Source organism: Mustela erminea, chromosome 10 (assembly GCF_009829155.1).
Source record: "Mustela erminea isolate mMusErm1 chromosome 10, mMusErm1.Pri, whole genome shotgun sequence".
NCBI classification, from domain to species: Eukaryota; Metazoa; Chordata; class Mammalia; order Carnivora; family Mustelidae; genus Mustela; species Mustela erminea.
In genome coordinates this window covers 17,886,296-18,419,146 of record NC_045623.1, presented here as the reverse complement: position 1 = coordinate 18,419,146, position 532,851 = coordinate 17,886,296, and the positions used below count along the sequence as shown (strand labels likewise).

At 39.9% G+C, this 532,851-nt stretch overlaps 1 protein-coding gene and 2 long non-coding RNA genes across 7 annotated transcripts; 1 reads left to right on the top strand and 2 right to left on the bottom strand.

The window, feature by feature from the left end:
• Positions 1-88,616: 88,616 nt before the first annotated feature.
• On the bottom strand, positions 88,617-449,879 carry VAV3 (vav guanine nucleotide exchange factor 3). 4 transcript variants are annotated; one of them, XM_032302316.1, is made up of 28 exons: positions 449,562-449,879; positions 361,424-361,540; positions 293,676-293,734; positions 291,253-291,318; positions 282,719-282,827; positions 280,145-280,237; positions 277,423-277,491; positions 275,200-275,303; positions 273,630-273,729; positions 268,404-268,499; positions 263,756-263,824; positions 261,560-261,646; positions 257,871-257,956; positions 256,259-256,391; positions 255,759-255,868; positions 215,885-215,986; positions 215,479-215,579; positions 203,763-203,788; positions 198,406-198,451; positions 155,227-155,363; positions 131,667-131,732; positions 125,917-125,951; positions 119,276-119,392; positions 118,573-118,660; positions 112,021-112,150; positions 93,773-93,856; positions 91,549-91,700; positions 88,617-90,907 (listed from the first exon to the last, which is right to left on the bottom strand). In XM_032302316.1, the coding sequence occupies exons 1-28, from the start codon at positions 449,763-449,765 to the stop codon at positions 90,866-90,868; spliced, it is 2,628 nt and encodes an 875-aa protein (XP_032158207.1). In that variant the 5' UTR covers positions 449,766-449,879; the 3' UTR covers positions 88,617-90,865. The 4 variants fall into 4 exon arrangements, with proteins under 4 accessions (XP_032158207.1, XP_032158208.1, XP_032158209.1 ...); XM_032302317.1 differs by lacking the exon at positions 93,773-93,856; XM_032302318.1 differs by lacking the exons at positions 91,549-91,700; positions 93,773-93,856.
• LOC116567331 lies at positions 448,865-451,092 on the top strand. The gene is made up of 3 exons (XR_004276189.1): positions 448,865-449,410; positions 450,519-450,548; positions 450,634-451,092. It is a non-coding gene; the product is annotated as an uncharacterized LOC116567331 (long non-coding RNA).
• A 33,614-nt stretch (positions 451,093-484,706) lies between these two features.
• LOC116567796 lies at positions 484,707-522,777 on the bottom strand. 2 transcript variants are annotated; one of them, XR_004276336.1, is made up of 5 exons: positions 522,258-522,777; positions 503,587-503,694; positions 494,325-494,373; positions 488,417-488,626; positions 484,707-484,978 (listed from the first exon to the last, which is right to left on the bottom strand). It is a non-coding gene; the product is annotated as an uncharacterized LOC116567796 (long non-coding RNA). The 2 variants fall into 2 exon arrangements; XR_004276335.1 differs by lacking the exon at positions 488,417-488,626.
• Positions 522,778-532,851: the final 10,074 nt, after the last annotated feature.

Genomic DNA, 532,851 nt, shown 5'->3' with positions numbered 1-532,851 from the left:
GTCTGCTGTGTTGACTGCTGCCTTCCAAGCATCCAGAACAGCGTCTGGCATTACACGGGGCACTAAATAAATATTTGTGGCATTAATGAGTAAGTGAATGAATGCTCATGGAAGACACTGATGACAGTGCTCTCGCCTGCAGAACCCAGACAAGGCCTTAGGACCCCTCTGACCCATGCTGCAAGGGACCAACCATCTAAAAGTATTTTGGATTGAGAACTGAAAACCATGTGCCATCTCTGCACTAAACTGGGGTGCTTTTGCTTTTGTTCTGTTTTATGCACAACGAGGACTGTTTTGCCTCTCCCGATTCCCAGGACCTAACAGTGTCTTGGATAATAGGCACTTAATAGATGTGTGCTGCACTCATACCCAAAAGACAAATAGAAGTACAAGTTCACACGATGGCTTTGTGACTCACCATGTGTAATAACTAACTGGTGATGGGGGAGTCGCAGTTGAATTCTACAAGTATGTCATCGTCACCAAACAGGTGTTAAGCACTGTGCCCCCTGCTCCATGAACCACCCCCATCTCCTTAGGGGCTCATCAGACAGTTTGGGAGGGCAGAGAGGGTGCTGCTCACCCCTAACCAGCTGGCTGTGGGGAAAACATTATCTGGATCCCCTTGCGCTCGTCAGCATAGCCTCCTCCCCTGGCATGGACGGGAGTGATGTGGCTGGTCCCTCCAGGCTGATATCTTGCCCTGAATTGCCGGCAGATAAGAAATGGGGCTGTCTTTATCCTGTGCTTATGTGGAACTGTTTAGGAAATTATAGTTTGAGCTTGTGACAAGAGACCTTAACTTACGTCTGACATTTCCTGTCTTCGAATGTTAACACCCAGTCACTCATGTGGCTTGATGGTTCGATGGGACCCAAGAGACCACGCTTTCTGTATGACTTTTTGCCAGAGAGGCAGTCTTGTGATAGGTGCTAAATAAGGACAAAGCGAGACAGGAAATGCTGCTTTGTGTTTGCAAAATTCCTTTAAGTCAAGGCTCCCTGAGCATGGTATGAACGTTAAGAGAAATTATTATTCCCATTTTACATAAAGAGGAGAAACATTTGATTTCTTTAGTAATAGCCTCTTATAACAGTTTCCAAATGTAATTACATTAGTTGGAAATGCCAACTTGTGCAATGAAATTATCAGCACATTACATGAGACAAATAAAAGGAAACAATGCTTCACAGAACACACAAAACACAAGAGGAGTTTCCTCTAGATCCTGACTCCCACTCTAACGGGGAGAACACAGGAGCAGTGCCATTATGAGGACATCTGAAACATCATTCTGGGCCATGGTTGAATGTTCTGACATTATCATGTGAACACACCCAAGCTAGGAGGCTCCCCCGGAGTAGGAGGGATGGGCCGCCCCCTGCCCCTCAGTTCATTGTCTGACTGAGGTAATGAACAAATCAACCTTTACCAAGTTGATTACACCTGGCATTGCACTAGGTACATTCACATACCCAATCTCCTTCCATCCCCTTGACAGTTCTTTCCACAGATGAGGGAACTGTGGCCTGAAGAAGCAGTGGGAGCTCCACCTTGGACTCCAGGGTCTGTGTGTTTTCCATCACACGCAGCTGTCATGCTCTGGGGAAGGCAGGGCAGAGTTCACCATACTACCCCCGACCCCCAGCAGCTCCAATTGCTCACTCTTCTGGCATCCCCAGTGCGCTGAAAGCCAGCCCTCCAGGATTGCAGGGGGCGAGTCTGAGTCATGGGAGTGCTAAGCTCACGGAAGGAATATGCTGGCCCTGGGACCTGAGAGATCCCTTCTCACTGCCAACAGGCTTTCAATATCCATCCAGATTCCTCCAAGCAGCCTCCCTGCCTAACAGACTGGTGGGAAGGCTGGGCTAAGTGTCCAACTGCCTGGGTTAGAAGCCCTGCTTCTCCACACATAAGCTATGCAATCTTGAGCACTGACTTAACTAACCTTAGTGTTTCTTCACTGCTAAATGGGTTTAAAATTATATCTACCTCACATTGTTGTTGCAGGAGTTGTGTATCCCTACATATTTTAAGCTCAAAACATAATCTTAAATATTTGATATTACCATTATTATTTTTATTACTATTTTATTACTGCCATAGGTCTGTGTCCTCTCAAAATTCCTGTGTTGAAGTCCTAACCCCACAGTGATGGTGTTAGGAGGTGGGAGCCTTTGGGAGATAATTCCTGAGGATGGGGCCCTCATGAATGGAATTTAAGTGACCTGATAAGAAGAAACACAAGAAAGGAGCTCTCTCTCTTCACCATGGGACAATACAGGAAGAAGGCAGTCATCTACAAACCAGAAAGAGCTGTCACCTGGAACCAAATCAGCCAGCACCTTGATCTTGGACTTCCAGCCTCCAGAACTGTGAGAAATAAATTTTTTCTGTTGTTTGAATACAAAAACACTAATTTGAAAAGCTATGCACACTCCTATGCTTATAGCAGCATTCTCTGTGGTAGCCAAATTATGGAAGCAACCCAAGCGTCCATCAACCAATGAATGGATAAAGATGTAGTATGTAGAGACAATGGAATATTACTCAGCCATAAAAAAGAATGAAATTTTGCCATTTGGAACAACATGGATAGAGCTAGAAAGTAGAATGTTAAGTGAAATAAATCAGACAGAGACAAATACTATACGATTTCACTCTTATGTAGAATTTAAGAAATGAAACAAATGGGCAAAGAAAAAAGAGAGAGACACAGAGGGAGATAAAGCAAGAAGTAGACTCAACTATAGAGAACAAATGGATGGTTATCGGCAGGGAGGGGGGGTGGGGTGAAGTAGGTGATGAGATTCAGAGCACACTCATCACAATGAACACCAGGCGGTGTTGAATCACTACACTGCACACCTAAAACTAATATTACACTGTGTGTTAATACTGGAATCACAATAAAACTCGTTTCTGTTGTTTAAGGCTCCAAGCCTGTGCTATTTTGTTAAAGTAGCCCAAGGTAATTAAGGCAATTATTCTTACACGTCTCTAGAAGTGTCATCTACTCTTATTGTTATGACCTCCACCTTCACAAGGCTCTTCCTCAAGCTCTTTCTCTATCTAGTGCCCCCTCAGAGTGGCCAGGACAGACAGATCTGATGGAAATGGGAGCCGGCAGCCCTCCCTGTAGAAATGGAGTCAGGCTGGATGGTCCTAACATCATCTTCAGCACAAATGTCCAAAACACAGTCACCCAAACCTTGTCTTACAAGGTTCTGAAGGATCAAAGCTGGCATGGGCAATGAGAATTTCCCTTTCCAAGTTTAAAAGAGTGGGAAAAGCCAATACCAATAGCAACACGAGAGATACAGGCGCTAAGGAAACAGTGACATGGTGGCCGAGGTGGAGTGTGGGGTAGGGAAGGACGAGCTGGGGTAGCAAGATGATCACCTATGTCTCCCAGTCACCCAGGCTCCAAAACATGTAGTATTTGGCCCCTCCCTCACTTTCCCTTTCAATTGAGTCAACATGTCCAGTTGATTCTATGCCACCAGGTGTTTTTGGGTCCCTGGCTTTCATTCTCACTGCCCCCCCCCACCCCATCTCACTTAGACCTTCTTTGCCAACCACCAGGACCGTGATAACAGCCGGTGCTCAGGTGCCCCAGCCAGTTCATTTCACTGCCTGCTGGCGGCAGGGAAGGGGGCATGGGGCAGCTGTATAAAATAGACTCAAGAGTTCCAATTCTGCCTTTCAAACAACATCCTTACAGATCCTTTTCTTAGTGAGTAAAATTCATATGCCTTACCTTTTCCTCCTATCCACTAGCAACGCTGACTACTCGCTGTCCCCAGACCATAAATACCCTGTGTTTTCATTAAAGACATATTTATTGAGCACCCTCTCTGTTTTATACCATTGCAGGAACTACTAAGGACACAAAAAGGAATACTTGGTCCTTGAGCCCCAGGTGACAGCACAGCAGGGGAGATCAGCAGGGACCAACAGGAAAGTGTGTCAGGAAAAGGCAGACAGGATCTACTCATCTGATCCACAGGGCTCACGTGGGCTTCTCTTTGAAGATACTGTCAGTGTTGAGTTATATTATGAAACGTCGAATCACTTTTGTTTAGTAAAAAAAAATTGAAAGAGAATGGCAAGCACCTGGGTCAGACATAAGAAGAAAAAGAGAATGGCCTTGTGACTACACTGCACCCACCTTCAGTAGTCGGGCAGGACTGGTGGGAGTTCCATGTCAGGCCTGGACACATTCTTCAATTTTCTTCCAAAATTCTGTGATGAGCCCACAACCCAAGCAGAGCATCATCAACCCACTGGAGGCCAGCTGCCCCTGCAGAGTGAGAAAACCCAAGATGGTGGGCTTGCACACCCAGGATGGCACTGTGTTCTACCACCTGTAAGGAGTTGTGTGTCTTTGGGCAAGGGACACAAAGTCTTTGAGCCCCAGTCTGTTCCACGGAAAACTGAGACAACACTTCCTACCCCACAGAGTACTGTGAGATTCACATTTACCATGATTAGAGTGCTGTTAAATTGAGAAGACAGAACCAAACCAATGACCACGAAAGGGTTTGCACTAGGTACATTCACATACCCAATCTCCTTCCATCCCCATGACAGTTCTTTTCACAGATAAGGGAACTGTGGCCCAAAGAAGCAGTGGGAGCTCCACCTTGGACTCCAGGCTCTGTGTGTGTTCCATCACACACAGCTGTCATGCTCTGGGGAGGGCAGGGCAGAGTTCACCATACCCCCCCAACGTCCAGCAGCTCCAATTGCTCACTCTTCTGGCATCCCCAGTGCGCTGAAAGCCATACCTTAACTTCCCAACTACAGGCAGAATTCAACATTCTAAATAAAACAGTCATAAGCAATGAGACCTGGAGTCCTTTGCTTTCCAAGCCTTCTCCTCTTTTTATCAGAGCTCTTTCTCCTTGATATGGCTGCCTACACATAACACCAACTCAGTCTCTGGAAGCTTTCCTCCCTGACCCACTCCTGTCTCTCTGAGATGGAAAATTATGCTCTGAAGATAAAAGTGCACTAGGTAAGTGCAAATACACATTCTCATACCCTTTGGCAATAAAAAGGGGGCGGTGGAGTGTTTTCCAAGGTGCGGTCATAAAACTATTTGGTAGGACCCTATAATCTCAGGCCCGAGAGGGAAAAAAAATAGCACAAAAAGGGAAATTTCAAACAGTGTTACAGAACCACAGCAGTAAAGAAGCTGTTTCCTGAACAACATCATCGCTAAGCCACGTGACCTTTGCTGCCATGTGAAGAGCGAGAAATTCTCTAAATTAAATCAGTCAGAATGGCAAACCCGAGAGGCACCTCCTGACTGAGACCTCTGGCAGCAGGGCAGAGGGCCAGTCTGGGAAATCAAGCAGAATTGCAGTTCCCCTGAGAGAGCAGTTAAGAGCAGAATGGGTAGATGTTTATAAGTTTTTGCCAAAGCTTGTCTTGCTGACAGACTGTGCCTTCCCGATTGAGTGTTGCACTTGTGTTTTATGTTTCTGCTTCTGTACCATGGCCTTGCAAATACTGTAATGTAATCACAGCATGTATCCGTTCTCTGAACCTCTACCCAGAAGGCAACTTCCAGCCAACTAGAGACAACACAGGCTCATAGCCTATGTTAGGACTAGAGACAACACAGGCTCACAGCCTCCTGATACTCTAATGTGCTTCTTCCAAAACAGGGCATTTGGACCGAGTAGATGGTGGACCTGAGATGTATCTAGGAACAAGGGTAGGTGATCGCTTGCTGGCCCTTTTTGCATCTGGTAGAGCGGGAGCTCAGACGCAATTTGCAAATGGTGTTAAGGGGCACTTTCTCCGCTCTGCCAGGAGTGTTTGGGTGCTCAGATGTTACCAAGAAGTGGAATACGGCAAAGTCCTGTCCCTCCCCACCTCCATGTACCTATTTGAGTCACTACTTTTTGAGAATGCTGGCTTGGAAGGGATCAAATTTCAAAAAATAACTTTGGAGTCAATACCACAGCCTGAGACACAGAAGAGAGACTTAATTCCAACATAGCCATCCTCCTGACTTGTCGGGGCCCTGCGGAAATGGCTCTGGGTGCATTCTGGGGGCCAGCAGGAAATGGATGACGCACTCAAAGAGGGCAATTAAGGACGATTTAATGAAGGGACAATGTTTGAGAAGGTGCGAAGGGTTAAGGAAAAAGGAATGATAAAGTATCTGGGTTAGGGAAGCAGCTACTACCCCTAAGCCCCACAGGTGAAGGGAGTGAGCTGTCACCACAGCCTGAGGCAGCTTTGGGGGAGGTGCAGACTTTAGTCCAGGAACCCAACTCTGCCAATCTGCAACCTAAAGGGGAGGATCTTCTCTTCTCTGCCCTTGAGTCTCGTGCCAGTGCTTCCCATTGGCTGAACCCAACAGGAGTCAAGAGGGCAAAGAAGCTGACTCATGTGATCCTTGAAGGCACCATGAAAGATTACCCAACAAGACACAGAGCAGGTAGAGAAGAGTGGGGGGTGTCAGATGGGGAACATGGAGCATGATTCTTCTCTGTCCCCAAGATTCTGGCAGATTGCGGCAGTCAGAGAAGTTTCACTGAGGCCAACCCAAGTGATTTGATTAGGCATATCCTCAAGAGGCTCTCTGGGCCTTCTCTGTCTTTACTGGAAGCCCCCCATAAGGTTGACAAGTTTCTGGTTCTACCATTGCTAACTCAGATGTTTTGCCGAGGGGACAGTGAAAGCTATGGCATTGAGGCCACTAAGGCCAGCGGCACTGGTGATCCTGTGGAATTGGCATTTCTGTAGGATGTTTGGAAGCCCAAAGCTTCTGAGTCTACCCTCAAAGGTCACCTGCAAAATCCTGGTTCCCCAGAAAGGACATCCTCAGAACAATACCCAGGACTAATGCGTAAGCCCCCTGGGGGAACTGCGTATATTCTGGAGGCATGGGAATGGAGCTCTGTAAACCTCCTCTGGAGAGAGCCAAGTCATGAATATTTTAGGCTTTGTGAGCTGCAGGTTTTCTGTTACAACTACTCAATTCTGTTGTTGCAGTGCAAAAACAGCCACAGACAAGTAAACAAATGGGCATGGCTGTGCTTCAATAAAATCTACACAAATAGGTGGCAGACTGGATCGGACCGATGAGTAGTACTTTGCTGACTACTGCCTCAGAACATCGAGATGTAGGGTGGTGGAACAATTCTGCCCTCATTTGCACCCACAAGATGGTAAGGCTAGGGCCATATCTGTTACATGCGCTGATGTTCCTGATTTATACTAGACTGTAAAACAGGAGCCAAGCCTTATTGTTCTAGGTATGCTTAATACCCAGAAAGACATGAAAGAATGAATGAATGGCCACAGAAGGGATACTATAATTTGTGGTCTCATTTGAAGTTTATTTTAAGATAAACCTCCAGCCTTGCTCATTGTTTAAAATACCAAATGAACAGAAGATATATAGAGATAGAAATTCCGTATGGGTCCTCTATTTCTTATAAAATTGAAACACATTTTCATGCCCTAACTGGTGCTGATTTACCTTAATGAAGGTAGACTAGATTAGCTCAAACAAACAATTGTTTACAGTAGCAAAGTAAACAGGATCCTAATTAATGTGTTTGCTAATGAGACTCCCTGGATGAGAGTTTATCCATACATGTGAATTAGATGTTTATTCCTAACATATGTTCAACTTATAGTGTCGGGTATTCAGTGTCTTATTTATCATACATGGTCTTCAAAAACTCTAGGAAAAAAAAAACCTCACAAGGCTGCTTTATGATTTTGCATTAAGTTGCTTCCTATCTTCCCTCCCTCCCACTCCCAGAGTAATTGTGATGCATCTGCTATCATTAGCCCTCTCATGAAAGATAACTTTTTTCTTATTTATTTAGAAATGTAGATAATTTTTTCTTATTTATGTAAGTAATGTCTACAACTAACTAATGTGGGGCTTGAACTCATGATCAAGAGTCACATGCTCTTCCAGCTGAGCCAGCCAGGTACCCCTCATGAACGGTAACTTCGGAACTGCCTTCGAGACACTAGTCTAGCTCCCAAACACTAATGCAGACCCAGAGACTCCAGGACTATATACGCACATTTGCAGTGAGGCAGAGAGAGCTGGAGAAGAGAGTAACAAACAGTTTCTGTAATACAACATCTGAGCATCACCCCCCTTTCCAAGTGAAAAGCAAAAAAGCAAGAGGAAAAGGTAGCTCTGCCCTCCAGAGAGTCTGATTTTTCTTTCTGATGAATGGAATATGGCCAACAAAGAACTGGAAAAGTGCTTCTGCTTTTTCCTTAAGGAAACAGTAGTTTGAATCATTTGACCATAAAATTCTTGAAATAAGGGAGTTCCTAGCATTCCCTATCAGAAACTTTTGGTGATAGTAGAGTTTTGGGGACATAAATACCCTAGTAGATGTGTTTCAGCTTGCGTGGCTGGGAATATCTATGAACAAGCATCAAAAAAGAGACATGACCTCCATTTCTAGGTCACTGGATTCATTCAATAAATATTTATTGAGCATTCGCCAGTACCCAGCAGACATGAATCCAAATCTGGCCGCTGCTTTTTCATCTCGTCCTTTGTTGAGCCTCCAGACAAACTATTTTGCCAGCTTTTTCAAAGGTATATATCTGATACTTGCTGTGTAAGCATCACGGCATCAGAAACAAGGGCCCTGGACACTGACATGCTTCTGTCTACATTTGTGCCATGTTTTGCCATGCTTCACCTTGACATAACAAGCCAAGAGAATGCCAAAAAAAAAAAAAAAAAAAAAAAAAAGAGAGAGAAAGAAAGAAAAGAAAGAAAAAGTTCTGTAGTTTATTGACAGGTGATGGGTAAACTGCTGTTCTTATTTTGGTAAAGTAAAAAATTTTTGCCCAGTGTATTTCAATCTAAATGAACTGTGAATTTCATATATTTATTTTTTTTAAAGGGGCAATTTTTAGTTCTTCATAAAAACCTATGCTCCAATTGTTCCTATTTTGATAAATTATAAAAGGACTTCCTCTCCTCTGGCCTTTTCTTGCTGAGACCTGGATCTTCCCAGGTCTTGGCTTTCTGCCCTGGCAACCTCTGGTGTATGTCTATTACTCAGAGCACCAAGCAGAGGTCAACAAGATACTGCAAAAGAGTAGGCAATGGAAGGAAATCTTTACTGCCTCTCAGTAAGCATTGGCCTAAAAAAAGTGATTTGTTTCATATTGGGGGACAAGTTCTTGTATGTCAGCCTATATATGAGCAATACATATAATAAAAGAATCTAGAAAAGTTAAATTGTTTGTGTACCAGTATATTTAAAACTCTATGGAACAAAAAGATGTCATCCTCATTCTTCTATCCCAAGACATCCTGCTAAAACAAATTCTGGTGAACAGTATGAGAAGAATACAGATCATGAGAAATACTGGAATTAGAATAAATAATGATAATAACTGGCGTTCATAGATTCAATCAAGCACTTTTATGCTGATTCTGAATTTCTCATTTAGACTGAAAACAAATTGTTTAGCTCTCAAGAAGCTGTAAATTCATAAAATCAATGCACAGAAATCAGTTGTATTTCTCTACACCAACAAGAAGACAGAAGAAAGAGAAATCAAGGAGTCAATCCCATTTACAATTGCACCCCAAACCATAAGATACCTAGGAATAAACCTAACCAAAGAGGCACAGAATCTATACTCAGAAAACTATAAAGTACTCATGAAAGAAATTGAGGAAGACACAAAGAAATGGAAAAATGTTCCATGCTCATGGATTGGAAGAATAAATATTGTGAAAATGTCTATGCTACCTAAAGCAATCTACACATTCAATGCAATTCCTATCAAAGTGCCATCCATCTTTTTCAAAGAAATGGAACAAATAATTCTAAAATTTATATGGAACCAGAAAAGACCTCGAATAGCCAAAGGGATATTGAAAAATAAAGCCAATGTTGGTGGCATCACAATTCCGGACTTCAAGCTCTATTACAAAGCTGTCATCATCAAGACAGCATGGTACTGGCACAAAAACAGACACATAGATCAATGGAACAGAATAGAGAGCCCAGAAATAGACCCTCAACTCTATGGTCAACTAATCTTCGACAAAGCAGGAAAGAATGTCCAATGCAAAAAAGACAGCCTCTTCAATAAATGGTGTTGGGAAAATTGGACAGCCACATGCAGAAAAATGAAATTGGACCATTTCCTTACACCACACACAAAAATAGACTCCAAATGGATGAAAGACCTCAATGTGAGAAAGGAATCCATCAAAATCCTTGAGGAGAACACAGGCAGCAACCTCTTCGACCTCAACTGCAGCAACATCTTCCTAGGAACAACGCCAAAGGCAAGGGAAGCAAGGGAAAAAATGAACTATTGGGATTTCATCAAGATCAAAAGCTTTTGCACAGCAAAGGAAACAGTTAACAAAATCAAAAGACAACTGAGAGAATGGGAGAAGATATTTGCAAACGACATATCAGATAAAGGACTAGTGTCCAAAATCTATAAAGAAGTTAGCAAACTCAACACCCAAAGAACAAATAATCCAATCAAGAAATGGGCAGAGGACATGAACAGACATTTCTGCAAAGAAGACATCCAGATGGCCAACAGACACATGAAAAAGTGCTCCATATCACTCGGCATCAGGGAAATACAAATCAAAACCACAATGAGATATCACCTCACACCAGTCAGAATGGCTAAAATAAACAAGTCAGGAAATGACAGATGCTGGCGAGGATGCGGAGAAAGGGGAACCCTCCTACACTGTTGGTGGGAATGCAAGCTGGTGCAACCACTCTGGAAAACAGTATGGAGGTTCCTCAAAATGTTGAAAATAGAACTGCCCTATCACCCAGCAATTGCACTACTGGGTATTTACCCTAAAGATACAAATGTAGTGATCCAAAGGGGCACGTGCACCCAAATGTTTATAGCAGCAATGTCCACAATAGCCAAACTATGGAAAGAACCTAGATGTCCATCAACAGATGAATGGATCAAGAAGATGTGGTATATATACATAATGGAATACTATGCAGCCATCAAAAGAAATGAAATCTTGCCATTCATGACAAAATGGATGGAACTAGAGCGTATCATGCTTAGCGAAATAAGTCAAGCAGAGAAAGACAACTATCATATGATCTCCCTGATATGAGGAAGTGGTGATGCAACATGGGGGCTTAAGTGGGTAGGAGAAGAATCAATGAAACAAGATGGGATTGGGAGGGAGACAAACCATAAGTGACTCTTAATCTTACAAAACAAACTGAGGGTTGCTGGGGGGGAGGGGGGTTGGGAGAAGGGGGGGTGGGGTTATGGACATTGGTGAGGGTATGTGCTTTGGTGAGTGCTGATTCACAGACCTGTACCCCTGGGGATAAAAATACATGTTTATAAAAAAATTAAAAATTTAAAAAAAGAAAGAAACACAGTCTTAACCCAACTCACAAAAAAAAAAAAGAAGCTGTAAATTCAAAGAGTAGAAGACGTATTCAGCTATAGATCTTGAGCTATTATTATTAACACCACCAGCCAGTGAATTAAAAGCTGTTAGTAAAAAAAAGGGGGGGGCATATTTTCAAGTCAGATTGACACTATTCAAGATACAGGCATAACTGACATCTCCTCACTAATACCGGACTAGGATATATCACAGGATCTTGGAAAGTGTCTGATACTTAGAGTAAGCATTAAGTCAAATAAATACTGGGGATAAAAACATGTTCCAGACTGTCACAGATGTTCTCAGCAAAAGTGTGTAGGATGTTCAGATGATGGAAAATTCGACATGAAGGGACTATTTAATGAGTTAAATCATGTTCTTAAAAAAAAAAAAAAATACAAGCTAGCCAGGATTCTGTGTGGTGTGATTCTTTGTTTTGGATTTGCTAATAAGAAATAAGACATCAATGTCAGTCCTTATTCAGCTATTCTATCCCTGCGGGTCATCCTTAAGAGAATCGTGTGGGAGAGGAGAGATTTTTAGATACTATTTTAAACTCTCTTTGGGGAAACAAGGCAGTACCTAAAGATATGGATTTGACAAAAGTGTTGGAGAAGTAGAGAGCTCAAAATCTGATTCTGTGATTTGCGCGAGAGCATTGTAGTCTGAGTGTGTGGTAGAAACAGAACTACTGAATAATACGGTCACCCAGCCCAGAAATTGCTTGATTTGGGTAGCAGGTGAGGACACTAAAATACAGACCAGTGCTCAGGTGATCACTCAGAGGGCAAAGATGGCATAAGCAAACTCAGCACGTGGAATGTGACTCCTACTCACCAAAGAAAATTCCAAAACACTTTATTAGAAATAATAGCAGCCAAAAGAACGTTGGTTAGGTATCCCCTCCAGCCCTTGTACTTTTGTTTCATTATTTTACAGACAAAGAGACTGTTAGGTCCCCCAATAATGGGTCTGTGATCAAAGGAGCGAGACTGATACAAAGCAAAGGTCAAGCAAAGCTTTATTTCGCGCCAAGCATCGAGAATCAAACTGACCGGTCGGGTCACCTCTTACAGAGAGGGTGACCCTTCCCTGCTTTACAGACTAACTTTTATAGAGCAAAAGCCATGTGGTTGAGCCTGGCCACACACAGGTGCCCAATGAGATTGTAACACACAGAGAAAGCTGCACAGTCATGCTAGGTCACTCACGGATGGCCAATTGAATTACAATTTACCCTATAGTAGATATTTGAACTAGCCTATTACCTTGGTCAGAATTGGTGCCCAAAAGGTGGGCCCACACTCCTTGGTAGCTAGGGAGACAGTATGTGTGCTTGACTGATTGGATGTCTCCACCTGGCCTGACCCGGTGTTGTATTTGGGCTTTGTTACCTGGGACTGTTTCCTGGACTTGCTTTTAAGTAAGTTCCCCCGGGGCCGGGGGAGGTGGGGTGTGCAGGGTCAGTTTAAGGTTTATTGCATAAACAACAAAATCACTGTTTAACTGGATGGAATCGCTCTGGATAAATAGGCCCTTCCAGAGACCAAGGCCCAAAGAGGGAGATCAATTCCTCTGGTTATGGTTTTTATTCATTCATTCACTCAATACGTGTCTAAGGAACACCTCTGATGAGCCAGGTGCCATGCTAAATAGTAGAAGGAATAGATCCAGTTTTGTGGACCCTGAAGCTAATAAAAGTTTAAGAAAAGAATATCAAGTTAGGTAAAAAAAAAAAAAAAAAGAATACTTATGTAGAATAATGGAAAAACATAAATGAAAAAAAATATTAAAGCCAATAATCATCGCAAGTGTCACAAAATCCAGAAAAATAGTGTAACTGTAATGCCGGATGCGTTGTACGCCCACCTTAAAAGACCACCAGAGACGCAAGTCAAAGCCTAACAGCAAGGGTCGTTTATTGCAAGTTCAAACCCGGACCTCCGCGCACTCGTTGCTGGTGACGCTGAGAGGTCCCGAGCAGAGTAAGTGCAGGGTTTTTATAAGCAGGTACAAATAAGTTTTTGGGTGGGGTACAAACAAGTTAAAAAATCATACCTGGTGTTTGGTTGATTGGTGTTGGGAGCCTGCGTGCACATTAAGCAAGCATTCGAACAGAAGCGAAAGTAGCTAGTTAGCCCGCGTTGAGCAAGCACTTTTACAAAAGCACCAGTAGCTGGTTGATAACACTTTCCGGCATAAACAAGTTTCGGGCGAAAACAAGTTTCGAGTGGGGTGAGGTTTGTCCAGGCCTTTCATAACATTTTTATCAACTACCTATCATACTTCTATAATGTCTTTTCCTGACACTTTTCACCACATATTCCTCCGTCCCTTTCTCAGTGACAATGATTTCATATCATTGGCTGTAGACAGAAAGGGAAGATATCTTAGTCTTTCCTTCAGTATCATTGATCAAAATCTATTTTTGATAATTGGCAATTTGAGGTGCTTTTTATTTTCAGCTTCACGACTAATTATAAGTAGTGTAGTATAAGCTTCAGAATTGCCAATAAAATTGGGAAAACGTTTATCAAGGAGAGGACTCTTGATTTGGTTCCAACAACAAGAACCAAACCCTTATGATTTTATGCAGAGGATGATTGGAAGAATTTTCCATAGACTAACTTTTGTTACCATATGATTCAAAGCTTGTGTCTCTTCTACTAGCCCAATGCTTCCCCTGCTTGGAGCCATAGGAATGCACTCATTTCAGAGCACAGCCTTTAGCCCTTCATCATTCTATCCCAACACCAGATGAGTTGCCACAGGAAGCAGCAGGATTCTATCTGAAAGCTGTTCTTGGATCATCCAGCAATAACTTAGCCACATAAATATATCTTATTAAACAAAAATTAAATATATATGCAACTCAATCCTCTCTTAGGTTCCTGGCCACATCAACATGAATCACCATGGAAAGAGAGTGTGACAAAGGGGAACTCAGTGGAGAAATACCTGTAAGTTTAATTGATTGTGGTTAAAATATTTTACGTAAATTTTTACCAAAATTAAATGGTCATGTGAACTTTTGTTAAAGGACGACCTCCCTCCCCTCCCCCAAGTAAAGGCACAGTGCAGAGCAGGAACCAGAGGCCTGAATCACACCAGGCCTGAGGAGGGGACGGAGGAATATGTGGCAAAAAATGTCAGGAAAAGACATTATAGAAGTATGATAGGTAGTTGATAAAAATGTTACACTATTTTTCTGGATTTTGTGAACACTTGTGATGGTTGTTGGCTTTAATATTTTTTTTTCATTTGTGTTTTTCCATTATTCTACATAGTATTCATTTTTTTGACCCAACTTGCTATTCTTTTCTTAAAATTTTTTTCTTTATTTTTACCATAAAGTAAATGCACCTCAGGGGATAGGGATTCAAAAGTAAAACTCAGTAGCCACTGGAAACCCATCCAATGGCTTTCAGTCTAAATCAGTAAGCCAGTAATTACCATACAATGTGTTTGCTGACATGGAGAATCAGCACAGGGACTCCTTGTGAAAATACAAAGACGACATATACCTTTCATTCCTCTCAGGGAATAAGGAAAACTGTGTAATAATTGAAAGTAGCACACAGTCTCGGATTACTCTAGCCAGCAGTCTAAGACTGGATAAAAAAATCTTTTCCAAAAACTCTTCTTTATACAGCTCAGAATTGTAGTTTATGACCCAGATGATGACTCCTAACAAAGAAGACAGTGAAACAAATTGGCAAAGGAGTCTTGTTTGATGTTGAAGAAGTAATAAACTAGATATAGCAGCACCCAAATTATTTCTCATCTGCCAAGCAAATTTTCCAAGTATGCTAAGTTAAAGATCAGCCTCTGGTGCCTAAGACTACTTATGTACCCATTGGAACCCTATAACCTATCTATAACCTCACCTGTCTTCCCCATTTATTGAGCGCTCACCATCAATAGGCTCCAGGGGTTGAGGACTGTGTGTGGTGTATTCCACTTAATCCATTTGACAACTTTCATGTTTGGGATCCTTAGTTCCTATCCAGATATGGAAACTGATGCTCAGGGAGCTTAAATGCTTTGCCCAAAATATATAGATATGAAGTAGTGGAATGATACTTGCAGTAAAGTCTTTCTGACTCCAAATGGTCTTTTTCCAAACTCCAGACATTCTTTTTTTTTTTTTTTTAATTTATTTTTTAAATTTCCAGCATAACAGTATTCATTATTTTTGCACAACACCCCGTGCTCCATGCAATCCGTGCCCTCTATAATACCCACCACCTGGTACCCCAACCTCCCACCCCCTGTCCCTTCAAAACCCTCAGATTGTTTTTCAGAGTCCATAGTCTCTCATGGTTCACCTCCCCTTCCAATTTCCCCCAACTCCCTTCTCCACTCTAAGTCCCCATGTCCTCCATGCTATTTGTTATGCTCCACAAATAAGTGAAACCATATGATAATTGACTCTCTCTGCTTGACTTATTTCACTCAGCATAATCTCTTCCAGTCCCGTCCATGTTGCTACAAAAGTTGGGTATTCATCCTTTCTGATGGAGGCATAATACTCTATCCCCAGGGGTACAGGTCTGTGAATCACCAGGTTTACACACTTCACAGCACTCACCAAAGCACATACCCTCCCCAATGTCCATAATCCCACCCCCTTCTCCCAAACCCCCTCCCCCCAGCAACCCTCAGTTTGTTTTGTGAGATTAAAAGTCACTTATGGTTTGTCTCCCCAAACTCCAGACATTCTTGCTTCTGCTTTGGACTTACCATGTGTCAGGCAGGGATACCATCACATGAGATACAGAGGTAGAGTGACACAGTTCCTGTCTTCATATAGGAAAGACAACAAGGAGCAAGAAACTTCCAAGCCTGTCATGTGTCCTGGGTGAGTGTGGTGAGAAATTCAGTTCATCCCCAGCTACGGCCCACCATACTCATGCTGCTCTGTCATCCAGCCTCCTTACTTGTTCCTCAAATACACAAATATTCATACCTTGGGGCTTTTGCCTTTTCTCCAAATTCTCCATAAAGTGTATCCCTCACTTCTCTGAGATCTCCGCTCAGATATCTGTTGACCAAACTGAACCTCTTTCCACTCTATTCTTCCTTTGCTTTATTTCTCTTCGTATCACGCAGCACTACCTGGATGCGTGAATGCTGACATACACATACTCATTTTTCTACCATGACTCCCCAATTAACATTTCAACCTCATGAGATTGGGGCTTTTTTTTTAAATTAACATATAATGATTTATTTGCTTCAGGGGTACAGGTCTGTGAATCATCAGTCCTACACAATTCACAGCACTCAACATAGCACATACTCTCCCCCAATATCCATCACCCAGCCACCTTATTCTTCCCACCCCCCTCCAGTAACCCTCAGTTTGTTTCCTGAGATTAAGAGTCTCCTACAGTTTGTCTCCCTCCTGATCCCATCTTCTTTTATTTTTTTCCTCCCTGCCCCCCATGAAACCCTCCCCCTGCCTCTCAAATTCCTCATATCAGAAAGATCATATGATAATTGTCTTTCTTTGACTGATTTATTTAGCTTAGCATAATACCCTCTAGTTCTAACCACATTGTTGCAAATGGCAAGATATTATGTTTTGATGGTTGCATAGTATTCTATTGTATTTATACACCACATCATCTTTATCCATTCTTCTGTTGATGGACATCTAGGTTTTTTCCATAGTTTGGCTATTGTGGACATTGCTGCTCTAAACATTTGGTGCACGTGCCCCTTCAGATCACTATATTTGTATCTTAGGGTAGATACCAAGTAGTGAAATTGCTGGGTGGTAGGGTAGCTCTATTTTCAACTCTTTGAGGAACCTCCATGCTGTTTTCCAGAGTGGTTGCACTAGCTTGCATTCCCACCTAAAAGGTAGGAAGGTTCCCCTTCTCCACAATCCTCACCAACATCTGTCATTTCCTGACTTGTTAATTTTGGTCGTCTGACTGGTGTGAGGTGGTACCTCATTGTGGTTTTGATTTGTATTTTCCTGATGCCGAGTGATGTGGAGCACTTTTTCATGTGTCTGTTGGCCATCTGGATGTCTTCTTTGCAGAAATGTCTGTTCATGTCCTCTTCCCATTTCTTGATTAGTGTTTTTGTTCTTTGCATGTTGAGTTTGATAAGTTCTTTATAGATTTTGGATACTAGCCTTTTATCTGATATGTCATTTGCAAATATCTTCTCCCATTCTGTTGGTTGTCTTTTGGTTTTATTGACTCTTTCCTTTGCTGTGCAAAGGTTTTGATCTTGGTAAAGTCCCAATAGTTCATTTTTGCCCTTGTTTCCCTTGCCTTTGGCAATGTTTCTAGGAAGAAGCTGCTGCAGCTGAGGTGGAAGAGGTTGCTGCCTGTGTTCTTCTCAAGGATGTTGATGGATTCCTGTCTCACACTGAAGTCTTTCATCCATTTTGAGTCTGTTTTTGTGTGTGGTGTGAGGAAATGGTCCAATTTCATTTTTCTGCATGTGGCTGTCCAGTTTTCCCCACACCATTTGTTGAAGAAACTGTCTTTTTTCCATTGGACATTCTTTCCTGCTTTGTCAAAGATCAGTTGAGCATAGAGTTGAGGGTCCATTTCTTGGCTCTCTATTCTGTTCCATTGATCTACAGGTCTGTTTTTGTGCCAGTACCATACTGTTTTGATTACAGTTTTGTAATAGAGTTTGAAGTCTGGAATTGTGATGCCACCAACTTTGGCTTTCTTTTTCAACATTCCTCTGGCTATTTGGGGTCTCTCCTGGTTCCAATACATTTTAGGACTGTTGGTTCCATTTCTTTGAAGCAAATTGATGGCATTTTGATAGGGATTGCATTAAATATGTAGATTGCTTTAGGTAGCATAGACATTTCCACAATATTCATTCTTCCAATCCATGAGCTTGGAATGTTTTTCCATTTCTTTGTGTGTTCCTCAGCTTCTTTCATGAGTACTCTATAGTTTTCTGAGTACAGATTCTTGGCCTCTTTGGTTAGGTTTGTTTCTAGGTATCTTATGGTTTTGGGTGCAATAATAAATGGGATCAACTCCTTTATTTCTCTTTCTTCTGTCTTGCTGTTGGTATGTAGAAATACAACTGATTTCTGCACATTGATTTTTATATCCTGACACATTATTGAGTTCCTGTATGAGTTCTGGCAGTTTGGGAGTGGAGTCTTTTGGGTTTTCCACATATAGTATCATATCATCTGCGAAGAGTGATAATTTGACTTCTTCTTTGCCGATTTGGATGCCTTTAATTTCCTTTTGTTGTCTGATTGCTGAGGCTAGGACCTCTAGTACTATGTTGAATAGCAGTGGTGATAATGGACATCCCTGCCGTGTTCCTGACCTTAGTGGAAAAGCTTTCAGTTTTTCTCCATTGAGAATGATATTTGCGGTGGGTTTTTCATAGATGGCTTTGATGATATTGAGGTATGTGCCCTCTATCCCTACACTTTGAAGAGTTTTGATCAGGAAGGGATGCTGTACTTTGTCAAATGCTTTTTCAGCATCTATTGAGAGTATCATATGGTTCTTGTTCTTTCTTTTATTGATGTGTTGTATCACATTGATTTGCGGATGTTGAACCAACCTTGCAGCCCTGGAATAAATCCCACTTGGTCGTGGTGAATAATCCTTTTAATGTACTGCTGGATCCTATTGGCTGGTATTTTGGTGAGAATTTTTGCATGTGTATTCATCAAGGATATTGGTGTGTTATTCTCCTTTTTGATGGGGTCTTTGTCTAGTTTTAGAATAAAGGCAATGCTGGCCTCATAAAATGAGTTTGGAAGTTTTCCTTCCATATCTATTTTTTGGAACAGTTTCAGGAGAATAGAAGAGTATTATTTCTTCTTTAAATGTTTGGTAGAATTCTCCTGGGAAGCCATCTGGCCCTGGGCTCTTGTTTGTTGGGAGATTTTTGATGACTGCTTCAATCTCCTTACTGGCTATGGGTCTGTTCAGGTTTTTTATTCCTTCCTGGTTCAGTTGTGGTAGTTTATATGTGCTAGGAATGCATCCATTTCTTCCAGATTGTCAAATTTGCTGGTGTATGGTTGCTCATAATATGTTCTTATAATTGTTTATATTTCTTTGGTGTTGGTTGTGATCTCTCCTCTTCCATTAATGATTTTATTCATGTGGATCCTTTCTCTTTTCTTTTTGATGTCTGGCCAGAGGTTTATCAGTGTTATGAATTCTTTCAAAGAACCACCTCCTAGTTTCATTGATTAGTTCTACTATTCTTTTGGTTTCTATTTCATTGATTTCTGCTCTGATCTTTATTATTTCTTTCCTTTTGCTGGGTGTAGGCTTTTGTTGTTGTTCTTTCTCCAGCTCCTTAAGGTTTAGGGTTAGGTTGTATATTTGAGACCTTTCTTGTTTCTTGAGAAAGACTTGTATTGCTATATACTTTACTCTCAGGACTACCTTTGCTCTGTCCCAAAGACTTTGAACAGTTGTGTTTTAATTTTCATTTGCCTCCAATAATTTTTTTAAAGATTTTATTTATTTGACAGATAGAGACTCAGTAAGAGAGAGAACAGAAGCAGGCAGAGTGGGAGAGGTAGAAGCAGGCTTCCCACTGAGCGGGGAGCCCGATATGGGGCTTGATCCCAGGACCCTGGGGTCATGACCTCAGCCGAAGCCAGGCACTTAATGACTGAGCCACCCAGGTGTCCCTTCCATAAATTTTTAAAATTCTTTTTTAATTTCCTTGGTGACCTATTCATTCTTTAGTAGGATGCTCTTTAGCCTCCATGTATTTGAGTTCTTTCCAACTTTCTTCTTGTGATTGAGTTCTAGCTTCAGAGTATTGTGGTCTGAAAATATGCAGGGAATGATTCCAGTCTTTTCGTACCAGTTGAGACCTGATTTATGACCCAGGATGTGATCTATTCTGGAGAATGTTCCATGTGCACTAGAGAGGAATATGTATTCTGTTGCTTTGGTATGGAATGTTCTGAATATATCTGTGCTATCCATCTAGTCCAGTGTGTCATTTAAAGCCTTTATTTCCTTGTTGATCTTTTGCTTAGATGATCTGTCCATTTCAGTGAGGGAGGTGTTAAAGTCCCCTAATATTATTGTATTATTGTTGATGTGTTTCTTTAACTTTGTTAGTAATTGGTTTATATAATTGGCTACTCCCATGTTAGGGGCATAGATACTTAAAATTGTTAGATCTTCTTGTTGGACAGACACTTTGAGTATGATATAGAGCCACACCCTTGATTTGGGGTGTATTTTGGTCTGTTAGAAGAGACTAGCTACCAACATTTTAAAGAAAGAAAACATATATATAGCAAAATAAGAGTAAACATGATGGTGATGGAATATGACTGTAAAGATGAAAATTCAAAAAGATCTAAGAAAAGAATTGATAAGAAGTTGGTTGGAAAAAAAAAAAAAAGAGGAAAGAATGTGATCAGGCTAGAGACTAAAACAAAGCCATATGCTAGATTTAGGGTATATTTTAATCTATTAGAAGAAACTGTTTCCCAAACTTTCAAAGAAAGAAAAACCTGTAAGTATACAAAAAATAAAGTTAAATACAATGAAGGGATAAGGTGTGACTGTAACAATGAAAATTTTAAAAGTCTTTTAAAAAGGTATTGATAAGAGGGGCACCTGGGTGGCTCAGGGAGCTAAGCCTCTGCCTTTGGCTCAGGTCATGATCTCAGGGTCCTGGGATGGAGCCCTGCATCGGGCTCTCTGCTCAGCGGGGAGCCTGCTTCCGCCTCTCTCTCTGCCTACCTCTCCGCCTACTTGAGATCTCTGTCAAATACATAAATAAATAATTTTTTTTAAAAAAATGTATTGATAAAATTACTTTTAAAAATGTTAAAATAGGAAAAAGGAAAAAATTTTAAAAATATATGAAAAAATAAAACTTAAAAAAATTTAACTTTGAAAGGCTAAAGAATCATTGGAAAATTTCCATGAATTCTGTGTTACTTTCCCCTAGCTCTGTAGTTCCACAGTTGTCATTGATCAATGAACTTGGTCTTTGCTGGATGTTCTTGTTGATCTTTTGAAGGAGGGGCCTGTTGCCATGATTCTCAAAGGTCTTTGCCCAAGGCAGAATTGCACCACCCTTGCCAGGGGCCAGGCTAAGTAATCTGCTCAGGTTCGCTCTCAGAAGCTTTTGTTCCCTGAACACTTTCCTTTCCGTAGAGATTTGGAGGATGAGAATGAAGATGGTGACCTCCCAATCTCTGGCCCATATGAGCCAAGAGCTCAGGGCCTCACTCCTCAGTGCACCCTCAGAGAAAAGCAGTCAATCCCTCATGGTTTTCAGCATCCTCTGGGCTCAACTGGCCTGTGACTGAGCATTTCTATCTCTGGCACACAGCCCCATTTGGAGTCTCCAAACCCAGCTAATTCCTGCCACGTGCTCCCACACCACTCCTCCGGGTGGAGGAAGATGAGTCTCCCTGGATCTGCCACTTGTGGGGCCCCTGGCTGAAGAGCAGTGCCACAGACCACAGTTTATGGTAAGCCCGAGCTGAGAACCCACTTCTCGGCTCTATCTCTGCAGCTGGCTTTCCCACTCTGATACCTGAGAGCTCTGCTGCACTTGGACACCCCTGGTCTTTCTGTGACCCCATGGGTCCTGAGACCACACTGAACCCCAAGGGCTCCACCCCCTGCTTAGCCTCTGGAGTGACGTCCCTCAGTGGAACAGACTTCTAAAAGTTCTGATTTCATGCTCTGCTGTTCTCTCACTTGCTGGGATCCTGCAGTCTATCTTCCTGAATGTTGCCTCGGATTCACTTCTCCACAAGTCCTACCTTCCAGAAAGTGAGGGATTTTCTGTTCCTAGAATTGCTGGTCTTCTCTTTGATCTCCTGTTGAGTTTGTACGTGTTCATTATGGTTTGATAACTATCTAGCTGAACTCCTGGGACCTGATGAATTTAAGTCTCCTTACACCTCTGCCATCTTGCTCCTCTCTTGGGATTGGGGCTTTGTTTTATGGTCTATTTTATGCCAGGCACATTGTAGGTGACCAAAAAATATTTGTGAATGAATGGAAGTCTCTCCTGGGTGACCTGATGTCATGAGTGGTCAATGAGATAGGCTGTCCCTGAAAAGCCAAAGTCAAACTTAAGTCCCTATACACTTGTTTTTTTCCACACAAGGTCTGGATCTATAATCTGAGTTGTTAAGTTTCCCAAAGAAGCCTCCTGTTTATACAAGACAACAAACATTCCTTTTCTTTGTCAGATAAACTCTCTCTGCAAGAAGACCAAGTTTTAGACCAAATTTGGGATTCTGAGCAAACGTTCAGTTGTGACACAGACTTTTCATTCTCTGCCATGAGTCACATGTGTCTCTCCTTGTCAGCAAGTCTGACTCTTAAGATATACTTACTGTGTTTCTTTGGGAAGCTGTTTGTGATATTTAGGGCATCACTTTGTCTGCTTTGCTATAAAGTGATATAGACCCATGGCATGGAAAAATGGCTGAAGTTATTCACATATGCCTAACAGAAGTAGGAGCATGGATTTACATGGCTAAAAAGCTGACTCTGAAGCTATTGGTTCTTGGGCCATACAATGACATCTTCATGGTACTATCTCTTTTAGTGAAGAGGATGCATTGCAATGAAAGCTTAAATTCAATAATTTATCAGAGAAGTAATGACCTAGAAAGTCCCAGGGTGTGCTCCAGCTTTGGCAACTAGGAAGTTGCTGCTTTTTTTTTTTAATGTTGTATTAGTCACCATACAGTATATCATTAGTTTTTGATGTAGTGTTCCATGATTCATTGTTTGTTCCATGCAATATGTGCTCTCCTTAATATCCATCACCCCACTACCCCATCCCTCCAGCCCCCCTCTGAAACCCTCAGTCTGTTTCCTGTAGTCCATAGGTTCTCATGGTTCATCTCCCTCTCTGACTAACCCCCCTTCAGTTTTCCCTTTCTTCTCCTAATGTCCTCCATGCTATTACCTATGTTCCACATATGAATGAAACCATATGATAATTGTCTTTTTCTGCTTGACTTATATCACTTAGCATAATCCCCTCCAGTTCCATCCATGTCTATGCAAATGGTGGGTATTCATCCTCTCTGATGGCTGTGTAATATTTCATTATATACATGGACTATATCTTCTTTATCCATTTATCTGCTGAAGGGCATCTTGTCTCTTTCCACAGTTTGGCGATTGTGGACATTGCTGCTATGAGCATTGGGGTGTATATGGCCCTTCTTTTCACTACATCTGTATCTTTGGGGTAAATACCCAGTAGTGCAATTGCTGGGTCACAGGGTAGCTCTATTTTTAACGTTTTGAGGAAGCCCCATGCTGTTTTCCAAAGTGGCTGCACCAGCTTGTATTAGGAAGTTGCTTCTATTTCCCCAAACTGCCTGAGAACAGAAAAGATTCACTCTTCCTCTCCTGTCCCCAAAATATGTGTTTGGGCTTCTGTTCTCAACCCTATTCTCTAGGCAGTCTTCCCCCCCCCCACCCCAGGTCAACTATACCCTAGAAGCACATAATTCTTAAGCACTGAACTCTGTCCTGAATTCTTTAATTGTAATTGATCATGGACTGAATTCTTCCTACCTCTCCAATTCATTTCCTTTATTTCACTTCTTATTTCTTTCTTTTTTTTTTTTTGGCAATAGTTTATTCACTAATTGAGATGTAGTATTACATTTGTACTTTGGAAGTCATAATATTTCTTTAAAAATGTCTCCACCTCTCCTCGATCTATTTTTCTAATTTAAATTCAATTACTAAATGTATAGTGTATTATTAGTTTCAGAGGTAGAGTTTAGTGATTCATCAGTCTAACACCCAGTGCTCATTATATCACATGACCTCCTTACTGTCTATCACCCAGTTACTCCATCCCCTTACTCTCCTCCATCCAGCAACCCTCGCTTTATTTCCTATGATCAAAAATCTCTTACAGTTTGTCTCCCTCTCTGATTTCTGATTTTGTCTTTTTTAATTTTTCCCTTTCTTCCCCTATGATCCTCTTTTTCCTTAAATTCTACATATTAGTGAGATCATATGATAATTGTCTTTCTCTGATTGAATTATTTCACCTAGTATAATATCCTCTAGTTCCATCTACATCATTGCAAATGGCAAGATTTCATTTTTTGATGGTTGAGTAGTATTCCATTATATATATATATATATATATATATATATATTTTTTTTTTTCACATCTTCTTTATCCACTTGCCTGTCGATGGACATTTGGCTCTTTTCATAGCTTGGCTATTGTGAACATTGCTGGTATAAACATTCTTTTAAAGGCAACTTAATTCTTCTTGCACCTGAAGGTGGAAAACCTAGTTATCCTAGACCCTTTGCTCACCTCTCATAGCTCATTGCTCAACAAATCATGTTGATTCAATCACAACAATATTTCTCCTAGGCATCATCTATTTTTGCCACCATATCCTAAATCTCTCTCATTATCTATGATGTTGATTACTGAACAAACCTTTCTGCTTTCCTATAAATTGACAGGAAAGCTCTGTTTCAAAATTTAAGCCATGAGAACATATGCCACTGACCTACTTTAAAAGAAATTCCAACTTGTCCTCATGCCCTCATAATAAAATCTGTACTACTCTTAACTATTGTTTGTGTATCAATCAGGTAGGCTAGGATTTGCTGAAGTAGCAAACAATTCCTAATGTTTTCATATCTGAATGCTACAATTATTTTTCTTTCCCTCTTTTATTTTTATTAAGGTAGAATTGACATATAATACCATATTAGTTTCAGGTGTACAACAGAATGATTTTATATACGTATAAACTGTGAAATGATTACCATGAAGTCTAGTGACCAATCATCACCATACGAACTTACAAAAAAATATTATTTCCTTGTGATGAGAAATTTTAGGATTTATTCTCTCAGAAACTTTTTAAGTATGCTTTAAAATATTATTAACTATAGGCATCATGCCATGCATTACACCTTCATATTTCATTTTATAATTGGAAGTTGTACCTCTTGATCCCCTTCACCATTTCACCCATCTGCAACCCATCTCCATCATTCTGTTCCTTCTATCTATGATATTTGTTTTGCTTTGATTTGTTTCATTTGTTTCTTTTGTTTTTTAGATTCCACATATAAGTGAAATTATACACTATTCATCTTACTCTGTTTATTTCACTTAGCATAATTCTAAAGGTCCATCCATATTGCCACAAATGGCAAAATTTTATTCTTTTTCATGGCTGAGTAGCATTTATCTACATGGATATATATGATGGAGATATATATCTATACATATCTTCATTCATCCATCAATGGACGTGTAGGCTGTTTCCATATCTTAGCTATTATAAAAATGCTACAATGTACATAGGGGTACATTTACCTTTTTGAATTAATTTTTTTTAAATTTTTTTATTTTTTTATAAACATATATTTTTATCCCCAGGGGTACAGGTCTGTGAATCACCAGGTTTACACACTTCACAGCACTCACCAAAGCACATACCCTCCCCAGTGTCCATAATCCTACCCCCTTCTCCCAACCCCCCTGCCCCCAGCAACCCTCAGTTTGTTTTGTGAGATTAAGAGTCACTTATGGTTTGTCTCCCTCCCAATTCCATCTTGTTTCATTGATTCTTCTTCTACCCACTTAAGCCCCCATGTTGCATCACCACTTCCTCATATCAGGGAGATCATATGATAGTTGTCTTTCTCTGCTTGACTTATTTCGCTAAGCATGATACGCTCTAGTTCCATCCATGTTGTCGCAAATGGCAAGATTTCATTTCTTTTGATGGCTGCATAGTATTCCATTATGTATATATACCACATCTTCTTGATCCATTGAATTAATATTTTTATCTTCTGAGTACCTAGTAGCAGAATTTCTGGATCAATCATATGGCAGTTCTGTTTTTAATTTTTTGAGAAAACTCCATACTGTTTTCCATAGTGACTGCACCAATTTTTATTTTCAAAACATTCCCAAAAACAGTGCATGAGGACTCCCTTTTCACACATCTGCACCAACATCTGTTATTTCTTGTCCTTTTTATAATAAACCATTCTAATAGGGATGAGATCACACCTCATTGTGGTTTTGATTTATGTCTCCTTGATGATTGGTGATATTGAACATCTTTTCATGTACGTATTGGCCATCTATGTCTTCTTTGTGAAAATGTCAATTCAGATCCTCTGTGCATATTTTAATCAGATTATCTTCTTTGCTATTGAGTTGCATGAAGTCTTTATATATTTTGGATATTAACACTTTTATCATATGTATAATTTTCAAATATATTTTCCCATTCAGTAGATTGTTTCTTAATTTTGTTGATGGTTTCCTTCGCTGTGCAGAAACTTTTAATTTTGATGTACTCCCATTTGTTTATTTCTAATTTTGTTGTCTTCATTTTTGCTGTCAAATTCACAAAATCATCACCAAGATCAATGTCAAGGCAGTTACCACTTATGTTTTCTTCTAGAAGTTTTATGGATTCGGGTATTACATTCATTAATCCATTTTGAGTTAATTTTTTCCCTAAGATAGTGGTCTAGTTTCATTCTTTTGTATGTGGCTGTCCAGTTTTCCTTGCACACCTGGAATAAATACCACTTCATCATTTTGTATGATTCTTGTAATGTAATGTTGAACTTGGCTAGCTAATATTTTGTTGAGGATTTTAGTCAGGGATATTAGCCTGTAGTGTGTGTGTGTGTGTGTGTGTGTGTGTGTGTCCTCATCTTGTTTTGGTAGCAGGGTGATGCTAGCCTCATAAAATAAGCTAGAAAGTATTTCCCCTCCTCTTCAAGTTTTTGGAAGGGTTTGAGAAGGATGGGTATTAAATCTTTGAATGTTGTAGAATTCACTAGGGAAGTTGTATAGTCCAGGACTTTTGTTTTGTTGGGAGATTTTCAATTACTGTTTCAATCTCCTTATTAGTAATTGACCTATTCAGATTTACTATCTCTTCCTAATTCACTCTTGGAAGATGTTTCTAGGATGTATGTTTCCAGGAATTTATTCATTTCTTCTAGGTAGGCCAACTTTTTGGCATACCACTGTTCTTAATTGTCTCTTATGATTCTTTGTATTTCTGTGGTATCAGTCATAACTTCTCTTCCATTGCTGATTTAACTTATTTGAGCCCTCTTTTTTCTTGGGGAGTCTAGCTAAAGGCCTGTTAATTTTGTTTATTTTTTCAAAGAACCAGCTCTTAATTTCAGTTATCTTCTCTATTGTCTTTTTAGTCTCTATTTCATTTATTTGCTCTCTGAACTTTGTTCTTTCTTTCCTTCTACTAATTTTGGACATTGTTCTTCTTTTGCTAGTTCCTTTAAGTACAAAGTTAGATTATTTATTTGAGTTTTTCTTTTTTCTTAATGGAGGCCTGTATCACTATGAACTTCCCTCTAAAAACTGCTTTTGCCACAGCCTATATAGTATGTTGGTATGTTGTAGTTGGTATGTTGTAGTTTTATTTTCATTTGTCTCAAGGTATTTTTTATTCCAACTTTGATTTCTTCATGGGCCCATTGGCTGTTCAAGAACATGTTGTTTAATCTCCACACATTTTTGATTTTCCTAGTTTTCCTCTTATAATTGATTTCCACTTTCAAACTATTGTGGTCAGAAAAGATGCTGAATGTGATTTCAATCTTCTTAAATTTGTTGAGATGTATTCTATGGCCTAACATGTGATCTGTCTCAGAGAACGTGTACTCTTCTGTTTTTGGATAGAATGTTCTATATATCTTTATTAAGACCATATGGTCTAGTGTGTAATTCAAGGCCAATGTTTCCTTATTTATTTTCTGTCTGTAAACTCTATCCCTTGATGCAAGTGGGGTATTAAAGTCCCTACTATTATTGTATTTCTGTCAATTTCTCCTTTTAGGCCAGTTAATAATCATTTTATATACTTGGGTGTTCCTATGTTGGAGGCACAAATATTTATAAATATTATATTGTCTTGTTGGATTGACCTTTATCATTTTCTAATGCTTTTCTTTGCCTTTTATCGCCATTTCTGTTTTAAAGTCTATTTTGCCTGGTACTTGTCAAGCTTTCTTTTGGTTTCTACTTGCATGAGACATGATTTTCCATTCCTTCACTTTCAATCTGCTTGTGTCCTTACATCTGAAGTGAGTGTCTTGCAGGCAGCATATGGATGGGTCTTGTTTTTTTATCCATTCATCCATTCTATGTCTTTTGATTGGATGATATAGTCTATTTACATTTAAATTAATTATTGATTGGTATGCACAAATTGTCATTTTGTTAATTGATTTCTGATTGTTTTGTAGTTCCTCTCTGTTCCTTTTTTCCTTGTTCTCTGCCATTGTGGTCTGATTGACTTTCTTTGGTGCTATGTTTAGATTCCTACCTTCCCCATTCCCTGAGAGCTACTCCATAGCCTCTAGATGTATGACTAACCTGAAGCCTGTCCTTCAGGTGGAAGCTCCAGGACAAGTAAATAGGCTTTTTTTTCACAAGAACACCAGGGGAGGAGCATTTCAATCTGCTGCTGTGCAGTGCTCTTGGCCTGCCAAGAACCCTCTCTCTGTCTGTTACAGTACTGTGGACTCAGGAATGCAAGCCCCCATCTCCCCTGACTACTAAAACCAGGCAATCAAGAAGAGTACCCTGTGTGGTCTGCACATGTCCACCAGCTTTTAACAGGGCCCTGAATAAGCACAGGAACCATGAGCCCCTGCTGGTGTTAGCAAGGCAGAGGAAGAGTGTATTTGTTTTCATTCATACAAATTCTGATGGGTTCAAAGGAACCTGGTATGACCTTTCTAGGAAGCAGTCCTCCACATGATGGCTCAGGGTTCCACTTCCAAGTCAACACATGTTTTTATAATCTCATGACAACATAGCCAGATATAGAGTTGAATACCAGTCATTAAATCTTTCTTCCCACACACATTCCATTAGACAAAGGAAATCAGATGGCCATGCCTCATTTCATGGGGTATAGAAGTACAGTCCTCCCATGTGCCCAGAAAAAGAAGGCAACAAGACCTGAGGGAAGAATAGAAAGTCTTGCCTGTGTTTAATGCATGTCTAATTGCATGTGTTAGAATACTCTGTTCCTTGCTTCTTTAGCTAAGTTCATCTTTGTCTACTCTCAACCCCCTTTCACAATCTAAGTCCAGCATTCTTGAGGTAATTCCAGTTTTCCCAAGCACAGCATGATTTTCTTCCATATATTCTTATTTAAATTCCAGGATTCAGAGTTAAGGTCATCTATTCAATAAACCTTTCCTAACCCTCAAGAATATATTAGGTAATGTGCCCACATAGACCTTGCATTAGTTGTATTAACACAGATTTTTCATTTTACACTGAAATTGCCTTTATTCACTCTGAACTTATTCCAGAAAACTGACATCTCTGAGAATAAGTAGCATATCTTATTCATAGGGCCACTCACCTAATAGGCGCTCAGTAAAAATCGGTTCAGTAATAGCACTGTCTACCCCATAAGGCCCAAGTTTTTGGCTTAACCATAATCTGGCCTCTACCACCTTTCCAGCATTAGCTCCCTTGTATGCCTTCATGAACCTTACTTTATCACACAATTAAGTGTGATCAGTACTTACTTTTTCTATTACATGCCCCACATTTTTCCATTCCTATGTCTTTGTTCATATTGCTTCTTTTTTCTGAAAGCTCTCCTAGCCAAATTTTTTATTTTTAGGTCCCACAGATATTTCAAAGGCCAGTTCTAAAGACAATTCTCTTTCCAGTCTGAAATAATGTCTCCCTCCTCTGAATGCCCATCACATTTTACCCATAGCCTATAATAGTACTTTATCAAACAAAGCGTTTAATAAAGTTTTGTGGGATGAAAGCTGAATATTTTACACAGTTATAAAATTCTTTCCATACCCTCCCTACCTCGGAAACAAGAAGCGGACATCAAAAATCCATGAAATATTCAACACCCTATTCAGTCCCTATTAACAGGCTGCTGGAACAATGACCCTAGAGTGCAGAAACATCTGGGTGACTTTAAATGAATTATCAACAATATTTTGCCAAGGAAAACCAATAGGTACGTTTTATTTGTCGTTTTTTCTTATTCTTTCTTCCTATTGGGTTTATTAATGCCCATATCATCTGAGCTATAATAAGCCTTAAAATTAATGTCCAATGTCTTTTGTAGCTTAAGATTTAATTTATTCCCCAAGCCTTAGACTCTGGCACAATTAGGTTTTGATACATGTACATTTCTGCTTACTCGGGACTTAGTAGGCAAGGACTCCACATTTTGAATGGCCTCATAAATATATATTGAATTTAATTTTCTAACATGCAAAACCCATTTTCCTGTTGTTTGAAGGTTTTTTCAGGCTGAGCGTAGAGCAAGTTTCTCTTAAGTATTTTTGTTGTGTGCCATTAATTAGTTCATAAATCAACGTGTCTCAAAATTGCACAGATTACCTTAAGCCAACACACTTAGCATTACAACATGCAAAGCATTCTTCATTCTCACCTATGTCTTGCAAAGATTTTGTTCCAAGCAATTAAGATTGCTAAGGTCACTTGGACATTAATAAGTTAGTCATACTTCAACAGTTTTTATCGCATTCCTTTAAAAAAATTACTGTATTTAAGTACACAATTTCACAGTTTAAAAAATATATCAATGGAGAAAAAAGAAAAAAGACAGATGAACTAAAAGATTAAAAGTATCCCAAGATCACCCCCAGCCAGAAACAACCACAGTGAATATGCATGTTTTCATCTCATCCCATCCCTAAGCTTTATTTATTTGTTTTTTAAAAACTTCTTTCTCATTTCTGATTAAAATGCCTTGTGTGCCTTATTGCCCACATTCACAATAAGTCCTTATGAATTTTTTTTTTAACAAAACTGAAATTGTGAATTCTCTCAGTGGGACAAAAGAGAGAAATAGGAGCAAGAAACTCAAAAGATAAGAACTCTCTTACATTAGATACTCTCCCATTGCCAGAAGCAACAGATGGGTCTGGCCCCATTCCATCCCCTCTTGGTGCAGCCACTGTGCCCTCACCTGGCCACAGGCAAGGAGTATGGCTGGATGTTATGCACCTCTTCCGACTTTATAATGGGTAGATCAAATGAGGAAGCAAAGCCACATGACAGAGGAAAATGGCCAAAGATTTAGATGTGACTTTGACTGAAAGCAGAATGAAACCTAGAGACAGTTTCTTTTCTTTTTCTTCACCTCTAGCTCCCAAGCTCCTAAAGATTTCAATGGACCAAAATGACCATCCCTGATGAAGCTTCAGGGGAGGGGTCATCACACACACATGATCCAGGTGCTGTGTCTGGTCAACTACTCCAACTCCCAGCCCACCCCAGGAGTATGATTACACACAGAGAATCTTTACCTGGGACTGAAAAGCTCAACAATTCACCCCTGATTTGATTGGAACATGGAAGATTAGGCCCATTTTCATTCCAAGACATCTCAAAAATACAGTCCCAAACTTCTTGATATCTAGGCCCATGTCAACCTCACTTTCTAATTATAGGGTAAACTCAAAAACTTACAATATTTGTTTTTTTCTCTGAGATGGTAAGACTGATTGTTTTTCTTCAATCATCCACTGAAATAGGTTAATGTATTCTCATCAAGAATTAAAATTAAAAGGAGGAAGCAAACACAAATATCTGAAAGAAAGAGTCACCAAGGGATGAGCCAACAGAAACTTCTTCATGAGACATAATGGAAGGGGATAGAAGAGATAAAGCATGCAAAACCACAGCAGAAGGGAGAATGGAGGAAGAACTGTAATGGAACAGAGGAAGAGACAGATGGGTTCAGATACGTTAGATACATGGGAGTCTTCAGGATAAACCAAACAAGATGGCACATCATGAAATGGCAAGTGAATCTATGATTTTAGAAGATGAGAAAGAAGCTGAAGAGGCAGAGTGAAGTGAGGATATTGAAGAGGAGGAAGTGAACATAAGAAGGAAATAAGGTTAAATTCTAGGGCTTTCTGTATACTTCTGCTCATATAGTGAGGGACTCAGACGCTGCCTCTCACATTGTCCCTAGGCCTCCCAGGAGCTTCACAGAGGGCCCGCTTACTATATAGAAAAAATAATAAAATAATAATAAATTTTAAAAAATAATAGCTAAATTTCACATAGAAAGAAAACACTGTCTATGTCTTCAGTTCAACATGAAGTCCATTTTTCAACATGGCCTACAGTGAAATAAGTAGCACAGACACTATGTCTCCTCTTACCTCTTTCCGTATAGTCAGCATCTTTGTTTTAATAGTTCTTACTCTCCAAGTAAAAAATAATTTCCTAAGCCAGAGAGGTCTCCTTAAGTGACAAAGCCAGGTACAACAAAAATAAACAAAAAACTTTGACCCGTGGAGAATCACAAGTATCAATTCATCCATCCATCCATGCAACTATTCTTTACCTGTCTGTTTGTTGTCTGTTCATTATTTCCTTGTCAATTCTTACTTATTCACTCTATTCACTATTCACCATTCACTCTATTCACTCTAAAGGCAGTTATTAGTCACAAATAGAAAAATAAAATGAAGATTTTTATCTTCAAGGAGATTAGTCCCTGAGATATAATCATCATTTCCATTACGGCAGAAATACACCAGAAATTCCTTGTTTTAATCTTAATCTTGGGTTTATTCTTGGGTCTTAATCTTGGGTTTCCTAGGTTTGGATTCTACTCTCCAAGACACATAAGAAAAACCATCTTCAGAGCCATAGCCTAATTATGTTTATCAATCTAAGAGGGGGGGAACTTAGATTTGTGTACCATCTCTCAGTATTGGATGGGTTTTCTTTTACTAGGAGAAAAAAACACTGTCAAGCTCCAACTATGGGCTAGGAGGGAATGAATGGCTGACAGATCCTTCCCTTCCTCTTTCCCCTGTAAGAAGGTTCACATTCTCAATTCTTTCACATTCTCCCAACCTGCAAGGGAAGCCAAATGGGGTTTAATGACTCTCATTAACCTGTGAAGAAAAGCCTAAGACTAACCAAGGTGGCAGAGTTGATAGTTCCCTGATCTCTGACCCCTCATCTAGTATTCTTTATTCTTTTCACCTGATACTTGACCACCTATTGCAAGGACAAATACAGGGAGAAGAAATTGAAATACCAAAGAAAAATCCCATTTGGCTTTGAACAGTTGGAAGCTGTTATACCACAGGGATTTTTCTGCATCTGCTTGGAGATGAAAAACCCCTCTGGGCTCACACATACCCTGGTTTCTACAACACACTAGGTCCTCCTCTATGGTAGCAGCAAGAGCTTTGCTTGGCTGGCTTCTCAGAAATCCTGTCAGGTGAAAAGCGAGCAGCTTCCCCATGTCAACCAATGCTATCCCCTCCTTATGCCATCAGAATAAAGACCAAGGTTCTCATAATGGACTTGAGGCAAGATACTATCAAGCTCTCCATCTTCTGCTGCCTAGCACCTCCACTCTTCATTCTGGCCACAGAGCTGCCCCTTGCTGACTCAGAACAAGCTAGGTCTGCTCCTACCTCAGGGCCTTTGCTCTGCTGTGTCCTTGGCCTGGAACACTCTTTTCACTGGATACCCTCAAAGTTCTTGCTTATATATCACCTTTACTATAAGGCTGACCTTGTCCACCATACTTAACATGTCAATTACCACCCTCTTACCACACCCTTACTCTATTTTTTCTGTTGTTTTTTTTTTTTTTCCAGAGCACTTATCATCTTCTAACATATATATTTTATTTAATATGTTGATTATTTATTATCTGTTCCTGCCTCCTTTGCCTATCTTATCCAGGGATATATCTCAGGCAGCACACAGGAAGTGCTTACCAGGATTTTAATTAATTAATTAATTAATTAATTAATTAAAGCATCCCTAGACGGAAGTCGGAAGTTGATTAAAATGGATACAGAGTAGATAGTATTCCTCTACTGAGATTCATGGGAGGAATTAAATATTTCAAACTGTTACCTTTTATAACATTAGAGTTGCTTAAATATCTTTCATGTTGTTGTTGTTGTTCCCTCATGGAAATAATTCACAAAGGGAACTTTCGTTCCCTTGACCCTGCCTACTCTCCCTGCAGCAGTGCCTCCCCACAGGGCTAACTGCGTTAATCTATTAGGGCATTGTACTAATTGGCGCTCCTTCCTGCCCCTGCCTGAGACTTCCTTCCATGAAAAGGGAGTCTACCTGGCAGACACCCCTTCTGCCCCCAGTCAAGGCTGCTCACACCTGAGTTTGCCAACAACATGTTTTCCTGTTCAGTCCATGTTAACATTCCAGTACGGGTTCTTCTTACTGGCGTGTATTCCATCTGATAAACCTTGTGCTCCCCCGCCCCGCTTCTGTCTTCTTTTCTCTTAGAGAAACATGATTTATTTATAATATATCATAACAGAGAACTATACAGCCAAGAGGAAAGCATACCTCTTCCTAGCAATACCCACAGAAGATGGGAGGGGTGATTTTATTTTTCCCTCGCAAGAGACAGGCTAAGAAAGTGGCAGAGCCTTGCCAGGAGCCCGAGCTGATGGAGTGGGGATGTAGATCTGGTGAGCCACCATCAGGGTGCATTGGCTAAACCATCCCTTCCAGGAGCCTGCTCAGCGTGCAAGTCTCTGAAAGATCTCCCTGTGCTTTGTCCCTAGAGTGACCCTGATTTATATTTGGAAGTGGAAAGCGTTGCCCTCTCTCATCTGCTTGACTGGGCCATACACAACAGAATGCGTCTTGCAAAGGGAAGGAGCAAGGAGAGCTTTTAATTTTCCTTAATTGGTCGCGGTTTTCATTTCCATTTGAATGGTGTGTGTCAGAAGACCTCTGTGCAGTGAAATGTCTTACCCTTGTCATCATTCCTCTCCACAGCCTGCCTCCTGCCCATGAACTACACCCCGGAGTCATTTCTGGCAGGAGCCCATCCCTTCCTAAACTGCCAGGATAGCACTCCTAGTCCACCTTGTTGCATTATAACAGGTGTTACCTGTGATTATTTTTAGGGTACAAGGCATATGGTTTCAGGACGGTGCTTTGCTAGGCACACAATAAATAATTATTGATCAACTGCTTAACCATTTAAGTGGGACATTTGTAATCTTGCCGTTAAGTTGCACAATGTCTGGGAGGCCACATGAGCTATGAGAGAATCCAGTCTTGCTCTTGGTCCATCACAAACATGCGTAGAGCAGAGCCTGGCTCAAATAGTATCTTCACCACTCTCCTGAGGTTCAGAGGGCAGCCAGCCACTCCTCTCTCCTTTCCCCTTTAGGTCTCTCTGCCCCACAAGGTCCTGCCTCCACCTGGTTGGGGCTTCCATCCGAGGGATGCTAGGTAGATAATCACGTTATTGAGCATAAGACATCCAAAGGACCAACAGACTCTCCTTAAATTAAGAGTTAAAAACCTAAGGAGCCCTGACTATGTGCTGGACACTGTGCAAGCACCTTACATATATTATCTCATTCAAAGTTCATGAAACCTATAAATTAAATACTATCATCTTCTTGATGATGTCATAGGCCAGGAAGCTAAGACGTGGAAAGCCATATAGCTGAATGGCAGAGAATTCAGAATCCAAATGCAAGCTGCCTAATTCTAAAGATTTTTTTTTCAGACAGAGAATGAGAGATAGAGAGAGAGAGCACAAATTGGGGGAGAGGGAGAAACAGACTCCCTGCTGAGCAGGGAGCAGGATGTGGGGCTCCATCCCAGGACCCTGACATCATGACCTGAGCCAAAGGCAGACGCTCAACTGACTAAACCACCCAGGTGCCTCGCAAGCTGTCTAATTCTAGAGCGGTGTACAGTAGGATCTGAGCAGTATGAAGAGATTAAAGGAGCTGAGACATGCAAAGCCGTGCTTCCCACCAGGGATGAGTATGGGATGGAACCAAGCTGGAGGACAGAAAGAGGAGGTAAGTGCTGCTACACACTCCTTTGGAAAGTGTGAAGATTTAAAAAAAAAAAAAAGTTGCGTCAGGAAGCTTTCTTTCCCTTATCAAACATCTATAGAATGACTACTAAGAGCCAGACGTTATGTTAGGTGGAAAGGTTTAGCGTAATTGCTGCCTCAAAACACACACACACACACACACACACACACAGGAAGAGACTTATAAATGGATAAAAGTGTTATAGGCCTTATTGGAGCAAGATTTACAGAGAAAAGAGAGGAGTTGATTCCGACGGGAGTGGGGCTCAGGGTGGGAAGGATTTCCAAGGAGAGTTATGGGCCAGAACGAGGACCTCCGATTTGTAACACAACTGCCGTAACAACGAGGGGCCTTGGAATCAACATTTTCCTGAATCCCATCTGCTTAGCCTGGCAGCTTCCAGAAGCCGCTCACAGACGTCTGAAGGATATTTCTGGTCACATCCCCCCTCATCAGTACAGTAAGAAGCAGACATTGTTCACTACTGTATGCTTAATGAAGTGTAGAGATTAAATCCAAACACACGGTCACATAAACCTGCTTTAGCTGCAATGACTAAATCACCTCTTTCCTTTGTTCCAGAAAGGTCATGTTTGCTGTAGATATAAAGAAGGTGTTAGGCAGTGAACTTGGGTTTACATTCCGGTTTTGTTTGTTTTTATAGCGCTCAGATCCTCATAATTTTCTGCCATGCCCATATTACCACATTTCCCTGTTGTCATTACACTAAGCTAAACTGACTATCCTCCCTGTCCAAATTTTATACTTACAGCGTAAGAATAAACCCAGGAAAATGTAAGAGTGGAAAGGATCTTGGACCTGGAGCTTGCTAATTTGGCATCTCCCCTCGGCTCTTTCGTTTACTAGCGTTGCTGTAACTTGGATTGCTCGTCCGTAAAATGGGTTTCACAGTAGATACAGAGTGAGTTTCTACTCTGGGACTTGGAGGGAAATAAGACTGGCTTTTGAGAACCCAACTCATGAAATTCCACACGATGGGTGTGACATGCCTCTGTGTGGTAGTAAACCAATTCTCTGTGCCTTATAGCTTTAGAAATACCCCAAATTCCAGTCATATTGGTCTGGCTGCAAACTCAGGGCAGGTAAACTTAAACATAATTAAGATTCGGTAGGGGAAAAAAGTCAATAGTGTCGAGTCCTCTTCCAAGATTTTGTGACTAAAGAGAGAATCTAAGGTAGACAGTGGAGTCAGTCTATCCAAATCCAGCTTATTGCCTGTTTTTATAAATAAAGTTTTATTGGAACATTTGTTCACATATTGTCTATGGCTGGGTGTGTGTGAATGTGTGTGCGTGTGTGTGTGTGTGTACCATCATTATAAAACTGAGAAGCTAAGAAAGAAATCATATGGCCCTCAATACTCAATATATGTGTTATCCTGTTCTTTACAGGAAAAGCTTACTAATCCTTAATGTAGAAGACCAACCTTTGATTTCTCAGGCTTTGATGTCTTCTGGCACATCTCCAAAGTAAAATATACTTCCATTAGTCCCCACATTGGGGCTGAGGGGCCCTGGTTCTTACCAGAATCTCTGTGTGTGGGGTGTCATTATAAATGTCCTCTAATGTGAATATAGTGATGGAAATTCCAGGATTTCCTTCTACCTCCTCGGACGAGATGCCTGATAAGTCCAACAGAAAAAGTTAACACCCCTGATAGACCCAATCCCAACTTGGAGATGAATACATTAGGCTATCAGAACTTAACACTATTTAATACTCAAATATAGAATTCCCCAGTTCTACTCCTCACCCTCAAAGCCACCTTCTAATTGACTTCCCATGTAGGATGCCCCCCAGAAAGCTGGTTAGGTAGACCTTGGTCTGCTTACTGGTTGCATTGCTATTACCGATGACTACATTGGTACTCTGACTTATCCACGTCAGTCTCCATGAACTTGTGTGCCTTGGTCCCTGAGAAGCAGGGATACCCTCAAGGTACCAGCCCATTCACAGTTTTGAACCTGCAGGGTGTTTGTAAAAATGACATGAGTAAAGAACATGAACCCAACTGGATAAAACAAAGAGATCCACTCTGCTGCTTTGATTTCTAGAGTGCACAGATTGAATAAAAGTTGAGGGGAGCAGGGGTGGGACTCTTCTCTGTGGGGGAGGCTTTGCCAATAGCAGAAATACCATCCGTCTGGTTTGTTAACACTTTTTAATTAAGGTGGCAGGTAGACACTTCTCAGCCAGTTTCAATTCAAATTCTTGCTTAAATGTCTCTTAAATGTACTTCAGCTGTCCCTACCCCTGACTGAAGCCCTATTGATCTCTGACCTGGACCTACAACAACAACCTGCCTCCAGTCTGGCCATAACAAAGGAACCACCCAGAAATAGCATGACCTACCCAAACCCAAAGTCAGCATGTCGGTCCCACTCAAATGTTTCCATGTAGATATCAAAATGGGCCCACGCCACTAGACACATTACCAGCCACACCAACCATAACCCAGGTACGCTTCACCACATACAGAGTCTGCAACACAGCATTCCCTTTACAACTCTGCACAGGTTATTGGTTATTCCCCACAGCCTATCCCTCCCCTTTCACCTTATTAAAATTATATTTCCCTGCTGCCCTACCCACTCCCCCACCACTACCATTCCTCTGAAGTTAGATTTGGCCATGTCCAGTAAAGTGTCAGAGGAAGAAAGGCATGCAACTTGTGCCTCACTTGACTAAATTGAACTAGCTTACCCTGGACCTTTTCTCTTTCCCCCCTATGATTGAAATTGTTCTTAGCAAGCCAGCTAATGTTCCGCCAATCCTGGAGGACCCAAGTGGGAAGGATCTCGGTCCCTGAGTGACCTGGCAGAGCAAAGTTGCCGTCTCTGAATGACTTCTGGCCTTCAATCTGTTGTGTGAGAGATTTCAGTGACAGACTTCTTTCAAGTTATTGTATTGTAGAGCTTTTTGGATACAGCACTTAGCCTTTGCTCTAACACATTTGACTTCCTGTGTTCTAATCCTTCAGGCTGCCCCACCTTGTTTACTGGGTAAGCTCCAGTTCCTCATTTTTGTGAAGGGCCAAGATGCCCTCAGGAGCAAGCAGAATTAATCCTTCCTTGCCCGTGCACTCCACAGTTCATCTACTTGACTATATCACTAACACCAGACCACTATAATTTGATTTTTGGTTTGTCTGTTCCATGACCATACTCTCCCATCAGATAGATGAGTACTATTTTTTTAAAGATTTATTTATTTATTTGACACAAAGAGGGAGAGCATGAGTGGGAGGGGCAAAGAGAGAGGGTGAGAATCTCAAGCAGACTCCCTGGTGAGCATGGACCCCCCAAGGCAGGGCTCAATCTCACGACCCTGAGGTCACAACCTGAGCAGAAACCAAGAATCGGATGCTTAACCGACTGAACCACTCAGGTGCCCTGAAGTGAGCGCCATTTTAAAATTTATCTTAGAATCTTCAAGCCAAAGTTTAGCATGTGGTAGGAGGCCAATATGATTTCAAAGATAAATGAATAATGGTCATCTCCTTATCCTCTAGCTTAAGAGTAAACAGCATTTGAAGGGTGAAGAAGCAGAATACTGAGAGAAAGGAAATAAATGAGAAGAAAAGCAGCAAGGGTGAAGCATAGACCATGCCCTCAAGGTCTTCTGCACCCTCACCAGCACCTGGCCCTCTGTAGGAACTCAATAACTGTGCATTGATTGGACCCAAACTTACTGGTTATGATTTCTCTCTTCCTTCGGATCCCAAGGAAGCCCGTATAGGAAGTCACTCAGGAGACTAAAAGAACAGCAAGGGTGGGGTGTCGGTCGGGCTGGCCCTTATTTAACAACAGGCGTCCTTCGGATCATTGAAGAAACAAATATACTTTAGATATATGCACATGTTATACATGTGGCTTTATTTAATTTAATGTATTCCAGTCCATAAAGTGTCTCACCATTATATGAAATTTATTGAAACGCATTTCTTCACTTTATCAGATCTTCAAACAGAACCTTTCAAAGGAGATCACTTCTCTAACGAATCCTATTTCTTTCCTATCGTCACCTCTATGCATGGTACTCTGTAAATACAGCACATGTTGCTCATGGTAACACACGTTAGAGAAAGATCTGGGAAACTCAGTGGCCTTTAATTATTCAGGATTTCATCGTGCAAGCATGTACAATCAATATTTGTTCATCTTAACCTGATTACCAGCCAGCGGTGTTCAGTACCTCCATCAACAGGATAACGATATGACACATTTCATAGACTTTCCCTACACTCTTCCAACAAGCTCGTTGGAAGGATTTAATGAGCTAATGAACTCATCAATGGCGTTCTCCTGAACCAAGGCACCTTCCTGCACCTACGTCCCATGACCATATTTGCCTGACATCTTGTGGCCACAAGGAACATGACAGTCTCTAACGCCAACATCTGTACCCAGTACAAAGAGCATCTCTGAATGCTAATGTGAGCATTACAGTTTGGGCAAATACAAAACTGCTTAGGAGATGTGTGACATGTAATTATTTCATCTAATTAAAATGGAAACTAGCCTTTTCTTTTTATATTTACAAGGCAAGTTGGAACATGTGGTTCAGTTCTCCTAAGGAAAGGAACAGGGTCGATATCGGACTGCACAACACTTGGCTTCGTGTCAACGACCTTCCACAGAACACCTCTCCCGCAAAAGACCCACCAAAACAGAATGTGGCTCACTGGACTAAGAGGCGAAGGGGTGCCTGCAGTCAGCTCCTCTGGGGAAAAGGATTTTGAGCTGAGAATCCTAGAACAAAGAGGGAAGAATCCTCTGAGTGCTAAAGAAAGGACTGATAGAAGGTTTCCTTTTCAACACAAAACAGTATAGGGTGGTGGCTCGCAAACTGTTTTTTAGCACCAGGAACATTTTGTTCAAAATGAAATTTAGTGTGGAATCCTATAAATACAAAACAGAAAACATTTTAAAAAGATGCTGCGATTGAGTCAGGTGATCTGAGCTCCCCTGGCTTAGCTCCCTTGTTCCCAGGATCCCTCGCCAAACCCAGACCTTTGAGGAAACAGCTTGAAAACCATTAGAAAGATGGAAATTATTAGATTTGAAATCAGAACTCCTAGTTTGGTATTCTAACTCTACCTCTTACTAGCCGAGCGTCATCTAATAAGTCATTAACCTTTCTAAACCTCAGGTTCTTCATCTATAAAATAGGGAAATAATATTTATTCCACAGGGCTATTGGCAACATTAAAAGAGGCAATAAAACAAAAGTGCTTTATAATTATGAGACAAATGATCATGTTGTCATCATCAGACAGCCGTAATGTGTAGTCACGCAAGCAAGAGGAACGAGCTCCAGACAATGGCTTGCATTGTCTTCCTGCCCAGTTCAAAGGAAATCTGGAAGAATCCATGGGTGAATATGTCCCTGAGTAGGTCAAAGATATATCATTCCCAGGGGAGACTTTCAAAAATAAGCTATGTGATGTGTGATCCAGACCCCAAAAAACAAGATAATAAGATAGTTAAGACCTGCTGGAATGCTCCGAACACTAGAATACAGAGCCTTCAGAGCACATGCTGGTTTATTATCATCCCTTTGCTTATGAGGGATAGCTTTCACTTCATCTGTTACCCACCCCCACATATGGTTACTCCCACGTATGTTACCCACTCCCACATCAGAAGACGTAGGTCTTAAAAGAAGGAACAGATACAGAGGGACAGAGAAGTTGTAGTTCGCCTCTGAGCACACAGCAAGCTCATGACGGAGCTAGAACTAGTTTCCATCTGTCTTGTCTCTCAGTGATCATCTACCTGCTGAGGACAGCCTGTCTTATAGAGGATGCCAGTCTATGTCAGCGAAGGGAGGAAGGAGAGCTAGAGCTGCACTGAAGAAATCCAATGAAGATAACCAACAGGGCAATTCCAGCGTCATTTCTGGGTGCTGGGAGCTGGCCGGAGACAGCAGGAAGAAAGTTAGCGTTTGTTTCCCTTTGGAACGGAATAGGTTTTCTCTGCTGGGAATAGGATCAGAAGATATTTCTAGCTGTTTCCAAGGGAGGAATAATCTTGACTAACCACAATAATCTTGACCAGCCCATGACTGTGGGCACCCAGCCCCAGGAGTGTGTGATACTGAGGAGGGGAAGCAGGAGGCATCAGTACCATGACAGCCAGCTAGGTGATATCAGTGAGCTAGGACCCAGACAAACACAGAACACCTGGCTTATCCTCCAGCACACCTTTAATACATTAGAATAACTTTTGAAGAAAAGATATATCGTTTCCAGGGGAGACTTTCAAAAATAAGCTATGTGATGTGTGATCCTGACCCAAAAAAAAACGGGATATAAGAAGGATCAGATATCCTACCAAACCCTCTCCTTAGGCTGAAAATTACATGGTTGCATTGTGCCATTAAAGATAATTTAAAAGAAAATGGATATTTAATTTAAGGATCATTTCTGGCTATTATATAAACCAGCAAAATCAGAACCACAGGCAGTCTTGTCTAGTAATGGTCCAGGCATTTGGGCTTTTTTCTCTCATGCTCTTTAATATTTGCTGTTTCCTTTATTTGAACCAAGAGGAGAAAAGGCTCAGTTGCAGAAATAGAACATGTCACACTTGAATTCAGTAGGTTTTTTTTTTTTTTTTTTTTTTTTTTAAAGAGAGCCTTCTGAGGCAAGATGATAAATGGCTAATAAGAAACAGGGGTGCCTGGGGGCTGGCAAGGAGGGGCTGGCCATGCTGGGGAGAATTCAGGATTCAGTGATAGGTGGCTGCTGTTTCCGGCTTCAAAGGAAGAGCTATCGATTCACTTTTAAGGAAAACAAGCTGGATCCCAGGACGGCTGTAGGTGGAGCGGCGGTTTCTCCCAGCCTGCCACACCGGGTGACCTTTGCGCAGTGCCACAGGAGGAACAATGGAGAAGCAACGCTCTTAAATTAGTCAGTGTGGCTTTTTGATTTCTTCCTGTGCCAGATGTTCCTTCGTTGATCCCTGCCTGGCCCATATGTCCTCCGTGAACAAGAGAGTTCGAGGGGCCAGCAGCCACCATTTTAGAAGCAGCCACCAGAGCGGGCTGATGGCATCCTTGGCAGGAGACGGCCACCTGATTGGTTCTTCACCAGTTCTCCTAGAGATCAAGGGCGTGACTCAGACAGCACACCTGCCCACTCCCGGGGCCAGGTTGGATGGCTCTGCAGCCTTGATTCCCACTGCGTCCTGGTGAGCCCACAGAGCCCTCAGCGGGGTCCCTGGCCCTCTCCCTCTTTTCATCCCCATCACAAGAAATCCCTGTGGAATTTAGTAAACAGCCACCGCCATGTTCAAAGCGGAGCCCGATCTGACTGGCAGGTTTTCTATTCCCTCTAGCAATATCCATCTGCCGTCCACTGAGCTGAGGGGTGGAGGGGACCCTGCTGGATCCAAGGGAAAGGTGTGGGGATGGAAATCACCATTTTAAGCTGACAGGTGGAGACAAGAGGCTTGAGAGCCTGTTCATTTCGGGAATTGGCCACTTCTGTCCTTTTGTATCAACAAGAGGTATAGAGGGCGAGGACATCTTTCCTGGCTTCTCAGGAGTCCTGCAAGTGACATACAACTCTTTGGTCTGTCCATATTATCCCCTTCTTCTGGAAACTCTGTCTCTTCCTGCTTTGGGATACATTTCTCCGGCTGGCCAGAGAACTCATCTGCAATTTTCAAACCAAAACGGGGCAGAAAGTCATTCCACTGCAGGCATGGAAGCCCTGGGATGTGAGGCCGAGACCTATTAGCAGTCTCGGGGCAGAAGCAGGAGCACCCCCAGTGAGACAGGGCTGACACCAGCAGTAGGCCAGCCCAGCCCTGGGTCTGGCCCCTGAGGACTCACTGCGGCTCTGTCCTTCCCCTTGAGCTGCCTGATTCTTCTTCCAATTACATGGCATACTCCCCCCATCTTCCGGTAAATTACTATTTTTGCCAATGCCATTTTGAGTTTCTGTCCTTGAGTCTAAAAGAGTCCTGACAAACAAGTGTATCGAGTCAAAAGGAAACAGGACAGTACCCTGAATCCCCACGTTTCTGAAAGCCACTTCTCTGATTAACGATTTGCCAAAAATCAATTCCTTAAATAATCTATTTAGTGAATGACCTAGTCACAAATCTGAGGCCTTCCCCCGAGCTTTGGTTTAGCCATGGCCTCCCCAAGGCTGTTGGTTTAGCATTTAGTTGTGATTTCAGTCAGACTCATTCTGACCTGAATGTCAGTTTCCTAGGGATTTCACATCTTTAATGCCCAGGACCTTTCCAAGGGTAAAGGTTTTATATGAAAATAAAAAGTAAGATTTCCTTAAGTACCTGCAGTTTGCCACCCTTCTAGTTTGAGATCTTATACCCCTGCTTCTGCCTATTTCTTCTCTCTACCAGGTACTGACAGGACTCTCTGAGATGTGCCGATGGCCAGGCCAGACGGGGAGGAAGCCCAGACCCTGAGCGACCACACAGCAGGAGGGACCATAGGTATGCTCCTGCCTTGTGCCCCATCTTTGTGTCTGCCCACACAGTGGCCGTGACCAACTGTCCTAGATCCAGTTAAGTATATCTGACCAATTCTGGGAATTGGGTCATTTAACAAGTTAATCTTCAGGTACATTGTGAGTAATTTACTTTCTATGACTTGACCAATATCCCAAACACCTCACCTGATAGGAAGGAGTTGGATAAATGAAACCCAAGAAGAACTTGCAAAGTTTAGTCTTTACCACACTCCTCACTTTCCACTCAGGAAGCTAGCTCACTTACCCCACCACTGGATCTCCCCAACCCACAAGACAAATTCTGAGTCCCCAGTATGAAGAGTGGGTGCTGTTGGTTTGGGAGGACCCCAATTCCTGCTCAGGCTGGGTCACATTAAGTTCTGGGTGGTTACGTCACCCCTGTCCTCATGGCCAGAACTTCTCCTGCAAAGCACATCAGTCAATTGCATCAATTAATTTTTAGTTATTATTAATTGTTTATTGTGTTCTTTCTCACTGAACTGTAAGCTCTCAAGGACAGGAACCACTGCAGTCCGGTGTCCTCCCTGTGCCCCAGGTCAAAGGCACTGCCAGTCAAAGGCACTGCTTGGGATCCATCCTGCCTCTGGCCTCCTGCATTGACCCTGCAGCGGCCTCACTTAAACCTTCTCGGGGGGCGCCTGGGTGGCTCAGTAGGTTAAAGCCTCTGCCTTCGGCTCAGGTCATGATCTCAGGGTCCTGGGATCGAGTCCCGCATCGGGCTCTCTGCTTGGCAGGGAGCCTGCTTGCTCCTCTCTCTCTGCCTGCCTCTCTGCCTACTTGTGATTTCTGTCTGTCAAATAAATAAATAAATAATCTTTAAAAAAAAAAAAACCTTCTCGGTGTCTGGCAGTCGGAGGACCAAGCCCCATTCATCCATGCCTTCTCTGGCAGCTCTGGCTCTTCTGATGGCCACATGGCTGGGAGAACCTGGTCTCACCTGTGGCACAAGCCCAGCCCACTTTCTGCTTTCAGAGGACCAACTATCTCCTTCTGGTCTCTGTGTCTGAGTAAACATTTGCCACCTCTGTGGTCTACCTGAGAGAGAGAAGAAGAGGAAATACCAGACACTCATCCCCGGTCATGCTGGAAGAAGGGGGCTCAGTGGGGTTCTGCAGAAAAAGAAGGCACATGGGAACCATACACAGTGGGGACTGCTGTCATTCACAGTTATTTGCCACGTGAGGTGTTGTAAGGAAGAATTCATAGTAATGACTAGTTCACACTAGTTGTGAGGAACAAGAAACCATTCAAAATTTAAAAATGAAATTGAGATGAATTATAAGGGAGTGGTTCTGCCAAGCCAGTGGTAAGGGCAGCTGAACTGGAAGCTATCAGACATTTATCTCTGTCTTTCTGTCTGTCTCTCTCCTTCTCTGCCTCTCTTCTACACTCTGCTTTATCTGCAGTATGAATGGCATGTACCCATCTGTCGGGGCACCTGGAAGGACAAATCAATCTTCTGAGCCCAGATGACCTCCTAACTTTTCTTCCCACAGTTAAGAGGCTCAGTCTCTGTGTCTCATCCCCAGGCTTCAGCAGACTTTCCTATTGGCACAGATTAGATAATAAGACTTGCATGGAAACTGGAACAGCCAAGTCCAGGCTTTGGACATGGGCATGGAGGGATGGGGGTGGAGGAGGAGAAGGCAGGGAGGCAGATTCTGGTAAAGGCTGGGGTGCTGGGAAGTTACTAGGCACTGCCACCCCCTTGTGGCACAGTGGCTGTTATGAAAATATACAGAAGCAAATAGAAAATGCTTGGCCCTGAGCGGGTGCCCATTACCTTCCTCTCCCGCTCTGTCCTTTTGGGTCACACTTACCAACTAGCTATAGAGAATTCCCATTTACAGTCTCTGCCTGGAGTCGTACCTTTGGCCCCTTTGGTTCAGTTCATAACTGAGTCCAAAGTCTGTCTGGACACAGCCTATAGCTTTCCCCTAGACCTGCTGAAAGCAGGTCTTCTGATACCCCTCACTGACTTGGGGGCTCAGGGCCACTCCACAGCAAGCCCATCTCCTGAGCAGAACCCTTAGGGGTCATGTGGTCCGCCTCCACAAGGCCACTACCCACCTGCTTGATCTGACATAGGCCTCTTGAATGTGGGGCTGCCAAATTTAGCAAATAAAAATACAGGACATACGGTGAAATTTTGGATAAACAACAAAGACTTATTTTTAGTGTAGGACTGTCCCAAATATTCATTGTGTACCTGAAATCTGAATTTAACTGAGTGTCCTGTATTTTATCTGGCAACATGCCTTTGCTTGTCTCATTCCCTGAAGTGGCTCTTTAACCACACAGACCCCACGCACACACCCTTCTGACCCCGCCGGGGCCCATGGGGATTGCTCCATAGAGTGATGTGTCTCCCTACTTTTGCCTGTCTGCCTCCATCAGGCGTCTCTAACCACAGTCCTGTTCTCACTTGTCTGACCAACTTCCAGCCTCAGCTCTACATGCCTGATCATCCACGCTGGACACTAGCCCAGCCCAGGCCCATAACAAACCATGCCCTTGGCTCTGTACCAGCTCCTTCTGTAGCCAGAATGGGCACCAACTTTGCTTACGAACTAAAATGTAGGAATAATAACTTAGCCCTTCCCAGTCTCCCTCTGCAATTCCCTCTAAAAGAGTGATCACCCATCCAGCAAGCAAGGACTTCGTCACTATTTTACACTCTTTCATTTCCCCCTTTTTTCTAGGCACCAGTGATATAGCCCAGAAAATCTCTCTGCCCCAGTTTGCTCTCGCTGCTGAACTCTGTACTGCTTTTTTTAGGGTGGTGGTGTTTCGGCTCGTTTCCTCCAAGTTATATTCCAGAGGGTCTCATTGAGGTAAGAATGAGGAGCAGACTATATTTGGAATTCTTCAGGTGGAGAACTGATTAGTCTTGGATCATATCCTTGAAGAATGCCAAGGTGGGTAGTCTATCTGAAACTTTTTCATTTGGCTTGGTGACTTCCAAAAGCCACGGATTTTTATCTGAGGCTAAAGAGCTACAGCTGAAATTGTCAAAGATCTCTACAACACAGAGCAAGCCCCACACCTTATAACCTCAAGATTCTGAGGGGTAAAGGGTAAGAAAAGATCAGAAGACTCTGAGCCAGTGTGGCCTACCAGATGTCCGAGGGAAAGAAACACCTGCTCAAGCCACTAGTGAAGACGAAACAAAACATCTCTCAAATTAGAGAAAGGAAAATCCTTTCTCATCACAAATGAAACGTTTGGCAATTGAGTGAACTTTTGCATCAACTCATTTTGTTGGTGGTTACAAATACAAACTTCAAAAGAGTTTTTCAGAGAGCCCAAGAGAGAGCAGATGTTAATTAGAATAAAATTGTAGCAAGGCAGGCTGAATTTCATTTTGTCCTGGTGTTGCATTATTAGTTCACCTCAACTACTTAGTCAGCAATGCTGCCTGGGCAGAAAGTCATCGAGGCATATAAGTTGGTCTGTAGAAGTCGTGCTCAAAGGGGGTCCTGGGCCGAAAGTGTCATTATATCATAGGAACTTGTTAGAAATGCAGCTTCTTGGGTCCTACTGTAGGCCTACTGAATGAGAGGCGCTGGCCATGGAGCCCAGAAGCTCTTGCCAGCAAGCCTTCCAGGTGGTCCTGACTACAGCAGCCTCTCAGATGTCTTCTACATGGCTCTTGGGGATCACCCCGAAGTTCAGCCACTCTAAGGCTTTTCACCAGAAAAATGGCTAGTATTTTTTTAAATGTATCAAGAATCTAATGTGGGTCTTTAACCTTGCTTAGCATCAACATCAATGTCAAATGTGGTGTTAATTCTGGACACAGAGAGTTATTTATTTAGTTACTTAGAGCCTCTCCAATAACAAATGCATTGTTTCTTTTTTTTTTTTTTTAAGATTTTATTTATTTGAGAGAAAGTAAATGAGAGACGGAGAGAAAGAGAGAGAACATGAGCAGGGAGAGGGACAGAGGGAGAAGCAGGCTCTCCACTGAGCAAGGAACCTGATGTGGGCCTTAATACCAGGACCCTGGGATCATGACCTGAGCCAAAAGCAGATGCTCAACTGACTGAGCCACCCAGGCGCCCTGTTTCTTATTCCTTACCCTTGTCTGGAGTTCTGAAGAGGACAAACCAAGGAGAGAGAGAGAAAGAGAGATAGTGAGGAAAAGAGTATAGAAAAGGGAGAAAGAAAGAGACAGTCTATTTTTGCCAGTCGATATAGAGCAAAAGCAAAAGAAAACAGGTCTCTTGGGGTTACAATACTGTCTTTAAGTATTTCCCCAACCTTCACTACAACTAACATATCAGTCACTTTATTTAAGAAAAACAAAAGGGGAGGGAACCGGGTAGCTCAGTGGGTTAAGTGTCTGCTTTTGACTCGGGTCGTGATCCCAGGGTCCTGGGATGGAGTCCTGCATCAGACTCCCTGCTCGGCGGGGAGTCTGCTTCTCCCTCTCCCTCTGCCCCTCCCCCTAATCATGCTCACTGTCTCTCTGTCAAATAAATAACTAAAACTTAAAAGGAAAAAGGAAGGAAGGAAGGAAGAAAGGAAGGAAGAAAACAAAAGGGAGAAAGTGGAAGGATGCTTGTACCAGTCCCAAGTGTTTAAGACTTATTTGTCCCCCACACTGTGATGGCAACAGAACTCCAGTCTTCCCTTGGGACTGACATTCAACGTAAATTTGATAAAGTGCTTGTAACTTCCATGCCATCTAATTTTCTCCTACACCTTTCACTACAATAGTCACTCACTCTTCGTATTACCAAAAAAAAGATTCAAATTATGGTTCTTTCAAAGACGTGGCATTTATGAAATGAGTCCTAATTGTTAGCAGCTGGGCTGTCCCCGCCCCCAGGTGCAGGCTTTGAAAGTGATGAAGAAAGCATTTGCAATTTCTTTCAGTTGGCGAAAGTAGAAGGCTCTTGAATGAGATTTAAGCTGGCATGCTAGCATGTCTAAATGTCTCCGTTTTCACCACGGAAGCCTTGTGGCTTTGGTCCCTGCCTCAGAGGTCAAGAGCTAAGAGTGAAATGTCCTGCTTAGAATGTAAGGGACTATTCAGCCTTAATCTCAATTATTTTTGCTCTGGTAAGTGGCTTCAATTGAATGGCTTCACGTTAAAAACCTATATATATTTTTAAGTTTTTATTTAAATTTCAGTTAACCTACAGCGTAATATTAGTGTCAGGTGTGCAATATAGTGAGTGGTTCAGCACTTCCCTACCTCACCAGGTGCTGGTCACAAGTGCCCTCCTCAATCCCCATCACCTGTTTCACCCATCCCTCCATCTGCTTCCCCTCTGTTAACCATCAGTTCATTCTCTACAGTTAAGAGTCTCTTTCTTGATTTGACTCTCTTCTTTTTTTATTTTTTCTCCCCTTTATCATTTGTTTTGTTTCTTAAATTCCCCATATGACTGAAATCATATGGTGTATGCCTTTCTCTGACTGACTTAATTCACTTAGCATAACACTACTCTCCAGCTCTATCCATGCCATTGCAAATGTCAAAATCTCACTCTTTTGATAACTGAGCAATATTCCATTGTGTATAGATACCACATCTTCCTCATCCATCGATCAGTGGATGGACATTTGTGTTGTTTCCATAATCTGCCTATCATTGATAAGGCTGTTATAAGCATCGGGGCGCATATATCCCTTTGAATTAGTATTTTTGTCTTCTTTGGACAATTGCTGAATCTTAGGGTAGTTCTATTTTTAACTTTTTGAGGAACCTCCATATTGTTTTCCAGAGTGGCTGCACAAGTTTGCACTCCCACCTACAGATGCACGAGGGCTCCCCTTTCTTCATAACCTCACCAGCACCTGTTGTTTCTTGTGTTGTTGTTGGCCATTCTGACAGGTGGGAGGCGGTATCTCATTGTGATTTTGATTTGTGTTTCCCTGATGATGAGTGATGTTGAGCATATTTTCATGTGTCTATTAGCCATCTGTACGTCTTCTTTGGAAAAATGTCTATTTATGTCTTCTGCCCATTTTTAATTGTATTATTCATTTTGGGGTGTTGAATTATAAAAGCCCATGTATTTTTAAGCCTCTGGCTTGTATTGTAGTGACCCTAGGCACTCATTCTTGGTAGGGGCTAGACAGTGAATGAATCGTATTAGACCCTATGGTCTTCACAGATATAACTTTGCATTAAAGTACATTTGCAATGTTATAAATTTAAGAAGTTATTTAGCAAATAATAAAATACACACTACACACACAGACAGCCCCCTTTCCCCAGTGATTGGTGAGATTTGGCTTTTTGTGTGTGAGACTGGTGAGGTTTTAGGTCACCTGCTTTACATGCTGTGATCAGAAAAAAAGGAAATTTAATCTTAAAATAATAAATAAACAAATAGACTGGCTTCAAAGTAATCCCTTAACATATTTTTTAATTACTATGGTGGTCTTAGCATATGCACACAAATTCTTTGATACTCCCTTCTCCTTCTTCATGAGTGTAAGTTGCACTTAATGTCTCTTTCAAAGGAGTATAGAAAGGGAAGAGAAGTAACTTTACGGTGGAGGGACCTGGAAGGTACCACCTTAACCAAACCAAGATTGAATATCACTAGCATGGTGACATAATGTTGATATCATGATGAGAAGGACACGTCACCTCAGTGGCATTCTTCCCCCAAATCCATAACCCCAGTTCAATCATGAGAAAACATCAAACACAAATTTAAGAATATTCTACAAAGCACCTGCCCAGTGCTCTTCAAAGCTATCAAGGTCATGAAAAACAAAGAGAGACTGAGAAACTATTCTAGTCAGGAAAATACAAAGAAGACCAGACATGTGAATGCGGTGCCGCATCCTGAATTGGATCCTGGAACAGAAAAAGGATGTTAGTGGAAACAGTACTGAAATGTGAATAAAATCTGTACTGATGTGAATTTCTGTGTTTTGGAAAATGTACCACAGCTGTATACAAGGCTATCATTCGGGGAAGGGTAGGTGGCACTCTTTGTACTATCTTTGTGATTCTTCTGTAACTCTCAAGCGATTTCAAAACAAAAAGTTCAAAACATAATAAAGCTATTGAACATTTATAACCACACAAAGCCATCCTTTGGCCAATTGTAAATCATACCCAGGCAGCTATTACATGATGGCATTGCTGTCAATCCTAACAGACACAAGAGCTCACAAAACTTCCCATGGGAACATCACAGCCCAGGAAAGACCTGTTAAATGGCCCTGCTTGGGGCAGAGAACAGTTGGAAAGGGAAGTCGCTGCCGCAATGCCCTGCCTGGCTCCATTGTTAAGCGCTCCCCTCCCCCCCACCTGACCACCTTCCTATGGTATTCACTGCAACTTCCTTGTTGGCTGCCCTAGAGAGAAAAGGGAACATCTGAATATTCAGCCATTTTATCTCTTCCAAGGGAACCAACACAGCCAATCTCCTTAATTCTCCATTTGTCATAAACACAAGACAAGGACATTTTAAATCCATTTTTGGTTGGTTTTGTTTTCTCCTCCCAGAATGAAAAGAGCTCGTTTACCTCTGAGGGTTTATGTTTCATTATTTCATTGGCATTGATTTCTTTGCCACCTAGCCCAGCTTATTTCAAAAGTGTGGAATCTGTCCTTACTATACACATGGCCACTGGAGTTCATTTTCTACACCAGTTCCCAGGCAGAGCGTCTCTTTTTTGAAAAACGAAGGATCCTGCCAGTACAGCCATCTTGCTCACAGCCCATTTCAGGATGACATCGCCACCCAAGAGTTTTGCATTCTGGCTCTGCTGTTGCCGGTACTGTCATCCCAGATTCCCCTGTAAGCCAAGACCCCCCGTCCCCTGTGGACTGCAAAGGGCATAACTGAATTAGACAAGAACTGGAACAATGGGCATCTAATATCTTCAGAGCACTCCACCTTTGGAAATCACAGGCAGGCACATCATTGATATGGTCATTTGCAAATATTCTCTGAAGGGCTTTCAATGACGGAGATGAGAAAACAAAATGAGAACCTGTCTCAGACCTTTGACTATTAATTCCTATTGGGTTCCTGAGGCAAGTCGGGAACAGAGAAAAGAAAAAGATCAATCATGTGTTAAGTTCCTCAGTCTCCAGAGATTAGAAAACCACTGGGAAGAAAGTAGATCTGAACCTAAAGGATTGAATCCACAGGATCCCAGGAGAGACTCACATGTGCTCCAAGGAGTTCTGACTTCTTTTTTGTTGGAGAAACAAGGATACGCTCAGATGAGATTCCTGAGTGGTTGTGGGGAGACCTGGGAGACAAGATCCTTGTTGACAAAATCTACTGACCCACGTACAACTACTGAATTCTATGTCTCTGATTCAGCAAGATGATGCCTGCAATTATCTAAGATGGAAACTCATTTGCCTCAAAACCAAAACCAAAACAAGATCAAAACCATATTTATCTTGTTTAGCATGTTTACTTTACAGACAACATTTTAACAAATTTTAAAAATCACCATAATTCCATCACTTGGCAAGTCAACTCTTTGTTTATTCAAGTGCCCTACTAGTTGTCCATGTGTGATCATTTTCACAAAATTATAATCATAGCATAAATCGAATTGCAAATTTTGCTGTTAGCTTAAAATGACAGAGCATTTTTCTAAGCTGCTATAAAATATCCATAATTACTGTTTTTTTGTAGCTGTACAATATTCTCTTTTGTCTGGTATACTATAATTTAACTAGCCTCTTTGGTTGGATATGAACATGTTTCTAGTTTTTTGCTCTTATAAACCAGATTTCAATGCAGATGGTATTTCTCTTTTTCTGGGTGATTTATTTGGGATAATTTCCCAGAGGTTGAATTTGGAGGTTAAAGGATACATTTTAGCCTCCATTTTTACAACTCATAAGTAATTTTCCAAAGGCATTATCTATAATATGTTTCTTTGTTTAAATGAGTCAAGAAAACTAGAGATAAAAGTGGAATAGATATGCAGCCTTGTTTCTGGAAAGCAGCAGACTCATATATCAAACCGTTAATTGTATATCTCAATTTGGATATTCCCTAAGAATTTTAAATTCAGTATTTGTACAACTACCCTTGTTACATTCTTCCTGAGTCCCCAAACCTGTTCCTCTTCCTGTGTTCAGTGGAAACTGGTTTCCACTGGTTCAGTGGAAACATCACCATCCATCCCACTGCTTAAACCAGAAACCCAGGAACCACCCCTGATTCCTTCTCTGCTCTCACCTGTCCCTCCATCTAATCAGTCATGAAGTGCTGTGGGTTCTTTCTCCCCAGTATCTGACCATTTCTCTCAATGTCTGCAGCTCTGGCTCTAGTCCAAATACCTGTTGGCTTTCACCTGGACAACAGCACTGATCAACTAACTGGACCCCATGCATCTTGCTGCACACAGATCTTTCTAAAGCATTCCATCCCTGTGCTTAGAATTCTTTGTTTTCCCATCTCCCTTTGTAGAATGTTAAACTTCTCTTTGTGATTCACAGGGTTAACTAGGATCTGATCTTTTTCAATCTCTCTAGTTTCATTATGTGCCACTCTTGTTTCTCTGCATCACCCATTTCTACCTTAGTTCCTAAAATATTCCCTGTTCCCTTTTACCCTCTGGTCTACACCCATGCCTTCCTCACTTTCACCACCCCCCACCCCCATTTCCATAGGACCCAATCCTACCCACCCTCTGTAGGGAGGGGACCTCAGTTGTCCATTCCTCAGAAAGGGCTCCCACATCCCTCACTGTACCACCATGGGCTGTCATCATGGAGCGACATGCTCTCTGTGCATCCTCTCTGGTAACATTTGTCTCAGGGGCTCACTAAACATCTGACCTCACCGCCAAGTAAGAAACTCTGCAAAAGCAAGAACTGGGTTCCGTCTTGTTCACCGCTGTGTCCTCAGCATCCGTATGCATTTGGGTTGTAATAGGTACTCGATACATATTTGTTCAATGAATGAATGAATGACCTCACTGTATACTCAGATCTTTTCAAAGATGTATTCTATAGTGTTAAACAGGGTATTCCAAGAATCCTACTCCCAAAGGTCTTGCTTATAATCCACAACCCTTTATACAAAATGTGCACTAAATTGCAAGAGGGCTATTTTAATAGTTGGTTTTCTTCCCCCATGCAATGGATTACTTGGTCCCACAGCAGACAATCCTACATATTTCGTCCCCTTCCCTGCCTCTCACACTTGTCCTTTTGGAGAGGAGTGATAAAACAGATGGATTTAGTTTTTATGCCAGTCATCATCCACTGAGTGGAAGTTTTTGTGTGAAAGAAACGGATAGCATTAAATTGATTGACGGCTCATTTTTCCCATTTGCTCCTTGGTCACTGCAGTGACACGAAGAGGGCTATCTAGTTAGAGGTGTGTGGAACAATCACTGGGACCACAGTTATTACAGACATGGAATGTATTGCTTGTAATGACCCCCGGAAATGAGCATATTCACACATAGCTACCAGTAACCCGGACGCTGAAGTGTTCGGGAAAATCTAACCTACGTTTGTGCAAAGACTAGAAGAAATTAACATGAGCATACAATCTCGTGAGGAATATTTGTAATTGTATTTTCCTAACTTTTATTACGAACAGGGAATAACAAATAATTCCTACGTATCTCCAGACTTCCACCCCGGGATTTTCTTCCTTTCTGGTTACACAAGCAGGTCCTGGAAGGTATGTAGATTGTGAGGTTTCCATGCCCTGTGGTGCTCGGATGTGGCCCAGGTGTTGGGTCCCACCAGATGACACGTGTAAATCCTATTGCTGTTATCACGTCTCTTATTAAAAACAGGCAAGGTTTTTGCCCTGGAAGAAGAACCTCCAGGTGGGAAGAAATATTCCGCCAAGTGGATCCAATATTGGCTGCCAGGGTTTACCTTCCCCCTGGGACTTGCTCACAGAAAATTCCTCTGCCACCAGCCTGGCCCCAGAAATGGCAGCACCCCCTTACATGCTCTGGCACAAGTGGGAACAAAATCTTCTGTCTCTGGCTGTCCTTAGCACAGCTAAGCCTGGATGGGCTTGCCAGAAAAAAATTTAAAAAGATTCAAAGTACAAAAAAGGAATACAAAAAAGGGACAAACACCAAGAAAGCAAGAATCATGAAATAGGTTGCTCACAGATTTCTGAGCCTACCCCAGCCACCTTGCTCTGGAGGTTCAAGGACCCTTCTCTTTCTCCAGTTTTCTCCTGAAGATGTTATATTCTAACCTGGAAAGGGAGCAGAGCACCTGACTGCCTGCTTCCCAGCAGCGGTGTCACAAATCACAGATGGGCCTCCATCCAAAGTCCACAGAAGCTCCCCCATGGTTCCTCCTACGTGATAATATCAGAGCATCTCACCCTTCTCTTTCCAGCAGGAAAAGCGAGCCTATGAGCAGGGCATCCATGTGCTAGATTCTGTTTCTTAGGGGAAGGGGAAGGGGTCTGTATTGGTAGGGAGGTCATTCTGTGATTCAGGGGAAGGGGCAAATTCATGAAAAATACATGATTAGGTGGGGGTCCTTGGTAACCAGGTCTCCCGGCCTCCCCTCACCTCCTGTTCTTTCCTCCCTCTCTCTCTGTCTCTCTCTCTGGTGCTGCTAATGGGAATGGATACAGATGCCAATGTCGCAGTTAGCTTATGCCTTCCCTATGGATTACCGCTGGTTCAAAACATACTCTGGACCAGCGCCGCCCCATGGAACGATCTGTAATGATGGAGATATTTGTATCTAACAATGCTGCTCAATATGGTAGCCACTCAGCACGTGTGGCTATGGGGCACGTGAAATGCAGCTAAGTTATGCTGGAAATGCATGTCTAAGAAAGTGAATTTTAATTTTTTTTAAAGATTTTATTTATTTCACAGAGAGAGGTTACAAGTAGGCAGAGAGGCAGGCAGAGAGAGAAAGGGAGACAGGCACCCCGCTGAGCAGAGAACCTGATGTGGGGCTCCAACCCAGGACCCTGAGATCATGACCTGAGCTGAAGGCAGAGGCTTAACACACTGAGCCACCCAGGTGCCCCAGAAAGTGAATTTTTTTTTTAAGATTTTATTTTATTTATTTGACAGAGAGAGATCATAAGTAGGCATAGAGGCAGGCAGAGAGAGAGAGAGGAGGAAGCAGGCTCCCTGCTGAGCAGAGAGCCCGATGCGGGACTCGATCCCAGGACCCTGAGATCATGACCTGAGCCGAAGGCAGCGGCTTAACCCACTGAGCCACCCAGGTGCCCCCAGAAAGTGAATTTTAATTTTACTTTATGAAAGCTACATAGGCACACATGGTCGGTGGCTAACATGCTGGACCAGGCAACTCTTTGAGAGGCTTTGTGTGGTAGGACATCAGTAGAAACCAGGTCCAGCAACTCTACAACAGAGACCCAGTACCACCCCCACTAACAAGCCTTCAAACCCAACAGAAGAGAGCCTTCCGGAGCCCCTGTTTATATCATGAGACCTGCTCACACTCTGGGAGATGTACTCTTATAAGGTTCTGTAATTTCTCCTTTGGGGTACTTTTTGCAACTATAATTTCAGTATCAGTTGTGCAGTTTATTATTTTTTTTGTTTAACAAACAGATAGTTTTGGAGTATCTATTCTGCATGTCCCAGGCCCTGTTCCAGGGAGTGGAAATACACCACTGAGCAAAGCAGGTGAACTCCCTGCTCTTGGGAACTTAAACTCCAGTTGGCAGACCCAGACCCTAAAAGAGTAGAGAAATAAATAAGTAACATAACAGGGAGTGATAAGGCTCTGTAGGAAAAAAGAAGACAATGTCAGGGCCTGGAGAGTAACAGGAATGCTATTTAAATTTTTTTAATTTTTTTTTTTTTTTTTTAGATTTTATTTATCTATTTGCCAGAGAGAGAGAGAGAGGGACAGAACAAGCAGGGGGAGCAGCAGGCAGAAGGAGAAGCAGGCTCCCTGCTGAGCAAGGCACCCAATGCAGGTCTTGATCCTAGGACCCGGGGATCATGACCTGAGCTGAAGGCGAACATTTAAGTGACTGAGCCACGTAGGTGTCCTAGGAATGCTATTTCAACTAGGCAAGTTGGGGAAGGCTTCTATGAGAAAGTGTCATTGGAACAGAGAACTGAATGAAACCAGAAGGACAAGACATGAGAAAATCAGTGGGGAGAGCATTCTAGACAGAGGTTTCAGCAAGTGCAAGGCACACTCCGTGTTTATAAACAACCAGGGGGAGGCCGGAATGACTGGCAGGGGGTCAATAACGCGAAAAGTGGTAAGACACAGCGTCTGAGGGCTTTGCTCTTTGCTTGTCTAGCTCCTCTGCTAAATCAAAAAACCTGTGAGGACGGAGACCATGCCTGCCTCGTTCACTATTTAATGGGCTGCTTTCTGCTACCCACACTTCTAACACGGAATGTGTGGGTTTTCCACACCAAGCAGCTCTCCAATTCTCTGCAGACACCGACTGGATGTCCTACAAGTCAATTCAATTCTGACACTAACTACCCAGAGCTGGTGCAGACCCCACAGGTGAAAGGCTCCGTCCCCCACACTGACCTTCAGCCGCTTCCGATGCCAATCAAAAGAAGTCAGTTACCAGGTTACCCGAAACTTCTGTCACACTTGGCTACAAATCAGGGTTCCCATAACCGCTTCCTCAGTTTTGATCATTTGCTCCAACAGCTCACAGAACTCAGGGGAACACCATGCCTGCTATTGCCTGATTCTTACAAAGTATGCAAATGAACAGCCAGATAAAGAGGTACAGAGGGTAATGTCTGGAAAGAACTCTAGTACTGTTTGGGGTGTGTCATTCTCCCAGCACATGGATATGTTCACCAAACTAGAAGTCCACCAACCCTTTCATTTAGGGTTTTTACAGGAGTTCTGTTACTAAAGGCATCATTGATGAAATCACTGGCATTGGGGATTAGCACAATCCCTGGCCCTTTCCCTCTCCCTGGAGGTGAGGGGGTGACACTAAAAATTTCCAACCCTCTAATCACATGGCAGGTTCAGCTGGCTACCATCCCCATCCCAAAGCTCTCTCCTGGCATCTGGACGCCAGTCATCTCACTAATACAGACTCAGGTAGAGTTGAAAGGGGTGCATTGTGAATAACAAAGGTGTTCCTATCACCTCTATCTCTCCAGAAATTCCAAGGGCTTTATGAATTCTGTGCCAAGAACCTGGGACAAACACCAAATACACATTTTTTTGTATCCTAATACCACATCATTCTATTCTCATCACTTACCATACAGTAAGTGCTCACTAAATATTTATGGAATAAATGATTTGCAGGTGAGGGCAGGGGCAGAGTTAGAGGAAGTTTGTTAAAAAAGAAATAAAGAAAGAGAGAGAGAGAGGGAGGAAGGAAGGAAGGAAGAAAGAAAGAGAGAAAGAAAACAAAAAACTTTGCACCTTCTGGTCCACCATCTGTCTACATTGTCAACTTTGCTGTTGACCTAGCATTTCCTGCCATGGATAGATGTGTGAGCCATGGCCTACCATGCAAGTAAGCAGGTGAATTGCTACAAGTGAGGCCGAATGGCACAAGTGCTCCTTGGCCACCATGCCCTGGATCCCCCTCTTCCTGACTAAGCCCTAAAGCTAACTGTTTGCAAAGTTGAACAATGCCCCAAGGAAGTAGATGGAGGGCACAGAGCAAGGGGTGAGTTCACAGCTCACTCTGATCACTGAGCTCCTAATGGACGCTGAGAGCTCAGGTGGGTTGAGGCAGGAGACACAGTGTGAAATAGGAGTTCGCCCTTCACTTCTGTAACAACTACAAGGACATTGTATCCCCCCCCCCCCCCGCACTCTCAGCTCTCCTTTCCCCGCAACACCATGTCCCTGAGGTGTCTGGCTCTAGAGGGCATATGGAGAGGCTTCTGTGGGGATGAGGTCTGTACGTGCTAGTGCTCAGGCTCAGGAGGGATGAGAGGACCTCCTTTCCTAGGGGACAGAGGAAGAGCGAAGAGTCAGGATGGAAGCGAAGCTGAAGCAGAACCAGCTCCAGGCTTTGGAGCCCGCAGCCCCCTGTACCGTGACCGTTTCAAGTGACAGCCTCGACCAGCTGTGATGGGACAGGCGCTCCTTATTCTCTGAATGGGGTGTTTCTGCAGCTGTATGCCTGTCTTGCTATAGTCATGCGATATTTATTTACATAAAGCTTTCATAAAATGCCTTTATCCTGCCTGCTTCTCATAGGAGCAGGTGAAAGGTGAGCTCCTGCATCAGGTTGGCGCTCACAGCCCCATCACCAGGGAGATGCCAGTTTCTCCAACAGGAAATCCAATGGACAGGAGAGATCAGATGCGCAGGAGGGCAAGGTGGCACAGGGACATGGGAACCTGCTCTCCAAGGGCTGGGCTGAGCAGCAGTCACAAAAGTGAAATGAGGCAGAAATGTGTTCAGTCAGGTCAATGAATGGTTATGGGCACCAACAGCCAGGCTAGGACAGGAGGCCACCAGAGGCAATGACCAAAGTCACTGCCACCTTGAACACACAATCTTGGGGTGCTGCTTCCACCAGTGGCGCCTTTCTGGGGGTGGGAGCAAGAAGTGGAGTGCAAGTGCTTGCTCTGCTCTCTGTCTTGGCTCTTCCTCTGTCCCCTAGGGAAAGGGGGTCCCCTCATCCTTCCTGAGCCAGAGCACATACAGGCCTCACCCCCAGAGAAGCCTCCCCATATGTCTCTTCTCAAACTAGACCCTGGACCACCTCCCCCAGAGATCCAGTCCCTGACTTTAAGCCCCACATGGTGAAACATGAACTTAGGGAATGAAAGTGTCCAAGGAGGAGCTGGGAGAAGAGAGGAACTCTGCTCAGCTGGCCCCTCAAGGTCAGGGCCTCACCTTTCCTAGGAAGAAAGAAGAGGATCTATAGTCAGGAAAGGGAAGCCAGCTGAAGGACCCCTCAGTGGAAACCAGAGCAGAAGTCTTTTGCAACAGAATCCCCATGGGAAACATGATAAAATTAGTAAGAGAAATGAGCCCTCCTTTAGAGGCTATAAGAATGATTGGTTTGAAAATAACCACAAGGTCATCTAGTCCAGCTGCCACAAAATGCCTGAGTTTTTCCAACACATTTTTGGACAAGCCGTCCTCCAGCCTCTTTTAGGAGCTCAGTGTTCCATGCAGCAGCCACATCTGATGGTGAGCAGTGCTTGGAATCCCCCCTGGGAACCCGGGGCTCCCAGGGACAGGTGAATTGTGGGCAGAGGGCAGTACACTGGGGCTTGTATCCAGAACATTCTTCTGCCAGGGAGGTGTGTTTATACACCTTTGATTTACAGAAAAGAGTCTTGGTGAGATCAAGGTTTCTTTAGGCTGTTTATGGGGCTGCTTTAGGGAACCAGTCTTAAAACATTCCCCAGGGGAGATCAGTTCTTTGTTGTTTTTGGTTCTCATTCCTGTGAAAGAGAGGTTGCAGTCCCTGAAGCTCTGGGAGGTTGTTGCTTCAGAGTCCCCTCATGAAGGCGCCCAATGGCCGCTCTTTTCAGTCCCTGTGTTACTTGGTCTACTGTAGCGTTAGTCCCTTTTGGTTCTTCCCTTGTTCTCAAAATTCTCCTCCTTTGGCCTTTGTAACACCCTTCCGAGTTTCCTTCACCTTCTTTCAGCTTTCTTGGTTGGGCATTCTTCTACCTGTTCCATACATGCAGGTATTTCCTATGGCATGTCCTGACCTTGTCTCTCTACTCACCCCACATATTTTTCCTCTTGGTTCCAATCACTACCTATATACATGGATAACTTATAAATACCCATTTTCATTCAAAGCTCTTTCTTCAGCTAGTAGGTTGTACTCCAGAGTCATAGACCCAACTGTTTACTGATCTTCTTTGGGTGTCTCCTACACATCTTGATGGAACATGTTAATAAATGGAATTCATTAGCCACTCCCGCAACCCTGTTCCATTCCTATATTCCTCACCTCTTGGCTACCTATCTCTAGCCATCATAGCACACAAACACAAAATTATCATAGACTTCTCTATTCCCTCAATTCCTGCTTCCAATTTCTGCCTGTCATGAAGGAATGATGGAAGGATTACAGCAAACAATTACATCAAGGTCGGGCAAAGTAGCCTCACTTCCCAACCTTTAGAGGTAGCAGGAATGAGCCAAAGAATAGACTCTTCTGAGAAGGTCAACAGACAGAGCTGTGCCCTCATGGGAGGGACAGCCATGACTTCAATCAATAGAGTGCTCCACCAGCCCCCCAACTATCTGCCTCTTTTTGTATTTACCCCTTACTGACCCAGCTCAGACCCAATGTGTCACCTTTTCAACTACTCTCTTTCAAATACCTGTAAATCGCTTAGCCAGTCATCACAGCATCTGGAACATTCCAACTGCCTGTCTTCTCCATGCCTGCCCCTTGCTCACCAATTGCTGCTGAAGGACATCTTCCAATCAGGCACCCAAACACCACTATCCACTCTAAGGCACAGAAATCTGCCTTGTCCTCAGCACTACCCTTCCCGTTGCTCTTTCTGTGGTGTGCTCACTCTTCTTGGCCCCATAGTTATCACTGCAAATCCTCTCCCTGCACATTCCTTACACCCCCTAACACTACCCTCACTCCTACCTTCAGTTGCCTTTCCACAGAGAAAATAGAGGCCGTCGGATAGGAACATTCTCAAAGAGTCACCACAAATCGGCAAGTGCTCGTTCTTTCTCCTCTCCTGCCAAAATGGAAGAGATGTGGACAAGATGTCCTTTTTCCTACCTCAGACCAGTCATGGCTCCTTCATTCACCCAAGAGCTGATTGCTGAGGGACTGCTATGTGCCAGGGGTACAAAGGCAGCTGCCCCCTGTGATACGGTATGTCCCTGTCTCCTCAATATTCAAGCACAATTAAATCTCACTCACCTGTCTTAGGCACTAGGGATTCATCAAGGTTTGGTTTGATTCATCAAACCAGATGAGGCCTTCTATTCTCATGGAGCTTTAATTTCAGCGGAGGAGAGGAGAATAAACAAAATGAAGTAAATCAGACAAGATGTCATAAGGCAAGTCGTGGCCACTCTGTTGGAGGTATTGTAAATGTGGATCTGTTAGCCAGGAGAGGCCTCCCTGAAAAGGTGACATTTAAGTGAGGGTCTTTGTAAGGAGAGGGAGAGGATGTTCAGGATACCTGGGGGAAGAGCATCCCAGAAGGAGGGAACAGCAAGTTCAAATGTCCCTGTCTACCTCCTCTGGGTGACATGGTTTATTTCGTCTCTCATCTCTTTCTAAAGGCGTGGAATAGAGAATCTCTGAGCACAGCCGAGAGCTGGAGGTACACAGGGAGGTGTGGAACACGGCAGAAAGTGTGCTTTGTTCTTTTTCCTTTTTAAGATTTTATTTATTTATTTGAGAGAGAGTGAGAGAGAGCACAAGTGTGGTAGAGAGGCAGAGGCAGAGGGAGAAGCCGGCTCCCCTGCAGGGACATGGGATTCGATTCCAGGACCCCGAGATCATGACCGTTCAGATGAGTTCACATCATGCTCCGTCGGTGGGAGCTGTCCCACAGCTTAAGGTCCCATTTAGCATGAAAGACAAACTCCTTGCCACGGCTGTCAAGAGACTCTGTGAGCAGCCTGATTCTCCCAGCTGGCCCCCACCATTTTGCCCCGAGCTCTGACCACAGTGATCTTTCTAGTCCTTCCAGGTGCTGTTTGTGTGCTCTGAGCCTTGGCCATCGTCTCCGTGTAGAACGCAGGTCCCTCTGATCTTGGTATGGCCGCTAACGTGCGCGCAGCCTCCCACGAACATGTCAGCCTCTTAAGTCTCCTTCACCTTAAAAGTAAAGTGCCCACTTCTCCCTTTCACAGTTACATGTCCTGCATGGTGTCCACCTGAGGCTTCCATGTCCTCCCTTTCCCACCCGACTCATTACCCGCTCATCATCTCACGTCAGATGTTCTCTGACGTGGCTCTCACTAGCGCCCCCACGTGGTGAATTCCTTTAGCAGCTCTGCCTTGCTTGATCTCTTAATTGGCACCGCGAACTGCACCCTCCTCTGTAGAATTCTCCTTTCCTTTGCTTTCCTTGACACAATATTTTTCCTCCTAACTCCACAGTAGGCATTTCTGCCTACATGATCAAGGCTTGGATAGCGAAATCGGGCGGCATTCTGTCCCAGTACTCCTTCCTTACTCATCTTAACTCTTTCCTTGGGATCCCATTCACCCCATCTATAGATAGATCACCATCTATCTATAAACTAAGCACTCTTTCTGCTCAAACTTGCTTCTAAGCAGGGATGGCACCATGGGACGTTGCATATGTCTATTTCAGAAGCTGACTCGTGACTTTTCCCCATTCCTGCTCTTCCCACTCTGCCTTCCAAAACCCCTGCACTGTGCCTCTCAGGAAATGGCGCACACCTGCTGCTCAAAGCAGAACCTGGGGTTCATCTTTGACCCGTCTTACTCCCTAGCCCCACAAATCCACCTAAATACTATTCAGACTGGCAGTAGGCTCTTGCCCGTCTAATGCAGATTATCCTGGTTCTTGACCATCACCTCTCACCTGTACTATGGCAATCACCTCTCACCACATCTCCCCACATCCACTGTTGACCTCTTCCAATCCATTCACACACTGCAGTCAGACCGGACTTTAGAGAGTTGCATGTGGGATTATAGCAGTCACCTGCTGGTTTCTTATGGCTGAAGTCACACCCCAAACCTCAACATAGCTTGACTTCTGCCTCACAGTGCCATTTCTCAAACCACACTTGGCAGCTTCAGTCAACATTTTCCAGTTCTTCAAGTTCTTAAAATACTTCAACTCTCATTTATGTGTTAGTTGTTAAATGACCATATTCCCTGCCCATTCAATTTTAAGATCCATAAGGTCATGAATCATTGTCTGTTTTGTTCACCGCTGTGAGTCTAGCAATTAGCATAACACCTGACAAATTATTTGGGAAATATATGATTCCTTTATCCAAAAAATATTTTTGGAGCACTTAACTTTGTCAAGCTCTGTTCTTAGCACTGTTAATATGGAAATAATAATAATTTTTTAAAATGGGGACTAAACTCCCTGCCCTTAAGAAATATGTATTCTAGTAGAGAAAGACAGAAAAAAGGAAGTTGAAAAAATATATAGTATATTTGATGGTGACAAATGCCATGAAAAATTAAGTGGAAAATGGGAAGGAAGTGGGGGAGAAGGAAGTGGCAGAATGAGCTAGATATTTGCAGGAAGAGTGATTCAGCACAGGGAACAGTGAGGACAAAAGTTCTAGATGGGTGTATGCCTTGAGAGTTCATGGGCCAGAAAGTTGGCCAGTGTGCCTGGAGCAGAATGAGCAGTAAAAGCAATGAGAGATCAATGCAGACCCAAGGGACTCCATGATGTAAAGCCCTGTAGGCCTGTGGGACCTTCCACAATGTATGCAATGGGATGCCACTGGAGTATTTCTAGTGGAGAAGTGACATGTTGGGACATGGATTTTGGCAGTCTCACTCAAAATGCTATGTGTGGAATAGATTAATAAGAGTAAAACTGGGAGCCTGAGTGCCTGATAGGAGACACCTGCAATAATCCAGTTGCTAGCTAACGGCAGCTCCAACCAGGGCGATAACTGAGAGTTCGAATGCGAGACCCACTTTGACGGTAGAGTTGAAAAATATCTACTGACAAACTGGGTATGCATATGAAAGAAAAAGGAATCAAGAATGATTCTACTGGTTTTTGGCTTGAGCAAATGGAAAGATGGAGTTGCCCTCAACTGAGATGAAGACTGCAGAAGGCATAGGTTTGAACAGATTCATTTTGAGCAGCTTACTAGGTATGCAAGACATCTCATGCTGATCAGAGCCGCATCTTTTCAATTAAAATATCACTTGTCAAGATGCCTGATATCCTTTAGGATAGCCTCATTTCTTTCAGGCCTGGTCCTACCCCAACTTTATAGATGTCGTCAAGCTGGTGTAAGGGGGTATGTTAGTTTGGTATCGTCTACAGTGTCGGATCTCTAGAACTGCCCTTGTCTAGATATTTACTCGAGCCTCATTTTAAAAATCTAATAAGCAAAACATTCCTGATTGTGCAGAAGGTTTGGAGCTACTCTTTGCTCTAAAGCTTCCCCAACTCAAAGGTATTAGATGAGGTTTTCTTGGCGGAACCATGTGCCAGGTCCTCTGATAAACCATCTGCTAAGAATCTGTCCTTTTCTAACACTGAGCCAAGCACTCCAGATGGGGCCATGAAAGGACTCCAGTCTGGATAAAGAAGGCAAAGGGATAACCATGGGCACATTTTCAAAGCATTGCTCTGGGGCCACCAAGGACACCATCAGATAATGTCCTTTCAGGCCTCGTGACAGTAGGAAAATCACTGCCGACTTAAGGATAGGCTACTCCAGCCCAGTGAGTCCCAAAGAGAACATTTGTGGGTAAATTAGGGACAGATGTTACCCCATGAGTAAAGTGAAAAAAAAAATTACAAAGCCCCCACTTGCCGAAAGACAAAGTTTTACCTCAAATTTACAATGCTAAATGGGTGAGTGCATTTTCTTTTCTTAAAATAACTTGCTGGCTAAGGAAAAAGATGTGCAAAATTCTCAGACTCAAAAGTGCATCCAAGGAAAAGAGCCAAGTTGTACAGACAGTCCATCATTACCTGCGGGTTCTTATGACAGACCCCAGGGTGATTAAAATTTTATTGTCTCCATTTGGAATGACTGGTCCCCTCTCACTGGACTCATGGAGCTGGGGCTCCAGCTGGATTCCTCTAGCAGTCCTGGGCAGCGCCTTGTCTGCTGGTCTCACACTTGAATGGAGGAATCATGATCCCTCATGCTTGGACGGGGGGTCCACCAAATAGCCAGCCTGGTTTCACTGTGAATCAGCTCAGGAGACCAAGCATCAAACCCTTCATGGAATAAGGCAGCAGCAAGGAAACACTGACAGGGTTCTTCAAGGAGGGGCTTGGAAGACAATAACATATCTTTGAATGTACAATCACTATAGGTTTACTATTTAAATATTCTTTCCTATTGAGTAGATAGATGAGTAATATACTAGGTAAGTAAGAATTGATGGAAGAATTTTTTAATTTTTTTATAGTTTTTTATTGACATATAATGTATTATTTGCCTCAGGGGTACAGGTCTGTGAATCATCAGGCTTTCACAACACTCACCATAGCACATACCCTCCCCAATATCCATCACCCAGTAACCCTATCCCTACCCCACCACTCATCAGCAACCCTCAGTTTGTTTCATGAGATTAAGAGTCTCTTATGGTTTGTCTCCCTCCTGATCCCATCCTGTTTCATTTTTTCCCTCCCTACGCCCTACTACTCCCTGCCCTGCCTCTCAAATTCCTCATATCAGGGAGATCATATGATAATTGTCTTCCTCTGATTGATTTATTCTTACTCAGCATAATACCCTCTAGTTCCATTCACACCATTGCAAATGGCAAGATTTCATTTCTTTTCATGGCTGCAATATATATATATATATATATATATATATATATATATATATATATATATATCACATCTTTGTTATCCATTCATCTCTTGATAGACATCTAGGCTCTTTCTGTAGCTTGGCTATTGTGGATATTGCTGCTATAAACATTCGGGTGCATGTGCTCCTTTGGATCACTATATTTGTGTCTTTAGGGTAGATACCCTGTAGTGCAATTGCTTGGTCATAGGGTAGCTCTATTTTCAACTTTTTAAGGAACCTCCATGCGGTTTTCCAGAGTGGTTGCACCAGCTTACATTCCCACCAACATGGTAGGAAGGATCCCTTTCTCCACATCCTCACCAACATTTGTTGTTTCCTGACTTGTTAATTGTAAGCATTCTGACTCGTGTGAGGTGGTATCTCATTGTGGTTTTGGTTTGTATTTCCCTGATGCCAAGTGATGTGGAGCACATTTTCATGTGTCTGTTGGCCATCTGGATGTCTTCTTTGCAGAAATGTCTGTTCATGTCTTCTGCCCATTTCTTGATTGGATTCTTTGTTCTTTGGGTGTTGAATTTGATAAGTTCTTTATAGATTTTGGATACTAGCCCTTTATCTGATATGTCATTTGTGAATATCTTCTCAATGGATTAATTTTATCAGTAAATTTATTAAATAACATTATACTGTTTTGTCCATCTAAACCTTGGCAAATAATTAGAATAGTTCAAGTAGATTCGGTTCTTCATCCATATCCAGGATAGGGGTTCAAATGAGGGATATCCCTAGAGTGAGGTATGAGAATCTCAGAGAGAAAACCCTTGTAGAAAATACACCTGCCTTCCCCAACCTGGAAACTGTGAGCTGCTGCAGGTGTAGTACCCAATACTCCATCCCCACAAATACATAGGGGAGCATGAGGGATCACCAGCTACACTGGGACAAAGAAATATTGTGAATGAATACATTTTTATTCATTCTAAAGTACATTTGAGCAGAGACCCTGTCTTGAGAATTGCTCTGGAACCATGCCTGTGATACTGACTTTCCAAACAGCATTTGAAAGCCCAAGAAGAGAAGCAACAGAGCATCACTGTACAGAGGCTGGGGTCCTGGCTGGGGTGCTTGCTAGTGGTGTAATCTTGAGGAAAACTTTATATGCCTCAGTCTTTTCATCTGTAAAGTGGGTCATAGTAGTACAGCTATCGCAGGAAAGTAAAGATGAAATGCTGTAACATGCACGACACATTTGAACTGGTGCCTGGCACGTAAGAAGTGCTAAATAGTGTTTGCTATTTTAATATTATCAATATTGTTGACCTAGTCACAGATCCCATGGCTACTCTGCCAAAGAATTGGAATTAAATGAGTGAAGCAACAGCTTGTCCATAGTCACCCATAATCTTTACTGACTGCCACCCTTAGAATGCCCAGGAGACCACGACAGTACAGGATATTAGAGAGCACATCAGGCATGTTTTAGACTCTGCTCTCCAGGGGAGAATGAATTGGAGAGCTTTCAGGCTAGAGGACAAAGAAAGAGTTCAAATAATCCTTTTGTCTTCTATAGAAATTGGAATATAGTAGCATCATTTTCTCTTCCCCCATCACCCACCAAAAAAAAAGAAAATAACTCTACATCAATGTGTAAAGACAGAAAAAAACATAAAATCCTCAGCTTTTTCCTCACCCTGTTGGTGTTTAAGACAAACAACACATTTTAAAATTTTGCATTTTAACAATTTTAGTAGATTGAGTCATATAAAATTGCTGATTTATGGGTAAAATAAAATAAACTATCAGTAATTTTCATAGGGGTCAATTTATAATATACCCTGGACATTGCTATTCTGTGTAGCATGCTTTAATTTTTATTTTTTGTGCTTTGTACCATAGGGCAAATTTATTAAAGGGCATGTTTAAAAAGATGTATATGAAATAAAAACAGTTCAGGGTTGACCTTTGGTTGCATAAAGATTGAGTTTGCATAAAAACTTCCAATCATTCTGTCTCACTAATACATGGAGCTTCTAAAATTGGAAGGGACTTTAGAGAACACCCCTTCTAAACCTTTTACTTTCTTCTGATGAAGAAACTAAGGTCTTGAGGGGTAAATGAATTTGGTCGAGGTCACAATTAGAAACCTTTCAGGGCCAATAACAGCTCTCAGGTTCCTGAGTTTCTATTTGGTTTCTCTTGTAGGAAAATCAAATCTCTATTGTGTAGAAATTTGTTGGACAGGTGCAGGCTATGTTCACAAAAAAGCCACATTCATGGTGTGGCCAACGTGGGTCTGAGCAGATCTGCTGTGACCTGAATGTCAGACCCACTTCTCAGGGGCTTAGGCTGGCCCCTGACTCTGGCCATCACAAGGCTTGACATAGCCATCTGTGCCCAAGAATACTTGACCACTCAGCGGAGCAACACCGTGGTCACAAAGTCTGGGAAAGAAATACTGAAAAAGACTAGAAGAGCATCTACCTTGTTCCCTATGCGAGGTACCCAGTGTTACCCCTGCTTTATGGACAAGGAAACAGTTTGGAGGAGCTGGCAATGGCAAAGCATACACCCGTCTGTCCACATTGTCACATAAAGATGGGGCCCACCTTTTGCCAGTTTCTAAATCCCACAGGAGTGTATTCATTTGAGAAAACTTTTTAGGAGAAACCTGGTTGCAAGCAGTTTTGAACATGGAGTGTTTAGCCTTCCAGGCTCCCAGATTGTAAAAAAAAAAAAAAAAAAAAAAAAACCAAAAGATATAGGTCAAGCCAATTCCAAGAGCAGGTGCTATAGGAAATGCCTGTTCTGATTGGCTTGGGCCTCTCTCTCTGTCCCAGTAACTATAGCCCAAAGAACTGGCACAACCTGGTAGGCTTAACCAGTCTGGGTTTATTTCTTGAACTGACGGTTTGGTCATCTCCTGAAGTATATGGGCTGGGTAGAGGAGGAGGTAGGAAGAATCCCCTGACAAAATCTGAATATTATTAGGATGGGAAAAAGGAAATGGGTACTGAGTAATCAGCCAACGTGTATCTAGTACGTAGCCCACATTTGGATATACCATAATTTATTCAACATAATTTATTCACTACTCTTGTACATTTTTGTTCTTTGTTCTTGATTTTGTTCTTTGTTCTTGATTTTCACTCATAAAAGTTTTCCCTGCAACACACTCCTCTGTAACTCCTCTGTGTCCACATCTGTGATTGATTTCCTAGGAAAAATTCCCAATGTTGAATTGCTGGGTCAACATATATAAAGGTTTGACTGATCTGCATAAATTTTATTCCAGAAAGTTTGTTTCCCACCAGTTAATAAGCCTCATAACACTAGGAGTTGTATGCATACCTATGTGTGTTTTTAATTTCTGCTAATTTGATAGGTGAGAATCTGTGCTTCTCAAATAACATTCCACAGTAGCGTCAAGAGTATGTGAGGTCATGGAAAAATGCACCACATGGAACTTAATGGAGCTTCACTTCTTTCAGATTTACAGAAACTATTATTTTTACATTTAATGATATCATGATATAGAGTGAAAAATCAATACAAGTTTTAACCATAAAACATGAATCTTCAAAGGAATTTCCTGTTTACAATGGGAGGCATCCAACTTCTCTCTCTTCCCAAACTTCCCTGAATCTTTGAATGCATATTCACTTTTCTTTGCATGAACGGACCTTGGTAGAAATTTCAAGAAACAATTGCTCTTTACCAGGATTCTCCTGCATAATCATTCATCAAACAAAGCTGTGAAGATGCAAGGAGATAATGAGAGCCCTGGATATAAACACCTTAGCAGAGACATGAAGTAGGAGAAAGAGCAAATGGACAGAAGATGAGAAAACCTGACACTGAGGGACAGTAATCAAGTAGTTTCATCAAGGACAAAGAAATTACTCCAGAGCTTTAATGTTAGAGTGGCAGCCTACTGTTTCCAGTGACAGAATCCAAGGCTCCTGCCTCCTGCCGCAGGAAATCCCAGCCTGCTGTAGCCAGCAGATGGGCAGGGACATGAGGCCTGACTGCTTCAAGGCCCACTGTCACAGGGAAACCCTTGTTAATTCTCAGCAAAAGCCCATCCACAGACTTTTTGTGGTTATTGAATGTCACTTATCTGCTTAAAATGGCTTGAATTGTTTTGCTCATTAGAATCACTTGGTATTTGGAATGCAGGAACATTCAATAAAAACTCCAGTGGTGAATAAAGAAAAGGTAATATCCAATTAAATTCTTTTACGAATACCAAAGGTCACTGTGAAGACATCACGGATAGGTTTTGTGCTCAACTAATTTTCCTAATAATCATAAAATTACTGTTTTCTTCTGGGCCATCCCAAATGTAGAAGTTCCAAAACACTCCAGTACGTTTTGATGCATAGCAGCTAAATTAAAAATCTATGCCCTCATGGCTCTTCAAAAAGACAAAATCCAAAAGAGACTTCAAAAACAATACCACCAAGGAGTTTTCACTTGAAAAAGTTTTCACTTTTGAAGTTTTCACTTCAACCAGGAAGGAGCTTGACTGTACCCTAAAGAATGCAGAGTGTCCATTCAGGCATGTCCACGGCTGGAAGCTAACCCCAGGTGACATGTAACAGCATGGAGGTGACATCTGGAATAAGATAGTTTCCTCCTCTACAAATATGGATGCAATAACCTGTGTGGACATTCTCTGTTTGCCCCTAGATCCACTCCTCACTCTGCCATACGCCATAACAGGCTGATCTTTAAGGTCTGCTCCAACCAGAGCCCCTTGAACCTCTGGCTTATGATTGACCTTGGCTAGTGGGAGGCATTGGGAAGGACTGGTGGGTGGGAGAAATTGAAGCAAAGCTATTTATTCCACAGCTTTATTGGGCTGAGGGTTGGCAGTGAGTGGTCTCAGGCTGTCTCTCCCAGCTTCCTCCAGGTCTCTAGGCTCCCAAAGCTACTCATTCCCTCTTTCTCCTTTGGGTTAAGGCCCTTGTTCTCCACTGTTGCTAGACCAGGGAGCTTCACCAAGCCTCCCTGGTTTCCTTTAAGCCTGCCCTGAGTGCTGTAAATAGTCTCTCCATTAAAGTCTCGATGGCTCATGTGACATGTGTTTCTTGCTGGGACTATGGCAAAGGCAGCTCTCAGAGATTTTATCAAACAGCATGAGATGTAATTCTACAAAATACACAGAAAAAGTACTCAATTCTCCATAACCCACACTCCAAATAGAAATGAGCACTTGACCAGCCAATAATTTATTTGAGTTTTTAGAAATGTTTTTTACTATCTTCTTTCAGAGATGCCTCCTTTTTATAAAATGTCATTCTGTTGATGATTTGGTGTCCTTTCCAGTTCTACCCCAAAGGAGCTGATAAGTAGCACTTGATACATAAGTTTACTCTTCTCTGAGGCCAACGGTATTGGTATTATGTGCGGGAAGTACCTAATATTCAGGAAAAAATAATATGACATTCAAGAACAGATAAGTCACTCTCACAATGCCCATTACATGTTCCATAAGGAACAGTTAGTGCCACTAGCAAGGATATTTGCTTTGTTTTTTGACTCTTCATAATAACTATATTAGGCAGATTAAAAGAGCTCTCTGGCACTTCTAACTCTAGTATTTCAATAAAACTTTAGATGTCTATCCTCCAAACACCTAGCAACTCCCCCTCCCCCACCCCATGTTGTGCCTTTATTTACTTATTTTCTTAACATATAATGTATTATTTGCCCCAGGGGTATAGATCTGTGAATCATCAGTCTTACACAATTCACAGCACTCACCATAGCACATACCCTCCCCAATATCCATCACTCAGTAACCCTATCCCTACCCCTTATCCCCCAGCAACCCTGTGTTTATTTCCTGAGATTAAGAGTGTCTTATGGTTTGTCTCCCTCCCGATCCCATCTTGTTTCATTTTTTCCCTCCCTAACCCCCACTCCCTATGCCCTGCCTCTCAAATTGCCCATATCAGAGAGATCATATGATAATTGTCTTTCTCTGATTGACTTATTTTTCTTAGCATGATACCCTCTAGTTCCATCCACATCATTGCAAATGGCAAGATTTCATTTCTTTTCATGGCTGCATAGTATTCCATTGTGTGTGCGTGTGTGTACGTACACACCACATCTTCTTTATCCATTCATCTGTTGATGGACATCTAGGTTCTTTCCATAGTTTAGCTATTGTGGTCATTGCTGCTATAAACATTTGGGTGCATGTGCTCCTTTGGATCACTATATTTGTGACTTTAGGGTAGATACCCTGAAGTGCGATTGCTGGGTCATAGGGTAGTTCTATTTTCAACTTTTTGAGGAACCTCCATGCGGTTTTCCAGAGTGGTTGCACCAGCTTGCATTCCCACCAACACCGTAGGAAGGTTCCCCTTTCTCCACAACCTCGCCATCTGTCGTTTCCTGACTTGTTATTGTAGGCATTCCGACTCGTGTGAGGTGGTATCTCATTGTGGTTTTGATTTGTATTTCCCTGATGCCGAGTGATATGGAGCACTTTTTCATGTGTCTGTTGGCCATCTGGATGTCTTCTTTGCAGAAATGTCTGTTCACGCCCTCTGCCCATTTCTTGATTGGATTCTTTGTTCTTTGGGTGTTGAGTTTGATAAATTCTTTATAGATTTTGGATACTAGCCTTTTATCTGATATGTCATTTACAAATATCTGCTCCCGTTCTTATAATTGTTTTTGGAATTGTTGACTGTTTCTTTTGCTGTGCACAAGGTTTTGATCTTGATGAAGTCCGAATAGTTCATTTTGTCCTCATTTCCCTTGCCTTTGGTGATGTTTCTAGGAAGAAGTTGCTGCAGCTGAGGTTGAAGAGGTTGCTGCCTGTGTTCTCCTCAAGGATGTTGATGGATTCCCATCTCACACTGAGGTCTTTCATCCATTTCAAGTCTATTTTTGTGTGAGGTATAAAAAAATGGTCCAGTTTCATTCTTCTGCATGTGGCTGTCCAATTTCCCCAACACCATTTGTTGAAAAGACTGTCTTTTTTCCATTGGACATTCTTTCCTGCTTTGTCAAAGATCAGTTGAGCATAGAGTTGAGGGTTCATTTCTTGGCTCTCCATTCTGTTCCATTGATCTGTGCATTCTGTTTTTGTGCCAGTACCATTGGGCTTTCTTTTTCAACATTCCTTTGGTTATTTGGGCTCTTTTCTGGTTCCATATAAATTTTAGGATTATTTGTTCCATTTCTTTGAAAAAAGTTGATTGTATTTTGATAGAGATTGCATTAAATATGTAGATTGCTCTAGGTAACATAGACATTTTTAGAATATTTGTTCTTCCAACCCATGAGCATGGAACATTTTTCCATTTCTTTGTGTCTTCCTCAGTTTCTTTCATGAGTACTCTATAGTTTTCTGAGTACAGATTATTTGCTTCTTTGGTTAGATTTATTCCTAGGTATCTTATGGTTTGGTGTGCAGTTGTAAATGGGATTGACTCCTTAATTTCTCTTTCTTCTGTCTTGCTGTCAGTGTATAGAAAAACAACTGATTTCTGTGCATTTATTTTATATCCTGACATATTTTTGAATTCCTGTATGAGTTCTAGCAGTTTTGGAGTGGAATCTTTTGGGTTTTCCACCTAAAGTATCATATCATCTGCAAAGAGTGAGAGTTTGACTTCTCTGCCGATTCAGATGCCATTTATTTCTTTTTGTTGTCTGATTGCTGAGGCTAGGACTTCTAGTACTATGTTGAAGAGCAGTGGTGATAATGGACAGCCCTGCTGTGTTTCTGACCTTAACATCTAGCAACTTAATATGAAAAGTCCTAAATTACATGGAGTTTTTTATAGCAGAGAATATGTGAATTCTTAACTCTTCTCTTTGTAACCAGTCTCAAGAAAGAAAGCAAAATGCTTTCAGATACTTCTCATATTAGAAGATCTGGGGCTACATGATGACACAGGGATATTCAGAGCATCAGGTGTTGGACAGAGTGAAAGTTATTAATTGATAATTTTAAATAGTCAATGGGTATGTCAGCCATGGAAGTAGAGTCAGTGTAAGTGTTACAAGATAAAGGATTCATTATAGAAATTAGATCTCATACAATAGCAGATATAAAGGTCTGGCAAAGCAAACTGAAGGATAATAAACACACTACTAATTAGCCCTCTTCAAGCACTGGTGAAGTGGACAGGGCAGAATTTGTAGGAATATCTAAGAAGCTAAGCACATATAGCTGGCCATGGGCCACCAAGAGGAAATTTATAGAGATGTCTTGGAATCTGTTGTCCCCATGTGATGCTATCTGTGTGCATCCACAGTAGTCAAGCCTCCAGTATTAGGTGCAGCACTACTGTTGGTCCACAGGGCCAGCAAACAGGAAGAAGAGCTAGAAGCTGAGTGAAGGAGAGTCAGGAAAATCTGGACCCGCTGGGCTCCCTGCCCATGACCACTTGGACCTTGTGATAAAAATTAATGGAAAACCATGACATTGAATCTTGAACCCTTTTGTGAGTAATGAGTATACTACTTCCTTTCCATCCTCCAGCCCTCATCTAAGTTCCTTGGTTGGCTCTCATTTGGAGCCATAGAGAAGGGCATTCTGGGAAATGTATTTTCCATATTAGTCAAGTCAATACACCATAAACCAGCACAACTCATTCCTTGTTAACTTGGCATCTATATACTCCTCTGTAAGCAGACTGAATTTCTAAATGAAGACAATTATGAAATCAAGCTTCTACTTAGTGTGGTACACACTGAAAGAAGATACACAAAGTCTCCTATGTCCCTTTATTTACCTCTTGGTGATAGTCATTCCTCTTCTAGCCAAGTCACACACTCCTACTCTGATAGCATGTAACTCAAATATTGAGTAGTAAGGTTAATCATTATTAATGTATCTTATGATAATTGAAGAAAAATTGGCTAAATATCTTCCTTTCTTTTCTTTCTGGCTGCCTTCCTTCTTTCCTTTCTTATCTATCTATCATCTACCTATCCATCTTCTATCTATCCAAATACATTTATTTATATTAAGTCAAGGAAGACTTAAATAAATAAATCCTACCACATTCCTCCTTTCTACAACTGGTCATGTGATTATAACTGTTATTTCTAATTTTCTTCCTCCACTATTTCAAATTTCTTTTTTCCGCAGCTGGTCATAGTTTCTCTTTGGGTGGGGGTCCCCGAACTTCATGCATGAAGGGCTTAAACATTATTGGAGCTTACTTGTTTGATTTGTCACAGCTTTCCATTAATTTTTATCACAAGTTATGAGAATACTACTAGGCACCCCCAGAGGAGCTCTGATTCTAAATACACTCTTTCTTGACCTACTGTGTAATGACTTAATTTCCCCTTGATAGGATCAATTACCCCAGTAGACTAACCTCCCTTTTGCCTGTTGGTTCAGTGTCTTGAACAGCCCAAAGTAATGAGGTGGCAGTCTCACCTTCAAACTTAATGGATTTGTTGAATACCCTGATAGAAACATTATGACCTCAGGAACTAAAGATTCTAAACCAGAATAGCCTAAAACTATACGGATGACAAGCAAAATTTTACTAAAGGGCACTAAGGGGGTAATTGTAAAGGACCCATTCTCATATCTACCATTTCATTTTCAGACTTGAAAATCTTGGCTATAGGAAAAACAATAGCCCATATTGGTCCCTGATTTGGGGTATATACTACATCCTGGAAAAATACATACATACATTACTCCATTGTTGCCAACCAGGTGGGACCATAACTGAATCTTTAGTTTTGTCATGTTAGCTGCTTCAGTGTTATGGGAAATATGGTAATACTAGTAAATTCTGTGAATGTGAGACCATTGCTGCACTTAATAACAAAATGAACTCCTTGGTCAGAAGCAATAGATTATAGAATAATGAACAATCTGTAGGTGTAAATCCATAGAAGATGACTTTGGCAGAAGCACTCTGGGCAAAGAAGGTTAATCCATATACAGAGTTAAGTGTTTATTCAAGGGAGAATAAAGCACTGCCTTTCCATGATGGAAGTGGTCCAAAGTAATCAGATGGCTGGCTGACTACCCTGGGGAATGGTGCCATATTTGACATTGAGGTTGGTCCCTGCTGCTGGTGTATTGAGTACTCATCACACGCTATGGTGAGATTAGCCTTGAAGAGAATTCCATTTGGCTGAGACCATGAATATCAATACCAATAACCAATAAAAAACCAATTAACTACCAAAGGTTAATCAGAAAATTAGACCCATTATGATTGTTACTGGATAAGAGATTTATTACAGAATAAGACCTTACACAAGTATGGCAAATATTAGGGAAGTTATATCTAGAAAGGAGTTGGAGGAACAAAGATAAAGTCACTAACTAGTTCTCCTGAGACACTGGCATAAGGTAGAAAAGTCCAGGCTTGCGGAGACTCTAAGAGCCCTACTGGGGGCACAAAGGGGAAGCTTTTTAATAGGTCTGTAGGAAGCATGGCCACTGTGTAGTTCCACCTCTAAGGATCAGCAGCCAAACACTGGTTTTAAAGGAAGGAGTCAGATCTAGTAGCCAGAAAGGAGAACTAGATAAAGAATGGAGAAAAGAAATGATAAGCAGAACCCCCTGGGCACTTCTAAAATTTCCTCTACATATTTGTCAGCAAGACCTTCTGAGAGTAGTAACTTTTGCTTTACTTCTGCTTTTCAAATATTAAACAAGTTCTTGTTTTGCTCAACACTACTCTGCAGACATAAGGGAAATGGGATTTCTGGGAAATGTAGTTCCATACTCACTAAATTGACATGGCACAATCCTGCACTGCCCCCAGAGAAAGAAGGCCAGTTAGCCATTTTTTCGTTCGTTGGTTCATTTGTTCGTTCATTCATTCATTCTCACAAACAACGAATACATTGTGCCAGTAACATCCTAGGCATTCATTTTGTAGAGCTTAAAACAGTCTTAATGGGACTTACAGAATAGTGGGACAGTGGGACAGACCTAAGTACATTTCAAATATTCAAATCTATACTTACAAACATGATAGAGTAGTGATGGAAAATAAGATAGGCCTGAGAGAGAAAATGACAGAGGAAGAACAAATTAGATTAGGTGGTCAGAGAATACTCTCCTGATAAATGACATCTAAGCTGAGACCTGAGAAATGAAACGTACAAGGAAATGTTTTAGAGAGAAGGAAGACTAAGACATCTCCAAATGTTTTGAAAGGAGCAGAGTATGCTTGCTACCACCTCTCCCTCCTCCTGCTCTTTTATCTGGAATCTGCTCCAAACGATTTTATTTTACTCCTTCACTAAAACTCATATCAGGATGAGCATCAGACCCCCAACTGCCAAGTCCGTGGTTAATTTTCAGCCCTTATCTTACTCAATCTCTTGCCATTACTTGCCGCTGATCTGCCTTCCTTCTTGAAGCATTGTCTTCATCTGGCTTCCAGAATATCATTGTCCATCTCTCCCTACTGGAATGTGCTATGCTCCATGACACAAAGGACATTAGCTTGTTCACTGCTGTATTTCTAGTGGCAAGAACAATGGAGGCACAGAATAGGCACTAAATACTTGATGAATGGATTAGTTTGGGAAGAAACAGCTAGTGAGGTAGGAAAGGAAAGAAGAAAGAATGGTATTCTAGGAGTTTTGTGAAATAATTATTTCAAGAAGAAAGTTGTGGCTAACAGTTTAAATGCTGCAAGAAGTTGATTCTGGATTTGGCAATGTGGAGTTTTTTTGGAGATGGTTTTGGTGGAGTGTTGAGGTCTAAGGTTGGATTGAAGTAGGTTCAAGAAAGAATAGAGTAAGAATTAATGTTAGCAACTTTATCCAGTTGTTTTGAAGGATGTTCCTCTAGAGGAGATCGTAAAATGGACAGCAGTCAGAAGAATATGGGAGGAAATAGAGCTTTTCCTTTTTATTTATTTTTTTGAGAAGCTTATTTGTATCCTGATGAGAAGGTCTGGTAGAGAAATAAAGTCTGAATTTGCAGCATGGAAAGGGAGTAAACATTGAAATGATATTCTTGAGGACAGAAGAGGAATGGGTTTCCCTGTGTCAGTGAATTGGTGGCTCTGGAGAGGAGCATGGGCAGTTCATGCAACAACAAGAAGGAAGGATGTTGGTGATGTACATAGATTGGTAGGTGTGGTGGGGAAAGTTTGTAGATGGTCTTCTGTGATTTATTTCCATTGCTGGAGTCTCCTCCACCCAAACTGTAAACACTGGAGTGTCCCAGGGCTTAGTCATTGGCTTGCTTCTCCTGCACTCATTTGTTAAGAGGCTCTCATTTAGTCCCATGACTTCAAATATGCTGCTTATCTCCAAAGCCTGCTCCAACCTCTCCTCTAACTACAGACTCATACCCAACTGCCTACCTAGCATTTGTGCCTAGATGGCTAACAGCCATCTTAAGCTTTCTACACCCAGGACTGAATAGTTGATTTATTGCCACTTTTCCAAAATTAGCTGCTCACCCTTCACCAGCCATGTATCACACCATGTATCACACCAGCCATGTATCACACACACACATCACAACCATGTACCACACACATAGACAGCCATGTATCACCCGTGTGATACATGGCTTAAACACTTTTTAAGCCAAAAATGTTGACATCAGCCTTAACGATTCTCTTTTTCTCATCATTCTACATTCAAGCCAGCAGGGCTTCAAAATATATCTGAAATCCCAATACTTCTCACATGTCCTGTGACATCATCCCAGTACAATACACTATTGTGTCTCACCTAGGTTACACAATAGCACTTTTATGGACTCTCTTCTTCCTCTCTTGTCTCCCTTTAAAAGTTTTAAAACTTCCACCAAGAAGCAAGAAAAAAAAATCTGATCATGTCACTTCCCTGCCCAAAACTTTCCACTGGTTTTCCCCCAAAGTAAGACCTAAAGCCCTTACCATTATCCAGAAGGCCCTAGATGATTTGGTCCATGGTTAGCTAACTTATCATCTTCCAGCCCTTCCCTTGCTCACTCTGCTCTAGAACCGCAGATCCACATGCTGTTTTTTGGAAGTACCACACCAAGCCCACCTTGCCCCGGGATTCTACACAGGCTCTTCCTACAGTGCATTATTACCCTGATACCCACACAGCTCCTTCCCCCATTTCTTCAGATCTCTGTCCAAATATTCCCCAGAGATGCCTTCCACAGCTACCATGTCTGAAGTAGTACTTTCCTCTTACTGTCTCCTTCCTCTGCTTTGATTTTCTTCGTTGTATTTATCGCTTCCTGATCTTATGTCATCTGTATTTGTCTACTGTCTGCCTGCCCGCTCCTGCCACTGAAAGTAGGCTCTATCAGAGCAGGGATTATCTGTTTCATTCACCACGTATCTCCAGCACTCATGCACGTGGATCTGTACTCAACACATGCACTGAATAGAAGGGAGCTGTTGAAGAGTTTTGAAGAAGGAAATGATGTGGTGCCTGGGTGGCTCTGTGGGTTGGTTGAGCCTCAGATTCTTAATTTCAGCTTGGGTCATGATCTTGGGATTGTGAGATCAAGCCCTGTGTCTGTCTCCATGATCAGCACAGAGCCTGCTTGCCCCTCTTCTGCTCTTCCCCCCACTCTCACACCCTCATAAATAAATAAATAAACAAATAAATAAAATATTTTTTAAAAAGAGAAAGGAAATGACATAAAATTATCACAAGATTGGGTAGGGGCAAGAATGGGAGTAGGGATGACAGATGGGGGCTCTTGCAATTGTCTAGGTGACATGAAGTTAACTTGGAATGAGGTGGAGGGAGTAGGAATAAGAAGAAACTGATTCAAGTCTCTGCCTTTAAATCTGTCCATTCCAATTTTGTTGGAGCCTCAGTTCTCTGTCACACTTACCAATCTGATTCCCTGGCCAAATCTTCACTGACTGGCTTGATGCAGAAAGATAGAATGCGAAAACCAGAAGTAGACACAGCAATGATCAATTTGGATGCCTTCATCATACAGAAGAAGAAACTGAACCTCAGAAAGGTTACAGGTTCCACTCAGAGTTTCTTGGCTTATTAGTGGAAGGAGGCAAGACTGAAAGCTTCTTTGCCATAGTCTCGCTCCTGGGCTCTTCCCACCACCCCCATCCTGTTAGTCATATTACAGAATTGTCTTGGAAAAAACTGTATGTAATTTGAACATCTTCAGAACTTCGAGAGTGCTAATTGTTTTAAAAATAACTTATGTGATTATAAGTTCAAGTTGGACATTTTGCATAATTTTAATTGTATTTCAGGCCGTGCTCAGAAGTCCCAAGAGAGCACACCAGATTGTGGTTTTGGTCTTCCTGCTCAGCTGCTTTGAACTGATGGTGGAGCAGCCAAGGCATTGTTCCAGGGTTGTTAATTTAAGCTTTATCCCTCCCCTCTTTCCTTTAGGTTCCACTTGCAAATGCCATCTTTGAGGTAGGGGACCTGAAAAAATGGGATCATGTCAGTTATTTTAAGGAAAATGCAAAATAAACCGTGTGATAGGAGTAGACCAGACAGACTGAAGAAAGGTAAAGAAAACAATTTCTTTTACACGAAGGTAGATTCATTTCGTCACATATCATTAATGTAAATTTTCTTCTTCAAACCACCCAGGCAACGATATCTCATCATTAAGTGTAATAAACACCAAGGGCATTTCCCACCTCTCTACAAAACCACGGCACTCTTTTCCTCCCTTCTTCATATCATGCAGGTTTAATTTGCACAGAATTCTGGAGCATTTCATTAATTCACTTAAATAGGTTGCTTGTTCCTAATGAGCTCATCGCACAAAAGTGCTTAGGAACCTTCCTCTCCTGGAGAGAAGATGTGTGATCCTGACACCGAGGGTGAGGAAAAAAAAAAAAAAAAAAGGAGGGATAATTCACTTGGGGCTGAATGCTGAGAAGCTGAAAAATACATGGATAAAAGTGGTATTATTTCCACTGGCAACTACTTCAATTTCTACTAAAGTTCTTCCTTCCTTTACACCCTGCTGGGCTGAGCAGCACAGAGTCTGGGCATGCTCCATGGAGCGGTGGGGCGCCCGCCTCTCCCTGGCATTTTCCTCCCCCACCGTGCTGCCTCTTCTCCCTACTAACCTCTGCTGAAGCTTTTATATGTTTTAGGAAATCTCTCTAGTAATCTGAGAATCTAAGAAAGAGAGTCATTATGGGCTGAACCCACTCTACCCCACCAGATTCACATGTTGTAGTTCTAGCCCCCAAGACCTAAAACGTGACTTGGTAATGGGAGCCTCAGATGTCACTCATTAAGGTGAAGTCATACTAAAGAAGGGGGAGACCCTCACCCAATATGACTGGTATCATTACCTAAAAAGGGGAAATTTGGACACACCCAGGGGAAGATTAGCATTCTCCCACACAACCCAAGGAACCACCAGAAGCTCAGAGAGGACCCAGATTCTTCCCTCATGCTTTCTGAGGGAGCCTGGCCCTCCTAGTACCTCGATCTTGGACTTCTGGCCTCCAGAACTAGAAGACAGTATGTTTCCGTTGTTTAAGCTACTGAGCGAATGGTACTCTGTTAGAGCAGCCCAACCAAGCTAAGACAGGCGCTTCTTGGAGAAAAATGGCAAACAGGGTTGACTTCAAAGTCTCGGCTCCACCTCAGTCCATGGCATTCAGTGCTTGCTTTCTGAGACAGAAATGGGATCACTTCATGCCCCTGCCGCCAACCTTCCAATGGCTTCCATCTCCTCCTTTACCACAAGACCCGACCAGTCACCTCCTCTGACATCCTCTCCCTCCCTTGTAACTCCCTCCAACCCCTGCACCCGACGCCTCTTCTCCCACCACCATGCCCTCAGCCACATATTTTTCCTTCTCGCGTAAATTTAGTTTTTCTCAAATATAATTTCCTTGACTGCCCTCCAGAGAATAACTCTCTTCCCTTCCACCCAGTAACACTTATCGATACTGGATTTTGTGTATCTGTTTATTGCTTGTCACCATCTGTGAGCAAGTCAGGTCCTTAAGTGTAAGAATTGTGTCAGGTTGATTACCATATCCTCAAAGCCTAAGAATGGTGAAGTACGTCCAAGGAGCTCAATACATACTAGTTGAATGAACTAATGATTTGCCAGATTCCTGGGGATTTTATAATTTTAAAATTTTCAGTGGGGCACCTGGGTGGCTCAGTGGGTTAAGGCCTCTGCCTTCGGCTCAGGTCATGATCCCAGGGTCCTCGGCAGGGAGCCTGCTTCCCTTCCTCATTGCCTGCCTCTCTGTCTACTTGTGATCTCTGTCTGTCAAATAAATTTAAAAATAAAAAAAAAATTAAAATTTTCAACAGCTTCTTCCAAGACATCCCTAGTTGCTGCTTCCATTTTTTCTGTTTCTGTGAGACTGAGCCCACTTCTTACATGTCTGAAAACTCTCCTTTTCCACCTCTCCGTGCCCCCCAGCCCCCTTTCCCTAGCTCAACACTTTGAGCCTCAGGAAGGGCATTTCCTAAATAAGAAAAGATAAACAAAATGAGCTCTTCTAAGGAGACTTCACTCTCTTAAGCACCCCTGTATTCTCTGTAGAACTTGAAACACAGTAAATATTGATTTTAAGAAGTCGTCAGGAAATCTTTTTACCAAGAACACAATTTTATTCAACTAATTTTCTCCAAACTAACCCGAGCCCTTTAGATGGACCACGTATTTGGCTTAAATAATCTTTCCATTTACTCAGCTATGGTAAGCAGACACTAGTATGGCCCCCAATGAGCCCTTCCTCCCGGTATTTATGCCTTGTAAAGTCCGCTCCCCTTGGGTGTGAGCTGGGTTTAGTACTTCACTTCTAAAGAACAGAGTAGAACATACTCGATGGGCTCTCACTTCTGAGATTAAGTTATAAAGAGACTAGTTTTCACCTCAGTGTTCTTGGTCTCACACTCTTGGCTGGCTTATTCTGGGAGAAGCTTGCAGCCATGTTGTGGAGAGGCTGCCATGACCGATCTTGGAAGCAGATTCTCTCCCAGTGGAACCATGAGAGGACTGCAGCGGACATCGTGATGGAAGCCTCACGGGAGATCCTGTGCCAAAATACCCAAAGAATCGACTCCAGTTCCTGGGAAAAGAAACGTTTGTTGTCCTTGGCTGCTACCTGTGGGAGTAGTTTGTTACATAGCAGTAGATAAAACACTCTGCATTGTGTTCGATTAGTGCTCCAAACACATCATTCTTAAAGCATTGTTAATGTGAGGAATTAACTCAAGGTGCTTCTTCCAAAGGCCAATATACATACAAAAGAGATTTTGTTTTTCATGTCTGAGTTAACTTTTAAAATCTGGAACAGTTATTTTTATAGGTGTTATATTAAAAATCTAATTAAAAATGGTGGCCCAGATGCAAATTTAAAACTCTCTTGTTTCTACATATTACTTCATTTACCCTCATAAAAAACCCTTTGAAATAAGGTGCTATTGTCACCCCATTCTTAACTATAGAGAAACAAGCAGCGTAAGCAACTTGCCCAACATCATACAGCTAGTAAGTGGTAGAGCCAGATAGTCTGGTTCTCAGGCCTTGTGAGGCCTTAACCCTTAGTCCCTATTGCTTCTTAGACAAAAAAAGTCAAATACAACAGTAAAACAGGTCAAAGTGTCTTAATATTCAGCCCTAATGTACAAGACTCCGTCAGTCAGGATTAGTTTTCATGACTTAGATGGGTAATACCAGTGTATAATGAATTCTTAGAAGGGTTACATGAGATAAATTAGATTAGATATACCAAACATCTAGTATACTACCTAGACATACGAGTACTAAAATAGAATATCCAATTAGGAAAAGAAGACATCTTAAAATTATCACTGAAAACAAAGCAAAACAACAACAAAACTCTCCCCCTTCTGAGGACAGACCATTCAGATCACTAAACTTAAAAACATTCTCTGATCCCACTCTTGAGTCATTATTAGGTTGACACAATTCAGGGGCACCTGGCTGACTCAGCCAGTGGACTGTGAGAGCCATGTGACTCTTGATCTTGGGGTTGTGGGTCTGAGCCCTGCATTGGGTGTAGAGATTTGTTAAAAGTAAAATCTTAAATGAAAAAAAATTGACAGATTTCAATCTCATCAGTACACGCTGACAGCAAGAGAGAGGTGCAAGGGTGGTGACTCAGCCACATTTCCACCTGGCCTAGGATCTCAGAAGCTGCCCTCAGTACAGATTCCCTGAATGATTCTAGGAAGTAAGGCCCTAGGAATTGCAGAAATGATTTTGAAAACTCAGAAGCTCCTATGCATCGCCGTTTCACAGAGGAGAGTGAAGAGCATTTATATGGTTTGGACCCAGGAGACCTGGCTTTGAGTCCTTACTTTGCCAAGACTTTCAGCCTGAGGGCCTCCATCAATCTGACCTTGGGCAGGCTGGATCATTCTGGCAAGCCTCAGTCTTCTCATCTCTAAAATGGACAGAGAACAAGACCAACCTACCTGCCTTTCGGGTACTGCTCCAAGTCTGATGCACTGAAGTCTGAAAGGATCTTGTGGGCTGCAGACTGCAAATGCGGGGAGGTTTCTGTTTACTGTGTGTTAGTGGCAGGAGGCAAATCTAGATGACATGTAGCCCACTTGTACATCTGCCCCCTGTGGGCATGCCGCAGTAGTAACTTGAACATACTGTAGCTGTGGCAGAGGTGTTGGGGTGATGTAAACAATTCTGAGAAAGGCGGTATCATGTCACCAGCCATGAACTGGCCAATCTCCAGTGGTCTTGTGAGTGGCTGTGGTTTCTGAGGTTCAGTGGAAACCAGCACATGGAACTCCACCATTTCCAAATCCAACACTCGCTTAGCAGTTGGGCCACAGAATCTCGAGTTGATGCCCAGAAGTCCCCATACGAGAATCTACTCTACAGACGGTCCCTTGACACCAGCATGAATAAGGTACACCCATGGAGTCACCCTCGTGCCACTTACAGCCACGAAATGATTATGCAGTTACTTGTCAATACAACCAGATTTGACTTGCATGGTTAGTGCTGGTCTATTTTAAAACCTGCACGTTTTGATAAAGGCTTTGAATTTAGTCTGAACCATGAGGGAAAAAAACCCAGAATTTCACAAAACTGTGGAGCTAAAATGGAAGTAACAGAATTCAACAAGTTAACCTCTTCATTTTCAGAGATGAAGATCTTCTGTGCTTTGCCCAGACTCACTTGGCCGGGGGAGAGGGGACAAGGCTCTGGAAGGGGTCGATGGGTTGGACACATCGGCTATTCTGGAGCTCACCTTCCCCCAGCTCAGGACTCAACATGGACCCTGATGTCTATTACAACACAGGGCATGAGGAAATTTTGTGTACATTCTATTTCTGCACTGAGGTCTCTCAACAGCTAAGTTACCCAAGTTGAATTGTACCTAGAAACTCTAGAACTTTCTGACAGAAAGTTGTAACATCTAACTAGAGATAAGATCCCTTTTTTACCTTCTTTCTAGGACTTGTCCATTACTTGCAATAAGGTACCTTCCAAAGTCTGCAAGACGTGAGGGCATAATGTTCCTAATCAGAATCCATCCAATCCTGTAAAACTATTTTCAGTGAAAAAAGAGGTGACTAATGGATTGAGTCTAAATGATTATGAGCTGGGTGAGAACTCCGTTTTCCTAGTGAAAATAACGTGGAGCTGTTAAACTCAACTTCTGAGATTGTTTGTGGGTTTGCTTATTAATCTTCCTGAAGATAGACATTTTATTCCATCTGTAATTTGAATGCTCAAAATTAAACCATGTCTAAGAAACAAAGCATTAGCTCTAGTATTCAAAATAAAATCTGCAAGTATATATAACTTGATTCCTGAGTATTTTATAGTTCTTTAAGGGACGGGTATCACTTCTTGAGTACCCACCATATACCAGGCTCTTTCCTGGGCATCTCTTTCATGTTATGGTTTATCTTTCTTACAAGCCCCTCAGACACTTAAAATTATCCCTTTATTATAGAAGAGAAAATTGACTTCAGAAAAGTCAATAGCAAAGCTGGGGTTTGAACCCAGATCTGACGGAGGCTAGAACTCCCAGTCTTCCTGTGACATCAAATGGCTGAATGTGCTTCCTAGATAGACTAATAAGGTCTATGGAGTTCTACTCCTTAATCCAATAGATAAGTCTGAATTACGCTAAAGGAATTCAAAGATTAATATGGCAACCACCCAAATTTGTCAGCAAATCCATATGACAAGAGTGATGATAATGATGACAAAAACGGTTCAGGCTATGTCAGACACACTTTCACAACCATTCTCTGAAACACATGCCTTTGTTATCCTGATTGGCTGAGGCCTCGCGTGGCCTGGACAGGATACAGACCCACACGTGTGGTCTGCTATCTGGGGCCAAGCTCTCACAGCTCTTCTGTACGGCTGTCAGATAGTCCTGGAGACTAATTATCTACGTGGTTTACTTCAATTCCCGGATGGAAGACAAAATACACTGGAATGTAATAAAGCATGTATTCCCATGTTAATTAATACATTAAGAGGGAGTCCTCAGTGGTGGTGAGGATGGCGATGATTTGATCCAAGGTCTAAAAGTCACAGTAATGTTAAATGTCAAAGAGAAGGGATAAAACAGAGACATCAAAGGCATAGGTTCTTCAAGTGAAGGGAGTAGGGCTGGATAACCCACTACACCATAAGGAAATAGGGGATTTTGTATTTCCGAGTGCTGTTGTGCTGGTGAGCTCAAGCTACTGTCTACTCCTGGGAAATGAGGCTTTCCTGACCCTTAGAGGGAACAGGCTTCCACCCTTTTTTGAGCCAGCCTGCTGCCAATCCTCAGGTCTGCTCTGCCCAAGGAAACTTGCCTCCAGATCTTTCTGCTTTAGCAGTTCATTATTTTCTGGGCAAAATTTGAATCAAGACAGAAAAAGTTCAATCTCTGACACAGTCTTTGTAGGAAATATCTGTTGTGGTTTTCTTCTATGAGGCAAAAACAGGCAAATGTTCCTGAATTGTGTTCATCTCCATTTGTTTATAAACTGTTATCTTGCATCAAACAGCTTCTTCTTAGCTATGTGATCTTAAAAACATCTCTCTCTTTTGCTTTATACAGTGTTGTAGTGGCTCTTCAGGCTCTGAAGCCAGACTGCCTAAGTCAGAACCCCAGTCCCCACACTTACCAGCTGTGTGATCTGGGCCAAGTTGCAAACCTCTCGTGATGCCTCAGTGTCTTCATCTGAAACACGGCAATGATGTTGGGTTCTACCTTCTGTTTGTTGTAAGTTAGTCCACAGAAAGCATTTAGAACAGTGTGCTACACATAGCAAACAGGTCAGGGGATATTATATGTGACCACCAAGCATATCTTATAGGTCACTGTTCATAACTGAGGCAGCAATCCTGAACTAAATCTAAACAGAATTAGGGCTTTTATACCCATGTTTATTATGAGGTTCGTATATGCTGAATTATGGAATTGTTCACAGAAAGCTCTTCAACTCTCAAGAAACCAATTTAATGCAAGTAGTAACTATTTATTGTATCGACATATTTACAAAATATTACAAAGTAAAATACCACTCTAACTCACCATATTACACAATGGCTGCTTACCGGCAAGACAAAGCATACAGAAAAAAACATTTACTTCCATCTTTGGTATTAGAAATCTACACAAATCCGCAGCATTTAAAATTTCCAATACAAAGTATTAAACATAGACAAAGATGTAATCGGTAATGTCATGAAAAGGGGCCTAAAGTCCTCTGCTAGGAAGCCCCCAGGTCTATGAAATGCAACAAGAAGACCAAACTCCGCTGGTAAGGGGGAGGTGTCTATTGGCTAAAATAACAATAAAGTAAACAGTACACACTATAGTACTGTACACAGGAGCATTTCGATTTGTGTGATGCGACTTTCTCCACAACGACATGTGGCTGGCAGTAACAGACAAAACATTCCCGAGACACAGAGTTGCAGATAAGACTTCACAGGAAAGAATCCACTCCAAGAGAAGACCTTGAGGGTACAACTTGACTATACAGAACATTTTATAAAATTCACTTTTGTGATCATTTACACATATACAAAAACTTAACTGGTTTTAGCAAATAATAACTTTTCTACAACGTGATCACAGTTTACATAATTCTGAGGTAAAGGTCCTGAATCTATCTTTTGAGAAGTCCTAGCTCACAAAGGTCTCTGAAGGATTATGTGTCTACTCAACATTGAGTTCTAGAATTAAGGTGCGTCGGGGAGAGGGCAGGCCACACCTACCTCGTATGTCAGAGATGATCTAAAATTTCAGAACCATATGTTCTTAGTTTGGCTCTAGTAGGTTAATGCTTCTAATGTTTTGGCTCTGTTGTCTTCAAACATGAAACACTCTCTGAATCATGTCAGAAGGAGACTTCTGCTCTGAAGAAAATATTTCATCAGGAAAAGGCCAAGTTAATGTCTTAACTTGACTGCCTTGACTGAGGACTCTGTATATCCCAGGAAGAACATATTTAAACTTCTCACATAAAAAGTAAAAGCTTGGTCAAATAAGTGCACTGCAAAACTGATCTTCCTACCAGTTAGCACATATCCCAAAAGGGCCAGCAGATGGGAAAGACTTAGTGAAAGCCGGGAGCCCACAGTGAGTAAGACCAGGAAAGGCTTAGTGACCCTCCTGTCCCGGAAATGCATGAAGGACCCAGCTGTGTTTCCCTTACAAGATCCTCAGCGAAGTTATTTGTGCTACTGTAAATAGTCCAGGAAAATGTGAGATTCAGCAGATATGTACCAGGTTTTTTTTTTTTTTTTTTTCTTTTTTCTGGGCAGGGGCTGGGGGGTCAGGTGTCAGGACAGGTGGGAAGGCCTTTGTTCACAGATGTTGATTCTATAAAATGATTATTCTCAGTGATAGCCCTTGATCTGTTTCTGTAAACAACATCACCTTACCAAGTTACTTGAAACTACCTAGAACATACCCAACCCAGATTATTTCATCAAGCACACATTTCCAAAATAACCCTACGAAATCATGAAGGTTGTGAAAATTTAATATGAAGACGCTTGCTTTTATGTATGTTTTTTCAAAAAGAAGTTTGCAAATATAATCAGAACATCAAATGAATAATTAAAACCCCTCTGGGATACGTCACTCATGAAGCGAACCTGAGCATTTGCCTCTTCTAGTTTATCACGAGTCACATCTGGGGGTAAAAGTGTTTGCCAGGCAGTGAGTCACCTTGTGAGGCAATTGAAGACAGGAGGAGTGTTGGACCTTTCCCGTGAGCTGCCCAAATAGCAAAACTCGACTTTTTCCTCATGCTGGGAAAAGCAAAATGAAACTTCTGCTTCTTTGTACCATCTAAAATTCTGGTAAATGACACGTGAGAAGAAAGTAAATATGTGTTCCACGTCTCCTAATAGCTGGCATTCGTGGTGTCTGACCACACGGAGTAAAAAGCACCACGAGCCAATGTGTTTGCAGGGCTCTTTTGGGAAAAGAAGCTTTGGGCTCTGCCCTGGTCCCCGACAATGACAGACTGGCAGGCTGTTTCTTGCACAGCTCGAGGCAAGCCATTAATCTGTCAGTACCAGCATCTTTAGAAATCCCAGCATTAAGACTTAGGAGGGGAAGAGGAGGGAGGAGGTTGAATAGCCAGAAATGTGGCTTTTTAAACACTTCAGTCAATTCACAATGCTGTGCAGGCTTCTACGTATCCCTTCTCTGAGATTTCTGGTGCCGGGTACGACGCTGGACTGCAATTTATTCATCCTCCTCCACGTACGTGGATGGAAACCAGCCCACCTGAAAAAGAAAAGCAGCCGCCGTAGCAACATGACTTTGCATCTGGCATTCCAGAGGGTTCTACAAACAGAGTATTTCGTTTTTATAACACCCCGATTAAGCTGAGGTTTTATGGCCGCTGTAGGAGGATTGATTTAACTGCCCTAGAAGCCTGATAGCATGAGTGATAGAGACAGAGGGATAAAATAAGCCAACACAGTGTTCTAATCTGGTCACACAAACAAATATGTAAATTAAGTGTAATAAGAGCTCTCCTACTTAACGCTTCCCGTTTCTGCTACAGAACAGGATACAAAGACAGAGGTGTTAGGTCCCGTTCTTTCCAATTTAGATCAGCAGCCTCTTATAAATATTCTGTTGTCCACATAAAATTTATACTCTGAAGCTTATAGACTAAAAAGAACTGAAATGTTCCTCAATCCTTTTCCAAACAGGAAGCCATCAAACTTGGTCAGGTGAACTTTATTTACGCCACCACCATATTCCTTCAACATATTTTTCTTGAGTGCCTGTTTTCAGGGAGGACCCCCACCGTGCTCCAGAGCCCTGGCTCTGTGGGGTGAAGGCCCCCACATGGGGTGCCAGTGACTGCTAGGTCCCCTTCATTCTCCCGCATGAGCTCCTCGAGAAGGTCAGCTCACCCTGCCGTTGACTTCTCCTCTCCACCAGCCATTCGCACTCATCTTCGTGTAAATCTTCACCACATCTCCCTTTAGCAAGGACAACTCTCGCATGTCTCTGGCACAGAAGTCATACCGCGCGATGGCAATGCCCAGCACTTTCGGACTTAGCACTGTAAAGAGATGATGGCGAGTAAGAACTGACTTGTGGTTTCACACCCACCAGCGCCTATGCAGATGAGTGTTCTAGATGCTATCAAAATGCACGGCCATGATTTCACTACACACTAGTGATAATGGCAGAGGAGCTTGAAAGCAGCACAATTGCTGTTTCAATTCGGTCAGGTGTAGTAGTCAAGTTCACTTCATAATGTTTAAAGAACCATTGTTCTGCTTCATTCTTCACAAAGACCTCAAAACAGAGACTAGTTTTTGTGAAAAAAAAAAAAAAGTTAATATCTAAATTACAGTGCAAGTCGAGATAGGATCTAAAATAACTAGCATAAATTTCCTATTGATGGCACAGTAATCCATTTCTAACGAGACCCTAGCAGGTAAAAGCTTTACATTTTTACCTTATAATTTCAATGGAGACTCAAAACAACCAAAGGTTTTGTTCTGAAATTCTCCTCTTGAATCCATGCCATTACTTCTAGCTAAATGGCTCTTCCTCCCCCGATCAGCCTTTTTTGGAGGGGGGTGGTTAAAACTATTTGGGGACAAACTCAGTTGTTGTTTTATAAAGGATTTCATGTTTCACTGGAAGGATGCATAAACACCATCAATTTGTCCTCTTTCTTTCAAACAAATACTGTAGGTATAGAAAACTTTGCTGAAAAAATGTACTCTAAAACAAGATGTCAGAGTGTTCATTTGCTGTATTCAGATCTGTTTTACGGTAGGAGAAGAGCTAAAGAGCTAGAGTTACTCCCTGTCTTAACCCACCCTGCCCTGAAAGAAAAACTGTTCAAGCTGTACGCTTGTTCTTCTCTAGTGTTCTGTGACACATTTCATACTAACTTCTCTACCTGTTGCTCCTTGGGGTTATAAAATGTTTTCAATTATATGTGCAGTGATTCTGAAAATCACTCACCTGGGAATGGTTGGACTTTATAAACCTTAAATGGCAGAGGAACGGAAGTATAAGAAAAAAGAAACAAATGGGAAATGCCACACATCTATATTTTTAACAGTTCCCAGTGCCCAGGCAGCCGTGGTTACGACTGGTGTTAGCCTGAAAGGGCCTGCCCACTTGGAGACAGGGATCATGGCCTATCACTCAGAGCTTTGCCATGACAGTTAGTTTTTGAGTCTCCAGGTGTCTATCATGAGATAAACGAAGAGCAATGCTCTAGATTTCAGAACTGTAAAGGGAGTAAAAATAGGTCATTTTATTTTACTGTTCAGACACAAACCACTTTAATAGTTTTCTTACTGAAACCTGTCCCATTACTGGGGCGCTACTCTCAGAGTTGGTGCCCATAAAAACACCCCTGCGACGGAAAAACCAATCATCAATGTAAATGTGCGCCCTTGCACAGGTCTCTCTAACACTCGAGGTCACACATTTCTCATTTATAAAATGAAAGGTCTCTGCTAGCTGATGTCTAAATTCTTTTGGGACTAGAGATTATGATTCCACTGGGACTTACAGGTTAATTTTTAAAAATCTGTAAGAAAACATACTTGACCTAGCTATAACGTACTCCCCTACAAGGCATGTAAACAGCCATCAAGTTCTCAGGCTCACCACAGAAATCAAGAGCAGAATGTCTGTACACAAGCTGATGGGCACTGTTCATCCTCCTACGCGACATGAACTTCACTTTTCTAGTTGGACACAAAGTTGGGATTTCGTTTCTGTTTATTTTATTAATGGAACTATGTAAACATTGGCTTTCCTCAACTACAGTTTCTGAGCCTCAAGAAAACTAATGATTTTAGTAGAGTGGTCCATCCCTTTTTGTATTTTCAGCCTTAACCCTTTCCAACCTCTCCCCCAACAGGTTAAAAAAAAAATGGTGGAAATACATAAAATGAGCACACACACAAGACCAGAGGAGTGAGATGTCATGACAGGCAATGACTTTATGACAGAAAAGAGGAAACTACACAGTGGGAATATGACTCTAGGGACTACTTGTGAGGAGATGCATCTATACGAGAAGCCATACACAGAAGTCAAAATATTTTGTTTGCAAACAGAAGCAAGTGGAAAAGACATATAAAAGCAGTAAAGCAGTACCTGACCAGAAAGGAGTGGAGGAAGGGGGAACAAAGCTGTAGTCTGGAGGAGTTACAAAAGAAAACCCACAGAACAAAGAAGGGGCTTAGAGAAAGAAAGAAAAAGAGAGAAGCAAAAGAGCATTTAGGTAATGGCAAAAAAAATATCTCAACACATCTATTTGCTTGTCTATAATCATAAGGAAACAGTCACATCAAAGTTGGAATCTCAAGCTTCGCTTTTACCCACTTCTCCCCTCTCACCATTTCTAAATAAAGGAGAAGCCAGTTTTTTACATTTTGACTGACATTAGTTCTAAAATTTAGAGTGGTCTATCCCTTTGCAGGTGAACACGGCATACCCACTCCACGGGCCATCTTTGAGCCCCTTTCCATCCAAGGATGGTCTTCTTTTGAGGTGATGCACAATTTCCACTTTCTTACCCCAGTGGAAAGGGGGAACCTGTAAATTCTTAATGGAAAATACGCTTCACATCAAAACTGATATAGAGGCAAGAGCCTATAGAGTAGTGCCAACGAAACATGCAGAGCCCACAGGAAAGTCTCTCATACGGTTACGCACCATCCCAACCCCCAATCAAGCATGCACATGCTAGTTAATTTACACACACACACACACACACACACACACACACACACACAATGTCAATCATTCCAAATCTTATCATATCTGGAAAAGTAAATACATCCTCCAATTTCAGGAATGTATGGAAAAGTTCTATGTAAAAACTATACCCTCAGAAACTTTTTACATTACTCTCAAATAATAAAAGCGAACAGTTATCAAGTGGTTGTGAAGTGTTAAACGCCATCTTCCATGTTTTATATTCAGCACTTAATTTAATTGGCCCAACAATTCAAAGAGGAAGGTACTGATACCGTTTCCCCTTGATCTCTTAGAATGACCTAGATCAAAGCCAGGCAGGAGGACTTCAGGGTCCAGGCTTTTAACGGCCGCACTGCTCTGCGTCTAGCACTATGCTCCAGGTCGCTCCCCAGGTGGTTCACAAACTCTACCTCTTAATGCCATGACTCCATGGTAAAGGAAAAGAAAGGCATTTTCTCCCAGTATTTATTCCCCCCTTCAGGTCTGTAATAGGTTGTTTGGTCAGGCTGTGTTTGCCCAAAAGGCACACTTCATTTCTCCGTCTTCTTGCAGGGCTATGCAGCTATATGACTGAGTTCCTGTCACTGAGACAGAAGCAAGAGTATTGTGAGGCAACTTGTGGGACCTTTCCTGGCAAGGCAGCTGGCAAATGCATTCATTCACCTTTCTTTTGGGTTCTTTGTTCTATCCTGCTGTGTGGGAACAAAGCTACCATCTGGGTCCCTGAGAAGAAAGGCCATACCTTAAGGACGGTAGCTCCTAAATTTGAGGGAAGCTGGGTTACTGAAGATTTAATGGAAGAGATGACCTGCTCCACAGTCATGGACTGACCACTTCCAGGTTTTTACAGTAAAAAGAAATAAAGGTCTAGCCTGTTTAAGCCAATGGTTTGTGGATTTCTGTGACTTGTACCTGCACATAATCTAAACAGTAACAAAAACTTTCTAGGACCAAGGGTGAGGTGAAAGTGGGCTAAAGAAACCAGAATGAGTACATATAATCTTGCAATATATTCTATCTCTTTCAGGCCACTGATGGATCTGAGAGCCCCAGAATTCTCCCGAAAGTAATGTTCTTGTCCGGAAGGGGTTCTGTGATACTTATGAACGGCAGTAGCTCATGAAGGGCATCCTCAGGTACTATCTAAGCAGACCAGCCATGGGAATTGCATGGGATTCAGTTGTTCTTGGAGCCACAGGCTATGAATAAGCACTGATGCATTCACGACACTTTCCTCATGAATGGCCTTACATATTTACTTTTAATCTATCCTGAAGCATATTCTTGTTGATAATCAAGTTTCTTTTCTAATCCACTGCACCTTCCATATTACATTTTTAAAATTTTAGAATTCAGTGGTACATGCCTTTACAACTAATTTTCCAATCTGCTCAATTCATTTATTGCAATGCAACCTAACTGGTTTAAATTTCCTTGAGATCCTGTTTTACCCACTATTAGAGAGAGGAAGGGATGCCATCTCTAATTTAATGAGAAAAATGGCTCATATCTAACTGCATTATCGGCAGAAAATCTGGTGCCAAGACTTCTGCCCCAGGTTTGTGAGAACTTAAATTAGTATCCCCCATTCTACACATTACTTCTGGCAAGTACTGGAATTTTCTCCTTGAACTGGTTTCTAAGTGTCCATCCTTGATTATCTCTCTGGTACTATTTTATCCATAAAGTAATAAAAGAAAACTGTATTTCTTCAAAATTTCTAATGAAGGTAATGTAAGTCAGCAGTCTGAAATACAACAAGAGGTAAGTTAGCTCTAGAAGAAAGAAAGAAAGAAAAAAGAAGTCAGTGAAAACACAATTAAATGCAATTTAAATAACTGATAGATATAAGATCAGATAACCTGTCTCTAATTTTAAAATATCTAACTTTCTTAAGTAATATGGATAATGCCTCACTATGCACAGTGGACATGAATCAGTTTCAGATACATAATATCAGTGTGCTACACTCTCCCTTAAAGAACCCTGAAAGTTTTATACACACTGGCATTCATGTCTAGTGGCCACCATTACAATCTTCTTCAATCTCACCTAAAATAGTATAATCTTATATTGTAAGATTATTATAATGGTAATATAATGGTAAGATTATTACCATCATAATGGTAGCTATTCCCTTATGGTTAAGCCTTGTCTCTGCTGGCTTCACTTGAGACTAATTTTTCACCCCCCTCAATGAATGTAACAGATTCTGGGATATGCCCTGGGTCCTCATGTGAATTCCAGTCTGTACTCTCAGATGTTTTCATGATACCGCCAAGAAGGACCACCATTATCTCTGACGCAACCTGCCTGAAACCAAAATCATCATCTTCCTCTTTGTAATCTAGCTCAACCTTCCACAGTTTCATCTTTTCAATGACCTTCATATTCTTGGCAAACAACCCTTGCAAAGTCAGTATGCTTTTTATTCACTGCCCTCTTCCTCTGAAGTATGAAGTTTTTGCTTCACTGAATTCTCAGCTCTACTATCCCAACCCAGGTACTTACACCATTTCTAAACTAAGACAACTCCCTCCTTTTAGTATTCTTGGTCTGAGCTTTGGTTCCATCCTATTCTAAACGCTGCCTCCCAGCTACTCATGATAAACAGAGATTCATCATTCCTTTTCCCAGATTATGAAATTCAAACTCTTGCCTTGAAGTCCATGGCAATTCATAGTCTGGCTGTTCCCTGCCTTTCTAACCAGATCGTCCCATCATTTTGTCCCAGAAATTCTTCTCAACCAGACCAGCTGGTGGGAACCCCAGCCAAGGTCCTCGGCTTTGGTTTCAACTCAAAACTTCTGCTCACTCTGGAAGGCTGCTCCTCTGCCTTGCCTCTGTTAACCTTAACCCTCTTGTCTCCAAAGCTCTGCTCAGGACCTTTCCACAAGCCTTCCCTGACCAAGCCAGACAACACTGGTGCCCTTCCTTCCTTGTTCTTTCTAGCCATCTGTAGGTGCTTGTGTCATGGCACTCCATGGCTCACTGCTTAATTATTGCACATGCTGCTGTGTGGTAGCCCCAGTTAGTTGTGGGTTCTGGGGCACAGGGGCTAATCCTTTTACTGCCGCTGCACCCTCACAGGATTAGACCTGGCGTTCAGCTACTGAAGCTGCTGAATGGACAAATATCTCAGCATGGTATTTAATTTTGCAAGCTCCTTCTGTCTCCTCCTCCTATTCATTTAGCTCATCTTCTGCACACATAACTGCTCAAAAAGACTTCCAACAAAAGCCAGCACAACACAAAGAAAAGAACATGAAATATGTTCAGGTTTTATTCCCCAGGATCCCTGAGAACCCTAATCTATCAATGATATTCCTACAATCACTGCAATTTTTTCAGAGATGCCGAACAGCTATTAAGCACTGTCTGTCCCTTGGCATTAAGCATACTGTATGCCTGAGGAATCTTCTTAGGGGTAAAAGGTTAATCAGTTTCTCCTGCCACCCAGAGCATCGCTCCCAGCCAAATATTTGAAGGATGGGTAGGGATGCTTTCTAGTTTTCTACACATTGTAGCATGACTTATCGTTGCCACTCTTCCTATATATTAGTTTTCAGTGCCTTTGAGTCCTCAATTCTCATACGCTGGCAAAATAGCATTTGAATGCCTGGTATTTATGGAGACAAGAGTATAGAACAACATGTTCCCTTGGAAAGTATGGATTTAAATCCAGATGTAAACTGTGTCAGAATAAGGTATTTGATGAAAAAAAATTTTTTTTTTTGCAGAGTGGCTTAACCTGCCATATATAAAAAAGATATAAAAACATATTTATATCCTTATTGACAACTTAGCCACCTATTTCTAGGCACACATACAAACACATTTTCTCCATCAAGCACCTATTATACCAAGATGCTGCTAATGTAAGAATTACTGGTAGATGCCTATCCTGGAATGGAATTAGAAACAGCCAAGTAACAGTAGCATTCAAATGAGAGCGTTGAGGTGAATGATTATCTCTCATCCCTTTCACTTCCTGGGCTAATATTCACTTCACCACCCAGTACTACAGATAGCTTGTCTGTTAGTACACTGCATCATGTGGGGAAGCTTCTTGAGAGAAAGAACTCTTCTTTTTCCCATCTGTGTCCTCTGAGACAATGTTAAGTCTATGTTGAGACATTTATCACCGAAGTAATCATTTGCAAACTGCATGCTTTAATTGAGGGCCTAACTTTCCTCCTTCCTCAAACACTTTGAGCTCCTTTCTAGCACAGACAAAGGAGAGCCTTCCTCAGAGAGACCAACACACTCAGGCAGGCGTCTCTGGCTATTTTTCACATGACACCTGGCACTCAGCTGGACAACATGGATGGGGTGTGAGAATGTGAATGACTCATAGTTTATTGACCTAATATTTCTCATTAGGAACTATGAAGAATACAGTCAAATATTATTTATCAACTTTTCCAAGTTAAGCAAACAAAATCTAAAATACAACCTCTTTAACTGAAACAGAAGTTACCTGTTAATAAATTGGGAACAGAAACTATCAGCATAGCCATAATCAACTGGCAAAACACTACTGAACAGTAGTCAGTTCTGAGACTTAACTGAGAAAACAGAGCCACAGAAGTGTATCAAGTAAGAGGGACATAGTGCTCACACTAAAATAAAAAAGCACTCGTAAATGGGTATTTGATGCCTGTATGTCCGTTGTCAAGGCTAACTAAACATTGCTCTAATGTTTTAGCTCTGCCTGGATTAGGCTATCCATGTTCATGAACAAATGGAAATCTACTCAATTTTCAATAATATTTGAAATTTATACACAATAGAGAGCAAGTTCCAACAGTATTCTTCCTTATGGCACTAGTTATCAAATCATGAGGTAGTTCTGAACTACTACTACATGTATAACTGAACATGACCCTAAGCATTTGCTAATTATTCTCTGAGATAGACATTCCACATGTTTCTATTTAGGTTGTAACAACCATGTGTTCACACTTGCTTATGTAACATGAAACTGTTAGTCAAGATATCAGGCAGTTGGGCCGATGGTAATGTCATCAATACAGTGATCCCTGTGAATTTGCTGCCCAGCAGTGGCCTTGAGGATAATGATGTTCCTATGTGGGACACTCTGATGAGCAATCCAGTAGACTCTTTTTACCAAGACTGTCTACAGATGGCCTAGCAGCAGAGAACATGCTGAGAATTTAATGAATGTTTAATTTAAATTTGTGGTTCTTAACCTGGTTTATTTTAGAACCATGTCTTAGACATAATGTCAAAAATTTGCTCCCTCATTTTCCAAAAATGTTCAGTGTTTATTGTACATTTTATATATTGTCCCTTAAAAAAGAATTTAGATTGGCTTCATTTCATTGAATGCGGGCATCTGGTAAATGGACCAATCTCCTTTAACCTGAAATTCAAAGGCATAACGAGGAAGACTTGCATCTAGAATCACTGGAAAAAACAAAGAGCTACTTTGTATTCAGTACTGCATGGTATATAACATATAAAGCCATTAACAAGAAAAAAATGAGTAGAAGGCCTTCCCTATTGTTATGGAAAATCAAATCATTTGACATTTCTAGGAATTTCAGATTATTTATAGACATCTAGTTTATCATGACACAAACTTGATCCTAAATCCTCACTCTAAAAATAACTGACAGACGTTTATTTAAAAAAAAAAAAATCCACTGATGTGCCAAGTATTGTGCTAAGGTGATCCTGGAGATGTAACAAGACAGAGCATCTGACTTCAGAAAAGCTTAGAGGTTTGTGAAAACACAGACACATACAGAAATGATAGAGAGATGAAAGTAGTCATTTTGGATTGAGAATGCTATGACTAGACTTTAGGCTCCATCTGAGCCCCTCCTCAAAAAAATCTCCAATCTTCTACCTGCTCAGGTCAAGAACCTTAGTCATTCTTGAATCTTCTCTTGCTATTCTATTTCACACCTGATGTGACTTTCCTCTTGCATCACATTCAAAATCCATCCCTCACATGGCAGCAGTTGTTCCAAGCTGCCTACCTCTTGGCTGGGGCACTGCATGGACCTCCTTACTGGTCTTCCTGTTTCTACCTTGTCCCCCACTTCTCCATGGTCTTTTTTCAACAAAGAAGCCAGGATAATCCTGTTAATACTTAAGGTTCAAATCATGTCTTTCCTCTACTTAGATCCACCAGTGGCTTCTCATTTCTTCCAGAGTAAAAGCTAAAGTCCTAAAAGGCCCTGCATGGCGCAGCCTCCCTTACTCGTCCTTCTGCTCTGGCCACAGTGACAGGTCCTACACGTTCCTTCCTTTGCACTGGCTACTACCTCTCTCACTCTTGACTCAAACATCACCTTCACAAGGAGGATGACATCATTGCTCCATAAGAGAGTCATGGAAATTGACCACTCGTGCCAAGTGGTACAGAGAGAAAATGGGGCTTATTGTGGGGTGGGGGTGACACATAGGCAGACAAGTAAGTAGAGTGCACCCTAAGCTCTCATTGTCCTATTGCTTAAGTTGGGCATGGATGGTCTGCACATACCACAGTCAAAATTCTGAAAGCCCACTTTACAGACTGATAGCATATTTAGGCAAGTCTGTAATAGTAGAAATTCCTTGTTACAGACTGAATGTTTGTGTTGCCCCTATCCTATCCCCAAATTCGTATGTTGAAACCTAATGTCTAATGTGATGCCAGGTAGTGGGGCTTTGGGGAGGTGCTCGGGTCATGAGGATGGAGCCTTCATGAATGAGATTAATGCTCTTATGAAAGAGCTCTCCCCAGGTTCTCTAAGCCCCTTCCACCATGTGAGGACAGGTGGTACCTTCTGTGAACCAGAAAGCAGCCTCTCAGCAGACACTGAATCTGTTGGCACCTTGATCTCGGACTTTCCAAATTCCAGAACTGTGAGCCATACATTTCTGTTGCCCTTAAGCCACTCAGTCCATGTAATGTTATAGCGGTCTGAACAGACCAAGACATGGGTCCTACAAGTGGCTTGTTAGAAAGGGGAGCTTCTGGAGCCAGTGGTGTCAGCCTCTCCTACTGTTGAGACAACTCTGAACTGTTGAACCAGCTTTCTGCTCAGCTACCTAAAAGAGGAAAAAGGGGCCCCCAGTTTTGTTCCTCATCCCCCTACTCCCCTACTTAAAGTCCTAATCTGCCTCTGGCACTCTTGAGTATCGCTGTTATATTTTTTTCCAGAGCACTCACCAACTTCTAATATACTTAGGACCTCTTTTTATCTATTACCTGCCTTCCTCACTAGTGTGTAAGTTCCACAAAGGCAGAGATGTTTTACTGTGGTTTTTTTTTTTTTTTTTTCACTGCTGTATATTCTCCAGCAATTTGAACAATGCAAACAATGCCTTCCCTGAATTAGGCTCTCAATAAAGATCGGCTGAATAAATAAAATCTTAAAAAAAAAAAAAAAGATCGGCTGATGAATGAATGAATGTAGGGACCTATGGAGGGGCTACTGGTGAGAGCAGATAGGGAAAGAAGTTTCTGGACTCATCCCAATAGGGAGAACTATACCCTATGAAGAAGAAAGAAAAAAGGAAGAGGGGGAAATGAACTGGACAAGACTGAACTTTGCATAGAAAGACTGAGCAAACTGAACCAGCCAGTCAGGCAATACAAGAATCTTTATGCTCAATCCTGGCAAATCTGAGGGCATTTCTAGGAGGTTGGCCATGATGGCGACCGAGGTGGCCACCATGCATATGAGGGGGGACTGAATAATCTGAGGTAGTTTATAGGAAAGACAAAGATAGAAACACAGTAGAGAAGAAGGGAAAAAGCACACCAGAACAAAGGTTACCATGGTAGAGAGAATATATCGTATATTTACTTTGAGTAGCTCTTAGGAGATGAACTATTATATGTAGGTATAGTACGTTTCTAGATCAATATAAGAAAAAACTTTTCATTTTGTTCAAAAAATAAATTGAGTGCTTTGTACTGCATTAGACATGAAGTCACCTGACTGTTCAAGCAAAGCCTGAGGATGACCTCTCAGGAGTATCATAAAAGGTGCCCATTTGAAAAAGCCTAGACAGGTGAGGCACCAAGGTGCTTGGTACAAGAATCTCCCCTGAATCCCTCTCAATTGTTCAGACATTAAGCTAAACTGCAGGTCACACTTCATGGGTATGAGAGAGATAATACGTAGTGCAAGTAGATGCTCAAAAATGTTGAATGCATAAAGGAATGGATGAAAAGAAAACCAAGACAGTTATGTACTCAGTTTTACATGCTGTTGGAGAGAAGCAAGTTGCAGAATTAAGACCTGCTCCCTTCCATAGACTTGGAATCCAGTGGGGGAAGCTGGTATCAGTGGCAGGTACCAGAAGAAGAGAGCTCTCGGCATTGTTTCTCAAAGCCAGGAGCCTTGTCCAAATAGTAGGAAGGGAAAAAGGAATTCTCAATTTAGATAAACTTCTGTGTGTTTCATTGGCTAAGAGAGACTAGATAAGCCTTAGCTCGGGTCTGCCATACAAGGGTACCACAGTCAGTTAGGGAAAAGTATGCACAGTGATCGAGACCAGTTTTTAATTTAGAACATAAGGTCTATGGGAAAGGACAGTATAAAAGATGAAAAATATTAAAATATATGGCTGCTTTTTGAGCTTTTAAACATTAAAAAAAGAAGGCTTTGAATGAAGTTATCTGTATCTGTAGAATTTCCATCTGTAAGCTCTATTTCTGAAGGGACCCCGAGTACTGGCTACTAATTTTTGAAGCTATCAGGTCCAGGATAAAAGTGTCTTAGAGTAGCTAGTAGAGCTCTTGAAGTAAGTAAATAAAAACGGGGAGCCCAGCATGACCTGATAATGAAGATGCCCAGCTGTAGTTGATCAGTCGCCCAAGAACAGTAAATTCTACGGGCATCATAGATACGTTGAGGAAAAAGAATATAAAAGTGTCAGCAATGTGTTACAACCGCCTTAGCCCACAGAAGAGTGCGTATACTGAGAGAATGTAGCTGAAGCCCAGGATATGGAAGTGGGGGACCAAAGTCCCAAGGAGAAGGGCTTTATAGAAACATTAAAAGGGGTCCAGCGAGGCTCGTGTAACATTTTGCGCTGGGGGACAGTACTGGAAGCGGTGGCAGGAGCAGCAGGAACAGGAAGAGCTGAGACGCAGAGCACTGCCCATGTGCCAGACGTGCTTCTAAGTACCTCACAAACACCACTTCTTTCAACGCTCATCAAGCGGGCATTAAAGCTCATGAGCCAGCATTGCACACTGAGGTAAACTCAGGAAACCCTACGGAAACTGTCATTTCCCTTGTCACATGAGCAGTACTTGTGGTGCATCTGTGTGACAAAGGAAACTTTCTGTGGCACTTCTTGTGGAGCTACGGTTCACAGAACTGCTGGAGACATTAATGTACGTAAAAAGGGTCTGAAAAACACAGTGTGCCATTAATCATCAAATTATTAAATATCAGACAGAATTATTGGGTTCTTACGTACCAAATATTTTATATGAAGTTTCAGACATATGAATTGGAAACTCTCATTGGCTTAGAAGTGCTTTCTCTTAGGAAGACAGTGCATTTTACTGCAGGAAAGTTACAATCCATTTAAAACACTTCATTGTATTAAGGTAATTGTTTCCTTCTAACTCCCATCCATTGACTGACTACCTGTCTACCCTAAAAATGTAAGTCCTCTTACCACTCTAATTTATAAATAATTTATAAACCATCAGTTATAAACAAACAAAATAAGGATGGAAAAATTTAGAGAACTTTAAACTGATACAAGCTTGTAATGGGTTGAATGGTGTACCTCCTAACCTATTCCAAAAGATATGTCTTCCAAGAACCTGTGAATATGATCTTCTTTGGAAAATAGGTCTTTGCAGATTAAATTAAGGATCTCAAGATGAGAGATGAGGTCATCCCATGTTTGTGGGGGAGGGTTTCTAACTGCACTAAGGTGGGCTCTGAATGTAATGACAGTGTCTTTTTAAGATAGTGGAAAGAGATATGACACACAGAGGAGCTGAAGACAGTTGAAGACAAGGCAGAGATTGGAATCATGTCTCTATAAGCCTCAGGATGGCAGAGACTGCCAACAGCCGCCCAGAAACTATAAAAAAGGCATGGAATAGATTCTCCCTCAGAGGCTCTAGTAGACACCGATCCTGCCAACACTTTGATTTACAACTTCTGGCTTCCAGAACTGTGAGAGAGCAAAATTCTGTTATTCTAAGCCACCCAGTTTGTGGTCATTTTTATGGTAGCCCAAAGAAAATATTACAATGGGGTTAAAACAAACAGTTACATTATCAGAATAAAATGGAGTCATACCCAAATGCCAAGCGATCAAGGAAAAAAATGACCAAAACCTGAGCATAAGATAAGGGGATCGGAAAATAAGGGTAGGTGAGAATGGGGTTGTTGAATTACAAGGGCGAGAAGGTAAAAAACTAAATGAAGTGGATGTTTGAGATAAGAAATATCATACCCTATTACACCGTGAGTAAACTAAGAAACAGTTGTTAAGGCACTGTCAGGCTGTTTCAGGAATTATCAGAAACATGAAAGCTCTATTATGCTCTACTGAGTTAAACAAACACAAATTATACAAATTCTCCAAGTTCCTAACACCCTGGGGAAAATGAAGTTCATGAACCTTGTTAGATGGTTAGGAGAATAATGGAGATCCATGTGTGGAAGGAAAGGGGCCACACTGGTGTGAAGCTGCCTAGGCTCCGGCTTTATGTCCTACAAGGTCATTTGTGTGGTCCCAGTGACAAAATGCGACCTTTGTTGATTTTTGAAGAATTGCTATAGTATTTGTCATCACACCAAAAGAACATACTGATCTATATTTTATTTTCAAACTGCCCCATTTTTCCATGCTTTTTCAAATACCAACTACACATGCTATTTTAATACCTGCTATGTCTCCCATGGGCCTTATTTTCTGACTTCATTTATTTAGCCTTTTCTGAACACATGCTTCCTGAAAGGCACTGTGCAAAGGGTAATGTGAGAACTGAGGAGCAAAGGGGTCGGGTTCCTAAGCCGTGAAGGAACATGACAACAGAAGAAATCACTGAACCTATATAAAAAGAATATTACGTGTTCTGTGTAAACTATGAAACAGAGGTGTTAATTATTCATAAAACTCTTATCTTCATCCCGGACCACTCTTTTTGGTGCCAACTGCCTACTGAAATACTGAGGATACACAGGTACTAAAACTTTTGGGCAAAACTGAACTGAACGTATCCCTCTTTTCCTCAATACCTGTTAATAGCTCTTCTGTTTCCTGGTCAATGGCTTCACCATTTACCAGTCATCCGAGGCAAGTACTTGTGTATCTTCTTGTGTATCTTCCCTGTACTGCTGCTACCTTGATTCCCTTATGCAATTAATTCAAATTCCAGAAGATCTTGAAATCCACCATGGTCCTTCTCCACTTTGCGCTCTTGTTCAAACCAGCATCATTCCTCCCTTGGACATCTGCAATGACTTCCTAACTCATCTCTGTTCTGGCCATGCCTCCCTCCGAGCCCCTATCCTGGAGTAGATAGTGATCTTTTAAAACAACGTAAACCAGTTCATATCATTTTCTGCTTATAAAGCTTAATACATTGTATATATTAGAATGTATATATTAGAATGCATTTACTATGCTCCAAACATGCTGACCTCCTAAGTCCTTCAACACACAGAGTTACTTGCTGATTAAGGGCCTTCACACAAGCTACCTCTGCACTGTGGATTTTCCCTACTCTCCACTACCTCACTCCACTACCCTGCCAACCCACACAGACCCTTTATGTTTCACCTACATGTCCCTTCTAACTGTCCTTCTCTGACACTCCATGTAAGGTAGGCTCTCTTATCCTACCCTTTTGGCTGTGCTTCGGCTTCACAAGACTTGTCAAAACTCATGATTTATTTGTGAAGTTGTTTTCTATTTGTCTTTGTCCACCAAATTGTCCATCCTATTCACTGTTTTAACTCTAGCATTTGGCACAGGGCCTGGCACATGGCAAGTGCTATATAAATATTTGTTGAATAGAAGAATGAATAAATGAATAAGCAAATAAAGTGAGGCCATCGATAAGGAACAGATGGTTTCAAATAGGACCGACTCAGTACTCAATACTCTACATACGCCCAATTCAGTGCACCCAGTGTCCCCTGCACCGGTAGCAGGGGAAGGAAACAGGATGCTGCCATTTCTCTTTCAATCCTGCTGGACTCATACATCTAATGGGATTATCTCCAAATTTGAACATTTTACTTCCAAAATGATTCATTCTTAAAATAGCAAGAATAATACAAAGAATTCCCATATACTTTCCGCCTCAACCTCCTCAAATGCTAACGTTTACCATGTTGACTTTATTCATCTCTGTTATCTTTCCTGAACCATTTTATTTTTTTTTATTTTTTTTTAAAGATTTTTATTTATTTTTTTGACAGAAAGATCACAAGTAGGCAGAGAGGCAGGCAGAGAGAGAGAGAGGAGGAAGCAGGCTTCCCGCTGAGCAGAGAGCCCGACATGGGACTCGATCCCAGGACCCTGAGATCATAACCCGAGCCGAAGGCAGCGGCCCAACCCACTGAGCCACCCAGGCGCCCCTCCTGAACCATTTTAAATACACTGCAGACGTAATGCCTTTTACCTCTAACTACTTCAGCGTGCATTTTCTTTAAAACTAAAGACAGTGTGTTCTTGTATAGAAACACAGTACAATTATCAGCAAAAAATTAATACTATTAATCTAGAAAATTCAAAATTTGTTCACTGTCTCATGTATGTACTTTAACATACATACATACATACATACATAAATGAATAAATAAAAATTTCAGGCCCAGGATTCAATCTAGGACATGTTGCATGTACTTATCATGTCTCTGCAGTCTCTGTTTTAATCTGATACAATTCCTCAGTCTTTGTCTTTCATGACATTGACCTTTTTGGAGCACATAGGCCAATTATTTCGTAGAATGTCCTTCAAATTGGGTCTGGGTGATGTTTCTTCATGATTAGCTTCAAATTATGCCTCGTGGGGGCAAGAGTCCCACCAAAGTGGCACTGTGTCCTTCTTATAGCATCATATTATGAGGTACACATGATCTACTTGTTCTATTACTAGTGATGTTAACTTTAATAACTCGATTAAGATTTCTATTTTTCCTTTTGTTATTATTAAGTTCTGGTGAGATGATACTTCAAGATTATGTAAATATAGTAATAACCAATGTTTTTTTTCTAATTAGCCAACTCTACTCTATGGTCCAACTAATTCTCCATAAATAAGAACTTGCAAAAATGTTTCAAGTCTGCTTATGGGTCAGAAATAGCTAATCATGCAACTTTTCCTAGTGTAATGGTCTATTAACATTCTACCTTCCCTCCTTCCCTCATGCACAGAGAGAAACCTAGAGTGCTATTTTTTTTAAGAACATAATAAAATATCTAATCTCATTCGTCATTCATCAGATGAGAAAGCCGAATCCCAGACAGGCTAAGTGACTTGCCTAAGGTCAGACAACTACTCGGTAGAAGACCTGAAAATAATTGAGTGCTCATTGTAGAGCAAGAAAGGCAAAAGTCACTTTGGCGCCCTTCAAATATATAAGCCCTACAGGTACACCTGTACATGCAGCCCATGGCAGATTCGCTGTGGCAGTTTTTGGAGAGTAATGGGATTTTTTATTTTTTTAATTTTTAATTTTTTTATTTTTTAAATAGTTTGCATTTTAAAGATTTTATGTATTTATTTGACAGAGAGAAATCACAACTAGATGGAGAGGCAGGCAGAGAGAGAGAGAGAGGGAAGCAGGCTCCCTGCTGAGCAGAGAGCCTGATGCGGGACTCGATCCCAGGACCCTGAGATCATGACCTGAGCCGAAGGCAGCGGCTTAACCCACTGAGCCACCCAGGCGCCCCGAGTAATGGGATTTTTATACAGATCTGCAGGACAGAGCAGAACATATTCTGAGGAGTGACTGTGGTTTCTAGGGAAGCACCATAGCTCACTGCTCTGCCTGAGTATTCTGTGTTTTCTTCCTTTCTCTCTTGTTCTTCTCTCTTGGCAAGACTTAAAAGTCATTCCAAAGGCAAAAGTAAAGTCTCATAGCTCTGGGAAAGAGCACTGCCTACAATGGGATCCTAACCCAGAACTGGCATAAGCTCCTTGCCCAATACTCCAGACTCCTGCTTAATTCTAACCAATATCTTTATGAATGTTCTTTTGCATTTTCAGGAGATGGTTCTGCCATTACCTTATGTTTTACAAATTCAAAAAACAGTTGGTAATATACCCAAGAATATTCTAACCTGGACAAATACAGAAGCAAGCAGCCCCTTCTACAATGCCCTGGGACTTTCCTTCCCAAGGTGATCATACTATTCAAGAAAACAAAGCAAACAAACAAACAAACAACAAAACTAGCAGGTTTGAGGAGTTGGAATTCTAATCTCACCCTCTACCCAGAACACAGGGTGGACACAGACATTAGCTTGCCTGCTCTGCTTCCTCCAAAGCCTTTGAGAAGTAATGGAGAGGTCAGTGTCCTATCCAATCCAGTAACCCAAGGTAATATTTCTTGGTAAAAGTTATTTTAAAATATTATTTACCAGCACACCCAAGCTATGAACAGAGGTCAGGACTACAAAGCCATCCCACACAATCCTCACACAGCATTCCTTCTTCTTGCTTCTGAGAAGCACAATATGCCAAAAAATAGAAGCAGTATTTTCATTAAGGGTTAACTCTCAATCAGGATTTGGTATAAATTAAGGTATTATTTTAAAAAATCATAAAAGCAAAGATGTGAATTTCCAGGAGTTAGAGTTAGTAATTCAACTCAGAAATGTAGGGAAATGTTTGCTGTGTTAGTGGTACATACCAGTGGTGGTAGTAGCAGTGGAATTGGGGTAGCTGATATTTACTGAGTGTTTACCATGGCCCAGCACTGTGCCAAAGGCTTAGAGATCCTCATTTAACCCGGAGAACCCCCTGAGTGTTATTTTATACAACGGTATAAAATAAATGGAACACTGGGATAGTATTCTAAATTTGATCTAAGATTATAATCGTGCTGCATAGTAATGACTGAGTAATCCTGGAGTCCAGACCATCGTGCAATTATTGCTGACTGACAGACTAACTTACTCCCTCGTTTCTTTCTGGTCGCTTTAAAAGGGAGGTCTTCCACAATCATCCTATATAAAAAGAGCAAATTCCCATCTCACACTTGCTGAGTGTCCCATTCAAATATAAGCTCCAGGGATGCCTGGGTGGCTCAGTTGGTTAAGCCGCTGCCTTCGGCTCAGGTCATGATCCCAAGGTTCTGGGATGGAGTCCCACATCGGGCTCCTTGCTCAGCAGGGAGCATGCTTCTCTTGCTGCCTCTGCCTGCCTCTCTGCCTGCTGTGTGTACTCTATCTCTGGCAAATAAATAAAAAAATCTTTAAAACAAACAAACAAACAAAAAAACAAAAACAAAAACAAAAAGAAAGAAAAACTAATATAAGCTCCATAAGGGCAGGAACTTGTCTTCTCAACTGCTATAGCCCAGTACCTAGAACAGTGAGTGCCCTGTCCATGTTAGGTGTTTAATGCATATCTGCTGAAGGAATGAGTAGATGAATAATTGATCAACAAAACCAAACTCTGACAAAGATTAATTTTAAATGAATGATTTGTGTTTACTTCTTGATTTTAAAAGGGTTCTGTGGTAGGCTCACCAGAGTCTCTTAAAAAGACTGGGCGGGGAATATTGGACTGCATGACTCTATTTGTTGAAAAATTCCCTGTAGCTCACATTCATGTTCAAAATCATTCTGTTGCTTATGCTCTTTGTGCTTAAAAAAAAAAAAAAGAAAAAGAAAAAGAAAAGGCAAAAAGCCTGAAACTCCGTTCCTAGTGGCTAATAAAGTTTGGGCATTAAATACTTTGTTGAATATTAGAGACAAATTTTAGATTAGGCAACTCTGCTCATCGTTGGACAACATCCTCTGAACATCTACAAGTGCCAAGCACAGAGAAAGTGCTGGGAGTAACCACGCAGTGCAATATGAGGGCTAATGACCTTCCACTAATATGGGACATCTGCTCTCCCTGATTGCCAACCTCTCCCACCTTGGCTTTCTAGAACTAAGTGAACTCAAACAAACAGGATTTTTAGTATAACTGACCTCCCTGGCAACTTTTCTCATTTCCTGCTGGTAGGAAGGCAAAGTAAAGGACAGTAGAAATTTATACTTTTCATTTGGGGAAAAAGGTCATAACTTTGGTAGACTCTTAAGAAATTCATAGGAATGAAAAAGATATTTGTAGGAAAATTGTTTTTTGAGGAAAAACTTCCATTTTTAAATGAGTGGAAATTATGGCTTATGTGAGAATCTAAGATAATTGGGTAACACTGGGCTAAACTTTTTTTTTTTTTAAGTTGGCTCCATGACCAACATGGAGTGCAATGCGGGACTTGAACTCACAACCCTGAGATCAAGGCTTGAGCTGAGACCACATAACTGACTGAGTTACCCAGACACCCCCAGAAAGATAAATTTTAATAGGTGTTTAAAACTTCAAAATGAAGTGCATTCTGACTACGTTCATTACTCAAGCTTGGTCATTTATTACTGATCCTTGTGAAGAGAACAGCTATTAAGTGATTCAAACAGAAAAAAATCTGTCAGTTGATGTGAAAAGTACTTGTATATTTACTTATATATAAGTGTATGAAATTTTACTGATGTTGTTAGAGCCCTGTGTGTTTCCTGTTTCTCTTTCAGTTTTTGCTTTCAGAGGAAAAAAAAAGGTTAAACTTATATTCCACGGTGCAAATTCTTTTTTCATATACCCCTAGATATTCCTGTTTTGCTTAGGCTAAGGATTCTAAAAGTAATAAAGTTGTATTCATTTCTCCTCCAAAAGAATTTTACTTAAAACAAAAATGATATTAACATAAGGAAAGGAACTCACACTTTATTCATAGCGTTTTTCCTCACAATGTTCTCTTTACATGCTGTATCTACCTCCGGGAAGCTTATGTGACATTAAATAGTGATGAGAAAAAATTTCGACTTGAACTCACACTCAAACTATCAGATGCTTTTGGATGGTGTGCTAAGCTTTTGTGATTAGCTGTGGCACAGCACTCATTCTGCAAGAAAGTGGCTGATGTCTACCTATAAATACTGGCATCAGAAGAAATATGCTTAGCCATTTCAAAATCCTGAAACTAACCAATGAAATAAGATCATAAGCAGATTTGGGATACCAGGTGAGATGGGCTAGCTGAACACCAGCCTTGCTTAGATACCATTAACTCAAACAGTCCTATGACCACAAACACATACGAGTTAAAAGGAGTTGGGCTATTATACAAATCACTCAAAAGTACGAAACTTACATATTGACATATCCTTTACACTTCTGATGAGTTTCTGAACACAAACATGACTTTTGATGTGGCACAGAGAACTACGGTCTAGACACGTTCATAAACCTGTGGGTCCATCTGATTTTGCTTAGCTCCACAAAAAAGTCCTGGCTAAACAGATCACTGTATTAACTGGTTATACTCCAAAATTTGGAATGAAGATGTTTAAAGTTCTTGTGCCTCCAATCCAATCCTTAAGGGACAGCAAATTGTGTTCTGAATTGCAGTACTCACAGCTGTTGCCTGCTCTATTACCCCTCTGTCCAGCTGAATGTTCGGGCTCCTTGTACGGAAACTGTAAGGTGGTATCCAAGGTTCTGAAACCTTCTTTAAGAGAATGATGCTTGTAGTACTCCACAAGTTCCTTCAGGATAAAAGAATTAAAGATTATTTTTTATAAGGATACTTTTATTCTCAAACACATGAACTCCTTGAACACATAATTATGTACAAGAGGAGGATGACTGATTTAATGCCACATTTTTCATAAGTATATGGGAGGGTAAGTCAACAATCATCCTTCCCTGCTTTCTGGATGTATGTGGCACCTAACTAACTAGTAATCGTCCTTGTTACTCAGGCCGGCCATTGGTAATGGGAGTTACCTCCTACTCTTATTCATGGATAAAGAGCATCCTGTTAGTCTTCAGTCAGATGTGGTCAATGAAAAGAAACCATACTAAACTTTAATTGCAGAACAGTAATTATTGTTCTTATTTATGAAATACTTGCTTTTCTAAACAAACATAAAGGGAGCAGCTGTTTGCTGACTATATAGCAATTTCTCATTTCCTGCATTTTCTTTCAACATAGCAGAAAAACAAACTTGATTCTCAACGTTCTTTTCCACAGTAAACCCAAACTGATAAACCACAAATGCCCCCTGACGTTATTTCTGGCTTACAGTGAAGTGTTAGTGCCCTTCCATAGCTCTGCACAGCATCTGCTACTTAGAGAGGTCAACAAGGTAGTACTTTGCATTTTCCCTTACACCTAATTTGCCTTAAATATACCCAAGCCTAGTTGAATAACCATCCACCATCTTCCATACTAAAATTTCAGAAATTTCTCTTAAGATGTCTGCACAAATCTGAATTTGTGCAGTAGATTCTGCACAAATCTGAATCCTTCTATTTTAAGTAGAAAAATGAATAATAATTCATAATGGAAAAATGCACATTATTATTAGATGAGTACTACAGGTATAATGTTTCTTAGAAATAACTAAAATAAAAAGCAATATCACTTTTAACCTAATTATTTGGTGCTGCTATCAACATTTAAAACAAATAGGGTAAAAGTAACTTATTTCTTCTAAAAACCACACTGTCATCAACTCAGTACCTCCATTCAGTGGTTATGTTCAAAGTTTCCCAAAACAAATCAACTGAGACAAAAACCACTCAAAAGAAGCGAAAAAGAATCATCAATGATTTCTATTATTTATGATTTACATTATTTATGGCTAACCTTGGATGAGTTATAGAATGCATGGTGTGGGGTGTTCCAGGGTCATTAAGATTATGAAGATAAAGCTACTACCCTCTAGGAATGCTCACTCTTGAAGGAAAGTTAGGGGTTATGGGCGCTCAAAGGCAAGAAAGAGCAATTCTTTTTGTGAGCCCCATCGAGAGGATGAGGGAATGGTTCATGGCAGAGGTAGCTTGGCTTAAAATGAATAACAGGCAAAACTGCAGAAGCTGGGAAGGTGGACAGGATTGCTATAAGTAGACCAGTCCGTCTAGGAACAGACATAAAGGTGATTGAGTAAAGGCCACATTCATAAACACAAAGCAGATTGATTTGGCTGAAGCACTGGGTAAGGCAAATGGAGATTCTTCAACTCCCACATCTGTAAAATGTGGAGAATGCACCAGGGCACAGACTATAGCGAGAATGCATAGAATATCTGGCATGTGTGAATAATCATAATTATCACCACAATCCCATATGCCAGGACTTTTACAGGGCTTTGCACCATCTCCACACAATAAATAAGAAACAGGTTTTATCCCCATTGATAGTCAAGTCTCAGAGAAGTTAATCAACTTGTGCAAGGTTGAACAGCTGATTTCTGTCTCCAAAGTCTGTGCTCTTAACTACATCCTACTCTTAGCAAGTATTGCTTGGCAAATGTAAATACAAAAAAATGGAAGCAAAAGGGAAGGAGCATTTTCTAAATGTCCATGATATACCAAGAACTTTGTTATCTTAGAACTAAGATGCTAAGGTTTTACATACTTCACATTTGTAACTATCCCTATCTATCTATCTATCTATCTATCTATCTAACATCATTTACGTTTCTTCTATTATTTCTTTTTTGAGCCCAGATTATGGTGGTCTTTGATGAAGCAAAGGAATCTGGAATCTGACCAACTTGTAAAGAAAAAGAATCAAAATGCCAGAAAGAAGCTTATATCCTCAAAATGGCTTCAATAATCAGAATGTGGCATTTGTATTATGGTGATTTTTAACATGGTTTGCAAAGTCTAGAATTAAATTCTAGAGACTAATATTATTTAATGCTTTTAAAAAAATAAAAGGCAAATTTTGTAAGGTCTCTGCAAGAACTGTACATACACATACATTGTGTTGCTAATGCAAATGTTTACCAAAGTGTTCTTTTAGTCTTATCATTTAAACTAAGTAAAATGTGTTCTTTAACAAAAATATGAAAATAAACCTGAAAGTAACTATAAGCCAATAACTTGGAGCTTCAATGTAATTTTGTTATAAATAGTATGAAGTTTATGCATTATAATATTATGGATTAGTAGGAATTAAAGTTTATGTGAAGTCAGCAAGAATCCACAGACTTACCGTATTGAAAAGGACTTGGTGATCATTTCATACCTTCCCATATCCAAATTTTATGGAAGGAAAAAATGACTTTTCCAAGGCCTAGGGTCATGCAGCTTGGTAAGCTGCAAATACTCTTTTATCACTTCACTAAGCATAGAAGATATTTTAGTTCCATTTTTACAGACTTATGTGGGTAAATCTTCCTACATGTTTTCTGACTGGGTAGAATTAAATTGTGCCACCATGGGTCTTTTCCAATTTATGCCTTTATGCTTTCTGTATTTTAGTCTAATCCACCCCTGCTTTAGCAGTCATTGACCTTCAGGTACTACAAGTAAATAAGAAGACACTAAACAAAAGAAATCGCTAAGCTTTCCTTATCTCACACTGACACAGCAGTGTCAACAATTCAAGTCTCTCTGAAAAATAATGAGTGAGAGTCAGTCATTCCAATTACCAAGGAAACAGGCAATGGAGATGATTTATAAACAGCATTTGGACATGGATTGTCTGGCATACATGAAAATTAGAACAAAATTAATGCCTTGTAATCTGGATATAGAAATTCATTTAGAATTTGAATTTAATGACTAAGAAAAACAAAGATTTTGATTAGCCAAGCTATTGAAACCCAAAGGGAAAAGCTTAGGTCATAACCACCTAAGGTCAATCTTCTCTTTGAGAAACTGGCTAATTTAGAATAAGTTCTGGAGTTTGCTTCCATTTCACATCCTTGCCAAATTAAAATTTAATTCCAGGCCCTAATAAGTTTCATAGGTAGAAGCATATAACTTTACCACCCATAATGGAAGGATATGGAACCATTCTCAGGCAACAACTCAAACGCACAGACCATTATATACTTATAATGGAAACTGTGTTATTTGACACCAACATGATGAAAGGCAATTCCTTGAAGTTGTGTGAGCCTGATTTGGAGAAGCCCTTGCGCATTGCCAGAGTGAAGTCAAAGGTGCCTGTTAATCCTCTCTCCCCTTCCAAACGTCCTGTTTGCTAGAACAGGAGCCATTCTTTCTGATCAAGTACCCACATGGTATTTTTGAGTTTAGGTGTTAAGGACAGCACTACTGTGAGTTCTCGCTACTGACGGACTTACAAATTTGAAAGCATCTTTAGAATAGTAAAGTCTCTTTGAGTTCTGCAAAAGTGTAATGATTCCGCAAGGTAAGGATGCAATATAACTTCGCTCAACAAACAGAAACAAAGAGGAGGGGCAGCTCCAGACTATGGTTCCTTGGTCTCTTCAGCAGTTTTTACAGTTATTTGCTAAACCTGTCAAAGTAATTATGCAAGACACAGTTTTTCAGCTGCTTAGCTTTCTTTTTACAATTACATCCTTTTGCTAGTATTTTTTAGTTTCATTGTAGTTATGCTATTAATTCTGAATCCCTTCCCTTTAACCCACTGTGCTATGTGCTTCCCTTACATAAGATGCTTTCCTCCAGATATGGTAGGAAAACAACATGCCTGCATCTCTAGCAGTGGCATTTATGATATTTTACACATACCATATAAGGGGAGCCTGTTTTAGCTCCATGACAGTACTTCTAATTCCCTTTCCAGAATAGCAGTGCAGGAACTTTTGCTGCTCTCTAGTACACATTATTTAAGGACGCTGGGGGTCTGCTGCTTATCCTAGAATCACAGTTTTGTATGTAGATAGGAAAGCGAAGACCTATGTCCACTAATCCAGGTCATGAAGTATTTACCGGCTTTTCACTTCTTTTTTTTTTTTTTTAAAGATTTTATTTGTTTATTTGACAGACAGAGATCACAAGTAGACAGAGAGGCAGGCAGAGAGAGAGAGAGAGAGAGAGAGAAGCAGGCTCCCTGCTGAGCAGAGAGCCCAATGCGGGACTCGATCCCAGGACCCCAAGATCATGACCTGAGCCGAAGGCAGTGGCTTAACCCACTGAGCCACCCAGGCGCCCGGGCTTTTCACTTCTTAACCTCAGCTGCTGATGAACTTTCTGGAGCTGAACCAAGGGACACAAAGCTGAATTGATTGGCCCTTTCCAGCGACTATTCCTTTCATCCTCTTTGCGTGTCTCCTCGGATGGGAGTTCCTTTTGTTACTTTCAAAGTCGGCAAAGCTGGCAGTCATCTTTTGGCCCTACAGCACTTTTTTTTTTAAGTCTCACAGTAACTGAAATACCGTGGAGCAGGTTCATTACCATCCACGGACGTTCTGCTGGTGAGAGCTCAAGCCGCTGTGCCTTGCAGCGATGTGGAGACCCCCCTGTGCCTGCTTTTATCAGGACTCAGCTGGGGCTGTCATTCATTATTTGTGCATCCACTTGCCACCTGCCTCCTAGGTTTTCACTTCAGGAAAAACCTCCTCAGGTCCAGTTCTCTCTGTGCACAGCCTGAGTGTTCCAACAGAACATTCAGTCGCTTCCAGCAGGAAGGCCACCTGGATCCTGGTTACTCATTGGGCAGGACTCCTATTTTCCAGGATATGATCTTGCCGCCCATCCTTAACTTTTGAATTGAGAATGTGGTATTTAGGTCCAGAGAGGTTTTCTGCCTTTTCTTTCAACTCAAGATGCTTCCATTTCTTTAAAACACTAATCCCTGTCTCAAAGCAGCTCTAGATTTTTAGGTAAGGCTTTCAGGCTGGCCGATTTTGTAAGGCTCTCTTACGTTCCGTTTTAACTTTAATGTTTAACGTCTGCAAAGTGCTCTGAGATGTTTTCCGGAGGATGCAATACGTATCATTTGACTGATGGCTCAATCAATGAGTGGTCCTTCCCAATGTTCCTCAAAATACTTAAAGTGAGCTTACAAATGCATCTTGTGTCTTGTGTCCAAATTCTTCATTACCTCAAGAAACCCTCAAACTTCAAAATCAGACTTGAGACCACTTTTAAAGAAACATGAACTTTTTCTTTATTGTCAGCAATGCATATATATAATGCCATATAGATCCTGTTTTTATGACATCCATAATATGATGCACTAATAAAATTATTGAGTGCTAATTTTTTAAATTGTAGGAATAAAGTAATCTTGGTTCATTAGAAGCAACTTGGTAAGAATGTACTATTTAAATTTAAATATAAAATTCCTATGAAATATCGACTGTTTGGTAAAAATGCTACCCTGTTAATACTTAACTGTCCAAAATAATGAAACAGAATTATAGCACAGATGATTTAAAATAGAAGAAAATACAAAAAGTTTTTCTGTTTGATGTTATATTATATTTTGCATGGAATGAACCTAGTGGGAGGTATTTTACCAGTCACAATTTTTTTGTTGTTATTAAAATTACCTTCTTCTGGAATTTGAGAGGCAGGGCAGGGTGGGGGGAGGGCCGTGGGGGAAGGGAGAGAAAAAATGAAAGAAGATGGGACCCTGGAGGGAGACCAAGCATAAGAGACTCCATCTCAGGAAAAAAATTGAAGGTTGCTGGAGGGGAGGAGTATGGGAGGGAGAGGGTGTCTGGGGGATGGACATGGGGGAGAGTATGTGCACCGGTGAGTGCTGTGAGTTGTGTAAGACTGATGATTCACATATCTGTATCCCTGAAGCAAATAATACATTATATGTTAATTTAAAAAAAAATGGCTTCCTCTGTCTGTCTGAGCAGTTAGAGGCAGAGGAAGGAAGAGGAGAAATGCATGTGAAAGATGTGCCCTGTGACTCAAACACAAGGCGAAACACAAATCACTGGAAGTGGACTGAATTTGTCCATTGTTCTAAGAATCATAAATCATGTGGACTCTGAAATGTTATCTAAAACTTGCAAACTGAATTTACAGTGAAAAAAATGAGTAGGGCAATATAAAACTCAATTGGAATTCTTAGAATTATCAGGATTCTGCGGCAAAATTACAGGGGTCTCTTATAAACAACTTTTCAGTGCATAAAATTTCTAAGAAGTGATCGAATTAAACTGACCTTTGAAATAAGAGCAAAATAAGGACCACAGATTGAAAAGAACTAATCAATGCTTACCATTAAACTTTTAAATTTTCTATTTTCTGCAATGTGAAAAAAGCCATCTCTTGTTAAAATCTTGATGTGCTTGGCTTCATTATTGTACCTGTGGGCAATGAATAACGTATGAATATAAATGTGTTTTTAATCAGTAGAAATCAATAATTACCAGAGGGCATGCCCCAATAAAATTATAGGTATTAATTCTGAAGACAAAATATATACCTATGCCAATACACTGGTGACAGCTAATTAACAAAATATATTTACTAGATTGGTTGAAGATACAACCAATATTTGAAGTGAGAAGTGGTTTTTTTTGGTTTGTTTGTTTGTTTACTAGATTGGTCAACTACTCAACAGAGTGACCAATCACTTCGCCCAATTTATTGAGCAAGTTCAGTTTGAGAATATAGAAAAACAAAATCAAATAAGACAAAATCTAGTAATATATATTTTTAGACTTAACGAGAAACACACACATCAAATCACCAAAATATAATGTTATGAAAGAAATCTAATATGCCAATTAGCAGCCTATAACACTTAATACTGTTTTTCTAACAGATATTTTCAAGTATTAATGAACTGTCTGGATAGATGCATTATTTCTGCTGCAATTAGAACCTTGGTTTTTAACATCAGTGTTATATGTGTCAGATGGTCTATGCAATTATGAAAACAGGAAATCTATTTCTGTAAAAGTACTTGTCCTACTTACTTAATGCTAATTGCATATTCTCCTGACTCTTTGGTCCTGTGCCTCACAAGGTAAGTACTATTTACCCTATTAATAAGTTCAGTTTCTGCCTGCAATCTTTCCATTGCTCCAGCATACCTGAAAGAAAGAATGACACAGAAAATCTGGGTAATATACCTGAAACAGAACCAAAGCTGAAAGTAAGTATCTGTCAAGATTTTAACTTAGTGGCAGATCAGAGCTGTTTTTACTTCGATACTAACTAATTACATTGCTTCAAAAAATAAGGCAAAAAAAAATGTCCTTTGAAAAGTGAAAAGCAAAGGCTCTACAAAGCTAGCATGGTAAAGTGAACAGTGCCCAATGCATAAAAAACACCCAGTCAATATTTATCTAATAAATAAACGAGACAAAGAGAGGAGTGAGTAGGTATTGAGTTAGAGAGAGACTTACAGGGAGTTTGAGAACAAGAAGGAAAAAGACTTGTAAGGGAGGGACTATCACGTATAGGACATTTGCATAGAAAAGGTGAAATTTTAGAGGGGAGGGTGTAGGGGGTTTAGGTGAACCTGGTGGTGAGTATTAAGGAGGGCACATATTGCATGGAGCACTGGGTGTGGTGCATAAACAAATGAATCTTGGAAAACTGGAATAAAATAAAATTAAATTAAAAACAATTAACCAAATTTAAAAAATAAAAGGTAGATATTTTCAACAATAGAATTCTTCCTAAACTATTTTCACCTTATACATACCCAAATTCCATAATATTAACAGTAATAATCAAAGGCCCAAATCCAATGTTAAGATACTCTATAGTGACCCTTCCACATCAAATACAATGTTTTACATTCAATGGCAAAATATAGCAGAGATTTTGGGCAATGAAAGTTAAAGGGAAAAATTTCACATCTCAAAACTCATGACTTAGTATTTCAAAACTTCACGAATTAGTATTCCAGAAAATTCTCTGATTCACACATAGACTAGGGTAACTCAGTTTAAATACCCACCTTTAATTTATACTAAATGCTTATTTAAGATACAAAAGTTTGTTGAAGGAAGACGTGAGATTTCTAGCAAGTATAGAAGGAGAGGCAAGGGCATTTTATGCAGATGGTACCTTGGGATAAAAGCATTTATGATAACCTATGAACTATTAGTACCCAGGATGTTCTTTTTTTTTTTTTTTTTTTTAATTTATTTGACAGAGATCACAAGTAGGCAGAGAGGCAGGCAGAGAGAGAGGAAGGAAAGCAGGCTCCCTGCTGAACAGAGAGCCTGATGCGGGGCTCGATCCCAGGACCCCTGGGATCATGACCTGAGTCGAAAGCAGAGGCTTTAACCCACTGAGCCACCCAGGAGCCCCAGTACCTGGGATGTTCTGATCACTCTTCCATCTTATCTCTCACTAGTCTCCTACCTTCTTTCAGGTTCAGGAATTTACCAGCCTCTTTTTGGTCTTAAGAGTCTTCCCATAGACTGTCACTGCCTGTACAACACTCACCCAATCCATATACATTCCTTCTCATCACTCAAGCTTAGAGTGACCTTCTCTGACCATCTCATCTGAAGAATGTTGTCCTGCATCTTACACTTCACTCTATTATTCTTATTACGCTATTGTAATCTCTCCAGGGCACCTACTGCAATTAGTATATAGTATATGCATTTTTGTCAAAGGAGCACATGAACATAGCTTCTAAAAGTCAACTAGTGCTATAATAATAATGAAAAAGTAGCATCACCCCATCTGGTCAGTTTTATATCCCAAGTTCCATTTCAAGCATTTTATCTATTTTTTTTAAATCTGTGCTTGCATATTTCTAAATAATCAAACTACAATTCTTAATTTATTAATTTTAGGTGTCAGGAAGGAAAATAATTTTCTTCTCCACTTGTGCTCGTTCCTTCATGGTGCTTCTCCTCACTCTTGTTTCCGTAACCTCTATAAAGCCAAGCCATCATCTGGCTCAGTTTTGTCACGTTTTCATAGTCAAAAAACACCGACACCCAAAAAACAATTCTTCAAGTTTTTGTTCGCTAAATCTTACCTTGCAAATTCTCTCCAAATTCTCTAAGAGAATGATAAACCCCTGAGTAATACACTTCTCAACACCATATACTAAACCTGTCCATTTTTTTTCTACGGAGACATTCATTTCTTCTAGACCCTCTTGGTCTAGTCACTACTACTTGCTCTCTAAGCGTGCTGAATTATTACAATCTTGGGACATCCCATTGGTTTCATTCCCTGGATTCTCTATCTCCCTCTTTATTGGTTTATTAGCTCATCCTTCAGCTTCCTATAAGTGGATACATAGGTTGTAATACTCAGAAAGCCTCCCATCCAGAAAAAACATTTTTATTTTACTTGATATTTAATTGAGAACTTGTCTGAGTATACAATTCTAGGTGAGAAATTACTTTTCTTCTCAGATTTTGAGACACTGTCCTATTGTCTTCTCACTGGCAATTGAGTGCCATTCTGATTCTTTGTATGTGATCTGATTTCTTTTTCCTCCCTGGAAGCTTTCAGACTCTGTCTGCTCTATATTGTAAAATTTCATGATAACGTGCCTTCCAGTTAAATGCCATACGTTTTACTGTCCTGGGTTCTCAGTGGCATCTTTGATTTGGAGCCATATATCCTTCAGTTCTGGGAAAATTTTGCCTTTTTTTTTTTGACAATTGCTGCTCTGTTTTCTCTTTCTTGAGTTCCACTAAACAAAGGCTGTGCCTCCTGGATTAACTGTCTAATTTCCCTATCTTTTCTTCCATATTATCAAATTATTTCTCTGATTTTCTGGAGTATTTGCTCGACTTTATTTTCCAACTCTACTACTTAATATGTAATTTAGAAGAGCTCTTTCTTGTTCTCTGATTTTCCTTTTATAAAGCATCCAGCTCACTTCCTTAGGTATTGTCATCTCTTAATTCTGAGAATATAAATTAAAGGCTTAAAAACTAAATCTTTCTTCTGCTCATTTTAATGTCTGCCTTTTCCTTGTTTATTTTCCCCATTTATTCTATTTGCTCTCTAGTTCAAGGCTTTTCTCAAATGCCTAGTTCTCTTTGTTGCCTGTTTATATTTGGGAGAGAGGCATCTCAGTGGGGGTGGGGAGCACCAAAGCAGACTCGCTGGGTAGGAACATAATCATTTGGCAAGAATGTGATTCATGGGGCTGGATAATACCCAAATGATTTTCGGATTTTTTTTTTTTTTTAACCGAGTCTATTCAGTTCCTTTAGAGAAAAATCTTCCAGATTCCTGTCTGGCTGCAATGAGAGGATAGTCTGTGTGTATTAGACCCAGCTGTCACAGTATTGGAACTGAGCTATATAAAGGACCTGGGGATCGTCATCAGTCAGTGTGTAGACTTTCCTTAATTTGACTACTCCACAGCACAGCATCTCCCTCAATCTCTGCTGGCATTGCTCTTTCTAAGTATAAGCCCTACATGGCTCAGTTTTTTCCACATAATAAACCTTCTAATTCTACTGTCTCCTGCTATGGTAGTGAAAAGTAAGTTGTCTGACTATTTGGAGAATGGGGTAGGAATCTTGGCACCTGCATCCTGTTCTTCATATGGATTTTCAGATGGTTCCCCAGTTTTAAGCCCCAAGTCTCATCCCTGCCTGCAGAATGTGCACCGCCCTCCGCCCCCCTGCCGCCTGCCAACACACACACACACACACACACACAATCAGACTACATACAAAGAATCAGAAATCAGAATGGTCTCTTCCCACCATCTTGGAACTGTGGAGGTCTGCTGGGAAAAGGACTCCTAAATCCAACAAATATGACTGGAAGGCTGTGGTCCAAGACCGTTTTTGCTGTCTAGAAAGTGGGGCCTCCAGAACCAGAGGAAGCACACAGCTCTTCTTAAAAATTGAAGGTGTTTATGCTCAAGATGAAACTGAATTCTAGGCAGAGATATGCTTACGTGTACAAAACAAAGAGCAATACAATGACTCTTGGTGGCAAATGGAACAAAACCAGAGTAATCTGGGGAAAAGTAACTTAGGCTCATGGAAACAGTGACATGGTTCGTGCCAAATCCCAAAGCAACCTTCCTACTAAAGGCACTGGCCACAGAATCCATTTGATGTTGTACCCCTAAAGGATTTGGATTTACTGTCAAGTAAATAAATAAAGCTGTAGATTTCTTCTCTTGGAAAGGAAGGGGGGTGGGGAGAGAAGGAAGGAGGGGGAGAGAGAGAGAGAGAAAGAAAGGAAATAAATCAGAATGGCATTGAGTTGGAAGTTATAAGACAATAGAGCAATGTCTGAAAATCTGAGATGCAAAATAGTTTCTCACCTAGAATTCCATACCCAGGCAAATGAAGATAATCACCTTGATTCTACCCAAGAGACAAAGTTTACCTTGTGAGAGTAACTTGTTTTTAAATGGAGATGTAATGAATAGACAATGCAGTTGGTGGATATCCAACTTCTTGATGACTTGAGAACCACATGTCATCATTCAGCATCATTTTCTCTAAACAGTGTAGTATTTCCAAAATTGGAAGTTTCCATTTCTGATATTCTTGACCATTTTGTCCCCCAGCAGAAAGCATTTCCCATGAAACTGTCTGTTTAGTGTGAATAAACTAAGTTGCTCAAGAGAAAGAAAAAAAAGCAGTTTAAAAATTTTACTATGAAATATCTTTATTTGTTTCTGTCTCCAAGGCTCTTCCCTTATCTGAACACTTTGATTTTTATCATCATTAGGAACAGTACTATTCTAAGTAATATTTTCAATGGAATTTTACATATCTACAAGGGTGCATTTTAAAACAAAGTGTTCAAAAACTAATCTGTACCTGGGAACCATTCAAGGCATAGGAGATTAGGTTTTTCAGTTTATTTTTTCTTTTTCAGTTTATTTCTTTTTCTTCTTTCTTCTTTTTATTTCTTTTTTTCTATTTTCTTTTCAGTTTATTTCATGAAATCCATGTAGTTTGTGGCATTAATATTTATCTTTAAAATCATTACCGTGATAACTATTATGCCTAGTTATGTGCAAACTAATAAAAGAGAAGGAAGCTGATCACCACACTCTCATGATTTTATCAGCTCCTGGTGGTGTTCCCTTTGATTATCCTTGCTACCTGCTCTATTTTCCAAATTTAATTCCTGTCAAGATCATGGTTTTTAATTCCATGTGGTTCTAACCTCAAATTTATCTTTAAGTAAAAATGTAGCAAAGCTTCCCAGTTCTATCAAAGCCTGCTATAACTTCTTCAGCAAGCTCAGGGAGGTCAGAGAAAGCCGGTAATAGTTGCAGAGCGCAGACTCGATGGTTGGGGAGAGCAAGGGGGCTGATGGGAAGAATTCCATACTTTGGAGAGTGTAGTCCTATAACAACTGAGCATTTTCTATGCTTTGGTTATAGAATAGAAAATAGAATGCTTTTTAAAAAAATTTTTTTTTAAGATTTTATTTATTGTCAGAGAGAGAGAGAAAGAATGCACATGAAGGGGTGTGGCAGGCAGAGAGAGGGGGAGAAGCAGACGCCCTGCTGAACAAAGAGCCCATATGTGGCTTAATCCCAGGACCCTGCGATAGTGACCTGAGCTGAAGGCAGGAGCTTAACTGATGGAGCCACCTGGGCATCCCAAGAACACTTTAAAAATACAAGGCATTTCAGGTGTTCTATCTACACTTGCAAACTAAACTAGTACTATAAACTCTCAGAGTATCTCATTTATATACATATACTGATATCTAATTTGCATGCCTATACTTCATATCTAGAAAATAAAACAGATGCAGTCCTTTTAAGAGGAGCCAAACATAAAACTCAAGGAAACAAACATAATTAAGTAAATAAGCCCATGTTTCGTACTTAGAGAGGCAATATGGCAATATACAGATGGCATAACTTGGAATCCCAGCTCTAGTGCTCACTACTTGCATGGACTTAACCTTAGTTTCCTCATCTGTAAAGATAATAACAACCTACCTCATAGAGATGTTGGAACACAAAACGAAATAAAATGTAAAATACTAAGCACATAGTAAGCTCTTGGTATATATTAGTCATTAACATCTATGATCACCACTATTCTGGATCCTAAACAGAGTTTTTCCAGTTGAAGATATCACTTCCCCTTAAACTCATCATGTCTAAAAAGTAATAATCACCATCCCCTTTGCTTCCTTATTTCTATTAGTGATAATGTTAGCCTCTAAGTGACAAGTGGGCTCCATGTAGACCCAGAACATGAGACATGAATACATCTTGCTCCTTTCACATTACGATTTACGATCTACTATCCTTTCTGGACTAATTTTTAGCTTCAGACAATGGAATCATATATTTTTTTCTCTGTTTCATGAAATCTACTCTTCTAAAATATAAGATACATATTTGCCTATGACTCACTCTTTTCTGTAACTGTTACAACTTTGAATTTAGTCAGGTGTGTGAATGCATACACACACACACACACACACACACACACACCACTCTGATGAAGTTATGGAAAGGTCAGCGATATATAAATTCATTATTGTGTTTTGCTGTATCTGAAAACACCTTTAGCCAGGACAAATAGAAATGGAAGGCGGTTTACTACCTCCATATTTAAGGCATCCTCGAGCTAAGGTTGTGGTATTTCAACTTAGCTGCATAAACATTTTTAATACTTACCAGGGTTGGCAAGAATAATCTACAGGTTTGGGCACCTAGGATATAAAAAGCCAAAAAAAAATAGATTAAGTTTACTTAAGGGAAGCTTTTAGGAATCAATCATTAATTCAGTTGCGCTGACTCAGCTCTATAAAACCCTAAATAGCACAGTCCTGGAACTATCCATTCGCAGTTTTATACAGAGTGAATCATAGTATATGTCAGATAAGAAGAAAATAATTCATTTCACTTTAATTCATTCTTTCATTCATTTTACCTCCAAGAGGGGAGATAACAGGAAAAATATGAACTGGAAGCTTTTGGTATTTATTTACAAGGCAGTTTAATCGTACCACAAAAATATAAATGAAAATGTTAGGAAACCCAAATAGCACTCTGCTTTCCTAGAAAACAGGCAAAGTAAAAATACATACTGGATGTACACTCTTATTTTGTATCACAAATTCTAACCTCTGATTTTGAAGTCTACCAACTGTCAAACCTTTTATTGATGAAAAATCATGGGAAATATTCATTTTCCCTTTTCTCCTATGGTGCTTTGCAAAAGATAACAATGTTACATTTGTTGTGCAATCAAAGAAAAAGAAAAAAACTTCTAGTTGCTGATTATAACTAGAAAATGAACAAAGCCAAAGAATGTACACCAATATTCCAAGAATAACAAAATACATACTATTAGAGGAGAACAAAGTTTATAGATTCTTAAGGATAGATAAGGAGTATGAATAGTTTGTTTTGTATTTTGAAATTTTCCATGAATCTCTTTTACCTTTAATTTTTAACAGAGTTCTGATCAATGTAAATACATCTCTTAGCTATGTCAGTTTTCATAATGGGCTGTTAGTATTTTGACCTTCCAGATTAATAGTTATATATAATAAAATTATCTTTCTGGCCAGAGCATCTCCAAAGTTATTAGTATTTAAATATTTTTATCTTGTGGATCACATGTTTAATTTCACCACCTTGTAAAATCCTAATACACAGAAAATAATTTTCAGAGTATATTACACCCATTCAAATCCTACAAATATTTTCTTATACTATTTTGTTTTCACAAATAGGAATCAACTGTCAATAATTTCTCTTTAGAAGATATACATAGGTTCGGAAATCTGATGGAAAAGTATTTCCTCCTTCCTTCTCCCACTTTGTATTCTTTAAATGCATACTTATGTTGAAAGCGGAAAGATCCACAAAAACGAAGGGTGATAGAACATTCTAGAGCAGAACCAAATCCCAGGCTATTTCAGTCTGATCTCCTTTCAGAGCTTTCTCACTCTTTGGTGAATATGTTCTGATAGGTGAAGTGCCAGGACTATCTTCTCGGCACTGATCCCTATACTGAGGGTGGGATCCTATCCTTCTCCATCTGTCCTGGGCCCTCCCCACTTCTTTTCTGGGGCTTTTCTTATATAAAACAATACAGAATTTTCTTCTGGATACTTTCCTATCTTTGACTGTGTTCTCATCTTTGATCATTTTTCCCTAATGCCTTTTTCCTACCTTCATCAGAGGCTGTTTACATTGTTAAACTCTGGCTGTAGTCACACAGTTTTAAAAAAATATTTTACTGGATATAGAGTATGCATGTAAAATAATATATATAAGATATGTGCTTCTCCCTGAAGTACATCTTATATGAGTTAGAGCAGACAGTTAGAGGTAAGTTTTCTGTGTTTGCTTGGCTAGAAATGTCATTACTTCATCCTTACAAAGGAAAGATAAATTTCTAAGTTGACTAATTTCCTTCCAAAACTTTGAACATATCATTCTTATTGCCTGAAATATTAAAGTTTCACACTATAGAATCTCCATTTGGTTCTTTTTAATAGTTCCTATTTCTCTGTTGAGGTTTCCTGTGCATTCATTATGAACATGCTTTCCTTTATGTCCTTGAGCATAGTTATAATAGCTACTTTAAAAAAAATCTTTCCCTGCTAATTACATCATTTGGGACATCTCAGGGTCATTCTCCTTTGATTGCTTTTCCTTTTGAGTATAGTCTGTGTTTTCCTTCTCCTCCACATATTGAGTAGTTTTGGGTAGTATCTTAGACAATTTGAATAATACACTGTAGAAGCTCTGAACTCCATGATGCTTCTAGAAAGAGTGCGATTTTTCTTGAAGTAGGCAGTTAACTTGGTTGAACTCCAACAGCAAACTACCTCCCCGGTGGTGAGAGGCAGATGAATTCTCAGTTTTGTTCTTTTAGCCTCAACTGAGCCACTTTGGGAGTCTGCACCAGGCAGCCAAACTGAGGCAAAGTTTATACACAGAACTTGAGGTCCCTCCCCCTCTGACACTTTCTAAGATTTCGGGCTTCCCATTCCACTTCAAGCTTGAAGTTTCCTTTAAGCTCCACACTCTGCTTCTTCAAGCTAGGGATACTACGAGGTTTCTCTCTGAATTTTAACTACCCTGCATGGTGCAGCCCAGTGTCTGTTCTCAAGCCAGCCCCAAAACCAAGAAGCTAGCCTAGAGTCATCCTCTTTCACTGATGTCAACTCTTCCCTTAGCCAATGCCTTCAGACTGCTGATGCTTTACTATCTTGCCCAGAGTTTGTAGCTGTTTTCTGCAGGAAGTATGATCCAACAGGGGCTACTTGGCAACTACCAGAAGTGAAAACTTTTGTTGCCTCCATTATTGCTGGTGTTAGCTATGAGTCAAGTCATCAACTCTTTATAGGTAATCTGTATTCTCCTTAAGGTTGGTTTTAATATTTTCTCCTTGTTTTTGATGTTCTGCCATTGAAATGAACTAAAATGTGTGTAGGTGTTGATTAATTTTATACACTTTTCTTGTCTCTTGAGATTAGTTTTGCCATAAGTTCTGGAAAATTCTCTGCCATTATTTATTTGAAAATTGCTTTTCCACACTATCTCTATTCTCTCCTTCAATAACATGCATTTGAACTTTATCACTTCATTCTCTTTCAGATTTCCACTTCTTAATTTCTCTGGACTACTCACTGAGAAGTTTCTTCAGATTTGTCTTCCAATTTTCTACCCAACTGTGTCTAATATGTCATGTAATGTTCCATTAAGGTTTTCATTTCATTTACTCTGCCTGATTCTTTGTGAAATACATCCAAGAAATTTGGAAAGTGGCTTGTTCTCTTCTTAGAGTTTTATTCTTTTTTATTTCTTCAACCATATTAAATACAAAAAGCTGACCTTGGTAATTTGCTGTCTTTGTGTATCTAATTCTGAATTTTATTTTTTCTGCTAAACTTTGCTTAAGATGGTTTGTTTAATCATGAATGTGAAAATCCCATACTGTGTTAAAGTCCCTAGGATTTTATCCATAGAAATTCTTTAAGGGCTGTGCATAATGAGGCTCCAATCCAGAGACAATCTGTATTTGTACTGGAAGCACAATCAGCATGGAATCATTTTAAACTGTTTCTAGCTTAGAATTACTGTAGTCACAGAGCTGGTATCAATTTCAGCCCTACTCCTTGGTGGTCTTTGGATCTAAAGCTAGGAATTCTTAGGGGAGATTGCTCTCTTTTTTCTTCCCAACTCAGATCCAAGATGAAGACAGACATATCTTCTGTGGAACTGCTTTCTTCCTGCTCATCCACTGAGGACTTCTGGAGTCACAAAGAGGTATCCAAGTTTGCACTGTGCCGTAGCTCCAGGCTTTGTCTACAGTCACGATATTGCCAAAAATGAAACTGTCTCATTTATATTCCTCTTGCGTTCTCCTCAGTTCTAATTTTCTAACTGTATACTTCAGAACTTTTGTTAGACTGGCACAACATACACTGGAGAATAACTTTTAAGTTCAGAATGAAATATTCCACACTACTCATGGGCCCTGATAAACAAAATGTCCCAGGGTCAAAGAAGACACCATCTTCCAAACTCCTTCAACATATCTTCCCTTCCGATCTCTCCACCCATTTATCTTCACTTAACTTATCCTAAACCAACAAATGAATCTATAATTTCATTAAGTAAGCACTAAAATTTTAATAACTATTTGTTAACTTTGCTCTGTAAAACAATCATATTTAGTTAGTATTCCCACGCATAATTGTGTATTCCTCTTTAAGTCCTTACCAGCTTAAAATTCTGAACATGGTTTCCCTTCTTCTAACTAAGTCACCAAATACCATTTGCTGTAAGCTGATATAATTAGTGTCTACTACTGTTAATTACCTAGGTTCAGCTAGGAAATTTTGCTTCCTTTTTCATACCTTTGTTCATTCATACAAACAATTGTATTAAATACCTGCCATGTGACAGAATTTTCCTAAAATAAAACTTCAAATGTTCATTTTATGCCATATTCAAGAGGTTGTAAAAAGATAACATAACTTGATAAGTGAAACATTTAATGTTCTTGATTTGATGTCTTTTGGTTCCCAAACATCTTAATATTAGAATGTATAATCTCCTGCTTCCTGCCTACATATGAATATCATTGTTTTAAGCATAGGGAGCCTGAATCTTGTTCATACAAATTATAGAAAACTAACTGAAAACTCATTTTGCTTACATAACTAAATAAGAGTGGTATCAAGGTTCAACAATTTTCTAAGATTATTAGATAAGAACATGTGACATTAGATCACAGAACCAATAGAATAGCAAATTCTTTTTTATTCCCTTTGCTTTTAAAATTAATGAAGCTGGAATGAGTATGGTAAATTAATTTACAGACTACATTCTGAAATCAAGGATGGCAGACATTTATGATATTGAAAAGGATGCCCAGTTTGTAAATGTAAGGAAGAAGTAAAATATAGCCAGCAAGATAATTTTAAGGAGTTTTGTGTTTTTTTTTTTAAACCATCAGCTCTACTATATTAGTAAAGGAATTTCATTTACTTCTAATCAAGAACTTCAAAAGTTTCATAGAAAAATCTACCCTAAACATCAACTTACAATAAAATAATGTCACCTTAAACAGACATTTATAAATCTAATAAAACATCAGAAAGTACATTTTATGTTATATTCATTCAAAATGTTTGAGTGAACGCTCATTCTTTCTCCTTGTATCTAATGTGTTTGATGTTTTCAGAAAATGTCATTATGATATTAAATAAATAGTAATGACAAACTAAAGCACAGAAAAATGTACTTCGAGATTTGGTTGAAAGATTTGTGGACTTCATGCTATTTCGCCTTCACGTATTCCAGGGGAAGTATAATATCTCTCTATAGCCCCAAATGACTAGGAATAGATTAGAGCCTACCATTCTCACCTCCATGGGAAAAGGGGAAATTGCACCTAATCTGTAGCTTTGATTTATTCCTTCTAACATCTTGTAGACAATTTAATTTTGTAAATTCTACTGAGTCGAATTTTCTCCTTGCCTGTATCAATTAAAAATATTTCCTGACGGGGCACCTGGGTGGCTCAGTGGGTTGAGCTTCTGCCTTCAGCTCAGGTCATGATCTCGGGGTCCTGGGATCAAGCCCCGCATGGGGCTCTCTGCTCAGCAGGGAGCCTGCTTCCCCCTCCTCTCTGCCTGCCCTTCTGTCTATTTGTGATTTCTCTCCCTGTCAAGTAAATAAATAAAATCTTTAAAAAAAAATATTTCCTGACAATGGAATCATGAAGATTTTAGAATTATAATAACATTGACCATGTATTTCAACTTGAAATTATATGATCCCTCCAGAAAGCATTAATAAAATTATTGAGTGATAAGACCATATCCTTTGTACATTCTTGCACAATTCATTACAGCATCAAAACCAGGAAAAAATGGAAAGAAAATACTCATACTTACACACGGGCAAGGCTTAACAGCATCACTTGGAAAAAATCCAACTTCTCCAGATGCTAAATTTCTACCCTAAATTAGGAAAAAAAAATATCAGTTTTGAGAACCCATTTACCACAAATGATAATCTCATAATGCTTTGTACATAGTGTTGTTAATCAGGATTCTCAGAATTATTTACATGTTTTATCCATTCCTACACATTAACCTACAATGGTTGAGGAAAGAAGGCAGAAGCAAAGAGGTTTTAAAATTATTAAACTTTACGTGTTGTTTCATCTGACAATTATAAAAGAAGGATTCAAGTTTGACTTCCCAAACTACCATTCCATCTTGTTAACTTTATATCCCTCAATCCAATTTAGAGATAACAGCGTATTTAATCTTTCTATTTTATGTTCACTAATACAAGTAGATACATTGGTTTTGTGCAGGCTCACAATTAGAAATGTGATTTAAATGGTTACTATTGGCATCTTTAATAGAACTCATAAGAACATTCCTCCAACAAGATAGGAGATATTTCAAGACTTGTGGAAATGGAAAACAACATGATGATGTTTTAGATAGTTTTCAGATTTAGGAGAAATGACAGGATGCTGATCAAGTAAAGACAGTTATGATGTCGGAGGAAGGACTGTAGGTTAAAATGACATCGTAAATGAAAAGAGAGGGAAGAAATTAGCAGACTTTTAGGAAAACCTAAACACCAAATGGACAAAAAAAAATAAGAGTTTACTCTTGGAGACCTTTGAACAAATTTTTCTTAATAAAAAAAAAAAAAAAACTCATCAGGGAATGTAAATTGATACAGCCACTGCAGAAAACAGTATTGAGTTTCCTCAAAAGATTAAATAATACAAGTACCATATGATCCAGTTATTCCACTACTGGTATTCATGCAAAGAAAACAAAAACATGAATTCAAAAAGACACATGAGTCCCTATGTTTATTGCAGCATTATTTACAATAGCCAAGCTATGGAAGCAACCCAGGTGTCCATTGACAGAGGACTGGATAAAGAAGATGTGGTGTACGCATACAATGAAATAGTACTCAGTCATAAGAATGGATGCGATCTTGCCATCTGTGACAGCATGGATGGGTCCAGAGGGTATCATGCTAGATGAAAAAAGTCATACAGAGAAAAACAAATACCATATGATTTCACTTGTATGCAGAATCTAAAAAAGCAAGTGAAAAAACAAAAAGCAGAAACAGACCCATAAATACAGAGAACAAACTGGTCATTCCCAAAGGGAAGAGAGTTGGGGGGGTGAATGAAAGGGGTAACAGGGAGTGGGAGATACAGGCTTCCAGTTACGGAAAGAATAAGGCATCAGAATAAAAGGTACAGGGAATACAGGAACAGAATAAAGCAGAGGGAATAGAGTCAATGGTATTTTAATAGTGTTGTATGGTGATGGATGGCAGCTACATTTGTGGTGAGCGCAGCATAACGTATGCACCTGTCCAATCACTATGCTGCATACCTGAAACAATGTAACATTCTGTTTTACTTCAAACATACACAAAACCTTATGACACTATGACACTGACCTTATGCTGACCCTACCCCTTCTGCAAAAAGACAAACTACACTCAAAACACACTACAGCAATTAGAACATGATATTAAAAAGTTCTTATGCCTTCTTCTTGTCCAAAAATTGGGTTTATTTTTATTTGCTATTTAACCATTTCTTCCTCTCAGTAGCTGAGTAAATAGCATTATGACTGCATATTACATGCTCAATTATTTTTGACAAAGAAAAGTAACAAAAAAAATGTTCAGCAAATATTTCCCTCTTGAAACAGCATCCTTTTGTGCCCATGGAGCTTAGCTATGAGTTTGTGGGAATTTTATAAAGTGGGAATCCAGAATTAAAGGATGAGGAGGAAAAAGAAAAGAAGGGGGGGAAAAGGGGAAGAGGTGGGAGAGGTATGGGAAAGAGAGAGGGAAGGTATAACAGGAAAGGGGGAAGGGTTGGAGGAAGGTAAAAGGAACAGAAAAGAGAAGAGGAAAGGTGGGATTCAGACAGAGGGAAAGCAAATAACCAAGCAAGGACAAGATGTTCATTGGAGCAAGGTTCAAGAATTGTATCGCACTTGCGTATCAGGGAAAAAGGTAAATGAACAAGTAGAAGATTCATTCATTTATTCAACAAATACAGTATCTAATATTAATTTGGTTAAACACTTAGGAAAATGCAAGAATTCATCAATCATTTCCTGTCTCCCCCTAATCTTCTCAGAATGAAGATACATATACACATCCATTTAATACATGGTGAAAAGAGCTAAATATTCTTGGGTGCAGAGGAGAGGCTATGGAAATTGGAAAGATATTTTCAGTATTAGGGGTTTGTCTGAAAGCTACATAGAAGAGAGCAGGGGCACGTGAATATAAAATGTGTGGGGTGTGAACATATAGAAATGGAAATGGAGGAGAACATTTTGAAAACAAAATAAAGCATGAGAGAGGGGCAGGGGTGTAAAAATACAGGTTGTACATAGGAAACACAAGTAAGTCTAATAATGGCTTATACTTAGTGCATCCTTACTGTATACACCACTCTGAGCATTTCATAATCTTTTTTTTTTTTTTTTAAAGATTTTATTTATTTATTTGTCAGAGAGCGAGTGAGAGCAAGCACAGGCAGAGTGGAAGGCAGAATCAGAGGGAGAAGCAGGCTCCCTGCGGAGCAAGGAGCCCGATGTGGGACTCAATCCCAGGACGCTGGGATCATGACCTGAGCCGAAGGCAGCCGCTTAACCAACTGAGCCACCCAGGCGTCCCGAGCATTTCATAATCTTTACAGTGATCCTTTGTGGTCGGCCCAATTACGATCCCCATTTTATAGGTGAGGAAAATGAGGTATAGTAAAGTCAAATGATCACCCCATGATCACAGAGTCAGCAAGTGACATAACCAGAATTCAAATTCAGATGTTCTAACTTCAGAGCTCGGTACTGCCTCTCTGCACAAGCATGAGACCCATAAAGGAGCATGGAGGGACATGGAGCTAAAAGGCGGCAGGGACCCAGTGTGACTGAGACGTTTGAATTTATCAGTGGTGAGGCGGTTTCAGTGATGCAGTTATGTGCTTTAAAAGACGTAAACTGACCTCAGTGTGCAAGCTGGCTTGTAGATGGGCATGGTGTGGTAGGTGAGAGTATCATTAGAGAACTGTATCACAGTAAAGGAGGAGGGGAAACTGGTACTAGAGATATTGTGGCACTAGAGTCAACAGGGCTTGCCTGGCGAGTGGGTGAAGAGGAGACCATGGGAGCTAAAGACTTGAGTCCAACTGCCAAGGATGGAGGTGATTACATAAGCCACCCAAATAGATAACCTGGTTTTAGATGACAATTACACAGAGGGGAACTTGAAAGTCAATGGAGCAAGATGAAGAAGACGATAAAAGAGCTTATAGGAATTAGTCTAACTAGGAGGCAGGAAGGATGTAACGGAGGGAGGAGAGTCACAGATTGGAGGGTGATGAGAACACAGTAGCTATAAGGCTGGAATGAAGTGTTCATCTCCTTCAACTGCATTCTCAGAGTGCCTTACCTATTTTAAGCATGACCTGGAGGTACAAGAAAATAACCAGGATATTTGGGGACTGTGTGCCTAGCCAGACCTTTTTACATGACTGCATGAACTGCTACTTGAGTACAACATGTATGGGTATGTGGGGGGAGCCCTACACCAAAGAAGCCTCAGCAGAGGAAAAGACAAGAGTGACTGTTTTTAAAAAGTAAAATCAGACCTCTGAGAGCACACTAAAGGAAACAAATCTGTTTTGCAGGGGAGAGGCCAGAGACAGAGCTCTATGATGGTCCTTCAAAACTAGAGCTGAAGAGAAATCAGCAAGCTGGAAGATTACAGCCATAAGAATGGTGAACTGTCAATTCACATTAGTCAGAAAAAGAGCACATGGTCTTCATCTACGGAAAGCAGCGTTCAAGAGAAGCAGTGATAGCTCGTCACAGGCATGTTGACCAGCATCTAGAACCAAACCGACACAGGGTCCTTCATTACAGATTGATCCTTTCACTTATTCCTCCCCCAAAGCTTGGCTCACACATTCCTACTCTGTCATCTCTTCTATAAAAACATCTTCACTCTGCAGGCTCAATTTAATCTCACCCTGTCCTCTTCTGACACCTTTCCAGATTGTTTGTAGTACACTGTATCGTGGAGGTCGTTATTGGTCTACACGGTCTTTTCCTTTACTGGACTGAATTCTTGGAATCCAGACCAATGTCAGTTTTTACAAGAGAATGCAAATACAGAGTGACTATTTCATAAATGTTGGCAATTTGAGGTATTTCTCAACCTGAGAGTTCCATGTTAGTGAGTAGCATGAGCTTAAGTTCCTCTTAACCGAAAAGAGGAAAATATATCACACTTTGTTTTCACACAGTGAGGCACTGAGAAACACTGAATGTTTCTACATAGGAAAATATTCTTATAAGGGCACTGCTTGACCTATCTCTGACATTTTATAGAAGCAAGCAGCGTGCTGAAGAAGGCAATGCATGAAGCAGAGAGAAAGGAGGTGAGAACACAAATGTAAGACTAGGAGACACATTAATGAAGCTTTTAACTTCTGAAGGTGTATGGACAGGCTCAGCTTTTTTTTTTTTTTTTTTGGTCATTCTTCCTTTATAGAACCAAGATTCCACCTCAAAGGCATGAATGGAAACTGTCCTAGACATTAGAGGAAGGGTCATGGTCATGTAAGGAATGTCCTAAAACTAGGGTAAACATGCAATTTTCTGTCCAAACCAGGATCTTTTGAGAGAAAAGGGTAGTAATTAATAAATATGCCAGGACAAAAGGGATACATTGGGAGAGTTAGGGGTAAACCAGGACATACAGTTAACTGTATCAAAAACCATTTTGTTCTTTTTCTCTACATTTCAAGAACACTACTGGAGTTTCCTCAGGAGAGGGAAATTATATCTCAACAGAGTACCAAGGTCATTCTGAATTGTTTTTCCCTCAATGAAATGCCTTAGCAGTGCAGGTTACATTTCTTTAATGGTCTTAGACATCCCTTAGATAACAAAGAGGTGAGAGATAATTTAACATATCTTAACAGATGAATAAAGCTGCATTTCCTGACATCCTAGGAGATGTCAGTTCTAGCTATGGGAGAGAATACGTGCTGTATTCAATGATTTTCCACTTATTAAGGTAATAAGCATCCTACAACATTTGGAAGATTAAAAAACAAAGTAATGTGTAGGAGGAGTGTCTTTGCTTCCCTGGTGGATGTGTGTGGGATGTACATTGATAATTCATTAATGCTAATGGGTGGAGCAGCTGTCAGTCCCCTGTGCTGCGTGGATGGAACAGCAGACTGTAGCTACGAAATAAGCCATTTGCAAAGCCAGTGATTTTGTGCACTTTATGTGATGATCTATGAAATTTTTACTAACTTTGAAAGAGGCATGCAGCTGAATTTTCTTCCTCCTTGCATTCCTGGGTGGGCAGTGTATTGTGGGTCAAATAATCAACGTGTCGTTCCTTTTATGCCCCTTACAAATGCCAGAGATAAAAAATCTTATTTTCTAGTTAGCCCCCTGTCTAATATTGGTTCTTGAGAGTCCCTTAACATCTTCGAGGTCAATTTGAAAACATCCCTCTTTCAGAGTTACATGTCATCTGGTGTACCACAGAGTTCTATCTTTATATGCATTTATTCTGCTGAGCATTCTCTCTATTATGCAAGGAGACTTTTGTAAATCTAACGGTCCCAGTTGATTCATTCTGATGAAAATATTTTCTTTGGGAAGTCTCTGAGAAAATAAGTTATGGGCTATCTATGGTAAGAAAAGATGCACCTTTATAATTTTCATTAACTAAAGTAGAGAGATACAAAGCAAAATAATATTAAATAATAATTCATAAAATAATAATGCCTTCTGTCCTGAAAAGCAAGTTGCTCCCTGTAGAAAAATGTATCAAACTATAATTATTGATAACTTTCTCTGAAATTCCTGAACATCATAAATATAAATGCATATTCAGACACTTCCTTATTTCTAACTGATCTTAGATTATAACTGTTCTTCATTTTTCCCTAATAAGAATCCACAGTAAACCATAATGAATTAAAACTACATTAAGTTTGATGGTAGAAATGATATTTATAATCTACCAGTATAGAGAAAAACATTAATGGGTGCTAACATAGCAGAGCTGAAACTGCTTTTTCAAAACCCATAGACGAGGATGGCTTAAAATGACAGAGGATATCCTCCAAAAATCTTAATCGTAAATTGCTTGGCTCCTAACTTTGCAAAAAGGAGAAAGATTGCTTTAAGAAAAATACAGAGTGTCTTTTCCCTGTGGCTCATTTATCCCCTTAATACCACCTGGATTGGAGGTTTAATGCACTCCTGGAATAGCACTGAACAATTTGAAACAGATGTGGAAAGCTGAATTTAAAAGGGACAGATTAATGGTTATTTATGAAAGATTGGAAATTTTCCCAAGTTACAATGCCCTAAACACTTTCAACGTATGCATGAAGGTGCTGTGGAGATTACTAAGCAATTTATCACACATGGGGAATGGCCAGAGCAACTGTCACTGTACCTAGTCCTCTCTCACTGTCAGAAATGTACAGTCTGGGTATAGGGTGGGAAGAAGACATACAGGGTAGGCATGAATCATGGGAATCTAGGCAAATATACAAATTAGTTTACTGACCAGATGGATGGATGGATGATGGATAGCTTGTACCAAGCACTATTTTTGGAATTATTCTGACAGGCTTTGTGATCATGTGTGATAGAACCAAAGGACTGCAAAAGGAGAGAAGACCAGGACAAAGACGCTGACTGAAATTATAACCTTTGATAAGGAGCCATCTGTGATCCTAGCTGCCACCATACTATAACCATTGTTAGTAGTTAAATATACATCAGTACTAGTTCTAGGAAAACTCGGAAAAATCACTACCATTCAGTAGGGATGTGGCTTTGGGAGAGCTCATTCTCTTTCCAGCTCTGTTATTAAAAAAAAAAAAAAAAAAACTATAACCTTGGGCAAATCTCCATGGTAAAACAAGAATGATGACAAGGTCTGCCACATATGCCTCACTAGGGTAATACAAGGATCAAAGAATTAACTTGTCTGAAAACACTTAATGACTGCTAAAAATAACTATTTTTCTATTTTTTCCACAATACTGCTTTTTTATTATTTCCAATCAATTTTCTCGCTTCTAAATTTTTTTGTTGGCTATTCATGTGTTATTAAAAGAGAAATACCTAGCCCGGTAATACTCCCACCATCCTCCTTATATTTAGACAAGTCTGCTAAACCAGAAGTAACATAGACTCCTGTATAACTTTCACCTGAACAAAAAATACTATATTCAGATAATCCATTTCCTTATTTCGAATGTGCTAATGTTTTCATGCAAGTACACACTTCTTTGGTCATTGCTTCTTGCATGACAAGTAAGATGGACATTTTTCCACCAGTGAACAACTTGAAAATTTATCAAGCGTAATTGCATAATGGCCATTACAATGAATTCCAAAATATTCACGCAAACATACAAAAGAACAAAAACGTAGCCAAACACTTTTACCATTTATTAGTCAAAAGAGAATAGCATTTTAAACTTTTGTCCAATGCATAAACCCTAAAGGTTTTCAAAAGACAATAAAATTCATATTCCTAACCTAGTTCATTCATAGTTAAGTGGCTGTCATAGGCCCAGAATTCCGAATAACTTTAAAAAAAACTTGTATCTTGGATCTTTGAAATGTACCTTTGATTTATAAGGGCTTATAATTGCATCAAATCATCAAAACATGTGACCAAAGCTTCGATATTTGATGGCTTTTTGAATGCACACAAGATTGTTTGTGTTTACTACATCACTGAGATTTTGGCAGAAAGAAGTATCAAAAACCCCAAAAAAAAAAAACCAAAAAAACTAAAAGTTGTGAAATGTGCACTAAGAGAAACCCACTAAAAAGTCATAAGCTATAGTTCTACACTTATTATTTGTGAGATGAATCTAATAGCAGAATGAGACTTTGTAGAACATTTTCTTATTATCCAAAAAATGTATTCTGTGGGGTTCCTGGACTTCTCTAGCAGGGAAGAGGGCTCTAGTTTTTCATGTCCTGAGGCTTTTTCTCTAAAGTTTCACTAGGTAAGATATTGTATGTGATGTAATCCTGAATCAAAACTTATTAACTATGTTTCTGGTGAAGGAAAGAAGAGCATTCCTTTGATGAAAGAAAAAAAAAATTAGCAAGCAAAAACCAATCTGAATGTAGGTAGGCCAGATCCCAAGTGGTTACTTACTACAAAATCTGGAAAGAACAAGAATCTACCACTCTTAGAAGAAATTCTATTTAGAGAGAGGCCATATAACCCAAAAAGTAAACCAGGCTTGATAGAGGTCCAAAATATAGAAATTCATATTTCTAATCCTGGCAGACAACCAATGGATGTTTTCCTATCCTTGGTGATTTTAATCTTAAGTAACCACAAAGGAAATATCCTGAGTAATGGCACCATACATGTCAAATGCTCATGGCAGCATTAGATGTTTTTGAAGAATTTACTTTTCTACTAAGAACAAAATCACTACTTTAATGAAAAGTGTATTGACTACCTGATATTTATGAGGGATTATGTTACATACTAGGGGATTAAAAATGACTAAACATAGTTATCACCTTCAAGGATCTTATTCAGATGATGTCGGTTCCTTAATTAGCTTTTGCTTTGGTCATTTTCATAGATTTTTGCAGAATTTTGGACTAGAGAAAAGACCTAGGAGGTAACAATTTGATATGGATAGACAGTCAGGAGTCTGATGTTCTATTCCTGCCTTTCTGATCCTTGAGTAAGTCATTTAACCTTTTATGGCTCAATATTCTTGCCCGTGAAATGACAGGGTTTGACCCAAGGATTTTTTTCTTTCTTTTTTTTTTTTTTTTTTTGACTCAAGAATTTCTCTTTTACCACTGTTCTTTGCTTACATGAGCCCTTTTCCTAAATCCCTACAGTTCTCCTGTCCGTTACTGTTACTAAGAAGTATCTGATCCACATATTCTTAATTAGGGATATTATGTGTCAGTAATTGAATCTGGTTACACTTATTCATAGAAGATAAAGACATTTCAGGTCCTAAATGACTTTCATTTTACCTCGGTGTAAAGTCCTCTATTCTCCAGGGTATACATGATTGACTTGTTAAAAATGACATTCCTTCATTCACTCTTCAGGAATTCCAATTACTATGAATAATTAAAATCCAATATATGTTATAACCTGAGAAATTATTTGGACCCAAGTCTCGAAGGCACAGACCTGTGCACTCTACTGAAACCCCTTGTGGTGCCAAATCAACAGCCATATCATAGATGTAACTGTGGATCAGTGGTCCACTGAAGGTATTCTGTGACTGACACGTCCTTGTAGTAATTATGGCAGAATGCAGCTTCTATGGTAATGAAATAACAGAAGAAAATATACCACAACAGAATTCCTCAGAACTATCCCCTTAATAATGTTGCTTTCTGTTGGGAAAAAAAAAAAAAAGACTTCACTGTCTAAACTTCTCCTTAGACAGCGGTGTTCTCCCCTCCGGACGTTATAACCTACATTTTCCCCTGTACCAAACAAAGGAAAAATACAAGTGAAGAGCTGTTAACCAAAAATGCCCATCTTGAGAGTTAACAGTTAGGACCTCACCCACTTTGTCGGAGGCTTGCCAATTCCCACAATACAGTCTGTACACTTGGAAACATTCCTGCAAACTCAGTTTATGATCTATTCAATCAAAGCCAGTTGGCAATCACCCAGGGAGAATGTTTCTTACGGGCCTTCACTAATGTCTATTATCGTCTATAATCATCTCTCCCGGGCTTCTCCTGTTCTATTATAGTCAGGATCTGCCTTTTTCTTCTTCCCTGTAATTAGGGACCCTGATTTAATGCAATATTTTGAGGTAAACACCTGTCAAAATAAAGGTCTTATGATTACATGACATACTATTACCACATAAGCTGTACTATTTTCACGTGGCTTTTTACTGCCACATCCACAATTTCAATTCTGCCGTGGCTTCTCCTGACTTTATCCAAGGGATGGGTAAGTGGTGAGAGGCAGTTAAGAAGCAAAGTCAAGGTCAACTGAGGAAGACCCTGAAACTAATCTCCAGTACTGCCTAAAACGGTATCCCTGCCATGACAAAAACCAAGTTTGGGATTTCACAAAGAAATGCTCTGGGGCAGGCATCTGAATGGGGAAAAACACAGTTCCCAGAGATGTTTATTCTATAGTTTACAGTGCCAAAGCAATGAACCTTTTGGTGTCAAGAATCAGTTTTCTTAACAAAGATTTGATTCTTTTAAAAACTTTTTTGTTCATCTTCTTCTTCTTCTTCTTTTTTTTTTTTTTAAAAGATTTTATTTATTTATTTGTCAGAGAGAGAGAAGCGAGAGCAAGCACAGGCAGACAGAGTGGCAGGCAGAGGCAGAGGGCGAAGCAGGCTCCCTGCCAAGCAAGGAGCCCGACGTGAGACTCGATCCCAGGACGCTGGGATCATGACCCGAGCCGAAGGCAGCTGTTTAACCAACTGAGCCACCCAGGCATCCCTTTTCATCTTCTTATTTGCCTCTGGTTATGATACAGAATGGCACCTGAACTGCAGATCAGGGAGTTAAAAACAACAACCAAAAACATATATATACACACACACACACACACACACACACACTTTTATTGTAGCTAAAATTCCTGTGTGGTCTAGAAGAAACGAGATAAGTCTCTTAGTGTAGAGCAAAGGAAGAGACTCCTTTGAAATGACCTGGCTACTAAAGTTGCAGGGAGAGATGCCAGGAGTAAAGACCTGCTAACTCCGCTCCACTGTACCTCCCTTCCCTGACCCCAGAGGGTTTCTGGGCAGGTCCTGTGGTACAGGACAGACTGCTTAAGGCTTTTAACACAAAAGGTCAATACTGCTTACAGTCGAGTCCATAAGTAAGCAAATCATCCCCCAAGCAAAGTCTGTTTTCTGTAAACCCCTGCCTTGTTGTGTTCCTTCCTACTCTCCTTCCCTTTCCTGAGCCATCTTACTCACACTTTCCTCATCCAACCTTGCTCTGAGAGAAGGGCTCATGATTTAGCCTTCTTATTTACATGAACTATTCCCTTCAGGATTTATCATTTGTGCTTTTATGTCTAGGAGTAGAAAGTTTAACATCTGATTAAAGAAATTTCAAGAACTGGATACAGGAATTGGGAGGGAAGAGTGGGCTTCTATGAGCCTACATATGTTAGTGGGACTCTTCATATGGAAACATGGGGAAGATGAAATTTAAAAAAATTAAAAAAAAAAGCAATCATTTTCCCACTTCTGGAAAAATGAAGCTTATCTTTCAAAATCATCAGTCATTATACAGAAATAAACTTTTTCTCCTTTTCCATTTTCTTTCAAGTTTACTTCCTATGATTTTTATAATACCCTTGTGTGTCATTTAGGTATTAAAACCCCCATTTTATAGATGAGGAATTTGAGGACATAAGGTTAAATAGCTTAAAGACTATTCTGAGAGAACAAGGATAAATTTAACTCTGACAAGATGAATGAATATTTTAATGGTCTCTCAGTTACATCGTAAAGTATAAGTTGAGTTCATAAACAATGAATTTGAAAACTTGTAAATAACATAGTACAGAAACAGCAGTCTGAATAGCATTATTCATTCCAGACCTAGGGACTGAATGCCTATTTTAGGATAGGCGCTAGAGATAAAGAGATGAAAGTCACAGTTCTTAACTTTCTGGAGCGCTCTAATCAGGCAGAGAGAACCATGAACAGACCATTGAGGATACACTGGAAGTGTTATGCCAGAAACCCTTTTGTCAGGTTCAGAGAAGACCTCAACGGAGGTGCCCCAACCTGAGCCTTGATGGTAAAGAAGCATTTAGCTAAAAGAATGGGAAGTAGAAGGGTAAATTCAGACAGAGTGTAAAATATGAATCAATAGCTATAATTTTGAAAAAGCATGTCTTCTATGAAAAAGATTCTCCCTGACTGAGCCCTTAGTTTTGTTTTGTTTTCCAGGTTAAAATGAGGAAAACATATCTGTTAAAAAAAAAAAAAATCACCTGGACATCTGAATGGCCAATTATAAGCAATGGAATTGTAATCAGTGCTAAATATATCAGGCAAATGGGAAGTCAAGTTTCTTACAAACTAAGAAGGGTTCATCTGTTGCATGCATACATGACAACTGCGCTTTAGGGCAAAGATGGTAGCAAAGCAGATTTAAAAAATACTTTTTATTCAAATTCAATTTAGTTAACATATACTATATTATTAGTTTCAGGAGTAAAATCCAATGATTCATCAGTTTCATAGAACACCCAGTGCTCATTACAACAAGGGCCCTCCTTAATGCTCATCTCGAAATTAACCCACACCCCAGCCCACCTCCCCTCCAGCAACACTCCATTTGTTTCCTAGAGTTAAGAGTCTCTTAAGGTTTGCAAAGGGGAAGTTATCACTTAATTGCCCATGACCAAGTCAAGAGCCACCCCTACTCCACCCTCTCCCCAAGCAGGGTAATGAGGAATGCTTCCCTCAGGAGACTCTTCAAGCTCTCTCCAAACAGACTTATTTTCTGACTTTTCAGTTTTTCCTTTGAGGCAAAGAGAAAAAAATTTAAAAAGCTGAAACTGCTACATAAAGCAATGCTGTGTTTCCTGATTGTTCTACCAAAGAAGAACTAAACCGCCTTTAAAAATGTATTTTTTTTCTTGAGAGGTGTTAAGAATTACAAATGATTCTCCTAAAACAAAGGTAGGATAGTCTAACATATAGAACTAAGGCAGGAGAAGAGAAGTCTGAAAAAGTCTAATTTTAATCCTGCAAATGCCAACATACATAGATGGGTGATAAATTTGGCCCTTTAAAACCACAATTCCAATTTACCCTCTTTATGGAGATTTCTGTGAATTAATCAGAATGTGTGTAAAAACATTTTCACTCCTTAGAATAAAGATCATGTAGATGCATGATTTGTAAGTGTGAAGTATCACAACTATTTTTCTAGGTTATTTAACTTTCATTGTGGATAAAAATATATATTTTTGGCACACTGATTACAGTTCTCCTGGTTATAATTGTCTTTTGGTTCCAGTTAGCTTACAAAATTCTCCCTATGGAACATTTGGGTATTCATAAATGACAATGGAGCAAATAAAACCCCATGATATAGGACAGAGGGTCCTCATTGTTTCATAAGCTTTATTATAAGAAGAAAATACATAAAGCTCTTTACTGTTTAAAAAAAAAAAAAAGCCCCCATAGTTGGCATGGCATGATTTTACATTTGCTTGCTTCTTTGTCTTGCCCTCTTTGTACCTCTTCTTGGAAAATAAAGTTTCTAATAGAAATAGTCTCTCTCAGCATGAAGAATGTTCTCCTTCATTCCTAAGTCCTTATTCTCACATACTGAAACAACTTTAAAGCAACAGGTTTGTCATCAGTCCAATGACATGATCAGAATGGTTCCATATGTTGCTACTCTCAGTAAAAACTAGGCTTTACACCTGCACTAGGAAATGTACTCTAAATGGCCAATTTCCTCTTTTATATTCATTTCACTTGAAGACAATTTTATGGAACTTTCAAGGAAAGAGAAAGAAGACAACAAAGACGACAAGAAAAAGCTGCCAAAATGAATCCCTTCAATGCAAGGACCATACATAGAATATTTTTACAGCTCAATTGTCAACTCATTGTTTGAAAGAAGTTATAATGAAAATGCAGATACCCACTCACTTTGATAGCATTAGAAATTACTGTTGTTATAATAATAAGATAGACTAGACTATAATAGCTATTCATAGAAAGTTCCTGATAGAAAGTGGAGGATAATTTGTATTCTCTGGACATAGAATATGTAGAAAACATGACAGTCTACAATAAAATTCAACTTTCTACACTAATGAGTGAAGTGACTCACTTGAAAGAAGAGAAGAAAACAGTTTAATCTTAAAAGCATAATTTCTTGAAAATTTCCAAATAAGCCAAAGCACTTAACTAGTACAAAAGACATTTTTGAAATTCAAATGCAAAGCCACTGTAATATTGCAATATCTATATTGTTACCCACAGTTTTAACTTTACATGTATTTGTAGCAATATAATTATAAAAGTGTTAACACAAAACTTTACATGAAAACCAGCTGCATCACCTATTCTGAGCTTTGATCGTTCCTTAGGTCATTAAACCACAAGGTTAGAAACCTGTTGTCTTTTTCTGTGGTCAGTACAGAACATGAAGTAAGACCCAAAGTACCTCGATGAGGGGTGCCTGAGTGGCTCAGTGGGTTACCCTCTGCTTTGGCTTGGGTCATGATCCCAGGGTCCTGGGATCGAGCCCCACATCGGCCTCCCTGCTCAGCGGGGAGACTGCTTTCCCACCACCCTCTCTGCCTGCTGCTCTGCCTCCTTGTGATCTCTCTCTCTGTGTCAAATGAATAAAAATAAAATCTTCAAAGTACTTGGATGAATGAATGGATGAATGCTAGAAGCTACTATTTAATGAGCACTGGGCTAGACCTCTTTCATATATCATTTATTTTATCCTGTATGCATTTTACAGATGATAAAACTGAGGCCCTTATAAAACATTTTACAGATGATAAAACAGAGAGTAATCTATGTAAGGTCATGGTGCCAATAGATGGCAGAATCAGTAACCACCACTCAGCAAAATGAGCTACAATTTCCTAAACTGTAACACAGAAAAGAAAAACACTTATTTTTCTGGTGCTAATTATATGCAATCTCTAATGAGACCAAACCAATTGGGTAGGGACCAAAACGGAGGTGCCTAAAAACTATCCTCTCAGAAGCAATTAAATACATACACACATAGATGCACATGCACACACAGGGCAGAGTCACATCCTTTAGGATGCAAACCATAAAGTACCTGTCTTCTTTGAATACGATTATCAACAAAGTAATGTACATGGAACCACTGCAAGCACACACACAAACTGCTGTAACTTCAAAGGATCAAAACAGAAACATTCTTTACACATCTATATTCAATATAGAGGAAAGATTTTTTTCAGAAATTTTTAGGGTGCCTGGATGACTCAGTTGGTTAAGCAACTGCCTTCAGTTCAGGTCACGATCCCAGAGTAACAGGATCGAGTCCCACATAGGGCTCCCAGCTCCACAGGGAGTCTGCTTCTCCCTCTGACCTTCTCTCTCATGCTCTCTCTCTCGGGGTCTCTCTCCCTCTCTCTCAAATAAATAAATAAAATATTTTTTTTAAAGTTTTTTAAAAAAGAAAATTTTAAAACACATCATTCTAAATCATGCCATTGAGTAAGTACAAGGGTAAGTTCACATCCAGACCAGTTTCCTACATATACCTTCCATATGTACAACGTGTAAAACAAAAGCTGATTTCATCACGATAGGCTTGGAGAATTATAAGATGTGAAGTACTTTTTAATCAAAGAAAACACTTACATCAAGTTCAGTATGAAGTCTGTGGCAAATATATTTTAATTGCATATTAGTTCTTTGAAAATGTTCCCTTTGTTTGGTAACTATCCGATACAAAGTATTGATCAAGTTCACAGTGACACCTTATCTTGTAGCTATGCTTAATAAGCCGGTGTGCTATCCAAGACCAAGGAGTAAGCTGAAATCATTGGATCACCCTAGTCAAGGCTTACATTAAATTTATCTAGGGTTGGGGCACCTGGGTGGCTCAGTGGGTTAAAGCCTCTGCCTTCAGCTCAGGTCATGATCCCAGGGTCCTGGGATCGAGCCCCGCATCAGGCTATCTGCTCAGCAGAGAGCCTGCCTCCTTTCTCTTTCTCTGCCTGCCTCTCTGCCTACTTGTGATCTCTGTCAAATAAATAAGTAAAATCTTTAAAAAAAAATTTATCTAGGGTTCTCCTGAACCCAGACCAATTATACCCTGATATCTAGAAGTGGGGTTGTGTGTTGACATTATAGCAAAGCCCCAGATGACTCAGAGTTGTGAGTACAGCTCTGGTCCCGTCCTGTTCTGTAACAAAAGAAGAAACAAAGCCACGTGGTGACTGAGTAACTTGACCCAAGCCACACAACTAGTTGGCGACAGATGCACGACTTGAATCAGGTTTTTCTCACAGTGCCACTGTTCCTGTTAATAAGGCTAGAATCTGTTGGCTAAAAAAATACATTGACTGGCTAAAAAGTATGCATAAGATAATTCTGACTTATACTACATCCCTGTTGAAAACATTAGATGAACTTTTAATTTATCTCTGAAAATTCAAACATATTGCTAGCTCCCAGCAAGCATGAATAGATCCTCTAAAGACAGGAGACACAATGTCAAACCAAAAATCGGAGTTGATAATTGAAATATGAGCAGTGTCTGAGAAGTGAGTATAGAGTTGACACTCAATATATATTTGCTGATCTGAAATAAATGTGCTAATTGTTTTTCTCTGCTCTAGACATTAGCCATCTTCCCCTTAACAGATACACACATACATTTTGTCATACAATGGCCTCATTTCTCGTACAATTTTCCTGAGAGTTTCCAAAGCCATTATACCACCATACCAGAAAAGCTTCATGCTCCCAGGCCGTTGAAAGGAAATGACAAATAATAATGTCTTTCTTATCATCTAAAAAGAATAGGAGGCAATACAATTTAGTAAAAAGAACACCAGGTTTCTAGTTTTTCATTTAAGAATCTTGCTAGACATCACCCTGCCTAACAAGTAAAACACTGAATAGAATGAAAAAAATCAACAATTCTTGGATCCATAAGAGAGGGAAAGACACAGGACAAACCTCAGCCCCCAGGAATGGAAAGACAGACTAGCAAACACAGGGAGTCACAACTTTCCAGAGCAGAGACTCCCCAGCAGAGACTGCTGTGGGATCTAGTGCCAGTGCTGGGCTAGGAAAACCTGAACTGGTATTGACAAATTACCGAAAGTTCAGTGCTTACAACTCTGAGAGTTAAACAGTCCAGGGGGAGCCATCATAGGGGAAACCCACAATATTCTAAGACTACCTTTAGGAGCTTCGCCAGATTCATACAGTCAACAGGAGAGGAAAATCCCCAGCTTCTGGCAAAAGGAGGAGAAAAGGCACTCAGCTCGTCTTTGTCTTCTTCTTCAGATTAATTTGTTTATTTGAGCGAGAGAGAGAGAGAGAGAGAGAGAGAATGTGTATGCGCGTGAGTGGAGTGAGAAGGAGAAGGAAGGGAGCAGAGTCTCCAGTGAGCGGGGAGCCCCACACGCAGGGCTGGATCTCAGGACCCTGAGATCATGACCTGAGCTGAAATCAAAGGGAGTCAGATGCTCATTCCACTGAGCCACCCAGGTGCTCCCACTCTGCTCTTCTTAATAAGACGTGTCCTCAGGAAAAACTTGTTAAAGGAAGCCTGACCAGTTGGGGTATTACCAGTGTAATATACCCCATAATACATGGTGTAGTGGGGGGTGGGGGGGTGGGGAAGAAAATACTCCGCTCTAGCTCACTCTACCCAACCTTTTCCACCGTGGCAGGGAGGGAAAAAAAAGACAAACAACACTTGCAAGTTCATCGTCCAGAGGCATAAGATCACTAAAACAGAAATATATCTGGGAAACCCCTATTTGAAAACTAAATAGTGCACTTCTAAAATGACCCATAAGAAGAAAGTGAAAAAGTGGGGAAAAAATGCTAGAAAGTATTTCAAGATGAACAAAAATAAAAATATAGCCCTTATCAACCATTTAGGAGGCAGCAAAAGTAGTACTTAGAAATTTATAGTACTAAATGCCTATGTTAGAAAAGAGGATTCTCAAATCAATGAGGACCTTAAAAAAACTAGAAAAATAAGAACAAATTAAACCCCAAGGAAGAAGACAAGAATAAAGAATGGAGCAGAAATCAGGGAAATATGAAACAGAAAAATAGAACCAACCTCATATGAGTTTAATAAAATTCATAACCAATTAATTAGACTGATGAAGACAAAAAAGCAAAGACAAATTACCTATGTCAGAAACGAGAGGTGACACTACTATAAAGTCTACACAAAAACTATCAAGGCTTACCCAGAAAGAAATCGATAATCTGAATAGCCGTATATTTACTAAGGAAACTGTAATAAAAATGAAACAAAATGAAACAAAAAAAAAAAAAACACAAAACAACCCCCTCCCCAACTTCCTATAAAGGAAACTCTAGGCCTGGAGAGCTTCCCTGATAAATTCTATAAAACACTTCATGAAAAAATAATGTGGATTCTATAAAAACTCTTTCAGAAAGTTTAAGAGAAATGAATAGCTCCCCATTCATTCTTTGGGTGCTAAACTATTAACAAACCTGGACAAATAAATTACAAGAAAATAAAACAACAATAAATAAAAAGGACAATCTATTGTTACCAGTTGGGGTTTATCTCTGGAAAGCAAAATCGGTACGACATTAGAAAATCAATGTAATTCAACAAATTAATAAATTATAAAAAAAATGATAGAATCATTTCAATTGATGCAAAAAGAACTTTTGGTAAAATCCAACATAAATTACTGGTAAAAACTTTCAGCAAAGTAGGCCTAGCATAGAACATCCTCATCTTAATGACAGGTATTTATAAAAAATTACAGATTAACATTATACCTAATAGTAAAGGACCTAATAGTAAAGGACTTAATGCTTTCTGCCATAAGATCAGGAATAAAGCAAGTATATACCTTTCCTCTAATTCTAGTAGCATTTTCCTGGAGGTTCCAGCCATTGTCATAAGGCAAGAAAGAAATAGAAAGCATTCAGACTACAAAGGAAGAAGTAAAACCACATTTATTCATTGACAACATGACTGTCCATATTTTAAAAATCTGTTAGAATTGGCGTGCCTGGGTGGCTCAGTTGGTTACGTGTACAACTCTTGGTTTTGGCTCAGGTCATAATCTCAGGGTCATGAGATTGAGCACTGTGTTAGGCTCCACGCTCACCAGGGAGTCTGCTTGAGATTCTGAGATTTTCTCTCTCTCCTTTTCTCTCCATCCCTCCCCTCCCCCTTCACGCTGTCTCTCTCTCAAAAATAAATAAATCTTTTTAAAAATCTGCTAGAATAATTCTAATTTAACTAATTGGAATTGATTCCTGTAAGTGAGTTTAACAAGGTTGTAGGGTAAAAGATCAATTTATAAAAGTCAGTTACATAGCAATAAATAGAAAATGAAATTATAAACCCACCATGTACAATAGGATCAAATGAAATATGAAATAATTAAGGATATATGATAAAAGATGTGTATGTCCTTCGCTCTGACAACTATAAAACATTGTTGAGAAACTAAAGACCTACATAAATGGAGAGCTATACCATGTTCAGTGGTCAGAAGACTCAATATTGTTAAGATGTCAGTTTTCTCACAGAGATCTATAATTGAACACAATCCCAATAAAAACTGCAGCAACCTATTGGTGAGATAAGATGTCTCCAAAATTCATAGAAAATACAAAGCACCTAGAAGAGCCAAAACACCTTTCAAAAGAAAAAATCTAGGTATAAACACTGTCTGATTTTGACATTAATTTGTTGCAACAATCAAAATAGCATTGTATTAGTTTAAATATGGAGAGACATCCATGGAACTGAATACAGAATCCAGAAACATACCAACACATAAACAGACAACTGATTTTCTACAAAAGTGAAGAGGCAATCCCATGGAGAAATGACTATCTTTTCAACATATGGTGCTGGAACACAAGGATCTCCATATGCAAAAAAAATGAACACCATTTTTGAAAAAAAAAAATGAACACATATTCAAAAATACCTCAAAATAGACTATAAGCCTAAATTTAAAGCCTAAAGCTATAAAACTTCTAGAAGAGAATGTAAGAGAATATCTTTGTATCCTTGGATAGGCAACTATTTCTTAAATGCAATGCCCATATGCACGATCCTTAATGTAACAAATTAACAAACTTTTTTTATTTTCAATATATCAAAGTAAAAACTTCTGTTATATATACACCATTAGTAAGATAATAAAAAGTCAGGCAACAAGCTAGGAGAAAATAAAGGGAAATCGTATTTTATTAAGATCTAAGGGGTCACTCAGTCATTTAAGTGTCTGACTCTTGATTTTGGCTCAGGTCAAGATCTCAGGGTTGTGAGATCAAGTCCTTATTGAGCTCTGGATTTAGTGGGAGTCTGCTTGAGATTCTTTCCCTCTCCCACTGCCCTTTCCCCTACTTGCATGTGTTCTCTAAATAAATAAATAAATAAAAATCTTTTAAAAAAGTAAAGAACTTGTATCTAAAATATATGCAGAACTCTCAAAACTCAATAATAAGAAAACACACAGCCCATAAAAAATTTTAACAAAATGTTTGAACAAGCACTTCATCAATGAAGGTATATGGGTGGTAAATAAGCACATGGACAGATGCTCAATATCATTAGTCATTAGAGAAATGCAAATCAAAGCCACAATAAGGTACCACCATACACCTGCTAGAAAAGATAAAATTTAAATGACTGACCACACCCACTGCTGGTGAGGATATTATTGGAGCACCTGGAATGCTCAAATACAGCTGGTAGAAATGTTAACAGTCAAATCTCTTAATAAAACAGTTTGGTAATCTCTCAAAAATTTAGACATGTATCTACATATGATCTGCCCATTTCCCTTTCAATATTTATCTAAAAATGAAGCATATGTCTATATAAAGACTTATACTTGAAAGTTTACAGAAGCTTTCTTTGTAATAGCCCCAAACTGGTCATAACTTAAAAGTCCATCAACAGGCTAAAGGATAGATTGTGCTATATCCATACATAGAATAATAGTACGCAGTAAAAAGAAAGAACTTTCATTTAGCATAATGTCCTCCAAGTTCTTCCACACTTTTGCAAATGGCAGGATTTCCTCCTTTTGGAAGTCTGAATAATACCCCTTGTGTGTGTGTATATATATTTTTTCTTTATTTGTATATCCATTTGTATATCCGTATATGTGTATCTTTATCCATGCATATATAGGTATTTTCTTTATCCATTAGCCCACTGAGGGACATTAGGTTACTTCTGTGTCTTGCCTATACTTATGTGAAGAATCTAAAATAGCCAAATGCATAGAAATAAAAAACAGAATGATGGCTGCCAGGGACTGGTGTAAAGGGGAAACGGGGCAGTATTAGTCCAAGAGTGCAAAGTTCAAATTGTGCACAGTAAGTCCTAGAGATCCGGGCGCCTGGGTGGATCAGTGGGTTAAAGCCTCTGCCTTCAGCTCAGGTCATGATCTCAGGGTCCTGGGATTGTGTCCCAATCAGGCTCTCTGATCAGCAGGGAGCCTGCTTCCTCCTCCCCCCTGCCTGCCTCTCTGTCTACTTGTGATCTCTCTCTTGTGTCAAATAAATAAATAAAATCTTAAAAAAAAAAAAAAGTCCTAGAGATCTACTGTACAGCATAGAGTCTGTGTTTAGTAATCCTGAGTTATATACTTAAAATTATACTTATTTAATAATCCTGTGTTATATACTTGAAAATCCATTAAGTGGCTAGATCTTAAATGTTATCACGTAAGTAAATAAATGAAGAGGGCGTGGAGAACTTCTGGAAGTGAAGGATAGGTTTAGGGCATACATTGTGGTGATGGCTTCAAGAATTTATACTTATCTCCAAGTCTTGTCAAGTTGCAGGCGTTAAATGTATACAGCTTTTTGTATTCTAATTATACAATCAATAAAATGGTTTTTTAAAAAATAAGAACTATTGTTACACAAAGCAACATGGTTTAATCTCAAAATAATTATGCTGAGTGAAAAAAAGCCATACAAAAACTAATAGTTACTGTATGATGCGGTATATAAAATTCTTTTTTTTTTAATGTACTCTATTAAGATTTTGAAAAATGCAAACTCATAGCCTGAAAGCAGAACAGTGCTTGCCTGGGGACTGAGGAAGGGCAACAAGTAGAAGCATGAGAGAGAAATTACAAAGCAGTACACCCAAAAACTTTGGGGGCTGTTTTTTATCATCTTGATTAATGATATTTCACTTGTATATTCATTTGTCAAAACTTATCAAATTGTACACTTTAAATACGTGCAATGCACTATGTATCACAACATTTTCTTTTTTTTTTTTTTAAGTGGTATTAGTTTCTGCCAGAGACTACATTATAAATAGGGCATAAGGAGGGAGAGATGAAATACAGACTACTCTCTTAGCTTTAGACTGGAAGAGGGAGACTAAAATAGCCAGATAGAAAGTTGGGTTAATGTATTTTAAGAGGGGAGGAGTTAAGTATATTTATTTGCCACAGAAAAGAAGTAAGTGGAGAGAACAGAGTTGAAAACGTAGGAGTCAAGAGTCAGCTGATTGTGGGCTGAAAAACCTATGAAGAAAAAGAAGTCTTGAGTAGGAGGAATCTTGCAGGTACACAGGCAGGTATATTTTGTTTTGGGGGTGGAATGTGCAGGACTAGACTAAAGAGTCGGTAGAGTTTCAGTTGTTCATTCTATCTCTTCAGTTTTTGGAAAGAATGAGGTATGATGAGAGAGGTGGGCTATGAAAGAGGAATAGTGGAGTTCTGGAAGACCCACTGGCCACAGCACCGGCTACAGTGGTTGGAGAGAAATGTACATCTAGGAGCATTCATCCGTAACAGAATGGCAGACCATAAATATTTTAAGTCAACAAAATAACTATCATTTATGCATGTACACAATCGATTATTATCTACCAGTTCTTCTCTGCTCTCTCTGCCCCTAACCAAATTTCACTTCTGTGCTAATCTTTCCACTGAGCCCATGCCCTTTTCCCTCAACACACATTTTAACAAACTCTTTAATTTTATTGGGAAATACTTCTAACATACATATGAAAATAGAGAATACTTTAGTGAACAGCAATATTCTACCATCCAGCTTTATCAAATCTCAACACTATACCACACTGCCCTCACCTAACACAATCCTTAGACCAAATATAGGGTTACTGGACAAGAGAGGTTTCATCACCAGCAAACATCAACAGGCTCACTTACTTTTCACATTTCATACATTTCATGAATAATGCCCAGAGCACCTCTGAGAACTTCAGCATTCCTGTGGGTAGGCACAAATCAAATATGGCCAGAAATGGCCACTGGCAAGCTAATTAGGTGGTTCCCCTGAAATGAACCATTAATATGTTAAAGCAATGCAAATTAGATCAGAGGTCCTAGGTCCGGAAAAAAATGCTCTGGCAAAGTACGAATTTTTAATAAAAATGGTAATTATGATTCACAGCACGGATCCTATTTTTCTTTAGCATTCTTACGTTCACTGCCACTTTGGCATTGGTAAACATGGGAAGGCTAATAAAAAATATTTTTCCCTACCTCATGTAAAATTTCTGAAGCTGAAAGCACGAAGTCAGTTTCTAAAGAAAGAGCTTTATTCTTTAAGCAGCCATAAATCTTCCATTAAGTAGAAACAAAAACCAAACCAAACCACGGTCCAAATGACAGAGATATTACCTGCCAGAACAGACTGTGGGCATCTCCTCTCAGAAGTTCGACTGTATCCCCTGCCTGGATATGCAGTGGGGGTCCTTCATGATGAGCTGGGAGTGGTACTCCTGTATAGTTCTTAATGACCTGCATCTTTGGTAAGCCTGAAAATAAGCAACACAACTTTTAGAATTGAGAAAATAATGACATGTGAGGCTTGAATATACTTTAAAGTAAGAACAAGGCCATTAACATTACCAAGGTTTAATAGCACCAAGGCCATGTAAACATTTGAAGTAACTACAATGGAATGCTTTTCAAACTTCTTATTATTTGAGAAGGTAATGGAATAAGACACATATTTATCTCCTGATCCCTTACATACTTTTCCTCTCCCTCACCATCAATCTCTTTTTAGTTGAAAAAATATTTCTTTCAGCTGATGCCTGCTTCATAAAAAACATATCACGTACAGTTTAATGGAAAAGAATCAATTTTTTCATCAACTCTATCCTTTCTGCCTATTACTTTCCTCTTGGGCACTGGCTGATTTCATCACTAAGGAGGCTCACCCTTTCTGTGTATGTATCACAGTGCCCAGTATAAGGCTCATATCTTAAGGTTATCTTTGTAATTCAAAAGCAAAACGGTGATGGATGTGCCACCGCAATACTTAAGACATTTATATGGAGAAATTCTTCAGGCTCAAATTTAGGCTTGCAAAACAGACCCAATAAAAGGAGCATGTCTAAGCCAATAGCATCAACAACACTTGAAATACAGATCCATCCTTTTTCTTTGTATTTCAAAGAACGTGCAATGAAGGTCTCAGTTCAATATTTCATTTTTGAGTACAGCTTCAACTGCACCCAAGCCTAACTACACCAATACTGGTCACGAATGGACAACTTCACAGTCACCATTTCATTTGTAGGTGAGATGCTCCCTCCTGTAAGAGAGAACACTCATAAACATGACATTTGGTGCACATTCAGGGACTCGAGCCATTGCTTATTACACATGTCAAGACTTTTTTATTCCAATGATGGACCATGGTAAAGCTGCAACTTGCTGGAAATGCTATGCCCAATAGAGTAGGAACATGCGTGGTGGTCCTTCAGTTCTAGGTGTCCAAGTTACCTAGAAAAGGTTGTCCAGGTTACACAGACCTCAATACCTACATGAAATGCTCCTGCAAACAATTTAATAGAGTCCTCATAATCCTCTTTCAACAACCATCCCAGAAGGAAGAAAGCAAGTAGAGCTGTAAATTAGGCAGAACTGAATAGCATTAGTCAAGACCTTCTTATCAACTCATCCATCAGAAGGCAGGAGGACTGAAAAACGTTGGACCCTTCACCCCAATTTAGCTGCTGTAACTGCTGAGGCATGTTACAAGTTGCTACATCTCCCCTTTGCTTCAGTTCTTGTGCCCCAGAACCCCTGGAGGGATGACTTTCATCCCACATCTTTCATGGAGTGTTTCCCGACCAGATGCCCTTACACAAACAGCAGACTTGATTGTCTTTCCCAAAAACAACACTCAACAGAACTCTTCTCAGTCAAGTGTTTATCAGACTTGCTCTCAACACACAGTATATGCCTTGAGTAGAGAAAAAAGCTTATTTTATGTTTTCTATCAAGTTGCTGTTGTTTATTTTATATGAGACCTAAATATTTCCTGCACACAACTGATTTAGAAGTTCCAAAGATGGAAGAGGATGCAGCCTAAAGTAGAATTTTAATCTGGTCTGAACAACAGTTATTCCATGTTGGGGGGCCAGAGTTGTGGTTAGCCTCGGTTTTTTGTTTTTGTTTTGTATTGTTTTTTAAAGATTTTACTTATTTATTTGAAAGATCGAGAGAGATCACAAGTAGGTAGAGAGGCAGGAAGAGAGAGTGGGGGAAGCCGGCTCCCTGCTGAGCAGAGAGCCCAATGTCGGGTTTGTCTATCCCAGGACCCTGAGATCATGACCTGAGCCAAAGGCAGAGGCTTAACCCACTGAGCCACCCAGGGGCCCCTAGCCTCAGTTTTGTTGAACATTCTTAGAATAAGGAAAGCATTTCATTAGTAGGCTCCCTTGATAATTTGTTTTTATGTCAATTTTAAAATAAAGGCTGAAGACAAGGAATAAGAGTTTTTAAACCTGAAATAACTGATGTGGCCTCAAAGACTGGGACCAGTGAAGTGCCTGGAAGGACTCTGGCCTTCCCTGCAGTAGACCCACAGAGATAAAACTAAGCAGTGCCTGATGGAAACAATACATCTGTGATTGCCAACATGCCCAACTTAGTCCATTCTCAAGAACATGGCTGAAAAACCATAAAGTGTCTAGAGAAAAAAAATTAATGACACCTCACCAACCATATATAAATTAGGGGTTAACATATGGCATATCCAGGTGACAAAGAAGGCTGCGAAATGTAAGACATGGAACAATGCTGCCTTATTTATCTTTTTTGATGGAAAAAAATGCCCATCACATAATGGAATGCCCATTACACAAAGCCTACTAAAACCTTACTTAAAATTTGAAGTCTTACATATATTATTATGCTCTTGTCAGGAAATGAGGCATTAGTAGTCTTAAAGCTTACTTAGAACTCAGTCGTCTTTGAAATGATGGACTTGGTTTTTTTAGTCTTACTTATTGCTAAATTTTTCGTTCACTGTATCTCTTTTGCTATAACTTTCTTCTTGGTTATGAACTTCATTTGGGAAGTTGATCTAGTAAGCACACTAGCATAAGGTATGTTGCTGACCTCATTCCTAAAACAGAATTGTGTGCTCTTTGCCAAGAGTGATGGTTGAGCCTAGGTAATAGTCAAAAAGACATTGCTACTTACTTGAATTTAGCCATAAATGACTTTCAAAATACAGCATTTATTTGATTCACTTTTTTTTTTTTGTGGGATAAGTTAGGAGTTTATAATGGAATTTATATTTTTTAGTCATTTGTTAGAATAATCTCTGGCTATTTACTTCTGATAGGTCAGCACTTCCCATTTCAGGATGATCTGTCATCAGGTCAACAGGGCTCCAGAGATCAAAGAATAAAAGGGATCAAGCAAGGCCACTGTGACATAATGAATTCTGACACCTTGACCTTGTCACTGGTGCTTGCATATATATAATAGGAGTGCTAGGATACTGGTGTTCCCAATGGCTTATATTCCTCCTTTTTATAAAAAGACAGACAGAAAGAAAGAAAGAAAGAAAGAAGGAAAGAAAGAAAGAAGGGAAAGACAGATAGACATGGTAACATCGCCAAGAAGGTGAACATAATCCCATTAATGGATAGATAAAAATGCAATTAAAATAAGAAGAGAGATTGGGTTAAACTTCATGTCAGCACTCAACCATCAATATAATTGTTAACACAGTCTAAATGCCAGGCAGGCATCACACTCATAAATGAGATCAGGAATGGAGAAGAAATTAGATTTACAGATCCTCATATTTCAAATAGCCATTTAGTGTTGATTTACTGCAGGTTTTCTTCTCTCCTTATAAAATATTCCTGACAGGTTCTTTTTTTAAAATTTTTTTTTAATTTTGAATTTTTAATTTTTTATTAACATATAATGTATTATTAGCCCCAGGGGTACAGGTCTGTGAATTGTCAGGCTTACACACTTCACAGCACTCACCATAGCCCATACCCTCCCCAATGTCCATAACCCAGCCACCCTCTCCCTACCCTCCTACCCCCAGCAACCCTCAGTTTGTTTTGTGAGATTAAGAGTCTCTTGTGGTTTGTCTCCCTCTTCCTGACAGGTTCTAACCTCTCTTTAAAAATGTCCAGCAGAGAACATTCACTACATGATACTATACACCCCAATGAGTTATCATTGGAGTGTATAGTTTATTAACAAACCCTATCTAAAATTTACTCCAAAATCTCTGTGTAACTTCTCTCCACTGACCTGCCTCCTTTTATCTGGAGTTATGCTGGAGGTGGCAAATCTCCTTTTTATACGTTAGCCTTTCAAAATTTGTTCAGGCTTAAAATCCCTAGTTATTCATATTTTCCTTTAGCTATTCATACATCAAGGAATTCTAAAATGCAAAGCATTATAAATCTACAAAAGTTGATGACAGTTTTCCTCACTAACTCTGATCAAACAGAAATAAATAACCAAACGTTATTCTAAAAACTGATTTTAAAAATATAAATTCCATTATATTATAAAATTACAACTTATCCCAGAAAACAGCTTCTTTCTCTTGGGTAACACAGACCCAAGCATTGTTCAGTTTCTTTCTGCTCCAGAATAGCATTTATAGTGCACAGACTGGTTTAGTTACAGGGCTGCTCATCAAAAATCTGAAAATTTATCATGCAACTACCTTCAGATATTAAATGCAAAAAATCACATATAATTCCCACATGTACAGTTAAGCAATGTAGGAAGTTCCCGAAACTTTATATAATGACTTATCTTTATCTAAAGGAATATAATTAAAATGGCTAAGACTAATTAGTGCTCCTGCCAAATGTTATTTTAGCTTGTTTCATTCCCTACAGCAAATACTTTGCTGTGCAGCTAACTACATCCTTGATATATAACTTCTGGACAGTTTTGCCCTTTAACTTTTGTTCACACTAGTCATTATACTTAGTCTTAAATCAGACAAGTTTCCCAAGTCATCTTATGCATGAGTTAACAAACTGAAGAATCGGCAATATTAAAATTATGGCTATACTCCAGTACCAGTCATCAGGTTCCAGTTAAATAAAACTGAAGCCAATGTAATTATAAGGCATGCTAGAGCTTTGCAAAACAATATGCAAGTGAAAGGGATCTGAAGCAAGATTTCCTTCCAAGTTTGAATCCAATGCCACTAAGAATGACACATGCCAAGAAATTTTTTAAAAATAATTTTTTAGGGGCGCCTGGGTGGCTCAGTGTTATTAAAGCCTCTGCCTTCAGCTCAGGTCATGATCCCAGGGTCCTGGGATGGAGCCCCGCGTCAGGCTCTCTGCTCCGCGGGAAGCCTGCTTCCTCCCCTCTCTCTCTCTGCCTGCCTCTCTGCCTACGTGTGATTCCTCTCTCTCCGTCAAATAAATAAAATCTTAAAAAATAATAATAATAAGGGGCGCCTGGGTGGCTCAGTGGGTTAAGCCGCTGCCTTCGGCTCAGGTCATGATCTCAGGGTCCTGGGATCGAGCCCCACATCGGGCTCTCTGCTCGGCGGAGAGCCTGCTTCTCTCTCTCTCTCTCTCTCTCTGCCAGCCTCTCTACCTACCTGTGATCTCTCTCTGTCAAAAAAAAAAAAAAGAAACTTAAAATAATAATAATAATAATAATTTTTTAAAGTTAATTCTAAGCAAAACCTATCTAAAAGTTTGCCAGATATAAACTATTTCATGAACAATTTTCATATAAACCCTCAAAATTCAATGAACAGCCTGCTGTACCACTATCAACCACTTGGCTTCTGAGAATATTGATGGCCACAACATAGATTAGTGTTTATACACAGTGCTGATATCACTGTCCTAACGCAATGGGCTTCCCCGGGGCAATAACTTAGAGAAGAGTTAGATAATTGGGCTGTCAGTAAGGTGCTGGCCTTTCACCTCTGAGGCCTAATTTAAAAACTAAACACAGCCACATTAAAAAATAATTACTTCTACAAGATGTCAGAGAATATATTGATTTACCCTGGGAAGCTGATTACAAGCATCACATATTCATTCCTTCCTTCAATGCCCTGAGCACCCCATGAGTTCTGAGCATGGTAGACTGACAACCGAGCAAGGACGTGTTTCCTGCCCTCAAAGAGCCTACCATCTACTGATGAGGCAGGTAAACTCAAACACAATACAACTAACTGGGCATAGGCTCTGGTCCAGCGGGAAATTTTTCAAAATATGCCTGTCAATAAAAATTTCAGGGCATGTATTTTGTAAGTCTCTAGTAGAACCCTGAAATCTACTTTTATGTTGCTATAAGTTTCCTAGGTGTGGTTTCCAAATCCTGGCTAGGTTTAGAAATCACACTTTGTGGGTGCATGAGCAATTCATCATGACCAACAACCAGTGGTTCCAAACATGCTTTTGAAAAAGCTGTGGCAAAATAACACCTTGCCAGCTAAATCCTCTTAACATTAATGTCTGGGCTCTTCCTGACAGAAGTTCACAATCGAACCATCATGTCTGGTGACCAGACTGAGCAGAATGAGCAGTGGGCAAGGTAGGTAGCTAGGATGCTGGGCTTCCCCTGCTACCACATCTCCAAGCAAGCAGTGCATTTCCACTTACTTGTTGGTCTTCATACAGAAGCAAAAGGAGGCTCATAATGGAAACCATCTGTTACAACAGAAACAGACAATTTGGTGGAAAACAAACTGGTCTAAAGAACTAATTGTTCACGAAGGGAACACTCCCTTATCAATGGCTTCAAAAATTTTCACCCAGAGAAGGCTACTCTTTCCTTTTAAAAACAATGATGAATCAGATGAAGGAAATAGCACTGTCATTCCTCATATGAAAACAAGGATCAGACAGAGATACGTCCCTCCACTTTATAACACTGACTACTCACTGTTTGGCACTACTTACAGGAGTATTAGTAAATCAGGGGTGAAACATATAATACCTTTTGAAAGTTTTTTTTCCCCCCTCCACTCACTAAAAAGATTATATAGGCTACCAAACATAAAACTCACTACAAAATTTCACATGTTATTTTAAACTCCACACAAATTTAATATTCTGTTCCACCAAATATGTGTGTTTTTGTGAAAAGAAAAGTTTCCCTAAAATTCTTAAGTAAGATTAAAGCTCTACAAGAATGTGCCATTTGTCAGACCCCTCAAAAATGACCCCTGGCCAGGGGTGTGAGGAGTCCAGTTAAAAACAACTTGAACTAACGCAACATCTTCTTTGAAGATAGAAAAAAGAACACAATCACATGATTTCAAAGTAAGAACATTACCACCTACTCGAACCACCTCATCTTCTACCATATAAAACTAAAATTCAAAGTGGTAAATAAAAATGTCTGAGGTCAAACAGCTGGCTAGAAGCAGAACTGTAACTAGAACCCCATACACCAACTTCAGTTCTCCTGGCTGAAGGCTCGTCATTGTCTGGAATCTGCAGGGACCAGGACTGTGGCAGAGAAGAAGTTTCCTATACATGTTTGGGGATCATCTGAATCCCTGTTGGGTGTCCAGCATTATCCTGGGAAGCAGGAGAAGAGGTAGAACTCTCCTTCAAGTGGTCAAAGACTGTGTGCTCCCCAAGATTAGGTGAATTCTAGGAGGAAGTAGAGAGTCCTCCTGGTATATTCTAAAGACAGGGCTTCAAATCTCCTCAATGACCAGAACAAAATGCCTGGACTCGACAATCAACAGTACTTTCAGTGACTGATACGTCCACATACAGTTCTGTAGACCTGTGGACAAGTAGCCACATGTGGTTCTTTCTACAGAAAGTTTTAATCACATAAACCACATCATTCTGCTATTATGACAGCACCTGAGTACCTCAGGGAGGTTAGTGATTAAGCCAAAGGTTGTAATAAAGCTGCTGAACATGTGAGGCGGCTTGAAAGAAGACAGTCCAAAGGGCCAGTCCTCAATGGAAGGTGAGAAACAAGCCAATCGTATTTGCTCCTATAGAACATGAAAGCAGGATGCAGATACATCCAGTCAGCAGGGAACCATGGTTTCTGACTCCTGACAAGAGGTGACTGGCATCACTAGTTTCCAGAATTGTTGGTCCTGAAAGAATACCATAAAGCCTGTTGAACTCCTTCCCTTCATGGCAAGTACTGAATCCTGGAGTGACTGCTGATGGAGATGTCCTGGGCCATTTTCTTACCATTCTAGCAAAACCCCTGCCCTCAAAGCAACAGAGCATGTTTCTTTCTTGCAACCACTCTGAACATTTAATAGTCTGTATCTAAAGGATATACATTTAACAGTCATATCTAAAGGATAAGACAAAATATAAGCAAAAATGGTTAAGGGCACTTTGCAATAACCTAGTTTTCATTCTTTATTCAGTGAGTTCATTCATTTATTCAACATATATTTACAGATCTTCCATGTGCAGATACTGGCCTAGGTACAGGGAATGCAGCTGTAAATAAGACTGATATGTTCCTCTCTCACAAAGTTCGTATTTTAGCAGAGACAACAAACATAAAAACAAATGGACTGATGTCATACCAGATAGATCTATTATAAGGAATCATTTAGAAACAGGTATGGGATTATAGAGTGACCAGGCTGTGGGTAGGCTTGAAGGTGGGAGGATTCTTTAGGAGAAGAAATCCTAAGGCCTGAGGAGAAAGAAGTAATTATTTGGGAGGGGCTGTGGGAGGGTTGGATTTAACAGGAAAGTTGAACAATAAACATGAAGACTGAGACTGAAAAGAGCTTGAAGTTCACAAGGGACAGGAAAATGGTCAGTGACATTGCATGAAAGCAATTAATGAAATTCAAAACTGATATACATAGTCTTGATGGTCTACCTTATTTTATCACTCCTTTCACATATATATCCCCTTGAAATTTTTTTAAAGATTTTTTTTAAATTTATTTGACAGAGAGAGAGAGAGAGAGACCGCAAGAGAAGGAACACAAGCGGGGGTAGTGGGAAAGGGAGCAGCAAGACTCCCCACTGAGCAGGGAGTCCAATGCGGGGATCAATCTCAGGACCCTGGGTTCATGAGCTAAGCCAAAGGCAGACGCTTAATGACAGAGCCACCCAGGCACCCTATCCTGTTGAACATTTTGAGATCTATTGAATAGGTCAGAGATGCTCATTAACATGCTACGTCTTCTTCCTGGCATCTACTTGCTGTTGTCTGCACACCCAGATCATGCCACCCCCAAGAGGGGAACAATGTGACTTACTCCTCTTGTTCTTTGAGACTCACATAGCACTCCTGCTGAGAACCTACTATCATTCTCTGAAGTGTGGGTTAACTGCCTGAAACAGACGGTCCCTGAGATGCTCATACTCACCACTCTACCACCACTTATTGCATCAAAGTTACTCAGCCAGTACAAAACATACACACTAGGGGAGAAGCATCTTTCTATGTAGAGTTGATGTATGCTGGACTGTGACCACCTTGGTGACAAAGATTAGATTCTCTATCTCAATGAATTCTTTTGGAAGAAAGAAAGAAAAATGGTTAGCTCTTCCTCTTTCCCAGGAGCCATCTTTCCAAACACGTGCATACACACAATGGATCGCACCTCCAAAGTGGCTCTCTCGTCAACCATTTCTTTTCATCTTTATTACTACCTCTCCCGTCAAGCATTAGCCTTCAAATTGACCTTTCCTAATCCACTCTTACAATGCTCAACTGTCCTTCACACAGCCATATTACTGACTTTTTAAAAATATAAATTCTATAATAGCATTCTCCAATTTAAAATTCTTCCCACTGCACTGAGAATTAAATCCGAGCTCTTGGACCAAACCTACCAGACCATATATTTCCTGGCCCCTAAAATGTTCCAATCATCTTGTTCTAGTTGCATACTTGCATACTCTTTTTCACTATAACTGGCCTTTTTTGTATTTGCTTAAACACCTGAGCAAGTGCATACACCCAAGACAGTCTATATTATGAACACTAATTCGTAACTCATACAGCGATTTGTTTACCTCTTACGTCTCCTCTCCTGTTCTATATATTTGTATTGCCTAAGTCTGCATAATCAACATTTTCATAATCAAATTTAGCTTTAATAATAAAAATGTTCAGTTTTTGTTGGACAAACTACCACGTCATAACTAGTTTTGACTTGCTTTTAACTGTATTCATTTGTGTTTTTACTTATAACTATCAATTGGCTACATGTAACTGAAATTTTGCAGGAAATGAAATTTTTAGTGTACAAAATTGTGAAAATATTTCATAAAAGTCCTTAATAATGACTCTCTTAATAATTTGTATTCATCCTAAATATTAAGTCAGGTAACTTGCATCATTTATGGGGAAAATACTTCATTACTATATGCTCAATTGCTGAGCTGGCATAAGATAAGACAAGTTCTGGCAAAGAAAGGAGCATATACTTTCTAAAATAGTATGTTCTAGTCTCATCTTTCCATTCCCCTGGACCTTCTTTATTATTCTCTTTTCTCTCAACCTCTCTCCTTCCTGTGATAAACTTGCTTGAGTAGTAGGGTACAAATTTAGTTGTATTCCCAAAAGATTCAGATGTCTACAGATATGGTTTATTGATTTATAAGTTAAAATGAAGAGCACGTGTAATTGGTGTTACTGACTGGCAAACTTTGAGAGAAAACAAAGGTCTCTGGACCATCACTTCAATATGTCAATTTGTTTTGTTTTGTTGTTTTTTTGAGTCCAGGAGCCCTTAGATCAGAGACCTACACTCAACAGATCTACATAAAAATGCACACAGATTGCACAATCTCTTCACCCTTCTTATAAACATTCTTCTGTAATAAACTTCTGAAATAGGACGACAGAAGAGCAGGAGAGCCATTTCCTCTTTATAAAATGGCACTATACTGAAATTATTAACTTGGAAAAATGTCCAACCTGCTAAGTCTTTAAAACTTGCATGAGCTCACTTCCAAACAGCACCCACAACCATCCCAACAGCTGGCAGGTAGCTCTGAGGTTTAGTCTCTCCCCTGTTGTTACCTTGATTTTTTTTTTCCCCTTCTTAACCTTTTTGTGAAATGAAAAAGTGATTCAAGTCAGATGCCACTTCATTACAAATCTTACAAATTTGTATGGGAACAGATTGAGTAGATAAATGTATCCGTTTGAAATCAAATGAATGTATAACTATTTCTGAAAAACCAGTGATATTTCATAGGAGGCAGCTAGCTGTGTATCTTCATTTGAATGTGGTAAAATTTTTGTGTATATTCCTTTTCACTGGGGCCAAAGATCAATAATCGACATATTTATAGAAGAACATACATACACTGAAAACACTGTCCCCATCTAAGGAACATTCCTTCTTAATACTATCTATAGTAAGAAGAGAGAACGGTAGCAGAAACCACACTGTGTTGTGTATTCTTTTGAAATACCAGCGTTCCGATGATGGAGCTAGACTAGGGACACTATACACTAGCATGAATAGTGAATCTATAAAAGAAAGTTCTTAGGATAATTTAGTCAAACATTTTCATTTACATATGAAACTATGTGCATTTTCCATCAATGCACCTAACTAGTTAAGAGCAAAAAATGATGTTCTTCTTAACACCAATCTATCACCTAAGTAAGGGTGTGATCCTGGGTTGATTAGGAAAGATAAGCAAAGATTATGGTAAGGTTATACATGCTTATTTCAGATCTTAATACTTAATGAATAAATCACTACCGTTCCCCCACAGAACCGGGAAAAATCAGATTCAAAATATTCCAGTGGGAATGCTGGTAAGCAACAACAGACCCATCAAAGTATTATAGGACTGCAGCCTTGGGATTATCATACTGTGAGCGTATATTTCACCTCCACCCTATAATTTGATTAGGAATACTAAAAAATTAAGATATTTGCCTATAAGAATTTATCTTTTATAATCTTTCAATGTAAGATATTTGGAAATCTAGGTAGAATATACTGACTTCAGGGAGTGTGTGTGTGTGTGTGTGTGTGTGTGTGTTTTGCCCTTCCAGCTCTTCATTTTTTTCCCTCCTTCTCCTATCAGTTCAATACTATGCTCTACCTGGTCTTTTTCTTTTTTTTTTCCTGGTCTTATTTTCCTTAAGGTTAGTCTTATTCTCTCCTTGAATTTTTAGCTTCCTACGTTTTTTATCTAAACAAAAAGCTTCTGTCACCAACCTAAGTATCAGAATTGTTATGGTTTCAACTTGTTAAATTTAGCATAATAAGCTATTTAAATGGTTAGACACACAGTTGCTTCCAATCATCTGAAAAATAATAAAAATGAAATGGAACTCACATCCTAAAGATATAATAAAAAATATAAAAGTGGTAATTATTAAAATGTAGAGTGTAGACTACAAAGAAAACGACAAATGTTAAAATATTAAGAAATTGTACTAAGGAGTTGTGAATCATCCAGAAGGCATTACACTGGTTAAAACAGGATTATGCACAGAAAATATACTAAAATAGAATTTTCTGTTTGCCTTACTTCTCAATCAGTAACACTTAACACAAAGTTCACATGTAATTACAGTCTACAAAAACACCTGAATATAACACATAATTTACTAATAGCACACTTAATTTTAAAACCAAACCACTGATTTCTCACTAACTTTATACACCAGGAAAAACAGCTGACCCTAAAAATGATCATCTCCTGAGTTCTTGGATGGAGTCTGATCATTTCATGTATACATTTCTTGCTCCTTAATTAAGACAAACTCCTCTAGACAATGAACAAAATGCCTCTTTCTGGTGCTCCTGGGTGGCTCAGTGGGTTAAGCGTCTGCCTTCAGCCCAGGTCATGATCTCAGGGTCCTGGGATTGAGCCCCACATTGGGATCTATGCTGGGCGGGGAGCCTGCTTCCCCTCTGCCTGTTGCTCTGCCTACTTGTGATCTCTCTACTTCTGTCACATAAATAAAAATCTTAAAAAAAAAGTCTCTTTCCTTGCCAATATCTTGGTTTTTATCTCATCATAGAAATGTGATATATCCTGGGTTGGACCATAGGAACTGGCTGCTGTTGAGTATTTTTTAAGTGCAAAGGGCAATTTTCTATGGTTGTACCTAATATGTCCCAAAATAATTATTTCAATATACATGCATTGAGTACCTAATATTAACAAAGTCAGAGCAAAGAGGTCTGGTTGACCTCAAGTATGGCAATAAGCGGCATAACCCTGTGGAGAAAAGAAATCTATATATGAGCACCGGCTCTGCAGGGCAACATAAATTAGTAATTCTGTGCAATAAATTCAATAAACATTTGTCGAAGTCCCCGTTTCCATCTCCCTTGGAGCTATAACTCTTTTGAAAACCTAGTTACAGAATTTGATTTCAAGTTCCAACAGTAAGGATATCCTGGTTTGTGTTTTGAAGCTAGGAAATAGAATTTGTGACAGTAGAGATCCTTTTCTTTTTTTCTTGTAAAAACTTTTTATCTCTATATAGAAAACTATATTTTATTCATTACAAAATACCAAAAGAATTATTTTTGTCTTTAGAGTAGACACGGTCTAAATCATTCATCTTTGTTTTATTAACCTCAAGCACAGTGTTTGGCATGTCGTTAAAACCTGGTAACAAGGAATGATTTAATTTTCAAGAGAATTTTTAACTTTATGAATGCTGAGTATTAATTTTAAAATAAATATAAATGCAAATGGATAAAGATGTGAGATATTTACATATATAAAATGGAATATTATTCAGCCATCAAAAAGCATGAAATGTGGCCATTTGCAACAATGTGGATGGAGTTAAAGTGTATTATGCTAAGTGAAATAAGTCAGTCAGAGGAAGATAAATACCATATGATTTCACTCATACAGGGAACTTAAGAAAGAAAACGGGTGGCGCGCCTGGGTGGCTCAGTGGGTTAAAGCCTCTTGCCTTCGGCTCAGGTCATGATCTCAGGATCCTGGGATCGAGCCCCACATCGGGCTCTCTGCTCAGTAGGGAGGCTGCTTCCTCCTCTCTCTCTCCGCCTGCCTCTCTGCCTACTTGTGATCTCTGTCTGTCAAATAAATAAATAAGTCTTTAAAAAAAAAAAAAAACGGGAACGTATGAGAAGGGGCAAAAGAAAAGAGAGAGGGAAACAACCATAAATGACTCTTAACAACAGACCGAAGACCAATAAATTTGTCCCCATTAAAAAAGGTGCTCATTGTCAGATAGTTACTTTGGGGAGAGAAATTAAAACAATGAAATGGCCATCTATACTCTCTATGTTGGCAAAATATTGTAAATCAATACTGCTAAACACTGTTTAAGATTTAAGGAAAACAGGAGATTTTTGAACAGGACCTAACAAACAAAATGTTATTATCTATTGACTCTTGTTTCTTCAGATTGCATAAATCTTCTGCCTTTGACTACTCTTAATAATAAACATATCTGCATCTAACATATTTATGATATGTTTGAAATGTTTCACAAATGTATTTTTGGATTTTATACAAAGCTTCTTTATCTAGTGATGTACTACTTTGAAGAGTTTTAAATGCCTTTATGAGTTTATCCTATATAATGATGAAGGCTAGATGGAACCCAGAAGAAAGTGTATTTTCAGTGACCATAAATTAGCAAACACAACTTGCTGTGCACTGAAACAGTGCTGCTGCTGCTCTGAACTTTATTGAGATCTCCATCATTAGACAATGTCTGGATTTGTTGAATACTAGGTAATGAATGCAGGCGCCAAGTGCTGAGCTCCTGATGAATGGGAGTTCCTTTTATATAGAAATTAGCTTAACCCCCTGTGCTGGCTGCAGAGCTGCTTCTCCTCTGTGTCTCTGGCCATCTGTGCCAGTCCTTCAATAACACTCTCAGCAAGGGTCCCTTGAAAAGGGACCAGAAAACGAGTCCCTGTTACTCCTGCGTACCTCACCTCAGCCTCAGCATAACTTATCACACACTTTTCAGGAGAGATGATCATTTCCATTCCTTGAATAATTAAAGTAAGACTTCAGTTTATGAAACAAAACCATTTAACAAAGGTGAGGTCAATATGGTACACAGTGACATCTATGAGCAAATCCCACATCTATAAAGTCGTGACCTAAAAATATATATTTTTTTTTAAGCAGAATTTCAAATTTCACAAAGCTATGTTCTCTGTACTTTCCCTTTCTAGCTCTCTCAGGTAATAATGAGTGCTATAGAAGAGGGCAGCCAAGAAAGAATTGTTATACACAGGGACTTAATCCTTCTTGACATTTTGTCCTGAGACTTGCCTCTGGGTATATATTCTCTTAGACACCACAGCGGTTCATATAACCTTGAACATATTACTTTTGATCTCAGTATGACACCTCCACAGAGGTCATCTGAAGTTCCACAGAGCTACAGCAAAACACATGATTCAATGCAAATACTGTGACAGAATTTTCATGTGATTCATACAACACATCTTATGATGAAAGTGTGTGTTAAGTATAAACATGAAACAGCTGAAAATTAAAAGGCAGTTTTCATACTTGTTATTCTTGATATATCCAGGTGCTTTACAGGTACTAATGAAAATGTATGCCCAACAACCTCAGTACTCAGTTTCTTAGTACAATCACACAATAGAAATCGCTAATTGCTCTTAATGCAGTCAAACGGGGAAAAAGAACTAGAGATGCTATAGCTAGGATGCTAGTTTTCATTTCGGCATACAATTTATATGAGGATGTGAGCGTTTCATTAAAGATCATTTTGCCTCAATTTTCCTACCGGTCACAATACTTCAATATATCTTCTTAATGGAAAACACATTCTTCTTCAAGTAAATGGTCTGAATAAAGTTACTAACATGTAAATATAGAAAATACCATTATAAAACATATAGCTAGAGATGAAAAGGCTTGTTACTTCACAAAGCTATACGTAGGAAATAGATTAGATAAATTCAAAGAAATTCACTTTTGTAAGAAATGGCTACAGAGGTTCCTGTCAAAAAGAACCACTTACACTTCCAAGCATCCTACAGATGCCAGCTCTTCATAAAACCAATTAAAAAACAAAAACCCACTTGGGATGCAGAAGTTTCTTCTGTCAGGAGACAGATAATACAGCTGCTTGAGGAAGGGCTTACGTATTTATGTAAATATAACTACATGTAAGTACATAGATACAAAAATATTTTGTTTTTATATAACATTCTGGGAATATTTAGACCTCTAGCCCAGTTTAATCATATTTGTTAAGGAAATCCTCATGAAGGAGCTATGTATCAGCTTCTATATTAGGTCTTAGGGATACAGGACTACCTGGCTGTTTTCTGTTGAAGGGTTTCTTCTCACATATGAGTTAAAACATAAAGAGTTTTCTGTAAAATCTGTTGCCCTATAAAGGCTCCAATGAGAAACAAACAAAAGAGTGGGGAGGGTTCAACCAGACCTTTCTCATGGCCCCGTCTTCACCATCTGAATGGACAAAGAGTCAGAATACTAAAAGCAAAAAGGCAACCGTTCTATTTGCTTTCCCTGACCTCTACCCAAAAGAAAGCTTCTAAAACATGCCTATATAAGAGGGGAAAAAATCTCTTACAACTGAAATTAAAATTCTTCGGCATCTAAAAAGTATTCCAGTAGATAATCTGATTCACAGTGAATTTCCCCTCTCCACATTTTTCACTTTTAGTTCCAGGCATGTCGAACTCCGCAATGCTGAGAAAGGGGAATTCCCTTCTTTGCAGACCTTTTCCGCGTAGCTATTCCTCACATGACAGCATCGACGGTGAACACCCCTGTCAAGGTACTACGCTTGGAGATCTCTTTTTTTGCTGGGCTGAGTTGTAGAATTGTTATTTTCATCTTGATTCTCACAGGAGGGAAGGCATTTTAAGGTTTAGCTCCCTTAATTTTGAAACAAGGTAAATAGAAAAGAAATTAACTCCTGTACCAGTTTTTCTAGCCATCCATCTCTCTCTTCACAGAAAGACACAAAGACACATCAGGCCACCATAATGACTGGCAGCCTTCCAGCTTCCCTCTTAAACACAGGCCAGCTCTCACTTTACATCCTATTTCCTCCTTTATGAAACTCATCATTCACTATGGCTACAAAGTAAAGAGGACCCTAGGAGATAATTTATTTGTTGGTATTTTGGATTTCAGCTTCTGTTTGTTCATCTTTTTCTAAGATACCCATTTATCTCCGTATTTATTATTTAAAAAATTTTTTTTCTAAATTCTTAACTTTGTGCTCAGAATGGAAGTAATAAACAAGATAGGTATGTCTTTGCCCTCACAAAACTTGGAAACTGACAGAGACAAAGTTATACAGGCAATTATAATAAAGCATTAGGAGTTGTATGATAGAAAAATTGCAAGTGCTATGGAAACACAAAGCAAGAAAACAATCTCCTCAAGGGTTCAGGGGAGGCACTTACAATGTCGAGAAAAACAGTATTACTAAAAGAACTTGTCAGCGTGACTATGGCTATGAGATGTGATGTACATGAAAATTTTTTTTCTATAAGAAACGGGACTTTAAAAACTATTCTTATTAAAATTATAAACATTCATTGAATTTTAAATAACAAAAAGTTGATTTCTAAAACATAATTAGGATTATCTTTCAAACATTCATTTCAATACAGTTTATGATATGAAAAACCTGAAAACAATCTAAATGAATAGCAGTAGGGAATTGGTTAAATTAAATCTAGGGTACATGTTTACAATTGAAGAGCAAGCTGAAATTTAAAAATAATGTCATGGAAGACTAGAGATACAGAATTATGTTCAGATAAATTGCTGAGGGGGAAAAAGCATGTTACGAAACAGTAGTATATGCAAGACCACCTCAATTATGTTTAAAAACAAAAAGCACACAGAAGCAGAGAAAAAAGTCTGTGAAGACATGTCATATTAATAGTAGTTACATCAGGTTTGTACAATTATGAGAACCTGTTGCTTACCTAAGTGTTCTAATTTGTATAGGGAACCTACGTTTCTTTTGTAAGATTCTTTAATCAACGTTTTTGTTGTTGTTGCTAAACAAAACCCTTCAATAACACCCTGGTTGCCTACAAAATAAAGTCCCAAACTCCTTGGCCTGATCATCAACACAAGCACAACCCAGTGCTCTCCTAATGCGCCATTCCAAATCGCCAGCCCCCAGGGCTGCCTCTAGTCAGTACTTCACCTCTTTGTGACTTAGAATGAGCATCCCCTCTGAGTGAGTGTGGCAGACACTTCTGTACAAAGAAAAAGCCACCCTTCCTTTGGGAAGACACTTTCCCATGCCAGGACCTGCAAGGCCCTGAAAAATGCTGGATGGAGGTTCCTCTGCCTGGAGATACTCCCCCTGGTTCCACTGTGTTTCCGTCGCCCTCTGAATAACTATTACAGAATTGGTTGAATGTAAATTGGGTATTATTATGTTTCCTCCCCACATAAATACAAACTTCCCAAGGTCAGGGACCACAAATTATTCTGCTCTCTGTTCTTGGTATGGTGCATGGGTTGAATGCATGAAAGTCTGTGTGAATGTTCATCACTGAAAATTAATTTTAAAAATAATTTTAAAAACTCAAAACGTATTTCCTAATTCTGCTTGTACAACTATAATGGCAATTGGGGCCATTTTGTATATATACATATTACCAAATTCTCTATTTCAACTGAGGATTGGCTCCTCTTCCCCTCCCCCATTCTTTGTAAACACAGCCCTTCTTTCTTTCTTTCTTTCTTTTTTTTTTTTAAAGAATTTATTTATTTATTTGACAGAGAGACAGCGAGAGAGGGAACACAAGCAGGGGGAGTGGAAGAGGGAGAAGCAGGCTTCCCACTGAGCAGGGAGCCCGATGCGGGGCTCCATCCTAGGACCCCGGGATCATGACCTGAGATGAAGGCAGACACTTAACCATCTGAGCCACACAGGCACCCTGGCTTTAGACTATAAAGCCTCAGAACACAGATCGTGACAACTGTATCATAATCTATACCTAACATATTCTGGAACTCAGTAATAACCAATTTCTCCAACTGTATCTGCCAAGAAAAATAGAGTTGGCACTCTAGACTGGTTGGGAGTATTTTTCTCTCCTAAATGAACAGTAATTGGTTAGGTTTTCAAGTCATTATGTGCCTGTAAGCAAAAAATTAAACAGCTTTGAAAGCAAATGAAATTTTAATTAATAATGTGAGCAGCTACTTACATGTTATAGACCTGAAATTTTAAAACCAGAGCACTATACTTAATGTGATTATGTCATTTTATTTTATTTATTTTTAAAGATTTTATTTATTTATTTGACAGAGATTACAAGCAGGCAGGGAGGCAGGCAAAGAGAGAAGAAGGGAAGCAGACTCCCCAGTGAGCAGGGAGCCCGACGCGGGGCTCGATCCCAGGACCCCGAGATCATGACCCGAGCTGAAGGCAGAGGCTTTAACCCATTGAGTCACCCAGGCACCCCTGATCATATCATTTTAAAAAATAAAATGAGTTGGTATGTTTCTTCCCACCACTGAATCCACTTTGCAAAATAAGATTGTCAACAAATTTATATTCCCCCAAATTACCATTATGAATGCATCTAGTCCTTTCTCCAATTAAAATCATACATTAAAGCATTTTTTTTTTTTTTTTAAAAAAGGTCACAGCTAAGGCTGGAACTTAGAGTAGTTCAAAAATATGCATAGATAAATACCTTCTCAATTCTTATTCTGCTCAATTTGGCTTTCTTAAAGATTTTTAAAATTCTTAAAGAATTTCTATAGGAGGAAAAAAGTGCTGTGCATGGAGTAGAAACAGTGAGGTCGCTGGGGCCTAAGTTATGTCAGAGCTTTCTAGAGCCCAAAAGCTGCTGTTCCTCAATGATCAGTGTTTCAAGGTCCAATAGTTAGCTTTCCTACTTTAGTAAAAACACAGAGTTGAAGGGGTTTATTCAAGGGCACGGGTCTTATAGTCTCCTATGTCCCAGATCAACCAGACTGACAATTGTTTTAGCAAGAACATTTAGTAACCAAATGGCAGCTCTGTGATATACTGTGCTTTGGACAAAATGCTAACAGAAGCATATTCTCCGCGTGCCTGATGGGTAGAAAAAGACATATTAGTCACATAAGTAATGGGCAAGGAAATGAAGCTAAAAGGTTCCAGCTCTAAATAACTGCTGTTAAAAATACTGTCAGTCAAAAGCACTGTCAGAATGGGGTGGGTGTTGGTGAGAAAGCAAGAATTCCCCAACACTGAGGGAGACTCCCACCATTCACAGGAATGACATGTACACCTGCCTCCCAGGTACCAGGGATGGTTTTGCCCTGCTGAAGCTTCCCCAGGTTTTTCAATTATTGTTCTTTATAAACCTAATTATATTTCAAATATGCTGAGGAATTTCTGTTTTAAAGACATCTGTGGTAACAATCGTATGAACCAAGGCATGCATTTATAATCGAGATATGAGTTACTGAGTTCATCCAGTTAGTTATACTCCATTGGAAACCCAATCCAAAGTTTATGCAATGACTTTTAAAATATGCTTTCTATTTGTGAATGTTCAAATAGAATTTTAATATATGAACTGTTATATTGTTGAACAGTCTTGGGTGAATGTGGGTTATCAAAAAACTTTTTACAATAAAGAAGTTGAAAAATGCACTGTCCTAAATCAAGTATTTCTGGTGGAAAAAAAAAATTACTCTTAACAAAATAAATATGCATAGGTTGCACTGGAGGGGCTTTGAAAATATCTATGGGTCTTTTCTTATCTTTCTAAGCTTAAAGTTTCTCTAGGTATTTGAAATATAGGTAAATAAGAATAGTACAAAAACATGACTGTATAAATTCCTCCTTCACCAAACATATTAAAAAGTTAGAAGAAGGTGATAGGCAGAATTACATGCATCACGATTTGAGATAATTGCCAATAAAGTGGTCAGAGCTTCAAAAAAATGTCAATTTGCAAAATGGGGAGTTTGCTAGTACTTTACCCCTGCTGAAAAATTTGATTGTCTTGCCTTTCTGTACCAGCAAATTCCCCTCTATAATTCCAGCAAATAGTGTTATAGTCATATTCTACTGCAGCTATTATAGATCCTAAATGAAACTCCTATTGTTTCAATTTGGCTCTGAGTGGTTGATATTAGAGACAAATGATTTTCACTTGAAGATTCTTGCAAAACTATCAAAATATCACTTTATAAACATGCCTTTGTTCTATACTGCTGTGGGCTTAGAATCTTTTATTCATTGTTCTTGCAGTCTGAGAAATATATTAACAAAGTTAGTGTAGAATTACCAATATTCAAATACAATGCTTTTCATTGTTTATATATACTAAACTGAAAAGCAAGCATTTAATAAAAATGGGACTGCTGGCCTTGATAGCAAACCACCTTCATAACCTCCAAAATGTGTGTGTACATGTACATAGATATACATGTTATATATGTATATATTTGTATATATGTACACATATATGTGTGTTTATACAAATATAAAAATACACATGAGCTTATCACAGAAGCTAGACAATCTGAACACCAGAAACCAATTTTCCCTTTGAAAAAGTTGGACTTACAATTCAGTTCAATACATATTTACTGAGCACATACTATGTTCCAATTACTATGAACATAGGTATGGAAAAGATAAGGTTCCAGCTGTTAACTAAGGAGCTTGTGAAAATTTTAGAAAGTAAACATGTATCCAGATTATTTCAAAAAGCAAACAAAAATACTATGGCTTTGTTGTTGTGGGAGAGGAACCCATACAGCACACCAGATAATGTAAGTTCTTTAAGATGGGCTTCTAGGAAGAGACAATGACTGAACTGAATTCCAACAGATAAATGACAGAAAGATAAATAGGAGTTACCCAGATAAAGAAGTAGGTAAGGTTATTTTGGCCAGAGGCAAGAACATGAACCAAGGTATAGAGGCAAGAAAGAATTCAGAGCATGTGGAAAATTACCAGATGTCTGCTATTGCAGAAGAAAAGAAAAGCAGCAGTAAGTTCAGTATGAGCAGGTCTTGGGAGGCTTATATACTTAATACCCGGTAAACTGATTTTGAAGATGGGATGGAGTTTAACTCTTCTTTAGGTAAATCATTTTTCTGATAGTATGGAGGAAGCAATAAAGGAAACTGGGATCAGAGGCAAGAGGAGCATCTAAGAGGCCATTAAAGTAGTCCATATGTTGAATACCAGTTTACTAAATACCCAAGAGGTGTGTATATGTGGGAAAGCCAGGGTGTTGGGAATGGGCCATACCGTGTCAGATAATAAGGAGTATACTGTCTGGGAAGTATCTTAAAACAATAATAAAATGGACTAGAAGTCAGCTTGATTTTTCTTATCACCATGGACCAACAATTCTAAGCAATGTCAGTGACAAAATATGCCTCCCACCACTGCATGAACCGATTCCATTGTACCCCCATCCTCCTTGGTGCTTAACCTGCTGAACACTTTTGGGCAAGGGGTCCTGCACTAAAAATTATCTGAGGACTGTAAAGATATAAACCACATGCTCACCATTCAAGATGCTATGGGTCTAGGAGGGGAGATAAGGCACAGACCTTAATAACCAGAACTCACAAATACACTTTCTATAAATCTGTCCCTGGCCAGTCCCACCATGAGATCAAGGGCAGCAGCTAAACTAGTCTTACGTATCCTGATTGCGCATGGCCACCTGAGGGCAGGACCTGTCTCCTGCAGGCCGCCACAGGGATCCCCATATCCCAACCTGGTCTGGAAGGGAAGTTAATCCATGTCAAGTACTGCTATGCACCTAATGACATTCCTCCCCACTGAAAACTCACAGAGCCAAACCTTCATGGAAGTTTTTCCTATCTGCTTTGTACCCACAGTAATGATACATAAATAAGGAAAGAAATGGCAAAGGATATTATCTCTAAATACTGTTTAAGGGAGGTGGGAGTAACTGTGAGAAGATGGCACATTCCAGAATCAAAGCAGGGAGAAGGAGTATTTCTGGAGAAAGCCCCTAAGGTCACTCTGTTCATAAGCTGTGCCACATGGCCTGTGGAGAACAGGCTCTTGTAGCAATGTGTGTTCCCCACACCTTCCCCTTCCTTTCATCACTTCACTGCATCCTCCCTCTGCAACATTACAGAGAAAAATCTTAGGCTATTAAGAACAGGCATTAAAAATCATCAAATCTAACCCACCTGTTTTCAAGAGTAAAATAAAGCTGATAAACTTAAATGACTTACCAGAGTCACACAACTGGCCACTGGCTGTCAGGAATAACCAAGAAAGTGCTTGATCTCAGGGGAGTAGAGAGAAGATTTAATGCCTTATTTCTCAAAAGCCTAGGCCCTTGGAGAATACTAATGTGCACTGAGGCAAGGCAGTGTCTAAAATTTAGAAAGGGGTGTGTGGGCCTCCAGGACTACGCTGGCCACCCGTGTAGCTGGTAAAACCGGCAGTGCCTGGACATACACCAGGACTTCAAGACACAGCACCCTGGATGGCCAGGGCTCTTGTCTTCTCACTTTCCTATGCTTCTGCAGTAAGATCATTCACTAACACACTCCTATGTAGGCAGTCCCCAGGGTTTTCCCTGGAGCTCTCTTATAAGCAGGTAGCTAAGGTCTTTGTTTTCTTGCCTTGGGGAACACTGCAGGGAAGAGAGCTCAAACTGTTAGAAATCACCAATTCTCCTTGCCTTCTCTAATACCTGAATTAGTGAAGAGAAGATCCCGGGTAAGTCCCAGAGGGGAGGGGGAAGAAGGGTCAACCTCTGACAAGACCAGCTAGTGAAGGGTCCAGTGACCTCTGAGATAGTCCAGCTACAGCTGGCTTCTTACCCTAAAAATTGTGCACTAACTTCCTAGCACACTGACAGCTCTCTTTCGTTATTAAAACTACCTGTATGTACAATCCACTTCCACCATCATCTCAAGAGAACCAAAAATATTTTACTTCAAAAAAAAAAAAAAAAAAAAAAAAACACTGACACAGATCACTTACCATGTGCCAGGCCCTGTTCTAAGAGCTCAATGTATATGAATTCATTTAAGCCTCATGATGATTCCATGAAATGAGTCTTATTATGATCCTCATTTTAAAGAAGATGACATGAAAGCACAGAAGGGTTAAGTGACCTGAACAAGGTCACAGAGCTGGCAAACAGCGGAATCTGGACTGAATTCCAGGTGGCCTGGCTCTGGAATTCATGCACATGATATTTCGCAAAAGCATTATAAGTGAGACATGTGGGAGCTAGCAGCTTGTACTGCTGCCTCTGCTCTAATGGGACAAGATGCTTAAAAGCAGAACAAACAAGAGCACAGCATTGCCACCGGCCTCAGGAATCTGGAGGCTGGGTCCGGTCTCTGCAGGTTGCAGCTCGCCCTGCACACCTGCCCGACCCAGGATCTTGAAGATGGTGGTGATGACAATAGCCATCATTTACTAAGTGCAGAGAGAGGGCCAGGCATTTGCAGGGCTAATGCTCTACGAATATATCGTCTCAGTCCTTCTCTAGCTATCCTGGAAGGCAGATACCAGTATTACCGCTCTTCAACAGAAGGCAAGAGGAGGCAAACGGAGGGGAACAGCTTCCCTAGGGTGCATCTCTAAGTGGCAGAGCTAAGCCGTGAGTCAAGACAACACCAACTACGAAGCCCAACTTTTAACCACTTATATTGTCTGGCCTCCCACACACGGTGCTTAAGATCATGTCGGTTACAGGATAACAATGGCGGAAAATAAAATCCAACAAGGTCTCCACGTCTCCCTGGAAAATGAGATGCAATTTTTACCTAAAATAGTGCAAGCAGATTTATTGTAAGGAACAGGACTGTAATGGAGGATTGAGACCCTTGATGGATGATAGTTTATGTTAGGGTTATATCCATACGGACATGATCAACAAGATGAAATAACATAATCAACTTGTATAAATTATTCAAAATGCCATAATCATGCTCCAACCCTGTTTTCTACACAAATCCTAATAAAGATATTATGGGGAAAGTATTTATAAAGAATAAACAGAAGCAACATTTATTACATTTGTTTGGGGTCATTTCCTGATGTTTTGCTATGATTTTATTACCTAATTATATTAAAATCACAGCAAAGACATACTAATGAAAGATCTAGAATGCCTTAGGAAATGAGCTTCCTTTCTTGCCTGGAACTCTAGTGACCCAATGTTGGCAGGGACCTGAGGGGCCATCTCTGCCCTCTCTGTCCCTCTTTGCCCAGCTGAGGCCCTTCGGAGAACGCCTGATGGGCTGTTCAATCACTTCAGGTGGTCCTCTCTCACCTGGGATGCAGACATTCTACTCATGCGTTAGCAAACTCCCCCGCCTCCCCTGCCTCCCCAGAGCCTCTGACATCAAGGTCACATTCCTCCCTCCTCCTAAGATTAGCAATTAAGAATGCTTATTCTTCTTTACTCTGACCAGGATTACTTCCCTGAAGCCTACCTCAGGTCACTTTCTCCCTCCCGTGAGCATCTGGCATGATCCATGGCTGAGACCATCCTAGCTACAACATGTATCTCTTGATAAAATATACTGGTTTAGTGAACAAACTGCCCCCCCCCCACCCCCAGGCAAGATTCCTAAACGAGTTAAAAACATCTAATGCTTTTACTGGTTATGGAAACCTATATATAAATTTTTTATTGTTTTTATACAAAATATATAAAATAGTTATGTGAACTCCAACAGCTTAACCTCTCAGAGTAGCTTCCTTGTCTGCAAAACAAGCGTCCTATCTACTCCACACATTTTGTTGTGAGAATTAAACTGAAGTATATAAAAGTATGAGCATGGAACACTCCAACATTTGTCCCATGGTCACTTTGCCAACATGCTGATAAAGCTATAAATCACATCTAAGAATTTAAAGTTGTGGTGTACAGTGAAATGTGTAGCATGAGAGATGAGCAAACCATCACCTTTTCTCTCATTGTAGTGAGAGAAGGAAAAACTAACAGCAACCTCCTGGGGTCTATGTGCAGATTGTTAAGGAGGAAAGTGACAATTCTAGAAAAGACGTGTTGTCAAAGGAGTGTGAATAGTTCAGTGGGAATTTCTAAGGCTTACTATTAACTTTGGTTTGTATTTTTAAGTGAATCCTACACTGGGACTGGGACCCCATCCATGGGCTTTAGCCAGCAGTGTCTTATTACAGAAGCATCCTGTAACAATTAGTTCCCAAGCTACTTAGCAGGACACGTTTCTTTGAATTCTCCTCAACTCTTTTGCAATAAGGGTGTGAGGCTCAAGATCTCTGATGCAGTCCTGTTGACTATGCAGGGAAAAGCCCCAAGGGAAAAACTCAAGAGCTGATAAGAAGGTCAAGAACAACACAGGGGAAAAGAGACCGATGAGTTAGGCCAGTGTTCTTTAAAACTGAAGACAGAAAATACTTCTTGCCTGCACTTTAATTCTACTTCACCTTACAAAAACCTCATGCTGTTCTACTCTGCAGTTGAGCAGAGTAGAACCAAACCTTGCTCCATGTCCATATGATCTCCTCTTCATCCTGTACTGTTTTCTGGGGGACAAAAAAAGGTGTGCACCGTTGTTGATGGGCCCTACCTAGCCTGTCTCCTGTGATCTTCCAAAGCCTCAAGGCTGCATCTTCAGCAAATGACCGTAGAGATTTTTGTTCTTTTGGATTTTAATGATGCTTTTAACCAGGGTGATAGAAATGAACAAGAAAGGGCATGTCTTCTAACAAGAACAAGGAAGAAATCAACACTTTTCCAAGGCACCTGAAAATTTCACCATGGACCCATTCTCATGCTAGATACTTGGTAGCTAATAGAGTGTAAACAAAGCAGAACAAAGCTGAGAGAAGCCACTTACACACATCAGGGTCTTACTTTTTTCTTTTTTCCCTCATCTTTTGAATTTATGCCTCTGTTTTCTCACAGGCAGCTTAAGGATGCCTTTTTTTTTTTTTTTAATTGACATTGCTTTCATCTATTGGCTTAAGTGCCATAATATTAATTTTTCTTCTTTGTAAATGGCTTTTTAAAATTAGGAAACAAAAAGAGAGATGTAAAGACACAGTTACAAAGAAAGAGCAATAAAATTCCCAGTGAATTGTTGTTCTGCTTTGTTTACACTCTGTTGGCTACCAAGTATCCAGGATGAGAATCAGTCAGCTGTGAAATTTTCAGGCACCTTAGATAAGTGTTGATTTCTTCCTGTCCTTGTTAGAAGACATGCCCTTTCTTTTCTTTTCTTTTGTTTTTCTTTTAAAGATTTTTATTTATTTATTTATTTCTCAGAGAGAGAGAGAGCACAAGCAGGGGGAACAGCAGGCAGAGCAGGCAGAGGGAGAAGCAGGCTCCCTGCCGAGTGAGGAGCCTGATGGGGGACTCAATCCTAGGACTCTAGGATCATAAACTGAGTTGAAGGCAGACACTTAACCAACTGAGCCACTCAGGCATCTCGAAGACATGTTCTTTCTTGTCCATTTCTACGGTCCCAGTTAAAAGTATCATTAAAAACCGGAAGAAAAACAAAAATTTATAAAATTTTTAAAAAACTATGTAGAGGATGTCATAACTGTAGAGCTGACCCTAAAATTCTATCACAACTACTAATCGAGCACATAATTCTAACATTGAGAAGGTAAGATATATGGCAGAATAATGAAGATTTCATTATTCATTAAGTGCCACATATCAGTGTGGCACTTATTTTTAATTTTTATTTTATTACATGGGTTTGTAGCTCATGACTAGGTTCAGTTTTCTACCTTGAGCAGTTACTATCTCATTTGTGCCAACTGGCAATCCTGTGACGCAGGTAAGGTGACTATTTTTGTTTTACAGATGAGAAAACTGAAGCTATTAACCTGCCCAAAGGTTTACACAGAGCCTGGACTAAAAGTCATGTTTTCAAACTTCAAACCCATACTGCTTCCTACCAGTGATAGTAAGAATTTCTGTCACTGCCCTTTATTGCCCAATTACCCAGTGCTGATCCCTGTGTCTCCAAAGTTTTGCCTGTTAGGACCACGTAAGCAGGAAGGTAACAAAACCAGCAATCTGCATACGGATTTCCACGATTCGGGGTCCAAACTCAGTCAATACCCTTTATTGCTATGTACCAAGCAAGTGCATTCTCAGAGCATGTTAAATTTATATAACATCATCACAAATTAAATAACAGCCAGATTAAAACCTTTTCAAAAAAAGATAAAAAATAGGAAGATGGGGTTCTTTTTTTGCCTTTCAGAAATGTTATTGAAAAAAATTGGCAAGAGACATGAAGTATGTTTGTTCTTGTGCTTCGATGATGATTAATGAACTCCTTTTTGGAGAGGGAAGATCTGTACTTGGCATTAATATTATAAACTTTTCTCATCCCAGTAGCTTCTCTTTAGGTGGGAAAAGTGGTTACATAAGGCAGTGATTAATGAGATGCCACAAATGTTGATTTAGTTCCAGATAGGGATTTTTTTTCTCTTTCTCAAATCTAAATGCTTCACCAAAATTAATTTTAAGTCACACTACAAATATGAGTAAAGTGCCGATTCAAGTTGAAAATATCTCATATGCTCAACCTGAGTCCATATGCTTTTTTCCAATTTCTTCCTGTTTTGCTAGAAAAAAACATCCTTGAACAGTCTGAGATTCCAAGAAGGTGTTACCATTTCATATTTTCAAAACCATTGGCCAGATTCTGTTCTTGGATACTACTTGAATTTAAATGGAAGATTCTTAACTTTTAAAAAAATGGCATCGCCAAAGCATAGCATTACATTTTTTTTTAATGGCAAGTTTCTTCCTCTAGGAGTTAGAAGCTATAATATTAGCAATATAATGGGGGGTGCTGATGGAGAAATACATGAATACTTTTTATCTTCATCCATGTAATCTGTCAATGTGCCCCAAACAAACTGAAAGAATTCTCTGTCCTAAGAAGGAAGGTTCTGTTCTGACTTGAAGGTGTCATATGATTCCCTTGATAGTAGTAGGTATTATGGAGGGCAGTATTGCATGGAGCACTGGGTGTGGTGCATTAACAATGAATCTTGGAATACTGAAAATAAAATGAAATTACAAAAAAAATAAAGTAAGATAGTAGGAAACTACAAGCAAAATTGCTGTTATCTGGACATCCATCTAGAAGCATGTCCCCTGACTAGATCGTCAAGAGCAATACGCCAGGTAGGAAATCAAAGTCGTTATTCTATCTGCTTACAACTGGATTCCCCAAGAAAGACTACTTACTAAACACAATGTTTTCATGGCAACGTGTGAAACTTTCTAAAATTAGAGCTCTAAAATGTAAAACCTCCACATTGTTTTGAAAATGAGGAATATCTGTAGCATTTTTCAAATAAAGTTGAAGTGGAAATTTTCTTACTTTAATGAAAAATTATTAAAACTAAAAATCTTGTAAAATAAGAAACCTAGTCTCAGGCCCAGAAGCAGCAGTGTAAGTTAACATGACAAGAGATCTATAAAATTAAGAAGGATGTATATTTACAGAAGGAAAGAGAGCAATGGGAGGTGGGAGAAACTCTGAACTTAAACAAAACACAAAACATTTTTTTCTCCTGCTCCTAGAAAGTCTGGGGAGAGGGACTCTTAGTTTGTCATAGTTTAGAAACAAAAAAGCCTGATTATCTCAATATTACATTCTTGTATTTGTTACACATACTATTCCCTGGCTATCTATACACAGCATATATTGTGACATATTTTGCACAAGATAATTTATTATTTGAGGAAAGTAGCTATATAATAAAGCACAGAATGAAAAGTAAATGCAATATGGTTGTTAGGCAACATGCACAAAAGGTAAATTTAAATTTTGTAAATAGTACTACACTATATAGTGCTCGCTTCGGCAGCACATATACTAAAATTGGAAGTACTGCACTATATAGTATATAGTACTACACTATAGCTCCTCAAAATATTTTGATGTCCATTTTGGAACTGCTCATGGAACTTTATTTTTTTAAAGACTTTATTTATTTATTATCAGAGAGAGAATGAGAGAGAGAGAGAGAGAGAGAGCACGCAAGCACAGGGAGCAGCAGGCAGAGGTAGAGGGAGAAGTAGACTCACCTCTGAGTAAGGAGCCCAATGCAGGACTTGATCCCAGGGCTCTGGGATCATGACCTGAGCTGAAGGCAAATACTTAATCAACTGAGCCACACAGGTGTCCCAGAACTGCTCACAGAACTTTAATTACTTATGTAAGTTAAATGACATGGGCTAAATGCTACATAAATTAAACAGTAAGACTAGAAGTATTTAACAGAATTCAGAAGGAGAGAACTTTCTGAGCACAAAAGCAGGAAAAAAGAAAAAATTCCATAAATATCAATCATTTTGACCACATGCAAATGTAAAAGTTTCTATAGAAACAAGCCAGAAAAAAATTTTTGATAAATATAAGGTTGATATCATTAACATAGATATAGTCTTACAAATAATTTACAAAAGCACTAAATCCTAAATAGAAAAATGGATAAGGTATAAACAGATAATTCACAGAAGAACAATACAAATAGCCAATAAACATTAAAAAGGATCTATATTGCTAGTAATGAAGTTCATATTATGATATGAACTACTATATATAAATGGTAATATCCTATTCCTTTCTCATCAAATGATTTAAAGTAAAAAGAAGTGTCATTAAGCATAGGGTGAGACACAGTCTCATGCCAGAAATGGTGGGGATATAATTCAATATAAAATTTCTAAAAGGCAATTTAGCACAACATATATATCCTGAGTGTAGGAATTCATGAATTTTAACCCAGAAATTCCACTTTTCTGACTCCATTCTTAAATAATAATACTAGTCAGCCAAATGGACAAATATATTCACACATAGATGCTCTTCAAATAGTATTTATAATAATGAAAATTAGAAAGACTCTCGTCCAACAAGAAATAATTCTAAAAGAACCCGATATTTTTTTTAAGACTATTTAATGATTCAATAAACCCTTCACAGTTCAGCTAGGATGATCTTTTAAACCAGTCTCAGAAGACATATCCTCTAGTTGAAAGGCTCACTCTGCCCTTCAGAATACAGTCACATTTTTGATGTGGAAATAAAGACCTTGCCTTGGTTGTGCTCATTGTATACAGCTCTCCCTCTCAAACCCTAGCCATTCTGTACTTTTTCCAACCCAAGGCCTTTGCTGGAGCTCTTCCTTCTTCCTGCAACCTTCCTGTCTCTATTCATATTCTGTCAATCCTCTACTCACATCCTTTCAGTTTAGACATCATTTCCCGATGTCCACATATTCAAAATATGTGCTCCCTTTAAGCATAGCCCCTGTATTACCCTGATCTCAAATCTTACCTTTGGCTTCATGACACTGTTTGCTGCATTAGGGAAAACACCTCTTGTTCCTCCTTGTAAATTAACATTATGCCTGCATACTTATCAAATGGTTGAATGAACATGTGAATAAACAAATATGCTCATGAGACAAAGTTAAGTGATAAAAGCAGAATACTAAATTGGAAATACAGATCTTTTATAAACATATGGCTACACACAAAGAAAAGAAAGTACTAGGAAAAATGTGTAAAAAAACAACAACAAAGGCTATCATCTGAGTGAGGGAATTATGGGCAATTTGTCCAGGAAATTTTTTTATACTTCCTTATAGCTTCTGAAATTTTGAAAATTCTTCAAAATGCAAAACTAATTTATCGAAGATCAATATTTTTTAAAAGTCTGTGCTGTCTCACTTTTAAATTCAGAAAAAACAAACATATAAAAACCATGAAATACCATACATGACATGAAAAATAACTTGGAAACAAATGTCTCTTGTATTTCTGTCACCAGCTACAATTATCCAAAAGACAATACTCCAAAATAATGTGGAGGCAGTTTTCCAGAAATGCACAATATTTAAAAAGTCTACATTCCTTTAAATAATTAACTCCTTAAAATGGCTTTTTTTAAAAAAAAGTCAACTGTGCTCAAGTTGAATATTGAGACTGCCAGAAATTATTCTTTCCATTTCAAAACTGTGAAGCAGAGTGAGTTCCACCAGCGTGTCTCTGTGCCAGTGTCTACAGTTGTTTGTTTCAGAACCTCTAATTAGCTGCCTTATCTCCTGCTAGAGATTCTTCTGGTGCTAAGTTTTAATCATCCAAATTAATTGAAATACTGTAGCAATTTCAGATTAACATTTTCAAAATTAACAATGCATAAAATAAAATCACCCATAAATCTGCTTTGTAACAGCAGTCACTAATGAACTCTGCAAAACAGACCCGATCACTCTGCTAATTTTGCACTGTACTATACAGCTGAACTCCAGGAAATAAGCTCTTCTCTGTGCAAAAGTTGGTATAAGTAGGGGACACAGAAAATCTCTGGAAGAGTGAGGTCTCTGGAGCCAAACACTGCAATTAAGTCCTGGTACCAGCCAGGTGCTTTGTGACCTTGGGTAAATTACTTAAACTTCTCAGAGCTGAGGTTGCCTCCCATGAAAAACAGCAGTATCTCAAAGGTTGTGGCAGACAGACTCTAAGATGGAACCCAATGATCCCTACTGAACCCCAATAACACTCCTGGTATCCGTACACCTGGTTAATCCACACCCCCGAACACAGGCAGGACCTGTGACTCCTTGCTAGGAAACTCTATTGCCTTGTTGGCTTGCATACTCTGATGAAGCAAACAGCCATGATGGGGAGGCCCATGCAGCTAAGGGCTGAGGACAGCCTCTGGCCAAAAGCTAAACCTAGGAATTGAGAACCTAATTCAATAGCCAAAAAGAATCCTGCCAATAAGTACATAAGCAGGCTGAAGAGTGGATCTTCCCAGCTGACCCTTCAGATGAGACATGGTCCTGTCTAACATCCTGAGTGAGATCTTATAAGAAGCCCTGAAGCAGAGGACCCAACTAACTCATGCTCAGATTTCTGACCTACAGAAACCCTGAGGTAATAAATATGTGCTATTTAAGCTGCTTACATTTATGGAAGCTTGTTAGATAGCAATGGAAATGATTACAGGATTGTGTAAGTAATAGTAAGAACCATCACCACTGCTATCACTTCCAGAGATGTGCTACATCACATTAATGAATGCTTTATCTATTACCTAATATAATCTTCACAATGACAGTAGGAGGTCTGCTATTGGTCCCACTTTAGAGAGGATAAGACACTCTAACTTGCCCAAGATTGTACAAGTAATAAGTACAGACACAGGACACAAGCCACTGCAAGGCTCTTGGTCTAACACGGCACAGGGCTACCTCCAATGACTAAAAACATTGATGGGAGTGGAAATATCTAAAACAGACAGAAGAAGGAAGATTCTTCCCTCCCTTTCTTTCCTCATCATTCCTTTATTGCCACAGAGGCAGGCTGTGGCTAACCTGATGCCTCAAGGCCTACACTCTGACTCTCCACCCCTCGCACGCTGATCCTTCCAATGAAGATCTGGTACCTTCCTTCCCATGTGCCTCCATGAAACCTGCCGGGCTAGGTCCCATTTCTGCAGTTCTCCTAATCTGATGGATGAACAGTATGTTAATCTGGGAGTAGATAATGGTGGACCAAAGGATTACCGCCTTCTAGAAACATAATGCCTACATCCAAAGGAATATATCAAACGTGTATTTTGGGCACAGTGACATGCTTACAAAATGCTGTTGGGAAGCAAGAAAGCTTGTCTTGGTCTGCAACTTAAAGCTGCCAGCAGGGATAAGACTATGTGGGGATGGACCACGTCCCATTTCAGGTACGTTCCTCCAGATTCACCTCTTCCCATATAAGAGAACAATCAGAAGAGTATCCAAGTGGGAAGAAGACAAAGTAAAAGTAGAAAGCCCAGCCATCGTATGCCCAAGAGGAAAATGTCTGAAACTCACTGTGTGCAGTAATAGACATACTGACATGTACCGACACACCTGACATACTGCAGCTTCATTTTCAGACTGCCACAACACAGCAAATATCCCAATAGATGGATTTCTGGTTCCCCAGTGCTTAGGAATGTTATTTATACACTGTATACCATAGTCCATTAAGTGTGCACTAGCATCATATCCACACAAATCTGTATACCTTAATTCTAAAATATTTAATTGCTAAAAAATGTTAACCATCACCTGAGCTCTCAGAAAATCATAATCTTGTTGGTGGTGGAGGGTCTTTCCTCCATGTAGATGGCTGCTCACTGATCAGGGTGGTGGCTACTAAAGGGTGGAGTGGCTGTGGGATTTTTTCCTACTAAGACAACAATGAAGTTTGCCACATCAATAGACTCTTCCTTCCACAAGCAATTTCTCTGTAGCAAGTGATGCTGTTTGATAACATTTTACCTACAGCAAAACTTCTTTCAAAACTGGAATCAGTCTTCTCAAACCCTTTTACGCTTTATCAACTAACTTCAGGTGATATTCTAAATTCTTTGTTATCCTTTCAACAATCTTCTCAGTAATCTTCACCAGGAGTAGATTCCATCTCAAGAAACTACTTTCTTTAAGAAACAACTCCTCATCTATTCATGTCCTATCATGAGATTGTGGCAAATCAGTCCCATCTTCAGGTTCTGCTGCTAATTCTAGCTCTCTTGCTCTTTCCAACATATCTGCAGCTACTTCCTCCACTGAAGTCTGGAACTCCTCAAAGTCAGCCATGAGGGCTGGACTCAACTTCTTCCAAACACCTATTAATGTTGATATTTTGACTTCTTCCCATGAATCATGAGTATTCGTAGTAGCATCTAGAATGGAGATTCTTCCCAGGTTATCAATTTACTTTGCCGAGGTCCTTCAGAAGAATCATCACTATCTAAGTACTTCTTAAATAGTAAGGCTTAAAAGTCAGAACGACTCCCTGATATATGAGCTACAGAATGGACATTGTGTTAGCAGGCATGAAAACAACATTAATCTTGGTATACATCTCCATCAGAGATCCTGGATGACCAGGTGCATAGTCAATGAGTGGTAATATTATGAAAGGAATACTTCCTTGCTGAGCAGTAGGTCTCAACAGTGGGCTTAAAATATTCAGTAAACCATGCTGTAAAACAGATATGCTGTCATCCAGGCTTTGCTGTTCTCCAGATAGAGCACAGACAGAGTAGTTTTAATCTAACTCTCAAGGGCACTAGGATTTTTGGAATGGCAAATGAGCAATGGTTTCCTTTTAAAGTTACCAAGTGCTTTTGCTAACACACAAGTCAGCCTGTCCTTTGATGCTCTGAAGCCAGGGATTGACTTTTCCTCTCTGGCTATGAAAGTCCTGGATGGCATCTTCTTCCAATAGAAGACTACTTCATCTACATTGAAAACCCGTTGTTTATTGTATCCACCTTCATTAACTGTCTTAGCTACGTCTTCTGGATAATTTGTTACAGCTTCTACACCAGCATTTGCTACTTCAGCTTGCACTTTGAGGTTATGGAAAGGACTTCTTTCCTTAAAACTCATGAACATCTGCTGGCTTCCAACTTTACTTCCACAGCTTATTCACCTCTCCTGAGTTTCACAGAATTGAAGAGTTAGGGCTGTGTTCTGGATTAGGGAACATGGGGCCTGGTTTGATCTTCCCTGTAGATCACTAAAACTTTCTCCATATCATCAATAAGGCTGTTTCACTATTTTATCATTCAGGGGTTCACTGGAGTAGCACTTTTAACTTCCTTCAAGCACTTTTTGGTTGCATTCACCAATTTAACTACCGCAAGTGGCCTCCATTTTGGCCTCTCTGGCCTCTTGACACGTCTTTGACATGTCTTTCTCTCTAAGCTTAATCAGTTCTAGCCTTTGATTTAAAGTGAGAGACATGCAACTGTTCCTTTCACTAGAACCCTTAGAGGCCATCACAAAAGTATTGAAATTGGCCTGATTTCAATACTGCTGTGTCTCAGGGGTAAGGAAGGCCCAAGGAGAGGGAGAGCGACAGGGAAACAACTAGTCAGTGGACCAGATAAGAAACAGACACATTTATCAATTAAGTTTGCTATCTTATAGTAGCATGGTTTGTGGCACCCCAAAACAACTGATACTGACATCAGAGATCACTGATCACAGATCACCACCACAAATAAAATAATAATGAAAAATTTTGAAATGTTGCAAGAGTTATGGGTCCCAGAGACACTAAGTGAGCAAATGCTATTGGAAAAGTGGAACCAACAGGCTTGCTCAGCACAGGGTTGCCACAAACCTTCAACACAGTATCTGGGAAGAGCAACAGAGCAAAGGGTAATGAAACGAGGAATGCCCATACACAAAGCCCTGCGTAGACGAAGCTTCTCCTTTTCCCCTCCCCATTCTCTGCAAACATAGCCCTTCTTTCTTTCTTTTCTTTTTTAAGATTTCATGTATTTATTTGACAGAGAGAGGGCACACAAGCAGGAGGAGTGGCAGGCAAAGGGAGAGGGAGAAGCAAACTCCATGCTGAGCAAGGAGTCTGATGCGGGACTCCACCCCAGGACCCTGGATCATGACCTGAGCTGAAAGCAGGCACTTAACCAACTGAGCCACCCAGGCGCCCCAATAGTCCTTCTTTCTTATGGAAAACAGATTTCATAGGGAAATCACCCCCCCCCCTTTTAACTTGTTTTTCTAGTTTGAAATGGGTTTATGTCATTTGACAAACAAAAGCATACTGGGTGCTAAATGAATTGAGCAGACCCAAACCTAGTAAGAGACTGGCAACTTTAAACACCTATAGGTCAGTGTAAATTTACTTTCATGTGCCTGTCAGATATTTTATCTCCTTGTCCTGTGTCCTTTAGTGCACATGAATTCTTCCACATTTCCCACATAGTCAACTACACTAACCCACACTACGAATTTTAATGGTTCATCATACCACACAGTATTACTGTTGGACATGTTTATTTTTGTTTGTCTTATCTCTCCAACAAAATTCCAAGTTTCTCAAAATGGGTAAGCTTCCATACAGTTCTAATATCTATGTAGAAAAGAATGAATCTCAAAAGAGTTATCTATAGAAAACAAGCAGCTAACATAAGCTCTTCTTTTCATTCAAATTAAAATTTTAAAAAATCGACATGGGATTTGAATGTACTGAAAGATATAATTGCCAACATGAGTCATTTTGATAGAAATTCCACAAACTGACCTCCAGTATTCTAATTAACTTGTGAATCATTCTCCTTATTTATATATAGAACTACTATATACTATTTGAAGCCACTAGTTCTGACTCCACTGGTTCCTTTCATTTGCCTTACTTCAGAAATAAAGCTCCAGAGCAAGGTTACGTGGTTGCCAGAGGACACTGACCCACAAGAAATTCCTAAAGTTTGTTTGTGTCCTTGGCTTTATAGAGCATATTCTTTTTCTTCTGAAATGTGATATTTGACTACCAGGACCATAGATATAAAAAGGAAGCCCAGGCCATACCTGACTTTCCAAATAAGGACTCCTTTATTCAGTGATAAATGTTTTAAAGCAGCTCCCCAGGTTCGAGACCTCCTCCTTAGAATATTTTTCTAAATATCGAATACATTGCTTTCTAAAGACATGATTACTATCATAACAGAAATAATCAGTTAGCAGTGCACAAATGACCCAGAGGCAGGTTCTATATATAATATTGCTAATGTTTTATTTCAATAATCACATAACTGATGCTGTGTCTCCCACCAAAAACATCCCTGTGTTGGTCTTCCAATATTTGCTTCACCCTGGTCCCTATGCCAGAGGTACCCAAGCAGGTGGAAAACACTGGCTTAGCAAGGTGTGGATAAACCTGCCAGATGACAGCAACAGTGACCCTTTATGAGCCCGGCATGAGACTCGAAAAGAAAAAATAAGTCCTCCCCAAACCAGAGAAGGATGTGGGCATGGGACTAGGATGGACATTTCAGAAATCTGTCATCAAGGTAAAAGGAATGAAAAAGGTAGTAGTCCAGAAAATGCCTACCAGGGGATCGATCGCCTTAGTGCAAAACTAGTCTTACCGCCTATAATTTAATAGACGCTTGAGAACAAATCAACTATTTTAAAAACCAGAGCAGGCTCCCAGCACTCATTCACAGCTTGAATTTCTCATTTCTGTGCCATGAATCTTAAACACTGGGTTCTATTGTTCTAATTTTTTCAAGTTCATTCTTTCAGTGTGAAATATATTTTTTACCCATTTACCATTATGCTCCCAATATTTAGATTAGTATTTATATTTGATGAGAAATTAGTTTTAGGGGTGACAGAAAAGACAGAAGGAGGTCTGACTGATTAATATGGAAATATCATAATCTATGGATACTTTGTTACTTATTTATTATAGACAAAAGCTCATTTACTAAAGCCTTCAAGAATATACATTCGTCTCCCCCATAAAAAAGGAAAAACATGTATTTTTAGATCAGTGATTTTTAAAATCCTGGGCTGCTATTTTTCTCATCAATGTTTTGTATTTAGAAACTAAAAATACAAAATTTCTCTACTGAGCAAATTGACATTATGTTTCGAAGCAAAGCTAAAAGAAATCAACAACCCTGTTCAGATTTGGAATGAGTTCAACAATTGTTTGAAATTAAAACATTAAGGAAAACTGTATTAAATTGTGATTCAATAAGCCAGCATAGCAAAATTGCTATTTACATAAATAAAAACATACATAGACAACCCAGACTAAAAGCAGTATGAGCCCACATGTACTGCTTCCTCTCTTCTGATTACATTTGCTTTTTTGCACATACTACATAATTAGATTTTTTTGGTATGTTTACCAGACTATTCACTGTGTTTTTTATGACACTATAGTGAGTCGGCATATAAAAGAGTAATGTAATATTAAAATATTTTCATATGTACACCCACATACATGCATTTATGCAATTAAAACTTTGTGCCTGTATCTATTCTTTCTTTAGGCAGAATATAAATTCCTTATGAAAAGGAGCTATGTTTTATAATTAATGATATTGCTGGTGCTTATTGTGGTATACAAAGCTGGTAATGAAAGAGTTCTTTCCTGAATTCCTTTCTTCATACAAGAACAAATAGGAATGGCATTACATATCAATCCTACCCGCCTGAAAGCGAAAGTGACCATCTTTGAAGGTGTCTCTGCTAAGAAACTGTAGGACATATCCTCAGTGAATAAGAAAAGACAATGTTTCCAAGCCACAGGTTTCCCTTTGTAACCAAAAGTTACAATAAGCATATGAAAAGCAAGAGCTTTCAGAAAGAACTCTTTTATCATTTAACCCTTATCTGTTCATTTACTATTCAAGGTTATCATGAATCACATGGGTAACTTAAGATCAGAAAGAAAATGAGATACCTAAATATTTGCCATCTACTCTACCTAATCTTTAGGCAGCACCACACAGAACAAGGGCCTGACTTTTTAAAAAGCTGGTGACTATGGACTTAAATACAAGATGCTATGAATTGCACAAATTTAAGACAAAAACATGGGCTTGATCAAAAGAACACATGGAAAAAAAAAAGAACACATGGCCTGGTATACAGATTTGCCACATGCAAACTAAAATAAATCTTGTGTATTTTATACGTAGAAGGAAATTTGTAAAGCTCAGTATTAAAATGTAATTGGCAACTCTGACCTTGAGGGTCACTTTAGGTGATAAATATTATACCAGTGCTCAGATTCTGAGATTTATGATCTCATGTTCTTGAAAAAGGCCTAGCACCTCCGTGTTCCTGAAATAATTGATCTGTCTCTTACAAGTGTTATTTTCCTGAAACCAACATCTGTCTTAGGAAGAAAAGTACAAACTGATGAAAATACCCTGCTATATTTAAGATATCCAAAAGAGCTACCAGAATTTGCATCTAACACATTAGTATATTTATAAAAGTAGCTGAGATCATAAATTGATAAATAGCACACAATAGAAGACAAGAAAAAATAAACTGCAAAGACCTTTGTAAATATTTTCTATAAAGATTAACCACAATTATTAATTAAGAGTGAATGGCTTTTGTTTTTGTTTTTGTTTTAAATGGGTTCCACACCCAGTATGGAGCTTGAACTCATGACCCAGAGATCAAGACCTGAGCTGAGATCAAGAGCCCGATGCTTACCTGACTGAGCCACCCATGTGCCCCAAGAGTGAGTGTTTGGAAATGTGCTAACAAGACATGGTGCAAACCTATAGCTTACGTTTTTCTTCGTTTGAACAGAACCCCACGATATGTTTTCAACTTGGGAGGTTTTCCTTTCTTTTGTTTCTTTAATGCAATCACAAACACTACTCTAGCTTTGATGAGGGAACAAATGGCTGGCTGAGGACAAAGCAAAAGGCTGACACCTTGCAAACTCCCCCCCACCCCACCCCACTCCTAGATGGGACATAAGTGACATTCTTTTCTTTCTTTCTTTTTTTTTTTTTTAAGATTTTATTTATTATTTATTTGACAGACAGAAATCACAAACAGGCAGAGAGGCAGGCAGAGAGAGAGGAAGGGAAGCAGGCTTGCTGCTGAGCAGAGAGCCCAATGCAGGGCTCGAATATCCCAACTATCTTAATGTTAATACCCTGCTAGAGGGCAAAAGGACCTTGGCAATGGCAGGGCCTCCTCTTTAGCATATGAAAGTTCTATTGAAACCTCCCTTTTCCTTACCTTCCCCAACCACATGGTACACAACCTGCCATCCCTCAACACCCTCCACCTCTGCAGCAGCTCTTCCTGCCCATGGGTCCTGTCCCCCTGCTTTAATAAACCACCATTTTGCACCAAAGATGTCTCAAGAATTCTTGGTCACCGGCTCCAGACCTCACCCCTACTGAACCTTACCTATATTCTACAACGTCATCAGCTTCACCAAAAACCTCTCAGCCAGCACTGTTGATTGCTTCTCTTCTTACACAGAAGATACACAAAATATTTTAGAAATCCACCAGAGAAGCAGGGAATAATTGCAAATCTGAAAACAACTGTAATTATGAAACTTCTAGCTTCAGTGGAAAATGAACATAAAATTCTGGGTCTGTCTACAAAGAAATATCTGGCAGATATTATTGATTCTTCTACACACGACTAAAGGTCCCACATTAAGCTCCATGCTCTATCATAAAGTAATAATTACAACAACGCCACTCTTTGCATTTACTGCATACCTGGTGCTGTTGTGCTTTATACCTATTAACTCCTGCAACGCTCACGATGACTTTGTAAGGTAGGTACCACGATTAGTGTCCTTTAATGAGGAAACTACCGCAGAGAGATAGAAAGAAATTGCCATAGGTCGACAGCAACTGAGAACTTGAGCTTGGTCCCCAGAGCCACGCTTCTTTCTTACCACTGAACTATTCGGCACTCCATGACTACGTCATTCCACTTTGTCAGGAAGAATTTAAAAAGCAAGAGCCAATGTGCACAGAAGAAGAATACGGCTATTCATTAATTCATTTAACAAGTACTTATTAGGCACTTACTACCCATAAAACTATGTATTAAGTTCCTTTCCAAAAAACATTTACAGTTAACTGGGTTTGTGTGTTTGTTTGTTTTTTCTACAGACTGCCCTAAGTAACTGACTGCTGGAAAGCAGTCAGTGTATTAGCACTTGGAGATGTCAACTAAATTAGCTAGAGAAGATTAACGGAAGCACTAAGAGCAAATAATATCCCTTGGAAGCAGTTTGTCCTTGCTGAGGAAGCTTTGGTTTTGCTGATTTCTTATTTAAACCTCTTGGAATGAATGTAAAAACTGTGAAAGTATGCTAAATGATAGTTATATCAGGACCAACTTAGTGCAGGGCAGTGATCAAACAAGGGTTAACTTTGAACAAAAAAAGTTTTGCCAGTTACCAACTGAAAGGAGCAAAGATGCAAAAGACAACCAACTCTAAACACATAATTCAAGCCTAACATCAAAAGACACTGACAGGGAGAAACAGGTGTTACCATGTTAACACCTACAACAGGCAAGATCATCAACTATTTGTTTTTGCTTTTTGGTTGTTTTTTCCTTAAAATGTGGAGAAATGAGAAAATGCTCATATATAATTACCAAACCTAACGAAAACTATATGATATACAATATATGTGAATGTGTAGGGCTCTGTGTGTGTGTGTATGTATACACATTTTTCTCTTATAAACATAACATATAGGACCCATTCTTTTATATTTGTAAGATTATTCTTCATGAAGTTCTAAAATCTTTGGACAAATTAGGAATACCAGAACAGTGGAACCTACGCATAGCCATCAACTTGAGGATAAACTCTCATATTACTGGTCAAAACCTTGTTATACTTAGAATTTATGAATTCACTATATCTCTCTTTAAATAATCTAAGGGCTCCTAAAAATTCTGGCTATAAAGTGAACTGTTAATTGCCAAATGTGTTCCTACTGACACACTATAGAAATTCAGCTCCTTGGAAGAAAATGGATTAAATGAAAATGCCCATAGAAGAAAGAGAAAATATTTTTAAAATAACATTTGTAAATGTTAGATCATTTTCCAAAATAAAAATAATATAACTCACACAAAATAAGAAAAAAAAATATGCAGAGAGACATACGGTCCTACTAAATAGAACAGAAGAAGGCACTTCTAAGTATTACTGCAGAATCCTCTGCAAAGGGTATTGTGTTGGCAAAGTTTGAACTATTAAAATAAACCAAAACCCCTATTTCTTTAATAGCCTCAATTTTGTTCTGTAGTTAGAAGATTTAGACTGATTTCAGGACATAAGTGAGGCAATTTCTAGCCAGAGGCAACAAAGCTCCTATAAATCTTTTCAAACAGCTCATAAACTGGCATGGCTACCATGGGTGTGGTTTCAGTCAAGAGCTATAATGCTTTGAAAGCTAAGCTTTACAACTAGGTGAACACTGTTTATGATGGGAAAACAAAACACGTAATCCAGATTATTTTCCAGCAAGGTTACTTCATGTCCCACCTGATGTATTAATCAAGTTCATATATTTAGAATCCTTTAGCTATGAATACCCTTTATCCACAATAATATGACCATATATATAACAAATCTTTGGTAATTAAACTGTGGAAGGCATTGTTTAATGGATGAAAAAATAATTAAAACAATGACAGAACAAACCTCACGATGTTAAATAGAAAACAACTGAATCCTCTCTGTTGACAAATAATTGGTCCCTGAGGAAGACACTTATTCACAAAGTCCTTAAATTCATTCTTCCATTATAAAATGGTACAGATAAAGGGCAAAGAAAAGTATTTTCCCAAATGCAGAGGGTACCAAGATTGTCTAGTTTATGAGCTCCGTCCACCCCCTTAGAAAACCAAATTTTTATTTTTTAAAATTTTTTTTTGAAAAGTTAATTTTTAAGTGCTGTCTCGGTTGATTTTCTTTGCATATCTGAGAGGGAGAAGGTGGAGGGCACTAGCTATGTTAGCATTAACCCAGCAGCCTGAGGCTGTTCAGTAAGAAAATAACCAGCTCAGTCAATTGTTCAGGTACTGGTGTTACTCATCCTGTGAACCTGGCCCAGAGAGCACAGTCAGGTAAATGATTTACACGTTAGACTGGCGCCTTCTGGTCACACAGTCCATACCAAACTGCCAAGAACAAAGGCAAACAATCTGTCTGATTTCTACAGCAATTCCCATAACTTTCATAACCGCTTAACTGAAGTCATGATTATAGATATGCAATCAGAAACACACCTGGATCCACCTGTCTGGGGCTTCTTCGGAGTCCATTGGTCCGTTTCTGTGCAGAAAAGTAAAACAAAGCAAAACAAGATTCCACATTATTACATTGTATTAGTACATAGTACTTTGGAAGGCCAATTAATGTTGCACTTCTTCCATTTAAAAGTATGACTAAATTTGATCAAAACATGTGGTTCTACAGTTTTTATAATTTAACCTTTTTGCTTCTCTAATAAGTCCTCCACTTGAACATCTGTATTTGATGTTGTTGATATTACGCTGTAGAAAAGAAACATCTTTTCATTTGCCATCTCTGGATATGATGACTGAAAAAAAAATTTTTTTGAAAGTTGTAATGATGACAGGAATTATGAGAACGGAGCCCAAGTAGCTATTCTTGGTTGGAAAAATGCTCCCAGCAAAGACATGTAAACTCTAAAACTCTAACTCAGCTATTTCTGAGGCCTGAGAGGTCAGAGACTGGAGAACTTCAAAACACAGAACTGAAGCTCTGACTTTAACACACACTCAACCGAGAATGGTGTTTTAATTATGGTCACTTGTATCTCCGTACTTGAAGAAACAAAATGGGCATGCAGCTTGTGAACCATGAAAATGGATTCTCATCACAGAAAAGAAAGCCATAAGAAAAATTATGCATTACATAAATTATAAATAAGATGTAAAACAAAAGAAATTTTCAATATTTGAAAAATGCATGGCTATGTATTCGATTTCACATGGAATTAAATTCATTTCCACCTAATAACTCTAGTAATCTCACTCATTAATAAGGACTTGATTATCACTTCTTATTATTTAACTGGATGAAATGCTGAGTCTATAACTATCATATAATTTAGATTTTCACAAAAGCAATTTTCTCCCTCTGTGTGTTGGGGTTTGCGCCTGTGTGTGGAGGAGACTTGGTTTCATTCAGAGTACCTGGGGCTTTGTTAAGCACACATTAGCCATGGATTTTTCCTATGATTCTCCCTGCTGTTTTCATTCACAAGTTAAATGGGTGAAATAGGGACTTACAGCCTTCTTAATGGCCTGGAAGCCCATCAGGCAGATGTTCAGGATTCTCAAGGTGAAAGCAAACTGGAGAACTTTTTTAAAAATTTGTTTTTAACCCAACTACTTTCAAAATGGATTTGTAAAAACTGAGCATGACCATTAGAATCAGCACTGAATCTGTGTTGAGCAAGATGGACAGCCATAATGGAAAAACTAATATAAAGAAAGCCGTTATAAGTGAGAAGAAAATGTCACACTGGGCTTCTTGGTAGCCAAGGCACAAAGAGGGGATGCATGAGAGTCAAAGATCCATAGCTGATAATCTGGAAGAAAGCCGCTTTCAGAGAAAATCTCTTTTCTATCTGAAATGGTAGAACATTCTTTAGAGCCCTCTCTATAAAGGACAAGGAACACAACAGACAATATTTTCAACAGAAAAATATATAATGATGATATCGGATTGTTATTTACTTCCTACATATCCCTTCACCGTCTTAATGTGCAGTAGAAGCTGTCTCTCTATGCTCTTATACCTTCTACTATCAAAATGCTCAGAGGCAAGAAAGGAATTCAACCTTTGTGGGTTCTATTCCTGGAATCCCTGAATTAGTAGCATTTAAAAATTCTAGATTTAAGGCATGCCTGGTGGCTCATGGTTAAGCGGCTACCTTTGGCTGAGGTCATGATCCCAGGGTCCTGAGATCAAGTCCCACATCCGGCTCCTGGCTCAGCAGGGAGTCTGCTTCTCTCTCTACTTGCAGCTCCCCCTACTTGTGTTCTCTCTCTCTCTCTCTGACAAATAAATAAAATTTTTAAAAATAAACAAAAATTATAGCCTTAAAATGTGAAAAAGAGCCCTTAAGTTGAAGACCAATGCTCTACCACCCTGAAGTTAGGATTAAATAGAGAATAATTTGCAACAACACAGATGGACCTAGAGAGTATAATACTAACTGAAAAAAAGTCAGAGAAAGACAAATACCTTATGATTTCACTTATATGTGGAATTTAAAAAAACAAAAATGAAGAAAGAGAAAAGAGAAAACAAGCAAAAAACGGACTCTTAACTACAGAGAACAAAGTGGTAGTTTCCAGAGGGGAGGAGGGTGAGGTGAGTGAAATAGGTGATGGAGACTAAACAGTACACGTGTCACTGTATTGTACACCTGAAACTAGTATCATACTATCTGAAAAAAATAGAGAACATTGTATAATTATTAGGAATATGGATTCTAGACTCAGACTGCCAGAGTTCAAATTCAGACCTTGTCACTTGGCACCTGCTATTTGATTCTGAACAAGTTAGTTCATATCTCTGTGTCTCAGTTTTCTCGCCTATAAAATGGGGATAATAATAGCATCACTTCATAGCATTTGTGGTGAGAATTAAATGAATCATGTGAAATCGCTGGAACAGTTCCTGCCATGCAGGAAGGATTCCTAAGTGACAGCTTATCATCATCATCGTCATCATCATTATTAACTTCATGGCATTTTGACTGTTTAAATACACATAAATTACAAGTGATTTTTCTAAGTTGTTGTCCTACTGCTTATGTTTTAGGTTTTTCCTCCTAAAAATCAGTGACCCTGAAAACAAACTTCTCTACAGGAAGAGTAGGCAGTGGAATTAAGACTTGCTGCATTGAAAAAAAAAAAATGTTTTCAGTTACTTAGACCAAATGCCTCTGGAGATTTAGTTTACTTCAAAAACATCAAAAAATTCATCTTAATATTTTAAGAAATTCAGATACGTTTAGCAGAGCATATTAAAACAATTTTAAAATGCTAATTTCCATTGTCATTCTGTCATTTTCCATCCAACACAGTCCCTTCCCCCACCCACATTCTCAAAAGCCTGGGAAAAGCCCCATGAGATCAGGAGAATTGATCTTCAGAACCTTCTCAATATTCTTTGATCAACCTAGAAGGGGCAGGGGAGGGGAAAACCAACCAACCTAATTTTACAAGCATTTGAGTTATTTCTTGCTTCATTACCTATCTTTCTCTAAAAGAACTACTTTCATCACCCAAGAATCTCTTCTTGCCTTTTGGGAGAAATTAAATTCTCCGTTGATTTTACCAACAAAATAAGCAAAGGTTAATTTGCTATGGAGCTGGCTTTCGTTCCTCTATCTGTTTTAAAGGTAGAAAAACCTTTAAGGAATGGATTTAGAGTACATACGTGTTAAATGGATACATATGAAAATCTTACTTCCTATAGCTAGAGACAGCTTCACTAGAGACAGGTCCACTCCAGAGTGGGACATGGGATGAACATCCCAGGTGTTGTCATGAAGGCCTACAGATGTTGCGGCTACTGAAAACTGACCTATTTCCCTTGAGAATGAAGTGTAAAATTAAAAATAGAAAAGTCACAATCATAGCTATCGAAAGGGGAACAGAATAGGACTACAACCTGGTATATGGAGAGAAAGAAGGTCTTCATGAGAGTGGGAGAAATGCAGCTCACAGAGCACATTGTTTATTTCTGGGAAGACTCCCGAGCATCATAAAGCATCTGCCTCAGAGAGGTAAACGGCTTTCCACACAGTCTTGGTGGGGAGGTATAAGGCGACAGATGCTTCTTAATGTTCTTTTGTTACACTTCTCCTTAAACCAAGCTAAGATTTCCAAATAGGTTGGCCAGTAACTATAATTACACATCCAAAATAAAGATTATTAGCAGAATCACACATTAAAGAAAAAATTGCACTTATTGTATTCAAAAGTTAAGCAAGTCACTAAACCACTGATGCTGCAGTTAAAAAAAAAAAGTCAATGTGAAAATTAATTCACTTCATAATAGGCTTCCATGTAATTTTTTAAGAGGATAAAATGCCTGGAGAGAATTATTTAGTATCATATGAAAATTATTAACCACTTCTTATTAGCACACTTTCTATAAATATACTCACTTCACCTCACTTAAATAAAATCAAGTGAAATCATCCTGTTTGGGAAAAAAAATGTTTTGTTTTGTAAAGTGGCAAAGTTCAGAGCTCTAAGAGGACTTCAATTTCCATAATATAAGAATAGCATGAGGATAAGAGAAAGGAAGCTGCCCTATAAGACTTTCACAGGCAGCGTCCTTATAGTCCTCATGAAAAACTTCACCGGTCAACTAAACACTGAAAGAAATTTCACATTAATTTATTTTAGCCCTAGAAGAACTTATATGAACTATTCCTTGATCTAGATTCTAGACTTTAAAATATAGTTAACTGAGACACCGAAGGGGTGCCTATGAGCCCCCTCACATCACTCTCACTATGTGCAAATTACACACTTATGCAAAAGAGAAGCAGAAACAATTACTTCTTATTTGATGTCTTACAGTACTTTTCATTATTTTTACCAATAGCACAAATGCCAGCCTATTAAAAAATATTACACCCCTCTTAATGATATATAATTATCTGTTAAAATAAATTTGTATAGAATTTTTCTGTCACTCTTCTACTCTGAAATTCTCAAGTTACTATACTTTTGGTTTCTACAAGTAATCATATGCATTTTATATTTTAATTTTCTCTGTGATAAGGTCACAGAGAAATTTAGAGGTCAGATAAGAAATATGCTATTTTTGGTTAAAGGCCAAGGCAATGGTCTAGAACCTGTTATATTTTTCACTCTTTCATATTTTTTTAAAAATAGCTTATCCTGAGAGGTGAGAAGGATCACACAGTTCTAAGCCATTAGACCTGAGACTGTGTTAAACCAAAAGAAAATGTTATCAGATCTTGCTTTGATCAATAAGACATGATACAAATCCTGTTTGTGTTTGTGCTCAAAACAGAAAACTACTAGAAATATGAATCCATATCCTTAGATGAACAATGTTAGAACTTTTCAGGACTAGCAAATGTTGGGCAGCAATGCAATGTTTCATGACAGGGACAGGTCTACCAATTCCCTGGGATGAAGGCTACCTTCCTTCTATATGAGCAGGATCAAAGATTTTCATTCCAATGAATACAGATAAACTGCAGGGGTTTGTGGAATTCTGCAGGAAACTAGGGAAAAGTATCCCCATATCCATACCACACACTGTTACAACATTTGAAATTTACCTGAGTAAGTACTAAGATTCTGAAAGGCTCCATTTCACACATATTCTTAAATATTCACATGTTTCCTCTACCTAAGATCTTCAGGCAGGGACTGACTGAAAATTCCTCTGATTTAACCTGTGCATTTCATTTACAAGCACTTGGTTGCTCACTCTAGTTCTGTTTCTATCCATTTTAAGAAGCACATTTCACATTCTAAAAGCTCAAGCCTGCTTAAGTTAGCCAACAACCTGAAATGCAAAAGTTATATAATAAAAATTGAAGAGTTAATCTTACCTCTGGTGGTTTGAGCGTCCCTGGTTCTGAAACAAATGTAAAAATTGGCATTGTCAGTGTAAGGTTATTTTGTTTGGTTAGCAACCTTAGGTTGTTCTCTGCAGCTTGGTAAAACACTGCTGCTTTGTTTCCCTAACTGATACTTGTAATATATTTCCAGGGTCCCTCAGGCTGGGCTAGTAATTGTTTTGCAACCCAGGTTCTCTTGCCTTATTGGCTTGTCAGGAAAGTGACTCATAGTTCTAAATGACTTCTAGGTTATGCTTAACTTTTTCAACTGTTGATTAGGCAATGTCAATCCAACCACATAAAGCTCCTTAAAACAGAGGCTTGCACTGAATTTACATGCATGAAAGAAGGCTAGGTGGGAACCTGTCTTTCAACACACCTAGTTTTAAGAATCCAGACACTCGAAGTTACAAAGGTATTTCACCAACTATAACAGTTGCAAATTTAACACTGCACAATATTGCACATGAATTTTTTTCTAATTAAGTGGCTATAACTCTTATTTTTTATTTGGGAGGAAATACAGTTTGCTTCAAAGAGAGAAATAAAGAACTGACAGAATTTGATTCCAATGATAATTTTCCTTTCAGCCTTAGTTTCCCTAACTGTAAATAGAAACAACAATCTCTTCATTACATTTAGTTCTTAAAAATGATAAGCAGTTATAAAGGGCCCTGAGATCTGCAGCTGACTATAGTGGCAGAAAGGTAAAGGGTCACTGAGAGGAAAGGCGCCCACTGTGCCTGGACACCTGGGGGCTGATGCTTTCCTTCCCCATTCCCAGGAGCACCTATTCATGTTATCGCTTTGCCAGGCTGTGAAGGAAAACACCTCATCATTTTGAGCCTACGCCTATCGTCTTTCCATCCAAAATGACCCTCTAAAGAAGGATCTAAGAACAGAAGAAATTGAGGGAAATATCAGGAAAGAACGGGCAGGCTGAAACAAGAGCTGTGTAAGCTGTTCCCATAAGACGATCCAAGAAGCCCCACAAGCAGAGTTCAAGGGGAAAATTCCGACCAGAACACAGGACGAGCTGCCACAGACTGCTTTACACAGGAAGCTGCCTGGGGCATGGAACAGAAGGTTGTTTTGCTTTGTTTTGTTTTATAAAGCACTACTCCTGATTAATGAAAATGTAAGACATGTGACCAAAAAGTCACCTTTCTGGAAAAAGTTAAGTCTGCATTCCTCTGTCAACTTCAAATCCCTTCACCCTGACTTTCACATGACTGCTTTCTCTGAAGGCATCTTTGACAGGTCTTGAAATTGGCCTTTCCAAAGGAGTATTCCTGGGCAGAAAGCTATTTCACTTCTTTCCCTCCTCATTTAGAAATATGCAATGTTTCAGAAGAAAGACTGCCTCAGAGGATCGGGTTGGGGAGAGGGTCTATATAAGTACCATTCAGCTGGATGCTATGTCCAGACTTCGAACCCCAGTTAGGTGAGCAGAGGTTCCTAACAGAGCAGGTGTGATACCTGTTTCACTGGTTTGACCAGGAAGACCTATATTCCATAATAGCCCTAAACTACTTTTTTTCTCCTACTGGAAGATTCTAGAGAAAGAGTCAGAACTAAGAGTCATAAACTGCAAGAAGCTCCAAATGGGAGAAGAGGTTAAGTTTTCCAGCCAAGGAGACTGAGGGAAGCTGGGACTATGTCCAGATGTTCTCTAAAGTGGAAAAACCTTAGGTCTTTTGGGTTCAGTATTCATAAATGAGCACGCAACCTAATTTCAATTAAAAAACTGTAATTTTTTTCTGACTCTTTGCATAGAAGATTTTTTATGTCCTTATGAGTAGATCTTTTATACTATGCTTTAAATGTTTCATATTTTTGTACAAACCCTATGATCAACCTTGTGGTAGCAGGGGAAACACCATGCTCTGCAGTGTTCATCTGGTTGCTTCCCTGGGAAGTTCCTGGGGAAGAGATGGTATCTCAGACACTTGCATCTCTTTACCCAGAAAATAATATCTAGGAACAGAAGACACTCACTGACAGGCTCTTCCTATCTTGTTGCATAGGGTTCAAGTGCAAGTTAGCTGGCTCTCTGTAGGAGTGAGCACCTATTACAGAAACAAGAGAGTAAGAGGTTCCAGCAAGGCTCGCATGGGACTAGTACAAAGCCAGAAGCAATCTAGACTGGGCTCCCCACCTTACTCAATCTCCCTCTTTCAATTACCCACTTCCTGTTGGCTTTAGCTTTCTCTAATGTCTCATCAAGCAAACCAGCTTTCCTCATAATTCTGACTAAATGTACTAAAAACTGCTCCACACAAAGCCTCTTCAGTATAACCCAAGTAGGAAAAATGGAAAAAGAGCTTTGTGCTAGATGCAACTCCAACTCTAAGGACACAAGTCTTACTTGGGGCTTACCTTTCCATGTCACCACCTTCTGTCCTCATGGTCACCAGGTCTACCCTTTACCCTGTCATCCAGAAAAGAGGCCCATGGACTTTGCCTGGAGAAGTTCACACTCTGATATTCTCCTGCTGGGCACAGCACATGAGCAGTGGTTCTTGAAAGTCTCAGCTTTTGTTTACTTCTATCACATGGTAGGGTTCTGTAAATTTTCTAAGAATAGGGCAAAACCCAAAAGACTAGAAATAACTCTTAGAACCAATTCTTATCCAGACTCCTTTAGTTATTACTTTTTATGTGCTCCAGTGGCCACAGCATTGAACTGTCTTCCTCCTTTACAAAGAGAATCTAAATTCTGATAAACCATATTAATGCAACAGATTTTTAACTTATACTAAAATAACAGTGAAAGAGAAAGGAAGACCCAACTACCCACACCACTTCATACGTTTTCAAAGTAAAAGCTTATACTGGCTAGAAAAATTGAATAAGGGTCTATTTCAATGAAATATTCTATGCAAAACTGCTCTAATTTTGAAGTCTCCAACACTGCCTCAACCTCCTCCTAACATCCCAAAACTACTGTACGACAGGAACTTGGTCCTTAAAAGGCGCTTTGGGTGTTACAGTTCTGCATCAAGACTAAGATAACAAGGGCTGATGACCATCAAATCTATTTTAGCTGAATTCTGGCCCAACAGAAAGGTTGCTGCTTGAGATCTGATGAAAGTCTTCCTTTCTCTCTCTCTCTCTCTTTTTCTCCTGGGAACTTCCTTAGGAGAGTAATTCAATTCTTCAAGTTTCCAAAAGTTTTTAATCCTCAACTTGTCTTTATCCTGCAGCCTATTCTCAGACTCCTATTGATCAAACTATAAAATGTTCTTACCCTTTCAAGAGCCTTTCTAGATGGTGACTCACAGGCCCTCAAGGGGTTTATACCTCGCGATCTTTCATCAAGTCCCAACTGGTTTGAAGTAATTCACAGAAGGGGTGTTACTGAGGTGTTTGGAGGCTTTGCTCAACTCCAACTTCAATGCCAGCACAGGGTTCAATGTGCATATTTGTGTAAAAGAAATGTTTTTCACTGAGGCTTTAGATTCACTTAATACAATTCATTTGTTTAAACAAAAAATTCGGTCCTATTATATTTGTTTTGCCAATAAAAGTGGCTCTCAGTGCATACATGATTGCACAGTTTGCTTTGTCTCTTATCTGAAGTTCTATTTGCTAAAACTAAACAAATCAATGTCCAGTAAAACTGTTTCTCTCAAAAGGGGCCACAGAAAAGTAATAACCAATATAGCTTTTGAAGGTGCCTTGTCATCATGGCTAATGTGATATTTTTGTAAAACATTAAAAGACAGTTGCACTGATTAAATTTTGAACTTATACAAATGTTGTGTTCACCAACTGGATCTACAGCAATCTTATTTTGAAAAAAAAAATGATACTTGGAAAGAGGCTTTGATTTCGAGTCTTCTCAGTAGCTCTAATGGAAATATAACTGCATAATATTTTCCAGTTCACTTTAATAATCATCAATAGATCATTAAACTTATCTAAATAGTTAAGTGGAAGGAATAATAACTATCCTTGAGTATGAAATTTTCTCAGTAAGTTAAAAAAGAGGACTAATTTATGGGAAAGGTTTTAAGTAATATGAAGTAGAACCAAAGTCATTTTTTCATTACGAAATCAATGATCAAGCCTCAGTTCGTGTAAAAGTAATCTGATAAAATACCTAGCGGTACAAGACTGAAATAAAATTATATAATAAAAGCTTATCTCTTTTGATAAAACACTGCAATACTATTTATAAAGGAGCTATTTCTGATGCCTGTTTGGGGTGCAGGTTCTAGGTAGCAATCCTGCCGGTTTAAACTGATAGGATACCAAGGCAACTCGCTTCCAATTAGGAACAGCTATGGCAGCAGCAGGAGCAGCAGCTGGCCTAGATAAAAGAGCGATTAAACAGAGACTCAAACGGGGACCTGCTTCGGTTAAGTATTAGAGCAGCTGAGGCTTGCATTCCTACTAAAGGAAAAGATGCATTAAACCAAAGTTGTCTGCTCTAGCAATATTTGCCTTCCAGTGCTACTTTCTTTGTTTAAACCGAGAGCATGCAAAGCAAGTGATATTGCTCAATGTCAGGGTAAGAAGGGAACCAACAGGGTTTTAGCAGGGGAAAACACAAATGTCCCCGTAAGATTACAGTTTCGGATTAGACCTTCACAGTGGTGTGCTGTGAGAAAGCAGTACCTCTCTAGAATTACATGAGCTTTGCAGTGACTTGTTGAGAGAGGCTTATATAATGGAGTTCATACCTATTCATTATTAAGGTTGGAAAGTTTTGGCAGCATACTTCAGAGCCCATGTACGTGCTGATCATTGAAGTTGCCATGGTGAACGTGGAGGAGTCAACTCAAGTTCAGTGAAAATTAGAGAGTGAAATGGCCCGCCCTTTATATCCATGCAAATTCTAAAGTGTTAAGACATAAACTAATCATCAAACCTTCAAATTTGTTTCCAGGTTGCATAGTTTGTCTTAAAAAAAAAAAAAAAACTTAAAGCACCTTTTCTTCATACTTCAAAAGCATTTGAGTTAATAATCTGTCATAGTCAAATATTAATATGAATGAATTACTTCCTTCATTCACAAATGCACTGCATTTTTGCCAAGTAATTATTATTTTGAGGATGAATGAAGACTAGGTAAATTTAAGGGAGATAGAGCATGAAATATAAAAGGTTTCTAAATTCAGGGAAGACAACATCCACAGGCTTAACTTCCACAAGAAGAAATGCTCAAGAGCTATTTCATATGCTTGCTCGTTGGTATCTGACCACATCCAGCACTATTAAAGACAGTGTTTGGCTAAGATATACCTACTTTGGGAAAATGGAGTAATGATTTGAGGTTAAGTACCCTCACTTTGGATAAGGGATGAATACAAAAGATGAGAAACACATTACCTACAGTGAAGGAGCATATAGTCCCCTAGAGGCAATGAAGAGTGGCAGAGACGGTCATGCCCACCAAACACTTCATGCACCCCACTACATTGCCCACTTCCCCCTTGTAATTAAGCTGAGGCCATTTAAGTAGTTTTAACCAATACACTGTGATTTAAAAAAAAAAAAAAAGTGCTATCACTTCAGTCTAGGGGTTTTAAGAACAGCTACCCAGGAAGCCATGTGTTGATTCTACATCATCAGAAGATCCAAGAACCAGCTTGGATCCCTAAGCCATTACTTAGAAGGAAGCTCCCTTGGAATCCACAGTCAATAGTGCATGTGTGAAAAATAAATGTTTACGAATTAAAGCCAATGGGATCTGGAGGCTTTCAAGGGTGTTTTCGTTACCAACATTGGCAAATATATAAAATCTATACACTAACTAATTAGCAAACAATTTAAGTCACATGACTGTTGGGTGGCCAAGGTGAGAGAAAGGGATTGGCAAAGGGTTTGGAAAGGAAGTAAAGGAAGAATAGATTTTGGAACTGTCAGGAGAAAAGGGAGACTGTTTCAAGGAGAGGAAATAGTAAGAGCCAAGCAAGAATTCTAAAAATGGAATTGACTGGATCAGGGAGTATACTTCCCCAGAAACTGGGGTATTTTTGTCACCAGGCATTTTACGAGCTAGTTCTCTTTCTTGGTACCTCATAGCCTCACCTAGGTTCCCCTGTCAAAGGCCTGATGGCTGATGCTCAGGGCATGAGACTTCCCTTACATAAGTATCAGAAAGGAATGCAAAAGGTCTGCCAAGTTTTCCATCTTTCATTCTTAAAGTACCAGCCAGGGATTTAGATAAGGTTTTTATTTCACTTATCCTACATCCAGTCGGACTCTGGTCTCTACAAGGGCAGAATCAAAACCTGTCCAATCTCCCACAGCCTCCTGCTTCTGGTTCTAATACTACAGTGATCCTCAGAGCCCAGAAACCCTGGTGCTACACTTCTACTCATTAATCTCTCCATCTGTTTGTCAGTCTGTCTACTCACTTATCCATCTACCAGGGTTTCCCAGAGGTCAGAGCATCAGTTAAATATGGTTCCGATCAGTGAGAGGCTCCAGTGCAACTGAAGTTTGGGCATTATACTGCAGGGAATGGAGCAGTAGAATCACACAATCAGAACTGATTTTTAATAAAGATCATGTTGGAAATCATATAGAAAGAGTATAATTAACAGCAAGAGTTAAGAGACTTTTGTAGTTGTCCAAACAAGTGACACGGAAAATTTTTTTTTTTAAACTATAACAGTATCATATCGGTGGATTCTAGAGAGCCTTAGGAGGAGAAGAAAGAACTGGTAAGTGAATGAAGATGAGAGAGGTGGGTAAACCAAGGCTGACACCTAGGCTCAGGTGAGTGTATGGATGTTGGACCTTTAAGACAAGGAGTAGGTGGAGAAAGTTTGTGTTAGTGACTAATGAGGTTGGTTTGAAATTTGAAGTCACTGCAGGGCACCTGGGAAGCGAAATGTGAGAAGAATATAGACATTTTGAATCCAAAGTTCAGGAGAAAAGCCTTACGTGGAACTGGTGACTTATCTACCTGGATGTCGGTTCTAGTTAATGCCAGGGAATCGAATATCCAAAGGATGACATGGGGGATGTGACAGGATGTGGAGTGCGTCAAGGAGAATGGTTAACAGTGCCAAATAAAAGAGAAAGGTCAAGTTAGGTGAGGTCTGGAATGTGATGACCAGCACACTTGGCAGTTAGAAGGTAGAATGGAAGGTTCTCTCACCTTCATTTAGCCCCTCAGTTACTGTGTCATTTTGTTCAACTACTCCCTCTTCTCTGCCTGGACCAATATTGAGTGAAAATGGCATGCTCCACTTTCTGGAACTGCCTCTACCGCAACTACCCAATGTTTATAATGTAACCATTTCTACTAGACACAGCTTTCTGGACCTGTGAAAAGGGAGACCTTTCTCCCCGACTCCCTCTGAGCTGATCAGTGTCTCTCTTCACTTCCTGATAATATAGTTAGACTGTAATAAGCAAAAGAGTTACAGAGCTCTGTAAAGTTGAGGTCAATCTCAAGTCACCTATTGATATTAAATCAATACTATTCATTTATTTAAAATTAGCTGTTTAAATAGTCAAGTTCTCCTGAAATGATGTCACACTCTCCTCCAGAAAGAACCCTATCCGAGTGACCTATGTCTCCAGCCCTTGAGACACCTTGCCCTTCCTCCTGCCCTCCTCCCATACATCCATACTTCCCCCAATGTCAAACCAGTCAAGGAAATTACACTCTCCACTAGTGCAAGCAGTTCTTGCTGTATCCAGCTCCTGGACTGTAGAAAACTTCAGCCAATGTTGGTTCTCTGCTGGCTGGGAAATACTCATAAGGCCTAGCTTGCCCATGTTAGCAAAACTCTGCCTGTCCTACCACACTCACATCAAACCCATCAAGTTCACACTCACACTCTACCCACGCTTACTACCCACTGCAGCGCGGGAAGGGGGTAGTTCAAAGACAGGATGTCAAAACTTCTAATTTTTCGAGGGCATCTGTTTGGGAGTGTTTGTTTTGTTTTGTTTTAGGAAAATCCATCACTGGAAAACAAACACTTAATCCAATTTCTTTAAGGGAGTTAAAAAAAAAAAGGGGGGGGAGAGAAGAGGAAAAATCTGCCCAACCCCTACCAGCCTCTTCCCAGGGCCCAACACCCTGGAAGGCCAGCCTTATCAGGTCCCTGTGTCTGGGTAGACAGCAATGGTGTCCACTGCCTCTGTTCGAATATTTAAAATCACACTCTAATTTGAGTCCCCACATTGTTTTACAAGGGGTCTTTGGGGGGACACTCCAGGAGCCAACTGAGTTGAAACAAAAAGAACAGAAAGAATGCACAACAGAATTTTCTAGAACTGTGGGGGACCAGATACATGCTGTCACTGATGCTGGGCTCTCCAGGTCTTACCTGTGAGTGGATGGATGAAAGGAGATGTGTACCCCCAGAACCCCCAGCTGCTGATGCTATAACAGACTCCTCTTCATCAGGATAAGCAAGGCCTTTTACTCTGAAGGGCTGCCCATCAAATCCTCATCTGGAGGCAAAAGAGGGAAGCCTCCTGACAGGTTCTTACCACTTCATACAGCTAATTAACAGACTATGAGCATTCAATGCCATCAGTCTCTTAAAATCTTGGGTAGGAAAAGACAGAAAGAGAGTGAGACACAGATGCATAAAACACAAGAATGGAGGACAACATTGGGTGCAAGGCAGAAAATCAAGAGAGAAAGAGAATTATGTTTAAAACTCCAAAAAGTAAATTTAGCCAGAGGCTTACATTTTTTTTTCCTGCTTTATAGTGAATTCTATAACAGAGTTTAGAGAATTATACTACCTTTTAATAAATGATATCTGTGGGGCGCCTGGGTGGCTCAGTGGGTTAAAGCCTCTGCCTTCAGCTCAGGTCATCATCTCAGGGTCCTGGGATCGAGCCCTGCATCAGGCTCTCTGTCTGCCTCTCTGCCTACTTGTGATCTCTCTCTCTCTCTAATAAATAAATAAATATTTTTTTTAAAAATGATATTTGTATAAGCAGGCATTATCTATAACCTGCAGGGCATAATGGCCTTTTCTTACTTTTATAACTCAGTTGCCTCATCTTAAGAGATTCTAGAACTGAAGGTGTCTTAATCTTCTAGCTCTGACCACTTGATGGGGAAAAAATGCAAGCATAGTCTCAGGGAGGCCTGAATTTCTCAGAGCACTTCAAAGCATTGAAACCTAAATATATTTGGTAGTTACTAATTTAACTGAATTCAGAAGTATTTTTGCATAAAAAAAATGTAGAAACTCTCTTTCTCAGAGAAAACAGCTAAGCAGAACTCAGGGGGCTTCAGAACAAGCTCAGGAGTTGGACTGCCTGGATTTGCATCTTTGCTCTATTGCTTAAGCAACTAAGGCAAGTTACTTATTTCTCCATGCCTTGGTTTCTCATATTAAGACAAGAATAGCAATAATTCCAGCTTTAAAAGATTCATACAGGACTAAGTGAGTTGACAGCAGTAATATACTTAGAACAGTACCTGGTACTTTGTATTTATTTTAAAAGAATATAAACTTAAAGACTAGGTGCCTTTATTATCCTGGTTTTAGAAGGGAAAAAATTAAGACTTACGAAGGTGAAATAACTGTTTTCAAAGTCACCCAGTGCATAAGCATTGAGAGGGATTCCAACCAGACCAAGACTCCAGACCTTGTGGACTTTCCTGCCATCACACACAGTCTCCCAGCCCAGCATTACTCACAGAAGGCCAGAGGATACTGGAATAACGACTTAGACAGGGAATGCATTTTTTTTTTTTTAATCTGCTTGATCAGGAATTCTCAACTGTTTCCTATTGATCTTTTTTTCCAAGTAAAAATTAAAAATTTAGTCCTTTAGCATCATTCACTTATATCACTTCAAAGTTCAGAGCTCACTATTTCTTCAATTCACACTCGCTCCACATCATAAAAACACAGCAAAAATACAGATTAAACCCATGCCTTTAAAAAACAAAAACAAAACAAACAAAAACAAAACAAAAAACTCCAAAAAATAAAAACAGACTTCTCATCATAACATCCTGGATTGAAACACTGAATTTTTATTGTACCCAGACACTGTGCTAAGCATCAACATTGCTTCATTTGACCCCCAAGATAATCCTCTTATTTCCTTTTTATAGAAGAATACACAAAACCTCAGAATGCTTAAGTAACACCCCTAAGCTTGCATAGCTAGCAAAGGGCAAGAGGAGATTTTCCACCATTTCTGCTTGACTCTCAACTACTCTCCTACACTCTTCCAGTAGAAGGCAAGAACCATGCCAACTATGAGATCACTTCCCATTCCTCACAGACTGAAACTCCTAAGACAGGGCTTGCAGCGGGGGGTGAGGGGACAGGGGGTGCTTTATAAAAACACATTAGCCTACCACCAACACCTAATATGTTAATTGTCCTCAAAGAGATTAAAGGATGGGTCAAATAAAGACAGAACAACAAAAATTTAAGTGATAAGATGTAGCAAGTGGACAACGGAAGAATAATAATAATAACATATAACATTTCTATTTTATAACTTTGTCAACTCTATCTGACCTTCAGAAACCTTAATGGGTGGCTGATCTTGTCTCCTTGTCTTAGCAGACTTGAAGTCAATTGCATGAACACTGGCTCCCATCAGAAAATGGGAAGCATTGTCCCAAGGACTGAATGAGTTTGTGCAGGACAGGCCTGGCAGACAGCCCAGTGCAGGTGCTCAACCAGCGCGGGATGCTCCTCCTTGCAGCTGCCCGTGCCTGGTATGGAGAGCTCATGGCTCACGGGAATCTTAAAAACCATCCACCGGAGGAGCAGAGTGAGAGGAATGAGCTGTGATCCCAGTCCTCTAATGGGATTATCAACTTTTCTACAACTGCCCATTTTCTGAACTCAGCTCTGAAATGAGCTATTATTCTGTTTCACTCTTCTTCATATTATCCAAAATAATTCAATGTCCACCTTTTCCTTTGGGAAAATCAAAGGTTGACATAGCTACCTTTTGAACTCAAGCTGTTAAAGATCTCTTTCTTCTGTTCAAAAAGTTTTACTGATTTTGAAAGGTCTTATTGATAAAACCCAAGAGAAACTCAGGGGAAAAGGACAAAGAGAAGGAAGAAGAAAGAGAAAGTATAAAGAGGCCAGAAAAGAAAGAGAAGGAAGAGAGCCCAAGAGGAGCAGAGAGAGGCAAAAGGCTACTGAATGCATAATTGCCAACAGTCTTAGCAACTGGCTCATGTAACAGTCATGGAGCATTATTTTTAAAAACCAAGGGGAAAATATTTACATAAAATCCAAAGGATACATGCTCTCTGTTAAATGCTGCAAAATGACAATGTATTCAATTCATTAATTCATGAATTAGTCTGTGTGATGTTTACTTCTGGCATCGTTACCATTTCTGAGCTGAATACTTAAGAGAACAAGGGAGAAATTTAAGGACTAAAGAAAGAAGTGAAAAAAAAAATTTTTTTTCCGGTTTTGTTTTTGTTTCTCCATTTGTGTGCTTTGGCTATATTTTTACAGCACTAGTGAGACTCAGGGGCCAGGCTGAATAAAATGGGTGGCCCAAAATCTTCCAAGGCCCCCCACCCCCAAAGGGCTTCTGCCTCCCAGGTACGTATAAAAGTCACAGGAATTTAAAACATTTTTTTAATTGTCCTTATAAATGATAGTTTCAAAAGCAGATCTGTCACCATAAACACATATTAAGAGTAAATTAGGTCTTAATGATGTTTATCAAGTTTTATATCCTAATTAAAAGGAAAATCACAACAATAAACATGACTTACCAGCAGAATTAACTCTGCCACAATTGTCTACTCTTCCCAAGCATTCTTTGTGCGCTCTCGCGCCACACTTAAAACATAAATAGCCTTGATAAAATGTTCCTCTGAAAGGTAAAATTAGAGAGTGATATGTTAAAAGGTGCTAAATGCTGCCTCTATGAAACCATGAGCACAAAAAAGAAAACAAGGGAACACAGAGCTTGACAAAGTCTTCTCAGCAAGGGAGAGGGTCTTCTGGGGTTCAGAAGGAAGCATCCAGGTAGGAGGCTGAGGAAAGATCTGTTGGCTCAAAACCGTCAAGGCCATTTCCCCACTTCAGAACATTTTGGCTGGGATATTAGAAAAGTCTGAGACACTGAGCAATTATAGCAGCTCATTTAAAGTGAAAACCAGGACCAAGCAAGCTTACCTCAGGAGCATCTGGCAGACTTTGCAGGATGTAACCCGATTGAAGGTGTGCATCTTGAACTCATGGAAATTGGAGTCTGCGTAGTCTGGCCTTATGTTCGATCTATAAAAAGGGGGAAAAAAAAGTAACTTCCTAAAGAAAGTTTCACAACAAAATAGCAGTCTAGTCCTCTAAAACCTAAATTCATCAACATTACATGGGGTAGAGATCTGATTCAAACAAAAAGGTTATTAAATATGCAGTTTTCTAAGCCAAAAGTAGGCTTTGCATTAAAATATGCACCAAAATCCGGTTGCGTGCATAGCAGCAACATGTAAGGATTTAAGCAAACTAATCCTCCTCAGAATGGAGGGCTCCCAGAGAACTCTACAGAATGGCCACAGAGGTCAACCTGCCAGGACAAACACAAAAACCTGCTGGATATTCATGCTGTGTGATAGCTTCCCCAGCCACGTCACTGAAATATAAACTAGAGAGAGAGGATGGGCAGGAGGGGAAAAGGGTGCTTCAACCCCACGGAAGCCATCTCTAAATAGATATGTGGATGATGTAATCATCTGTAAAGTGAATAAAGTAATTTTGTAAAAAGTTTTGAAACAAAACATCAGTCTGATTATCAAAAACTTCCTCCTTAACAATTTGCCTTCCTTGTAATCCAAATAAAAATCAACAAAACTGTGTTTTAGATTTTATTTTTTTTTTATTTATTTGACAGAGAGATCACAAGTAGGCAGAGAGGCAGGTGGGGGTTGAGGGGGGAGGGGACTCCCCACTGAGCAGAGAGCCTGAGATGGGGCTCAATCCCAGGACCCTGAGATCATGACCTGAGCTGAAGGCAGAGGCTTAACCCACTGAGCCACCCAGGTGCCCTAGATTTTATTTTTATTAGCTGCATATGCAAAAGAATCTGTGAGGCATACCACAAACTACCATAATGAACGTAAGATTTAAAAAAAAAAAATGACACAACCAAACTAACTTTGTGCCAATGCTGTGAGGATCACATGATGTTTGTTAGTCTGCTTAACCTTCACACCAATCCTAATGACATAGAACTAATGATATCAGTAATTTACAAACAAGGAAACTGAGGACAATACTAAAGTGAAAGAAATGGCCGAGCTTGGCCCTCCAACCCAGGTTCATTCTCTTTGCCCCCGAAGCTTCTGTGCAAAGAGGAATTCAACAATATTCACCTTAATATAATTAGATTGTTGGAAACAGTCAATTAGCCATGTTCAGAGAAGTTTTTTTTTTAATAGTAATCATAAATTTATCTATGTCACAGAAGAAAGCAGAAAAATTAGAAAAGGACTAAAAAACAGATCTAAATCGGAGGTATATCAGGAAATCTAAGATGATGCTCTCCAACATGTTACAAGCAATTTGAGAGTGTGTGAAAAGTCTGAGACACTGATGAGCTAGGATTTCTCCCCTTTTATAGAATATGGCAACTCTCAACCACACGTAGCCTTGGTGTAATGAAGCCTAGCGCAGGCGGGCGACCAGGCATCAATCTCCGAGGGACCAGGAGAAGTGTTATGAAAAAACATGCGCAAAGGCAATTGGAGTAGCAGGCAGTGATGCGGAAGTGTCAGAGAGGTCAGCCTTCCAATCCATCTGCTGAATATGAGCGTGCTAAAAATGAAATCAAATATTAGTGCCATCTGGGATTTCTCAGCTCCATGCTTCTGGTGACCTCACTTTTTTAGGAAAATGTTCTTCTGCATGCTGAAAACCATGGCCATTTCCATCGTGGTATTTTTGTGTCCCTGATTAAAAATTATAGCTCTTCATGAATACACAAGTAGAGAAAAGATAAGGTTCTAAAAGCAAAACTCTCTTCATGAGAATATTGAGTCCATAAAGGCATGCATTGAAAGAGCATCAAACCCCATTTCCTTAGCCAGGAAGGCCTGTTGCTCATTTTTCTCTCAACACCAAGGTGATAGAGTCACACATGGATTGTCAAGTAACAGTTTACAGAGTCCTGGGAACTTGAAGAATTCATCAGCCTGGCACTGTAAACGAAAAGTAGGTCTTCTTTAGAAATGTAAATAGATCCCAAACAAGTAAGAATTTAACTAATTTTTTTTAAATTTTATTTATTTATTTGACAGAGAGATCACAAATAGGCAGAGAGGCAGGCACAGAGAGAGGAGGAAGCAGGCTTCTCGCTGAGCAGAGAGCCTGATGTGGGGCTCGATCCCAGGACCCTGGGATCATGACCTGAGCGGAAGGCAGAAGATTAACCCACTGAGCCACCCAGGTGCCCCGAATTTAACTAATTTTATAAGCTTGCCTGTGGCAGAGGTGGAACACCCGCCATCAGTTACTTTCATGAGCCAACTAGGAATAAGCTGAGTTTTGGAAACAAAAAGCTGGGAGGAGAATCACACTAAGGAGTTTAAGAAAAGAAAAGAAAAGAAAAAAAAAAAGACAAGAAAGAAAAACCAATCCTGAAAATATTGTTAATAGTAGTTGCCATAAGTGAAATGAGACTCAAAATGGTAGGGAGGAGCTACTGGAATTTAAGATTTAAAAAAACAACAAAACAAAACAAAACAAAAACCTATAACTGTATATTATTTTCTAAATTTAAAATTAAACACTCAAGAGTAAGAGTTAATTCTGTGACCAAGGAACTGCTACTGAGGCACTATACACTACAAAAGTATAGCTGAGGGCAGGAATCTGAAATTAGACCACCTGGGCTTAAATGCTAACTTGTAAGTCACTATCAGCATGACCTTGGGCCTGTTAGTAAGTATGACAGGAATACTCATAAAATCAATCCATAAATCAAGATAACGTAAGTAAAGCGCTTAGGACTTTGCCTGGCCCAGAGTTAGTGTTCAATAAGCACTGGCTACCATTTACAAGCTGCTGATTCCAAATCCACAAAATAATGATGTAATCAGAACAGTGCCTTATGTGTTTTAAGAATCCCTTCGTAGTGTTGGGACCTAGTCCCCGGAGGATTCCTATTCTCCTGAGAATTTCACACAGGAAGGCAGTTATATGCTCTGTGTCCTTTTGACCAGAAATCCACAAATGCTTGATAAGAAACAGGGTTTCCCAGGAGAATACATGTATGCAAAAGTCCAAGGAATTAGATGAAATCATATCAAGTGCCAAATGAAGAGAGGTATCAGCATACATGGACTACAGCCTGTGGGGAGGCAAAAACCAAAGATAGTAAGTTGGCTGGATGGGAAGAGTTGGAAAGAGAGATCAGAGTAGAGAACTATTAGAGTTACAGGTGGGTAACACGAGAACAAAAATAACAAAAATGACAAAAATGACCAAAAGTGGTATTTATTGAACACTTGTAATGCACCAGGCACATTAACAGGCTCTTCATATATTTTTTCACATTAACTTCTCACAACAAACCTAGAAGCCAGAGTCACTCATTCATATTAAGTACCTACCATAAACAGAGATCCCAAGGCCTGAACGGAAAGAAGGATCCCTTAGCCAGAGCACAGTGAGTGAAAAAGAGAGATGAAAGAGATGAGGTAGCAGAGGTTGGCAGGGACCAAAGAAAGAGGTGAGATCTTACACAGGGGTTAATACCACATTTCGTTGACTAGAAAAATCTCTGTGACCACTAGAGAGAGCATTCCTTGTAATGAAGCAAGAGTGAACACAGCAAGACCATATGGGACTGGGTTATCTATAGATGAGAACTGAGGGTCAAATATAGGTTAGCTCACTTGCTCAGTCACGCAGCTCCCCTCAGAGGATTCCATTTAAGGAACCTGTTTTGATATATGACAGTTTACTTGTGAGAACTTGAATGGAATCTGGTAGCTTTCTCAGGAAAATGTTCCCATTTCTTTAGCTTCATATAGGGCCCATTAGTAATACAATTAATCAACCAAATACTTAAAAGGCAAAGTATGCTCATGCTCTTACACCTCCTTTTAATTTGACACATTCTCCTTAGATTCTTGCCTCTTCTCATCTGGTTTTGTGTTAGACTGTGCTGAGGACCATGTGCCTCCCCTTAGCCTGGGCCCCTTCTCCATTCTCGGGGTCTGCATTCCCAGGGGCTCCACAGGTATACAAAACTCAGCTCCACACCCTTCCTAATATACTGGACTCTGACCAAATTCTGATTTCAACCCACTGACATTCACTCTATCTTCTAGCCTGGAAACTTGAGAGATGCAATGACTTTTTCCCTCTCCCTCATAACTTCTACATAGTCATTTTCCCTTAACCCCTTTTCTGTTCCGATTTCTCCTTTCCTGAAACCATAATGAATTTCTATTGTTTCAACTTTAAAAATACCTCCTCAAAAATTCAGGTTCCATTCTTTTTTCCTTAGTACCTAATTCAATCCCTCAGTTTCTCTCAAGTAAATTGTTACAAAGGCCTTCTTAATCATTCCATCTTCTTTCTTTCCCTACTTAAAGCCATCTCCCATACTATTTCCAGAATTACCTTCAAAAAATAAAAATAGGTCACTCCCTCCCTTTAAGACTTCTGCTGGTTCCTATGGCCTACAGGGATAAAGCTAAAACTTCTAGCAAGGGCATAGAAAGTGTTTTAAGTTCTAGCATGTCCTTTGCAAGCATCTTCTTTCCCAAACGCTCATAAGCCAAAGGTTATACACTAGAGGTACACAGAACTTGCCATGTGAAGAAAGTTTGCTGAAGTCAATTATTTAGCATTGTTGTGGAAGATCTGATCAACGTAATAGGACAAAAATAAATGTGAGAGATATTGTAAAACAAAACAAAAACAAAACACAAGAATTATCATTTGGAGATGACATTATTGGGACAACCGGGAAAAACCAGAAGAATGCAAACTAATGAAACTAGTAAGAAGACACAACACATCAGATGATATCTGGAAAAATGTATCTCTAAGCTTCAAACGTTCTCCAGCAGTGAAGTGCAGGAACACGTGGGTAGTGTTTTTACCCAGCAACATTCCTTGAGATTCAAAGTACAAGTTTTTTCACAGGTTGGTCACACAGGCCACCATCATGATCCACCATTATGATCACCAGCATGATCAGCCACAATCATGAAAAGCTCCCAGAAGGAATGGTGAGTGTTGTGAAGTGTGTAAACCTGGCGATGCACAGACCTGTACCCCTGGGGATAAAAATATATTATATGTTTATTTAAAAAAAAAAAAACAAACTTCCGAGAAGGAAAGCAGATGCTCACCATAAATCACATGGTTTAAAAAACAAAAAACAAAAAAAGTCTTGCTAGGCTGGCACGATGAAATTCAGTCCCCTTGGCACACCAAATGACCTTACTACTTGGCACAAGAGGAGACATTTCAAAGCAGAAGTTCCCAGAGTGCCAGCCAAGTGACAACCCTGTAAGCAGACCCTTATTTTAAAGATAGCAAACCTAAACTTACCAAGCTTACTCTCTCCTGCACAAAGATGTCTAAGAAAAATCCTAGCATGAAATGTTCAGGTTCTATATGAATAAAATTTAAAAATTAACAGAGGAAAATCAAGCGTATTCAAGTACATAAAAGCTAACTGCTGAATATGAAGTTTGCATATTTTATTATAAATACACAGTCTCTTGGGTTAACTGATCATTTCCCCCAAACCAACACATGTTAACACAGCAACACACACACAGTTGTTTTGTTCTTTTTTTTTTTTTTAAACTTGAGAAATCATTATAGGGGCGGCCTGGGTGGCTCAGTTGGTTAAAGCCTCTGCCTTTAGCTCAAGTCATGATCTCGGGGTCCTGGGATTGAGTTCCACATCGGACTCTCTGCTCAGTGGGGAGCCTGCTTCTCCCCCCGCCCCGCCTGCTGCTCTGCCTACTTGTGCTCTCTCTGTCAAATAAATAAATAAAATCTTAAGAAAAAAAGAGAAATCATTATAAAATTCAATTAGGGGAATAAATGAGTGAGGATAATTAGGAAAATGTGAAAACGTAGACAAATTATTATAGGGAGTATGTAGGAAGTCATCATAATCTAAGAGATACTACAATGCTTTTTAAAGGTACATTATTAAATCTGTATGGGACTGACAACGAGACAGACAGAAAGATCAATAATAGAGAAGATAAAGTCTTGCAGGGGACCAAACATGAGCACAGACGTGCTATGTGATTTGTGTGACAGTCTGTTCATTTACTTATCTGCTCAAAAAATGAAAAACTTGTTAAACACATAATATGTGCTAGGCAGTGGGATACAACGATGAGCAGAAACATAGTTTTTGTTGTTTGGTGCTGATGGGGAAAATAAATATCTAAGTAATTCCATAAACAACTATGAAATTACAGGTGTGTCAAAGACAGTGTTAGGAAAACTTACAACTTGGAAAATGACCTTGTGAACAGATTATCAAAGAAGGCTTTCCTACAGAAACAATGCTTGCATTGAGATCTAAAGATAATCAGGAATTCAGCAGGTGAAAGGAAGAATGTTCTAGACAAAGAAAAAATAACAAAGTATAAATATGTTTCAGAAAATGCATTCCCAGGTTTTTGAAAAGGTTAAGGAAATTACATTACTATCACCTATTTTTATAAGGATATAAAGCTTAAAGATTGATATTATTTCTTTGACAAATATGTATGACATACCTATGATGTGCCATGAACACAGCCAGCAATGAGGAATAAGAAGCACAGAACTCCTATCCTCATACACCTTATTTCTACATCTGAATATAAAATTTAGATAGAAACCCGAACACTTGAAGGAAATATTGATGGCTACATAATCTTTAAATGTAAAAAATAAAGTTGAATGGATTTATTTTTAAAAACCCCAAATTTTCCTTGAATTAGAAACTAAAAAAAACTCAAACAAAAACCCCAGAAAGTAGGAAAATATCCATGATGTGTATGATAAAGGATTAATGTCCTTGCAATATATAAATGTTCTTGAAAAATCTGTAAGAAAAAAATGGAGACCCCAACTGAAAAATTAGCAAAGAAATCAACAGAGCGACTTACTAAGAAAGAAGAAATAAAACAGTCAATAAACACATAAAACACGATTAAGTTACTGGTAACAAAAAGCAATGCAAATTTAAATAAGAGATAAAACAAATAATACCTAGTGTGGATAAAGCTACAGAAATATCCGAAATTTAACCTGAAAGATTTACTAATCCTCTGACATAAAATTTTACTTATTAGAAATAATCACAAAGGGTTCATTACAACATTTTTAATAATTAAAAATTGGAATTGATTTAATTAAAAGATAAGGAAACATATTATAGTACACCTATGCCATAGAATACAACACTCAGAAATGAAAAAGAACATATATATTAGCCATATCATATATTTGCAATATATTATAGAATAAGTTGCTTCCAAACTATATCCATAACTGTGATTAACATAATATACATAACTACTTGCTTACATATATGAAAATGAGAACAATAGGTAAAGGCATTATGCAAGGTTTTTTTTCCATTTTAGAGTTATCTGTGTTTTCCAGTTTCTACAGCAAATGTGCATTATTCAATGTATTCCTTACATCTCCTCTTTTTCGAGATGAAAAGAACAACAGGGATAATCACAAGAATATGTACAAGCAACCTGACTAAAGTACACAGATAATATGTCACTGAACAGGATCTGAGGCAAAGATGTGTCTCAAAGCCTGTGCTCTTAATCACTGTGCTAAAAATATCACAAGGCAATTAAAAAGCAAAGACAAACAGAATTAAGTGTTTGCAACATATGCACAAATATTCTTGGTATAAAAGAAGCTATTACTAGTCAGTGATAGTACAATGATAAACTTGACCCACAGAAAACTTGGCGAAGGATACAACCAAGAAATTGATCAAGAAAAACAACGGACTGAGAAGCCTGTAATAAACTATTCAGCCTCATCAGTAAATGTAGAGATAATGGATGTTCCAGAACATCAAGACTGCAGCAGACACGATGTTTGGAAATAGTCATTCCTGGACACTAATTGCTTTGTTCTTCGCTCTGCTTAGAGAGATGATCTTGGTGAGGGACCACCAAAAGACCTCATTTAGTCGAAGGACCAAAAGACCTCATCATCTGTAAATATTTCCTTAAATGGAAGCACAAAGACTGTTAGTGTTTCAAAATGGTAGCCTAGCCCCAGGTACAAAAGCATAGAGCTATAGCAGGAATCGAAATTTCTGGAGTAGGCAAAGTGCGGTCCCATGCTGACAGAGTGACCGGCAGGGGTAGACCCAAAGAAAGATAGCTCAGCTATACCTTGTTCCTGTTCCTCTTGCTATCAGTTAAGATCTTCTTTTCTTGACTAATTAAACAGGATGCTACCCAAACTTCTCGAGTGTGGGGGGTGGGTTGTACCTTTTTTCTTGCTAAAACATCACCTACTAGGAAATCTTGGCTTTCAAAAAAATGAAAATCAGAACATTTTGTTTATAATAGTTAATAATTGTAAATAAATTAAATGTGCAATGATAAGTACTGGGCAAATACACTGTGGTAATGGAAGAATTATCAGCCATTTGATCATATTGAAGAAGAGGTTTTACAAGAAAATGGAAGTATAAAATTTACTATGAAGAAGTATGTACATATGTATATGTGTGTATATCTCTGTTACTATAGTGGATATAACATATACAGGAAAGGAGAAATTAGAACCATTATAGGGTCTCATAGCATGTAATGTTCCCTCATTATACTTATAATAATTCCCTCTTTTACATTTTTTTCCATGAGTATTTTTTTAATGTTTCTTTTCCCCCCAAAAAACTATAAACTCCATAAGGTCAGGGTTGTGTCAGGTTGTTTTTTGTTTTGTTTTGTTTTTAAAGATTTTATTTATTTGACAGAGAGAGATCACAAGTAGAAGGAGAGGCAGGCAGAGAGAGAGGAGGAAGCAGGCTCCCCGCTGAACAGAGAGCCCAATGCGGGTCTCGATCCCAGGACCGGAGCTGAAGGCAGAGGCTTAACCCACTGAGCCACCCAGGCACCTCGCTGTGTGTTTTCATCTCTGTATCCCTCGCATCATGCATGGTGCCTAGCATAAAAAGGCATTCAACAAATGTGTTGAAATTTAACAGAATGTCAAAAGAAGATTAAAGATAAAGGAGTATAATGAAGTTAGTGTACAAAATGTATCCCAAATACAACTGGTTATTAAACACAGGTTACAAATTTAGTGCTAAATTTCCCAGAAACCAAAGCAAAGCGGAAAACAGGTTAGCTTCTAAGATAATTGTACAAATTTTCCTGGGACTACAGTATAAGACAGATCAGAAAAATACACAAACCCTACAGACCTAAAGTTCAAAACCGACCTACAGTATAAGAAAAAATTGCACTAATAAGGTTTTCATGAAAGGGGCACAGTGTGTGATATGTAGCCAATGTCTTCAACAACATCCTCAAAACACAAATGTGCGCCTTCCCCTTCCACCTCTTCCTGGTGTGAACCCAGGACATCATGTTAAAGTACTATTCAGCTAAAGCAGTTCTACAGGGGGCCTTTCAGGACCTATTCCAACTACATATCGTCACTTAAAATGGCCTTCACGTCCCCTAAAGTCAGATACCAAGCTTTGGTTAGTCAAATATCTTTCAAGTTTAAAAATAATTCCAAATACATGAAAGTTATCTAGAGATAAGACAAGCATTTGTACCAAATCCTCAAGTACTAGATCTAGAGGTAACAGTCCTTATAATTTAGAAGAAATTTCCAAAACAAATAAAGGCAATTATTATCTCCATTGATATTAGCTTATATAACACCTTTCTCCATGAGGACTAAAGACAGATCAGAAAAATACACAAACCCTACAGACCTAAAGTTCAAAACCGACCTAAAGTTGTATGAAATAGAAACCCCCCTGCCTCACTCAGTCCCCAACATACAGGACCGATCACTGACCCAGCTGGAAAATAGGTCTAATTTAGTAAAGTATTTTGTATATGCTGAGTTTCGCCAACTAAGTAAACATTCAAGAATATCAGAATAGCTATCCAGGTTGTTTTTGTAATGTCTCATGTGCTTCTGAATTCTCCAGTTCTACAAAAGCATACTTAAGCCAAGTAGTCTTAGCCAAAAATCAAAATAAGATCTATCATTTTATTCCCCCAATATAGGCTTTCCTGTAAGATACAGGAAACTTAAGAGTTAAGAGTTTCATTAAATGGTGGGTTTTTCCTTTCTTTTATTATCATGAACAATTTCAGACTCCTATATTATGAAATCAAATTCACCCAATAGCTAATAGGTATGTACAAAGATCCTGATTCACACAATCTTTCTGTAAACAATCCTAAATCCTTACTTGTTTTTTCATAATTTGTTCCCTCAATACCACAGCACACTAATTATGCTGCTGGCTACTGGAAAGGGTAATAAAATGAACAAAAAATAAGCCCACCAAAAACCAAGTTAAAAAAAAAAAACAGAGTTCAGAAAGGAGACCTTCACCTATTCCTAAGGATTCATGAAAGGAATGAAAACAGAAAAGAGATTTATAAATCACATCCAAATCTTATTCTTTATATTCCAAATCACGTACCATCTTTTATCCAGGGAAATGAATAAATAGTTTCAAAATACCAATAAAAATAAGATAATGCTTGGCTCTGAACAGTATTTTCTTATCTATTATATATTGCATTTCTTTATTTCATTCAATGTTGACTCCATAGAATTTTTAAATAAACATCCATCATTGAATTTCTGTGACATCTCAAGGAAATTATCGAATGAAATGTAAAGTCAGTGAAATCTACAATACATTGGAAGTGGGAAAAAATGTCAGACTACAAGTAATTTGGATCTTTGTTACAAATTTGATGTGTGGATTTTGGCATATAGCCTATCTTTCCGCTTTTAGTCTCCTTGCTAGCCAAAGAATTACATCTGTCACCCCCTGCTATGAGAAGGGCATGGCTCAGGAGTGAGAGAAGGAAGGGGGATCACCATTTGTTGGTACCTGTTCTATCATCCAGATTGGTCCTGAAAATAAAATGGAAACATGTATATGGATATCTTGTTAAATTGTATTAAATGAAAAGCATTATACACATGCTGGACGGTACATCTAGTCTTATTATTATCATCGTAACTGACAATGTGTGGTGGGAACCTCAGAGGCCTCCTAAAGGTAGAACAAAACAATGACCCACCCAAAAACCATATCCTGAATCAAGGGGAGTCAATTTCATAAGGATATCAAAATTTATTCAGTTAGTCATACATTCAACAAATCAAGTGCCTGTTATAGTCCAGTTGCTTTCTAACACTGGAAACAGAACAGTGAATTTATCTACTCCAACAATCACAGATATCCAGTGAATCTGGATTATCTTGCTTTCCTTCAATTCTCCCTTTCTAACACTGGAAATAGAACAGTGAATTTATCTACTCCAACAATCACAGATATCCAGTGTATCTGGATTATCTTGCTTTTCTTCAATTCTCCCATTAAAGAATATTGGTTACCCTCTTGATACTCAGAGAGTGAGAAAGGTAAAGAGAGAGGGCAGGCAGGCAGACTCTCAGTATTCAGGATTGAACAGAAAGACATGTCCGTCTGTGTTAGCTATTCCACGTAAGGGACAGGTTCTAGAGAATTTGGATTTTCTCATTCTCTGGTCCAATAAATCTGTACCCTAAACTCAAACACTAAAGATGACATGAAATAGGAATGCTGAGCTGGCATGGTGAATTTAAGATCTTGTAGCACATTTTAAATTGTGTCTGATAATATGAAGTTTGCTGCTGAATTAATGTGTTTTATAAGCACGTGGAGATGGAGAGGCTACTGCCACAAAGCAATATTGGGGAACAAACGAGGAAATCTGAACGATAATCTGATATGCCTCATAAGGATTTCCTCTTCAAACTCTAATGATTATATATGAAAAGAACATTTTTAAATCAACATCTTATCCTTTTCAAGTCTCTGTTTCATACTAGACTCCACGCAAAAGTATAAACTGAGCAGGATTTCAGGATACACTTCATACAAATTGAAGCTACTATCTTTTATCAAAACGAAAACCTACTCCCCCAAAAAGACAAGTACTTTAAAACATTAAATATACTTGTTAAAGGCTCATTCATTATTAATATTATCATGACAAAATATACAACTAATAAAGGTTTTTATTTTTTATTTTTTTTATTTATTTAAAAGATTTTATTTATTTATTTGACAGAGAGATCATAAGTAGGCAGACAGGCAGGCAGAAAGAAAGAGAGAGAGAGAGAGAGAGAGAGGAAGGGAAGCAGGCTTCCTGCTGAGCAGAGAACCTGATGTGGGACTCGATCCCAAGACCCTGAGATCATGACCTAGGCTGAAGGCAGAGGCTTAACCCAATGAGCCACCCAGGCGCCCCTTAATAAAGGTTTTTAAAAGTGGTTTAGAATATTCTATGTCCTGTGAAACTTATGCATCACGAAGACGCCTGTCCTCTACAAGCTTGCCATAAGGTGAAGAGGTTAAGACTCACACGTGGACAATTTGTGTAGGAGGGAAAAACTTGCACAGGGCTTGGAGAACCATATGAAAGCAGTCAAGAAGAGCTTTGGGAGCAAAACACGGAGACTGGAAATGAGAAGACAGGTGGCCACCAGAGTCTCCATTCCAGAGCAGATACAACAAAAACTTTCACTAAAGTAGAAGAGAAGCGATTAATGTTCAAAGGTATAAGCTGGGTAGAAGCAAGGATTTATTCAGGTGAAGAGCTTGAGAGTTGATGTCCTGAATTCTAGGGTGGACAAGAGAATCATGGATGGGATCATGCTTAAAGACCAAATTTAGGATCAAGAATTGCATCAGGGCACACAAAAACATAAAGGTAACAAAAATGATCTGAATGGAGGTAGGGGAGTATACATTCAGACCAATGATTAAAGAAAGATGATTGATCTCAAGATATGGGCTGTACTATCTGTCCTAGTACTAAAGAACTTCCTGGAGCAGGTCAGGGGCTGCTAAGGCTGACTGATGAGAGACACGTGGCCAGCGACCCTTGCCAACGTCTAGGACCTCTGGGAAGCATTCAGCACTCAAGCTAGAAAGAATGAATAGCACTGAGAAGGCAAGGCACTCCAGTACAGAGAACTACTGTGGGCCTAGTGTAAGTCAGAAAAGGGCTGGATACGAAAGGAAAAAAGAGGCTTCGGCAGGCAGCAAATGCACCTGACCTTCAAGGAGAGAAAAGTCATGGAAGCTGTGCTTCCCTCTCCCCTTCCCCCGAAGGCAGAGGCAGAAAAACAAACACAGATGCCATCTCTCTTTCCACCAAGGAAAACACAACACTGCCCCTAATGGTATCAAGGCTACCTTAGGGGGAGGAAAAAACTCATCCTTCGTGGGTCTATCCCTGGGCCTGAAGAAAATCTGATGTTGCCTCAATGTCAGACAACACAAAATAAGCAGGAAATCCAGGTAAACATTCAGCTTACCACAGAATGGAGGCCCTTCCCTGCTACTTTATGTCTCCAAGTGTTTGGGTGATAGTGTTTCTCAAATATTTCTGAAGAAAATGAATCCAAACCTGCCATTACTGTCTGGGTGTCCAAACGAACAGACAGCAAAAGGGAGTCAGCCCTGTCCTCTGTGGAGTCAGTAGTGCCTCCGAGTTTCCGTTATGCAGAATACCTGAACACAGCCTCATCCTTCACTGTATTACATTGATCCTCTATTCCTGCCTTTCTGCTGAATGTTGGGTTTTTTTTCCCCTTCAAAACTAATTACATTAGAGAAACTCAGAGTAAAATATTCTGCAAAGCATACTTTTCTCACTATCCTTGTCAATGAACTTCAAATTGTCCTGTGATTTGGGATTCTCTGTCCTACAGTCTCTATCCATTCTGAAATAATTTAAACTCCCAAATGAGGCCAAAAGCATACAGAACAGTGAAACTCAAGTAGCTGCTCCTAAAACAAAAATCGGCACAGTCTCACGGGCTTAGACACATATGCCAGTCTACCTCGAAAAAAGAAAAACACAAGCACCCTCAAATAATATCAAAACACTCTAGCAAACAGAGGCATGTCAAAAAACATCTGGATGCCCTCGATAGCCTAAACAATGTCATAAAAATACAGTTAAATCCTGACCTTGCTTGAGTCTACAGAGCCTTCCATGGCCCAACACTAGGTGAGGTCAGAGGTGAACAGCAGCAAGGGGCAAAGTATGTTCCTTCCCAAGTTCCTCTGGTGGGCCTTGCATCTCCTCCAGCCACAAGCATCACGTGCCTAAGTTACTGCCACAGCCAGTGGGCTCAGCCCCAGACTTATGCCTGTGCCTGCAGGGTCCTCCCTCCATGCAGCCTGGCAGAGGTAACCCGTGCCCTGGCAATGCTGCACTCACAGCTGAACTCCCAGTGTTAGTTCTTCACCATCTGCAACCATCCTCCAAAGGCCCCCGGCCCCTCTGTTCCCCCCCACACACCGCACCCCCTAGGGGCTTCTGTCGGCTTACACCTGGATTCTCCTTCAGGGCCTGGCCCCTTCAGATTGCCAGATCAGTTAAGACGGTGAGCTTGGTGTGATTTCCTTTTATGCCCAGAGACTGGCTGTTGGCCTCCTCCATGAACGCTGTGGAGGGCTCCCAGCCACGGTACCTCAGCTCTGGCCAGAACCCTGGGCCTGCATTCACCTGGGAGGAGAAACTAAAACTGTCAGCACCAGCAATTTCTAAGTGCTTAGGATCTCCGGAGCATCGTTGTGACACCTGCCTTACTTGTAGTTTCTCCTTTGACATCACAACAATTGCAGACGATGAAGTGGAGGCTCAGAGAGATTAAGAAATATGTTGAGGGTCACCCAACTCGAAAATCTAAGATTCACGTGTTGTCTACTGATTTCTGAAATTAATGCTTCCAACCTTTATCATCTGTCACCCCGAGTTTAACAAAAAAGAGAAAAATCTGTAGGGGTCTTGGTTTCTGGGAATTCTCACCTGGCCCATGTCTGGGAGGATGATCGGAAGAGCCGCCCCAGCCTGTAAGAATGCTCCACAGCAGGCCATGGCCCTCAGCTTAGGCTTGTGGCCACACCAACCCACTGAGCTCAGAGCTCCAACTGTGGGATGTCCTCAATCTTACCATCCCTTCCCCAATCCCATGCCGATTCCCAGGAAAAGGCATTCAGTATCACAAGGGGTCTCAGGGTAATGTTCAGCTTTGGAGCTAAAGATACATTAGACCAGAGGGCGCACAGCAGCTTTACGGACAAGCAGATAACTTAGTCTTTCTTGACCCCAACAGTGTACCTACACAATTAAACCCTGCTGTTGGCCACGCTCTACAGAGTGGCCTGTTCCTTGCTCCTTCCCAACCCCCCAAACAATTTGTGATCCTATCTTCCATCTTTCCATATTTGTTTGTGGTATCACCACATTTTCAAAGTTGTAAAGAACAAAAACAATGATCAATGTGGGGCTGATGTAAAAGTTTAATAGTTATTATGCACAAAGAGCCCTGCACTGTGCCTGACACAAGGAAATATGGAATGATAAACAGTATTATTTTATTAAATATTATAACATTAAATACTGTAGGGTAGATATTATATCTCCACTTTGGGATTTCCTACTAGAAGCTTAGCAAAGGAGGTTGAGCAATTTGCCCCAGCTCTTGAAGCTATTAATGGGCTGAGCTCTGATCTGACTCTGAACAACCCAATACTAAAGAGTTTGAAAAATCGTATGTGAGTCATGAAGAGAATGGAAACATTTTCAATGGGAAAACTGTATCTTCAACCATAGCATCCTGTCATCAGCTCAAAAGAGATCCATTTATTCAATATATTTTTAAATGTTCGTTTCAGTTTCAGCTTCAAACCACTTTTCCTTATCATGATTATTCTTCCCTTTTCCCAACAAATCCTATCCATCCCTTAGCTTAGGCTCCATGTTTTAAGACCTTCCCAGATCACTGTAGCCCACAGAATCTGTCTTCTTTCTAAAATTATGTAGCACTTGCTCTTAAACTATTATTCAATTGCTCTAGTCATTCTTTTATTTAGAAAATATTTATTGGGGTGCCTGGGTGGCTCAGTGGGTTAAAGCCTCTGCCTTCAGCTCAGGTCATAGTCCCAGGGGCCTAGGATTGAGCCCAGCATTGGGCTCTCTGCTCAGCAGTGAGCCTGCTTCCTTCTTTCTCTCTGCCTGCCTCTCTGCCTACTTGTGATCTCTGCCTGTCAAATAAATAAAATCTTTAAAAAAATAAATAAATAAAAAGTATTTGTTAAATGCCAAACATAGAGAAGTACTATGTTAGGAATAAGGTGGGAGGGGGGAAGCATGCTCCCCCCCCCCACCTTAGCTCCTTTTAATCTGGACAAAGATGAAGATATGCACAGAAGTAAATCTAATGAAGTGTTACCCAAAGGTACAAGGTATGGTGGAGAATAAAGAAGAGGTTGGTCAACTCTTTAGAATAGGTTAAAGGTGAGGCAGGAAGAGGAGGGAGTAAAAAGAGAGCAACTATCTTTGATCTGAATCCTAAAAGATGAAAAGTCATTCCCTTGTGGGCCTCAGGAGAGGACAGGTCCCAGGTGAGTAAGGGACACGGTGGTCAATGGTGCAGGGGAAAAGGAGTGCGGCATGCACTTGTAGCTTCCAGGAGCTCAATCTTTAACACTGGTCATGCTGGGCAAATTTCAGTAGCTAATCCAAGCCTGTTTCTTGGGTTTCCTGGACAACTATGTGGCTATCACACAGGAATAATTTTTATTGACATACTATTCCTTTCCCTTATAGCAGCACAGCAGCCATATTGTCCTGGGTTAAGTATATACTTTGAAATAGCAATTCTGATTAGATGAAGGCAAATACAAAACAACTCTGAATTTAGGTTATTGCTGGACCAAAAAAAAAAAAATCTCTAATGAAAGATTTTAATATATGCTATCAATATCCCTATCTCGGAAATAAATGATGATGTGTGACAGCCTACCTTCAGGGCTGTTGAAAAAAAAATCAATGATCTTTTTAAAATTTGAGCTCTGATATTTGCAAAGTGCTTTTCGTTCAGACAGGGAAAAGCACTAGAGGAGTACACAAACAGATAAATAAATCAATCTATTAAAAAAAAAAGAAATTGCTCACAGAAGATAAACAAATCATTCCAAAGCAGAATTTTATTAAACTCTACTTAGGTCTGATCTTCACACGGGCTACAATTCTCCCAGTGAGTCTCTCTGTCCTCTGGCTGCAAGCACCCCGTGGACACTTCTTGTGGAGCAGTGCTGACCACTAACGGCCAGCTGGCTCATTTCAGTTTTCCTGGTCATGTCTCAGAATGGTCTCTGAAGAAGTCATTGATTAAAGCGATCAATCAATTCTCTGCACAATAATGCTCTGGCTTCTTCTGCTTTTAATATCAAAAAGCCCTCCTCACTGAAAACTAGTAGTAATCAAGTTTCCTGGATCATACACTATCTGTGCTTTTTGATCAAAGGTTCACAGATAATTTCTTTGGCTTTGCAAAATGATGTGTTCTACTGAATCAGCTCAGACTATCCATCTTATTTCTTTATTAATTTTGAATGGAAGGAATGCCTTCATTTGTAATTAAACTAAATTAATTTTGAGTATTACTTTATCACCATTATATTTCCACAGAAGGAATATGTCCTACTTATTGAATTTTCCTGATGGTTTACAGACTAGGTATGCAGAATTTAAAGCATATCATCACCTTTAGGGCATGAAACATTCATCTTCCCAAAGGGATCACACTATCATCATCCAGTATGTACATCCACACACATTCTTGTAAACATACACACACGCAGAGTAATAACTATTGAACGTATTTTTGTGAACCAAAAGAGAAAAAGCACAAGAAAAAAAAAATGTCATAACTGTTGGGTAGAAATAAAAGATGATGAGATTACAGTATAAATTCTGTATCACAGTTAGCTTCCACACCTCCCCCATGTTCTTTTTCCATTCAACAAGGCTTCAACATATTCAAGAAAAGGCTGCAGAGTCAAATTTAAGAGCAAAATTCCTAGTGCTGCAGGAAAAGAACAGATAACAAGTATTTTTTAAAGCCCCTCTTTAAGATGAATGAAGTCCCAGAGAAAGAAAGAGGACCCTTGCCTTGCCTCGGTCCCCTGACCATGTCAGTGGAGGAAGGGAATTGCTGGGACAGGTGGGGGGTGGCCGGGTCCTTCCTTAGCTTTTTTTCTCCTTGTTCAGCACTCGGTGAACACCACTAAGTCGTTTTTTCCATTTGTTCTCCTATTCTGTTTTTAGGATGCTGAGTAAGATCTCCAGTATTAAATCTCAGAATCTTTAAACCTTCATTATAATTCACCATTAACATTATCCTCAGCTGCCTTACCTTTCCTCCAAATTATTAAAAATATTACTAAAGCATAAATTAATCATTAGGCATTTAACCTCTAAACACCTCTATGAAACCAGGTTTGTTGGCAATTTTACATAAATGTGAATTCTTACTTTCCAAATAAATTTAAAAACCAACTGCAAACAGTCTACTAATAAACATTAAAAATTAATATTTGACTATTTCCCCAACCAGTCAGATATTCAGATTGTCACCCTATCTAGTATATTCAAAATGGCCAGCTAGCCATATTTTAAATTAAACATAAGCCCATGGGATTTAGCTTTTGTGGGCTTTGCAAATTTAGACTTATGTCAATATCAAGAGTCAATACAAACCTAATACTAAAACACTCAATCTCTTATGTTGAAATTTTATAAAACCAAGGATTCTCTTAAAGCATCAATACCTTTTAGAGTCATTTTTAAACCCCAAAATAAACTTGGTCTGAGGGGAGTTTCATTATAATTGAATATGGAATTGCGAGTTAGACTGGGCAACACATTAAGCAATTAAACAAGCAAGAAGTTTAATTAAATTTCAAATTCACGTTGGGTTTCACTCTATCCTACAATTATAAGGTTTCAAGCCAGTATCAAGTATTCAAGAGTGTCCTGCCAAAAACATACCTGCAATGTCAACAGCGAACAATATATTCATGTCAAATAGATGCTGGACAATGGTTCCTATTGCTAAGGAGGCTGGTTGACTTCTTCCCCCTACCCCAAGTCCACCGTTCCCTGGACACGGAAATGGCAGCTGGCAGCTTTTCATGACAGAGATAACAGGAAAAGATGTAGACCGCCTCATTTCATGCAAGAGGAACCTGATAAAAGCTTGCTCTTGGAAGAAGAGGAATCACCAGAAATTAAAAGGGCCTGGGGTCTAGTTTCAATTCTGCTACTTGCTGCTCCTGTGGCTATGGGCAAGTTCCTCTGTAGGAAAAGTTACCCTAGGTCCAACTGGATACAAAATCTGAGATCATCCAGTACATAGGCATTTAAGGAAAACCACCTACAATCTGGTAATTGATCTATCTGTAAAATGTCTGAGGCAAGAGAGGGGACCTTTGTGGTTCCAAAGCTAAGGTTCTTTATTACACTCTCCTAAAGTAAAACTTTCATGGGGAGAGCCTTGTGCATATAGATAAGTTTTGTACATAAATATGTATGTGTATAACACAAATATCCCTATAAGCTGTACTGAAGGAAAGGCTTAGTACAGACTACTTATCAACTTGCACAAGTTTAATGTCACAAGGAAAAAGAATGCTCAGGTATATAACTAGATAAAAGTGTTTGCGAGACAATAGACAATAATGCAAGCCTAGAGCTCAACATACAGAGTCATCATTGTCACAAAGCATCATTCCAATCTTGAGACTTCCTATCTTGAAGAATGCAGAAAAGTTCCTAATTCATTATTCCAAGTCTGTATTGTATGTAGACAATCCATTAGATTATTTTATGGTATACCTTCTAGTAGTAGATCAAAGCCCGAACAGTTCTGTTTTCTTTTTTTTTTTTTTTCCCCCACCCTCAATCTGAAAGATGTTTAGGTCACAGTAATTGGAAAATACAATTCAAACCCCGACCACAATTAAATAGGCCAGGAATAGTTTTAACTTAGTAAACTACCTATGACCTCAGGTCTATTTCGTAATGTATGAAGCACTATTTCCAAGCTATCCAGTTTTTAAAATGCACCGGCAGCAACAGCTTTAATTTAAAATGCCAGTGTTCGATATGCCAAAGCTCAAATATTCTCTGAGAAGGAGCTTTAATGCATATATATTATTAATGCACTATCAGAGAACAGATCCCTGAGTTGATTCTGACCAATGAGTCATTAGTCAGAGACCACATAAAGCAAATGTGGTGTATGAGAATAGATGAGAGAATTTTGTTTCTGGTTGCTCTTGCTCTCCGGGGGGAAAGAAACAAAAGCACAGGAAGTCTGCAGTCTCAGTTTAGGAGATAGGAAAATGGAGTTTAATAAAACATCCTTTTTATGCCTTACTCGCCATTTGGGCAAGAAACTTTTTGGAGAAAAGAACAGGAAAAGCCTGGTCTTGCACCATCGTGGAGCTTCCATGCCATCACGAGCTATGTGGCCCAATCTCTGGTCCTTAGTTAATTTATTAAAAAAAGGAAAAGAAAAAACAAAACAGAGATCACTGCCCTGTCATAAATTCCATAAAGAGTTAATGAGACAAATATCAAAAGCATAGCACTGTACTTGGAAGACAATGTTAACGTCATTGAATATTAATTCTCTCATAGGATTGATGTCAGGAAAGACTGGAAGAAAAATAAATTCAAACAGGTTTTTGTTGTTTTACTATAGCAAACTATAAAATAAGACTAACACTTTTATGCATTTTCAAATTTATAAAGCCCATTAATTTAGGTTATTTCTGACTTTCTGATTTTTTTTTTTTTTTTTTTAGCTTTTTCCCTTTCCTCAAAGAGCTAGCTGCTTTGTGCAAAGTATGATGCTGCAAATAAAAAGATGTGGATAGGCTGACACCACCAGCCACTGGAATATTCTAATAATTTTTGAGGCAGATAATCTGAGCTCCTAGTCCCAGTGTTTTCTTAGACAAAGGTGTTTAGAAGAAAGTCTGCTATTCTAATAAGCAAAAGACAGGTCAAACACATGCTTCTGATAACTGCTTCAAATTGGGCTCTCTCCAGGAAAAAGAAGCTATTCAGTGTTAGTCCGAAGTTCATCCTGAAGGAAAAAAATGAGTGTTACGCACCATGTTCCTATCTCCAGTGACTACTGTAACATACATTCAGTGTTACCCCAGTATAAAAATATATATTTACAACTCATCTTAATCCACCCTGATAACCAGCCAGGACTTAGTCTCAGACATTAAGGCTTTTCCTCCCCATTGTCCTTACCTCTAAAAAGATAATTTAAAGTCTGAGATTGAAATCACATTACCTAGACAACTGGGAAAAGGAAACACCATCAAATCAAATCAAAACGTTGTCTAGATTGTATTAAGCACAATTCTACAAGGTGACCAAAACTCTTTCTATATATTAACTTACAAATCAAGACTTGACTTACTTTACTTTAAGGAAATTCTTTAAAGCCCAAATCATCCTTAAAAATTGTTAATAAGGCATGATGTTATTGTTTGATTTTGTAAAAATAACCAATTCTTACCCAACGGCATCAGCACAAAATAAGTGGGAAATATTAAGAATCTAAATCATATTTTTCATTCAGTGTGTGAATGTACTACACAAAAATACCTCTTGCTTATAAAACAAACTTTCATCTTTGGAGAACAACAGTAGGTATTCTTGCTATAAATGAGACAGCGTGGGGCCAGGGGAAAAGCTCTGGATTGAGATTCAAGATCAGTCTCTGCCACTTGTTAACTAAAAAAGCACACACAAAACACTTAATCTCTCCTCTATCTTTTTTTTTTTTTTTAAGACAATATCTCCGGGCTACCTCACAGTATTCCTTAATAATCAAATGAAGTATTATCCAAAAATGCTTTGGAGACTATAAAGCACTATGTAAGAGGAAGGAATTACCCCTGTGTGCTACCAGACTCTAAATATTCTAACATGAAGGAATTAAAATCTGAAATCTTCCTTATAATACTCAGAAGCAGGAAAAATGCTATGCATAATTTGAGCAGAAGATCTTAAATTGATTTCTAAATGCCTTGAAGATTAAAACTCTCTCCTTTACTTTTTTGGTGGGGATGATAGCAGCTAGCATCACACCTTGCCCCTAATACTGGACTGAAATTAAACATTCAATCTACCTATACCTTTATCTAATCCAGGTTAGCATTCAACTAAACTAGTTAATGAAAACATCTTTCAAAATTAAGTGTCTTCTTATTTAGGAGAAAAAATGTTTAAAACACAAAGTTGGAGGAATAGACACCTTCAAACATCTGAAGGGCTACAAATCGAGGAAAGAGATAAATTTCTATTTGGGCCCAAGAAATTACATTAGGAAATTATATTTGAACAGACAGATTTCAACTTATTGTAAGAAAGTTTTCTACAGTCAAAGCTAAGCAAAGAGCAAATGATTTCAGATGTAGTGAGTTTCTCCTCACACGAAACATTCAAGCACCGACTACATGTGGAAAGAAGTTGTAGGAAAGGTTTGAGCATTGAATGGCTGGAATGAAGGAACTTCAAACTCCTCTTCAAAGTGTCCATGAGTTTACAAAAGAGTATGGCTTCTGAACATCTTGATAATTATAAGCTGGTATTCAGAGTATATGGGAGAAAAACTCGCCTATAACAAATTAATTTTTCTAAATTACATATCAGTGGTAGAGGGCATTTTTCCTGATTATTTAAAGCCAAACAATATATACTTAACCTATAATGATTTTCTTTGTCTAAATGAAGAGCAAAACCTTCAATTTTTTGCTCATGTCTTTCTTAGACCCCCAGAATGTCACTAATTTTCAAAATTTGCCTGATAGGGACGCCTGGGTGGCTCAGTTGGTTGGACGACTGCCTTCGGCTCAGGTCATGATCCTGGAGTCCCGGGATCGAGTCCCGCATCGGACTCCCAGCTCCATGGGGAATCTGCTTCTCTCTCTTACCTTCTCCTTGTTCATGCTCTCTCTCACTGTCTCTCTCTCAAGTAAATAAACAAAATCTTTAAGAAAAAAAAATTTGCCTGATAGTATGACATGCACTGGAGTTTTCTACGTTGAAATTTCTAATTCTATTTTCCTCACATCAAATAATGTGTGATGTAAGCTTTCGTTTACCTTGCAATTTACCACTGCTTTGCATTGACATTATAATGCTGACTTGAAAATATGCCTTGTTAGAATGTAAACTCCATAAGGGAAGAGAACTGGCCTTATTCATCATTTTATCTATCCTGCCTTAGACTAGCTCCTGGGAAGTTATGAGATGCTCGAAAAATACATGAATAAACAAACACAGATAAACAATATTTAGTTTCATTCGATAACTGTTTCAAGCATGACTTTCTAATCTTTCCAACTAGACTGCTATTGCTCACTCTTACGAAGAGGAAAAACAAAGTATCTTCTATTGTTTCCATCGAAAGAACTGCCAATCTCCAAACACAGCTTATTTTGTATTGTACAGCCCAAAGTAATAATTCCTATGATCTAATAATTTCTCATCAAAGATATCCTAAAAGTAGTACATATGAGGAGGGAGGAGTCAAGATGGCGGAGAAGTAGCAGGCTGAGACTACTTCAGCTAGCCGGAGATCAGCTAGATAGCTTATCTAAAGATTGCAAACACCTGAAAATCCATCGGCAGATCGAAGAGAAGAAGAACAGCAATTCTGGAAACAGAAAAACAGCAATTCTGGAAACAGAAAAACAACCACTTTCTGAAAGGTAGGACCCGCGGCGAAGTGAATCCAAAGCGACGGGAAGATAGACCCCGGGGGGAGGGGCCGGCTCCCGGCAAGCGGCGGAGCAACGGCGCACAAAATCGGGACTTTTAAAAGTCTGTTCCACTGAGGGACATCACTCCAGAGGCTAAACCGGAGCGAAGCCCACGCGGGGTCAGCGTGGCCTCAGGTCCCGCAGGGTCACAGAAGGATCGGGGGTGTCTGAGTGTGGCAGAGCTTGTGGGTATTGGAACGGGAAAGCCGGCTACAGAGACAGAGCCAACAGTAAGCTCACAGCTCGGGGTGACCTTGAACCGGTCGCAGGCTCGGTGAGCTCGGAGCGCGGCCAGAGGTCAGGCAGATGGGAGTAACTGGCGCTGTTCTTTGAGGGCGCACTGAGGAGTGGGGCCCTGGGCTCTCGGCTCCTCCGGGCCGGAGACCAGGAGGCCGCCATTTGTATTCCCATCCTCCGGAACTCTACGGAAAGCGCTCAGGGAACAAAAGCTCCTAAAAGCAAAAAAAAAAGCCGAGCGGATTACTCAGCCCGGCCCCTGGTAAGGGCGGTGCAATTCCGCCTGGGGCAAAGACACTTGAGAATCACTACAACAGGCCCCTCCCCCAGAAGATCAACAAGAAATCCAGCCGAGACCAAGTTCACCTACCAAGGAGTGCGGTTTCAATACCAAGGAGAGCAGCAGAATTCCAGAGGAGGAGAAAGCAAAGCACAGAACTCATGGCTTTTTCCCTGTGATTTTTTTAGTCTTGCAGTTAATTTAATTTTTTTCTTTTTCATTTTTTGTTTTTTTTCTCGCCTTCTGGTAAAATTTTTTTTTTAACTTTTACCTTTTTCTTTTTTAACGTTTTTTAACCAGTTTATCGAATATATTTTTTCTTTTTTATATTTTTCTTATTTGTTTTCTTTTTTTTAAATTCTTTTCTTTTTTTTTTCTTTTTTCTTTTTTTTTTTCTTTCTTCCTTTTTGAACCTCTTTTTATCCCCTTTCTCCCCCCTCACAATTTGGGATCTCTTCTAATTTGGTTAAAGCATATTTTCCTGGGGTTGTTGCCACCCTTTTAGTATTTTAATTGCTCCTTCATATACTCTTATCTGGACAAAATGACAAGAAGGAAAAATTCAACACAAAAAAAAGAACAAGAGGCAGTACCGAAGGCTAGGGACCTAATCAATACAGACATTGGTAATATGTCAGATCTAGAGTTCAGAATGACAATTCTCAAGGTTCTAGCCGGGCTCGAAAAAGGCATGGAAGATATTAGAGAAACCTTCTCGAGAGATATAAAGCCCTTTCTGGAGAAATAAAAGAACTAAAATCTAACCAAGTTGAAATCAAAAAAGCTATTAATAAGGTGCAATCAAAAATGGAGGCTCTCACTGCTAGGATAAATGAGGCAGAAGAAAGAATTAGTGATATAGAAGACCAAATAACAGAGAATAAAGAAGCTGAGCAAAAGAGGGACAAACAGCTACTGGACCATGAGGGGAGAATTCGAGAGATAAGTGACACCATAAGACGAAACAACATTAGAATAATTGGGATTCCAGAAGAAGAAGAAAGAGAGAGGGGAGCAGAAGGTATACTGGAGAGAATTATTGGGGAGAATTTCCCCAATATGGCAAAGGGAACGAGCATCAAAATTCAGGAGGTTCAGAGAACACCCCTCAAAATCAATAAGAATAGGCCCACACCCCGTCACCTAATAGTAAAATTTACAAGTCTCAGTGACAAAGAGAAAATCCTGAAAGCAGCCCGGGAAAAGAAGTCTGTAACATACAATGGTAAAAATATTAGATTGGCAGCTGACTTATCCACAGAGACCTGGCAGGCCAGAAAGAGCTGGCATGATATTTTCAGAGCACTAAATGAGAAAAACATGCAGCCAAGAATACTATATCCAGCTAGGCTATCATTGAAAATAGAAGGAGAGATTAAAAGCTTCCAGGACAAACAAAAACTGAAAGAATTTGCAAACACCAAACCAGCTCTACAGGAAATCTTGAAAGGGTCCTCTAAGCAAAGAGAGAGCCTACAAGTGGTAGATCAGAAAGGAACAGAGACCATATACAGTAACAGTCACCTTACAGGCAATACAATGGCACTAAATTCATATCTCTCAATAGTTACCCTGAATGTTAATAGCCTAAATGCCCCTGTCAAAAGACACAGGGTATCAGAATGGATTAAAAAAACAAAACCCATCTATATGTTGCCTCCAAGAAACTCATTTTAAGCCCGAAGACACCTCCAGATTTAAAGTGAGGGGGTGGAAAAGAATTTACCATGCTAATGGACATCAGAAGAAAGCAGGAGTGGCAATCCTTATATCAGATCAATTAGATTTTAAGCCAAAGACTATAATAAGAGATGAGGAAGGACACTATATCATACTCAAAGGGTCTGTCCAACAAGAAGATCTAACAATTTTAAATACCTATGCCCCCAACGTGGGAGCAGCCAACTATATAAACCAATTAATAACAAAATCAAAGAAACACATCAACAATTATACAATAATAGTAGGGGACTTTAACACTCCCCTCACTGAAATGGACAGATCATCCAAACAAAAGATCAGCAAGGAAATAAAGGCCTTAAACGACACACTGGACCAGATGGACATCACAGATATATTCAGAACATTTCATCCCAAAGCAACAGAATACACATTCTTCTCTAGTGCACATGGTACATTCTCCAGAATAGATCACATCCTCGGTCCTAAATCAGGACTCAACCGGTATCAAAAGATTGGGATCATTCCCTGCATATTTTCAGACCACAATGCTCTAAAGCTAGAACTCAACCACATTAGGAAGTTTGGAAAGAACCCAAATAGATGGAGACTAAACAGCATCCTTCTAAAGAATGAATGGGTCAACCGGGAAATTAAAGAAGAATTGAAAAAAATCATGGAAACAAATGATAATGAAAATACAACGGTTCAAAATCTGTAGGACACAACAAAGGCAGTCCTGAGAGGAAAATATATAGCGGTTCAAGCCTTTCTCAAGAAACAAGAAAGGTCTCAGGTACACAACCTAACCCTACAGCTAAAGGAGCTGGAGAAAGAGCAAGAAAGAAACCCTAAGCCCAGCAGGAGAAGAGAAATCATAAAGATCAGAGCAGAAATCAATGAAATAGAAACCAAAAAAACAATAGAACAAATCAACAAAACTAGGAGCTGGTTCTTTGAAAGAATTAATAAAATTGATAAACCCCTGGCCAGGCTTATCAAAAAGAAAAGAGAAAGGACCCAAATAAATAAAATCATGAATGAAAGAGGAGAGATCACAACTAACACCAAAGAAATACAAACTATTATAAGAACATACTATGAGCAACTCTACGCCAATAAATTTGACAATCTGGAAGAAATGGATGCATTCCTAGAAACATATAAACTACCACAACTGAACCAGGAAGAAATAGAAAGCCTGAACAGACCCATAACCAGTAAAGAGATTGAAACAGTCATTAAAAATCTCCAAACAAACAAAAGCCCAGGGCCAGACGGCTTCCCGGGGGAATTCTACCAAACATTTAAAGAAGAACTAATTCCTATTCTCCTGAAACTGTTCCAAAAAATAGAAATGGAAGGAAAACTTCCAAACTCATTTTATAAGGCCAGCATCACCTTGATCCCAAAACCAGACAAGGATCCCATCAAAAAAGAGAGCTATAGACCAATATCCTTGATGAACGCAGATGCGAAAATACTCAACAAAATACTAGCCAATAGGATTCAACAGTACATTAAAAGGATTATTCACCACGACCAAGTGGGATTTATTCCAGGGCTGCAAGGTTGGTTCAACATCCGCAAATCAGTCAATGTGATACAACACATCAATAAAAGAAAGAACAAGAACCATATGATACTCTCAATAGATGCTGAAAAAGCATTTGACAAAGTACAGCATCCCTTCCTGATCAAAACTCTTCAAAGTGTAGGGATAGAGGGCACATACCTCAATATCATCAAAGCCATCTATGAAAAACCCACCGCAAATATCATTCTCAATGGAGAAAAACTGAAAGCTTTTCCGCTAAGGTCAGGAACACGGCAGGGATGTCCATTATCACCACTGCTATTCAACATAGTACTAGAGGTCCTAGCCTCAGCAATCAGACAACAAAAGGAAATTAAAGGCATCCAAATCGGCAAAGAAGAAGTCAAATTATCACTCTTCGCAGATGATATGATACTATATGTGGAAAACCCCAAAGACTCCACTCCAAAACTGCTAGAACTTATACAGGAATTCAGTAAAGTGTCAGGATATAAAATCAATGCACAGAAATCAGTTGCATTTCTCTACACCAACAGCAAGACAGAAGAAAGAGAAATTAAGGAGTCCATCCCATTTACAATTGCACCCAAAACCATAAGATACCTAGGAATAAACCTAACCAAAGAGGCACAGAATCTATACCAGAAAACTATAAAGTACTCATGAAAGAAATTGAGGAAGACACAAAGAAATGGAAAAATGTTCCATGCTCCTGGATTGGAAGAATAAATATTGTGAAAATGTCTATGCTACCTAAAGCAATCTACACATTTAATGCAATTCCTATCAAATTACCATCCATATTTTTCAAAGAAATGGAACAAATAATTCTAAAATTTATATGGAACCAGAAAAGACCTCGAATAGCCAAAGGGATATTGAAAAAGAAAGCCAATGTTGGTGGCATCACAATTCCGGACTTCAAGCTCTATTACAAAGCTGTCATCATCAAGACAGCATGGTACTGGCACAAAAACAGACACATAGATCAATGGAACAGAATAGAGAGCCCAGAAATAGACCCTCAACTCTACAGTCAACTAATCTTCGACAAAGCAGGAAAGAATGTCCAATGGAAAAAGACAGCCTCTTCAATAAATGGTGCTGGGAAAATTGGACAGCCACATGCAGAAAAATGAAATTGGACCATTTCCTTACACCACACACCAAAATAAACTCAAAATGGATGAAGGACCTCAATGTGCGAAAGGAATCCATCAAAATCTTTGAGGAGAACACAGGCAGCAACCTCTTCGACCTCAGCCGCAGCAACATCTTCCTAGGAACAACGCCAAAGGCAAGGGAAGCAAGGGCAAAAATGAACTATTGGGATTTCATCAAGATCAAAAGCTTTTGCACAGCAAAGGAAACAGTTAACAAAATCAAAAGACAACTGACAGAATGGGAGAAGATATTTGCAAACGACATATCAGATAAAGGACTAGTGTCCAGAATCTATAAAGAACTTAGCAAACTCAACACCCAAAGAACAAATAATCCAATCAAGAAATGGGCAGAGGACATGAACAGACATTTCTGCAAAGAAGACATCCAGATGGCCAACAGACACATGAAAAAGTGCTCCATATCACTCGGCATCAGGGAAATACAAATCAAAACCACAATGAGATATCACCTCACACCAGTCAGAATGGCTAAAATAAACAAGTCAGGAAATGACAGATGCTGGCGAGGATTCCCACCTACACTGTTGGTGGGAATGCAAGCTGGTGCAGCCACTCTGGAAAACAGCATGGAGGTTCTTCAAAATGTTGAAAATAGAACTGCCCTATGACCCAGCAATTACACTATTGGGTATTTACCCTAAAGATACAAACGTAGTGATCCAAAGGGGCACGTGCACCCGAATGTTTATAGCAGCAATGTCCACAATAGCCAAACTATGGAAAGAACCTAGATGTCCATCAACAGATGAATGGATCAAGAAGATGTGGTATATATACACAATGGAATACTATGCAGCCATCAAAAGAAATGAAATCTTGCCATTTGCGACAACATGGATGGAACTAGAGCGTATCATGCTTAGCGAAATAAGTCAAGCAGAGAAAGACAATTATCATATGATCTCCCTGATAGGAGGAAGTGGTGATGCAACATGGGGGCTTAAGTGGGTAGGAGAAGAATAAATGAAACAAGATGGGATTGGGAGGGAGACAAACCATAAGTGACTCTTAATCTCACAAAACAAACTGAGGGTTGCTGGGGGGAGGGGGTTTGGGAGAAGGGGGTGGGATTATGGACATTGGGGAGGGTATGTGCTTTGGTGAGTGCTGTGAAGTGTGTAAACCTGGTGATTCACAGACCTGTACCCCTGGGGATAAAAATATATGTTTATAAAAAATAAAAAAATTAAAAAAAAAAAAAAGTAGTACATATGACCTTAACTATTAGGTTTAGACTTACAAATTAAAGCTTGCTCATTATTATAGAATTCACCGATCAAGTGATCAAGTCACTTTCTTGACTTGATCGGAGTCAATATATATATATGGTTTCCTCCATATATATATATATATATATACACACACATATATCCTCCATATATATATATATATATATATACACACACACATATATATATATATATATATATATATGACTCAATACATTGAACAGTTTTGAAACAAACTTACTCTTTGTGTTATTTACATTACCCAGACAAGTGGGAGTCAGTACAGTGACCACCATTGTTCCATCCCCGGTTCCAATTGCACTATTATTCATATAAGAAGAAGGAAAAAAAGAAAAACACGACAAAGGGTCTGTTACAAAAGCCTGGGGAAACCAACACTAATTCACCCTAACAATGTTACTTGCATTTATTTTTAATAGAATAATGCTCTTGGATAATGGGACTTTTGATAGCTATCCATTCTTCTTCCTGCCTAGGACTTCTTTATAAGCATGCTCAGAAATGACAGAAAAATGTCAAACAAGTATTAAATATAACCAGAGAAAAAGGAGAGAGGTTGATCCCCACTAGGCAATAACAGAGCAAGAATACTATTTAATATTTACCAATGCTTTGTCATGCATGAAATGCTTTTACATGGTTCTGGATCAAACAGGTTACTGAAAGACTCCATTTAATGACAGCTGTGGTTTTTCTGAGCACTGTCCCGTGTCCTACTTCCTTTTATTGCTGCCAAGAAACTGCGGTTTAGTTCCCTACACTGACTTAACTGCCAATTTTGAAAGGTTATAGATAATGCATTAGATTCAGGGAGAGTTGAGCTGGCTTCAACTTGGGAGATTACTGTGAATAGGTCAGTACCATGCAACTCAACACTACCCAGGGGCAAGGGACCAAGTGAGCAGGGATCTCATATTCATAAACAAATTCTGCATATTCAAAACTAGCAAGGAAAGCCTTTTAAGGAGAAAGAATAAAAGACAGTTTTTAAAGAAAATAATTTCTCCAAAAAGCCAAAACAGCATGTGGGCAGACAGTCCTGAGACACTCTGAGGACTGATACTTTGGTAGAACGCCCAAGAGGCTACCCGTTTCCAGCAGACACTGATACCAGCTTGGAACACCCAGAAAATGACAAACCAGGTGCCAGCAAAGTCAGAACATCACTCCCACATATGGCTCGTTCAGGAAGGCTCACCCTTGGGCCAACTCTTGATACCACTCTAGGCTTCCTTTGCCCCTTATAGTTCTCCTTGGTGTGCTCTCCAGGAAGGAAATTTCAGAAAAATAACAGGCACAAATGGCATGACTGCTGGAAGGAAAATGCCCCAAGAGCACAAAGCCATCACTGACTACAGAAGTATTGTCGTTGATGTGGTTGAGTATTAAGAAAAGCTTACTGTGATGTTGCTATTGGCCTGGATTCTTTGGGCCTCACGGTCCTTTCTAATAAACCTTAGAATAAAACTTAATGAAACCAGATACCTGAATAGGTGCAGTTCGCTCTTTGGGCATATATTTTTGACATTTGTTTGGACAGTACAAAGTAATGTCAAATACAAATAATATACCCAGGTATCTTTTCTTTGGTTTTGGTGGAACAGAGAACATTCTGTAGCTAAATCATCAGGATGGCCTAAGCAGGGATCAGTGCTACTAAAAAAAATTTTTAAAGAATAAAAATAAAAAATCACACTAGTCCAAAAGGCCACAGGGAGGTTCCGATAGAGCTGAGATCATTTAGCGGTAGCACATACTCACTACTTCCCTAGGCCTACATCATCTTCTCTGGGCTGTAACACAGGGGTTGCTAAACTGCGGCTCATGAGCCCAATATGGCCCACCACCTGTTTTATTGGAACACACCACACTTGTTCATTTGTCTATTATCCATGGCTGTGTCATTACTGCAATGATAGAACTGAGTAATTATGACAGAGACCATATGGTCCACAAAGCCTAAAATATTTACTTTCTGGCCCCTTACAACAAAAGTACATTGGCCTCTGTTCCAGACAAAGAAATTTGTAGTCTCAAAAGCTACTTACATGTATGTATATTTGAGAAGATCCAAACAGACCTCCTAATGAAGAAAAGGAGCAAGAAGAGAGAAGAGAAAGAAGTAACAGTCCTAGTAGGAGTAGTGGTAGCAGGAGTTTGGACTTGCTATGGAATTCTCTGACTTCCATAGCTTCATGGAGATGGAGGAATCTCCATGCAGGCAAAAATATAAGCAAAATCAGTCTTTTCAATGTGTACAACGCCATGTCAAATCTGCAGCCAAAACTTTAATATTCTGTTAAAAACATGGATCCCTTACCGACCAATAGCAAAAAGCATCTCCTCTTAAGATACTCAGCAGATTTCTTAATCTTGAACTGACCTAACATAACAAGCTTTACTTCTCTAAATCTCAGGATGGCTAAGGTATATGCTATCTCTGGCTTGACTAGCCAGGCTCCAGAGGAAAAGCTGTGAGTCCAGGCATACTGGCCCACTGTGGGGAGCAGTGTAGAGTGAAGAGAGTCACACTGAAGATGTCAAGGAGACTGATGGAATGGCAGAGGGAACAGGTGCATGAAATGACCCCCTCTCTTGTGCCACCCATCACTATCACAAAATCTAGGCCATGACTGTATTTCTTCTGGGTCAGGAGTTGAGACAGAGAGAAATGTGAGGAAATAGGTGGGCTTTGAGCACCTCAGACTCTGGAACTAGAGTTTGGGCCAAGTTCTGCCCACAGCTCCCAGAAGCAAGGAGGTCCCAATAGCATGTGAATTGCATGTTGTTCTGCAGGTTTCAGCAAAATTATAGATTCAGTCAGCATTATGTGAAAGAGTCTAGGTAATGAGGACATTATCCATATCCTGGTTGGTTCTATAAGTTCCATCCAAGCATTAAGTCAGTCTGCCTATAAGAAACATATATGGAAAAACAAAAAGAAACAACCTGGAAACATCAAGTTGGGTGGCTACAAAAATGCGCTCAAAGAAATTGCAAACTTATTTTTTGAAGGCTAGTTTAAGGAAAACATAATTTTATGTAACATCAACTTCTAGAACTTCAAAAAATCTCATGCTGCTAGTGGAAAATGTGTTTTTCAGTGTCTCCTACCTAAGGATGCAAATTATAAAGCCTACTTATTATACTAGAAAAAGTTTCTTTCTCTCAAGGGCTGTTACATTTTGTCCAACCCTAGGAATCCTTAAGCCATCAGGTCTTTGTTGTTGTTGTTGATTTTATATTACCTTGTTATCAGAAAACTTGAGTAAAATTTCAGATTTACAATAAATATGGGATTTTCCACTGTGTGGAGTTGTTCCACAACACAGGAGTTGTGCTCGGGACTCCTCCTGCATGTCAACACCACTGACAAGATGCCGGCCGTCACGGTGTTCTTAGCTCAGGGGAGAAACAGCCATGAAATGGACAGGTAGATCCAATGGCAACCCCATCAACCGAAAGGCCCAGGCAGTTTGGCCTCCGACCCTTGAAAGTACACATAAAGAAGCCAAAATAACCAAAAAGCAATTGCATTCTCTATCTAACATTTCAAAGGACATAAGAGGGAATATAATTCAGAATCCACAAATACGTATTTCAAAAGGTGCTTTTCCCCTTTCCAAATTCCTCAAACCCCACCGCTATTCCAGAGCCTCATTCACAACAAAACCCCAAATTTTCTTCCCATTTCCAGAACCATGAAGCTTTCTTTTTTCCTTTCTCCCAGCATTAGCCACAGAGTTCAATTCAGCTTCTCTCTCAGTGAGCAAGAAGGAATCTCTATTCTTTAGGAAGAGAAAGGGTAGGTGAAATTGGGCTGACACGTAATAGATCTGCTTTAATAAGCAGGGGGCAGACGGGTGCAGGGAAGGCTATAAATACCACCCTTGGGTAATTTTTGCCGGGTCATATAATTACAATTGTGAGAGAATACTGGGGGGCGGGGGTAGGGTTACTGATTTAGCATAATGGTCAAGAACTGTCTCTCTCAGAAAGCAACATTTTAAGCCAAGGTCTATAGGATAAAGAACAGAAAGAAAGACCATCCTGGTTAGGGAAGCCTCTAAGGCGGTTGTCTGAGGGCCTGTGCATTCCCCAAGAACTGAAATCCACTCAATCTAACCACACCAAAATGAGCCCAGGTAAAGCTACTATGAGATGTAGCTGGGAAGATGGGCAGATAAAATCAGGGAGGGCCTTTAGGTCCTGACAAGAATTTTAAGATTATACCAAGGGCAACAAATAGCCAACAAAGGGTTTTAAGAAGGGCGGGCCACAGGTGGATCACCGTGGATGCTTCCTGAAGTGTGTGCTGGTAAGGAGTGGGGAAGAGGGACAGAAAGGCTTAAACCAAGGAGGGGAACACGAAGATTCCAAGCAAGTGGTCAGATTTAGTCTGCAGAGACTGGGGAGAAACTGTCCACAGGTAGAGGGAGAAAGGTACTTCTCCGGCTTCCTTCTATTTACACTTGAGCAAATGGGACTGGAAGGAAGATGTTATTTGGCTAGAAATATCCAAGAGTACAGTCTTTAAATTCAATCCAGTATATATTAACTAAAAATTATATTTATAAATTACAGTATTAAATTCAATTGCAATAGCTCCCTCTTTGTTACATGCCCAGGGCTTCCAATAATATCTGGTAAGAAGGCAAGTGCTCAGTAAGTACTTGTAGAATGAATGTAATTTCCTCCGGTAATTATCTCTCTGGTAGTCAAAATATCTGAGCAATATCTTTAGATTAAAACAAATCTTGTGTTTTTTAAATTATGTTTGATAAAATATAATTTCATATTTAAAATGTGAACAACATACTCACTGCTTTTATAATACAAACTACAGAAGGTAGATTTCAGGAAACTATTCTTGTCTAGTAGATCCCAAGTGTGAGGAGAATACTTTGAAACATTGTTCTGTTTGACCTCTGATTATTTAAATTTTTATTTTTAATTCTGTGGCATGAGTGCTTTTTATGGTGAGTGACCTCAAATTCCTTCTGGAAGTAAGTGGGGAATAAATTAGAAACAGTGTGACTCTGGTCAAATGAGATTTGTGGAGTTTAATGGCTAGATTCCTGCCCCCCTGCCCCACCCTATCTGGAGAGCACCCCTTTTCAGGGGTTCGCCGTGGGAGACAAAGCTCAGGGGCTGCCCTTCTAGATGTCCAACATGACAATGACATCTGGTCCTAGAGTCCCTTCCTGGCTCTGTAATTTCTATATACCCTTCTCTTCTCTCCACAACCACAGTCTTAGCATTTAACAGTTAGCAACAAATTGCTAATTTGGCAACCAGCCCTAAATATCCTGGGCTAATCTTTGAGCACACATTACTATTTCTACGTTCTTCCTCCTCTTAGGAAAACCGCGTAGCACGGTGCATATGGTACACAGTGAAGGAATCTTAGATAGTGGGAATATGGCAATGCATCTTTCAAGGAACCTTCTTTATTCAAGGGATTAATATAAATTGTTAGAACTTAAAGAATTGGATCAAGTCGGGGAGCACCTGGGTGGCTCAGTGGGTTAAAGCCTCTGCCTTCGGCTCAGGTCATGATCTCAGGGTCCTGGGATCGAGCCCCGCATCCGACTCTCTGCTCAGCAGGGAGCCTGCTTCCTCCTCTCTCTGACTGCCTCTCTGCCTACTTGTAATCTCTGTCTGTCAAATAAATAAATAAAATTAAAAAAAAAAAAAAGAATTGGATCAAGTCGGTCAGAATAAATTCCAGGCAAAGGAACCTTTCAGTTTCCTTCAGTAAACACTATGGAGGCTGGTTCAGAATCTACCACTTTTTACCATTTGCGATACTCCCCTCCCCCATTTTACTTTTTCTTTCTCACTCTCCTTCTTTAAAAAGCCTTCCTTGTCTATTATTCAATTTATTTGTTTCATATTTTACCCAACGTTGACTTGTTTCTGGAACATTTAAAAAAACTGCCTGATCCTCCAGGTCCTAGTTATAGTGGTGGAGGTGAGGGGAGCAGAAAAGGAAACCTGACTCTACTTGTAGATAACAGGATTTCAGTCCAGTTGTTTATTTTAGCACCTTGGGGTAAAGAAATTGCTGTGACCTGAGATCCTGAACTCCACTGTAAATTATACAACACTGAAGTTGTACAAGTTTGCTGAAACACTGCTGTAATCATTAGTTTCCTGAGCTATAAAATGGGTATGACAATATTTATCAATTTAAATCTAAAAGGAGAATTCATAAAAACACACTGGATATAAGGGATTGGGGGAAAACATACCCAGAAGCTTCCTGACAAGATTTTGAACATTGCTATAGGCACTCACATCCATATTCTCCTATATCATTATGAAAACTAGCTTAAGCTATTAAAAATATTTGCCACCTTATTTCACAGAGAACTAAATGGAATTGGGAGACACGGTGACAAAAGCCCTTTTGGAAATAAATAAGAATAAACAATGTATCTACATCAGTCTCTTAAAGGTTGAAATACGTTCTTCAGAGTGGGGGTCCCCCAGAATTACGGCTCCCAAATTTCTTTGGTTCCATGACTGTTCCAACAAGCTCAAGAGCAATCCGTCCTGCTACCACTTCTTCTCACAGGAGAAAAAGAAAAAAACATTTTTCTCCCTGCCCTATCCAAGTGGGTCACTGCTGCTTTTCTCTTTGTTCATCCTTTCTTACGGAGGCTTGCCGAGTTCTGATGTGGTTCACTGAATATTCTAAACGCTGAAAGTGGTTACTGCCAAAGAAGGTCAGAGAACATGACTACTGAGCAGGGATGGGATATGTCTGAGAAAGACACAGGCTGAGATTTAGGTCACCTCTAGGGAGATGATATGCGTTTACTGGATACTTACTGTTTATTGGTATTCATGCTTTCCTATGGTCTTTTTTAACGTTCTAAATTAAAAGTGGTATTTTAAACATCTTAAAGGTGATTTGCAACTTTTTTAAAAAATAAAAACGATCCAATCATCCTATAAACAGCAGAACAGCCATCTTCTGTAAATAGAACTGGCAAGCACTTCATCAGTCTTAAAATATCACCTCCCTTGATTCCCCACCACACTCCTCCTGATGCCTCCCTTTCCGTCCCTGAGTTCCTTAAAGCAACACTCCAGAATGCTCTAAGAGGACCTGGGTGTCCAATGTTAATGCTAAGGGACTGGTAGCAGCCGGCTTGCGGAGGTATCCATGGGCTGACATGAATGCAGCCCATTTTCCTAGTTTTCTTTTATTCCCCATGGCTTAGAGAAGGACAGTACTCGAACTTTAATAGATAAAATGGCAAAATTTGAACCATAGGTAACGTCGTCCTAAGCTTCAGGACATAACCTAGGTTATTTTATTCTCCTGAGCACAAGACAAGCAAGAGCTGCTTATAGAGCAGGAAGCAGGGCTTTCCTGCATAATGAGCTTCAAAAAAGAGGGGACAAAATAAAATAATGGCATATTCTGATGCCTGAGTAAAATCCTGACTAATTTTACTTTGCCAAAATTGGCATCATCCCTGCTTATAGAAGCCCTCCACTTCGACTCTGGCAATTCTCAAAAAAGGTACTTCCACCCTCTCACCATCTGCATGGGCAGTCAATGGAATTCTGAAATACAAACAGCCACTTGGAGGTTTAATTATATTGGTGAGGTGCCTGGAAAATGCTCAAAGTTAAGAATCCCAGTTTCCCTGGGCATGGTACAGCCGTCTTTCTTATGGTGGGACAATTTCTATCTATCCAGCCTCCCGTAGGTATATAACTATAAAGCAGTGACAGGTAGTTGTCTACAAGTCTCTCCTTTTTTTCCGTAAGAGAACCTTGATTCTCAGCTAGGCGCAATCCTGCCTGAAATAAAGATGATATAGGTTTCCTAGGCTCCCTTGACAGATGTGGCCATACGGCTAAATTCTAGTCAGTATTAGTAACATAAGTTTGTGGCATATTTACAAGGGATCCTTAAAACAAAGGAGTCCCCTTCAGCTGCCTAGAATGAAGATTTTATAACCGGAGCTCCCGCAGCTATCTTGGACAACAAAGTGACCAAACCTGAGCACAGAAGCCAAATGCTTATCGTGAAGAGCAGAAGCCCTGAGTCTGGATCCCTGAGGATACTTCAGTGAGCCACCAAACCACCTTTCATCTACCTACCCCAGATCCTTTTTCACAAAAGAGATAAAAGCATCCATACTGTAAAATCTCTTGTATCCAGTTAAGTTCCTTGATTTATGGCAACTGAACAAAATGTTAACTGGTCTGCCTATCGTACAGTCCAAGGAGAGCTGCCTGCTCCAGACAAGAAATTTACCTTCCCTCCTCTGCAGAAACGTTTTCATTCATCCAAAGATTATATAGCAAAAAAGAACCCAGAAGTAAATACTAGCCTAGCATCATTCTCACAAGAGCAAAGGCTTGAGATCAGCTCTGCCTGTGCCCATTGTCACCAACCCCAAGTAGACAAGTCACCACTTGAAACCTCCTTAAAATAGCACCCTTGTTTTATGATGGAGCCCACAATCTGTGAGAGACTAGGCAGAGGCCACCAACTTCCTTATTCAGGCCCCAGCCAAGGGGACCTACAGCAGAGCCACAGCATCCATGCATACAACTACTAACCTCTTTGGCTTTACCCCTATAATCAAGAACAACACAGTATTAGCACCACGATGTATACTGGGATGGTGCCTTCTGGTTTTACAAGTCCTCATGGGTATAGATTAAGATCCTAAATACAAAACAATATTAATAATAGTGATAACAATAGATATCATTATTGTTCAATACCATATGACTGCTGGTGTGCCATGTGGCTAGCACTCAGCCTGAAACATATCATTGAAATCCAAAATAGTATCATCCTTATTTTATAGAGGAGGAAACCAGGGCTCTGAGAGATAATGAACTTAGCTAAGACCATGCAGCCAACTCATGACCGTGGTTACTAACAAATCCAGAATTGTTCTATGAGCTTACAAACATCTTAGCAGCACCATCACTGCTCTCAAAATGTTAGATAAAATAATCTCAAGAAAATCTGTTTTTCTCAATTCGGAACTACAATAAAACATTCTAATCTTATCCCTATATTAACATGAGCATTTCTTAAAGCAAAAGAAGGAACAAGAGCCTGATAGAATTTGTCCACAAATGGTAAACAGTGCTAGAATACAAATGAGGCAAATCCAAAGTGCTTTTCTTCCCACCCCCCCCCCACCCGCTCCCTACCCCGAATTTCACTTTTTGCTAACAGTTTCAATTTCAGGGTCACCTTAATGTTTTTGTAACAAGGTCACTATGCACCTTTTAATCCAAAACATCAAAACCAAAAAGAAACCCCTATAATAACATGTTTTTGTGTAATTACATCTCTTTATGCCATTCCTTTTGAAACAGGTCTAACTTATTTCCCACCTCTTCCTTGACCTTCCACTTTCATAAAAGGAAAGAACACGGAAAGAACTCAAGACCTTAAAACATTCATTGAAAACACCAGGTAATTTATCTAGGACTCAAACAACAAATGAGTCCAAAAAAAAAATCAAATGAGGGGAAGAAATGAATTTTTCTATTAAAAATAAAATATGTGCAAATATGAATGTGTGTGTTTGCGACCACTTCTGCTTTAAAGATCTATATAAAATACGGTCAGTATATCAAAAGTTTATCATCAGAATTGTTAATATTTTCACAGGCTGCAGAAAGCTTAAGAATTAAAATATGCCCATGAGAAGAAAGTCAAACAGAATGTTAGAGTGCCCTCTTTCTTTTTCTTGAAGAAATTCGCCAAAGCCTCTCGTAGGAGACCAAAGTTATCAAGCTGACCAGCCAAGTAGCAATCATGCTCAAAGTGTTTCCACAGTCTCCATATACACGCTACAAGGGCTGGAGTACATTTATTGACAATTCATTACTTGTAAGAGATTTTTAAGTAGTAGAAAAAACACTTTTAAAGGTAGAAATACTCACAAAGCCATTTCAAACTGTTCCAGCCATTTTTTCTTTAAATCTTTTGTTTTGCAATAAAATTCTAATCCATTTTGTCCCTGGGTATGGATGAGGTAGAAGCCATAAGACCACTGTTGAAAGTAATATTCCTCAGGTTAATATGTATCCTTCAGTGATAACATCATGCTTCCAAATTCACTAAAACACCACCACAGTCACCCACAAACCGCTCATAACATTATCAGCATATGAACTGTGAACAATCAGACTTTTATAGTCAGCTTTATCTCTGTAACAGTTCTTATGCCAAATGCATTTTACTTGACCATTAAGGCTTTAGAGATGATCACTGTCAGTTGTGACACTGTCCAATTATGTCTCACAGAGGCCTGCTCCTCATCAATCTCTAGAAAGAAAAATCACCTGCACTGATGAGCCCTCTCATATTAATGCATTAGTATCCTCTCCTTGAATGGTCAAAGTCATGAGTAAATTATGGTAATTAATTTTCAAAGATTCACCTTTTTATTTTCTTTATCAGTTGTAGGATTGTTGGCTATTTTGTACTGCTGAAGATCTATTATTTCCTTCATTTCATAGTTATCGCCTTTCCTTTTACATACAATCACTGCCAAATCAAATAAGAAGATATGCCTGAGAGAATGAGAAAGAGAGAGAGAGATTTAAAATGGTTTGGAAGAATGTACGTTAACTTTCCCTTGGTAAAATTTAATTAAACCAACCAACCATTGTTTCTTTAAGTTAAAGACCAAGGCAGTGTTGCCTATGGAAAAAAATGAACTGTACATACCCTGGCACTACCCTTGACGGGATGAATGGCCTTACTTTACCTTAGTTTCATTTTAAAAATACACAAAATTATAGTAAGAATATATACATTCAGAGTTGCTCAGGAACAACTGAGAAAGCCACAAAGTGTCCAGGAGCAATTTTTTCCCCCCGTTTAAAAACTAGCCATTTACAGAATACTAATGATAAGAGTATTCTCAGATATTTTGAGGAGTGGACCAGAATGTGTAGGGAGGTGTCTTTCCCTTTCACAAAGATGACTCACTTAACTTAAATCCTCAGGACCACATGCTGAGGTATCATTTTCATCTTCATTTTACTGGGGAGGAAACAGGATTAGAGAAGTTAAATAATTTGCTCAAGGTCGCACAGCTAGTGAAGGACAGAGCAAGGTTCACACCAGATCTGACTGTGGAACCCACACTTTCACCCTCTATGTTGCTCCTCATGATTTCATGGACCACCGGAAACACAAACCAAGCAGCATAGGAGCAAAATGCAAACTAGAAAAATTATGGTTATATTTTTGTATTGATGCTTCTCTTAATTTTTAATGACAATGTAATTGGGGGAGAAAAAACAAACTTGTAATCCTATCACCCCATATCAATATTTTCATCTTTTAGAAAATTCTCAGGAATTAACATGTATACATTTTAAAATAATGATAATGAAAACGATACATTTACATAGCTCTAATACTTGCATCACTTTCAAAGACTATTTTCCTGGAGAGGCTGAAAAAGGATAGGTCTCCTAGGAGCTACCTGTAGCACCTGGGTATCAAGTTGGAAGCAAGAGCTGACACTGCCCCCTGCTGGCTGACTTTCTCTTTCCAAAAGTTCCAGAAATGGCCATTTTAACCAACCAAACAAGTTTAGCAACCCTATGTCTATAATTTGGGAAACCAGGCCAAGCTCACTAACCTGAACTTCCCTCAAGAAAATATCATGAAATGGTCCCCACTTAGACCAATTTCTTAGAGCGCTTCATATTTTTAGTTGTTTTCAAACGTATACCAAAAAAAGAAATCAAACAATTCTGTTGTCTATTACTGTAGCTCTATTCTCATTTCAGTGTGTCCCTTTGAACCTCAGCTAAAGCGATATTTGTCATATCCTTCTTAAGAACTTAGACAAATCAACAGATACCAAAACACAGGTATTTTTCTCTAACATATTTATGAGAAAATTGTAGAAAAACCATAGGTTGGTCTGTCCCCTCGTTTTTCTTCCTCTGCTTCCCTTTGTCCTAGAATTGTTTTCTCAATCTTCTGATACTAACCACTTATTCTGAAAATAAGTATTGCTCCTCTTTTCTCACCTTTCTTGTTTCGTGTGCTTGTCTAGAGTAGTTATTCGAATTTCACCATCTCCCTGAGGTCGTCCAAAAAGCAAAACCGGTTGGTTCTGAAATATAAATTTCACATGTCTCAGCTTTTTGTAATCATGTAAAAACAGAAATAAATATTAGTGAGGATATTTGCTAGGAACAGCTACCTTATCACACTATAAGTTTTATCATTTTACATTTTTAGCACACTTAGTCTAAAATGCTCAGGTCTATATGGTTCACTTTCAAAACCAGTCTGTCCTTGGGCCTTGGAGGTATACTGAGGACATTAATTAATTTTAACTAATACTTAGGGAGCACCCATTTTGTGCCAGACATGGTAGCAGATACAGGGCAAAGTTTTCCCCTGCCCAGTGGGGGGAAAATATTCACAGAAGTATATAATTAGAAGAAAGAATACAGGAAACATGCATTGCCAGGGGCTTCATTTGTTCTAGGAAGCCAAAGATAGCTTCCTTGAGCTAAGATCTCAAGAATAAAAAGTATGACTTAATGATTAAACATAATGAACCAATTCCCCAGAGGCAGACAATAAAAAAAGTAAGTATTTATGAAAACCTACTGTAAAAGGTGCTAAGGAGAAAAAAAAACTGACTGAAAATTATCACTAACATCTGGGAGATTATATTCTCATAGAGAAAGCAGATATGTAATTAATTGTGCTGCAAGAAAATATAAAAATAGATATTCCCTAACAAAGTCCCCATTATGTATTCTGCAGAAAATAGAAAACTCCATCATAAAATTCATGTGGAATCTAAAGGGACTCTTAATAGTCAAAACAATATTGAAAAAGAACAAAGTTGTGGTGTTAGTCTTCCTGATTTCAAACCTTATTACAAAACTATGGTAATCAAAACAGGGTGGCACTTGCATAAAGATAAACTTCTAGGCCCATGAAACAGAATACCTGGAAATAGGCCGTCATATATATCTGGTCAAAGGATTTTTGAAAACAGTACCAAGATCATTCAATGAGGATAGAACAGCTTTTACAACAAAAGATTCTGGTGACACTGGATATGCACAGGCAGAAGAATGAAATTGGACACTTACCTTAAACAGTATAACACACTGATCAAAAAACCAAATATATAAAACTCTTAGATGAAAACTCAGGGGGAAAGTTTTATGACATTGGATTTTGCAATGATTTCTTAGATATGCCACTATACTATACCACTAGTGGAAAGCACTAACCACAAAAGGCCAGTAAGTTGAAATTCATCAAAACTGAACGTTTTATGCAAAGGAAAATATCAACAGAGTGAAAAGAATGGCAGACAATACTTGCCAACAAAATGTGTGACAAAAATGAATATCCAGAATATATAAAGAATTCTTATAACTCAACAAAAACAAAAAATAAGCAAACATGACTCAAAAATAGGCAAAGGACTTGAATAGACATTTCTCTAGAAAGATATATAAATGGCAAAAAAGCATATGAAAAGATACTCAGTATCTCTAATCATTAGGGAAATACAAAGTCAAAACCATAATAAGATGCTACTTTGTACCCATTTGGATGGATATTATTTTTTTTTAAAAGAAAAAAGAAGAAAAGGAAAGAACAAGTGGTGGCAAGGACGTGGAGATACTGGAATTCCTGTGCATTGCTGGTGGAAATGTAAAATGGGGCAGTCACTGTAGAAAACAGTATGGCTAGCCCTCAAAAAATTAAACCTAGAATTACCATATAATCCAGCAATTCTACTTCTGGGTATATATCCAAAAGAAGTGAAAGCAGGGACTTGAGCATATATTTGCACACCAGTGTTCACAGCAGCATCATTCACAACAGCCAAAGAGGGAGGAAATCCAAGTGTCCATAGACAGCTGAATGGATAATCAAAATGTGGAGTATAAGCAATGCTATATTTTAAAGCCTCAAAAAAAAATTCTTTAAAAAACAAAATGAAATTCGGATACATGCTACAACAAGGGTGAATACTGAAGACATTATGCTAAATAAAGTATGCCAGTTACAGAAGGACAAATAACACATGATTCCACCTGCATGAGGGACCTAGAGTAGTCAAATTCACCTGAAAGTCTGGTGAATTTTCAACCACCAACCCTGGTGGTTGCCAGGGGGCTGAGAGGAGGGGAGAACAGAGTTAGTATTTAATGGGTACAGGGGCTTCAGCTTCACAAGATGAAGAGAGTTCTGGAGATGGACAGTGGTGATGGCTGCCCAACAACATGAATGTATTTAACATCACAAAACTGTACATATTATACACACACACACACACACTGCTAAACAACTATCCAGGCAATATGCTATGGAATGACAAAGAGAAAGTAATAATGGGAGATAAGGGAAAGAATTATTTTAGTTGGATCTTGAAGGAATTTGATAGGAAATAATGGGAAGACATCCTAGGGTTTGACTCCATTATCATCAAAGGCGGAATGATAAAAATGTACGGCCAATTAGAGACCTTACAACACAGCAGGAGAGCTGCAAAGCAAAGTATGTGGGCAGGTACTGGCTGGATGAGTTCAGGAAAGTAGTTGAAGCCCAGATCACTGAGGGCTTTAAATACCATGCTAAGGAATGTTGCCTGAGTCCTGAAGGCAACGGCAATACTGACAAGGTTGGGAAAGAGACAGAATCGAGAAGTCCACGGCAATACTGACAAGGTTGGGAAAGAGACAGAATCGAGAAGTCCACCATCTGGAAGTGCAACAATGTGAAGGAATGGTTGGAGGCTCCTGTGACGGGAAAGGTGGCAGATGAGGTCCTGAAAGGGGGACGTGACTATACACGTGAAAAGATGTTTCCGAGAAAGCAGCAATAAAATTGCTCCACCATGAGAAGAGTCTTTCCTTCATAGCTGTATCTCTATTTTCACTGCCCATAGCTCCATCCGGGCCTCCCCCAGCTCTTTCTTGAAACTAGTCCTCCCACTCACCACTCTCCCAACTTAGAGCCCCTCACTCACCCAAACACTCTTGCCTTTCAACCTCTCGAACACTCCAGGTTCCGGCCCATATTCGGGCATTTCATTTGCTATGGCTTCTGTCTAGAATCCTCTCCCCTCAGATCTCTGCACCACTGGTTTCTTCTTATGCCTCAGGTTCAAGAGGCAAATGACTCAGAAGGACTTTTTCTCACCATCTCATCTAAATGAAGCCTCTCCTTAGTATACTCTGTTGCCTCGCCCTGTTCACAGCATGGATCTCAGTAGAGCATTTTTAAACGTCTTTTTCTGCCTCCTCAGCCATGAGACCCTGCCGTTCATAGTTATAGCCCTGGTCCCAAAGAAAATGTCTGGCACACAGTAGTCACCCAGTAAATATATAAAATGAATATATTAACAGGAATCAGCCATGAGTATGTGTGGGGGTAAACAAAAGAAAAGAAAAAGGAAAAAAAAACACAAAATTCCAATGTTTGAACTTGTACAGCCAAGGGAAGAAGCACAGTGTGATTAAAGAGGGAGGGATAAGCAAAGGCAGAAAGTCCTTAGACAATGACACACATTTCACCGGTGCCATGAGAGAGCTATGTGGGTGCTGCCAAACAAAAACCAGGAAAAAACCTACAACAGCAGAAACTTCAAGGTAAACTATCTTTTCTTCAAAAACAACTTGTAGAATGTCCTCTGATTTATGAGTTAGGGAAGCTGGATAGCAGGATAATTACATACCAGATTTTCTATAGAGAGCTGAAACTGTTTAATTTCACGAAGGGTCTCATTATCTCTTTTCACTTCATTCACATATTGTGCCAAGTCCTAAAGAATAAAGAGAAGGGTATAAAAGGAAGTCAGGATAAGGCTGGAGAAGAGACGAAAACTGTTTGAAAGAAAACGCACCATTAATTTCATTAGCGGTAAAAGTAATCACCATAACTTTTCAAAGACAATAAAACGAACATCCAATCAATCAAAGCTGCAACTGAAAAGCAGGTTTTGAAGTGTCTGCCGTACAGCTGGGCAGACGAAGGCGTTGTCATTCACCTCACCTCTGAGAAGAACAGGGATAAAAAACAAAAGCAAACAAAATCTGCCACCATGCAGAACAACAAAAGGAAACTAGGTCAGGAGAATGCCAATTCCAGACATGTTAATAACTGACCTTGAGAGAATCACATTCTTACACGGGTTAGAATAAGGTCAATAGTGCAATGAAGGATTAGCAGGGAGAAAAAAGTAACTAAAAGTAAGACAGTGAGTCCAGTGCAGCAGGACTGTTTCGGGCAACCAGTTGGTGTCTTAGTTCCTGGAGAGCTTTCACTCAGGCCGCCAGTTCAGTTTTAAAGAGTTAATGAAGGAGAAGCAAAGAGGATGAGAAAAACCTCAGAGCACTGAAATGAAGTAAAAGTGAACAAACAATGCGGGACACATTTCTCCACATGCCTTCTTCACCTACTTTAAAATGTCTTTTTCTCATATTTGAGGAAACATTAGCTAATCTTTCCATACTGTAAGTAGCTATTTTTATTATATGTGCTCTAGATTTTCCTGTTTTCTGGGTGTTCTTTTTTCTCTACCCTCTTAAATTCATCTGCAACAGTAGGAACAGACCTCAGACAAAAAAGCAGTTCCTAACTTTGTTCTAAATGAAAGTCTGACTTTTCATAGGATGTATCTATAAAGGATTTCTTTAAAAATTGAAAACTTGGTATGACTTTGGAAAAGAATAACAAATAATTGTGTGATGGTTCCTGACAGGCTCCTGAAATCAGCCAAAGAGCAGAGCCCTCACGGACCCTGGCAGAGGGACGCAGAGAAGCCATTAGCATCGTTCTGATAGAGTCACATCACCATTTTGTCTTGAAAACAAATATTGGCTTATGTTTTAAGTTAGGAGTAAATATTTCTTTCAAAGTCAACGTGCAGCACAACGTAGAAATTGGAGCATAACAGATTACCCAGTATGTTTAAAAGTCTGCCTTTATCTACTTACAGCTCTTGATTTTCAGATTTATCTAGAAATAGAGACCCCAACTGAAATCCACCTGTGCTGATGTACAACATCTATGAAGGTCAACCTGGCAGAGAGCCTCACTTGAGGAAAGTAAGTTATGCCAGTGTTCTGAAGTCACCAGCTGACCTGCTGCTTGCACAAGACAACAGGATTTTATTAGTAATCACAAAAAGAATGTGAAATAAAACCATTATATTAAATCATTCCTGGTGGTTATAAAAGTTGTCATACTTTCATAAAAAACAAGTTATTTTAATACACCTCTTGGTTTTATGTATCTTTGTCTAACAATTAAATCCACGCAAGGCTATCTATTCCAGTTAAAAATATCCAGTTCTCAGGACACCTGGGTGGCTCAGTGGGTTAAGCCTCTGCCTTTGGTTCAGGTCATGATCTCAGGGTTCTGGAATCGAGCCCTGAGTAGGGCTCTCTGCTCAGCAGGAAGCCTGCTTTTCCCTCTCCTTCTGTTGCTTCCCCTGCTTGTGGTCTCTCTTCTCTCTCTTCAAATAAATAAAATAAAAAAATATATATATATCCAGTTTTCTGGGGTGCCTGGATGACTCAGTCAGTTAAGTGTCCAACTCTTGATTTTGGTTCCAGTCATGATCTCAGGTGAGATCGAACCCCTCATCAGGCTGCATCAGGCTCCGTGCTCAGCTCAGGACTCTGCTTGAAGATTCTCTACCTCTGCCCCTCCCTCGACTCATGTACACTCTCTCCCTTTAAAATAAATAAATTAATTAATTAATAAATCTTTAATAAGTACCTATCTCTCCCCACCAAATACAAAACTATACAAATATTTATATATTAAAATATATCAGCATATAATGTATATGTATTAGCAGTTTGTATTCTATTGTTTTTAAGCAGGAATAAAAAATACAAAGAAGTTAATGATACATTTGCCTTACCTTCATTGCATCAAGAGCCAATTTCAGATTTGCCTTCTCAGTAGGATCGGTGGTATGCTTGACCAATTCCTATTTGGAAGATACAATTCAGTATTACTTTCATCAATTAAAACCAAAATATAAGAAAGAAAACATTTTAAGAAATAAGCCATTTTTATCACTATTTGCAACATAATATAATAAATGGGATGCAATTTAACTAGGTTCTATTTCCATAAAAAATCTCAAACTTTAAGAACACCAGCTAGACACCAAAAGGATATAAGACAATGGTTATAAACACTTTCCATTCAAAGATGAACCTGAATTCTATCCCCCATCATTACAATGACATCCTTCCCAAATGTCATGAAAGACCTCCTCATTGTCAACTGATTCTGATGACTACTCCTCTCTCCTAGCTTCAGGAACATTAGGATCTTTTGTTTGTTGCTATTATTGGTGGTGGTGGTTAGTCCATCCTAAATTTCTGCCGATTCACCCATCTCTCATACTTTCTTCTTTATCTGTACCTTTGAAATTTGCCATTCCCTAGATTTTCACCTTGGGCTTCTGTACATACTCTACAAATTCTATCATAATCATCTCTATAACGTCAACGTTCACCTAATAAGACAATCCCTCTCAAAGAAATGTGCTCAAACCCAGAACGCACGCCCGAGTCCCAGAAATCTTCTGTCCAACTAAACAGTTCTACCTGGGTATCTCACAAGCCCATCCAACCCAACAATTCCAAACTTAAGGCACTTTCACCCACAACCCTGCTCTGGTTCCTGTTTATGTTTTATTGAATGAGGACACCCCCACCAATGGAATCACCTAAGCCAAAACCTAAAAAGTGTCCCAGGTGCTCCTCTCCCATACTATCTTCTAGCAATACTGACTTTGATCTTACCCCTGGAAACCATCCTCACTGCCACTACATTGGTTCAAGTCCATACTCTTTTTCACATGGGTTATTCTAAATTTGCTTCTGACTTGTAGCCTCTCTGGACTACAATCTGTTCATTCTATTGACATCAGAGCTAGGTTTCTAATGTACAAACTGGATCCTGTCCCTATCCTATTTAGACATCTGTGATGCCCACAAAAGCTTCAGGTCATCAACCATACCTCTTAGACCCTTCGTGGTCTGAATTCTGCAAACCTCTTTCAATTTCTTTCCATTCCATCCAAACAAACTATATTCTAGCCACATTAAATTAGCTGCATTTCTCAAAATATGTTCTCGTGTCTGATCCCATTAGGCATGCTGTTCGCTCTCCTTAGAAAGCCCTTCCTCTCTGATGCCTCTATTGAACTCCTACTGTTCCCTTCACAACCAATTGAAGAATCACTTCTCAGTGAAGCTTTCTATGACAGAGGCCCCCAGAAATCCCCAGCCTCCCCAGGCACAATTAACTAGGCCTTTATTTGTACTCCCTCTGTGCTTTTTGTATACCTATCACATTGTATGGCACCCGGAAGCTTACATTTCATTTTCCCTATCTAAACAGTGAGCTTTATCAGTCTGGGAAGGCAAGAGCTGTTTTATATCATGAATGCCTAACACTATGTGTTGAACAGGGAAGACACTCAAAACTTTTTTGCTGAATTTAGTATCAGTAGTGTTTCTAGTTATAAAGAGGATTTATAGCCATCAGATTTGTTAAGTATAAAAACTTGTCCACATAATATTCTCTTACTTCTATTTTCAATTTTATTCTCAAAGTTTCAAATACTCTACTCTCAAATACTCTAATTTTATAAATCTGTGATTTCAAACCATAAATTATTTCCCCACTAAAGTACAGCAGTAAGTAGGAAATGTTCAAATTCATACCACATTAATGTAACGAATGTCTAAACATTAGACATATTCTACTCTACACTATCAAGATAGAAAAACATTTCTAGGGTTTTTAATCTATATGTTACCCCAAATAAAAATTTCCCTATTTTAAAAAATCATAAAACTAAATATTTTGTTATTACTACTTTTTATTATGTTATGTTAGTCACCATACAGTGCGTCATGAGTTTTTGATACAGTGTTTCAAGACTCCTTGTTTACATATAACACCAGTGCTCCGTGCAATATGTGCCCTCCTTAATACCCACCCCCAGGCCAACCCATCCCCCCACCTCCCCTCCCCTCTAAAACCCTCAGGTTGTTTCTTGGAGTTCACAGTTTTTCATGGTTTGTCTCCCCTTCTGATTTCCACCCCGTTCATTTTTCCCTTCCTTCTCCTAATGCCCTCCATGCTATTCCTTATGTTCCACAAGTATGTGAAACTATATGATAATTGACTTTCTCTGTTTGACTTATTTTACTCAGCATGATCTCCTCCAGTCCCATCAAGGTTGATGCAAAAGTTGGGCATTCATCCCTTCTGATGGCCGAGTAATATTCCGTTGTATATATGGACCACATCTTTATCCATCGTCCACTGAAGGGCATCTCGGCTCTTTCCACAGTTTGGCTATTGTGTACAATGCTAATACCTCTATTTTTAACTTTTTGAGGAACCGCCACACTATTTTCCAAAGTGGCTGCACCAACTTGCATTCTCACCAACAGTGTAAAAGGGCTCCCCTTTCTCCACAACCTCTCCAACATTTGTTGTTTCTTGCCTTGTTAATTTTGGCCATTCTAACTGTGTAAGGTGATATCTCAGTGTGGTTTTGATAGGAATATCCCTGATGGCTAATGATGATAAACATTTTTTCAGGTGTCTGTTAGCCATCATTGGTGAAGTGTCTGTTCATGTCTTCCACCCACTTTTTGACGTGATTATTTGTCTTTTGTGTGTTGAATTTTAGGAGTTCTTTATAGATTTGGATATCAGCCCTTTGTCTGTAGTGTCATTTGCAAATATCTTCTCCCAGTCCGTGGGTTGCCTCTTCGTTTTGTTGACTATTTCCTTTGCTGTGCAGAAGCTTTTTATCTTGATGAAGTCCTAAAAGTTCATTTTTGCTTGTGTTTCCTTTGCCTTTGGAGATGTGTCTTGAAAGAAGCTGCTGTGGCCCAGGTCAAAGAGGTTACTGCCTATGTTCCCTTCTAGGATTTTGATGGATTCCAGTCTCACATTGAGGTCTTTCATCCATTTTGAGTTCATCTTTGTGTATTTTTCAAAGTGCTGGAAGAAATGGTCCTAAAATTGTATGGAACTGGAAAAGACCCAAAAAGCCAAGGAAATGTTGAAAAAGAAAAACAAAGCTGGGGGGCATCACGTTGCCTGATTTCAAAGTCTATTACAAAGCTGTGATCACTAAGACAGCATGGTACTGGCACAAAAACAGACACATAGAGAAATGCAACAGAATAGAGAGCCAAGATATGGACCCTTGACTCTGTGGTCAAATAATCTTCGACAAAGCAGGAAAAAATATCCAGTGGGAAAAAGACAGTCTCTTCAATAAATGGTGCTGGGAAAATTGAACAGCTATATACAGAAGAATGAAACTCGACCATTCTCTTACACCATACACAAAACTAAACATTCTTTTGAAATTTAAAATATAAAACAATCCAAAAGGGATTAAGGAAAAAAGCCTGCTAATTGCAAAAAAGTAGAGTCATATTTTAAACTTATAAAAGTCTCTCTAGAACTTTATAAATGACCAAAACATATGTTTCTTGAAAACTGCACCTTTTAAAATCTTCAATTGATATTTGACTATTCCAAAGTTACAAAATAAATTACTATTTTATTTTGGACATGTTTTTAGTTTCATGATGTCTCAGAGACTGATTGCTTAAGTCCTCATTATTTTTTCATAAAATCCAATTTGATTAAGTTGCTTTGAGTTTAGGTCTCATAAATGTTTTAATGCATTTTTAAGAAATAATCAGGGTTTGAATTTTTCTGATTTCTCAGTAGAACAAAAATAGAGATGACTAATAATTTCGCAACTACAGTTCAAGGAATTTAATATATGAGATGTATAAAGCGCAGCAGACTCAAAATTATATTTCACATACAGGTAGTAGATCTTTTTAAAATGACATTTCACAAGCATCAGCAGAGTTGACAGACTAATACTGTAAGACATTTCCTTGGAGCAGAACTAATGAGCCTCTTGGTACAGCTATCAAATTAAATTTATAAGACTCTCCACCCTCATTAGAGGACTAACTGTGGAAACCATAAGCTTTGTGGTTATAACAAGAATCACTTCAAAATAAATGTAGTCTTATTATAATTTATTATAGCAGAAAGCAACATGGAATGTGACAGAATTCTTTTTTAGTTTATGGTTATAAGGCAAAAAGTCCTAAACACTTAACCTGCCAAAAGTCAGGGGTATTGCAGCACTGAGAGTCTAATAAATGATTCCTGCTAACCAAAGAAGACCTGGTTAAAGGGATATTTTTGTTTTGCCTCGGTTTTTTGTTGTTGTTGTTGTTGTTCATTTGTTTTTTTTGGAGCCAGTTCTATTGGAAGGACACAAAAAGTTACTTTGTGGAAGATACAGAATCATCTTTGCTAAAAGAAAAATTTCCCAGCTGTTCTGTTATTTCCCACTAAGCTATACTAACCATTGAAAAATCGCAAGGGAATACATCCCAAACATAGAGTATACGGAGCATAATTGATGCTTCATGAATACTCTGTTAAATGAATAAATGAACAAATAACTAAACTGACAGTTTTAAGTTACATACCTGGAGGAGAAGGTGATACTTTAAAACACGTTGCATAGGAACCACAAGCAAATCTCGAAGAGTGAATTTTCCATTATTTGCTCTTTTGGAACATTCCTAATGAAAAGTTTTTTAAAAACTTCTTTAAAAACTTTGTTAACTTTATCAAAGGAAGTCATAAAGCAAGTATTAAAAGATGCAGAGGCCATAAAGAAAACTCTTATTATATAATAAATATCTTGTTATTTTCCTCCTCAATAATCCTTTCTGAAAAATAGTAAGTATATAATTAAAATCCCAAAAGACAAATAAACCTTGTAGCATTTCAACTCTAAAATGATTCATTAAGCAGAATGATATTTTGAATGAAAATTATTTTCTCTAATGGCCCTCTGGGGTCTTCTTCTACTCACCCTTACAGCTCCACCTTCTACTAAGCCCCTAGCCGGCCAGTGGGCCGGGCATCCGGAACAAGTCCCTACTCATCCAACTGGTCATGTGCCTTCTTCTGCATGCGCCTGCCTTTTGTTCATTCTGTTCTCCCCAACCACCATGCGTTTGGTCCGGTTTCCAACAAGATTTCTTCATCCTCTTCAAGAACTATACATCTAGACCTTTTGTGATAATCCCGATCAAAATTGTGTTCTCGGGGCGCCTGGGTGGCTCAGTGGATTAAGCCGCTGCCTTGGGCTCAGGTCATGATCCGAGGGTCCTGGGATCGAGCCCCGCATCAGGCTCTCTGCTCAGCAGGGAACCTGCTTCCCCCTCTGTCTCTGCCTGCCTCTCTGCCTACTTGTGATCTCGCTCTCTGTGTCAAATAAATAAATAAAATCTTTAAAAAAAAAAAATTGTGTTCTCCCTGTGTGCCTTGTGAGCATTTTAACTGGTGCTGTACACAGTGTCTTCCCCAATGTATCTTTTATAGCTTTAGGAATCTAGTGGTTGCTTAATGAAATTTGTGAAACTGAATGAAATGGAAAGACTGACTCTAAATATTTGCTAAAGTATAAAACTTAAGGGATTCAAAGTTTCAAAAGCCTAATTTTTTTAAAAAATCTCCTTTCTTAAAAGTTTATCTAAAAGTAGTGTTGTCTTGTGTCCATTCTTTTGCCATTAACTACGAATTTGAGGAAAGTACTCTGAAATATCAAAGCATGAATTCAGATCACAAGGCTTGGCTGTGTAACCTTGAACAAGTCGCTTTTCTGACTTTACTGTTTCTCACATATTTGTGATGTAATTTTTTTTTTAAGATTTTATTTATTTCTTTGACAGAGACAGATCACAAGTAAGCAGAGAGGCAGGCAGAGAGAGAGGAGGAAGCAGGATCCCTGCCGAGCAGAGAGCCTAATACAGGGCTCGATCCCAGGACCCTGAGATCATGACCTGAGCCAAAGGCAGAGGCTTTAACCCACTGAGCCACTCAGGCGCCCCTGTGATGTAATTTTTACTTTATTTTAAATATTTTTTTATTTATTTGACAGAGACACAGCGAGAAAGTGAACATAGGCACGGGGAGTGCAAGAGGTAGGAAACGGGCTCCCTGTTGAGCAGGGAGCACTACGTGATGTGGGGCTCAAACCCCAGGACCCTGGGATCCTGACCTGAGTTGAAGGCAGACACTTAATGACTCAGCCACCCAGGTACCCCTGTGACCTAGTTTTAAAAAACAACAAATTTCCATAAAATTATTATTATTAGGGAGAAACTAAGTCCAAAATCCTCAGACAATTGCACATCCCAGACCAAGGAATTTTCTAGTTCATAGAAAGAGTTGCATTCAAGAAAATGCTGCTTTATTCATGAGTTTGTTTCCACTTTGTCCACATTTAGCTTTTCTGGCACATGGAAGGATATATTGTCAGGAGCTATAAAGTAAACACCATTAGCTCTAATGACCATAGTAACTTAATTAGTATTTGACTATAGGTCTTAACCAAGAACTGGGGACACATCTGGACATGTTAGCTCATGTCTTGTCAATTGCTGCAGTTCACTGAGAAGGATACCTAAGTCCACTGATTTCTTGCTTTTACAGATTGTGGAGAGTTCTGGATCATGGGTCTCAAATAGGAGGTTAAACTGTTAAGATTATTATAATGAATGGGTCTCATCTCCCTAGTTGCATTTTAAGTTCCTTGGAATTGAGGTTGTATCTTAATATATACGTGTGTGTGTGTGTGTGTGTGTGTGTGTGTGTGTGTGTTCTTAACATAGTGTTAGGGAAAGAAATGCTGTACTTAAAAATTCACTTTGTTATTTTACAGAAGTCAGTTTAAAACTGTTGGGGAAAGAATTAGTTCCTTGAAGTTCTACGTCACAGGCTCAGGAAGTAAAAAACAACAACAAACACTGCTGGCATTTCCTACAACTGGGGTCTGAGTCTGAGGAGTGAAATGCTTATTAGTACTGAAAGTATATAAACGGTAGAAGTCACATGCTTATTAGCTGAACTTCAATTCCAACTGAGAAGACAATAAAGGAATAGAGATGCGCTAGCTTATAGGACAAGACAAAGAGACTCTGTTACCCTTCGCCGTAGGTTATCTTGGTTCCAAAGTAGAAAAGAAGACAAAAATCACCAGGAGCAAAAAAACCCACAAAACTGAAGACCTGGGTTGCCTGGGTGGCTCAGTCCATTAAGTGCCCAACTCTTGATTTCAGCTCAGGTCATGATCTCAGGGTTCTAGAGCCCACTTAAGATTCTCTCGTTCCCATTCCCTCCACCTCTTCCCCCACTCATCCACACACTTGCTCAAAAAACCACAAAAAATCCTGAAGACATGCAGGAGGCAGAGACACATGGAGAATAGGGTAGCTTTCCCTTTGTCATGTCAGGACAGTCCCAGCAAAGAGTATCTACTGAGGTGTCACAGGGAGTGTCTGATAAATACTTGCAAATCACGACCCTAGTCAGAAGTCTTGACTTTTCAGGCAAAAGAGGAGACCTAGCAGCCCCTTACCCTGAGCCTTCCAATCTCAGCTGGAGATTCTCTCTTTCCCTCAGACAGAGAGTGACCTATATCGTACAAACTATGCTGCCAGAGCAGGTCATAGGCAGGGCTTTGACAGTGACTCTGAAGGAAGGGAGAGGAACATCCAAACAATGCTGAGTATAATGGAGGTTTGAATGACAACTTGTAGACTCCCATCCTGAGCCAGAGTTTTATACCTTTGTTAAAACAAAAACAAAACAAAACTGTTCTATGGGGCACCTGGGTGGCTCAGTCTGTTACGCATCTGCCTTCGGCTCAGGTCATGGTCCCAGGGTCCTGGGATGGAGCCCCACATCATCAGGCTCCTTGCTCAGCAGGGAGCCTGTTTCTCCCTCCCCTCCCTACTTTGCTCAATTTCTCTCTCAAATAAAAAAAAAAAATTAATTAAAAAATTAAAAATTAAAAAAAACTGCTCAACTAGTTAAGAACTAGTTGTGTAAGTTGTAAAGTTTTATCTTAGCATCATATTTTAATTTGAGTCAAGTTGGCTTATAGCTCTATGCTTCTGAGGCTCTGTTCTCCCAAGAGCAGAGGGAAACCTTTACACTAAGAGGGTGTCAGGTTATTATTCAGCAGTGATTCAAATCACCAGCACACATAAAGTCTGCATCATCAGAGGATTATAAGAAGTCAGGGGAAAAGATCCATGATAGAGAGTTAGTATGGTTACTCGAGAGCCTGTTGACGTGTAAACTTTCTAAACAAGTTCCCCATTGTGGGAGTTATGAAACCGTACCAAATATGCTAAAACAATCAAAGTTCTATTTTGAAAATCATGTGCCTCTTTTTTCCCTTTCATCACCTGACCTCATTGCTAAATAGAACAAGACAGCAAAGGGGACACTAGAGAGTCAACTAAGCCAAACACAGCCATTTAAGAGTTGATGATGTATCTCTACCCAACATTTAAGAAAATCCAAACAGTAGGTTAAGCCTCTGCCTTCAGCTCAGGTCATGATCCTGGGATGGAGCCCCACATCAGGTTCTCTGCTCAGCGGGGAGCCTGCTTTCCCCCCTCTCTCTCTGCCTGCCTCTCTGCCTACTTGTGATCCCTCTCTCTCTCTCTGTCAAATAAATAAAGAAAATCTTTAAAAAAAAAAAAAAAAGAAAATCCAAACATATGGAAAATGTAATTGGGATGACAATTCATATAACATATAAATAATCTTTTGCAAAAGTTCTTTGAAAGTGCAAACTCTTCCTGTGGGGAAAAAAAATGATATACAAGAAAAACACAAAAACTTAACACAATCTCCAGATTTCTTTTCTATTGCTACCATGTGCTCTGTTTATTCTGACCTACTCTCCATTTCTCAAAATTTCCCAACCCATCTGGTCAGAATGCTCTCCTTAGAACCTCACCTGTCAAGACTCACCCCATTCTTTAGTGACCTAACTCCAATAACCTCTCCAGAGAAATTTCCCACATTCTACCCATACTGAAGTGATCAGTCTTACTCATGGAGCTCAATTACTGGTTGTCACACAACAACTTAATCTTACTTATGTCTGTCTCATTTTCTCTCTTATAGGCAATATTCATGCCCTTTTTAACACACCTGATCCTAAATGTCTTATATTTCTAATAACCATTTTTAATCTACATGTGCATTATCTCTCATATATCTTACTTTTCTTGTACCTCCTACCTAGGTGACCATAGGCAAATGACCCATAATCTCTCTGAACTTCAGCATTCTCATCCATAAGGGAAGAAAATTAATTGCACGTATCTCACAGAGTCATAAGGATCTAACGAGATAATGTATGTAAAACAGAGCCATAAGTTGTAGATTTTACTACTGTTCTATTATTACTATCACATTATTTTATAGAGCTAGCTATGAAAATATTTTATAAACTTGTCATGAAATTATATTTAGAATACATGGGGAGATTTATTATTGCACGGATCTCAAAAGGAATACATCTGTTTTTGTTCTTTTTCTTTTTCGGGGTATGGTTGACAATGCTTCCTTCGTTTCAGGTGTACAACTTGGTGATTTGACAAGTTTCTACACAACGCTGTGTTCACTACAAGCACAGCTGCCATCTCTCTTCTTACATCACTGTTACAGTATCACTGACTGCATTCCTTACGCTGTGCCTTGTATTTCCGGCACTTATTTATTCCATAACCAGAGGGCTGTGCCTCCCTTTCCCCTTCACCCATTGTGCCCATCTGCCATCTCCCTCCCCTTGCTTTGAGGTTTCTCTTACTTTATTTCATAAACAAAAAATAAACAGGTACCTCTAATTTCAGTTTTACATCTTCTTTTGTCTTAGAAATATTGTCTAAACTCGAGATGGCCAACTCCACTCCACTGCAGTACTGCCCATAGATAACCAACCTGAAAGGGAAAAAGAAGAGAGATTTGCAGGAGAAAAAAAGCCAGAATAAAGTAGAAGGGGAAGAGACAAAATTCTCACGTATTTACAGCCACAGCTGGAGAGAAACAGAGCAAATCTCGCCTGTCCTGTGTTTCTAACTACCTATGTGATCCAGGGCAAACCACCTGTCATCTCTCCAAACCTCAGCTTTCTCATTTCTCTTAAACACATACCACACGTACAGTCACGGAATAAGGGTCACTCGTATTTTACTATTAAAAGGGTATTATTTATTTCTAAATTTGAATATGATTAATTCCACATACATATTTTATTAGGTAGATTTTTACAAACTGGTTTAATGACTCTGAACTTGGGAGTACACATGAATGTTACAAAAACAAAATTAAAAATTTTGGTTTATGTTCCCATTAAAGATCAACATTTTACTGTTTATGCACACTCAGAGATAGTTTTACTTTATACTCCAATTTTATTTAATCACTAATCATGTCTCCCCTCATTAATAAACCTCCTGCTCTTTCCTGCTTTTTAATTAAGGAAAACACACCATCTGAAAATTGGGAACGAACGAGAGGCCTAAATGGTGAGGGATGGAAGAGAATTTGTACCGCATGGAGTGTGAGGCCTCGTGAGGATGGGGAACTGTGGAGTAATATAGATATTTTACAAAAAGCTTGGGTAATTTATTGTTTCTTTTAATTCTCCATTGGGGACAAAAAAAACCACTAATGAGCTCATGTTTATCCAACTGTTGTTGATGCAAAGCAATTCATTAGCCACTTCTTAGCACTAGGAACTACAAGTACTTGATTTAAAAAGAGAGAATGACATTTTAAGTGAAATTTCTTGGTACTTCAACTCACATGAGTTGTTCAGAAGACTTTTTGTTTTTTTCCCCAAACTTAGAAAGGGTAAGTGCCTTAAAGAGAGAATTATAAAATATCAGAGTGGGAACAATCACAGGCACCAGCTAATCTACCCCTAAACATTTACAGATGGAGAAAAGGAGGCTCAGAGAATTAAAATGACTTCCTGAAAACTACAGAACTCAGGGGTAAAGGGTATGATAAAGAACCTGAACCTTCTGACTTAGAGTACAAAACTATGGATCCTTGTTTTTGTTTTTTTCCTTTTTCTTGATACATATATAGAACTCAATCTACTTCGCTGAGATTAACTGTCCCATGTTCTAATTATTACCCAGGCATTATCTTTTTTTAAAATTATTATTTATTTTTTTTATAAACATATAATGTATTTTTATCCCCAGGGGTCCAGGTCTGTGAATCACCAGGTTTACACACTTCACAGCACTCACCATAGCACATACCTCCCCAATGTCCATAACCCCATACCCAAGCATTATCTGAATGGACAGCGGTAATAGGTATTTATGAGCAATTTTAATACTAACCCCCACTCTAATCACAAACTGATAGCCACAACATTTAAAAGTTAAAAGTTACCTTTCCTTGTAGTTAATAAAAACTTGATACAAGTTCTGGTCATTTTTATTTACAATGGAATCATGAATCTCTTGCATTAGGTTCCGATGAACTTTTACAAGTTCCTTAGGAAAGGAAAAAAACCAAAAAGCACGTCAAAGGAAATTATAAATCAGGACCATAAATAAATAAATAAATAAATCGCCCAAACCGAAAATCCGTATCGATGCTAGCCTTGTTATTCAAGGATCTGCTGAATGCCCTCAGTAGAGAAACATGCCACCACAGATAAAGGGAGGAGGAAGTGAAAGAGGGAAAGGGAGGAGAGAAAGGGGAGAAGGGGGAGAGGAGAGAGGAGAAGGGAGAAGGGGAGGGAAGACGAGGGAAGACGAGGCCGAGACACAGGCCAAGTACAGAGAAAACAGTAGTTTCAGATCAGACTTGAATCATCCGTGTCCTGTGGGGGAAAAAATTATCTCACGACTTATTTAAGGATAATTTATTCCTTGTATAAAAATATGTACACTCATTTTCATTATAATCACTTTAATTTTTTCAATAAAACTATCCAAGTGCTTAATGTTTTATTGACGGAATAAAGTAATGATTCACATCCTTAGGACATAAAAATGTAGATTTGTACTTTGGTCAATTAGTGGTGTCCCGGTGCTAAGCTAACAATAATCACACTAAATTACTTGAAACCAGACAACTAATGGCATAAATAAAGAGCAGATGAATTGTACGAGGCAGTTTGGTAGAGCAACTCAGAAGTCAGGATTTCACTTTTTTCCTGATAAGCAAGTAATTTTCAGTCAGGCAGGAAATACACATCACAGCCAGGAAATGAAGTTCTAATCAAGGTGCCATTTCTCCCATTATCCCTCGCCTGTAGCTTGGGGAACACACTGACTTCACCACAAGCTTTTTCCTTAGCAGGGTGGGAAGGAAACAGGAATATGTTGGCCCCATCCATTTGCTGGAGAGCAGGCTGAAGCCATAAGATTAAGGACTGTAAATGTGCCCTGTGTTCCAGTGACAGTGGTAAGGTGGGTCAAGATCCTCATCTTCCTAGAATGTGTGGTTTGCTTTATGCTAAATGTTCACCTATTGTCGTGACATCTTTCTTCCTGCTATGCTATGAATCAAAGAGAGTGTCTTCATGTGGCCAAAATCGGGGACAAGGACAATAGTTGCTAACTGACAGATGCACATCAACACTGAGCGTAACAGAACCAAAAGGGGAGGGAACTTTTAGGTACAACAAGCAAGCTTGTGCACAAAAGCTTATATAGTGTATCCACGAGCTATCTCTTACAACCCAAGCCAGTCTGAGACATTTAAGAACTTGAATCTTGCCTAGTATGCCCTTGCTTGGCACAGCATTTGGTTTGTTTCTATGCTTCTAGGTAGCTATCCTTTAAGATTATAAGATAATTCTAAGGGGGTCTGAAATTGGAAATGCTTACATAAATGTGGAAAAAAGCTCCTCACCTCGAACCACTAAAATGGATTCTTACATCATAAGGATGTAGTGTGTTTCAGAGACAGGAGTTAAGGTTAGCACAGCTAGAAGTGGAAGAAGAAAGCACCACAGAGCAGAGTGATGCCCTCAGGGCAGTATCTATAGGATAGGCTTGAAGGGTTGGAGTAGCAAGAGAGCAAGGAGTGAGGCATGAGGAGGATCCCACAGGACAGACAGAAGGTGACACCAGGGATTCCTTGACTCAGACCACCTCTTCCTGACAAGCAGTTAAGGATAATACATGAATCTTATCCATGCGTGTTCGGCTTGCATCTCAACTGACTTTGGTTGATGATATGACATATACTTTATTTCTGGAAAATAAGGATATAAGAACTCAGGAAGCAAAAAATAGAGTTAAAATTCCTAAAGTACACAGGAAAATATTAAAATAGGAATCTGGAACCCAACAAGAGACAGGGATTTCATAGAATTTATAACACAATTATAAGTTATATAATTTATACATATTATACATATTATACATATTATAATGTATATGTAATTTATATACATTATTATATATAATTTATATATAATATATAATATATATAGATGTGTATATATAATTCATATGTTATAATGTATATATAATATATATAATTCATATATTATAATATATAATTTATATATATTATAATGCATATTTATGTATTATATATAATTTATATATTGTGTATACTTTATAATACAACTTTAGCTAGCATCTTTGTACTTACAGGAATGTTGATGAATACTGAATCAAATTCTGCTGCTGTCAGAAATCTTTTTAGTGGTGCCATGAAATACTACAAAGATAGAACAGAGAAGTAATAATTAAGCACAACTTATCCTAAGAGTTTTTCATCAACAAATAATATTTATTCAAAGTCAATTGTTTATCCAAATAATGAATACCAAGAAAAAAGCAGAAACTCTTAAAGATTTTATTCTTGAATAGAGATATAAAGACATAATACAGTTAACACATTTAAAGTATAGACTAAAAGGCTTCAGCAATAAATACTTCTAAAAGTAAGAAAAAAGAACACTATTGGCTGAATTGGCAAAAAAAAAAAAAAAAAAGGCAACATTTTAGAAATACAGGGGTGATACAAAATATCCTTCAAATGCCTTGTAAAGATTCTAGATCACTGGGGTGCCTGGGTGGCCCCGTGGGTTAAAGCCTCTGCCTTCGGCTCAGGTCATGATTCCAGGGTCCTGGGATTGTGCCCTACATCGGGCTCTCTGCTCAGCGGGGAGCCTGCTTTCCTCCCCACTACCCTCCGCCTGCCTTTCTGCCTACTTGTGATCTATCAAATAAATAAATAAAATCTTAAAAAAAAAAAAGATTCTAGATCACTGAGATTATGTACTTGTGCAATTTATGGCTCATCCTCTTCATTCTTTGAGAATTTTAGTTCTTGGCCTGTCGTATTGCTTTCCATTACCACTCCAATGTCCATTTCTGGCAATCTCAGTACATGTGCAGCTGATCCTTCCAATAGCCTGGCCTTTCAATTCCTTGACTTCCAGTAATCTTGTGTTCCATTCTAGCTCAGCTCCCTACTTTGGCGGTCACATCCCAAAACCTCATCATCAACAATTGCAAGGCTCTATAGTATTATTTTCAAATAATCAACTCTCTGACCACTACCCCTTACCTTGATAGCTCATTCCTCCAAGGAATTCTTCAACACCACTGGGATCTGCCAATCCACTAAACGCCCTGTGTCTCTCATGTCTTCACTTCCCTTCCTACCCAGTTTACACTCCATAAACCATCATCAGAATCACTTCCTTGCATAGAACTGTTCCTTCCAGGGGCGCCTAGGTGGCTCAATGGGTTAAAGCCCATGCCTTTGGCCCAGGTCATGATCCCAGGGTCCTGGGATCGAGCCCTACATCGGGCTCTCCGCTTGGTGGGGAGCCTGCTTCCCTTCCGCTCTCTCTCTGCCTGCCTCTCTGCCTACTTGTGATCTCTGTCTGTAAAATAAATAAATAAAATGTTTTAAAAAATTAAAGAAAAAAAAAAAAGAACTGTTCCCTCCACTCTCTTCTTCCACTGTGCTTTTCTGGAAGAAGAAAACTCTGGTTAAATCTAGCTTGCTATATATGGTAAGCATGTACCTAAGAAGGTAAACGTGAACAGATTGATGGTCTAATTTTCAACTGAGCCTGTGGTACTGCATAACCCTACTACATTTCCCTGGTCAATTGACTCCAACACCCCTCCCAAACAACTCTTCCACACCTTCAGTGCTTTTCCTAAATGTCTAAAACTTTCTCCTGGTTCTCATTTTCCTGACCTCTAAATGTGGATGTTGCCAGGGGTGGCCTCAAACCTCTCCTCTATCAACATTCATTCCCTAGGTGAAGTCAATCAACACCATGACTTTATAGATTCCATTGCATCCTGGTAACGGTCTAATGTATTTGTCAGTTCAACTTTTCCCCTTAATACCAGCCTCATATATCTAACTCCCTCAGCACAGCCCTTTGGAGGCTGAGAGGTATTACAAGTTTAGTATGTCCCAACAGACTCTTGATTCCCATACAGTCCTCCCCATATCGGTGACAGTCTTTACCACTCCGGCAGTTATTCATGCTATAAACCTCACATTCCTGATTGCTCTCTTTTTCTGACATCCTTCACCTAATTCATCATCAAATCCAGTTGGCTCTACTTGCAAAATTTATTCAAAATCTGACCATTCCTCAGCAGCTCTATAAATACTATCATGTTCTGTCAATAGCCTTCTAACTTTTCTCCCAAAACGTCAGCATGAGCTGTGGAAAAACTTCCATTAGATCATGCCCCTTCTTCTTCTCACGTGCTCCAGCTGCGAGCTGGTATTCTCTATGTCCCCTACAGGGTGCCACGGCTCACCAGCTCTCCACATTCACTGCTTCTCTTCCCTCATGCTGCATCAGCCACCTGGGCTACTGCTCTTCTTGAAACATGTGGAACACAGTCTCCACTGAGGGCCTTTCTTCCAGGAACTGTCCTCTCTGGGATGTTGGCACAGCTTGCTCCCTCAACTCCCTCAGTTATCTGCTTCAATGTGATCCTACCACAGACCTTCCATTATCGCTTGACATAAAATAAAATCAGCCCACCCCCATTACTCTCTGTCCTCTCTTCCTGATTTTTTCTTCAGAGAATTTATCACCACCTGACACACTTTTTGCTTAAAGGATAAACCTTCCCATGGGAGAGAGAGGATCACAAGAACCAGAGTTTTGTTGTGTTTCCTGCTATATCCTTGGCCTCTAACACCATGCCATTCCAATACTAAAAAATCAGTAGCTAGTTGTGGAATGAATAAATCTGCTTTGAGATCTTTAAATCCAAAGTTCTACTGAAACGTAGAAAACACACACACAGTAGAAACAGTGAGTCTTCTATATTAACTACAAAGTGTAGTACTTGGGCATCAAAAATAATACCTGATAACTTACCTTTTCTATTGACTCCAACGTTTCTGTGTATTTTTCTTCTGTCTGCTTAATTTCTGCTAGGCAGCAACTTCGTACGTCATTTTCTGGACATTTCTGCAATTAGAATTACCAAAAATTATTTAATCAAACATATGTCTTAATCTTTCTGGCAGTCTATAGGAAGTGCTCAAAATCACTGACTTTCTTAGGCTTTCCATTCTAATAAAAGACATAACTGAAAGATACATGTATTGCATTTATGAAGTATCTGTTCTTAAAAATTTGAATAATGTAAATGAAAGTTTTAAATGATTAAAAGAAAACTTCTGAGCATGGACACTCTTTATATTGAAAACACCTCTTTCGTTATTTTATCTGTTTCATTACTGAACCTGGAAATAATCACACATGGTGTGACAGAGTTTTCTTCTTTTTCTTTCTTTCTTTCTTTTTTTTTTTCCTTAAGATTCTATTCATTTATTTGACAGATAGAGATCACAAGCAGGCAGAGAGAGAGGGAGGAAACAGGCTCCCTGCCAAACAGCCCGACGCGGGGCTCGACCCCCGGACCCCGGGACCATGACCCAAGCCGAAGGCAGAAGCCCCAAACCACTAAGCCACCCAGGCGCCCCGTGATACAGTTTTCTTAATGTACATCATACTTCACACGTGCTGTAGAAATACTTGCAAAATAACAAAAGGATATTTAATAAATAAAAACCTTAAAATAATTTTTTAAGAGTTAACATCTTGGTGTTTGGCTCACTTACTAGTGTTAAGACTGGAGGTATTAGAACATAACATGAAGATCAAAGGTATGGGGCTTGGACAGAATTGGGTTCAAATAAGAATGTTTCTATTATTAGCTTGTTTTATGAACAGGTTACCTATTTTCTCTGTGTCTCAGTTATCTCATCTACAACACAGAGAGAATTCTAGTTCTAACCCCAAGGAAGTGTCAATGAGATAACCTGGTAAGGCACATAGCACCTCAAAGAGTATACAAGAAGGACCCTACCCATTTAAATGATCATTGCTGTTAAGCCTGTCCCCAATAGGGGTGCCTGGGTGGCTCAGTGGGTTAAGCGTCTGCCTTCGGCTCGGGCTGTGATCTCAGGGTCCTGGAATTGAGCCCTGCATCGGGCTCTCTGCACAGCGGGGAGCCTGCTTCCTCCTCTCTCTCTGCCTGCCTCTCTGCCAACTTGTGATCTCTCTCTCTCTGTGTTGAATGAATAAATAAAATCTTTAAAAAAAAAAAATAGAGCCTGTCCCCAATAAATGATCCAGCACTGCCTGCTGAATGAAGAACTGCCCTTGGGATACACTGAAGAATCTGCTGGTCCCCAAAGCAGATGATAATTCTAGGCAGTACAGATGATACTCTGTCACCTAGAAATACTCAATGTCCTGCCGCCAGCAGTCTGTCAACTCACACAGTGGGTTAAGTACATTCATTACATTTATTAAACACAGACCAGGTATCCGGTTTCCATCCCATGGAAGCCACTATTCCCTATGTGCGGCCCTGGACAAGCCTCCAGCCTTTTATTAAAGGCAAGACTATAAAGAGAGAGAGCTGAGGAAATTCATCAAAGCACTAGAAAAAACTAAACCACCATCCAGCTGATGAAGATAAGGCTTTTGTATTAAAAAAAAAAAAAGACTACATTCATAAAACCCTAAGCAACTGACCATTTTTTTCAAATTATGAAAATATTTTGGAAATATAGGAGTGATACAAAATATCCTTCAAATGCCTTGTAAAGATTCTAGATCACTGAGATTATGTACTTGTGCAATTTATGGCTCATACTCTTCATTCTTTGAGAATTTTAGTTCTTGGCCTGCTATTATTGTTTTCCATTACCACTCTAATGTCCATTTCTGGCAATCTTGGCATATGTGCAGGTGATCCTTCAATAGCCTGGCTTTTCAGTTCCTTGGCTCCCAGTAATCTTGTGTTTACACAATCTTGTGTTTGAAAAAATTTGAAGTAATTCCTTCTGAATGTTTTAGATATTTTAATGGCAGATAAACCTTTGGGGACACACGCTGACTATGATAACATTTGAAACTAAGTTTAAAAAACACTAAAAATTCTAGGAGTCTTTTAGTGAAACAAAAGAAAAAAAAAGATTTCTTAACACCCTTAACAAATATGAAGAACTATTCTTTAACATTTAATATTTAATGCTGCCCCAAATTTAAAGAAGACTGAATTGTTTTGCAAGAGATTTCCTTTCATGGTAACATAATTTCGTGATTCCCTGGAATTATGTTCTATTGTCACTCAACCACTATTTAGGTGCACAGCATACCATCTCTCTTTCAAACTTGCTTTTTTCACAAGGAAAATCGAAAGACGAGACCGGGGATTCCCTATGGTTGTTCTGAACTGCAAAATGTCATGCCCATGTGTTTCCGAATGCAGTAAGTCGTGATTAGATAGTTAAAAGCTAACAAAGGTAAAAAGAAAACCAAAAAACTATTCCAGCAGAAGTTACATAAATAATTATAGGAATCAGTCTTGCAAGGAATCACTGTCCTAATAAAACACTCGAAGTAACTCGAAACATAAGGCAAGTGGGAGCATACAGGCTGATGTGCTTCCTCTGCTTTCATTAAGTCCTCGTAGACTTCTCCACCTTCATCTTCCCCATAAACACAGTCGTAGAGACCTTCTTCACCCTCCACATGCGTTTCACTGAAACAAAGGTATGATACCCAGGTCACTTTCTATCATGCAGTAAATGCAATACCTACATACAGCCTAGTAGAAAATCCAGAAAGGAAATATAACGGGATTCACGAGAAGAATCAAAAGGCTTTACATTACAGCCTTCTCCTTCCTAATGAGAACACTGCCCAACAACAGAACCCACCAAGGATGGCAGCGACAGTTAACATTCACTGGTATTTGCTATGTGCACGCACAGAAATGATCACTCTGTATATAGACCATCTCAGGTAGTTGGCCCAGGCCCAGTATTCACTGTGTATTCAGGTAAGCATTATTATTTGATCCGTTACAGAGATAAGGAAGTCGAGAGAACTAAATGGTATTTATTTGACTTGCCCGTGAAAACACAGCTAGTCCATGCCAGATCCAGATTTAAAACGGAGTCTGTCTTACATTCTATGTGTTTCAGTCACTCTATCCTACTGCCCCCATTTATCCTATTTTGAGGCCTCAGGTTAATCATCTGTATTAAGGGGTCTAATATGGCAAAGGTAGAGGAGTTGGAAAGGATCTCATAGTTTAAAAGGTGTCTTTTAAAAGCAACAGTTTCTGCAGGGTTATTACTGCCGATACCTGACACTATGGTTTTTCCAACCCTGCTCCTTCCCTCCCACTCAGAGGGTCTCCACAGGTCCCCTCTTCAGCCAGATTCTGCTATTATCTGTTTTGATTGTATTCTGTTTAAAGAAACGTCAGCATTTTTAAACACCATTTGAAATCTGCTGGGCTCCTGGTAGTTGAAAACCATCCCTATTTTTTAAAGTTCCCAGGAGAACATACACAGTGATGGACCAATGTACTTTTCCTGAACCCTTCATATAATATCATAAACCCATTCAGTCCAAGTAGAAAGAGCTGGTTCCACCTATCACATGTTCTGTTCCTATTCCTCAAGTCTCCCCTTTCAGTTCAAGGACTTCTATAGACTCTATTACTAATAATCCCAAAGAATTGAGATTAATACATTTAGATATGTTAGAAAGAAGCATTAATATTTCTCAGAAAAAGAAATTCAACTCCTTCAATCCTGCCAGCCCTTATCATGTTTCTTGGGCCTGTGCAGATAGAATATGATCAATTGATATGCACAAAAATAAGAACACTGTAACTGTAAATGTCACTCTACAGCTTGGATCATTTTTCAAAGTAGGTTCAATCACCAGGTTGTCTATGTTTGTCATGAAGGATTATTTGGGCCTTTGACGGGAATAAACTGTTTCAAACACCCAGAAGAAAGAAAGGTGCCTTCGGGAGAGCGATCCGGTGGTAACACGTTTCAGAGAACTCTGCTCTGAGAAAAATTTGTCTTAGGGTTAGTTGTCCAACCATCCACTCACCCAGCAGATGTTTACTAAGGACTTACGGAGGCCCAGACATTTCAGTGCAAAGAATGCATAGACTAGAGAAGACCCGAGGACTCTCCCATAGTCAAGTGCAGAGCACAGGATGCCCACATGTAATTCTAGAGGTGCAACACAGCAGATGAATGCAGATGTGGGAGCGAGGGGAAGAGTAACTCTGACTAAAGAAGTCAGGGAAGGGTTCACAACAGATACTACATGTGAACTGGGTCTCGGATATATTTATCCATTTATTCAATAGGTATTTGTTAACTGAATACTATTATGTTCCAAGAGATATGGTTGCAGATGAGGCACCTCTGCTGTCAGAGGTGACACATACTCAGTGAATAAAGGGGGAAGAACATTCCAGACAAAGGATACCAAAACACGTGCAAAAGCAGAAGGTCTGAAGAGCCCAGCAACACCAAGTGTGGTGCCCCATTCAGGTAAATGAATGTGAGCCTCAGAGGGAAGAGCTAAAACCAACCTGTGAAACCAAGTCAGAATTAGGGAGAGGGAAGAAGGAGTGAAGAATGCCACTCGGCTTCCTACTCCGTAAAACTGGGTAGATGGCATGCCCTTAGGTAATTCCAGAGTTTCCAGACTGAGGGGTTTAGGCAGGCAATCCAACCAGAGAGCAGGGTTGGGGTGGGGGGAGCTGAACCAGTCTGAACACTTTGTATGACACATCAAAGGAAAGCAAGGTTTGATGAGTCCATGAGGGAGCAGAGATAAGAAATGATGACGGAACAGGCTCTGCATCAGAAGGGATCCGATTCAACAAGAAGTGAGGCTGTGAAATCCACTTCCCTGATACTCCTAATCCCAGCTCCACGGTCTTTGACCACTACCCCCATTCCCAGAAAAAGCATCTCATCTTGCTTAAGTGTTGTTTTTGACTCTTTCCCATGAAGGTAGAGGCACGTGTGATATGAATACATACAGATTTTTCTTTTACCCTTGTAGAAGGTATGACACCTAAAGCAAAGGCAACAAGATAAAAAATAAACAAGTAGGGCTGCATCGAGAGCAAAAGAAACCAGCAACAAACTGAAAAGACAACCTATGGAATGGGAAAAGATGTTTACAAATCATCTACCTAAAGAGGGGCTAGTATCCAAAACATATAAGAACTAGTACAATTAGTCTATATAAAGAACTACTACAACTCATATAACCACCACAAAACAACCCCCATTTAAAAATGGGCAAAGGACCAGAGAAGATATATGAAGGGCCAACATGTACATGAAAAGATGTTCAGCCTCACCAGACATTAAGAAAATGCAACTTGAAACCACATGAGGTATTACCCTATGCCAGTTATAATGGCCGTCATCAAAAGATAAGAGATAAATCCTAGAGAGGATGTGGAGGAAAGGGACCCTTCACACACTGTTGGTGGGACTATATATGAGTACAGTCACTGTAGAAAATAGTGGGGAGGCTCCTCAAAAAATTAAAAAGAGAGGGACGCCTGGGTGGCTCAGTTGGTTAAGCAGCTGCCTTCGGCTCGGGTCATAATCCCAGCGTCCTGGGATTGAGTCCCACATCGGGCTCCTTGCTCGGCAGGGAAAGGAGCCCGCTTCTCCCTCTGCCTCCGCCTGCCATTCTGTCTGCCTGTGCTCACACTCTCTCCCTCTCTCTCTCTCTCTGACAAATAAATAAATAAAATCTTTAAAAAAAAAATTAAGAAGTCCATAGTCTCTCATGATTCACCTCCCCTTCCAATTTACCCCAACCCCCTTCTCTCTAACTCCCCATGTCCTCCATGCTTTTTGCTATGCTCCACAAATAAGCGAAACCATATGATAATTGACTCTCTCTGCTTGACTTATTTCACTCAGCATAATCTCTTCCAGTCCCATCCATGTTGCTACAAAAGTTGGGTATTTGTCCTCTCTGATGGAGGCATAATACTCCATAGTGTATATGGACCACATCTTCCTTATCCATTCATCCGTTGAAGGGCATCTTGGTTCTTTCCACAGTTTGGCCACCGTGGCCATTGCTGCTATAAACATTGAGGTACAGATGGCCCTTCTTTTCACTACATCTGTATCTTTGGGGTAAATACCCAGGAGTGCAATGGCAGGGTCATAGGGAAGTTCTATTTTTAATTTCTTGAGGAATCTCCACACTGTTCTCCAAAGAGGCTGCACCAACTTGCATTCCCACCAACAGTGGAAGAGGGTTCCCCTTTCTCCACATCCCCTCCAACACATGTTGTTTCCTGTCTTGTTAATTTTGGCCATTCTAACTGGTGTAAGGTGACATCTCAATGTGGTTTTAATTTGAATCTCCCTGATGGCTAGTGATGATGAACATTTTTTCATGTGTCATAGCCATTTGTATGTCTTTATTGGAGAAGTGTCTGTCCACATCTTCTGCCCATTTTTTGATATGATTGTCTGTTTTGTGTGTGTTGAGTTTGAGGAGTTCTTTATAGATCCTGGATATCAACCTTTTGTCTGTACTGTCATTTGCAAATATCTTCTCCCATTTGGTGGGTTGCCTCTTTGTTTTCTTGACTGTTTCCTTTGTTGTGCAGAAGCTTTTGATTTTGATGAAGTCCCAAAAGTTCATCTTCGCCTTTGTTTCCTTTGCCTTTGGAGACATATCTTGAAAGAAGTTGCTGTGGCTGATATCGAAGAGATTACTGCCTATGTTCTCTAGGATTCTGATGGATTCCTGTCTCACGTGGAGGTATTTTATCCATTTCGAGTTTATCTTTGCGTACGGTGTAAGAGAATGGTCGAGTTTCATTCTTCTACATATAGCTGCCCAGTTTTCCCAGCACCATTTATTGAAGACACTGTCTTTTTTCCACTGTATATTTTTTCCTGTTTTGTCGAAGATTATTTGCCCATAGAGTTGAGGGTCCATATCTGGGCTCTCTACTCTGTTCCACTGGTCTATGTGTCTGTTTTTATGCCAGTACCATGCTTTCTTGGTGATCACAGCTTTGTAGTAAAGCTTGAAATCAGGTAACATGATGCCCCCAGTTTTATTATTGGAAGGGAGGTGAATCATGAGAGACTATGGACTCTGAAAAACAATCTGAGGGGTTTGAAGTGGCGGGGCGGGTGGGAGGTCGGGGTACCAGGTAGTGGGTATTATAGAGGGCACGGATTGCATGGAGCACTGGGTGTGGTGAAAAAATAATGATACTGTTATGCTGAAAATAAATAAATTTAAAAAATTTGTATTAAAAAAAATTAAAAAGAGAAATATCATATGATCCAGGAATTCCACTTCTCGGAATATATCCAAAAGAAACAAAAACACTAACTCAAAATGAAGTCTGCACCTTCATGTTCACAGCAGCATTATTTACAATAACCAAGACCTGGACAAAACCTCAATGTCCACCAATGGATGAATGCATGAAGAAGTTGCAGTGTGTGATACACACACACACACACACGCACACACAATGGGATATGATTCAGTATAAAAAAAAATGAGGAAATTGCACCAATTGCAATAACATGGATGGACCTTGAGGGCGTTATGCTGAGTGAAATAAGACCAAGAAACACAAACACTGTGTGATCTGACTTATATGTGGAATCTAAAAAAATACAAAACAAAAACAAAACTCCAAAGAACAGAACAACAGCAACAAAAAAAACCTTACTGCAAAAGAGATCAGACTGAAGGAGATCAGAGATGGAGGAGACGGGTAGGGATAACTGGAGAAAGGTAGTTAAAAGGTACAAACTTCTATCAATCCAGTAAATAAGGACTAGGGATGGAATGTATGACATTCTGACCACAGCCAACACTGCTGCATGGTACACAGGAAAGTTGTTAAAACAGTAAATCTTAAGAGTTCTCACCATATGGAGAATTTTTTTTTAACCTTTTCTTCTTTCTTTCTTTTAATTGTATCTATACCAGATGGACAGATGTTGGCTGACCCTATATGGTAATTATTTCACAATATATGTAAATAAAACTATCATGTTGTACTCCTTAAACTTACACAAGGATATAGATTTCTCAATAAAACTGGAAAAAAGTTTTGTTTGTTTGTTTAGATTTCACTTATTTATTTGACAGAGAGAGAGAGATCACAAGTAGACAGAATAGGCAGAGAGAGAGGAGGAAGCAGGCTCCCCGTTGAACAGAGAGCCCAATGCGGGACTCGATCCCAGGACCCTGAGATCATGACCTGAGCCGAAGGCAGAGGTTTAACCCACTGAGCCACCCAGGTGCCCCTGGAAAAAAGCTTTTAAAGAAGAACTGTATGAGTGACACACATGCATGTGTGTATGTGTACACACACACACACACACATACACACACCCAAGATTGGGCTAAAATTCTTTGAGTTTTGTTATTCAATCCCATACTAAGGCAGCTTCTATTACTAACAGTTTGGTCAAGAATTCCTGACCTGCATAAAATGAGCCGGGGCGGCTGTGGGGAAGCAGGGGGATGCCAGGGGAAGGATGACTGTGATTCTTCAAATGGTCAACAAATCAACAATAATCTTTATTAATTTTTATTATATTAATTAATTATATTAATTAATTAAGTGATTAATTATTATATTTATTAAGCGATTAATTATATTAATTAATATAATATATTATTATATATGATCTTTATTAATATCTATTAATCTTTATTACTTTTCCTGTGTCCAGGTCATCTATATGTCCAGGCTGTGAATAACACCCCGATAAAGGTAGAAAAAGCAGACACTGTGCAGCCTTGCCATCTCACAACCTCTCTGCGGCATTCTCTGTTTCTCTCCACACGAGAACAGAATGATTCCCTCTGCAGTAGGGAGGGCAATATTGTCTCTAAGGGCTTTCGTTGGGGTGATTTCAATCCCAAAAGTCAGACTTAAAGATATGAGCCCACAGAGATCATACCAAAGCTAAGACTGAAAACCAAAGGCGAGCACTTGTAGGAATACCACCACGTTTGGACTTTCCACCACCAGGTGGAGAGTTGAAGCAGACTGCATTTCCCAGACCCTGAGCTGGTGTCTCAGAGCAGCTGGCTCAGGAGCCCAGATTTTTCCAAACTTGGCTTGGGGTGCACGTCCTCACAGGATTTATCCTGACATCAACACAACAAGAGGAGGGGAGGCTATGAAAGTTAGTAGATGTAAGTGACAATTGGTGGGGCTTAAAAAAAGAACATTATAATAGCTCTAGAAATAACATATTCCTTTTTAAAGATTTTATTTTATTTGAGAGACAAAGAGGGAGAGAGGGATTGCAAGTAGGGGGAGGGGGAGAGAGAATCTCAAGCAGACTCTGCGCTGAGCATGGAGTCCAACATGGGGCTCGATCTCACGACCCTGAGGATCATGACCTGAACAGAAATCAAGAGTCAGATACTTAACCAGCTGAGTCACCCAGGTGCCCCAAGAAATAATATGTTCTTCCTAATACTTCAGAGGAGTTGGTTATATTACCAGAAAATTATAGCCACTTTATGAAGACTACAGCCAATTCAGTGAGACAATCAGCAATAATCTTGCTCACAATCAGTGAGCTCTTGGAAGTTTTAAGAGGAGCTAAAAATCGATCCTTCATCCTCAGTTAAAACATCAAACTTCAAGGCCCATTCAAGTGCCACCCGTTCTGGGACAAGCTCCTGGCCATCCTGTCAGCATTCTCCTCTACTCTCCTTTTGGAGGTTCTCATGGAGGGGGCAACTCAGGGAGTTTCCAGGGTTTCATGCAGTAAGGAAAGTCCTCAGCTCTGGAGTAAGAACTGTCAGGGTTCCAATCCGAAGACTAAAACTGGCTAGCTGTATGACTTCCAGTAAGTTTCTTAGCTTTCCATGATTCAGTTTTCTCCTTCATAAGTTGGGATCACAGGATCGACCTCATCATGTTGAAGTTAGGACATGAGATAATGCGTGTAACATGGTTAGCACAGAAACAGGCACTCGACAAGTCCGTGTGAACTGAAAAGACAGCTCAGGCCTGAAGCAGAATGCCGGCAAACAGGAGAAGAGATGCTTGATGCAACTCCGCTTAATCATTCAGAAAACAAATGGTTACTAAGGACCTACTGCACACCAGATGCTGGGTAAAGTTCTGGGAGCACAGCCAAGAACAAGGTAAAGTCCCTGGCCTCACAAAGTTGACCTTCTAATGAGCAGATGGAGAATAAATGAAGCCGACAAAGATGGTCTCAGGCAGAAATGAGTGCTGTAAAGCTAGAGAGCAAGGTGAGGGGCTGGCAGCAATTTAGGGAGGGTAGTCAGGAAGGCCTCTCCACGGAGGGACATCTGAGCAAAGGCTGGAATGGTGAGGGGTCAGCCATAAAGGCAGAATGAGCAAAGGTCCTACAGCAAAGAACAAGCCTGGAGTGCTGGTGCACTGGGATGGATGAATAGAAGAATTTCCACAGAACCTGCATCCCTTTTGGAGCATAATCTATTTCTTACTATAATTCTTTGCAAACATGCCTGATCTTTGTCATCAGTTCCTTGAGGGGTGGGGATCATTTTTCATATTTATTTGTAATCTGCACAAGTCAGTCAATCAGCAGAAGATAATCAGGTGCAAGGGCCTTTTGCCTCTCCTGACTACTAAATAATAAAGCCCAGAAGGAGTCTCTGCAGAACAAACACCATCTAATGAAACTCCCTGAAGAACTCCAGCCCACACTCATCTCGCCTTTCCTTGAACTTACAAAGCACGCACTATCTGCCCTACAACTCCAGGAGCAGATCTTGTTTCTTCATCCCTGTTCCCTTCACTGTCTAATTCCAGTTTCACCCACCATCTCGAATATGCCTTTGAGAAACTTCCAAATTTTACTTCATTGCAATCTGTTCCTTGACTCGTCAAAGGGACTGGCATGGCATGGGGCACACAACAGGAACTAAAAGCCCAACGAGGCCCATTTTCTTGTGAAGCTTTCCATCACTAGTTTGAGGTTAATTCTTATGTGTCTTAATCATTAAATCTTTTTACCGCTTCGGAAAGCTATCTTAACAACCCTGGTTAAAACCCACAAAGGATGCAAACATGGGTGGTGGTTTAACTTAGCTGAAGATACCCAACATACTCTATCAAATCAGGAAGGCCTTTGTAGATGTCTTCATCACTAATGCTCTCTTCAGTTGGGAAGGGCCTGGAAGAGAGGGAGAAAAAAAAAAACACACAAGAAAGATGAGTAAGCAGCCAGGAGGCTGGGCATTGAGCTCTCACTGAATGCAGAGCCCAGCTGGCTGCCACAGTGGTCAGATCAGTCATCGCATTTAACAAACAGCCTGGGCTTCTCCCAAAGTGCCCATCCTGTGGTGGTGCATGCGGTCCCCTGGGAACATTGTGGCACCTGCTACTCCAAATGAGCTGTAGCAATTACCAGTGGTCGCCATTGTCACCTGAGCAGCTGTGGACAGGCCACACGTGCCGCTTTCTGCAGGCTCTGCAGCTCCCCAGCTCAGAAAGCTGGCAGCCGCCCCAGCGCCTCTGCCTTCAGCACGGTCTCTCTCCACTTAGGGAATCTGATCTGACCGACAAATGGTTTGGTACCAATCATCCCTGCATGACTCAGCCCACTAACAGAGATAAAAATTATTAGAAGATCAAAATATCCGCAACCATCACCTATGATTATTGATTCTGGCAGACTATTCTACTTGGACTTCAAGTTATTTAAGTGATATTTTTTTATTTTCACTTATTGGACAAATGAGTAAACCCTAGGCCTTAGGGAGAGTAGGAAGTTTTCTTTATTCCCTATTAAAAGAAAAGCAGTTTAGTGTATCTCCGATTTCTAGCCATTGAATTTTTTGCCTAATGTACTATGTACTATTTTCATAACCCCAGCATAACGCCCTAAATGCATATCTTACACAACCATAATTATACTATTGTGCCAGAAGTTTTACTTTCTTTATATGCAGGCAGGATGTCATGTTTCATAAAAATAAAAATAAGAGGGTCAAAATAATAAGTGAGAGCTAGTAATTGCTAAAAAATTGCATTTGATACACTGAAAAATGTGTTTTCATATTAATTTATGGATTAATTGAGTACTTAAGACATTTAAGGAACTTACGTTTTTCAAATAAATTAAAATGTGTGAGAAATGCCAGAGTTTCAAAATCTTTTTTTTTTTTCTTAAATAAATTCAGGCACATTTGATTATGCTTTTTATGCTTTTATACCAATGTAAGTCCATTATATAAATATTTGGAAATATAGATAAGAATAATTTAAAAAGGAAAAGAAAACCTTCTAATGTATATCCTTTCAGAACCAAAAATACATAAATACATAAAAATAGAATCAGGCTATTTCAAAATCTGCTGTTTATATAGAACTATATATATATGTGTGTGTGTATGTATACACACACATATATATTAATATGGAAATACTATATATTCCATATATTAATATGGAAAGATGAATCGCATAGAGCAAATTTTAAGGTGCTGAACACGTATCCAGCCTAGAGATGACTTCTGTAGAAAGATGCCAAATTCATAGCCCATTTCCAAGAACCGGTCTGCAGAGTATCCTTCCTGGAGTCGCTGTGTTTTGTATCCAGGGAATGGGCTGCCTGGTCACTGCCAATCAGTCTTCTTAAGAAGTGCTTTATATCCTCTCCCTGAAAATCTGAATGTGAGCTGGACACAGAAAGGAACAACAGAGGGAGAGACATAGCACCACAGAACCCCATAATGGCTGGAGACTAAAGTGTGGAGCTCTGAGGAAACAAGATAAAAAATGATATCCATTCAATTTCCAAGCAGCCTTGATGGTTGGCTATTGAAACTGTTTCTCTGTATTTCAATAATACAAACTTCTGACTGATCCAACTTGAGTATGTAGTATTTTAAACAAGGAAAGCCGAACATGACATACCTATCTGCATTTATTTCCATGCTTACTGACTGCATAATACTCCATGGCCTGGAGAGGTCATAATTCATTTAGCCAATATACTTTCAAGTTTTTCATTTAGTACCAATCCTTCAACTCACATCCTTGTACACATACCATTTTATACTTGTCTGATTACTTTTTAAACTCCTAGCTAAAGTTGTGAGTTATTTTTATGGACTATAGGAAGTAAATGTACTACAATAACTTGTCAGGTATTTATTTACTTAAGCATTTGTGGGCTTTTTTGATGAATCATATGTAATGAAATGTTGAAGGAAGTTAAGAAAACAAACTGTTTTACCAGTTTTAACAAACTGTTAAACAAACAAACAAACCGTTACCTTATTGGTAACAGTCAGCCATGAGTTGAGAATGTTTAACCAATGGGTATTATTCAACTTTACAACTAAGTTCTTAGTTGCTCAATTACTTTCAAATGTATATTAGGCACTTACACATCAGGCACTGTACATGTGTGAATGAGGCATGCATGGTTTCTGCATGCAAAGTGCTTTACAAACAGTAACCATTCCATTAATAACTATTACAATGAAGGAATAGAACACATGAATCACAGAGAAACAAACTTACCTGATTCCTGTGGCCAGTGCTATAGGTGTGCGAGAAAGTCGTGATAGTGTTTCTATAACCTGAGAAAAAAGAAAAAGTGTTAACTGGACATGTATTTCAGAAAAGACAAGAATTTTTTTAATAGTCTTACAATCTAGTATTAACAATGGCAGGAGAAACCTAAATTTGCAGACACCAACTAAGTACAGAAGGGTAAGGACTATTTCTGAAAATTTTAAACACCTGGATTATAATTGTATCCTTTAACTTTGAAACCCTAAGCAGATTACTAAGCATCTAGTTTGCCATTTCTTTATCATTAAAGCAAGAGGTTAGAGAGGGTAATAATAAAGGTCTTGTACCTCCACTTCTACAGAATCGGAAAGGTCTTGTAAAGCTGCACTGTCCAAAACGGTAACCACTGGCCAAACAAGGCTATTTAAAATTTACAGAACAAAAAATTAAGTTTCTTAGTTGTACTAGCAACATTTCAACTGCTCAGTAGCCATCCGTGGATGCTGTATTGCACTGCCCAGACCTCAAACATCTTCATCACAGAGAGTCCTACTGGGCAGCACTGCTGAATAGCTAAGTGGTTTAGAATGTGGACTCTCGAGAGCTAGACCACAGTTCAAATCCTAGCTTTGCCTGTCTTCAGCCATCCAACCTCAAGCAAACTATTTTAGTTCCCTGGGCTTCGGTTTTCTCATCTGGATACTGCCTATCATCATAGTGAGCTTCTTTGTAATCATTAATTATAGGAATTAAAAAGCTAATACGTGAAAAGTATTTAAATGATAGCTATCCTTTGTAATTGCCAACTTTAAGAAAACTACCTTATTGTAATTCTGAGTATTTGCAAAAAAAGAGTTTCCTAAACCCTTGATAATTTGTATGTATTTGAAAGAATCCTTATGAAGACTTCCCTACCTGTGTCCTCCTATAGTTTTCACTTTAGAATCTAGAGATTTTACCCTTCCTTACCACTTTTACAACTAAGATCATCTCTCTCAAAGACTTAGCAAGGAACCCAAAGAGCTAAAATGCATTTTTCCCATGAAGCCTGTTTCTACGGTAACAGGTATGATTTGTCCTAACTCCCAAAACTAAACAAAACTTAAAAAGGTTCTTCTATAAGGACTATTCGAAATGAGGGGAAAAAGGAAAAAGGCAAAAATCTCAGAGCTTAGGTAATCTAATTACTCAGTTCAAATGTGGAAACCCAATAGCAAGGTCTCCAGCACTCCACAGAAGTCGCATACGAGCATTAGCCACACACACACCTATCTCTTGCCCACTTCAGGAGGTAGTACATTGTTGTAGTTAAAAACATACAACTTTAAAGAAAGAATGTCTGGTTGAGCCTTGGCTCTTCAACTCACCTTTACTAGCCTCTATAAAATGTCAATACCAAAAACTAACTATCAGCCTCATAGAGTTTACTGAAAAAATTAAATGAGATAATACCCATCAAATGTATTATATAAAATTATCATTATAAAAAGCAAATAAAATAAAATTTAATTGAAAGACTATGCAGTTTCTTCCTGGTTTCACTTTGTTGAACATTTGATATGAAAGCAAAACACAACCACCTAGATAAAACTTGGTATCAATTAATTTCCCATAATAAAGATAAAAGTATCTTCAGTCTAATTAGATCACAAATGAATAATTAGTTTATCAAAATAAACTGATTCAAAATAAAAATAACCATATGCTAAAAATTCTAAAATTATGCGTTACTGAAACATCTAGCTTTCGGAAGATTCTGGAATAATCTGCACAGTAGTATTTAGACTCATGAATTAATGGCACTGTTAAATTTCAGCATCAGCCTTATCCTAATGTGCCCTGTTTTCAAGCTGTGAGGTGAAATCTGTTTCTGATTTTATCTTATACAATCTAGCATTGCCATTACTAAGAAGAAAAATAACAATAACATTAGTATCATATATGTTGCTACTATGATGTATTTTACTACAGCTATTTTATACCCTAATAGAAATGCATTTTATTCCTGGGGATACTGTCTATAATAACTATGATGTATCTAAAAATAAGAATGTATCTTATGTTCCTTTTCCCACCAACAATCAGAATTATTCACACAACCCATTTCCACCCGTAAGACTGCAGTTTGCATTTTTGCACAATTGTCCACCAGAGGGAGCCAGAAGATAGTATATCACTTTAGTCCTACATTAAATGTGTCTATAAAGTACAAATATTTCTAAAAAATCAACAAGATGAAACCAACTCCTATTATCTATTTAAAACTATTACTTATCACCATTCAGTAATAGAAAAATAATGAAGGTGAGAAGGAAGGAAGAGTAACACACAGCATGTCTTAAAGTGACTCTTAGGACCATCTCTCAGTTCTGCGTCTATCTGATTGTACATCAAGTCCATTCATTAACTCCAAGTTTAGCCAAAGCAAATAAGACTGTTTGGTCAATGTAGTGTTTTTAGAACAGTGTGTATTCCATAAAGGTGGAGCATATCCGGATTTGGAATAGACAAGTACACAAATTAATGCCAGATTCTCCAGACATGAGAAACATGTATTCAAAAGTATTCACAAAAGAAAATATCCCCAAGGACATTAAAAAGACTCTTTTCCCTGAAATGTATTAATTTCTAAATTGTTACCTCAACAAAATATGAAATTAGAGACACGAACTCTCATAAAGGGGTAACTAGTCAGAACATTTGCAAGTTAATAGGCTAACAACCAACTACTAAATCCACATCACGGATATTTTTCTTGACCTACATCTACCACCTTGCTTAATAAGCAGCAACATTTGTAAAGAAATGAAAATATTTCCAGATAACCTAAATAACAGTTACCATGGGAAGAAGGTGGAAGAGATAAGTAGGGCTCTTGTAGGCTTACTTTTTAGAAGAGGGGGATTAGATCCCAGAATCTATGAAGGACCATTGACGAAGTTTAAAAAGGAAGATAACCAGGTCAAACTCTATTTTTAGATCACTCAGCCCAGTGAAGGACAGACAGGCTTAGGAGACACGGGGTATAGACAAGGGGCCTGGAGACCTATGGGGGTGTTTTCTTAATCGTCCAGATGAGAATAGAAGTCTAAGCCAGCAGCAGTAGAGACAGAGGAGAAGTGGAAATGTGAGGTGAGAAGTATTCAGGCATAGTGGCTGATGCACTGTGATGGCAAGTGAAGAACAACCCAGGACAATCTGGGCAAACTTTTAAATAAAGCACGGAGATGGCCAGCTCCAGAGCTGCCTACTGGAATACTCCTGAGCAAGACGCTCTCAGTCTCTCTGTGTCCCTCTCTATGGCTGACCACATACATCCTGAATTGGAACAGGCCATTTCCTCCACCAGAGCCTTCTTGGACATCTCCCAATCTAGTCTGGGTCCTTTGTGTTCCTGTAGGACTTAACTCTGCCCTAGTAACATCACCTTATTTAAAAATTGATTTGCTATTTAAAATACCTGAAAAGGACTCGTGTTTATTTTGTCAAATTGAAACAACATGGTAATACACAGACGTTGTTCCCTCCATACACACACCTTCTGCCTAAAGGAGAACAGAGCTAAAAATCTGCTGTGGCTCTTGCATAAATGTGTTCCTTTTTCTTCATGATTGTTATTTTAGGTGCTATGTTCCTATGATACAGATTTTTCCAAAACAAGAGTTTGTCACCTAACAATATACCCCAGACAGCTGTCAACACATTCAGATTTACCTCATTCACCTTATTGCTGTGCAACATTCCAGTGTGTGTAAACAACATTATGATTTAACCATTCTCCTGCCAATGAGCTTTTTCAACATTTTGCTACTAGAGCAATCCTGAAATTATAATCCTTGCCAGTTATCTTTTCAATTGTGTCTACGTATTTCTGTAGGAAAGATTCTCAGATGGGATGGAGAGGTCAAAAGTATGACCACTGCTCTTTGAAAACTTTTTACAAATCTATACTCCCCTGAAGAGTGTCTTAAGAACATAACAAGACATTCCAATGACTGGTTTACTGTCTGTCTTTCTCATCCAACAATGAAAAACACCTTAAGGGCACAGAACTCCAAGGGCTTCTTAACTGTTCTTTCTTACCACCTAGTTCACAGCCAGAGTCATAACAACCACTTAACATAAAAATACTGGTTGCTCAAACCAATGAATGACTAATACTTAATTTGCAAATTTGTTGTGAGGACTGAATACTTAATGTGTAAAGATATGTAAAGAGCTTAGCCTGGCACAAGCAGAGAATAAATGAGTGATTAAAGAAGGTGTCCACTATGAAAATTAAATATTAGGTAGGACAAAGAATTACCTATCTCCTCAAAGCTAAAAGCAGTATACATAGTGATAACCCCCCTCCATCAAATTTTTCTCTCTAATGGTGATTATTATTTAGCTTGAGCTCTTCATTTTATTTTTACCATCCCCATTAGTTGAAGAGCCATAAAACAAAAGTTTCCAAAAAGAGAACTGTACACTAATAAAGCCACCCATTTTAAGCACTCTCTTCATGAGGCCTTCTAGAAATTCTTACTTTCTACTTATCCAGCCCGTTCATACTGTTGATAATGTAATTTGTAATTAAAACAAGTCATCCATGCAGAAGCAGTATGTTACAACTACTTCTACATTCCTGAGGTAAGGAAGCTATGGCCATAGACAATAACAGCAGAGAACCATAGGGATCAGCAACACAGGTCTGCCAGAAAGTGTTAATTGTGGATTTCTCTCCTTGAGTTCTCTATCCTGCAGTTTTACCTCTTATTCCTCTCCCTGACCCAATGGAAAGGCTATTAATAAGATTCATGAATTCAACTGGAGTTCCTTGGGATGGAACCTTACAGGAAGGTGGGCTCTGCAAGGCAATCCAGGGCTATAGGCTGAACCCCAAGTACAAGTCAAGCTTAGTAGTTCATGAAAACATTGCAGCACCACAGCGTGACGCTACCATCCAGCAGCTGAAGCGAGAGACAGGGATGCCCCACAATGGTTCTCACAGGCTCAGAACAAGTACCCCATGTGGTCATGGAGGAAAAATCCAAGCCCTCAAGGATGTAACTCAGATGTGGCTGGGAGTGATGGACTGAGTAATTCAGATGGAAGCACAGGCTTCTAGACTCTATCAGGTGCAACCCAGAGGCAGCCCAGAGACCTGGTATTACCCAGGCACCCGATAAGCAGCCTAATTCTAAACTCAACCAGATGGTGACTATCAGACTAACAATATATTTTACCTGAAGTCTCCTAGGAAATCAACAGAATTCATTATCTTAATTTTCTTTGCAATTCTAATTTCACACAGTAAATTACCCCATTAAGACACACCGCAGCTTAGTGTCATTTCTAGCAGCACATTTGAGATCCTTCCTAAAACACCTGGTTGTTGCTTTGAACACTATAGAATATTGCTGGAAAATGTCCCCAGCACTTGCCCTATGGACAAAGCAAAGGAGTATAGCCAGATAAGATGTACAAAACAATATTTCTGTATCAAGAAAGTTATGAATCAGAAAAAATGAACTTACATTGTTCAAGAGAGTAGAGTATCTATACAGATTAAATGGGTCTAAATTATATGTAGTTCGTATGGGCCTTAATGATGATGATCATAAAAGAATTATTCTATATTTATTGTTTCAAAATTTCAAAAGTAAAGCCCTACAGGGGGGAAAAAAAAAAGAAAGAACCTCCCTTTACGAAAATCGTATACTGGACTGGTTAGGAGCATAAGCTTAAGACTCCAATTTTCTGGGTTCAAATCTCAGCTCCTCCTCTCACGAGTTAGGTAAGCATGGGTGTTAAATAGATGCTCTTTGCAAGAGGTCCTTTACCCCTGTATCTTTATCTATAAAATGCATATAAAAGAATGTCCCATACTTCTGCTCTTTCCTAATGCCATTGTGGTCACCATCTTCATTGATAAAATAAGATTTGGTCTTTGCAAATCACTTCAGAAAGTAAAATGTGAGATGTCTACTTCAAGTTAGCACCAGATAGAAAACAAAGCTTTCTAATGACTGTGCATACATTTAATAAGTTAGGTTGTATCTCTATTCAAGCACATGATGGCCAGTGTTTGCTAATACTGGTCAAGAGTCACTAAGCTTATCCATTTATAACATCATGTTTAAAAAAACGAGAACTGTGGATGGTAAACATTTGCCTTCATTCATTTTCTGTTCTGTTATTTTCCATGTAAATATTCAGAAAATAAAACTCCTGTCATACAAATGTATTTCTAAGAGCCCAGAAACAATCACACTTGAACTTTCTAAAGCAAATGTTAAAAAAAAAAAAAGAAATAGAAAGAAAGAAAGAAAGCCCCATGCTGAGTCAACTTATGGAGATAACACATAATAACCATAATCTATACAGTTCACATAGAATTTTAAAAGCTCTAAGAAGTGACAGTGCAAAAGAATGGGCTCAAAGAAGCGTTAGCATACATCTCCCCACAAACTTCATCACCTCCACACCCTCACTGCTTTGAATAAATACAAAAATCCATGTAAGTGGACTGTCATTTAAAAGCAATCTCAAGGGGTGCCTGGGTGGCTCAGTGGTTTAAGCCTCTGCCTTCGGCTCAGGTCATGATCTCGGGATCCTGGGATCGAGCCCCGCATCGGGCTCTCTGCTCAGCGGGGAGCCTGCTTTCCCCTCTCTCTCTGCCTGCCTCTCTGCCTACTTGTGATCTCTGTCTGTCAAATAAATAAATAAAATATTTAAAAAAAAAAAAGCAATCTCAAAAGAAGTCCTTTAGCTAAACCTCACACCCAGTGATAGGGTACTTCTCCCAATTCCATATACAGAAATCTTAAAGCCACCACATTTTATTCAGTGGTTCTTATTTTAAGCCATAGTCCTTTTGAAAGCCTCAAGGAGGGGAAATTATATATGTATATGTATGTGTTCATGTATATGTGTATGTGTATGTATATACATAATATACATAATTCTGCATTTCATCTCGAGAAATCCGGGGAACTCTTGAAGACCATATATGGATTTCCTAGCTTCCTATTCAATCTCATTTTGCCTACAAGGAAGCCAAGGTCCAGCAAAAGTAACTAGCTTGCTCAGGTCAAAGAACCAATAGCAGAATTAGTGTCATAACCTAGGTCCCCTCTCTTCTGTCCAGACTGCTACTCTTCCTACTTCACCACCCTGTGTCTAAATCTCCTACATTTACTTGTGAACATCTACTGAACACTCACTATGGGCTAGATATTCTGGATACACTGCACATGTCGAAGATAACAAAAATGAAGATGATGCACTTCCTCCTCTCAAAAAACCCACTACCACACAGGTAGTAAGCAAAAACACAGACCTGGTATTACAAAGAATAGCCGCAGCCCAGAAGAGAGTCAGACCAGCTGTTCCCCTCAACCTGAGGGACAGGCATGGAAGGCTCAAAGGCTTTTTAGAAAAGATGACCCTGGAATACATCTCGAGAAGCAATCAGGAGTCTCCCTGACTCTTCATCCGCAGGTTAATAGAGGTCTGATGGATGAGAATTACCACCCTCTAAGCCACCCATCTCTGTCCTCGCCTGCTCCACTGAGAACACTTCCCTGTTCTGAGCAGATTCATTTGCACGTTACTGTCTGAGCAGCTTTTTATAGTTGCCATTTCCTGATTAATACTTTTCTTACAACGGGTATTTTGCAGGTTCCAGGAGATGATGTCATTAAGCAAATTTTTTCTAGACCAAACGGACCTACACTGTTTCCTGATCCATCTCCACACCACCCTGATCTTGTCTCTGCGCTCTGTGCCTCTCAGACCTCACACAGAGCACTTTTCCTTCAAACCTGCTTCTCCTCTTTTTGCCCAGGGAGCCCACAGTCTCACTCCTCTCCCTTATCTGGCCAGACACAAGGAACACTTTCCAGATTTGGACTTCTCGGTCACACCACAGATCTAAGTCCTGTCACCTCCTCCTTTTACATCTCTCTGGGATCAAACTCCTCCTTTCTTCCCTGTCTCTGGCTTAGCACAGCTTTATCTATTTCTTACCTCAATTACTAGATCAGCCTTCCAATCTGTCTCCATGTTGCCAGGTCCACACCCCTGAAACCCATCTTCTACTTGGCTATCATAGAGGCTGTGTGACAATTCACAACTGTCAAGTCCCTCACACAGCCACCACCTCTATGTCCACCTTAAAATTCTTAACTATTCCCCCCATGAAGAGATTGAAGTTACCACCACACTTGGGAGTCTTCCGTAGATCTGACCCACTCCCTGTTCCCTTCCAGCCTCCTCCTCTGCTCCCCACACCTCCACGTCCAGCCCTGTCCAACCTCGTGGCCTACTGTGATCCAGAGGGATTCTGGAACCACTCACATAAACTCTATCAGAGCAGAAAATTCATATTACTACAATTTACAGATGGCGTCAAAATAAAAATATTTATACTAAAGAGCAGGCAGGACAAAAAGGTGAACGGGAATCAGCATTGTTCATTTTCTCACACCAAGTAAAAGGGGTTGTAAGTAACTTTTCATAGACACTCTTTGAAGCATCTCCTGAGTCCAAGTACCAGAGATGAAACCTGGGGTTCATCAGTGCAGAGTTAGCTGTCCAGAGCACAGTATTTAGTTAGAACTCAGAATACATATAGATAGTCAAAGCTTCTCTGAAGTTTATACAGGTGTGTTAGGGTACGTTGAAGTTAACAGGCAATTAGTAAAGAATTCAATTGTTTATACACAGCTTTCAAAGAAAGCCTTCAGTTTTGAAAATGTGACCATATTTGGAAATGATTCCCTACCTTTATGCAGAGCAGAAATGTAATCTACAAAGACTATGGGGCCATTTTATTTTATTTTATTTTATTTATTTTTTAAGAATTTTATTTATTTGACAGAGAGAGATCACAAGTAGGCAGAGAGGCAGGCGGAGAGAGAGGAAGGGAAGCAGGCCCCTGCTGAGCAGAGAGCCCGATGTGGGACTCGATCCCAGGACCCTGAGATCATGACCTGAGCCGAAGGCAGTGGCTTAACCCACTGAGCCACCCAGGCGCCCCCTATGGGGCCATTTTTATGTTCACTACCAAGCACAGGGCTTGGACGGCAGGCCCTGTAGGTATACATGCCTTACTCTCCAACCCATCTCAGTAAGGACTCTAGCAGAGCAGCTGTGTCTTGCCAGCTCCCTGGGAGACCTTGCTGCATTCACAGAACTCACTTTAAACAGACACATCCTACGTGTTAGCATCAGGACAGAGGAGAAGTTGTTGGCATGATCTGAAATACGCAGGGGAGTTCTATGTGACTTCAGGGACTTGGAAAATGGAATGAATTTTCAAAGCTGCCCACAAATCCTAGAGCTGGGTCAAAGTCAACACGTTTTCCACACCTCGTGCATGTACAAAATCATGCTACTCTCCTGCAAATGTCTCCACTGCCCAAATGCTGCCCACAGGCTATTACCACTTGAGTCCAGGAACAGAAAGGCAATGCCAGAATGACAGGATCTCACAGTGGAGAAGAACACATTCCTTGCACCAACCTGGAAATGCCCTGTTTTCAGTCCCAGCCCAGAACTGCTCACAGACAATAATGATGTGTCTGCAAGTTATTCTCATATTTCAAATCACCAAAGAAAAATTACACCTCTGCCTACGAGACTGGGAGAATGACATGACACTCCCCACACATCTCTTTGTTCTGGCTAGTCTGGTAACAATGGTCATTTCATACTTCTTGGAAGTTCATGTGCTTGAACAATTATAAAGCAGGTAAATTATTCCTTCATCATATAAGAAATCAAGTTTCTAGAACAAGCACTGACTAATAGAAACATGGGAACAATATACTCAACTCTAAAATTCTAAGAAGCCACATTAGAAAAAAAGAGGTGAAATTAATTTTGATCATATGTTTTATTTAGTTCATTATATCTGTGATTTATCATTTTACAATGTAATCAAAATAGAAATCAAAACATTTTATAATTTTTTTTAGGACTAAATCTTGAAAATCTGGTGTGTGCTTTCCAAACATAGCTCACCTAGGCACATTTCACATACTCAATAGCCACAGGTAGTTAAGGGCTACAAGAGGGGATGGCAGAAGTCTGGACAGAGCACTTCGGCACTCAGGGATGGCAGAAAACAGATCCATTGTGAAAGGAAGACTGCACCGAACCCCTCATTTTACAAATGGAGGTGGAATTTTAAGAGGGACATGGTACCGAAGGACCTCACAACTTCATGTGGCCAAAGAGCCAGTGCCTATACTTCTAGATGCTCACGGCCCTTTCTAGTGGAAGCAGAAGCTGGAGAGACCCCAAAATGGAGTAGTGAGCCCTTGTGGAGAGGAAGAAACCACCACACACACAGGCCTTTTCCACTTTACATACCCCCAATGTCTATACACATCAGTTAGGTGACTCTTCTCTCCATCTGATGGCCACCCATAAGGACATTCATCCTGTCACAGGCCTGGCTTGGCCCTGAGGACACTCACTGGATGAGTGTGAAATGGGCTGCAGAGGCAGCTGGAGGCAGACAGCTTTGAGTGCCTGTCTAGGGAGTTTGCCTTTATTATTTGTATGGGGAGCCGGCAAAGATCTGCGAGCTGGAGGTTGAACTATCAAGAAACAGTGCATTAAGAATACTAACCTTGGCTGCATAAAATAGCTCGGAGGAAGGAGCCTAAACCTAGGAAGTCTTCTGAACAACAGCCTTGCCGCGAATCGATTTCAGGGAGAGAGAAAAGGATATAACAAGCCTTATAAAGAAGAGGTCAACCCTCCTGAACATCACTGGAGACACCAAAGCCCAGAGGCACAGGTGTGGCTTGAGCAAATTTCGGGAAATCTGCTCTGACCCTAGTTCATTACAGTGTGGATGAAGCACTGGAGAAAACTTCAAATCCAAGGGCACCTGGGTGGCTCAGTGGATTAAAGCCTCTGCCTTTGGCTCAGGTCATGATCTCAGGGTCCTGGAATCGAGCCCCGCATAGGGCTCTCTGCTTTGCAGGGAGCCTGCTTCCTCCTCTCTCTCTGCCTGCCTCTCTGCCTACTTGTGATTTTTCTCTGTCAAATAAATAAATAAAATCTTTTTAAAAAAAAAACAAAACAAAACTTCAAATCCAGGCATTTTTAAAAATGTGATTCTGTCCCAGTGGGGACCAATGATCACGCTGGTTGACAAGGTCGAAACAGCTCACCCAGAAGGGTCAGGAACCTCGGGTCCATGTGACTGGGACAGCTCACCTGCGGGCTGCAGATGGAACCAGTGTTAGGCAGGATCCACAAATCTGAAACTGGCCCACAAGTAGCCTGGTTTCCTACTGAGTGATGTGCAACTATTTGTGGTACATGTGTGTGCACATGCCGTGTGGATCAGCACTACTAGGATAAGGTTTTTATGGGAATACATGGATCAGCACTACGAAGATAAGGTTTTTATGGAAATACACTTATTCAGTTTTTTTTTCCCTTCATATTGCTTTTCAACTTTTCAGCCTTTGCTGAGAATCATGCATAACCGTGATATGTTAAGTTTTCCTTTTCGCCTAAATTATATTGCATTTAATCAGCTTTTTCAAATTCACTTGCATTATGATTTAAGACAAAAGTAAAGATGAACTTTTATTTTTATTATTTAATTTCACTTTCAGGTCACTTCCCTCTTTCATGCCACATGCTTGCTGATCTTCTCTTCAGGAGTAACAACAGCTGAATTTCTTAGTTATTTTTGAAGCAGTGTAACTTGCTTTAGACCTCTGTAACCTGTGGCCCTTAAATCTTGAAAAGCATTTAACCTTAAGAGTCCAGGAAGAATTCTTTTTCCTTTGCAATAAGAAAGGAATACTTTTTGGTCATTAGCTCCTCCACCTGTTAATCCAAGACAATCTGAATTTCCCCTAAGGTCTAGTACTTATCAGAGAGAATAATCAAAGGCTATAGAAATGCAGATCAGCCCGAAGGGGCATGATGACTCCAGTGAGTCTGTGGGCCACACTCTGATGGTCCTGGTTCCAAGTGTTTTCTGGGATACACTTGATTGTTTCACATTTTGTCTCAGGTTAACCTCAGATGAAGCATTTCACCTGGAAGAATGAGTACAGTTCACTGGGGGACCAAATAAAGTCACCAAAGTTCAAAATTCTTCATCAGATTTATCTGGGGAGCCATCAGCCTCCCTCTTTAGAGGCTGCTTCTGATACTCTTTCCAACCAACCTTTGAAAACACACTTAGACATCGAAGGGACCAGACAACATTGCCTAACTGCCAGGGGATGCTTGGTTTCATCTGCAAAGCCAATTTGCCTCCTGGCAGTCTCTAGGAAAGGAGATCTCCTGAGTGAGAAAATATTTGTGTACAGATGGAATGACCATGATAACTCATGTCTAAATAACTTAGAAAATTATGGCCTTTAAACCCTTACCATGATGGCACCCTTCATGACCCAGTATACCACATCAAAATCCCGTGATCTCTCTCTGTCAAATAAATAAATAAATAACCTTAAAAAAAAAATAAAAAAAAAAATCCCTATGGCACATTAAGTAATAAAATTCCTTAGGGAGCATCAGGCCAGATCTACTTTAATACTGGTTTCTGCGCAATGGCAGATCTAGTATTTCTGTTTTGATAGTTTTCTTTTTATCATCTTCCTTCCCAAACACCCCCCCCCCAAATAAATACCTTGTCAAAATATAATATTTAAGAGGTTTTAAAATGTAGATGATCTTTTAAGTTTCTTTTCCCAGAGAGTATGTGACAGCAACCTGAACTAAGAGAATAAAACCTTAGAGTGGCAGCCGAGATTCAAACATTTATATCCAGTTATTAAAATATGCCTACATGGGACGCCTGGGTGGCTCAGTCAGTTAGGGTCTGCCTTTAGCTCAGGTCATGATCCCAGAATCCTGGGATTGAGCCCAGCATCTTGCTGGGCTCACTTCTCCCTCTTCCTCTGCCTCTCCCTCTCCCCTTCCCAACCCCACCTATGTGCTCACTCACTATATCTCAGTAAATAAAATCTTTTAAAGAAAAAAAAAAAAGTGCCTAAGTCATGAGTCTTTCACTGCTGTATAGAGAGAGGGAACCTGGGCTGGCAGACAGCCCTGAAAACGGTCAAATATTCAGAACCTCAGGATTTGTCCAAAGGGCCATCTTGAACTGGAAGTTACAAAACAGTTACTCTGATAAGGCGGCGCGGGACAGCGATGCTTATTAAGAAGTAATGAACGAAACAACCCTCCTGACTGCTTCTTCACCTCATCCCTAACTCCCATGTCATCAGATTCCACCCTAAGGTGGGAGGTAAAAGTTCAAGAAATGGGATCATTGATTGTTTTAATTAAAAAACAAAACAAAACAAAAAAGCCAAAACAACAGAAAAGCTTAACATTATTTTTTTCAGGCCGCCATCAGAAAATTCCTTGGCATCAAATGGTACAAAGTGGTTCTTCCAAAACGGCCTCATGGCACTGTCTCAAAAAATCCTGTACCCAGCATGGGACTGCACAGAACTTAATTTCTCATTCTGGCTGTGATGTGCAGTGAGACCCAGACAGAATGTGTTGTTTCTCTGGCCCCAGGCTCTCCGCTCCAAAATGGTGGGTGAGCTAGATCTTCAGCCTCCACTCTACTCAGCTAAGCTGCCACAGCCTCAACTCCTAACAGTGAGCCAAGAGTGGCACAACTTGCATGCTATTTTTTTAGGGACCAGATCTCTTAGAAACGAGATGTTACACCAGTATGCCGAACTGGCCGTATGTAGTCCAGTAGTTGATGCAAATGATTCTGTGGAAAGTCTATTCTTTTTCTACTAAAATGTAAAAATTTGATTCTCTCAATATATGAAGGGTACAACTTTTTGATCCTTGACCCCTAAAGGGAGAGGACATATAGCCATGTACTAAATAAGCAACAAAGACTTGCACATAATGGTTATAAGGTGTATGTAAAAAGAAATGCTTCCCAAATTCCTGGGAATCAAAGCAGAGTCAATAATTTTTGCAATAGTCTGAGAAGTGCAACTCAAAAAATGAACTTGTTTGTAAAACAAGACAAATCAAAAACCTAAGTATATTTATACAAATCTACCACAAGAGCCTTTTTCATATCAAAAGTGCACACTGATTAAAATTTTTTGCCACCACTATATGACTTCCTTTTACCTTCTCCTCCTCAAAATATTAAATAGTTTAATTCAATCAAGTCTATCTGCTTTTTGGTTCTAATGAGTAAAATAAATATTTTATTTTATTTTTAGATTTTACATATTTATTTGAGAGAGAGAACATGAAAGGGGAGGGGTCAGAGGGAGAAACAGACTCCCTGCTGAGCAGGGAGCCCAATGTAGGACTCGATTGCAGGATTCCAAGATCATGACCTGAGCTGAAGCCAGTTGCTTAACCAACTGAGCCACCCAGGTGCCCCTAAAATAAATTTAAAAGTAAAAAAATAGGTGCACCTGGCCGCACAGTCAATTACACATCTGACTCTTGATTTCAGCTCTGGTTATGATCTCAGGGTCGAGAGATTAAGCCCTGCATCAGGCTCCACGCTCAACGTGGAATCTGTTTGAGCCTACTTGAGATTCTCTCTCCTTCTGTCCCTCCCACTAGTGCTCTCTTTCTCTGTTTCTCCAAAATCATATGGTCTTATACACTGAAAGCCTGGGTGGCTCTGTCGATTAAGCCGCTGCCTTCGGCTCAGGTCATGATCCCAAGATCCTGGGATTGAGCCCCACATCCAGCTCCCTGCTCAGCGGAGAGCCTATTTCTCCCTCTCCCCGTGCCTGCTGCTCTCCCTACTTGTACTCTCTCTGTCCAATAAATAAATTTTTAAAAAACAAAAATATAAAAATAAAATCAATCAATAAATCTTTTTTAAAAAGGTAAGAATATAAAGTATGACTTCAAGGTGGGATAATAAAAGGCCTAAGGTCATGAAAATGTATAAAGTATGAATTTTAAAATTAGCAATCATTTTTCAGAGCTACCATGTGTCAGGAACTCTATAAGAACCTATGAGGTAGGAATTAGGCCACTTTTACAATGGAGGAAGCAGTGTTGGGAGGAAGTACATGAGCAGTCTGACAGCTGGCAGGGGGACTCACATTCACCCGCTTTAGCTTTCTTATAACACCAGTCTGCCTTTCAGTAATACTCAATCTTGGAAAGTTACTATTTTGTTAGTTTTCACATCATCCTTCACATAATAAATATTTACTGAGCGTCTGCATGTGCCATAAATTCCCGTCGGTGGAAGGGAGAAAAGGAACCGTAAGATGCTCAAGGAGTTCCCAATATCATGGGAAAGAGAAAGACGTGTCAATAACCCACTGCAGTCAAATGTGAGGGGCTAAAAACAAGGTACTCCTAGGGCTCCCAAAAGCAAAAGGAGTCAAGACCAACTAGAACTCTGGCCCAGGAGAGGTTTTCCAATGAATAACACCAGAATAAAATTGGAAAGGATGATTAGAGACGTATTATGTGAACAACCATTGTGAATGACTTTCAAAATAGAAAAACACACAGAAACAAAGCACAGCACTGAGGATAAATGACATTACATCTCAATAACACCACTGCTTCTGACTTGGGGTTAAAAAGTTAGTGGAGAATGAGAGGGGAGAAATACAAAGTTTTGAAAAATTTTAAATCCTTGTGTTTTTTTTTAAGATTTTATTTATTTGATAGACAGGGTTCACAAGTAGGCAGAGAGGCAGGCAGAGAGAGGAGGAAGCAGGCTCCCTGCTGAGCAGAGAGCCCAATGCAGGGCTGGATCCCAGGAACCAGGGATCATGACCTAAGCCGAAGGCAGAGGTTTTAACCCACTGAGCCACCCAGGCGTCCCTAAATCCTTGCTTTTATATGGAGGAGCAGTCCTCACACTTTGCTCTGCATCAGTATCACCTGGATAGACTTGCTGTAACACAGATTGCTGGGCCTCCCCTCCAATACAGTAGGCCTATGGTGGGACCTGAGAACTTGCCTCCCAAGTTCTCAGATGCCACTGAAGCTATTGGTCTGGGGACCGCAGTCTGAGAACCCAGTGATACAGAGAGGTAAGCCATGGACAGATTTAATCCAACAGCACAGTCTTAAAATGCATTACCTTTCAGCTATCCCCCATATATTAATCTAGACAATTTCTTGATTTAAAAAATGGTAAGTAACTAAATGCAAGTCTATTTGATATAAGTAGTCTTGTAAAAGAAACACAAGTCAACAAAGGAAAATACTAAGGAAGCTGAATGTACAATTCAGCTCATGCACTTTTGATCATTTACTAATTCCACCTTCTAAAAGGCTGTTTAAGAAGATCTCTTGTTGTCCCACTGCTCTGTACAGAGGAAGAGTCCTTGATAGAAATAGAAAGGGGTGCTCTCAGATCTGGCTACTGAACCGATGCAGCCCCCTGCCCATGTGCCTTCCCTACCAACCCCCAAGCCAACAGCTGCCTGTGCGATGATAAACAGGATACCCAAGGACGTACACTGAACTCAACAGCAAGTAGCTATTGAGGAAACGAAACCTCTATGGAATTTCACTTTTGTTTTTATTTATTTCTATATTGGTTGAAGTTTTCCTAATAAGTATACATAAACTTTTATTCAGAAAAGGAAGTTCTCAATGCAAAGAGGCTTTCAGAATTGTACAACAAACAGAAGTGGCTTTCAAACTTTTTCTTTATAAGCTCTGCAAAGCCGGCCCTTTGTTCAAAAAATATAATCAGAAGCCCAAAACTTAAAATCGATGAAAGCAAAGCTAATCAGAAAAAAGTAATACTGTGGAAGTGAGAGACCCCAAAATTTGAGTAATAGCAACCTGTCTAAGATAAGTATAGTACTTTTGAAAGAATATTTTTCATTTGGCCATGTAAGTTCTGGCTTTTACTTTATGTTAAATCATATCCTATTTGTACCACATATAATTTATGGGCATATGTTTAAAAAATCTATTGTGATTAATTTCCTGGTTCAAAGTCAGTTTCCTTATTTCCCTTTTCTGTTTTTGGTGTTCACTCATCAAAAAAAGAAAGATATCAAGTCCTGTCAGATTGAAAAAAAAAAAAAATCTAGAATTGAAGCAACACAAATGAAACTTCCAGGATTATCCATTTCATTGTTTCATATACAAATTTGTTAAATAGCAAGTGAGCTAAATGTAAACCAAGTCACCCTCCCACACACAAAAAAATGGTGGGGGAAAGCTGCATAAACATAAAATAATATGTAAATTAATAGCACAACTTACTTTTCACCAATAATGACTTCTTACTATTTTCAGCCTTTAAGGGTGGGCACATATTTTGGAATATTTGGCATAACTTTCCTTCCTGTGAAAATACTAGCTCTAATTTGAATCCTATATAAGAAAGCATGGCAAACAGTCGTAACCACCCATTATATTTTTTCCCCAAATGAGATGTCACTCATTCTAACACCATACAGCAAACCTGACATAACCACAAACATAATAATACGCAGTGAATTTTATTTGCTGGTGCTCATGATCATCACCCAAAAAAGAACTACTTTAATGCCACTGAAATTCTTGGTTTCTCAGGTCAAAATGATCACATCGGATCAGAGAATTTTGGTGAGATTATTTCAGCCCCAATGCTGATGCTTTCTTCTTGCTCCTTTTGCAAACATTTCAATTCAAATAGATATTGGAAAGGGGAAGAGTAGAAACTGCAGCTACTTTCTTTCCATTGCAGTAAGACTCTAAACTTAGAACTCGTCTGCTTATCTTTTTATATAGTAGACTATTAATCCCTATACTAAAAAAAAATCTGATTTATCTTCTGCTCTTATATACTGAAAGAAGGCTTTTAGAGAGACCTGCATGAGATCTGATTATGGAGCACCTGCTTGAGTCCATCTACTACCCCTGCTCCTGCTGCCCCGAGAGACAAGAAGGGAGAACAGAGCAATGATTTTCCAGTGCCACTGCATATGGTCTTATAGGAGGAGCACACAGTAAAATCTTTGTAAAGAGCGCCCCCTAGCAGTCCGTAGTGCACAGCTGGTGGGACAGGCCACCCCACTATTCTTCATTCTCACTCCTAAGACCTAAATCAGCCTAAGCTCTGTGAAACCAAAAAGATACCAGCAATTAATGTAAATTCTCGACCTTTTGACTTTGCCTTGAGAAAGCAGTAAAAAAGACTTAACTTTAAAGAAAAGGGTCTTTAAAAGCAATGGAAAATGCTTGCTGGGTTTTCCTTTTCCTCTTTTGTAGTGATGTGGCAACATGTTTCCGTGTCCAGGATCAGGAGGAACAGAAACTGAGCAAATACGACTGTTCCCCTAAAGAAACTTGTACATGTACAAATAAGAAGCAAGTGTTGGGATTTAATAATTTACAGAAATACAGTGCTCAGGTGATCAGTCAAGATATAATTTTGGCTATTTTCACATACTTGAATGATGATTGATTTCAGAATCCAAATGCCTGTTTAGAAAAATGCTTTCAACATACATAATTAATTAGGTCTGAAAATAGAGATTTTACACAATGTCCTAGGAGGCTTAGCTGATACAGGATTTCTTCAAGTTTTAATGCTAACATGTCCATCTTTATAAAACTATGGAATACATATGGGCTAAGTAATGCTAATGTTTAGAAAATGCTCATGAACCAGGGCCATTGCTGAACACAAGAATGACCAATATGAATGAAGAGAGCACTCATGTTGGCCTTAAGAAAAAAGAAAGTCCTTCTAATGAAAAGTGATTAGAAAAGACAAAAACAGGGGTGCCTGGGTGGCTCGGTGGATTAAAGCTTATGCCTTCTGCTCAGGTCATGATCTCAGGGTCCTGGGATCGAGCCCCTCGTTGGGCTCTCTGCTCAGCAGGAAGCCTGCATCCTCTTCTCTCTCTCTCTGCCTATCTCTCCACCTACGTAAGATCTCTGTCTGTCAAATAAATAAATAAAATCTTAAAAAAAAAAAAGAAAGAAAGAAAAGACAAAGGCAGTGAATGCACATAAAAAGCAAATTCCAAACAGCCACATCCTTTTTCAAATTGCTTTTAAAACTCTAAGCATTATTTTCTTACAATATAATATTTTTGCTAGCATATATTTGTATCATGACTACTGGAAAAAGGAAATTATACTAAATGTAAAAGCTAAGAAAAAGTCTGTCACTTCAATTAGTCTGAGATCACTTTTGGCCCCTACTCTCAAACCCCACCACAGTGAAGGCACTTCAAGATCCAAAGACCCATTAATGATCAGCTGCCCCTACAACTCGTCCTCAAGTCCCACACAGTATGCTATCGAGCCCAAGGGACTCTAGATCTGTTCCAATCCTACATGTTGCCTCCAAGACCCAGGGCACATACTTTTTTTTCATATACAATGACTTTTTAGGGCTACATGGTGTTCTATAGAGTTAAGATGTTATAATACATTTAATCAATAACCTATTGTTGGACATATGAGGTCCCCTGCCAACTTACCACAATTATAAACAATGATGAGAATATTTTCCTATCTAAATATTTGTCCACGTATCTAATTATTTCCTGATAATAATTCCTAGGAGGGAAATTTCTGGCTAAAGGGTATGAACATTCTAAAAGTTCTTAATGTATTCTGCAAACCATGGAGAATTTATTTTTTTATAACTTCTCTACAAATAAGCTTTCCCAAACTTCTCACAAGGCTGAATGAAACGATCCCAAAGGGAAGAGGGCTATTGTATTATCAGATTGTGCCTTTGATCCTTAAGAAATATTCTGAGGTGCTCTTGTAATGTTTTCCCCCCTAGTGTGATTCTTGTGTTATTCTTGGCAACTGAAAAATAAGCAAAACCATACAGTTCCTTTCTTAGAACTACTCCTTGAAGGTTTCCTTTGTCCACTGTCAATTCAGCAACATTGTGGGGGTGGAGTCGTGACTATAATTAGACACAACCTAAGAGTCTAGGAAATCAACATTGCCTGACTCCCAGTGAAAAGAAGAACATGGGGTGAATAAAATATTTAACACACTGAACAAGAGAGATCACATTTCTAGAAAAGAGCACTGCTGTGTCAGCACTACATCTACAGTCCCTGGACAGTACACTTGACATGGCATGGACATCACCCAGATTCTTACAATCCTTAATCCATCTCTAATTTAGAATCAAGTCAAATCACAAATAGTTTATGAGCATTTACAGTTTGTAAGACACCGTTCTAAGTATCATGAAGACAACAAAAAAATCCATAAACCATGGAGCTTATTTTAATGTAGGAGAAGAGACCAAAAAAAAATACATTCAAAAGGCATTAAAAGAGAGTTTATTTATTTATTTATTTATTTTTTAAAGAGAGGATATTTAAACAACATTCCAAAACAAGAACATAAAGGTCATTTGGCAATGGCCCTAATTCATGCAATAATGCAGATTACAACTGTTTTTACAGACAAATCCCATTTTATCCTATAACTTAGGACTCCAAATTTGCACTCAACTTACCGTTCTTTCCCAAATAACTCAAACATTATGAAATCAAGAAAGCTAGAAAAAAACTTACAAAACACCTTTTTATTTTTATGCATTAGAGCAAAGAAAATTATTTATGAAGTGTCCAATGATCTGAATTTCCTAGAGAAACATTGCTAGAAAGCTTCTAGAAACAGGCTATGGCACAATTTATTATTAATAGAAAATGACATGGAGTAAAAAACAAACAAACAAAACAAAACATATTGCCCATTATGAAATGTTTCTAAAAACCTTGTTTATAAAAATCGTATTTTCTGGGGTGCCTGGGTAGCTCAGTGGCTTATGCCTCTGCCTTTGGTTCAGGTCATGATCTCAGGGTCCTGGGATCGAGCCACATGTCAGGCTCTCTGCTCAGCAGGGAGCCTGCTTCCTTCTCTCTCTCTGCCTACTTGTGATCTCTGTCTGTCAAATAAATAAATAAAATCTTAAAAAATAAAATAAAAAATAAAGATTGTATTTTCTGAAATAATTTTCCCTCTTAACAATCATGTTGCCACACAAGAAAAAGTTGATAAAATTCTGTGGATGAATTGCCACTAGTTGGGCAAAACCAAGATACTCTTGGATGCCAACCACAGCAGCCTGGACCAGGATGCTCAACTCTGAGCCTAAGGTCCGGCTCTGGGGAGACTGGAAACAGTCATGAGAGAGGTGTGGATGGCAGGCAGGCCCCCCTGCTCTTCTGTAGGACTTCACGCCACTCTATCTGTGTGTTTCTTAGACTTTCAGAGCCATAAAGACCGCCAGGTAAGAACAGAAGACAAATACACAGGGTGGCAGGAGCTGCAGGTTTTCTTCTCAGAGTCAGAAGAGAAGGAAGGTCTTGCCCAGGGAACAGAGCAAGTCAGACTTTCCAGCCACAATTTCAATGCCACATCCTCTATTTTCATCTATGACTAAAGAAATGATGATCACTTTTTAAAACTGGTATAAAGCAAGGAAATTTTAGTATTCCATGGAAAGTCTGTATTTTCACAAAATATAGTCTTATATGAAAGTTGTTTTAATCTTTATATATACGTGAAGACTAAAATATGTTTTCTTATGATTTGGGCTTTTTCAGTGAGAAAATCTATGGTATATTTTCCCCCTCAGTGCTTCAGCTGAACAATCTTATCTTTCTATCCAAACATAATCACCAAATAGGTAATCATGTTACAGCGAGGCTTCCAAACACATTTTTTCCATTCATCCGGATGTCCTGAGATCATGCCATAATGAGCAGTAAGAAAACAGCAGGAAAATGAGTGAAAAACAGGAACACCAGGCAGGAGGACCGGACATCAGGAAGGGTAAATGGCCAGCAAGGGCAAGGAAGTGTGGAGAACCACCAAGACAAAAGAAAACTAAAACAAGAAGGAAAACATGGGAAAAGTAAAAAAGTAATTCTTTAAAAACCAGGGGGGAAGAAGAGATTCAAAAATAGTATTCTCAAATAAATAAATAAATAAATAAAGTCTTTTATATTTCAGGAACATGCATAGTTTCACTTTTAAAGGTCCTTTCCTCTCTCATGAATGTGTTCTGAATTAGCAGACCAGTCTTCTTCTAAGATAGATCTTGAAGGCTAGCCACACAAAGATGATGAAAGAAATAAAACTGGCAAGGTCTTTAGTTCTTTTCCTTTTTAAATCTCTTTCTACACTGAGGAAACAAGGTTTTAACATCCTAAAGTTGTTTAGAAAGGGAACAAATATTTGGAAGAGAGCACCCTATCAGGTGACGCCCCAAGACTCACTCTATGCCATAGACTCACAGAGGATGTGGACAAAGTAACAGTAAGCCTGACGACCAGGCCTGCACGGGATGTGATACTGAGTAGGGTTAGTGACCCGCACAAATGAAGAAGTAGGCTGAAATTTAATAACAGGATGACATTTTGGAAAAGCCTCATGTGGAAAAGCAAATTAGAAAAAAATCTGGCCAGACCTAAATATAAAATAAGAAAGAACTGGCTAAACACTATAGATGAGTGAAAAATTAAGGACTTCCTCACCCTACACCAAGAGAACTTCTAGGTTATTAAAAATTTTCAAGGGCACTTCCATGCTCAGTCAGTTACATGTCCAACTCTTGATTTTGGCTCAGGTCACTATCTCAGGCTTGTGAGACTGAGCCCCACATGGAGTCCTGTGCTCAGTGGGGAGTCTGCTTGAGATTCTCTCTCCCTCTCCTCTCTGCCCCTCCCCTCCAACCCCCACATGCACTTGCTTGCTCTCTCTTGAAAATAAATAAATCTTTAAAGTTTTTTCAAAATTATTTTATCTTTTTTTTTTTAAAGATTTTATTTATTTATTTGACAGAGAGAAATCACAAGTAGGCAGAGAGGCAGGCAGAGAGAGAGAGAGGAGGAAGCAGGCTCCCTGCAGAGCAGAGAGCCCGATGCGGGGCTTGATCCCAGGACCCTGAGATCATGACCCGAGCCGAAGGCAGCGGCTTAACCCACTGAGCCACCCAGGCACCCCTCAAAATTATTTTATCTTAAGATAAAAATAATGATTGGGAGAAATCATAATGGAACATTTTAAGACTGGAATCCATAAAAATGTAAAATAATTATCTACCAGAATAATTATAAACTCAAACATGTTAAAGACAAAGTTAATGCTTTTAACATCCAAACAATTCTTACAAATCAATAAGAACTATTAACAACCATAGCACAAATTCTAGGAAAAGAAATATGAATAGCTGTTAACATTCTACAAATCATGGCTCCTCTGAAAAACAAGTGCCTCTTAACTTCTAAAAGGGATTCCTATGTAACAAGAATAATACAGGATGAAAATTTTAAGGTTGTTCAAGTTGCAACAGGAAGTCATAAGCTAACATCATTTTCTGTGAGTGGACAAAACAACCAACTGCACTTACAGTCAAAATGTTTGCCATCAAAAAAGTCATTACTGTCTCCTCCTATGGGAGCAAACGCAGAATTAATAATGGCCAGCACAAAATTCTACAAATCACCTATTCTTAGAAACTTGACTTTAAATAGAAGTATTAAAACAAGATCATTAACAAAGGTTTAGAGGGAGGCACAGCTCTACAAGTTCTGGTTTGCAGTAAGTTACTTAGCACAAAGGCTGAATACATTAAATTGTGTCAGAAGCTTCTGGCAAAGATAACATGCCTATGCACAGTAACAATCTTAACATGGAGATGCCTCAAAGAAATACATGAAATGGGAACTCCTATAATAGACATAAGGATAACTTATCAATTCCTCTGTGTACTAAATGTATGTCTCTTTCTGTTACCTAAATTACCCTGAAAACTGCTGTGCTTTCTCCTTATTATTTCTTACACTAATTTTCAAAAAGTAGGAATAATGAAAATTAATTGTATGAACCTGTTTAATACCAGATGTGAACAACTGTGGTTCAGGTCATGTATACAGGACTATTTTTAATGTACTTAGCATTAAATTCTATATGGAGGATAATGTGTATAAAGCCCAGAAGCCCAAGTAGTAATTGATCCAAAATGGTTACATTGGGTTCCTTTCTTCCAATGTCATTAAAACATTTAACACTAACTAGAAATCTACATCCCAGGTTATAAATTTCTCATTCAATTTATCATCAAAATGAAGAACCTCTTATGGGCTTAATACCAAGAATAAGATAAATATACATCATGGCTCTTTCCTTAGGGACTTGGGGGTGCAAAGTATATAATAATATCATAATTAAAACACTTGATGAAATTAGAAAATGCCACTAAATAATATACTATGAAGTGTAGATAATAAATATTTAAGTGTCAAAGAAAGATAATTCAGGAAGGAACTCAGGAATGCTGTAGGAACCTCATGGAAAAGAAATGGCTCAAGGTAGAATTTTGACATTTAAATGAACAGGGATCACATTCTCGACAGGAGACAGCATAATCAAGCGTAAACTGCATCCTTGATACTGACATCAGCCATTAAAGAGAGCCAAATCATTACAGTCCAAATTGGCATAGCATTTAAAAAAGGGGACTGACTCCTGACTCAGCCAAAGATAATAATTAACCATAACAACTAACCATAATAATTTTAAGCAAAGAAGAGGCATGATGAAAATGACACTTATGGAAGAGTATTCTGACAACGACTTTGAAGAATGGATCCAAAAGAAACTGGTGTTGGAGTGACCAGGAATAGAGGTGATTGAGACAATCCAACTTCAAGGCCTTGAAGACTCAGACTGGGGTTACGGCCCCAGAACAGAGAGGAAGTGGCAGATCTGACCCTGATTTATAAACATCAGTAGAATTTGGTGATAATTGATTCCAGATGATGAATGAGAGAAAATGCCAAAGTTTCTACCCCAAGGGAATAGAAAATTTCATCTTAGTTTTCTTATTCTAAAAATGAGAAAACTCATCCTATAAAACAAAGTATAATCGGAACATGACTGGATGCTACAGTGTCTGTCATTCTCTTTGGCTACTGTATATTTGAATTATCTTCCTGTGTTTGGAGAAGGTCTATTTTAGGAGGAAGAACACCCCCCCCCCCACACACACACACACTCTAAAAATAAAAATGTCCAATTCTCACATCTCAGCCTCCCCTGCAGCTATGGCCTGAGCTCCTGACCTACTTTCTGCCAATCGGATAACCCCAGACTTTGACTTAGAAATTAGAAAAATGAAAAGACAAGGCATGTAGGCACACTATCATGGCAACTGGTGGCAGCATCTAAATCAGGGTTCCAGCAGCAGTGGCTGGAGTCCAGGACAACTGTCAAGTGGCAAGAAAAGTGCCCCTGGCAGCTTTCATCACCTGACAAGTTCAATGGTGTGATCTTAGGCACTGATCCTAGCTGCCTGGTTTCAAGGTCCTCCTAGAGATTCTGTGAGCCACTCCATGTGCTTTAAGTAACTTCCCTTTCTATTTAAATCAGAAACTGTTTCTGTGGCATACAATTGAGAATCCTGATTGACAAGAGATACTAACTACAAATTGCTTGTGAGACAACAGGTTGGCACAGTTGGTTAAACATCTGGCTCAGGTCATGATCTTGGAGTCAAGAGATCAAGCCCCATATTGGGCTCCATGTTCAGCAGGAAATCTGTTCAAGATTCTTTCTCCCTGGGCCCCTCCCTCCTGTGCTTGCTCTTTCTCTCTCTCTCTCTCAAATAAGTAAATCTTTTTTAAAAGGAAATTAAAAAAAAGAAAATAGTTTGTGAAACAGCAGTACAGTGCTTTTTTTTTTAAGAAAATGGGATATTTTGGGGGCATCTGGGTGGCTCAGTTGGTTAAGTGTCTGACTCTTGATTTCAGCTCAGGTCATGATCTCTGGGTCATGAGATTGAGCCCCATGTCTGGCTCCATGCCCAGCTTGAGATTCATTCCCTCTGCCTCTCTCTCCCACCCTAAATCTTTCTCACCTGCTTTAAAAAAAGAGAGAGAGAGAGAGAGATGGCGTCTTTGGAATGAAATTCAAGTACTATCTGCCAATGATAGGGGCACTATTTGTGTAAGACCCAGGTTGTCCAGGAGCAATAACTTCAAACTCCTGCTCTCGTCCACGGCTGAACATAGGCACTTATTTCATTGCCTTACAGACAGTGTGATCTATTAACAAAAAAGAACACAGGCTTTGGACTCTGATGAGCCTATGCTTGAATAATGACTTGGAAATTAGGTGCTTGAGTGACTTCGGGTAAGAAACTTTACTTCTCTGACCTCTTTTGTCATATATAAAGTTAAAATAACCATGTCAGGGGCGCCTGGGTGGCTCAGCGGGTTAAGCCGCTGCCTTCGGCTCAGGTCATGATCTCAGGGTCCTGGGATCGAGTCCCATATCGGGCTCTCTGCTCAGCAGGGAGCCTGCTTCCCTCTCTCTCTCTCTCTCTGCCTGCCTCTCTCTCTGTCAAATAAATAAATAAAATCTTTAAAAAAAATAAAATAAAATAAAATAAAATAAAATAAAATAAAATAACCATGTCAATACCTCCAAGTGGTTGTGGGGATTAAGTGAGAGAGCTGATCCCAATGCCCTCATCTAGTGCCAAGTACATAGGTGTGCTCAATTAAAAACCTGCCAATTTCTGAACTGATTTATACCAGCCATGTGCAGTCTTTCACAGCTTCACAAGCCTGTCCTGACTTGGCTAATGCAGTCCCATCTTTGCCCCCTAATTCTGCAAACCTCCTGGCATCATAAAATCAGTCACTTAGACACTTCAGTGTCAAGCAGGCCTGCCTGTAGGAGCTCACTGGTATTTAGGCTTAATGTTTTTTCCTTTGACTCATTTACTTTTGCCTGCTTTGAGTCATAAGAAGTTTGACTTGCCAGCTGAAGTTTTTAAAGTACTATATTCTCATCATAGAGAATTGGGGAAGTATAGAAAGTGTACCAAAGATGAAATATCATGAAATTCTCAGAGCTAGAAGAAATCTGAAAGACTGTCTATTCAAACTCTCTTATTTCCAAAATGAACAAGCCGAAGAACAGAGATGTCTCAGGATGGTTCACAGCTCATTGTCAAATTCACACAGATCATCGTTTCAGCTCTCGAGAGACTTGGACTGGGCATCCGTAGGTAGCAGCATCACAGAACAGGGCCAGAGCCAAGTCTTCAGCAGGCTTCCCAGACTCTAGTGCCACACACTCCGCTACATGTTCCTACCAACCCCCACCCCCAGCAATATCCATTCAACAGCAGCTGGTAAATCCTAAAGACCAAGTGGGATTTCCACAGGCAAAGAAGGGCATTTGGTGCAGGTGCAGCGGCACAACTAAAGGCATGAGGCGTGCCAATGCACAGCAGGTCTAGGGAATGATCACCCATCAGCCACAGTGAGGCCCACGTGGTAGAAAAGAGCTGACATGAAAAGACCAAGCTGGTCAGAGCCATCTGAGAAGACCCTTCAGGCTGTGCTGGGGAGGTGGGCCTCTTCCTCAGCATAGGGAGGAGCCATCAAAAGCTCATGAAGGCAGAGACGAGTCCAGAACAGAGCTGAGATTTATAATTACTCCTGATTAGAGGGGAGACAGCAGGAATTAGAGAGGTCAGGTAAGTGACCACTGTAATGGTCCAGATCACAAGAGAGGCCACACTTCCATGGGCAAGGGGTGAGAAGACCAGAAGAAGAGCACTTCTTCTTCAGCACAGCTGACAGAACAGAAGAATGCACTGATCATTGGACAGGACAATCCCTCTTGGAGCTACAATAAATCTAGAGCTGGGACAGGGCCAAACACTCAAGAAGGGAGAGGGAAATAAAAAAGAAAAGAGAAGGTAAAACAACAACAAAACCAAAAAACAAAATAAAACAAACAAACAAAAAACCACCTCACAGATTGGCAAATGGTCTTCAGAGGGAAAAAAAAATGCGATTTACTGCTGCCCGAGTCCACTGTCTGAACTCAACTTCACATTTCCAACTGGCAACTAAAGATTCAGGAGACCAGATCCCAAGGGTCACCCCCATAAGCTCTAGACATCATTCCCACATAGGCAATTAATTGAGAAAAGATAGCCACACTTGTCATGAAATGGCATAAGGGGATTCCTGACCAGGCCAACTGCTCTGATCAGGTTCCAACATGGGCCAAGTTGTAGGGGTGAGGAAAGCAGGACAGGCTCATCTGGACCTTGTGGTAGAAGCAAGCCTCACCCAGAGCTGATGTGAATGCTGGCTGGTTTCACAGAGTACAGACGCACCCGAAGGCAAGTCTCCCAGAAGAAACAACATCTATCTCCCTATTTAATCTCAGGGTCTCCACAGGCCCAACACCAATCAATCAGGATCCATGTGGAATGAGGCAGCATTCTCTCAGATGTCATCTCCTCAATTAAATGCATCAAGAGCTTTTTTTTTTTTTTTTTAAACCATAAAATGCTGACCATGTGCTCAGTAATAACTACTCAGGAATCACAAAGACCCAAGTTTATTTGCTTCCTTTGAAGGAAGGAAGGAAGGAAGACCAAAAAAAACCAAACTAGGATGTATTCTATAGTGGCATTATCTAGAACCATTAAAACAATATACTAGAACCATAAATACCAACATCATTCATCTCAAAAACACTTTAAAAAAACATAAGCTGGGGGTACTGGGTGGCTCAGTGGGTTAGAGGCTCTGCCTTTGGCTTGGGTCATGATCCCAGGGTCCTGGGATAGAGGCCTGCATCGGGCCCTCTGCTCCGCAGGGAGCCTAGCCTGCTCCCCACCTCTCTCTGCCTGTCTCTCTGCCTACTTGCGATCTCTTTCTCTCTGTCAAATAAATAAATAAAATCTTTAAAAAAATAAGCTAAACTGTGTCATTTATGTAGATAATATATGTATCTAAAACACACACAGGATAACTAACATTTATGAGTACACACACAAGCACTTAAAGTACAAAACAATACCACACAGGTGAAGGCTGAGGCCACTCACAAGGAGTCCGGTCTCTCAGCAGTTGTTCCTCAGTCTCCCTCCTGACCCCTCACTCTTGCAATTTTATTCTCATTGAGAGAAAACTTTAAAAAGGAGTTTACTACATAGGCCTCCACTCAAGTGCTTGACTTCCCTCAGAAATTTGGTTCTTTTAGTGTATGTGTGTGTGTGTGTGTGTGTATATATATATATATATATATATATATATATATATATATGTTTTGTTTAATTAAATTTTACAACCCCAGAATTATGAAAGAAAAGAAAAAGGAAAAAGGAAGAAGAAAGATCATTTATTACCATGTAGATTTTTTCCTGCTATCTTAAATATTTAGTGATCTGTTTTTAACTTAAGTTTGGGGAAAAAATAGGGCATGAATCTTACTGAGCCTTTGCTACAAGTCTCCACTGAACTACCAAAATGTACTTCAAAGAAACTAAATATTTTGTGTTTAACAATTTAACTTCCCAGCTTTTTCCTTTAAAATGTATTACTATTAACTTCCTACAAATGCACTATTTCTTCTCTTGGTATCACACAGATTCAATGTAGACATACATATGTACTGAATTCTAGAGAGAGAAAGAATAAAAATGATGGGTAGTATCCAAGATTTAGCTGCATACATAACATATTCACAGGAAAAAGAACAAAAATGATATGAAACAAATATCACAACATGTTAATACTTCTGAAATTTTGGTAATGACAATACGGATGCCTCAAACTGTACTTTTCAGAATAATGGAAATATCTTTTTTAAGTTTTAAGTGGAAAAACATGAGGGTGGGGGATTTTGTTACATGGCTTTCTGTAGTGCCTTAAAATATATGTACATATACTGCCCCAAGTACTTCCTCTAAACTGTTTTATCAGCATGGAAGTGTGATGATTGTAGGATTAAACTCTATGACAACGGTGATAACAACAACTGTCTTGTTCTTTTCTCAAGTCTGGGGTTGCCAGACAAAAATATCTGACCTTCACTTCTCTGATAACTAATTTTTTTTAAAAGATTTTATTTATTTATTTGATAGACAGAGATCACAGTAGGCAGAGAGGCAGGCAGAGAGAGAAAGGGGGAAGCAGGCTGTCTGCTGAGAGCCCGATGTGGGGCTCGATCCCAGGATCCTGGGACCACGACCCAAGCTGAATGAAGGCAGAGGCTTTAACCCAATGAGCCGCCCAGGCATCCCTCTGATAGCTAATTTTTAAAAATCTTTCTAATCCAATATACTTAAAAGAGGAAACAGTAGTCTGACTTCTTTGAAATTGACAAGGAGAGGCAAGTGTTCCTTAATACCTATATAATAGAAAGAAAACAATGCCACCTTCCTAATGACTTCGATAAATAAAGGCATAAAAAGGCAGTTAGTACAAAACCACTGTGTTGTGTAAGTCATGTGTTGGAGGCACTTCTATGACTCATGGAGCTGTCTCTGAAGAAACAATAAAATGAAACCATCGGGTGCCTGGGTGGCTCAGTGGGTTAAAGCCTCTGCCTTTGGCTCAGGTCATGATCCCAGGGTCCTGGGATTGAGCCCCGCATCGGACTCTCTGCTCAGCAGGGAGCCTGCTTCCACCTCTCTCTCTCTCTCTCTCTGCCTACTTGTGATCTCTGCCTGTCAAATAAATAATAAATAAAATCTTAAAAAAAAAAAAAAGGAAAGAAACCATCTTCTGCTTTGGACTTACTATAGATGAAAATTGCATAGAAGGCATTACTAACCTTCAGATTCAAGTTTCCTGAAGTAATCGTTTCTGTCATGTACTCAGAAACAAAATTCTGAAGACAAACTGCTTTCAGACACCAAAGAAGAAATATAAATGTCATCACATGTATATTCACTGATCGTGGATTGCCAGACAGTGTGATAGGCATAAAACATAATCAAGAATAAGGAGATAATGCCACCTCCTCATGAAGCCAACATGGAAAAGAAAGATAACAAAAATATGAAACAATTATAGATAGTACTTAGTGCTACAAATGCACTTTTCTTGGTGCTGGGTCCATGAAAGATGGAAAATCCATCTCAGATAGATGAGGCCTCTCTGACGAAAGGACATTTGAACTGTGACATGAAGCTTCAAAGAGAAAGGACCAGACATGGAAAAACTGGAGAGGAATGTTCCAGAAAGAAGATTAGCAAGTGCAAAGACCCAGAGTTGTGAGAGAGTGAGTGGTATGTTCTAGGAGATGGCAGGCAGCCTATATGTCCCCAGGGTAGATGAGAACAAGTTACATGAGGCTGAAGGGTTATGCAGGAACCACATGATTCAGGGGAAGCCACCGAAAAGCTTCCAGCTGGGGAGAGCACAGCCTGAGATGCAGAAGATCATGCTGATGCTTTATGGAGATAGACTGAAAGAAGACACATGAGGAAATGGGATAACTAAAGTTGGAGAGCTACTACTCAAATAGTTCAGGCAAAAGGCAGGATGATGTTGGCTTGGATTAAGGTCATAGTAGTGAGAGTACTCATTCCTTCTACAGAAAATATTTTTTGAACACCTACTATATACCAAGCACCATTCTAGATGGTAGGGATATACTGAAAAATAAGGTCAAGGCCCAAAGTTCTCCTTAGGATGACATTCTCAATGGAGGAGACAAAAAAATAAATAAACAAACAAACCATAAAATTTAGATGTTACAATGACCAAAAAAACAAAGTAGATGTGATAGCAAGAACTATCGGAATGGGGATTCATGGAAACCAGTTAGCCTGGGAAGTCAGGAAAGATTATCTTTTATCTGAGATCCAACTGAAGAGAAAGTGCCCAAAAGTACAAAAAGGATGGAGAAAGATGAAATAAGTTGAAGATGAATCTTGGAGATAAATTAGCCCAACTTTCTTATATGAATGGTGAGAGAAATAATTTTTAGAAACTGCAGATAATGGTGCCATTTTCTAAAATGAAAGATGGGATTTGGAATTAAGGGTTCCATTTTGAACATACTAACTTTGAGGTCATATGAGACATACACTGGATGTCTAGAGCTTAGAGAAATCTAGAGCTTAGAGAAGTGGCATAGGTTGAACATTAAATCTGGAAGAATCTGTATAGAGATTGTAAGGGAAGCCATGGGAACGGAGGAAACTACACAAGTGGGCTATGTAACATGAAAAAAGAACTGGGATTAGAATAAAGCCAAAGAAACTCCAAAAGAGAATAAAGACACTGAGGTAGAAGGAAAGCCAAGAAAGTGTCTGCTATAGACCAGATGCCTGTGGTCCCCTTGTGAGAAACTCAGATTTTGAAGCCTGAAGCCAGGTGGCTGTAGAGCTGTATTTGGAGATGGTGCCTCTAAGAAAATATTTCAAGTTCAAATGAAGTCCTAAGGGTGAGGCTCTGACAGGATTAGTGTCCTTAAGAAGAGACAACACAGAGCTCCCATTCCCTCTCTAAATAAAGTTTTATTGGAACAAAGACATGTTCATCCAATGTGTACTGCCTATGGCAGCTTTCCTACTACAATGACAGATTTGAGTAGTTGTAACAGAGACTAGATGGCCCAAAAAAGCTTAAAATATTTACCATCTTATCCTTCACAGAAAAAGTCTGTTGATTCTTGATCTAGATAATTTGCAAAAGGGCTGGGCCACTGCATACAGCTATGTCAAACTAGAATGGCTGTGTAGTGAACAGCATCAAGTTTATCACCAATAATGGGTGGCTACTACATATTTATTTGACTCTGTAGGTTTTAAAGTTTCTAAAACAAAATGATGGAAGGAGAGAAAAACAGTATCAAAACACATAAAAGAAAAATGAGAATCTCTATCATTATCTTTGACAAAATACCATGATTAATTTAAAAAATAACACTATAGTAGAAAATTTTTCATCAACTGATTACTCCTTAACAGACTGAAGAGGAAGGGCATGTAAAAAGATTCATAATAGAGAAAACCTAGCATTTTTTCATCCCCTATGAATAATTGCAACTACCCTCCTATAGAAATCTTCCATTCAGTCAAATTGGTCCACTGTGTTATCCACAACACTTTGACCTGGTTTTCCACCTCAGTGGCTTTGACCAAATAGAATTCTATTATTTTCCACCAAAATAAAATAGCTTTCCACAGAGTGTCTGCCAGTCTAAATCTCACTCACCTTTCAAAGCTCACCTAAATGTCATCTCCTACCTGAATCTCTCTCCCTATGCTTGGCAAAAGGCTGACCCTTCCCTGCCAGGACTTATGTGTTCTAAGAAAGACAGAGACAACCTATCAAACATTGCTTTACAATGTTGTAAACTACGTCCATACCTATATAACCAAGTTATAATAGGCAAGCTGTAAGAAAGGAATTATTTCTTATTTTTCTGCCCTCCAGCAACAACCACAAATGAAAACACAAGGCACAGATCTCGATTAAATGTGAAATTGATGGTAACAAGTTCTCTAGTTGTAAATGTTTACCTTGTTGTCCTAAGGTCAGTAGGCTTAAGAAATTTCATTAGCATGAAATGTTATCTATTCATTTTCCTTAAAGATTTTATTTATTAGAGAGAGAGAGAGATTAGAGAGAGAGAAAGAGCATACATATACAAGAGGAGGGTGGGGGAAGGGAGAGGCAGAGGGAGAGGGATAATTAGATCTCCCCCGCCTGCCGCCTCAACCCCCCAGCTATGCAGGGAGCCCAGTGGGGGGCTTGATCACAGAACCCCAGGATCACAACCTGAGCTGAAGGCAGAAGCTTAACTGACTGAGCCACCCAGATACCCCTGTTATATTTTCAAATGTAATCATAATGTACATGTTTAAGGTTAAATATTTGCTTCTCTTTCCCACAGCTTAATAGCCTTAAAAAAATCATTAACCCTTCTGAGTTTTACTTGTAAACCAAGATAGTGAGAATACGAGCCCTTCTACTTAATAGTTCACAGTGGGGCTCAAAACAATCATCTCTGTGCAAGTGTCCAGAAAAACAAAATGCCATACAAGACGTAAGGTCATTTTTTCACTCTACTGTGCTTCAACTGTGCAAACAACCCGCTGATTGATGATATGTGACTGTTTCTCAGTAAGAATCTCATTCCTATCTTAGTGAGAAATCGAGGGCTTTTCTGGGCACTTAAGCTTTATGATGCTCAACAGACAGGTCAACTGATCATTACAGCCAAAGTGCTCTCACTAAAGGCCTTATTACAGAGGCTATGAGGGTGAAGCCTTTGAGATCATGTTGCATCAATCAAATTGGTTTTCCTAATATGATCTGAAACCAATAATAATATAAAAAAGGAAACAAATGGAAACCAAAGGGCATGATGCCATCCTAGATCTGTATTTTTTTAAAGCAGATAAAAACAGTATCTAAGCAATAAATATTACCACTTTCAGTTTTTGTGCTAAAAAGGTCAAAGTTTTCATTGTAACTACCATTTGCTCTATAAATCTTCTTTAAAAAAAAAAATCTTTGGTAAAAATTACTAATGGCCTAAAACTCTACACTATAATATCTCATATATAGCCATTCATACATTTACCTTCTCATTATTTTTTTTTAAATTTTTAAAGATTTTATTTATTTATTTGACAAACAGGGATCACAGAGAGGCAGGCAGAGAGGGAGGAGGAAGCAGGCCCCTGCTGAGCAGAAATTCCAGATGCGGGGCTCGATTCCAAGATGCTGGGATCATGACCTGAGGCAAAGGCAGAAGCTTTAACCCACTGAGCCACCCAGGTGCCCCCTCCTCATTATTTTTTAAATTTTATTTATTTATTTGACACAGAGAGAGAGAGAGAGAGATTAAGTACAAGGATGAGGGCAGCAGAGGGAGAGGGAGAAGCAGGCTCCCCGCTGAGCAGGGAGCCTGAGCAGGGATCAATCCCAGGACGCTGGGATCATGACCTGAGCCGAAGGCAGACACTTAACCTGACTGAGACACCCAGGCACCCTTACCTTCTCTCCAATATTTTAATACAAATATACTTTCAGTTTTATCTAGTTTTTTTCTAGTCTGAATCATCCATGATGACATCCAGTCAATGCTTCTCTACACAAAACAAAATTTGCTGTGACTAAAACAGATAAAATGAACAAATGGCCTGCTGTAGGTATGAATGGAAAGGAAAGCACTACTTGACATTCCCTTATCTTGGATTCTTTCAAAGCCCTCTTTCTATTCTCCAGGTGGGAGTTTATAGAACTAACCTCCACATGCAGTTAGTACTCCCTACACTTCATGCTTTCAAACCATCATCATGCTGGTCAAGGTCTAACCACCCATCTAGACCCCATGAAGACATGAGGGGAGCATGCAGCTCATTCAACTGGATTTACGACTGGCTAAAAAAATCACACCCAAGGAATGATTAAAGAACTGACTGATTATTTGAAGAGAAATGTCTAGAAAGTGGATTAGCTTGGTCCCAGCTGCCCAAATCAGTCATGATCAAAGAACTCCTTACTCGACCCAAGGACATGGCCTCAGGATCCCTCTGACAGGGTTCCAGAGAGCTATTACCCATAGATCATATTTGTCAGAGGAGATGAAGCATATTTAAAGTCCCTGGGTTAGGTTTCTGGAAAAATGTCCTTGCTGTTATCAAATCTTACATTTTTTATCACTGATTCTGAGATACCCTTAACTATTTCTGTCGATGACTAAAAAAATTTTTTTTTAATTCTAAGGATCTAGCAGGAAGTCAAAATCAAATTTTTTTTTAAAGCTAAAAACTTTATTTTGGTTTGTTTGTTTGTTTGTTTATTTGTTTTTTTAAGTATCTTGAATTTAGTTCACATTTGTTCATGTCCACTCCCTGTTCTAAACTAACTGAAGACTCCAGACTGATTCAAAAGGACCCCTATCAACTATTATCCACGCACAGATTATCTGGGATATGGGAGTTAAGATGAGATGAGACTGGACACACCTCAAGACAGGCAGTCACAAAATGCTGGATACTCAGGGCACAGCTCTAGATAGTCCTCAATCAAAAATGGTGTTGGTGAGTTGGGAGAACTAAACAGAGCACCAAGATTCACTGTTATTTAGTTTCTCTCTGGATCATCTGGTGCCTGGCATCTGGTCCATAAGCACTCTGTGAGTGCCTCCTGTTTGCTCTTTGTTACATTTTGGGGAAGAAGAGTCAAGTAGTTTCACTCTTCAGAAGTACATGATTCACTATTAGGCACTTATCATCTGAGAAAAGAGCTAAATGGTAAGGCAGAAAGTCTGTGTTCTGGATCTAGTTTTATCTCTAACTTGGAGAGTTTATTAGTTTTCTATGACTGTTCTAAAAAATTACCATAAACTTAGCTGCTTAAAATATGACATGAATTCTCTCTCATCTCTAAGTCAGATATAAAACACGGGTCTCACTGGACTAAGTTCAAGATGTCAGCAGGGCAGTGGTCCTTCCTGGAGTCCATTACCTGGTCCTCTCCAGCTTCTAGATGCTGCTCACATGCTTTGGCCCAAGACCCTCTTCCACAATCTTCAAAGCCAGCAATGTTGCATTTCTCTGACCCAGATGGGAAAGATTCTTTGCCTTTAAAGACCTAGGTGATCATACCAGGCTGACACGGATAATCCTAAATAATCTTCCCATCTCAAGGTCCTTAATCGCATCTGCAAAATCCCTTTTGCCATGTACGGTAACATATCCAGTTTCCAGGAATTAGGATATGGACATTGGAAGACCATTACTCTGCCTACCACAATGAGCAACCTTGAAAACAGAAGTTTACCTCTCTGTAATATACCTGCAAAACGCAAGGTCTGGACTACATCAATTCCAAAGCTCCCTTCAGCCCTATTTTAAAGAGGTATGTACACATTAAGAATTCAAACAGGCAGCTTCTCAGAACATTACAAATTAAAGATGCTGGAGAGCAGGAGGCACATTCTGCACTCCGTTCTAGCCATGATCCATCTGCCATGATGAGCCAATTACACAGAGAAATGTTAGTAAAACAGACTAAATGATTTGTGAAAAGAATTACAATAGGACAATTATAAATCTACTGCTAGTCTCCAGAGCGAATGGAAGGGGGTGACTGACCTGCTTACTACAGCACTATTGTGTCTTAAATCTGGGTTGACTCATTATGTGATACTGTCAAAGTCAAACAATTGTCCCTCAGCCATCTGTTCCCATTATTTACATAAGCTTTTATGTGGTCTCCTCTCCTAGCTGCATTGTTAGCAAGCCATATAAAAACACAAAGTCACTACCATACTCTACATTAAAGTGTATTAGAATTCGTTCTGAACATAAAATCTAGGAGTAAGGATTATTTATACCAGCTCATTTTTACCGCAAGCATAAAGTACACCATTAAGTACTAACAGTGTTTTAGTTTCTTGGTGGGCATTTCCTTTACATCAACCACAGTCCTGTACAGTATTTCCTGTAAAATAACCACATCATTATTCTTTTGTCAAACTGGGGACGTCTGGCAGCTGAAGTTGCAAGGAACCTATCAAAGTTTACTCTATTTACGTTAGCCCAAAACATTCACCCAAAAACACTGACATCTATGAGAACAAAATTTTAAATATTAAAATCTTGATTTGGGGGCACCAGGATGGCTCCGTCAGTTAAACAGCCGACTTGATTTTGGCTCAGGTTAGGACCTCAAGGTCAGGAGATCAAGCCTCAGGTTGGCTCCACACTCAGCACGGAGTCTGCTTGACAGTCTCTGTTCCTCTCCCTCTGCCCCTCCCCCCAACATGCATGTACAGGTGTGTGTTCTCTTTCTCTCAAATCTTTCTTAAAAATCTTGTTTTTAAATCTGAAAAAAATGTCTTCATAATGCTTAAGTATGGCTTACAATTTTTTTCCAATACAGTTATGGAACATGTTTAATCTAGAAATAGATCATGGTCTTTATCTTTTAATCAGAACAAATGAAGGTCTTTTGAATGAGACACAAGCATTAGAGTTAAGAGATCTGCTATTTTACACATTATAGAAATGTTTTATTTCATTTATGTTTATCTCATTTATTTTTTATTTCATTTATAGAACGAAATTTAAGTGAAACTTAAACTTTAGGATTCCCTGTTAAAGTAACAAAACTGCTTGTTAACTCCTTCACCAATGTAGCAGAAACTACTCAGAATACCTTTACCAAAGATTATACCCTCCTTTCAAGGGAAGTTCTCCTTCAACTATGCATGTAGTTTCAAGAGAAATGCCACTTGGAACATATAGGGACAGGAATGTATAAGCCAGGAAAACCAGATAACCCTATTTAAATAAATAACCCTATTTATTCAAAATAAATACTGGGTATGTAAAAAAAAAAAAAAAAAAGCAGGCTTTTTACAACTTTCTATGTGTTATTATACAGACTCATTTTTAAGGTAGCTGAAATAATTGTGACGATTAAGTATTTTTACATATACTTTACTTATTTGAGAGAGAGAGAGAGAAGACACATCGGAGGAGTGTGGGAGGGGGTGGGAGAGATAGAATCCTAAGCAAAAACTCCATACCAGAGCAAGTCCGAGGTGGGGCTGATCTCTCCACCCTGAGATCCTCACCTGAATTTGACCTTAACCAACTGAGCCACCCAGGCACCCCCATATATACTTTTAAAGTTTTGAGTATCAAGCAGTAAACAGCACTCAGATAGTTTGTGATAGATAAGCAGGGGGGAAAGGAGAAAGCAAAGGAAAGAAAAGTTGTACCAAATTATCAATATAGGGAAGGTATGAGTACTAAAATGATAAAAGCAAAAGACTATTCAGCAAGAGTTACAAAAGTGGCTTTCTGGGGGCACCTGGGTGTTTCAGTCAGTTAAGCGTCTGCCTTTGGCTCAGGTCATGATCTCAGGGTCCTGGGATTGTGCCCTGCATCTGGCTCCCTGCTCAGCAGGAGGCCTGTTTCTCCCTCTCCCATTCCCCCTGTTTGTTTCCTTCTCTCGCTGTGTCTCTGTCAAATAAATAAAATCTTAAATAAATAAATAAATAATATGAATAAATAAATATATTATATATTTTATTTTATCATATATTTAATATATTATATATGTATATTTATTTGTTATTTATATTTATATGTATATATATTTATTATATATGTATACACACACATATATAAAATAAATAAAATAATATAAATAAATAAATAAATAAATAAAAGAGTGGCCTTCTAGAGCACCTGGTTGGTTCAGTCAGTTAAAGGTTAGAGGCTAACTCTTGATTTCGGCTCAGGTCAGGATCTCAGGGTCCTGGGTTGGAGCTGCGCCTCTGGCTCTGCGCTTAGTGGGGAGTCAGCTCCCTCTCTCTCTGCCTTTCCCCCTGTGCACTGTGTCTGTCTGTCTGTCTGTCTGTCTTTCCCTCTAGGATAAATAACTCTCTACAAAAAAAAAAAAAAACAAAACTTCCACTAGTGAGATGGAAAAAACACCTAGAATTTAAGAGAAGCAACAACTGATTAAGTCTGGGGGGACTATGGTTTGCAGAAGTTATATCAACTATTTTCAGCACCCACAAGAAAGGGTTTTTTGACTATATAACCACCAAAAATATCAGTCTTGATAAGAGAGCCACATGTGTGATGGCTAACCAAAAATTAACATGAAAGGAACATTTTCCAAATCTGGAACTTTATGATTGATTCTGTGATCCTACTGAAGACTTGCTTTAGAATAATCAGACCGGGGCACCTGGGTGGTGCCTGGGTTAAGCCTCTGCCTTTGGCTCAGGTCATGGTCTCAGTGCCCTGGGATCGAGCCCCGCATCAGGCTTTTTGCTCAGCAGGGAGCCTGCTTCCTCCTTTCTTTCTGCCTGTCTCTCTGCCTACTCGTGATCTCTCTCTCTGTGTGTCAAATAAATAAATAAAATCTTAAATAAATAAATAAATCGAATAATCAGTCCAAATCCTGATTCCGTATGCCTGACAAACTCAGTGGAGAACATACACAGACAAGTGGACGTACTTCTCATTCTGTTAAGGGAGCCAGCAGCTCCCAGAAGCGGAGTTTAAGACTGTCACTGCTAGGTGATGGGTGCATGAGTGCCTGCTGTACAGGTCCATATTGTGTTTGGAATGTTCCGCTACTAAAAGGTTTTTAGAAAACTGATAAAAGAATTATGGGCATCAAGCATCAACATTTATATGAGAAGGCCTAGTACAAAGAGATAAAAATACAAGCAAAGATTAGACAGAGATCCTCCTGATCAGCTGGAATTATTTTAATTACCAAATAGACACTCAAATTGCTTTACTGCGGTAATGACAATGCAGAAAAATCAAACAGGTAGGCAACAAGCTGGGATAGGATCAAAACTAATTTATTTTCATTAACTGAAATAAATATAATTCTAATTGCAAATTAGATTTCTGACGCCATAAATTTAAGTCATTTGATTACTTTACACAGAACGAAAACTCTTAAATTATTCAAAACAAAAACATTCTAAAGTTCCCAAGTGAGAGAAAAAGCACCTTTTGCCCTTGAATAACCAAGGTCATGACATGCTTAATGGTTGGAAGAAATCTAACAAAAGACAAAAGAATCCCCAGTAAAAACAAATAAAAATATAAAAACTGACAATAGCGTTATCCTTTGGTTTTATAAAAACATACTTGTAATCTAACTCGTAAGATAAAGTCCCAATTTTCTTTTGCATTCTCACTTTATCCTCCAACCAGACATCGTAAACGCTTACTCACCTGCAACTAAACTAACTAAGACCCAAAAAGTATTTTCTTTTATCAGTTTGGTTCAACACATACTTAGTTCTATACTCCAGGCCTCATATCAAGTACAAAAATGAATAAAACACTGGAGGAACCAGTTCACTGCTGATGTTGTTCCTGTCAATGTCCAGGTTTGACTCTGGCTGGACCTTCACTTACATTATTCAAGGTTGATCTATTTGCAGATCTGCCTACATAGTACACAGAATGTGAAGCCCTTTACACAATATAAATGCCTAAAGGTGGTGCTTAATATTAGCTCTTAATAGTACTATTGGGTAACTCAAATTGGATTTCAATTATTTACGAATCTGAATCCTCACTAACCCAATATAGATTCAGATTACTCTTAGAGTTACTATTTGATATAGGGGATAGATAAATTTATGCATGTATGTTTCTGAGGAGGTAATTCAATTAACTAGCAATCCAGTTAAGGAAGAATGAGAAGACATATTCAAATCTCCATACTAGCAACCAGATACATAAATGGTTGGGATCTAGAAAGCCAAACACTAACCCACACTCTCTGCACCAAGTCTCTTCACCCAACCTCTCTCTCTCCACAGTGTTATGCTGAACTGATAAACTCAGACGCTGGAACACATGCTGCTGGATGAGGCTTGTATCCCATGAGTTGTGGTAGATAATCCTGTGTGAAACATTTCCCTACAGAAGATGGAGGTTGAAAGAATATTCCTCTCTGGAAAAGCAGAAAGAACTTCAAAAAAGGAACAGGCCAGAAACTGAGGAGTATCTGTGATGGGACTATCTTACAAGAGGGTTTAACTTTCATTCAAATTTTCTTTTAAAAAATATATATATATTCTCATTTATTTGACAGAGAGAGGGGGAGCATAAGCAGGGGGAACAGCAGGTAGAGGGACAGGGAGAAGCAGGCTCCCAACTGAACAGGGAACCTGATGTGGGGCTTGATCCCAGGACCCTGGGAACATGACCCAAGATGAAGGCAGATGCTTAACCGACTGAGTCACCCAGGTGTCTGCTCCAAGTTTTCCTTTGTTTAATGTATAGAACTATCAGATGACTCAACCATTTTTTAAAATATTTTATTTATTTGACAGAAATCACAAGTAGGCAGAGCAGCAGGCAGAGAGAGAGGGTGAAGCAGGCTCCCCACCGAGCAGAGAGCCTGATGAGGGGCTCGATTTCAGGACCCTGGGATCATGATCTGAGCCAAAGGCAGAGGCTTAACCCACTGAGCCACTCAGGCACCCCGACTCAACCATTTCTAAGATTTTTTCTTCCTGTTACTCCTTGCTGGTATCTACAAACATCTAAAAAGTCTGTCACACACATATTTCCTTTTGGCTTGGTGCATGGTAGGAAACCAAGCTATAGCAAAGGTAGACATGCTCCTGGTATTACCTTCCAAAGCAAAAGGACTTAGAGAAGAAGAGTTCTCCAAGCATTCTAGGTGGTGACCAGCAGCAAAAGCAGAAAAGGTCCAAGGTGCAGTTGGAAACAAGGAAGAGATGGGATATAGTACAGAGAACCATGCACCACATGGAAACTGAATCTTCTCCATTCCCAAATTTAGAGAAGGAAGAGTAGGGAAAGGAAGTAAAGGAAGGAAGCTAACTTTTGGCTTACATGGTCTCCTATCTTTAGTACCATCTTGTCCTGAAGAGACGTTTTATAAAACAGTCACTCTCATATCCCTTCACTTTTCATTTGATTCTAACACCTGGCCCACCTTAACCAGAAAATCACTAAGGGGGGAAAAAAAAAAAGGTGGGGGGGGGGCAAATTTTATGTCCCATGAGGAAATTTTTATTTTACCTTTGATTTTTAATGCTCTTGTCAATTAAGTCAGAAAACATTTCATTCATAGGCACAGGGTAAGAATATTTTCATCTTTATTTGCAAGAGAAAAAAAAATTCACAACACACCCTATACTTGCTCTTAACAGTTCTTTTCAATACACAGGAAGTCGAAGGGAAACAGAAGTACTCCCAGGGGATGCTGTCCCCAAAGGAACTAGTTTGAAAAATAATTCCTCCCAATCAGGATGTTGCTGGAAGTCAACAGATAATAGACCAGTCTTTTTTTTTCCCCCCAAATGTATCTAATGTCACCATTAGGCAACATCAGCTAAATGTGTTTCAACAAATACATGAATCTATGCCCACTTATAAAATGTGCAATCAAATCAATAAAGTGTTTTTAAATAATATTTTGAGTAGAAAAATTGATCCGATTTTAGTCATTGCTGATTTTAAAAAAAGGACACTTTTAAAAAGTTTCAGATTTTATCACATACAATGAAACAGAAATACGATTTCAATTACACTATGGGGATTTTTTTTTTTTAGATCTATAACTTTCAACAAGATGGAACTGATTTCTGGAAAGGCCAGGCCTGAGAAGCATAAATGAATTATACCTCCAACCAGGAATTCTGGTGTTAAGCAACTAATGTTAGAGGAATGACTATCAAAGGTTTGCACTTTTGTTAAAATGGAATTGAGAGAGGGAGACAAACCATAAGAGTCCCTTAATCTCAGGAAACAAACTGAGGGTTGCTGGAGGGGTGGCTGGGTGATGGACATTGGAAGGGTATGTGCTATGGTACATGCTGTGAATTGTGTAAGACTGATGAATCACAGACCTGTACCCCTGAAACAAATAATACATTATATGTTAATTTTTTTAAAGCACATAAATAAATAAATAAATAAATGCGACTGAGATTGCACCTATACCTTTAATGCAAATTTCTGACAGGAGTATTTAGGAAGAATTTTCCCTTGTAAAGATAATAAAATTCCAAATTTCTTGCCCTCTCTTTTGTTTTCTTGTTCCTAAGAATATACAACCTTCCAAAAAAAAATTGAATTCACAAATATTTTCCTAGAAAACTATTCAAAATCTTTCCTAAGTATTTCTGAAGTAAAATTTCTTTCTTATTATAAAAGGAAAACATTTCTTGCATACAATTTGTAAAATACAGAAAAACATTCAAATCATCTGTAATCTGACCACTTGAAAATAAACATAGTTTAACATTTTGGTAAACTTCCATTCAGGAAATATATTCTTCATAAAACTGGGATCATAATCTACATGCTGTTTTTATAAAATATTCCTCTTCCTTCCTAAACGCCACCCCTCCCACTACGCATAAAAGCTCTCCAAAATAAATACATAAAGACAAGAAACACAAATCTTCCAACTCCCTCATAAAATATAACTTTAAGACATTCCATGGATGCAATGGTAACTTATTCATGAGTTCAATAGCTATGTGTTTAACAACTGCTCCCACATTCAGAGGAGGTGGTGAGAGCTTTGTGCTCACTACATTTTTTTTTTTTTTTAATTCAAGAGAAAGAGAGCACACAGCTAGGTGGAAGGAAAGAGGGAAAGGGACAAGCAGACTCCCCACTTAGTGGACAGCCCTGACATGGGGCTTGATGCCAGGACCCTGAAATACTGACCTGAGCCAAAGTTAGATGCTTAACTGGCTGAGCCACCCAGTCGCCCCACACTGTATATTTTTATCCAAAGTAGGCCACTAAAAATGAAAGGGCACTATTAATAATTGCACTGAGTCAACAGGCATAAACCATGCCCATCATGGAAAACAGGACTGTAAGGTCTCCCTACCACTATGTCAGGGAAGATCCTGACCTATATAGCTTTTTTTTTTTTTTTTTTAGATTTTATTTATTTATTTGACAGAGAGATCACAAGTAGGCAGAGAGGCAGGCAGAGAGAGAGGAAGGGAAGCAGGCTCCCTGCTGAACAAAGAGACAGACGTGGGACTCGATCCCAGGACCCTGAGATCATGACCTGAGCCGAAGGCAGTGGCTTAACCCACTGAGGAACCCAGGTGCCCGTCCTATACAGCTTTTAACAAATGGCTTCAAAATTAAACAATTCCCTTATTTCCATGAATTTTATAATCCTATGACTGCATTGCCAGAATCAATTATCTCCAATAAATTCACTCAGTGTCTTCACTTGTTCATCTTCCATTCATTTTTCATCTTTCCAGTTTGGTCTCCTGTCACTTTCACTCTTACTGAAATTGTTCTAACAGTGGTCTAATTACTACTAAATCTAATGATGTTTCTCTTCAATTTTCCAGCTCAACCACTTTTGCAACATGTGACTATAGCGACCTCTATGCCCACCTTGAAAATATCTTTTTCCTATCATAATAAATCATGAATATTGATGCATCTCATCTCTCAGGAGTGTGAAGGCAAAAAAGACTGAGAACTACTAAAAAATGATGTGATAAAATTTGTTACTTCTGTAATAAATAAACCCCATATTCCAGGGTTTTAACACACTAAGTTTATTTCTGTTCATCAATAATCCAACAATGGTGTTCCTGGTCAGCATGCAACTTTTCCCTATACAGTGATTCAGGAACCCAGGATCCACCCATTCTGTGGCTTCACCACCCTCTACGGACTCAAGGACCTTTGTATTCAGTTGGTATATGGAAAAAACAAATATAAAAACATGGACGATAGGGGCACCTAGGTGGCTCAGTCATTAAATGTCTGCCTTCAGCTCAGGTCACAATCCCAGGGTCCTGGGATCCAGCCCTGCATCAAGCTCCTTGCTTAGTGGGAAGAGTGCTTCTCCCTCTCCCACTCTCTCTGCTTGTGTTTCTGTACTTGCCATGTCTCTCTCCCTCTGTGAAATAAATAAAATCTTTTTAAAAAAATAAAAAATAACATGGAAGGTAAGAGTTGGAGGGTTTTTAATGCTTCAAGTCTGAAAATGATACAATTACTTCTACACACGTAAATGTGTGGTGACATGGGTATATCAACATGCAAGGAAAACTGAAGAACACAGTTTAATATGAACCCCAAAGGAAAAAAACAGCTTTGGTAAAATAGCATGACAACATCATCACAAATAAGGTTCATATGAAATCTGTGTTAGTTAAACTCCATTTATACAGTAAAGTCCTTAAGAATAGGAGCAGGGCTTGTGTTACGCCTAGAACCTAAGCCAAATCTTTGTTTCAACTATGCCCGATTCTCTTGTTATGACATGCAGATGTCCCACCATAAATCTAACCATATGAGGGATGGAGGAACCTAATGCAATGAAATTCATCCTAATGACAGCAACATCAGAAAGAAAACAGGACTCAAAGCAAGATTCCCGAACACAGAGGGAGGAAGTTTCTAATAGCCTGGTGTGTTCACTCTATTTGTCTCTACCCTTAGAACCGTGGTGAACCCCAGAGGGTACAAGCCATAAGAGAGTTAGAAGGCACTAAGAGAGCGGAGACAGGCAGTCTCCTTGCACTCTGTCCAGAACACTGTGGCTCTGCTGCCCTGGGGTTTTCAGGTAGTCAGCTGGTCCTCAAAGGCTGTACTACCATGGTGATAACCCAACACCTTTCCTGACAGAGGAACCCACAAAACAACAAAGGAGCCTGAAGTCTTCTGAAGCATCAGTGCATCCCATGCACACTCACAAGCAAGCTCACAGATGACACTGACCGGAAAAGGTGGAGCAGGTAAGAAGCGAGATGAAGGTAACCCCAGAGTAACCCAAAAAACTACTCGAGAGCTGACATGATACAAAGAAATTCTTCACCAGAAATAACAAAGTAAGAAGGAAAGGTCAAGGTACTGGTGAGAGCCAAAGACCTACAATGATGATTCAGGTCACTCCATGAACACATCTCGACATTGCTGTGTTTTTGGAAACCAGGGGTTAAATTTACAATATTTGGAAGAGTTGAGAGCTATTAGGCAGGGGGTATTGTATTACTCTAGGAATTTTTACATACCAATTTTTTGGCTTGGACCAAAATCAAGACAAGAACATAGTAGCAAACTGAAATTTCTATCCAACATACTGATTTGCTGATTGGAAGATACATGAAACTTCAAGTGGCAATTTCCCTCTAAGACAGGCATCCTAAAAATCAAAATGACTATTTTCATGGTTAATTTAACTTGCCTGTCAAGCTTCTAAAAGATAAGACTTTGATTTGTTCTCATTTTTTTTTTAAGATTTTATTTATTTATTTTACAGACAGAGATCACAAGGAGGCAGAGAGGCAGGCATAGAGAGAGGGAAGCAGGCTCCCTGCTGAGCAGAGAGCCCGATGTGGGGCTCGATCCCAGGACCCTGAGACCATGACCTGAGCTGAAGGCAGAGGCTTCAACCCCTGAGCCACCCAGGTGCCTGATTTGTTCTCATTTTATTCTCTTGTTAACTAACTTATATCTCAAGAGTTGGCTGAAACTTAATAAGGATAATATTTAGTAATCACTGCAAAAATCTAACGATTCGAGTAATTTTTAACTATAAAGGTAAGAGTGCAAGTATTTAAGTTACTTAAATACATATCATGAAGACATGTAAAAACCTTATAATCGGGGTGCCTAGGTGGCTTAGTTGGTTAAGTGGCTGCCTCCGGCTAAGTTCATGATCCTGGGATCCTGGGATTGAGCCCCACATCCGGATCCCTGCTCAGTGGAGAACCAGCTTCTCCCTCTCCCCCCTGCTCTGTCTATTTGTGCTCTATCTCTCTGTCAAATAAATAAATAAAATCTTAAACAAAACAAAACAAAACAAAAACCTTATAATCAGCCACAGTAGTGGACACAAATTCTTCCCCATGTTCTGGTAAGCAAAAGTCTCAGATTACCATTCTAAAAAATTCATGCTAAAGGGCCAGAACCACCAACTCAAATATTCAGTCTGAACAAGATTAGTCTAACTGAACAACTATTAGTCTAAAGAACTATCAATTTCAAATTCTCCAAACGATCAAGGGAAACAGAATTAAGGGAAACTCTTTAAACTTATGTCATTATCTTCCCCTGCAAGAAGTTTATATTTGAAAAATAAATCATTAAATTTGCCCTTAATTGATCTTTTCAAAGACTAACACAGTTGCATGAAACAGAAAACCATAAATATATTTCCATGTGTTTCTGATGTATAAGATTTCAGAGACCTACAACATATTCTTTACTGATTTTCAGAGTTTGTTTTAATACCACCCCTTGAGGTAGAATAAGGTTTGGTACTTGTAAAATGACATGTGCACATCCATTAAAAAGAATGCCAGACATTAATGACCTTGGTTGTTACCACTAATGAACATAAGGGGCCAGTAAAAAATGTTTCCCAAAGTCCTTACCCTCAATTCCTATCTTAGAATGGTTTTTCCTCAGAAAAAAAGGTCTGGAAAAAATTCTACCTTTGACATCATGAGTCACTGTTCTTGAAGGAATTAAAATTTGGTCGGCAATATAACACTAAGGTATCTTCATTTATCAATAAAAATTAAATTTCACCAATATCAGGTAGATGAGTACGGACCTTATATTAACTAACATGCGGCCTACTGAAAGCAAGCCCTATTCATGATTATTTGAATTTCCAAATAAAGAGTCAACACTAAATTTTTGTTTTCCGACAAAGAGGTAATTTAACAAGTGAGAGGTCAAGCAATCATAAGAGAACTGAAGAATTCCATTACCCAAAACCAGGTCTCCTCTAATTCCAATAAGTTTTTTCTATTACAGAAACAGAAGCAATACCATTATTGTTTCCAAGTTCCCTTTTTCTTTTAAGATTTATTTATTTATTTAAGAGAGAGAGAGAGAGAGAGAAAGATCACAAGTCGGCAGAGAGGCAGGCAGAGAGAGAGGGGGAAGCAGGCTCCATGCTGAGCAGAGAGCCTGATGTGGGGCTTGATCCCAGGACCCTGAGATCATGACCTAAGCTGAAGGCAGAGGCCTAACCCACTGAGCCACCCAGGTTCCCTCAAGTTCCTTTTATGTCAAAGGAAAAACATACTCATTTGGTTCTAGTTTTTAAAAATAATCATGCAGAAAACATCAACTCTATCATCTATGCTGACGTTCTTCTAATTTTAGGACAACTATCCAGAACCAAATACTAGGTTAAACTCCATGAAATTTCAATTTTTGTGAAATAGTAGTAATTTGATATGGTTCAACTTATCACACAAATATAAATACTAAATGAATCTTAACTTCTAATACAGCCACTGATTATTGAGTAATCAGTAGATGTTTTATGCCTTTTGTTTCATCTACATTTTCATACCTCTACCTGATTCCTCAGAAAGATTAAACTTATACCTTTGACGTCAATTTGAAGCAAACTATTCAATGCAAATTACAGCGAAAAGAGGAACAATACATAAATGTATGAAACAACAGCTTTTGTCCCATACATATCTAAACATATGTTTTATCAGTTAATATGTTTCTAACACACACTCATGTGTCAAGTGTTATGCAGAAGGTCTTCCATAAAACATTCTGTTTAGGCCTCTCAGAAACTGTTCAAAACAGGAAAAATAATTTGACATAGTGAGGAAACTGAAGACCCATTCTTTCTCTCCTTAAACTCGTTTTCTTGGTTAATTAGTTGGTATCACTGCTAAAATCTTGACTGCCTTCAGATTTTAATCATACTACATTGCTTATGTTCACTTAGATCAAGCTTTAAAAGTTTATGAACTTTTAAAAAATGAAACAAGATGGGATCGGGAGGGAGACAAACCATAAGAGCCTCTTAATCTCACTGAAGAAATTGAGGGTTGCTGGGGGGTGGGGAGGTAGGAAGAGGGTGGTTGAGTGATGGACATTGGGGAGGATATGTACTATGGTGAGTGCCGTGAAGTGTGTAAGACTGATGATTCACAGACCTGTACCCCTGGGGCTAATAATACATTATATGTTAATAAAAAAATTTTGAAAAGTTAATAAACTTTCATAGATATAAATACAGGCATTAAAGAAAAGCTATCTATGAAGATAAAGATTGCTTTGGTATTTTTAAAGATTGCCTTGGTATTTTTAAGTAACTAATATTATACATTACTTTCATTCTTTTCAGCCAAAAGATAATCTCATTTAGTATGTGATAATAAATTAGTATCATTTCTATTGTCTTACTATGCTTATCAGAAATCCTAAATTTGGATTTTGAATTTTGTTGAACCTTTCAAAAGTACAGTAACACTTTCCATGACAATGAATAATGCAAGTTTAGGAACAGTAGAAGATATTAAGTGTGGAAGAAATCTGTACTTTTTCAACCACTGTTTCATTAATGTAAACTTTCTTGTGGGCATTTGTATAGTTTTGGGGGGCAAATATAGGCTTTGGCATTTTTTTCTGTAACAAAACAAAGTTTTTTCATGAAATACTCACAACAGTCATTTTCATGAAATGACTACACAACGAAATGGGGAAATTATTGGCTGTCCCTGACTCTTGTCTCCAAAAAACAATTGTCAACTTCACCAAGAGAGCATGCTAAACTTCCTACTGGGGGAAAAAAGAATGCTTTCCATATTCCTTCCAGATCAGCTGGTACTAAGGAGAGAAACAATGTGGAAGAAAAACAATGTGGAAGAAATGGATTACATGGGAAATTTCTCATTAAAAAGAGAAGGATAAAAATATCACATTATTGACCAGACCCAAGTTAGGGACAGGTTTTTATTTATTTAACTAATGCTATATAATAACAACAGAGATGGAGGAAACATTGTCTTGATCAAATACAACAACTCTGGTCCTAAAATGAAGAAATATGCCTATAAAATTCTATGATATTTTGAACTGGGGGAGTTCTTGTCAATGTGGTAACTCACTCTAACTATTAAAGATATAATAATAGCTTAAAGGGGGAAATACACCCAATTATAAACAAACCCTCTTGTTTGTGTTCCACTTCTGTCTACTAAGATAAGATTCAAACCACATCTTTAAGATTGACCCCTAGTAGGACTAAAACACAGGATCTTTCTAAAAACTAATTGTTTTCTCCTCATCTATTACCCCAAAACTATTGCTTTTTAGCCATTATCTTCTCTGAAATCAAAATCTAAAAAAAAAAAAAAAAAAAGTAAATACCATGCAAGGGAAAAAAAAAAAAAAAATCAGTGAAACCTCTGGAACAAAATAACCTGGAAATGTGAGTCATACCTAATAATATTTGAGTAAATTCTCCATGGAAATGAAACCCCATGGGTAGGAATATAACATTTAATTCTTTAAATGTTTTTAAAATTACAGGGTTCTTTTAGGCAGAACTAGATCAGAATGCTGACATTTCTGACAAGGTCTAAATGGCTTAAATGCTGCCTTCTTTTTTTTTTTTTTTTTCAAGCCAGATGAAAATCTTAGAACTCAAGCACTCATGACTCTCTCAAATATTTTTGAGAAGTTTCTTGATGAAAGGGATGTTTTACTGATACATTTATTTGTAAGAGTATATTCGCTCTACTTAAACTGTATGAAAACATATTGAATAATTGTGGATGGATTTTGGATATGGATATCCATTGTGGATGGATAATTATGTGGCTGCTTCAGAACCTAGTACATAAGTCCCTCAGTACTTGTAAGTTGTTGAACATTTTAAGATTTGAGTTATTTGATTCTTACAAAAAACTTTACTGAGCTCCTCCTGTACTGAATGCAGCCAAGGCTTTTAAAAGTGTGCTAGATTACGGGCTCCCAGCTCCATGGGGAGTCTGCTTCTCTCTCTGACCTTCTCCTCGTTCACGCTCTCTCTCACTGTCTCTCTCTCAAGTAAATAAAAAAATAAAAAAAAAAATCTTTAAAAGTGTGCTAGATTATGTCAACTATAGTTTAGTTAACAAAAACAATAAAATACCCTGGATTACAGAAAGCTTTATTCTAAGTTTAAAGAACAGATTAAATCCAATAAAAGCCCATCAGAAATGATCATGACTTTAAGTATGTTATCAAAAAATTAAACACAAAATGTGAATAACATTGAAGAAACAACAATCAAATTTAAGAGACACAATAACAAAGTACCACATCTAAAGGCAGAATCAATTCTGGTTCAAAGAAACCAGCCATAAGAGATATTTCAGGGATAACTGGTGAAATTTGAGTAAGGTCTAGATATTAAATTAGGAAATTACTTCTCATTTTGTTATGTTGATAAAGATATTATGGCAATATAGAAAAATAGCCTAATTTGGAGAGCTACAAAACTTAAAATATTTAAGAAACAAAAGTCCTGATACCCACCTATAATTTACATTGAAATGGTTCAGTAAAAATAGCAATGCAGGCTCCTCCCACTATCAAAAAGTAAAGTGCTCCTATGAAACTTTTTGTTAGATGAATGGCACAGAGTGATGTAACAAATTACCATTTCCTAAAAGCAAAAATCCTTCTGGGATATTTTTCAGGTAATCTAAAACACGTACTAATGTGGGTCTTTCATAAGAGCACAGTGGCATGAAGGAACTTCCACATCACAGGGGAAACATGTACATTACACAGAATAATAGTAGGTAAAGTAAATATGATCAAATGTCAACAATTTCTGAATAGTGGATTAGGAGTAGTCACTCTGGTAGTCTTTCTACTACATTTCTATATGTTTTGTTATTTCTATCATTACTTTTTTCAAATTCTTAAGCTTTTTTATTTTACTCCAAATTCCACTGGGCACAAAGACTAGTTCCAAAGCTCACATTCTGAATTAATGTTTTTTTCTTCACTTCAGACAGCTCAGAGATAAATGTAATCTTCATATGAGCTATTAGGATGGTAGTGTCCCTTCCTCTAAAATACTTCCAATCCCTTTTTCAATTTTAAATGTTTTCATCTTTAACTGCTCTGTTTTATATGTATTATCATAAAACACCTCAAATTATTCTTCATATTGGGCAGCTTAACAAAAAAGTGGACACAACCAAGAACATCAGGTCTATTTCATATTAAGAAGACTTTCAGGAGCATAGTGACAATCTCCATGTATTTAAAGGATCATCCTACAGAAGATTTATAAATTCTATGCTAGGATCAATGAGTAACAAATTTAGAAAGATAGATAAGGATTTATTGTTAATGATAATTTGCTAAATAGTTCGTTACCTGTCATTGAAATAGTTGCTATTTAGAAATTTCTATGCCATCACCAGCAATCTCTCAAATACTGTAGAAGGGAGTCCAGTTATGAGCCCAAAACAGTGTGGTAAAAATTATATATATGTTTGATTATTTATTTATCTATCTAAGGTTATATTTATACTTATGAAGGTCTTGGGGGCAATCTACAGACAAAACCAAGTTACAACAAATGTGAAAACCCCTCAGCAATTTTTTTTGGAAAACCAATGTTAATTAATGGCTTCTCCTTTTAACTGCATTTTATAGTAGTTCTACTATAATGCCATGAAATTTTAAATTATGAGCTCCCCAAGAAATTATACTCTAGTATCTGGAAATCAGTAAGTTCACATTGTTCTGCTGCTTCCTCCCAGAAACCCAATAGGCTATTAGAAAAACATCAGCAGAGATTGTTGCTAATGCAATGTTAAAAGCTATAGACAGAAGGAAAGACACAGAGTTAATTCCAGCCTGAATCTGGCCTTCTATGCCTTTTTTTCATTACTTTACCCAATCCCAAGCCAATGTAATCATCAGTCTTCAAAACTTGACCTAGACTGACCAATAGAAATGATGTACTACACATTCTCCCATGTCGTAACACAACCATTCTAGACAATCATCTTGCCTAAGATCAAGTATGAGTAGGCCACTACTTTAAAAAGACAGCTTAGGGTAGAAACAATCTATGAGGTTCTGCCCACCCAGAAGCTGCAAGAATCATCCTTCCTATCCTTTACAGAGAAACACAGGAGGGAAGTAGCAAGTAGCAAATAGCCTACACCTAGGGTCCCCAAGCACATTAAGCGTGAAATTGCTCATGTGCAATTTTCAAGGAGGAATATTCCTGGAAGATGTAAATGCCGTTCATTCATTCCAGCCTAATGATTTATTCTACTCTGTGCCTGGTTTGTCCTGACACCAGTAGTTCTCAGACATTATGCTGATTCAGCAGGAATTTTCGTACTCCAATGGCTTTGAGGCAAACCCGAGAAAGGCCCATAATCAGTGAATGTTTCTCCAATACAGTCCCCCAAAGACACAGGTGCTGTAGGTGGAAATTAAGCAACTCAGAAACTAAACTCTCTGGAGGAAGCTTGAGTGGCTGGACTCCACACAGCTGCATGACTCCCAGCAATGGTTTCCTGTCGTTGTTTGGTGTTCCTGACACTCCTGACGTACGCTTCCTCTGCTAATCCCGTGCCGATGAGAGTGTTCGTCCCGTTCTGTCCCCATACCCCTCCTCTGAGCACAGAACATGAACACCAGCACTCCTCCACTGCTACAGACGTGTGTAAGTCACTTAAACAGGGAGAATAAATATGGAAAATATCATCCTCCTCTTCTAGACGATCCTGTTGATAGGAAATACACAGGCACAACAGCTAAAGGATGAAAGGCCAAGGGTTTGACATCACTGCTGCTTGTACAGAAAAGCCGACTGGCTACTACGTCGGCTACCGGACTTAACCAGTTCTCCTTGTGGATTTCTCGACCACGCAATTCACAAGGACAATTTACTGAAAGCAAATCAGACTCAGTGAACTCCATATGTATCTTGGAAAACTACAGCTTACTTTTAAGGTAACAGGACAGGGTTAAGGAGATTAAGGATCCTTGAACACAGCTGAGATGGGAGATGGCCCAAAAGCTAATCTGTGAGTAAAAATGTGTGTACGAGGGATGCCTGGGTGGCTCAGTTGGTTAAGCATCTGCCTTAGGCTCAGGTCATGATCCCAGGGTCATGGGATCGAGTCCCACATTGTGCTCCCTGCTCAGGAAGGAGCCTGCTTCTCACTCTGCCTGTTCTGCCTGCAGCCCTCTGTGCTTCTGATTTCTCTCTTTTACTTAAAATTTAAATAAATTTTAAAAAATCTAAAAAAGAATGTGTGTACTAATCAGCATGTACTTGCCATAGCTCTGGAACAATTAAAAATACCTAGAAAGTATCCTATTTTAAATATTGAATATTACAACTTCTAAAAAAAAAAAAATTAAACCCAAAAAAGTTTTTAAGTGTTCTGCCAGAGACCAAATCTCCACTAGATAAGCAGCAAATACCAAAAAAAAAAAAAAAAAAAAAAAAAGAGAGAGAGAGAGAGAAAACAAGAAAAGAAAAATAAATATAGGGAACATTAAGAATGTCAAATACAGTAAGAACATTTGCAAAATAAAAGAGATTAATAGGGCACCTGGGTGGCTCAGTGGGTTAAGTGTCTACCTTCGGCTCAGGTCATGGTCTCAGGGTCCTGGGATCGAGCCCAGCATTGGGCTCTCTGCTCAGCGGGGAGCCTGCTTCCCTCTCTCTCTCTGCCTGCCTCTCTGCCTACTTGTGATCTCTATCAAATAAATAAAATCTTTTTTAAAAAACAGATGGATAATGGGTTACAAAATCTACCTACAGAAAGTGAGTGTAAATGTCACTAGAATACTTCTATTAAAACAAACAATGTAGGCTGCGCCTGCTGCTGCTCCTCCTTTTCCCCTTGCAGTGAACTCTACTTCCCTCCAGTCACTCAGGAGAAGCTCAGGATTCAGTGTTCTCTCTTCCCTCTGCTGACCCTTTCACTGTTACACCAATTCTTAAATGCTGAAAAGCTCTCAACCTCTAAGCCCCTCTTGCCATCGCTCTGGAAAGGCCTGCAGAGTTTTCAACCACACCGCTTTAGTCTTACCTGCCTTTCCAGCTGCTGGCATTACCGAAGTCCTAGACAGTCTCCCCTTGATGGAAGTGCTCAGGCCAAGTGTACAACAGGTCATCTCATGTCTATCTGTTAAAAACTATTCTCTTGCCCGACATGAGAATCCCTGCGGACTCTGAAAGACCCCAGAGCCCACACACCCTGGCCCTAATCTCTGCTGGCCTCGTAGTCCTCATAGCTTGTCTATAAGATGCACCTGGGGTGAGCCTTATAGACAAGCTATGAGGACTCTCCGCAGAATGCCAAGCATTCCACACGGATCCCCCTTCCGTATCTTCATACAGCACCTTCCCTTTACCTAGAAGGAGCTTTCCTACTGTGCTCTGCTTGGAAGCAGTGTGGTAAGATCAGTAAGAACAGGACCTTTAGAGTTAGGCAGACATTATCTCAGATCCACACTCAGATCCACATCGTCTGCAAGCTAGGATTTGTTTTTGTAACTCTGAGCCTCAGTTTCTTCAGCCATAGAATGGAGACAAATAACATCATAGGGTTACCATTTAAAGTAAAATGGTAAAAAATACATGGTCTTGGTAAGTTCCTGACAACAGCCCACATCAGCATCCCAGATGGTTTTTCTGTCTAGATGAAGCATATACTGTGAGGTACCTTCCTTAACCACATTTAGGAAGAGTGATACCTTTCTCTTGTACAGCATCTTTTCTTTTGTCAGTTTTTGTATTTAGTGTACTATATTGTCATGACTTAATTACGCATACCTTCTGCAATATGGTGCGTTCCTTAGAGGATGAAAAGCACCTTTGGCTTAAAAGCATTTTAAAAAAATAGCTTACATGATTATGTAAACGACGTTAACCAAAGATATAACGGTAAACAACGTTAACCAAAGATTTAATATAATAAAGATATAATGAAGCTCAGATAGGTCATCGTGTAATAGGAATTACAATACGCAGCCATATGGTACTTGAAGTATATGTATGCATGTTAAATCAAATTATGTTTATGCATATACTTACACACAAAAGGTATAATAATTAAATTACTATAGATGATGTCTCTCTTTTGTGTATTTATCTTGGTATGTCTGCAAACATGCATCTGTGTGCATATTTACATGTATGTTAAGAATACAGAATTTTAAATAAATACTACCCAAAAGGTTCCATGTCGATCTCTGAAGAGCCCCTGACACAGCAAAGAGAAGCTCAGTTTCAAGTTCTCAAACTAGATTTCCATTTCTGGAATTACAAATGTTCTCATAAGTAAAGCAAGTAAAAATGCAAAATCAAAGCAACATTCTTTAACATGCTTCCATCTCTTCATAATGCCTTCGTATGTATATATAAGTGTATATGTATAGTTAAGTCTTTACAAATTCTCAAGTTTTTAAAGGAACATCAATATTACTGAAAATAGAACAGATCTGAGCTAAAAGCCTAAGCCTAGATATTTTTAGAGAGGATTACACAATTAAGAATTATCAGGAGACACCTGGGTGGCTCAGTTGGTTAAGCATCTGCCTTCAGTTCAGGTCATTATCCCAGAATCATGGGATTGAGTCCCACATCGGGTTCCCTGCTCAACTGGGAGCCTGCTTCTCTCTCTCCCTCTGCCTGCCACTCCCCCTGCTTGTGCTTACTCGCTCCCTTACTCTCTGACAAATAATATTTTAAAGAAAAAAATTATCAGGGGCACCTGGGTGGCTCAGTGGATTAAGCTGCTGCCTTCGGCTCGGGTCATGATCTCAGGGTCCTAGGATCGAGCCCCACATCGGGCTCTGTGCTCGGCAGGGAGCCTGCTTCCCCATCTCTCTGTCTGCCTCTCTGCCTACTTGTGATCTCTGTCTGTCAGATAAATAAATAAAATCTTAAAAGAAAAAAAGAATTATCAGAACATCACTTTATAAAATACAATGTGTACTGTTTACATTTATCAGTAAGTGTCAATTTAGAATCAGATGAGATTTTAGAGTTGAGGAAATGGAGACCAAATTAAAGGACTATGCCAAGGGGTTCTGCTGGAAGAAGTGGGACTAGAATCCAGTTAAAATTTGCTTTATAATTCAGCTAAAGTTTAATTCTTACTAAGCCTACAGTAGCACAAATATCTGCTTCCCACTAGATCTCCAGCGTTCTAAACATATTTTTCTTACCATCCTGTCTAAAGTGGCTTCCTTCAATAGTTCATCACTCTACTCTGTTTATTTCCTCAATGGTACTTATCATTGGTTGTAATCACCTTGTTTATTTGTACTTTATCTTTGTTTCCTGATCTCAGCAACTTGAGAGCAGAAGACTGCCCGTGCCCCTTGATTAAGCAGCCCTTGGCAGTGCCTGGCAGAACAAGCACAGGAACATCCGCAGAATGAAGGGATGATGAGTGAATTGTGCCCTAACCATGCTAACTGTGCAGATCGCCATAGAATTGGATGCATGGGCACCTGGATGGCTCAGGGGGTTGAGCCTCTGCCTTCCGCTCAGGTCATGATCTCAGGGTCCTGAGATTGAGTCCCGCATCGCGCTCTCTGCTCGACGGGGAGCCTGCTTCCCCCTCTCCCTCTGCTGCTCCCCCTGCTTGTGCTCTCTCTCCTCCTCTCACTCAAATAAATAAATTCTTAAAAAAAAAAAATTGGATGCACACTCCTTACCACAGCCCTGGGAGGTAAGCATCACGATCAGCACCATCTTATACATCAAAACGCGGAGGCCCTGAGACGTTAGGTAACTTTTCCATGTTGGTAGCTACGGACAGGGGGGAGGACAGTCAGGCTTACTTTATCTCAAGGTCTCAGAATGACCTAAGGAAGAGAGTGGATTTCATGTATCAAGGTCAAATTTGTGCAAGACAGAGGGGACAACAACGGTCCAGCTAGAACTAAAGAAACAGGTAGAGACACATTAGCAAAGTCAGGCCCCAGGGGTTACTCAATACGTCCAAGAATCAACTACGTCCAGAGTTCTGGATAAATCTTACATTCTCAGATTTCAAGCAGTGTATCGATGTGTGTGATCTTAAAATAAGTCACTGAAGACAAGGGGTAGAGGTATGGGGAGGGAACAGCACTCCAGGCAAAGGAAACAATATTAATCGGGAGGGTGATGACTTAGTAATTTGGTGGGAGTAAAGCAAGGTGGGTAACGGAGGGAGGAAAACAAGGAACATGTTTAGAAAGACAGACAAGGGGTCTGGATCAGAACTTTGACTTGTAAAAGGGTTTGGACTTTATTCTCTTATAAGCAACAGATCCACTGTCAAGTTTTAAGCCTATGAATAATAGGATCACTTTTGCATTTTTGTAAAATTACTCTGAAGCCTAGTTTGGAGTGATGTAAACCTGAATGTAGATTGAATACTTAGATTGAATACTTCAATAACCCCAGGGATAACAGCCTTAACTGAGGCATTTTGAACTTTTTATTCCCTGGCAACAGCTTTAGCCAAATGGAAATGGTTGGAAAAGAATTAATAAAAAATAAAAATAAATAAAAAAACCTAGTTCAATTTTATACATAGTGAGTCTGAAGTGATTGTGTGATACCAAAACAGTTACTCATACACAAATTTTAAGAAATCCTAGATTTAAGGAAAAGTTTTATTAGCTGCTTTCCTCCCTGCGTGTCTTTGGTACCTTTACTCCGCCATATCCCACAGACAGAGGACATAATATGCAGTTCTAATAAGTTTATTTGGACAAGAGTGTTTTTCCTAGGCTATCTAATAATATTTTTCAAGACAATGAACTTCCTTGGAAAATGCTATTCTAGAAGTTTTTAACTGTACTAAGGTTAGAGAACAGTGAAGTGTTTTTTAAACTGGCTCAAGAACAATCAGAAAGCAGACTCCCTGACCCTCACCCCCTACACACACACCAAATGCACTTGAATAATCACTAAGGTATAAAGAAAGATCCTGCATGGCTCAGATACCAGAATTCTATGAGGGGTGGTAAAAATGGGAAAACCGGCCTAGTATTAAGTACCCCTGTAACGATACTAGCAAAGAATGAAACAGATGCAGAGGTTGCTAGAAAGGTCAGTTCTGTCCAAAAACAAAAAAAGAATACTGCTAATAATGTAGAAACTGTAGAAAATTGTAGAAAAGCCAACCAGACACACATATTAAGGAGGGCCAAAAACTGTTCCCTCCTTCTAGGCTTAAGGAGATAATAAACCTCTCCTTGGAACAAGTTTTCTTTGTTTAAGAAGGGATCCCTGGAGAACTCTCCCTTAGTTATGTAAATACAAGCAAACCACCTACTGCTCAAGGGAGGGAAAGTAAAGTAAAGAAAGCCTTTGTGGAGTGACAGAGGTTGACTCCTGGCAGTAGCCCTGAAGACTAGTCTGTTCTAGGCTGGATACTGGCTGATTTTGCGGGAAAAGTCCAGGGCCTTCTGATAGAACCGAGACCAGAGATCCCAAATGCTGCTCTACGAGTTGAAGCTGGTACCCCCCAAGTGGCTGAATAAAGAGGCTCTGGCTCAAGCTTGCTGGCTGGAAAGGATGCCATGAGCTCCTCCCTGAACAGTATGCACTGCTAAGTCTGGGCAATGTGGCCTGACCAGGTTCAATGCAGAAGCTAAAATTTGTGGGGGTGGAGGGAAGCTGGTTTGGGTAGTGGCAGGCTGTGCCACACTGTAACTACAAGACCATGCCAGCATCAGAGAACAAGAGCTACTGAAGAAACCTCGTAGGACCTGTCTTCAATACAACCATGCTAGTAGACCATCAACAGGAAGTTGAGCTCCTTGTAGTGTTCTGATTAGAGCCCTAAACAAGACTGATTAGGGCTCTGGGACTGCAAAAACCCCAGAGACTCTTGAATAATCTAGGATGAGAAACACTTTGGGAAATGTCCAGCTTCTCAAGAGTGGAGTTCAAAAATAACTGTGAAAAGAGATTATGTTTACAAGCCAAGATAATTCATTCTAGTTACATAGAGACAGATGAAAAATGTTTCTAAGGGTTGGTCAACGCACATGCACTAGCCAATATGAATCTCTCAAACCAGGCCAGCGTGAGGTCTCTGAAGCTACCTGCACCTACACGAAGCTCATGGGTCTTTGGGCATGAGGTTTTCCTGCAACTGGGAAAGCCAGGTAAAGTTCCAAGGAGATGCACAGGTAGCAGGGAACCAGTTCCAGGTTCTCAAGTGTTGTTGTGTTGGAATATATGTGGCGCTTCAGAGGGCAAGCTCCCAACACCCACAAGCACTGGAAGTAGGGATGAGAATGTGGAAACCAACCAGCATCCAGGTACAAATGCCGAGAGAGGCTAGCCTGGGCTAGCACAGCGGGCAACAAGAAGTCCTTGTACCTTTATACATGCACCCTGAGATGTCCAAGTCAGGCTGCAAAGGGTGAAAAAGTGAAAACACACCAACTATAAGACACACCCAAACAAACATTATCATAAGATGTATTATAAGGCATTCCAGATGGGCCAGAAATTTGAGTTCACAATGTCAAGGCAGCCTGATAGCAGCAGGTCTGGGCTAATAAACTGGGGTGGCGGGAAGGGGGAGAAGAGGGGGTACATACTAATGCCTCTTAACGGAGAGGGTATAGACAGTTGTGAATTTCCATTATGCAATTTCCAAGCCTTTTTCTACATTAGATTAACCATGTATCCTTTGGTTTTCTCAGCAAGTTCAAGTTTATTTTTATTTATTTATTTTTTAAAGATTTTATTTATTATTTGACAGAGAGAGATACAGTGAGCGAGAGAGGGAACACAAGCAGGGGGAGTGGGAGAGGGAGAACAGGCTTCCCACTGAGCAGGGAGCTGGACGAAGTTAAACATAGTCTTAACACAAAAGCCTAGGAAAATGTAAGTTATAAATAACCATACATGTGTGTACATGCATACATACATGTATTATAATTTTCTTAATACTGCGAGCCAGAAAGTATCAAACCAAGTAAATTTACAAAAAACACCACTAGAATCTTCCTTTTGACTTTACATATATCCACCTTTAGAACCCTGAATGACCTGTATCTACCCAAACTACTGGTTCTATACTGGATCTATTGGTTCATTTAATCATTTCCTGAGCAATATGCCAGGATCTTACATAAAGCCTGTTTTCACAATAATTCTGTGTGATAGAAATTATTATCCCATTTATAAATGAGTTCAGAGGAATGAAATGAGAACCTGGAGGTCACACAGAATTCTATAGTGTTTTTTGACTTCTTGGACAATTTTGTACAAATCAACGAATATCTCCAAGCCCTATTCAACCCCAAATCAATGTGTTGGAGCCCTCTTTCAGTCCTTTTTACCCTATGGTTTTAAGGTCATCTTCAGATCTATCTGTATGGCCCCAAAACATAGATACAGCTGGAGGCCACAGGAGAAGTGAGCTCCCAGCCTAAAGAGGCATGCTTGTCCATTTGCTTGACCCAGTAGGGCACAAACAGACTGGAAAAGGGTGTCTGAGGACTTCGTCTCTTGAAGACCTGAAGATCTATGATACTGCTTGGGTCAATAATAAGGACCAGAAAGCATTCCCCACAAAGCTGGGACTACACTTCTACCTTATTTACACATGGCAAAATAGATGTTCTAAGTCTCAGTCTTCATACCTCCTTTTCTATATACGATAAAAGATGTAGAGGCTACCAAATGGTCTCCAAGTTGTGTGGAACTTTGATAATAGAAGAAGAGTTATCTACCCAAATGAAATCATATGGTCAACAATACCAGGTGAATCACTTAGTTCTCTCCACCAAAAGTGAAAGAAATCTAAGGAAAACCGGCTTGAAGAAAAAAGGAAGAATACATTGGCTCGCGTCATGGACAAATCCAGAGATATATGGATTCGGCTTTGGGCACAACTTTATTCCAGCCACAAACGATGCCAGTAGGCTCCCCCTCAGCTCTGTTTCCTCTAAACTGGGTCTGTTTTGAAATACTGTCAGATACCTCGATGGCCGTGGCTCTTCTAAGCCTCGTAGCAGGAGGATATTACAACAGAACTGCCCCAGAAAATGTCTCAACACATCATCTTGGTCCCAACTGAGTGACTTGCCCCATCCCCAAACCTTGCCCTATGGTCAAAGAGATGAGGTATTCTCAATGATTAAACCACCCAAACTACTGGAAAAGGGTGCTTTCTCAAAGGAGATTCAGGACCACAGAAGGGATAAAATATCCTGTGCAGGATAAAATAGATTAACCCCAGGACACATTAGAAAGAACAAAGTTTATTTCCTAACTCATTAACTCTTGCACACAATTCACAATTCAACCTCTATGATTTATATGAATTCTAAACCAATTAACATTAGTAATGAAGTTGTAATAATAGTAATAATAAGAGTAATAACTAGTAATTATCAAATACATACTTTAAACCTAGATACTGTTAAGCACTTCACATACATTATTTCCCAATCATCAATTGATTAAGGAACTGAGGCTCAACCAGGTTAACCCAAGCTCAGCCAAGAATCACATACTTGTAAGGAGTGTAATCAGAATCCAAATCAAGATCCAACTCAGATACCATATTCTTAACCCAAACACAGAATTACCTCTCTCTCAGTATTGTTCTCACCCGTATCCCTAGCTCACCTCTAAGCCAATGCTCTAATTTCCTTTTGACAGAGGCTGTCCTGAACCTTAATACATTGCTACTATCCTACTGCTACTAAATCAGCTAGAACTACTTTTGGTTAGGTGGGATTCTTTTTGATTCAAGAAAACATATCATCTTACACTTGAAAGGTGCTTAACAACACTTGAAACAACAGACGTGAAGTCTGCTGGTAACAAGAAGTAGGCCCTTACACCACCCAGAGCAACCAAAGGAAGGAACTGACTTCATCACTCATCTGGACAACAGCAGCAACGGGATTTCTACTACTCACTAGAAATGGTCTCATTAAAGAAAAATCCCATGTGCTTCCGCACTGTAAATGTGCCAACAGACAGCTCAGTAGGAAACCTTTCCAAACAGCAAAATCGTTAGTTGGAACATGACAGTTTGAACAGAGGAATAGCAGGTCATCTATGCAGCATGGAAGTGAAGAAATTTATGGAGCCTGTTGCAATGTAAAAAGTATTATAATTAATAACTGCTAATTTTCTAGGGGAGGAAGTGGTTTATTACATTTCTTAAGCAAAGAAGACAACTAGGACAACTTTAACTTTTTTTTTTAATTATATAATCAGAAAAAGATTGCTTTGGGGTAGGGAAGGGCAGAGGGAAAGGGAGAGAGAGAGAATATTAAGCAGGCTCCACACCCAGCATAGAGCCTGACCTGTGGTTCAATCTCACAACCCTGAGATCATGAACTGAGATGAACCCAAAAGGCGGACACTTAATCGACTAAGCCACCCAGGCTTTTTTAGTAGAAAGTCAACTTGCGTGCCTGGCTGCAAGTGTCTGCCTTTGGCTCAGGTCATGATCCCAGGGTTCTGGGATCAGGCCCTTCACTGGGCTCCTCGCTCAGTGGGGAATCCGCTTCTCTTTCTGCCACTCCCCCTGCTTATGCGCATGTGTGCTCTAATAAAGAAAATCTTAAAAAAAAAAAAAAAAAGTTTGGGGCGCCTGGGTGGCTCAGTCGGTTAAAGCCTCTGCCTTCGGCTCAGGTCATGATCCCAGGGTCCTGGGATCGAGCCCCGTATCGGGCTCTCTGCTTGGCAGGGAGCCTGCTTCCCTTCCTCTCTCTCTGCCTGTCTCTCTGCCTATTTGTGATCTCTGTCAAATAAATAAATAAAATCTTAAAAAAAAAAAAGTTAACCTTCTAATTTATTAAACTCATTTCCATCCCTATGTGATTTGAAAAACAAAATCAAGTTATAGAAAACGTTCAGAACTATTCTAACTTTTTTGACACACAAGTTTGAATTGAAATGAATATTCTCCTAACACTGGGTAAAAAGCTCAATACTAGGAATTAAAAGTAATGTGGAAAGGCAAAATTATCATAAACCTTTCTAGATTGCACAAAATGCGTGCTCTTCACTATCTCAAAAATTAAATGAAAAACTTTCATTCATTTGTGTTAACACATGCAGTATGCTAAATCATATCTATAGAATAAGTAGATGTCAAGTGACAGATCACTTATACTTTTTAATTTCATAAATTCCCCTGTTTTCCCAGAATTTTCCTAAGTTCCAGAAGAAAACCTATCCGTATCAAAGCCTATGATTCAGGATAGACTTCTGGAATCTAGAACCGAGGGATAATGTAGGCAAAGCTTAGGGAGCAGCCTACACCACAATGGGGAGGTAGGGGAAGGTTAGCTCAAAACTGACTGCATGATGAGAATCTGTGAAACATTTATCCAGATAGAATTCTTAATTTCACCAACCCATTATATTAAAGGCTCATGCAGTATCCTAAATCTTTCCTCTTTCTTTAAAAAAAAAAAAAATTAGATGACAAGTCACAGATCACTTATTTTAATTTCATATCTTCCTTTGGTTTTCTCCCATGAGTTTGTCCTTTTCCCTGTGCATTCACACAGCAGCGAGACCCAAATGCAGATGGCAGACAAGAGAGACCAAGGACTGGGACGTTAGAAGGTCTGATCCAGATCCGAACCAAGGACACCTTAAAATCACTGTTTAATCTCCCCATCTCTTAGTTTCTTCATCTGATAAAGGGAAAGACTTGCTTGTTTCCTCCACAAGACTATAATGAAACTCTAACAAGGTCAGTGATATGAGGTACTCTCAAAGCTTCAAATTGCTATAAAAACATTAGATACTGTTATTATAATTAATATATTCCTAGGCAAAAAGGTGCCAAATATACATGAATTCTAGATTTGTTATTTGTATGAATCGAGGCAGACAGAGGCATATAGTTATAAATATGCTCTTTGTATGTTAATTGCAAATTTAATTAAATCCCAAGGAATAAAGAGAAAAACTCTAACCTGTCTACATCCTTTTAAAATTTATAGTCACAACATGAGGAATGATTTGGTGTCTACATCAACATACTATTCACATTTTTTAAATGTAAAAATTTAAAACTGCATGAATTGTCCAAGTTCTGTCACTTACAGTCCAGGACCTGTAAATAGGGACGACAATGGTACCTACATGATGGGGATGATATGAAGATTGGGTCAATATGTACAGAGCACTGGACTACTATGTGAACGGTTGCACCATGGTACCAGGGAGAATCGGCCAGCTCTGTGTTCAAACTATTGCTCCAATCTCTACTAGATGTGCTAGATGTGTGATTTGAATAGGACGTCTCAGAGGGCCACTGTGAGGATTAATGGTCATATATATAAGTGTGTGTGTGCGTATATGTATATTTATGTGTGTGTATGTATACATATGTGTGTGTGTACACACACACACATATATGTATACATACACACATATATGTATATGTATATATATATATATATACACATACATACAAAGACTGAGAAGTTACCAATTATCTTGAAAGTTATCAGTAAGTGGTGGGATTGATGATTTTGCTTAGAGTAATAATTTTTAATGACAGTAATACTAGTAAGATATGAAAGAGCTTCTTTAACTTTCAGTGATTTGTTGAGGCCAGATAGTTTTGGAAGAGATACTGCACCAATGCTGGCAGTAGCAAAAATGTATGTAATTTTAGAGTGCTGAGTACAGGATCAAATTCCCAAGGACATCCCCAAGCTTAACTCTGTTTCAGACTTATCATTGCCAAAATATTTTAAGTAGACAGAAACACATTTACCCTTGAGAAGCATACAGTTTACTCCTTCACATTCAACTCTATTATCTCAACTCCTACAAAGCTTCCGTTGTGTAAGTGCCCAGTGGTATTCCACTATAAAGCCACTGTGTTTCCAAAGAATTTAGATGATTTCCCAGTCTTTGTCAACACCATTTCTTGCAAATCTGAATGAAAAACGAAGATCTCCTTGAAAAGCTTTTAAAAGTCTAATCTTTTTTTTCATTTTTCATTTCCCTAATTCATTTTCATTTTTCATTTCCCCAAAAGAGTGAAAAGAAAATTAAGGAGTTTTTTTTTTTTTTTTAAATAGGGGGAGGAGTCAAAGAATAAAGAGAACATCTTTTTAAGCTGTTAAGATGTTTTTTAGGGTTAACAACATAGAAGACAATCCACTCCACCTTACCTGGAATTCTAGTTGATTCCCTGTCATCTTCATGGCTTCACTTCCTAGCCACAGACAAATATGCTACCAACCTCCCAACCGCCACCCCCACAAGGCTTGGTTTTCAGTTGCTTTTGTTACCATGTTATCCTCCATCACTTTTGGGGGCCTCAAAACTGTTAAATCACAGCTTGCCAGAGGAAAAAAGAATCTTAGAAACCATGCTCTTATACCCATTTCCTTTCGCACAGGCTTCCAGACTGACAGTCTGATGAAGGAGAAGACGGATGACTTCCAGAAAATGACAAAGGGACTCTGGGTCAAGAAACCAAGGATTCTCTCTCCCTGGGCAGGGTGCCTTATCCATAGTTGCATCAAATTTCTGCATCTAATTTCTTATGTGTCTGTTTCAAGTTTGTGCAATCTATTCCCATTTTTAACCAAATCAATCCACTGCTAGGTTTTCACCTTATAATTGAAATATTACATCTTAGAAATCAAATGAAGCATCACTCTCAAACAGCCTTTTGATGAGATACTAGCATTGGAATTACAAGAGTAAGGGCAAACTTCTCAGTGTCATTTAGTTTTATTTTGTTTTTCCTAATTCTCATGTTCTTATTTTCATAATGCAATGATGTCCTCAGGAACCAAAATAAGGTCACCTTAATTACTTTTTTTATGACTTCTTACATGCAAAAAGTTTATTTCTGCCTGATCACTTAAAAATAAACGACCACAGCATTTAAGAGAATAATTTCTGTCACCTATTACACACAAATATTTGGTGTATATATAAATAATAACAGCAAATCTTAGAACAATTTACATGTGGCAAATATCATCGAAGTTCAACAAGCTAACATGTATCTGCTGAAATGCAACCAATAAGAATTACTGAAAAATATCAAACATTTTGGATTCATGTCTTCCCCATCACCTACCTGAGTGTCAAAATAGAGAGAGGGGCAGCAGATCATTCTCAATTTCCAAAAATTAGGTGCCTTTTAGATATAGAAAAGACAGGAGGACTATTTGTAAGATGGAAAATAGTAGTCCTATCTTTTGAGGTAGCTCATTGAAAAAGCTACTTCTGGGGTAAAGGACTCTCCTTGTACTGCTTTAAATAAAATAATTCTAGTCCTGGGACACGGGGATGGCTCAGTCAGTTAAGCATCCGACTCTTGGTTTGGGTAGTAAGATCAAGCCCTGAGTTGGGCTCTGTACTCAGCGGGAAGTCTTAAGATTCTCTCCTTCTGCTCTTCCCATCACTCACTCTTTCTTGTTTCCATTCTCAAATAAATAAATCTTTAAAAATAATAATAATAATTCTAGCCCCATTTGGACAATGTCATTTGTTTTGCTAAGTCACCTGTGTGTGAAATTTAATTACTTAATGCAACTACCTAGACCACTTCCGTCACAAGTCCTCCTTCAGCAAAAAATGGTTAAGTATTTGATAAAATGTACTCCACTAAAACAAAACACATAGAAAATGAAACATGGGGGGAAAAAAAAGAAAACGAAATGTGATTACCTTTCCAAAGTCACGAACATCAAACAGGTCAAATGCTTCAAAGAGTTCACTCTTTCTCATTCCAAAGGTCTCGCAACAGGCCGTGAGGAATGTCCTTATGTTCTTCAAACAGAGAAACTGAGGAATGGGAAATAGCTATTAGTATATAGTGAATCATTCTGAATGTTCTATATCCTCTGTCTACACAGAATGCTATTTTAAAAAATGACAAGGGAAGAAAAGAATCAACCAACTTTTGAGACTGCTTTGCAATTAATCCTTCAGCAGTATTTACTGAGTAGCTGCTTGGGCACAGGGAATACATCTATGAAGAAGTTACATAAAGTTTCTGCCCTCATGAAACTTATATTCTAATAAAAGAAGACACACGAAAAAAAACGCAGCAACAAAAACCAAAAAAGGAAATATTTTATTTTCATATGGTGGTAAGTGCAATGGGGAAAAAAGTCAGGTGGAGGGATCAGGAGCACTGGTGGGAGGGGTGGGGAGGCGCTTAAATGAATGATTAGAGAAGGTGTCAGTGGGAAGAGAGCAGATAAGCAGAGATTTGAAGGGGGTGAAGGAACAAGCCAGGCAGAAGTACAGGCCACAGCATTCCAACTTAAAGTAGCATCCCCTGGCAAAGCCCTGAGACAGAATATCTAAGGTGTGTTTAAGAAAGGGGCCAATATGGGCACCTGGGTGGCTCAATTGTTAAGCATCTGCCTTCGGCTCAGGTCGTGATCCCAGGGTCTTGGGATCGAGCCCCACATGGGGCTCCCTGCTGGGCAGGAAGCCTGCTTCTTTCTCTCTCCCACTCCCCTGCTTGTGTTCCGTCTCTTGCTGGGTCTCTGTCTGTCACATAAATAAATAAAATCTTAAAAAAAGAAAGAAAGAGGGGCACCGGGGTTGGCTCAGTGGGTTAAACCTCTGCCTTCAGCTCCGGTCATGATCCCAGGGTCCCGGGATCGAGCCCCACATCAGGCTCTCTGCTCCGCAGGGTGCCTGCTTCCTCCTCTCTCTCTCTGCCTGCCTCTCAGCCTACTTGTGATCTCTATCTGTCATATAAATAAATAAAATCTTAAAAAAAAAAAAAAAAGAAAGAAAGAAAAAATAAAGGCGGGGGGGGGGGCAATGCAGCTGGAGCAGAGTGAGTGACAGGGAAAAAGGTAGGAGGGAGCTAGAAAGGTATGAGGTCAGATGATAAAGGACCTTGTTGACTCTGACCAAGACAAGAGTCACTGAAGGCTTTAAGGCAGAGGAGGGATGTGACCTGATATTTTAAGGGGTATTTCAGGCTGCTGTTTTTTAACATAGATGGAAAGGAGGAAGAACAAACATGGAGATAGGAAAAGCAGATAGGAGGGTAAGACCTAACCATGCGAAGACCATGTGTTACATTTTGACTATGTTAAATTTGAGATACCTCTAGTCATCCAGTGGGATGTGGGGCAGGCAGCTAGATATACACATCTGCAGTCCAGGATACAGGTGTATAGTACGGACATAAATTTGGAGTTTTTAGAGTATACAGAACTTTTTTTTTTTTTTTAAGATTTTATTTATTTATTTGACAGAGATCACAAGTAGGCAGAGAGGCAGGCAGAAGGAGAAGGGAAAGCAAGCTCCCCATGGAACAGAAAGCCCGATGCAGGGCTCCCTCCCAGGACCTTGGGATCATGACCTGAGCTGAAGGCAGAGGCTTAACCCAATGAGCCACTCGGGCGCTCCAACAGAACATTTTTATCCATGATATTACCTTAGAGGACTTTATGAGAAAACAGAGGAGAGGACTGGAACTGGGTCATCTTAGGAGATCAGGAAAAGAGCCCACCAAGAGGCTGATCACGAGTGACTGATGAGGAAGGGTAATAACCAGAAGCACAGGTTTTCCCTTAAGTAAAAAAGTGTTTCTAGAAAAAAAAGGCATGATAAACTCTTTTAGCTAATGATAAGTAAGATTTGACCAAGCGCTGACCATGGACTCTGGCAGTGTGAAGGTTACAGGTATACCTTGATAAAAACAAGTTCTGTGTGGAATGGGGTGCATGGAGCAGGTTCCAGAGATGATGGGAACAGAGGAAGTGAAAAGGGAATATAGAATATAGACTCTTAAGGAGTTTGCTGCAAAGGGGAACAGAGGATTGAAGAGGTGGTCAGAGAGAAAGAGAAGTCAAGGAAGGCCTTTTTAAAAACAATGGAAGCCCTTACGACATGTTTTTATTTTGAGGAGAATAAGTCAGTAAAGAGGGGAAAGTTAGTCATGCAAGAGAGAAGGCGAGTCGCCAGAATGAGGTCCTTGAGTAGGCAAACACTGCTCCCATGGAGAAGTCTGACGTGGAGAGAGAAAGCTCAGTTCATCAACACTACAACAAAAGGGAAGGCGGATCTATTGACAATTTTTAAAAACAAAATTTACTTGCAGTATCCCAAAGACTCAGACCTACATAAGCAAAATACACACATACCCTGAAAGTGAATCACTGCTTTTTGGAGACCTAAGCTGCAGGGGCACACATAAGACCATTATCCTCCAATAAGTGAGAAACCCATCAGCTAATCTGAGCCTTCTCTTTTTAGGCACCGTCAATGTTTTATTTTGTTGTTTTGTTTTCTTATTGGTTTTTTAATTTACAGAAAGCACATTTTACTTCCTCGGTATTTGAAACATTCAGATTTTTCACAGGCTTAACTTAGATGCAGTTTGACCCTTTACAGGAATCCTTCTCTGAGGCTTAAATATTTCAGGAGAGGTTAAAACCACAGGGGAAGCATCATGAACCCTTTGAAGCACAAAGACAGAAGCCATTCAGCACATGGAGTCACTACTTGCACTGTAAAAAATTCATAAGAGACCTTTATAATGCAGAATCACTCTACATGTAGCTCTTCCACATAGGATTGCTTATTTACAGATTAAAAGCCTTGCATTCTGCCAAGATAGACAATAATTACTCCCTTGGGGATTATGCAACTGCTCTCTTGCAATATTTTTTACATAATTAAGTGCCCAACTCATAGCTCACCAAGGACAAGCACAATTACGCATGCCACCCTCTGAAGATTGCTCACCAAACCCAGATTTCATCCTGTGTAGGAAAAACTACAGTAGACTTCCACCCAAGTGCTTCCTTAACTCAGAAAAGCAAGGATTATTTCTGAAAAGTTAAAAAAAAAAAAAAGAAAAAGAAAAAACTGAAATGCAGTCATTACTGGATACACATTTAAAAACAAGTCTTCCTGGGGTGCCTGGGTGGCTCAGTGGGTTAAGCCTCTGACTTTGGCTTAGGTCATGATCTCAGGGTCCTGGGAGTGAGCCACATATTGGAGGAAAAAAAAAAAAACCAAAAACAAAAACAAAAAAACAGGTCTTCTCACTTCTAGAACCAACCTTAACTTTATTTGCCCCTTAACTAGTTCAGTTCTATTAAATTCCACAAATATTTACTGGATTTGGAAAAGGTCACTTGAATCCTCTCACTTTTTTGAGGCAATCCTCAAATTTGGCCTTCCCTGTAGGTATTTCCTCAGGCAACAGTTTTTGAATGCCTACAACATTCCAGACACTGGAAATGCTAAAAATGAGTAACACCAGTGGTTCTGCCTCAAGCTTGTCTAATCTTATTTGGAGATTTTCACAGTTATCCAGTTTGGCTAATACCACTAGGATCACATTCCACTTGATGTTCACAGGTGCTCATCCCTGTGCATGCACAGGAACGAAGCAGAGGGCAGGAGAAAGTGAGCCCCAATACCACTGCAGAAGCACTGGCCAACCTGGTACAGACAGCCTGCCTGCCACTCCCGAGACGTAGATTTTGTTTTCATCACACTGAGCTTGTTCTTTTTCCAGTTTATTTTTAAGAATTTCTAACCAAAAAATTGAGAAGATAGTACAATGAACATTCCAACCTACCCAACAACTGGAACATACTGTCTTTTTTTTTTTTTTAAAGACTTATTTTAAAGAGAGAGAAAGCACGCACGTGTGAGCATAAGAGGGAGGAGGGGGCAGTAGAGGGAGAGGGAGGGAGAACCTTAAGCAGACTCTGCAATGAGCAGAGCCCAATTCCAGGCTCGATCTCAAGACCAGGAGATCATGACCTGAGCTGAAATCAAGAGCTAGACACTTTACTGACTGTACCACCCAAGCACCCCTATATATGTGCTTTTATATGCCAACTCTTTATTTATAAGATGTATTTTTTTTTAAAGATTTTATTTATTAATTTGACAGAGAGAAATCACAAGCAGACGGAGAGGCAGCCAGAGAGAGAGAGAGAGAGGGAAGCAGGCTCTCCGCTGAGCAGAGAGCCCGACGCGGGACTCGATCCCAGGACTCTGAGATCATGACCTGAGCCGAAGGCAGCGGCTTAACCCACTGAGCCACCCAGGCGCCCATTATAAGATGTATTTTTTTTTAAGTATGTGGAAGCAAGTTACAGATATCACAACACTTCACTCCTAAATAGCTCAATAGGCTTTTCCGAGGAATAAAGATATTTTCTGACATACCATTATCACACCTAAGAAAATTAACAATTCTATGTTATCTAATATCTATTTCATATTAAAATTTCCTCAGTTGCCCAGCCTATGTCTCCTTAAGCTATGTACTCCCCCAGTGAGATCCAATTAAATTTTATCCATTGCACTTGGTGGCTTTATTTTTGTAGTATCTTTTGAGAAATCCCACTGCCTTTTAAGACATAGACTTTTTGAAGAGTCTAGACAAGTCATCTTATAGAAGGTCCCACATTTTGCATTTGTCTTATTTTCATGGTATCATTAAACCTGTTTCTCCATCACTTGTATTTCCAGTGAACCAAAAGCTAAGTCTAAATATAAATTAAACAGTTCTGGCAAAAATACTTCATACTGTGAAATTCATATTTCATAACATTTAAAGATACAAAATGTTAAGTTTAGCCACTATTATTGGTGTTAGCTTGATCACTTGGTTAGAATGTTTATTGCCAAATCTATTATAAAGGGACATCTTCCCCTTTATATTAATAAGAATCCTATGTGTATTAATTTGGTGCCATGTCATATTTCCCAATAATTTTTCACCATGATTTACCATTCACTAATAACCCTTGCTTTGATTAATCCACTTGGGACTACAAAATAGCGATTTTTTTCTGATTCTATCATTCCTTCCATAATTATTAGTGGGTTTCTTTTTTTGAGATTTTATTTTTTTATTTGACAGAGAAAGAGATCACAAGTAGTCAGAGAAGCAGGCAGAGAGAGAGGAGGAAGCAGGCTCCACGCTGAGCAGAGAGCCCGATGCGGGGCTTGATCCCAGGACCCCAGGATCATGACCCGAGCCCCACTGGTGGTTATTCTTACAAAAAGAGCTTTCAGTGCCCTCCCTCCCATTCCCTTTTTTCCACTTGTTTTTTTTTTTTTTTTTAAGTTCATATTGTCCCAAATTTGGCCATTTGGAGGTCCCTTTAAACTGATTCCTGTGTCCTTTTAACAGAATGCCATTTCTTGTATCAAATTGTCCCAAACCCACGTAGGTCCTTTGCTCTAGTTCTGGAATCAGTCATTTCTCCGAGCAAGTCCATTCCTACTTACGTGGTAAATGGTATTTAGAAACAAATGTCTGAGCACTAGGCTGCTCCCAGGTTACATGAGCCCAATAACTCTATCCTTTGATTAAGCAATCTACCACAAAAGAAAGAGTTAATGTAAACTAGATTGGCCTAAATGATCTCCAATGCACCATTCAGGTAATTCTATACTTTTCTTTGTGGAATGCTTAATAAGCCAACTCTTATCTTATTCTGCTAAGATGAAGGAAAGTTGAATTTTTTGAAGATGACTGATGAATACATGAGCTTGTTTTATGCTTAGAGATGTGATTGGTGTTTTGACACACTTATTTCAGTATAACTTTTTTCTCTCTAGTTTATAAATTCTTTTAGATTAGTAGCCATATGATTGTCCTTTGTATCATCTGTGGTAGCTTAAAACATTCTGCCTTCAGGGGCGCCTGGGTGGCTCAGTGGGTTGGCCTCTGCCTTCGGCTCGGGTCATGATCTCGGGGTCCTGGGATCGAGCCCCGCATCGGGCTCTCTGCTCGGCAGGGAGCCTGCCTTCTTCCTCTCTGCCTGCCTCTCTGCCTACTTGTGATCCCTGTCTGTCACATGAATAAATAAATAAATCTTTAAAAAAAAAAAATTCTGCCTTCAGAGATGGTTTACGACACACAAAAAAAAATATAGCTCATTATTTCATAACCAAACTTGGTGTTTGATAAAAAAAAATTATACAACTTTACATTTAATTTATAAGAGATAACCTTAGGAATTTTTAGAATTTAGGATTCAAATATTAAGAATCAAAATTTTAAATAACTTCAGGATTTTTTAAGTATTAAATGTATACACACAAGATAGTTACCAAAATTAAAGATATACAAAAGTCTAAACAGCATTTTCTCATTTAACAAATACTACTGAGGTGCAGATTATATACTAGGCATCATAAAAGTTCATAAAACTTATATTCAATTGGGTACTGCTTTAATTTATTAAACATATGTTAATGGAATCAAACTCCCAAGAACTAGGCATATTTTTAAGATTTTATTTATATGACAGAGAGAAATACAGGCAGTGGGAGTAGGAGAGGGAGAAATAGGCTTCCTGCTGAGCAGGGAGACCAATGCAGGACCCTGGGATCATGACCTGAGCCAAAGGCAGACGCTTAACCATCTGAGCCGCCCAGGCGCCCCAAGAACTAGGTATTTTTAAAAAGCAAATAGGATCCAAACTGTCCTCAGAAGAGATACCCTGGCAGGGCAGAGCCCCCAGACCAGTGACAGCACGATTACACAGTATGTGGCAACTACCATATAGAGAGTATTCAAGGGTTCTGTGGGAGTCCTGGAGTATCAGAAACAGCTTTCTGGAATAAGTGACCAATGAGAGGAGAGCTGAAGGAGAGGTGAGAGTCAGTCACAAAAATAGGAAGAGTGATTGACATTCAGGGAACGGAAAGGAAGATGCCAGACTTAGGGTACAAGGGACTACCAGGTAAACAGCACAGCATGTATGAGCACAAGACAAGGCATGGCCTGCTGGGGGCAATGGAAGTGGTACCGAATGGACACAACCCTCTGGAGGGCAGTAGCTAGAGCTGGGTTAGAAAGGGGAGTTGGGGCTTACAAAGCTTGCCAAAGAGATGTGGGCTTTCTTCTAGAAGACATGGTGAGGTTCAATGGGTTTAAATAGAAGAGTAGGACACTCAGATTGCATTTTATTATTATAGTAATTTTTGAGTGTTTGCTGTATACCAAGCTCTATGCTAAGGTTTAGGTCCTTTAAGCCTCATGACAACTCATCAGGAAAGTTTTCATTTTTCTTTCACGCAAACAGAGTTTACTCAAGGTTATATAACTGCATTTGCTAAAGTAATAGTGTCGTGATACAAATCTAGACCTTCTTGCTACAGAGCCCACATCCTTATATGGTGTTATTCTAGCTCTCTTTTGAGGTATGCAGATTAAATGTTTTCTTTTCTCTTTATTAGGGTGATGATATGGGTTAGGCGGGCAAGACAGGACAGTTAGAGTGCTGCCATATTAATTTAACAAAAAGATTATGGCCATTTGGACTAGGACTAGCATGGTAGGAGGAGGAACTGAAAGTCTGTAAGTAATATGGAAAGGAAATACCCAGTAACTGAATATGCTTGGAGTGGGTGGGGAAAGAGAGAAGAGAGAAGAACTAGGAATTATATCCATAGCTCTGTCATGGGCTCTGCACCTACAGTAAAGGCATGCTCTAAAAATGGTAGCTTAGCAGCTGGGGGACAGGGTGTGTGAAAAGAAGCCAAGATGGGAGACAGTTAGTTCTTGTCTTAACATCTGGAAGATCCAGTAATGAGAGAGCGCCGAGGGAGCATGTCAGGGATATCCAGTGATGAGTGATGCACTCTAACAGCACAGGCAGTGGTCTTTAGCCCCCACACCCACCCTTCCCCTTGGAAGTACATGAGCAGCTTCCTTATTTATTACAAGTTGAAGAATTAAAGTGGTAGAAAAGCACTCAATAGATGCAGATAACCCTCAAAGAAATCTTAATACCATCAAGGTCTAGGATACCCTCAAATGATACAGAGATCTCCAGATTAGATAATGTTTCATCACCAGATAGCTACCACAACAGACAAGGCTTTTCAAGGTGCAGCCTCTCCCACAGGACCACTTCTACGCTAGTAACAGTGATGTTCCAGAAAGGAAACATTTAAAAGTCAGACTGCAAAGGTTCACTATAAAGCTCTGAGATGACCTTCCTCTTCCCTCTACCCCTTTTATAAGGTGTACGGTTGCCTTTTTCTCTATGTGCATAAGAACCATTTTGACTCTCTCAATGATATGAATACAAGTGGGATCATTTCCCTTTTTTACTTGAAAAAATAAGCATCTACTTCTGTAAAATTAACAAAAAATGGACCAGTTATGTTAACTGACGCTATGTAACAGGAAAAAACCTCCACAGTTTGTTGTGAAATGAGCTATTTCAATCACAACCGAGAAATGGTAACTTATGGGAAGGCTGATGATTTCTAATACAGCTTCACTGCCATGCACACTTGCTGACTTACCACAATTTTCACAAGGACCATCAACAGCCAAAGCTGCCTGATGAAGATAGAAGTCCTTGGAGTCTCATTTCTTTTCCTTTTTTTTTTTTTTTTTAAAGATTTTATTTATTTGAGAGAAAGAGTTGGGGGAGGGGCAAAGGAAGAGGGAGAAGCAGGCTTCCCGCTGTGAGTGGAGCCAACTCAGGACTCAGTCCCAGGACCCTGAGATCATGACCTGAGTTGAAGGCAGATGTGTAACTGACTGAGCCACCCAAGTGCCTTTCCAGTTCTCCTTTCTTGATGGAACGCTCATTATCCCGTTGAAGTGGAGAGTGAATTTGAGAGTTTAAATAATTTGAATTGGGAGTGGTTGTTAATGAGTTGATTGACAGGTTTGTTTGTTTTTTAAGATTTTATTAATTTATTTGACAGAGACACAAGCAGAGGGAGAGGGAGAAGCAGACTTCCCACCAAGCAGGGAGCCTGATGCGGGGCTCGATAGATCCCAGGAACCTGGGATCATGACCTGAGCTGAAGGCAGATGCTTAATGACTGAGCCACCCAGGCACCTCTGACTGACAGTTTTGAAAGGCACAGAAGAGATCATGATGAAGCCTATTTACAAATAGGAGGTACAAGAGAGTTTTCTTTTGTGAGCCAAGCCTCAGCTTAGACTTTGTCAAGCTCTACCTAGTACCCCTGTCATCCCTTTCCAAAGGAATCAATCATCCTTTGAAGAACTAGTAAGGCAGGACGGCATGTAAGGAAAACAGTAATAAATCAAGTTTCTCTCTTACTGGGGTCTTCTATTTCTGTCCCTTTAGCTGTATCTTCGCTGTCCCTCTGTATCTACCTTTTAAAATTAAGAGAGCTAGGGCACCTGGTGGCTCAGTGGGTTAAAGCCTCTGCCTTCAGCTGAGGTCATGATCTCAGGGTCCTGGGATCAAGCCCTGTATTGGGCTCTCTGCTCAGCAGGGAGCCTGCTTCCCTTCCTCTCTCTTTCTGCCTGCCTCTCTGCCTACTTGTGATCTCTGTCAAATAAATAATAAATAAAATCTTAAAAAAATAAAATAAAATTAAGAGAGCTAAATTCTACATCTTTTGGAAAGAAAACAAAAGAAAGGCAAAAGAAAAAGAATTTTTACTTGTACAGGGGCTTTGTCCTTTTCCCTTGTGACTCAGCAGATCCCAACAGAAGGGGCACTATCCCCACTGCTCTGTAAAGAAATCATACCCATAGATGCCTTCTGAATAATTATAAAATAATGATGCTGCACTTAGCATCAGTTCAAGACTGCACGGTATCTTCAAATAATTTTCTTATTGCTTCTATTATTATAAATAAATGAAGACCCTAAAGAACATGCAGGAAGAAGTCCAGGAAGGGAGGGGAACTGTTTGCCCTAGCTCCAATTTTGTGCTCAAGTCACTAAATCAAATCTCCCCTATTTTCAATAAACTAAAAGCCATATTGACTGCTGTCTAGGCTGCAAAGTATTTTTAAAGGATAAAAAAAAAAAATTAGTCATAAAAGTAGTCACTTAATGACATTTAAAGCTGCATGCTTATTTTCTATTTTCTTCAATGATTAAAACTTTTATGGGTCATATGTAACTTTATGAAAGTGACCAAACTCCAACTTGCAAGCCTAACTGTAAGAACGCATGCATCCTGTACTCTGTTGCACTCTGGTTCACACCTGTGATAATGACCACCTTCACTCTATCTGTTCTCCCAACTATCACATGCAATAAACATTTGCAAGTAGAGACTACATTTATTTCACCTATGTACCCACAGACACATGGTTTTAATAAATAATGAATGATTCATGATGCAGTGTATGTGTAAAACATAAACAGCAACCATTTCTTGGTAGCCAGGGAACTCATGGGGAAATTTTACATTAAATTGTCATCATATCCCCTTACTTATATATTAGTGTATCAATAGCTACTCTTTATTAAGTTACCCCCAAGAACTTTAGAATTTCATGATCTTAATAATTATAAGTAAAATAAAGATTTTAAGTTATTAAGCAGTTATGTTCTTGGGCATCGTTTCTAGACTGAGTTGCCAGCCTCTGGTGCGTATTCAATGGTAGCCTGCTAACAGATTTTCAGGATTCCTGGCCAACTATCACCATCATACACACAAGCCCTTCGCTGCTTTCAACAGCCCTTGTCCTCATAAGAGGGAGCACTGTACCCCTCACCCTTGGCAACAACTTAAAAAGGTTATCTGTCAACCCCAGCCTTAGCCCTTGGACCCAGAAAATGTTAACAAATAGCATTTAATTCTACTTATGTGTTTCTAGTTTTTGCACTGAAAACCTGAATGCCTGGGAAATGCAGAGGTCAAAATTAGCCTGAAACATCTGTTTTGCTAAGTTCATTAACCTGCTAAAGAAAGCACCATATGTCAATGCATTTAAGGAGAAAAAGTAACACTCAACCACATTATTATGTGCTATTTGGGCTATTCCAGCTAGCCCAAAGCACACTAAATATGGCCCACTCTACATTCTAGAGAAGACTTCCTTGCAGGGCTCCCTATTACAGCGATGCCAAAAAGGGCATTTCATTTTGCACAGATCATTAAGAGTCAGTAGAATGCAGTAACTAAAAGTCAGGATTTTATAGTGGTAGGAACAGTAACAACATAGCTACAATAGTAGTGATAGTCATAATCATAGTAGAATGGAAGTAGTTGTAGTAACCATTTAGCAATAGCAGTGATGGTAACAGAGTAGCATGGGAGTGGTAGTAGTGACAGTTTAGCAATAGCAGCAGTACTAGTAATCTTGGTGGAACAGAAGTAGTGGTAGCAGGCAGAGTGGTAGTGATGGTGGTGCCAGGTGCTCAAGCAATCATCGGAGGAAAACCGGAGTCTCCTGTGCCTTTATTCTAGGTGAGAAATGGACTGTCCTTCCAATGTAGAACATCCTTGGAACAGCACACTGGCCTAGAAAGCCACTCCCTGTGACCAGGAATTAGAATCCTGTTACACTGTTACCACAGAAGGAGGGGAGTTGTGGTCATTCTTCATTACAGACAACATTCAAAATGAGGAAAAAGCTTATGGACACAAACCTGTGTTGCTTTTAGATATTAGCCCTGCAAATCCGTGAATCCAGGCAATAAGAATGAAACAGTGTGCCTGAGTCTGATCTAAAATGAAAAGAGCTGTATACCCAAAAAAGAAAAAGAGAGAGACAGAGAGACAGAGAGACAGAGATCTGATTGCAGGCAACTCCACCTCACGGTCTTGGCTCCCCTACAAACAGCCACCTGAGAAAGAGCCACAGAAGTCCTCACGAGTCCCTGAGGAGTCCCCACCTTCTCCCTCCTTTGCTGTATAGCCCCCTATATCCACCTCACCCTGTGGTACAGCCAGACCAGAATGTGAGCAGCAGGAGATCCAGAAAGGAAGAAAAGAACAGAGGGGAAAGTAAAGCCTGAGTCTCTCCCCACTCATTTAATCTGACCTTGGTGCTATGGGGTAGGTACTATTAAAATTCCCACTTACAGATGAGGCAACCAAGATAAGTCACATGGCTGGTAAGTAATGGAGCAAGGTTTCAAATGGCACCTCCAAGGTCAAAGTCCGTGCCTTTCACAACTATGGCATTCTATCTCCTCCCTGGCAGATACTGCCCAAAGCAAGGAAGCTGGGGGCCAAGGTCCTGCCCGCCAGGGAAGGACAGGAGAGACACAACGGAGCAGAGAGCGTTTCCATTCCAGTGTAGTAAGTAGAGAGGCAAGCTCCAGGTTTAGTGGGAACACAAAGGAAGAATGCCCGTCCAGTGAAGGAGGGTAGGTTAAGATTCACTCCTCCAAGGAAGTGGCTGAAGTGCATGTCCAAGAATGAACAAAAGGCGATAATAAATGGTACCTGGTGAGAAGCAAAGGCCTAGCTTTGGGGAGGAAATGTAGTTCAAATGGCCTCTACAGCCAGAGCAGGGAAGAGAGTGTAAGAGATGACTGGCCAGAAAACTAGACAGGAGCCAGATTCCAAATGCAACTCAAGATTCACTTCTCAGAGAGGACAAGGCAATGCGTCATAATGCTTCTGACTCTACAAACAATAGCAAGAGATAAATGTGTGTGTCCCACATATGACACTAAGCACCTTCCATGGAGTAACTCAGTCAATACATACAATGACCCTCTGAGGAAGACACTATTATTTTACTCTATTCATAAGGAATGAAGACACAGTGAATAACCCAAGGTCAAGGGTAGAGTCAAACCCACCCCTGCTAGCACTCTCCCCTGGCAAGCAATGCTGCATCCTTGAGCATGGGGGGTTTTGGGGGGAGGCAATGACAGGTTCTATAGTGGCAGTAAAACCAGACTTCAGGCACCTGCCAGCTTCAGCAAATGTGGGGTCTGCCCCAAGGAAAGCAACTAAACATGAAGAGTAACATACTTCCTCAAGTAACTTCAACTTCAGAAAGAAGATGCATTTAAAAAAAGACAAAAAGATAAAATCTTTAAAAAAATTTAAAAAGACAAAAAGATGCATTTTGGAGGAAAACACTCTTCTCTACGAATAAACAACAATCACAACAAATGTTTCAATTTCTATTCAGATCAGCATAATACTTAGCTCTAGACCATACAACCTACCCTCCCCTCTTTCTTTTCTCACCTACAAAAGAGAACATCCCTTACTTTATCTCTTTTTTTTATAATTTTTTAAAATTTTATTTATTTATTTGACAGACAGAGATCACAAGTAGGCAGAGAGGCAGGCAGAGAGAGAGGAAGAAGCAAGCTTCACGCTGAGCGGAGAGCCTGATGCGAGGCTCAATCCCAGGACTCTGGGATCATGACCAGAGCCAAAGGCAGAGGCTTTAACCCACTGAGCCACCCAGGCACCCCTCTTACTTTCTCTCTTAATGTCTTTCAGTAGGCTTCTTTACACATGATTACAAATGTTCTATATGAATTTGAACAAATTTGAAATGACTAAATAACTTTGGAACAAAATTATTCAGCCATAGATCAGCAGGTTTGTTTGTTTTGTTTTTTATTTGACAGAGAGAGACACGCAAGAGAGGGAACACAAGCAGGGGGAGTGGGAGAGAGAGAAGCAGGCTTCCCGCCCAGCAGGGAGCCTGACATGGGGCTCCATCCCAGGGTCCTGGGATCATGACCTGAGCTGAAGGCAGACGCTTAACGACTGAGCCACCCAGGTGCCCCTCATTTTTTTTTTGTGCCAAATTACATTCTATTTCTCCCCACATTTCTAACCTAATTGTTATTCTATCTGCACCCACACTCTTCCCAATTTAGTATCACCCCAAATTATATGCAAATTATACTTCTCATTTTTTATTTTATTACCTGAGAGACTTCCTTATGATTTATGCTCCAGGTTTTAGCTCTGCCTACTATGTCACAAGTTGTTTTATTAAAATAAGTTGTAGTTTTTCAAAATTAAGTAAGAGTATACTGGGTCTGCACTAAAAACACTGTTAACACAAGATCTGAACTAAAGATCAGATTTATATCTGACCTATATTATGTATGTATCATACACATTATCTGTATGTTTATATATACATGCACATACACACTTTTGTGTTAATACCACTACTTCAATATAATATTTCCTTCTGAAAATATCAACCAAGTAGAACACTTAACCAAGTAGAAATACATCCTAATTGAGTATAGAAAATCTCCTTTGGTTTCTTCCCCCCACCCTTTTTTTTTGGCCTTTAAAAAAAAAAAAAAACTCTGCTATCTTTATAACCAGGAGATCTGTACTCTGTGTAAAAAAACCCTGACAACCAGGGGATTAATAGATTAATTAGAGGCCCATATATCTTTTCAAATTAGTGTTTTCCTTTTCTTTGAATAACTAACTAGTGAAATTACTGGATCATGTGGTATTTCTATTTTTAATGTTTTGAGAAACCTCCATACTGTTTTCATAGTGGCTACACCAATTTACATTCTCCAAAATGCACCAGTTTTTTTTTTTCTTCCATAACCTCACCAACACTTGCTATTTGTCTCTCTTTTAAAAGGTTTTATTTGTCAGAGAGAGAGAGACAGAGAGTGTGTGTGCCCAAGCAGGGGGAGGGGCAGGTGGAGGGAGAAGCAGGCTCCCCACTGAGCAAGAAGCCCAGCATGGGACCTGATCCCAGGACCTTGGGATCATGACCTGAGCGGAAGTCTTTTTTTTTTTTTTTTAAGATTTTATTTATTTATTCTACAGACAGAGATCACAAGGAGGCAGAGAGGCAGGCAGAGAGAGAGGAGGAAGCAGGCTCCCCGCAGAGCAGAGAGCCCCATGCGGGGCTTGGTCCCAGAAACCCAGGATCATGACCTGAGCCAAAGGCAGAGGCTCTAACCCACTAAGCCACCCAGGAGGCCCCCTGAGCTGGAGTCTTAACCAACTGAGCCAACCAGGCATCCTAACTTCTTGTCTTCTGATATTAGCCATCCTGACTAGTATGAGGTAACATCTCACTGTGGTTTTGATTTGCATTTCCCTGGTGACTAATAATGTTGAACATCTTTTTCATGTGTTTGTTGGCCATCTGTAAGGTCTTTGGAAACACGTCTATTCTGGTCCTCGGCCCATTTTTTCATTGGATTAATTGTGGGGTTTGGGTGTAGCGTTGTATAAGTTCTTTATATATTTTGGATATTAACCCATTATTGGATATATCATTTGCTAATATTCTCTCCCATTCAGTAGTTTGATGGTTTCCTTTGTTGGGCAGAAGCTTTTTGATGTAATCCCAATCGTTTAATTTTGCTTCTTTCTCTGGCCTTAGGAGACATAGCTAGGAAAATGCTGCCATAGCCAATGTCAGATTTACTGCCTATGCTCCCCTCTAGGATATTTATGGATTTAGAGGTCTTACATTTAGGTCTTTAATCCACTTTGAGTTTATTTTTATAGATGCCGTAAGAAAATGGTACAGAGTCACTCTTTTGCATGTAGGTGTCCAGTTTCCCCAGCACCATTTGTTCAAGAGATCGTGTTTTGCCCTATGTATATTCTTGCCTTCTTTGTCACAGATTGACCATATAAGCATCAGTTTATTTCTGGGTTTATTCTATTTCTTTGATCTATGTGTCTATTTTTGTGCCAGTACCATACTGTTTGATTACAACAGCTCTGTAGCCTATCTTGAAATCTGGATTTATGATACCTCCGAGCTTTGTTTTTCTTTCTTGGGATTACTTTTGCTATTAGGGGTCTTTATGGTTCCATACAAATCTTAATATTATCTTTTCTAGTTCTATGAAAAATGCTATTGGTATAGGTATTTTGACAGTAATAAAGAATAAAATAGGCAGTTTCTAAATCTAATACCTTTATTCCTGCAGTCTCCAAGTCTGTACCCATCTCAGCCATTTTTCTTAAGACTGAATACACTTTTAGGTCATACAATTTCTTGAACAGACTGTACTAGATCATTCCAGAATCCTCGCTATTAGATCATTCTAAAACTATCCTGTTACTAGGTATGTAATTACAGGCTATTTCTTCAGCAGTATTTATCCATTGCCACTATAGTCCTATATGGTAGATGTGGAGGTTTTTGTGAGGGGTTTTAATTTTCTTTATCTAATACCAATTCAATACTGTGTTATATGATTTTTAAACTAATTTGCAAATGTAGTTACTCTACCTAGAATGGCATTTCTGTAGGAAGACCACTGTCCTGATTTATCACGGATGCTCTTAAGCTCTTTGTCCTACTGCAATTATTGGTAGTGTCCTTTTCATTAAAAAAAAGTTCTTGTATAATAGATTATATATTCTTTCTTTCTTTTTCCTGTCCTTAGAATATTCCTCATCCTTCAGAACACCAGATCAAATCACACTTCTCTCTTAAGCTTTCCTTGACAACTCCTGATAAGGTTGGTCATTCTTTCTCAGACATTATACCATTTAAACCATGTCATTATAAAAATGTACCAAATCTTATAGTAACAGTTTATTGGTCTATGTCCTGAATATAGCCTAACAAGGCAAGTGCTATAGACATATATAACTACAGACACACAAAATTATACCTGTATACATACATACATACACAGATACTATACACACTGGATACACAGGGGAATAACCAGGAACAACCACTCAGTACCCAAGTCCTGCCTCTCCCATCAAGAATTGTGTGGCTGTAAGGAAATATAGGGGTTAAGAATGGATACGGGGATCACACAGGCTTGTGTTCAAATCACCCGCCTACCTGGCTAAGTAACCTTAGGAAGTTTACTTGACTTCTAAACCCCAAACTATAAAATGTAGATAATTTTATCTTCTCCCATAGGATAGTACTCAGTCTAGTGAAATTGTACTAATATTATTATGCTTCACATGCATCAATTATTCACTAAATCTGGTTTATTGCTATTTATTGGCAAGTGACACACCAATGAAATAAAATACATTCTTAATTTTATATGATTGATATGTCACAATGGAATGCCATTGGTGTTGGAATTGTCATTATTAAGCAATCATTTAACCCATGTGAGTCTTGGTTTCTCCATTTCAGAATGGGAATAATCATATTTCTCTAACAGGTCTGTTGTATTAGTTGAGATCATCTGTGAGAAATTCAAGTTCCATTACTTTTTTCATTCACTAAGCACTGGCTGAGTGCCTATACTAGTGCTAAGCACCTTGTTAAACAAGCTAATTCCAAAGATACAAATTGGGTACAAGAATAGATACGAAAGATACAAGACAAGATGGACAAATCCCTTCTTTCAGGGAGTTCAAGGATCAGCATATAACCTTACAACTTGTAGATACGCAATGGTCATTACTATTCTCTCCACTCTCCTGTAAACTTTTTTTCTCTAATTTTTCTCTTTCGTTCCAACTTTATCTTACTATCTGAATTTAGGCTGCATTTAAAATGTTACATACCTTATATAGAAAAACATCAACATTTATGAAATCAAAAGGGAATAAACTATATTTATACATAAAGATTATAATAAAACCACTAATAAAAATTCATTAAAAATTATAGGAATTCTATAAAATTATTTTATAAGTAAATATTTCTCCCTGAATTTCTACAAATCAACTATTAGGCTTGCTAAGGTTATATTCTATACTTTCAAGTCCAAAGAAGACAGTGAAAGCCTTTTCTTTGCCTAGATTTTCCCCCATTCCTGTACCCTCTAAAGAATTCTTTTCTCCAGTCTCACTCAGATATGTTAATACATTACACTGTATAAGTTTAAGATGTGTAACAATTTGATACACCATTACAAAATTATTATCACAGCATTAGTTTATACTTCCATTACATCACATAATTTCGGGGTTTTGTCCTATACCCATTTTAAATGCCAGCATTAGTATTTCAATATTAGCTTTATTTGTCTCTTTCCCAGATACCTACCGTATAGGGTTTAGGACTAACTACATGCTATCTTGTCTTAGAGCCTGGCTAATATAAAGATCTTCTAGATGATTCCAGATGGAAACTGAAATAGTTCAACAAAACCAGGAAGTGCAACAATTAAAAAATGTGTTTACAGTGAAACACTTGGTCAAAGTTACTAAATTTAGCTCAAGTGTCATTCTACAAAGAAAATACTCAGATCTAAGTCAGGGGACTATGAGTCAGTTATCCTATCACTAAACGTTTTCATTATAACACAATTTCATTTTGGGATTTATTTTGTGATCAAGACTCTAAAAGATATTTTAAATGATTTTCTGTTAACACTTCACTAGAACAAATGTTAAATATGTCCTCCTTTTTAAAGTCTGACTTTTATAAGTATAGGAAATTATATTCTCAGGACTACTCATCTCCGACTTTGTAATAAAAAAATCACATGGTAAAAGAGAATTTGCTTATAAGTAATCTACTTTTGCAGAACCCATGTGATCTTTTGAGCAAGGTTACCTGGAACCTATTTAAAAGATCATGTATCAAATATGGCATTGTTCTTTCTCATCCAACTTTTTCCTAAGTAGGCTGCTACCTTCGTTAATATCCCCAGGAGATCACAATAGAACAAAACTTCTATATGAAATGAATGTCAAAGCCACCTCCATGCAAGAACATCACATCATGATAAAAGCCTCCCGACAAATGAGGGTGATGAGTAGCACTGAAGCCAGTTACGGTGCACGCAGAATACTGATTTGGGCTCAACAATCTAATGGCTGCCGAGGCCCTTCTTCAAAAGCACCCTTACAGTCAAATTATTTTCCATAGTTAACCATAAATGGACATTCCTTAGGATTTCAAGCTGGAATATTCACTGACCTCTACACTCCAAGTAATGGCATATTAAAAGCTTATTCTTTTAGATTCTCACACATAGATAAACTTGGAGGAAAAAAAAATCTCAGTTCTCACTGAATAGAGTCAATCTGAAAAACTACATAAAAATGCAATTGTCAGTACTCATGAAAACGTAAGAGAAAAATAGAAATTTAAGATGGCACCAATTTTTGTTAAGAGGAAAAATCTATCATAAGACATTTTTCTTAACTGCAGAAAATTGCGGTAGAGGTTCTTAGACATCCCAATTAAAATGAGTCAAAATCTCATTAATAAGAAAAATGATATAATCTCATTGTACAAGAAATTTCATTTTGATTAAATTAAGTGTTTAGAAAAATAAAATTATTCCTAAATCTTGCCAGGCAACCCACAAAAAAAATGGGATTGACAGGACAGAGATGGGGGGCTGAAAAATCTTGCCAGGCAACCCACAAAAAAGGGGGGTTGGTGGGACAGAGATGAGGGGCTGAAAAACATAAATGTTTTTGTAGTAAATCTTAATTTTAATGGCAGATGTCAAATACCACAGTGTTTTAACTATAAACTATGGAACAGTGGCTAAAAGACATGTTAAGTTTCAAATAATTTGCTTGCAATTTAATGCAATTACCAAATGTATCTTCCCTAACATCTGCTCCACAGAGGTACCTATAATGGCAAGAAAAAATAAACTATCTCTGGTGTCCTGGTTGCTTAAAGCCGCCAGTCCACCATACTCTTGGAATTTATCAGTCTGCAAATTCTGCCTTCTAGCCCATTAGATATTATGCTTATACAAAGGTGTTGTAAATTATTTACCAATGATTCAACCTCTCTCCCCTCCATGGCCCTAATCGCCCATAAAGTCTGCTACCACCAATCCATGTGCCTACTCTGAGGGGCTGGGGGGAGCAAAGAGAAACCAAGAGGAAGGGACCAACTGTCTCAGTCAGTTTGAGATGAAGAGAACAAAAGAACTGAGGAAGCAGGAGCAGGAACTGGGGCCCACCATGACAGAATAGAAGCCTAAGGCTTCAAAGGCTTCTTACAGAGGCACTGGACTCTTACCTACAAGATGAAAAAAGTTAGCTTAAGTCAATCTGACTTCATCAAAGGTGAAGAAAACCACCATGAACACCTGGGTTCTATGGACGTTGTACTTATAAAAGTGCTGGTTCACACCACTTGTCTGTGTAAAAATAACACAAAAATTTGAATAATTAGCAGAACTAATGTTTATACAGGTCTTACTATATGCTAAGCACTATTCTACGCATAAGTGTGTGCTTACACACACACATACACACACACACACACACACACACACGCATGCACGCACACACACTCCTAAAAATCCTTGAGAAAACTATCCCCACTTTACAGAGGAGGAAACAGAGGCAGGAAAGGTTAAATAAACTCTTGCCAGATGTCACACAGTCAATAAGTGGAGAAGCAGAGATTCAAACTGAAGCCTAGATTTCATAGTTCCTATTCTACCTACCACGTTATGCTTTTAGATATTCTGATGACAAAGAAAAGGAAATTTTAGGTGACTAGCTCCTTCACTGACTTCTGTACACTTCTGAAAGATTTATGATAAAAATCATCTTATCTTCTAATTACATTTTATTAGTAATCTCACTTTGATCAAAAATCAAAAATCAATTACATATGGCTTTTGTATACTTTTGTACAACTGTTATACTTCCTATCTAGTCAACATGAATCATACAGGAATACCAAAATGCTTTAATGTTACTGTGCATATGAAGTTCACAGGAATTTACCCAAGAAGCAATTAGCAGTAATACTAGGAAACTGGTGATGCATTGATGGGTATTTAGTGAGATGAGATTAAAAAAAAAGTCATGCATCTGCTCCAATGGGGATCCATTTTCACCTGGGGCTCCATTTATAAAGTGACTCTCCCAACGAGCAGGTGCTACACACCTCCCCCCAAGGCTGTAGATTTGCAAGACTGATTCCATCAGAACAACACAGACATATACATTCAGTTTGGGGAGCCAGAAAACTGCAGAACCACAGACCCGTTTCTGTAAAATATTAGTAAGATGACCTGCATTTGCCAGAACATTCTAGGCATAAATCAAGTGTTAAGAAATCAATTGACATGGATAGAACTGGAGGGGATTATGCTAAGTGAAATAAGTCAATCAGAGAAAGATAATTACCATATGGTTTCAGTCATATGTGGAACATAGGAATAGTGGAGAGGACAATAGGGGAAGGGAGGGAAAACTGAAGGGGGAGAAATCAGAGAGGGAGACAAAGACTCTTGACTCCAAGAAACAAACTAAGGGTGGCAGAAGGGGAGGTAGGTGAGGGGATGGAATAACTGGGTGATGGACAGTAAGGAGGGCACATGATGTGATGAGCACTGGGTGTTATATACAACTAATGAATCACTGAACATTATATTAAGAACTAATGATGTACTATACATTGACTACTGAATTTGAGTTTAAAAAAAAAGATCTCAATTGATAAAGCTCTCCACTTAAAGACTCAATTTACACGAGCAATTCCTTAAGAACTAAATCTTTGGGAAAAAACAAGCATGCATGATGCCCCACTCCATGCCCACTCAAGAACTATCCATCTTCCAACATCATCAGGATCACTGTTCTCCTCATTCATCAAATTGTATAGCAGCCAATATTAGCAGGTATATTCTCTTTACTTTAAATGTCAGGTATAGGCTCTTTACCTAGTGTATTACTTTTTTTTTTAATATTTTATTTATTTATTTGACAGAGAGCACAAGCAGAGGGAGAAGCAGCAGAGCGAGGAGGAAAAGCAGGTTCCCTGCTGAGCAGAAAGCCCAGTTCAGGGCTCAATCCCAGGATCCTGGGATCATGACCTGAGCCGAAGGCAGATGTTTAACGACTGAGCCACCCAGATGCCCCAGTGTACTACTTTTACTGTTTGACCTTAGTCAATGAAAATAAAATAGTTATTTAAAACTTTAAGCTGTTTACTCAAATTTGTTCCCCTATAATCTATGTTTGCTGTAAAGTCCTTCAATTCCTAAATACAGAATCTCCTACCACAAGAAATCTAATCAAAACCCAAGCCTAATATATTAGAATGAAGGATAGCGGAGTGTGGGGAGGGGTGTCTTCTACATGGTGCTTGTGATCCTATCTTTGAAAAGATTGTATCCCTAATAATTGAATGCCAATCTCTAAAAGTGATGTCTAGAGGAATGTCAGACACCTTTCAGACCCATATAACCTATAACCTACTGTGTTTTATTATGTTTCAGAGAGAAAATCGGATACATTTGCAACTTAGACCATAATGTAGGCCATATGTGAGACTAAAGTGTTTGACTCCAAACACTGATCAAGTTCTTAAAAAGCTGTTCCCCAGAAATAGACAGGAAAAGAAATTTACTCCATGTAACACTGCTCTGCACTCAACAGACTCAAGGGAAGAGGAAAACACACTGACCCAAGGACGTCTAAAATCTACAGTAAGAATTCGATCATTACAGAGAAAACTATATTTGACCCAAAGAACAGTGAGGAAGGAGCAGAGTCAACTGCCCCAAAGTGCTAAAGACCCAAAGTGACCACCCCTGTACTGAGGACTCCCCTGGGGGGAGAGGCAGACACTGGCTGGCTGTGTGTCGCTGCTGCCTACAGAGACAACTTAATAAATGCCTTTGATTACTTCACTGATAACATAAAACAGTGCCTTAAAAGATCAAATTTTCTAAGCACGGAAAACCATAAAGATCAGAAAAACAGACAAAGGTCGGGGGGAAGCAGAGAAGAGACAAAAGCAAGGGAAGAAGGAGCAGCAGCGGCCTGGAAGGCAGGAACAGTTGGAGAGCTGGGAAAGCCAGTCCAGGAGGAAGTGGAGAAAATAAGGCAGGAAGGCGCTCACTGCAATGCAACAGGGACCCCATGGTCCCACTAAACCCAGAGGCTTTTCTTCTCCTGGACCAAGAGCCACCATCTGGCCTCTGCACCACATCACGTGTGAACACCCTGCACAGTAACTCAGCACAACCGCGGTGGTTCCGCAGCACCGCTCACCCGAGCCCTTGTGACGGTACTTTCTGAGTGCCTGGCATCCTGAGAGGATACCCTGCTCACATCAGTGTGCTGGAATCAGCCCTCTCCTTTAAGAAATGAAGGTGAGAGTAGACCCTGAGACATCTTATGCAATTTTCATCACTGCCCTTACTTGTCAAAATTGTCCAGTACTCTTTTCCTCACACAAGTGAATAAAACCCAAAGTCTCAGAACCACTTTTGTGTGCCACTTTTAGATATTTTCTTCATTAAAATTTCTTGGGAAGCTGGAGCAGCTGGGTGGCTCAGTCAGTTTAGTGTCCGGCTCAGGTAATAATCTCAGGGTCCTGGGATAGAGCCCTGTGTCTGAATCTGCACTCGGTGGGGAGTCTGCTTGAGATTTTTTTCTCTCCCTCTTTTCTTGCCCCTCCCCCTACTCATGCTCACTCTCTAAATACTTTTTTTTTTAAAAAGGATGTCATAGTTTGAAAAATGATAAAAATCATTAACATTAAGTTTAAAAAGCAAGAAAACAGACAATTCATTAACTGTTGTACAACCTCATTTTGTAAAATATGGATGGGTGGGTACAAGCATGTGAACACACATATACATAACATGCATATACATGTGTGTACATGTGTAGAACTATATGCAATAAATTCAGCAATGGCTATCTTTGGGTGGTGAGAGTTCATCATATTTCTTTCTTTCTTTGTAAGGAGAGAGTACTTGTATAAATACAATATGTCCTTCATCTACAAGTATGAAAAAATGTGAGGAAAAATAGCATGAGAAAATGATCTTTCCCACCATGCCTAAAAGCCTTCTGAGTGAAGCATGGTTTTTCTACCCTACATACCAAGTCTGGTAGACAAGAATCTCTACAAGTGCACGGTTACCTAATATATCAGTTTACCCCCCATTAAAATAAAGATCACTTTTCCAAAATAAAGCTTTCAACCTCTAGGGTCCCTGAAGAGCAATGCGGAAACAGCAGATTCCTGGCCTGCTATGTTTTATCACCTTTAACAACTCACATAGTTCATAGCACTGGGAGTTTTGTTGGTATTTAGAAAGCATCTCCTGTAAAATACATCTACAGAAAATATATCTTCCATAAAATATATCAAATAAAATGTGCACACAATAGATTATATACTATACGTGAATATAAATAACCAAATGTTATATTTGGATAGATCCCATAATGAGGAAACACTCATAAAACATCTTTTAAACTGTTCTTTACAGTGCAGATCAATTTTTTAAGCTTTTTTAAGAAATGGGAAGATTCTTCATCCTAACAAAATCGAAGGACCAACATCTCAGTCTGAGATGGTCTGACACATTCAGGCTGACCACAAACACACTCTGAGTCCTGAGAATGCAAACATGAATTAGACGCAACGCCAACCCTCAAGGAGCTTATTATCCACCAGGAAAGCAAACACAAATCAATAGGAGTTCAAGAAGAGAATTCAGGTAAATGATGGAGAAGACGGAAATCTGTACATGGTTCTCTGAGGATACAAACAACAGAATGAGTATTCTGCCTAGAAGGGTGGGGTCAGAAAAGTTTCCTAGAGAACTTTTTTCAGTGTAATTATTACTTCCTGCAACTGAATTCTACAAGCATATAGCTCTTGCCGCAGTGCTGGGGAGCACAGGGCAGGGTGTCCAGAGCACAGTCACACAGACATATTAATATAGAGCCTGCAGGTGAGTTGGTAGGGGGAAACGGTCACTCACTAAGCAGGTCATTCACTCCCTATCATTCCTGAGCACTATTAAATTTGGTGCAAGGCACCAAAAAATTCGGCTCTCTCAAGGATTGTATAGCCCACCGGGGGAGACAGGAACAAATCATTCCAGTACAACTTGCTAAGTGCCGTCATAGGCATATGTTCATGTCTATGGGAACACAGGAGATGACAGTTAATGAAAACAGGAGAGCTCAGGGAAGGCTTAACAAATAAGAAACTATGTGTGAGCTCTGAAGGACAGGAGAGCGTTGGCTCAGTAAACTTCCTCAGGCAGTAGGATGTATCAGGGCTGAATGAGGTCCTCTGTGCTATTACTTAATCTAACTGTTGGGATCATTCTATGAACCAGGTATTGTTCCCATTTTCTACGTAGGTACATGTGGTTAGACAGGTGAAATAACTTGTCCAAAGCCAAGCTAATAATAACCAGTGAAGCTGGGTTTTGAACGCAGATCAAAAGTCTTATTTGGCTCCTTTGGCTTTTCCTAGAATAGGTAAGCAGAAAACCTGTAGGCTTACTTTGATCTGTATCTTGATTGGTTAAAACCTGATCTCTTTAGGAATCTCCTTAGATCTTTCAACAGTTCTTTTTCTTTTTTTCTTTTTTTTTTTTTTTAAGATTTTATTTATTTATTTTGACAGAGATCACAAGTAGGCAGAGAGGCAGGCAGAGAGAGGGAGAGGGAAGCAGGCTCCCTGCAGAGCAGAGAGCCTGATGCGGGGCTCGATCCCAGGACCCTGGGATCATGACCTGAGCCAAAGGCAGAGGCTTTAACCCACTGAGCCACCCAGGCGCCCCTCAACAGTTCTTTTTCCATAAAATTTCTATTTGTTCTGTGTGTTCATCCATTTGCATCATGATTATCTATCAAGCAAGCATTTGTAACTCACTAAAATGAACTCAAATTCCTCTACTTTTCAAGAAACCCAAACCTGCATTAGACACACATTACAAAATAAAACTCAACACTTGATATTTTCAATAATTTGAAAGAAACATGTATGAGCAGACATCCATTTGTATGTACCATACAAGCTCTAATACTTAGACAACCCACCAAAAACTAACAGGGTATGTGAAGACATGGTAGAGTGTACTCACAAGGTCTTCACACATACTAGGCAGGGGTTGGCTGTATGCCCCCACTACTGAATATGAATGTGCTATTCCTCCTACATTCTTCTAGAAAATGTGCTAATGACTAGAAGCCATCAGTGCCAGGCCTCAGAGTTGTTCTCGGGCCTTCACTACTAATAGAGATGAGAAACTGTCTCTTCAACATATACGTGAAAATCACACCTTATAAAATCTAGATATTGAAAGGGCCATACTCGATCAGACCCAATCAGATCTTAACCCAATCTGTTAAGTCACTAAAACATGAAAGTATGATGAGAACTGATGAGTGCTGTCATGTTACAGAATGATCACTGCCTCTACACCACAAATGAAGCTGCTAAAATAAGCACTGTATTTTTCGAAACGGCCCTATAAATGCTGTTCTGAAATAGCATCTTCACCATGGCATAAGGAAGCTATCAGTCCTTTAACAGGTTACAATAAGGATCACATCAGGGAATATGTGACCTCTGCAAACTGACCAGACTTGATCTTGCACACAGCTATTTTTTGTTGCTGTCGTTTGATTAAACTCTCAGGAAAATAGTATATATTCAGTCTGATATTAATGAATATTTCTTTTCCCCTTATGTTTTATGTAAATAAAGGTTTTAAGATTTTATTTATTTATTAGAAAGATGGAGAAAGAGCACAAGTAGGCAGACTAGCAGGCAGAGGGAGAGAGAGAAGCAGGCTCCCTGCTGATCAGGAAGCCCTATGTGGGCTCTATCCCAGGACCCTGGGATCATGACCTGAGCAGAAGGCAGATTTTTAATGACTGAGCCACACAGGCACCCCTGTAAATAAAGTTTTTATAAAGCCATCCGCTCTATAGCAGTGACTTAATAATAACCAAGTCACCCACCTACAAATAAAATCAAACAAGTGGCAATAAATCATATGATGCTGTACTTAGTAAAGATTACTAGACTGTAAATATAAGTCAGACCATGACAAGGGGAAATATGGCTATAAAAGCTGTTGACAGGACAAGGGACAAATAATTTATATCTGCCGGGCAGCCAGGCATTGTATCTGACAATTTACCTATGTTCTCACACAGCACTAGGAGGCAAATAATTTCTAGTTTCTCTCCCATTATCTTCCTAGTATAAGATTATTCATCTTTAGGGGCACCCGGGTGGCTCAGTGGGTTAAAGCCTCTGCCTTCAGCTTGGGTCATGATCCCAGGGTCCTGGGATGGAGTCCTGCATTGGGCTCTCTGCTCAGCAGGGAGCCTGCTCCCCCCACACACACCTCTCTCTCTGCCTGCCTCTCCGTCTACTTGTGATCTCTGTCAATTAAACAAATAAAATCTTAAAAAAAAAAAAAGATTATTCATCTTTGGACCCCAAGTTACACACCAAGGTGCCCTGGAACAGAACAGCAAACTCACAGGAACACTGTAAGAGATCTTAAATTTTCAAAAAGAAAAAAAAAAAATCAGAGGAATACTCACATCTGTCAGACCTTGCATAAACCACTGGATCAAATCAGTATATAGATTTAACACTAGATCATACCACATTCCTTTCAAAGATATCTTTGTGAAGCTCGGTATTCAGCAGTTGCAGAAAATGAAGGTACGATGGTATGTAATCTTGTTCCAAGAGATGAGAAGTTTTGTAGTGCTCATCAGGCATACACATCTCATTAGTAAATAATTGTGGGTATTTAAGAAAGTTTTTTTCTTTCAATGTACATGTATTCTTTCTTCAAGGTACTCTTAAGATGTCTATAGCTACTCAAAAACAAAAATGCTAGCTTTTTTTGTTTTGTTGTTATTCTGGCTGAGGGGAAAGTCGAAAAAAAAATCAGACATTCAATATGCCATAAATTGAAGAAGTTTGAGAACCTCTGTTGTAGATTAATTCTAATCTTCCACGCCAAAGGACAGGAAGGTGACCTGTGGGTCTCTGAAGGTTGTACCTAGTTTTCTGAGCTAAGTTTCTGAAGTGATTAATAAAAAAAGGCCATCCATGATTAAATGTACAAAATCACTTTACATGATCAGTGTAATTGATAGAAATGTAACTGTCACCATGTACTTCCCACTCTTAAAATAACTTTACTCATCTTCCATTCCATGTCATTTGTCTAAATGTGAGGGTTTATGAGGTTTATTTCATATTTGGGAAGAATAAATTATATCTCTTTTTGGTAACATCACCCCTCCTGCCCTTTCACTACAGCCAAACACAGAAGTACTACATAGAAACTCTTACACAGGGGTTTTGTAGATGAATTTCCTCTATAATATGATTTAATCTTTTTAAGATAGGATTTAACCTATATGTAGACAGTTATGATTGTTGATTTTCTCCTATATTCTACACATTTTAGAGTGACCTGAGATCCTATATACTCAAACCTTCATGAAAATGTTTACGGAATTATGCCAAATACTTATGAAATTATACAAAGTATAATATCACCTGCCATGATAAATCTTATATAGAGAAGGCCAATTAAGATACCAATAAAGTTAAAATTAAAACAAAAATACCAACTTTACTGACATTTGTAGAATCCCCTGAAGTAAGGCAACTTGCTTATATACTAGTCATACTCATGTTTGTCATACTAAATAGAATTTATTAATAATTTCCCAGCCATGGACACTCATGCTACTGTATTAAAAGGCAAATCCCTGGATTAAGCCAATTGTTCTTTAAAAAAAAATTATATAGAGAGAGAAAGAGCAAGCATGAACAAGGCAAAGGTGGCGGGGGTTGGGGTGGAGGGAATCTTCACCAGCCTCCACATGGAGCAGACCCCTGAGATTGTGACCTGAGCCCAAATCAAGAGTTAGGCGCTCAACTGACTGAGCCACCCAGGCACCAGCCCCTTTATTTTTAGGGATTTATTTGTTATTAAGCCACATCTTAGGTCAAAACTTTAAAGAGAGAATTGAAATAAGATCATCTACCTGGGTGAAATTGTTTTAACTGACTAGGCAGGGCTTGAGGTCAATCTCCCCTCCTCCTCAACAAGGTCAGGCAAAACACAAGAAGGAAAGAAAAAAAAAAAAAAAATCAAAGTGAAGGCATGGAAATGCACTGTTGGGGGGGGGGTAAAAAAAAAAAAAAAGGAGGTAGCATATTTAGTTTTAAAAAATACCTGAATAGTTGGTCTGTAAGAGAAAAAAAAAAAAAAAGCCCCTTAGATCTTTCAGAAGAAAACCAGCGTTTCCAAAAGGATTCCAACAGCAAGAAATGCCTGCAGCTGCAACAAAAGTTTAACCAAATAATCTTTGAAGTAATGAACATAACACAAAGGCATTCAAAAAGCAAAAGCAGTGCCAAAGTTGTTGGAGGTCTGATATTCCCCGAGACTCCCTAATCACCCCCCAAGTGACAGCCAAGGAAGCAGAGAGGATCAGGAGTTCAGGATGACGGCTGTCTCCTCATCCTTGTTTGACCTCCTGCTTTGTCACTTTTAAGCTATTGGATGCCAGGCAAATAACAGAATCTCTCTAACCTCAAACAGAAATAACAGTACCAGTCTCACAGGGTAGCATGAAGACTAACCAGGGCAGTCACCTAAAATACTAGAGCAGCTAGCACTGGGCAGCTTTACCATCATCTCAGCACTTCAACTAAAACCAGACAAAACTGATTCCTCTCTTCTAAGCTTGTTCTAAAACACTCTCTACCAAAAATTCCTATCCTAACTTCCCTCAGCCATCTCAAACTGTGCATGGCTAAAATGAAACTCATTATTTCCTGAGAACCAACACCTCCATTTGTGTTTAAAAACAACAACAACAACAACACAAAACAAAAACAAAAATACTTGCCTCTTCCTCCACCCACATGATCTTGAAATCACCCATGACCCCCTGTCACACTCAAGCCATATCCAGATGCCGTCAACCCTTTTCAACTGCCTCATGTCATTTCTCCACTTTCCCTGTAGGGTGGGTACTCTAATATTTTAATTATTATATTAGCTGAGAAGGAACCAAAAGCAGAGCCTATCTTTACCAGAACCTGTAGATAACATGGTTCTCTTGCCATACATCACTTTCCTCCTCTACCTCAAAAAATGAGTTCCAACAAGAGCTTGTGGAGCTGTCTTTGCTCCAAGCCATTGAGTAGATACAGCCCACATGGGCCTTTTGTATGAACCAGAATAGGAACCCTTCCTTACTCAAGATACTTTATTTCCATTTCCTAGAAAACTGAGCAAAGGTGCTGATTTTGTTAAAGAAGGACATATTGCTACTTCATGTGGAAATGGGTGTCTAAATAAATACAAACATATAACATGATTAAATGATGTCCAACAGGTGTAGTTCCCATCATGAACGATCAAAGAGTGGGGTCTTCATGTTCTTGGTTCCTTTCCTGTACCAACCCCCCATGCCATCCACACTATCCAACCAACGAAAATCAATCACCACTCTTCCCATTGCCAAATCTGATGCAGAATTTTGATTACTTTCCTTACGTGATTTTGTAAGAGTATCACTATCATTTTCCATTATCTTCAAGACCATACTTTGTCTGGAATTTCTTCCTACTCTGACTACTGTGTCACAGTTTCCCCTACTGCCTCCTGCCTTTTTCATTCTGTAAATGTCACTTATCAGGGTTTCATCCATAGCCCTCCCTTTTACCAGGCCTACACTCTCAGTCATGACTTCAGTTGCTTCCAAATATGCCCAGATGCCCTATCTGCAGTCCCCACTGATACCACCTTCTATAATTCCCTCTAATATATCCCAAACTGAAATCCACATTGAAAAACAGATATGCTGTCTCCCACCATCAAAAATAAAAACAGGGGCACCTGGGTGGCTCGGTGGTTAAAACCTCTGACTTCAGCTCAGGTCATGATCTCAGAGTCCTGGGATTGAGCCCCGCTTTGGGCTCCCTGCTCGGCAAGCATCCTGATCCCCGCCCCCCACAACTTCTGCCTGCCTCTCTGCCTACTTGTGATCTTCATCTGTCAAATAAATAAAATATTTTTAAAAAATAAAAAATAAATAAAAACAAGACAAAAACAAAAACTTTCTCATAACCTTAGGTAATGGACTCCCTATTCCCCAAATCTCCTAAGCTAGAAAGCTTCCAACCCCATTCTTCCAAACTCATCCATTCATTCAAAAAATACCTCAGTGTCTCCTTGTACCAAAGTGACGGGCCAAGCATACCAAAGTGATGGTATATTACATATACCAATGTAAAAAATACATACAAGATAAAATACTCTGCCATCATGAAACTTCAAGTGAGAGGAGGGGAATAATGAACTTATTATTAATTAAGTGTAATATAATTATTCATTACATTCAACTTTTTTTTTCTTTTAAGAAAGGCAAACTGCTACATGCAGCACCTCATTTGGATGTGTCTGGAGTCCCAGAAGCTTGACTACCCTGCATTCTCCTACAAATGGACCGTGAGAGTTTATTTAGTTCCAGCAAGACAGCACAGCTACTCATGTAGCCTTGACCAAAGAATAGTCCTCCTCTACTGAGGAAGGTGGTCCTCTTTGACAGAGCGTGCAGCTTCAGAAGGGATGCACATGGAACAGTGAGGGAGAGAGAGGGACAACCACCTAGTCAGCCAGATTGTCCAAATCAACCCTGACAATCAATGAGGTGACCGATGTCACAGCCAGATCACCCTCACATGCTCATTATATACAACATTTACAAATCAATGTTGCATCATGGTAATATGAGGGGCAGGTAAAGGAAATTTTTATTTTAAGTTGGGTGGACAGGGTAAGCATTATCTTGAAGGTGCCACCTGAGTGAAGGCTTGAAATATGTGAAGGAGTTGACCACATAGGTATATATGGAGCAAACATTCAAGGCAGAATAAACAGTCACAACAAAAGCCCTAGAAATCTACCTGATATATTCAAAGAATATCAAGAAACCAAAGCAGTTCAAATGTAGACTACTATCTACCTGAAAATTGTCATAAACATACAAATTTGTGGTATCTGTGATATCTTTAATGAGACCCTTGAAATGTAGTGAGTGCCTTTCTGCATTACACAGTCTGATATATCAGCCTTCCCTAGAATTCCTCCTCTTCCCTAGTTGTCTTTAGGTCAATCCTCATTTCATATATACCATTTCATAATGAAGCATTCCTACCCAAATCATAGCCATTATCAAATGCTCTCAATTCCAGTTAGGACATAGTTAACCACCAACATATGCTACCACATATTTATATGTAGTATTTTTCTTTCTAGGTAGAGTCTCTGGTTTATCTCTGACTAGACTGAAAAATCACTCTAGAACAATGAAGCTTCCCCATTACCTGCCAAAGTGATTACATAAAATAGGCCCAGAACAACGGTTTGTTGCAATGGAACAGTTTATTGAGAATAGTTTTTATAAATGCAATTCTACATTGACATCCAGATTGCAATCCACTGAGCCAATATACTCACCACAGTGATATAGGAAATGATTTAAAAGGCATATTTATAAAGCACATTGATTTTTCAGTTCATTCAATTCTATTGATCTCATGAAATAATCATATTTCATTTCAGATAAAATTTTGCTGTTAGTTTTCATATTGCTTTCTAAGATGCAAAATCTCTAATCTTTATAATAAAATTAAGCCATTTCTTTAAAAAAAAAAAAGAGAGAGAGAAAGAGAGAGAGAGCAAAGAAAAAATAAAGTATTCCTTTCCCTTCCTGTAAGGAAATATTAAAGATACATGTAATAACAAACTAATATAGTCAAATCCAATATGTCTACCATGATCCATGTAAACACTGGATAAAAGCTGGTGTTGTAGAGTTGCTGGAATCACAAGAGTCAACTGAAGACAAGGGAGCCACCGGAATGTGGAGAATACCAAAATGTTGTTCCTTTATCATAAAAGGAAATCACCTAGGTCAGAGGTTGCTCACCATTTTCTGATTCCCTGAAGTCTTAGCAACAACAGTGAAGTGCTTTCCCAGCAGATCCAAGGACGATCCCCCAGAGAAACTGGGAAGAACACCTGGCAGCCACCCCGCCCCATCACAGCCACGCTCAGAAACAGAGGGCTTGTGGTGGTGGCTCGGAGCCAGAGCCAAGTCCAGGTCTCCAAATCACAGATGGCTTCCCCAGGCCTCCTTTCTGGCTACTGGAAATGGCCCGCAGCACAACGTCATATGTCAAAGTGAGCTCCACAACTGGGGGGGGCTTGTCTAAGATGACTGAAGCCATGTCTAAATACTTAGTACCTGGCTCAGGACCCTTAATAAATTTGTCCCGAATGACCCAAAAGCAGAGAAGGAAGACAGAATGGCAGAGACATGGAAAGATCCAAGGATGCGATATGATGTGTAGTCAATGATAACTGCTTGAAAGAACTTCTCACTACATTCCTGAGGAAAGCCTCAGTGATTATTACATAAAATTATTGTAATCAGAATTTAAAACTGCTACTTAAATGAAAAACATCCTACATTATCACTTTAAAAAAACACAGGAGATATGCATTTAAGGCTTCTTATTTGTGCAAAATCTGATTTACCTATCAAAGCCCACATGACAAGCCAGAGACCCCATTCTCTCTAAATAAAACTTTAAAAAATAATTGAAAAAAATAAAGGCAACTATCACCACTACTTTCTACTTCTGGGCAGGCCTATTCAAAACTAACAGCTGCTTATTTTATGGTTAACGCCATTTAAACCAAATACCATCTGAAATATTCGAGTTTACTACTAACATTCAACTTTAACCATTTCCTCGTTTGAAGCTTAAATCAATTTAGCTGCAATTAAAAAATAATTTTTCTTATTCTATTGCTAGGACAGAGAAGCACAATTAGTTTTTATACCAGTATTAAGCTTTACTACTCAAGGATATTATGTGATTTCTTTCCTCACCTAAAATATCTTCCCCTTGACAGCTTATACATAACCATTTCCTTTCCTAGCACTCAAATTAGCAAACAGCAGGCTGTGGTGGTAGCAATACCCTCTCATCTGTCTCTCTCTCTCTCTCTCTCACACACACACACACACACACACACACAGAGACACAGCTTCAGGACTCCATCCTTTCATCAAAGGCATGAGGTAAAAATGTCTGTATAGTTCTCAACCAAGAAAATACACTGTTAGAAGATACTGGCATTCTCTCTATATAATTAACATTTGTAAGACACTTTTGTGAATTCCTACTTCAAATGCAGTTCGTAAAAAGGAAAGCTATCATTATCATCCAACCAACTAGAGATTCCCACACTAGACAGTCTCTCCTGGAGTCTCTGCCCATTCCCAACCCTCCAGGGTAGCAAAAGGGCAAAACTGGACCCACTTCCTTGGTCCAGCACTCTGCAGTGTGCAGAATGCACCCCAACAAATGCAGTGAGCACAAGTTAGAAATCACACCTCTACCTACTTAGTTGACCTTCATTGAGAGCTATGTGCTTTATGTTGAATCGCCTAAATAGATATTCATAGTAACTATGAGGAAGATCATATTTTCCTTATTTTACAGATAAGGAAACTAATCAACGGGCCCAAGATCATGTAGCTTTAAGAATGACGCTGAGATCTGAAACTTCGCTATCAGATTTGCAGTTTCATTTTCATTGCTGCTTGAAATAGGTTAATAAGACTATAAAGTTTTAGAGCATAAGCTTTAACTTCATAGCTCTCTTCCATTTAATTTTACTCTTAACCACCATATCCCACTCCTTATCTTTGCCCTTGAAATACAGAGAGGGTCATGCTGTTAGGAACCAGGGACACAATGACCTGGGCCAGTGAGATGTGCATGGAGCCTATAGAAAATAGCAGTCCTGGGAGGCTGGGGAGGGGGGCGAGGGGGAGTGTCCTGAAATTATTAAAAGAAAATTTCCAAATTCAAGTTAATAAATTTTTACCTTAAATTTCATAAATGTTATGGGACATAATGATAATTATTTAAATTAGCATTCATGAAAGTTTAATTACATTTGAAAACATTTTCTCAGTTCAACTCTTCTTACTCTACAGGGATCCCCAAATATACATTGGGAATTATGTAGAGAATTATGGCCAAATTTTAACTTCAGTGTGTTTATTATAGCCATATTTGAAAGCAACATTATGTTTAAAATCACCCTTTGGAGCGCCTGGGTGGCTCAGTGGGTTAAAGCCTCTGCCTTCAGCTCAGGTCATGATCTCAGGGTCCTGGGATCGAGCCCTACGTCGGGCTCTCTACTCAGTAGGGAGCCTGCTTCCTCCTCTCTCTCTGCCTGCCTCTCTGTCTACTTGTGGTCTCTGTCTGTCAAATAAATAAATAAATAAAAATCTTTTAAAAAAATAAAAATTAAAATCTCTCTTTATTCTTTTATAACAAATCCTATCCAATGGGATACGTGGATGGATATTAGTGTGTGTTACTTTGGAAGCTCCATTTCCCAGCTTCCTTGTCAGGAGGTTTTGGGTTAGGCTTGATAAGAGGTACTCCTGTGAAAGGTAAAAGGCTGGATATAAGCAGCCATAAACTGCTCCAACAGTAGTGGGTAGAAGTGGGGACATGTGTTGGACTGACATGTACGGCTTCTGGATAACACTCCTAGCTAACAATCATCCACTTTGGGGTTGCAGGTGGCTGAACCATAGGGGGCAACTTCCTGTGATTCCAGCAATTCTCAAATTCCTCAAATTAGTATCAGTTATTGTCAGTTTTCACTCCCTGTAAAATCCTACATTAAACCTCCCCCTGCTAAAACAGTAGTTTCTGCTTCCCACTTTTATCCAAAAAGGAAACAATCATTTCTAGTAGGTAAGATTTATAAATGGCCTTTTTTTTTCTTGCTTGTATCTTCTGGCTTATTAAGGAACATGGGCTGCCTTTGTTAATGTACTCCAACTGGGAGACCCCCCCCCCTCTACCCACCTAAAAAAAATACCCTGAAATTATTTAGTATAAGGAGGAATTTCCCTACATACCTCAGCAAAATAACAAATACTTGCTATAGACAAATATGACAACTGATATTTGTATAAAGGACTCCAGCCACTTTCAGAGTTTAAACTATGCACGGCACACTCTTAAGAGAAATCAGGAAAAAGCTTTCACAAGCTGGTATCATTAATAAGGGCTAAAAGAAATAATCACTTGCTACCAAAACAATTACTTCTCGGACTAATTCATATATTGCAGTTATTTTTACTAACTTTTCACTGAGCAACACCTTAAAAATTTTTTTCAGAGAGATTGTATTATCCTGTTCACTTTGATTTCCAAGACTTAGCCAAAAGAGCCTGTCCAAGGACATCTAACACAAGAAAACTATTCTCCAAATGGTTAACAAAAAAATGAGTAATTGAGTAATGCTTCACATCCGCTTCCAGCTACTCCAAAGGCAGGTGTCACATAAATAAAACATTATAAGAGCATTTCCATCAACAGACTATAACAGCTATTGTTTCCTAATTCCACTAAAAGATTTTAAATGCAACAGAAGTTAAATAATGGTAGAAGTTAAATAATGGTAGACAGAGACTAGAAAAAAAATTAGTCATGATTTTTTTCAGCCCTTAATATTTCCATTATCAAAGATAAATTACATAACCTGTTGGACCCATATTAATCCAAGAGGGACAGATTAGTGGCAAATTCCATTTTCATAACATATAGTGAAGTATGAAAATTCACTGACATTTTTATTTAAAAATGGAGAATTTCCTGAAAAGTCATGGTGTAATCTCACTTTTCTTGCTGCTTTAAACAGATTATCTAGACTATACAATCACAGACCATAGTTTTAACTTAACAGAACTCTTCTAGGTGGTTTGTAACCATTCCTTTCAAAGTCATAATGCGACAGGTGTACCCAAGCCCCTTTGTCATGTATAGACATTGTCTGATTATAACTTCTTTACAGGAGGGTGAGCAATCTTTACCATCAGTGGAAAAAATATATACAGTAACTATTCCATAAACAGTCTTCAAATTTCAAGCTTGATAAGCTTCATGCTTCAAATCAATTGAGGATTATTTGAACAATGAAAGTAAGAATTGGCAGGAATTAATAAGACCCAATTAATTAAATCCACAGTTATTACTATTGATAACATTTATTGATCAATTACTATGTGCAGGGACTATGCTAAGCACATTACACAGATGATATAATATGCACAACTCCATGATGAAAGCATGATCATCCCCATTTCATAGATGATGAAAAGAGCTTGCAGAGACTAAGTGGAATGCCCAAGATTACACAGCCATTAAGTGGTGTTAATGGAATTCAGATCCAAAGCCTTACCTACACCCCATCTAAGTCTTTGCATATACAGTTAAGAAAAATATATATATATAGATATATATAAAATATATATATCTATATAGATATACAGATATAGATATAGATATAGATAGATAGATATAGATATCTATATAGATATATAGATAGATAGAGATCTATAGATCTATAGATAGATATATATATATCTCCATCCTCCCTGGGTGGTTAGTTACTAAAACACTTAAAGGGGCATAAATCACAAAGCTCCCTCTCCCGGATGCTGAGGAAGGCAACCATACACATTTCACATTAAGAAGGAAATGTTCAGGGGCGCCTGGGTGGCTCAGTGGGTTAAAGACTCTGCTTTAGGCTCAGGTCATGATCCCAGGGTCCTGGGATTGAGCCCCGCATCAGGCTGTCTGCTCAGCAGCGAGCCTGCTTCCTCCTCTCTCTCTGCCTGCCTCTCTGCCTGCTTGTGATCTCTGCCTGTCAAATAAATAAATAAAAACTTAAAAAAAAAAAAAAGAAGAAGTGTTCACACCATCAGTCAGAACTTAGTAAATCTACATAGAATATTATACTCCATGTGTTTTCTCTAAGCTACAGAACTAAAAGCTCCAGATTAGTACTGCTGCAGTGACATCTGACAGCAAGCGAAAAGCAGAAGGACAATGTCTGAAGGTCACAAGAGTACTGACCCTGATGCTGGGGAAAACAAATAAACAAACAAACAAAATCAATTCAGTATATTGTCTTTAATCACAATAAATTTAAACATATGCAATACTAAAGAATATATGGTTTGCATCTCAAGTTTGACGGTTTTAGCATTTCAGCTTTTCAAGAGTAGGGCTCGAGTACCATGAAATTGTTAGGCGGATTCAGACTATTCCACACCACCAAATACATTGTTCAACTGCTTATTGTCCTGAAAATAAAGCAGATGTTCTTCTTCTCCCCAATTCTCTAACACAACAGTAACACATGTAAGTAGAATTTATCAGAATCCATTATAGTTAGACACTTTTAACAGATTTTTCTGATTATAAAAGGAATTATGAGCTAAGCATATAAAACTTTGAAAAAAGGGGCCCCTGGGTGGCTCAGCCCTTAAGCATCTGCCTTCAGCTCAGGTCATGATCCCAGGGTCCTGGGATCAAGCCCCACACCAGGCTCCCTGCTCAGCGGGAAGTCTGCTTCTCCCTTGCTCTCTGCCTCTGCTTGTGTTCCCTCTCTTACTGTGTCTGTCAAATAAATAAAAGTTTAGGAGCACCTGGGTGCTCAGTGGGTTAAAGCCTCTGCCTTTGGCTCAGGTCATGATCCCAGGGTCCTGGGATCCAGGCCCGCATCGGGCTCTCTGCTATGCAGGGAGCCTGCTTCCCTCTCTCTCTCTCTGTGTCTGCCTCTCTGCCTACTTGTGATCTCTGTCCGTCAAATAAACAAAAATATTTAAAAAAAAAAAAAAGAAAGAAAAAAGAAAAAAAGGAAATAAATAAAAGTTTAAAAATTAAAAAAAATTTTTTTTGAAAATAAAAAGTATAAATCGGACAAAAGTTACCAGTAGTCCTATTAACATTAATATGTCTATCTGTGGATTATATTCCTTAGTTTGTTTTATCTTTCCTGTGAGCTACATATAACACATAAGTTTAATGTGAGTAACTTCCAGACAAAAGAAAAAAGAGTTCAACCTGGGGGTGGGGGGAAGAAACCTCTAGATTACAGTGGGTCACCTAGGTAGAAATTTCTAATGGAATAAGGCTATGCCTCCCAGGAACACTAATCCGGGCACACAGATTCTAAACATGTTATACCAGTGGTATTAACCTCTCTGAAAACTGCTTAAATAGTTTTAAATCTTGAAATGATTGCAATAAATAAAATGTAAATCCAATAATTTCAAGGTACATTTGGACTTCCTCATATTTTGAAAAGAAGATGTTCTATTACAAGAATCTGAGAATAACAGGCCACCTCAGAGGTAGCTGCTGGCACAAGAAAAGTGACCCTATTATTATCCAGGTGAGAATTAACTGTTAGATTGGCCAAGAGAGAATGGAACAAGTGCCACGATAAACGGTCAACCAACTGAGTCTAATGTTAAGGAAGGGATAAAATAAAATCTTTTATCAGCCTGAGCTTCAACACTTAATAAGTTTAGCATATACAACTGGACAAGTCCTTTAGATTCTTCTGTTCCTCAATCTAGAAACAAATGCTATAAATTTACCACAAACAGCACTAGTTTAGGCAAATATGTATGTTAAGAAATCTCAAATGTCATGACACCGTAGTAAGATGAGGCAGCCGGACAGGGACTCAACAATTTGGGACTTTACAAGAAGATAACTGCCAAGGACTTTGTTTTGTTTTCATTATTTTCCTATGAAGAGTGAAAGCTTTACGAAATTTGTGGAACACACCAAAAATATACCTAAAATTATTGTTTTCTAAAAAAGCACGTTTCCTAAAAATCATTTGACACGGAAATAACCTCAAGGACAGACTGATGTTTTCAAAAGAGATGCACATAAATAAATAAAACGACTGCTTTTGAAAGTTTGATTCCTGGCAAACAATCTGAGGTTTTAAAAATACATAAGACAATACCACCAAGGGCAGACAGTGACTAATATTTAATAATTCATATCACTGAATTTTTTTTCTCCCAACATACCAGGAACTCAAGGGCTTATCCCTTGATTTTTCAGTGGGTTTGGGAAATAAAATCCCAAGAACATTAAGAGGCATGGGTAGAGAACAGGACTCTGGCCTGCTGGCACAAACTACACAAAGAAAGAACAATTAAGTGTTCCTGCCTGGGAACCAGCTTCCCAACCAGTTTTCCTGAATGTTCCACCTCAACTACATTCTTCTGGTCTGGTCTCACCTCACTAACATTAAGCAACAGAGACTTATGATCTATTTTTCTTACTATGTTAAAATTTTATCTTTCTAAAATATTGACTAGCTCCTCCAGGGCAAGGATTAGATATCTGGATCCACACCTAAACTGATACCAAAGGGTCCCTTCCTAAGCGCCAAGTTCATGCTCAGCAACTGCAAACTTGGTTAACCCCCAGGAACTTGGTCAAACTCCTTTGTGAAAAGGTGGTCTCGACTACTTGTCTCTAGCTTACATGAAAAACCTCAGCCACACTTTCCAAAGCACCCAAACCACTTGGTACAGTGGCATTATACTTAGAATCAAGTAAGTCAATTAAGATTTTCTTGTTTAATTCTCTCTGGGGCTAAAATGAGGAGTGCAATCTAATGTTTACCACTAAGTGAACCTATTACAACTTCTGCTCTTATAGGTTTTTTTATGATAGATCATAACCCATCAAGAACACAAACATAAGACTTTTTATGGAGTTCATACTGTCTACAGAAATCAATGCCTATTTTTTTAAGATTTTATTTATTTATTTGACACAGAGAGAGAGAGAGAGAGATCACAAGTAGGCAGAGAGGCAGGCAGAGAGAGGGGGAAGCAGGCTCCCTGCTCAGCAGAGAGCCTGACATGTGGTTTGATCCCAGAACCCTGAGATCATGACCTGAGCCTAAGGCAGAGGCTTAATCCACTGAGCCACCCAGGTGCCCCTCAATGTCTTTTTTTAATGTTTTTCAATTTTAATAATTTTTAAAATGCTTCTGACATCTGATTATATAAATCAAAAGCAAAGGAAACATTTGAGATAAATTTCACAAGCTAATGTTCCCCTAGAGAAATCTCAGAAGGCCAGACATAAAATGCTGATACGGAAGATGCAGTCAGCTTCAGTGTGAACTGCTCAGTTTCATGGACCTTTGGCATTTCCTTGTGCCCAGACAATAGGAAAATTAAATTTAAAAAAATTTTAAATTTCAATCTTAATTAAGTTTTTTTTAATTCAAAAATTAAATTTCACTGTTATTCACAGAGGCAATAGAAGTCTTAAATGCTACAAGTTATAATCAGTTAACTAGAGAAAAGTTTTTCCTCTTCTTCAGCAAGAATGCAATTCATAAGGGAAGGGAAGAAAAAAGAAAGGAAAGGAAAAGGGATAGAGACCCAGAGATACAGACAACCAACAGAGAGAAAGAAAATGCATTTGGCCTTAAAGGTATTCATTCATTTCCAAGAGTAGATTCCAAAGATGAGGGCTTTTTACCATTTGAGTACTGTATGAATGCACTGAAGAATGTTTCATTCTCAGAATAAAGACACGTGAGTTTTCTAGCACAATGCTATCAACAGTTATCCACCAGCCTAAACACAGTAACCCTCAACCATGGCAGAATAAAGGAAGTACTAACAAAAATTTACAATCATGGGGTGCATGGGTGGCTCAGTGGGTTAAGCCTCTGCCTTCAGCTCAGGTCATGATCTCAGGGTCCTGGGATCGTGCCCCACCTCAGGCTCTCTGCTCAGCAGGGAGCCTGCTTCCCCCCCACCCCCCGCCTCCGCCTGCCTCTCTGCCTACTTGTGATCTCTGGCAAATAAATGTTTTAAAAATTTATAATCATCAAAACTAGGGTTTTTTTCCTCTATAATTTTTAAGACTCCAGATTGTTTTACACAATCTGGAGTATAATGTCTATTTATGTACATACACAAAGTAGATACTGATATAGAGGAGGAAGAGGATGGAGAAGGAGGAAAAATATAGAATTTCATTACCAATTAGCCAGCGAGCTATTCTAGCAGCAGGAGAGAAACCTAATTGCATGAGCAGAGCCAGGCAGATCAGAAATGCATGCTTAGAAGGATTCAAAGGGCTGCTGACACCAGAACCTCAGTTTTATCTTGCAACAGTGGTGCCCAATAAACATTCTGGGCCCTGTCCTCTGGAGCTTGCAGCCGGGTCACTCCTGTTCCCCCTGTGTGTGTACTGGAGTCATGCAAGCTGGCTTTGCATCCCAACTCCAGCCACCTGCTACACAGGCAAATTATTTGAGTCCTAAAGCTATCACCATCAACCCCCTCAGTGAGGATTAAATGAAAACTTCCCCATAAAATTACTGTGAGAATTAAATGAGCTAATAATGAGCATGAACTGCTTTGTAACCCTTTACACACAAAGCTAACAGGATTTGTCCTTGTTTCAACAGAAAAGACTATCTCCTCCAGCCATCTTTCTCTAGCTTGCCCTAATGTTTGCAAAGTACTGAGGCTTTCAGATATAATTAGAAAGTATAAACTCTATAATTAAAGTTACTTGAACCAACATTTGAGTGCTTACTTATTAGTAGGCATGGTCATAAGCCCAGCACTCTGGTAGACACTGTGGGAGACAAAAGAAAAACAGCATTTGCTCTTTGGGCTCCAAAAATAAAAAACCTCACTAGAGAAAAAAAAAAACCCAGTACACATGGAATAACTGTGAGACCTAGAGGCCAGCACTGGTTTAAGGGGCCAAACTTATAGGGAGGACTTCAAAAACTCAAACAAGGGAAGTGTTTTTAATTTTAATTGACAAAAAGTTTATGGAACACTTTTCAGCTGGGAGAGGGAGCCTAACACAGTAAAAAGGTAAGACTGTATCTGTGGGGGTCTGATTAGAGAGGGTCTTAAAAGTAAGTGGTAAAAAGGCAGAAATTCTCCAACTATGGGAGACCCAAGTACCAACAGAAGATTTTTTTTTTTAAGATTTTATTTATTTACTCGACAAACAGAGATGATAAGTAGGCAGACAGGCAGGCAGAGAGAGAGGGGAAGCAGGCTCCCTGCTGAGCAGAGGACCCTGAGATCATGACCTGAGCTGAAGGCTGAGGCTTAACCCACTGAGCCACCCAGACGCCCCTCAAAAGAAGTTTTTTAAACTCAACCCAGTAAGCCCCAAATGAAGACTAGATAGTTCTGAAAGTCACACAAAAGTATCACCACATGGGCAACTGGGTGGCTCAGTTGGTTAAGTGACTGCCTTCGGCTCAAGTCATGATCCTGGAGTCCCGGGATCGAGTCCTGCATTGGACTCCCAGCTCCGTGAGGAGTCTGCTTCTCCCTCTGACCTTCTCCCCTTTCATGCTCTCTCTCTCAAATAAATAAGTAAAATCTTAAAAAAAAAAAAAAATCACCACAAAAATATAATAAGAGTCTCAAAGGGAAAAAAAGGCAGAGATGAACCAGAAAAAGTTCAATGAGAACTCAGTCAGCAGCAGGCTTACTTCCAGATCTTAATTCCTTGCCCCATTTTTTAATGCAAACCCAAAAACACAGGAGTCAGAAGAATCTGATATAATTTCTGATTATTTATTAATAATAAATAATATTAATTTAAAATATTAATTAATAATGTTGATAACAATAATATTAAACCATGTATGACTGTCACGGCCACGTGGTGGCTGGAGCGGCACACATTAAATGAAAAGCACCTGAAGATCAAACAGAGGCAGGTTCCAACCCTATGTGAACCTAAGTTCCTGGATCTCTGTTTCCCAGTTCACTCACCTATAAAGGGAAACAGTACTTCTTCATAGAGTTATTTTGAGGTTTAAGTTCAAAGAAAAAAAAAATGTGGACATTCTAAGCAGTATACAAATGTTAATTAAGTAAGAACTGAACTTAGCACATTATGCTAGTTGATGAGTACCCTGAAGACAAGGGCTATGTTTTGCTCTACAGTACAAACCCAGAGCCTTGCTCAGTCCCTAACATCTACAGGAATGCAATGTGTCTTGGCTTATTAAAGGAGTGTCAAATTTAATGCATTGTATGTTAGGTGATTCACTGTGTTCTGTGCCCTGAGGTCCTGAGGGTCAACAGAAAATAGAAAGGGTCCCTGACCTCATAGAGCTTATGGTTTAGAGTAGAAGACAGATACTATACAAATAATTACAATGACAGGAAGAATAACAAAACCAGGCTATCGAAGTCTAGATCAATGAGCGGAGCATTTAACCTAGTCTGCAAGGTCAGAGAAGCAATTATTTGCTTCAGAACCAAGCAAATAATAGTCATCAATTACTTCTATAATTTCTCAGAGTAACAAAAGCTATAAAGACTGAACTGCCTGTTGATTTAAATTATTTTTTCTCAAATATTGATTCAGATGGGGCGCCTGCGTGGCTCAGTCGTTAAAGCATCTGCCTCCAGCTCCGGTAATGATCCAGGATTCTGGGATGGAGCCCTGCATCGGGCTCCCTGCTCAGCGGGTAGACTGTTATTCCATCTCCCACTCCCCCTGCTTATGTTTCCACTCTTGCTGTGTCTCTGTCAAATAAAAAAAAAAAAAAAAATCTTCAAAAAAAATTTTTTTTAAATGTTGACTCATATCACATTAAAAGGAGGGTAGAGAGGTAAGGGATAGTGTTTACACAAAAAAAGTAGGATGAAAAAAAAAAAGACTTCCATTTAAGTTCAAGTGACATCAACTGTGTCCTACTTACCACAGGTAGAAGTATGGCATTCACCCACAATCAACTTTTTACCAGGAAAAACCTTGATTACTATAAGCAATCTGCCTGTGTAGTTACAGTTCTTAAAAAAGAACATGTACCCAAAACAAAGATGTACAAATCTTTTTTTTTTTGATGAACAAATCTCTTATTTCAAATATACTGCAAGTAATACTTAGATTTTAAAGCTGTATTTTTAAAACTCAAACCATGAATATAACCCTCCAAAAATTAACCTCCTCTGTGTTAAATATCAGATAAGACATTAAAGAAAATATTAAAAGCTTTAAAATATCCAGCTACTGGAGCACCTAGGCAGCTTAGTCGGTTAAGGGTCTGACTCTTGATTTTGGCTCGGGTCATGATCTCAGGATCTTAGGATTGAGTCCTATGTTGGAGTCCATGCTCAGAAGGGCATTTGCTTGAGAATCGCTCCTCCTCTACCTCTTTCTCCCCTCTTTCTCCCCTCCCCCCCATGTGTACTCCTAATAAATCTTTAATAAATAAAATATCCAACCATCAGGAAATGTACAATTCATCTAAGGAAAAAATACTATAGGAATTCAATGACTGAATACAAACTACATAAAGATGCCACAAGACAGGATTCCCTGTCAAATCTGATACAAAACTAAGAGCCACAGAGTTGGAGATCTTTGCGCTTTCTGTTCATTGGTCTATCCAGGTGCCTAGTGTCTGTCTCAGCAAGCGGAGAGTGAATGAGTGAAATTCACAGATTAACCAGGGAAAACAATGTCACAAGAAGGGGTTCAGCAAAAACTACATGGAGAACAAGCGTTAAATGATGGTTAGGAAAAACTAGGAGAGGGAAAAAAGAAGAGTATGAGGCACTAAAGACAGGCTGAGGAGACAAAGTTTGAGGTAGGGACTGGAAATTCAGCAGAATGGTCTAGCCTAGCAATGTTGGTCAAGATCAGGTTGTCCGAAAACTTAAAGGTGAAACTCTAGTGTACAGATTTGACCATGTTGGCTACACAAAGTCATCTCAGTTTCTTGAGAGAAGGACAACATGACCCAAATGTGCCTACTTGGTGGAGGCTTGCATGGATTAGAGTGCACAGCAGTGTACTGTAGCAATCCAGGCAGAAGCAGCCTGATGAGAAATAATGGGATAGCTCAAAAATACTAACCCATTTTCTCCTGACTCACTGGAAATCACAACTTGTAGGCAGAAAATGAGTTTTTGCCAGGGGCAAGATACCACACCAAGCACTTCCATGCTTATTTTGACATAATCGTCAAGTCCAAGGTGACAGGAATTTTATGATTAGGAAACTAAGACTGAAAAAGAATGAACTACCAGGAGTCTAGCCATAATCTGACTCTCAGATTACTGATCTGACCACTATTTCTGTCAGTTATAAAAGGGCACCAGATATTTCAAAAATCACCAATTTTAAATCTAATTGACTGGGAGAAAGGATCCCGTCTATAAAGGCATTGAAACATGTTAAATCAGATGGACCTACCAGATATTTACAGAGTATTCCATCCAAAAGCAGTGGTATATGATCTCAACAGATGCAGAAAAAGCATGTGACAAAATACAATATCCATTCCTGATAAAAATTCACCAAGTGATTTAGAGGAGCATATCTCAACATGATAAAAACCATATATTAAAAAAATCCCACAGGTAACACCATACTCAATGGTGGAAAAACTAAAAGCTTTTCCTTTAAGACCAAGAATAAGGCAAGGATGTCCACTCTCACTTTTACCCAACACAGTACTGGACGTCTTAGCCACAGTGATCAGACAAGAGAAAGAAAGAAAAGATATCCAAATTTTTAAGAAGTAAAACTGTTACTACTTACAGATGACATGATACTGCATAGTAAAAAACAAAAACAAAAAACCAAAACAAAACAAAACAAAAAAATCACTGACTCCACCAAAAAGCTTTTAGGATTGAATTCAGTAAAGTTGCAGGATACAAAAATCAATATACAAAAGTAAATTGTGTTTTTATGCACTAATAATGAAGTAGGAGAAATAGAAAAGAAACCCATTATCAGTTGCATCAAGAAGAATAAATATCTGGGAATAAATTTAGCCAAAGAAGTGAAAGACACTCACTCATAAGACACTGATGAAAGAAACTTAAAACAACTCAAAAAGAAAGGTATTCCATGCTTACAGACTGGAATATTATAGATTGCAAGAATATTGTTAGAATGTCTGTAGTATTCAAATCAATCTACAGAGTCAGTGCAACTGCTCTCAAAATTCCAGTTGTGTTTTTCACAGAAATAAAATAAGCAAGCCTAAAATTTTTATGGAACCACAGAAGACCCCTAATGTCCAAAGAAATCCTGAGAAAGAAGAACAAAGCTGGAGATCTCACGATCCCTGATTTAAAACTATATTTCAAAGCTGGAATAATCAACACAGTATGGTATTGGCATTTAAAAAAAAAAGAGAGCTCAGAAATAAACCCGTGCATATATGGTCAATTTAAGACAAAGGGGTCAATAATATACATTGGGCAAAAGACAGTTTCCTCAACAAATGGTGTTGGGAAAACTGGACACCCACATGCAAAAGAAAAACTGGACCACTATCTTACACTGTACACAAAAATTAATTCAAAGTGGATTAAAGATTTGAATGCAAGACCTGAAACCATACAATAGCTAAAAGAAAACATAGGTGAGAGCCCCTTAACATCAGTCTTGGGGATGATTTTTTAGATTTGACATCAAAAACCAAGGCAACAAAAGCAAAAACAAGTGGGACTACATCAACTAAGAAGTTCTACACAGCAAAGGAAACCACCTAAAAAAATGAAAAAGCAACCTATGGAAGGGAAAAAATTATTTGTAAATCATGTGCCTAATAAAGAGGTTAATATCTAAGATGTATAAAGAACCCATATAACTCAATACAAAACAAACAAGTCACCTGACATAAAAATGGGCAGAGGAACTGAATGGACATTTTCCAAAGACGGACATTTTCCAAAGACAACATATGAATGACCAACAGGTACATAAAGTACTCAACATCACTAATCAGAAAAATACAAATCAAACCACAGTGAGATCTCTCCTCATGCTTGTTAGGATGGCTATCATCAAAAGACAAGAGGTAACCAGTATTGGTGAGGATGTGGAGAAAAAAGAATCCTTGGGTACTGTAGGAATACAGGTTGGTACAACCACTATGGAAAACAGTATGGGAGTTCCTCAAAAAAAATTAGAAAGAGAACTACCATAAAATCCAGCAATTTCACTTCTGGATGTTTATCTGAAGGAAACTAATCATCTCAAAAAATTATCTGCCCCCATGTTTATTGCAGCATTATATATAATAGCCAAGATATAGTAACAACCTAAGTGTCCATCACAGATGAAGAAAATCGGGGTGTGTGTGTGTGTACACATACCTACATAAAATGGAATATTATGCAGCTATTAAAAATGAAACAAATTCTGCCATTTCTGGGGTGCCTGGGTGGCTCTGTCAGTTAAGCATCTGCTTTAGCTCAGGTCATAATCCAGGGTCCTGGGATCAAACCCCACATTGGGCTCTCTGCTCAGCAAGGAACCTGCTTCTTCCTCTCCCTGCTGCTCCCCCTGCTTGTGTTCTGTCAACTAAATAAGTAAAATCTTTTAAAAAAAAAAATCCTAACATTTGGGACAACACAGTTGGATCTTTAAAGCATTACACCAAGTGAAATAAATCAGAAAGACAAATACTGTACTATCTCACTTTATGTGGAATCTAAAATTTTACATATATATATATATATATATATATATATATATATATATGAAACAGAGCAGGTTGGTGGGTACTAGAGGTGGAAGATTGAGAATGGGTGAAATGGTTGAAGACAGTCAAAACAGATGGTACAAATTTCCAGTTATAAGATAAATAACCCCTGGTGACATAAGGTACAGCATGGTAACTATAGTTAACAAGACCATATTGTATATCTGAAAGTTGCTAAGAGGGTAGATCTCTATTTTTCTTGTTATGAGAACTTCTAACTATGTGTGGTGATGGATGTTGACTAAACTTATTGTAGTTATCATTTTATAAGATATACATCAAGTTATTATGTTGTATATCCAAAACTAATAAAATATCAAACACATTGTATCTCAATTAAAATAAGTAATACCCACCAGAATGAAAAAAAAAAGTGATATAATGAACAAAAGAGTGAACAAACAAACAAAAAAATGGCACAGTTTCAGATTTGTCAAGTTTGAGGTAATAGCCAAGAGGAATTGTCCAGCGGGCAGTCAGGAATGAAGTCCAGGATCAAATGTGGAATATGTATTAGAACTAGAATTAACTGAAGTTAACCCAGGTATTAACTGAAAATAGGTCAAAGGACATTCAATCATTTAATCAACAAATATTTGGGAAGCACCTTTCCTATGCCAAGCACAAGACTAACTTGGGGAGGAAAATAAAACAAAGTTTCTGCTCTAGGTAGCTTACAAAACAGCTAGAAGGAAGGGAGTTAATGAGACCTGGACATACAACACAAAAAGACAAGGACAACAGGCTGGAAATTAGAATAGTAAAGAGTGAGATGAAAAACCCAAATACCATGATTTCAAGAAAGCAATAGAAATAGAAGTCAGATTGAGTAGCCATGATTTTAATAATAGCAGATCTGGTAAATTGGACTATGGAGCCCAGGAGATCTCTTTACAAATCCAAGTGGACAAAGACAAATCCTTAGCTCTCTGTGAATACTATATAAAGTTTCAAAAATGTAAACCTAGCTTGCTAAACCAGGATTAACATAAGAATGCTGAGAATAAAAGATACATTGTGCAGAACAAATGAAGTATATTTTGGCACATCCTATTTCAAAAGTACTTGAGTTGCCTGAGTGGCTCAGTTGGTTAAGCACCTGCCTTCAGCTTAGGACATGATCCTGGAGTCCTGGGATCGAGCCCCATATCAGGGGATTCTGCTTCTCCCTCTCCCTGTGCCCCTGCTCCTGTACTCTCTCTTGCTCATTCTGTCTCTCAATAATATATTTTTATTTTTTTTTAAGATTTTATTTATTTGACAGAGATCATAAGTAGGCAGAGAGAGAGAGAGGAGGAGGAGGCAGGCTTCCCGCTGAGCAGAAAGCCCGATTCAGGGCTTGATCCCAGGACTCTGAGCCAAAGGCAGAGGCTTTAACCCACTGAGCCAACCAGGCACCCCAATAATATCTTTTTTTTTAAAAAGTCCTTATTAGGTGTATCTGAAATTAAAGTAAAGGGATATTTTGGTAGGAAAAAAAGCTACTCCATGAGAACAAATCATAAAGTAAAAGGTAGTTCTGAGACATATTTTTAAAATGTATTTCTAGTTACATGTGCCAAATGAAGAAACAGTGTATCAAACACATACCTCAAATATTGATATAGATTAATAACCTGGATACAGTTTATCAGTTACTCTCCTGTGTATACTTTAGTTGTAATGGACAAAAACAAACCATTAGTCAGTTGTAAGTTTATATTTAAAAAAAACTAAAAAAATCAAAGTCTTGAAATGCTGTATATTTGTCCTAAAAATAAAACTTACATCTACCTTTAGATAATAACATAAAGTTTTATTGAACGGTAATGTATTTTTGCAGAGAAAATTTAATTCAACTATTGCTTAAATCAAATTCACCACGAATTTATTATTGCACTGCTCAATTTAAACACGTGGTTTCATTCCTAGAAGAAAGAAATATAAAACATATCAAATCTAGACTATTACACAGCTCCAGTGAACCTATTTTAATGAAATTGTCACGTAGGATGATCAGTTTAAGGAGTTTATCTTTTAGTCTACTCTCAATATCAACTGGGAACTTGTCTATAATCCTGGGAAAAATCAGACATCTTGAAGTACAAAAAGGCTACAAAATAATTTCTTCTGACTCCATCATGCTAAAGATGAAAAACCCATTCTAGGGGAAGTTATATGGTTTCCCAAGCTGACAGACCTGGACTTTGTATAGATGGATGGGTAGGGGATAAAACTTTTGCATGTATTTCCTCTAAATATTATAAAATACTTTGCAAGATTTATATGTGATCAGTTGCACATGTTAATATATAAATACTAACATTTAATTTTTTATGTTCAATTAGCTAGCATATAGTACATCATTAGTTTTTGATGTAGTGTTCAACGATTCATTAGTTGCATTAACACCCAGCACTCATCAACACACATATCCTCCTTAATGTCCGACACCAAGTTACCCCATCCCCCCACTCCCCCTCCCTGCTGTAACCCTCAGTTTGTTTCCCATAGTCCAGAGTCTCTCACTGTTTGTCTCCCTCTTATTTCTTTTTTTTTTTAATGACTTTATTTATTTGACAGAGAGAGAGATCACAAGTAGTAGAGAGGGAGGCAGACAGAGAGAGGGAAGCAGGCTCCCTGCTGAGCAGAAAGGCTGACATGTGGCTCGATCCCAGGACCCCGAGATCATGACCTGAACCAAAGGCAGAGGCTTAACCCACTGAGCCACCCAGGCTCCCCTCCCTCTGATTTCTTCCCATTCATTTCTCCCTCCCTTCTCCTGTGGTCCCCTGCACTATTCCTTATCTTCCACATATGAGTGAAACCATATGATAATTGTCTATCTCTGATTGACTTATTTCACTTAGCATAATCCCCTCCAGTTCCATCCATGTCGATGCAAATGGTGGGTATTCATAGTTTCTGACGGCTAATATTCCATTGTGTGTGTGTGTGTGTGTGTGTGTGTGTGTATGTGTGTTTGTGTGTATAATACATCTTTACCCATTCATCTGTTGAAGGGATTCTTAGCTCCTTCCACAATTTGTCTGTTGTGGATATTGCTGCTGTCAACACTGGGGTGCATGTGCCCCTTCTTTTCACTACATCTGTATCTTTGTGGTAAATACCTAGTAGTGAAATTGCTGGGTCATAGGGTAGCTCTATTTTTAATGTCTTGAGGAACCTCCATACTGTTTTCCAGAGTGGCTGCACCAGCTTTCATTCCCACCAACAGTGTAAGAGGGTTCCCCTTTCTCCATATCCTTGCCAATATTTCTGTTTCTTGTCTTGTTAATTTTTGCCATTCTAACTGGTATAAGGTGGTATCTCATTGTGGTTTTGATTTGTAAATACTAACATGCTTATACAAAGACACATCGAATTTTTTTCTCAATAAAGTGTCCTACAATTAAATATTTAAACTATCTTATAAAACCATAACAAACCACGTAGTGCCCTAACAAAAACAGTGCCTTAACAAAAATTAAGAGAAGCAGAAACCGATGTCCCAGAAACAGAGCTTAGAAAACTTAAGTATTTGATATATAAAAATACAAAAAAAAAAATCAGTGAGGGAAGAAATTAGCACTGCTTGACATCAGTTAAGATGACTTTATTTAAAAATTCATTGAAATCACTTGGAAAAAGCAGGGGGTGGGAAGGACCAGTGATAATCTTTCTTCTCATAATATCGGGTCTCCTTTCCATTTATCTCCATATTATAGAAACAGTTGCAATGTCTGTAGTTTATAGTTAAAACAGACAGGAAACAGCCATGCTTTCTTTGCAGAACACTTCATGTGAAAACTTCAAGATTGAAAACTTGGGGAGAGGGGAAGGTAGCGAGATGCTCTGAACTACTAGGCTCAGTATAAAGCATGTGATAAAATGAGAATAGTACCGGTGCACTGGTACCATTTAAGGGGTTTATCCCACGAAGGATCATTTAGCAATTGAAAAGCTAAAAAAGCACAAAAGTTCACTATCACTACCTACCACAAAGGTATAAACGTGGCCATACACTATCAAAACTTTGGGACAAATAACAGGCACAAAACTCTTACCCACTAAATGAGGAGTAAAATGGGATTTTAAAAACAAAATACCTAGGAGAAATGTCAACTACAAATTATAGTTAACACTGGCTTGATACCATTTAAGGGTAGTAAACATGTCCAACTATTGCCTTGAAAAAACAGACACGGCATTTTCTCCTCTGAAAAGCTACAATGACTTTTAAAAATGTGTAAGAATCTGGATAATCCATCTATTTTTAAATCAGAGAACTACTACCCAGTGGAGTTTGAATTCTCTTCTACTTCTAATAAAGTAGTTCCCCACCTACTTCTTGTTTTACTTTAAAAATTACCTTAGGTAATTTTAAATAAATTTTTAAAATTTAAAGTAAATGCAAAGTAAAACAAACATTTCCCTCCCCTCTGGCCAGAAGGAATCCTCCCTTCACTGAGTTTTCCAGCAAATTGTACCTCTTAGAGTAATGCTCACGTTCCCTTATGATGTGTGTATGTGCGTATGCATATGCACACATATACCCATCATCTCCCTTCCAGCTTTTAAGTTAGCGGAGAACAGACAAAAGATTTACATTTTCTTTACAAAATAGCTTACCTTGCCTTCTGTACATATGAACAAATGCTTATGTCTTTTAATTGTAATTTGTACAGATGTCATCATAAAACTTTCAACTGGCTCCCATCCCTACTGCAATGCACCTTCACACAGCTCCTTGAATGCTTATAACTCCAATTGTATTATTCTGCTACTTAAACTCCTTCCATGGCAACCTACTTCCCAAAACGTCAAGTTTATACACAAGCCGTATGTGGTTATTACAGTCCCATCTGCCACAGAGATGTCCCACAGCCTGGCTTTAGACACCATGAATCATTCCTTTATGCCCATGCTCTCTTGCCCAGGACCAACAGGCACATTCCTACATATCAACACTCACCTGCAATCTTCAAACTTCATCCTGCACCTCCCTTAATCGTGCCATAATACTTTGCTTATGCCTGTCCTACACCACTTCTCGTATTGCAGAGGGCAGAGAATTAGGAAGGGAATATGACTCACCACCAACCCCCCCCACTCCCCGCACCACCCTCCCCACCTCTAAGTTGTAAGAGGGACACAGGTGATTAAAGAAATGGAAACCACCTTCAAGAATGTTCGCCTAGGGGCACCTGAGTGGCTCAGAGAGTTAAGCACCTACCTTCAGGTCAGGTCATGATCTCTAGGTCCTGGAATGGAGCCCCATATTGGGCTCCCGGCTCAGCTGGGGAGTCTGCCTCTCCCTCTCCCCAGTGCTCTGCTCTCTCACACATGCTCTGGCTCTCTCACTCTCTCTCAAATGATCAAATTGTTAAGAAAAAGAAGTTTGCCTAAAAAACTAAATCCCAGAACTGTACGTAACACCTGGCACCAACAAAGTTCTAGAAGGTGGTAGAGAAGTTCATTCTACTCAAACATAGGACCTGTCTCACAACTGAGCCATCATACTATAATCACTCCTCGCTTAGGAATACATTCCCTAAGTTCAAAGCATCCAGGTGGGAAAAAAAGTCCTAAATGGAAATTATGATGGTAACTGTTCTGTTAACACATACAATGAACAATATTTAGTCTCTACAGTAAAATTATCTACTCTAACATTCTAGAAATATTTGCAAATAGAAAGGCATTATATATATGGTTTTGATTTTTTAAATCTAAAAAAAATAGTAAGAAGGTATTAAAAGTATAAAATATGACATTAGAAATATTAGTGCTCTTCCTTGCTACAACACTAGTTAACAGAGGAAAACCATTACCTAGTTGGTTCATGTCTTAGCTTTTTGTGTGTAAGCCAGCCTTCCCCCTGCCTCACAAATATGACTCCTACAGAAAAGACACTAAGCTCTTCTGAGGAGGAATGTTGGGGGCACCTGGGTTGCTCAGTCAGTTAAACATACAACTCTTGGTTTCATCTCAGGTCATCATCTTGTCACTTGTGGGATTCAAGGCCCCATGTGTTGGGCTCTAGCTCAACAGGGAGTCTGCTTGAAGAGTCTCTTTCCTGACTCAATTCCCTCTCACTCTTTTAAATTAATCAATCTTTAAAAAAAAAAAAAAAAAGGAGGTTGCCATAAGTTGTCAGAAGTATCATAATCCATATTTATATGACTAACTGCCAAAAAAAGAACTCTATGGGAGTAGAAATTAATGTCTTCTTTTTTCTCTCAGAATCCAGGGGGGAAAAAAAAAAGCCAATGCCATTTACCCAAGCAGTAGGACATCAAGGGATATTTTGAGAAAAATTTTACTCAACTAAATTAAAAACTGGAAGTGTATTATCTAAAAGAAAGCACAATATGCTAGGCACACTCAGATTTATGTTGTAAGCACAATATGCTAGACACACTCAGATTTATGTTGTGTCTTTCCCTTTTTAAAGATTTATATGGATATATACCTATACAAGTCACCTTGTATACAATTGAATATATTAGCCTACATTTTGTTCTTTTCTTTTTTAAGATTTTATTTATTTCTTTGATAGACAGAGATCACGAGTAGGCAGAGAGAGAGGAAGAGAAGCAGGCTCCCTGCTGAGCAGACAGCCCAATGCGGGGCTCGATCCCAGGACCCTGGGATCTTGACCTGAACCCAGGCAGAAGCTTTAACCCATGGAGCCACCCAGGTGCCCCCTACACTTTGTTCTTAAAATACAGCCTAGAAGATAAGTATTTCCTAAGTGTCACTATCAACTTTGTTTTTAAAAACATTAAAAAAATTATAATTACTATTCTAGGACTTAATACCCACAAATAAATAACAAGTGAATGATTAAAAATTCTGACCACCTAAAGAATTCTGACTGTTACTAAATGATACCCAATTAACTTGATAACCAATTTTACCTTCCAGTCAATATTATGACAAAAACTATTAACCTACAAATTTTTTTTTAAAATGCTTTCTGATTTTCTGAATGGTTAACAAGATTCTAATGGCATAAAATTTGCCATGTCAGCAAAACGGGAATATTGTTTTCTCGCTCACTCTCAACTTCTGCCAACTTCCCAGCAAATCATCACCCAAAATATCTATGACCTTTGAATTTCTGATCATGCAAGTACAAAATACACTTTAAAAATTTTTAAGAAACTGTTGGGACGCCTGGGTGGCTCAGTTGGTTAAGCAGCTGCCTTCGGCTCAGGTCATGATCCCAGAGTCCTGGGATCGAGTCCCACATCGGGCTCCTTGCTCGGCAGGGAGCCTGCTTCTCCCTCTGCCTCTGCCTGCCTCTCTGTCTGCCTGTGCTTGCTCGCTTTCTCTCCCTCTATCACTGGCAAATAAATAAATAAAAAATCTTATAAAAAAAAAAATTTTTAAGAAACTGTAAAAAGCTACATATAACTACATTCATTTCATTGACAGCAGCTATAAATAATGCCTTCATTCTTATTCAGAAAGTTAAGGCTACGGTGAAATGGGTTGTGCTGTTTCTTTATAGATTATAAGGGGGTGGGTGGCAGATGGGATGGTACCCATCTTATAAATATTAAATAACATTGAAGAATGCAAAGAAATTGAGGAGAGTAACTGGAGAAACTAGCAAATGCTAGATGGGAGGGTAATACATGTGGAGTTATAGGACAAAGCCCTTCCATTCTACACCCAGCAGAAATGTGTACATATGCCCACCAAAATATACATCCAGGATGTGCAAAGCAGCACTATGCAGAACACCAAAAACTGGAAAAAGTACAATGTGATCATAAGATAAGAAAACAGCACTACAAGAAACAATATGGATAAACCTCCAAACATAATATTGGGCAAAAGATACCAGAAACAAAAGAGTACATTATGGGTGGTTCCATTTATATGAAGTTTACAATGACAAAACTCATCTGTACAGCTAAAGATCAAGATAGGAGTGCCTTTGAGGAAGAGACAAAAGTGGGATACTGGGGTGCTGGTAATAGTCTATGCTAAATTATGTATGTGAGTCCATTCATGACAATTCAGTCAGCTAGCCACTTAGGTACAGAAAAGTGTGCAAACATTATACTTGAACAAAACATTGAGGTTGTACACCCATGTTCATGACAGCACTATTCACAAAAGGTGAAGACCAAAAGGTAGAGGCAACCCCTATGCCCACACCCTTGACCATGTCAACTGGTTTCCTCCACCTGCCCTTATTTCATACGCCAGTGACAACTTTAACTCATCCTAACAGCTAACAAATGGCATGCAGATTGTAGTACTAGACAGGCCATGCTAGTGTCAAAATGGATATTCCCATGTAACTTCAGGGGAGTTCAAGGCAACACTGCAGAGGGAGAAGAGACTGATTTGGTGAGCTGGGTAGCAGCCAGAGGTGCTGGCAGGAGTCCTCTGCCAGGCGGGAGACAGAGAGGAAGGATAATTTGCATGGACAACCTTAAAAAAGGATGCAGAACCATATCAGACGAGGTGATCTGAAAGGAACAAAACCAGCTACTATGAAGTAAGATTTAGGAGAACCAGCTTCTCCAGGACTACGGTGTGAAGTCCTTGTTGAGTATTCTTTGGTAGGGCCACTAAAGGCCTCCAACACACCCACATCCTAATTCCTGGGACCTGTGAATGTGACTGTATGGGCAAAGGACTTTGCAGACAAGATTAGATCAAAGGATCTCCTGCTGGTCACATCATCCTGGAGCGTCGGGGTGGGTCCTCAAGGTAATCACAAGTGTCCCCACAGAATGGGAGGCAGAGTGATATCTGAGCACAGAAGAGATGGGAAGACCAAGCAGGGACTAAAGTGATACACTGGGGAAAATGGACACAGGGCCCCAGGGCCAAGAATGTGGAGGCCACTAGAAGCTGAAGAAGGCCAGGCAATGGTCTCTGACTTCGGGGCTCCAGAAAGAACTAGCCCTGCCAACATCTCCTTGTCTTAAGCCCAGTGAAGCAGATTTTGGACTTCCGGACTCCAGAACTGTAGGATAACTTGGGTTGTCTGAAGCACAACTAAGTTGGCAATCACTTGTTAAAGCACCAAAGGGAAATGAATACCTACACCAGAGTTGAGTAATGCACATCCCCACAAGGACTAGAATTTGCTTATGTGAAAATCGTGTAACAAAACAAAGGATGTGAATGTATATATAACCTCTTAACGTTCTGAGGCTTAGAGGGAAACAGCTTTTTTACAGATTGTTCAGTTTGGGGAAAGGTGTTATTTGTTGTCCTCTTCATTTACAGTACTCTGATTTGAGAGCTTTAAGGTGCTCCGTGTCGTTGACAGCAGCATGGTGGTGGTTTTTCATTAAAAAAGAACATCTCGGGCGCCTGGGTGGCTCAGTGGGTTAAGCCGCTGCCTTCGGCTCAGGTCATGATCTCAGGGTCCTGGGATCGAGTCCCGCATCGGGCTCTCTGCTCAGCAGGGAGCCTGCTTCCCTCTCTCTCTCTCTCTCTCTGCCTGCCTCTCCGTCTACTTGTGATTTCTCTCTGTCAAATAAATAAAATCTTTAAGTAAGTAAATAAATAAATAAATAAATAAATAATTAAAAAAAAAGAACAGCTCTGTCCAGAAACTGCTTTATCCGGCAGAAGGTATCTTGGACCTCAGTGTTCTTTAAAATCTGCTCATTTCAAATGATGGAGACAAATGTCCTCAGAGTAGATCCACACTAATTCGTTCACTTCCAAGTTTAGAGATTAGTAAGAGGAGGGGGGAAAAGTTAAGGCTCATCAACAACAATTTCTTGTAATTGCATTTGCAAACGCTTTAAATTTTAATTGAAACAAAATGTGAATCTCATCACTAGAAAAATGCAAACAACAACAAAAAACAAAAACAAAAAAAAACCCAGCATACTCTAGCTAGATAAAGCAATATCCCTGCAGTCATAAGTAAGAGCAGTGCATTTGTTCCATTTTCTTCGGCTTTCAGCAGAAGCTTGGCTCAAAGCGATCAGAATAAAATAGAACAGTACCACTGGTCTCAGGACTGCCTTGTGTGTACAACAAATACAAGACAATTACCAACATTATCCCTATGACCATGCTCAAAAGTCTCTTTCTTAATTCTAATCCAAGAAATTTGGATTTATTCAAGAAAATTTTGAAGAGCCTTCTATGTTTTTCTTGGGACTATAATAGCTCTATGTTTATTGCATTTTTTAAAATATTGATATCCCTTTATAAGTAGTAAAAATAAACTTTCTAAAGTTATTTTATGAGATGAATAAAAATATTGTAAAACTCCAGACTTTCCTGGATGTCATCTCTAGGACAAGAAACAGTTATACCTCTCTTTAGCTTGGAATCCAATCTTTTAGCTGCTAAGAAAGAATCCTGAAAAATGTGGATCTGGACTACAACTCTTAGACCAGAATATTTTACCATTCTTTCACGTATAGAAACACAAACAAAACCTAACAAATTCTGTGTGCTTCTTTCATATGTGGGATTATATTTTGAGTCACATATGTGGAATTATTTGGCTGAGTCATCTTTCATACGTGAAATTTTTGAGCCATAACTATGGAATCATAGTAATGATTCCTTAATCTCTAATTATTTCAGGCAAAGATGTGTCTGCAGGAGGAATGACTCCTAATTCAAGCACAGTTTTATCCCATAGGTCAAAAACTGCTCAGTTAAAAACTGTACCCATTTTACACATCAAAAAATCTCTAGAAAGAAAAATGTGTGTCCCCAAAACAAGCTATGGTGAGTTAACCACTTCAATTTTTTTTATAAAGATTTTATTTATTTATTTGACAGACAGAGATCACAAGTAGGCAGAGAGGCAGGCAGAGAGAGAGAGAAGAGGAAGCAGGCTCCCTGCAGAGCAGACAGCCCGATGTGGGGCTCGATCCCAGGACCCTGGGATCATGACCCGAGCCAAAGGCAGAGGCTTTAACCCACTGAGCCACCCAGGCGCCGCACCACTTCAATTTTAATTACATGTTTTTAACATTTCCAAATATCACATTCAGAAAATTTCTGACTGAATACGTACACTCTTAGGGATTTAGTAAGTCACGGTTGCTATTAGGAGAAAAGCATATGCTGAACAAAATGTAGCTAAGCCCCAAGGCAAATGAGGAAAAGCGCTATAAGAAAAATCCAAAGAAAAACAAAAAATAAAAATAAAAACTAACTACAAGGACGAGGGGCACTTGGGGAGCTAGTGGGTTAAACATCTGCCTTCGGCTCAGGTCATGATCTCAGTCATAGGATCAGCCCCATGTGAGGCTCTCTGCTCAGCTGGGAATCTGCTTCACCCCTCCCTCTGCCCTTCCCTCTCTACCCCCCACCCCTGCTCATGCTCACATGCTCTGGAAGTCTTTAAAAAAAAAGAAAGAAAGAAAGAAAAGAAAAGAAATAAAACAGAGGAAAGAAAAGAAAAAGGAAAAGAAAGAAAGAAACCTAACTACAAGAGTATAGTTCTGGGGGTGCCTGGGGGGCTCAGTGGGTGAAAGTCTCTGCCTTCAGTTTGGGTCATGATCCCGGGGTCCTGAGGTTGAGCCCCGCGCTGGGCTCTCTGCTCGGCAGCGAGCCTGCTTCCCTTCCCCTCTCTCTGCCTGCCTCTCTGCTGACTTGTGATCTCTGTCAAATAAATGATAAATAAAATCTTTTAAAAAAAATTTCCCAAGGCACTTAGTTTGTCTAAGAACCCATCACACACTAGTAAGAATAGCCTCCAAATTTCCTCCATCACTTTCCTCCATACAATATATTCTCATCTCATAGAGTAAACTAATTGATGGAGACAGGTCATAGTTAGCAAATATTTTATCAGCCCATCTGTCAATGAGAATTTTGGTAGGACTGTACTTTCAAGATAAATTCCTAAGGTTTCTCCTTGGGCAATAACAGCTCCACAATTCCTGTTCCCTATCGTTTTTAAAGTAATTAAGTCAAACATGATTTATTCCATTCTATTCAATATCTGCTAAGCTCCTAAGGGGTGGGGGGGGGACTAGAAAAACAGTTTACACTTAAGACAGCAACTAAAACTCAGAATGACAAGGTTTATTAGAAGAGATAAACTCAAAATTCTACAGGAGTCAAAAGAAACAGCATCACGCACGATGTTGAGACTATGGTAATCTCTCCTACAGCTTAGAAGCGGCAAATTAGTCCAGGAGAGGCAAAAAAGAGAAGGGTCTGACCAATACACAAAGCTGGTCCTCAGTCTGGAAATCAGGAATACATTTCCACATCACAATGACAGTGAGCCTTAACTCATTCCCTGCAGTTACAGAAGAAGAAACCATCTGTCTGTGCCCTGAAGAAGTTCAGAGTCCTATGGAGAGGGAGGGACAGCAGGCTGTGGGGAACCTGCCAGGACAAAGAAGAGATGCTCGGAGAGCACCCATGACACAGCAGCCATCAGCCAAGGCGATCACCAGCACTGAGCTCCAATTTTAGTATACGTGCTGCTAAAGCAACCACCAGCACTGCGTTCCAAAGACATTTAGGAGTTAGCCCAAAAACTGGAAGGGGAAGGTGCTCCTGTTAGAAGGAATAGCCTACATAATGACGGATGGCCTGACAGGCCCTGCGTGAATGGAAGGGAGGCAAGTCATGAAGCCAGTAATAAGGACAGGGCTTTGAGGAGTCAAATATGTTGGATTTTATCCTGAGGACACTGAAATATTTCACTCTAGAAATACCAAACAAAGAAAACAAAGGCTTTAGGAAAAAATTCATTCCATCCAGAGTGTGGAGTGTTCCATCTAGGCAGGAACACCATGTGAGAATAAAAAAATGAGGTTCAGAATTTCAGCAACAGCAGAGAAGCAGTGACAAGAAGGTAAAAGTATCTGAACACCATGTGCTGCTAAATGTGAAGATGAAAAAGAGGAGTTATTGTTTTTTGGTTTTGTTTTTTAAATATATGAGACATGAGGGCACATTTAGGCCCTTTTGGAATAGAATTCTATGATGGGGTGAGGGAATTAGTGAAGGACAAAATTAAAGTTCCTAGATTTAAAGAATAATTTTTAAAATGTGAATTGCTAAAGTATTTTTAATGTATACCAATAAAAAAATAAAAACTTGGAAAATAAATCTTAAAAATAACTTGATCAATTAAGGCCTTAGTACAACTTCCATTACAGTACTTAACTAGAATACCTCTAAGGCTTAAATGTGAAGAAACTCCATTTGATCAATGAAAAAGTCTATATTTAATGTAGGAGTAGGTTGTGCATAGGATTAGGATTAGATTAGAGCCAAAAGGCAAATCAGATTCCTGGTCTGATTTTTAGACTACAAGAGTTCTAAATTCTAACCCTTAACAAATTTTTCTTACTGAGTTTTTAAAAATAGGTCTATCTGAAAATAAATATAAGTTAAAAGTAAATTAAAATATTTTTAAAATAGCCCATCTAGAGAAAAAGCAGGACACTACAGGAATCACTATCCTTTCATTTGCTTTACTCTGCAACTTGTGCTTTTGGTTGTTTCATTCATTTGAATAATTGACTGTAAGGAAACCCAAGCTGGCCAAATGAGTCATGAATGAGTCACAGCTCAGCTCCTGGAGTAGCCACAAGCCTGACTGTGGCTTACTGCACTAAGCCTGAATTTCAAGTTGGAGAAGAATGCTGGGGGAAAGAAAGCCAAGGACTGCCAAGGATGCCAAAGAAATCATTGGTAGAATAAGGACGTCTTGAGAACAGACTTCCCTGCACTTCCTTTCCAGGTTGGAATTTATGGGCTTACACGTCAACCACACCACAGAAGAGATAAAGCGACATCACAGACCACTCTTTCCCCAGTTGATCTTGTGACTCCATACACTGTCCTTCACTAAAAAGAACAGCTGAGTGTGCTTCCTCTTTGCTGCCTTCTTAAGGCTACTGAGCCTATTTTCAAAGACTGCACTATGAGAGGACACGGTGGTTACTCAGATGGCCATACCTTAGAAACACCTGGGACACAGTCTGCACACAACCACCACCTCCCACGCACTCTGGGGAGAAAAGCTCCATTGTTCATATCATAATTGTGTTAATAATGCACACATAAGCCACAAAAATCACAGTATTTGAGGATTTGAAAGACACATGACAAAATATATGTTATTATTTATCCAAAAGGCACCATTACCACTGAGTGTTACTTAGAGAGGCAGGGATGAAACCAGCACATGACACATTGGTTCCTTCCACGCTGACTGGGGAGCCAATGCCCCGTGCACAGCTAGTGACTACAGCAGCTATCAACATCAACAAAGATTCCTCAAGCCAAACTTCCATCTCTGCCTGCCAAATACCAGTATGTCACTTCCTTTCTGCTGTACTCTATGAAAAGGACCATGTAATTCTTAAACCTTAATGGGAGAGGATACCAATCATGCAAGTAAAAAGCATTCAACAAATGTACGTCAAATGCAAAGAGTAGGGAATGCCTACAACTGTTTCTTGGTTGTTTACCTCCCAGCCACTATGTTAACACAATGCCGAAGAAATATGTTACCCTACTTACAAACATTATGGCCAAGAGAGCTCTTAAAGGTCATAAGGTTTTCGAAGGCAGATCCATCAACTTCATAAAATGTTACGAGACTCTGGATGAGGCTTATCATCCCAATCATTAATGTGATACAATATATTCTTACTTCTACCGGTATAAGTTGGCCTCAATTTAACAACAACAAAAAAATTTTAAGTGTCATCCATTAAAATCTCTAATCTTTGCAATTTAGAATGCATTTTCACACATAAACAAGGCTAAGGCGATCAGGCTCTTGGGCCAGCAGTCCTCTCAAGCTTTTCTTTCTTTCTTTCTTTCTTTTTTTTTTTTAAGTGAAATAATTTTGGCTTTACCTTTTCAACATCGTAAAATGCACTCTTATCATACCACAGTATGACTGCCATCTTCTCGGCATGTCTGATGTGGACCTAAGTCTTAACCATTGTGGGAAGCCAGGGAATAGGCATTTGAGGGCTATAACCATCCTGGACCCCTCAAGTATGAACAGGTTTGAGGAGGATCAAGAGGTTTGAGGAAGGGATAAGGAGAATGCAAATGAGCAAACAATGATTCTAAAGACAAGGATTCTTGAGCAAAACCAGCTAACCAACTTGAAGAGATGCCTCTGCCCTCTACACTTCAGGCCCAGGTCCCAGAGAATCTCTGCCCGAGGAAGGCTGAAGAGGAAAGGAGCTGCCAGATGGGAACAGAAGGGCCAGAGGCTCTCAGGGATCTTGATTCTTGGACACGGGAGCCTAGAAGGACATTAGGGACAGTTGGAAACAGAGAGTGAATTCCCAGAAGATGGAAACAGCTGTCCCCTGCAGAAGCAGGGGTGTGGTTAGGAAAGGAAAGGAACAGGAGAAAGAAGAGGAAGTGGGCATGAAGGGAAGAGCGATTCCTGCACTCTAAGCGGTAAGTTCCAGCCTGGTGATGTGCCCAGTCCAGAAACGGCTGTTCTTTTCTCCCATGTTTCCTGTTTAGAGAAGCCTAGAGCATGTGTGTGCTATTATCTCATGGCACTGAACCCATCATGTGTTCAAATATCATCACATGTTCCATAGGTTTGTACCTTTGGTGACTTCAAGAGTGCCCAGTATACTGGGTATTCAGTCAGGACATACAGAACAAGAGAAAAAAATGAGAAAGATAGAGGTTTTGTCCCTTGTTTAACTGGCGGTTCCTTTAGCATGCTCTCACCAAAACTGCAAGTGAAATCGCTATTTTTAACGCTGAGTAGTCAAAACAAATAACCTAATTACCATGATAATCAGCTCCCTCTCAAAACAAAATAAAAACCACCACCAACAGTGGGAAAGGAAATATGGATAGTTTGGGATCCCTGTTTTCCTAGATCAATTATACTCACTATGTTACCCCCCATTTATATCTTACACATATTTGGGCACGTTCATTCTTCCTGAAAGGCCCTTCCTCCCCAGACACCAATCACTTCCATTTTTATAATTTCAAAACTTGGCTTAAATGTCCCTGCCACAGTGACACCACATGAATACCCCTCAGCCTTTTAGCCTCAATGCTCAAATGTTGAAAACTTATGGGATCCAATGAGTAATACTCCTTTTCTCCAACTGACTGTAAAACCAAATTAGACGTATATGTCTGAGTCAGGCAGAGATTAAAAAAAAAAAAGTCACTTTTTTATTCTTAAAAAATTTTATTAGGAGAAAGGGCTTAGGCGTGCAGCCAAATGAGTTCACTAATACCACTCCTACAACTGAAAAACACCCCTCAAGGGGAAAGATCCTGTTCCATAACAGACCTTAATGGCAGAGAACAGACCAGAATATATCTGTTCTGCAGGCAGGTAGCTCTGAAACAGAGGCCCATAGAGGTCTGTCACACAGGTGCAACTCCTGATCCCAAAGAGATTACAAATCAGGTAAGTCATTCATCTATTGGAGAAAAGGAAAAGCCAGAGATGTTGCTCAAATGAAAGTCCCTCCTTGTGAAAACATTAATATTCTCCTTAACATTCACTTGAATTTTGTTTTCCTTACTCATTAGACTTCTGGGCCCCCTGAGGTGTGCCTGTACATCAAAGGGGGAGAAAGATCAATCCCCTAAAGAACCCATTGTCATTTGGGTAGTTGCTCAGAATTCCAGGAGTAAAAGGGGGAAGGTTCCAAAACAAATCACGGACAACCATCAAATAAAATAATGCTAAGACCATGCTGAATCCCAAGTTGAAATCTACGCTCTATTCTGATTCCAAACTATGCCCAGCCATGTTGTTCAACATAGGTCACCAAGGGTTCTGAAATGAATTTCATTACAATACTAACAAAACTAAAAAATAAAATGCAACAAACCGCTCGCAAATTTAAATAAAAACCTTCTAATCGGAGTTTCTCAATCCAAAAATTAAATCCAAAAATTAAATCCCCTTGCAAACTTAAGTCCACAGATGTTAAATCCCAAAGGAATTAAATTCCAAACTTGAAGTATCTGGCTTATACACATACGAAGTCCAGTCTTGGTCTGAGTTTTCCAGAAAAGCAGGTGGGAAACACAAAGCTTAGATGGAGATATCTAGTTTGGGAAGTGATCTCAGAGCAGGAGTGAGGAAGCAGGGGGATGGAATTGGGTAAGAAGGGAAGGAAAACACAAGGATATACTCCTCAGCTGACCATTACTATTGAGACAGATGCTCAAAACCACTCAACGTCCTAAGGAACCCAATGAAGAGTGCCTCTAAGGTGTCCTCTCTGGGTGAAAAGGCGACATTTACCCCACTATTCCCATCCCCCATTGGTCAAATGCAGTGAATCCCCTGCTGACTCAACACTTTCTAGTTGCACATACATGTCCTGTAAGTTCCATGGACCCCGGTAAGGAGCCCAGAGTAAAAAGGCAGAGGTACAGAGTGTCCCCAAGCAAGGTTCCCTCCACGTACAACAGCGAAGTTCATGGACGCCTGCACAGAACTGGCCACTGCAGCTATGGCTGGAATAAGAGGCTAGGCAGAGAAGATTCTGAAGTAGGACATAAAAGGTATCTAAAGTCCAACAGTGTGAAAGGCTAAATTCATCCTTTCGAATTTTCCATTCTGTCCACTTCCACCTGGAGGAGTTCTTGATGCCTTGTGTGGAACGGGTTTGTTTGTTTTCGAGTAGCTTCAAGCTATTACAGAGAATACAGTCTCTTCAGGGCCTCTGATTCAATGTTATCTCCCGTCTTTTTGATATGCCCACACTTCTAAAGAGCTACACGTCACTGGTTCCACACATGTCAAATTGAAAAGAAAATTCAATCCTCAAGCCTTGGAGCAGCTACCCCAAGAAAAAGTCTCTCTGGTACTTGGCATAATCAAGATCCACTGATAGGCCTCCAAAGACACTGACAGAAACTCCAGGGCATCCAAGAGATGGAGGGTCAACAACAACAACAAAAAGCACAATCTTCTGCCAGGATGCCCACAATACTATGCCAAGGGGACAACCATGCTTCGGCAGATGAATGGATAAACAAAATGTGGTATACACACAGTGGATTATTACTTGGTCTTAAAAAAGGAAATGCTACAACATGGACTGATTAAGGATATCATGCTAAGTGAAACCAGCCCATCGCAAAAGTACAAACATGGTATGATTCTACTTACATGAGGGACCCAGAAGAGTCAAATTCAGAGAGGAAGAAGACAAATGGTAGTTGCCAGGAGATGGGGGGTGGGGAGGGGTAATGGGTACAGAGGAGTTTCAATAGGGGAAGAAAAAGTTCTGAGGATAGATGGTGGTTATGGTCCCACAACAATGAATATATTCAATGCCACAGACTGTGCAGTTAAATGCTTAAGTCTGAGGTCACATATATTTTGCTACCAAAACAAACAAAACAAAAAAACACCTCAGCTAGGGGGCACCTTCCAAGCAGGTTAGTTCTGGCCCTGTGTACTTACAGTCTAGAGGGACAATCCCACTAGGCCCAGTGTCTTCTCTCTCAAAGAGCAGCCCTGAGGTAACCCTGCCTTCTTCCAAGTTCTTTAGTTTGCAGTGATGGCAACCCCAGTCCCCACAAGCCTTAACTAAGGAATCTGTCTTCCCACACCTGCATGTTCAAGATTTCTGATCTTTCAGTTCGTCCCTGAGCACCGCCCACCCCCCCCCCCCATTCCTGGCACTCAGGTGCTGACTGTGCACTCTGCCTAGTAGAGTCAGCACCTCCACAAGCTTTCAGAAGCAGGAATTTTTAGTCTTGGGCCATAGCAGGTGTTGCAACTGCCTTTTCTGTGTACTTGCTGAGGGCTGGGAGGACAGCCTTCGAAGACTGGTTATCCTTTCATCCTCACACTTGTTCTAGATGAACCAGCAGATTCCAGACCTGTTCCTTACTGTTTCTGAAGCCCAGGTCCCTGGTGGTCTGTGAGGACCTACACCCATACCTCTGCACAGACAACTCCAGATGCAAAACTCCTGCACATTTTTAGGACCAGTCCTCACTACCTTTTTTGCCAGAAGTTGGTGTTAACCCCTCACATTTAATTTGTCTCTGCTAATCCAATTTTCTTTTGAGAAAGACTCAGAGACTCCCCTTCCTTCTCCTCCACCTCAGCGTGATCACAGTTGGGTGGAAATGAACAGTTAGATAGCCCCAGCCAGGACGTCGCTCCCACCAGGCCACATCAAACCTAGAATGCACCTCATCTTTCCCAGGCCTTGCAAGTCTAACTCTGTGAAGAAGCTGCGCCTGAGCTTTCAGGGCACAGGTGATATCTGCTTGTCCGATGACAGCAACTGGTCACCTTGAAACTCCGGCCAGCTCTTGAGTATTCTATGCTGATAACTTGGGGCTTTCCCTCTAAAGTGCAAATTTCCTGTTATTTGTTGGTATTGCTATCCCAGGGCCATCACCACAAGCCCAGTAGGACAGAAAAACACTTTATACATAGAAAAAGGTGCCTCAAGTAAATGCTTGCCAGGCTCCACAATGAAAACAAAGTCCCCTGCATTTCAACCTCTACTGGCCAGAATCTTTAAGCATTCACACGATGCAAATTTCTAGCTGTTCCTACTTCAAACTCTGGCTGAATCTTTAAAGGGGCATTTTGCAATCTCCCAGAATTTTTTGTGAAAAACTTTCAGCTCTTTTGCTGTATTTCAATAAGCCCGTTCCCCTTTTTTTTTTTTTAAGATTTTATTTATTTTATTTGACAGACAGAGATTACACGTAGGCAGAGAGGCAGGCAGAGAGAGAGGGGAGGAAGCAGGCTCCCTCCTGAGCAGAGAGCCTGATGTGGGGCTCCATCCCAGGACCCTGGGATCATGACCTGAGCCGAAGGCAAAGGCTTTAACCCACTGAGCCACCCAAGTAGTACTAGCAGAGTGAATCTCTTTTCCTTCTTATATCTGTCCATCCTGGCTTAAGATCTCCTTTTCCTTTCATATCTCACATCTCTAAACCTTTCTCTTGGCTTAGTTAGCCTTTTCAGTCTCTTCCCTCTCTGATAAGGCCAATAATTCTCCAAAGCACTCCAGTTCCTCCTTGATTTCCTTTAAAAAAAAAAAAAATCAAAACAAAACACAAACTCACCTGATCTCTAGCCTTAGTAATCATCTTAATGTTTGGATTTACAATTATTTCATGGACTCATCTGTCTATCTAAAACCAAGAACACAGCATATACTTCTTAACTAAGGAGGTTCCCATTTCTTTTCATTTCTTCATAATAAAATCTGCAACTCTTCTAAAGGCGAAACCACAGTTCTAGGATCCAACAGCCTGAACTTAGAGAAATCAACAGATCCAGAGCAAACATAACTCATGTTTCGGTGCGGAGGGACTTCTCTTTAAGTATTAAAGTAATGCTTCTCTCCCCCGTAGACAGTATTAGCCCATCAGTATTAGCTCTGTCAGCTGCTTGACTTTGAGACAAAGACTCTCTACCGAGAGGATGCTTTCTTGGTCCCCTGTGGTGGATCGGTTGATGTGGGCTATAGGATCGGTGGTCTATGATGATATCAGATAAACTACACAATTATGTAAGATTCGTCCCTCCAGGGCCTTCTTTTGGCACGAAATAAAAATTAACTTAATGTGGTAAAGCCAATTTATCACTTCCTACCTTGGCCTCAATCACACAATTTAAAAGAGGAACCTAGCACAACAGCCTTCTCGAACCATTGTCACTTTTACAGTACAAAGTCCTGGCCAGCAGCTTTGACTAAAACACATAAAAGCAGCAAATGCTATTCTACCCCCAAGTAACTAAAAAGATCAACACCTTCCTCCTCAGCCTTACCTACAGCACCCATCCAAACGGAACCCACAAAACCCAAAGTTTAAGTGCCTCAGCCCACCCACAAAACTCAGCTAGGATCTGTGCACCCTGCACTTGCTAAGGCCTAAATGCCCATCACAAACATCTGTGCCCAGTTAAGCCACTTGCCTGTGGACTAGACCACCACAAGTTTCCCAGTCTCCAAAGGTCAAAGTAGTAAATGCTCCTCTTTCTACTGAGTGAGGAAGATCTTTAACGCCTAATCAGAGCTTGGAATACAGGAGTTCAACAACTGTTTGAATCATTGAGTGATGGGAAAATGAACTCGCCTTCTGAATGAACAAAGCAGTTTTGAACTTGCAGAGGCTAGCGATGTAATACAAAATAGACTACCTGTCTGGAAAATGCAAACCAAAAGGAAATGATCAGGCATAATCTAATCTCTTAGGAATGTTCATCTTCATCATTAAGTCCTACTGCAATCTGGGTTAAGAGGACTCTGCTCAGCCTCTTGGATGGTTCAGATAACGTTATTGTGACTCATCCTCAGATGAGGAGAGTTGGCAAAGATGAGAGACTACTTGATGCTAAACTGTGATTGCTACCATATTTGCCCTCTTCCCTTCTGACTTGCCCTCATTAACATGTTAGATTATATAAGACAAAATCAGGCAAGATCTTAAAAAAAAAAAAAAAGGAGGCAAGATCTAAATTACAAAAACATATTTAGGTGTTTAAAAAGTCTTTGGAAAACACTTCGATATTTAATTTCACAGAGTAATTTGAAATCAAAGGCTTTGAACAAATTATACCTAAAATTCTTCTTTATTGTATTTATTGCTAATAAGTTACTATTATATTTATTTATACATTCCCAAAGAGTTACTGAGCACTGTGTCCTGGGCATTGTGCTTGTCCCCAGGAATTCAGCAGTGAATGAATCAAGGTGGGCTCTGCCATCATGAGGCTTAGGTGGAACAGGAACATCAATTCCTAAAGCCAGTATTTCTAAGGACGAGGAGTTGTATAAATGAAGAATTTAAAAACCAAGAAACAGACAAAATAGCAAGCTCCAAGTCTAGAGGAAAAAAGATGAGGTGACAAATTCCAGGAGTGGAAAATATCCAACATGGCTGCCACAGAATGAGCAAGAGAGAAGGGGGTTGAAGCTAGAGGACAACAAGGTCAGATCTCAGAGGGCCTTCTTCAACCCTCAGAGATGAGGAAGCATTCTAAGAGTTATAAAAAGGTTCACATGATGTGGGTGGGTATGTACGTTAAGATTACTGAAGATGCAGTTGGGAGAATGCACTGGCATAAAGTAGAATATCCACAATTAGAAGGCAATGGGCCAAGTGATGGGGGGGGTGGCGTTGAGGGAGCACAGATGGCTTCAAGAATGACAGAAAGGCTGAGCAGTAAATACTTAGCACCATCTAAGTACTTGACACATATTGTGAGGTGGCTACTTGCATCCGGTTTTACAGATGAAAAAAAAAAAAAAAAACAAAAAACAAAAAAAATAAGCAGACTTAGTGAGGTTAATTTACTCAAAGTCATCCAGTAAATAAAAATCAAACCTAAATGATACCAAAACTTTAGAAATTTACTCTTAGTCAATTAGAAATACTTCTCTGCCAACCATCAGGCAGCATATTATCAAGAGCTGAAAAAGGTTTATAATCTTTCACCTAGGAGATTCACTTTGGAAAATAAAGTTGAAAGCAATAATCCAAACTTGGGGAATAATATGTACATGGACACTTACAGTCATGCTACCTATAAAGGAACTGAAAGTAATCCAAATGATTAACTACATAACCAGTGAGCATATCAAGTGGACTACTGATTACTTTCACAGCTGCATACTCTTCCATTATCACTTCCTACATGATCCCAAGAAAATTACTGAGTTTTTCTTAAAATTCTTCAACTATAATAATTATGCTCTTGGTGAATCTCTCTAATCTGTAGGGTAACAATCATTACTAATACTAACCGTAATCGTATTTAGTGGAAGGACAGTTATTGTCACTTGCTGATTAAAAGTTTATGATGTGCAAAGTGAGAGGCAGGAATTTGTCATACATTATCTCACCTAATCCTCATGACAAGCTACAGTATGGACAGTGTTATTCCCAGGAGGCCACTGAGGGAGCAGAAAGAGAAGTGAAAGAGCCTGCCCTACTTCATACAGCTTATTAGTAGCACATCCAGAATATTAACTGTAAAGACCAGGTCCTTTTCAGTACACAATGCCAACCCCATTATGAAAGGGAAAATGAAGGTTCACAGAATCTGAGCCAACAGAGGCTCAGAGATCACAAAGCTAATTAGTGATAGAGCCAGAATTTGAATGGGAGTCTACCAATTCCTAGTAGATTGTTTGCTCTTATTATATCACATTTGTCAAATATGAAACCACTAACAGGTAGATAAAATGATGTAATTTAAATCACTTTTAACTCATAATATTGTGAGGCCTTTAAATTAGCCTAAATAAAACAATGTCCGACAGAATACAACAGAAGAGAAAACTTACTGAAGATCAACAGAATGTTGTGATTCCTAAAAGACTGTGGGAAAAGCCCTATACCATCGAAAGATTAGAGGAGGTGGCAGAAGGAAAGGGTGGCAAATTATGACTAAGTGTCTACCGTGCCCCCAGGGCTATGCAAGACATTTTGCCTCCCTGAGCTCATGTGCTCTCCACAACACTGTGCAGAAAGAATTATTCCTATTTCACAAGCAAGGAAACTAAGTTGCTGAGAGATAAAGGGATTTGCCCACAGCTGCTCATCTAGTGGGATGAGATTTGAACTCAGGCCTGTCTGAAGCTAAAAATCCACGTGCTTTAAATATATCATGCTGCCTGCTGTTACAAGGAAACAGGCGGAGTATGAATTATATTGTTTTTGCAGCCTGTAATGAAGATAAAGGACATAAAATCTGGCATTCTCATTCAACCCATTTTAAAGTTGGTGTTAGGAATTCATTCAATAGTCATTCATTTATTCATTCATTCATTCATAGGAGCTCTCGTTCTATGCCAGGTTCAAGGGTAAAAACAAAGCTGAAGAACAAATGGTCCACAGTATTATGGAACACATGATTTTTGGAGAAATAACATGTTTTGATGTTACCATAAATATTCATTCTTGGGAATTTGAAACACTGTTATCTGACTTTAAACAGCAAAACCTCAGCGCGCTCAGGAACGGAGTAATTCTGGGTAGCTAAGTTTCTGGATGTTGGAGGTTTACTCCTTTAAGCAACAGATCTCTCATTTCATAATTGTTTTTTATAATTGACCTTCAAATAATACAGGTTTGAATATGGGTCCACTTGTATGCAGATTTTTTAAATACATAGATGTACAGGACTTTATCTTCCGTGATTTTCTTAACATTCTTTCCTCTAGCTTACTTTAAGAATACAGTAGAATGCATATACAAAATGTGCTCATCAACGGTTATTAGTAGGGTTTCTGATTAACAGGCTATTAGTTAAATTTGGGGGACATCCCAAGTTACACATAGATTTTCAACTGCACCGGGGATCAGTAGCCCTAAGCCCCATGTTGTTTAAGAGTCAACTGTAATTTTTTCAATGCTCTGTCCATTTTTCCAGGACTTTCTGAGCTCCAAAATCTGACACTTTGCATCCCTATTCCCAAAGGTTCCCCTCTATTACTGGATCCAAGGGATGGATGGATAGAGGGAGAGAGAGGAAAGAAGAGAGCTGAAGGCAAGAGAGTGAGGCCTTTGTAATAAGGACTCCACAGGACACATTCTGAACTCAATCATTTTCCAATCTTTCCCAAATATTTTGTTTTTGTTTTTAAGGATTAATATGATTTAAACTTCTCTTGAGGACCTGGGTCTTAAGTATTCTGTTAGAAGCAATGCACTGTTACTCAGGAAACCAAGTAACCTTGGGCAAATCACTGCATCATCAGAGGGCTCAGACTGCCCATTTTTAAAACCAAGGAGCGGAACTAAAATTACCTCTCAGGACTTTTCCAGTTCCATCACAGTATAACTCTTTGAACAACACAATCAGTTTCTATACTGGTCCAAACAGGACCATCCTTCCTCAGAGCCCAGTACACTATGTTGATCAGTTTGGCAGCATTTCTCCACAATCCAAGATTAATGTGGTTTTTGAGTCCATGATTTATAGGGTGTCTTTTGGTTTTTCTTTTGTTTTTGTTGTACTACTGTCAATTTAGCTTTCAGCTGTCCCTCTTCCTCATTTTAACTTGCAACATGTAATCTCCCTGGATTTAAAAAACAGGCTTAGGAAAAGGAATGGCACATTCATTGAGTACCTACTAAGGGCTAAATACCTTATTGCAGTTAATTTTATCCTTACAACATTGCGAACAGATATTTTATAAATGTGAAAACACCAAGATCAGACTGCCCATGGTGCCCAAGATTACAAGTGGCACAGCTAGGATCCAAAGCCAGGTTGATGTATTCAAGGCCCAGGTGCTTTCAACTATACAATATTGCCTCATGAGTTTATGAGAAGAGTGTGTAAATGGAAAGTCCTTGGGTTTTAAGTCAGAATCTAGGAACTTTCTAATGGTTATTGTAAATGAACTTAAGCTTATTGCATTGAAAAAGAATATAAGAAACCTATTTTATCTCTTCTTTAGAGAGATGAGGGTATTATTTTACTATTATTAAATGCATTTCTTCATTTAGCTTATTTTACATAAAACACAGCAAGGTAACTGCCAAATGGGCAAATAGCTTAGGGCTAGCTAGGTGAGAAATTTATATGCATCATTGAAACTGGTGAACCATTTACTAAATAAGGCAAGAAAAAAATTAGATCCTTTACCAAATTCTCATTACTCTTGTCTTCACTAAGGTCATTAAATGGAACTATATATTCAGAAAGATTGAGAATTCAATAAGGATTTAACTATCAGAGCCAAATACTCTGAAGAGTCCAGTTTCACATTTTAGAATTTCCAGGAATGAAACTGATCTTAACAGCAATTATGACACATTCTCTCCTTAAATGGGGTCTCTGGAAGCACCCAGATCTTTCATGTTAGTGCTCATCCTGAACTCCAGAGATTTCCTGCTTCCTCCTCACTGAGGATAAATTGCTATATTCTACTGAATCCCCAAGTACAGTTTATGGGAAAACACAAGGTTCTATTTTCAAGTACTGTCATCATAAATCTCAACTCAAGCATTTCTTGTGTGGCTGACTGTGGCCTAAGCTTACTAACTTCCTTTAGTCAACAAATGCTTTTTCATATCTGAAGGTCAAATGCCAGAGAATTTAATAATTTTCTGCCAAATCTACATTTTGGAGTATCAATGTGACAGAATTATCCTTTCTCTGTCAGGCACTGCATACATAATTAAGGAAAAGCGGTCTTAATTGAGTGGTAATATTACCCACCCCCTCCCCCCCATAAAAAGCTTGTGAAAAAACAGATGCCGTAAGCTGGCTGCAAGAGGGGCTAGGCAGCCTGCTGCCGCTGGGAACTGAAAAAGGTGACTTGAGTTTCTGGTTCGTCAGTGGATGTTCACTCAAGCACACCACTGGCCTCTGGAGACCATAAACCAAAAAGAGCACCTCTTGGGTGTGGGGTCCAATTTCCCAGAATCAAAGTTTTCATAACACCTGGTCCTTTCCGGGCTTCTAATTTATTAAACATTCTCTTCAAGACCCAAAACTCTCCCCTAAGAAGGCAGCAAAAATGTGTGCATAAATGTAGCTTGTGAAGTTTGGGATAGCTGCTACTCCTAGTAACAGTTACAGTGGTCACCACGATGAGGGGTGGATAGGACAGACCGAGGACAAGACTCAGGAGGACTTGGTGGTAATGATAAAAACCAACTGAACCTGCAGGGACTGAGGGAGAGTTGGGGACTCTGTGTCTGGGATTTAGAGATCTGGAGTCTGACTAGGGAAATAAGGAGCCAAGAGGGTGACGGGAGAGGCAATGATGAGCACCACGGCCAGCTGGGCGGTACACACGAGCTGCTGAGTGAGATTCTCGGACAACCCTCTTTGGCTTGGAAGCAAAAGCAGGAAAGCCTGTGACGGCACTGAAGGGCAGGGTGACTGCCCCATCTGAGGGCACAGAGGTGAAGGGAACTGGGGATGAATGTGGAAAATTTGACCGCATATTCGAGCAGGACCAAGGAAGACACAGCCAAAAACAAATGGACCAACAAAGAGAGATATCAGTCAACAAACAGCACAAGGAGAATAAAGAATGATTAAGGTGGGTATGAGGGACTGAGAGGTGGCAAGTCAGGAGGTTAGAGGCAGAAAGAGAGTAGGCTTTGCACACTGCTGTCGATGCCCGTGATATAGTCTGAATCTCTCTATATGGTCTCTGCTCCCTCAGCATTTAAGATATTCAAGAGACTAGACCACCATTTGTATTACAGGCTATGCACCAAAGTCCTATAATTTAACGTCTTCACACCAAATGCAAACGGTGCAGCCATATCCCAGTATTAATGTCATGGAGGATATTTCATCACCCCTCAGAGTAACTGTCCCGCTGGAGACATTGCTGAGGTTTGAATGTCTCTGCACATTCTTCATCTCACACACACTCTCCCCGCCCAGTTTCTTTCTCAAGCCTTCTTCCTCTCCTGTAACCACTCATGTTCTGTCCTCTTCCTGGTCTCATCTCGCTCACCCAGCTGCGTGCACTTTTGCACCTGCTCTGTAGCATCCAATGACTTACTTCCTTTCTGCATTCTTGCAAAAACCTGACTCTGAGGTCAGATCTGCTTTCTCCCCGCCCCACAAAAGCAGAAAGTTCCATATAATTTATCTTGAGGACTCCAGTACCCTGAACATAGGAGATTCTAGACAAATGTCTGGGGGAGGACAGAAATGCCTTGAGCCTGGCACACACATTCACATGTCACACCCTGCACATCAGCAAAATTATCAATGCATCCAAAAATGTACTACCCTCTACCGAGCATTTGCCATGCTCATTCACTAATTCCAATCTCCCTACCCCATTCCCACCTTGGTTTTATAAAGCCATTTCTGAAGTAAAATCCATGCTGTATAGATTAAAAGCCACACTGGATCAGGGACTGAGTTTTATTTACCTTTGAATCCTCAGTATCTACTATAAAATCTAATATTTAGTAGACAAATTGGTGGCTTAAATCAACCAACATTCATATGCACAAATTCCCATAAAAACAGAACCAAACAGAAAGCAGAAGAGCTAGGAAATTACCAAAAAGCAGATAATCCATGAATTAAATCAGACTCTTAAATAAGCGAAAACTGGTTTCATGAGTTCAGACGTTTCTCTTTGAAATACAATAAACTTCAGTGCAAGGTAATACAATGTCACTGTGCACTTGCAGGGCAGGCCTGGTTTCCCGAACATGTTTCCAGGCATTTCCTCACACAATGCACCATCTAAGCACTCAGCTTGACAGCAGGAATGATAAACTTCACAGCATTTGGAATTAGGACAACTGGACTCAAGTCCCGTCTTCACCACTTCCTGTCTGTGTGACCTTGAGCAAAGTCCTTTAGCCAGTGTACACCTCTATTTCCTTCTCTGTAGAAGAGTGATAAGATCTTGTTCTTCCTGGCTCTTAGACTCATAAGGCTCAAGGATGTGGGAGACGAGGACGGAAATTAAATCTTGCTGAGTACCTACTATGCCCCAAGCATTTTACAGAAATTATTTAATTCTCACCACAATCCTGCAAAGTAGGTTTTCAGAATTTCTTGCCTATGAGGAAATGGAGACTCAACAAGTAAAATGATTTTCCCAAAGCCATCAGGTCCCATGCCAGAGCTGGGATTCAAACACTTCCCTCTTGCCCCAAACCTCTCTTTAAGAAACCATAATGCCTTCTTAATGAGGTCTAAATATGCATAAAAAATGTTAGCTGCTATTCGGCATATTATTGGTATGTCAGTATTTGCTATTATTGCTGTAAGTATGGAAGGCAGAGACAAAGCAGCAGCTAGTTGGTAAGGCTGCATGTCAGAGAGAGCTGTGCCTCTCAGGTCCTCTGACTCCTGGCCCGAAGCCTTTTCATTAAACCATATTGCCCCATGCTCCCAAGAAAAGACTCCTGACATTAGTGGGCACAGAGGCAAGATGCTTATTTATTCAAGCCAGCTGTTACTGATCTATTTTAAGACAAGTACTTTGAAAATCATGGAAGGTGAGTATCAAGTGTTTCATTGACTATTCCATATTAATTGACCCTTTAGAGAACTCCCCTGTGAGCAGCATATCCTGCTGGTTTCCTGTTAAGCAAGCTACTCAAAAGCTGACTACAATTCTTGCAACACAGATTTTGAAAGCACATGCACATAGCAGCACAAAATTCTAAAATAATTTTCTATGAAAATCCAAAGTATCTACTTCTTTTCTCTTCATGGTTCTGTCCACTAAATGCTTAAGATTGGGGAAAGGCAAAATGCAAACTAGTGACTGGCCTTCACACAAGGCAGGATCTATGCTAATGGGACGAGGGGGTATAATATTCTAAACAACACTGTAAATAATAGGTGTCCATGCATTTAGAAGAAGAATGGCTATAATACAGAATAAAAGGGGGAATAAAAGACAACCACTCGAAAGTCTATTATTTGCAACAATGATGTTCCTGCTGCCCAGAGAAATGTAGGCACTCCTGACCCCACTCAGGAGTACAGCATAAAAACCACATGCTCAGGACTAGGGGTTACCAGGCACAGTATTAAAAGGCCAAAAAGGGGGGCACCTGGGTGGCTCAGTGGGTAAAGCCTCTGCCTTCAGCTCAGGTCATGATCTCAGGGTCCAGGGATAGAGGCCTGCATCAGCTGGCTTTCTGCTCAGCAGGGAGTCTGCCTCCCCGCCCTGCACCTGCCTCTCTGCCTACTTGTGATCTCTCTGTCAAATAAATAAATCTTTTTTTTAAAAAATGCCCCAAAGGACCAGCTACAGTCATTCTCCTGACCTCTCATTAACTTTCCTCAGTTTTTCTACCCGATTTTATTTCTTTTCCCCATCACAAACCTGTTAGAGGTCGGTCTCCCATTTTACACTGCATGATAAAGATGTATAAAATCATCCTGTTACTACATTCAGTACCCTGAAACCAGAATTACTCAGTACCTAGTATAGAGGGGCTGTTATTATAACCACAGAGCCAATCTGAGAACATTCCTCTAAAGCAAAGGCTATAAGAGAACCAGACAGCAGGGGAAAAGAAACTGACTACCATTCACATGCAGATGTGCCAAAAGCCTTGATGAAGGAACTCAGCATCCTGCCTCCACCCTGCCCGGCTTGTTAGTACAAATCCTAAACTCCTCTCAGCCTTGGAAAGTAGCTCTTACATGGCGGTAACTAATAGCGATGGTTTCATGGTGGTGTGACAAGGAGAATTCATGGGAAGTGTTAACATGCCTTGTAGGTTTCTGCAGTAGTAGCAGTCATAAGCACAGTAAAAGTCATTAACACTTAAGTATTTGTTACATGCCAAGGGCAGAGCTGCTTCATTCATTCAGTCCTCACAGCCACCTAAAGCATAGGTTCCTTTATTACACCTATTTATTTATTTTTTAAGATTTTATTTATTTATTTGAGAGAGAGAGAGCACGAGCAGGTAGAGGGAGAGGGAGAAGTAGGTTCCTCGCCAAGCAGAGAGCCTGACGTGGGGCTCGATCCCAGGACTTTGGGATCATGACCTGAGATGAAGGCAGCTGCTTAACCGACGGTGTCCGTGTCCCACACCTATGTTAGGTAGGAGGAAGAACAACAAACGGTTCTAGACACTTTCTGATGGTCAGTCAGGTAGTCACATGGTAAAGTAATACCTATTTGTAACGCCTTCCAATGAGCAGATGTTTGATTTTTAATAACATAGTGCAAAATACATCTTATAAAAAGTTATTAAAAGTTTGAGGTATGTTTGAAAAGGTAAACAAAGTCATCACTTCCCATCCATCCATGAATTTAGTTTATGGCTACTTATGTGTATAAATAAGGAGTATAAATAAGGAGTCTTGGTGTCAATTTTTAGAGATGTACATAAATGAGCAAGCCCATGGCAGCCTCCAGCAGACCTGGAAGGTACACGAAGTACTGCAAGACGGTGCGAAGACTGTCATGCTCTGCCTGTGTATGTGACACAGTCTGGCACAAAGCTGTAAATGATCAGCAAGGGTGACTCCTGAACTGACTCTTCAGTCCCACAAATAAGGAGAAGTGGGTACATGCAATAACACAGGACATTGAAGAGCACAGTTCATTTGAGAAGCCACAAAAAGTTCAGGAGCACAGAGAAGAAAGTGTTGAGAGGTAGAGCAGACACCTCTAGCCGACTAGACAACAGGGCCTTGTATGCTTTTACTAAGAAACCTGGATTTTAACTCATTGTCTATAAGGAACCACTGAACAGTTATAAGGAGGCTGACTGACCATCAGTCAGGTAAACCCTAGAAATCCTCAGTCACTCTCCATCACACCCAATGTTCAAACAAGCCTCTGTGGCTCTATCTTGAAAATAGATCCTGACTCAAATGAGGGAATGAACAGCATTTGTGCATTCAAATGGTAAGATCCAGAAGAGAACAGATGATGCAGGAAAGCACAGGGATAGAGTGACAAAGGAACCGGCCTTCTCTAGGAGCACTGATAATGCGCCCATAGAACAGGAGAGAAAGCATCATCTATGGGCACACATGCTAAAAGGGGAGACCGAGGAAGCTCTCCTGATTGCCTGTTTTCTCAGTAGACTAGGAAGCAAGGTCACCAGAAAAGAGGGAAAAATGGAGATAAAGATGGAGTTTCAACAAGAAAAAGTACCAGGACGGAGAAGGATGGGCAAAATGGGTGAAGGGCAGTGGGAGATACAGGCTTGCACTTGTGAAATGAGAAAGTCACAGGGATGAAAGGTAGAGCATAGGGATTATAATCAATGGTATTGTAATAATGTTGTATAGTGACACATCATAGCTACACTTGTACTAAGGATAGCATAATGCATAGACTGGAATTTCTAGGTTATATACCTGAAACTAATGTAACATTGTGTGTCAAGAAAATGTCCAAGTAGTCATCGAGGAGAGTCAGAAAGTGAATGGTCAAAAGAAAAAGAGTGAATGGTCTAGGGCAGTTCTCAGACTTTTTGGTCTCAGGATCTTGTTACACTCTTAAACTAATGAAAAAAATAATTACTGAGAACCCCCAGGAGCTTCTGTTTACAGCGGTTATATCTATCAACATTTAACATACTAGTAGTCTCAACTGAGAAATCTTTATTAGTATCTACAAGCACATAATTCATGGTCCATCGCAGCAGTGACATCAGCGGTGTCATGCAGCCTTTGGAAAACTCCACTCTACACTTGTGAGAAAATTAAAGAAAAGGCAAATAATGTATTATTTAAAAAAAAAAAAAAAAAAAAGACTTGACTTTATGGAACTCCTAAAGGTATCTATCTCTGAAACACTACCAGGAGTCTCCAGACCCTACTTTGAGAACACCTGGTCTAGAGAAACAGAATCAGATGGCTGGGTAGCCTAGAGTGCCTCACTGAGGTTAGGGACCATGAATTTAAAGGGACAACAGTCTGAGTGTCCTAGGTTTTCCTCCATCAGATCCAGGAGCCACATTGCAGGCAGGAGTAAGTGGAGAGTTGGATTTAACCTGGGTTGCACTTTACTCAAATGAGTATCACAAATCAAGCTGGAAGTATCATGACTGCAGAATTTAAGCTAAGGAGGAAGGAAATAAAGATATGAAGGCAGTGAAGAGGTGGCAGAACCAAGAGTTCAAAAGATTGTTGGATTTTAGGTATCAGAATAAGCCAGAAAGAAAATAGTTTAAGAGAATAGGATGCTCGGGGCGCTTGGGTGGCTCAGTGAGTTAAAGCCTCTGCCTTCAGCTCAGGTCATAATCCCAGGGTCCTGGGATCGAGCCCCACATCGGGCTCTCTGCTCAGCAGGGAACCTGCTTCCTCCTCTCTCTCTCTGTCTGCCTCTCCGCCTACTTGTGATCTCTGTCTGTTAAATAAATAAAATCTTAAAAAAAAAAAAAAAAAAGAATAGGATGCTTGACACTAAATACGGATGGTAACTAATAATAGCTTCAAACTCCACAGCTAAAACTGAATGTGCTCCCCTTCCCTCTGAAATTTGCACCTCCTCGATATTGCGTCCCCCTACAAGTCCCCCCATCAGCCCAGCCTGAAACACAGGCTCATTCTAGCCACAGGTTCCTAGCTCTCACTGCATCAAAGAGGCCCAAAGCCCTGTCCATTCCAACTCTCCATCATGTCCATCTTTTGGTCCTTCTCTATCCTTTCTGTCCCATACTTTCTCGGGCATGGCATTCTCTGGCCCCCTCTTCTACTGACTGAACTTCAGCAGCAGCCTTGCTCGGGTCCAATTCTCCCCATCAAGCTCATCCTTCCCTCTGCAGGGGGGTGCACTTTGCACAGTGAAGTCTGATCCTGTGATTGCCACCACTCCAACTGTGAAATGATTGCACCAGTAGAGGTGGAGGTAACAGACAGGGAGGTATAGGCTATCAGTAAATTTGGGGTCCATCGAGGTATGAAAAGTAGGTAACATTACAGCGACATGAGAAGACACAGGAAAGAAAATAGGAACAAAGACAATGAAGGAGGCAATTCAAATTTCTATGGAATGTTTAAAGAGAAACCAGCAAAGGAAACAAGGGGATAGTAAAAGCAATGAGCAAATGAGGAATGTGCAGTGTGACAGGAATCAAGGAAGAGTTTCAAAAGGAACAGAAAAGGCCATGTCAAATGCCATAGAGAGCTTAAGAAAAACAATTTTGAAAAGGGTCTGTTGTATTTGAAAATTAGGAAATTGGTATCCATACTGAATCAAACCCATCTGCATTACCAACATGATACAGTTTTCCCCCATCCACAAAACAAGACACACCCACTTCTCCATTTCTCTCACCCTGGCAGCCATGGGATTATACCTCACCAACCATCTCACAACGCTTTATCCTTTATCCCAGGCTCTGGTTCCTAGAGAGTCCAAGTTAAGCTATCAAGTATGCCTACAGAACAAGAGCTTAAGATGCCTTAATAGGACTTAAAGAGCTAAGAACTCTTTTCGTTAAGTATAAAATTCAAATTCTTTTGGATACGAAAGCAACCCTGTAGATCTCTTTTCTTTTCCAACAGCCACCACCACAGCAACCATACTCCCAGAGAGGGGTCATGCTTGTATAGCTCTCTGTGTTGATCCTCTTCCTTCTACCTGCTCTTCTCCAATAGGTTGTTTGTCCATCACACACCAGATCTGTCAAATCATCAAAAAATTTCATTTTTGGCAGTCCATCTTCCATCTTTGTCTTACTTGATCTATCAGCAGCATTTGACAGGTCTGCTCATATTATCTCCCAGAAACACTTTATTCACTTGCTCTCCACACTCTTGCTGTTTTCCCTTCTGCCTCATGGCCGTTCCCTCTCAACTCCTTCATAGGTTCTCATCCTACTACCTTTGACACATGGGCTGGCCCAATGGCTCAGTCCTCTGACCTTTTCTTTCTAGACTTCTCCCTGTGTGATATCATCAGGGCTCATGATTCTAAATACCACCTATACCTTGATGACTCCAAAATTCACATCTATATACCCAACTTCTCCACTGTCTGCTCAGCATCTCTACTTAGATGTCTACAGGGCATTCCAAACATAACTGGCTCCAGATCTCCCTGCCCTCTTCGGACATCCACCAAAAGCTATCTTGCTCCAGTATTCTCCCTCTCAGTCAGGGCAATTCCATCTTTCCAATTTCTCAGGCCAAAATTTTGGAGTTATTCCTGGCTCCCCTCTCCTTCTCATATACCTAAATTGGCTCCATCAAGAAACTCCTGCTGACTCTCCCTTCAAAACATATGCGGAACTGAACTATTTCTTACCATCTGCCCTGTTATTGCTCCCGCCAGAGCTGCCATCATCTCTTGCTGCAGTGACTGTATTAGCCTGACTGTTTCCATCCTTGCTGTTGGATAGTTTATTCTCAGCACACAGCCAGAGTGACCCTGTTGAAAATGTAAGTGAGGTCAGGGGACTTCCCATTTCACTTAGAGTGGAAAGTCAAAGTCCTTACAAGGACACATTAGTCTTAATTACAAGGACACATTAGTCTTAAAAATCTGGCTCCCATTTTCTGACTTCATCATGACCACTCTTTCCTATACTCACTCTCCTCCAGCCACGATGGCCTCGAATATACCCATCATTTACCCATCCAATATACCCATCCTTTAAATCGACCTCAGAACCTTTGCACCTGGTATACCTTCTGCCAACAGTAATCTTTCAAACATCCATACTCCCGCGTTCCCTTACTCTTCAGGTCCCTCCCTGATCAACTGTCACCTCTTCAGAGAAGCCCTTCTTGCCTATCTTCTATGAAACTGAATCACATTTTGCTCTAGTCCCTTACTGGGTGGAAATCTCTTTATAGGACATATTATACAGTCATTTCTTTATTATCCATTTCCCCCATTAAAATATAAATCGTTTTAGGGCAGGAAATTTGTTGCCTTTGTTTATTGCCCTAAGCCAGTCTCTACAACAGTGCCTGGCACATAGAACCAGATATTTGTTGAAAGAACTCTGAATGCCTGAATAATTTCATTTTAAGAAAATTCAAAGTTCAAAGTTCACCGATACCATACACAGTAGTCAGTAAATTCAAATGTATTACTCTCCTCGTAAGACATAAAGAAAAATTTTCCATTACAAAACAGTAAGATTAAGATAATCTCATTGACAGATCTATGATTGGTTATAGGCATTCACAGAGACCTTCTTAGCCACTAAAAAGGACATCGAGGCTACAGTCCATGCCCTTTCACAATGTACCCCCCGATACAACCATCACAGATAGGCTCTTCTCCTCCCAGAGCTGTTCATGCGTTTTATATCCTAGCTAGAACACCTGTTTGGATGAAAAATAAATCCAGATGCCATATATCCTGGACTTTTATTAATCATCTAGATTTTATTTATTCTTCATGAAAGAAATGTGTTAAATGGGGGACTAAATACTGATTTGTGTCTACTCCTTTAATTCATTTTAAACAAATTCTAAATAAGGTTTTTTAAAAAAGTACTTTTTAAAAGATTTATTTGAGAGAGCGCATAACCAGGGTAGCAGTGCGGAAGGGCAGAGGCAGAAGGAGAGGGAGAAGCAGACTCCCGGCTGATCAGAGAGCCCCAACTTGGGGCTCAATCCCAGGACTCTAGAATCATGACCTGAGCCAAAGGCAGACAGAGGCTTAACTCACTGAGCTACCCAGGTAGCTTATTTCTAAAATTTCTGAAAAAATTGAAAAAATTTTGAAAAAAAATCTGGAAAAAATTCTGAAAAAAAAATTTCTGAAAAAAGTACTTATTTCTGAACTGAACAAGATCCTCCTTTTACCAACATAGCAAGACCAAAAAGAGGCAGATAAGCACAGCAGATAAGCACAGTAAGAATATGAGGCTGGGATCCCATTTATAATTCTATTTTGAAGGGTAATTAACTTAAAACCTCAAGATTCAAACCTATAATTGAGTAATTATTTGCTGTGTTTTGGGGTTTGGTTTTTTTTTTTTTAATCCAAACTAGGTAGAAGTCAAATACTAAGAGAATGGAAGAAATCATACTCAGAAAAATACTATGAATATAAGAGGCTACTCATTTTATAGACTCTTAACTGGATAATTAAAAACCACCAATATGTAAAAGATCAACAAACTAAAATTTCCTTTGTCCATGTTTGTTCATCAGTCTCAAATGCCACAAGACTCTGAAGTGAAAACTTCTAGTTATTTCCTGGCCTAGAAAATCATGTGCTAAAAGGAAATTCAAATTAATATCTTCCATAAAACCTATATCGGTGGGACAGAATGACTCTTAGATACCAGAAACAGCAAAAGCCACAACTATTAATAATGACATCTAAATTCAGAGGAATGAAGTCTGCTGGGATGCCTGTCAGGATTTCAGTAGGTTACTAGGTTATTCACTATACAATAGGAATATTGCTGATGGGGTAGGAGTCTTGTAACCAGAAGCAGCTAAGAAGATGGGAGCCATTCAATGCAGAAACAGAGATGTCAGCCCAAAGGGGTTTAGACACCTTGCGATTATTCTAAAATTTTGATTGCAACCTGTTACTCTTAGAATGACAGCAGGAGGTGGCACCTGGGTGGCTCAGTGGGTTAAAACCTCTGCCTTTGGCTCAGGTCATGATCCCAGGGTCCTGGGATCGAGCCCCACATCGGGCTCTCTGCTCAGTAGGGTGCCTCTCTCTCTGCCTGCCTCTCTGCCTACTTGTGATCTTTGTCAAATAAATAAATAAAATCTTAAAAAAGGGGGGGGGGGCACCTGAGTGGCTCAGTGGGTTAAGCCTCTGCCTTCGGCTCAGGACATGATCTCAGGGTCCTGGGATCAAGTCCCCTCATCGGGCTCTCTGCTCATCGTGCTTCCCCCTCTCTCTCTGCCTGCCTCTCTGCCTACTTGTGATCTCCCTCTCTCTGTCAAAAAAAAAAAAAAAAAAAAAAGAATGACAGCAGGAAAAAACAATGTTTTAAGTAATTTTACTAATAATGAACACCTATTAGGTGCTGGGCACTATAAGCATGTTAAATAGATCACCCTGTTTAATGAAACCATTAATAAGTGTCATTTAAGGATTTAACGACAATCTGGGTAATGCAAACTCATCTGTCCAGCACTCAGCTGTTCAGCAACCTCCTCTCTCTGCAATATGGTCAGGAACCAAGAAAGCAAGGACAGCCATCGTCATATGCAGGTACTAGCCTTCAAGGGTTCGCTTTTACGAAAAGCCCTCACCCACAGGACATTAGAGAGAAAATTGCATTGAATTTGGAACCAGAAAGCTCAGGACTGGACAGGCTTAAAAATCCAAAAGCAAAATAGCCTAAGGAAGGTCATTCAGCTGTTTACCTCATTATAACCTGATGCCTTATCTGATAGCACAGTGTAATAATTCCTTTAGGGCAAGGATCCTGATGTGTTCATTGTGGTACCCCCAGTAGGGAATCAAATTCTTGGAGTATCATATGTGCTCGATTTTCATTAATGATGCTCCTCGGGTATCAAAAAGATTACATTGACTAGATTCAACAAAGAGCAAAAACACGTTTGAAAAGATTTTCATCCACTGTTAATTATTCAAATAAAGGTTAGAAGATTAAAAGAGGGAGATCCTCAGCTGTCCAGAGAAATGGATTATTGAGAACTTATTGAACAATCCCCGAGGGCTCCAGGAAACTGAAGTTTCAGAAGTGCACGCAATACTGTGTTCCCTACTGGTGGGCCGAAGCATCCTGACTCATACCACCTTCTGAAGCTATGAGCCAGGTGGGAAACAGTGATCTGTAAACTCAAGCAACTGCAGCTCCCTATAGAACTTTGCTCAGAACAGCAGCTTCCAGCTTCATGGAAATGTCTGTTAATCCCCTTAACAGCAGACACCTGGCTAGCTCAGTCGGTTAAGCCTCTGCCCACTCAGGTCATGATCCCAGGTCCTAGAATCAAGTCCCACACCCTCAGTCTCCCTGCTCAGTGGGGAGTCTGCTTCTCCCTCTCCCTCTCCCTCTGCCCCTCCACCTGCTTGTGCTGTTTCTCGGTCTGTCTCAAATTAAAACAAAACAAAACCTTACTAGGATATCCAGAATTGAAACAACTCTGAAGAGGTCCACAGATCAGGCAGTCAACACCCAGGATTATGGGAAAGTAGGAAATAATTTATCTCACTTCTAAAATCCTATTGTTGTGGCGCCTGGGTGGCTCAGTGTGTTAAAGCCTCTGCCTTCGGCTCGGGTCATGGTCCCAGGGTCCTAGGATGGAGCCCCGAGTCCGGCTCTCTGCTCAGCGGGGATCCTGCTTCCTCCCTCTCTCTCTCTGCCTGTCTCTGCCTACTTATGATCTCTATATGTCAAATAAATAAATAAAATCTTTAAAAAAATCCTATTGTTCTCACCACTTACAATCATAATCTGTTTGGGGGACTGCTAACCAGCCGACCAAAGGCAGATAGGATAGGAGGTAATACAGAATTTGGGGTGCAGAGGCACCCTGGTGAAACACTGACATGAAGAAGAGATGAATGTGTGTGCTCTAACTTTAAATACATAATTATTCAATTTCATGAAGTCCATTTCATTGTAAAATGCAGTGCTGTGGCTGCCGAGTAGCTGAGGCACTATCATTTAGGATTAATGATTAAAATATGTCCTGGAGGGAAGGACTCCTCTCTTCTAAGCTGAAAATAATTTTTCATATTACAAAGAAAATAGATGTGAATGGTGTTTACGATCTTTCTGCGTGGAAACTTTCTAACAGGACCACGAAACTACTACTCTGAGCTGTGACTTTTGAGTTGACTGTAGGATGCACCCTCCCCCCCAGAGTTTTTGTTGTTGTTGTTAATCCCTCTAAGAGGCACGTCCAGGCAAGGCTGGAGGAGCCAAGCATGCACTCCGTCACCTGAGCAAGCCCTGAATGAAGGAAAGCATAATCTCTAGCAAAACTTCTTGTTTCCTGTCGCTGCTAAGAGAGATTGGACTCGCTCCTTCTCACATGGCTTAAGAAGAGCTGTAAACACAGCCTAGCTCGCCAGCTGGCCACAAGCTCAGGGGGCTTTCGGGGACAACCACGGCATGGTGCTCCCTTTTCCTCCCTTTGACCAGTGTCATTCCTGTACAAATAACGGTACCGGAACGCCCTCCACTTCCTAGAGTCATTTATGTTATGGTTCCTCTTTCAAGAAAACATGGGGATGAAACGCAAAGTAGAAGAGACTAAAAGCAGAATGACCGCAGCACCTCGGTTTATCCCTCACCATTGTTATTGTAAGAGAGCTGGATCAAATTCCTTTTGTTGCCCTACACACGCACAAACGCACGAAAGTAGGTGAAGGAACGGGCACCCTAAGACAGTTTTGTTCTTTTTTCTCCGCTTCACAGAAAGTCTTTATGAAATCCTCATACCATCTCCGGACGCAGGACTTCAGCATTCTGCTAAAGACCTAAACCATTTCAAGCCAAGGTACGAAAAGCCGAAGCGATCCCCAAAGCAGAAGGCTGGGAGGCAGGGCAAGCTGGGCGCACCTAGATGTTTGCATTTACACAAAGAAATTAGCCGGAAGATTAATAGGAGATGCCGGCTGGAGGCAAGGCGCCCGCGCCGGCTCCCTTACCTGGGACATCTGCGGCCTCAGGTTGATCTCCTTCAGGTTGATGGAGTGCGCCCGGAGATTGTTGAGCAGCTGGCAGAGCAGGACTCCATCGCGGAGCGTCTGCGCCAGGTCGAATACCTGCGCCGAGTCCCAGGTCACACGGTGGTTGGCGGGCAACACCTTGCAGTGGATGAGCCACTGCGCGCACTGCTTCCACGGCTCCATGCCCGACGGCTCCGGGACACGGCCCGGCCGGGGCAGGCGGCAAGGATGCGGCCGCCGCCGCGGTTTCTCCACGCCCCGCCGACGCCAGCCGTGGCCGGCCCCTGCCCTGCGGGGGTGCGGGGCAGCGGGCGCCGCGGCCGGCTGGTCCGGCGCTCCGCGAGGGGCTCGGGTCCGGTGCCCGCCCGGCTCCTCCTCCGCCCGGCCGCCGCTGCAGCGAGTCCCTCGCGCTCTCGGTGCGCCCCGGCCGGCTCCGCGGCGGTGGCGGCGCACAGGCTTCCGACTCGCGAGCCCGGCGCCCGGCGACTGAGCATGCCCAGCGCGCCGGCCGGTCTTGCAGCCGTCTGCGAGTCCCCAGAGGCGCGGTGGGAGAGCGCCGCCGCCCCGGCCTGGGGTCGGTGCCCGGGGCGGGGGAGCCTAACGCCCCCGCCCACCGCGCCCGCGGGTTTGCGGAGCGTACATCCCTACCCCCACCCTGCGGCGTCTGGGGATTTCCCCTCGCGTCGGCTTCCCGGTTCGGGGAAAGTGGGGCTGAACACTGTAATACACAGGGGTTCCTACTGGGACACCCCCCTCCCGGTGGCGACTGCAATTTTTTAAAGGGTCCGAGGGGAGCGAAAGATTAATTGGGGCACGAGGAGTCCCCCGAGAAAAGAGAAAAGGACCGGGCGCATCTTGAGAACGCCGTGCTGAAAGTTTTAGAGATCGTCACCCCTCTCTGCTTCCCATTCTAACCCCTAAATTATCTTCCTGCAGGTAATTCCTGTGTCTCCAAGTTAGTTGCTGGTAAGGAGGTTTTTGGCACCTTAAAAGTGTGTGTGGAGACGCCTGCAGAAACCTGCACCTAACCCCGAGCCTATTTCGATGCCAGGTGTTTTTCACTTAAGAGACGGCTTTGCTCTCAAACCCGTAACTTGCTCATCCCTGCAGCCCTGGCGATTTCCTGACGCACAGAAAGCTGCAGGGGACAAATAGGCCAGTGAGACGCCCACGGAGCGCAAACCGCCAACTGCGCATGCGCTGGTGATCCGGGACCGGGTTGGAGAATAATTAGCATAGGTCCTCAGCTGTGCCTTTAGGCCCAGGCTCTGGGACCCTTAGCAAAGTTGGAACATACACCCAGAACTCAGAGCTGACTGAAGCACTGCATTCACATTTCTTACATCCTTTGGGGACTCCTAACTGGGCCGCTTTTACTCCCACTGCCCCTCAGAACCAAAAACAATGTTTAAACTATTCATGGCAAGATGCTACCACATTGAACTCTTACTGTTCTGTATAAATGTGGTCGTGGCTCGCCCTTTCCAGATGTATCCTTTTAAATTTTGAAAATAAGAAGTAGGATTTTAGTTTTTTTTTATTATTATTACACTGCCGTAGCTCAAATTTTCTATTATGAACCATATTAATTTTATAAGAAAATGAAAAAAAAATTTTCTTAAGTATATCTGATCTGTTAAGGACAGAGACTGTGCCCTTTTCCATTAGTCTGTGAAAATCGTAGCACACTGTGTACACTGAGTGTTAAAACAATAAATCAGCCGGAGGATTTCCTTTCCTTACATGCATCCTTCCCCAGCAATTTCCTCTTGTGTTCAATCCAGATTACATCAATGGCACCATGTTTCCTAAACTACAATTTTGGCAAATAAATCATACTAAACTTTGCATAGTTTTAGAAACAAAATCCAACACATCTGAATCACCATGTAATACACAACCTTGCATAAAGAGAAAATTAATTGGAAAAGAAGTTGCATTAAAAAAAATAACTAAAGGTAAAAACTCCATTTCAGGTAGCAATAGGTTACCCTTGAGTTTTGTAGGACATTTCCAAAACCCAGATAACATACACTATACCAAGAGGCAGAAGTAGGCTTAGAGCTTAAGCTTAGCTAGTTTCTAGCAAAATAACCTTGAGAAAATTACATAATGCCTCTAACCTTCAGTTCCTGCATATGTAAAACGAGAGAAATAATCCCTCGCAGTGTCTTCGTCAACATCAAATGATAACAGCACCTTGCTCTTCAAAAACACAGTCCATGGGCCAGCAGCACCACCCGAGAGCTTGCTGGAAATGAAGACTCTCAGTGTCTGCCCCAGACTGAATGAATCAGAGCCTCCCATTTAACAAGACTCCCCAGGTGACATGACTTGATGCTAAAGTCTGAGAGGCACTGATACGATGCATAGAACATGCGGTACCCAACAGTAAGGACTCCATAACATTAACCAATAGCTTTTTGTTCACAAAAAGGCAGCAATGACCAAACAAATTCTATTTCTGTTTTTTAAAATTCATATATATTGTAATATGTATAGTATTACTTCAAAACTTAATACTTCTTAAATCACAGTGAAGGAGAGAGTGACGAAAAGGGCAAGAGGAAAAGCTACGGAAGGCATAGAGGAGACGGGGACTAGTAGAAGTGCAGGGTTCTTCAAGTAAATGAGGGGCTAAGTGACAAAACAGGAGTCATGTGGAATTCATTCAAGTGTCAGAAATTGGACGACGAAAACGGGGTTTTTGAGCTGTCAGCCCAAGTCGTTTTCTTTTAAAATCTTACTACTTAGTGACAGTGACCAGCTGGGGGATAAAGACTAAATTCTGTCCGTGGCAACTGCTTGCCAGTGCTCTGCCCGTGTTCCCATGAAGACCATTTTTGTACGTGTGACTTGGGACTTAGGACTCAGGGGACCCACTGCCCTGAGACCCGAATTAGCTCCTGAGGGACACCCGCCATCTGTCTTTTACCCAATGTCAAGCCCTCTGTTGGGTACTTGACAAACATTTACTGCAAAGTAGAAGATGTTCCCCTTTCCTATCAGATGAAGAAACAGTATCATAGGCAGTCAGCACCCCCTTCTTCTGGGTTACGAAGCTCTCACAACAGGGTGTGAATGTGATTGGTCTCCACATAACAGTATCATAGGCAGTCAGCACCCCCTTCTTCTGGGTTATGAAGCTCTCACAACAGGGTGTGAATGTGATTGGTCTCCACATCTATGTTGTTTTCCATACACAGCTGCTCCCCATTATAATAATTACTTTAGCGAGTTTAATTACTGGTTTAAATCTCTCCCCGCTAGACTGAAACACCTTGAAGGCAAGGATGGTAACTTATTCATCTTCAAATTCCCAGAACCAATCTTGGTGACTGGCACACCATAAGCATTCAAGAAATATTAATTGAGCGAGTAATGAATGAAAAAATGGGGTATGGTGCTTCTTCCTACTCTCTCTGCCCTCTCTCTTCCTGGTAGTGAAAAGATCAGAAAGCATTCACGGTGTTACTGTCAGGCCACATGAGAAGGTCTGCTCCTTCCTGTGTGTCTTGTGAGCCTTTTGGGGCCCTGCAGCGTATCAGGCGCCCTCTCTTTTCTATTGCATTGCTCTGTGGTTTGGAGCTTCGCCTCAGGCTTGTGTACTATAAAAATGGGAAACAGTAAGGGTGGTATCTGAGCTTCAGGAAACAGGAAAGACAAGAAGGCAATAGATGATGGGTATCACACACTAGGTCTCTCTCCACGTTCAAAATCACGCCATAATCAGGAAGTGAGGATTTGAGAATTCCCTAGGTTATGCCTCAGTTTTAATGTACCAAAGGACTGTACAGGAGATGAAAGCCACATAAATTCATTTCTTGCTATACAATGTGTGCTGTCACTCAATCCTCACCAATTTTTTTTCTTTTTATTATTTCAACTGTTAGGTTTACAAAAGCACTAATACCTATCTACTACCAAGAAATTCAGAAACCCACATTTCTTATTCTGTATTTACTTATTATATGTCACAGAAGTGAATCACCAACATTATAAAGCATATCAAAGATAAATCTCTTGGGGCACCTGGGTGGCTCAGTGGGTTAAAGCCTCTGTCTTTAGTTCAAGTCATGATCTCAGGGTTCTGAGATCAAGCCCCTCATCGGGCTCTCTGCTCAGCGGGGAGCCTGCTTCCTCCTCTCTCTCTGCCTGCCTCTCTGCCTACTTGTGATCTCTGTCAAATAAATAAATAAAATATTATAAATAAATAAATAAATAAATACCAGAGAACCACTGTAAAGATAGGGTGGGTTAGAGCTGGATTTCTATAGCAATCATTCTTTCAATAGATGTGAATGTTATTTATTCAAATCAGTGTGAATTTAAATATTTTAAGTGTAACTGAGCAGGATCTTGTTAGGACCACAGGATTTTCTTTTCTCTTCTGACATGTTTAAGCCCTGATTTAAAAAATAATAATAATAACAATAACAACAGCAATGATGATGATGGCCCTTATTCAAATTACCACTTAGCATCTAACAAAAGAAATTTACTTGCGATAATTTATGACACAAACAGCCATCATAGTAGCAGCCTAAAAAGGAGCATAAGAACATGACCAAAGCCCTTGTGTTACAAGTGATCAACTAATAAAATACTAATTAGCTAACTAATGTCCAAATAAATGAAAATATATGTGTTCCTACGATCTCTCCACTCTGGATACACACACACAAACAATGAAGCTCCAAAGGTTTAATTCAGCAAATTAACCACACCTCAGCTGGATCTTCTGAGTGTCTGGTCTGCATTAAACATGCTGCAGCCCTCAGGCCCTGGTGAGACATTAGTCTGCTCTCAAGTATTAACAGTAATACATGTACACATTATGTTTTAAATAGGACTGAGAAGGCTGGACTTGCAGGGGAAAGCTAAATAGCTACACAACTATGTATTTCTATAAACAACAAAGGGCCTTGATCTAATTTATGGAACATTTCGATTTTATTTGCATGTTGATATAAATGTCAAAGAGACAGCTCTTCATACTGAGATGATGAATATTAAAATCCAATTGGGAAGCCTGTGATGTCCCTGTTTCCACAAAATCCTATGCATATCATTATCCTTATACTGATAGCCTTGTAGAATTATTATCTCCTGAAGTGTCTGGCATCACAACTACCACCCCCTTCCCTGAACTCCCCCTGCCCCTCTTGTGAGCTCCTTAGGAACAGGGACTATATCAATTCACGTCATATCTCAATGCTTAGCACCTAGTAGGGGATGGATGGATGGATGAATGGGTGGCTGAATGGGTGGCTGGCTGGCTGACTGGATGGGAAGGTGGATGGATGGACGAGCAAGTGGATGGATAAACAAAATGAATGGGATGTAAACCACATGATTACAGTAATTTTGAGAGAGGAGAAAAGCAAGGCTAAAGTTCCATTTCCTATTTCCACGTGTCACCCAGATGTATTCCAGCCACCAACAATATCTTTGGGAAAATAAAGCAATACTGTAGGACTGATGGCTTTACCCATGTGAAGAAACTACAGGAGTACTAGAAATTGCCCCATTTCCTCATCCTATAACAAAACAAAACCTATTTCATTTATTTTTGTTTGAATGTCTTTTAGCAACTAAAATCCATTACCACACAATTAGGAACTATCTGAGAGAGCTAACATATTTAGTTATGCCTGAGATCAGATCACAGCTATTTATTGAGTTTGTATGAACACTGAACTATGAGCTATTGAACTGCGTGCTTTGTTTCATTTGATTCTCAAAATCTCTCTAAGGTAAATATTATTATTTCCCTCATTTTATAGATGAAGAAACCAAGACTCAGAAGGCTCAACTCTCTTGCTTGAATTCAAGCAGCCAGTAAGTGGCAGAACCAGCATGGGAGCCCAAACACTGATGCCAAGATCTATACATATCACAATGATGCCATTCTGCCACCCAGGAGATTGAAAATACAGAGAGATTCCTAAGAGCAGACCCCCAAAAGACGGCTTTACATGTAGCCAAGTGTGACTGCTCTACGCCTATGCAAACTCAGTCATAAGGTACAGTTTTAGTTATTGACATAAATGATATTCCCCTCTCTTGCTATTCAAGTATCAGGAAAAGAATTGAAATCTTCTTGGTAAAGAATTTTTTTTTTAAGATTTTATTTATTTATCAGAGAGAGAGAGGGAGAGAGAGCGAGCACAGGCAGACAGAATGGCAGGCAGAGGCAGAGGGAGAAGCAGGCTCCCCGCCGAGCAAGGAGCCTGATGTGGGACTCGATCCCAGGACGCTGGAATCATGACCTGAGCCAAAGGCAGCTGCTTAACCAACTGAGCCACCCTGGCGTCCCGGTAAAGAATTATTTTAATTCTTTATTTGTATGTTTTAAATATTCCAAGTTAAAATGTTTTTTAAGGTTTTGGGTTTTGTTTTTTTTTTTAAGATTTTATTTATTTATTTGACAGAGAGAGAGAGAGATCACAAGAAGGCAGAGAGGCAGGCAGAGAGAGGGGGGGAAGCAGGTTCCCTGAGGAGCAAAAAGCCCGATTCGGGGCTCAATCCCAGGACCCTGAGATCATGACCTGAGCCGAAGGCAGAGGCTTAACCCAATGAGCCACCCAGGTGCCTCTTTTTTGAGGTTTCTTATGCATTCCACGTATTCTTTACAGATGTTAGGCTTGTGTTTTATTGTGTTGTGTCATGTTCCAGAGTGACGTGGGATTTTGAAGTACAGTGCTTTAGAAAATCCATCTCTCTTTTGAACATCAGACTCATTATGACAACATAGGAGTGATTTAACAAAAAGGCTCATCAGCGTTTTGGGGAATTCACATGAGAAAGCCAAAAAGCATCAAAATGGGAGTCTGATGTGCCTTATTAATTTCACACACGTGCACCCAGATGGACGTTCTCACATTTATGTATTCTTGAGAACTGTTTACGCTGTATTTTGCAATCTTGGCATTAGGTTACCTGTAAAATCATAAACTAGTTTTTATTACACACACAAACACAAAGGGAGATTCAGTGGAAGCACTAGAAGGACATCATGTATCTGGCCAGAATGAAAACATGTTATCCATTTCTGTTTCAAACTGGTTTGTTGCTGGCAACCACTTTGAAGTTGTTCTTAGAGAAATTTCCTAGATTTAGGAAATAACCCATGTGTTCTTCCCTCTTTGATTTCTCTCTTCTCTGACATTTCTCAGAAACTAAAATTTAGGACCATTTAGATCAACATTTAGCCTTAGAGACGCTTCCTGGTGGTCTAGTGGTGAGGATTTGGTGCTCTCTCAACAGTTAGCCTTAGGGTGTAAGAAGGAAAGGGGGAGGGGCGGACTTGAAGGAGGGTTGTTCCAAGAAAACAATGGTAGATGGTAGAAACTGTGGCCCCATACCTCCATGGAAGCTATCTTTAGTAAAAGTGGAAATGAGACAGAAACTGCCGAGCCAAATAATTCAGTTTATTTTAAAGTGAGAAAGGGATGAAATGGTAGACCTAAAGGAAAAAAAACAAAAACAAAAAAAATGAAAACAGGCTAACTATTCTTACATGTTCTACATGTCAGTATATATAGGAAGAATAATCATGGTAAAAAATGAAAAATTATAGTCCATTACCAAAAAAATCAACTGACAATGTATCAAATCTGATTCACCTACTTCATTTAACAAATATTTAGCACTTTCTAAGTGTAAAACAGTCTTCTGAAGTTTATATGGAATTACAGATTAAAGGTAAAACAGAGTTCCATACTAAATCTCTGAAAAATTACTTAGCATTATAACATGAGATTATGGAAGATGGCACAAAGATCTCACGTGTTTCTACGTGGTAGTGTTTTTTGGTGGGGGTGTTTTGTTTTTTAAAGATTTTTGTTTATTTATTTGTCAGAGAGAGAGAACATAAGAAGTGGGAGCGGCAGGTAGAGGGAGAAGGGAGAAGCAGGCTCCCCACCTAGCAGAGAGCCCCATGTGTGGCTGGATCCCTGGACACTGAGATCACGACCTGAGCCGAAGGCAGACACTTAACCGACTGAGCCACCCAAGCGTCCGATGTTTTTATATTTAATATTAACTGCTTACAAGAGTTGATACTGCAATAAACTTACAAGCAAGTACAAAGCTGGAAGGATTGCTAGATAGGAGAACACAGAAGACATTTTTCATGAGGTCCACCCTAGGCCTAGAAAAGTAACTGGCTACATGAAGTCTATTCTCTTCTAGAATCCTGCTTATCTCCACACTGGTGGCCCCTTCCCTCCCTCTACTTAATCAGTGTAAGTGCCACGGACAGGAATAATTTCAGCAGTGTCCCCAGGACCCCCAAAAGTTAACACTGATGCAACTTAATAAAGCAAAAAGCATTGAAGACATTAATTAGAAACTCCACCATGTTCAATGCCCTGACAAAACCCCCGCCCTTCAAGTATCAGCAGGAATCTCCCAAGCAGCCCCGCTTCTGTGCTAAGTGGTTCCTTGTTCTCACAAAACAAAGGGAGAGGAGCTGCCACAGGCTGCTGGGGAAGACAGGTGATCAATACAAGCACCAGGGCTTTGGGCTCCCAGCCTGTCTCCATCCCACTGATGGGGAATTGGGTTACGTGAATCAAAGCGAATGAGATCTGGCTGCTGGCTGTCTATCAGTGCCTTTTGTTTTGATCTGTCTCTTATTTGAAAGTGCCAGGGAGGATGTGGCCACTGGGTGAAATCTCTCTTTGCTGTCATCTGTGTGCAGATGGTAGAAACTGTGGCCCCACACCTCCATGGAAACTACCAGTTTAATTTTTAGTAAAAATGAAAAGGAGTCAGAGGCTACCTCCCCAAAGCCGGTGGCTCTCTGGCACTAGAACAAGGATCATCAGGAAGGTCGCTACTACATTTGGTTTGGACATTCTGTACCAGATCTCTGCCTAATGATTGCGTTTCTCATGCTCATTACGTCTCTCACATTTGGAGATTAAATGCTCAGCTGTTCTTTAATAATGTCTTATGGAATATGTATGAAGGTAGCCAAAGTTTCATTATACATGTTAAAGTATTTCTCATCTCTAAAGAGCCAGAAACTAGTATCAGTGAAGAAATTCTCAAATTTCTTTCAAATAATAATCTAATTATTATCAAAGTTGGCTTTGACTACCTTTTTCCACTTCTTTCATTTAAAGGTATAGGCAGTATTTTGCTGTCTGGGGACACTGATCCAAATGAAATATGGGTTTAAGATATTCCTTATTTCGAATCTGTCTTTCCCTCCAGATTTTCTACCCAAAATATCTCCACAATGTTCTCATACTCTGCTGATAAACTGGGGAAAATCCAAGCCTTGAATTTTACTTTTCAAAGGATCTTTCAAGAATGAGCTAAGCAATGGTCAATTTTCTGCAGGATTAAAAACCAAATTGCCATCTCATTCCAGTTACGTGCTGTGGCAAATGAGAGCAGCTGTTAAATAAATGTTGCTAGTGGACCCAGTCCTTACAACAGCCATGCAAGCCTTGCTATGCACCATGGCCTCAAAATGTGGCTCTAAGCTAAGTCAGATCTGTAGTCAATGTATATGATGAATAGGTAGGGGGGTTCATCAAGGCTGGAGCACATCTCTTTGCCCATATTAAACTCCTAAAAGCCCAGGTAAAGGGCCGCCTTCTCAGAAAAGCCTTCCCTGATAATGAGTGATAACCTCATCCTTTCCTGACCACTGCTACTCAACCCATCCCCACCAGCATCATTTCTACCTTGTCTTATAGTTATTTTTGTTGGTCTTAAGAGCAGTCCTTGAGGAAACAGTGTCTGGTTCATCTAGGAATTCCCAAGAGCTCACTGAATACTTATTGAAGAATGACTGTTATCAGACCTATCACTATAGACATGCTATCTCTAGTCTTTTTTTTTTTCTTTTTAAGATTTTATTTATTTATTTAGTTATTTAAGAAAGAGAGTATGAGCAAAGCAGGAAAGGGCAGAGGGAAAGGGAGAAGCAGGCTCCCTGCTGAATGGAGAGCCCGATGCAGGACTCGATCCCAGAACCCTGGGACCATGACCTGAGCCGAAGGCAGAAGCTTAACCAACTGAGCCACCCAAGTGCCTCTACTATCTCTAGTCTGAAGCCACAAAAAGCCTTAGTATTACTTCCAGAATTCTTGTGCATATTTAACTTTCTGTTGCCTAGATTTACTTTATTGAAAGTTTTCTCTAAAAGTTTTGAGTGTAAGAAGCAGCCTAGAAGGGGTAAAAAGTGTGGGTGTAGAGGGATAGTGGTGGCTGGGGACCAATATAACTCAAAAACGGTATGGTCAAGGGTGCCTGGGTGACTCAGCTGGTTAAATGTCTGTCTGTGGTTCAGGTCATGATCCCAGGGTGCTGGGATCGAGTCCCACATCGGGCTCCCTGCTCAGCAGGAGCCTGCTTCTGCCGCTTCCTCTGCCTGTTCTTTCTGTCAAATAAATAAATAAAATATTTTTAAAAATATATGGTATGATCCATCCAATTTAAAAACAAAATCAGGGCACCTGGGTGGCTCAGTGGGTTAAGCTGCTGCCTTCGGCTCAGGTCATGATCTCAGAGTCCTGGGATCGAGTCCCGCATTGGGCTCTCTGCTCAGCAGGGAGCCTGCTTCACTCTCTCTCTCTCTGCCTGCCTCTCTGTCTACTTGTGATCTCTCTCTGTCAAATAAATAAATAAAATCTTAAAAAATAAATAAATAAAATAAAAAAATAAAAACAAAATCATTCCTGGGGTGCCTGGGTGGCTCAGTCAGTTAAATGTCTGACTCTTGATTTCTGCTCAGGTCATTATCTCAGGGTCACGAGATTGAGCCCTATGCCAGGCTCTGTGCTGAGCGTGAAGCCTGCTTAAGATTCTCTCTCCCTCTGCCCCTCCCCTGTCTCTCTAAAAAAGAAAAAGAACAAAAACAAAAGACACCCAAAAGTGCTGAAGAAGATAAAGTACCTAGTGCAATTGTGGTTTTAAATGTGATCTATTTAGTATTAATAAGCAATTCCTATGAGCAAATAAAAATGGGACTTAAAACAAGAATATGTTTAATACAAGTCTCAGAATTCTTTTTCAATAATCCTAAATCATACTTCACTTACAGGAGGTGTGTAGTCTGTTTTTCAGAGGGATTTTCTCCACAAAGTCTGAACTGTGCATGATTTGTGTGAGGGACATAAGTCCTTCCAGCTGTTGAAAATTAGTCTGGTCACCAGTCTAGTGAGATCATCCATGAAATGCCCTGCTTATTGGCAATTTGTTGTTTCTGAGCTCTTCAAATTAAATACGGCTGCGGTTCATTCCAAGAAGGGGTCAAATCACTTAGCAGAGCATGAAAGAAGAGGATGTGTCAGTACTACCCTTAATCACATTCTTTCACTTCTTTCATTCTCTTTCATGCTTGGCTTTGGTCGTCTAAATTCATCTTCTGGGTTATAAGTGATCATTGGCCATTTATGAGAGCATGTCCTTCCCAAAGTATCCAGGGTTATGTTATTTTAAATGCATATATATTGGGCTTCAGATTATGACCCAAGAACTGAACTTCAGCTTTTATGCAGCTTGTTTTTCTTCTGGTAGATCCATGGCATAGATATTGTGTCCCAATTATACAGGTTAGAAAAAAGGTGCAGAGAGGTAGAGCAATGTTTATAACAGCATGACTATAAAAAACAAGATTCCTAAACCTTACTTCAAACCACAAAATCAAAATTCATGGGGGATAGCTAGGAATGCAGAATTCCTGCATTTTTTCACTAGTGCTCCAGGATGATGATGATGATTGCCTTGTATTATGAAAAATGTCAAACCTATATGAAAGTAGAAAGGATAGTTACTAAACCCCCTGTCCCCATCACCCAGTCCCAACAGCTATCAACAAAGGAGTGATATCCTTTCAGTTGTTCAGACTTAGCCTTGTGATGCTGTAATTTCTATGTCCCTTGAATGAAAGATCTAGGTGATTCTTTAAAATAGTAAAATTTGAAGATCAATGGAGTTTTGTGACTTTCTCATGTCACTTGGCTGTGGAGCAGCAGGGCCCAAAAGCATATCCAAAATATGTAACTCCAGGTAGAAGTTTCTTTCCATTAAAACATAGCTGTATTCCATAAATGTAGTCCATAAATCTTTACTGAGTTCCTCATATTTATAAAGTACCAGACTGAGGACAAGAACATGTATAAAGAAGTAAACAGTGTATAATGGAGACAATGAAATAGTTAAGTCTTATTGCAAAACGGCCTGTGAGCAAGGACCAAAAAGAATAATGTAGATAATAAACACATTAATGTGTTGGAAATGGGAGATCAGAGAAAAATGAAACCATTTTAAAAAGTCTTTATTGAAGAGGCAGGATTTGACCTGGACCTGTAGCAAGGGAGGGCTTTCCAAGTGAAGAATAACATGGATAAAAACACAGAATTCAGAACAAACAAGCTTTTCTGGAGAACTAGGGAATAAGAAACAGGCTGGCTGGACTAGATAGATGGTATCTAGAGGCAACATCGGATTGTTCTGTGGAGCCAGATCATGGAGGTTCTCAAAGGCAAGATCGAATACAGGGTACCAAGAAGCCACTGGGAGTTTTTGAAGAGGAGAGAAATAGGGTCGATGTGGGAATTTGGGATGAAAACGGTGGCCACAGTATGTCTGGAAAACATGGTTTTAGGAGGTCAGGTGACCAATTCAGAAGTTACTGCCCTGAATAGGGCGGAAGATGAAAAGGATGAAGACTGAGAAACAGCTGTGGAGCATTTTATAGAATCGACTGGACTTGGTGGGACAACAGGCAGAGATGAGTTGAAAATGACTCTCCCAGGGTGGCTGGGTGGCTCAGTCGGTTGAACAACCACTTCTTGATTTCAGCTCAGGTTATGATCTCAGGATCCTGAGAGTGCATCAGGCTCTGTACTCAGCTTGGAGTCTGCCTAAGAGTCTCTCTTCTTCTTCTTTTGTCCCTCCCCCTGTGCTCTCTTTCTCTCAAAGTAATAAATAAATCTTTTTTTAAAATGACTCTGAGGGGGCCCCTGGGTGGCTCAGTAGGTTAAGCGTCTGCCTTTGGCTCAGGTCATGGTCTCAGGGTCCTGGAATCGGTCCCCGCATTGGGGGGTCTCTGCCCAGAAGGGAGCCTGCTTCCTCCTCTCTCTCTGTCTGCCTCTCTGCCTACTTGTGATCTCTGTCTGTCAAATAAATAAATAAATATTTTTAAAAAATAAATAAAATAAAATGACTCTGAGGCTGTGTAACTGGGTAGTTAGAAGAGTTGAGGTGTACCAAATGAGTTTTACTAGAGACTGGAGGCTGTAAGACTTGTGTTTGAGGGAATTAGGGTAGGAACACAGCGGGGGAGAGCCATGAGCATAGGCAACAGTTGCAAGAGCAGTAGATACATGGTCAAAGGAAGACTTACTGGAAACTGATGACAGGCAGTGTCACTCTGTATTACCTGAACCCAGGTCAGTGCATACCAGAGGATGGGTTCACTGCTAGTCCCTATGAGAATGCCCTTTATGACACTGCCCCCAAGGTGGGAGTAGAAACCCCTGCTCTAGTGTTCTAAGTGATTTCCAGGTAGTCAGTTAAGGCTAACCCTGATTCAATGTCTGTTTTGCAGAGTATAAAAATGTTTTGTGAAATTTAGACTGTAGAGGGAAAAAAAATCTAGTGAAAAATTATTGAAGCTACTTAACAGCAAACCGTACATGTTTCATAAAATATTCTTTGAAGCCCATTCCATATGTCTCCTACAGGTGTGATTTTGCTGAACTGTAATCCCTCCTTCCCCAGGGATTAGGAGATCTACAGTGGAAGTAGCTAGGGTCCCATCTCAATTCTGCTTTGGGGGTTTATGGTTTATTTTCCTCATCTGAGTCCATTTGTTCCTTTCTAGGATTCCAAATTGGTCTGTGATAATTAACTCATTTATTAAACAAATAATTACTAATCATCTATTTTTTTCTAATGCTAGAGATTCAGTGATAAATAAAACAGGCAAAAAGCTCTACCTTGTCAGAATTTACACTTTCCCTCTGACTTTGCTCAATGACAAATGATTTATAAAAGTGCGCATGCAAAATAAAGTATGGTCAGAATGGGAGAAAATATTTGCAAATGACAGTACAGACAAAAGGTTGATAGCCAGGATCTATAATGAACTCCTCAAACTCAACACACACAAAACAGACAATCATATCAAAAAATGGGCAGAAGATATGAACAGACACTTCTCTAATGAAGACATACAAATGGCTATCAGATACATGAAAAAATGTTCATCATTGCTAGCCATCAGGGAGATTCAAATTAAAACTACATTGAGATATCACCTTACACCAGTTAGAATGGCCAAAATTAGCAAGACCGGAAACAACATGTGTTGGAGGGGATGTGGAGAAAGGGGAACCCTCTTACAACTGTTGGTGGGAATGCAAGTTGGTGCAGCCTCTTTGGAGAACAGTGTGGAGATTCCTCAAGAAATTAAAAATAGAACTTCCCTATGACCCTGCCATTGCACTCCTGGGTATTTACCCCAAAGATACGGATGTTGTGAAAAGAAGGGCCATCTGTACCCCAGTGTTTATAGCAGCAATGGCCATGGTCACCAAACTGTGGAAAGAACCAAGATGCCCTTCAAGGGACGAATGGATAAGGAAGATGTGGTCCATATACGCTAATGGAGTATTATGCCTCCATCAGAAAGAACGAATACCCAACTTTTGTAGCAACATGGACGGGACTGGAAAAGATTATGCTGAGTGAAATAAGTCAAGCAGAGAGAGTCAATTATCATATGGTTTCACTTATTTGTGGAGCATAACAAATAGCATGGAGGACATGGGGAGTTAGAGAGGAGAAGGGAGTTGGGGGAAATTGGAAGGGGAGGTGAACCATGAGAGACTATGGACTCTGAAAAACAATATGAGGGTTTTGAAGGGGCGGGGGGTGGGAGGTCAGGGAACCAGGTGGTGGGTATTATAGAGGGCACGGATTGCATGGAGCACTGGGTGTGGTGCAAAAATAATGAATACTGTTATGCTGTAAATAAAAAAAAAATAAAGTATGCTATTCTTAACTGTATAAACTGTCTTTGCTATTCTCATTTTTGGGCCATGTGTACATTTGAATTATGTGTTCCTTCTCAAATCTATACTTCTCCTCTCTGCCTGCTAAGCATCAGACCTAATGATTTCTTTCTTTTTTTTTTTTTTTTTTTAAGATTCTATTTATTTATTTGAGAGGTAGAGAGAGTGTTCAGGAGTGGTGGGGAGGGGCAGAGGGCAAGGGACAAGCAGACTCCCCCCTAAGCAGAGGGCCGGAAGCGGGGCTCAATCCCAGGACACCAGGACCATGACCCAAGCTGAAGGCAGAGGCTTAACTGACTGAGCCACCCAGGTGCTGCAGACCTAATGATTTCTAAGGCATCTACATGTAGTTACACTGCTACTGGGCCAGTGGCATCACCACGCCCATCCCCTGAACAGCCCCTCTTTCTGTTAATACCAGTGACACCAACTACCCCCAGACCCCTTAATTCCACTCCACCTCAGTTTTCTCTTGCTCCTCCTTCCCCCAATCCCATGACCCCCGTGGTTGTCTCATGCTGTCACCTGCTGGGACACTCTCTGAAGCTTTAGTGGAGTACGACTAGAGAGAGTAACACCTGCCACCAAGAAAATCTTCCCCATTCCATGCCCATTTTCACCTCTCCAAACCCTTCTTGTATTCTGAGCCCAGAGGAGTGAATTTAAAGTTAAACTTGCTGGGCTCCTGGGCGGCTCACTTGGTTGAGCAACTGCCTTCGGCTCCGGTCATGATCCCGGACTTCCAGGATCGAGTCCCGCATCGGGCTCCCAGCTCCTCGGGGAGTCTGTTTCTCTCTCTGACCTTCTCCTCTCTCATGCTCTCTCTCACTCATTCTCCCTCAAATAAATAAAGAAAATCTTTAAAAATAAAATAAAATGTGCTGACTACAAACAGCACAAAATTTACCTTTTTCTTTCCTCTAATTATATGGGTTGCACTGTAGCTCAGAAATCAAGAAAGGAGGGACTGTCGACGACTCAGAGAACTCACCTCTACTTTGGCAGGGCTCTCAGTTGCCTTCTCACAATTTCCCACCCATGTAGTAAAAGCTACAACAAACTCCGGCACCTGGGTGGCTCAGTTGTTTAGATGTCCTCTTGGTTTTTGGCGCAGGTCATGGTCTTTGGAGTGACTTCAAGCCCCTTGACGGATTCCACCTCAGCACAGTCACTTGAGATTTTTTTCTCCCTCTCCCTCTGCTGCTCCCACTCATGCTCACACACACACACACACACACTCTCTCTCTCTAAAATAATGAAATAAATCTTTAAAAAAAGCCTATGGCAAAACATTCCATAGGCTTTTTTTAAAAAAGTATTGTTACCAAAGAAGTACTGTTACTTTTACTCAATTGGATTGTTTAGTCAGGAATATAATCTATTCCCAAAAAAGTACAGTACTTAAAAGGCTGTCTAGGAACACCTGGGTGGCTCAGTGGGTTAAGCATCTGACTTCAGCAAAAGTCCTGATCTTGGGGTCTTGGGATGCAGCACTGCTTTGGGCTCCCTGCTCAGCCAGGAGTCTGCTTCTCCCTCTCCCCTTCCCCCTCTCCCCTCCATGTTCTCTCTCCAGCTCGCTCTCTCTCAAATAATCTTAGTTGGGGGGGGAAAGGTCATCTACCCATCCTGATAGTGTTAAAAAAAAAAAAAAAAGAATGTTTCACCTTGGCTAGGATATAGTTTTGAATCTTATACTTTTAGGAATAAGCATTTCTATTTTTTCCTAACCATGTATAAACTAATATTTTTGCCAGTCATTTAGAGAAGCTTCCCTGCTTAAGTTACCTAGGTATCTTTTCTTTGCTTCTAATCAACACTGATTTAAAAATCATAGAGTCTTTCTAATTAATAAATGATGGATCAAATCAATCCTAAATAATATTTCTGAAAAAAATATTATTTTATGCTGCAAAAATAATAGGGTTAAAATCCAAGTCAAATAATTCTTTTTTTTTTAAAGATTTTATTTATTTATTTGACAGCCAGAGATCACAAGTAGGCAGAGAGGCAGGCAGAGCTAGAGGGGGAAGCAGGCTCCCCGCTGAGCAGAGAGACCAATGTGGGGCTCGATCCCAGGACCCTGAGATCATGACCTGAGTCGAAGGCAGAGGCTTTAACCCACTGAGCCACCCAGGCGCCCCCAAGTCAAATAATTCTTAAATGAATAGTTTCAAAAAGAACAATATTTGATTTCGAGAAGCACCCGTCAAAAGTAAATGGTTTGCTTCAAGAGCCCGCAAGGGAAAAGGATTGCCCACAGATGTTAGGTTTAATATTAGAAATAAATGTTGTTCTAGATTTGAAGCTTTGTTCTTTTTTTAATTTTTGAGGACATTCAAAAACTTATACGGCAGTTGCTATTATCTTATTTCATTTGCTGTTTTCTTTTTCTCTTATTTTTCTTAAAATTTCTATGATGAGGAAACAATTTCTCTGCTATTAAAAATTCCTTCTAATAGAAAAGAGATATTATCTACTACAAGAGGAGGAAATAAAATGGTAGATTTAATTCTATTGGAAAGGAGAGATCTTCAGTGGTGAAGAAAAGTAATATACTTTAAAATATAAAATCAGTTTTGTTGTTCTCATGGCTTTACAACAGTTTGGCTCCCATCAAGAACATGTTTTATATTAGAACTTATAAGTTCACAGCATGAGATAAAAAGGGTTTTTTTTCCATAAAGAAAAGCCAGTGCCCAAGTTCTCACCAACACATGCCAGAAGAAAACTTTCATGTCACCATGGAATACTTAATCTTGATTTGTTTTAGACAAATAACTTGTAACTTCAATTAAATAAGGAGTAAATATTCAACCATGAAGTGTTTTAAACCTTGAGGCTTCTACGTAGAAGAAAAGTAATAAATTAATCTTGCAGAACCATTTCTGTCCTCTGACTCTACCTAATTATCTCAGAAGATAAAATGTATCAGAAATTCAACAGAGGATTATACAGAATTATCAGGATATACAGAAAATCATTCATTAACACAGACTCCTCAAATGAAAGTGAATTTGATAGAGTTTCTAAGCGACTAATGAACTCGTCAATGCTTAGTAAAATTGCGTGCATTATATCTAAAGTTCTGAATCTCTAAAATGAAAAGAAAAACACTCTCCCTTTAAAGTAAACTGGTTTCGGTCAGTATTCATCCAAATCTCCTTACTTCTGAGAACAAACTTTAACACAGTTGACATTCTTTTTTTACTTTCAAAAAAACCATTACATGCAAAGTCATTATCTGTGCTCCACTCCTGCCTCTCCCATCAAAAAAGGATCTGGTTAAAAAAAAAAAAAGAAAAGAAAAGAAAAGAAAAAGAGAGAGAGAGAAGGAAGAAGAAATTCTGGTAAGTTTTACCTAAAATGACTCCTCTTCTCAATTTCCCACTTCAGTTAAACAGCTGGTCATGATTACAGGCAAGTACCATCCTGAATGCCTCACTGGCCTCACACACAGCCCATCCACGTGGCATCTGCTTACAACAATGTTGTAAGTTCCAGAGAGTATCTAGAAGTCATAGAAGTTCAGTATCAGGGTAACACACTTAGACCACAAAAAAATCAGAGTTCTAACCCTGACTCCCCACATCTGCCCATGTGTCCTGGGGCAATCTCTTGGGCTTTGGTTTTTCTTGACTAACTGGTTAAGTGAGTTGGACTAGATTTTTTTTCTTAAGTCCCTTCCAACTCAAAATTCTGATTCCGAAGGTACCACACTCTCTCCCAGTCCAATAGTCTCAAAACCATGAAAGATTTGAATACATTGTTTTAATCTGAACTATCATCAAACACTTTTTATTTGTTTGCTTTGTTTTTCATCTTACTTGGATTTTATCTTTTTAGGTACAACCTGTAATCTTGTTAATTCACTTTTCCCGTGGTATCTACTTACCATGTTGCCTAACTCTGAATCTTCAGGGGTTCCTTGTAGTCTATTCTGTTGGAGACTCTTCAGAAGAGACTATATCACACATTTTGAGAATAATGTGGCTCCAAATTGTCAATCCAATCTTATTTTCCACTTCTCCAATACAACAAAGACCATTGGCTCATGACCCCAGCCTTTTACTTGCTGTGGTCCCCCATCTTGAAACTATTCCATTCCTACTCCTACTCTCAGCCAGTCATATAAATCTCTACATATTTTCCAAGTTATTTATTCAAGTACTCAAGACCTAATGCCTTTAACTATTGTGAGATTGAATAGCACCGTGGTTACAAAGCTTTTGCTAAAGTCAGATTGTGTAGGTTCAACTCCTAGATCTGTCAACTTTCTAGTTCTGTATCTTTGGACATAACCTCTCCGTACTTTTATCTGTGGAGTGGGGATAAATTAGTATCTACTGGACTGAGTTGCTGTGATGTTAATATGTGTAAAATTCCTGGACCTGTGCCTGGAACACAGTAGATACTCTGAGAGTATTAACAATCACTATGATATGAGCTCTCTGCAGCATGCTTGGTCAGTAACATATATTTAGGAATGTATATTTAAATTGTCTTCTGCTGCTCACTTCTCTTTCTCTTCTTTAAATTTTTTTTTTTAATTAATTTGACAGACAGAGATCACAAGTAGACAGCGAGGCGAGCAGAGAGCCCGATGCGGGGCTCAATCCCAGGACCCTGAGATCATGACCTGAGCCGAAGGCAGAGGCTTTTACCCACTGAGCCACCCAGGTGCTCCTCTCTTTCTCTTGACTAGCTACAAAGAGAAGGGAAGAGCAAGAGTGATGTCACTCTCATTTCTACTCTCTCCACGGGCAAGGAGTGCTGTTCCCACTCCCAGTATCCACACCCAGAAAGAGAAGTATAAAACTCCAGAAGAAAGCCAGGAGGATTAGTGGTTGAAATTGGAGACTGCATGGAAACACTGAAGAACAAGGACTCCCAAAACAGAAAAGTTAAAGGTTATTTAAATAAAGGTCTTTAGAATACAAAGAAACTTTAAAACCCCACTGGGAATTGTTTGCTGTCCATTTTCAACCACCATCTCTTTCCTCCTTCCCTCCCCTCCCCTCACTGCTTTTGTGCCATTTCCCATTGTGTTCCTCTTATCCACCTTCCCTCAACCCTGTGCCAGATACACATTATGCATTATACTCACTCCTAGTCTGGAAGGTGGCTTTTATTAAACTTTTCGGCAAAGCTTTTGATAACTAAAAAAATTGCCCATAATCATACAATCAAGCCAATAAGTAGCAGAACCAGAATTCAAACCTAGGTCTGCCTGATACCAAAACCCAAGATCAGCCCACGACACATGCCATCACCCCTATTTCTCCTTATAAGTCCTGTTGCCTTTTGCTTCCAGTTTTCCTAACTGCATCGTAACAGGAACATAAAATATATTCACTAAGAGCTTGTCACTTCAAAAGAAATTCCTGAGAGTTCTAAATACTGCAATATTCAGAGTGGAGTTTTGTTTTTTTTTTTTTGAATGATCAACCTTAATAAATCAATGAATAAACTAGTTAATTGGCTCTCCCATGTGTCAGCCAGACTGAGGATCTCTCTAACAGGAGAGCATCTGGCTTGACAATTTTTTTCAGGTATCTTTTTTTTTTTTTTTAAAGATTTTTTGTTTATTTATTTGACAGAGATAGATCACAAGTAGATAGAGAGGCAGGCAGAGAGAGAGAGAGAGAGGGAAGCAGGCTCCCTGTGGAGCAGAGAGCCTGACGCGGGGCCCGATCCCAGGACTCCAGGATCACGACCCGAGCCGAAGGCAGAGGCCCAACCCACTGAGCAACCCAGGCGCCCAAGCCTTCTATGTTCGTAAAAAATTCAAGTTGTAGAAAATACTTCAGCCAATAAAATGCAATGGCTGAAGATGTCACCAAGTAGTAAAATCACATGAACTCTATTAGGGGTTGATAGAGATAATTAGTAAAGAAATTTAAAATCTAAATATTTCGTTCTCTTAACAGGAAACTGATAAACAATCTGTTTATGAAAACCACTCATGCAAAAGCTAGTCAGCCTGTGATCTACAGAACTGTCTCAGCAAATCATGTATTTAAAACCTTTGTTCATGTTTCAGGAAAACCTGTGTAACAACTGCAAAAAAGTATGCCAATCTGAATATGTGCCAACATTTTGTTTAATGACCACAAAATAAATAAACTATGATGGAAGCCTTGATGCTCTTTAATGATTTGTGAAATTCTGAGTCCACTAACTTCTTTATATTTAAAAGAAGCCAGCAAACATCCCAGCACAGGAGGTCCAGATAAAGTGAAAAGCTTCCTTGATTGCATCCATGTGTATTGACTTGATTCTTGACCTTCTGTAAAATTGAAATTAAATGAAACATACACTGTATAAACTCAGCAGAAATCTCCCAGGCCCTACAGAACTGGCCCTGTTAAAAAAACATTTCCTTGAGTGAAACATACCACAAAACATAACCATTTTATTGGTATATAATCAACAGGGAAAAGAAGCCCGACAATGTCTTCTACTACCCTGGCTCTGGAGTATTTTCCTTCTGTATAATTATTTTAATTTTATTTTATAAAAGGAATATACGATCAATACAGAATAGTTCAAAATATATTAAATATAAAATAACTAGGAAGTTCATCCAAAGACCTTTAATATTTTAGTGTGCCTTCTTTCTATTTTTTTCTTATGATAAATATTTTTTTAAAATAAAAGTGCCATTTTACTCTACACCCTATTATATAACTTATTTTTTTCACTTAGTACTCTATTAAGGTTTTCTTATATTTATATAACCTATAATTTATGTAAGTATTCATTTTGTAAATTCTCTTGATTCATTTAATAGGATATATAACAATGATTATATTTTGTATTTTTACTGTATCTTTTATATGTGAAGGTCTCAAAAAGTTGTTTAGAAACACAGCTTAGCAGCACCAAGATTCTCTGGTTATTTATAAATACTCCATCTTGCCTTTAAATCCAAGGGTAACCTCCTTTAAGCAAACCCACATGTCACGAGATGGGAAAAAGTTGTTATAGTCTAAAAACCAGAAGGGAAATACATTTTAATCACAGTGGGTCAGCCTAGGGCAAGAGTACAAATGGAAGCCACATATCATATATCTAAAGTTTTAAAAAGTTATAAATCAAACTAACAAGCTGTTGAATAAAATATGCTCTTCACATCACCTTGATAAATGCATTTTGTTGATTATCTGGGGGTCCATGATAGAATTAAGAACCCTCAGACAACTTGGAGTTTCTCAACCAAATGTGAAGGCCCAGGGAGATCCAGTCTGGCTCCTGTCCATGGCCCAGAAACTATGGTCCGCTTCTCCTACTCCTCACACGCCTGGCTCTGTCCCACCCTACAGCAGCCCCACTCACATACACATAGACACTTCAGTTCTGTCCACAAGTCTACCCACAAACTTGACCCCCATCAGTCCTGGGAGTGAACATGTCAGCTGCACATCAGCCCTCGAGAAGACAAAATAGGTGAGCCAAAGAGCCATGTGCAGGCCTTTGGAAGCAAGCCAGAGGGAGTTCTGGCAGGAAACTTGGGAATCCTAGGTACCTGAAGCACACTGTAAAAAAGGGTGGGGGTGGGGGGAATGTGGATTCCCTGTGGACACATCCCCTGGCCATATGCCCTCTTCTTGGTGTGTGTATGGGGCGGGGGACGGGGAGTACAGCTGCAGTAGGGCCAGGATGGTCTTGCTACAGCACTACAGCACAGGGCCTAAGGTTAGAACCTCTTCTGGCCAGTAGAAAGGCAAGCCCCATCTTTTTAGAAGATTAATTTTTTTTTTTTTTTTAAAGATTTTATTTACTTGACAGAGAGAAACACAGTAAGAGAGGGAACACAGGCAGGGGGAATGGGAGAGGGAGAAGGCAGGCTTCCTGCAGAGTAAGGAGCCCGATGTGGGGCTTGATCCCAGGACCCCAGGATCACCACCAGAGCTGAAGGCAGATGCCCAATGACTGAGCCACCCAGGAGCCCCTTGAGAAGATTTCTTAATGAGCCCACTTGAAGCAGAAGCCAAGACCCTCAAGGACAAAGTTTGGAGAGAAAAAAATTAAAAGAGAACACTTAGAAGCCTGAGGGCCGAGCCAATGGGATTATATGATAAATCACAAAATTTTCTTTGACTCCTGAAATACTTGTTGGAAATGGGAATTTTTGCACCACAATGGAAACCCACGTGTTTGAACCTAGTTAACTTAGGTTTATGTGAGATTGACTTAGAATGGATCAAGAGGAAATAAACTCTCTGGAACTTTCAAGAATCCTAAGGAAGGGTCACCTGGGTGGCTCAGTGGGTTGGGCCTCTGTCTTTGGCTCGGATCATGATCCCAGGTTCCTGGGATCTGGCCCCACATCGGGCTCTCTGCTCAGTGGGGAGTCTGTCTCTCCCTCTTTCTCTGCCTGCCTCTCTGCCTACTTGTGATCTCTCTCTGTCAAATAAATAAATAAAATCTTAAAAAAAAAAAAAAGAGAGAGAGAGAATCCTAAGGAAATCTCTCTAGCCTCTCAAAAACCATGAAACAGCGGCCTAAAGGAGGGACACTGTTGACCTGATATTATCTAACTTAATGAGGGACAAAGACATGACAGCTGTATTCTTGGTAATATCTATACGAAAATCTGCCTTTGAATAAAGTATGGATGTTTTCCGTACTTTGCAAATATAATCATCCTGTGATTATTTTTAAATGGGATGGTTTAGTGCTTTTAAAAGTGATTACATTTTAAAATGAGGATGACATGTAGGTTATATGTAGAAATGTCAGAATCAGAGATAAATAGGGCTCTGATTCCTTTGTGCTGTACTAAATCCAAAACTCACTCTTCCTCTTCTCCTTTTAGGGTGCTAACATTTTGCCAGCTGAAGCTAGGGTTTTCCAAAAAACTTCAAGCAGTTTTCAGGATTTAAGTCCAAGATAAAAGTCATCTGCATTTTTCACTCAAATGGGCTATCTCTAACAAGTTTTTAGGGGCACTCTTTTCTTTCACAAAGCAGTCTTAAGTCACAGAGTAAAGGATTAGTTCCAGCAGCAAAGTGGGAAGCACAATACGTTGTTTGCTTTCTTAATAGTACAGGGTGATTTTAGTCTTTGTGGAGTTTTATAGCACCTGGGACTCATTTCCATTAGTTTCCCAGCCTACAACCATAGCTCCTGCAAAATAGCTCTTAATTAATAATTAATAATAATTAATAATAAATTTCTTATTAACCAAAAGAAAAAAGAATACAACAAACATCAAATTCTTTAGCATCAAGACATCTTCTCAATTCAAGTCCTGTTGTCAGTAGCTTTAGGTTCTGACAATTAATTTGGATCTTTCGTGACCTCTATAAATTTATGTTGACTGTATTTTGCCTAAACTACCTTCCCACTGTGATCATTCAGACTGACTGAACATATGCTGTGTGCCAAGGCTTATTGTCCAGTGGAGGAGACAACCCAAAAGCACAATTATGAACAAAGGAGTGCCAGGGTAGAGGTAGATTCAGACTGCTGCTGAGACACAGAGGGAGGGAGAGACCAGCTGTGTGGGCAGAGATGTGTGATGGCGGCGGTTGTGGTTGTGAAGAGGTGAAGAGGTGGGTAAAAGAAGGTGTGTGCTTCGTGGGAAAGTAGATGGACGGGCGTTATAAGAATAAAGTAGCATGTACACAAACTCAGAAGCCTAAGGATACACAAAAACAACAGAGGCCAATAAGTTCTATGGAGGGACAGAAATACCGTGTGTGTGAAGGGAGGGGAAAGGATTGTGTGAAGCTAATGGTTAGCGATGAGGGCAGAAGACAGGGCCAAGCTGTAAAAAGGTCTACAGAGGAATCTGGAGCCTCACAAGAAGGCTGTGCTCAAAGCCCATGCCTGATGGGCAAAAGCACTTTAGAATAAGCTGCTTTTGATATCTTGCTAATGAGACTTCTTAGAATTCAGAATTCATGCCGAATTCCATTTTCTACTGAACTGTGTCAGAGCGAGTTTCCACAGCCCTCTCAGAGGAGCTAGCGGACTGCAGACTGTGTTATGAGACCTCCAGGGCTGGCTTCTCAGAGGAAGAAAGCTGAAGAAACCAACTGTTAAAAAGACCTTGGCAGAACTAACTTGGGAACATAGGGAACCTCATGATAACAGAGATGGGGAGACCCATGTCCAAGATCCTGGGAGATACTCCAGAAAGGGCAGTCCCCTAATAGATGATGATGATGATTAGCATAAGGCCATACTTGCCCAAGGAAACATTACTAATGCAAACAGTGAGCCTGTGTGTGGGCACTCATGAGAGATGGAGAGGTTCAACCTTAAGCATGTCTGTCTAAACATCTTAAAGCTGTCTAAACTAACAGGATACAAAAAACCTCTGCATGCGGCCCCAGAGCACACAGGTTCTTACACGTCCCTGATCGGTATGCTCATAAATGCCACTGTGCGGTTCCAAGCTTGAAATACTCAAATAGTAAGTTTTGAGTTAAAAGCCATAATTCATTGGCAACTTTCATTTTTAGAGAAAATTGTTTCATTTTACTACCCACAAAGTTGAACCCTAAGCTACAAAGAAAGTAGAGGTTTTGACAGTAATGTCTAGAGATGCTTTAGAAAGAGATCAAGGTATACCCCCTACCCTTTGGTGGACATTTGTTATTTGTGCCTGGGGGGCGTTCACTTCCCCTTCATCTAAGGACTCCTTTAGGGCATGTGGTCTTGGTGGATGGTCAACAATGGCGCCCTACCAAGGAAACACAAGTTAAGACATCAGTCTCCTTCCCGAAAACAAAATATCTAGTAAAAGGACAGAACAAGCATGTTTGGAGTTTTCTCCCTCCTTTCTCCCTACTGCCTCTTCCTCTTTCTCCAGAGAGTCCTTGTCTCAAGTTTTTAAGGTATTAAGTTAGCCAGGTTTCGTTTCTTTGCTTACAACCAAACAACCCTAATATAATGTGTTGTAGTTCATGCATCTCTGTAATCTTGTGAATCTGGTTTAATGGTCAGAAGCGCAACCACAAGGGAAAGACAGACGAAGGAGATAGAGATACCAAGGTGTCAGCTTTGTACAAAGTTCATTAGCATTTCCAAGTTGCTTCAAAATGGTCTGGGGGTAGGAGGAGCAGATGGGAAAGACTGGGCGCAGAATGGAAAATTCTGTAAACATGTGCTAACAGAGGCTCTGTCGGGTGCTAATCCAGGTGATGAGAAGCATTTTGGGCAAACCATGAGAATCATAGGAGTGAGGGCAATAACGTGGACCTGCTGAGTCACCTTGGAGACCAAGGTAAGGGCAGCAGCAACAAGGTGGAATCCACTCACCAAAGTGGCATTCTGGAATTACTCAGGGCAGTATCAGATGCATGAGGCAGAGCCCCCCAGAGCAGCCAGCCACCGAAACCAGGGGATGCACAGCAGTATCTGCTGCAGCAAGAGGCAGCAGCTGAGGGTCACTTGCTCAAACCTGGGCTGGAAACTTCCTATCATTTCTGACATGGTATCCCCACTGGCAATTTTCCTGGAGAATGGGAGGGTTCTAAGGGCAATGCAGAGGCCTCGGGGGCTCTTCTGCTTCACCCTGTTGCCCTCCAGTGGTTAGGCGAGACTCCAACCTCAGGACTCTTCTGGTTCCTCTACAACCCACATATTCAGGCTTACAAAGAGCAGGATTTCCCTGTACCTTTATCTATAAAGGGAAGTAATACAGCACCATGGGTCTGGAGTTGAAACCCTGCCTCCCCTGTCCCCAGAGGCACACAGTAGGTGTCTCCTAGGGTTGTTGTGAAGGTAAATGAGATAGGGCAGATCAAGCATTTAGCCTAGAGACCCACACACAGTAAGGGCTCAAGTGTTAGAGAAAGTGCCAGCAAAGATGCTCACCGCTGTGACTCAGAACAATTCTAGTCCCTTTATTTTTACCCTCAAAGTCCTAAAACATTCTGCATGAGAGAAAATCCTGCTGGGTCCTACAGGCCCTACAACAGTCATGTGGCCCTAGAGGACTTCTACTGCAGGTGGGGAGGTCAGGAGGGGGGTTGGCTCTTGCTTCAAGAAGGGGGAAGGGGAGCATCTGGCCACAAAGTCCCTTGAGGCCAAGTGGCAGCTGATTCACACAAATGGTATTTGGATCGAGGGGAGGGGAACAGGAGAGGAGCCTGCCCCTGCCTCCCGGAAACTGACTCCTCTCGCATCATCTCAGCTGCCATCTTTCATCACCCAGACCTCCCCCAGATGTGGCAGCCAGCTTGCTCGCACAGAACCCCCTCCCACACCAGCAACATGTTGAGACTTCGCTGCCTGCCCAGCACTCTTAGGGGCTTGGGTTCCTGTTCCTTGTAGAAGAGGCAGAGAACTATAGCAGAAAAAAGTGGGGGTAGGGAAAAGGACTAATAACTGGTTTATTTATTTATTTATTTATTTATGTTTTTAATGCATCTGGAGAAAAAAAATTTACTTCTTCACATACAGGCTGTTTGAATATCCTGGCCAAAAAAAAAAAAATGCTCCTGTATAGTAGACACTAGGATCAACGTTCTCAGAGAAAAACCAAAGGTTGGGACAGCTAAGCATGCAGAAAGGTAAAATCCTTCCATTTATACAACTGCTCCTAGTGAGTCACAGTTGGGGCAGTGTTGGCTCCAGCATTAATGAGACAATGATGTTTAGCTGGACACAGTGGGAATTAATTGGTTTCTTTCAACGTCGCAGTGTAACCACAAGGGAAAAAATTAATCTTCATTTAAAATATAAAATATATTTTTCAAAATACAAAAACTTCCAAAGTTTTTTTTTCTATGTTCATGTGCAGTTTTTTGTTGTTGTTGTTGTTTTTGTTGTTGTTATTTTTTGTTTTTTACGTCAATAAAATCCCACTTAGAAATGGTTTTGCCATCACATTGCCCTTTTTAAAATGGTCCATGGAAAATTAGTGGTGCTGAATTCCCACCTCACTCTAAAAAGTTTTCTGGAGGAACTTGAGCGCTCATTTCCAGTGGCTTCATACCTGGACTCCAATAGCAATGTTCACACTGGGTGCATAGAAAAGAAAAATAAATGTTATTATTTACTATCCAAGACCCTGGGCTAAGCATTAGAAGCACTGCTTAATTTTGCAGATTACAAACATGAAGCTCAGAGAGGTGACACCACAGAGTTGGGATTCAAACCTGCCCCAGTTCTTTGCAACTGTGATGTGACCTTGATAGAACATCATACTCTATAGCCCTGCTCTCTCTATTACCATCTCTATGGCCAAAGTATTTGGCGTATGTTAAGTTCTCAATAGATGTTTACTCCTGGTGATTCTTTTGACCTCTTTAAGTAGGATGCACCTGAACTTACTTCCTCCTAGGGTATTCCATTTCAAGCCATCCACAGTAAAGCCCTCAACATCTACAGTTCTCTATTGAATTCTAAGAGCAAGGTGAGAATATAAAATGAGAATTATACAAAAACATAAAATGAACCCTGGAAGTACTGGTCATTGAGAGAAGTAACAAAGCCTGTTGTGAATTCACATTGCTACTTGGTTGTTACAGGTTTCTTCACAGCTTTCAGTATTCTCAAATTCGAGGAGGGAAAAGGGTGAAGGAAGGGAAATACATTGAATCACTAAGGATGAGGACAACCAAAGGGAGAACTGTTTAGTCTAGATGGTGGCTGGCTACAAGTGTGGGGACTCAGGTGCCAGCCAGCCAGGTATCCATCCATTTAGCTGCACATTCTCCTTACAGTTGCCCGCAAAGGCATCAGAGATCTTCCCGCCTCATCCTTGCCCACAACCCATGGCGATCCTAATCCTGTGAGGACAAAAATATTGTTACCCCCATTCTACAGATAAAATAACTGGCTTAGAGGAGTCAGGTAATTTGTCTAAGATCACAGAGCCATTGAGTGGCTCAGCTGGGTTACAACCAGTTCTCTCTGGGCTCTTAGATTATTAACTAAAACTCTATTTCAAATAAAACCTTACCAAAGTTACCCTTCAGGGACCTTCCCGACTGAGATGGGTAATGATCTGCAGAGATTACATTTCTGATCCAAATCAAACCTAGGCCGAAGGAGACAAGGCAAGGGCCAAAAACAATGATTCATTGCCTACCTTGTGAAAGATGATGGTAATTCTAGGTCAAAGTCTAATGAATGGATGTCTGCATAGCAATTAGCACAGCCCGGCACCCTGGCTGGCAATCTTGGCAGAGCAGCCATGGATTGTCATAGAAACTCGACTTCTCTCTCTCCCAAAGAGGAATCCACTTGGCTGATCCAGGACAGAACAGGCTGCTGCCCAGGAGTGCCCTTCTCCCCCAGGCTGGAATTCTGCTCCACTAACATCTCCCCAGAGAGAAGCAACTCAAGGACAGTCACAGCAAGATGGGATGGCTGTGCTGATTAGTAGAAATATACATCACCCTTCATTTCATCCAGTTGCTTTGAAACTTTGGATAACTCATACATGTTCCCGAGGACAGGTTCGCAAAAACTACTTAAAGTGGGGCATATCTGGGTGGCACAGTCATTATGCATCCAGCTCTTGGTTTTGGGTCAGGCTGTGATCTCAGGGTCATGAGCACAAGCCCCACATTGGGTTCCATGTTGGGCACGGAGTCAGCTTAAGACTCTCTTTCCTTTGGGACACCTGGGTGGCTCAGTGGGTTAAGCCTCTGCTTTCGGCTCAGGTCATGTTCCCAGGGTCCTGGGATCGAGCCCCGCATCGGGCTCTCTGCTCAGCTCTCTGCTCTGCTTCCTCCTCTCTCTCTGCCTCTCTGCCTACTTGTGATCTCTGTCTGTCAAATAAATTAAAAAAAAATAGACTCTCTTTCCCTCTCCCTCTCTCCCCTCCTCACCCCACATGTGCTCTCACTCTGTAAAATAAAAAAATAAATCTTTAAAAAAAATTACTTAAAGAAAATGTAAGTAGAATCGACTTGTTCAATATCTCCTGTCTGCAAGATTCATCATTTTTAGTCAAGAATGACAACATTAAGGAACCAAAGAAGATATCCTATTAACATTTTGTCTTTTCTATACAAATGTCTGAGTCTTCTTAATCCCTTAAAAATTTTCAAGCAATATGAATCTAATTAACATGCTAGTTGAGCCATTAGTTTTATACAAGATCAATGTATATATATATGTATATATTTTACATATGTATATATTTTACCATTATTTACAGTATATGGCATTACATTATGAATCTACCTTCTATTTTACTGGGAAGACAGAGGGTGGAGGATTTAGGGGAGGAGCTAAAATTTACAGAATGCCTAGCATGAATTGAGCATTTTAATCTGCAAGACAACTCCACGAAATACTTATTATTTCCATCTTACAGGAAAGAAAACGATATTCAAAAAAGTTAAGTAACTAGTCCTACTTCTCATAGACAGTATAGAGCTGGGATGCAAAGCCAGGGTTCTCTAATTCCAAAACCTCAGTTCTTTCTACCAAATTTCACATACATTTATTTCACTTCACATGCATATATATCTGGGATTACTTTGCAATATACAAATTATAGAAAAATTCCAAGATTTAAACTAGTCAGAATCCACTTAATTAGAATTTTGAATTAAATGATTGTCTTCTCCCATCCCCCAAGTCTCTGCTACCATCTATTTTCAATGTGTCAGAATAACAGTTAAATCGTGACACAGCGACCATGGTTGTTTTTAATTTTTAAGGTATTCCATAAAGGAAGATGAAATTTAGCTGATCTTCCTAAACCAATTCCATTACACTGCTGGACAGGGATTGCTGACATGAGCCCAAGGCATTGTGAGATTCTAAATTATTGAAGAAAGAAGTTCAGAATGAACTTCAGAATGAAGTTCAGAATATACCACTTAGGCAGGGAATGGACTGATGGATTTCCTGAAGATTTTTGGTAGCAAATGGAGAAGGGTGAGGGACTGTCTAGAAAAACTCTGCTATATAGTTCCGTGACTGTGTCAGTTAGTCTATGTAATTAAATACATTTTATTTTTTTAAAGATTTTATTTATTTATCTGACAGGGAGAGATCACAAGTAGGCAGAGAGGCAGGGAGAGAGAGAGGAAGGGAAGCAGGCACCCTGCTGAGCAGAGAGCCTGATGCGGGCTCAATCTCAGGACCCTGAGATTAGGACCTAGACCAAAGGCAGAGACTTAACACACTAAGCCACCCAGGTGCCCCTAAATGCATTTTATTTATTTTTTTTTAAGATTTTATTTATTTATTTGACAGAGATCACAAGTATGTAGAGAGGCAGGCAGAGAGAGAGAGAGAGAGAGGAGGAAGCAGGCTCCCCACTGAGCAGAGAGCTTGATGAGGGGCTCGATCCCAGGACCCCGGGATCATGACCTGAGCTGAAGGCAGAGGCTTAACCCACTGAGCCACCCAGGCGCCCCCCTAAATGCATTTTAAAAGAAACCATTATTTCCTTCCAAAGGCCTGTATTTTGCTGTGTGGATGAGCACAAATGCCATGAGCAATGAAAGAAATTGCCTGGGATTGAATCTCAGCTCCGTCACTACTCAGTCTCCAGATCACAGGCAAGGCCTTACCTCTTTGGATATGAGATTCCTTGCCAATGAAATAATGGTTAGAATGAGTTAGAATAATGAAATAATGAGTTGGAATAAGATAATCTCTAAGACCCCATGCATTCATGCATGCAGTCCTCCAATAATTATAAGTGTTTTTAAAGACACAATGTTCCAGTGTTTGATGATATCATCTTGACATTATCACTACCATCAACATCAAACATTTGTATTTTAAGCTCCTGCCATTTTAGGCACAGTGAATATGGAGAAATGACTCAGTCCTGTCCAAGGAGTTCACAAGGGGAAACATGATACATATACCACTGCAGAAGGCGGTCCAAGGAAAGCACCAATGATTGATGTATGCAGGAAGCACTATAGGATTTCTTAAGAATTATTTAAATTGCGGGGCGCCTGGGTGGCTCAGTGGGTTAAGCCTCTGCCTTTGGCTCAGGTCATGATCTCAGGGTCCTGGGATTGAGTCCTGCATCAGTCTCTCTGATTGGCAGGGAGCCTGCTTCCTCCTCTTTCTCTCTCTGCCTGCCTTTCTGCCTACTTGTGATCTCTCTCTCTCAAATAACTAAATAAAATCTTAAAAAAAAATTATTTAAATTGCTTTTGTTACTTCAGCAGTAATGCTGACACAAACTTGATGACCTATGGAGCACTCCTTAGCCACCACCTTGGATGTGAGACCATACTCGATATTTCCTCCTCAATATGAAAAGCACAGATCTCCAGACCAGTCACGACATACAATCAGAGGCAAATGGCTATATGCACACAGACGGTCTACACAGGAAATGTAAGTAATTGTGTACTGAACATTCATACACATTTGCCTTCATTTCAGTGTTACCGGAAATGCCTGCTATATGTTTGGTGCTGGGTGCAGTAACAGTGGTTCTAACAATAATGCTCTGACCACAGGAAAGGAGAAACACCGTTGCCTGAGCAATCTGGAAAGATTTCACAGCAAAGATAGGACTTTATCTGAGCTCTCAAGAAAGAGCAGGATTTTGACAGGGATGTGTGTGCAAGGATGTACACAGGCAAGGAAGACTAGGAAGACCTATCCTTTCAGGTTGCAGCAATGTGTCCTAGACTCTGTGCCAAGATCACTGTGGGCCGAAATAAGTAAATCCATATGACTGCAGCAGCAGGTACTTGAGGAATTTCGTGGAAGTCAAGGTTAGAAATAAAAACCAAATCCAAAGATCATCCCTCAGTAGTGAATAATAATGAAGAACATGGGATCTAAAGCCAGACTTTCTGATTGTAAATCCTTCCTCCGTGCGACCCTGGGCAAGTTACTTAAGCCCTCTGTTCTAAATATTAAGTGAGTTAATGTGTGGAAGTACTTAAAACAGTACTTGGCCCTTAGTAAGGGTCATAGAAATATTTGCTATTCAATATACAATGGGGAGATACGAAAGGTAATGAAATTAGCATGTGAGCTGGTCTATTTATATAGTTATCCTTACTGTGACGTAACTATATTAAGGAGCTGAAAAAAAATGTTTGTGGTTGTAATTGTATTGCAAAGTTTAGAGGAATATATATTTAATCCACACAACTAGTTAATGAGTCTCTCCACCTTGGCAGCACTCAGCTTGTCCGGATTCCAAAGACATACCATACAGGATAGTTCACATTCTCAGCAACTCCTGGGATTTGGAAAGGACATTTCTCTTCATTAAAACAGTGAGGGAAGATGCATGCCTTAAAATGAAATGATTATCCTATTTCTTATTCACTCTTCCATTGTTTTTATTAGATTTGCTTAGAAAATATTAGTGTATTGGACAATGAAGATTGTGGCTCATGAAAAGGAACAGAAGATGTCTAGGCAGATTGGCACACATGATTCTTTTAAAAAATGGCAAGGGCATTCTCATCTTAGGAGAATCAGGAACAATCGCCTTAAGGATGTTCTAGAGATCATGTATGTATTACAAAGACACCCTTCCTCCTGCTATTCTATTACTCACAGGTGACCAAACTTAAGGAAAAAGAACATTGTCGGGGCGCCTGGGTGGCTCAGTGGGTTAAGCCACTGCCTTCGGCTCAGGTCATGATCTCAGGGTCCTGGGATCGAGTCCCACATCGGGCTCCCTGCTCAGCAGGGGGCCTGCTTCCCTTCCTCTCTCTCTGCCTGCCTCTCTGCCTACTTGTGATCTCTCTCTGTCAAATAAATAAATAAAAAGTCTTAAAAAAAAAAAGAACATTGTCACAAATAGCAAGAAAAGAGAAGTTAAAATTTTTTTGGAAGGCTCTAAAAATGTAATTTTTTTTTTCCTTTGAGGGATAGTAAATATACATATTATAATTTGTTAAGTGTTATTCCTTTAGAAAATTCCGAGTCAAAATCCCATTATTCTCATTATCCCATTTTCAGCAAGAATTGACTTTCTGGATTATGTAAGTTTTTAAACTATAAACTCTGCTCAAAGTTCTGCAGGTTGGAAAGAAAGAAGTAGGGCAGAATTTCTATTCCGTGTGCTGAAGGAGGCCTGGAAAAGGAAGCAAAAAAGCCATCGCACTCCGGGAACTGCAGCAAGGCAGTATGACCTAGTTGTAGGCCCAGACACCTGGCATTCTATTCCAGTCTTGCTCTCATTTGGGCCACATCATTTACTAACTTCCCTGGCCCTGGTTTTTTTTCTCCGTTGAAATATATATTAATGCAGGGGATTTACTATTGTGGTTATGCTCTTGTTGTTTTGGAAATCCCAATTAAAGTAGTCAGGTTGATTCTCTTTCTCTCTCTCTCGTTCCCATTTTGCTTTGTAAAGAAAGGCTCAGACTAGGCAGATGTTAGATTTCACGTATGCACTTACAAATATGTGGGTATACATTTACAGTGAAAGTGTACCCTATACAATGATCATATTAATCATTACCATATCATATATAATAATTTTGTAGATGTGTAGGAACCATGCTTCCTCTATGTAATGTTATCATCTAAATGTTGAGAGAAGATCACCTTAAACTAGGGGGATATTAATGGGATGACAGGAACCATCTCCTTTCGTCTCTTGGTTTACTTTCCAAAAAACTCCATTAATGCAGATGAAGGAAGTCTCCTTTTATTCCTGCCAACGTCTGCCTAGGGAGCTATAGCATTTCCCTTGTTTCCTGGGCTCCCCCTGCTCCTTGAGCTCCATCAGCAGTGGTTCTCAAAGAGCAGCCTCTGGACCAACAGCATTATAATCAGCATGACCTGAGAAGTTGTCAGAAATATAAATTCTCATGCCTCATTCCAGATCCGCTGAGGCAGAAACTCCAGGGGTGAGGCCCAGAAACCTGTATTTTCACAAGCTCTTCAAATTATATACAAGGTCTTCAGCTGATTCTTGTGGATACCAAAGTGGAGAACCTCTAGCCATAGTATCAAAATGTATAACAAACCATTTGGGGAACATAAGAAACTAATACAGGGTATTAGAATCTGGTGGTAGAAATCATACACAAAGTAGATTATTACAGTGCATCCTCTTCAAATGTTATTGTGGTGTCCTCCGTTGAAAACCAAAATTTTAATATGATTTTATACATAGTTTTATTTCATGTCTTAAATCAAGTAACATTTATTGAGCCCCACCATGTACAAAATATTGGGGGCGTAGAGATGAAAAAGACCTAGTCCCTGTCCTTAGCAATTTACATTCTCCTCTAGTAATCCAGAAGAGGTGGGGAGGAGAATGAAACCAATATGTATTAAAGCCTTATTATTTGTTCTTTGCAAGTATGACATTGCTTAATAAGGCAATTCTGTCTTCTATCATTGCAGGAAAGGAGACAATCTTGGTGAGGTTTCAAAAACTTGCCCAAGGTTAGAACATTTTTTTTCTTCTAACAAAATTCAAACCTACAGAAAAGTTGAATAAAAAAAACTACAATTAGAGACTTCATCTAGATTTGTTAATTGTTAACATTTCACCTCTAAAAATACCATCATGTACCTTCTTAGACATCCTCTTACATTACCACACCATCGTTATCACATCCAAGAAATATATTATTGGTACAGTAATATGTCTCATAATCTACAACTGGCTCAAAAATATCCTAGATAGTTGGGTTTTCCCCCCATTATGTTCCCATTAAGGATTATGCATTGTTTCGGTTATCATGTTCCTTTTGTTTCAGTTTTCTTTAATCTAGAATAATCTCCTTGCTTTCTTTTTCACGATGTTGACTTTTTTTTATTTGAAGTGGAGTTGACACACAATGGTAGTTTCAGGTGTATGACATACACAGTGATTCAACATCTCCATGCATTATGCTGTGCTCACCACAACTGTAGCTACTGTCTATCACCATACTACCTTTATAATACCATTGAGTACATTCCCTATGCTGTAACTTTTATCCCCATGACTTATTCATTTCGTGACTGGAAGCTCTGACTTCCCAGTCCCCTTCACCCATTTTGCCCACTCCACCCACCTCTGGCAACCATCAGTTTGTTCTTTGTATTTATGAGTCTGTTTTTGCTTTTTGTTTGTTTATTCATTTGCTTTGTTTTTTAGATTCCACATATAAGTGAAATCCTATGGTATTTGTCTCTCTGTGTCCGACTTACTTCACTTAACATAATACCCTCTAAGTCCGTCCATGTTGTTGCAAATGGCAAAATACCATCCTTTTTATGGCAGAGTAATATTCGTGTGTGTGTGTGTGTGTCTGATTCTGTGCCACATCTTCTTTATCCATTTATCTATGATGGACATTTGGGTTGCTTCCATATCTTGGCTATTATAAATAATGCTGCAGTAAACATAAGGGTCAATGTATCTTTTTGAATCAGCATTTTCCTTTTCTTTGAGTAAATATCCAGTAGTGGAATTACTGGATCATATGGTATTTCTATTTTTAATATGTTGAGGGACCTCCATACTGTTTTTCACAATTTACATCCCCACCAACAATGCACAAGGGTTCCTTTATCTCCACATCCTCACCATGTTGTTTCTTATATTTTTGATACCAGCCATTCTGGTGTGAGGTGATATTTCATGGTGGTTTTGATTTGCGTTTCCCTGATGATAAATGATGTTGAGCATCTTTTCATGTGCCCATTGGCCATCTGCAGAACTTCTTTGGAAATGATGACATTGACACGTTTGAAGAGTTTAGATCAGTTGGTTGGGAGAATCACTGCATTTTGGATCTGGCTGATTATTTCCTTATTTTGGCAAGAATTTTATGTAGATAATGTGTATTTTATTTTATATGAAATCAGGAACCTAATATCAGTTTGGCCCAATACTAGTCATACTAATTTTGATCCTGTGGTTCAAGTGTTATCCAGTAGATATCTCCATTGCAAAAAATAATCTGCAAGATGATGTTTCAAATACTTTATTCTGTTCTTCAGAAATCTTTTATCCAATGAGATTCAGTACTCATTGAAGATCCTTATGTGAATAATTTATTATATTGTTGACTGCCAAATAGAGATTTTTCTAGTTCTATCATTCCTTCTAAATTTACCCGCTGTCATTCTTTATGAAGACACAGCTTTCTCTTTCCACCTCTCATTTCCTCTTCGGAGTATTACATGGGTTTGTTGATTCTTTTTTTTTTAAGATTTATTTATTTATTTATTTGACAGAGAGAGATCACAAGTAGGTAGAGAGGCAGACAGAGAGAGAGAGAGAGGGAAGCAGGCTCCCTGCTGAGCAGAGAGCCCGATATGGGACTTGATCCCAGGACCCTGAGATCATGACCTGAGCCGAAGGCAGCAGCTTAACCCACTGAGCCGCCCAGGCGGCCCTTTTAATCAATATATTATAACCCAGCGCCCTCAGTTTTTTGGTGCTCAAATGTTTCCCAGACTGGGTTTCCCAGAGGGAATCCAAGGAAGTTCTTTATCTTTTGGTCATGTCGTCATGATTCTTTGAGCCCTTCCCTGTTTTCTGGCACAATAACTTATTCCAGGAGCATCTTTCCATGCCCCACACCTGGAATTAACCATTTCTCCAAGAAATTCTGGATCCCTTTGGTAAGCAAGGGTCTTCAGAAATCAACTTCTGGGAGTCATAGCTAGAATTTAAACCTAGAACATGGAATCCTGAAGCCTGGGCTCCAAATACTATATGACTATAGTTAAGAATGGTGCCCTCTGGGCACCTGGATGGCTCAGTCAGTTAAGTGGCTGCCTTTGGCTAAGGTTGTAATCCCGGAATCCTGGGATCAAGCGTCTCATTGGGCTCTTTGCTCAGCAGGGAGCCTGCCCATCTCCCTCTCCCTATGCCCACCGCTTCCCCTGCCTGTGTGCTCTCTCTTTCTCTCAATCTCTTAAGTAAATAAATAAATACATAAAATCTTTTTAAAAAGAAAAGAAGAATAGTGCCCTCTAATGAGTGAGGTACACAAAAGATGCTTTCGGAATCTAAAGGAGGATGGGGGTGAAAGGAAACAGAGGGCTTGGCAGGGGAGGTTTGCCTTGCTGATGCACCTTCACTGTTATTTCCATGCTGATGCCAGAGCTGTTTCATTGAACCACCTACTCACAGTGGAAGCCACCTCTCCCTTATCTGGGCCCCAAGTCTATCCCAAGTTTTGGTTTTCCTATATTTCACCCTAGTCCAAAAAAAAAATCTCGGAAAGAGCTTCTCTTTCCTGGGCCTTCAGGAATGTCTAAGAGAAGCCACTCTTCTCTCCCTCATTCCACTCCAGCTCCTCCCTTGACACGGATTCACCCCATTCTCCTAGAACTTCCTTGTTCCCTCCAAGCACAGGAAGTTTGTTTTCTAAGCAATTCTCTTTCTCCAGAGTCATCTTTTGGGAGCTTCTAATTCCTTCCCTCTTGGTAATAGACCTCTCCACATTCACCAAGGGTTAGTACAGAATTTTAGCATGCTTAAGAACCAGTTCTAGGGGCGCCTGGGTGACTCAGTCGGTTAAGCATCTGCCTTTAGCTCAGGTTATGATGTCAGGTCCTGGGATCGAACCCACATCAGGGTTTCTGCTCAGCGGGAGCCTGCTTCTCCCTCTCCAACCACCTGTCATTCCCCCTACTTGTCCTCTCTCTCTCTCTGTGTCAAATAAATACATTAAAAATTTTTTTTTAAGAAAAGGACAAAGAAAAAAGGACCAATTCTATATTTTCACTTCCTTGCCTTAGGCATGCAGAGGTACCTCTTAAAGTACATATATTTTAGGAGGACAGTTTTTATCACCCTGGCTAAGTTTATATTTGCATAGTGAAGGAATATAGGAGAAAATGGGCAGCTTAGAGTTGACGCCAGACCAGGTTTCCTTAAAAGGGGCAGCAAAAGCAAGCTGGCTGAGAGCTCACCTGGGCTGCATCACTGATGATACATGGCCTTGGTGGGTTTGGACACTTCTAGATGGAGCCTCTTCCCAGGCATCTTTTGTTTGTGCCACCTTGCACTTCTTTATTACCATGACTTCTGCTGCTGCCATTAAGGAAATTAATAACACCATCTTGGACTCTTCAGCCATCTCAAACTTCTGTCCCTTTTGGCCCTCAGGAGAGACAGCCAGCCTGTGACATGGCAGTTGAATAGTAATTAAGTGATCTTTCAGTGGCACAAAGGAAAGAATCAAGAGGCTGTTTAAAACCATTCCCTTAGACCTATTTCAGATAGAAACCAATAAAGCATTCTTGCTTCAGATCACAAACTGGCCTGGAAAACAGATCCACAACTTAGAATCCTGGCCCTCACTGCACACCAGATCTCTCTCTGTGTCTGCTGACAAAGTCCAAGAGCCAGGGTAACCCATTACTCACTGTTAACCTGTTTTTTTTGCTGTTGCTTGACCACAAGCCAAGCAAAACGAACATTCATGTGGTGGACTTGGCAGCCGCCCCACTCCAAACTGTGCTTTTCCACAGGCCGAGAGAGGCTTTGAAGCTGGCCTCCCCTCCGTTTTGCCCCAAGCTGGGGAATCACCCTCGGAGGAGCAGAGATCAGCCAACACTGAGTCACGCTGCCCTTCAGGTCAGGCGACATTCAGGAAGGGCCTGGCCTATTGGCCTCATGACTGAGCAGAATGACTCGGCCTATTCCTTGTGCTTCAAAATGGGTCAGACATCCTGCAAGAGCCCTTCTGCTGTGTCTCTAGGCTAAAGAGCAACATTTTACACTCACACTTTAAGATAAGAGTGTTAGTCCTTTTGCCTGTATGTATGAAGTTCGGGGAGTGTCCCAGTGCAAAGGTTTAGAAATGTTTTGTGAACTCACACTCAGTTTACCAGTAATTAATTACAGGACATGCACTCACATGTGGTTAGGATTCAACACAAAGAGCACTGGAGTGAACAGATGGATAGATGAACAGATGAAGTTGGAATACCAAATAAGGGACTAGAATAAATGAATGGAAAATGAATGAATGTGCAGATATCCATATTTTAGTCCTGGCCCTGTCCCTTCCTGGTCTCTCATTTAACTACTTGAATGTCAGCAGCCCCATCTAGAAAATAAGAGGTTTGGGAAAATGATTACTAAATAATGGTTATTATTTCATTTGTGCATGCACACAGGTCAATAGACAGGAATTAAACCAGTTTGTAATTGAGAGCCATTAGTAACATTCAAACAGCCTCCAAATAAGCCAGAATCCAAAAGCATCCCCAAATTGAATTATACCACGTGATTAACAAACTGTGAATTTGAATTCTGATGCTCACAGGGTCAAGCAACTCAATCTCTGTGACATATATCACCACCTGTAAATATTCCAGATATATTTATCCCTAAACTAAAGGATCTAGAAAACAGCAAAAATGTATACTACTTACCGCAGGATACTGTCCCAAGATGGACACAGATGAACTTTTCAAAACTGGCACTTATTTGAAGACTTCTAATACTGGAAGAAACAATGAGTTTGAGTCATGCTAAAGGTCTTCCAGTTAAGAACAATTTAGGGAGTCATTCATAAAGTGTTAGTATGCCAGTTAGCATGAATGTTTACAGTTACCTAGATTGGGGTCTTTCTTTTGCTATTATAGAAATGTCACTACTTCTGACTATCCTTTTTCCTCTATCCTCATGCTCTATTAATATAAAACACTCTAGGAGTTGACATTTCAAAGAAGTTGAAAATAAAATCATCTTCAGGGTACCAAAAAGATCACCCATCTGTAAAATGGACCTCAGCCTCTCTCACATCTCCCAACTGATATTTCCTTCTGACAAGTTGTCCTACATATAATTAAACAATGAGGGTAAAAGGGCCACCTGCCTCAAATGTACAACCTTTCTTGGCACATTGAGTTCCAACAGAAATCCAAGCAATTATTTGGAGGGTTAAGGAATGGAATTTATCATGTCTTCAGGATCAAATGTCTTCAGCACTTATTACTGTAATAAGAACATTTTAGCAAATTATCGATTGATAAATTTTACCTTCCCTGAAATATTTCACTTAATTCTTCCACTTTTTTTTTTTTTAAAGATTTTATTTATTTATTTGACAGACAGATCACAAGTAGGCAGACAGGCAGGCAGTCACAGAGAGGAGGAAGCAGGCTCCCTGCTGAGCAGAGAGCCCGATGCGGGGCTTGATCCCACCACCCTGAAGGCAGAGGCTTTAACCCACTGAGCCACCCAGGCACCCCACATTCTTCCACTTTTGACATTAAGTCATAAAAGTTCTGAAGCAGAATAAAGCAGGCATGCTGAAGGAATTTAGATATCTTCTTATGTCCACACAAGGCCAGAGTCCTTGTCAGATGTTTTAAATTTCTTCAAGATATCAAGATACAAACCTGGAAGATTTAGATACAATTTCTCCAAGCCTGGATAGGATTCTTCTCCCCCAAAGCTTAGCTAAAGAGCTGCAGTTGGATCAAAGAAGGCCATGGAGTAGAGGGGAAAAAAGAGAAATCCTTCCCCTTTGGAGACCGGAGGATTGTGGTTGGATGCAGGAAGGCAGTTGGAGAGAGATTTGGACAGTATAGAAAAGATAATCAAACATACAGTCTTGGATTCATTCTGTTTTAAAATGACAAGACTGCAGGGCAGGTAAGAGAGATACATGATAAGAAAACATAGGAGGGAAGAATCCTTTTGTCACACGCACTTTAAATTCTGAAGGCAATGGCTAGCTGTATTCTCAGAAGCCAACAAGTAGGTTGCTTTGCAACATTTAATACCCCATGCCTATGGGAGCAAACACAGAGCTCTGTTCCGAGATGAGGCTGATGGGGAAACAGTGTGAATCTGAACACTGTTCAGAAGCAAGAAACCTCTGGAGATAATCAACTTTGAAGCAGAAAAATTTGTTTAATCCTCCAGGGATGAGCCTGCCATTGCAAAGCCCTTGATAACCACAAAGTTTGTAAAATATATTGGGTATAGGTCCCCATTACAGGAAACTTTATTCATTTAAAGTGTAAATTTAAAGTGTAAATGTAACCACCAGCTTATGTCAAGTGACACACCACTATATAAATTGTGTAGATTCTTTTGTAAATGAGAGAGCATTCCCCTCCTGCAGATTGAAGGAAACAAGTGTTCCTCCTTAGACATTTCCAACCTTACTACATTGGGAAGCTTCAATGGTCCACATGTGGAATGAACCACTCTAGGCCAGGAGACCAGATGGACGATATGGAATAAACTCGGTAGGTGTACCTTGTAAGAATGGGTTAGCATGAGAACGGCCATCTCAAAGGCCCGGAAGCCATTTTACTGAGTTGAGGGAAGAGGGACTAGGGGAAGCTTGAAAAACAAGTTTTGAACAACAAGTTTTGAGCAACAAATCAGAAGCACCAGAATGTGGGCGGCTGCGTCACAGACCAGATGCATTGGTAAAGAGCTTATCTCACTACACCACCAGGGACTGATGCAAAAGTAAACTGTCAGAGTGGGGGCCAGATATGAATGTAGCTATGGAAAATTATTGTGTGTTAAGTGCTTTGAAAATGCTATATAAACCCTTGGCTTTGAGTGCTCAGGGTCCTTGTTGAAACCCGCTGCGCCAGGCAGATACTTGGACCCCAGCTAGCTGGAAATAAACCTTGCTGTGTAACTTGCATTATCGAGAGTGTTCTCTGTCCATTTGAGGGGTGGTTGACTCTGGACATAACAACCTCAAGAGCTGGGGTGAGCCCAAGTAGCTGGAATGGCACAGAGGGCCCTGAGAGAGGCGAGCAGAAATACCCATGAGTTCATAGACATCAAACATCAACATCAGATGCCAAGTGGAGACCAACTGAGTCAAACTCCAGTGTACCTGAGCTCCCCTCTCTGCCATCTTCAGTTTACACAACCACCCCTGCTTGCAAATCTACCAGGAGCCATGTATTCTTGCACTAGGCACCTTCGAAGAGGATGTAGAAGTGAAAATGTGACTGAGTAAGCGCTTATTCCAAACAGAAAGACTAAAAATTACCCAAAGGGCTGCTTAAATGATTAATTCAGGCTAATTTTTTTTTTCAGGCTAAATTTAAAATGATTGAGGACTAAAAGTTAATTCAGTTTTTTTTCCCTGCTGCATAGTAAATGGGGATCACCAGGAAGGTCTGATCGGTTAGAAATAAAAGAAAAAAATATATACTTACTTTGCAGTTATCAAGTGAGTGAATTTGCAACTTTACTCCATTATTTATGAAATTAGAGATGCAATGACAGCTCTGATCTGAGGGGCAGCCATGAAGCCTCACCTTCCTCTGAAACCTCTTTACTAATTTGCTACTTATCCTGACCTCAAAGAATAATCCCACAAACTTCTCAGTAAGTAACAAAGGTAGATGACTTAAGCCCAGGTAACTGTTGAAAATGAACCCTGGAGGGTGGGAAATAAGCCCAGTCAGTTCATCTGAAATTAACTCAAGAAAATTGTTACCCAGCTAGTCTCTGTGAGTCATGCCCTAGAGGAACAAGATATAAGAACAATGAATCGTTGAGCACTTCCTATATACCAAACACCATCCATTAGAACTTTCTGGGACATAGGAATGCTCTATATCCACACTGGCCACTATGTGAGTCACAGCCACATGTGGCTTTGGAGCACTTGAAATGTGGCTAGCATAACTGAGGAAATACATTTTTAATTATAATAAATTTAAATAGCCACATGTAGCTAGTTGTTAGTGCTATTGTACTGGACAATGAAGGTCTATATAAATGTTAAGGTATTTGAGACTCTAACGCCTTAAGGATATTTGGGGCAAAGGAATATATTGACAACAATCTCTGGGATTTGAAAAACAAAGCATAAACTAAGATTAAATCAGAAATAGTGCCCACTTCCCAATTTACATAAAGCTAGCTCTGCCCTAAAGTACCAACACCCTTGGTTTGAGAAGTAAATATTTATGGCAATTATATATATCACATTATATGTATCACTGAATTCTGGTTATGAACACAAATGAGCAAAAGTTCTGCTCCTGAAATTGCTCAAAAATGCTTGGGGCAATGAAATACCACAAGCAGCAAAGAGAGGTTTTTGATTCTGAATTGCAAATAGTTTCTCCCTTCTCTTACCCCATCCTACTTCCTCACTCCTATGAGTTTATTTTTTCTTATTCCTTTGCCTTTATTTTTCAGAAATTCATTATAAATAAAATAAGAAAAGCTAAGCATAAAAGGTTTGTCGTATAGCTTCATGTTGATCAAATGATGAGGAGGAATTTTGAATATCACCTACTTAGCCACAATGCTCCCATATTCTAGAAACTGTATTTTGCAGTCTTGTAGACTCTGCAGCTTTGCAGTTCAGGTTTGGATTTGGTAAGTAATATAGGAAGTATGAGCATGTTAGCATCATGCTTGAGAGGCTAGGAGGTGAAGAGGGAACTCTTCAACAAGAAAACTGCCATATTTATTCCCTATGTATTTAAATTGAGAATCAAAAATTGAAGTAAAAAAAGGAAAAATAAGAAGAAGTGTATTTTTAGAAGTGTATTTTAGAAACAATGGTGCAGGTAGTACCCTACATGTAATATTGACCTTACAATTAAAACAGTCAAAAGAATTTTATTGATCAGCAAGAGGAATTGGGGAAATATATAAAACATACATATTACACAATAAGGACTCTGTCCATGAATTTGTAGCCCAACTGGGTGATGGCTTCAATTAGAAAGAAACACTGTAATGTGACATTTGATGTTTACTCCATCTGTCAGGTTTCTGGAAAATTTCTTTAAATGTAGGTGGAGAAATTATTCTAAGTAATAGTCAAGGGGAAAAAAAAAAGAGCATCTGAAATCTATTTCTTACCATCTGGAGAACTTGGCCCAGCACAGTAAATGGGGATCACCAGGAAGGTCTGATCGGTTAGAGATAAAAGAAAAAAATATATACTTACTTTCCAATAGGATCATCAGCACGTCCTAGAAAGAAATGTATCAGGAATCTTAGCAAAGATGGGGAATTTTCATTGTCTTTCATTGACATTTTAAAGAAATCATGAGCAAATACTATGAAAAACACTACTCTAAAACTATTTTTTAAAGATTTTATTTTTAAGTAATCTCTACACCCAACATGGGGCTCAAACTTACAACTCTGAGATCAAGAGTTGCATGCTCTTCTGACAGAGTCATCCAGGTGCCCCAAAACTTTTAAAAACCTTAATAAAACTGATGATTTCCTAGAAAAATTGAAATAAAACAGACCCAAATTTATGAATCCAAAGAAGAGATCATCCCCAAAAATTCTTGATCCTTAGTCAATAAGAAATAAAGAGAAAGTATTAAAGATTTATCTTTTGGGGCACCTGGGTGTCTCAGTGGGTTAAAGCCTCTGCCTTCTGCTCAGGTCATGATCCCAGAGTCCTGGGATCAAGCCTCACATTGTGCTCTCTGCTCAGTGGGGAGCCTGCTTCCTTCTCTCTCTCCCTCTCTCTCTCTCTCTCTCTCTGCCTGCTTCTCTGCCTACTTGTGATCTCTGTCTGTCAAATAAATAAATAAATAAATAAATAAATAATCTTTTAAAAAAAAAAGGGTTTATCTTTTAACAGGCTCAAGGACCATATCAATGAATAATAATTACATTATTGGCTCTATTTATTAGGCACTTTCTATCTGCTTGAGATTGCATTAAGCAATTCACATGCCTTATCTCTTTAATCTTCGAACAACCTCATAATAGGAATTATTTTCCAAGTTCTAAAAAAGACCTTGAGGCCTAGAGAGAGCTCATAAATCTAGTATATGTCTCATGCTGGATTCATACCTAATGTATAAAGAATTCTATAATAGATAAATTATTCTACAACATGGAAGCCTATGGAAATCTACCCAACTCACTGGATCACATACAAATGCCTGAAAAGAACGGCTTGCTCCTGGAGTCCTCAGGCAGGCTGGCCTGGAGCCTGAGTCAATGTGTGCTCAGGCTTGTTGTCTGGGTTCGCATAGGCCAGTCTGGTGCCTGAGGTGATCCCAGAGCCTGGGACCGCAGGGACCATCCTGATGCCTGGGTCCATGGGGGCCAACCTCACACTGAAGTAGGCCTTGAGTCTGAATTTACAAGGGCCAGCCTGGTGCCTGGGTCCACAGGAATGGGCCTGGCCCTGAGTCCACAGGGGTCAGCCTGGCATCAGAGATTCACTGGGGATGCCTTGATGCCTGGGTTCATTGAATCAGGTCTGGTGCCAGGGATCACAGTTTGGGGCCTAGGATCTGGGTCTAAGGAGCTGGGCATGTAACCTTGGTCTGTTGGGGCTTACCTGTACTGGGCCTGGACCTCTGGATTATGGAGAGTCCAGACACTGCCACTGTGGTGTGTCTGGGGCCTATGGCCATGTGGATAAGCCTGGAGCCTGGGGCTACAAGACCAGCCTTACACTGGGGCAAAATTGGAGCTTTGGGCCATAGGGTCAGCCTGGTGCTAGGGCAGGCCAGGAGATTGGGTCTATAGAGACTGTCCCAGAGCCTGTGTCCATGTGAACTAGGCAGGTGCTAGCAGTAGATACTTTCTTGCACCATACACAAAAATGGAATAGACTCAAAATGGGTGAAGGACCTTAATGTGAGACAGGAATCCATTAAAACCCTAGAAGAGAACACAGGAAGCAACCTCTTCGACCTCAGCCACAGCAACTTCTTGCTAGACACATCTTTAAAGGCAAGGGAAACAAAAGCAAAAGTGAACTATTGGGACTTCGTCAAGATAAAAAGCTTCCACACAGCAAAGGAAACAATCAAGAAAACCAAAGGCAATCTATGGAATGGGAGGAGATATGTGCAAATGACATAACAGATAAAGGGCTAGTCCCCAAGATATATAAAGAACTTAACAAAATCAACACCCAAAGAATAATCCAGTCAAGAAATGGGCAGAAGACATGAGCAGACATTTCTTCAAAGAAGACATACAAATGGCCAACAGACACATGAAAAAATGCTCAACATCACTGGGCATCAGGGAAATATAAATCAAAACCACAATGAGATACCACCTCACACCAGTCAGAATGACTAAAATTAATGAGACAAGAAACAACAAATGTTGGCAAGGATGTAGAGAAAGGGGAACCTTCTTACACTGTTGGTGGGAATGCAAGCTGGTACAGTCACTCTGGAAGACAGTATGGAGGTTCCTCAAGATGTTGAAAAATATGACCCAGCAATTGCACTACTAGATATTTACCCCAAAGACACAGATGTAGTGAAAAGAAGGGGCACATGTACCCTAATGTTCATAGCACCACTCTCCACAATAGCCAAACTGTGGAAGGAGTTGAGATATCCTTCAACAGATGAATGGGTAAAGATGTGGTCCATATATACAATGGAATATAACTCAGCCATCAGAAAGGATGAATACCCACCATTTACACTGATGTGGTTGGAATTGGAGGGTATTATGTTAAGTGAAATAAGTCAATCAGAGAAAGACAATTATCATATGGTTTCACTCATATGTGGAATATATGAAACAGTGCAGAGGATCATAAGGGAAGGGTGGGGAAACAAAGGGAAGAAATCAGAGAGGGAGACAAACCATGAGAGAGGCTTAACTCTGGGAAACAAACTGAGGGATGCTGGAGGGGAGGTGGGTGGGGAAATGGGGTCACTGGGTTAGTATTAAGGAGGGCACGTGATGTGATGAGCACTGAATGTTATACATGACTGATAAATTATTAAACAGTACTTCTGAAACCAATGATGTACTATATGTTGCAAATTGAATTTAAATAAATACACATATACATATGTATAACATAACATACACATCTGATACATATGTGATATCATACATATATGATACATGTGATACATGATACATACATGATACATATGATACATAACATTACATAACATACATATGTATAACATAAAATAACATAAAATAACAATTAGGTACAAATGGATTAAACAATTAGGAAATCCAAAAGGCAGTTTGTCTAATATCTGACAAGGAATGGCTATCCATGTAAAAAAGCAATAAAAGAAATCATAAAAGATGGTGAATGATTTGAACATGAAAAAATTTAAAATGTCAGCATATCAAAGATTATTGCAAAATGCCATGATTCACCCAATAAACTGAAAAAAAATAAGACAAATTGGCAGCTAAAGGGAAAATCCTTTTTAAAAAATTAATTAATTAATTAATTAATTAATATTAAGGTTTTTTAAAGAAATTTAAATTCCAGTTCATTAACATACAATGTAATATTGGTTTCGGGGGTAGAATATATTGATTCCAAAATTCCATATGTCCCTGGGTGCTCATCACAAAAGTACACTCTTTAACCCCCATCACGTATTTCACCCATCCACCCACCCACCTTCCTTCTAGTAACCACTAGAGTGTTCTCTATGGTTAAGGGTCTGTTCCGTGGTTTACCTCTTTCTTTCCTTTTTCCCTTTGCTCATTTGCTTTGTTACTTAAATTCCACATATAAGTGAAATCATATGGTATTTGTCTTTCTCTGACTGACTGACTTTGCTTAGCATAATTCTCTCTAGCTCCATCCAGGTGATTGCAAATGGCAAGATTTCATTTGTTGAGTAATGACATGGCTGAGTAATATTCCATTGTGTATATATACCACATCTTCTTTATCCACTCATCTATTAATGGACACTTGGGCTGTTTTCATAATTTGGCTATTGTAAATAATACTGCCATACATATCGGGTACATGTATCCCTTTGAATTAGTATTTTTGTATTCTCTGAGTAAATACCTAGTTGTGCAACTGCAGGATCATAGAGTAGCTCTATTTTTAACTTTTTGAGAAACACCCATTCCATTTTCCAGGTTTGATGCACCAGGCTGCATTCCCACCAGCACTGAAAAAGGGTAAGGGTAAGTATTCTTAGTATAACACATACTTCAGGGGCGCCTGGGTGGCTCAGTGGGTTAGGGCCTCTGTCTTTGTCTCAGGTCATGATCTCAGGGTCCTGGGATCAAGCCCCACATGGGGCTCTTTACTCAGTGGGGAACCTACTTCTTCCTCTCTCTCTGCCTGCCTCTCTGCCTACTTGTGATCTCTGTCTGTCAAATAAATAAATAAATATCTTTAAAAATATTTATATATTACATACTTCATCCAAATTAAAAATCAAGGGGCGCCTGGGTGGCTCAGTGGGTTAAGCCACTGCCTTCGGCTCAGGTCATGATCTCAAGGTCCTGGGATCGAGTCCCACGTCGGGCTCTCTGCTCAGCGGGGAGCCTGCTTCCTCCTCTCTCTCTCTCTCTGCCTGCCTCTCTGCCTACTTGTGATCTCTCTGTCAAATAAATAAATAAAATCTTTAAAAAAAAAGAAAACAAATTAAAAATCAAAACACAAAACCATTATAGAAGATGGACAAAAAGTATAAATAGACAACTTACAGAAAAGAAATTTTAAATTGTATTAAATAAATTTAAAAAGCAATCTCATAATGTAATCAAAGAAGTAAAATACTAAAACATTAGATATTGTTTTAATTTGTCAAACTATCAAAATAATACTAATCCCATAAAACTATGATGAAAGAGAAGCTTCATACACTGGGAATGGAAATCTGTATAACTTTTATTAAAAAGCCATTTGGCAATATAGTATGAAATGTCTTAAAAATGTTTGTAGATTTTATTTTATTTATTTATTTTTAAAGATTTTATTTATTTATTTGACAGTAGATGGAGAGGCAGGCAGAGAGAGAGAGAGAGAGGGAAGCAGGCTCCTTGCTGAGCAGAGAGCCCGATGCGGGACTCGATCCCAGGACCCTGAGATCATGACCTGAGCCGAAGGCAGCGGCTTAAACCACTAAGCCACCCAGGCGCCCCTGTTTGTAGATTTTAACCCAATAATTCCAAACCTGAGTTTATCATAAACAAATAACTTGAAGTGCAGGCAGAACTTCATGTATAAGAATAATACACAGTATTATTTATGATATATATCCATATGATGTCGCTACTAAAAATTATATTCCAGGAAATATTTACTAATACCAAAAATCTTCACATCATTAAGTTCATGTTCACATTGTAATGTTCATGCTATAAATATACTGGAAAAAAACTAGAAAGAAATCATCTGAATGCTCATAGGATAAAAATCAATGAAATCAATTTAAATTTTATAAATAATTTTTCATAAAATGAAAAAGGACTCATAATATATAGGTCTTTTAAATGGAGTATAAAATGTGTACAAATGAATGCACAGGAAGAGGGTAATCAAATTCAGTCTCTAGCTACACACAGATCACAGCAATCCAAACAGCTTGGGATTCCAAGTAGCCAAGAAAAAGGGAACCCAGTTATCTATGGTAGGAACAGGTGAGGAGTTTGAATCCAGGAAGGGAAATAGTAAAGATAGATATGGGACCACACTGCTTAAGAACTGCCTGACGCCAGAGCAAAGGGCATCTGGGCTATAGTGGCTCCTAATATACTATTTCCTGTAAGGGCAAGAATCAGGGTCTGTGTGGGGCGAAGTCTGAATGTGCAGCTGTTTGAAGAATGAGAGAACCGACACTGGATAAGACGCACACAAAAAGAAGAGGTTTAATATTGCAGGTGGTCTCTGACGGATATAGAAAGCAAGCTTTAAATAAAAGGCTTCCACTTTCTACTGAGAAAAGAGAGAATTATTGATACCAAATAGTTCAACGAGCCTTATAGAGCAGCCAAGTAAATCAGCACAGCTCAGGATCAGAATGAATCCCACAAGGTATGCCATAAAATAAACAAATAGCCTGCACTAGACTCACAGAACTGGCTCTGTGAGGCTCCAGGCTCAACGATGTCCCAGGGAATATGGAAGGTGTTGATGCAGGGGCTAAAAAAACTGGCTGTTTTTTTCATCAGTAGAATAACATGTGTTTTTTAATTTTAATTAACGTATACTGTATTATTTGTTTCAGGGGTACAGATCTGTGATTCATCAGTCTTTTTTTTTTTTTTTAAGATTTTATTTATTTGACAGAGATCGCAAGTAGGCAGAGAAGCAGGCAGAGAGAGAGGAGGAAGCAAGCTTCCCGCTGAGCAGAAAGCCCAATGTAGGGCTCGATCCCAGGACCCTGAGATCTCAACCTGAGCCGAAGGCAGAGGCTTTAACCCACTGAGCCACCCAGGCACCCTTGTGATTCATCAATCTTACACAATTCACAGCACTCACCATAGCACATACCCTCCCCAATATCCATCACCCAGTCACATCCATCCCCCCCACCCCCACCACTCCAGCAACACTCAGTTTGTTTCCTGAGATTAAGAGTCTCTTACGGTTTGCCCCCCTCTCTGGTTTCATCTTGTTTCATTTTTCCCTCCCTTCCCCTACGATCCTCCATCTTGTTTCTCAAATTCCTCATTTCAGTGAGATCATATGATAATTGTCTTTCTAGGATTGACTTATTTCACTTAGCATAATACCTTCTAGTTCCATCCATGTCATTGTAAATGGCAAGATTTCTTTTAGATGGCTGCATGATATTCCATTGTATATATATACCACATCTTTATCCATTCATCCGGTGATGGACATCGAGGCTCTTTCCATAGTTTGGCTATTGTGGATAATATATATATTTTTTTTAATATTTGGAGGTTTTCTGTTTTTCTTTTCTTTTTTTTTTCTTTTTTAAGATTTTATTTATTTATTTGACAGAAATCACAAGTAGGGAGAGAGGCAAGCACAGAAAAAGGGGGAGGCAGGGTCCCTGCTTAGCAGAGAGCCCATGTGGGGCTCAATCCCAGAACCCTGGGATCATGACCTGAGCAGAAGGCAGAGGCTTTAACCCACTGAGCCACCCAGGCGCCCCTGTGGATAATATTTTAATGCTCCTTTAGTGCTGTTGTTGAACGCCTACCAAGCATGAGAGCTACAGGTCCCTTGGTCCCATCATGCAACAGATAGGAAAAATCCAATTATTTTTCCTGCTGAATTACCCTGCATAAATTCTAGCAGTTTAAGTCAGAGTTCATCAGAAAGAAATGAGTTTACCTATGTTTTGCTCAACCTTTTGAAAGAAAGATGGAAATGAAAATTTCTGTAAATAAAGAATTGCTGCTTAATGCTTTCTTTCATCTCCATTGTAGAGAGACTGAAGTAATTTTTTTCTATCCCACAGAGGTTCTTGATATACGGTAGTCTCTTTTAAAATGTATCTTTGACCCATTACACGTCAGGCTGTGGAGGAGGAGGTAGGCAGACTGTTTACTCCTGTGAACTTTGTTAAGAGGTTTGTGGTATTAGTCTTTGGGGGGTTTAATCTCTGTACCCACTACATTCAGTTGCTCCTGCCATCATATCAGATGGGGATTTACCTTTTACAGGACCACTTATATCATTCCTTCCCCATCCAACATAGGGTGATTTTTAACATTTCTTATGTACAGAAACTAATGGGCATCCTTGGTAAAATGCTGGGAAATGCCTTGCTTTGTTTTTCCAGTCTATACATGGTACTGAACCAAGACAGCAGATATCTCACGGTTGGAATACCCCAGGGGACACTACAACCACCCTCTCCACCCAGAAATTTGTTTTTAGAAGTGAGTGACGTTAACCTTATAGATGATTGACTCAGAAATACAGAATATATGGTTACACCTAATATAACCTGTCTGGTTAAGACCTGTCTGGGCAGTGGAGAAAAATGTAATGACAGAAAGCTTCAAAGTAAAATTACCCCCAGGACTTACTAAGAGCTAATTGTGCATAGAACCAGAGTGGAAGAGGCCTCCATAGCCACATAATCTCACTTTCTGTGTCAAAGCAGAACTGAAACTGAAATTAAATAAATGCAGGCATTCAACATTTAGTAGGGAGTTCTGCCAAAAATTGAAATTAGACCACCCAAAAACCTTCCATAAAGGGAATATTTCTTTAACTAAAAGGCTTAGGTTTCCATAACACCTAAATTTGGATTCTTAGATTTCTGAGAAATATCAGTCACTCCTCTAAAATGAACATCCATAATGAGCCAACTGTCTACCCTGTATTGATTTATCAGCACTGGACAAGAACCTGAATCATGTACCCTAATTATGACGAATGGAATAACTGTGTTATCTACTAACCCAACATAATATCCATAATGTTTCTAGAAATGTCTACAAAGGAGGAAGTTCTACATTTTCCTTGATCAATGAAAACATACAGGTAACTGTAAACATCCCAGAAGTATTGTCTTCTAAGCTAAAATTTCTACCTTCTTCTTGTTAATTACTAATTCACAATACATAATTCCGAGTTAGGAAGTATAAAGCACTAGTCTTTACATTACTTTACAGGGATAATACTCATGGGAAAAAGAATGTACAAGAGTGGTTTTTCCATCTTTCCGAGTCATTTTCTAGAATTTACTCATTCACTCATTCAAGTATTTTTTTTAAGCCAGGCACTGTTCTAGTTAGTGCAGACAAAATAGTAAACAACACAGATGCAAATTCTGGCCATCCCAAAGCTTATATTCAGCAAGGCGGGGTGGGAGGGAGGTGATTAGGGTGGGTATGGGTTTATTCAATCGATTGCAATGTATACCTTTTCCAGAATGCATTTACTAATTAAAGTTCAAGTCAAAAATAGCAAATTATCATATCTAGAATTGTAACGGATATATGTTTTTGCCAGATCCTTCCAACATGGAACAAGAATTGTGGTAACAAATGGCATGAATGCTCTCAACTTAGGAGTTCTCTTAACGTTATATAAAATGGGTTCTTTTAACATGGAAATTTACTTCACAGAGTCCATCCTGGAGCCCATACTGGACCTAAAACACCAGAATTTCTAGGTCAAAAATAAGTACATTTTGGGGCACCTGGGTGACTCAGTCGGTTAAGTATCTGACTCTTGATTTCTACTGAGGTCATGATCTTAGGGTTGTGAGATTGAGTCCTGCGTTGGGCTCCAAATGGCCAGGGAACTTGCTTAAGATTCTCTCTCTCTCTCAAAAAAAAGGACAAAACAGGTACATTTTCAAGTTTTCAGCTCACAGTATAAAATGTGCCTTTAGAAAGTCTGAGTCAATTTGCCTTCCTATCCGCAGTGCAAGAATACCCATTTCAACCACAGACGTGCACTCACCAGTACTGGATATTTTTCACTGGATCTTTTTCATCACGATAGGTAGAAAACAGTATCCCATAGTTCTCACAGTTTGTGTATAGCATGGACAGTTGTACAGAGACTTAGCTGTTGGAGAATCAGACAAGTCAGTGAGCTTTCAAAATTTCAATGTGATTTTTCTGTCACTATAATCTTGGGTCTTAAAAGCTTTGTGTCTGTCTGAGAACATGGAGCCCCTTTGTTGAGTTACCTCAGGATTCAAAATATAAAGTACCTTTCAACGAGCCTGGCACTTGATGCTTGATTTCCTAAACATCCAGTCTGGCTCTATTTGCGCTCTGGCCCACCTTGGCAATTAAATTCATGGAGGCTTACTTGGTTGCAAGTGACAGAAACTAGACTCTATGTTATGCAAGGAAAGAGGAAAAGCGATTGGCTCAAATAACTGGGAAGTCAAGAGGCAGGTCTAGAGTGGATTTATTCAGAAGCTCTACCAATGTCAATTCACACCTTCTCCCTCCCTCTTACCCCTACACCCCCCACCCTTTTCTCCACTTGTCTCCATCATTCTTTATTCTTCATGTTCTTTTTTTTTTTTTTTAAAGATTTTATTTATTTATTTGACAGAGAGAAATCACAAGTAGATGGAGAGGCAGGCAGAGAGAGAGAGAGGGAAGCAGGCTCTCCGCTGAGCAGAGAGCCCGATGCGGGACTCGATCCCAGGACTCTGAGATCATGACCTGAGCCGAAGGCAGCGGCTTAACCCACTGAGCCACCCAGGCGCCCTATTCTTCATGTTCTATCAGCCTTCCCTGCCAGCTCCTACAGAGATTGTCCAAAAAGAACAAGGGCCTGATTTAGGTGTTTGGCTATCCCTAGACAAACACATTTGCCCAAACCAAGCCATCTGCCCACCTCTGTGGACTTTGAATAGAATATGAGGTAACTATGTGGAATTTAAGAAACAAAACAGAGGATCATAGGGGAAGGGGGGGGGGAATAAAACAAGACAAATCAGGGAGGGAGACAAACCATAAGAGACTCTTAACCATAGGAAACAAACTGAGGGTTGTCGGCAGCGGTGGGGGGGTGAGGGTAGGGATGGGGTAACAGGGCATTAAGGAGGGCACATGATGTAATGAACACTCGGTGTTATATAAGACTGATGAATCACCAAACTCTCCCTCTGAAACTAATAATATACTATGTGTTACTTAATTGAATTTGAATTTTAAAATAATAATAATAATAGGGATGCCTGGGTGGCTCAGTTGATTAAGTGTCTGCCTCTGGCTCAGGTCATGATCCCAGGGTCCTAGAATCGAGTCCCACATTAGGCTCCCTGCTCAGTGGGGAGCCTGCTTCCACCTCTGCCTGCTACTCCCCCTGCTTGTGCTCTCTCTCTGACAAATAAATAAATAAAATCTTTAAAGAGAATAATAATAATAATAAAGGAAGGTATGAGGTGGGGAAGAATACATTTTGATTAATAGCTGTGCTCAGACGATGTGAAATGGAGGAAGAGTTCACCAAAGGAAGCAGACAGGGAAGTTGATTAGACAGACAAACTATAGTAACCAACTTTGTCTCCACATTACACCATGTCAGTTACATATACCACAAACCATGACACCCTGCTTCCCTGGGGCTTTGATCTTTGCTTTCTGCCTGTCACACTTGTGTGTCCTACTCTGCTTGGGCTGTCCATGGAGCCCAACCATCTGTTGACCCCTTCCAGATCAACTATTCCAGCTTAATGACTGAGGCTTATGAATTCTCTCCTCTCTACCCCAGTCAACAACAGCAAATTAGAGTAAGAGATACCATCTTGATAAAGCAGCACTTTCTCGGGCTTCTGTATTCAGAATTCATTCTTCATCAAATATCTGTGGGCATTTGAGACAGCAACATGGGAGAATGCCAGATGGTGGAGGACTGGGTTTGTTTGGGGCTGTGAGGTAGCGAATTAAGCTGTGGAGTCTACATAGGGTGAAGGTAAGAAGGAAAGTGAGCATAAGGGAAGGACGATAGAGAGAAATCAGTGGCAGATACACTTCCCTGAGGGTAGCTCCACTTGCCTTTTCCCCTAAGACTCACCCCAGCAGGAGCCTTGAACACTCTGCCCTAAGCTCCTCAAACAGAGCCCTCCCTACAACTTGGTTCTCTGCTTTCAGTGCCATACCTCAAGAATAATCCTTCTCGGTGCGCCTGGGTGGCTCAGTGGGTTGAGGTCTCTGCCTTCAGCTCAGGTCATGATCTCAGGGTCCTGGGATCTAGCCCCACATCGGGCTTTCAGCTCAGCAGGGGGCCTGCTTACCCTTCTCTGCCTGCCTCTCTGCCTATTTGTGATCTCTTTCCCTTTGTGTCAAATAAATAAATAAAATCTTAAAAAGAAAAGAGAGAGAGAATAATCCTTTTCTAGAACTCTAATACAACCACCTTATTGAGTAGGTCATGAAGCCGGTTTCCATCATCCTCATTACAATAAACAGATCTGACTGGTCCTTGAAAACAACTCACCATTTAGCAGAATGTGTACTACCATTTTAGTATTTACTGTATTTCCTTGATGTCATTTCATTACTCTTGCGACTCTTTTATTCCCCATTTTAAAAAACTTTTAAAATGTTTTAATTTTAATTCCAGTTAGTTAACATATAATGTTTTATTTGTTTCATGTGTACAATATATTGACTTAACAATTCCATATCTGGTGCTCATCACAAGTTCTTTCCTTAATCCCCATCACCTATATAACCCATCCACCCACCCCCACCTCCTTTCAGGTAATCATTAGTTTGTTCTCTAGTTATACGTTTCTTGGTTTCTCTCTCTCTCTTTTTTCCCCCCTTTTGCTCTTAAATTCTTAAATTCCTTAAATTTCAAATATAAATGAAGTCATATGGTATTTGTCTTTTTCTGACTGACTTATTTCACTTAGCATAATACTAAGCATAATACATAATACATCCATCCAGATCATTGCAAATGGCAAGATTTCATTCTTTTTTTATGGCTGAACTATATTCCACCATATGTATCACATCTTATATATCCATTCATCAATCAACAGACATTTGGGCTGCTTCCATACCTTGGCTATCGTAAATAATACTGCTATAAAATAGGGGTGCATGTTTCTCCTTAGAATCATCCTTTTTCCTTAAGTAGGCTCCAGGCCCAGTTCTTATACAGAACTTTCATAGAACAAATGTACTGTGGTGCCTGGGTGGTTCAGTCCATTAAGCATCTGCCTTCGGCTCAGGTCATGATCCCAGGTCCTTGGATCGAGCCCCACATCGGGTTCCCTGTTTGACCCGAAGCCTGCTTCTCCCTCTCCCACTCCCCGTTTGTGCTTCTTCTCTCGCTGTGTCTCAGTCAAATAAATAAATAAAATCTTTAAAAAAAAAAAAAAAAAAAAAGGAAAGAAGCATCAGTGTGCATTAAGGCCATACTCCAAAGAATGGAAGGGAAGATTTATGCCCCTTCTCTGGTTTCTTCTTTTCTCAACAGCACCCCACTGCCACCCTCTGCCTCCGACCCCCCACATCTGACACTTCCAGCCAGTCTCTGAAGTGAACCTTTCAGTACCTTTCAGTCAGTCAGTCAGTTAGTCACTCAACAAATGCTCTATATCTATCAAGTGGCAGGGCTGGGCTTTCAGATGTAAGATTAGCTCACGCTTATGGGAGATTCCCATTCAAGTCACTTTGACCTTAAAGATCCATCTCCGAAGAGAACCAATATTATCTGTAATCTTACAAATGTGGAAACTGAGATACAGAGAGGTTAAATAGCTTGTCTAAAATAACAAACTCATAGATTTGGAACTGGCCTTTTTTCCAAATCTCCTGTTCTTTCTCTCCGCTTAACAGTGCAATCTCTTTAAATATGCAAATTCACTGGGGATGGGTTGTATTTGGCAGGGGCTAAGATTTTAATTCCATGCTTCTTTCTTTCCAGGTATTCTGTCCATAATTCTGACAGTGGATGCGGCAGTTTGCCAGGCTGGGGATCATGGAGAGCAGCTCTCAAATCCCCCCAGGTTTTATCTAGAAATAAAACAATCCATAGTGATTTTCTAATATTACCTGTTAAGTAACACATTGATATGAATGAGTCAAAGATTTAAGTAAAACATTGATATGTGTGAGTCAAAGAAACAATTTAAAGAAATAGAAAAAAAATTAGATAAGGTCAATAGAAAGAGCACGGCAATAGGAAGTAATGGATCTAGGCTTAATTCTTAGTTCTATCACTGATACATTGGGCAATTTATTTCCACCTCTTGAGGCCTCTGTTGCAAAAAAAAGAGACTTTTAATTAGATTCTTTCTAATACCCCTTCCAGCTCTAAAATCCTGTGATCTTGATATACGCTTTATGAAATGTAATTTATCTTTCATTTCCCTTTTTTTCCTCTAAGGAGAGATTTTCAACTTGTTCTTACTTAAAGTGCCTGGGACACTGAAAAGCCCCAGAGTTTAAGGAACCATTTTCTTCCGCTGGAATTCTGTCAGGTACAGGCTCTATGTGCCCCTGGAAAGATCCTCATCGGCAAGGCCGTTCCTTGTTTCATTGTTATAGAGGTGCTCCCACCCCAGCAGCAGCCTGCTCCCCTTAAAACAACGGCAGTAAGATCTGGAAGCAACCTCAGTGCCCACAGATAGATGACAGAGTGCAGAAGACCTGGTATCTATACAATGCTCTATCACTCAGCCATAAAGAAGAATAAGATCTTGCTACTTGTGATAGCATTAATGGACCCAGAGAAAGACAACCACCATATGATCTCATTCATATGTGGAATCTAAAAAAAAAAAAAAAAGAAGAATAAAAAGAATAAACAAGCGAAAAGCAGAATCAAACCTATAAATACAGAGAACAAACTGATGGTTGCCAAAGGGGAAGGGGGTGGGGGGGGGAGCGAAATAGATAAGGGGGTTAAGTGGTACAAACGCGCAGATAAAAAACAAGTAAGTCACAAGGATGAAAAGAATAGCACAAGGAATATAATCAATGGTATTGTGATAGCATTGTATGGTGACAGACAGCAGCTACACTTACTATGGTACACACTGAGTAATGTATAAAATTGTCAAATCAGTATGTTGTACACCCGAAACTAATATAACACTGTATGTTTTTTGAAAATCAGGCAGAGCAGGGGCTCTGAGTCAGCGACACATTGCTATGCTCATAGCTGTGAGATTCATGTGTCATGGAAGAAGTGGTCCCTCCATTCTGTCCCTCCTCCTCTTCCTGGGGAGATTGTGGGGAGATTAGAGAGAGCACTGATGAAGTCTGTGGGGACTCTACATGCCCAACAAGTGGGAGTTTTTCCTTTCCTGACACAGGGGCCCTAATCTTTGGGTTTAGGGTTCTTCCTTTAGTCTATCTTAATGACAGTATAATTGAATCAAAAGTTTCTTGTTTTTTTTTAAGATTTTTTATTTATTTGACAGAGAGAGATCACAAGTAGGCAGAGAGGCAGGCAGAGAAAGAGGAGGAAGCAGGCTCCCTGTTGAGCAGAGAGCCCGACGTGGGGCTCAATCCTGGGACCCTGGGATCATGACCCAAACCAAAGGCAGAGGCTTTAACCCACTGAACCACCCAGGCGCCCCTCAAAAGTGTTTTTAAAGGTTTTTAACCCACTTGATTTCTTTCTTTTCTTTACTCACTATTGTTGATGTGACGCAAAACGTCTTTTAAAAGATTTGAATGAACAGAAAGAAAAGAGATATATAAAGCAAGGTCTGGAAGGTTCCTAAACCTATGAGTTTCTGTCTCTATGGATTTGGGGTGCACCACCTTCCCTGCACATGGAGGTGATCACCAACCTGAAAGCTCTCTGAACCCTGTACCTTTGGGATTTTTATGGAGGCTTCATCTTATAGGCATGACTAATTATTAATTCTATTTCTAGCTCCTTCCTCTCTCTGAAGAATGAGGGTGGTGAGGCTGAAAGTTCCAAGTTTCTAATCATGGTTTGGTCTTTCTAGTGAACAACGACCACTCAGGAGGCCACCATGAACAGTCACCTCATTAGAACAAAAGATATTCCTATCGCCCAAGAAATCCCAAGGGATTTAGGATTTCTGCAGTAGACACACCTATCACTTAGGAAATTATAACATCTTATCAGGAACTGAGGTCAAAGAGCAAATACAAGTAGGAGCCAGAGGTAGAGACAAAAAAATATATTTCTTATTACTTCGCTATGTAGTATTCATCAAGTAACTTTAAAAACTGAATTAGAAAGTAATCTTAAATTATTTTAAGATGACAAATACAAATGCCCATTCTAAATGATTATCTCATACCTATTTCTTTTACTTCCATGTGTTTTTAATTTTTTTTATTTATTATTATTATTTTTTAAAGATTTTATTTATTTATTTGACAGAGAGAAATCACAAGTAGTTGGAGAGGCAGACAGAGAGAGAGAGGAGGAAGCAGGCTCCCTGCTGAGCAGAGAGCCCCATGCGGGACTCGATCCCAGGACCCTGAGATCATGACCTGAGCCGAAGGCAGCGGCTTAAACCACTGAGCCACCCAGGCGCCCCTTCATGTGTTTTTTAATTGAAGTATAGTTGACATACAATGTTATATCAGTTTCAGGTATACAATATAGTGATTTAAGAACTCTATACCGGGGTGTCTGGGTGACTCAGTGGGTTAAGCCTCTGCCTTCAGCTCAGGTCATGATCCCAAGATATCTGTACCTTAAATATAGATAAAGATATAGATATAGATATAGATATAGATATAGATATAAATATAAATATATTTTAAAGATTTTATTTCTTTATTTGACATACAGAGATCACAAGTAGGCAGAGAAGCACAGAGAGAGAGAGGAAGGGAAGCAGGCTCCCTGCAGAGCAGAGAGCCTGATGTGGGGCTCCATCCCAGGACCCTGGGATCATGACCTGAGCCGAAGACAGAGGCTTTAACCCACCGAGCCACCCAGGCGCCCCTAGACCTTACGTTTCTTAAGTTATGAGGGCTGCATTTAGCTCACCTTAAAAAAAAATTATTTATTTATTTGAGAGAGAGAACACGAGCAGGGGGAAGGGCAGAGAGAGAGGGAGAAGTGGGCTCCCTGCTGAACAGGGAGCCTGATGATACCAGGATCAATCCCAGAACCCTGGGATCATGACCTGAACTAAAGGCAGATGCTTAACCAACTGAGCCACCCAAGTGCTCCTATTTCACCTTGAAATATCACGCAGTCAGTAGGTGCTAGGTAAATATTTGTAGAATGAATTAATTATGAATTTAGGAGAAAAAAAGAATCCTAATCAATCAATCAATTAATTAATTATTTTTGGTCTCACCAAAAGAGCTTTAATAGTGGGACCTCTAGACCAGGTAGGTAGAAAGAAAGATGACTTCCTAACTAACAAGAAGGAAGCTTTTAAAGGGTAAATAAGATTGTCACCCAGGGGTACCTCTAGCCAAAATTCTGAAGAATGTGGGTGCCATTAGTGCCTCCTTCTTCCTTTTTCAGTGCTCTTTCCCTTCCTTTCAAGGTGTCTCACCTTGAGCCTTTGGTCTGCCAGAGCCAGTCCACTGCCTCCTGCTTCCTTCAGACAGATGCATCCAGGTGTCAGATAGATTTTTTTGGTTGCAACAAGCAGAAACTAATTCTCGCTCACTTTGTCCAAACAAACAAACAACTAGAAGGATATGGGTTAATTCACTTAACTGAAGAAGAGTTGGAGGTTTGGGCTTCAGAATAGGTAGGAATTAGAACAGCTCTGGGAATCTTGGTGGTAGGATCTGATGAAGAATCTTGGGAGGGTGCTGCTCTTGGGATGATGGATCCAGCTGTTTCTTTGCATCTCTCCCAGGACTCATATCTAGGAAAAGTATATTTGACTGGCCCAGCCTTGGACAGGGAAGGGTGAGCACCTTCACTGAAAGTTGTCAGACATAAATCCAACAAGAGGCAGGGGTCCCGCAAAGCAAAATCAGAGTACTCAAACCAGAATAGATTCTGGCAGGAAAAAATAATAGATGTCCATGGTGACTGCCATTATGATTACTGCTCCATAGCAATGTGCTTCCACATCTTTCCTTTACTTCTCCATCTTCATCTCACCCTCCAGCCTGGTCCACCCATGAAGACCTAAATATCCAGTATCTCAATTCTCCTTTGTTGATGGTATTGAAAACATGCCCGTCTCAAGTCTTTGACAAACTTGTGGGCTTTTTAATAGAATACTTATTGTTAAAAAATTAATGAGTATGTCATCGGTGATATTATAATAGCATTGCACGGTGACAGATGGTAGCTATACTTGTAGTGAGCATTGCATAACCTTTAGAGAAGCTGAATCACTATGTTGTACACCTGAAACTAATGTAAATGGGTAACAACTATACTCAAGTAAAAAAAAAAAAAATTTTTTTAAGGATCTTTTCCCCCCCAAAGATTTATTTATTTTAGAGAGAGAGAGAGCATGCAAGTGGTGGGGGGGGCAGAGAGGGAGAGAGAATCTTAAGCAGACTCCACACTGAGCACAGAACCCCAAGAGGGGCTCGATGCCACCACCCTGAGATCATGACCTGAGCCGAAAATCAGACACTTAATTGAATGCACCACTCAGGCATCCCTCAAAAAAAAATTTTTTTTAAATGAATTAGTGTATTACCCACACTAAGGTTAGTTTAATTTTTTTTTAAGATTTTTATTTATTTATTTGACAGACAGATTACAAGTAGGCAGAGGAGATAGGCAGAGAGAGAGAGGAGGAAGCAGGCTCCCCATCAAGCAGAGAGCCCGATGCGGGGCTCGATCCCAGAACCCTGGGACCATGACCTGAGCTGAAGGCAGAGGCTTCAACCCACTGAGCCACCCAGGCGCCCCAGGTTAGTTTAATTTTAAAAATGATCTCCTTTAAAACTCAAAGGGTGATGGAAGAATATTGATGCCTGTGTCGGGCAAGGTGAATACAGATATGCAAGCAGAGGGGCTCTCAGACCACTCCTTCAAATCAAGTACTTGGCCTACAAATAGGTTTCATTGTGGTTCTTACTATCTTTGTCTCCTCACCCTAAGGGAAGAAAAAATCACATGCAATTACTTCTTAAGGATAATAGCTGCAAATATCAACTACAACATTTGATACAGCATATGGTTTATAAATAAAAGATTCTACACTTATATTTAAATATTGGTAATCCAACAGTGAGACTGGTTGGTCAGCTTAGGTGTCCCTCATCAGGAGAGAGGGCTGAGAAGATTTAAGAAAAAATCTAAGTAGAAAGTGACATGGGAGAAACAAGAACAACTCTGCCAAGTCCCGGGTCTCTGCTTTATCAGGCAGAAACACTCTACAGATTCTTTGAGGTCTGGAGCCCTCAAAGTTGAGAAATGCCCAAAATAAATAGCATCTTGAGCCAAAAGATCATTCTTATAGAGGCTTCTACCAAGGTCTCTGCTGAAAGTCAGGAGGCCATTCCAAGTAGAAAACGGTTCTCTATACTCTGACCAAGGTATTGGCCAACAATTAACAACCAATTCAGCATCTGACCTCACTATCCCAGCCTGGGAATAGAGAAGCAGCAGGAAAGGAAAGGCTAGCAGAAGCCAATGATAAAAACTCACCAGACCATCAGATTTCCTTACACATTCCCTGTGCTTAATCTAAACCCAGCTGCTTAATCTCTGGCTGGGTGGCTGGTCTAGCTCTCCTACCCACAATTGTTCCAGCTGTCAGTTATGGCCAGTGAGTCACCACTGCAGAGAGATAAGCATCCTGCTACAGAGACAAACCCAAGTATCATCCTGGGAATGCTTATCATTTTTTTCTCACACCGCAAATGCTCCACTCAGCTTTTTCCATCTGGCATTTCAGCGCCTGAAAAGTTTCAAACTTGGGAGTGCAGTCCACGTTGAGCTTCAGAGAGCTTTGCATCTCTTTGGAGGCTTCTGATTTTTACAGTGCTACAGGGAAATCACAAAGAATACCAGTGACCACTGCACTATAGGCAACAAAGTCTGCTGTGGGCGAAGCCCTGTGTTGTGCTGGGGATGCCTACAGTGTGGTATCCAGCATTATAGTGCAGTAGGGAGAGATGAAGATTTAATAAAATTACCTGGCAAATGAGTACTAAATGAACAATAGATATTTCATTGGCTGTAGAAACTTTAACAATAGGCAGGCATCACTCAGAATGAGATTATAAAGGGGAAGAAGAGCAAACAAAAGAAGTAAGAACATGACATACATTGAAACATACTTTGGCATGAATGACCTAAAAATACAACACATGGAGTGGAAGAAGCAGCCTGTGAGGACTAAGACATCCTCCCCGTGCAAAGTGGAGCTCAGGCATTCCAGGCACTGAGCAGACTTGCCAGAAGAAAAGAGTATAGGGGTACAGCGTAAAAGCCCAGGTGTGGGATCCAGGAGTCAACAAAGGGAAGTTATCGGGTCCATGAGATTCCTTGAAAATGGGAACCAGGGCTTTCAAACTGGGTAAAAATGAATCAAGGGAATGAGAGACTGGAAACCCAAAACAGCTGACTAAATCTCCCTAGTACTCCTGTTATACCCATGACGGTCCTACCCATGGAATCACTTTCCCCATCAATAAAATAGGTGTAATATTAGGGGCGCCTGGGTGGCTCAGTGGGTTAAAGCCTCTGTCTTCAGCTCAGGTCATGGTCCAAGGGTCCTGAGATGGAGCCCCGAATCAGGCTTTCTGCTCAGCAGGGAGCCTGCTTCCTCCTCTCTCTCTGCCTGCCTCTCTGTCTACTTGTGATCTGTCAAATAAATAAATAAAATCTTTTAAAAAAATAAAAAATAAAATAGGTGTAATAATAGCCCCATGGGAACACCTTGCTGGGAAGAGTAAATGAAACCAAGCACACGTAGATATCTACCAGAATTACATGCAAAAAACATGTTTAAAAAAATCCAATACATTATAGGTTGATTTTGTTTTTAAGATTTTATTTATTCATTTGACAGAGATCACAAGTAGGCAGAGAGGCAGGCAGAGAGAGGGAGAAGCAGGCTCCCAGCTGAACAGGGAGTCCGATGTGAGGCTTGATCCCAGGACCCTGAGATCATGACCTGAGCTGAAGGCAGGGGCTTAACACTCTGAGCCATCCAGGCACCCCCATTATAGGTTTTTTATTTTAAAATATTCTATTACATAATAGAATATTACATATGTTATGAATATTCTATATTCATTATAAGGTATTATTCAATTACATAATAATGAAGCCAATAGCTTTAACTTTTTTCCCCTTAAAAATGTACAAGTAAGACTGCCATTTTTTACTTTCATTCCCCACCTCCTGGTAAATATGATATTCAATTGCTTTTCAAAGTACTGCTTATCATCTCTGTATACTTACTGATATACATGTATGCTATCATAACAGTATGATAGACTATCACAGAAGCTATTACATAATAGTATGATAAACTATTTACTATGTAGAAGAAACTAAATAAACCAAAGACAGACCTCTGATTTATCCTAATAGCACAATAGAACAATGAAGACCATGAGTAGATTCAGGGGTCATTCTCTGACCGCAAGCATTGTTCTGGGCTGAGCATGAATCCTATCCATTCAAAAAGGAGAGAAGAGTAGAGGATGCTATTTTAGATAGGTGGTCCAGGAAAGGTCTGAGATGGAAATATTTGAGCTGCAATCTGGATGCTAAGAGGTATTTTTGGTTATTTGGGGAAAGCCTTCCAGGCACGGGGAATGTGAAGACCTGAGGCCAGCATGAACTTGGGTTGTGGCAGACAGCAGAAATGGCCACACTGCTGGAGCAGGGTGTGGGGACGGAAGAGATCAGAGAAGCAGCCAGAAGTCAGAATTTAAATGCCAAAGGTCAGGTCATCGCAGAAACCCTGACTTGAAGGGTAAAGTTGAGATAGGTTGGTAGTGTGGTAGTGGGAATATGAAGAATCTTCTATTAAAAAAAAAAAAAAAAGTGGCCTGGGGAAAGTGAGAAGGAGCAAAGAAGTAGGATTGCAGAGATAAGAGGTGGGAAAGAGTGTTCTCAGAAGGTAATCTCATGGCCTGATTCTCTATCTCACCAGAGGTCTTTAACCCCACATTGTTGATCATTTAGCTTGGATCTTGAAATGCGTACCTATCTTCTCTTTAAATATGAAGCCCCTTGAATTCGAAGGGAACCTTAAACTACATAAATATACTTTCCTCTTAACTTGATAGAATCTTGCAATCTTTCATAATTTTTTTGATGATACATCTCTTACCAATATTTAAAAAGATATCCCACTGAATTTTGGACACTTCAATTGGCTTTGCCTAACCCTGTTAAAACTTTTCAGGCCATTTTACTAACAAGTGAAAAAGCAAAGAAATCAAGGATGTGTACAAGTTGAGAGGCACATAGAACAGTTGAGGGCACAGACTCTAGAAACTGACTTCCTGGGTCTGGATCCAGCTTTGCCTTTTACTGGTTATATGACCTTGGAAAAGTTGATGAATACCTCCTAGATAGTGTGTTGGGTTTGGTTCAGGTCTGCTGCAGATGTATTTGCTCTGGGGCCAAGGCTGTAGGGGCATGTTCATCTCATGCAGCCCCCCATGGTGAGAGGTAGGCCAAAGCCTACAAGCATATTCACGTCCTCTAACAGTACATTGGCTGAGATAAGTCATGTGGTGCCAAAAAACCCAGTAGTTCAGGTAAAAGAGTGGATATTTGCTGGACAGTCGATGGTGCAGTCACCAAGGATGATGACATGAGTCATGTGAGGAGGAAGACAGTAAGCCAGGGCTGAAGTCATCCAAGCATGCACTGAATAAGAAGACTTGTAAGGACAATTAAGGACAATTATGGGACAATTTCTCTTCCCATGCAGCTCATTCAAATACATTTTGTGGATCTGGATTTTTTCCTGCCTCTTTATGAAATCTTAGGCACATATTTTTCAGTTATCATTAGATAATAAAGTCCTCTGTTTTTAATTGCAGAAAGTCTGACTTTCTGTCATTAATAGATCCAGTTCCCTATAATAAACACCACCAGATTCCATTCAAAATACGTTTCTCTCCTTCCTGATTTAGACCTGCTGAAGGTTGGGAGCCTGTGATGACAAGAGGGAAGTGTGGCTGGCTCCCTTAGGTCTCTGCCTCCCTTCCTTCTCACATGGATGGTCTTGGCTGGTCCAGGATTGACGTGGTGGTGATGTTGGGGAGAGTACAGAGATGTGCAGGCAAGCAAAGCCTCATCTGACAGATGGTGGTGAGATTGACATTGGCTTCCTCTGACAGTGGTGGGTGTTTACAGCTGACAGGTATTGACAGATGTTTAAAGTTGTCTCTTTCTGGGACACGCTAGTGATTTCTTCAGTGACATCCCACCTCCTATTATTTCCTGGGATTTCTCACTTTCTGTTCCTTTGGAAGGCTGCTCCTCTTTCAGCACTTGCCTACAAGACCCCTCAAGCTTCTAGTTTTATACCACACAGATTCTCTGTTGGGGTCCCATTGCCTTGCACATTTATGCTTCTTGGTCACAGGTCCAGCATGAACTTGGTGCCCTCAGGGACTCCAGGGGACACAGGTCCAGCTCTCTGAGTGATTTCTTTGAAGCTTTTCTCACCAGGCTTAAAGAGAAGGGACTCATACCCACCCTTCCTCCATGGGGAAGATTCAGACTTTATATCACACTAACAGTACTTTCCAAAGAAATTCTGTCAATAATCTCCCACTCCTTTCTTGGAGCTGGATGATCATCTGACAGTTGTAAACCCGGTTCTCAATCCTCCTTTGTATATCCTGCTTGGGTGACCTCGTAGCCTACTCTGTTCAGGGAGCAACTGCATCCACTGTCTTGGAGCCACAGTATATAGTGAGGCAAAAGAGACTCATTTTAATGTCTTGCTTCTCGTGATTGCAGGAGAGTAACTGACAAGTCATCAGTGGAGTGCAGAGTGGCAGTGTGTGCGAAGGTAAGATTTTCATTCTGCAAAAGCAGTTCTCCAGAAGAGAATGGATTCTCCCCCTTGGGAATCCTTTTCCTAGATTCCTAGTCATTGGATTCCTGAAGGTGAAGTGAGACTAAAGCTACAGGAGGTTGCAACGTAGCTGCTCATATTAGATAACGTAGAAGGCCATATTATTGTTTGCTAGCAGAAGATTTGCTAAGATCTGAGCTGCAGAGGCTCAGAGTAAGAACCATGACAAAAGATGAGTCCTGAGTTGGGAAAGAAAAGTGCTCTGTTAGCTGTCATGAAGAGAAACCTTAGTCTGCAGAGTTTACATATAGGATGCCAGAAACTTGGATCCCACGTGAAGCAAAAATTCAGGGCCGGCACCTGGGAAAACTGTAAAAGAAGTCAGTTCTAAGAGTGTCCCCACCGGCCTTTCTGAAGTTGACCCTATTTGCTTATGCTCAGGAAGCTCTTCCTTTGGGGAAAGTCTTTTCCAAGAGGACAGATGATAGTCCTAAATGCCCACTCCATCCAAGGCACTCCATTGACAAAAAAAGTATTCCAGAACCAAAGCGGTGACAGGCATCAATGGGATTTAAGCAAAGTCAAGACATGGCCACATTTGCATTTTGAAATGATTATTCTGGTTCAAGGGTGGTAGAATTGGGGAATTATCAAGGAATAGAGAAAGAGACTTTATAATTCTGATCACATGTAAGGTCAGTTCTACATGTTTTGGGAGTAAATACATAATGATATTTACAAAGTAACTATAAAAACAAGACAAAGCCATGGAATACTTGAATTTTAAATCATTCAGATGACATTTGCAAAAGTAGGTATGATGTCGTTTGTCTCTGAACCTTTAGTACCTAGTATAGTGCCTGACCCACAGTAGCTACCGAAGGATGTTTGTGAAATTAAAGTGAATTGAACACTTGGGATGATTAGTATCCCACAAAAAAAGTGAAATCTCGGGGCACCTGGGTGGCTCAGTGGGTTAAAGCTTCTTTCTTTGGCTTGGGTCTATGATCCCAGGGTCCTGGGATCGAGCCCTGTATCAGGCTCTCTGCTTGGTGGGGAGCCTGCTTCATCCTCTCTCTCTCTCTCTCTGCCTGCCTCTCTGCCTACTTCTGATCTCTATCTGTCAAAGAAATTTAAAAAAAAAATCTTAAAAAAAAAAGTGAAATCTCAAGGTGGGATTTCTTAAAATGTTGCTTTGATGAACTGCTATGTTTGCTCTTTTCTGTCAGTGAGAGCTATTGTTTATGTCATTTACCTCTTTGCCCTGGCTGTCAGGGAGCTTAGAGTCAACTAATTATTTTAGCCCTCAAGTTCAGTACACTTGCTTCTTTTTCTTTTTGAAGGGTCTCAATAGTTCTATCTGATTAACTTTATAATGTTGCTTTATATAATCTTGGAAAGAAGGCAGGACACAAATTAAGTCATATGCCTGTGTTCCTTGCTCTAGAATGAGGTGAACATCAAAGTCTGATTGAGGGCCAATTCCTGGAATTGAGGTGGCCAATTTAAGACAAAGGCAGGGCAACAGGAGACAGAGGTTGTTTTATTTGGTTGTTTTATTTCTGGGAGACCTATCAGGTGATCTGCTGGAAATGTGTCACTTCTGACCTCAACTCAGGGGCATCCTGAGAGATTAATAGATGCTTCTCCTCTTAGGGAAACTCAAAGACGGAAGAACCACAGGAAGACAAATAGAACAAGGGCTAACTAATGCACAACAGCCAACTAGGATAGAAGACAGGTGGGGGGGAGGTAAGCAGGGAGAAAAATAACAAGAGGAGTAGCAGCAGAGTGACATTAGCCTTTGAAGGGATGGGAGGAGACAAAACGGAAAAGAAGGGATGGAGAAAGAGAAGGTAGGGGCAAAGAAGAATGACCATTTATCATGTACTATTAATTCCTGGAATAAATGCCTTCTTTGTGCTAGGAACTAAGGCTACGATGATAAACAAGATAGGAAAGTATTCTGCTCTCATGCACTTTACATTCTAGCAGGGGGGTGGGGGACAGACTTTTAACAAAGTGTTACAGATTTGAGACCTAATCTAACTCAGCGAGTTGAAAAAGAGATGAAGAGGTTAAGACCAAAGAATGAAGAGGAATTGGGTGGAGGCAGAGTGGGACAACACGCTCCACAGAATACAGCAGGTGCCCAGCAGTGAGGGAGGGCTGGCGGGGGTGTGGAGGAGGCAGGAACTGCCCAGGGCCTGGAGCTCAGGGTGAGGATACACTAAAAGCAATGGGAGGTCATCAAAGGGTTTGAGCAACGTGATAACCTGGTCAAATTTCTGTTGTCAAAGGATCACTCTGGCCCTGGTATGGAGGGTGAACTGAGGTGGGTGGGCATGGAGACAGGGAGATGGGAGCTTATCACACTTATCAAACGTAGTGGATCAGAGGAGGGTGATGGCGGTGGGGCTGGAGGGAGTGGTCATATTCAAGGTATACTGGATGAAGATGGCTTGATTACTGGTTGCCTGTGGGGGTGTGTAGGAGAGGGATGAGGCCAGAATGAATCTTAGATTTCTAGATGAAGCTTCGGGGTGAAGAGGGAGGTCATTTTCTTAGAAAGGGAAATCTGGAAGAGAAAGAGGTTAGACTGAAGAGACAGGGATAGCTCATGAGTTCTGTTTCATACGCTAGTTTGAGGATCCTGTGAAACAGTCAAATGGATACAGAATATAAAATTGGATGTATGGGGATATCCGGGTACCTCAGTCAGTTAAGAGTCTAACTCTTGATTTCAGCTCAAGTCATGATCTCAGAGTCCTGAGATGGAGCCCTCCATTGGGATTCTCTCTCTCTCTCTCTCTCCCTCTCCCTCTGCACACCTCCCACACCTCTCACACCCACCACCTTGCTCTCTCTCTCTCTCTCTCAAAAAAAAAAAAAAAAAATGGGTGTGTAAGTTTGTATCTCAAAGGAGATTCCGGCTTGAGATACAGAAGTTTGGGGAGTTGTAAGATCATAGAAAATAAATGGAAGAGTTAGGACTGAATACATTCACTTACGGAGTATCCTTGAAAAGGACCTAGAACTAAAACCTTGAGAGTCTCAGACGTTTTAGTGGTCAGGGAAAGGTGGCAAAGATACTGAAGAGTAGTTGCCAGAAAGTTTTCGGTTGGTGTTTGGTCAGGAAAACAGGCATTACTTTAGATAAGTAGGAAGGTACAGATAACAGGAAGTTAGGTGCTCAAAACCTCTCAGAACTTACAGAAAGCAGGAAACACTGTTCTCAGGTTTACTGCTGTCAGAAAATTACAAGAAGTTCCAAGAAATTGCAAAAACTCTGGAGGGGATGCCATCTACCTGCTGCAGGGAGGTGCTAATTTGCAAGACAATGCTGGAGGCCCCATAAAACTCCAAGGTGCCTTCCATTGTTGGAGGAAAACTGACTTCTGTTTATCCTCTGCCTTCCAAATCTCACACAAACGCCTCACATTGGTGGGACCGAAGGCAGAACCCTGCTGGCAAGGGAGGCTGAAAATTGAGTCGCCCAGAACTAGAGTCCCTTAATACAAGAAGAGCATAAAATGGAGTGGGGTTGGATGCTGAATTCCAAACAAAAATCAAAACAAGGGCAACAACAGCAGCAGGGGCACCCACAAAAATAACAGTAACAGTTAATGGTATCAAGCCTAGGTAGGAAAGCATAGTGGCTCCAAAGCTCCGGAAAGGGTGCTTCAAAGAGTGAATTTTACTCCTCTGCCCTTTCTAAATGTTTCCTAAGTATCCAGTCTCCTGCCTTAAACTCCTTACTCTTCAAAATACACAGAGCGATTTCTATGTTCTTAACAAAAACTCCCTCTCTGATGACTCCATCTCCTTTGCTGTTCGCTCTCCTCTCCACACAGTTCGGTTGTTACTGTTCTGCAGAAGGAGAAAGGAAGGAGGGGAGAAATGAAATAATTTGCCTCGGGTTAGAAGGCTCGTCCTAGCAAGGCTACCATTTTAATCCAGACGAATCTCAATCCAAATCTCGAACTCTTTCTATCACAGTAGTCTTTTGTACACAGAGTGTGGAAAACAGAGACAATGAGAGAAAGAGGTGGAGGAAGAAGGGGGGGACAGACAGGGAGGAGGGAGGGGACAGAGGGAGAGAGGGATGGAGAGAGAGGGTTATTCAAGAAAAGCAAGGGGCCCCTGGGTGGCTCAGCTGTTAAGCGTCTGCCTTCAGCTTGGGTCATGATCCCAGGGTCCTGGGATCGAGCTCCACCTTGGGCTCCCAGCGAAGTGGGGAGCCTGCTTCTCCCTCTCCCTCTGCCTGCTGCTCCCCCTACTTGTGCTCTCTCTCTCCCTCTGTCAACTGAATAAATAAAATCTTTTTAAAAAGAAGAGAAAAGAAAAAGAGACAGCAGCATCAAGAAAGGAAAAAGCGTGAAGGAAAGATAGCAGTCCTTTCTGTTTGCACCCCATCCCAAAGCTGCTGCTGCTTTTTTTTTTTTTTTTTAAATGTTCAGTTAGCCGCTGTATAACACATCATTAGTTTCTGATGCAGTATTCAATGATTCATTAGTTACGTATACCGCCCAGTGCTCGTCACAACATGTGCGCTCCTCAACGCCCATCCCAAAGTTGCTGCTTCTTTTCATTCTCATTCAGCAGGACCAGGATCACCCTGCATTCCCATGACAAGCTCTCTCCACCCGCCCTCCCCTCTGGTGAACTCTGCCCTCCTTTCCCGGTTGCCCTCCCGTCAGTTCAGGTCTTCCTCATTTCTTACCTGAATGACTGTCACTTCTCTCCTTTCCAGCCTTGCCCCTACCCAATTCACCCTTCACATTGCTGCCAGAGTGATCTCCCAAAGCAGAAAACTGACCTCATCACTTATCATCCAAAAGGATCTCATCACCTTCTGTAAAAAGTTAAATTTCTTGGCATGACCCAGTCTTGTCCTGGCTGGCCTCCCCATCTTCATGGCATCCGTTTCCCTGCCCTGATGCTGCTGTTCTCTGTGCCTGGAATGTCCTTCCCTTTCCCTTGCCAGTCTCACTCTTACTCCTGCTTCCTTCGGTGCTTTGCTCAGGAAGGTTTTGCTGACTTCTGGAGCTGTGCTGAGTGTCTCTCTTCTCTCCACGGACACCTTCTCCTAACCTCCTAACACTCCATGGTAACTACTGGGTAGTTTTTCTGTTTTTCCACCAAACTGTGAACTCTTTAAGGTAAGGAATCCTCTGTTTCCCAGCAACAGGCATTTTCTATCTCTTTGATATTGCAGTAGTGGCTGACTGGGTGGATGAATGAAGCTGTCCATAAGGCTGTGCAAGACGGAGAGAGTATCTGTTGCCACAGTAACCCAGCGAGGTGAACAAAAATGCCTTTATGAGATCATGGTCAATTCAGTGAATGAAACCAATAAGGATAACATGGCATATAAAAAAGAAGTTGACCAAAGGCCAAGAGGCCAAAGAACTGGACTGAAACAGACGTATTACACTTGGCCATCAGTCAGCGGCCAACTCCCAAGGAAGGAGGAATCAGTGAAGGCTCAGCTTACGTTCTTGTACTCTGTTTATGGTAACATAAGAATATAATGAGCTACATATGCTTGTTTTGATTGCTTAGTAAATCTGTTTATGATTTTGTCCATGTTGTATAAATTGAATTATTGTGAAGTAATCCAATTTGTCAAAATTCTGAAGTTTAAACCCCTAACTAGGTATTGAAATAAAAAACCACTGACTCCAGATGCATCCCATCAACCACCTACTGGTACAACATAGGCAAGAATAGACTGTTGCGAAGGCAGCCCCTTGCTTCACGACCTAGGGGTGAGAGAAGCGGGCAGGGAGGAGGTAACAACACTTGCATCTGAATACAGCATTTATTGAGGACCTTCTAGATGCCAGTGGGCTAAATCCTCTCTATTCATTATCTCACTGAAGCTTCATACAGATTCTATGGGATTTGTGCTCCTATGCCACTTTACTGAAGGTTGGGGGAGACAGGTTCTGAGGGGTTAAGCACATTTCCTCAAGTCGGGGAGACCTAAGCGGCAGAGCTATGATTCCTGTTTTTCTGTGCTACCCACCACTCAGTGGCTACACTTGCCCGCCTCTCTGAAATGACTCAGTCAGGGGTGTCTATAATGGGCAGCAGAGCTCTTTGGCTGAGAGAAAGAGAAAACATGATACCATGATGTACTGAAGTATTGTTGACTACTACCACAGTAGAGTCACCTAATGAGAACAGGATTTGTGTTTGGCTGAGCAAACTGAATTTCATTCTTTACCATTCAGCTCAGAGCTCCCCCACCTCCCCGCCCCGCCTTCCTCTGTCAGTCCTCTCACCAAAGCTGACTGTTCCCTCCTCTGTCCATACTTCTACATATCTCTAGAAGGAAGCTTTTTTTTTTTTTTTTTTAATCTTCTACTGTTATGGTCTGTGTGCCTGTTCCTTAATGAAACTGTAAGCTTCTGGAAGAGTGAAAGGATGCCTCATTCATCTCCCATCCCCAGCTCCTGACATGGTGCCCAGTACATGCAAACTGAGCAAATGTTTGGAGAATGATTAAATGAGTGAGTTATATAAACAATGAAGGCTGTAACATGATCTGAGATAAGGGGGAGAAAATGAGAATGAGCATCTGCCAGCTTGCGCACACCTGATGTGACCTAGACTTCCTCTATTTGAAAAGTAATGTCATATTTTGAGTTGTTGCAGGAACAAAGGAAAGAGAATGGAAGAGACATCATTGGAAGGTAGAAGCAGGAGTTTTCCTGTTCCTGGGGCTCTTACTGGGGTGGGGGAGAGGGCTGGTCTCCTGGCTGGGATTAGATTAGCCTTTTCCATCTTGGGGATGCTGTTGCTACACAAAGGGGCTTGTAGTCACCTTCTAGTTATAAAACACAACAGAGCAATTCTGATAACAGGCCTCTAAGCAAAACAACACACACATACTCACTCATAAAATCCAAAACAAACTTAGCACAACTCGAGTTGCAAGCTAATTCATTATTTCCATGTTTGCTTGCTCTGTCTGTAAATACCTCCTAGGCAGACGACGTAGCAGGCTTGGAGTCAACTATTTTTTCAGAGCCATACATCATGCCAATCTGGAAAATTCACAGTCACCCCAAATGACAAAAACTCTTAAATTAGTCAAGATCTGATTTTTTTTTTTTGAAGATTTTATTTATTTATTTGACAGAGATCACAAGCAGGCAGAGAGAGAGAGAAGCAGGTTCCCTGCTGAGCAGAGAGCCCGATGTGGGGCTCGATCCCAGGACCCCGAGATCACGACCTGAGCTGAAGGCAGAGGCTTAACCCACTGAGCCACCCAGGTGCCCCTCAAGATCTGATTTTAAAAGACAAGGAGAGGCTTCTGGACCCCATGTCTCAAAGGTGCGTACTAGAAAGACCCTTTCATCATAGGACTTGGCACTGAGACTTGCACTTAAACTATTTAATGTTAAAACAACAATTTCCAGCCCCATAGACTAAACTTGGGAGAGGAAAATGAACACTCAGTACCTGCTGTCAGCTCTGGCACTAGGAGCTGGAAATGAGCCTCCTTCCCACAAGAAGTAGAAATAAAAACAAACCACTCAAACAGTTGTGGCCCTTATGTGGACTTAGGAGCATAATCTCTCTCTCTCTCTATCTCTCTCTCTCTCGCACACACACACCTACACACACTCCATGTCATGAGTCCTAAATGGAACAGGTTCATATCAAGGAAAAGCAGTCTCGAAAATCTGATCCAGGTAGAGAAGGAGGTCATCCCAGTCTATAGGACTTTGCCATACCCAACATAATGTGTAGCTCATGTACTTTTCCCAGCACTCCCTTTGATCCAGCAAGAAGTACAAATACACACAATGCCATGACAGCACTATTTGTGAAGTCCTTTCCCTCCAATTGAAGAGGAAATAGGACAAGTTTTTTCTCAAATAAGTGAAATCATCTAGTTATTACTGCACATAATTGTTCAGTCTTTTAAGGTCTTTGCTGTGCAGATCAATAAAAAAGTATAATTTTCTCACCAAGGGCTAGTGCCTGGCACAGAGCAAACACTCCATAAATGTTCATGAATGAATGAATAAACAAACAGATGAGAGGGAATAGTGAACTATAAAGATAAGGATGACAGATTTCATTAAAATGCAGTGTTATTACGGTCTTTTATTGGCTGAAACACAGACAAGGGAGCCACCTGAACATGATCATAATTATAGACCTGCCACAAATTTTCAAGGTTTTATGGAAAATGTTATTGGTCCTACCAAGACTTTCTCTAAAGTGGGCAAAGTATTCAGACAAACCATAAGAGACTCAATCTCACAAAACAAACTGAGGGTTGCCGGGGGGAAGGGAGTAGGGAAAGGGTGGTGGGGTTATGGACATTGGGGAGGGTATGAGCTATGAAGTGTGTAAACCTGGCAATTCACAGACCTGTACCCCTGGGGCTAATAACACATTATATGTTATTAAAAAAATAAATAAAATAAATTTTTTAAAAAACTGGGCAAAGTATTTATATCTTTTTTCCTCACAAGGTTGCTGTGTTTCATCATGTAAATTGGTATGTTCTTCATTTCAATCTGTAGCCTAAAACTGCAACAAGCTAAAAATTTAGCTCACAGGTAACAGCAATCCTAGTGGCACTCTTTATATATTGGACACCAGTTCAAAAATCCACTCTGGACTCAGTCTCCATAGGTTGCCAGGACCTCCTTAGACTCAGAAAGAAAATCCAGCTCAGTTCAGAGCCCCAGGACTCTCCCTGAAAGTCCAACAAGTCTCAGAAATCACCTGTCCTTGGGCCAGGAAGGCCAACCTTTCACAATTACCATTGCAAGGGCAATTCTAAGGCAAACTTTAGATGAGAGCATCATTTTTTTTTTTAAAGATTTTATTTATTTATTTGACAAAGAGAGATCACAAGTAGGCAGAGAGGCAGGCAGAGAGAGAGAGAGGGAAGCAGGCTCCCCGCTGAGCAGAGAGCCCGATGCGGGACTCGATCCCAGGACCCTGAGATCATGACCTGAGCCGAAGGCAGCGGCTTAACCCACTGAGCCACCCAGGCGCCCCTAGATGAGAGCATCATATGGGATTATCAGAGAAACCTGTTACACTGCATATGGATTTCTTCAGTCTAGGATAGGGCCTGAAATTTTCCTTTGCTAATAAACTCCCAGGTGACGGTGATGTCACCGATCCACGCATGGGCCACCCGTGGTAACAAGAGTCAGGGGCTTCCTGCAGCCATAAGAGTGCCTCCTAATGGTGCCCCAAGATAGCAATCACAGAGGTGGCGCATGGGCTCAGATCAGACATATTGGCCACAGCTTCTTGTCTCAGTACCGACCTTTAAAGCACTGTCTCTGGGGTCAAACAGATGTGAACTGAAATCCTGTTGTTGCTTCAGTCGGGAGCTTTGTGGCCTGGGCCAGTCGTCCTTTGGGGTTTCAGTCTCTCCATCTGTGAAATGGGGATGATAAGACTTGCGAGAACTAATAGCCGAACAGACTTAAATGTGAAATCCACTTCTTCCCTTCACTTGCCACGGTGAGATTTTAGGAAATTCACCCAACCTCACCAGACCTCAGTTTTCTCATCTGAGAAAGGAAACATATTAATGCCTAACTTGCAAGGTTGTTTTGAAGATTACATGAAAAAATGCAGTGTCTCTGATGCGGGCCCCTTTCCTGGGCTTCACATTCGTTTTTTAAAGTTATTGAATATAAAAATCAAGAAGAAATAAGTTATAAAGCTAAAATATTCAGAGAAAGTTCTTGGAGAAAGCAGAATTTTATTTGAGTCTTAAAAGAATATAAGGATCGGGACGCTTGGGTGGCTCAGTTGGTTAAGCAGCTGCCTTCGGCTCAGGTCATGATCCCAGGGTCCTGGGATCGAGTCCCAAATCGGGCTCCTTGCTTGGCAGGGAGCCTGCTTCTCCCTCTGCCTCTGCCTGCCTCTTTGTCTACCTGTGCTCACTCTCTCTCTCTCCCTCTGTCTCTGGCAAATAAATAAATAAAATCTTAAAAAAAGAAAAGAATATAAGGATCTACAGAGGGGGTGAGAACATTGCCATTTTATAAGCAAGTCAGAGCAGAGAATATAATTCTCACCCTCTTCACCTAATTCTTACTCCCTCCTTAGGCCCCAGTTTAGCTAACACAACCTCAGGGAAAGCTTCTCTCCACAGGTCAAGCTAGCCCCTCTACTGTATGTGATTACAATATTCAGTACCTGCCTTCTTAATTAGGTAATTGGCCTCCAACACAAAGATCCGTAATGTTGGGACTGGGTCTGTTTTACTCACAGGTGTATCCCTCGACCTAGCACAGTGTCCAAGCATATATCAACCTCCCTGTTCACATGGTTTGCATGATTTAATGAAATTTGATTCAGAACTCAAAAGGTCCGGTTGCAAAATGTCTTTGAAGTGAGATGTAATTTCCTTCTAAAACTGATACAGGAGATGTCAGAATTTCCACTCAACAATGCGAATTACGGAGGGTCAACAGCTCTTTAGAGCTCACAGGAAATAGAGGCAACATGGGCACGCGGAAGTCACAGCCTCACTCTGAGGCCAGCAGGACAAGGACTGCAGCAGCCACAGTGGGAGAAGCGTCATTGCTGAGGCGTGGACGAGGAATTACTGAAGCACAGATAAAGCAGCGATTGGTTCATCAGGGAAAGAGTGGGAAGGAAAGCAGGAAGGATGAGCAGGAACTAGCTTAGCAAACACTGCAATGGAAGAGCATTTATTTAAACCCCAGGAGGATGCGTCAGGAGCACAGATTAAGAATCGCAGTTTTGCCACTTCCTATTTGTGGAACTAGGCAAGTTACTTACCCGCTTTGGACCTCAGTTTCCTTATCTGAAACGGAGATGAATAAAAGATTGTGCTTTCCTGGATCTTTCATGTGGGTTAAATAAATCCATATGGGTCAAGGGCTCAGGGCAGTGCCTGGCTCTGAGGAAGGGTCATAGAAAAGTTAGTTGCTGCTGCTGCTGCTCTTGTTGTTACGGTTCTGTTTTGTAGCCAAAAATTACTTTCACCTGCCAATCAAAGTCTGGCTTTATGGGTTCAAGTCCACTGTGTGTCTGGGCACAGAAGTCGAAACGACCCCCATCTAAAGAGAAAGGAGGACACACAAGGCCATCAAAGGCAGGCAGATGAGCCTGTAGCTGACTGCAGTAATCCAGATGGACAAAGGTATCTTCTCACACTGCGAGCGGAGCAATCCGCCCATAGCGGGGTCGGAGAGTCACACCCAGGAGAGCTAGGTTAGTGCCACTTAGAAAAGAGGCCCAAAATTTTAAGGGCAAGTGCCAATCAAGTGCAGAGTCCTTCTAAGAATGGCTTCTTCTAATGCCTGTCTCTTCCCCTGCAATCTTTAAGGCAGGAAGATGGTTTAACACATCACAGAAGCATCATTCATTCTGTATGCATTGCTCTGAAGTCATCTTCTCTATCAATATTTATGACACAGACTCCCCAGAATGAGCAAAAAGACTGAAGGTCAAGAGAGGGTTATTTGCAGCAGACGCTGGAAGGCTTGACTAAAACCTACTGAGGTCACGTTCAGTGGCTGTCTACAATTGAGACAAAGCATACTGCATCCTAGAGCAGAGGTTGAAGCAAAGAATTCTAGAGACATCTGTTTCAGAAACAAGCAAAAAGCCCTGCTGGGTCACACATTTATTACATGACCACTTCCGTACTCTAAATGGTGGTGTTCTTCTTATTACTCAGTTTTTGGTTTTTCTTATCTCTGCTCAATTAATTGTCAGATGATTCTTGGTCATAAGACAATTTTGTCACATGATAAAATGGTCTGTGATTGCTGCACACTTCCTTCCTCCAGCCCAAAATTTTGCCAATGCGACAAAATAATTTTGGTGAAAATCTCAGAATTTAGGACAACTTTGATCTCAGCTACAGTTCTATTTTCTGAGTCTTTTCTGGGATAAAAATAGTAGAAGGTCCACTAGGTAAACTGAAGGATGGTCAGTTATCCATTGTAGCCTTTCCCAAGGCATCATCATGAACCTCCAAGAGCAAGGAGCTATGTCCAATTAAATGCTTCCTTCGTATAACATTTAGCACCATGCCTCATGCATACTTCTATTTTTTATATTGTTTGATTATGATTGCAACCCTTGGTTCAGGTTTTTAGGAAATCTGTATTATCTCAAATACCTGAAAAAAATACCTCTTATTTTAATTTTGCTTTTTAATAAATTAGACCTATTCTTTCTAGGTCCTCTCCAGGCAAAGAAACCTTCCCCAAGGCAATACTTCTCAAATGTGATCTTGGACTTTGCAGCATCAGCATCAGTATCATCTGGGAACTTGTTAGATATGCAAATTCTCCAATTTGCTGTACTGAATCAGAAATTCTGGGGGTAGGTTCCAACAATCCGTCTTCTAACAAGCCTTGGGGATAACTCTGGTACATAATAACATTTGAGAACCACCACACTACATGTATAAAAATTAATTTTCAAACAAGTTATATTGAGTCCCAAAAAGTTAGTATCAATGTGCCCATCTCGTTGAATCTTCTTCCTCTATACCTCAAATTTCCAGTTTAAAATCCTCTGGACAACCATACCCTTTTCTGGTGCAATATGACCACACAGCTCTTCTTAACCAGACACAGCTTCCCTTAGTACCTACGTGAGAAAACACAAATTGCTTAGCTTGACCTACAAAGATCTCTACAAGTCTTCCTTCCTACCCTACCCAGCCTAACCTCCCTACCACATACACCACACTTCAGACCACTGTGCACATTCTTCACTTCATGTCATACATGCTCTGGGACCTTGCCCTAGAACACTCTTCCCCTCTCCTTTGTTTGGTAGACCCCTTTCCTCAAAGACAAAGCTCTGATATCACCCCCTCCCTAACTCTCTCAAGTAAAATTATATGCTGTGTCCTCAATGTTCCTAGGTCTTCTTGTTCATATATCTCTATGGGTATCTATTAAATAATTTGATAACTTATCTTCCCAGGGTGATGTCCCCTGAAATAAACAAAAAGCAACTTAAAAGCAAAGGCTACATCTTCTTGGCCTTTGTAGTCCCAGAGCTGAGTTCAGGGCCTGACTCTACCAAATGTTCAACATGTTGGTTGAGTAAGTGCTTGATGCCACAGTTACAGGAAGAAAATCCATTTTTATATTCTTTTTTTTTTTTTAAAGATTTTATTTATTTATTTGACAAAGATCACAAGTAAGCAGAGAGGCAGGCAGAGAGAGAGGGGGAAGCAGGCACCCTGCTGAGCAGAGAGCCCGATGTGGGGCTCGATCCCAGGACCCTGGGATCATGACCTGAGCTGAAGGCAGAGGCTTTAACCCACTGAGCCACCCAGATGCCCCTCGCCATTTATATATGCTATACTAAGACAAATACAACCAAAGTCAAGAAAAGAGTTCATATCAGTAAATTCTTATTACTCAGGGCTGAAAGCCTGTGTGAATAGAGATCTAACAGAGAAAAGCAAGTGCTTCCAAATCAGAAAACATGGGTTTTGATTCCATCTCTAGCAGTAGTTTAACCTTGAGCAAATTTTTTTTTTAAGATTTTTATTTATTTAGTTGAGAGAGAGAGAGACAGTGAGAGAGAGCACGAGAAGTGAGAAGGTCAGAGGGAGAAGCAGACTCCCCATGGAGCTGGGAGCCTGATGCGGGACTCGATCCCGGGACTCCGGGACCGTGACCTGAGCCGAAGGCAGTTGCCCAACCAACTGAGCCACCCAGGCGCCCCTAACCTTGAGCAAATTAATTCCTGAGTCTCAGTTTCCTCCCGTGTAGAATGGGATGGATATTACCTGCCTGCTTACCTTCCTTGTTGTGATGACATGAGCGACTGTATGTCATGAAAGATACAATCAATGTATCAAGTTCTATCTATATGCAGTTTGACCTTGTTATTAAACATGACAATAACTGAAACATTAAAGCACATTAAAGTATGAAACCTTCAATGCATTCACTAAACATGAGGTAACAGGAAGGAGGAAAGGAAAAAAGAAGTTCGCCAGTTGAAAAACACTCTTTTGAACTTAACCTAGCAAAGGTGTCTCAACCCAGGAAAATTTCCTGCGAATATTAGCTTTACAGAGTAATCATGGGTTTTGTTGTTGTTGTTTTTTAAAGATTTTATTTATTTATTTGTCAGAGTGAGAGAGAGAGAGAGAGCGCGCACAGGCAGACAGAATGGCAGGCAGAGGCAGAGGGAGAAGCAGGCCCCCTGCCGAGCAAGGAGCCCGATGTGGGACTAGATCCCAGGATGCTGGGATCATGACCTGAGCTGAAGGCAGCTGCTTAACCAACTGAGCCACCCAGGCGTCCCTTGTTGTTGTTTTCTATCAAACTCCAGACCCCCACACTTCAAATATCTTCCACCTTCTCGTTTCTGAAGATGAAAGCCACAAGAGTGGTGGTCTCCACAAGTATTTGTGGTCTCCTCCACCTCTCTTCCACACTCTCTCTATTCCCATTTTCCACCTCTGGAAAGCAGGGGCAGTCTGCCAGTGAGGTTCATCGTCATTCTCCCATGAGCCTCATGTTATACTATGCCAAGCTTCAGACTGCCTACAGTCAGGTTATCAGGCTGTTTTCAACTCCATTCTTTTGGGCTGATATAAGGCATCTGGTGGTACCGGGCAGGCCCTTTAATTCCCAGCCTGCTTGCCAAGTACAGCTAACACTCAAGTCAAGAGGAAAGGAATTTGACACGGAGTCTGGCTTTGGAAATTCTGTCCAAGGGATGTCAGTAGTTCATAAAATTAAGTCATGTTTTAAATTAAGTTTACTGCCCTGTGTGTGTGTGTGTGTGTGTGTGTGTGTGCGTGCTAATCTATAATCTCTTTTCATTGGTAATATGTTCAGCCTATTTTGAGAGCCCTATTCATACTCCATTAATCATCTGTTGTGATGATTTCCTACCTCTCAATGTTTAAGATACTCGGAGGAAAGTCTATCTCCCCAAACACTCATGTGCTACACTGTAAGGCATTTTGGCTATGAAGAGAGTTGTTAAGATCAAATATGGGCTTAACTTTGCTGACAATGAACACAGATGTAGGCCAGGGAGGCTTGACCTCTTATAATAAGGTTGGTGAACAAACAGCCTAAGCAAAATTGAGAGGAAATGAAGCAAAAAGAGGAAACAAAAAAGTGAGAAAATAGAAGGGTGGGGAGCAGGTAGGCAATTCATGCGGCCACCACAAAAGGAATGCGTTAAGTGACCAAAGTAAGACCTCTAGAAAAGGCTCATGCTCATACAGAACACACAGAGCTCTTCTCTGAAGCCAGAGAGAGGTACATGCTGAAGAAAGAAAACAAGTTCTGAGA

Coding starts and splice junctions, on each gene's coding strand:
- VAV3 (XM_032302316.1), bottom strand. CDS start 449,765: ATGGAGCCGTGGAAGCAGTGCGCGCAGTGGCTCATCCACTGCAAGGTG. Junction 263,825..268,403: donor AGTATCACCTTCTCCTCCAG/GTATGTAACTTA, acceptor TCTTCCAAATAG/GAATTGGTCAAGCATACCAC. Junction 255,869..256,258: donor CTGATAAAGAAAATAAAAAG/GTGAATCTTTGA, acceptor TACTTTCAACAG/TGGTCTTATGGCTTCTACCT.